Raw genomic sequence first — 576,716 nt, forward strand, 5'->3', positions numbered from 1 at the left:
TAATAAATAAAGTGGGGAAACTGAATCATGTTTCAATACAGACAGCACTCACCCTGCTGGCAAGATTTTCAGCAGGAAGATCAATACCATTTCCGAATCCTTTCTTAACAAACAACCTTTTTGTCCAGCCTGTTTAGATTTAGATTTGTGATAAATATAATTGCGTGGATGCAACTTGATGGAGGTTGCTTGATCCAAAGCCCAAGCACACTAATTAGGAATGTAGGAATAATCCAATGCCAATATTAGGTTGCCCTGAGCACCAGCCCTGGATAAGCATTTGTGAAGGTCATCCCCCTCAATCAGCTCTGCTGGTTATCATGTCAGAGTAGAAATCGTGACTCACAAGGCTTTCGGACTCAATGAACGTCTTAACCTATGACTTTTATTTCTTGTAATTTTCAAAGAATAAACAGATCACAAGGGAAACTATGTAAAGTAATTTGAAGAGAGAAAAATGGTGCAAGCATAATTCTCTAAGCTCTGAATGATCAAAAAGTAAATGGAAAAAGGAAATAAAGGAATGAAAATCAAATTAATTTATAATTAATTTTCCTATGCATATGTTTAATTATCATGTATACAGTTAATCAACCTGCACTGTTTTAACCCCACAGGATTGTAGTGGTAACAGTTATGTCCTGTCATTTTCATTGAAGTTCTAATTTCACAGTTTTCATCCCTTGATACACAGCCCATGTTTCTATGGCCGCACTCATTTCAGATCCTTGGTCTGAAATCAGACACTCTTTTCTATTGACATTTCATTCAAAGAACAAATTCAAGTATCAGAAACTGTAGCTTTAATCAGAAACCCTGTATTTATCTGGTCAAAGCTCACTCACTGACAGAGCACTGCTCACTAATTATGTATATTACGCCTACTTCATCTGTTAATTAAACATTTTGAATATAATTTATGTTAAAAACGGTTCTCAATTCACCAGTGCATTATACTGTGTTCATCTACACATTGTATATTCTTTCTTTCACCTGTGCCACTATATATATGACATTTCAGTTGCAGTCCCAATCCAAGAAATCTCTACCTATAATATGGCTATTTATGTTTTATGTTTATTTATGTTTTGAGGCACAATCAACCCCAAATAAATGTGATATAATTGTGGGAAAGGCACTGTGATATTATTCAGGGCAACAACCAAAAAGCAACCACCAAACCAGAATACTGGCACAAGTGCGGGCTCTCAAGAAAACATGCTGGCTCTCAAGAAATCTCTGAATATAACAAAGTGAAGAATCTCATCTCTCCTGAAGTACAAAGCACATCTGTTTTCTATACTGAGAGAGCATCAATAGCTAGTTTCCTTGCCTCTTATGTGTGTGTGTATTGATGCCGCTAAACAAGATTAAGAGTCTACAGTCATGCCAGCAGCTTGGTGGGGTATACACTGAAACAATGGTGCTTTGAGCTCAATGCTAACATCAGCATGCTAACATGCTCACAAGGACAATGCAAACATACTGATGTTTAGCAGGTATCATTTTTTACCATGTTAACCATCTTATTTTAACATGCTAACATTTAAGTACAGCTGAAATTGGCAGGAATATTATTAGTTTTGCAGATATTCCACAAATAACAATTGTGACCTGATGATAGAGCTAGATTTAAAGTTAAGGGATCACCAAATTTGTAACAAGTCCTTTCTTAACTGAACTCTACCTTGTTTTGTCCAGCTCAGCTTATTAGTATTGGAGCATGCTGCATTCCATAATGACAGCCGGGCTCCACAATATGAGCATTTCGCTCCATATGCAAGTGAAAATTACAGAGTGTGAATGTGAAAAATGATTTGGTGTCAGTGGTGACTGACTCTGTTCTGACACCCAGGTTGGCAAAATACACAAATTTGCTAAACTCTGAATGTAACAAATCTGTTATCTCTGCTCTTTGCTGATAAGAGAGCAGAGATAACAGATTTGTTACATTCAGAGTTTAGCATATAAAACATTCAGCTAGCAGCTTCTCATTTTTATTGGTTAAAATGACAAATATCCTATATCATATCAGCTGCTGCTAATTACTGTTCATTCTGTGAGTAACTTGACAGGACAAAATAAAACCTTTGCAGAGTTTGTGTGCTCTTAATGTCTGTACTCTGCCAAAGATTTTTTATACACAGAGAAATAGGGGAACCATTTCTGTACCCAAAAGTACATTTGTCAGTACCCTGTAATGTACAAATCAGGTCCTTAAGGTAATAACTGTGGACCTTCGTTTAATTTTAAAGGTGCAAAATCATGGCTGACAGAAAGGGGTACATAATTGTAGTTTTAACAAGTTTATGGCTTACTGTCAATGCTATCAACGCAAATCTAACAACCTCCCCTGGACTCAGACCACCACGGCCTGCTGTCACTGACTATCAAACAGCTTTAGCTTTAGCAAGTCTACAGTAACAAATCAACACAAAGTAGCTTACACAGTCTGGCAATAACCACAGAACAAATAGCGATCAAGAAAAGCACAGCAACTCAATATAGGCCTACACAGTATGAATGAATGGATGACGGCATCTAATCACACAGTTCCTTAATAAACAATTAATTACTCCTCTTTCATCATCAATGACACAGTGGCCATCTACTTCTAACATTTAAGAGGTAATTTAAATCCCAGATCCCACTCCATAACAAGAGACACCCGTACTCACCCTTTAGAAGTTCATCCTAAAGGCCTCTCGCTCAGCAGAGTCATTAACAACACTGCTCAAGTCCAAATTCCTCGCTCTGTTGTTCTCTACTGAGAGTACAGCCAATCCATTGAGTCTTTCTTGTCCCATGCTGCTCACGCTACTAGTCACTGCTGAACGCGGTATGTGAAGGAGAAAAAAAGGCCCACCCACTGACACCCGGCAATTGTCGCTGTCCCTAGTGGGCCCTTGTAATTAGCTGGGCCCCGATGCATTGCACTGGCTGCAATGGCGGTATTTATGCCACTGGCTTATGGTAAGGTTTTTAATTTTGCCACACGGACGTTTCGGGCAAGACGCCCTTCTTCAGCGGGTATTGGCAAGTTCACAATGGATTCAAGGGATTTTGTTAATTTAATCAAGCAGCTAATTGTCAGTGTAGCAGAGTGAAATGCTTCCCACTATTACCATTAAACCCAATTTTATTTTATTTAAAGGGTACAAAAAAGAAGGTACAAAAATGTACCAAGTTCAAAAGTACAGTGCTTGTACCCTGCTAGAGTACAACTGTAGCGCCAAAGCATTTGTACCCTTTTAGGTCCATTTCCGTATTTTGATTTCTTAGTGTGTGTGAGGTAAAAGACGTATCACTCTGTAACAGTCGATATACAACCACGAGTGGACCAAGTGTTTCTGTAATTCTGACAACTTCAACAGAGTGATACATCTTCTCTCTAGCAGGCCGCTTCATGTCAGTTTCAGGTGTCACATTTTCCAGTTAAACTTTTATTCCTATCAGTAATTTAAGATTATCAACTTAGTTTTCAATAGGGGCCTTCAGTATTTGGATCAGGAAGCTAGAGAAAAATAAGATGCACCCAATCTAGAAGGCTACTGGATATTTTTTCATCAATAAGATATTAGGGCTTTAAAGGTATTTGCTATTTCCCTGTTGTGCCTGTTTCCTAAAACATTCTCTACTGATACTATGATTTTGCTGCTCCTCTCTTCCCTTGACAGCTTTAGCTTTCACTACTACCCCCCCAAACAACAGACCCAAGGTAAATGTTATACCCTAAAATGCCATGACATCATTAAAATATGCATTTGATACAAATGAGAGCAGGCACACTCGCCTGGTGTAATGAGCTTTTACAAAATAGGCAAAATATCCTATCATCAGCTAATTTTGTTCATTGGCTTGCTTATTTTTTTTTGGTATGTAACCCTTTTTTGTGTTGTACAAGTTTTGGGGGAATTTGACTGATAAACACTCTCCAGTATACACAGACCAGGAAAGAACCTTATGGACTTATACCTATATTGGTGTAAATCAATGGATGAGCACATACACAAAAGCCTAGAATACCTTTATGATATTATATAGCAAGCTTAAGTCCAACCACGAATACTTAAACACATTGCAGTGTAAATGGATGATTATTGAATAAACAGGATAAGCGTTTGAGGGAGCCTTTAGTGTCTGATTTTCATCCTTCTTGATGCGTAGGTAGGACTGCTGGATTCGATTCTTCTCCCCCACTGGGGCCTCATGCTGCCAGCGGCAAGAAAATGACAAGACAGAATGAACAGCAATGTGGCAGGCTTTAAATTTCATAAATGGAGTATATGTATAAATATTTGATAAAGATAATTAAAGAAGAAGGCTATATTGAGTGAAAATAAACATGAAACTGAAGTTGTCAGGGAGACCATGTGTTGAACCATGTTCCAATTTTAATTTAGTTTTCTCTCCTTTCCCACCCAAAACCACGGCTGAATTTAAATCTCTATCTGGACAAATAGCTGCTTGATTAGTCTTGCCCTCTTGTCCTTAAACTGTTGTTGTTTCTAAAGCCCTGGCTGCTAATTTACAGGACAGACAATGTTTTGTCATGGTTGTCATGCCATGTCAAAACTAAACAGAGATGACAAATGAGCTCTCAGGATCAAGATAATTTAATACATACCATACTTGGATGAATGAGGATCCAAGCACCTCCTGAGTGACAGGTTCCTGCCAAAATGATGGAGCAGCTGAGTCAGTGGTTAAATCAACGACAGAATAAATGGATTTATGACTGAGCAAAGGACAAGTGAACAAACGACTCACTAACATCCAGGTGTGGTAGGAAGGATTAATGTTAGTTTGAGTGCATCAGGCAGCCTACATACCTGCATAACTATGTAAATTTGCATTTAGTGCCAATTAACAGATGTTATGCATGCTAATGCAATAAACTTAGACTGCAAACCTCAATGCTGCAAATATAGTAAACATTACACCTGCTTATCATCAGCATGCTAGCATTGCCATAGCAGGTTAGCATGCTGATGGTAGCTCGAAGCATTTAGCCCAAAGCACACCCTCGCAGAACCAGTAGCTGTAGACTCTGTAGTCTGTTTTTTTATTTTGCTTCTCTCACTTCTCTTGTAAACACATCATTAAACCTCAGGCAATGTGTGAACTACTGTGTGATTTTTATATCTTGAAATTACTCAATGAACTTAATTATAATGGCACATTTTTGAGGAATGGGGTACTCTTTGTGTACTATCTGTTGATATACAGTACTGTTTAAATACTTATAGGAGTATGGTGCTCATCATTTTTTGTTGTGTCACCGCTCTATGGATCAAAAAACACTTTTTTCTGCTCTCAAACATTTTATCTCAGGCTGTTCTGTACAGATTTAACTGTTCTGTAAAATGAAACACCCACTCTCGTCTGCTTCAGTATTGCAGCTCAGAAACTATTCCCTTGTCGTACTGTACTCAGGACACAAATACCTGTCTTTAGCCCCAGGTGAACAATGAAAGTATGTGGGAGAAATAAGAAAAACCCTGACAGGTACAACACACCAATACAACACAGACAACAAGAGACTGTTTGAAATGTAGTAGTATGTAATGCAGTTTTTACTTTCCAAAGTTTTCCTGCATTACACAATGGGAATGTTGGATTGGAACATTCTTTTAAGCTACATCATTTTCTTGTGTTGGTCCCATAATCACATTATGATAACAATAGAGTGAAGAATTTGGTTTAATACATCAAAACATGTTACGGTGGCAGAGTGATAAAAGAAGCAATTACCATTGTCATGTTGCTCATTGAGCTTTATTGTCGCCTCTCAGCGTGCACGCCCAATATTGATATCTCTTTCCACCTTTATCCTAATAACACTCAGAATAATAGCTTGCTGACATGTGAGAAGCATGGTCTCATGGCACGATACTAAACATAGTCTTCAGGAGCTTTCACTATGATCTTCTGGGAGCCTCTAATTTACAACTTGTATTGCTGTTCAAGGAGATAGAAGAGTACAGTCATTTACAAACGGAAGGCTTTTTTACAAGCACCACTGGCAGCCATTTGCTTTAGCAATATTTTTTATTTGCTTTTTACATTGGCAACAAATCCCAAATGGGGATATCTGTGTGGTGAAAGTGAAAGGGACACCAGCTCCCTCTCTTAGAGAGAATCATCAAGGTGCTTTTGAGCAACACCATGGACGTATTAAGGGAGAGCTAAATACAGTGTTGGAGGCGGGGCTCTGTTCATTCTTATGAAAGCGGCTCAGTGGTGCATGAAGCCAAAAAAGGGAGTTTTAAGGTAAAATGACACAGATCTTCTGCACATGCGTCAACATTGTTGGGCCCATAGAGCAAGCCCATTTCAGTAGACCGAGCAGTCCTGAGCAGCTAACTTCCGGTTTAGCCCTCCCCAACTTGAATGGGGATAAAAATTATTTAGATGTGCGGCTCTTCTAGACTTTCCTAATGTTATTGGATTGAATGGAACTTCAATCACCATTTTACAGCTGCTTCTTTCACAATTTAAGCTTATGGGAAAAAGTCTTACACGATTTGGCCACTATGTCAAATTGGCTTCAATGCCCGGCACTCTTCCTGGGGGCTTGAGCAACACACACACACACATATCTCAAGCTGCTCTGTGACCAGAGAGGATTGTGGTTGTACTAAACAAATTAACATGAAACATCCAACCGCCAAAATCCGGAAGGGGAAAGCTCTGAATTGATCAACATATTTATACACTTATCTAAGTCGCCTTAAGTTATTATCATGTGCTCATGCTCCGCAAGCAGTAGCAAGTGATTTAGTAGTAATGATTGACTTTTCTGCCCCGGATTTTGCCTCTCAGGCAACATACAAGCTGGCCTACCTACCTTCTTGGTGGATTTTAATGTCTCTTAGTGCAAATTGAAATATATTTCTAGCCCAAAGAAAGATATGACAGTAATGTTACCTAACTTGCTAAAACACAATATATGTACCTTGTGTTTAGAGGGCATGGAGACATTAGAACTCACCTGGTAGAAAACATGCTCTAAGTCCTATATAGAACCTGGAGTAGTGGTGCATTTCAGCCTCTTTTGGCAGAAAGGAGTATCACAACAACACACACAAAAATGAACCTGCTAAAACAAAGCTGGCCTCCAAACAAATTAAGATCAGCCTTTTTTTTTTCTCACTTGCCCCTCTGGGCTTCCATAATTGTATCATAAAGCATCAGGTTTATATCAAGAAAATAAAAAGAAGAAATAAACCAAACCTACACTCTTGTCGCCATGGATACAGATAGCAGCTCCCACCTATGCCAGCTTCAAACATCAGTCACTGAATGTACCCACATAACTTCACACTCAGGGACATGCAGAGCTTCAAATCAACAGAAACTGACTCACAGGTTCTAGTTTCACACTGCTGAACCTACTGAAGCTTTTGTTCAGTCCCTCTCTGCTGAATCCACCTTTGGGAAATTAGCTGTTTTTGTAAATTTGTAAATCCCAACATCCCGATAACCCATTGTCTAGCTATAGTTTCATCCACATTTTCAATATTTTTTCCCTTGACATATTGAATAACTTAGCAGGATTTTAACAGATGCACCTGTAATACACACAAAGGATTTGGTCTCTTTGAAGCATGGTTAGTCGGCTCTTCATGCTTTAAAGACTCATATTAAAGTGCCAATCACCAGATTTTACAGCGGACAAATGCTGTTGCAGCTGACAAATGCTATTCAACCCATTAGAACTCACATTTGTTGACGTATTTGTCATTGAGATAAAATTACTCTTAAGTGAAGCAGATTAGCTTGAATGCTTTAACCAAAAAGAGTAGAAATGCAGCCAGCAAGTGGCCACCTCCATAATATTGTATATTTGGCCAATAAATTGGCTTAAAAAGTGTTTTGAGCACACAGTCTATGTTGTGCGCTTTTATCTGTATGGTGAAAACTATATGAAATGAGAGATACAGTAGCCCCTTTTTGCTACAGTATACAGTGAGCACTGGTGAATTTACCCACACTAAACAGGGAGCGCTTACTTTCAAAGTGTAATCAATTAAAAAATTCCCTGCAGTTACGATCACAATATTGCCTCCAAATGTATTTAATACTGATATATAACTGTGATTTATTATGCTGAGATTTGAACACAGTTTGGATTACAGTGACTGATTATGTTTAAAAGTATTTGTTACCGTTTTACAGTGTCACCTTTTTTTTTTCTCAATATGAATAGTGTCATTGCAACTACTGTTCCCATTTTCTTATTTAATGTGCAGAGGCTTGGTTGTATCTGACAATGCAGAGAAAAGTGTGATTGAAGCCAACATTTCAAACAAAACCAATGGAAACCTGACAAAAAACACCAGCTTTTGAAAAGTGGCTTTCAGACCAGCTGCACTTAGGAACAATGTCTTCCCTGCAAATTGGTTGCCTTTTAAATAATATGCTGGCTGCCTGTGAGCAACAAGTTACTCATATAACTCATTCAAGTGCAAAATGGCATTTCTATTTAGAGCCCTTTTTAGACATTGTCATCTATCTATAAGGTGATGGCTTTTAATAATTTAGCTGTATGTGATTTTTATTTTAATGTTTCTCACAAGAGTTCATGCTCAGGTGAGTTGGAAATGTTATGATATGGAGGAAGAAGACAGCAGGTCGCAAACTACAAGGTAGCCAAGGGGAGCTTGGCTCCTCTTAATAAGACATGAGCTCCCCTGAAAAACATCAATTACAATATTAAAAATGTGCTATCAATGCATTTCTATATTTCTATAGCTTCACTATCTGGATTATGTGTAATCTTAGGCTACTATTGATGTATGATTTGTGCATGAGGGTGATTAATCACTAATTCACTTTAATAAAGATATTGCTGTTCTCGCCATCACCATTGAAGTGTGACTGCACAATATCATTAACTTCTTAACTCTTTATTTTATTATCAGCATACTGTGCGTCACGGTCAGTCCACCCAACCCAGTTCAAAAAGTGAGCTCCCCCAAAAGCCGTGGTATAGTTTGCACAGTGAAAGACAGGTTGCATCACTGATGGACTTCAAAGGGACAGTTCGCCCCAAAATCAAAAGTCTATTGCTCTCATGCTGCATGTAAAGCGTTTTGCTGCATATTAATTTACTCAACTATCCAGCAGGAATAAATTAATATTAAAAATATAAGGAGAGACTGCTGGTCGGTTTTTAAACCTCTTTTACCCCAGTTGCAGTATGAGGCGTAAATTGTTTTCATACAGTACACTAATATAGCATTAGAATATTCTCATTAAAAAAATTAAACAGACTCTTCTCTGTGCATAAAATATGATTAAGATATTACATTTATTACAATGAGGATGCACACTCAATCTCTTTCTCTGCTATAGTGTTTACATTAATCGTAGAGCATTGCTGCTATTTGTGCCGTGTTGAAATGTGATTGACAGGAATGTTACTTGGGTCAACCCAGTAAGATTGCCATTGTGACTTTCCATCAGAGTAAGGTAAATGGGTGCATGTTAGAAATGGACTTATAATACTACAATCCAAATTTTGGTGATACTTGACAAGAAGCATGGTTTCTATTATATTTGGATTGATTGTCGCAGTAACAATGAAATAATGAAAAAATTGCATTTCCAAATAAACGTTGCTTTAAAACAAAGATAAAGACTGCAGGTTGGTCTACAGGTCCTTGCAATAACCGATCTTCCCAGTGTTACTTTTGTACTTCATGTTCTACTGTGATCAATGCAGTTCCCACAGGTATACAATTCAATGGCCCTGAGTCTACTTTGGGTCACGATCATACATTCAGTTCAATTCCTAAGAGCAACACTTGACTGAAAATGGTGTGTTGGGCTTTCGATTTGGAGCTGTCTGATAAGCAGTTTGCAGAACTAATAAGAGCAGAACAGCTTTGTTAACAGTTGTCTTGGGAGGAGCAACATTCAGCTCTTATTTCATCAGACCTCTGATTGCAGGGATTAATTAACTCTGCAGTCCTGGCATGTGTCTCAGAAGAGTGCTTCCATTTTGATGTGGGAATTTTAGATACAGATTTACTGTAGCCTAATTGGTTTTGGCAAGATTACATATCAGAGATTTTTAACTGACATCAAGAAACAAAATTCTGAAAGGCTAAAAATGCTGAAACTGCACTCTCTGCGACAACTCTGCTCTGCATGGGTTACGAACCTGCCACTCAGGGTGTGTATTTAACTCACGTACTGTATATGCAGTACTATATACTATCTATAATTTTACAAGCATTTCTAAGCACTACAGTACATCAAAGCTTTAATCAAGATCAGCTTTGAAGTGCTTGGACCCGAAGTTGGACAGACGGGGCAGTTTGGGGCCAAAAACATGTAAATGCATGTCACAGTTAAATATGACGCTTTAATCCTCCATGTTATGGTACCAACAAAACCTCTGAATGAAATGACAAAATATGTCTTTTGTCCATCCTCTAGAACAACACATTAAAATCTTTTCTGATCTGACAGTGCAATCTGCCAATTGGGACACCATTGTTTATCTTTGTCTTCAAAAACTAAAACGAAATCTGTTTTATTACATGACAGGGAAAGGTTAAAATTACTACTTAATTAAGGCTAGTTGTCATGGTTGCAGTAAACACGTAGTTAAGGTTTGGGAACAACTGCAGTCGTGCTTTTAAAAAATAACCCATCCATCCATTCAGACATCTTCCCCACACGGATTTTGACGCTCTATACTAACGTAGTTACCTCCTTTGCTCCCATTGTAATTCATGTGGCTGCTAGAGGACTTTGACACTTGAACATAAACATCATCAAAATCATTTGGGGGCCCTTGCTAAAATGGCTGATTTTGCTGTTCCTCTTGGAAGGAGAGTCCCTGTGCTACAGTTTCATTGGCAGGAATTGAAACGTAACGTATACATAAACCATTCCTCCAGCCAATAGCAGCTGGAGCAACCACTTTTAACTGGAAACGTAAATGATTGACTGGATCCTTTCCAGCAGTAGGATCATTAACCCATTACCCATCCCCATACTGTTGCTTACAATGATGTTAAGTATGGGGATTATTAGTTTTATATACTGTGGGCTAATTCTGAACCTTAAGGAATGCACACTGCAGTAAATACAGTATACTGCAACTTCAATGAGCACCCAGAGTGGCTATGAACGTGGCAGAATTAAATGCTGTGCCTCCTGAAGGTTTGTGGGCCCATCAGTGAACCAGCTCTGAATGGAGGTGCCAGCTTTATAACCCTAATGAAACACTTAGCCTCCTCAGGCCTTTGCCCTACTTTTATAGCACATAAGACAGTCACACCAGGTCCTTCGTACTATTTTTACCTGACAGTGGAGCAGTTCAATCAACCGAGTAACATTAATGTAACACATGGTGTAACTGCAATGTTCAGCTCGAACTGTCCAGGGTAATGGCACAAAATGCAAGGCATAGGGGAGGAACACAGTCATGACAACTTCAGATAGCCAGTTCCAGTTTGGAATCAGTGCCCAATCATACCAAAGTTTGTTAAGTCTAACAAATCTTTCAAAAGGCGATGTAAATGTATAAATCATTTAGCTATACCGAAAATGAAAACTATACCCCAACAAAGTTTTTAAATTAAACCAAACTATTGAAACTATATATAACTATATGAAATTGAAATCAAGTTATCAATGCTTAAGGCTTTGTTCAGATCGACATTAGTGCATTCAAGTGCACATTCCAGGTAGAATACCTTGTAACAGAGCAGCATTTTTTCTGCTGTTTAACTCAATTGCCAAACTTTCTAGAGTTTTAAAATCCTGTCTCAAAGTATTATAGACTGCAGCTCTGGCATCTGTTAAGCCTTAAAATTCATGGCTCTATTACTCAAACTGGTCCTCCTGGATTGATTTTCATCTTCTCACCATTACCTGTAGCAACACGCCCACACCAGCCGGTCACATATTTTCTTTTGTTTTTTTTTTCATATATAGTGCTATTTTTGGTTTAAACACCCACTAAAGGAGGATTCTGTATTTGCCAATAGAGGACATCGTCACACCTTTTTATCTTGGCCTCAAATCAACCTTTGTGGCAGTTTCACACTTTCTCTGTCTGTGCATGAACCTGAGGGAAATGGGAAAGGTAAAATTTCAAAACCTGCCAAATATCTATGCAGATAAGGGGTAAAGGGGACATGTAGTTTCATGTAACCACAAAAGTTTGGCTACCCAGTGGAAAGACGTACTGTATCTGACAGTACATGTCTGTGCCTTGGTCAGTGAGCAGACAGAATTGAGTGGCCCTCCCTTGGGGCTGCCACTCTCTGCTGTCTATGTCTACTGAGAGGATGAGGCACAGTGGCGAAGCCTCTCTGCACAGCACCCCTGGGACCCAGGCTTGTGAACGTTCTGTCACAAGCAGTGAGCACCCACGTCAAGCTTAGTTTGCTCTGTTACATATACTCCAGCAGAGGCTTTAATGAGTCTGCATGCTTCAGTTTCATCAGGCATAAATTAATTAAAGTTTGCTTTTTAGTTTCAGAAATCTCCCACTGTCCATTTCAAAGAAAACAGGACAAAGATGCGTTGGACCAATTTGGACAAAACCTGAATGTGTACTGTTTCTGCAGTGTATACAAAATTAAATTAGACTTTTTAAGACCTTTTTTGCCACATAGAATGCAATTAAATGCTGTTTTGTTTTGCTATTCTGGTCAAAGAATGATGGAAAACAAGTAGGGACAATAAGTCCCGGCAATTATTTTTTAAGTACATAAGTATATTCACACTTATATCACATTTTGTCAGTACTTCCCAGCTGAATATAACAATAACTCCTAGTAATATAATTATTAAACTAAACTGACTTAGATAAGCAGTAGGACATTGATGGATGGATTAACCAATTAGAAATTATTGCTTTATTTATTTATGTATTCTTTATTTTTATAAAATGGTCACTTGCCTATTATGATTCCATGAGGTCCTAGCTAATGTGGCTACAGGTCTGATGGCGCTAACTCAAAAACAACAAAACAGCCTCCTGGATGTGCAATCCATTGTCGCACCAGTCTCATTTGTAGTTCATAGATACCACATACAAAAAATATTACTAATGTTACTGTTTATGGCAGGCAGGAAAAAATATTCAAGACATTTGTAAATTTAAGACCGTTTAATACCTTTCAAGGAGTTGAATTTAAATCTTAAGATAGATACTGTGTTATCTGGAAAAACTAATTTCCTAGGGCAGACTGCAATCCATATAACTTTTTATTAGAGAGCAAAGACATTCAAATCTAAACCACAATTGCGAATAGATCTGGAAAATAAAGCCAGTCGGTCCCTAAAGCCCAATCCTGTCTTCACCTAGGGCCCAATAAGAGAAGTTGTAGTGACAACTCAAGCGTTACTGGTCTCTGCAGGCCAAATAGATCTGGACTCTTGTTTATCTCTTATTTCAACTAAAGAAACCACATTAGAATTCTCCTTCAGTGTGCTATTAATAAGTGCCAAAACAACGTAAGCTGCATGGCCAATATATGTTCAATTAGGATTATCCAGAGACACAATTCAGTGGGAGTGTGGAGTTCAAGTCTTCATGAAGCTTGTCAAACTGCACAAACTTCCACAAGGCTTTAAAGGGTTCGAATTTGCAATTAACTAAAAAGACAACAAGGAGAACAATGCACCTACCCCAGCCACCCCCACCCAAAGCTTTTCCATTATTTTAACAAGCACAACAACATATTGTATGTTAATAGATTTCTTCCCAGTCCTCTAGAGCTCGCCCCGGCCTGTTGTCAGTCTTGTTGATTAACAGGAACGCAATTAGAATTTCAGGACACTGTTGAACATTAGTATTCCTGATATAGGGCTCACTGCACCTACATAGTGGTCTTAGTGTCGTCTGTCGCCTTCACCCGCTTTTTTCATCTTCAGGGAGTATCTCTATTTGACCTCTAATGTGCATCATGCTTAAAGCTTTTGTTGTGTTCATTTGAGACGTGATTACATCTCAAACAAAGCCTCCAAATGCTCCTTGAATACAAATAAGCAATACTGTAAGTGCATATGTTAAAGCAGAAAATGTCCCTTTCATTTTACTCAATCGGGCTCATTAAAGATTAAAGACACTTCAAATGTAATATGCTTTAAAAATGTTTACACATTTCATCTTTGGTGATGAAGTGACTTTTCAAAAACTGATGCAGAGATTTGCATGCTAACATGCAAACCTAAGATCATGAGCATGGTAAACAAACATCAGCATTTTAGCAGTGTGATTGTGAACATGTTAGCACGCTGATGTTAGCATTCAACTCAAAGCACTGATGTGGCCAAAAGCTACTTCACTGAACTGCCAGCATGGCTCCAGGCTCTCAGTCTCGTTTTCTCAGTACATATTTTGGTTGTAACTCTTTTAAAAAAATAGGGTCCTATAAAAAATAAATATTCAGTATTAAATAGATACTGGAAACCAACAGTATCCAACTTACTGATTTATGTAACTATTAAATACCAACATCAGTGTCAGCCTCAAACATCCAGTACCGGTCAGGCTCCAATTATCAATTTCAAGTAGTACTGCAATGACTATTTTGATAATTAAGTAATTGTTTGAGTTGTTTATCAAGCAAAACAATAACACATGCACTAGTTGCAGTACCACAAATATGAAGATTTGCTGATTTCCCCTATTTTATAGAGCAGCAAGGGATGACTCACAAACAGAGAGCAAAAAAAGGAATTCAGACTGGAGTATGGTTTTTAAATAATTCTATTTCATACATCACAGGGCTTTACACACAGTGGAAAAAATTTGTAAAAGTGCAAACTTTAAAAGTAAATGTTGGAAATTCCTCAGTGTAAAACAGTTTCTCTATCTTATTGTAAAAGTGAATATCTTTGAGTTTTGGAACATTTATGGTACAAGTGGTTTGGGCTCTGGAAAATTGTGATCGACATATTTCATTACTTTTGAATTGATTAATCAAAAGTGATGTATAGATTCACTGAAAATTAAAATAATCCTCAGCTGCCAACCTAATTCCAAGGGTGCACACACAGGTTTTTTTAAATGACTGACTATGGGTTTATTGACGGTCAGATGTTTGATCATTGAGACCATTTCGGTCAAGCTCACCTTTCGCCTGTTAAATTAGTACTGTTGCAAAACCTGAAGTTACTGCCTCATGTATGATTGCTCTAATAAATGTTTGTTGTAAATGTAATGAAGACATCAGCTGCTGGTAGTCGTTGTGTTAATTCAGTGGATCCTGCTTCTATTCCAACTCCTACGCAGAAATCCCACACAGTTATCAGGCACTATGAATAATCTATTCAGAGCACTCTACCAGTGTGATAATATGTTGGAGGGACCTGCCAGTTAATGATACACTTGTGATTCTGTGTATAAAGGGGTTACAGACACTGAAAGAAATGTCTATTCCAGTCTGAAACTACTCTTTCTATACTTTTCATTTGAGATGTCCATGAACACAGTTTCTTGTTCCTGTGGTGTTGAAGCACCTACTGTACATGCTTGACATTGAGGCATTATTTCCAGTGTCTGTCATCACACTGTACACCAACAGTGACATTAGATTTCTCCCACAAATTAATTTGTAAAAAGAAATTTAACGTTATGGGCATTTTTGGTGTAACGTTAACAGAGGGGTGGTTCCGTTACCTCAGTCAGCCATAAAGTGTGTAGATGAGCTCAGGTTGCAGTTATAATTAATGTGTGTTGTGTTTGCTGCCACAGAAAATAAATTAAAAAAGAACTATGAGTCAGGCTAAAGACAATTATAAATAGCCTAAAACTGGACATTTTCCCAAGACCTTTCCGAGCTGGAAGCTGGAACGCGATCAATTTGATCAAGTTTTTTCTGCAACAGCGAAAAAAACATATAAAAGTAAATTCGATTACTACTAGCAGCTAACTAGCTAACGCATCACACATTCATGTTACCCACAAACCCACCTTTCTTAAAGCGGTAGGCTCTGCTGGTAACACACAGGTGCAGTTAGGCTGTGGGTGTGAAAACAAGAGGTGGAGGAAGAATTCAGGTCCACTAAGTAAAAGTACTGATACCAACCCCTGTGTGAAAATACTCCGCTACAAATTCTGCATTCGAAACCTCACTAAAGTAAAAAGTATTATAGCAGCATGTATTTGAAGAAATCCTTGCTCAGTGAAATCACTGTCAGTGTTTTACTATTATTATGATGTTTTTGGATCAATATTACTGTTGATGTATTGCAATATTCATATACTATAGATACTGTTCAGTAGTTTTGGCCTTGGTGTCTTACATTTTTGCCTCAATCCCCCAATGAATTTGTATTCATCAAGTGCCAAATCGGCCTAAATGACTTAATTCCAGACCTGTCTTTCACATCGATAAGGTTAGATATAGTAGATAAATGGAGCGCTTGGAATTCTCTGTCAAATCTGCCCTGGTTTAATTCAAGTGTGTCTTTAAAAATGAACTCTACCTACTCAACCATGAAACAGCAATGGGAGCAAACATTGCTGCAGGTTATCCAACTCTTTCTATGGGTTTACTCTAAGAAACTCTTTTCATGTAATCTGAGCACACACCACCTCAACAAATATGAGTCTGTCCAAGTACCACCATTATGAGCAACGTTAAAATACAGTAGCTTAGGCCAACTCCATTCAGTTACAGACAGTTTACACAGGAGGCAGGTTCATTTATATAAAAGATTATTTATTGTTGATTGTTGTTGAATCCTGAACGGGACCAGTTCAAGAACCAGAGAAAATCTGGTGGAAAAAGGGTGTACGCCTCATCCACACATCTCTTCTTAATAATTTCCATTTGGAGCACGTTTGCACATTGCAGTGTTTTTTAATCCTTCATTTTACCTCATTTACTATTTTCTATTTTACCTCATTTACTATTTGTCACATTTTAGCTCGTAACTAATCAAGAATGTATGCATGCGCTACATATATTTAATATTTCAAGATACTGAAACTAAAATATTACACAAAATGCAAAACTAACATAACATTAAATAACATTTCAGCAATGTCATACTTTAGTAATTACTTTTAGTAATAAGTATTTTCATTAGAAATGTTTCACTATTTTTATAGTTTTATATGTTTTAATTATTTCATAACTTCCTCCTAGTACCACAAGAGGCAGCTCACCAATGGTCCACGTACCATAGTTTGAGAACCAGTGTTCTATTTTAACTTGCTTTGGGAAGCTTTGCACATAACTTGCTTTAATTTATGGTCCATTTATTTAATTATCTAATGGTGATGTTATTATGTTTTAAAGCAGCTATAACATATTTTTTGGTCACTTTGGGGCAATAGAAACAAACTGTGCACACAACATTGACATATCATCATCACCTTTTAAGCTGACATGGCAAACTTGTCACACTTAGTTAATAATACATCAACCAGATACAGAAACCCGCTTCAATCAACTTCTCCAAGCCAGAGCAGGCAGCACTTGTAGCACTAAACAGCAGACAGACAAAGGTTTAGTGAGTATTTAGCAGCTCTGACCCAGCAAAGGAATTGTTGGAAACCTCTTAAAAGAGAGTGAATATTGGACTTGCCAGAGACGCGACTCCAAATGAATGATAATGTAGCTGTGTCTACTGGATGTGAGGCAACTGTTTGCTAACAATTTTACGATATCATCTTTATAATGTGATAATATGTAAGTGTTTACAGTTTGTTGTGCTGCAAAAATGAGCAAAAAGATCAATTGTAGGATTTATTTGTTTCTTTACAGTTTTGATGGTGAAAGAACATTACTCGACTTTTAGACTTAAAGACAGCTGAAAGACATTGGTTTTGATGACACCTTGTCAATTGTTGCTCAAATGTTGCTGAATAGTTTTCAATCTCTGGATATCAGCCCATCAATGTCTTTGCTCTGCTTCCCTGTCTCTGCTTCACCTAAAACATTTCATCATTGACAATTCAGACAGCTGTCATTTTAACCTTGTAAATTTGCTGGTTTGAGTACCACTTTGTCATCAGGCTTAGAGCAACTACTTATGTCTTTAATGAGTCGAGTTCATTCCAATTATGTAGGCATCAGAAGTGGAGTACAAAGCAGATAAATCTGAAGCGTGCAGGCTTTATTCAGATTAATGGGAATAATACAACCTTGAAAGCCTTCTTTTTCAGTGTTTATCCCAGTACATTTTATAGTTTTTTAATAGTCTGATAACTTGAAGTGGTAAAAAGGTGATTTTTCTTCATTTTTTGCCAAACAATGTCAGCATCTTCTTTTCCTTTAGCTGGAACTACTGTTCATTAAACCAGCATGCCACTGCTCATCAGAGACGGAGCATATTTTTGCAGTCTAACAAAATGCTTTTCCCTTTCATGTCTAAGAATCTAAGAAATAATTATGCAGTATGTATACCATCTAAAGCCTAAAAAAACATGTAGTTATACATTAAACACAACCTGCTGCAAAGTGTGCAGCTTATCCTCTTGCATGTGACAAATAGAAACAAAAATGAGAGATATTCAAATTTTCTGATTAAAGCTGTTCAAGCAAGTCAGAATATCCTGTATCTCCAGAGGTGCTCTATGTCCAAGTTGCAAAACAGCTCATTACTTTCACTTCATGTTTACCAAGTTAGAAAGTTGTGTAAAATAATCGAAGTTGTATACGTGAGGCTCAAGACTCATTTCTCTCTGCATGCAACTTTCTGGAGGACATCATCCCATCCCTGCATTAACATCAATTCAATCAATGTTTTCCATTTAGACAATGAATAGATTCACGTAGTTGAACCTCCCACTAAGTACAACTCAATCATTTATCTAAATGGTTAAACAGCTCAGTGATACATGTTGTAATTTGCTGCAATCAGTTGAAAACATTAGTAGCTGAAGTGAAAGACTGCAATGATGTTTGCGAAACAAGACTCTCTCCACTTCTCTGTCTGTGTTTCTTGCTCACAACAAATAGGCTACTATTAGCCAGTCAATGTGCCACAAAGATTGTATGAATTTACAGTAAATAACTGTTTTATTGAAACAGTGTATTTCTAAAACATCGGTTACATTCTGCACAAATATTTCCAGCACTGAAACAAGCTGAAAGTATTTTCTCTGATCAAGGCAGAGATTAACAATACTGTCTCTACACCACCTTTTACAAATCATGTTCAATTTCAGTAACAAGATGGGAGATTTGTCTGCATCATTTGAGGGGAACAGCATGAAGGTTTAACAGGAGTAACTGCAGCAGTAGAAGCAGCTGTAGCTGCAGTATGGAAACAAATATGATGATATGGACATTGTCTTATCTATAATGAAAAATTATGCATTTTTATTCAGTATTGCACTTTTCTTACAAAGGAAATAGACGTCACACTTCATCCTTTTCCATTGCACCTGCAGCTCATGCCTTCCTTCCAATTGCTCTCCTCTTTTCAACCACACTGGGTGTCTAAATGCAGCAATTAGCCAAAGTCATTTACATCCCAGGGCTCTATATCGGGGAAAAACTTTTCTCATCTGATCTTTTGTGTTTCTGAGCTGCACATTAAGCTGTCATATAAATGGAAGAAGCGTATTTAGGCACAATTGAATAGATTATATTGAAGATCCTTTAAGCTTTTTCAGCGGCACAATTAATGTTTTTGTCCTCTTCACACTAAAACCTTGAGAAAGGTAATGCAGGCCTGTTTTAGTCAGTTCACAGAGACATGTAAACGTCTCAGAGGGATGGAACAAACCTTAATTCGGATGTGCTGAAGCTGAAGCAACCAGGCGTTTAGCTTTGATGTTGCAGTTTTTCAGAACTGCCACGCTCAATCTGAACAGTTTACAGCACACCAATCCCGTCAAGAATTACAGAAATATGACAGGCAGCACTCTCATGAGATTACTGTAGATTCTCACTCAAGTCGGGAATGCCTGGAAGATATTATTCCACCCAGAGAGGGTGGCGCTTACTCAGCTTTGTGGTAAATTAAAAGGAAGTTAAAAATGAAACATTTCTTCTCAAAACAAGCTAAAACAAAAATGAACTGTTAAATGTCACACAACAGGTGGTTGCCCCTTCATCTACCTCCACTTGCATTTGTCATTGATCTAGTGGGGGAAAATGATGTTGCATAATGATGACATTTAAATAAAATAACGCAGGTCTGTGCAAGCCCTTTACTGCCCCTTTTTAAAAGAATGAAAACATTATACAGCATGGCATTAAACCCACTCTCCAACACAGAAGTTCCTAACATTCCTGTTATACCAACCTCATCTAATATTATCTGCTACACTGCATGAAGTGCTGGCAGAGATCTATAACCTCTGTCTTTAATGCATCTGTAGACATACTTGAGGCACATAGTGTGTCTATCCTCTAGTGAGAGGGGTTTTATCATACACAGAGCAGTATGCTGTGGCTATATTGACCAGCTCTCAATAACATGATAGTAGAAGTAGACACTGCATCAAGACAAAGATCCATTAGATGTGCAATGCCTGTGTCCTGGTTTGACAATTGAAATCTGTGCTCTCATTAACAAGCAGATAACGAGCAAAAGACATAACAACCCATTTTCCTGAAGGAAGGCTACATTATGCAGGACAGTTACCATCTGATTTGTCTCCACTGACAATCTAATCCCCTGTTACATTTTTTAAAAGTATGACATCCTGAGGATCATTATCTGGGCCGATTTGGGCATATTTTAATGGATCTGTGTTTACTAAAACAGAACCAATCAAAATCCAATACATTCTTTATTGAACTGCACAATGTGTTTTTTGTCTACCTCAGTCTACTAGTGTTGCAACGCAGCTCTCCTTTACCACAGCAGGGCTCCACACTGCCAGCTTTTGGCTGCATATGCGAGTGAAAATTAGTGTGTGAATGTAAAAAAATTATTTTGTCGTACTGGTGATTGACTAATTGGCTGTAAGCTTAAACTATAACAAAGCTGTTATCACTCCTCTCTCTTATTAGCAAAGAGAAGAGTACAACACATTTTGCTAGCAGCTTCTCATTTTAAGCTGGCGTTAACTGTCACTAATTAATGTTAATTTCACGATTAACTTGATATTCGGTAATAAATAAAACTTGGCAAAAAACATTTTTTTGAGGAAAAAGAGGTTTCAGTCTGTAACAACTGCTGTGCAACCGTGAGTGGTTTCTGTAGTTCGAACAACTCCAACAGAGTGATACATCTTCTCTCTAGCAGGCCATTTCATGTGAGTGTATTTTCCAGTTAAACGTTCAATAATTTAAGGTCATCAGTGTAATTAATCAGGACCTTCAGTATATCAATTGGCTCACAAAAAATAAGGTGGGCTGAATTTAAAAGGCCACAGCTACTATTTCAAAGTACCAGAGACATTTAATCGACATTAGGGGAATATAAGTATCAGATTGGAGTATCAGCAGATACCCCGGATGGATCTTGATCAGGGGTATAAACAAACTTGACTGGGACATAATCTTTAGACTTTGAACTGCTGGTTGGACAAAAATAACTGATTTGAAGATCACACCTCAGGCTCAAGGGATGATTAACTTTTTTATAGCCTAAACAATTAATCGATTAATTAAATCAACTGATAAATCAGTAATTATAATAGTAATTTGTTGCAGTCCTAATATAATTTGCTCAACATGCCTCTATAAAGTCAAAGTAAACAGATGACTGATTTGTTAAAGTACATTATTCCAACTGTTATCTTCAGTAGAAATAACATCCATGTTATCAACGGTTTGACAAACGAGCCTTGCGCGATCTTTACCCAGGCAGCTGTATATTTGTGACAGTTGCTTCCATTTTGTCCCTACCAGCTTACAACACCGTGGAGCTTAAATTAATATGGAAGAGGAAGTTCTGTGTTAAACCTTTTCCTTAGACAACAAATGCGTCATTAAAAAGTCTTAAGAATTAACATATGAAATGGTTACTGTCTGATAGGAAGGAGTAATACATTGCGGATTGTTTCACACCACAACAAACAGGAATTACTGGGCCAGGAGCATTAACTAATAAAGGGAATGTTTATCTTCCAAAGGACATGTGTCATTTGAATTAAGGCACACTTAATATGGCTCAAATTTGAGGACAAAGCAGAGGAAACTGCTGCAGGACACTCTGTTTTAGTTAGCTCATTAATTGGGTAGCAATTATGGAAACAAATCCTTCAGGCTGTTCTCCTCCTTTCTACTGAATACAGTATATATGTCTCTTGGATTCATTAGTGATAGTCTTTTCAGTCTAGTTTTTAAAAATGTAAGAAATGCTCCAAGCTTCAAGGGAAATGTCCTGAGATCACTAAAAATGTAGTTCATTAAAATGTTTGCTTTCAGATGTGCAATATTTCTTCAAGCTGGCAATGCATCTACATAATATGTTTATAAGAAACAGAACAAAGTTTCCAGAAGAAAAACAAAAAAAACATTCCACAATTATGTGTCACAGAGATAATGTGGCTGTTTTTTTACTTTTTATAGATAAGAGCATTTCATTCAAACACTAATGTTTAATCTCTGAGCGATTTGCCTCATCAACCCTAACTTTAAGATTTTCCACAAGATGTTTTCCGCTGCATGAGAATACCGTTATAATCTATAGCAGAGTTGTTTCAGTCACATTTTATGAGGCATTGTTGTTCTTCAAAGCTACAAATGAAACAATTTTGAGACAGCTCAGTAGTCCATCAGGAGCAGATGATGAAAGCATAAACATAGTTTCATTCAACGCTTAAGAAACCAAAGTTATAAACTGCACTCACATGCACAGTAGCCTCTCCACTGATAATAGCACATTTGCTGCTGAAGCAATACTGGAATAGGAAAAAGCGTGTGTTTGGCCAAATTGTAAAAGCGTTTTTTTTTTTAAATGTAATTTTATGGTATTGTGCAAATTCCTTACATTACTACTAAGTTACGTTAATAGTGCGGGGAACTACTGTACTTACACATACTGTGTATTTCTCTTCCCTTTATTTACTGCTCCAATATTATATGTGCTCATGTTTATTCAAAGGCATTTCTACATTGTACTTTTTGAGTAAAAATACCCAAAATGTACTGGTTCTCAAATGTGAATTTTTGCTGATCTACAATGGGAGTAAACTGAATATCTTATTTATCAGACAAAACAAGATATTTGAATATCTCAACTTGGTCCTTGGGAACTCACAGTGGCTAATGGCTGAAAGGTTATACCAAAGAATTAATTGATTGATCGAGAAAAGTTGATTACTCAATGAAAATAATTGTTAGTTGCTGCCCTACAGTGAATACTGCACGTTTGAGAGAAATAGGAAAGATGAGAAAATACAAACACAGAAGAGTAAAATGTAAGAAGATTTTATTTTTTTATTTTTTTTATCAATATTTATTTTTCTTTGACTTTTTATGAATATAATATTTGTGAAAGAGGGTTTTTGGTGGGATTTTTGCATTCACTGAAATATTGTTAGTTAACTGTAGTTCCATTAGTTGGCTTACATGGACTGCATTTATTATGTGAATACAGAGTACTGTGTTGATATTTGGCTTGCAGGCTCTGCCATCATCACTCACCGCATGCACCCAGTTTACCATAGCAGAGAGAAGGAAATATCCATAATAAACCTGCTAATACTGCATTAGATACAACACCAACTATTCTTTTGAGTCTTATATGTGTGACAGGCACACAAATCTAAATCCTTACACATGACATGCAGCACAAGGCTAAGACACCCCAGCTATGAGGCAGATAATTGTTAACAGAATCTCAATATTCATGGGTTGTTGTTGTCAGATAGTCTTCTCTTATGAAATGTTATGAAGCGATGATAAGCTGAGTGTTGCAGCAGTGTGTACCATGAAACAGAAGCTCAGTAGTTTAGATGTGATTATGATATGAAGAGGAGTAAAGAAACTGTCACCTAAAACCACTGAAAAAGAGTGAAATGTTTCTCTGAGGCTTAGCTGAAAATTAACAGAAATGTTTACATCCATAAGGCCAACACATAATATTTCCTCTCAAGTCCAGCAAGACATCAGGACATCCACAAAAACAATAGCAACAAAGGAAAAATTGCATTGGCACATAACCAAATCACCCCAAACATTGAGAAATGCTATTGGAAACTACTACTAGTGTTTCAGGTCAAAAATGGATTTTCAATCTCAGTTTTTAAACCAACAAGAAGTCCTTTGAGAGTTTAGAAAAAGGGTTAATAGTAGCTGTCTTGTCAGTCAGCTTTCTATTGCTCTGTGAAGATCAAAACGTTGTAGACAGCAGGAAAATAGCTCCAGTTTTTGGCTTGAAGTGAAAGTTTTAGGCCCGCAGCAAATCCAAACAGTGAAGGGTAACATAACCATTTCCTCCAAAAAGTCTGCAGGTTAGCTTCCTTAAGAGATGAGACCAACAGTTGGCAGGACCTTGACCTTTCAGCAGAGGGTGGGAGTTGCATTTTAAACTGCGTAACGGAGAAATGACAGACACAGCAGTGGCACCGGGACGTTGTCTTACTTTTAAATTAAGAATTATTAAAAAATGTAATGTAATGTAATGAGGTAATCTTTATGCTTTAATTGACTTTAATACATTTCATCTGTAGTTTGCTGTAAGATTTCAAGTACATATAAGAGTAACCAGAAATAATCCCGAACGACCATGGTGGGGTTTAATGAACAGCAGATTATCATGTCAGTTCTAGGACTGATAGGATGATGTAATGTGGTAGAAACCTGGTAGATTTTTAATTTACTAACTACGGCTGCAAAGTGCTGCAAAGTTTGTTCATTATTTTGCATTTTGACAGGGATTTTTCACATTTAAGCTCAGCCTGAAGACACTTGTTTTGAGTTTTAGTTGCGCTCTGTTTTCACCAGATTTAATAGGTGAATCCTGAATTTAAACCAATTATGAAGAACATTAGCCTTTATTTGTCAAGTTTGTGAAGATAATTAAAGAGAATCTGAATTGTTAACCTGTGACACTATTGATATCCCTAACGAAACTATAAAAGACTGCATATTGATTGGATTACTGTCCTTTCATATGCCTGATTATAGCAGAAATTTACTAATAACTAAAGTTTCCCATATGCTTTGTGAAGGCACAGCATTTTCTGTGTTATTACAAAGATAAATCTCTGGCATTATTGGATTTGATGTAAAACATAAAAGTCATAATTTGCCACAACCAAAGCAGCTTGAGACAGCAGAGCTCAAAAAGCAGACTCCTCCAGTTTTTACAACCAGAGATAACATGGCCATTACCTTCACTGTAATGACTGCACATGGCAGTTATTCAAATCTATCTCTGTAATATGGGGATCAGCGCCTCCTCCAGTCATAAACCTCAGCAGAAATCACATAAAGAAGGAAGAGAATGACTATTTTGTGAACTTTGATATAATGAGACTATTGCCCTGCAGATGAGTTACAGGTTTTGTGACTTTATTGAACAAGCTGCAAATTGGTACAGGCCCACAGTGGATGCTGGGAAAATGGTTGATAATGAAGTTATGTGATGTGATGTCTTGTAACTTGTTATTACTCATGAAGTCGTTGTGGCTTCAATATGACTCTCTGAACTCATATCCTCTAAATTAGGAAATTGTAGAGGTACAATGTATTCAGCCAAAACAAGTAGACACAATATTACAGCTGATCCAAAATGATTTATTTTTTTAACCCACCAATACTGCATGCAGTTCAAAAAAGGTGCAGGCTGAAGCAACTTATAAAGTCTACCCTTTTAACAGTACATCGTGTTCAACCTTGAAAGGTAAGATATATATACATATATATATATATTTAATGCCACACGGAATCTGCATTTTACAATATATCCTTTGCATGGTGAAATAACAACACTCAGGAGTCAACATGGAAAACTTGTTAGCAAACTGTGTCTTATTTACACATATTTACGTACCTTTTACGTTTCTTTTCGACAAATATAAATTCAACATTCAACCTGTTTGGGTTTTTATCAACTCCTAAGGGAAATATCTGGCACTCTACCTACATAATACTTCACTATGTTCACTGTCACTAACTTCGTCTGTCTGCTGTTTGGTGCTGGGCAGTTAGTATAGAGCAGGTTTTCAGAGCATTTTAGGTGAAAAAAACTACCTGCTGCTGCCAAAATTGAGGCAGAGAATGAATCAAAGGAGGTGAACTGCAGAGCCTAGCGATACTTCTCTATTTGTCCATCATGCACCTTTCACATGCACATATTTGATCCTATAAATATTGGTTAGTGCAGATTACATTTTTAAATGCATAATGAAAGTCTAGCAGGCAGTATGCAGCTCACTGCGTTAGAATAAAGGTCACCTGCAGATGTAACCTACCTGTAGAAGTTTTCAACATGCCATTAAACACACAAAGCTCCCCTCATTTATAGTCGCTGCCAAAGATACATGGGACGAGTGCCTGACTGCTGACCTGAATTAGTTGTTTGATGCCTTTGGCTGTGCCATGGGAAAAGGACAGTCTGTACTTTGAACATCGACTGTCGGTTTCACACCTGCTTCAGGTGGGGCTGACACGGAGTGAGGGATGTGAACATACATGTTACACCTTATACAACTCAGCAGGTGTTGACATGATCTATGTCCCATTTGTGTTTCAGCTTTGAAAGAACAATCATATAACTGCTGTCTCACATTCATCAAAAACATGATTTAACATTCTCGAAACTGGAAAAAGTGGGTTAATAGATACATCAATTATACTTTTATTTATTACCCAGTTATATATATATAGTGTTCCTATTATATGAAACTTGAATACAAAAAAAATATTTTCACAGCTCAAATAATAATGGCTCTCTTAAAGGTCCATTGTGTAACATTTAGGAGGATCTATTATTTGGCTCAAATGGAATATTAATAGGTATGTTTTAATTAGTGTATAATCAGCTGATTATACACTAAGCGTTTTCATGTGTTTCGTGGCCACCATAGTTTCTCCTTCGTGCTTGGAAGGGAAGGGTGAAGCGAGGGAGTTGTGATATACAGTTACACTGACAAGATCCCACACACTGGACCTTTAAATAAAATATTAGCAGACATGTATTGAGTACAGACTTCTCACAAGGTTTAGAAATGCAATTAAGGTGATACACAAAATTGTTCAACCAGAGTAGATTTGTTTTTGTCTCCCAGTTTAAAACCAGCTTCCTGATGATAGGTTACTCATCCATTGCCACTGTGACTGCACATTCAGTGTGATGATGGAGAACAAGCTAATTCCAATTTTGTCATGGATAATGCCACCTGATTTTCTGCTCCTGAATCTCAACAAAACATCTATCAAAGTATCCACATAAATCATCCCTGACAGGGTATTTAAAAACAAATACACATTAAATTCATAAAATGCAGAGTCACACAGTGCCCTGACTCAAGCTCAGCACCAGCAGACCAACGCTTGACACCAGATCATCAGTTATATCTTCTTCTTCTACTTCTATCAGTGTCCACAATTACATTGATTGATAGTGACATTTCATTCCTTTTTTTTTTATATCTTGCAATTGCTTTCTGTGCAACAATGTAAACATGTAAACAATAAACAGCAGTGCACAAAACAAGATGGACAGCAGTATTGTGTGTGCGTCGGGCGGACGCTCTGACGAGAAACAACTTTCAGCTACATGATGGACATATTTGGATGAACACACTGAATCAGGATTTCATTGAACGCTGATGCACCACTGAGTTGGAGACAGATTTCCTGCTTCATGAAAACACACAGGCTTTGGCCAAATATAATCAATGAGTGTGCTCTGCCATTTCAGCCATGAATCAAGTTGAGTGACTCAAAAACGTGCCGGTATCCTGCAGAGAAGGAAGCGGTACTTGTGGTACTTATTTTCATTTCATTTTGCTGTTTCCAGTAGATAACCAATGATATCCACCTGCACCCCCTGCTGAGAAGATGCAGCTGTTTTCAAGTTCAGCCTTGTGGTCGAGCTGATTCATACATTTGAATGTGCCACTAAAACAGCGAGGATGTTCAACAGATGGATTCTGCAGCGCAGAGGTTATCTGAAATGCCAACAATCAGAGCCATTGTGTGCCATTTTATGTGGCGTGGTGGAAACTGAAAATGTGGGGGTTAGGGTCAGTAAATAGGCAGGTATCACATTTGTTCTTAATGCCAGGAGACCAACAATTAATGTTGTTTTTTTGTAATATTTCAGGGAGCAGAGAACTGCACTGTCATTAATGTTGATGCTATCATTTTGATTTTATCCACGCTGGCACTGAATCAGTCAGTCCAGACTGAAATATCTCATCATGTAGTGGATGGATTGTCATGACCTTTTATGCAGATATTCATGGTGCCAACACAGAGGGCTCTGGTAAAAAAGTGCAGGGTTGTACGCCAAAAAAGTTTAGCCTCGACCAATCAAATACATTCCTGGTAGACTATTTCCTGGTTAAATGCCATATTTGAACCCAGAATCACTTCAAAGTGTGTAATACACGTGTCATATTTTTAATACATGCTCATTTCGTAGTCACGTTAGCAAAAATAAATATGCAATGTCCAGTTACACTAAGTATTATACATCATTGTGCAGTGTGTTTGACATCTGAAAAGCCTTTAAACGCACTCATTTGTTACTCATTACTGTATTTCATTGGGTTAATACATACATCAATCATACATATATTTATTACCCAGTTAACTTAAACAACACACCCCCACCAACGTAGCCCATTAAGTCTTGTGAATTCTTTTAATCAAAATTTCAACGTGCATTAACCTTCTTCTGGATTCACAGAATAAAAGTGAAAATATTTAGTTATGAAATGAAAAATATGGAGTGGAACAAATGAGAATGAATATCATTTCTGTAGGGAAAATAAACACACAAGAGTTTGCTGAGGCTACTGTGCTGACAATTAATTCACTAAAATTGAACTTGGATCCTTTTTTATTAGTTTTTATTAGTTAGGGGGGGGGCATGAACTTTTTCCGGCGTCTGAAGAGGGACGTGCCAGAATAAGTCTGAGAGCCCCACTGCCTTAAAGAACCAGTGTGTAGGATTCAGTGGCAGCTAGCAGTGAGATTGCAAATTGCAGCCAACTCGTCTCACTCTCCCTTCAAAACATGTAGATAGGTGGTTGCGAAACTCACTAAAAATGTAAAGGACCCTTTCGTTTTTATTTACCGTGATTATACATTAATGAAAACATACCTATGAATATCTAATTCCATTTCTGCAAAAAGATCTTCCTAAATGTTACACACTGGAACTCTGACCTACATTTTTCATCAGCAGCATTTTTTTTTCAAGCGGATGGTTAACCTAATTATTACTGAATATTCAAAGGACCTCCATATGAAACAAAACTGTTTACTAAAAAATTACTTTTCAAACCAGCCTTGTAAAATTAACCTGTAGGTGTTTGTTGTTCCTTTTTACTGAGCCGTGACTCTCCCTGGCAACTGCCCTGCAAAAATAGGAACTCAGGTGTGTGTATGTGTCCGACGCGCATGTGTGATACCGACCATTTTCACTTTTCACTCAAGATTGTGTTTTACTTTTGTTTTTGGTTTCAGTATTTTTCTGCTGTTATTGACTGCATTTTCCTGAAGTAAATGTGAAGCAAATGTGGCATTATTGACTGAAAAGCCCCATTTCAACACGCGGCAGTGGAGCAATTGTGTTATCACCATGACTGCAAGCAATATAAACTTTCACTCTTGAGTAATAAAGCTTCAAATTAATCAGGCAAATCATGTTGTTGTGTTTGCTATCAGTGGCCCAGGCTGCAATGTTTCATCAACATGCAGCAAGCCAATACTTGCTACTTTCCAGGAAAGCACAGACACTGTTTGGAAGCAGTTTCTTCATGTCGTGAATGAGGGATTGAACGGGGCTTTAGCAGAGTTCTCAACAATGTAACATAAATTGAGGCTGTGGGCCCGAGAGGATTCTGGCTTCCTCATTCCCGCCTCAATTGGTCACATCTGATGGAAAGAAAAGAGTTGAAGCCATTCCTTAAACAGACAATCAGACTGAGGGTGCATCACTGTCCACAGCTCTATTCTCGAGGAACACAAACTTGAAATATACAAACCTGTGAAACTGAAAGTTTCTACTGGTGTTTCTTTATTGTACCATAAAGAATGTAAAATATTGTTTCAGAATATAGTATGTATTAGTGGTTTTAACTTTCCTCCTTTGGAAAAGCATCTGTACAAGGCTCAACTGTTTCAAGTGATATTTTATAATATTATAAATATAACACTAATTTATAAATGTATAAATGACTGCAAAACACCAACACTACCTGTAGCCATGGATGGATGACTGAACAGGCCTACCAGGCACAAGATCACGGGACCCCTCAGAGGGGGAGCATAGCCTCAGCTTAAAGTGACTGTTAGCATTTCTTGTTGGAAGGTGAATCAAACATCTACAAAAAGACATCAAACGACCACAAATCAAGGAATCGAGGAATCAAAGAAATGTATCATTATACAACACAAGCTTGTCTAACAAAAGGATGGATCATGCTATAACTCATAGATTAACACATAAAATAAAATTAAACAATTTATACGGTTATTTATTTACATATATAGACACATATACACCAGGACATAATTCTGCAGTGCATCTTTGGAATTTGCATCTGGGGGAATGTGAACAGCAGCAGCAAGATAGTGACGCTTATATGGTTTCATCTTCACATAAAAAGAAACCACACGTGTTCATCCACTTTCATTGTGATTGAGCACCGCCTCCTCTCGTCCTGCGCTCTATTGGCACAGAAAAAGAGACGCAAATGCCTACAAACGACAAGAGTCTTGTGGCTTTGTAGGAAGGGTGAGGGGCTAGTTACATGTCCATGCCCAGGGGCCCATTGTCTTATAATCAGCCCCTGCCCATAGTTGTTGAATTTTAAGCCACACAAATTCCTCATGGAGAATCAAGTTATAAATGAAAAGCATCAGTATTAAAACTCATGTCAGGAAGTACCACCAGCATTATATTTTGGCCAGCTGTAATAATGTTCTGATCCAAAATGGCTCAGTAACTAGGAAGCCTGTCAAAAGGTAAGATATATGCCTCTTATTTATGGAACATCAATAATATGGATGTTCTATCTGCGACTTGCTCCTTTGATTAACTCACTTTATTCGGACCTACTCTCATGGGCTTGTTTCAGTCCCAACCTCAATCAATGACCCTTCCTATTTGTTAAACAGTCACATGATCCTGAGTTGTATTTTTAGCACTGGGAACATAATAATTTATTACACTGCCATGCTGATTCCAGATTATGTGGTAAATTCCTTACATCTGCTGCAAAAATACAATTGTAGCATAATGGAATATAGCATTAATATACAATATATTATAACATGGCTTATCAAGTTTTTGTACGGTCAGATTATATTTTTTTAACATTACGCAACCAAGTGCCCTCATAATTTACTTAAATTGCATCAGTATCACTTAATTCAAAGCTTTACTATTGTATTCCAGGTCCCATTTGCACATAGGTTTTTGGTCTTTGTAGTGGTCTGATGAACTACATGTCTTTGTAATAAAGCAGGACAATTACTGAGACAAGCTTCCTTCATTAAAAGAATTGAGACGTGTTATTCCCATGACTTTCAGACTGAGCTCATTTCACAATGATTCAGTTCTTCTGTGTGAAAGTGGAGCGCTCTTCTCTCTTATAGCTGAAACAAGAGCCACAAATCTCACGAGGACTGGTAAGCCACTGCATTGACAGTGATTGTCAGTTACAGTTAATGGGATATATGGATGCAGCCTTAACAGGAGCATGAGAGGCTGGTAGGAATGGCTAGGTTGTGGTTGAGAAACAATAACTATTATGGTTTTTACTTAAGCACGACCATTTAGTGCAGCCCACAGTCTGAAGCTGTGTTTTAAAAACGGCTCTGCACTAATGGAAATGTAAAAGTAAGATAGCATACACGCCACACATGACATTCAAGACTGATGTACCAGCTGGGAATTTTATTAAACTTTTCAGTAGTCTACTAGACATCAATGTTCTGGTCTCCAGCAGTGTGCCATCGGGTCTGTTGGTACAAACTGACAATAGACCTGCATTGATCATTTATCCAGCCAGACAAACACAGGGCCTTTCTCAGCAGAGGTCAACATTTTTGCTTCATTAGTCACTTTTTGTTTTCATTAATTCACACTAAAATCACATCTCCCGTTGAGAAAAAACAGCCAATTGTTCCACATGAAGGCCAACAAAGTGCAGCAAATACTTTATTCCTGACACAGTCAATTTAACCCCACAGAGATTTCAAGGGAAATCAGCAGCACTGCATAGGTTTATGGCTACTGATATATAGTCTTTATTTTGTTTTGGATGTTACCACAACAACAAAGTGATCAAAGATATTGCTGTAGTCATTTAGGTAATTTTTAGTTTAACTTCAATTTATTTATTATGAACTTCTATTGGTTTAATATTTCTGAATTTCAGAAACATACAATGATCGATCTACGCATAAGGGCACTGTTTGTTCCTAAACAAGACTCAGAATCTACAGCCACAATAGCTGTTCTTTGGCACAGTTGGCCTGGCATAACATATTGCATGTTCACTGTCTTAGTTTAGCGTTTTAGCATGCCAACAAATTCTAAGACTATGAATGTTGATACAAAATTTCATGGTAATCCATCACATAGTTGAAATAATTTATTCTGGATCAGAGCGGTGGACCAAACCGCCAACATCCCCTTGTCACTGCTAGCAAAGTATTCATCCAACAGCAAAGGTATTTTCTATAAGTAATACAGGTTAATTTAAGTAGTATTATTCATTGTACCATATATGACTGAGTAGCTGGACTAAGAAATCAGAATTGATTATGAATATAATTAAGATATTTTGATGCATTACATGTAGTGGCCGCAATGTCACAGCAGAGCACTCTGAATATTAAAATAAACCTCTCTCCATAAGCAGAATGTACACAAAACCTTAAGGACAGACTGAGCCTCAAGTTCCTGCACCTATTTCACAAACCAACAAAAAAAAGAAAAAAAAAAAAAAACAGGAAATTCTGTCTCGGAGTAAGTTTGTTATTCACCGTGTCTCGAGTCCAGCTGAGATCATTTTCACCTGGAGATAAGATACTTCTATTAACCAACTCCTGCTCCACATTACTGTCAAAGTGGCAGAAGTCATTTGTGGTCACACTGCAAGTTAGAAACATTGATTATATAAGACTGATCTGACTATGAAGCATTGGGAGTGCACTGCCTCAACTCATGCAAACAAACCTCTTCCTGTTTTGTCCAACCACGGTGGCTGAGGTAGACCGTTACTGTATTTATGGACACAATTTTTTATTTGACCTTCATCTGACCAAAAGTTTTTTATTTTTTTACGAAATTGAAATCTATTTTTTGAGAGAGTCCTGGGTAAAATTGCAACACAATTATATTACATAAGCCAACCAATCTCAACACAAGCACAAGAGTCAATGCTGAAGGAAAAATGGTGATCAAAGCCAGATGTTAAAATAAACAATTTCCTGGAAAACTATACATTTGAAAGATTTTCATTATGACTGCGGAAATATGAAAAAGATGTACATAATCATATGATATCCTAAAAGATAATCACATATTACTTAATGCAAATATATGAGGCACTTGGGTATACAGGATGTTTCATTGCCGTGCATGTGAGAGTTTATCTGGAAGTCAAACTGAAGGCAGAAAAAGACAAGGACGGAGTGACCTGTACAGTTATTGTGCTGCTGGAAGATCATTTCATTTTGGCCGCCTTGACAATGGTGATTTTTCACAATTAGGTTCCATTATTTTTAGTATTAGACTTTATCAAGGAAATTATCTGGCATCATTTTCTATAACAGTGTGTGGGAAATGGTGAAGTGGCCGGTTACACAACAGATTGTTAGGAAATTGTAGGAGAACCAAGAAAGTCACATAAAGGGTGGACAGCCTTTTCTTATTACCATAACATAGTGCTGATCTGAGTATTCTTATTCAAAGGTCCAGTTGACTTAGTGGCATTTGGTGTATTTGTAGATTGCAACTCCCTCACTTCACCCTCTCATTCCAGGCATGAGGGAGAAACTACAATGGCTGGGACACACACAAACAGCCCTATCTATTTTGGTTTGTCCTTTTGGGGCTACTGTAGAAACATGGTGGTAAAAAAAAACATTAACAATTCTTATTTTCAGGTGATTATACACTAATGAAAACTATGAATATTATATTCCATTTCTTCCACGAGATCATCCTGAATATTTCACCCTTAAGACTAGGCAAGACTAGCAGAAATGCATCTGTTTTGGATGAACAATCCATTCATCACCATCTATTAATACGGTACATCTAATGTAAAATGAGACTATACCACTCTGTCTGTCTGTCTGTGTGTTCAGTATGGAGCTGCAGCAGGGATGGATGACAGAAATAAGAATAGAGAGATGGTCATGTAAGAGTTCAAAATACTGTGCATTAAGAATATAACACAATATCCATTCAGGTTTAATTACACTGAACCACAAACTTTGGCTGATGTAAGAACCCTAACCTCTAACCCTAACCCTAAGGACTTCTGCATATATATGACTTGGAGCCGCTTCTAAAGTCTGACTTTTTCATAATTACAATAACTCCAATATCACATGAATGCAGAACAAGCTGAAATCAGGGGGAAACAGTTAACAAGGCTTTCTCCAAAGTTCAAAAATACACCTAAAACACCAACCAAAAACATGTTTGTTTATCACATAGACAAATGTATTTTTAAAGGGAGTTACATGCTGTAACTACTTCTTGGTAAACAACTATATTTATATATACACAACTTAATTTGTCTACCTAGCACTTCTGTGCAGCTTCTCTACTGGTTGCCTGGCAACCTCACTGGGATGACAACACTCCAGGAACTCACTTTGCCTGGCTGTTGTCCACCAAGAAAGGATTACTGTACATACAATTCCCTAAACATTATAAGGATAAAATATAAAGCATTTTCCTTTAACTCTGCAGGGTTTGGGGCAGATGGGTTTTCCTGCTGCACTTGAGGCACTGAGATTCCAGGTGTGAAGTGCGTTCAGCCAAGCATGACATGGGCAATAATGGTCTTTAGCCATGATCACTCATTGCCACAGGTGTTAGAAGGAGGAGAAGTGATGCAGACCCTTGGTACATTAGCTTGTTCACAATCAAAAATAAGACATTTAATTATGGCATGTGGAGTGTCTAATATTCAACTCCTAACAGTAATCATGTAATTCCTGGCATTTCCTCTTCTTCCTCTCCTACCATCTCAGCAATCTTGACTAAGCCCGCTAAAACTACAATGATGCCCTTGGGAAAAGAGACGCAGAGCAATAAGCCTAAAATACCAGAGAGCTGTTTTCCAGACAACATGTTTTCTTTTTGCTGGAGATTTGCTTTTCTCTCCTCTTTTATTTCACAAAACCAAAGGACCATGGCAACAAATGTTAATTCATTTAACAGCAGGCTCAGGACAATGGATGATAGAGCAATTCTGAAACAAAATCAGAACAATAAAACCGAAAACAAAGAAACTGCTCATCCTGCATACAGAGAACAAGTCCTTTCACAAGTTTCCAAAATGGTGGCTCCTGCCGAGGCTAGAAGAAATGAAGAGGAGAGGACGGCGGTAAAAGACTATTTTCATTAAATGAAGCCCATGCAGCAAAAGGTGAAGCCACCATATGGCGAGTCAGTGGTGATAGGTTGCGACTGTGCAGAAGGACGGCGACAGATATAGCGAGTTAATGGGACTCAGGTGCTGCTCGTTGTCTCATCAGGCCGCCCCTCACCTCTTTCCGCCTCCTGACCAACAACCCAGCTCGGCGCTGCTTTGCCACACACATCCATCTTTGAGTGGACTTTTTTCTTTTCTCATTTTCATACCTTTCACACTGATGGGTTTGAATATTATGTCTTCAGTTTGTTTCAAAGCTGTAAAACATAGAGAGAAACTCGTTTGAAGCCTCTTTCTCTTGTTGTTTTGCACAGCACTGCTATGGATTATGTGCAATATTAACTTTCTTTCTGACTAGGGCTGTCAAGCGATTTAAAAATGTATCTAAATAATTACATGCTTTGTGATTAATGAATCTAAATGAATCACGTATATCAATATTTGTCGTGAGAAGCATTTAAACATATTTCAGCTCAAATGGATTTTGGTAGATAGACTCACTCAGTCTGCGTCCGTACGCCTGTTTGAGTGTGGCTTGACGAAAGTGGTTGCTGTGGTAGGTCTCACCTCTGAGCTCGCTGCTTTGAGGCGATATTTCAGGCTTGAAGTACTCCGATGGCACAAAAATTCCTCACTGCAGAAACTGCACAGAACAGTGCTTCTATCAACGGTATCTGGTCGGGTTTTTTTATTTAAATTTTCCATTCACTGGGCCAAGCAGCATTTCATCATCTACTTCCATCATGTTTAAAGGTTGTATGTTCAGTGACGTATTGGATTATGCAGATCTTTTTTTTTATGCATTATGACATCCCTAGTTCTGAAATAAATAGATTCTTCTATGGTTCACTTCAAAGGCTTTTTACAGGTTCCTGTGGTTATAAGGCAAAACAATAAACATAGGGCAACTGTGCACACAGAATAGTTTTTTAAATACCATTTAGTAATCCCAACAAATTAGCAGTAGCATATCGCCAGAAAGTTGGGGTGTCCACCATTATTGTAAGAAACAAGGAAATGCACATAGGTTCTTTCTTTCTTCCAGAAAACTTAGCAAACATATTAACACTGTCAATAACGTTATGCAATTAGCCACCCTTATAAGCTATTAGCATTAACAGCATGCTAACTTCAGTAGATATCTCTGCAACGCAACACATAGATGTTTTTGACATAATGTCAGCTGTCATTTTAGTTCATTTTTAAAATGTCTTAAACTAAAATTCTTAAATATAGCTCATTTGAATACATTTATTACTACATTAATACAGTTACTCTGTAGAGAAAGATACACATGAAATAGTTAAAATTAGTAAAAAACAATAAGCTTTTTTATCAGCATATGAGTGATATGATGTTTGTTTTGATCAATTATTGTATGTCAACACTGATACTGATTATCCACACGATCTTGAAATTGAAAGTCCTTCAGGTTAACAAAGGATATTTGCAAATTGTATGAATATTTAAAGTCACAGCTTGAATCACCCAAAACTCTAAAATGATAACAAGTATAATTCAACCCTCTTGCATAACAACGAGGATGTTTTCCCCTACATTCATCACCCTCCTGCTGCTAATCCCTCTGAGAGATTGCTAGATGCCTTGCCAAAAGTGTTGCGCTCCTCTCCTGCTAGTAGAATGACAACTCCCCCAAAAGGTGAAGTTTTGCACCTTCCAGGAATGAGACTAGTCAACCATAACAACCAGTAGTGCACCGTGGGAGCACGCAGACAGCTCGTCCACTCTGTCTCTCATTCTGCTTGAGAAAAACAAAACCCAACACAGCGCCTCTGGTTGTACAACCAGCTCTCCATACGGTGCTGACATGAACCCAAGGGGCACGCGCTGTACAACCATGTCAGGTTCTGCCTTCAGCATCTTTAGAAAGATTAATGAGCGAGCATACTCCAAAAGACCAAAAGACTCCCCTGCTTCCTCTTTCACTTTCTAAGTAATCCGGGTGGGTTTCTGTCATTACCTGAGATGCTAAGTGGGTGAATTTTACTTCAAAGTCTTGGATTTTATAAATATTCTTAATTTATATAATTACAGCCTAGCAGACTTCCATAAGATAGAAACAGTGGCAACCCAAGTGTAATTTTGCTCCAATAACTACATTTTCAACTTTAAATATAAGAAAATATTTGCTTTTCTTCTACTACAATGTGTATTTGTGAGTAAATAAAAAGTGGTTTATCTAATTCATAGTACATTTTTAGGTTTTTGGGGAGTCTTTTGCAATTCAGCCACTTGCATTCACTTAAGTTGGAGTACAGATAATGTAAGCTCCTCTGTCCAATATGTAAACAGATACATGAAGTAAGATGTCACACAATTAGCCCTTGCACCATCTGTCTTCTGCCCAGTCTTCATTCCCAGTTGTATTTTCTCATTTTTCTAACCAGCAGCAAGCAGATCGGCCCCACAATTCCCACAAGATGGCTCCCCACCTGTCCCATGACAAGTTAATTAAATCGAAAAGAAAACAAAAATCCAATTAAAACTTAGATTCCATATTTCTTTGCACAGAGCCCTTAAGCTGAGAAGTATTGCATGCATGTAAATGCCTACTCTGAAGCAATGATGATTCATCATAAGGCCACTTATCATTGCTTTGTTCACTTAGGACCAGCACAAAGTGAGGTAAGAAAAATGTCCCACAATCACACAGTGTCACTGCAGAGATGTAACATAAAGATGGAATTGCTATCACTGCAGCCACGTCAACTCAAGTCAGGTTTATTTGTGCATCCCAAAATCACAAACGATGTCTCACCAAAACACTGAGTGTCACGATAGCTTTGGGGTTTAAAGACACTGACTATGTAATCGCAGGGACCTTTGTTTCATGACATTCTTTCTCCCTCTCCCTTCATTTTCTGTCACCTTTCTGCTATCCACCATCAGAATAAAGGCAAAAATAATCTTTTAAAAGTCACACCATCAGCGGTTTCTGAATAGAAATTACTATTACTTTGTCTGAAATGTCATTTCTATGGCATTTATATTTTATCATTGAGTAGATAATCCAAAGAGATACTCAAACATACACACGTCTACGAGGGATCACCTGCTGTTTCATTTAAGAGGATACATTTTAAAAATATAAAACCTAAATCAGTAACACATCTTAGAATTTTTCTCATTCTATCTAAAGAAATATTACAACTATACTAAAAGAAATTTGAAGGAGAATTTTCTTGGGGTGTTTCATGGGCTCCAATGTACCCTCTCCTTTTAGAGTAATACACAGTAGACAGGTAGTTTGGGTCTATAAATATTTACAGACGGGGCTTAAGTGCAGCAGATATGGAGGGGAGGGGAGGGAGGTGACAGTTGTAATCCAGATCCACCCATTTCTCACACTTACCAACGGCAGCTTTCATGCAGCATTTTAAGGCTCATTTGAATGACTAAAATCAGCAGTCACTTCGGTTCTTTGCAGTGGCTCTGTCGACATCATCCACGAGCCAATGACCAGTTTGTAGATCCTTACAGCGGTGTAGTTGTACCTGGAGAAGTGGGTATACTCTTTCTTCATGTCCCAATTTTTTCCAAAGTGACCATCCAGCAAAGATAAACGCCCTGTGTTATAAAAAGTGATATGTACATCTACTGAATCACAATCAGTACTGGCACACAGGCTATGAGACAACTATATAATTACACATTTTGAACAAAGAATTTGTTATTTCTTACTCCATCCATGAAAAATGGACAACTACATCAGGCCTTTGCCATCCTAGGTAAACAAATTCAGCTAGCAGAAGACATGATGATGTACATAAGAGGGGATTTGAGATGGGTGTACCCAATGCTGACTGAATAATAATTAAATAAGTGGGTATATTCTGTATGCCTGCATATACACTACACCACTGGACCCTCATAGCAAGACAAAGTTGCATAATGAAAAATGGCAGTGCTTCACAGACAGCCTTAAGCTTTTCTAGTTATTTAGTTTTTTTGGATATTTCCCAGCATCATTATGTAAAATGGCTTGCCAAAACATCGACATCATTTGATTTTGGAGTTGACTCCTTTACTAGAATCTACACTGTCGTCTTCTCCGTTCACCAACAGCAAAATGTTGTAAATGATGTGAAGTAATCAGTATCTTGACAAAACAAATCATCTGGGTTTATGCAGATTAGAAATGGATAATGTCTTCACAAGAAAAAAAAAAGAGGTGTATCAAAAGAGGGAGAAAGTCAAATTCATACTGCTGATTCATAGGAAACATGATATTAAGATCTAACCATTATAGATGCTTGAAGTGTTTACAAGACTGATAAGTGGTCTTTTTGGTCTTCAAAGGATAGCTGATGATGATAATGAAGCATTATTATTCATGAGTTCCAGAGGGTTTAAAGCTATACTAGCGTTTAAATGGTTTGATAAAGAGAACTGCCACTTTTAGGCATAATGTTTTATCAGTTTAGACCTTCCCTAGTAAGTTTTTGCAATGACTAATGAAGATTAGTAACCAGTTGGTGTATCAATGGAGGAAAAGGCTGTTTGAAAAACCAATATTATATATAGTCCCCATCCTCCGCTTCCTCTCTTTCTACTGCACATCAATTTAAAAACTTGCCTTTATAGAGTTTTCTTTGCTTAAACCTTATACACTTAAAAGGTAAACGTCTGATAAATTATTTGAATGAAATCCACATTGGCAGTAGGAATGTTAACATAAGGCCATTAGCTTTCCATCTGCATTTAATTTCCATGCCTGCTCGTAAATGTCAGGCTTAGCTGATGTGGGGATGTAAAATAGTGCCACTGAGTGCAACCTGTGCTTTGTTTGTTCTCCGTAGCCTGTGTTTTGTTTTTCCCTTGTCTCTTTAACCCTCCTCCCACAACCATCCTTCACCCTGTTCGCAATAATGTTCCTGACATTTTTCTGCAGGACTGCAGCAACCTCGAAAAAGCAAAGATCATGAGGCGATTGCTTGATTATTCACTGACATGTGTCATTCTGTATGCTAGTGCCACAGCAGCAGAAACAAAACACCTGGAAGTTTTTGGCAAACTTTAGTACGTGATGGGGTGAGAATCACTGAAGCGCTGTACCTCCAATATCATGTTTGAACAGGCATGAATATTTTAATTGCACACTTCATTTTAAACTCCCACATTTTCTGAGAAAGTCAGTTGTTTACAGGGAAATTTCCCTGTGTCATTATGTCAAATGGCTTGCCAAAACATCGACATCATAAACTGCAAGTGGTACCAATAAAAAGAGTTGCAGCCCGCATACTGTCCTGAGATTTCAGATTCATTTATTTGTGAAGATGGTATGAAATTATCATCATAATAGTAGTCATTACTTTGTGTCAGTGAATGCCTGCTTGGCTCGGTCTGCTTACATTCAGGGACAGGCTCAGGGAATAATGAATGTTGTCAGACGAGCAATTCATTTTGGCAACTCAGGTCAGCCAAGGGAATGAATGGCACGATGGTAAGAAATGATATTACCATTGCTTTAATTTCCTGTCAATTTGAGACTTCCACTGTGTTAATATTAGAGTGTGTTTGTTTTTATTATTGAGACCGAGCAAACTTTCAAAAGGAACATTCTTCACAAAATGTTTGAATTTTGTTGCATCTCACAAACATAATTTGCTAGTTTGCATCCAGAAATGATGACATTTTCCAAATCACTCCAAAGACACCAGCCGTGCAGCATGCTCGCGGTGGAACAAGATCAATTCTGATTTCCAACTATTCAAGAGCTTTTCTAATTTTATGTCTTCTGCAGGCCGTTGACACCAGAGCAAATAACATCTGAGCACAAGGCGGATATATCTAATAAACCCTCACACAAGCAATTGTATTCATAATAACCTGTAAAGAAAAACAACCTTTATCCCAAAGATTGTGTTTATGCTCAACAATTTCCAGATAATACATTAAGGTAACAGTAAAAGGCAGACGATTATACTCATAACATATCATAAATTACCTCTTGCACATAAAACGACAGAAAATAGAGAAGGAACCCAGTGTTTTACCAGTTAATATTGACATATATTGAAATATGTCATATATAATCTTTAAACAGAAGTATATAAGCTGTTGTGAAGCCTGTTAGCATGTTACCTTGGATACCCTGAATAGCATTGCTCTATTACAGAGCATACGAACATATTCAACAACAACAAATAAAACACTGAAGCAGTTCAAAGAGGTTTTCCGTGCAGCAGATTTGTTTTCAAAACTCAGACAATTACAGAGACGATTACAGCATCTCGTCATCAAATCTGAATTGAAAATTTGCAGCTCTCCAACAGTTTTTCTCTCTTAATTTACTAATATTTACATCTGAACCTGCAGCTGGCCGGAGAAGAATGAATTAACCTGTGAATGAATCATCATTCATCCTGAGCCCGAGTGCTCAGCCACAGTGGAATTTACATAAATCCCACAGTAATTTGGGAATAATTTAAATCTAAATAGCAAAGGGCTGAATAATCAACAAGTAATGAGAAGTAAAATTGGTCATCTGTTCACATCTTTCACTATCAGCTTCATCAACAGGCATGGCTGCTCCCATTCATTCCAAACAATCATCTTTAGAGGTCAGTACCCCGTCAGTGCAGTTGATTTTACCAAGAGGCACGAATGTTTCAGTTCATACTGTTTTACTCATCACTCCTGAGACAGAAAGGCTAAATAGCAGTCTGTTTAATTTATTCATGTGAGGCATCTATTCCTTTGCTGCCATAAATGCAAATTCAGTCTTGATTAGGCTTACAATGTTCGCTTTGTGAGATGATCAAACTTTAAACATCAATTAAAGAGTAATCTGATTTCAATAACAATGATAGTCAATCTGTAATTTTAAAAAATATATTTTTGTATGATTTTCCAGTTACGCAAGGAACACGTATTCAGCTGGGACAGGTAAAAATGTAATTTTGTTCACTACATGGGCCACCCTGAAATTTAGTAAAACTCCTTATTGGCCTCCATAAAGTTTAATTGAATTGTTTCTTAAACACAATTGAGATTTATAATCGCCTCCCAAAAGGTTATTTCCATTTACGCACAGCATTCATAATACATAACCTCTAACTGTTGCTTATTAGGCCGGTAGTGGAACAAACTACCTAGGGCCAAAACATGTTGAGGGCTACCAAGAAGCCTGGAATTAAAAGTTTGTTTTTAATCTACAATTTAAATTTTTTACATTGCTTGTACAATATTATCGGTGGCTAAATAAACTACTTTCCCAGACTGCATCCAAAACAAAGCTAGAGCTTCTCATGGGTCTCCCCCCTCTACAAGCTGCAGATGGTTTAGTCCACTGTCAATAAGGTTAACCCATAAACTTTATGGTTAAAGCATGGTAATTACGCTGATGCTTTCTGGAGGGCTTCTAGGCAACCATACCTTTCAAAAAGCTGAAGTCAGGCTACCAAAGATCAGGGTTTGGCATTAATAATAACAGTTCGAGGGAAAACAGCTGAACACCAGATAACATTATCAAAATCCTTTCAAAAGACAAATGAGGGAACACAACTGCACCTGTTTTACAACAGTTTAATGCTGCTGTGTGTGTTGGCTTGAACCTATAGCTACCTGTAAGGTTAGCTTAGCTGGCTGTAACATTGAACAGTGTTTCCCTTCCTTCCACATTCCCATGTTACTGAGGTAGCTCGCCCTGTCAAACAGTAACTCCTTTAAAATCTTGCTTACTAGTCTTTTATTATGAAATACAGAAATCCTTTCTCAGTATAGAGGCTGGAAAATGTCGGTTTTCCCCTACCCTTAATTTATAATTTATAATCTTGCTTCAAGCAAACCTCACAGTAAAAGTGTCACAGATTTATTTTTAGTAATATTGGCTTTAAAGTGGTACAAAATAGGTCATTTCTGATTACCACAAAGAATGCACGTGTTTGGTTGTTATTCAGATATTTGTAAATGAGGTTACCATTGCCCATCTCTCTCTCTCTTGTCATTTCCTGTCATCTCTTTACTGTTGACTACAATTAAGGCATAAAATGCCCAAGGAAATATAAAAAAGGAAAAGACAAAGTTAATTCCACATGCATGAGAAATGGTGTATTAAGAAAGGAAGACAATCCATTGAGACTCCATATGCACAGGGGCCAAATCTCATTATCAGCAAGATCCATACTGTGAATCCCTGTATAGATTGCTGTGACATGAAATATATGAGTCGTGTCTTTTATAATGTAGCTCTGATAGGAAAATCCTTTTTTTAAACTCTGTATGAAAAGCACAGACACAAACAAAATAAAGAGTACTTTCCAAAGTGTTCAGCAACAGTGATTTAAAGATGAATCTTCAAAGAAATTCTGTCTACTGGGCTGAAAACATTTTCCCAGGTAATGGACATCTCTCCACTGTCAGAGAGCAGAGCCCGACAACACTTGCAGCGTGCCAAGCTTCAGTATCAACCCACTTCCCATTAGTCATGCTGTATGTGACTCTTATGTATTAGGTTTTCCCTTCATAAGCTCTCAATGAGAGAATGATTACATATTTCTACATGGCTGGCAGTGCAAATTATTAGCATGAGCAGCACTGGTAAATGACTTTGGGTAACAAAGCAAATACCAAACTGACTGTGTAGAACAAACACTGTGGGGCAAACAATAACTTGAGACAAGAGGCAGCGTTGGGCTCTTGAGGAATATCACTCCGATGATTCTTCCACAGGTTTACATATTACAGATTCACTGCTGCTACTGTGTTAAGTTTGAAGGGATAAAAATCAGCACCAACAGCATGTAATGTGTCTGCACCTGCAGCTGTGAGCCTTACTGATGCCTCAACAGTGCCACCTTTTGATCAAAGTTATAAAGTAAGCCCCTTAATGCTCACTCACAGTGTGCACTTGTGTGAATCCTCAGAAAAACACACACAACACATTATTCATTTAAGGATACACATTTAAAAGGGGAAAAAAAGACAACCCTGATCATTTTACTGGCTTTCTGTACATTTTAGCAAAGAAATATCTCTCAGAGGAATCCTTTCTGCTAGCGCTTGGCTTTAAAGTCCGAACACTACCGAACACACTCGAGAGTTTTTCCTGGAGTTTATGAGCGAAGATCCCGTCCCAGTATTTACAAAGCAGAGACCCCCCCGGCTGTAAGATCTTCTCAGCCAAGTCTATCAAAGACAAACACATGGTGATGAGTTTCTCGTGGTCCATCTCTCGGAAACCGCTGGCATTGGGTGCCATGTCACTCAGGATGACATGAGCCTGGCCGTTGGGGAGCAGCTCCAGCAGCTTGGCGTGCGTGGCGGGGTCAGTGACATCATGACTGGACAGGAAGTTGGCACCTTCCAGAGTTGGTATATTCAGCAGATCAATGCCAACAACCGTACCCTGCGGTAAGTCTGGATCTAGGATGCAAGAAAACATTTCAGTGATATTTCTGATATATGTGAGCGTGTTACTTCCATCACAGGCTGACAGCAAAGTGGTTATGTAACACGCATCCACCAGTGAGGAACTGCAGGTCTAACCACACAAACAAGAGATCAGTGTAATTATAATAATAGTATTATCTATTTGGAAAAATACTGACACTTAAATATACAGCCTGTGCAAACAAATAAATCTTCCAAAATAGTTAGTTTTGGCTGGTTGAATTCGTGGTTAGCTACAAATAGTCCAGCTGGTTCACTGGAAATGGGCTGAATGCATTAGTGGTGGTTTATTTGTCAACTTAAAGCTCTAAAAGTCCCATTAGGTGCTTTTTAATCCACTGGTTGTCATCTTGGTTGAGGGCTATCTTGGGGGTCCCAACCTCCACTAGGGGTCACCAAAGCTTTACAAGAGTCGCAAGGCTTTCTTGATTTCAAGGGGTGTAATGAAGAAAACTTTAAATATATATACACAGTAGGCCTGTGTCCCAGAATTTCATTCATTTCTGTGAATATAACTAAATTAAATTGTTAGTTATAGAGTTTAGATTATTATTTAGGATATAAATCAAAAACCTCAGGATAAGGCCACAGTGAAGGCCTGAACATAATATTTAAAGAGCCTTAACTAACTGCTCAACAGCTTGGTCCTGCTTTAGAAAAATAAATAGAGAATAAGGAATAAAGGAGAATAAAAAACTAAATTTGTCTAAAAAGGAAGCCTATTATAATGTATGATTGTTATTGTTGTCCTACAAATATCAGAAAACTCATCTCCAATGCAGTATTTACACAAAATATGTTGCTAAATATTCACAAATTACACAAACTTTCTGCAGTTGTTGTGTTCACTATTTGGGTTAATTGTACAGTTTATCATGCTTTTATTAGTGTACAATCACCTGAAAATATGAATTGTTATGTTATAGTTTTTATCTACAGACCACACAGATCGCCTGCTGTTGAGGCCGCCATATTAAATCACCATGTTTCTACAGTAGCCCAGAACGGACAAATCAAAAACTGGCTCTAGACAGGGCCATTCACATTTTTCTCCCTTGCACTTAGAAAGGGGTGAAGCGAGTGAGTTGCAATCTGCAAATACACTGCTAGATACAAAAAAATATATATACAAATTGGACCTTAAGGAAAAAGGTTGAGAACCGCTGTTTGTTTCACCTTATTGTTTATTTAATACTAACTTACTCAAAATGATATATAATTATTAGGGATGGGGCCGATCCGATCCCGTATCGGTATCGGGACCGATACCAGCGTAATTCACGTATCGGAATTTCCCGATCCAACCTTCGCAGATTTCCGATATCCATGAGCCATGTCTGCGCTTTAACGTTGTCTGCTGAAATGACTCCACAGGTGATTCCTGCCGGCCGGTCTGCTAGCTGGCTGCAAACTGTGGAATGGATTTCCTGAACGGAGGCGCAGCTCAATGAGACAAGCCACCGCTCAGGAAATCCATTCCACAGTTTGCAGCCAGATAGCTGGATAGCACTGAGCAGCATTGTGGCTAGCCAACATGTCCGCTGTGTGGAAATACTTTACACTGGAAACACCGCAGAGCAAGACAGCAAAATGCAATGTTTGCAAAGCCGTAATTCAGAGACGCGGAAGCTCCCTCGCGTCGTACAACACTACGAACGCAATCAAACACTTAAAAAAAACACCACACGAAAGAGCACGAGGATTTTTTAGGCGAGCTGTCAGGAATCACTTCTGGAGTCATTCCAAAAACAAGTTAAACTCCAGACAGACAACGGGAAAGCTAAAGGGATTACCGTGTGTGTGTGTGTGTGTGTGTGTGTGTGTGTGTGTGTGTGTGTGTGTGTGTGTGAGCGAGTGTGTTAGATGTTTACAGTTATTGCACTTTTCTTATATTTCAAGAAATTATTTGACATTTGGGGAATTTAATAAATATTGACATGACAATCAATTTGAAACCCTTACAGTTGCATATTTGTTTTCAGAATGGGATTATTCCTGTTAACAGGATTTCCTGTTTTTCTGACTTCCTATTCTGACCTTATACTTACCTCAAGTTGCCTTTTGGGACATACATGCACACATACGTACTTATCATACTTGCCTGTTGAGGAGTAATAATGATAATAATAATATTAAAGAAAACAGAGCTCTGGTATCGGAATAGTATCGGTATCGGCCGATATCCAAATTCAGGTATCGGGATCGGATCGGAAGTGAAAAAATGTGGATCGGTGCATCCCTAATAATTATATATGTTTGTCCTCACAAAAGGTGCTTCAGATTTTCTTCTTATCTTCTAAGCAGTCACTAGTTTCCATTAGTTAGTATGAAAATCAACTTGTATAGATTTTTAAAAGGATGTGAAATGTAGAGCCAGTGTTTAGTTTGTCCCTTTTGGGCTACTGTACAAAACATGGCAGTTCAACATGTTGGACTCCAAGGTGGGGGGGGTCATCCAAAGTGTGTGTGTGTGTGTGTGTGTGTGTGTGTGTGTGTGTGTGTGTGTGTGTGTGTGTGTGTGTGTGTGTGTGTGTCCGCAGCTACCTGTCCCGGCTGAGTTGACCCTCCGGACCGCCACCTGGCTCCAGGCTCCAGGTGCAGCTCCGCAGTCCACCACGCTGTATCCAGGCTGCAAAAGCCGAAACTTGTCATCTATCTCCAGGAGCTTGAAGGCGCTTCTGCAGCGGAAGTGTTGTGCGTGAGCGGCTTTGACGTACGGGTCTTTGAGCTGCCGCTGCAACCAGCGCTGCTCGGCGGGACTTTTACCGTTTAACGTCTTCATCAAACATAACGAGGAGTGAAGACACCTCCTCTGCAAGGAGAGGCACCACATTGCTTCGACTGACTGAGCAAAAGTCATGTGTGTCGTATGCTAAACTGCGCTTGAGTGGAAATACAACTCGCCATTGGTCAAACTGTGCGTAATACGGATATATGTCCCCCTCTAAACAGTGATAACAATGGTTCCTACTTGGGAGCGTGGATGTTTTTCATGCATTCATCACATCTCACCTAGAGACTATAATAAAGTTATTTTCTATTAAAGGACATAGGTTTGGTGGGGAAGTCAGGCACTTTGCCTCTTTTAAAATAATCTATTTTAAATTTAATTTTATAGCATTTTTGTACTTTTTGTTGTTCATTTCAATACCTGTCATGTTTTACGTTCATACATTTCTAAGAATATCATCTTAATCAAGAGAGTTTTAAATATTTTATGTTAATATAATGTATATTATACAATAGTTCCCTACATCCTTTAGGCTGTGTATTGTACTCTGCACAATACCCTGTAACATTGAACATATACAGTTATCCATTCCAGTTATGAATCTGGACCATATTCAGCTTTATTGTATTTCATTATATTTTTATTTTTATTTTGTTATATTTGCTGTTTGTACTACATTTCCCCTGTGCTGCTGTGCCAAACTTGAATTTCTCCTACATGGGATCAATAAAGGCCATTGTGTTGTTATTATTATTGTTATTATTATTATTATTATTATTATTAGTGGTCGTAATTGTAGTAGTAATACTGTCAAAAGGTTGGTATGACCTGTGACCTCGTATTTTCGATACACTTATATATCTATTGATATTGATATAAAGTTATTAACTATTCATTATTATTATATTATTATTATTATTATTATTATTATTAACAATTATTTGTAAATATTTTGCATTTTTCATATGAACTGAACAGGTGAGAGGATTTGAATGGTTCCACCCCTGCAGTTTGTAGTCGAACCCATTTCAAGGTAACACAGTTCAGCTGATCTTTCAAGCAGGTGATGGGGCTGATGGCGCCAGTCGGACGCTGATCGGACCAATCCGTACTCTCGCACACCAGCGCGTCATGTGACGACGTATACACAGTGCCGCACGCGGGAGGCGTTGAACGTGCAGTGTTTAATGTGTCCTTCTTATTTCACTGTTTGTTTGGCGCGTTTGGTCAATTGAACGGGTGAGTGTGGTAACGCAGAGGCGGCTCCAGGCAGCCATTTATATTGTGTTTATTTAAAGTTAGACTCCCTCTCCTTCCTCTCCTTCCTCTCCTTCCTCTCGGACAGGTGAGATGTTGAGCTCCAAGCTGCTGACCCTGGTGCTGGTGGTCCAGCCGGGCAGAGTGCTGCTCGGCATGAAGAAGAGAGGATTTGGGGCTGGGAAGTGGAATGGCTTTGGGGGCAAAGTTCAACATGGAGAAACTATTGAAGAGGCTGCTAGGAGGTAAAATTAATGTCCACAGTTGAGCTCAGAACCCTACAGTGTTAAGACCCTTCCTTATTTTAAAGTTTATTAAAGTAATTATGTGAACCATAGTGATGTTTGGGGTATATATAGTATGTTTGCAGGTCAAGGCCCCAATTTTATTTAACGTTTTTTGACATAAAGCAGTAGAAAATGTTATATTATCCCTCTACTTAAGTACAAACAAAGCCTTCCTTAATTTTCGGTTCTGTGTTTTCTTACAGATTTTAGAATCTCTTGAAGAACAAAGAAAGTTTTAGAAGATTTGTATTGCATCATGTCATCCCATTGTAGATATGCTTACACATTTAACATGCATACATAAAAATAAGTTATGGAGCTGTATTTTTGCATTTAAAACCCAACAGTGTGTATTTATTTTATGTAACAGCATAGGAGGTGTAGTGTTCAAGTGTTAAGAGGAGGATGAGAAAAAGAGAAAATATAAGCTGGGTTAAGATGTGGTTGTTGTTTGTAAGCTTTACAAAATAAGCAGTTGTTGAGTCTGAACAGTGTGTGATCATCAGTCATCAGCAGGAAATTTGTTCCAAAGCTGAAGGAAGGAAGCCCCGAAGGCAATCAGGTCGAGCAGCTCTCCATATGAAAAACAGACGGGCGTTGTGTAAAGAATGTTGGATGGGTAAATAAAAGGAAAATCTCAAGACTGTGTTAGTAACACTTTGGAACAAAAGCACTCGGGACAATCCTAGTTCACTGTGTCAGTAAAACACTTTATGATGTGATTCCTGCGCTGTCTCAGGCTGATCAAAGAAAAGGTCCCTGGAGGTTAATTCTCCAGTCGGGGCCCATGACCAAAAGGCAGTGGGTTCAGATCTGGGGCTGGTCCCCGGGCGCTGTACAGTGGCTGCCCACTGCTCCGAGTACTTAATAAAGTTGATTCTATTCTGTCAAATTAAGTCATTTAGACAGAATCCGCTGGTGTATTAAAACGATGTTGTTTTGTGATATTGTATTTTTTAAATTTAAAACCCAAACCACTAGATAGCAGCGTTGTAAACGTGAACTAAGGGCTATAATGTCAGATGTTACAGAAATAAAATAATATAAATGTGATAAATGTAAATGCAACCAAAAGTAGACTTTTAACTCAGATTTTATAAATATTGTGGTGTGTTCTTTGCACTATGACAGTTTTACTAAAATTAGATTTTTTTTTTTTAGCCCAATATGTATCATGTTGCTCACAGTATTGTAATATATTGCAGTATATTGAATCATAACCCTTGTAACATGATACATATTGTATCTCCAGATTCTTATACATACACAGCCCTACTGGTGTACGTGTACTTTCTGAGCTGTGTGTCTCTGAATGGAGATTTCTAAGACACAAGATTCAAATCTTGTAAGCTATGTCATAGTGTTTGACTGTATTTAACTTTGCTTTCTTTGCATGAGATGTCAAAAGGGAGACAATAACAAGGGAACAAGGTGGTTGGTGGTCGGTGGTCAACCTTGAGGGAAGTAGCGTTGTGGGGGAAGCAACGCTGAGCACTGAGAGTCGGCTGCAAATGATTGTTCTTGAATGCAAGATTCTGGCAGATTTTTAAAAATCAATCTCCTGTTTTATTTTTTTGTTTTGACATTTTGACACGGACTTTTATAAAGAATCAGCGAACATTGTTGGCTCAGAAGAAAAATGACTTTGTTGGCCACGCACATACATTCCCTGTCTGGGGATCACTGGTATCATCACTTTGCTATCTTCACTTGCTTTTAGTGTCTGTGTGAAGTGTCCTAAAAATACACGTGATCAAACATTTATTTGATGTTTTTAATTTTTAGAGAACTGCTGGAGGAAAGTGGCCTCACGGTGGATGCTCTTCAGAAGGTCGGAAACATCAAATTTGAATTTGTTGGAGACACAGAGCTACTCGACGTCCATATTTTCAGAGCCGACGCTTATAATGGAGAACCAACAGAATCAGATGGTATGTTTTCACAGCACCACACTGAACATGTGACACAGCTGAAGTCTCCAAAATGTGAAAAGTGATAATTAAGCGAGATTTTAGACAGCTGGAGCTAAAAATCTTTAATGGGAAAAACTTATAATATAACTTATTAAAACAATTACTTAAAGGTCCAGTGTGTGACATTTAGGAAGATCTGTTGGCAGAAAGTTAATAATATATGCATAAATATGTTTTCACCAACGCTGTTTCTACAGTAGCCCAGAAGGTACAAACCAAACACAGGTTGGGAGCAGTCTGCAATTAAACCGCTAGATGACACTAAATTCACACTGGACCTTTTTAAAAATAGAAATTCCACTTGTTATCTTGGAAAATCATTTTTATGCACTTTGGAGGTGAAGAGGAACTACTATTTTTGTTGTACATAATTCCAACTAAGACGCAAAATTTTCCCTTTTCACTTTTGGTTCCCCTTAATCTTGACTTCCTTTAATGTTATCTCAGTGTGGTAGCAGGCTTCATGGCAACTATAATTTTTGCATTGAAGTTTGAGAATCAAAGCAGTTTATACACCATAATGATCCTTGTAAATTGATTGAAACACAGCTTATTAAGTTTTAATAATTTTATTAAATTTGTTTAATCTTAAACTCATCTACAAATGCCTTCATAAGCAGGCTCCCCAGGGGCTCAGTGATCTTGTGGTTCCACTCATAGCTTGAGGCTCAGTAACACGTGGAGCATCTAACAGGAATTATAAGGTGCCCTTTATAAATCCTCATTTGGGGAAAATGTGGAATTCCTTACCTACAGAACTTTCTGTGGTCAAGGAGAGCACGTTAGTTGAGGGGAAGAATCTCTAGTGTGCTCTCGGTAGTAAAGTTTAAAAGACTAAATACACAATGGCAAGAAGAGGCCCTCAGCAGAGGGAATGCAGACGAGAGAAGACAAACGGCCACAGGGTGAAGAGATAAAAGGAGGAAAAAGCTTGAATGAAATGTGCTGAAGTTAGTGCTGAAGCTAAAGGACGAGTGTGAAGTTTCAGAAGCAGTCTGAGCAAGTGGTCATGTTTAAGAAATCACATTTTCTACTTCACCCACAATACCAGATATTTTTTAAAAAAGCAAGATGTTTTGTAGAACCAGGAGAAGCCAAACCTTGGTGAAAGTAGGTGGGGGTTTTTTATTGAGGAAATTGATGCCAAAGTTCTCTTTTTTTTTATGTATTTTCCAAATTTCACAGTTGGGAAGCTTTGTTTATCCACTTGTAAAGAAAAGAATTAATCATCCATATACACTTTTTGGAATTGTCTTGGCACTTAAAACAACAATACGCACGTGCCCACCTGTGCTCTAAATTGACTGTAATTGGTTACTATAATGAGTCTTCCTCTCCATACTGGCTGGGAAGAAATGGTTTCTTAGAGCAACTCCAAAAGTTTTTTAGTACGCCATTCCCTCTTTTTGCTTAGCAGGGAAACACAAAGAGGGATTTTGTGCTGAAAGGACTTTGATTTGTTCACCTGAAGCCTCACAGTAGCTTCAAGTGAGCTTTGAAGGCATGTTTTTCACAGAATAAAGACATGGTTGGTAAACCATTTCATTGAACATATGGACATGGGAGTGTTGTTTAAAGACAAACTTCTAAAGACACAAACCATATATTTTTACTGAATTGGAAGTAGTTTTTGATTTTCTATTTAAAAAAGAACACTTTTTCTTCGTAGAGAACAGGTAAGATGAATCAGGTTGATTCCAGCTATGTCCTGGGCATTGATTGAGAAAGGTCAAGAAGTGCCAAGAAACTGGGTGATAGTTGGTGATAAACTCCTGCAACATCTCAAGGTAGGGGATACAAATGTGTCTTGTTTTGTCTTTGTTTTCTAGAAATGAGGCCTCAGTGGTTTGAATGTCACCAAATTCCTTTCAGTCAGATGTGGGCTGATGACATCCTGTGGTTCCCCCTGATGCTCCAAAAGAAGAAATTTGTTGGATACTTCAAGTTTCAGGGGCACGATGTGATTCTCAGCCACAGACTGGAGGAAGTGGAGGAGCTGTGAGACAACCTGGAGGGGGGGAACTGAGTTTCTGAGGAAATTTATTTTAAAAAGTACCAACCTTCCAGATTTCTTCCTTAAATGTTGAAGATGTCCCAGTTCAGTTCAGTTTCATTTGTGGGAGGAAACAGCAAGAGTCTGAGGACTCAACAAAACCACGTTAACTGTACATTGTAGAGAGTTTACATGTAAAAATACTGTAACATAGGGATTCAACTTTTTCTTTAAATATTACCTGCTGAACATTTTTTTTCAATCACAGTTTAACTTGAAAACAAAAACAAATCAAAGCAGCAGTACACTAAAAGAAATAGCCATTGTGTCATTTTATTTTTAGAATAACTGGTTTAACACAATTCAGCAAGGATCTCTTGAATAAAATATTTACAATATCTACAGTAGTAAATTTATTGTGTTTCATATTCTGTGCAAGTTAGCTCGATTCTTGATAATACTTTTTTTTTCACAAACAAATGTTTCATACTGTATGTTACTGTATACACAGTATTCTTCAGAAAATAAATGTTGAACTTTGTGCACACATCCTGATTTGTATACTTGCGTCACTCATTTCAACACAAATTTCAGTTCTGTGTATTTTTAGGTGATCAGTTGGTGATGAGCCCATATATGGCAATTGTCCCTTTTTGATTTTTAATATTTGTTGTTTTCAGAAAACAATATATAAGTTCTGATAAACTGTATATGTACAAATACAAACGTTTTCACACCAAATATCTGAAAAGCAGAAAGTCTAATAGCTTTTAAAGTGAACAATAACCAGATCTTCTTTGCCCTGATACACATTATTACATACATTGCAATCATGTCTGTAACTGTGAATAATAATCATCTATTACAGTGATATGGCCAAACATCTTGATAAAAAAGTAGTGATTACTGAATTTGAACTGTGTAGAATCCTGTTACATGATTTATTGCACAGCTGTGTATTTTAGTGAATTTATATCATATCTTTGGTGGTGAATCAATAGCTTATAGTGTTACTGTTGACATTATGCCACTAATGCCAGAGGTTGTTTTTGATCTATAAATCTCAATATTTCCCCTTTTGTTGTGTTGTATACTTTTGAGCATAAGCCTTTCAAAAATAGCTTATAAAATAAAAAGGGGAGGGCAAATATGATGCTCTACATAAAAGTAAACACTTTAACATTATGAGAAATAGAACAATTGTCCCTAAAAGTTTAAAGTATGCTGCTACATATCCTTATAAACTAAAATCTGTATCAAAAATACACTGGTCTAAAGTTATTCAGTAAGTAAAACCAAAACCCTTGATGACTGGAGATTTAAAATAATCTCATCCTTTAATAAAGTAAAACTCAATTTTTTTCAACTATCTTAGTGTATAAAACTTCTTACAAAGGTTAAAAATGGGTGATTTAGGGTTTTAGTTGGGATGCATGAATATACTTCAAGTCTCACATGCTGACTGCTCCCTTATAAAATAACATTTAGAGTAATTTCCTTGATTTGGAAATTGATTTTTTTTCCTTATCAAGCAGCATGTAATGGTAGATGCATGAGCCCACTGTCTTTCCCACTCACACGATTGTTGATCAACCCCAGAGTAAGTTGAGAATCCATTTACATTAAATATCCTCTTATTGAATGTATTGTATATTGTTGAATAGACAACTTTATAAAAGGAAAAACATTTGTGTATTCAACAGTTTTCTTTAGCACACAAAGTTATTGTCCAGTTTGTGATCCTCGTCAGCGGCAGTGTTTCTCTCCTTCCACCTCGTGTTTTTAGGTTTCAGGTGGGTGGTTTCAATCCATTATTACCACCAAAGAGACACCCAAGCTTTGGCTGGAGTTCATTCCACACCTCTCCCATCTGAAAAGAAAGCAATAAGTCACTTCTCTTTATCTAGATTTCCATAAAGCTCATTATACTAATAGAATTAAGTGCATCAAAATATTGCTTAGTGGTTTGCAGGTAATCATTTTCAGGAAACAACAACAATTAAAATGATCTTTAAGTACTGAAATATCCACAGAAACCTTCTCAGAATGCCGCCATATTGGCAATTGAGTGGAAAAAAAAAAGGTTCGGCTAGAGGCATCTAACCAAAGAAATATATCCTGTGTGCTTTATTTGATTTATAATAATTATTTAAATATAAATAAATAGGCAAAGGCATATGGGAGATTCATTTGTTCATGTGAAATGGAAGCCATCTTAAATCCTAGACAGGCAGATTATCCCTCCAGTGATACCATCCATCATTATTAGTTCTTTCGTTGGAAGCCAATTTAAAACTGATTTGACCCTCCTGGAGCGGTACTGTGTCAACGTAAAGAAGGCTCTGTAGAAAAATGATTTCCAGACAAGCAGCCTCACCTCTCTGTGTCCTTGGACCTGGGAGTTAACAAAGGCCCCCAGAATGTGGGATGTGATTGGAAGGTAGATGAAGATAAGCTGTGTCTCTTGATGAAGGCAGAACAGGGAGAAGTAGTTCCGCAGCTCCATCGTCTGAATGGCGTTTTCTTGCTATTAACAGAATAATAATAATTAAAAAAACAAATTGTGAAATTGATGCCACTTATTAAATGATAATAATCCGATTAAAAAAAACCTTTCTGAGGGGAATTTTTCCTCCAATGATACCAGAGATGAGACGAGGCCGATAAAGCTCTGCTTATATTACCAAAACAGGGTGATGCCCATAAGTCATTCCATTACATTTTAATTGGCTCTAGATTTGAATCACAACTTAACCATTCCTTAATCCTGTTTTTTACCAACTCAATCACTGTTACTGACACCAACACTGGGGTCTTCACTAATAAAGAAGCCCCATACGAGCTTGCACCAGGCAATGGAGAGAAACAATCACAGTTATAGGGCTTTGCATGGCAGGGTGCATTATTCTCAGTATGTTACTCTACTATTACTAATATCTGTTTTTATTCTACCAGTAATGTCGGTCTGTCTGTCCGTCTGTGAGTTGGACTGAAATCTCAGGATGAATTTCCATGAATATACAAACACTCATTATATTATTATGAATCCCACTTCCTCTGGCTTCACATTTGTGATTTTTGTGAAATAACTATGGACTATGCAGACATTCATGTTCGACTTTTTGACTAAATGGCTGCAAAACTTCAGCTGTGTTTAGCGCTAATTAGCAAATGTTAGCATGCTAACAAACTAACATGGTAAACATAATACACATCAGCATGTCAGAACGTTCATTGTGGAGAGTGGTAGCAGGCTGACATTAGGAATTAGCTCAAAGCGCCACTGTGCATAAGTACTGTCCTAGAGCTGATAGCATGACTGAAGTCTTGTTACATCAAGAGGACTCATTTTCTTCTGAATAACGTCACTGGACCCACATCTATTAGTTAATGTGCAAATCTCCTTAACTCAGTATTTTCTGCTTTAAAAACGACCAATGTTTAGGATTTAGTGGCATCTAGTGGTGTAGTTGCAGATTGCAACTCCCACACTTCACCCTCCCCTCATTCTAAGGTAAAAAAAAAAAAAAATAAAACAAAAAAAACCCAACATAATTATAACTTATTTTCAGGGGATCATAAACTAAAAACATAGATTTGCATATTATATTCAATTTCTGCCAATAGCTTGTCCTAAATGTTACACACTGGACCTTTAAGGCCCTAATCAGACTTATGGCTGATTACTGTTTGTTAATGTACCTTTAAAAATACAAGGCTGCGCATTTCTGATAGCATATCAAATATGGAAATAAACAACATCCTGTCTGTTGATGTCATAATCTAAACACCTCATGGAAAGAGACTTAAATTTTCAAGTAACTCAATCACAGTTAATACGGTTGTCGAAGCACAAACTGAAGGTGCATTAGTCAGAAACCGCCAAAGTATTTCATATCGTTTTTTCATTTTTTCATACAAATTTATAACCACATATGCCAAACACAGAAGAACCACACTGACTAAGAGGGACTAACAGTCACAAGATGAAAACCAGCAGGGATACGACAAAATACCGCAAGTTGACAAATGCTGTTAATTGGTATTAAACCTAGTATGACTCAGCTCTGTACCCATGTTTGAAATAGTGATTATGTCCATTCAGAGTTATTATTGTATCTGCCCCCCTACACTGAACATTTCAATAGAAAATCAAGGGTAACCATCCCAATAGAAAATATACTGAAGCATTAGAGGTACTTGTGCTGTCAAATAGTAAATTCAGTTGAAAGAGATTTTATGGTTATTGATTTAAAAACTGGAAAATGTGTGATAGTGTGAGAATATTTGGTACAAACTGTATATAAAAAAGCTTTCCACATATCTCATATCACTTTTACTCATACCCAGTGGATGTTGTGAGTGTATTGCCAATAGATATGCTCAGGCCAATTTAGCATTTTATTTATCAAGTACTAAATGACTTCAAACAGTATGCTCTCAGTCAGGAAGCATCCCGACAGCCTCAATATGTGGAAAGAGAGAAACTGTGAGACCACCTGAACAATTCGAGATTCCAGCTGCTCCACAGATGCCTGCTCTTTGGGCTGCACCGTGGCACTCATCATCTGCCTCTTCATCACACTGTACTTGTGCAGAGCTCTCTGGTGCTCGTGGAGCACGCCCTTCTCGTGTCGCTCACAGAGATCCTAGAGAAAAGCACAGTCGCATGAAAGCTCTCCTCATTTGCCTCAAATTGGGACGGTAATATACAGACCAACAGCAATACACAACAGCCAAGGATGATAGGAGAATTGTTTGCACAAAATATGAAATTACCATATATATTATAGTTAATAGATTTTGTAGAGGCTGTGGAAAATGCCACTTTATCTGCCCACCAGTCTGTCTAATCCTCACAACCCACCCACTACTAACTACATTTTCAAGTAAGATGGACTGCTTGGGTTGGGAATAATAATAATAATAACAATAATAATAATAAACATGGAGAACATTTACATAGGGCTTTATCTTGACACCCAAGTGATTCGCAGTGAATGGGGGAAACTCATCTCAAAAATCTCCAAATGAGGTGCATTATTGTTAAAATGAATGAACCCAATATCCTGAAATTTGTTACTAATTGGACCAGGATTTACTGAATATACAACTCCTTGTTGTGTCTCTCCATCATAAAAACTGAAAATTCATTTTATTGCCTTGATGAAAATAGTTTTGCGAAAAAAAAAATCACCTGTCAGGTAATATTGGGGACCCTTGAAAGTGGAAAGGTAAATGAGCTCAGCAAAGACCAAAAGTTTAAGTGACTCACTCTGTACGATTGCAGCAAATCCAAGAAAAGATTCAGTTTTTCCACAACATCATCCTCTTCCCGTCTGCCCTGAGGACATTAGCAAAACAACATTTATTACCCAGTGCCAGTTTTGGACAAGCACAGCAGAGCAGGTGGTGGGGATGAAGGACTGAGGGCTGTACCTGCTGAGCAGCTTTGTCGGACAGCACAGCAAACTCCACAGACAGACTCTTCAGAGACTGACGCAGGGTCCCCCAGGTGCTTTGTGAAGAGGCCAAGGAGGGAATAGACGAAGCATCTAAGCCCAAAGCGCTGCAGAAAACAGCGTTATTACAGAGGCAGAACGTAACAGTGCAGTGTTCTAGCTGCCAAACTAATTTCAAGCTAAAAACCATGAAGACACAGAACAACACAGAGGATTTGGAATCTTATTGTTTTCCCAGTCCAAAACCTCTGGATACTGGAAGACTTTAACTTTATACCGATAATGAAATACCTGAGCTCTCTGCCAAACATGAGAAGATCAGTTGCATTCTCCTTAGAGCGCTCCGCCATTTTTTCTGCTCTGTCCCGCAGCTTGTGGAAGCTGTTGTGAATATTTCTAATCAGCTCTCTGCTTGTCGAGAACTGAGCCTGAATGTCGGCGGGCAGATATTCCTACAAAACAGATCCAACAAAGCTAATTGAAATTTTAAATGCAGTTGTTGATTGGTAAATGTTTGGTGGGTTTTTCCACTGTGCATATGTGACAAACCTTTGCCTGGGTTGCAATTCTGTTGGTCATGAACTCATCGCCCGTTTTCTTGTAAGCGTCACGCAGCTTAGTCTGAACATCCTGTTTGTGAAGAAGGGTGGGGAGTGTGTGAGTGGAAAAAGACACTGAGTAGCTGGAACAGGATGTGGTGCACTGTCAGACATCATGATGATAATGCTTATTGTGCAACAGCCTGGGGCCACAGACCGAGGCAGCAAAAATACAACATACGGAGCCATTGAAGGTGAGGAAGGTCTTGACCAGCTCATCCTCTGAGAAGAAGGGATGCCTTGCCACCAAGTTGATGAATCTGCCAAGAGCACGTCTCCTCCCCTCAATGAACTCACGCTCAGAGACGGAGGTCAAGACTGTGGACAGATACCAGAGGAAGCAAAAATCTATCTATGGATTCGTTTGACGAGGAAAGAAATGAGAACACATGAAGCAGTTGTACAGGTGATAACGTTGCTAGAGCTGTGGCAATAAACTATTATATAAACTATAATTTATATAATATATAGTATCACTTTTAAATAAACAGAAACATAAAAGGAGAATTCCACCAATTGTATAAGTCAATGGCTGCCTACAGGAAGTGAGCTTACCAGACCTCTATCTCGCTCCTCATGCTAACAGGATAATACACCCAAATGAACAGTGAACTGTCTGTGGTTAAGTTGCATTGTGGGCAATGTAGGCACCAGGTTTTTACAAAAAAGAATGCATGGAACTAAAAATTATATATCTTGTGTTCTTTTTGCTGCATCAATTTTAATACTTCTTTTTAACTGCTCATCATGACAATGTTACAGAAGGGCAATGCAAAGTCAGTGGAGTACCCCTTCAATTAACTGCATGTAAATTTTATGTTTTCAGGATCTTACTGACATTGTGAAAAGTTCCTCTGCACTTAATGAAAAAAGGAATAATCAGATACACATTGAAGTATCATCATATATACACTAGTACAATGAGGGGAAAAGAGCACAATTGACAGGGCGACAGATTTACGTGCGTGGTATCTTTTTGACATATTCTGTACTCGATGAAGACCTCTAATTCAGACGTGGTTTAATCAAGTCTTGTCTGTGTGTGTGTGTGTGTGTGTGTGTGTGTGTGTGTGTGTGTGTGTGTGTGTGTGTGTGTGTGTGTTGACATAATTATCATTCCAAAGCTACAATAAGTTATTGTGAACTGAAACAGGCTCATTTTACACATCACTAGTTTCCTTGTTTCTTTCAGGCAATAACTTTGATGAATGGGGGGGGGGACTGTGTTTGAAACAATAGAACCTGCAGAAACAGTTTATAAAATTGAACATTTATTCTTTATCAACCAAAGAACACTCAGCTACCAGGACCCCCTGGATATTTACAGCTGACCTTTCACTAAAAGCACATAAACCCAAATAATAGGTCCAGAAATAACGACTCTAAGATGGAGGAAATGCAGAAACAAAGAAATACAATGGTTACTGTGTAGATGTCAGAGCTCACACAGAGTAAACATACCTCCTTTTAACATTCTTTTAGGTGGCAGGGCTGGGACCACTCTGTAGGCAAATCTCTGAAGCAAAACCTCGTGGAAGACATCAAAATCGCTATATCGTCGGTAAACTGATATTTTATAACGCTGAAAAACAAAAAGCAAAGAGAGAAAATGATCAAAAAAAGGGGCAACATTAAGTTTTCTATTGGAAAATTTAGTCACATGGTTGAAATCAGTGCTTTTCTTTAGGCAGACTGCAAAACATACTGACACTGATTTCTGCAGCAGTACAGCCATGTTGTTAGTTCAACCCAATTAAATGCACACATAATTGAGAAATGGCAAGTTAAATGAGAAGATGTCACTAAATGTCATCAAAGTGAGGATAAGACAAGAATACTGCACCACTAGTTGAGGTTTTTCTAACACAGTCATTTCCATACAGTAGGATTTATGGGATTCCTTGCCTGGCTGGTGACCTGATACTCCACATGTTTGAGGAACAAGCCCTTCTTCTCAGGTATGAGCTCCACCTGGACTGTGTCTCGGGCCAGCAGTTTGTCCAGTGTCTGGGACATCGTCAGTACGTCCTCCTGTGCTGGCTGCATCCTTAATGCCCTCAGGTCCCTGGGCTCCCCGAGCTGAGGTTTTGGTAACTCTGTCAAGCACACAACCAGCACCAACTCCTAATATTTGTTTTTGATGAATAACAGATACATCCAGAATGAAATGAATTTCCTAACTGTCAGGAATGCTGATGTTAAAACCACTTTTGTTTTTTCAACAGCTCACTACGTGTCTCGCTCTATTTGTCTCTAGTACTGTGCCTGGTGCCCGTGTGAACTGTTATTCATCCATTCCTGCACATTCCTAGAAGGTCATGAATTTGAATGTGATGTACTGCGACAAATGCAGAAAACTTGTTCTTGTACAGACGAGGAAGTGGCATGCAGCTAGCTGCCATACTGGCCACACCTGAAATAACAGAGAGAGCCTTAAATAATCACAGGAGGTTGGGAATGGATCTAACTGAAGCCAGCATAATGGCTACCTCTATGAAAACCATAAAATTCCCCACTATCATCTTCCCACTGTGGACCTAGAGAAAAAATGCAACACTTAAACATAGCTTAGGCTTCTCTACCAAAATAAAATAAAACAAATGATGCTGAATTAAATAAAAATGCTCTCTTTTCTTCTGCTGCAAAAGAGACAAAAACTATGGGATGGAAATGTATATTTTTGTACAAATACACTAAATGAAGTGCCCTCCTGTTACTTTATAACTATTAGTATATCAATAGCAATGGGTGGGTGTATCCCAGTGGTAAACTATCACAGAGAACTACTATTATGAATGAAACCTTGAGTCTATGCGAGCTAATAAAAGAAGGACATTTGCCCTGTGCATTTGAAATATAACAGAAGAGGGATGACTGAAGTTGCCCTTAGACACCGAAAGGAATGATCAAGCTACTCATTAAGCAGAGGCTTTACTGCTCTCTGCCGTCACTGTAACACTGTCATCTACCTTGTATGCAGTTCTCCAGGAGTTTGGGGCTTGGTTGCTTTCCTTGCTGAGCAAGAGCAATCAAAGCGAGCGCTTTGTAGAGTGCCAACTTGCTCAGGAATCCATCTGTGGAGTCAACATGCTCAGCAATCTGAGAAGGACAAAGACAATATGACGTGACCGTCACCGTTTTTCACTCCAACGTCTAAATTCAACTGTGGTTAGCATTCCTCCATGCAAAAAGTGCTCACTAGACACAAAGGCGATGATATGCTGCAATGTCAGGAAAAGGAAAAATTCTACTGAACTATGAGCTGGCTCTGAGATAATATTGCACAGACTTTACACACTCAGAGAAATTGCATAACACTAGCCTACATCTCAGTGTTAAAGGAACCAAATCTAACGGCAAATTATTTAAAGCCCCTGTCTTTAACAGTCCGCTAGCCTACACAAAGCTTGTAACACCTACCTGTTGATAGGACGTTACACCTATATCTAAACTATCTGTATTGCCTAATATTAACACATAAAACACAATGGCTTATCAGAATCGAACAAATATTTGCTCAAGGATATCATATAGTGAAGTGTTTGTTTGATTTATGTATGTATTATTTTCATTAGAAAAACACAAGTCTCAGCATTAGTTAGCCTTAATTTGAAATTTTTAAAATGTTATTTACTGTTGTTTGTGCTGGTTGCTGCCTCTGTCATTACAAACTACAGTTACGTGGCAGCTTTTTATAAAAAGGTTGCATTTTCACATATTTGTCCCCCACAGTACATTAAAGTGTGAACCCCTCACCTGGCCTAAAACCGCCTTGGAGAGATCGGTCCTGTGGAGCAACCGCTGAAAAACTTCAACCTGCACTCTCTCATCTGTCCTACAGCAGACGGCCTCATATACTTCCCTGTAATAGGCAGGAACTGAGCCTAAAAGAGGAACAACATCTACATAGCATCACAACCACTCCAAGAGATATGTCATATGCAGCGTACTCCTCATGAAAAAAAATCCCCTTAATAGGAGGACCTTACTTCTCCTACATCAGTGGTACTCACTACTGAGGTTATCACTTTTTATGGGACTACTCATTTTATTTCCCCATCATATGACTTCATATCATCTATAGTCAGATATAGTCTTGCTCTGATAATTTAAAGGTTTTCCAAAGCTGTAATATTTTCAGCCACAATATAAAACATTCTCAGTACAACCTTAAGGGTGCAATGCAGAGAGATGATTTCAGTATATGCCTGCTAGTGTGCTGCCAAATGCACTCAACTGTTTTTTCACGTGGCAGGAAAAGAGCATCAAAACTTCAAATAAACCTTTTGCACCTCTGGAATTACCCTTAAAAGCAACATTCACAATAGGCAAGTCAAAACAGGATCAATCATTGAGGGAGGGGATTTAAGATGAAGCAACTTAATTCCGAGATCTTCATGTACTCTAAAGTTCTCATTGGTTAGTTCACATCGCGACCTCACCGAGCAGAAATATCCACATTTTTAAACATCTAAAACAACATTTGTTTTACCGGTTTGAGACCGCAACACCGAACAAAAGTGCAAAGTAGTTAGGAAATGATATGGCAACACTGTGGTAGGAAGACTAAAGAAGTTTCCGTACTGTACCTTCATTGATCTCTCCTGCCATGGTTAAGACTGTCATGTGAGCACAAGAGCACCTCCATGTGATTTCCTGCAAAAAAGAAAAAACAAGTAATTTATTTCTTAAAGTTGTAGTGAGCGCTGGTTAAAGTCCAAGTGTGGAGCAGAGCCGTATAACCTGACACTTACATGCACCGGTTGCTCATGAACGTGTCTTATCCATGTCTACATCTATAAATCCCGAAGATGTGAAGAAACGCTGGCTCTTGTGTTTATACCCCAGCAAGCCCCTGTCTCTGTGAACGAGCTGATCAGATAGTGCTGTCCACTCTTCACTAAATATTAAGGGAAATATTGTCTTATTTATGCCCGTTTATTTCCTGGTTTCACTTGTGCGTGTTAATTTGGTTTGATTTAATGTTCCTCATTCTTCAAACGCAAAGCCAACTAACGCTGCCTTCAAAGACCATTGTAAATTTCAGCTTCTCAGTTTCTTCTTCGTCGCGAGAATGACAGTCTACGGATTTGAAAACGAGCGGCACAACTACATAATGGGCATTTTAACATACCTGTTAAAGTTGCACACCGCTTTTAACACTTCACTGAGCTAGCTTCAAGCTTTTATCCGAAGTCACATCTCTAGAAACCCCCACGAATTCTTCATCCGAACAAGTAGTCCCAATGTATCCGACGCTCCTTAAACCTCTCATTAGCCCCAACCCTGTGATGGCCTCTGGGTGGCGCTACCGGGCCATTTTAATGCCGGTGATGTGTCTCTGTGTGCGGGCCGGGCCGGGTAAGCTGGCAGCTGGGTGAATGTCGTGAACAGTCGCCGTGTTTCCCCCCCACCACCACCACCCCCCCCAACCAGCCTCCCTGCGCTCGGTTAATAACTGGATGGAGGTTTTACTCGGAGGTGCTTGTTTGAGCTGTTGTGTTGGAATAAGACTACAAGAGATGAAGTGAAGAACCGGCAGCAGAACCAGAACCAGAAACAGGATGTAACTAACCGCAGAGCAGAATGTCAAGTGGAACAAAAGAGACTTCTGGTTGTTGTTCGCCTCCGAGTCTCCGCGGAGTCAACTAACCAGCAGCTACACCGGCTAACGCTAGCGACATTACGGGTATAACTTAACTATCTTAAAGAAAGAAGAAGAAGATCATTTATAAATAATTTAAATGGACCACGACCAGCTAACATTACAACACGGTACCGGGCCAGAGGCACACCGTTGATGAGACAGGCTGTCCGGTTAATAACACGCTAACTAGCTCGGCTAAGCTTCAGGTCGCTACTAGTTAATGTTAGCAACCTGCTAGCTATAATCAGCGTTTAGCCGTGCTTGTAATTTCAAATACTAAAACGATAGAAGAGCTTTTTTTTTTTTTTTTTTTTTTTTAATTATGAATTGATTGCCAGTTTAAGTGAATACTGAAATATTTTTCTTCAACTTTACCAGGTGGTAGTGTGTCTGCTTAGCTTGCTCACTTCGTTTCTCATGCTACATTGTTTTTGTCTTTCGTCCCGGACACAGACAGACTTTCTGAAGTGGATTCCGCTCTTGTTTACAGTTTTCAAGCATCCTTGCTTGCTCGTTTGGTGAGAGGATCTCATTGACATTTACTCGCCATGGCAGCAGTGGTTAGCTACTCTCCACCGTGGTGGGTGAACCTCCTACACAGACTTCCACATTTCAACTTAAAGTTCGAGCAAACAAGCAGTGATTTCCAACCAGAGGACTGGACATATCAACAGGTAAAAATACCTCACTGACCCCGTTTGCATCGTATCAAATGACCCCAGAAGTTGTGATTCTACAGAGGCCTACAGACATGTTTACAACCAGTGTTTGTTTCAGTTGTGTCCACGTTCAAGGCAGGATAATATCATTGTGTTCAATACTTTCTTTATGTCTGCAGCCTTAGATGTAAAGTGGAAATTGTCACTCCTTGTGATTGACAGATGACCTGTTTGCACCTGTTCTTTCTCTTCACCTTTTTATCCATGCCACCATCTGTGTGTAGCTGTTGCATCCGTGTCTTGACCTTTTCCAGACACCAACCAGCTGGCATTGTATAGTGTCACCCATGCCACCTAAATTGACCTATTTGGTCTAAATTGGCCTCAGTTGGTGTGCAGGTTATGCCTCTCAAGATCCAGGGATCTGGTTCTGCATAAACCCACAAAAAAAGGGGTATTTGTTTGTGTCAGGTGGGATCTTTTGAAGGACGTGTTGTCTGAAGTTAAGGAATACATAAACAGCAGATTAAACTGTTCATTCAACTTAATCTGTCATATAAAGACTTAATGTACCGACATCATTTGGCCCTAAAGTAATAGCGGTTATCTTTAATTCATTTATTAATGGACCCTATTTATGCTGTTCCCTTTTGAAAATGCGTCATTACTAAATGGCTGTGGAAGACTTGTAATGAGTTTAAAAGGCCACTGCAGGCGGAGGGTTGATTTTCAACAAAAGTGAAAAATTGGCAGACATGGGTGGAAGCCATTAGATAATGTTACTTCTCTTTTTCTGTGGAAGTATGATTCAGCAAATCAAGAAGTGGATCGTGGTTCCTAAGAAACAGGAAGACTTCTTTCAGACATGTTCCAGCAGCAGTGATGTGCTTGTGCACATGATGCACCGATATTCATGCTCGAAAATGAAAGTAATTAAAGGTGAAAAACATCCTTGTTTCACTTTGACTAACTTGTGCAGGTGTCAGATATTTGATGTCAGGTTTCATGGGGCCCACTTCTGAGAAAACATTTTAAGGAATATATTGTTAACCTGAGGTGACACTGGAGTTCATTGCTAAAAAGGGTCATCATTGTACCAGCTCACAGTTGTTATTGGGAGCCTTTTCCTGGTAGGATACAGGAAAGGTTCATTGGTGGGATAATGGTTGTTTGGCGCCCGGTGTAGCTAGAAGTTCAACGTAAACAACATCACTGTTACAAGGATAGGGATATTCTTTGGGAACGGTATAATCAGAGTAATGCACATTTTATTGCACAGGTATAACAGCTGTTTGAGGACATTATGTCACCCCCTACACACATTTATTACAACAAGAGCCAAACATAAGAGGTCATCATTTGGTCATCAAACTAAACCATAATTATTAACCCTCTGTGATGACAGACTGGTAATTATTGTCGATGCAGTGCCCTCACTCAGGCTTCAGGGGAAATCTTGACTTGTCCAGATGGCTGAGCTCTCAGTGGTGCTAACTATAGGACTACGTCACGATGCTGCAGCATTGGGTGCCTTTGAATTTGTCACTCTTACCTGATGCGCAGGTGATATGATAGCAATGCACCACAAGTAACATGTAATAGGATTATGGTGTTTATTCATGGATTGCTGTTGCACTCAGTGAACCCGATTGGGTTGAACTGCGCAAAGCAACATACGAGAACCAAGTCATTCAATGGTATTTGTGTCTGATTATCCAGTCTGTCATTTGTTTGTATCACAGTCAAGATTGGAACACACCAAATATTGTGTTGTCAAGACTCTGCTTTGAGCCTGCAATTGTTCAACAATTGAGTTCACTCACTGTCATAAACAAGTTGACCGCCACTGCATCAGGGCGTGTCAGTCACTGTGATGCATCGTCGCATGCAAAGCGAACAAATAGAACAACCCTGGGTTTTTACTAAACAAAAGTGCAGGATGGAAATCTGTCCCAGCCGCAAATCCTCAGGAGTAAACCGTGAACACAGAGGCCCTCTGTCTGACCTACATAGGAAGTGCTGCTCTTGTCTGAGAGGTTTGACTATGATAATGTATTGCTGTACAGCTAGCGTTGAAATTCTGCCACTGTATAATGTTGATATTGTAATATGCTGCAGATATTAACAGTTTTTTAGGAAGGATATATCTCTCCATTCTTCTTCTACTTTTGTACCAAATCACTTGAAAGAGGGCTTTTTAGTACTGTTGTTGTTGTTGTTGTTTCATTTGCCTCTAAACGATCAAGTTCACAATTAGTGCTGTATTTACTGTTCACAAATTAACAGGCTGTTCATCAAAATCAAAAGCACCTTTTATTTTGATTTTCAAACAACAGACTTAGATGAGACATGACACACATTGTAGAGATGTTTTCTCCTGATTATAGTGCTTGGGTGCTCCTCTCACTTGTGCACAAAACTTCCCTTCAGTTTAATGTAGGACAGAGATGAAAAAAATTGTAGCTCCTGTGTTGCAAATAGTATATTTATTAAAGCTTCAAATGCACACAAATCAATAAAGTAATAATGCAAGATATTCAGCAGTTAAGAAGGCAATGTATCTGAACGTCTGTGGTCTTCTTCAAGCATACTGTTTGTTGTCTCCCTGTGAGACACTTCGGTAGCCCACTATCCACATTGTTATTGATCTGAAAGTGGTATCAGCAATAAAGTTTCCATAACCCCATCCCTCTGTCCACCAGTCCATCCTGCTACTGGGGGGTGTGGCACTCGCCTGTCTGGCCTTGGACCTCCTGTTCCTGCTCTTCTATTCCATTTGTTTGTGCTGCCGGCGGAACAAAAATGAGGAGCACCGCAACGCTGACTGTTGCTGCACCGCCTGGTGTGTCATCATTGCAACACTTGTCTGCAGGTGAGTATAAGCACAGGATCAGAGTGTCATTCGCCAGTTGTATTATTAAGACTAGCTAATTTGTATTCACAGACCCAGAGACTAATATACAGGAGGGCAGGACATCGGTCAAACAACTGACCAATCGGAGCTAAATATGTAAATTATGTTGTCAGGCAAGAACTAACCTGAACCAGCCTGCTTCTCTGTGCCAAGGACACCAAACCAACCTACAGTAACTCCAGGAACATGCAGTTTTGTATTAACAATAATTAGCACAAATTCAGTAATTCTCCACATTTTCAGAGGTTTTAAATTTTGTCCAATCACTTCAATATTTGTGTATTAACTTGCCAACAAAAGAATATGCCTGCATATTTGGCAAATGACCTCAGTTAACCACACACAATGATCCCAGGTCAAATTAAATTTACAATTCAGTAAAATGACTTCTTAGTGTAGATCCAAAGGACTTTATTACCCTGAATTGAGTGTCTAAGGCAAGACTTACACCCTGACTGACAACCACAAAATTGGTGGATGGATAAATATGTACGTTATAAGCTTCTTTGTAAGCTAGAAAAACTACAGCTTACTTTAAAAAACTCCTGCTGGGTCTGTACAGCAATGCTGAGAGAAATGTATATTTGCACGTGTGCACGCTGAAAGCACAAAGACTATATAGGACTGCCGTATAGATTGGCTTCAATTTAATGTTTTGTTATTTTTATGTTAGAAGTAGATTGTGTGAGAACTGTACCATCTGGACATGCTTTCTATCATTGAACACTGCATTTGTTTCCTGTTTTCCTCCTCCTGTTGATGGGCCACTAGAGAGCCATCACAGTTGATTCAGAGTAGCACAAAGAGCTTGGGGACCTGATGAGTACCAGAACTGCATTACAATCACTGTATCTGTGTGTGCTTGCGCCCACGCACTAATGTGTTTTAGTTAAAGCAGGAAAAACTAGTTGTAGAGAATCATATATATCTGGGAGATGGTTTGTTTGTTCTGTTTTGCTTTGCTTTTGTTCTTTGACAGAGTCCATGCTTGGCATCATTGAACAAAGCTCTGCATCACTGTGATATTGGGATTATCTTCTTTTTCTCTCTCTCTCTCTCTCTCTCTCTCTCTCTCTCTCTCGGTTTCCCCAGTTATTTTAAGTGTTGTGTCCTCCAATATTGAAAGAGCAGTACAGAGTTTCCGCAGGTTCACATCACAGCAGGGAGGTTGGTTTTGTTTTTGCTGTGACTCCTGCCCCTGTTCACCTTTTTTACACTGCGGAGTGTGAGAGGAAGAGATTAGCAGCCCTCCAGGAAGAGAGAAAACCCATTGATTCTTTGAGTGCTGTTGGCTGAACACTGTTAGACTTGGTCCGACTTAGCTTGGAGTGATTCGATCATCATCCTATTTGATCAAATCCCTGCTGGGATAGGAAGGGAGTTAGCAAAAAGACCAACAGCTGCAACACAGGAAGAGATAGTGGTTCTCACTTGCAATTGCTTCTCAGAGTGCGGAAAGGGAGTTTATTTAGTTCTACATTTTCAGTTACTGAAATGTAGAGAACATACAAATCAATATAACTGTAGAATAGCTTTTTCTCTCTCCTATACACACACACATACATTTTCAGAGTATTTTAAAATATTGTAGAAATATTTTTTTGCCGTGTACCTATAGAAACTGTTTCCCATGCAGTTGCCTGAACTGTTTATCTGCAACCTGAGTCCTGTCTGTGCAAATGGGAGCTGATCGCCTGCCTCAGTACAGCCTTTGTCAGCCGTAGTGTGGGGTTTGGGGCATAGCTGGTCCATTCCTCTGTGTCTCCATGGTTCTGTATGGAGTCTTTCTGCTGGAGCTGAAAGGAGCCTGTTGACTGGGGTCTGAACCGACAGGGTTAATGTAGAGTTCACACGCCTCTCTCCCTGCCTCGCTATCCCCCTCACTCGCTCTCTTCTCTGTCTCCTCTCTGTGTCTTTTTTAGCTAATCCCTCCTCCTCACCACCCTGTCTCCCCTCCCTTCCTTTTGTCTCCCGCCAGCGCTGGCATTGCTGTCGGTTTCTATGGGAACGGCGAGACTTGTGATGGAGTGAATCGACTGACGTATTCCCTGCGCCATGCTAACCGCACAATCACTGGGGTGCAGAAGCTGGTAAGACTGAGAGCACACATTATACCAACACGTTTAATAATTCATCGTCCTTCTGCCACGAGTATTCCTGGTTTTCTCTACCACTAGAGCTGTGTAGTGAATCCCCCTTTTCCTCCCCCAAACTCCATCATGACCTTGTTTGTCCCTGTATTGGGTCTAGGTATATGACGGTACATCCTCATTGAACCAGACGGTAGAAGACAATCTGCAACAGCTTGAGGGCCAGTATGCGCAGCATGCGGACTACCTGTCCATCATCCAAAAGCTGCAGGGCCAGCTGGATGAGCTAGTCAGACAGATGGTGGAGATTCCCTTCTGGGGCAACACCAATATCTCATTGGAGGAGCTAGCTGTCAAGATTGAGCTGTATGACTGGTACAGGTAAGACTGATAGGGCTGTCCAAGCATCATTCAAACAAAGCGTGGTGAACAGATTAATAAATAAAACTTACATTCAGCTCCTCTCTGCAGCTGCAGAGTAAGGAGTGGCAGCAGTGCTGAAAAGCATCTTAAACAACAACAGACTATGATTCATGTGCTACATCACAATAATAGACTTTCAATGCAGACACACACTCTACACACTCTAATTCACTAATATACTAATTCATTTTCTTGTGAAGGCTTTCATCTCTGACTTCATATATTGTTGAAAAGTTGAAAGTTACTTTGTCTCTTCCCTGGTGAGAGTGCTAGCTGAGGCTGCTCTGTTGGATATGTTTCTGCATTAAAATCTCTGAGTGAAAGTAGGAAGCGGATGCAAGCACAGACAACAAGGAATGGGTCATACTAGTTCAGCATTTGCTTAGGCAGCTGACTTACCAAGAGTCTAAAACATGCGTTGAGTTTCCCATTTTGGTAAAAAAAAAAATTCAAGGGTGGTGGTAATCCCCCTTGGCCATACTGGGTTTGCTTACATATTTGCCTAATATTATAAATACGCAAATAGTTCACTGTGTTTTTTTATTGAATGTCACAGACTAACATGAATTCAAAGCAGTAAAGATATGAGATACACATTGTAACTGTATATTGAGGGGTTGCAAGGTCATTTCTGACGTCCAAAAAGCGGCTCAAATTGATACTTTCATAATAATAAAATCCAAGGACAATGTGAAAACAATGTGACAATGTGAAAGGGGTCTCTCGTTGAGATGCAGCAGCCTCCTGGCTTTGTAGAGCTTTATAGTGAGTTTCAGCTCATTGTTTAGCTGTCTGGCTCTCATAGTGTCATTTTTGGTCACAGCAGGAGCTGATTTTAGTGAAAAAAGCTCTAAAAGCCCACTGGTACAGTATCTGCTCTGCACCAAACAGTAGACAGACGGTAAGTGGGGAGGTGGTGAACATAGTGCAGCATTTAATCATAACAGCCAATAAGCAAAGCTAAAAGAGAGTGAATATTGGACTTACATTAGCCAGTTCACCATATCAGCTTAAAAGAGGAAGGCGTGTTATGTTCAAAACAAGTGGCTGTTCCCAGTGTGGCCAGGAAATCTGTAATTGCAGGTTTAATTGGAATTCTTCAATAAATTAAAATGCCAAAAAGAAACCAAAAATCCTTTAGACATCCTCCTTAGAAAACGATCTACCTCAAAATAATGTGTGTTTATAGAATAAGAATTTTGTGTTTGAGTTATTGAAATGCAGCTCTTTTTTTAATTGAGAGATGGTATGCTGTGCTGCACTTGGCCATATGTTGTTAATGACATTTGTCTTCACAGGTGGCTGGGCTACATAGGCCTGCTACTGTTCGATGTCCTCATCTGCCTTCTGGTGCTGTTTGGCCTCATTCGCAACTCCAAGGGAACGCTTATAGGGTGAGTCGCATCACAAGATCGCAGCCACAAGAGCACGTCAGGGAAAACGGTTCTGTCCTGGGAAATTATTTTAGCTGTCGTCACAGAATGAGAGGCAATTACTGTACACGAAGCCTTCAGCTGATCAGGGCCACCTTGTCATAACAGTTTAGTCAGGATGAATTCATGCTCTATAAAATATCAGCCCAGTCACAAGTCATTTAGCATAAGCGTCACACCCTGCTATACTAATGACACACTTAAATCTACAGGTTTGCCCTTATATTTTTGGTTACTGTTTCATATTAAATAGAGCTGTTCTAAAATGGCTATTTGCATTTTATAGGCACTAAAAATAATAAAGTAAATGCAAAAGAGCCAAAGAAAATATTAACATAAATCCCTCATATCATTTAGACCACTAAGTGTTTTTCCTATAATGGCAGATAAGAGCAAAGCATCTCTATGCCAAATATGTAATGAGATAATTAATTTGTTCATATTAAGTTACATACACAGTAATGGCAATGCTTGGAGTTCTCTCTGTGGTTCAATGGGCATATGTCAACACAGTGTTTGGAGATGAGATCAGTGTTTTACTTGCACTTAATGTGATGATTGTGAAGGCTTGACTCCTACTCAAGGACCAACTTAATTAGCTTAAACATATCTCCCTCTACACTGTATTAACTGTTGTAAATATGAATAGTTTGGCTCTAACACTGCAGATACTTGAACTTCTCACCTCCTTATGCTCTCCCCAGGGTGTGCTTTTTCGGGGTAGTGGCTCTGGTAATCAGCTGGGTCTCCCTGGGGCTGGAGTTGGCTGTCTCTGTGGTAAGTGTCTCCATCAGAGCATAATCCTGTTTTCCAGTTATAAATGCCCAGTTCATTACGTATAATTGGATAACACAATAATTTTCATGTGCACATTGACTGCAGAATTTGGTGTTAGGTGGGTATTTTATTTCTCTTAGGACGTTTGTCTGCATAGCTTTCAGCGACAGCATATTTTTTCCAATTGTTCCCAATGAGAAGAGAGTTTATGTGGCCGCCTACACCCAGCATTTTATTTAGAATATTCAGTTTTTGTTTTCCATCAGTCTGAATAATAAGTATGTTTGTTTCCTCAGTGTTCTGTCTAATACAGAATTCTTGTATTTGGTCGCATTACAATTACAGGGGTTTTTATTTTTCTTGCCACTCAGCGTTTTCCAGGAATCCTTAAGATTAATGGTGGTGAGACCTGCAAAATAATTGGGATTAGTTTTGTATCCACAATATTGCAGCCTTTGTTCACAGAAGAGCGAAGCAGCCAATTTGGCTACCTCATAGAGGACAAAAAAAAACACATTATTGATGCCTGAGTTAGTTTATGTGATTGCTCTTAGCTGAAATGAAAATCAGCCTGTCACATTGTAAAAGTGTTTTTGAAGCTGCAATCAATCAACGCGCTTCTAGTGTTGTGTATGTGAAGCTGTTTGACACCTTTGTTGTTAGTATGCAGTGAAATGTCACTACAAGTGTGTGTGTGTGTGTGTGTGTGTGTGTGTGTGTGTGTGTGTGTGTGTGTGTGTGTGTGTGTGTGTGTGTGTGTGTGTGTGTGTGTTCTTCATTTTTAAGTCTTTATTTATTTTTTTTTATAGACCTCCAGTGACTTCTGTGTTGCTCCTGACACGTATGTCACCAAAGTGGCAAACCAGTTTGGAGTCATCAATCAAGGTATGATTTGCATACAGAAAGTACTATTTATATGGCACTGAGATGACCATGTTGACAACTCGCACAACTCTTTAAAATGTTAAATATTAGTAATCTCTGCCTGAATTGTTTAATCTCCTCCCCCTTCCTGGTCTCAATGCTCTGATTATTGTGCAGCAGTGAGACGACATTGTTCCAAAGCGTGGGCTTGGTCTTGTCCACGGGCCATAAAAGCCTCTAAAAATTACTGCCACATCTGCAGCAGGGTCAAGAGGGCAATGGGCTTCCTTTTTAAGCAGTACAGAAGGCTCTCCTTTTGGTAATTGCCCAATCTGTCCCATGATGGGTTGTGTGTAAGGGGAAAAAATGATTGTGCCTCGGGTTTATGAGTGTTTGTGTGAGGCAGAGTGTATGAGAGAGATAAGAGCAGCGGAGAGGAGGATCAGAGACACCATATATTTTCTGCATCCGTCTTCAGTCGTTGGAAGAAAAAAAAAGAGAAGATGGTGCTTAGAAATAAAAACACAGAGGACTCCCTGCCTACTTGAGCTTCTTGTTTTTCATTTTGTCTTTGTTGTCTTCTCTAAAATATGATGGTTGCTCAATACACAAACCAAGCTTTTTCTTCCCGGTTACTCAAGGCAGAGCATCAGCTGTCATTTTGAACCACAAGCACCAACTCTATGAACTAAACCGTATTATGCTGCAGCCATGAAGCTGTATTTTGCCTCAGGGCTGATTCATGCAGTATGGGGGATTTCAGTTCTATTTTTTTCCCCTGTAACACATGTTCACTATTCAGCTGTTAAAATAAATATTTTTATACTTTGACAATTTGTTTAAGTTTATTAGTATTGTGATGATATTGCAAATTAATATATAGTATATTAATTGCCTTTACATTTATGTTACTTTTACCTGCAAATGTCAGCCTTGGAAAGGCAACATTTTACTCAGTTGTATTCTTTCCCTTTTATAGCTCACGCTTTGCTGAAATTGCACCAGACAAATCTCTGGATAGAACAGTGTGTTATTACTACAGTGGATTTATTGCTTTCCTCCCCTGGTTAGCTGTTATATTTTCTTGAACATGCATCATTTCACCAACCCTCATTGTTATTTTTCATTTCTCTGCTTCCCCCTCATTGCACAATTATGTCAGACACATGGTGTTAATCCAAACAGAGAGTGAGAGTTCAGAATCTGTGAAATCTGTCAGATGGCAGCTAGTGTTTCTCTGTTATTCTGATGGTCTTCATTGGAAAATACTTGATAGCAGCAGTGACAAAAATTAGCTAAGAAATTATGCAGGATTCTTCCTAGACAATGAATGTAAATTTAAAACTGTAAACCTGAATAACTCTGTCACTACTTAAATAACCATATTCAAGTATTAAGTCACATTAAGCTTGTTTTGAGGAGGTTAGTCTCTCTAAAACATTAGCTTGTTCAGTTTGGTTGACATCTGGTAACTAGCAGTTTCTCATGCTTGGAAAACATAAAACAGCTTGATAACAAAATACTCTGTTACCCTGCCAAACTTTTTCACCTGATGGCATAACATACTGCCAAATCTCTGTCCAATAAACAAGCTATCTTGTGACCGTAGCCGGAAGCTGTGGCTCATTGATAATCAATCTGATTGTGAAAAAAAACAATACCGTGGCCTTGTCCAAGTCATTATAACTAAAGTTTTGTCTGAGGTTTCATCACCGAGTCATGGGAAGAAGAAATTCTTAATATCTGCTACATGGAACATTGGAAAAATCAATGATAATATATTAAATTGTTTGATCGTTATGAGTCTTCTTTCAACCCACTGTATATTGGCAGCAAGATTTTAGTCTGTATATCAGCACAGTTCACACTGACACAGGAACCGAAACCAGCCCCATGATGAGGCATCAGTTGTTCCATCCATTACCAAAAGTCAGACTCCAAGAAATCTGCTCTTCCTGATCTCTGTGTGTGGGTGGATGTGTGACAGAAGCTTGCTTGATATGGGCTTCTCTATGCCGGAAATCCTCCTCCTCAGTTTGCTGAAATGTGTGGGAAACCAGCTCCTGACACAGCAGTGAGGGTGGACGTCACTTGCACCGTCTGTTAGGTCGGTAGTGGTGTTCTCACAGCTTGTATTTGTGGACATTGCTGTAGCTTTTAAGTCACCCGGGATTTCTCATCCACTCCTACTCACTGCTGTGTGTTGGAAGAAGTAGCTGGAGTGGGTTGTAATGGCAAAGTCCAAAACCCTAATTACAATCTGCTTCGATTCATGGTGTACTGTGAACGGAATACAAGTTTGGTCATGTTGTAATTTAACAATAACTCCAGAGATGATGTAACTGCTCTTTGTGCAGTAAGAAGGGTTATACCTAAGCCTCTCACAGGCTCTGTGTTCTGTTGTTGTATAAATGTTGCTGTGTCAAGGGAAAAACACATTTATACTATTACAGCACACGTGCCGTGAACTTTATTCTTTTGGAACATTTAACCTCAGAACTCAGGATTAGCTCAGCGGGAGCACAGTTACAGAAGCAGTCGAGCTCTAACAGAGCAGCAGGAAACACAATGAGACAGAGGTAGAAAATGAAATAGAAAGTCTCTCTCCGTTTGTTACTTGGCTATCAGCCTCGTTCCCTCAACAAAACAGTGTTGAAGCAGTGATTGTGTGAAGACTAAGCACAATGCAATGTGAAATAAGAGATCAAGAGACAATGTATTCTTTAATGATATAGGAATGAGCAGGTATGACTAAATATAATTGAATGGACTTTGATTTTAGTGCTTTTGGTCCTTACACAGTGTGTACAAAGCTCAGACCCGGCTCTCCCTGCCAGTTCTTCCAAGTAGTAAAATAGTGTACAGCTGCAAGCATTTTGTCAATTAATCCATTCATTGTTTTGTCAATAAAATGTCCATCTATATTCAAAAGTCACTATTTTTCACAATTCCCTAAAGCCCTACATCAGGTCTTCAAATTTTGTGTTTTGTCCAACCAACCGCTTAAACCCCCAACATATATTGTCACATGACGACACATATATTTTGGGGCCAATACCAATGTCAATATTTGGGAGCTTTAAAGAAGCCGATAATGATATATGGACCGAGTGGAATGTTTTACAGTGTAGAAATCAACTTGTTGGTGCAGCTTGTTGGACAATGATGGTGCAGTTTAGACTTCAGGAACAAAACGAACGTTAAGTTTCCTAAGCTTGGCTGTTGTTTTGGTGGGCTTCTTCAATGAAACTATTGGTCAGTTATTTGATGGACAGAAAATCAACCAGCAACTATTTAGATAGAGTAATCGGTTTAGTCATTTTTCAGGTGAAAATGTCAAACATTCACTTGCTCCAGCTTCTTAAATGTAAGCTTTTGCTGCTTTTCTTTTGTCATACTGCATGCGATATTGAGTTGAATATCTCTGGGGTGTGGACTAATGGTCGGAGTTGCTAACCCATTCTGTTCCTACTGTCCTTTTATTCACAGATATCCTGCAGTACTACCTTAGTTGCAGTTTGGAACAAACCAACCCCTTCCAGCAGGTTTGTTGCATATGTTATTACATTTGTTTCTGCAAACATCTGGAGTTTTTAACATGCTAAATCAAACAATTTACTCTTAACATGGATACCTATTAGCTGTGTAACTGGTAGCTTTACTAGCTCAACATTAAAGTGATGTTGATAAGACTCAGATCTCAGAAGTCAGTGTTATAAATGTATTCTCTGCATGATGTATGGCCTTGTAATTGGTAAGAATTCAAGTGGGCACAATGAGTCACTCCCATTGCCTTTTTCATGCAATAGTACAATATGTCCCATTCTGCCAGCAGGAAAACTGATGCAGAGCAGCTTTTCCTGTATGTCCGTGCTGATAGCATGTGCTTGCATCAGAGGAAGTGTGTTAGAAACTTAGAGAAGTAAAATGTCATTTTTACTGTGAATCTATAGTTTGCTTTAATGGACTACCTACATCTCATCTTGCAAACCGCATAAATAAATCAAACCTTTTGAGTGCTGTTGTAGTCCAGGCATCTATTGTTAGTACAACTGTAAATAAAAGGAAACCATATGGAAATACTTGTGAGATGTGCCAGGCTGCTACAGTATTCATACTTTATTTCAGAAGCTTTCCGGGAGCCACAAAGCATTAGTGGAGATGCAGGATGATGTGTCTGAACTGCTGCGCTCTGCCACCAGAGAGTATAAACAAACTAAGGTATGTTTCCAGCCCCATCAACACACTCTTTACTAGAAATGCCAAACTACAGGGTAGCTGTTACCGTAAACACCTGACCCCCCCCAGGCCACAAGCTGTCCTCTACTATCGTACTGTTACCGACAGAATATCCCAGTGAATGGGATTGGCGACCGACCTGCGGAGAAGTGAAGTGCACCTGTCCACATAAAGATCTGCTGACGGCCCACCTGGGACCTGCATTATGTCCATTTAGCCGCATTAGGCTTTCACTGGCCCTTGTCAATACAACACTGTGGTATTGTCCAGCGCTGGTCCTTACACTGTGTTGACAGAGGCACAAATGAGAGCTGACATTGGGAATAGAGAGTGGCATATTTCACTTCACATACCCACACAGAGAAATGTGCTGAGATTGTGGAAATGTTTATATCAGGCAATCAGACGTATTTTCCACTGTAGCTGTAATGAGAACTGGAGGAAGAAGGGAAACGGTCCATTAAAATGTATCATACATTCAAATCTGCTTTTTCAGCTGCATCTGCTGTGAACTGTTGTATATTGATGACAGACACATCCCTGTTAAATGTGTGTAGACTGGATAATCAGTGAATTTATCACTGTTACACAATACTTTTCACATGCCTCTTTTTATCTTATTCCTGACTGTTGATGCTATTTACAGGCAGGAAACTACCACTTAGTTGCATTTTGGAATGTAGACAGTGCAAATTATATTAATTAATTTTGTTTGTTTTTGATGAATGGTTTTGTCATGGTTGTGGCATCCAAACATACCCAAGTGCCAAAGGTGGATTTCAAGTTAAACCTTTCAGAATTGCAAATTTTGTGTTTTTTCCTAATTGATTTCCAGGGAAGTTTGGAAGAGATCCAGGGGATACTGAACACCACCGAGATCAGTCTACATCAGCTCACGGCCCTGGTGGACTGTCGCAGCCTGCACATGGTGAGCAGGCAGGAGAAGACTTACAAACAGACATTCTTACTGTAGAGTTGTTCCATGTCTGATGAAAAAGGGTCCTGGAGATTGATTCATTGTGACATCTTTGTAGTGCAGCTTAGTTGAATAAAGCAAACCCCTCCTTTATGCTTGTGCAGCTGACAACACCTGTCACCATAAATAACATTTGCCTTCTCATATGCGAGTTCTTGTCCAATTCATGCTGGCTATGTACCATTTATGAAGCTGCTAGAATGACAAGTACTTGGCTATTGCAGTGCCTTGGAGGATTGTCCCTCAGTGGCTTCCAAATTCCAAGTGCACACGTGCACTGTAGCACTTTTTCTTTTTGCTTTCTGCTCCGTCTTCTCTCTTAAACATCTACCCTGGTAAAGCGCCAACGCTTATTATTTCATGAAAATGAGAGTATCTTCAGTAGAATACGAAATGTGTGTCTGCTGTGCAGTGCATGCAGAATGGAGATTCTCAATCACGATATTGTGGAGTGTAGAGCGTCTTTTCAAACCTGAAACCCTGCCTTCTTTCTAGTTAGCCAACCCTGAGCTCATTGGTTTGACCTAGTTTAAATGAGAAATCACAGTGGATGCATTTTAAAGACCCTCTTAGAATCCACTTTTAGACCTTAAAAAAACAGCAACTCTAGCCTTTCACTACCTCTGCATTTTTGTCTTGCTCTTTTCTTCTTTGGTTCCCCAAATAGCTTTTAGATGTTTGAATGTAGACTCTGATCATAAAAGTGGTGTCTCCCCTTTCTGCAGGACTATGTCCAGGCCATGACAGGACTGTGTTATGACGGACTGGAAGGCCTCATCTACCTCGTGCTCTTCTCCTTCGTCACTGCTTTAATGTTCAGCTCAATTGTTTGCAGTGTGCCTCACACCTGGCATGCTAAGAGGTAAAAACATCCACTGGTCACTTATACACCTTTCAACTCACAGCCACATAGGGACCAGTGCAAAAGCTTTTAGGCTGAGTTTGTATGCAGGACTGTGTATACAGTGAGAAATAATTTAAGAGGATAAGCCTATCAATTAATTATGATTTTATAGCATCTTCACCACTTGTTTTACACGGCATGGGAATGAAGCCGACAAAGTCATTCAGGATAAATCTACACAGATAGGGAAACACAATTATTTTTGTGTAAAACTTGTGTTTGTTCGCTGTTCAAAGACATGCTGTTTACCACTGGGACGTGTCCAGAAGGCTCCAGCTGCTTCCTCAAATAGATTGCTTCCCGTTATCCCCCCTAATTTCGGCGAGTTGGCCTAAATCTATCATAACCACCACCGAAGCTGGTGTCTTTTTCTGCAGCTGAGGGGTGAAATTATTCTGATTTCTTTGTCCTATCGGCAACAGATAATGTTTTCAGGATGGATAGGGGGAAAGTGGTTTCCCAGGCACAGCCTGTCAGCTCAGCTGCACCACATAATTAACTGATCCCTCCTAACCATTGGGGGGCATGTTTATCAGTTTGATCTCAGTTGGAGCTTCCTGTTAGAAAGCAATGGCTTACATGCTACCAGCCTGTTTTTCTTATTGGTCCCTGCTAAGCTTGTTCTCTTTTCCACTGTTGTCATGATGCAAGCATACTCATTTCTTTTACAATATCTGGAATTAGATGAAGTTTATGATTAATATTCAAGGTGATCATTTCTTGAATAGTTTTAGTATTATTAATCATTTAATGGGTAAGTGACATTTCCTCTGACATGCATACTATGGTGAATAAATCTATTGTTGACTCACTGAATGAAAATCTATGATCTCATGGAATAGATATGCAGGAAAAAGCCTGTGGGATGAACACTAGGGGGAGACAGGCTCCATGATGTTGGTGTCATTGTTCTGACAGCACATGTTCAGTGCATTATTGTTATTTCACATACACTGTGGAGCTTCATTGTTTGAAAAGAATCAAGTGAAATCACATTCTTTCTGCAGAAGTAGCCTTCTGCTTTTATTTGACAAACTTGAACGAATGCATTTATTGTCCCGATAGAAAATTAGGACTCTTCCTGTAGAAACTGAACCAATTACATGAGGCTATTTTTACTCTTAGTTCAGTCCCATTAAGGTCAGTGGGAAAACTGCATCTTCTTTGCTTCACACAGCATAGAATTGCTCTTGTTTTCTCTCCCTCAGGCAGTGATGAAACTGAACCAAAATGTGACTGAGAATAAACACAAAAACGTGACCACGTGGCGCTTCTATGCTCCTCTTTATCTTCACTCAGATGGGACATGGGGTCCCTCTGGTGGTGGTGGTGGTGATTTTACAATGTTGTGTGATGTTTGCAGGAGCGACGAGGACAGTGAGGATGAGTCTCTTAGCCACGGGGGAAGGCAAAACCATGATAACCTGTACCGGGTCCACATGCCCAGCCTGTACAGCTGTGGCAGCAGCTACGGCAGCGAGACCTCCATCCCCGCTGCAGCCCACACCGTCAGCAACGCACCTGTCACTGAGTACATGTACGTAACTTCACACTGCTGTGAATCTGAATAGAGAGCTGCACTAAATGAAAGGCACAAGTGGTAGATAATTTATTTTCACAACCCAGCCTGGGTTATGCACAGTGTGGCTGATATTAGACACCTCATGTAGTCAGGAGCCAGCTAAGCCCTCTTATAGAAAGTCATGCAGTGGCCGGCAAATGCAGCTGTTGCTCCCCAGCTGTGATGGCTGTGAAACCCAAAGCCCCTCCGCCTCATGAGTGAAGCTCAGTGTTAGGATAACTGGGGGAGGGGATCCCCGTGTTTCTGCCTCTGTATCATAAGGCCTTGGTATGCAGAAAACTGACTTGAGAGTTAGTCATGTATACAGTATATTGTTTCATATCTTTAAAGCAGTGTGTGACAGTTTTATGCACTTCTTGGCTTGTTGTGTTTGATCTCACTGTGTTTAATTCAACAGGGCTCAGAACGCCAACTTTCAGAACTCTCGCTGTGAAAACACACCTCTGATAGGACGGGAGTCTCCTCCCCCCTCGGTAAGAATCGCATTTATGTATATTTTGTAAAAACATGAGAACTGTAGGGACACCTCTGGGTCATTCTGCAGCTTTTTGTGAAGGACTGACCATTAGCCCTTTTCAACCAAAATGTTGCAGGAACTATGGAACCAGAGGAACTAAACTCAGGAACTAAACTAGGAACTTTGCACATTCCTGTGTGCGTTTCCACCTCATCTGAGAACCTCAAAGATTAGAGAAATCAGACTAATAACGGATTTAAAAACAACAGCAGCAATTTTCAGACCTTTTTGATGTATGAGTTTGATGTAATAAATGTATCAAAAGCAGGAAGGAAAGTGGACTGAAAACGCCACAGTAGGCATTATGCGTGTTTGATGGTCATTTATTTCTGTTTTACGCCATAAAACCATCAGCAAATTGTTTTATTACTCTCCTTCACTTACTTTGTCTCCTCTTCGCCACTCTAGAGCTCGCTCTTGCAGCTTCCTGTCTCTCGTTCTCTCAAGCTCTCAGCTCGTTCACGCACTAACTTTGTTTTGAACCTTAATAAATATCAAGAACTGTCCACCCATCATCCTAATATTGATACTAGCAGCACCCAGTACTTTCTTGTCTTGAGAGTGAAGCAGTACACAAGTTGGAGTACTGTGTTTAACTGATCAGGAGATAGTCTGACTGTCACTAAACAATCAGAAAGTACTGCCCCCCCTTTTTTTTTTTTTTTACAACCAAAACTGTCCTACAGGAATTAAATTAGGCCCTGGTTCTTCTGGTTGAAACGCAGGTTTAGTTCTTGAGTTCCTCAAAAGCTTCTCGGTTCCCTGAGAGAGTTGCTGCCTTGTTAACGTTCTATTTAACAACATATAACCCTGATCTCTTCTGTATATCACTGTACCTGATAAGAACAGCATACATATTAACTTAGGAGCCACAGAAACATACATTTAGAAACCCGGATAAACATTATGATGCCATCTTGATATGATGGCATGCCTCTAACAGTATATAGCACTACTGTAGTATGGTAGGACATTAGTATTGGAATTGGGCAGCCAGTGAACCAGTATTTGGAGACATTATTCTTCATACAGAGCTCTTGTTTCTGTAAGCATACACGCTGCCATACAGTGAGTGACACGATCAATCTCTTCCAGCTCTAGCAGCACATATTTTATGGAGAGGGAGGCAAACCAACAATTAATTTCCATGCATCAGTAAAGTGTCAGATTCTCACTGGACATGAACTGAATGTATATCTTATATGGCAATGTTTTCTGTCTTGATACAAGTTTAAAAGAAAACAAAGAATCCCACATACTGTCTATCACTTGTACTCATTTTATTGCCAATGTTTGGTCCTCTTTCATCAGGTAAAGTTCTTGTAGTCAAACAGCACCATTCTTCCATTTTCTTTCCCCAAGTGAAAAAAGTGTTGAACAGTGTGCAGGATTGCTTTGTTTTAGTACAGAGGTGCGCAAGAACCTTTCTTCAAATTCGACTTGATACTGAAAGTTTTGCAGGGGTAGAAACTATATATGCAACAAACCTTAATCATCCCCTCCTCCCCCCCCTTGGCCTGAACCTCTACCAGACATCCTACCCTCCCTGGTGTCTGTGTGTCTGCCTGGACCTAGACGCTGCTTTGTGTATCTTCTCTATACTCTCTTCTTGTCGTTTTTTGTTTTTTTCTGCGAATCCATACAGTTGTATTTGACTGCCGCGGACAGTAACAGCGGTCACAGCTGGCAGTTAAAGCCTTCGGAGAGTTCAAGATCGTTTTGGTAACCTCATCTGCTATGCTAACAGGTACAAAACATGCCCGCCTCTTCCACCTGCTGGCCTGTTCCTCCTCTGTACCACCTCCCAAACCCCCAGCTCTACTCACCCTCTATTCAGGCCCCGCAAGGGCTGCTGGACCCCCCCCACCCTACCCCACTCCCCCTGTGTCCTGATTCTTGCTAAGTGTCCCACCTGGTGTCTCACCTGATGTTTGTTTCCTGTGGCCCTGGGCTGCATGTTCCCCTGACCCCCCTGCACCACAGATCTATTGGGAGGAACGTGTGAAGCTGTAACTCTGCCCTGGGGCTCACTGTGAAGTCAAATTAAGAAGCTGTTAAACTGTTTCACTGATCATGTGGATCTTCTTTGTCTTGATTCTTGGGTTTGAGGGTGAACTCACGGGGTTAAGAGTATAAAATATATGACGCTTACATTTTTTAAGCATTCAGGATTCAATTATGAATCACTGGGAATTTTCTCGTGTGGCCTTGTGGCAGTTTAATACAGCACAAGTATGTGTCTGCCGCTGTATTTGGTGGCATAACTACAAAATTAGCCTGATTGTATGTTCAGTGTTTTATTATAAACTCACACCACTGTAACACATATTTTATACTATTCAAATACAAATTCCTCAAAATAAGCATATGGTAGTAGTTGGAGATTAAAAATACAAACTTGTTTCTTTAACCTCAACAAGGTAAGTCGTGTGGTTTCATTGAGCCCATATTGGTCCCGATTCTCAGCTTTCATATCAAGTGGCTCTGAAGGGTGATCACAACATTTGAAAATGTTCCTAAAAACAACCAGATCAACTTAATGTTTCCATATGAGTTTGAAATGCAGCCTTTTTGTGCTTGTATGGCCTGTATTCCAAAATGCATGGATGCATCCTACATGTATATGAATGACCCCCCCCCCCTGCCAATGTGCAATGGGGGTAAACAACAAAAAATTAAACTGCCTCTGAAACCGATGTATATTTATACACTTCCTTGTACTCTGCTGCCCTTGTCCTCTGTAGCTGTTTCTGTGATGTTCTTTCTGTATTTTAATTATTTACAATCCCTTTAGATTCCAGCTCTCTGGACTAACTAGTAACTGGAAGGTAATCTGTAGGATTTTCTCTGATCTGATCAATGAGTTGTGTTCTGTAGTGCTTTGTCGTGCATGTCCAATATGTGTATTTTTATGTTCCTCTGCTGCTGCGGAAACAGAATGATTACCTTATTACTCGTCAATGCGCTGAGCCTATTCCAACAGAAATATCTTTTTTCAGACTTTAAATCCTGCGTCTTTCAATTTCAGTCATATAATAATATAAAAATGAGACAATCCTACATGGAATTTGTTATAAAGTAAATGTTTCCTTTAAAGAGTGAAATTCTGATTGATTCTCTCCGTAATTTCTTGTGTGTGTCATTTTCTGTCTGTTCTCTTCACAGTACACCTCCAGCATGCGGGCGAAGTACCTGGCCAACAGCCGGCCAGATCCCAACAATCCTCCAGCACATTAGACAACACTGGACTCATCCCGTCTGCAGCACTGACGTCTGTCAGCCATCCATTCATCCAGTCAGTCGCTTAATTATTTCTCGTAGATGGCTTAGCCTGCAGTCGCTCATCCTTAAGGAATCCTGCAGATCATCAAATCTCCTCTCTCAGTAGTCTATACAGTTTTGAAGTTCCAGTTTCCACAATCCTTGGCTGATTTTTATTACTGCAAGAATCTTCATTGGTGCTGGGAATTCATCTGAAACTACAGAGCCTGACTGACTTTTACACTCCAAACTAATTATTGTGTTTTGTTTTTTTAAATTTGTTTTACACCTACTCCACCATGACAAATACTGTGTCACAACTAACAAGGCATTGCATTGTTGAGAACTCTGGAAGTGCTCATTAGACTAACACTGATTTCTACTGGTTGCTGTTTCGTTTTGTAGTACTGTACTGCAAGCTCCCGTTGCTGTGGGAGACTAACAGAGAAATGCCTTACACATAAATATTAGAGGAATTAGAAATCAACTGGTTGCTTCACAACTGAGGTGTAGATTTCTCACACTCAACATAAATCAAACTGAATACATTTCACAGTGCAACATCTCAGTTCCTCAGGTTTTCTTTCTGCCCGCGGAACTTGAAATGCAAGTCTGTGTTTTGAGTCAGCCGGTCAGATTTGCGTTATTCTCCAGTTAAGGTTGCCATACTGTATATCACACATGCACATTAGCTTCTTTTTGCATTTAATGTTAAATCTAATGTCTGGGACCAGTTTTCCTGCCGTATTGCACGTCTTACAGGTCTGAAACTGAAATGTTTTTTTCTTCTCGGGACACTTGTATTTCCTGTGGCATTTTATTTTAAATACGTTGATGAGCCACTATTCCACAGCAGTGACTGTAACTAAGCTGTGAATTTGATTCTGGCACATGCTCTCAGAGGACTTGATGAGGACAAAAATGAGCTGTCCTTGAGCTAGAAATGCAGCTGTTTGACAAGAAGAGTCATAGCAGGAGAAAAAAAAAAGAGAACTGTAATGAGCTTGATGAAGAAGAGTTTTTGTACTACTGGAATCAGAAACTTTTTTACAGCCCTTTTTGAAGACGATGGTGAAGCAGAGGAGGACGGAACAACATTACTCCAGACTTTCTTTGCCTCTTCACCAGACTTCTTGTTATTCTCTCCACATTCCTGTCAAGTTGTAGAGCCTCACCTCCCCTAACAGAACCGGGAATTGTCTACACACACATCCCTGACTCTGATCGTCTCTACCAAATGCATACCGAGTTAGAAATTCCTTTCACTGATTATCTCGACCAGACTCTTAATGCAGGTTTACGTGAAAATATGCATATCGCAGTTTCTAAGAGAATTTCAAAGAGAAACATAATGCATTGGCAATGCAGTGTGTCACAAATGTGTTTTAGCATTTATAACAAAAGTAGATAAGAGTGAGTGGATGCTGTGAAGGGATCGTGATGACTGCTCTCTATAATCTGGACGTTGTCGGTGGAAATCTGGTGACTTTCCTGTTGAAACATGACATTCTTCAACTGTGGACTGCGATGTTTGTACTTCTGCCGCTTCAACTTGCTTCTCCTAGATGTGCATTTTGACCAGTACATGAGGTGATTTTTTGAGACTGTGCCGATAAGTTAAGCACAACTCTTTTACTATCTGAATATCTTTTTCAATGTCTTACTTGAGGCCAGTTTGTAAAGTTGACAGCTCTCGGTTGCCTGTGCAACCAAACGAGAAAATGAGCCTGACTTTTTCAAATCATTTATGCTCTGTAAAACATTATTACACTGATGCAATCTTTCTGTTTTTGGGTAGTAGTCATATTCTCTTTGTTGTTTGTAATGCAAGGCTGTTGTACAGATTATAAACATTTTACAAAATGAAGAAAAAAAAGTGACATTTTAATTTTGAATTTCTTGAAAGGCTTATTTCCCATTTTTTAAAGATTTTTTTTCTATTTGATTTGCTTGTAGGTTTTTATTATTTTGTTTTAGAATCTGTAGCAATCACAATGTGTTGCTTCATTAATGTGAATACAGTAAATAGATTTTAATTTTGAAAAGAATTGAGTTTTTTTTATTTCTGGAACATCACTGTAGATGTAATTTTTTTTTTTCTTTTTTTTACATCATTTTTGCAATCTCTAAAATATGTACATGTAAAACCTGTGGTTATATTGAGCTTGAATGCTGTGTTTTAAAATTAAACAAAGCTTAACTGTAGTTCAGCTGCTCATTGGATTGCGTAATTACATCCTGACAAGGAACAGACACTAGGTAGCAGCATAGCACCACCACTGTTTTATTATTGTTTAACAAGTAGAACACAGAAACCACAACTCTTTAAATAATATGAAATTATAATAGCCAGTATTGCACAAGAAAGGGTTTAACCAATACTAACAAACTAATAGTTCATTTTTTTGCTAATATGTTTATATTGTAGTAAGAAAATCTCTTGATACATTACGGCACATAGTTTCATAAGAACATTCATTTACAACAAGGACATACAGCACAACAAAACAGGACCTGAATGACAGAGATAAAACTTGACTATTTAAAACAATTACATTCCTCATGAAACATCTGAAGATGATCCATCTATTGTCCGGGGCCTGTATCACAAAGTCACCTCAGTCTGGCTCTCTTGGTGTTACCTGGCTTCACTGAGCCGAACGTTGAGGATCCTGGATAAACCAGTATCATGCAGATCCAGTTACAAGTGACATCGTACGAACAACAAATTAAGAATGAATTGATAGAAACTGTGAAATACCTGCGGGAAATAGGGCAATATAAGAATATAGAAACTCCACTTCTAATCCAACTCCTTTTTTAGTTTTTGGATTTACTTCTGGAGACAGTAGCAGTTGTATTTCTCCTAGAGATGCTACTTGTTTATGTTGGTGTTTGTCCCTTTTGCAGTGCAGTGACAGACCACTGGCCTGCATGCAGATGACTCTGAGCAGAGCAGAAAGCCAGTTTTGTGTTTCTGACCTCTCTGGGGCCGACAGCAGGCGAGAGGTCAGTGTCAGCACCGGGCCACCAGTCTGGTCTTGTCAACTTCCGTCATACCGCCAGCCAGCTGCTGTCGCACCCAGACACTGGCTTCTCATGAGGATGTCTGGAGGATGAAATGCATTATAAAAATATAGAGGGAGCGGACCTTCTTTACTTTAAAAACACACTGTCTCTTCTGAGTCTCAACATATTTGGACCATTCAGTTAAATTTTATTTGTATAGTGGCAAATTATATTCTCAGGACACTTTTTATGTAAAGCTGTAATATTCATTTATTTTTTATTCACTGAACTTCCGTCATTCATTAAAAATGTGGCCAGACTACTGAAATATTAAAATGCCCCAAAGTTTTTTTTTAAAGGTATTTTCGGTCCCAAAAGATGACTGTAGAGATTACATCATCTCCTGAGTCCCCTGCTGTTTATTGACAGGGCCGATCTAAACAAAGCAGTAAACAAAGCATGATGGAGGCAGAGAGGTTTTTACAACCCATCTTACACACAGAAATCCAGAAGATGCAAATGAAATTTCACACGGTCTCACTGTCGAGGAAATTGAATTACCCTGCTTGTTGCTGGACTGGAGGAATGCATTACTAATGCTTTGAGGTGAGGAGCTGAATGGAGAGGGAGGGGAGGCAGAGTGGGGGGGATGAGGGTGGTTCCTGCACCCTCTAAACCCCCCCAAAGACACTTCCTGAGACTGGCTGGGCTCTCTGCCAAGATGGTCGGACCACAGCTCTCCTTTTCCTCAATGCCAGGCAGCTGCAAGACGGCCAGGAGACACACGAGAGAGTTAAAGCTGCACAAGGCAAGACTTCATTTAAAAATGTAGCCGTTTTATCAGCCTAAATCACGGGGCAGGCAGCATCTCAGCCCTTTTTATTGAGACCCTGAAGGTTCTTACTCTGCAGATGAAATTCTGGTGAGAGGAAATTTCTCCATATCAGAGCATAAATCGAGCAAATACAAGTCATGTCTACAGTACATTACTTACCAGCATCGTCCAAAGTAGCATGCCATAAACACTTTGATGTATTTCCTACTTTTACCACTGTAGATTTAAGTCACTTATCTTTTTATTACATGGCAGGAAGTGCTTTGGAATTCCTCATTAGTGCATAAAAGCTAACTATCAACATCTGAGATCTCAAACAACAACCTTACATGGCTGTCGTGTTGTGAATAGCGTGATTTTGGTTCATTCTCGCACTGAAAAGTTGCAGTTGAGCTGCCAGATTTCAAATTTCTCACGAAAGAGGTTTCAAACCAGCGCCTGCTTTCAGTTAGCACTCAGCATTACCACTTTACTATAAGGTTCCTTTACATGACTCTGTGATAGTTTACCTATCTCGAGGAAGTTGATTCTTTATGAACAAACTTGATGCTTTGTGAAAAGGTTGGCAGTATTAAAAAGTATAGAAGATCTGTGGTCATGTGATTATTAATGTGGGAGGAAAGAAGTTCTGATAAACAAATTTGGATCAATATTGGACAAATTTTACCTCTGTTGATTTACCTCTGATAGACATCTGAAATATAACATCAAGGGGCCTGAACAAGGATATTTGTGTGCTCACAAGCCAAAAAGATGAAGAACCTCTGGTTTAGTCTTTAATAATATGTTGTATTTCATATGCTTGTCATATATTTCTGTATGAACAATCTTAATTTAAAAACTTAGCTGTAAAATAAATGTAATGAAGTATAAAAGTAGAATATTTCTAGTAGTATAAAGTACTGTTGCTTTCATCCCTGTCACTGCACACGGTGTTCACTTTTACTTCTCACTTCTCAACATGTCACATCTTGTCATCACAGGACAGATGAACACCTTTGTGCCACGTTTCTGGAGGGAATCCTGCTGCTTTGTTGCTTATGCGAGGGAGAGGGAGAGGGAGTCAAGGAAACAGGGTGCCTGGTTTGTCTCCTGTGTGGCCCGGGGGCTCAGAGGGAGGCAGCTGTGTCCTGGGAGTCATTGCTCACGTTATTCACACCTCACCTCCTCCTTTGTACACATCACCCAGACCAGTCAGAGGGAGCACGTACGCAATGAAGGATTTATGGAGCTGTCCTCACCTTTTTACTCCACACAGAGAGCCTCCTGCTCCCTGTGATGCTCCATGACTTTCTAAAAGCACTTCCTGGTCTTTAAAATCTTTTATCTTCTGTGTGAAGGATTTGTTATGATCCAGTGGTTCACCACCATCTTAGAAATGAACCACTTCGGAGATTTAACCACATTATCTCAGCTCATACATACTCTGCCCAGCAGTTATCCTCCCAGAGATGTGTTGCAGTGATTAGACCAAAAATTTCCATCCCATAAGGTCTCTGAGATGGTGCACTCCTGATTTGCATTTACCACAACCTTGATGCACATTTTGTGCTGCAGTATAAACTATAGACATGAGTCCTTTTTTCCAGTTTGACCTTTAAACAACCTAGCATGAGGACGGAAATATCACACAATGAATAGAGCTTATGTGAGTGAAGCTAGCACTGAGTGCCAAGTGTTGAGTGCCAAAAAAGTTAGAGTTATTTTATTTAACCTAGTACTGACAAGTACAAAAATGCTTAGTAAGTTTTTATTTTACCCCTATTTAGCATTCACAAGCAGCATGTACACATTTAATAATAATAATAATAATAATAATAATGTTATAATGGTTACTAACACACTATAATGTAGTCATATATAAGGTCTTTTTGATTGTAGTCATCAATAATTTTAAATCCTCATGTGAAGAGAAACATAATAAATGCCATTATAACACAGATGTAATCATACAAAATATGTCTTCACAGGAAAAGTTTTATTATTTGAAAATACTACACAATAATAAAAACTTAGAAATGCCATAATGTCTGCTTAAAACTACATAATAGTGTTACCAAATAACCGAATTACGTTATAAATTATGTTAGGGGTGGGTAAAAATATCGATTCATCAATGCATTGCAATATATTTTTTCCCAATTCAATATCGATTCATTAAATCCTCTGAATCGATTCAAGCCCCTGGCCAGTGGGGGCGCAGTGAGTAACACCTTTGTGTGATTTGCGTTGTACAGTTGGAAGCCGAACTATACCACACAACAACAACATGGAACCGAAGCAGGTAGCAGCAGTGTTAAACCAGCACCTTCAACTTTAAAAGCAGACGTTTGGAGTCATTTTGGATTCCAGTGTAAACCCAGAACACAGGAAATAGACCAAAGTACGGCAGTGTGTAAGCTGTGCCAGGCACTACTAAAATACTGCAATAACACAACAAATTTGCGCAACCACTTAAGCCGACACCATGCAGATGGGAAAAAATATATTGCAATGCATTGAAGAATCAATATTTTTACCCACCCCTAACACAGAGGTAAAGACAGCGGTTTTGGAGTCGTTGAAGTCGGCTCTGAATCGATATAGAAGTATTTAAATCAATATCGAATGTGACCTAAAGAATCAAAATCGAATCGAATCGTGAGGTTCTTAACAATACCCAGCCCTAAATTATGTGGTGTTTAGTCATGATACAACAAATGAGAAAAGGTTCTTAGATTGACCTTATAGTTCTGATTAAAACAAAGAAATTTAGAGAAATAAGATGAAGGATTCTGACTTTAATCTCTCAATTCTGACATTCTGTCAAAAAACTGACTGCTTAGATCATGAAATTAATCTCAGAAATCAAAGACTTTTGTACAGAGCCCAGCAAGATGAATTGAATTTAGTTTATTTTGAAAAGTTCCTGCAGTACACTTCCTAACAGAAAGAAAATCGCTCCTGGTCATCTTTACGCAGGGAAGGCTGGTCCTCCTCCAAATTACTCTAGTCCTCCACTCAAGTGCTGCTTACTACGGAGTTCAAGTCCTTGCAGCCGGGATATGTGATACCTGGATTATAGTAAACACCCACTTCGTCTGCCTTTAGAGCACATGTTGAGCAGGATTAAGGCCTGTGCCAGTTGCTGTGAGATCTCTCTGTGGGCCAATGAGACTTGTCCCGCCGCTCCTAATCCTTCAGACAATGCAGGCTGTTAATTGGAGACTGACTGATATAGCAAAGGCGAGTCATGAAGACAATGTGCGAGTGGCCAGCTCCTCTGTAATCCCCTGCACTCTGAGGAATGTGGCAGCCATCCATACTTCACCAGATCTACTCCAAGTCCCAACCTCCCACTCTGGGCTTTTCCATTTTACTGACAGTTAGACCTACTGGTTTTCTTTCAGTATAACAGACACAAAGAGAGTGATTTTACAGAGTTGTGAAATGTCACATACTCCACTGATGGGAAGTGCAAGAAAGCACACCCACGTGTTTGTGTTTTAATCAGCAGGTTAACTGCTGTTAACAGTTTGTACGCCAAGCATAAGTGTTTCCTGTCATTCCACCTTAAGACAGGGGTGAAATGAGTATGTAGTATGGATTACATGTATATATAAATATATTGTTGTTTTGCGTTTCTTTGCGTCTTTGTCATAATTTTGCATTACGTTGTCATCATTTTGTCTTTTTAGTCATGTAATGTAATGTTTGCATCCTTTTCAGTCATCTTAGGTTTCGTTTTAGTCATTTTGCATCCTGTTTTGTGTCTGTTTGTGGTCATTTTGTGTCATTTAATAATCATTTTGCATCTCTTTGTGGTCATTTTTGTCCCTGAGGTCATTTATTGTCTATTTTTAGTTGTTTACCAAATGTTATGTTCATATAGAGCTCTGGTCCAGAGTCTCTGGGTGGGTCTGTTCATTAATCCATCCATGATACAAACAAGCCAACTTCTTATCACTCTCTGACTCTGGTTTAGGGCAGGCACCGGGGGGTGGCCAACCAGATTCCAGGGGGGACCCATGCAACCCCTCTGAACCCACTACTGCTCTGCCACAATTTCTTTGGTACACAGACATATTTAGTTGTAATGACAGCGTGATATACAGAACATCCTGCTGTGGGATATAAAATTAAAAGTTAAACTAAATGGGTGAGTCACTGCAATAATAAAACTCTTAACAGCTTTCAGCTCAGGCAGTTGTGTTATTACATGGGTGACAGACAGAACACCCCATAGTTTTTTATCCTCTCCCTGAGGTGAAAAAATATATATATGTGGGCAGAGAAGCTGCATTTCTCCTTAAGTATGACTCACAAAGTGAGACAGCCACAAGTCACTCAGGACGTTTATGTTTTGTAAACACTACATGATAGACATTTTGGATACTGGATCCTTTATCACTGGAAGATAATCAGCAACAGCCTCCAGTCATCTTTCACCATAGTTCACTGACAGTTAGGTGGTCGACCAACAGTGGAAGTGTGCAGTTGGATGTTTGTGTTCTTGTAATCTCTCATCTGTTGCCACACCATACATATGCAAAACAGTTTTACTGAAACCATTTCACAGCTAAGAGCTGAACGACAGACCTTTTGAGTCATGAATCAATCATGATTGACTTCTTAAATAAAGACATATCTGTTAGTGCTGTTCACATAGGGAGAATTACTGAAATACCTCTCTTAAGTAAAAATAACTCAAAACATACTCACTGAAAATGTTACTTTAACCTTTTTAATTGATTCTGAAACAGAGTATAAATTGTGATGCCTCTGGAAACGGCGGGAAACAGCGAGCCTGGTTCTGTCCAGCCCTAACAAAATCTGCCTACCAGCATAATTTGCTGTTTTAAGTTGGATAACGGCATAGAAATAGTTCAGTTTGTACGGAATAAAGGAACTTGTGCTTATAGTTGTGAACTGAAGTAATAAGACTAGGCACTGATTCACTCTACTACCTGTTTTACTAATGCTGTCATTATAAAGCCATATTTAGTGTCTGATGTGGTTCCTCCTCTCTGTCAAAGATCTGTCCTTCAAACTGTCTCCCTGCGCAGGATGAAGACTTGGCCTCAGCTCAGGGTGTAAATTGAAATGCTTATAGCGTACACTTAAGAGCTCAGTCTGACTGTATTTATTATTCTGCAGCTGCTGGTATGGGAACAGACATAATTGCAATAGCAAACGTTAAGGAAAGATAAACAGTAGGAAACCAGTGGGACAGTAATCACAAGTAACAACCGCCATTCATTCAGTTGCTCAGAGATACATTGGTATGTTTGAAGGATTACTGATGCAGGGATATGAGCTGGAGGAAATGATTTTAGGCTCATTTTAATCTTATATACCTACTTTATGTCCTCACATTGCAATATGCAGGTGCAGACTTCTTACTAAATCATAGTCACCCTTTTATGTATGTTTGTGCGTAGTGTACATGTTGCTTCAGGTAGGACTTAGAAAGTGTACAAGTGACAGTTTTGAGAGTCTGAGCTTAAAAAGAGTAGAGACGGATTAGACCCACACTCAAATGATTTCTTTATGTGAAAACCTCGTACTCTTTTGCAGGAGAAGATCAAACTGCTGCTGATCCGATTACTGTTTGCACATTCACAGCGCGCCAATTTAATAATACAAGAGTTTTATACTAAAGCCACATGCCCTCTTTTCCCATGGGTGCCGTGCCAGAGGAGAGATCTCTCTCTTCCTCTTTTTAGTAAGCTGAGAGGAGCTGATCAACCATTCGCCGCTGAGTAAATGTTTAAAGCTACCAATCAGACTGCTTTGATTGTTGCATTTCTTGCAATATATGATTTGAAACTGAAATTTATTGGAAACATTTTATGAGTCAACAGAGAGAAGACAGATGACTGATGTTTGAACATGAGTTTTAGATACATAAAAGACTGCCGTTTTTTCCCACTATACATTTCTGGAAAGCAAAGCTGTGATTATGGTTTGTGGTGGGGATGTTTGCTCCAAGTAATTTGTCTCCCATGCAAGGCTTTGGTGATGGATCTTCAGCTCTGTGTCTGCCAGAGTTCATTCAGCATGCGCTTATGCAAGTTTTTTTTAAATTGTATAGTATGCTAATGTTTTAAAAGAAGAACCGGTATTCTGTCTTTTCGTCAGAATTGTATACAGAGTGTAAAGTCCTGTCTGGCAGCTTTTTTAGACCTAACCCTTAAAATAATTGAGATAATAGTTTTTTTCTCCCCATGTTGAAAACCTTGTATCTCCAATTGATGATGACACTAATGTGTTAATATTTAAGCAGCATTTTAATACCGAAGCTGGCTGCTTGGGTGCTAATTTGACCTGTTATATACACTGTTTCTACAGTTATCCTAGCTGCTTTAATCTATTGTATAAAAACAGTGCATTATAATATGCTTGTTATCAGAAGAATGATTAACTTGTAGCTTAGTACAATATTTCCACGTGTCAACTGGCATAAAACCTCAGAATTCCCCTCAAGGAAATGTACTTAGTCACTTTCTACCACTCATGAAACCGTTTACCATTTCACATTGTGAGAATGGCATATTTTTCCTAAGGTTCTGGCAGAAAGTTATATATAACGTAACCAGATCAGTCTTGTATCTGTCATTTTAAAAAGTAGCTAGCTCTCTCCAGCTGTAACACCTCTGGAAACTGAAAAGAGCCAGGCTAGCTGTTTCCCCTTATATCAATCTTTATGCCAAACTAATCGGCTTTTGGCAGCGCTGTTATTTTTTTAAATGCAGATCTGAATCTAAATATTTCCTTAAACATTAAGTAAGTAAAAATATGATTATTCAGAATATTAAATGTATCATCTGGAACTTGAAGACAGACAAATAAAAACATGACCAAATATGTAAACTTTCTCAGTGGTTATGCACTTTTATTCAAAGTTTTAGGTCCCACCGTGGGTCCCATGGTAGTTAATACCAGGATCAGCTCATAATCCCTGAGAAGCCAGTATTGGGAATGAACTGTTCAAACCCTCCAGATACTGGAGAATAAACACCACAGTCATTTAACACAGTTCAAAGCAGTACAAAAATCACGCCCAGGTCATTAAAAGCGTATGTAAACCACATATGGGGAAATTACATTCTAAACATTATACAATCACTACAAATTTAAACAAAGGCACAGTATACAATACTGTAATCAAGATGTACAGAGTAACCCAATATGGGTAAGAGACAACACAGAGGGAACACCTCCATGTGGAAACACTGATGTTGCTCTTGTTAAGTTCTCACCTCACAGGCCTCAACAGTAACCAGCCAGTATTATGTGTAAATAAAGAACAATAATGTTAATAATAACAGAGATTCACATCAGTCTTTTGTGCAAACTATTATAGACTGTGGCTCAGATTACACAGGTGGTTATTATTTAGATGCCATTGATTCAAACTGTTCAAATGGCTTTTTATCCACGCTAAAAGTCACTAATTCTCCACTGTTGAACCTTATGAGGTGAGCGTCTTTCCAGGAGCAAATATCAGCTCATTTGAAACTCAGCTGTGCAATTTTTAACCAAAAACAAAAAAACTTTTCAAAGCAATTCGAAAGCTGATTGTTACCCCCCAAATCAAAATCTCTTCCACTCATTGTTTTTCCCTGATTGTAACAAATGCAAGGAGTGTTATTAAATACATAAGAATGAATAGATATTGAGATTTTGAGGGGTTTTTTTTTGTTAGTTTGGACACAAATCTGAAGCATATCATTAAAGGACGTAAATTAGGTCAGTTCGCCAAAAAATATCAAAAAGTGCTTTGTCCTGATATACTTCAGATTAGATCACCTAAGGATGCATTTGGAAATCCGCCTACTGCCAGCTCTGGTTGTTGGAGAAATAACACTGTTTACTTAAAAGCACAATAATATCTTCATATTAGAGCATTTGTCCGGAGTCATAGGAGTTAAAAGATAAGAAATAAACATGCCTGAAAAAGCCAATTATATGTGATAAAAGCCTACAAACAAAGACCTGTATGGCTTTGTATTTTTAAAAGCTAAAACAAAACATAAATGTTAATATAAAGCTGGCAAAGGTTTGAATATATGACAATACATTCTATGAGAATTGCAGATACATTTACAAGCAACATATACATCACAAAGCTCAACTGATTGCCTGCAAAGCTTAACGCTGAAAGCTACTTCCTGCCGAGAGCTGGAGTCCTCTTATGGGACGAGGTCCTGGCACTGGACAGGAAGGAATAGTCCAAAGGCGGGCCGCACAGCAGCCCAGTAAAACTATTAAAGACCGCACACAACTGCAGCAAGAATACAGCAGCCGTGCGGTCTAATACCAAACACTGGTCCCCGCGAGCCTTTCAGATACCGAGGCACGACGGGGACGAGGATGAGAAAGGAGCAGTTGCCCTAAAAGGCAACCTGGGGGGGACACCATGGGGTGTCTGGATACAGGAGACAGTGCACAGACTTGAACCTGGAAGACAGAAAAAAGAGGGTTAGAGTTAGAGTTTGCTGAAATGTGTTAAAACTGAGATTAAATCGGTGTCACATCATTAAAAACAGAACAATCTCTCACCTTGATGGATCCTCCTCCACAGGAAAAGCCCCTTTCAAATTAATGATGTTGCTCTTATTTTCAAACATTCCATAACTTAGAGTGATCTGGAAGAAAAATTACAGTAAAAACATGAGCAACGTAGCAAAAACACAACTCTCACACTGATTCATGACTTCATACTGATCATGTATTTTTTTTAAAAGATGAGCTACAAGTGTCTCACCTGCTTGTGAATTTCAGATCTTGACACTTGTTGCAGGTTCTCCAGGTGGGAGTGAAACAGGTTGCTGCGGGTCAGAGGAACCCCCAGAACCGACTCGATGATGTAGCCGATGGTGCAGTCGTCGGGCAGGCGGATCTTCTCCGCTGTGTTCATAAAGTGGCCGCCACTGGAAAGACAAAAAAAATAGACAAGAAACCTGGTTAGAGTTTATGTGACACAACTACTGGTGGCCATTTTGTACTTAATGAGCATTTCTAAACATAACCTGGACAATCTTGCCCTCGTTGTCTTTGTAATAAGGAGCTAATTCTCTTTTATTTTGAAATGCAAACAAGGACATTTCCCAGATTGTGACTATTGAGACAGTTTTTGCCATTCGTATCCTCTCCGTCTCTACCTTAGCATAATAATACGAGATGTGTGTAAATGTGTCTCACCTGGCCCATGGGCTCATCTTCAGTGCCAGACCCCGGCTCACACAGAAGCCGGCTCCTCCAGTAGCAAACCAGAAGTTGACTGGTTTCTAAAAAAAGACACAGGAAAAGTTTGTTAATAAAAAAAATAATGTACAGTTATCTGAGAAATAACCTGTATGATCTTCAATATAGCAAAACAACAAAGGATTTTACGACATACCATCTTATTGTCCCCCAGCCTCTCTGTGGCCTCTATGGGCCGGTCCAGGCTGGGTTTTCCGAGGTACATGTCCTGGGTGTGGGGGTACTGGGACAGGAACTTCACAAGAGTCCGAACATTCACGTAATTGTCATCATCTACATGACAGAACCACCTAAGAGGCAGAAAGAAGAATGATTAGATCCTGTAATATTCAGACTAATAAAAAGTCTAAATAAATATAAGTGTAAGTGATGCTTACTTTTTTCCCGACTCTATGAACTTGTCATATTCCACCGCCATCTTGCAAGACAGAGCTTGTCGGCTATGAGCTGCAGAGCAGTTGGTGTTGATTGCGTGACTTCCTGTGGGAGCAATGAAAGGAAAGGAGGAATTTTAGTTAAAGATGACAACCATCAATGGAGGCTCTATGTATTTTAATGCAATCTTTCAGAGGCAAAAAGTTCAAAGCTGAATTTTAATGGCTTTAAAAATGTGATTCTGTTTCTCATAAATTCAGAGTTGGCCCCATTTCTAATAAAACAATGTGCATCTATGTTCCCAGTTTTTCATTCCCATCATTAAACTTACCAATTTTCTTCTTTAGCTCCTCATCTTCTCCGTCTGTGAAGATGTAGGTCTGTAAACAAACAAGGGACATTACAGATAAGTGGACTTGGTCTTTAAATCCATAAAATCAAAATGACTTTGGATGATCATGTGGAGCGGTCACACGATCAAATTCAACAGGGTGTCCAAAGTCCTCCCTCCTCACATCCAGCCCGGTGTGATTAGCATCAATCAACATGTCTTTTATGCAGTGGAAAACACAGTGAGTTAAACAACCCCCGGCTCAAATAAAGGCCTTTTGTCCGGCGTTATACTCTCTCCATGGCAACTATGCTGCCGCCCCGAAGCATCCCAGACATAGAACAAAGCAGGAGGCAGACTGTCCGCCCCCACGCACACTCCATTCATGTATCCCATCCCCCGGCTGAGCCCCTTCACTCTGCTGGACCTGCTGCCAGGCTTCAACGTGTTGAATGCACTTAAAACAGTAGCATACAGATCTGACATACCACCGACACAATCCTCTGCGTGCTCGCTGCTTTATGACTGACTGACTCAAGAATCAAACCACAAGACTGCAGCCGCTTGTTAAATGTAGCAGTTACTCATGAAAGGAGTTAACAATAGAGGGCACCTTAGGAACACACTTTAAAGGGAGCAGGGGAAGATTAGACTCCTCTTTATGATAGCTCACACTGAGCAGGTGCAAGCTGCTGAATAGTGATGATGAAAAGGCTGCCGGCTCTGGGCTTTGTAACCGCCAGTGGTCTGTTTACTCTTCACCTCAGGTGAGGCAGCACCTGCCGTACATCACGCTACCTTATCTAAGCCACGTGTCTCTACACGCCAGGTCGTGGTGCCTTAACCCCAACTGACAGAGCACCTTTTGTCAACCATAACACACATTCCTGCAAGTTCGCCACCCTGCGGCTGAGTGACTGCAATTTTGTGATGCGCATCTATAAACGGGCCCATGAAAGACACATCTTTCTAACCCGGTTTTCTTTCTTTTCTGCCTGAACTGTTTGCGGAACAAACTCTGAGCAGATGTAGCGCAATGCTAAAGCCATGAGCCTGTATTTGTTTAAGGAAGGGTGGTGGTTTCACTGGTGAAGGGATCAGAGGCTGGCGCTGTTTGCTTTAAAGCCCGTTGAATAGACAGCCTAATCACCGAGGCAGCTGCCAGAGCTGCCAGGGCACTGACAGAAAGGGAGGGAGGGAGGATGGAGGCGAGGGGGGGGGGGGATCTCACTGCTGATTAGTAAATCGAAAACCGTGTGTGGCCATTCACCCCCACTTCACCCCCCATCCTGCCTCCCCCTCCTCCTCCGGGCCGTGAGCCTCTTGAATAGAACAATGCTGTGAGTTTTCATGCTGGGTAAAGTCTCCACTGGGTAAATTCTAAATATGTTTGCCAGCATTTGCATACAGCTGCAGGAGTTAACTAAAGAGAAACCTCCAGAGGGAAGGTTTTTTTCTTCTTCTTTGTTTCTTAACTGAAACTTAAAAGAACAGTTACTTTCGTAGAATACTAATTCATACAAAAAAGGAAAAAGTATAAGAAAAAATGGCTGTGTGTGAAGCAGAGATAAGAGGCGAGGGGGTACAGGGTGAGGAGAAGTGGGAGATGAGAGCAAAGAGGGGTGGGGACGGGGGGCTGAACTCCTGACCACAGGAAGGCCTGGCACGGCCCTGTCTGAGCTGAACGTGGTGCCTGGCTGACTGTCTCCAGCTCCACGGGAAGGAAGGGCATCAGGCTCCCCTCCCTCCATCAACTACTTCCAGCCTTCTGTGCCAGAAATTCAAAGCATTTTGAGCACTTTCTTTTTATCAGGACAAATGATTTGGACATCAGAGTGCTAGAGTGACTGCAGCGGGGACCAAGTATAGACAGGCATTGCTTTTTAACACCAGGCTGTCCTCTTGAATGACTACCACCCACTTTCTGGCTTCTTGTACTTTTACTACATCACATTGAAGCCATCTGATTAACTCGACTACAGCGCCAAGTGCTTTTCCAAAATGCTAAAAGCTCTCATTGTTGCAGTGCTGGCTAATTATCATACTCTCAAATGAGGAATGCGTGGCACACCGTGAAGATGTAGGTGCCAGCTGCAAAATGAATTTACGCTCTACGTGCCAGTTTTACAAATCAATTCGCCGGTGATCAACAATCTGAAAGGGGAAGTACTGTGATCCATTTTGCTCTTTTGTTCTATGACCCTGCTCTGAAGCTATGTTGTTCCAGTGTGATTAATGAGGAAACAGGAAGAGGCACTCTACATGAAAAGGTTATATAACTTGAAAAAAAGAGGCTTTGTATTTCAAAAGCGACAATTTACAGATAAATTGCATTTGGCAACAATGGGAACCTTCATATAAATACACTGGTTGGATTTACACATAAAAATGCTACTTGTGCTCTGAATGGGCTCAAAGATTAAGAAGGCCACAGGCACTATTGTGTCAACACAGCTATCACAGAGATAATCTACCTCCCTGTTCTCATGTAAACAGCAACAGATAGCAGCTCCGTCTGCATTCGAGTGAAGAGATCTCACTTAAAGTAGAAAAGTAACAGCACAGTCAGAAATAATAAAAAAAGTACTCTAAACCGGCTTTTGCAGAAATAATACTTTTGTCCCTTGTGTCCATACTGCTACAAAAGTGATCCAAACTCCACAGATGTTCACCAGCTGAGCGTGAGAATAGAACCTGAACATGGAGGATGCACCATATGTACATGGTGGGAACTCAGAGCATCATATGGCTGGCATTAAGGCCATCCTTTGTTCTGTCTCTCCTGACCACCTGTCACCCTTCCTCCAGGAACTCCCTCTTGTATTGTGGGCTCAGTCTGTCCTTTTTGTCCACGCAACCACCCACCAGCTGCCTGCCTATAAGCCGTGCTGTTAACTCTGTCGGATGGGTTAACTAACATCAACCTGTACAGTGATTACAGCCAATTAGCAAAATCGACTCACATTTAGGCAGATGTTGTAGCGCATGATTGTGAGCTGTGCATGTAATTCTGTCTGATCGACCTGTTATTATTTTCCTGGCATCAAACACATCTCGAGAGAAGAAACCTCTCTCCAAACTTTACTGGTGCTTGAGATAAAAGACAGAGACATGGTTTTAAGAAGAGAAACCCTGTGTGACAGCGCCCGAGGCAAATTAAAAAGACTTTAGAGAAAGCACATCCTTGATGCAGGATAAAATCACTTTGACTAGCTTTCTCCACACTATAGCCGTGCATGTCTTTGTGCACCCTTTAGAGGAGCTTGGTTCTCAAGGCCACATACTCAGCGTCCTGCTTCCCAGCACAAACTTGCCTATAGATGCACCCCCTTTGTCCATGGCATCCCCTTAACGAAGCCCCCGTTTTCCCATCCCTCCAGTAAGCTTGACCCAGACTCAGCTCCCACGTTCCCATGGAGAGAGGGGAGACAAGGGGCTGGGAAAGCTTTTCTTTCCCCTTCAGAAAGACGCTTTGTTAGTCCTGGAAGGGGGACAGCGATGGAGTCGGTGCTGTGAAGCATCCATTGCACCGGGGGCATTCACAGGGACACCCAAAAAGAGGAGGGATAATAGAGAGTGGGGAGAGAGGGGGGCTGAAAGAGGGAAGAAGAGGGAGTCCTGAAACTGCTCCCTCCGTTCTCAGGGACATCACTCAGAGGAGAATAAAAAGTGACAGAGCCGAAGAAATTCAGCATGGTTAACAGGGGTTGTGTGGCTATTTCAGAGTGTCATCTGGTGACAAGGGGAACAATGCAGCACTGTAAGCAGCCATCCAACAGGCATCACCTGCATGTGTACACTAGCTTATTGTTCAGATCAGGCTCAGCAACAATGATCAGCCCATAAACAAGCAGATCATTTCCTAAACCTAATCCTATCCTAATCTAAACTCTCAGCTTAATGCTTGCTCAGTGGCTATTTGGTGCATGAACAAAACATGAATTCATTTTGCACTTTTCCTTTACCTGCTGCATGTTTCTTGAGATCCATGTGTCCAGGAGCAGGTTCAGCCTGGACTGGTGGAACTTCTTGGTGGTCTTCACGGCGATGAAGATGTCATTGGCATTGATGTCCTCAGCTGGAGGAGGGTCAGCGGTGGACGCGGAAGAGCGTGGGGGCTTCTCCACCTCCCTCCGGCCCCGGGTCAGTTTGGTGAAGTACGCGGAGAAACCTCTCTTGACCTGCGCGCTCCCGGGTTGCGCGTCCTCCTCCTCCTCCTGCTGCTGCTGCTGCTGGAGGAGAGAGCGCGTCCCGGCGTCCTCTCCGTTCCTCTCCTCATCCACCTGAACCCGGTGATGCTGCACAGCAACCAGGAGCAGCAGCAGGCAGATACATGCTGTGCTGGCTACAGTGATAGCTGTCTTCTTTCCATTATTTTTCAACATGATTAAACCTATAAAATTAAAAAAAAGACTAAAGAAAACTATGAAGCGGTGCAACGATTCCCCAAAGCAAAGTCCATATGGTATTTTTTTTCCTCAATAGAGCACAAAAGTATGAATGACACGTCCGTCAGGGTGCATAGCTGAAGCAAATGTAAGTGAATTGCTATGAGGGAAAATATATAAGCTTCCATGCTGGCCACGCCTCATGGGAGGTCCTTGAATGCAGCATGCCAGTCAGTGACGCAGAAATGGGGCGTGGTCATAGCTATGTGCGTGCGTGTGTGTGTGTGTGTGTGGGTGTGTGGGTGTGTGTGTGTGTGTGTGTGTGTGTGTGTGTGTGTCACTTGCAGAGTTCAGTTTGGCTTTAAGAGATAATATGAGTAAAAGATTGACCCAAAGAAAACAAAACTGCAGGTGGTGACTTGGAAGGTTGTGTTTCAAACTGCACCTGCAGCCTTTCTGTCTGTGACTCTAACATATGGGGTAATACAGGAATAAAAAAGGTTTTCCTCCAGATCTAAATTTGCAATCAGACTTTAGGCTTTTTGAATTCAGCCTAGTGTGAGCTGGGTGTTCACTAGAGAAACAGCCTCTATTGTTCTTCACTGACCTTGTGAGGACTCTAAACAGTTGGCCATTCCTGAACACTTGTTATTCAAATTCTGGCTCTTACAACTGAGTGCCGTCTGGCGCTGGGACGCTGACCAAAAGACATGAGTTCCATTTGGACCAACATGCAGCTGGTGGTGGAGCCTCAATAACCCCCTGACTCTAGGCAACCACCAGATTTAGACTGTTAGGTAACACATGTCTGGTTAAACCGAGATCTAAAAGACCATCTTCATGTTCTCTGCCAAAATCCTTCAAGCCGAACTGCCTTATCTTTAGGCGTTTAACAATATACAAAAGATTGAGGATAAATCTTTTCATTTTTTACAAAGGCAGCTGAAAGCACAGATGATTTTGGTCTCAATCCAGATATTGGGTTATATCACCTTTTTGGATAAGCTCCCTAAAGTCAATGTTGGTTTTTAAGGTGTATGAGGGCAAAGGCTGAATCACACCCTTCATATCTGTAATAGATTTTCAACACATCCTGCTTCTCTAGCTAACTCCTCTGTCTTTACTTGCAGTTGCAGTAGAAGGAGAATTATTCTTCCAAATGATCTGCACGAGAAAAAGTTATTTTCCCCTGCAGGTGTTTCATTCTTTTTAATTCTGGGACACACAGGACATAAGTTACCTCTCTGCTTTGTTGCTCCTGACAAGGCCTTTTGTTCACCTTTTAAAAGTGTGCATAGAAAGGCGTCTAAAAGAAAGTATAAGAAACCAGGCAGAGGGGGTTGTCTCTGTGGCCTTCATTCTTCTTAGATCAACCGCCTCTTTCTGCCAGGCTTGCAGGGCATTCGTCCCACTTCTGAAACTCTTTTTGGTCCTTTGGACTTGTGAAAACAATGACAGTTGTTAAAATGGCAAGTGAAAGAGTAAAGTTCTCCTGTCGTATTAGCTCCAACCTCCCCCTCAGTTCACAGTTTATTTCAGCTTTTTGCTCCCTCCACTGACAGAAAAACCCTTTCTTGTCCCTTTTGAAATCACCCCACAACTCCACCTCATCTGTGAGCTCCACCCTGCGACATTACTGCTGAATACCAGTGAAGTTACATCCAGTTTCTTCAGCAAAGGCCACTTCCTCGCCATAGCGCCCACAAATAAATACCACAATGTGCATGATTTCCCCCCCTGATGGTATCAGCATGTTGGGGGATCTGAGAGGGCTGCTATTTATAGTTCTTGCTTTTACAAAGTTGATTACATATGATGGACAGGTAAAGACTCCCAGCTTGCACTGTTACCAGAATGTCACAGCCCCCCCACAACTGTCCAGAATACATCAATACAGCAGTATCTCTTTTTATTCTCTGATACACACCACAAAAACTGAAAACACATGTGTGCACTCGGCTTTCTAAGATTTGAGCTTTAACTTGATACTCTGTATATAGATCCAACGCAACATGGAAGACATTAACTCAAAGCCACATCTTTCATTTTTATTTTATATTTCAATCTGTTTAACATTCCTCAGGATGGTTCCCTGAATGTTTCTGCCCTTTTGAAGCTTTTTGTTTATTAGTTACTGACTCAAATATGTAGCCACTGGATTCCAGTCTTTCATATTATAATCGAAGATACCGCTGTGCGAGGTCAGCTAGCTGAGTCTTATATCTCTTGCACATTTAACTCAGAATCTTGGATCATATTCTTAAAAACTTTTTTCACCTTTACTGCTCCGTAATATCAACTTATATCCATATCTCATTCTTTCGTAGTGTCACATATTTTAGTGCACTCACGTAAATGTGAAAAGTATTATAACTGCACTGTAAAACATCATACAGGAATTCTATCTATTTATTTGTGTTAAATGAATAAACTAACAAGAGTTTACTCAGCTCACCAAATTAAGTCTTTAGTGCAGAGGAGATCTCAAACTTTTTCTGGCATGCCTCCTTTCAGAAGCCAAAAACAGTTCACAGACCCACCAACATACAATTTTTATCAATCATTAACAATGATAGGAGAAGCAGCTAATAAAAAAGGGTCCAAGCTGGATTTTAGTGAGATAAAGCCCAGCACGATAGCATCAGCAAACTCTTGTTTGTTTATTTTTTATAAATAAGTTATTTTCACTCAACTTAGTTTCACTTTTGCCCTGGTCACCCCCCCCCAGTTTGAGAACCCCTACTCTATAGACACAAGATTAGCATATTAGCAGACTTCCCAGCATTCATTATTTGACTATTAAAACTCCTCACAGACCCTTTTTTGCACTTTAAAGAAAACAAACATGATGAACTCTTGAAGCACATGCTGAGATAAGTCAGGGTCGTGTGTGAACTAGTGCTATAAAAAGTTTAAAAGACTGTACTGGCTACCCTTTGAGCATCAGTAGATGGGAGGCAGGCGGTGGGATCAGTCTTCAGTTCTGTTTATTTTCCCAGTATGGACACACTAGCTCTGATGGGATTACAGGTCACACCAGAAGTGAGAGCCAGGGGACCGGGCGTCCTCCTCAGAACTCGGTTTTAGTTTCCCTGCTCATGCAACATTAGAGGAAAATCTCCAAGGACCATGGCTGAGAATGCTTCAGCTGCTCGAGAGACAAATAAATATGACCCATTTTTCCCATAAGGCTGAATGGATTTCCTCCAGGTAAACACAATAAACTGGTATGACAGAGGCATCGGATCCTTAATTGAGATAAAAGGATAGTTTCATGAATAAAGATATGCAAAAAGCTGCACAAACTCTTTCTTGAGTATCAATACTGATACAATACGTTGTGCTATCATGCTGTGGTGGAGCAAGAATTCAGAACCTGTACTAAGTAGCAGTACTGCAATTTAAAAAAAATCTCAAATTTAAAGGTCCAGTGTGTAACATTTGGGAAGATCTTTTGGCAGAAATGGAATATAATATTCATAGATATGTTTTCATTTGTGTATAATCACCTGAATATAGGAATCAGGATGTTACCTTAGAATGAGCTGTTTATATCTAGAGATATGGAGTGAAGGAGGTCACCGCGGAGGCATTCAAATTTTTGCGTGTTTTGCAGCCACTGTAGTTTCTCCTTCGTGTTTAGAGGGAGAGAGCAATGCAACCGAGTTGCCATCTGCAGTCATATATTTAAAATGTCACCTAATTAAAAGTATGAGAAAAAAAATTTAGTGGAGTAAAAAATACAACATTTGCTTCTGAGATAAGATTGAAGTAGAAGTACTTGAAACATGTACTTATGTAAGTAAATGTATTTACTTTCCACCACTAGTATCATGACCATTATGATACTGCTAAACCCTGACAGAATCTCAGACGCAGAGAAAAAACCCCAACAACCATTCAATGAAAACATTGTATCCTCATACTTGGTGATTTAGATTTTTGCAAATAAACTGAAGGATTGCATTGTCACAAAGCCAAGTACGGGGTTGATTTTCTAACTGAAAATGGTCACCCAGGAGCTATAAGGAGTGTCAGGTTACATTCTGGCATGCCTGGACATGTTGAACATAATTTCTTTTATTCAGTAATAAGCTCTATAAACCAAATGTTACTTGTCATTGTCTGTGAGTCACTCAGAAATATCAGCTTTGTTAAATCAGATGCATTCTTGTCACATACCAATTGCCTTTGTTTCACAACAGTGTGGACTTTTCTACACTGTACAAAACCACTTATTGTTGCTGGAAACAGGATATTCACTGGAGACCCTTCAGGTTTATATTTCCACTAAGAGCTCAATAAACTCAAGGGACCCCTAAAAGCTGCTGACAACTTTGACTTATTTCCATATCAGAGTTTAAATTGTAAGAGGTTGGTGGTTGTGTGTCCTTAAAAAAAAGCCTGTGAAAAGCTCTGTTGTTTTGGGTTAAATTGCCATTTTCTCAATCAATACATTCTCTTTTTGTCTGTGGCTTGTAGCTACCTTGCTGGGACATACAATGGGAGGTCAAGCAGACAAAGAAAAGACACTGGAGTCATTGAAGTACTTTTAATAGTGTGTTGTGTCCTCTCATAATCAGGCCCTTTCTCATTTAAATACATTTAATGTGTTAACCATTGCAGAGGTAGTATGCATAATCTGATTTGTTTTTAGCTATAATCACAGGGCATTATATGTAAAGAGCTTGTTGCAAATACAAAATCACCATGTCAGAGTTAGTTGACTTTTGATTTGTTAGAGGATGTATCGGTAGCAATAAGGTTTACTCTAAATGTCTTGGCTAAATAAACACGCTCAGCGCTCTGAGGCGAGGGAGATCTTTGCTGCAGTGAAGATAGACTCTGCAGATCCAATGAAAACAGGAAATTCACGGCTGGTGGTTGATGTTGTATTTTTGAGTGCCCCCCCTTGTCATAATTGTTCCCCTTTTTTCACTCTCTTCTCCACAACCAGGCAAACACAGGCTATTTGCATAACTGTTCAGACCTGCTCATCACCCCCTGCTCCTGCCCTACTTCCACTCTGTCAGCCTAATGCTTCCCAGCACTCTCCCTTTATGCCGGCTCTTGTTGTTCTGGGAACATCAAATGGTCGACACATTAAATTAGGAGGACTTTAGTCTAGTCTAGTCTTTATAGCCTCACAACTATGGCTCCAAACATAAATGCATTCAGTGGGATGTCCCAAATTGTAAATGATGGGGGATACTGGCATGGTTTCCTACTTGTTGTCTCTTTTCTCACCAGTGTCACAGGGAGGGCTTTATGTAGTGGTACATGTGGGATGTGAAGAGGTGCAGAGATATTATCTTTGTGTGTGTATTATGGTGGAAGAATAGGGCTGTGGGATCTGATACTGTGAAAATGACAGAGCAGTCTGATGTGTCAGACTCTCACGGGACAGCAGGCAGAGTGGAGCTGCAGTGAGAGAGGCTCCGGTGGGAAACTGCTGAGGTTTCACTCCCGGAGTGTTATTGTGGGTGTTACACGCATTGTGTAATTTCTCTTTTTTTACAGAAGGAGATTTGAGTGGCTACAAACGTTTTAGGGGTTAGTGGTAACAGCCAAAGTGAAAATGAATTAAGTTAGATGTGCACCAACAGTCTAAAATAAAGTGAAACGTTACGTGTAAAAGGAGTATAACCTGTTCTCAACATCCCCATTTAGATAAAGGATCTGTTCCCTATGAGATGTGGTTTTAGTTCCTTTACTATAAAGCAGCTGTAAGGGGCTATAGCAGTTTGTCAACTGCAGATAAAAAGGTGCAGGGTTCAAAGCTGCGTGCCCCCTTTCTGTAAGTTGAAGTCAAATATTTAGAAAAAGGTGTTAATAAGCAAGAATCACTGAGCTCCATTATTGTGAAATTATGCAGAACTGAAAAGGTGAATGCATTCAAGACAAACTCTCTCATTAGCCATAATGGGGTGTAGCACAGTGGTAGATCTTTGATTGTGGACTGAGAGCTCTCTCTGCAGGAGTCAAACATTTACAGAAATTATGGGTTTAAGTTTATAATCAACGATTGTTGAGTAACAAAAAGGGTTGAGGTGAGTTACGAGAAGAAACACAAGGAAAGAGTGAATGAATCCAGATAAAGATAAAGGAAAATTTACAATAAAGCAAACATAATCCAATATATGCAAACTGGCTGAAATAGAAATATGGAACTGCAAAAAGCTCCTTCACTATTACTGTGGTGATCCCTTCATTCATAAGACTGGTGGCCACATGACCACAGGTAAATAGGCTTGGGTTCTCCCTTGGGTCTCTCACTTCAGAGCGTCCTGTTACTCGATCTGTTTAGAAATGTCCAAACCTCTGTAACCTCCTCACTTCCTGGGCCTCTGGGCTTTGTGGTATGTCCCAGCGGGCTGAAAGGAAACCACGGCAAACTTTCCCCATCAGGAAAGGCCCGAATATTCCTGCTGGTTGCTTTTTGCCCCTTGAGCTTTAACACATTATTTTCTTCTGATCCAGTGACATCCCACAGAGAACAATGACAAATGGGCCAGAAATTCAAGGTCAGTCATCTCTACAATATACTCCATCTGTATCTGTTTAGGATTTCAACGTTTGCTCTGCAGATCTATTAGCAACCAGTAAGATTAATCATTTTCAGAGGATTAAGGTTAATTACCCCCCCTCAATTTTACAGTCTGCAAGTTTCAACCTTTTAGTTATTGTTTTTATGACTGATGTAGATTTTATTTCATGTTTTTGTAATGTGGAGTGGCAAAGTTCAGTCATGGCTTATTGTTTACCAAGAGTGAGCTCCGCAGGGAGCGGGGTGATATACTGCAACAGGGGAGGCCAGACAAATTAAGGAGCCATGACAATGAAAAGCAGATGTGAGTGAAAGGCGGTTTAATTACTTTATTGCTATGTGAAAACAGTGAGAGATAATATAGTAAATGCTGGCTAATTGTCAAAGACACTCTGGTAAGTGATTGAACATACAGTGCTTAATATGCATATACAAGTTGGAACAGATGTTTCTCCTTTTCCCAGTACTGTCCTATTTTGACTTTCGTGTTTATAAATCCAGAAGTGATGATGATCTCTCATCAGTTTTTCACTTTCAGTTTTTTTTATGATTCGTTAATTAATTAAAATCAGTGAACTGGTGTTAAATGATAACAGGAGGACTTGGTATTAAAGGATGAAGGGTATCAGGGCCAAGCAGGGGTTATAATATTGAACATACCACATGTTAACTCCATTAACACACACATACACACACACCTTCTTCCCAGACTGTCCAACCTGGTCAGCTGAGGGAATCCGCATTTTTTTTGTTACTGGGATTAATTCCTGGCACCAGCCTTGGAAATGCTCCAGCCGTGGAACAAGAGCAGCTTCCATCCCACAGAGCAGCAGTTTATCCCTTGTGGTGAGTCCAACTGGGCTGATCCTCTCATATTAAATGGATTAGCAGAGGCCTTGTTCTACTGTCAGGAGCTCGTGAAAAGAACAGGGATTTAACATGTTGGCACTTTTTCTTTTTGACATAATTTCAAACTGTAAATGTAAATCATGCATTCACTGAAAATAAATCTTCTAACCTGTTCACACTGGGGCCTCTGAAATGAGGGAATTGTGAATTTATGCACACTAGTGTCAGAAACATGATTCGTAGCTGACCTCTCTGAGTATTAGCCGCGTTTAGCTCTTGTAGTATCCGTGGGAAACTGTAGCATTAGCACTGCTTACGAGCCTTTTGATTTCCCATGGGAGACATCCATGACAGGGGGCAGGTTAGGCTAGGACCTAAAAGATGCATGGTATGACTGGGATAGAAGAGATAATGTTACAGATATCAAGAAAAATCACATGAAGGGTGTAAGGTGTACCTACGAACATCAACTACAAACCCAACTGCACTTATTCTCAGACACATTTAACTACAACTCCACTGCTCTCCCTTCCTGTACCTCACAGCACGAACCAATCATTTCTCTGTAATTTAATGCACTCTGGGATTGCCCTGTTGAGGACTGCCCTTCAAACACAGATAGTGTTAGATCTCGTGCTCTGCCAGTCTTTGAGCAGACCGATGGCAGGTGCTCCACCCTGCCCGCGCTTTTATATTAATCTCTTTCAGAAGGCAGCCGACTCCTCACCCTCACAGGCCTCCATACGGGCGCCACACTAATCGCACTCTTTAATAGGAGGCCGTCTGTGTCCGAGTCCTCACACCACCACAGATGTGTGCTGAGATCAGGCTGGGCACAAACAGCCCTGACCCCGGATCAGCCCCGTCCCTGCTCCAGCACCAGACCCTGCACTGTTAAGCTTCTGTTAGTCTGTTTCTGGTCAACAGCTTTAGTGTGGCTCTTTATGTCGCTGTAGGCAGAAAGCCCACTCAAGCTAAAATTAATGTGATATTCTTTTGGCTCAAATGTTAATTAAAGCAGTTATCTAAAGTCCCACCCCACTCAAAAATGTGTTTTGTTTATTGTTACTTCACTTGGACGTTTGCTTCACTGTGCAGAATCATGTCTGTGCAGAGCAGAATGCTGTTTTCACATGTATCTGCTGAAGAAGTCTATCTGTGCTCACCTTAAATCTTAGTTTAAGACTTGTATATATGGGCATCATTTGTGACAAAGTCAAAAATATCAAAAATCCATCTTCAAGAAAGAAAGAAAGAAAGAAAGAAGTCCGACAGCTTGCAGCATTCACGATTTCCAAATGCATCCACATTGCTATGGACCTGACCCTAGTTTATATTGTTCATAAGCTTTTACCTGAATTACGCACTAAATTAAACCCTTCAACATAATATTAATAAGTCTCGGGATGCATTGAAATTCTGATAAGTCAGAGCTCAATGGTCAGTCATGATGGATGTGTGTGTGTGTGTGTGTGTGTGTGTGTGTGTGTGTGTGTGTGTGTGTGTGTGTGTGTGTGTGTGTGTGTGTATGCATGTGTCTGTCCCGTCAGGTTCCAACACTCTTGGTCATGTGATCTACAGTGAGCCCAGTTTCCTCAAGGCTGTGTAGTCCATTCAGCAAGGCAGGACCAGCCCCCAATTGAGGCCACACTTACTCACTGGCCCTTTCCCACAACCTCCAGGCACCTTGGAGGAAGTCATCCATGCATAACCGTGTTCCTTAATCAAAGGCTGAATGTAGAAGTTGTCCCGGAGGTTGGCTGCTGCGAGTGCGGCATTAGCAAAGCACATGCTCTCCTTTCACGAGGAGACAATGCTGCCCATTGTGTCCGGCCACAAGTGTCTATTTTGATTTAAAAAGAGGATCTCACAAGCAGATAGATGACGAGGGAATATCTCTGACTACAGGAATAAAACACAGGGTATGTTCAGGACTGCACACCACCAGAAAATTAACAAGCTCCTATGTGTCGGCTTCATCTTCCAGATAACAGACACTGCATGCTTCACTGCTATGTCTAAAAGAACCAGACTCCACCACAACAGATTTTAAGGAAAGATACCCTCAGCTGCCCCGAGCTGCAGAGTAATGCCCTCTGTTACTGTTTTGACAGGTTGAACTTATCTCTGTTTTTAACACAAGCTCTAGTGGGCCTCTTAGAAATGTCAAAATAAGAGCTTAGTATGATAAATGGAAGAGGCCAGATCCCTGGATTTTCTCTGATAGTCATTAGTGAGGGAAGGCCTGCCTGATAAATGTCATGAAATCACCTGAAAAGATAATCTGTGATATGTTTAATCCAGTATTGGAGACTGTGTGTAGCTGTGAATGCACAAGAATAAATAAGATATATCTTTTACAGAAAGCGTGAAATGTTGTCTTCATGGTCCATCCCACCTCCTCTGGCCTCTTCACTCCTTTATAAACAGCAGTGACCCATCTTTAAATAGGACATTGTTTTGTCTATTGTCTTTCCATCCCTGTGCCGATCACTGATGCTGATGCTCTGCAGTAAACATCCTCTGACCCTCCTAACCGACCACTCCCATGGATGAAAACTCTGACCTCATGTTCTTAATCCTCAGTTACACTATCCAGGCCTCTATGTTAGAGGAATGTGCTGAAAAAATGTGGCCGGACATACATTTTATTATACCCACCAGAAATGTAATTTGCTCAACCCATAGCCACAAAGTGGAAGTGAGTATGTTTCCATCCACTTGTTTTTATGCACATTTTCAACATACACATTAAAAAAGTAAGTTGAAACAATGGAAATAAGGAAAAAAAACCTTGGAATGTTGCAATGAAATACTTGGCTGAGTCGGAAAAACTGGTGTATTGCTAAAAGGAAAATGCAACTTAGTCTAATGAAAACAGACAAAGCAAATAAATCATGACATAAATGTGCACTCAAGTAAAAAAAAAAAAAACTGCAGCCAATGATTGAAATTGTCACTTTAGACCAACATTTCCTTTTATAAAACCATTTTCTTTTAATTTGTGAAGCTGTTAAAGGAAAAAGCACCAGCGTTAGAAGCGGGAAATAAAATTTGCTAAACATGGTTTCTCCTTTCAACATGATTAGACTCAGCATCAGACTGTTTAAGAGGAGCCTTTTAAAAGGATGTTTAGGGACTCTGAGCAGGGGGTGTGCTGGAGTGGTGGTTCCCCATTCTTTCCATTATCCAGCTTGCCATTTTCATTTGAGTGAAGGCCATCTATCAGGAGCCCCTATAGGTCCTTTCAGAGCCGAATAAAAGGATCACTGTGAACAGACCTGTCTGTGGGTTGCTCAGACATGGGAGACAACAGATGTGTTAAACATAGCCAGCTCCCTCACAAAAAGCCCAGAAGAGTTGAGGCTGCATGCTCTCTAATGGAGAAACAGCTTTATGTTAATTGCTGAATGGAGTTAGTCAAAGCTTCTGCATGCTTTTAGTGAGCATGTTCAAGGAGGAATACCACATCATAAAGAAGACTTCCCTCCACTTCCAGGAAAGGGAAGAGCAGCAAAGAAAAGGCCTTAACATTTTTACAAGACCTATAACCAAACTGGATCTTTAGATTCCACAAAACCCCCAACAGTGTAACTTTATCTGAGTGTAAAACTACAAAACTGTTAAAAGTTTGTATTGTCTGGACTTCCTAGACAGATCAAACCTCAAAGGATCAATACAGTTTCAGTGATATAAAAAAAAAAGCTAGATCCCTATAAGATTTACTTAGACATACATACTATCAGTAAAATGTAATTAAAGTATCCAAAGTTATAATGATATTACCATAATTCAACATATTGCTGAAATATAACATGTAAGCTGACTTTGTAAAAGCAGCATTAGCTAATCAAGGTGGAGCTGATTTTATATGAATTACTTTTATTTTTAGGACTCAATAATAAAATAAATTGCTTGGCGAGATGAAGATTTTTGCAGTGTTTGCACCTTGCAAGGTCACCGAATTAACTCAAGCATATACTGTAGATAACTGTAGTGGAGTAAAACGTACAATATTTCCCACCGAAATGCTGTGAAATGGAAGTGTTAAGTAGCACAAAATGGAAATCCTCAAGTAAAGTACCTCTAAATTTGCTTTCCACCAATATGAGTTTTTAATGATGAAAATGATCGATATTGGTATCAATACTGGTTATTCTTACTGTGGGTTTACTTGTTTTTTTGTTTTATTTTTGTTCAGTGTTTCTTGGATGCAACAATAGAAAACATGGCTTCCAGTATGATGGCAAAATGTGTGAGACTGTTGCTGTTTGCCAGCTGGGCCACGCTTACCTCCTGTATTCCTGTGGGAATCAGGATAATCCAGGGAGATCAGAGCACAAATATCGCTTTTATTTACCCAATAGATTTCACATCCAGTCAATTAACCTTATAAATGTACCAACGTCCAGTGCAGCACATATTAAAATATAAAAAAAGGGGGAAAAAAGAGATATTTTGCTGGTTTTCACCCAAACAGAGAGGTTTAATTCAACTTCTGCACCCCAGTATCCTTCTGTGACACTGAAGGAGGAGGAGCAAAGGTCCCTGCATCAAACCCCGGAGCCTAAACAATGGGAGCTTGGCGTGGACAGCCCGAGGCGAAGCCATCTGCCACAGAGAGAGTGGAGTCCCTTTGTCAGCTATTGTGGAATGTGGAGGCAGATTGATGAGGACCGGGTGATTCCTTTAGGGCCTGGTGAGGCAGCAGGCAGAGCTGCAAGCCCGAATAGACACCATAGGGAACTCCCTCTCCTTCTGTCTCCACATTGAGCCGTCACGTGATGGAGCAGCCAGACGCTACAACTTGATGAAATGAAATGAAAAGGGAAAGTGTTTTGAGAAGCTGATGTTCTCAGCAGACAATCCAATACAAGAATTTTCTACAAGAAAAAGCTTTGTTTTGATATATTTCAGCAATAGCTTGAATTCTTTTGAATTATCATTTTTTCCTATGTTGTATAAGAATGCAACACAGGCTAGAGTCCTGCCAGGTCATGGTACTGTGTCCCTGCTTGGACGATGACCTCCGACCCTCTCAGCAGGTGTGTGTGGATGGCCTTTATTGAGAAAAGCCAGTCCAGAAGCTCTCTGGCTTTTGGAGTGGGTGGGTCGGGGGTTGGAAGACAGGGCAGATGTTGTATGTGAAATCCCCCGGGGAAAGTGTGCCGCCACAGAGGGAAGGGGTCAGGGCAAAGGGGCGGATCTCTGACACAGCCAACACAACAGACAACTGTGGTTTCCATGGCAGCTTGTTGCATCACTAAGCCGTCTGTCTCTGGGACATAAAATATGACTTTAAGCTCTGGGATCACTGACAAAATGAGCCTTTATTCTGCTTCTGATAGCAGACACATCAGGATCAGATTCAGTTTCACCATATTTGCCGTTAAGTTTGATTTGATCATGAAATCAGTCCAAGGTAAACAGGAAGACAAACAAAAATGGTTGAGGTATTCGAGAATTTATATTTTATGCTTATTTCATTATACATTTTACTCTACATCTTATTAGCTGTCTTATTAGATGGGTTTAAAGCCCAAATAGGTCAAATTATCAAACAGTTCACATATTTCCCTCCTTCTTCTTCTTTCCCCTCCTATTAATCATCTCACGACCCCTCAGATTTATCTTCAGAATCGGCTTTATCAGCTTTATAGGCCAAGTATGTGTACACAAACAAGGAAATTGACTCAGCTTGTGACATTAAGTGGTTTTTTAAGCAGCACCAGCTGTAAAATTTAGATACTGGTAAAAGTACCAATACCAACATTTAGCGACATTATAGTATTATATATGATATCATTTTATTAGCATTATTGAACCATTAATATGCAATAAAGTATAAACTTGCATAAAATGGAAATACTTGAGTAAACTTATGTATTTTAAGAACAATATTTGTGCAACATTCCCATCATTCCTTGCTCACATTGTTTTTCTTACTCTTCTGCAGGCCACACAAATGCAATACTAAATCTCAACCAATAAACAGTGACTATAATAAGAAGCTTTAATGTCTTGGGTCTGTTTTAGCTGCGGAGCTTCAAAGCCACAGGGTGCAGCAGAAATAAGATGGAGATAAAAAAGCACAGCTTGTTGTCCTGACTGTTTACTGTAGCTGGACTGTGATTCATTTCCTTTGAGGTGACAGCTCCAGAGGAATGTGACTTACTGCTGATGTCTTTGATCAAACCCCGGCTGCATCAGGTTATCTCTGCATGCACTAAATGGGTCATAAACCATTCACTTCAATTGGCTAAAGGATAGCTGTAAAGGGAGGTGCTTATTCACTATACTGTGGCTGAAATCCTCTTTAGAAAGAATTACGTGTCATCTTCGTAGCAGCATGTTACGATCACTGCCAAGCTTGTTAAAGCCAGTTTATCACCCAGAGCTTTACACAAAATGTTTCAACATCTGACCTTGAACATCAAAGATTACAGAATGAATGGCCATAAAGGACAAGTGATAAATCTGAGCACTCTTACAGTGTTTTAATTAACAGACTACATTATACTGCAACACAAAGAACTTTGTTCCTCTCAAGCGTTGCTCAAAAGAAGAGCTAACTCGAGTAATAAATGGCTCGAGAGATTACAATATGTTCTGCAGAAGCACTTTTAAGATGAGTTTGTGAGCAGAAAGCACTCTTAGTGTTTTTTTCTTGCTGACCTTGTCCGTAAAACATCATTGTTCATTTTGCCAGAGGTCTACAAAGGGCCCTCTCTGCGACAATGATCGCAAGCCAAATGCTCTCCTCTTATACGGGAGCTGTCAGTCCCATGACACATGACATTTGTATAACATTACCGGGGTCACAGCCCACGGTCATGATGATCGGGGCGAATGAAAGACAGTGGGTCAGGGCTCTGGACAAATCTTGAACTTCAGTCAGCATGAAGAAAGCGCAGGTCAAATCATACTTAGATATGCATCTTCAGCCAATGGTTGGCCATAATATTTGAAAAGGTCTCCTCAAAGTCCCTGGTCATCTCTCTATAGAGCTATTGTTGAAGAAGCTAAAGGAATGGCTCAAGAGGACACAAAGAGTTTCATATCACTAAATCCATCAAGGGATTCAGAAGAACATGAGCATGGTCTCACAAATACAGAAATAACTCATTCAAAACCATTTTCTTTTTACTTTTTGTGCCTGGGTTTGAACTCCTATCAACAATCTCCAAAGCTCTTTAAAAAAAAATGTTTTTTTCATGTTTACAACCAAGTGCAACACTATTAATGCTTCACAGAAGAGACTGTCCATTATCCCTGTATTCAAATGATTAGCATGTGCACCCCTCACTCTATTGCTCTTTCACATGATCAGATTTTTAGCAAAATCAGCAAAACATAAGCATGCCAGCATGCTCACAGTTACGGTGCTAGTATGCTGATATGTATGAGGTATAATGTTTCCCATGTTCACCGCTTTAGTTTAAAATACTAGCATGCTAATGTTTGCTAATTGGCAATAAATACAAAGTATAGTTGAGGCCAGTGGTGTAGTGGAGCCTGGGGAAGTGGGAAGGCCTACTCTTAATTTATGCCTATAGCAGTGACATACTAGATTTGTCTCACACAAAAATGGGCCAGTAGTATTTACACATACACTTCAGGCAGTAAAGATCATTACAAAAATAATTATAAATAGCCACAGAAGAGTCTTCCCCATCATAGGAAAAACAAATTCAGGATGCATATCAGTGAGGTTTTAGAAGTGGCTATAGCTATAAGTAGTTACTTCCTATGCCTGTGTATACCCTGTATACACTACACCACTGAATGAGGCTGATCGGGTTGTCATTACTTTTGCAAGAATTTAGTCATAAGTGATAGAACAAATGGGAATCCATCCAATAGTTGTCAAGACATGTCATTAAAACCATAATGGTGGCGCTAGAGGTCACCAATGTTAGAACACTTCATCATCTGGGGACCATGAGAATTTCATGGCAATCCATCATGTAGTTATTACAGTTATTCATATTTCAGTCTGGATCAAAGTGGTGGACCAGCAAACCAACATGCTGTTAGCAGCAAGGCTAGAAAAAGGCAACACACAAGTGGGTAAACGACACAGAAACAGGCAGATTTGGGACTGGATTGCTTGTGTAAGTGTAGGTCACTTGTGGTTTACAAGAACTTTGTTTATGGAATATATTATACAAGAACATGGGCAAAACAATGTGATAGGAAACTAAATTATTATAGCACTCACAAATCAAACCTCACAGACAGAAAGGAAATTCACTTAAAATTTAGGGGATGATAAACAAACTTGACTGAGAAGCTCTGGAGTTTTTTTTTTCCTTACAAAAAGACAGAAAGATAAGTCTCTGTATCCCTGTCTTCTGCCAGAAAGGATACAGGTACCGTCATACCTCCATGAGCCAACACAAACATGGAAACCTCATCACTGCCTGAGCAGAGGTGGAGGGAGGAGTCCTTTCCTCTCCACAAATCTCCCTCTGATTAGCAGGAAAGGGTCATCGTCCTCTGACATCTCTTTGTCTCTGTAGTATTGACGGAAAAGATCCTGATTTCCCAGGTCATCACCGCTGCTTCATTGGTCTTGGTCAAAGTTTGCCTGACATGGCTCACCGTGACCTCTGCTGAGACAACGTGAACACAGTCACATCTCCAGGAAGAGTCCTCATTGTGAGTTTGCCTTTGTAGTCTGCATGTCACAGAACACTGTCCTGGATATTTTCTTCCTGCGGTTTCACCAAAATACCTTAAGGATACAATGATATATCATGGCTGCATTGTTATTTACTAAATAGCAAATATCAGTCAATTCGCGACCACTCCATCATTACATTACATAGGCTACAGTTTTTTAATTACTCTTGTTCTGAGTCCCAAGTAGGCACGGTTACAGATATCTGCTCCGATATATTTAACATCTGGGGATGGTTTTTTCCCTGTTTAAGCCATGAAAAACATGACATCAGCCAACTTGGGCTTCTGCAAGCCAAATTCAGCAGTGGCCTGGAAATAACATAATATAAGTCCTGCAAAGAAATCACAGAGGGATATCATGTATGGAAACGATGAACATCAGTTGGAGGGTCTTCAAAGCCTTTGAGGACGTTACACTTGCCAAGTCATGCTGTAATGTTGTATCTGGGGTCCTTTGTAGATGACAAATGGCAGTTTAGGACAGAAAATCTGTCTAATTATATGTTTTATGTGACTTTTATAAGACTTCATGGCAAGTTTGACCACATTTTACAGCACTTCTTAAAATCCTGCGGCTTACAAAATGTCATTTCATGCTTTCATGTACTTGAGTTGGTCATGTTGACCATAAAAGTATCCTGCGGAGCAAAGCTTAAAAAAGAAATAGGCTTTTTGAGATGATTCCCTGGACATGATCCTCCATCCCGTCTGTGTGTTGGCGGAGATCGGAATAACAGGACAAATAGAGAGTAGGATGTGAGCAGCCCAACTCTGACCTCCATCTGCACAGCTTCCTCTCCAGTCTCCCTGGGTGGGACTCCCCCCAGGCCACTAAAACTCACACATATCTACTGTTCCCCAATCATGCGTCTAGTTATGCGCTGATATGCCTTCTCAGACTGGCTATAATGTTTCTCAGGGTGCTGAGGTTAGGAACCCTCGTTGTCGAGAGGGTTTGTTGCCGTTGGGCTGCTGCCACCGGAGATATTAATCTGCAGTCATGGACCAGGAAATCAAAAATAAGCTGTAGAACACACTGAATTAGTGGAAACAGCTAGATAATCCACTTTCTCCATAACAATAAAGTAACAGACGTGTTTCTCAGAAAACATCTTGGTGCTGAGATCATCTATAAGAGTGGAAAATCATCTTAACACATTGTGGGAAGCAGAGCCATGGCTGTGCTTCATTCGCTGCTTTAATTTAAGCAAACAGCGCACAGGAACAGATTAAAAGATGCCTATCAAAGATTTATATATAAAGTTAATTCTTATGATGATTTGCTTGATTTAAGGATGAAAGTGAAAATTTCCCAAGACAGTGATGTTTATACTGAGACAGAGGTGTGTACATCTGTACATTTTAACCTTTTTATATATTATTTATATATATATATATATATTCTTAATATATTATATGTCTGTTACATCTGGAGTATGTAACGAAAGTAATTTCCCCTGGGATTATTAAAGTATTTCTGATTCTGATTCTGATTCTGAATGCCAACATCAGCGTATTGTAGCGTTTACCTTGTTTACCATTGTTAGCATGCTAACATTTGTTAGGTATTTGAAATAAACCGAAGTATTGTACAAAAGGGGATTTAAGTTATTATAAATGATTGTCCTCGGACCATTATTGGTTGTAGGCCAACTGAGGAAGATATTCCAATAAAAAAAAAACATTAATGTAAACCTCATGGTGGATATTGAGGAAAAATCCACCATCTGGGAACGTTTGTACACATTTTTGTTCCAATCATTTGAGTTGATGTTGTGGTATTTGACTGATTAAGAGATAATTTTGGCCTACTGGTGGCGCTACAAGAGGATTATCAAACTCATTAGAATGTATCCTTTAGGGACCTACATATAAAATAAATAAATACGCTACCTATCTATAATACTGATAGAGATATTTCAGCCTGCACTAAAGAAGTAGACTGACAGACCTAGAACCACGTTACTACCATCTGGCTAACTGCAACACAATCTTTTGAACACACTATTTATTCCAAGAGGCTTTGCACAGATAAAACATCCATTTCCTACATACAGTAACATGAGGACATGGAGACAAGCAAATTTAGCATGTGGCTTGAATTTGGTTGGCCCATTAGGCAGCAGAGTGAAACATTTCCAGCGTGTTTGGAGATCGGGGTTCAATCTGATGCATCGCTCAATCCCCTCAGGAAGTGTGTGCAGCAGTGCAAGCAAAGGAAGTTTACCCCTGCTCCACAGATCTCTGTTTATGTTGGGGCCACCTCGCTAGGATGTCGAGCCGCTCCAATTTTTTTTTTTTCTTTCCGTGTGTGTCACTAACTGAGTCACTTTTTTCCACATGATAAGTGAAAAGCAAACAAATTGATTCTGTTTTTATTGAGGGAGCGCAGGATGTGGCTCTTGGATAAACCACAGAGATGGGTTTGATGAAAGGCAATCCTCTTCTGTTACTTCAGTGTTGTCACATTGAGGCAATTTATTGTCATTACTGCACCGATACACTGATTCTCGGAGTTTGGGAAGTTGGTAGCTTGCGTAACAAGAGAACCGTCTCCGAAATCACCTCTGTGTCTCCAGCAGATCCAGTGTGCATGCCAAAACTTTAGCACATGGCAATTTTACTCAAGCATATTAAAGTTTTAAAGTAAACCAGTTTTAAGCCAGAACATCTAAAACAGCTGGGATTGTTTTGGAAATGAGACAAACTTATATAAAATGTAACCAAACAAATAATAGATGGATAAAATGTTGCTTCACTTGCGATAAAGACTGATTCCTGTGCTCCAAAGAGAAATCTGTCTTCTGTCACTGTGTCATGAAAGTCTAATAAACACAAAAACGGCAAATGCATTTTTTATTAAAAAACTATAAATAAAATGATTTGTCATTTCGTTGAGTGATGCCAAACAATGCTTGCTTTGTCACACTGGAAAGACTCAAATCAGCAGACAACAACTGTACTGTTGAACTGACTCTACTGCAAGTAGCCTATGACTGATGAACTGATTTATGATGCAATAAATAGCCCATTAGGATTTTCAATAACTGACTTCCATTTAGGCTGCATGAATACACATGCACACACACACAAGTTACAAAAAGGCCATTTTGTCCCCAGAGCCATAACATTACAAAACATCATAATTTCCCCTCTTTGAATTTTGGTGGTCTTACAGATGCAATCTGTCTTAAGATAGCAAATTTGGCTGTTTGCTTTAGTGGTAGAAAAATGTAGGATTTGTTTTTTCTTCTGGAGATTGTTTGAGATTAGCTGTTATCTCCATCATGTTTTACACCAACAGTGAAGCAGAGATGTTGTGGCAGCCAGGCACAAAATGGCACAAGGTTATCAACTGTGTCACTTCTGCCCCCCACCCCTTCTCCTCCATTTCTCAGGGAGGGCGTCCTGCTCCAAAATTTGTTTTGCCTGCAGAAAAGGCATGTCAGCCAGGACCATAACTTCCACTGAGGACATGGAGGTCATGATCTCTGCATGAATGGATGTCTCCATTTCCAATTTTCACACAAAGACACCATTTAGTTAAGACGTCTCAAGTTCTTGTATCCAGACTTTTAATAGAGATCCGTGACTTCAAACCACCCTTGAATGCAGAATAAGAGAACAGAAATCACTTAGTTATTTCTATATGTACAATTTAGAGAAAAACAGAAAACTGAGATCACATATAGAGAAAGATTTCTTTTAACAGTAAAACTGTGAAACTGAAAATCCAATTTTGTATCTGTAATGTCTGTCACTTAAACTCAGTTCCCCTTTTCAGTAGTGGAAAGGTTCACCAGATTACCGACATCAACGGTCTTTGTTTTCTAAATTTAGTTAAGCCTACATTTGAATCTTGTCCAAACTGAAAAATATCTATAATCTCATGATTACAGACAGATTTTTAACATTACACATAACATAAGTACATTTGATTTAGGCTGGGTTGTTCTGCCAAGATGGAAAGGCACAAAATATCTTCCAGATTTCCTGAATAACAAAGTTTATACATTGAAACCAAACATCTGCCATGATGTTGAACAGTTTGAGATTTCATATTCTCAAGGCTGAAGTGGAAGTGTTAACAGTCCAGTAACCTTTAATGAGGTCAGATCTGTGAGAACAGAATACACTGTTTCTCTTTGCATTGTCTGAGATGTAAAGAACTCAATTTCCTTTCTCCTGGTTGCATTTTGATTGTACATCTACAAAGGGAACACAGTTTATGTCTCACAGACAGTGATTGGGTGTGCTCTTTCCATTTGATCTCTTTTGTTCTCTCTTCAGCTGCAATTTACTGAGGCAAGAAGATACTCCATTTTGTCTACATATAGAAGAAACATCATTGTGAAACTCCCTTCACTTCCTTCCCTTTATGTTTGCAACACACAATACATCCTCATTGAAGCTGCAAGTATGATACGTAGCCTATATATCTTTTATTACACAAGTAGGGAGACAGCAAAAAACTCCAACAAAGCCTGAGCTGGCCACCAACAACTAAAAGTTTTACTTTAGTCTTTAAGAGGCACTCCACCCTTTTTCAGTTCAGTTAAGTTTGAAGATATCATAAAAGTCTAGCTGCTCCATTCTGAACTTGTCGGAAGTGAAAAAGTTGTATAGTATCCTCTTCTTCTTCTTTCTCTGAAGGGAGCTTTCCAAAGTTTGAAAACTCAAAATTTTGTTTGCAAGAAGGCCACATATAGAAGCCAAGGATGATCTAATGAATAGCAACTATTATAATTTCATTATGGGAAATGTAGGCTCTAGTGGTTTTGGAGATTGACCCATACTAGGGGATTAAAAGTCAGGATATCTTGGCATCCCCAACTATATGGAGGTGTACTACTAAATCGTTGATGTACCCCTTTAAGCTAAGGAATAATGTGTATTTATACAGCAGCATACTGTTGTCCCAGTGTAGATTATGTTGTCCATTATTATGCATAACCCTCATTTTTTTGTTAGAATATGCAACAGAAAGCCTTCTTCTTCTTCTTCTTCTTCTTCTTCTTCTTCTTCTTCTTCTTCTTCTTCTTCTTCTTCTCCTTTAATTCTTTCCTAATGAGCTGTTACTGTTATTTCCATGCAAAGCAAAACATTTTACCTTACAGCTCCAACCGTCATCAGGTGTTGGGAGTGATTTTCTGAGGACATGTTGAACAACAGAATTGCTAGTAAGACCTATAATTGTTTCACAAAATGCATGATCCCTGCTATTTCTGGCAAAGCGGGTCCCTCTCATCAATACTGTAACCTATTATACTGCCTGATGAAGAGCTGCACATTCAGGATAAAGCAATGAAAGTCTCATTAACGATCCAGTGGCGCTCAGTGAGAACTGGGCCACTGTGACAGTGTCTGGCTGAGATGGTGGGAACCGAGGTCACACAGAAACTGGATGGGGTTTTCTCAGGGAAAATGAGTGAGGGAAAATTAAAACAGTGGATAGCAGGAAAAAAGACGACAACAACAGGATTCTCTGCAACACTGTGGTTTGGTTAAGAAGGTTGCGAGAACTGGGTTTTCAAAATGCAACCAACTGTGGTTACCCAAGGCAGCAAATTTAATGCCTGACAGTTTATGAGCTTGTGTGGAGAGAGGCAGGGTGAAAGAGTGGAAATGTCCTCCCATTGTGAAAAACAAATGAAATGTAATTTTTGTTTTTTTATTGACAGTTTGTGTTGCTGCTTTGTTCTGCTGTCTTAAATACAGGAGCTAACACAAAAAAGTCCTCTGCTCTCCTCTTTACATTCACTACAATGTATAAGGGCAAAGAGGTAAAGTGACCAAACACACCTTATTTATAAGATCTCTAAGAATAGCTGCCCTGAAAATCAAAGCAATCTGCGCCTTAAACACAACCTGTCTGCAGGTCGTGATAGGAAATGAGATCCACCAGAGGAGGCAAGATGAAGAGATCGATTACTCTGAGGTTTCCCATGATCCTGCCTCTCTCCAGGGAGAGCGAGCCTCTGCTCGGGCGCTGCGTGGGTCTCTCAACTGTCATTATCACCGATGGGAGCCACAATAGGTCAGGGAGATGAGATAACATTGTGAGCGGCGGAGCAGCAGGTGAGAGGCTCAACAGGGCACGATTAGGTATCTGGGTCCCAGGGTGTAGCATTGCCTGGGGCCTCGGGGGCCTCGGCCCCGCCATCTGCCGGGGTGAATTCTTCCCGCTGGAGAGAAGCCGCTCAATAGCAGCACAAACTGTTGCTGTGGGGCGTTGCTTTGAGTTTCTCCTGTTACCTTTTATAGGGAGAAGTGTTACACTTTACAGTTCCTTTGTTACAGTCTCAAACACGAGCTCAAAAAATGCAAGAAACTCTTGCTTATGAACAAAGGACTGAAACTTCTGGTATTTGTGTAGTATTTCTTTGTTCTTTTTTGCCTTCATTAACAATTATTTGCTTCATCTGTTGTGCTTTAAAATTTCAAGTTCTGCTCTTTGTAGCCAAAACAGAGCATTTCAGCGTATATGAATGTATTCCATCTGCAGGCCCAAGTTGTCTGGCAACATACATGAATCATTGAAAATAGCACTTGTTAGATATACAGTCCAGATCCTGCCTGTTTTCTGGATTGTAGGTTTTGGGGCTCCAGTATGAGGCGATCAGTCATCGAGAGCAAACCCCAGGGATGCCCTGATGACAGCCATACTGCATGGTTCACACATGACCCGAGAGCGCTGCTGCATGCAACACCATGTCCTGTGACCTGCCAGCGCCAGCCCCATACTTTGATGTGACAACATGGTGTAAAATTGGAGATGCCCACCGCACTCACACATGCTAGACATGCAGTCTCTCTGACAGGCGAGTGTGAACCTGGCTGAACTTGAGAATATTGAATTAGGAGCTGTCGTGCAAATCTAGGATTTGTTGCAAGGCTCTCGACTTACCAGACAGGCCAGGTGAGCGACGATCAATCAATCAAGGTTTTGTAATCAATAGTCTTGGATATGAGGCTCTGCAGGACTCAATCAGCAAGGTTTGAAACAAACGTTACCCTTCAGATTGCTTTCACTCACATGTAAATAAAAATCAGTAGTCTAAATAACCAATGTTTGCGTTAGGCACTCACAGACACGTTATCAGGGACACGGCTCTGAGATAAAAGGTGTGTGTGACTGAAGAGCAGGAGCCACATCTGTTAAATCACTTACAATCAGTTAAGAATCTCACAGTGTTTTTGCAGATATCAGACACTGATAACTGTGACTAGAACCTTTTAACCTGAAAGCAATAGATCTTGATATGCTCATTATATCCACTTTCACTGACTTTAACAAGATCCTGACACCAAGCCCTGACAGTAGGCCATACCAAATCAAATTTAATATGTGTAAGTACAGTTAGCAGCCCGTACACATGATCATTTGTTTGTGACTGCGCGTAATGGCACATATTTTTTTTATAGGATGTTGTCAGACACCAGTCTGTCTTTGGTGCAGGAACATTGACTGTCTTTGTGCAGATCCAGAGGGCTGATGACATGTCCAGATGTGTAGCCTGACCCTGCACTGACCCAAGCGGAGCTCACAGTGTTCCTGTTGTGCACCCCAGCAGTGAGATGCTGGAAAGTGATGGGTTTAATGGTTGCATATTATATTGCAGTGAAGACACTGGCAAGAAGAAAGTCTGTGGTATAGGAGTATGTCTCCAAAAGTATTAAACGTTGGCTGTACCTCTTTTGTTTGAATTGTACAAAGAATTGTACAACATCAGCAGATCTTTAGGCCTGCATGTGATGGCTTGTTATATACAAAAGTAATGAATTTATACTTTCATGATAATTAAGAAATCCACTCACAGCCAACCTCTGCTGATTGGATGAATGAAACTCTTTTACACACGTGCATTTAAAAATATACTGTGTTAAATACATGAATCAGTCAGTAGGAAAGTAACAGAGCTGTACTGTACTGTACAATTTTTAGGGATGTTTTTCTTACTTTAAAATTCCACCACATTTTGGAGGCAATACATTTCACATCTTTAGTTACCAGAAAGTTTACAATTAAAAAGGACATGAAAGATTAAGCTATCCAGCAGTATATAAAGTAGTTTAAATATACCCTACCTTTACCAACTGCAACATTAAAGTGATTCTTACACATATATATATGAATAATTATGAGGAAATAATATATTATACAATATTATTCTAAAATGTCTCACACTACTTCTGGTACTTATTTAAGTATTTTTTGCTGTTTGATATGAGTACTTCTTCCACCACAGTCAGTCAAGTCTATTCACAAAGATAAATGCAAATAAATTGAATCTGTTTTGCATCCTTGTGCAGAATCCTACATCTGTATCTCGCACAGATGAGTCCTGTTATCCTGTGTTGACAGAACAGACCGAGGATGAAGGGCTTTATCTGTTACAGGCTCCTCTACATATAACGTGGCCTCCATCTGTTCGGCCCATCAGGTCTACTGCTGCTGTTTCTGCTGGAAAACAGTTTGGATGCTGCTGACAGCCTCCAAACAACCCAGAACAAGGGTCCAGCATGGGACTATATGACCCTCCACCCTGCTGGGCCACCAGAAGGCCTCTGTTTTGATAGTGGTCGTTACCCTCCCTGGGTTGACCCTCTGAGCTAACATCCCTGCCATTAGACACACAAGTAAGCACGACCGCGAGTATGCTCCGTGACACTGGGTAAACATGTTGGCAGGAGTGGAGGAATGCGAAGTGAGACAGTTCAAAAGGCTGTGTGTCTGCTGCCACAGACAGGAGGAGAGACTAGATTTGTTTCCTATACCAACTCTGACCTTACTGGCCTGGGTGGGTCTTCGGGCCCGTGACGGATGGAGTACTAAATCTACACCGTTCACCTTCACCTTTTGGCGATGCCTCCAAATGGAAAATTGAGAGTTATTAAGCAGAACTGTGGGGCGGGAAGAGACTGGCTTCTCCATCACAGAAACTCACCACCTGGAGAATTACACGGGTTCCTCTTTCAAGATGTGAGGGAGGAGCAGTGCTGTTTGAACAAATCCAGCAAAAGGCACGAAATCATCATTTATATCAGAAGAACAGTCCATGTAATCTGTGAGAACGTGCGATTTAAACCAAGAATATTTCCGACAGGTGATTTTAATTTGATATAGAAGAAAATCAAAGGGCCTTAAATAGTATAAAGAAATCCTGCGGCTTGGTGTGTAACAATCCTGCTGTGTCACAACAGTTAAGATTTACTAGAGCCAAACATTTATCTTACTGCTCGGTAACACCAGTGTTTCTGTTCTCTCCAACAAAAACACTGAAAACACTTTTGTACCACAGTTCTTTGCCCGTGATACAAAATAAATGAGTCGATCATAAACTGCCGGATTTTGTTTTAAGATCCTATCCCACATTCAGTCTTAGACCCGGAACGGGTTTCTTCAGCTTAACCGGTTGACATGGTCCTATCTCGATTAATAAAAGTTAAAGAGCACGAAAAGATAAGCTAACATGCTTTCCTGACAGCACATATTTATCACAGTTTACCACTGACAGCTTTGGTTTATTATGGTTGCTTGGACTTTTTGAGGGATCAGACCTCTGCCCTCAAACAAACACTCTGTGGGAGCATGTATGTACTCATGTGGGCTGGGTGGCCTGCTGGGATGCCTCGCTCCCTGGGGTGTCTGCTCATGGAGAGGGCCTGTTATTCAGAGAACATCCTGAGGCCCTCCCACCCTCCTGTAGTGTCTGCGCCCATGGAGAGAAGGAGCTGGGAAAGCCCCAGTACAAGAGAGGGACAATTTGCGGTTAGAAGCTGAGACTCTGCTGTTTAGGTAAATATTGCAGCATGGGTGGAGAGCTGGGATTGTTGTCAGTACAACAAAAGTGAAAACTGTAATTGAGGAAAATGTTTGGTTATTTCAAAAACAAACCTTCAGACATACTCTGCTAATCATCGGCCTAAATGATGGATCTATTTACACGGTTGAGCTCACATTAAGCACTCTCTCCACTTCGCGTCATCGCCATATGGTCCACATTCACTTGAGCATTGGGAAAAAACATCTACAGCATCATTATGTTAATGGTGAAGCCTCTGCCGTGGCACTCAGCAGACAGACGGCCAGGCTGAGTGGAGGATTGACGATCTGCGGAGGGGGGGCTCACTGATTCCCATACAGAAAAGCTGTCATCTTCTCAAGCAGAAACAAGGACACATGCAAATGACTCAGCTGATGCAGACAGGCCATCCATGCTTGTTGAGCCTATGGATCTCAGACACTGGTGAGCATCATCAGGCCTGTAACTGTACAAAAGAAGGAGGTCATTGAGCTCTTAGAGGGATGCTGAAGCCATCGTATAACAGTGATTGATAGTTGACCACCATATCTAGCAGATGGAGGGCATTTAAATTCCTTCAAAGCTGTTGTCACTAATATAAAGTCCAAAATCGGGGGTTATGTTAAAACTGAAGATAACTCAGCTGATGAATCTCGGCTGCGTTCATTTAGGTTTCCTACATATTCATAGTTGTAATAATGTTGTTAAATCCTGCATTATGCACTTCTGAAGAACTAGTCTATATATTGGGTTTGCCAAAATCTTAATTGTGTATCATTATTAGTCTCATATTACGAAAAGGAAAACCAGACTGAAAAAAGGATTTTAGGATTAAAAAATGAATACAAACCTACAGGTCAGTGTCACACATGAACGTTAAATCGACCAATATGTTCCTCATTGGTACTTTACTGTTTGTAGGAAATCCAGTAATGTAATTCTCTAAACCCAAACTCAATAGGCAAATCTTTTTATATATCTTCTTGTTTATTTTCTCATCTGTCGTCCCTCTTTGATTTATCCTTTTCCGTCTTGTTTTATCTTCCATATGTTTGTATTTATATGCTCCCTATGTATGTATGATTGGGTATGGTTACATATGCCCATATGTATGTATGTATGTTTACATTTTTATTTGTCTGTTTGTGAAGCACTTTGTAACTCTGTGCTAAAAAAGTGCTATATAAATAAAGATTTACTTACTTTCTTACTTCACTGTAAATGAGCCACTCTCACAAAGCCCACATTGTCAGTACATAGATTAAGTCATAGAATTAGGTCATTTACACATTATTACAAATGTTGTATGATGTCCATCTAATGTATCAGAGGTTTGCCAGAGGAGCTTTTACGCAGCCTATAGTTCAAAAAGTTTAACAAAGACACAAAGCAGCTCCTCGACTGATTCATTGTGTGTGTTGGATTCAAGATTGGGTTGCTTAAGAATATTAAACAGGTATGTGTCGCCATCTGCTGGACGCATTTCTTTGATGGTAAAGACATGTTGTATACTTGTGAAACACTGGGGGGCGCTGTTGCTGTACACAGGAATATCGATAGCTTCGGGAAATAATTTAATATCTACTACAACTAAATACTGTATTTTACACCGGATGTAGTTCTGGTTCTTGGATTTCCTGCTCTCTCCAGTCGCCTCTGTATCAATTATCGTGCAGATTTAAAAAGTGTAGTTCTCTGTTGTAGATGTTAATGATCACAGCGCCGATTCTCTTGTGCAGGTTGGAAGTTCCACATATGTTCAACCTTACACTCAATGTGTTTAACTTCATCACGTCACAGAGTTTTTGTTCATATTTCTGTTGATCCTTCCAGTTTAACAAATCCTGATAATGTTAGAATTTATCAGGTGATGGTGCTGTTTCTATTTTAACCCTGTCTGTTACTCTTTTTCTGCAGTGGTCTAATCTAACCTAGGAAAAAAAAAAAATAATTCACATTCTTTAAGATATTGACATTTATACTGCCAAAAGGGATCAAGAGGAGACCTTTAGTCTTTTTCTTGCAAGTTCTGGGCTTCACTGCATCCAACATTCATGTGTCTTAATACCATTTACACTGAGATTGATATGGTTAAATTGGGAATTGTTCTAGTTGTAGATACAGGAAACTACTTAGAAACAAAAGTAACTTCCCTAATTCAGTTTCATTACATTTGTGTCAGATGTTTTAACACTTTTAAGCTTTTAACATTTAGATTTTTTTTAAAAAGGGTTGACATGACCTGCATCTTCTTGATAAATATAGTCAAACATCCATCTACACTTAATTAATGCTTTGATTCTCTATTAAACCAGATGTTAAAACTGTGGCGCATTCTTAACTTTCAAATTTTCTGTATTTAAATCAGGCAGATTCTTTGTCCTCAACTGGATGGATGAGGCCATCTACAAACACTCACAACTAGTTATATAAGTCAGATGTGGTAGTACACTGCAGATTATGCACAAGCAAGAGACGGTAAACACTTCAGGAAAACAAATAAAACAATGGAACTGATTATGTGCATGTATTATTTAGTGCAAAATTCAAAGGGGATGATGAGACAAACAGCAGAAAAGGCTATTTAAACAAGATTTTCTTTATTTGACAGTGAGACAAGTTAGCCAACAGCAGCCTTCCTGTTCAAAGTCACACCTAAAACTTCTGGAACTGCTTCTTGGCTCCAGCAGCCTTTGTCACTTTGAGGACGTTGAACCTCACGGTCTTGCTGAGTGGTCGGCACTCTCCAACGGTCACAATGTCTCCAACTGTGACGTCTCTGCAGAAAAACACAATAAAAAGACACATTAACAGGTGGCTGTGGATCCTCTGTCCAAGACCAAGCAGACAAAGATTTATGATTGAGCAGGAGGTGTAACGCAAAGCTGCATCAGCATTTGCCAAAGGCAGTTATCGTCAAAGCTTCTTGAGCTTGGAAGACCATCGTGAGAAAGACATCATTTGCAGCGACTTGTTATACTTTAGATAAATTTGGCTGGGGAAAACATCTATTTTCCAGACATTTTTCCACATAAATTTCATGTAAACTATCCAAATTTGGAATGTTTATTACTGTAGGAATTAACAGCATGGGACATACCTGAAGCAAGGTGAAAGATGGACAGAGATGTTCTTGTGCCTCTTCTCAAAACGGTTGTACTTGCGGATGTAATGCAGGTAATCACGTCTGATAACGATGGTCCTCTGCATCTTCATTTTGGTCACCACACCTGCAGACCACACACAGGGAATGTGAATATCAACCTCCATGTACCATTCAGTAAAACTCAAAGATCAGAAAACTAGTGCGACTATGGGGAACGATAAAATTGTCACTCCACTACATCAGCGTTGCCATAAGGCATCGTCGTCAGAACCCAGAGGGCTTGGAAGACCATCGTGAGAAAAACATCATTTGCAGGATAGTGACAAAGAGAAATGTCTAACTCTTAAGACAGTAATTCTCCTAACAGTACACTAAACAAAACCAAAACCTGTGTGAATGCAAGTTCATGGGTGAACAGCTTCAGCAACCCAAAGCCAGTGCCAAAGTATTCTGTGTTAAGTGTTAAACTGACCAGAGAGGATACGGCCACGGATGGAGACGTTTCCAGTGAAGGGGCATTTCTTGTCAATGTAAGTGCCGTCAATAGCCTGGTGAAAGCAGAAAGCACTGTTAGTGTTACCACTCTATACATATCCCCTAGTTATGAGACAGTTTCATTTAAATAACTCTTGTGACTGCATCAGTATTGCCATAAGGCAGTATCGTCAGAACCATGCAGGCTTGGAAGACCATCGTGAGAAAGACATCATTTGCAGCTAACAAACATAAAACAGCTCTAGTTTTCTACGTTGGATTGAATAACTTTCAGAACATTTCAAGTCACCTCTCTTGGGGTTTTGAAGCCCAGCCCGACACTCTTGTGGTAGCGGGGGAGCTTTTCCTTGACCTCCTTGCCACCATCAGCGACCAGAACTCGCTTCTTGTTCTGGAAGATGGTGGGCTGTTTCTGATAAGCCCGCTCGGTCTGTGAAACAAGGAGGTTTAACAAGTTAAATTCGTGTAACAAAAGAAGCCACGTTAACTGAGCCATCCACACTTCCCCGCACCGGGACGAGCCATTAACACCACCCGGCCTCGCCAGCTAACTTTAGATAAACTTCCTCTTACGAAGGACTAAACTAGAATATCGTTAGACAACATACAGGGAAACGTTTCGACAGTTCACACTTGTAGTATTTACAAAGCAAAGCCCTGTTAAGGAAGAGAGTTAACCGACTGCGGGCTAGGCTAACCGAGTTAGCACCCCAGCTAGTTTAACGTTACACGAGGGTATGCAGAACGGCAACAACAAATAATGACACATATAAAAGCCCAAATGTGGTTTAAATGGCCCGCGGCTGTGTATAAAGGTTGTGTAAAGGCACATACTTAATAAAGACCGGTACACGTGTTACTTAAAGTGTAAAAAACATCGATTTAAATTCACCACGCCGTTTTCCTGAACGTACTTGTGCATCCGCCATCTTTGCCAGCCGAGTCGTAAAGAGGCCTGCTAATGCGCGCGACGAACGGAAGAGGACGTGACACAGGAAATGACGTCAAATAAGAGAAAAGGCGAGGCTCTGAAAAATCAACAAAATATTTTTTTTTTGTTTTTTGTTTTTTTGTTTGTTTCAATAACTTTACTGGTACAGAGTATAAAGACATGATTTAAACTCTTAATTGTTTATTTTCTCTCCATATATATATATATATATATATAATATATAAAAAACGTTATATAGTAAACGGTGGATGATGTCACCTCCACTTATTTAACGTTATGATATCACATCAGCACATCTGTCTGTCCCATCAGCCTTAATAGAAACCAGCCCGTCCGACACCCGCCCTACGTTGCCGCAAACAAAAACATTTTGTCACATGATTGTACGGAAGTCCGAGCGACATAAAACAGACAAACAAGATGGCATCACACCCGGGAGGAGGCGATAAAGGTACCAGCTAACACCACTTATACTGCGCCATTTAATTGGCTGTGACAGTGTCGACAGCAGTGTGATACACATAGACGATGTTACGCTCAACTCGTGTGTGTTTTGTAATTGTTGCGTGTTTGTTTGTGAGCTGTAACGTTGGCCGAACCGAGGTTAGCGAGTATCGTTAGCCTCATGTTAGCTAGCGAGCGGTTAGATGAGACTGCGGAGATAACTGCACAGGAGTGAGTTGGCAAATAGGTTTGAACAAAAAACCGAAACATAAAAAAATCCGGACGGCTACATCGTTTCAGCCCCCCGAGTCCAAGACACACACACACGTACAATATTATGTAGCCACGATATTGATGAAGTTCGGCAAATGAAGTTAGCGAACAAGTAATAAGTGCTGCCTTTGTCTGACGTTATTGTAAATGTCTTTGACAAGGTTGGTTTTTTTTTAAATACAAACAATGATATGAAGAGTAAAGCACACGAATTAACACACGTTTACTTTACTCAGCTGAGCTGTAATGTTTTCTTATCCGTTATCTAATTGGAGTTAACACAGAAGCACACATTTCTCAGTTTTTCTCTTATTTATTTTCTTATTTATTATCTTATTGTTTGCTTCACTCATCTGACACTGACCTTTGTCTTTCAGGAAATGGAAAAGATCAGATACTGGAAGTAGGAGCTGTTTTGTTAAAAGAGTGAGTATACAGTTGGGCTTCTCATTATTGAGCTGGGTAAAGAGCGAGATCATACTTATATTACTATGCGTTTGTCTCTCGCTTCCTAGTTTCATTTACGAGCGGGTGCGGCGACATGGAGACAGCAATACTGAAGTGACCAGGGCACAGCTGGGTGGAGGAGAGCTGTGTGACCCGAACCAGAAGAAGCTTGCCCAGTGTCTGCAGCAGATTGGAGATGAGCTGGATGGCAATGTTGAGCTCCAAAGGTGGGCTACCTGCTTGTGCATCTGTTACATTACATTGTAGGCCTGGGGAATTATGAATTATAAGTAATAAATGTATGATTGGCTTGTCCCTAATCGCTTAATGTTTCCCCCCCCCCAGAATGTTAAACGACTCTGCGCTCAGTCCCTCAAAAGAAGTGTTTCTGAAAGTTGCCGTTGAGATCTTTTCAGATGGAAAGTTCAACTGGGGCAGGGTGGTGGCACTGTTCTATTTTGCCTGTCGACTCGTCATCAAAGTGAGTTAAGCAGCTCTGTTGTACCTCACCTCCATTATAAAAAGAAAAACCCTTATAAAAAAGACTTTGAATTGATGGAATTACGATTGAACCACAAAGACGTCTGAAACCTCTCCCCTTCATACCTTCACAGGCTCTTGTGACTCAAGTTCCTGATATTATCAGAACAATTATCAGCTGGACCATGGACTACCTCCGGGAACATGTGATCAACTGGATAAGAGATCAAGGTGGCTGGGTAAGGAGTTGGCTAACAAATGCAATTCAAACCAATCATTTATTAGGAATTGAGATTCAGCTCCAGATTGCTTCTATGCCACATGCTGATATTTTATGTCTGTTCATGATTTTTAGGAGGGTATTCGTTCCTACTTTGGCACACCCACATGGCAGACGGTGGGAGTTTTCTTGGCTGGAGTTCTCACCACTGTTCTCGTCATTCGCAAGATGTGACGGGTTCGTGAAGAGCAGATGGGTGAAAGATGAGAGGAACTACTTCTGTGACAAATGGGGACTGGAACAAGAAAAAAAAGAAAGGAAAAAAACAACTTTTAAAGAGGAGAAAGAAGTTATGGCAGAGTGAACAAGTTGAGCAGGAAGAACTTGTATTTGAACACGAAGGGCCACTCTTTGTTTATGCTTCTTTTTAATTTCAAAGCATTGGGAGTGCGACTGAACACGTGATGTACCCATGATCCCTATGCCACTGAGGAAGCGAGCGGTGCTTGATTAAATGTACAAAAAAAAGGTGGTGGAGAGTGTGTCAGACTTGAACAGGGAATGCATTTTAAGTAATTTATTTTTTACTTGGTATATATAAAAAGAGTCACTGCATTCTGTTATCTGTCCTAAAAGATATATGGACTGACTTTTTAGATTAAGTTTAAAGTTTTCTTTCTGCATCATTTTCTTTGGGGTTTTTTTTTCTTTTTTCTTCTCTCTCCATCCATCTCGTCATGGTGTCTGCGTGCTACAGAACCCATCTTCATATGTATTTGTGAGTGTTTACTGGTGTCAATCTGTAAATCAATCTGCTGGCAATGAACGTGTTCGAGGGTGGTCACAGATATTTTTTGCAAACAATCAGTAGATTTAACAAGAAGATGATATAAGTGAAGAGGAATTAGACCTCTGATAATATTTGGGCTCAAACAATCCCATATAATTTCTCCTCTTGATTGCAGACCTCAGCCTTGTTTAAGTGGATTATCAAAGTGCCACAGCTGGGACTTGTGTACAAAGTTATGTTTACATTCAACATGAATCACCACATGGTTTAAAAGTCGCATAATTTCAGCAACTCGATCTGAATGCTCGTCTTCTGTAACGTTCAATCATATGCTGCCTGTGGGCATTTTGACCAGCATTGTGACCTTAATGTGGCTCCCACGTGAAAAACATTTAAACTGATTATTTTTGTCTGTGTTGTGGATGGAGCCACATGTCATGGAGCCACATGTCATGGACTGCCATTTCCTGTGGTCTATGGAAGATATTGCACTGCAGACGCAGAAAGCGCTGGATTGCTCACAGATGCTTACCTCACTTCACACATGTACTGTATTTTTATGTGAGTAATTCAGACTGCAATCTTATTAACACGACAAATAGCTTTTTATACATTTTCCTTGTTTGTCAGTGCCTTGGTGTTTTTTTTACTATGAAATCACTTTGATATTCACAAATTTTCACCTTTTTCTAACACGTTTGTAAAGCTAAAAAATAGTTTCAAGTCTCCCTGAAAATCTTTTTGCAGTGACTTTGTATGTTGAAAATAAATCTTTTAACCCTTACTGTGGCTATGGATGTGCATAATTAGTGTAGGAATGAGGATTATGTTAAACCCCGGATGATAAGATACTGCATTGATAGTGCTGTTGATACTTTAGCCCTTAGGAAGTAGAGATGCACAATATATATTCAGGGTTGATAAATTATCAGTTGATAATGGGATGTTTATGTTATGAATTATTCAAAAAATGAATTTATAGCCACTAAATTATTGTTTTGACTTGCCCTCTGTTACTGCCTTTTGGCCAGGTCGTCACTGTAAACAGGAATTGGTTCTCAGTTGACTTATCTGGTTGAATAAAGGTAAGATCAATAAAATGATGTATTTATGTATTTTGAATTCTTATGCCAAACTTATGTTCTAGCCTAAGCCATATAATAAGTATATTTGTGATGTCAGAACTGTTCCTTGTTGTGTTAACAATAGTGATGTCAGTGTCATATGTTCAGAGCTATGGAATATAACATTTTTATCTTTGCTCACTACATTTTAACCTCTCTTACCTTCAGGTGTGCATAAACTGCAAGCTATGAACTTTAATGATATTGATATAATTGTAATAGTAAATAAATTGTAAAAATGTAATATTTTTATATATAAGGAAATTATATCAATATCAGCCATGAGAAGTAAGAAGTAATTATCAGTTACTGTATTTGCTGAAGCAAAGTCCATATAGTGCATCCCTAGTAGGAAGCACATGGGCAAAGATTTTGAGACTCCAAAGCAGTTATTTTTAGTTATTTTAGTTTTGTATTTCACTAAACTCACCTTTTTTTTTTCTTCGTTTTTTAATATTTGTTTTCAATTCAGTTTAGTTTCAGTTTCCAGAGTGGGTTTGCTCATTTCAGATAGTTTCAGTGTTAGTGTTTTAAATAATATGGGGGGTGTTTGTCAGGGGCAAATACAACACTGTGTGAAGGCAGTTGATTAACAGTCATATAGACATCCCCATCTCATGCTTTTGTGTTGACAAATTTGACTAAATTGACAAAAACTAAAATTAGACTTCAAGTTCCTGTTTATTTTTTTAGTTCATAATATCGTTGAGTTTCAGTTTTTTGCTAGTTTTTATTGTTATTTCTGTGACAATATGCGTTCAAGTAAGACGTTTAAATAGTTGTTCAGAATTCTTTTAAATCTCATGGTGGCGATAGAGGGTAAATCAAAGGGTCATCAAATCATTCCCCGGAGACTATGAGTTTCTGTACTAAAAATGACAATCTGGCCAGTTGCTGTGGACTCAAGTTTTAGGTATATGTATGGGCAGACCACATGACTGACATCTCCATCCTGCCACAAGTGGGGAACAAATGGGATAAACCTGATGACTAAGAGACTGCTTTTTAGTTTTACGATATTGCACAAAGCATAAACAGCATTTATAACCCAGAAATGACAATTAAGTCTGACTTCATATGTTAGATGTGATATGTAAATCCCAGTTTAAAGTTATAGAATACAACAGAAATGTTCATGGTCGCTGTGCGGAATTGTAAACTACTTAATCACTATAGCATTAGAGATTAGATTGTGAATAAGTGAGATCAATAATGTATCACACATTCTGCAGTTTCATATCATGTTTAATGTTTCAATTTAAGCATGCAATAAGAAAAGGTGTAACATAAAGATCACAGTGGTCAAAAAAGCTCAGTTCATTGACAGGAATTAACACCTTGAAGACAAAATGCTACACAACACCCCCACATTATGGCATTTAAACATAAGACACGTTTGCTAAAAAGGCAGCACTGCTATTTTTAATTTTTTTTTATCCGCAATGAAAGCATGATCCTCGCACAATTCAACAGAAGGCCGCATCTGCAACGGTTAAGATGACACCGCACCGAGAGAGCTGTGGCCTCTATCTCGTCTCCAGCACTCCGTCTCTGATCCTCCACCTCCAGGCGGAGCTGAAATCTGGAGCAGGAACGCAGCAGAGCTCCAGACCAGACTCCTGGACCTCCTCATCGTGACCTATCTGCTGCCCCTGCTGGGTTTCCAAGGTGAAAACCCTCCCAGAGATCTAAAAAGGAGACACACAGAAGCATTAAAGAAGCGTAGTCTTGCTGTTTAAAAACACTGAGACTAACATGAATAGCTTTTCTGACACACGAGTGTGTGAGGCTGCTAGCCCTCACCTGATCACTGATTCCAGTGGCGATGTGGCCCACCTTTACCCGGCGCGTCTCTCTGATGCGGATGCTTCTCCTGTTGAAGTCTCTGATGCAGACATCAACCCCTGAGCCAATCACAACAGAGAGATACACATGAAGTAAGGACAAATTAAATCATATTTGGCTTAAGGGCAAATTCTATCTCATTTTACAAGTTGGTACTACTACCTTAAATAGTTTTTTAAAAAAAGGAGGTGTTAATGTTATAGCTCACCTTCAAAACAGCACGGTGGTGGTAGCTGTGTGTGACTCAGCAAATCCAGACTAAAAACCTGCACATCTGGCTGACTGTTGTAGGAGAAGACACCAGAGCTGACGTCGTCTCCTGGGCTCAGGGACCAGCGGCCAGAGTCCTGGAATAACAGGTTAAAAAAAGAGGAACACAAGCAAAACAGCAGGTCTGTTAATACCAATGAAACATCAAAATCCAAATAAATGTTTTATGTAGAACTGGAATATATTTGATTGGATCTTTTGACACACTTTCTGCTTGTATTTCCTTTATGGATGAATGTCTCCCATTTCATTTTCTGTGTCACTTCCGGTTCCCCATACTGTCAAAGTCTGTACTTTTACAATTCCAATGTCACCACATCTGACCAATCATCTTTTTACTGGCATTCCTCGAGCCAATCAGTCCCTGGATGCTGTTCTTTAAACATAATTGCTATTCTGTCATCCATTATCTCCTATCTTCATATGGGCCTACGCTTAATGGAGATCCTGGGATACTGGGATGTATAGAGAGGATGTTTTTGTCTCCACTATATTTTTGATGTATGATGATAGCAATTAGAGAAAGTGATGACTTGGGCTGTGATTGATGACTCAGATCGTTATTTACCAGTTATCAATCTCACCCCAACTGTTTGCCTTCTGCAGTGTGAATTAAATTACAGTTGAACTCTATTGTGAGTTTTGGGATTACCTTTTTGTCCCATGGTTCCCAGTTGGAGTATGGGTCACTGCTGAGACAAGACAACAGCTGCTCTTGCATCTCAGCTGGGTGAAGCTGGGACAGACTGCTCAGGTAGAAATCTGCAAGTAAGCAGGAAAACAGTGAGTAGGGATCAAACATTTAACATTAGAAAATAAACAGAACACTGACCGAAACCTCACCTTGCTCCAGTTTACGTAGCTCTAGTTCAGGCACAGTGGTGATCTTGTTGCCCCTCTTGTGGTTTGGCTCAGAAATCAGCGTTTGCGGACAGAAAGGCGAACCTCGCTTTGATTCGCCAGAATCAGCCTCCTCTTCATTGGCATCACCCAGCTCTTTCGTCTTCCTCCCAGTTGTGATCACTTCCTCAACAGACTCTTGATGCTCCTCGTAGTCAAAACTGCTATCGATAAGTTGCAGGGAGTCAGGAGGTTTGTCGGCAAAATACAGGGGCTCTGTGTAGGGTCCCTTCACTGGGCTGGTGAGTCCTCCCACTGCAATCACACAAACACAATGCATTAAGTCTTTACAAACTGGAGATGATGATTCCAAGGGGGTCATTTCCAGTGAGGATAGGGGCCTCAGGCTTAGTATAGGCCGCCCTACCCTGGGTTATTGGGGCTCCATTCCTGAAAAGATTACCTGCAGTCACTATTCAGGGCTGCACAAAGTTACTGCCATCTACATTTTCCTGGTTAAAAAAGCATCTATACCTAATAATATATAGTTAGATAGATAAGATACTTTATTTATCCTGAGGGAAATTCAAGTTACCTTCTTCCAGAGCTTTGGCAGTTTTCTCTTTGAGGTCAGATGCTGATGCTCTCTTGGCTGGATCCTTCTGCAGTCCCGCCTTGATAACCTCAGCTGTGTGCGGACTACAGTCAGGGGGGATCTCTCTCAGAGGCGGAGGTTCGTTAGCAATCTGTAACCATCAAAAAAGGTCTGATGTGAATAAGTTTGGAAAACGCGCTGGACATCTGCGATGAAACAGCAGGGTGTAGTGGTAGTTTACCTTCAGGTAAAGTCTACAGGTGTAGTATCTTGTCCAAGGTTGACACCCATTGAGCATATTCAGTAACATACAGCAGCTGCTCCACACATCTGCTTTGGCTCCGCGGGGTTCCCCTTTTACAATCTCAGGGGCCATATGAGTCTCTGAGCCCTTCAGATCTGCATTAAATTACATTGAGAAAACAATAAATTAAGACATGGAAGTGGATAAATTACCCATCTCCTTAACTGAAATGCTAAAGTTACACAGTAACCTTACCTCTGGACCCACTCAGGCTCTGTCCCTGATTATCAAGTCTCTCTGCATGTCCAAAGTCACACAGGAAGGTGTCTCTACCGTCCTTTGACAACAACACATTGTCAGCTGTGGGAATCAAGGGAATCAAGAAGAGTCAACAATCAGCTTCATTAATCTTGACACTGCTCAGTGAACTCACTCAGTGTTTTGACTTATGCAGTTTAGTTTATGGATGACATAATTAGAAACAGCTGCACAGACAGAAGACCGTTTACAGACAAAGGAGCAAACTAAGGGAAATATGAATCACTGAGGGACAGATGCTGTAGAAAACACTTTAATATGGAATGAATGTGGAGTCTAGTAACTAACAGGCAGCAGATAAAGAGATTTGGCGTCACTGCTTTGCTTTTCCGGAGGCATTACAGACACCAGGTGGCGCCTGTGCTGCAACAGCACAATCATGCTGTTTGTTTGTCCTTCAGCTTAAACCTGTTTTTGCTCTTCCTCTATATTAGTTCCCTTTCTGTTTCTCTCTTTCCTTCTTTCTTATACTTTTTTTCAAATTTATTTTCATCTTCTGCTTTTCGTCTTTGTCCTTTATTCTCTCACAAACTACTTCCTGCTCCTCGTCCCATCCCCCCTCTCTGTTTCGTTCTCCCTTTCTTTCTTGCTCTCCTGACTCTGCGCACATGCGCCGTTTCTAAAGAGCAGCGGTGAGTCACACTGTGGGAAATTCCCAGCCTGCCGTCTTCTCTGTGGTAGTCTGGTTTCACAACACAGGTGCTGAGGATCAAATCTAGACTATCTATGACACTTGTGTTCCACTAAACAGCTGCACAAAGACACAAAATCCTCTGATGAGAATTAATTAGAAATCTGACTTACTCTCTCTGTATGTTTTTGTTTTCCACTAGGTACCACAACAAGTAAAAGTCAAGCTGACACATTCTGTTTTACTGTTATTACTGTTGTACCACTTTGATCTGTACAATTGCTGCTGTTAAAATTCATCTTGAAAGTGTTGTTATGGTCCAATGCCAATATCTGATGTCTGTGTTTTTTTTGTAATCAGTGCTGTTACTTTTTTAGTCTTAACATTTACATTATTCTTTTAGATAATTTCTAATTCTAAAGGTAGCAGACTGCATAAAAACATTTGTAAGATCAACAAGTGGCAATAGAAGTACACAAGAATGTTACCATCCATTATTGAGTTGTAGACTTTTTGTTCATTTACATTAATGCTTTTACAATAACTGTCTTGAATAAGCTAAATATAATGGCCCATTTGAGGTTAAACCTAGTGTGTTCAGGACAAATAAAAAGTACTACAGTATATGTCTTCTTATGTCTGTAAGTCTTAATAAAACCATTTAGGAGATCAAATCAGTTTTCTTTGTGGCATTGTCATTTGTATTTGTATTTTTTAGTACAACTCATGTAAGACTTGGTTCAACTGTTGGAACTACATGAAAAAGAAATTGGTAAAATATAACATACCTTTAATGTCTAAATGCGCCACTTTTTTCTTCACCAAGTACTGAAGCGCTGTTAAGACTTGCCAGTGGTAGTGGAGGCTTAGATCCTCTGGCAGCCTGCCACGCTCTGCTATCAGCTGGCCCAGGGAGCCTGAAACAACAGATAAGGTCAAACCAGAATAAATACCATATATCTAGTTAATATTTACTAACAAACAGTATCTTATTCAACTATTCCTTCTTTTATGGCCTGGAATTTGATGACAAAGTAAAAAGTGTGAGATATGCCATTGTGTTTATCAAGTGGGCATCTCCATCTGTAATTTCGACCGTAACACTTCAAGGAAGCTCAACAGTCATTTCTGGCATCCCAGAACCACCCACATCCACATTTCGACACTAATCACATCCGTATTTCTGTTATCTTCATTATCCTCAAGTTGCACCTACTGTGCATGTGTTGAGCACTTAATTCATCACAACTAACCCAACAATTTCCAACCTCACCCTCCATCTCAGCAGCAGCAGTGAGCACTGACAGAATGTGCTTGTGTGTGTGTGTGTGTGTGTGTGTGTGTGTGTGTGAAAGGCAGAAGTGAGGCTTGTTTACCAGATTTGTGGTCCATGAAAAGGACGACATTAGGCCCCTCTCTGACCACTCCAAAGAGTTCCACCACACGAGGAGAACGGAGGGTACTCCACGCACCCACCTCCTCACTGCTGAACCTCTTCAGGGGGATCTATGTGGATGGAAAGAACGGAATGAGCAATCAGGGCATACTTTAACCAGGCAGTGGAAAAAACAAAGAAGCCGATATGCTCTGCGTTACCTTTTTGATGGCAAATTTGAAGCCTGTGTTGACATCTTGAGCACTGTGCACTTCACCATAGGAGCCTTCCTTGACGAACTGTGAGAGGACATACTCCCTCCCTTCCCTGTATTCAGAGTCCACAGGCTGGAGTTTCTGATAGAATCAGAGAGAAACAAGTTAGTTTGGTTCAACCACATTTCAAACCAAGACAGATAACAGGAAGTAAAATGGCGTAAAGTAGAACGTACTTCATTGTAAAAGATTAATCCCTCATTGGGGACAGAATCAGCTGCGGAGAAATCATCTTCCTCTTCTCTTACATCTCTCTCCACGTCTTTGAAAAAGGGCGCCGCGTAGCATGGGTCCCCCTGACTGACACTGGCCCTGAGGCCAGCAAGGGCCAGCGAACAGTCTCCCAGACTTCTGAGGGAGTCTGAGTCGCTGTCCTGCCCATAGGAATGGAGACTGGAGAAGCCGCCGCAGACCTGGTCCCTCCAGTTCAGAGGAGAGCAGCTGGAGCCTGTGTTGTAGATGAGTCGGCTGTAGAGAAAAGGTCCTCTGTCCTGCTCTTCTGAGCTTTCGATGCTGCTACAGCAAGAAGTACTGAGGTCACTTCTCTCTCCAAGAGACGACTCCTCCTACAGGTGACAAGCAAAGCATATGGTTGATCAGACGCCATGAGAGGCAGCTTTGTCTGAATTCAATGATTCACTTCCACAATGCAGGAAAGCAAATGTTTGCGTTGGAATGTCTACAGATGAAGTCTACGATTGCTAAAGAATGCAATCATTTATCCGTTAAGATGATTCACAAGAAAAACACTGGAAGCACACTCAGTCCTTTATTGTTATAAGAGAGTACAATATACCAACCTACTTCTTAATGGCGGTTTCAATAGCATTTTCATATGTAGGACTCAATGAGATGTGAAGAATAACCAAAGTTCTTACCAAGATCCGGACCAGAGAACTTCCACTCTCCTGTTCAGGGACTCCAGAAGGCATTCGATGTCTGTGTCGCTGCTTGTCATTCTTCTTCTCCTGTTTTTTCTTCCCCTTGCGCTTCTGTCTCTTCCTGGTCTTCTTTCTTGGAGTGAGCTGTCCTGATGAGCTGCTCGGCTCCTGGATGGAGGCTGTGGTTGGGCACGCCACATTGTTGTGCTCTAAGGAAATACTGAAGTACAAGTATGGCAACAATGTCAATTCCAGACATTAAACAATTCAGTATAGCCTCTGTAAACAAATATAAAGTGTGAAACGCAGAGGCAGTATTGTCAAGGTGATGCCATACCTGATGAAGGAATAAGGGGAGGGAACAAACGAACGTTCAGAACACGATGGACTGAATTGTTGGGAGTCCTGTGTTTCACCTGAAGAGAGCACAGTGTAACATTAAATCCACTGTCCACGCACAGTTATGTGATTTATTTTTATTTTTTAAATATTATAACATAATTACATTCTGCTTGGGCAATGAAGGTTGAGTTCTTCAGTGGCATTTCTCCCACTTGCTCTGCAGTCCCATGTGTCAGGACTTTGTTTATCAAGGGGTTTAAACAGGGTATGTAGCCCATTTTGCTGTCCTTCCCCTCCTCTTCCTCTTCCTCCGTCTCCTGTTCCGCAGCCGAGCAGGATGGGTATGACCCCTTCAGCTCGGCCTGGGATGACCCGGAGAACGGTGATGTTGAGTTAAAGATCCTTTGCCTCACCGCCATTTCATCTGCTGGATCTGGAGAGAGAGAACATCATAAGCAGCTGGTAAGTCGAGTGCTTTTTTGACAATTGTATAAACGTCAACATTTATGTCTGATCATATACGCCTGAACCTCCATGCTGCTCTTTTCTGAAATTTTGGTGTAATTTTTTGGTAAACCCAAAAATGATTAAATATGTTTGTAGATTAATGGCGGTGACTGAAGACATGCTGGCTGTGTTTCAGTCATGAGACTTTGAAATGAAAACAAGTTTATAATAGGGATGCAACTGATGGGGCTGCAATTAGTAGTATATAATATATATATATTGTTTTATCAATAAAAGTTCCCTTTGTAACTTCAAACCACAGCCTCAGTGGACTTCTTCCAAAGTTTTGTACGACAAAAGAAAGATATTCAGTTGACCCTCAAAAAGACAACCATTAAAGAAAACCATTAAATCCTTAAATTTGGGAAGCTGGAACCAGCAAATGTTTGGTATTTTTGCTTAAAAAAACAACTAAAAGGATTATTTGATTATCAAAATTGTCAACTAACTAATCAGTCAACTAATCATTAATTGACCAATCAGCTCTAGTTTATAGTAACTTATATTTTAAAGTGAAAATGCAATGGCAGTAGATTTGTGTCCTTTACAAACTACACTTTCAGTTAAAACATTAAAACTGATTAAGCTGAACATGATACTGCATCATGTCTATACAGTATATCACATGGTTGCTGCCTATCAGCGCTAGAAACTGACCTTCACAAATGTTTGTGCTTGCAAAAACTATTTCCTCAATATGTAACAAAGGACTTTTTACTCTCTGCCAATGTGAGAATGATTGTGCCTAAAAAGAAAAATACTGGATGGTGACAACCAAATGTAACGTTATGTCTTATTTTCAAGTTAAACGTTTTACTAACTTTAATTTGTTTGTTTGTTTGTTTTTCATTTGATTCTCAATTTATTTCTTAAGTTTTGTTTGTTTTTAATGGGGCATTTGGCTAATACCACAAGGCTGAAAAAGAGTATTTTGTTATCCATCAAGCGAAGCAGAAGAGCTCATATACTTGAGTTAATTTAAGATTAGATGTTTACTCATCAACAGAAATATACATAACCTTCAATGCAACAATGTACTGTGGTAAAGCACATATTAATCTGGTTATTTATAGCTTGTTTAAACTTTAACATATTTGACTGTGTCAAGTAGGTTCAGGATCATGATGATCACTTGATCAGAAACAAAGTGAAACTTTGAAAGTTTGCAGTGGGCAGATGAGACAGGAAACTCAACCCTAGCCTTGTTTTGGCAGTTGCAACTGTGTCATTGCAAGTACTCTCTTTCAGACTGAGGAAGTTAGCTACAACACATTAGGCACGGAACGGCACGGCACGGCACGGCCGAATTTCCAATAAAGATTAGCGTGACTGACTGCAGATGGCTTGGCGGTTATAATCGTCAAGACATGTATGACTGTAAAATCAGCACACACACTCTCCTTTCCTCTCCGCAATGGTTAAATGCACTTAATGCAGTTTAAAAAGCACACAGAGAACTAGGACTACAGTTGCATCCGTGTGTCGTTTATACTTAAACTCCTCTTCTCCCTGTCACTCAGCTTTTGACTCTTTCTCAACATATACATATAGATAATCTTGGTCATACCAGAATGAAACCTGCGATCTTGACTAAAACAATCACGTGGCTGCCAAAACAACTGCCCGGTAATTTTTGCATATTTTACATATATTGCTTCTAATTCTAACACAGACAGTACCAGCACAAGTAATACTAAACAAAAACTGACATCAAAATGTAGTCAAATTTCAATTAAATCTGTTTAAGTTTAGCAACGTCATTACCTTGTGTGCCGACTTCTTGCACTGCAAGATTATCTAGAACAAAGCAATTCAACTGTCACTTCCTTCTTAAGACGCTGCACCGGTGCAACACCACACCCCAATGAACTTACGTGGAAAGGAAATAGAGAAAAACCCACTGCAATAAACAACTGTATGTATGTGTGAGGTGGAGGGGAGTGGAGACGTACCGACAGATGCCAGTCTGAACTGCTATCTCTCTCCTGTGTGTCCGCTCTGAATAACCTATCATCTACATTAGTAAAAGTAGGTTCTGTGTTTGTCTGCCCCGTCCTTCGTGTTCTGTTTCTCAGTAACGTCTCGGCTCAGGCTCTCTCTCTGCTTGATGCTGGCTCTCAGCCAACCAGGGGGAGGAGCTGGCTGACAATGACTTATGGGAAATGCATCTCCGCTTCCCCATATTCCCCCCTCCCTCCGCTCCCTTCAACAGGGCTGGCTTACTTGCTCTTCCCTTTGACTAGATTAAAGGATAACATGTTTGGTTATGCTTTTGATGATCTACTGTGAACTATGGCCTAACAAAAGCAGAACCGAAGCTCTCGGTGTCCTACACCTATCAAGATATCCTCACGTTTCACTTGAAGAATTAATAATACTGATTGATTGTGTGATTATTACAGCAAAGCATCAAAGTCAAATTAAAAGCAAAATGTGAATAAATAAGATGTTTGTTAATTAAGTCAAAAAGGGAACCATCACATTTCTGTGTTTATGTTGTGAAAAGGGAACTCTGGATGAGTTTCTGACCTTCTGCACACATCCACAATACTAAATGAAATGTCAAGTTTGGTGACCTTTCATGTGCTCTGATATACAAATGAGCATGTGCCCTGTAGCTAGCTAATATGACTGTCTGTTACATGTAATGTCACACATTGACACACTCTTCACAACATGTCACGTCATAGAGAAAGAGTTTTCTTTCAACAGCAAACTTTGTCAAAAATGGGACAATCTGATGTATTGTGAGGATCTTATGGAAAACATAGCCAAAGAAATGTGGAGCGTGTATGAACTGTCACTTGAAGCGCCTTCTGAATCTATCTAAAATAATTTCACTTGCTTTTCTTTTCAGCAGAAAAACAACTTACTCATATAAAAACCGCTACAGAAAACAGGAAATTCAGAATACCACTTGAGACACTCCGGCATAAACCATGAACAAAAAGCTAAATGCAAGTTGCTTATTGCCTCCTTAGTGTACAGGAAACTATTTACTGTCATGGCAACAATATCTTAGAAAAACTGGGTCGTGTCTAGGTGGTAGCCTTTGATTTGCAAAACTCTCGTACATGTGAACTTGATGTAATACAGTAGCGTGCAAAGAATATTCTATTAAATATCATAATAATAAAATAGAAACATATCAAATATATAAATAAATAAATACAAAAGAAAAAGAGAACATTAATAATAATGGAGATCAGTACACTTGAATGCTTCCTCATCCTTGCTCCTTGTCCAGATTTCAGATAAAGTGCCCTAAAGTGACAAATCATGCCGTTGTAGGCTACTTGGCAATTTGTTGCCATGTACATTCATCTTAAATCTACACTACAGAAAAGTCTATTCTGATGGTTGTAATGACAAATCTCGTCAGAGTTTAGCATATCTAGGGTTATCATCTAGACACAACTGAAAAACTGTATTAGGATTGTGGACATTGTCATGAACAGTTTGAGATTCGTTTTTGGCTTTTCTTCTAGCCACCGACTGATTCATAGCTTTTAAAAACTCTGGGAAAAAAGTCAGCTTGGTCTATAAAATGTCAGAAAATATTGTTAAATGTTGTCATCACAATTTCCTGAAGCCGTAGCGTCTACAAATTGCTTGTTTTGTCTGACTGGCAGTTAAAAACTAAAAGACATTCAATTTACAATGATATGGAAGAAAGAAAAGTATAAAATCTTCACAACTGAGAAACTGGAACCAATGAATGGTTGGCATATGGCAAGTCATTAATCACTTTAACACTTTATTGGTTTGCCGAATAATAGCCAATTACTTTTCTGTTGACCATAGATCCATAAATTGATTGTTTCAGTTCTAAATGCAATAAAATACAATACAACCACAAACTATTGCCAAATGTACGATCAAGCTGAACCTACACCTCTTTGATAGTGTCAACAGGAACTCAACACTAAAAGCTACACAGATAGGAGTTATTATGGGCTGTTACGTTGGACTCAAACACCAATTAAATTCACAACTGAGAGTACACACAATAACCTTAAATCTTAAAGTGGCACAAACCATTGTAATCTACTTTTGCAGAGAAATACTGAGCTAAACTCTACATACAGCCAGTGTCTATATTGAGCCGACTTCTGCTTTACACCCACACAGATTAATGAAATTCCAAAGCCTTTAGTAAGGACAGTGAAAAGGGACTCAACCTGAAGTCAGCCACAGAGTACACACACAAGCCAAGCATTCCTTAAGTAAAAAACGCCGGCTGCTTCTCAGGAAAATGTCCCAGTCTTGGACTAACATAGATCCAGAACGTTTAAGAAACCCTGTGCGCGCTATGACTTCAAGTTCTACTCACACCATTGAGTCACACCTCTCTGTACCGTAAACTGAATACCTTTGAAAACAGCACCTTGAACTTAAATTATAATGGGCATTGATTTTTTTTTACTATTTTCTGGCAGTAGAGTTTTTAAAAAATGAACTTAATCTAGAAAATCTGCAGATTAATCTGTAATTGAAATGGTTATTTGCAGCTCTAGATTCAAAGTTCATCAAAAGCATGTATTCCCACTTTTGTTAATGCCAGGATATTATGCCAATTGGCATCTTTTGTGACACGGGGAAAAGATTAGAAACACAAACTAGACAAAGCGGACTGAAAACTCACATAACAGTAAACAACATGGGTGATAGTTTAAGTCTAGCATGTATTTGTAGTGAACATTGTATTGTGGTGAACAGATTTTATACAATATCTTTTCTGCACATTCTTTCTATTTTGCAGAAGAAAGGAGAAAATACATTTGCATTGACAGGACACCATTGGTTTCTCGTTCGAGGATGGACCCAGGCCAGGGCTGCTTAGCCATAAATGCAGGCCAGGAGTGTGGGACTCTGGGCCAAGAATGGTCCGACGTGTATTTGTACAGTGTGAGAAGCAGCAGAACTTGGACTCAACGTACAGTATCTGTCATGGGTGACTAATGTAAACAATTAAATCTGGTAGGTAAGAGATAATAATGGCCTGATGTTTAATATATCAGTCAGGCACATAAGAGCTGATAATGGCACAAATCAAATTTATCAATATTGGACATCATGAAGTGAACATAATAGCTTGTCTTATGGGAATCCCTTGGTATTAAAAATCACACCTTTTTCTTGTTTTCTTATGTATTACATCTGTATTATTGTTCTAAATACACTATTTGTATCCACTTTTATGCTTCTTATATGTTTATTACCAGATTACAAAGGGCACATTTCTTTTTTTTTCTTCAAGAAAATACAACGAAGTCCTGTTATAAGACCTCCATCACAAACAAAAGCATCCAATAACAACCAGTCGCCGTGGAAAAACTGTACAACAGTTGTTTTAATCACAGACATCTGGCTTCTACAGGCGTATGTGCGGTTTTGAAAAAGTTTGGTGGCCTGTGAAGTCAAAGTTACAGTAACAGCAGTAACCTTTTACGGTGTCGACCTTTATCGTTTTGGACTATTGTCACAAATTGGTAAATTATATAGAAGTATAGCACATAGGTGTCTCCCGTTAGCTGGTCTTTTTCGAGAGTGTGTGAAGCGCTGAACAACTTCCTTGTAGCCACATTTCACATAAAACCGAGATACTTTTTGCCATTCGTTGAGTTAAGTCGAACTTTTGAAATAAGAAATCGTTGTCACACACGGGAACAGATAAGACCGAGATCATAAAACGGTGTCACTAGTTAAACTATTTCATTTAATTGCAAATGTACAGTAGACTTTTCACTTACCGAGCTTCCAATTAACGTTAGCTAGTAGGCGTCGGCCGATGGTAACAGCTCAATAGCTCGCTAGCTAACTTCCGGTTAATTTCAAATATAATATACTATTAGTTTCCTATAATTTAATAATAGTATTCAAAATGACAAGAAACAAAATAGGTTTCGTGATATGATTGTTACTCACTCGCTGGTCTTTTTTCCCCCCCTTTTTTCGCAGCTTGTGCTCTAGTAATATGTTTTTAAGTGACAGTTATGCTTTTAATTTGAAGGCGTTAACTTCCTGTAGGCGCCTGTTTTTAATTTGACGCAGTACAGTCAGAAATGTTTAGTTCCTGAAAAAGCAGAGAAGGAAATGATCATGATGTGTGAAAACTGAGGCCATTTTTTATGCAACAGCGTTGTAAAAAAAAAAAAAAATGGCACAAATTACCCCAAATTTCTAATATGGATTTTTCTTTATTTTCTTTGTTGTTTTTGTTATTCAGTCCCATCCTCCTGTTTACATTCACATGTTCAGGTGTTGCTTGCTGCCTGTTTCCAATACTGATAACTAATCCTTAGTGTAAATAACTCTAGACTGTACTAAAAGTTTTACACGAGCTGTATAGATCATATTTAATTTATTGGGACATATGTTACACCTCTTCTCAACAGGGTTATCTGTGTTGATAGAGATTCACCACAAGATGGAGTCATAAACCACTGACTAAAGGCATTTATGCTTCAGTACTGTGAATAGTTGCATGTAACAGTACAGCCTAATTACAATATTATAGAATGTAATTAATTAGGTGTTAGTGTCTTTCATACTCAATAATTTTACAAACATGCAAATCAATTGTTGAGCTTAAGCACTGATGTTCATATTCTGTGATTTTGAAGCAAGACATGACCTAAATGTTAAGGTGTAAGCCAATACTTTTGGTATAATGTGGTTGGTTTTAGGAATAAAAACAATCATACTGTTTAGGGAGTTATTTAAAGAAGAAGGCAGGTGTGCACATTTTTACATTTGAACCAAAAAATAAACATGAACATAGTAAACCTGACTATGTATCACAATATTTTAAACTGCCTTTGTTTACTTAGTTCATCATTAGTAACTACACTAAAATAGATCTGTATCTTTACATCAATATGGACATACTGTTGTGTTAACAGCTGCATCCAGAAATATGCTAGAAGTTCTGTGTCTGCGTTGTGTGTCAGTGGAGGCAAAGGAAGATATTGATGATCTGACAATTTCACCATTTTAATAAAGTCCCAAGTACCAAGTTCAAACAAAGCAAGCCCAAGAGTGGAATCACCATTTGCTCCTGACGGGTGGTTGTTTGGCGAATAAAATATGAAAACAAGAAATCTGAGCATGTTTCATGTATGCAAAACTTGGACTTTTACACAAATGAGCTATCAGGACAAAATGATGGAATATGTTCCATCATAGGAGTGATAAATAAATAAAACGTGGTTCCCGAAGGCTAAGACTACCTGATTAACAACAAACAAACTCACTTGTGTGAAGAGTAAATAGAACATTTCAGATACCTGACACCTAGCTCAGTTACCCAGGAGAGCGCACCAAAGAAGCAAACGTTTCCTCAGTAATGTCATGTGCAAATGTACGCTAGAAATCAGACTATTGCTAAATTGACCAACTCCTATGATCCAGAAATAGTTACCATAAATTACTGTTTCCTGATGATGATGTTGCTTACATCATTACATGGCCGGATTAACCTGGGCCATTATACTGACTCCCCACCCCCCACTTTCCATCTACTGTGCATCCTGTAACTGTCAAGTACCCAACAAGTGCACACAACAGACTGTACATGTGAGCTTCATTATATGACCAGAGAGCACCAGAATATATCAAAAACAACACTGATGTTTACTATTGTACAACAAATACTATCAAATAAATAAATAAAATGCTAGAATAATGGGCTACTACCTGCCCTCGGGTTTTTTAGTGCGTCTTTGGACTTTTATTTGGATAAAATTATTTATTTGGATTTATTGTCCCTGAGGAGAAACTCCTTTCCGCTGCACTGTACACATCAGTTAGTTTATCGTAATTTGATTGAACATTACTTTTATTTATTTTATGTACAACACAATATAAAGTAAAACAATAAATGTCTTTAAACTATATTTTGATATAGTCATAACACTGCAGGACCTGCAACAGTTTTTTTATTTTACTTTATTGATGTACATTTCCAAACAAATGTGCAATTAATCAAATTAACAAAACCCAATGAAATAGGTAGACTATTTTTGGTGGCCCAGAGGGGGGTCTGGGTCCTACATCCATTACTGTACTGTAAACCCCAGCTCTGTCAGCAGACCAATATTATAAACAAACCTTTGTATAAACTGAAATATGTGGACATATAAAAGATCTCTGCGCATACAAACTAACTACACACGTTACAGTATGAGTGCAGCTTAAAGAGACTCCCATAGGCAACACCGTAGCATCTCGGTACATCGTAAAGGTCAATTCACAAAGACTGAATCGTTGGCGAAGTGCACATCATCCTCCTCATCCTCCTCATCCTCCTCATCCTCGCTGCAGCGCGCTGCTGTCTGACACAGACGGAGCGAGCACAGAAGCTGCTGCTGTGTTCAGAAAATGGCCGACAGGTTTTCTAGGTTCAACGAAGATCGTGATTTCCAGGTAATGCATGTTAGACAACTGGCGACTTGCGTTTATTTTAGCATGTCTGTATGTTTACGCACACACACACACGGAATAAAACTAACCAGGGATGAATTATGACGAACTGCATCGCGCATTTCGATCTAGGTGTCGCTGAGCTAGCACTGCAAGCTAGCTGAGCTAACTAGCCAGTGAGTGCGTCCAGCGGCTCTTCTGAATTTAACTCACGTCTCAGTGTTTGGTTGTGTGCTGTATTTCACTCCTACACCGTGGGTTGTGCACTGTAGCATTATGCGTACCATGTAGCCCCTTTAGTCAGGCAACAGCCGTGCAGATATTGAAGTCCGACTCGCTTGTTAGTGACCTTGGGTGGTCTGCTTATTTATCGACATATGCTAACCATGGATAGCTAGCTAGCGGGGAGCTAACATGTACGCACATTGGGTGATTGAGGCACTAGCAAGAAATGGCTGTATCATTTTGACAACTAGAAATACAACCACGCAGCTAGTTTGCAGGCTAAAAATGAACCTAGTTGCATTATATTATGTAATTTAATGATATTGTATGAAGTTACTTTTAATACCTGTCAGTTTAAAGGCGTATATGACATGGTTATCGATATGTTTACTCCATAAGCTGATTTTCTGCTAATAAAACTGTGTAACTTGTGTGTTGTTCCTTTTGTAAAGGCAACACCGTTTTATTGCTGTTGATTGATTTACTTCACCTCGATTTTGTTTGTTTCTATAATTCTATATTTTAATCCTTTTTTTTAATTATTTTTATTAATGGAAAACAAAGTAGTCTGAATACACTGCAATATGCGATTGTTATTGTGCTGCAGTTGTGTAAGGTAATCGATTATTATGCTCTTAAATCCCACTCGATTGCACATTAATAACTTTATTTTTGGGACATGACATTATTTCTTGTTGAGCTGTTTGTCTTTTACTTGCCTATCTGTGATCTAAGACCGCACCCAGTAAAAGCCAAACACAACATTACTCAATATATTTAAACCATATTTGTAGGTTTTTGTCATTGATGATTGTTATTTCCTGTCGAATCCCTTAGATGATATAAATATCTCCCTGCTTTACCAAGTCATATTTGTATTTATCCTTATTTTTAAAACAACTAACTCTTTTTTTTTTTAATTCTTTGACATCATTTGTATTACCTAATCTACTACTAACTGGAAGTACAAGGGGAACATCAACTGTGTAACCAGGCGTCATTCTGCTGCACATGTTGTCTCAGATCCAAGTTTGTGTGTCAAAGTCCTTTCTTGCTTAATGTCAGTACTGTGTTTTACAGTAATTTGGAGTGTTTTTTTATCAAATAAAACCAGCATCAAACTTCAGTCAGGAGTTTTGAGATTACATGGGGGTTGTGCCTAATTATCTGCTTATTCCTGGAACCACATTTTCCCTCATCACATTGTCCAAATAGAAAAGGTTATTGTATAAACACACATTAAAATGAATGTGGATTACTAGTTGGTAAAGATATTTTCTGACCATAATTGGTTCCCATCTGAAAAACATTGACGCTTTTTCTCATCTGTTGTTTTCCAGTGATTGTGAATGAAGAGAAGAGTTGCTGTATCAACAATGATGTTCAGGGTCAGAAAAAATGGCTTAGATGAATAATTTGAACAGAACCAACCAACCCACCCACTCTGCCTTGCATTTTGCTGACAGCATTTTGTTCTGTCATTTATGCTCAATTAAAGCTGCCGTGAGTGTTTTTGAACAAGGATAGTATAAGTCAGCTTGTTTTATGAAATATTGGGTCTTTTGGTATTGTAGAGAATAGTCTAAAAATGTACTACAATTGATGTAGCTGTTTGTTTTAGAAGTAGGCATCTTTTTGCTGTAGCAATAATAGGGTAAAACAGGCAAATTAGCAGACATGCCATGAAACAAATCACAAGTTTAAGCCTGTGTATAAGAAACAGTTTTTTCCTCCATACACACTTGTTGGTGTCCAAGTGGGAACTCAGTGTTCTGCTATTTTGTCAGTGAGAGGTGAATTGCTGTGTGGTCTGAATGAGTCTGTTGAGGGCAGCTCTGCTGAGCACAGTGGAGCTCTGTGTGTGAGATCTGCTGTGAAGGCATTCATATGCTCAGTATTCAGAAAGTTTCTCTCTGACTCTATGGATTAAAGCTTGCTGCCAAGCAACACGGCGCAGAAAACACCCACAGATGGTCTACCTAATATCTACAGCACAACCAGTCCAACAGCTCTGTTCGCTCTATTGATTTACATTGTTGTTAGAGCTTTAGCATGCAGCTAATCTTAAGTTGCAGAAACATCAGGTGATTTATTAGCATCCACAGAGCTGGCTGGTTGTAGTTCTCTAATTTCTTAATGTGGGGTGGTACGGAGCATTCATTTCACTGTTGTATAACAAATGGAAATGTACTCCTGTAATGTACACAAGAGGACAAAGCGAGGATCATTGCTATGCTGCATTGTTGTGTTGTTTGTTTGTCAGGCTGATGAGGGAGCAAGCAGCAGTGAAAATAAGAAGTTATTGTGGTGGATAGGCGAAGTGCTGATAGCACATTAAGTGGTCTAAGCAGAAAGTCAGGTGGAGGAGAGACGGTGGGGGGAGCCGGGAGCAATCGATTTGCTCATAAATAAGTCCTTTGCTCTTCCTCTGCATCTCCCGTTCTCATAATCCCCAGCTTCACTCATGCTGATCAGGGGTCCTGTTTCATCTGAATTAATGACTGCCAGTGTGGCATCAGATCACCTCATTATTGTGGGCTGATTTGAGCAGTTGCTTATCTCTGCAAAACCAGATTCCCCTAGAGAATGTGGGGGTTAATGCCTCTTGCATGGCCCAGCATATGTTTGCATTGTCATTTTACAGCAATGTCTGCAGTTCTGTAGCTGTAGACTGTAGAAGGTTTTCCAGTAATCTTCCAGTGTAAGGAATAGAAAGGCAGAGTAAATATGCTGCAGTGCATGTTTCATCTGTCAAATAGACATGAAAAGATGAAATAAAACCTCAATATGTTACATATATATTTTGTGTGTATTTACAGGTTAAGATTTAGTTATGTCCTATTGCTAGTAGCAGCAAGCAACTAGTAAATAATATAATACCATTGACTATTTTTGGAATCTTCCAGTTTTATGCTTGTGTGAAGGTCAGGAGAAAACAGACTCACAAACATGACCTTCTCTCCTCTGCTGCTAAAGAGAGGAAGCCATCTGTCTCAGGGCAGAAACTGCTCTATAAACAAACTCCTTTTGGTCGGGGTAGCCAGCCCATTACTCACTCTCTGTCCCAACTGGGGCACAGGCTTAAACATAAATGCTCAATTTGTATAAGTCGAGCAATTCTTTAAACTTGGAACAACAAATAGCCTGAGGAGGAAGTCTTCCTTCACTGCTGTCACTGCTGGAATAAATTTACCAAGAAATAAAGAGACAAATCAACTCTGTCAAGTACATTTGAACTCATGGCTGAATAAACTTAAGAACTTGCTAGCTAAGATGCAAGTTATAATATAATCCTCAAATTAAAAGCACTTTTAGTTCAAAATTAAAATGTGATGGATTATGAGGGGATAATAGGCAACAAAGAGACTAACACAGTGACATATTTCCAGTCATAGCATATACCTGCTGTGTGTACTTTCTTCCTCTGGTGTGTGGAGCTTAGCACCTATGTTGCACTTTATGCAGATAATAACTTATAAATATACTGTATAGTCTATAAATATTTCTTTAAATACAGTTAACAGTATATTGTGTGTTTTGCTTAAATACTATCAAGAAAGCGTGTGTTTTTTGGCCAGGATATGGCATGATAAAACACATATTTAGTTCACGGATGTAACAAAAATTAATATATTTCATCTCTTGTAGACAGTTTTTATGAAGCTTAATCAACCCAGCACTGGTTGGGTTACTGACCTCAGTTTGGCTCTTGGTGATCATACTATCTTGTGCTGTGCATAATATAACCACTACAGTGTTTTCCAGTCCTATTATTCAGTTAATGTGATTGACTATTATTCACAGTGAATGACTATTATTCACTGAAAATGACAGACAGTAGGCATGCCTCCTTACACAGTGCTGTCTCATTGTTTTGAACACGCAGATGAAAATAAACTCTGATTTTGATGGTTTAAACTAGTTTTAATGATGGATTATTCCTCAGAAACGCTTGCTGTGATTATTGTGTATTGCTATTTTTAGGGCTGTGACTAATGATTATCTTGATTATATATTCATCTTCTGGTTATTTTTTTATTAATTAATCATTTGAAAGGCTTTATAAAGAACCAGTGTTTGGGCGGCTCAACGTGGCGGCCTCTGTAGCAAAGGATCCACTCTCCCTGTAGATAAAAACTTCTAATTTTAAGTAACAAAAACACAATAATTCTTATGTGCTCCTTAGAAAAGCACAAATCCTCACAATTGATTGCTTTTGAGAATAATTGCTGATTATTTTTCTGTCAATCGACTAATTCATTGAACTTCACCACCAGTGAAGCAGGATTAAATTGTTCTTGTTTAAAATAGACTTTTAAATGTGTGTCACACAGGGTGGGAATCACTTTGACCAGTATGAAGAGGGCCAGTTGGAGCTGGAGCAGGCGTCCCTGGACAAGCCCATCGAATCGGTAAGGCTGCATCTATCATCCCGCACCATTGGACCAGCTGTGAGAGTGGATGATTGGTCCAGGGAGAAATAAGAACCACACCTTTTTACTCCATTCATTCTGTCCATGTAGATGCATCCAGTGTTTTCTTGAACACACTTGCCACCTAACCTGTAGAATCACTTGTCTCATGTCCATTAATACCCTTTAAGCCCCTCCCACTTCCCATGTCCTCTGCCTACTCCATTTCCTGTGTGACATTTAAAATGATAATGTATATGCTAGATCTTCCTGTTTTATGTAGAGCTTACAGATAAACGTTTGATTTTTGTATCAGCCTCCCATTAGTCACTGTTAGTCATCTTAGGACTAAGAGATGAGATGACTCTGACATTATGGGGTGGATAAAGCACTGTTAATTAATGGCTGTTTTCTAAATACGCTAGCTATTCATCCATTTTAAACTCATTTAGAAGAAATTCCATATTTGGTACCAACCAGATTTTATTCTGGACACTGGATATATTTGCCTCGAGTCAGGTTGCTATACAGAGCCCTGCAGTTTTATTAGATTTGTATAATGATGATTATGGTGATTTCACTATTAAACCACTCCCTTTTTTAAATCAAACCATCTTAAACAAGAAGAAACTGAATAAAAACACATTGCAGGACAGATTTGGATTTAAGAACAGCCTAATTACGTACATTTGACAATTATACATCTGATTATTTGGCAGTGGCTCAAAATTGTTAATGAAAAGTGGGCAGTGCTTATTCCACTCCATTTAGCAAACAAAAGAGTGCACATTAGATGGTGTGAATGGCTACATTTGTGTTTGAGTGAGTGTGTTTCTATGTAGCTTTAGAATTTATGTGTTAGTGTATAGTGTTTGTGTCTATAGGACAGTTATCTTATTGTACACAACTTGGGGTGTTCGACATTTCTCTCCTGCAGCGAATTGGCCCCTATTAGCTAAGCAGCAATGACCCGGTTTGTATTTGCACGCTCTGCTTTCTTACTCCTATCTTTAGGGTCCTTGTAACGCTTCTCTGATCTCTCTCTCTCTCTCTCTCTCTCTCTCTCTCTCTCTCTTGTGTGTTTCACTACTTTCACACTCTACATCTATTCTCTCTCTACCTCTCTTGCTCCCTCCCTACTACACAGTGATTCGGTGTACAGTACCCTCTGTCATTCTGTGCTGGCATGGTGCTTGTGCAACTGGGACTGCATTTTTTGCTGAAGAGGCACAAAGATAATAGCGCAGGCAGCTCTCTTCTTTCTGTCTTTCCCACTCTTTCCATCCCCTCTTCTGTCTCTGAAGCACTGTGGTGAGCAGGCCCAAACTCCTCTTACGTACACAGTGTCGGGTCACCTCTCCTCCAGTTTAGGATAGGATCAGCAACCACGTATAGATCAAAATAATGGTGTAGTTGTTTTTCAACCCATGTATTGAACATTGATACATAACTAACAGTCAGCCATGTTAATGATAAAAAATATATTTATCATTAAGATAATGAAACATAAGAAACATAGGCATGACATTGTCATGATATTTTAATCATGAATAAACAAGTAATTCCTTAATATATTAAAACAATATAAAAACTGAAAATAATAGCTTGCTAAGACACATTCTAAATATTAAACTTTTTCATGCACTGGCTTTTCTGGTGGACCTAAATCAGATGAGACTACGTATTCAGGGCACTTTAACAGTTGTCTTGTTATATGTTGTGATTTTAGGAGAAAATTCAGTCATCCATGCTAATCGTGACAATATCTTTATATGTCCTGCTTGAAAAGAAAAACACCATTTACATAGCACCCTGAAAATGTGTTTTCCATGGCTAGAATCAACTGAAGCAAGAACATTCAAATTGTATATCCTGGTTGAGTTCTGTGTATGACGCACTTTGTGTGTAGGTGGTGGAGAGGGAGAAAAGAAAGGGAGAGAGGTGGCCTGCTCACCTGGCTTGAGTGGCTCTTTTACTCCTGCGCTATTATTTGTGGAGGGGCACTGAGGGCCGAGCTGCAGCATCACACAGTTCTTCACACATCTGTGGAAAAATGGCCACATCAAGAGGTGCTGTCAGCTGTCACTTAGTCACCAATAATAATAATAATACTTGCACACCTGACGTATTCTCTTTGGAAAGTGCATGCCCAAAGACAAAGGTGGCAGGCTTTTTATCCACAGGCAAGTAACCATGAAAGTTTGCCACCAATTAAAACTGTTAACACTGAAGATCATTTTAGAGGATTTGGTGACACCTGTCATAACATCAGGAGCGTTCTCACTATACAGATGACACGATTCCTGTTTGAAAGGCAAAATGTAGTAACAAGCCAAATGCCTCACAGCATCTGCCAAAATTATTAGCCTCAAAATAGACCCGTAGACAGGTTTTATTTATACGTTTTAAGCACATTTTAAGTAAGTAAAATGTTACATGAAATGTTAAAACACATTGCATAACATAACATGCAGTATGTAACAATGTTTTTAGGTACACAGGTCTGCCCCTGCTTCCGTAGTGCAACCCTATAAGGTGTTAGGATTTCTGGAAGTTGTCCACAAGTGTTACATCTGAGAACTGTTAGTGAATGCTTTGGCCCAGCTTCTCGGAGCCCCTCCCCAGCCACTTATTGTGTGTGATTTATAGGCAGCTAGAGGTCTGTGGTACTTTTATTGGGATCTTTTTTCTTCTGTCTTTCCCCTTTAGTCTTTGCTCTTTCTCTCTAACATTGTTTTTGCATTGCATGTGTTAACTTGGTAGCATTCAGTACTATTTTCTCTCAACACACTGTCCTAATCACTACTACAATTTTCCTCCTAGACTCATTCCTCCCACGTCTCTCCCCTTCCAGCCCCTCCAACCTACCCTCCTCCCCTTACCTGACCCTGTCCCAGAGCGATATGCAGCGGGTTGCCTCAGAGCCACAGACACCACACATATGCACCAGAAATCTAAGAAACACATGTTTACAGGCCACAGGAAGATTGATTTTCTTGGTAACAACTTTGCTGCGTATTTCTTTTGTTTTAAGTTGTAGTCATTACTAATCAGCCCATTAGGACTTTGGTTACATTAAGTGGAACAGAACAGAAATGGGATATTTAGTATAAGTGTTTCAGCTGTTAATGAATTATGAAGTGTGTAACCTTTTGCACTAAAGTCAGACATTATTTGACATTGCTGTTTGTCACTGTTAACTGTTAGACATCGATCATCTATTATTAGGTATTAAAATCCTGACCCTCATTTTTTACAACACTGCATGCTCTTTATTTAGCACCAGTCTAAGTGAACAACGGGGGTGATGGGGTCAGGGTCATTCAGGCCTCTGAATGTTTTTTTTTTTAAATCAACAATGGAGTAACAGTGGAGATTTAAAAAAACAAACAAAAAATAACCAAAAACACACAGTCTGACTACCTTACTTCAAACTCAGTGGGAATGTGAGTGTTCCAGTCTTTGTTTAAAGACATTGGAGGCGCCTTCAAAGTTTGGCCGTCAGTGTTTTTAATGTAACTACACTTTGATAAACTTCCAGTTGATGAATTGTGTCTTCAGAATTATGAGGTAAGTATGTATCTTTGAATTATTGTATATCTTTAAACCGTTATATTAATTGGACTCTGCTTCTCTGTCATTTGCCCCATCAGTTAGTTAATGAAATCTTCAATCCCCATCAAGTTCAATCAGACACGTACCTCCATTCACTGACATGTAGGAGCCCTCTGTTTTAGTCGTTTGGCTCTTGGTGCACTGAGACAGTTGTTTCCATTTAGTCACACCTGCAGTAGCTGAGACTGACCAGGAATGTACAGAGCACCAAACACGGGGAGCTGTAAGAGTTTATGAGGAGAAACAGACAGCAGGCCCTGTCCACCATCAGCACTTGCCAAAAGACATTCCTCAGGCACACGAGAGGATGATGAGTAACTGCAGCAGCCCACTTTTTGCAGAACAGATCCCTAAAGGGTCTGTCTCAGTTTTCTTTTTGGATCGTGCAAAATCTCAGATGTTGAGAGCCGATGTTGTTATTGAGAGCAGTCATCCAAGGAAAATTACACAAGATATGTAATTTGGGTTAATTTAGTCGCTTCTGTGGATTATATGCCTGTTCCGTGTTACATCCTCCTTGGTAATCTAAACACATAAACACACCCATACTGCACACATATAAATGGCTGAACAGACAGAAGCAATACGATTCCTAAATACTCTGAGGTCTCGAGGTGGGGTCCCCTGCATATCACTTCCCTGACCCATATCTTTTGCCATGCACTGTGCCAATGACAGCACAGTGCACACTTTTACAAACACCCCCTCTTGTAGATCTCTTTTGTTTGGATAACATTTTCTACTTTTCTTTCTCCTGTATTAACAGTCAGTTGGTGGATTTATTGACATGCCTACCTTTTCTGTTTGTATACAGTATTATGTTTGTTTAAAAGCAGAGTGAGATTTGCATTTTTAAGAACTAGAGAAGCTAGCAGAATTGCAGTTGAAAGCGTTTGGCTGGTTTCTTACGTTGTGTCACGTGTGACTGTTTTTTTGACAGCCCAGTATTTTAAAGCCAGGTTCGTATGGAAATGCCTTCACTCCACTTGCACTGCTGTTGGACTCGCCGTCGTTGCTTCCATCCGTCTGTCTGTCTGTCTATTCTTTTGGTGCACTCATCTGTTCAACACGCAGTTTGCGCCACATCTCCGCCCTCTAACCATTGCTGAGCCCATTGTGAACTAATCTCTTTATTAGTGTTAGCAGTTGCAACTGGTGCCTCATCCGACCTGCCCTTCCTGTTTTTATTTTGTTTTTTATCTCTCTGAGATTTAAAAAAAAACAAAAAAAAAAAAAAAAAACATGCTGCCCTTGATCAGACGCTTCTGATGAGATGAAGTATAAACTCTAAAGGGGGTTGTGTTGAGGCTGAGAGAGTATTTCTCAGGCAGCAAGTTTAGGGTGCATTTTATTTCCCTGCTTTCTCCAAGCTTCATAGATCAGCTTATCCCTCAAATCAATATACATGTTCATGTGTAGAGTCTTACTGCACCATAATACTGCAGGGACAGAAGCATACCCAATGTCGGTTAGAGGGGAGGCGTTCACTGCAGCAAATTCTGCAGTGTTTTCCCACACAGTGAAGTCAGGGGACATGTTGTCCACCAGGGAGGAGGAAACACTATCAGCCATACACCCTTTAATTCTGTATATCTTATTACACTTCCAGGAACTGCCAGGCAGGAACATCTTTTACACAGTGATAGCATGTTAATGTAGCTTTTAATGTCCTAGTTATGATACAGGCAGGCCTTCTCCAGTTCCTTTCCCAACATATGAGGCCCAGCATAGATTCCTCTCTTATCTCTTATTCCACAGCGGAAGAGATCCGGCAGTCACCGAGAGTAAGCACAGCTCATACATCCATGAAATGGAGGGAAGAAATACCAAACCCTAACAGAAACAGGAAATGAAGCAGTTCCGCCTCTCTGCTGGGTGTCAGTCAGAGGTTTCGGGTATATTTATTCTAGTTGTCATGATGGTGAAATGGTATGTCACAGTTTTTACAACTGACATCCTTTTTTCTTCCAGAAATATTAAATGGGGCCAAGGAAGGCAGCAGTTTGCTCTGAAATACCAACAGTGGTTGACAAAAAGATTACGCCAAACGTATCCCAAATGAGACCTTATGGGCGGAGATGCAGTGTGTGCTGTGTGTGTGACTACCACTCCCCTTCACATGCACTAACCCATACAAGCACAGCTCACCTCCACCACCCTAGAAACTCACCTACACCATGGCTCAGCCTGCTCTGTTCTGCCCCCTGTCCTGACCTCCTCTTTTTTGTCAAAGAGAACTAATTGAGCCCTGTTGAGCCATCACCTTCCTCTTTGTGCCTGATCCACCTGAGACTAACACAGTTGGAGTTTTTTTTAACCCCGCCATCTACCCCCAGCCTGGCCCACCCCTCTGTATGTGTACCATTCACAGTGCGCTACTAACACCGACGACCCTTTTTGTTAAAAATCTTAACAAAAAGCTGCATGCTGTTTTGTTCCAACCCCTTCACTTTCTGTTTGTGAAAGTTGATGTAAATCTCTTTGTGATTATAAATATCCTTTTTTTTTTTTGTTTGATTTGTATGTTTTTTGGTAGAATGCAGCACTCTGGTGAATGTTAGACAAGCTTGGAATAGTTATAATCACAACAGAAAAACACTGCTTATTAAGAAATCTCATTGTTTCCTGTTTATTTGTGCTTGAGGATGTACTGTAGTGTGTAGTGGTGGGACGGTCTTGCATTTCACTTAATGTTTTTGTTTTCTTGTTGACCCATACTAGTGATATACATATATATAACAGTCTCAGACATGCACATCTGGCCCCAGTGTACTAGGTATCCCTGTTGTTTATGTTCTCGCACTCCTCTATTGCCTCTTTGAGTCATTATCAATTGCCTGATCTTGACCACATGTATATTTGTATACTTTGTCATAGCAATCATTAGTATTAAAAGAAAAGCAGAAAATTAGTATTTTAAAGCAGATGACCTCACTGCAGTTACACACTTTTGGTGTCCACTGTGAAAAAATGTGTCTTAGCTTGTTATAAATCCACTATAATTCCTTTTATGCTAGCTAAAGAATACCTTGCAGTTTGGCAAAGGTCATCTGGTCTGTAAAGTATGAATCTTAATGATATCTCTGGGACTGACATAACTTTGGCATAACTTTGTGTCTAATGATGGTGGGACCAGACCATTGATAACAGACCAGAGATGCCGGAGGTGTCCAAAAACATACACAACAGCTATTTCTAGTATCTAATGGGGCTACATGCACACAATGTCTCCCTCTCTTCACCTGCACACCCACATATCCCCTCACACTTGCATATTCTGTCCACCCTGGGCCTTGTAATGGTAATCCAAGGCCCACTAGTTCCACTTCTGTCTCTTCCTCTCGCTATATTTTTTTGTGACAGCTGCATATGTTTCATGGTGCTACCCTTGTCATGGTTACAGAATCACAGCAAGCTTGGAGTCTCTGGTCTTTTTTTTGTTAATGCAAGATTTCCATACCTGTTCTGTGTCACTTTTCTTTGTGTACTAAGATCTTGCTCTGTAGTGGTGTATATATGTATGCGTGTGATACATATATTACCCTCTCCCTCCTCCTCCTCCTCCTCCTCCTCCTCCTCTTAACTTCTCAGTTAGTGGATGTGACTTGATGTGTTATCTTATATATCATTTAAAAAAAAAATTATAAATGCTTGTGCCCAATTTCTTTGCCTTTTTTTAAAAAAGGTTTTTAAACTGCACTCCTACTGTAGGAGGGTATCCTGTAGTTTACAGTCTACACATAGCCTTATGTATTCATCATAGTGGAAAATCTACCCTTCCTCTCAGTCTCCCACCCTCTATCCCCCTCTCACCCCAACCGCCCCTACCACTCCTTGTGCTGGAAGACACTGATGTTACACGCTCTAGGTGATGTGAATGACGATAATGATAATGGTGGTGGTGGTTGTGCTGATGATGATGGTGTGATCTGAGTGTTTGATTTTATTTTGTTTGTTTGTTTGTTTTTTGACCAGTGCCCACGGGGAAAAGCTCCTCTTATTATTGGAATATTTTTGGTTTTTTTCTCCTCTCTTCTCTCTGCTAGGATAACATCGGGCACCGGCTGCTTCAGAAACATGGCTGGAAGTTGGGGCAAGGCCTTGGCAAAACCATGCAGGGTAAGGACTCACTCTTCCGTACACCTTTGTTCAATGTATGCTGGTGGTACTGAGCCACTACCCTCTGCCATTTTCTTTCCCCTCAAATTTCCAGGGTTTTTTTTTTTTGTATCGGCAAATCTTCTTTTCTCTTCACATTCTTTCTCTAAACTCTCCCTTTGTGTCTGTTGCTGAGTAAAATTTATTTTTATCTAAACAAACATCATTCCAGTTGTTCCTGTCGCTCTCATGTTGCTCTTCCCTCACACTGGAAGAGGGGGGGCCTTGTAGAAGATTAAGACTATGGGCAGGGACTCTGGGGGTTGGGAGTTGCAAGTGAACTGTTTATTTGTCTTCCAATGATGCATTTAGTTCACAGCAATTCAGATTAAAGTGGGATTTTCCCCTTCAAAATCACAGTTTAATTGGATGCAGGTTTTTTTTCCACATCTAGTTGTTTTTAGCCAACCAGTTTAGAGAAAAGGTGTTTATGGACTCTGGATTACTGATGTGCCAGCACACAAGTCTCTTACCTTCTCCAGATCTTTCTCTGAACCCTTGGTTATAAACAAACATCCTCTGATCACCTTACAATGCCGGGTTTATAGCTTGGTTACAGGAGCTTAATTGTGTTTCTTTTTTGAAACATGGGCGTTTGTTTTCTTTCGGGGCAGTGATGCAGAAGTGATAATGAAGAGCACATGGTTGACTCTGGAAACACAAACTAGCAAAGATGTAAGCCAGAACTCTATCTGACATGGCTGCCTCATTGCTGAAATGTAAAGCACTTGAATTAACAGGCAGAAGACTTCCTTGGGCTTTGTCTTGGTCAGTTGTATTTGCAATTACAGACCAGGTCCCTATGGTAATGAAATTAGACGTAATCAAGAACCAAGGTACACTAGATGGTCTGGTTTTGAGAGTCTATTTGGATGGTGTCTTAATGTTTTACTGAACTCACAATGTCATCCTTTATCGCTGTAGTCTGCATAATATTCACTTTTTAGAAAATCTATAAAGATCATGTGTGCACTAGAAGTTTTCTCTTTTGTATTAAGATTGGGGATTGTTGTCTCGGGTGTAGTGAAAGCTATACCACAAAAATGCCCTGTAAGCTCTGCGCATTGAATTAATTCTGCAAGATGTAAAAAGCTTTCAACTAGAAAGCTGCACTAAGGAGGTTTATTTTCTGGAGACAACTGTAATTGGATGGCCTAGTTGATATTGACTTGCTGTAAGAGGGAGCAGGCTGAACAGAGCAGGGTGTGTGGGTTGGTCTTGGCTAACGTCAGAACCTCATTAGCTCAGCCCTGCTGTGCTCATAGGCTCATTGGCTCAGAGGCAGTGGTGCAGAGGCCTGGCGTGTTTCCACTGAGCCTCTTCCTGTCTCTTCACCCTCTGTCTCATCAGTATCTTTATTCTTTCTGTCTTTATTACTTAAACTCTTGTCTTCATAGCCGCACCCTTCCCTGCACTTTCTCCAAAAGGGATGGTGTATAACAATATCCATGAGTGATGTCATCACTGGCAGGCCAATGAGTCTTTGCAGTCTGCTAAGAATGGAGCTTGTTCTTTCCACATAATTTCTGGCATTTAGTTTTGTCTACCTCCTCCACCATGTTCTTTTCTTTCCTCTCAGTCCACACCATTTTAACCTCATATTTACCAGTTTCATTACTGTAACTCTCATGCAGTCATTTCTGTCTACTTCATTTCTCTTTTGTTGCTCAATTTCAACTCTGGCTCAAGTGCATTGCTCTCCCTGTAAACCCAGCAGTAACATGGGCTCAATATCAGGATTTTAATGAGAAACACAACTCATTCTGCAAAGTCTCCAGCACACGCCCAAACTATAGGAAAGCTTTAGCCTTACACATGAACATATAGCATATCACCAAACGCAAAGCCAGGCGAGTCGCTTAAATTCATAAGTCCTCTGTGTTCAAACTTGTGTTACTTTATTCGATGTGTAGGCAGCATAAAAAGATGATTGCCTTTCTTATGTTAATGGTTCTGGTAATGAGAATTGAATTTGTCTGTGCAGTTGTCTGACGGACACAGTAAACTTTATCCATGGGAAGCTGAATTTTGTGCTTGACTATAAACAGTACTGTATAAACTATAACTTAGCCTGCTGGGGCTCGGCAGAGTGACCGTTCTCACATCTAAATGTTGATTTATTTGCCTTGGTGTGGAAATAGTTTTACAGGCAGGTATCACTGTAACTCACTTGTATCTTGATTTATATCCGCTCACACTGACTGCCTGACTAATTGAAGAGGCATCATATTTTGTGGTCTGACATTTAGACATTAAATATTAATTGTGTGTATTGGTGAGCTTCCAGAGACGCACAGATCTGATGACTGGCTGTTGAGCTCTGTCATGGCTGCCCTAGCACCTCTTGTTCATGTACATATATGGCCTTGGTTCCCCCTGTCGTCTCATAGGTATTCTCGGCCTGACTGTGGACAAGAGTAGACCAGGAAGCTACTTCATTCTTGGCAGGTTGACAAGTGTATGGAGAGAACAACACAGCAGTAATTTTTGAACTTAGCATTTGGTGTTCATCATTGTTTATTTCCATCTGGCCTTGAACAGCTGAATAGCAATGTATTTGATGTGATAAGGATGTGTGGAGGAGAGAACGAGTTGCAGGGGCTGACTGTGCTCTTGTTTCTGCCTCTGGCACCACTGACGTGTGGTTATGTAAGCATCCTGCTTTGTGGGCAGATGAGACTGCGGCAAAGTGTGTCCAGTTGTTGTGTTGGAATTAATGGCTCAGTGTTGGAGCCCACCATCTCTGTTCAAATTTGCTAATGCACTTAGGAGTAGACTCACAACACAATTGCACCCTTGCATCACATTGAAGTCTGCTGGATAATCATTATAATCTTCCTCTCCTTTCCTGTCCTCCTTGCCAGAAGAGAAGGTTTTTGAATTTTGAAGTGAAAGCATTGTGTCCCCTTTTTAAGTTTTTCACTGTATTGACTTTGTTCTTATTCTTCTTTTGTCCTTTTTGCCCCTTTTTAGGTAAGGTTTGTTGGATCCCCTCTGTATGTCAGTATGTGTGTGTGTGTGCGTGGGTGTGTTTTCTTTCTCCCACTCTGCAGTTGACCTCAATGTAACACCCCTTTTACAGTGTACCGTAGGCTAATGGCCTCTGTCAGCTTCCTCCTCTTTGCTTCATAATCACTAAACCTTTATTTCAATCTGCACAAGTGTAAAGTGCTTCGATTTGAACAAAGAACAAAAATCCATTTGAAATCAAGATAGATTTAGGAAGCCATGATTCCATCACATCCTCTAGAATCATCATCTCCACGTATGTTAGATTTTTTTTTTTCCTCTTTGAGTTTCCGTTGCTGCTGTCGGGTATCTGATTGGCTGTAACCACGGCTCAGACTTTGAATGGCTTGCAGAGTAGACAAGTTTCCCTCCCCCCCTCCTCTGCTTGTTTGCCTGTTTCTACCTCCAAACCTGTGAAACTTGTGTGTATGTGTGTGGTCATTACGTGGGACTGAGATGTGTGTGTGAGCGTGTCTGTTACTGACCGGGCCATAGAGTCAACTTACAGGGAAAACCTCACCACCCTTCTACACCCTGAATGTCTCTGTCCCCATGGTTACACACTCCGTCCTCCCCTTGTTTCTTTGCCCCTCCTGCACAGCATGTTTGTCCCAGAGGTGCACTCCTGCCTGCCTCAAACTGTCACACTCACCTGGGGCTTTAAGCAGTGTTGGAGGTAACACACTGAGCTACTACTTTCACACGATAGAGTGAAATGTAACACTCCAGATGGGTGCACAGTTCACATTTTTAAGTGTACTTTGGTAAAAACTGCTGTTGCATAGCAATGCAGAACCCCACTCTAAGCACTGCTCAAAGCCTTGCTGGCTCTTTCCTCAGGTACATTTTATGTGTGTCATGTGTTCACTTGTTCCGGGGTTAAGCACATCCCAAAACAAGCTTGCTGGCTCTAAGCTAGCGCAGAAATGAAAGAATCTCAGGGAGATTTGCTAACTGGGCTGACAAGCATCTGTGAGGCTAAAAGCTCAAAGGGGGAAAATGGTGGTCGTCCCTAGACGCATCTTATCATCTCAGACAAGATATTTGACCACATGTTGAAATAAAAAAAAAAAAAAACGTCACAATCAGTTCCCTGTACCAGACACTTCAAAAGTTACTTTTGATTCACAACTTTTGTTGGACAATACTTCCTTTACCTGTCGGGGGTTAATATGCCATTAGAATCTGCAGTTTCTTAATCATTCCCTCACCCAGTACGACTGCTCCAAAAGTACTTATCTGATGGGGTCTGTAATGTTTTTTCTGCTCTGCAAAGGTAAAAAGTGAAGGTTTGCTGGGTTTATACTGATACAGGGATGCAGGACTTTTGGTGTACTTTGTTAAGGGGTGGTAGTTTGGTACCATTGGGGCATATTCTGGTTGAGAGAGCAAGATGACACCAGGCTAGGGGCCTGGGGACTGGGACCAGTGGTTGGGAGAGAGTGGTGAGAGGAAATCCCTGTAAGCATCTAGCCCTGAGTGAAGGGATGCGGGGGGTGGGGGGTGACACACTGATGCCCCTCTGGTATTAAGCCCCCTAAACCCCACAACCATACTCCCAAACCCACCCTCCCTTCTCTATGTGCCTCAATCTTCCTGCTTAACCAATTGGTGTTTCTTTTTTACAGCGATTTGATCCTGCCCATGTTGTGCTGATGGTAAACTTAGTGGTAAATGTTATTTTATCCCCCAATTGAATTGTTTTTTATTTTGTTTTAATTTCTCCCATTTTTTGTTTTCCTCTCATCAGAGCACCAATGCTACATAGGCTTTCAATTCTCTCTGTATTAGTCCTCATTCTGCTGCTTGTATATTATCATGCATTTGTATTACTCTTAGAACATTGTCATTTTGTTTGTTTTCAGTTTTTTTAAACCTTGTGATTCACACCCTGTGATTTAGATGCACATTGTTTTTGTCTGGTCCCTTTCTTTTCCACTGGAATGGGTAATGTGGAAGTATTGTCACTGTGTTTAAAGATTGGTGATAGTTTGGGTTGACTGTAATTGTTCATTAATCTTTAATTCTGGGCCTGGCTTGTGACTCCATTCAAACAGACCACTGCAGTGGCTGGCTAACAGACCCCAACTTTTTTGGTTTCACTTCTCTACCACAGTTGGGAAAAGAGTGTGAAAACACATGTCTATCAGTAGGTAGTCTTGTGATCTAGATATCACACAATCAGTCCTTGGAATAAGGCCTCCACAATCCTGCAATCAGAGTTAGGTTTTAAGCTAAAAGCTGACCCAGCTGCCAGACACTGCAGTGGACTGAGAGTCCAAGCAAGCCATTATATGTTACAATGCCCATGCATTAATGATTTCAGAATTAATATGTCATTGGGCTGTGATGACTAAATTAAATTAGGAATGCACAGGAATGACACAGATATTTGCATCAAATAATGTTCTTACCCTCCTCTGTCCAGAAAGGTAAGAATGTGCCAGGAAGTAGCCCGCTTGAAAGTAATTATTATCAGACATGTTGTCTCTGGGCTCTTTTTGGCTCAAAGTATTACTTTGGCAGGACAGTGGAAAATGCATGGTATTAGCACTCTGTTTTTCTTTCTATTAGAGAAAACCCTTAATAAAAAAAAAATGGCAAGAAATTTAATCAGTGAATCTTCTGATTATACATTTCCAAGCCCAATTCTTGTAGTTATTCCATATGCCCAATGGTATACATAGAACATTGATTCATGAAAAAAAAAAACTAACTTTAAATATGTGGGAAGAAAAAAACTGAAACCAAACTGAATTGATAATCACTATCAGTAAGATTGATTATTGTATCTGGCTGGCAACAGGAGCAGCAGACTAGTCCAAATTCTTTTTTATGCCTTTTGTGTTGAGATTCCCCTGTCTATCTGTCTGTCTGTCCTCCCCTTCCTTCTCCTCCTACCCATACCCATGTTTTACCAGGTAAGTATCCCCATCCCTTGCACTGTCACCATGGCGATACCTGGCCTGTGACGTCACTCTGCTGTAGTTCAGTGCTTGTGTCCTTTTTTAATTTTACTCTCTGTCTTTCTCTCTGCTTTGTTTGGCTGATTATGAGTGGATTAAGCAATTCTGTGTCAATCTCCAAAGTAGTTTTGATTTTTATATATTTTATATCTTTAATGTTTCATTCTGTTTTTTGGTTGTCTTTGGTTTGTTTATTTTTCTACAGTTAATTTCCTTCCGATCTAGCTCTTTTCACAGCTTACGTAATATAGCTTAAGTAGGCAGGAAAATAATCTTTCAGCTCCAGTCATGTTGAGGAAGGGGGCCTGGGACAAGGGAACATATTTTGACCTCAGGACAGTGAAAGGGACTTGCAAGGGTCAGCCAGCCTGCGGACATTTCAGAAAGAGATGATGCAATAGGCCTTAGATAATATTGGGAGGTTTTGTTCCACTCATGGAGGATGTCGCAGTGGCGCTCGTTGAGCAGTGGCAGCAGCTGCGCAGGCCTGTTGCAACTCCCTTCACACACACACACACCACAGCCCCTCAAGCTGTAGTGTCCTTGATAAACTTGGCATTCTGGTTTAACAGGACTGCAGCAATGAACAGGTGGAGGAGGGGTGGTGTGAGGGACAACTAAACTGAAAAGATATGGAAACAGATTGGCTTAAAGCTGACAGCTCTGTTTCTCATGAGCTTTCTTTTTTTCTCTAGTAAGACCTATTGCTGCAGAACAACCCTGATGCCCTTGACTTCATTTAATTCACCAGAAATACAATAGTTGCAGCTAATTTGACTCATTCAAAATGCAAATGAGCAGCCAGGTCAAATAAAACTTTGTTTAGCTAAGAAAAATTGGTCTATTTTTAGTGGCTGCAGTAAGCTGTGAGAATGGCTGGTGTTTGGTTCACTGTAGCTTTCTGGTCTCTTTGCACTTCAAGGCAAAATTCTCTAACCCCAGCACCCTATGCTCTAAAAGCAGGCTGTCTCCGAGCTGGCCCTCCGTCTCAGTCTCAAAAACTCACCTAGATCTCTCTCTGTCTCTTTTCCCTTAGGACGCACCGACCCTGTGCCCATCATCCTCAAATATGATGTCATGGGAATGGGACGGATGGAGATGGAGGTAAGATTCGGTTCATTTTATCACCCATCACTTGTTTATGTTGCTCTCACCGCTGCAATCTTTAACCCTATTTTGCTGCAATGAAATTGGTGTACTTGAACAACCATTGCTGAGAGGTATATAAAATAAGTTATGACATGTTGTTACACCACCATTGATCATTAAGCCAACATTCAAGAGTTCAGTGACTTTCAGAATGGTATGGTAATAGAACAATTTAGTTTGTCCAATTTCGACTCCCCTAGAGTCACCCTAATGAAGCAAATTCTGTGAATTCTGTTACTGTTCAGACGACACAACTTGAAGCAATGGCAGTTCAGCCACAGAGTTGTGGGCCTATTGGCTACACAAGGTCACAGAACAAGATTACCAAAAGGTGAAGCTTATTAAAAAATGTTTTAAATCTGTCCTCGGTTTCAGAGCTCACTGATGATTTTGGGTGCTTCAAATACATTTCCATGGCAAAAAAAAATCCCCCTTACATTAGCCTGAGCCCCATGCGCAGTACCAAGTGCCAATTTTCAGCCGGAGTTGTGTAAAGCTCAGCAGGACTGGACTGTTGAGCAGCAAAAAACATTCTCTAAGCTTATCAATCACGCTCCACCAATTGGCAGTCTGACAGACAAATCTGTGTGTTGCTGTGGTTGCCAGGAGAACATTACCTGAATGAATAAATAGGTGCAAAATGCAAATCGGTCAGTGGATAAAGATTCATAGTGCATCACTTTTGAGATGGACAGACCATAAAACAGAAAATACAGTATGATACAGTAATCACTGGCGGCCTCAATAGATATGCTTCAAATCTGCTACCTGCAGAATAACACTGATGTTCCTGGAATTTCACTTCCTGTCATAACTTGCATTTGACCTTCACAATTTTGGCTAAATATGATTCATCCATCTACCTTAAGGGGAGGATATGTGCTTCGACGCTGATGTGTTCCCACAATCCATCGTGTCTTTACTGTTAAAGTCTAACTGAAATAAAACAAACGTCTGCTACAGCATACATATCTGCTCTGTAGATCACTTGTCCTGTGTTCTTATTTGAGAAAAAAACGGAAACCATAAGGGAGATTTTTATTTTGTTTTGTGATAGTGGATTCCAGTTTTGCATTCATTTGATGGAATACTTTTAAATATCTGTCTACGTAGATGGAGAACTTGTACATAGAAACATTTCTAATATAGACCTTTTCAGAACTATTAACAATACTTTTTAAAAAACACTGAAATTTTTTTAGACTCCAAAATGGCAAATAAGATGAATTTGAAGGGTTCTCGTTGATTCAGGAATGTTGTTTTCTGCGTGTGCTGTAACTGCTGTGTCTGTCCTTTTTAGCTGGACTATGCAGAGGATGCCACAGAAAAGAGAAGAGTGCTTGAAGTGGAGAAGGAGGACACAGAAGAACTGCGGCAAAAATACAAGGTGAGGCTCTTCAGTCTTGTCATTGTGATAATTTGTGTTGGTTCTATAATCTATCAGCCTACTAGTAGGGCTGCTGTGGTAAATGCATTTAAAATAGGAAGGAAACAGAAGACAATTACTATAGCTACTTTTTTACTCTTTGAACACAGTCTAAGATTAATTCCCTCCTGTGTTTCCTATCAACAATAGGACCAGGTGGAAAAGGAGAAAGCTATCGCAAAGGCTCTGGAAGACCTGAGAGCCAATTTCTACTGTGAGCTATGTGACAAACAGTATACCAAACACCAGGAATTTGACAACCACATTAACTCTTATGACCACGCTCACAAGCAGGTACTTATTGCATTGCAATTATTGCACTCTTAATGGAGATTTGTTTTGTGTTAAAACATGAGAGAAGAGATCCTGATAAGCTTTGTTTCTCTCTGTCTTGACAATGTCTTGATTTTGCAGAGGCTTAAAGAGCTAAAGCAGAGAGAGTTTGCTCGGAATGTGTCATCACGTTCCCGGAAAGGTGGAAAGAAGCAAGAAAAGATGCTGCGCCGACTGCATGAGCTGGCTGAGCAAAGGAAACAACAGGACCGGTAAGAATTTATTCACGGAGTGCCCTCTGCTGGCTGGATTACAGAATATATCTATTGCTAGTACAATTGCATGTTTATTGTGTTTTTAAGGATCGTTGTGCAACCTGTTAGACCAAACAAAAACCACACCTTAAAAAATTACCACCTCTTGATTCCTTGAATAATTATTCTTTCAGTTGATAATACTAAATACTAAATTCAAAAAAACTGATACTGAAGACTATCAGGACCCTGTCTGGCCCTTTGTGAGGACAAACAAACACAACAAGGATGCGATAATCCTGTTAAACTGTTACTGCAATTATGTGGTATTTCTTCAGTTGGAAACATTCATCCAACATCACATTGTCATGCTTTTGTGTTTCAGTACTCCAGGAAGTGGGCCCATGTTCAAAACTACCACAGTGGCTGTGGATGGAGAGAAAGCAGAAGAGAGTGACAGCATGACGCCTGAGAACACCCCTTTGTTAGACAGTGCCCGGGAAGAATCACCAGCAGATAAAACTGGGCAGTCCTCCCCAAAGCCAGGTCCAACAATCAGCTTCTCTCTGGGGAAGAGCACCGCCTCCTCCCCAACCCCCAGTGGCGCATCCAAAGTCAGTGTGTCCTTCTCTTTTGCCAAGAAAGCCCCAGTAAAGTTAGAGACAGCAGCAGCAGTGTTTGCTGATCATGGAGAGGAAGCTATGGAGGAAGAGGAAAGCCAGGAGGGAGAAAAGGCTGGAGGGCAAGACGAGACATCTGGCTGCAGCACAGACAGCCCTAAGGAAAGCTCAGGAGGAGGTGAAGTAGGAGAGGGCGTTAGTGTGGCAGGGGCGGAAGAGGTGCAGCAGCCTGATGACGGAGCGTCTCTAGCCTCCACTCTCAACAAACTGAAGATGATGATGAAAAAAGAGGAGGGATATGCTGGACAGGAGCCTCAGTATTATCACTATGTACCTCCAGCTCACTGCCGAGTAAAGCCTCACTTCCAGTTTTTGCTGTTTATGAAGGCCACCGATCAGTGTCCGAGCAAAGAAGAGGAAGACGAGGAAGAGGGGGAAGAGGAGAAGAAGGTTGATGATGGTTCTGAACCGACAGAGCCCAACGTTACAGAGTGTAAGACTGAAAAAGAACAGGGTAATATCGCTTCAACCCCTGACCCAGAGCCAACTCCTCCATCACCTGAAGTGAAGACAGAGGAGGTGTCTACATGTGCAGCAGATACAGCTACTGTAGTACCCACTTCCCCTACACAAAAAGCAGAGAGCACACAGGATAGCCTCGATTCCAACTCGGGTCCTAAAATCCCCACAGGACCCTTCTTCCCAGTCCTGAGCAAAGATGAGAGCACTACCCTGCAGTGGCCCTCTGAGCTCCTCGAATTTACAAAAGCTCAGCCTTCTCTGTCTTACAGCTGCAATCCCCTCTACTTTGACTTCAAGCTGTCCCGCAACAAAGGAGCGCGTGGTGGGAAAGCAGCAAAGTCCCCTAAACCTTGTGAAGAGTCTAATGACAAGGGACAAGAGATGGCTGTCTCAGCGGAAGTAGATACAGCAACTAAACCTGGAACCAGCACTGACAAAGACAAGCCAATGATGAAGGGAGAGTCTGGCCCACCAGACGGTGATGAGCAAAAGCCAGCAACTGGCAGCAGTAGTGCCAAGAAAAAAAAGAAAAAGAAGAAGCATAAGAAGTCTGCGAAGCACTCAAAACGCAAAGAAAAAGAAAAAGGGGCAAAAGAAGATGGGGAGGGAGAGACTGAGGTAACACAAGATAAGCCCAAAAAGAAGAAAAAACACAAAAGGAAGAAGAGCAAAAACAAGGCTCCAGATCAAGATGAGGCAGCAGGGGATGAAAAGGAAAAGGCAAAACCAAAGTCAGAAGATAAGGCTGTTGCCTCCTCTGTTCAGCTGACAACTGGAGGAGGAGGAGCTACAGGAAATACAGGAGCGGAACTGGGGAAGAGGAAACGTGCTGCTAAGGAAGTGCCTTGCAAGTCTGGAGCAGAGGAAGGAGGAGCCGGTAAAGGCACCGACAAGGCCAACTCTTCAGAGGATCACAGTGGCACCAAGCGTCAAAAGACTGACTCAAGTGCATCTCAAAGTGCCTCCTGCTCCACCTCAGCCCAAAAGAGTCCTGGTCCAGGTAGACCTCCCAGCAGCGAGAGTGAAGAAGAAGGGGGCTCTAATACGCAGCGGTCACGTCATCATAGGTCAAGTCCACGGGAACAACGTCGCCACCATAGTGAGGAATCAAGGCGGTCCTGCAGTCGTTCTTCAAGACGAGGGGAAAGACGGGGTAGCAGTCGTCGACGCCATCATGGCCAGAACTCCCGTAGTCACTCTTACTCCAGCAGCTCTGAGCGCTCCTCAGCTGGCAGCAGCGCCTACAGCCACCGTAGCCGTAGCTACTCAGACAGCTACAGCGACTACAGCACAGAGGGTCGCAGACGGAGGCACTCCAAACGGTCATCAGACTCTGAGTATGAGCGAAGGGGAAGCCGAGGACACAGACGGTCCAGAAGACATCAGTACTCCTCTTCCTCCTCAGAAGACTCACGCTCACGTTCACGCAGCTACAGCCGCAGGAAGAGGCACCGGCGGCACCATAGGAGCAGCTCAAGAAGCTCTAGTAGCTGGAGCCGCAGCACCAGTGCAAGATCGTGGAGGCGCAGCTACAGCCGTAGCCACAGCTCTGCCAGTCGCTCCTCCAGTTCTACCAAAGGCTCCCCTCGCCGACGAGGCCCCAGGGGTCGAGTGGACAGTGAGTCACACCGCAGAGACTTCAACCGCTCTTGCATCTACCGCTCCCAGTCTCCACGTTCATCTTCATCGCGAGGCCTTAATCGCAACACCCATTCATCCAGCTCGCAGGCTCTGAGGCCAGGGGGGTCCAGAGATGCAGGGGAACAGAAAAACTCCCTAACTGCACGCCAGCTGCTAGAGAAGGTTCAGTCTAAAAAAAGCTCTGATGATTCTACCACAGGAACAAAATCTGGGATTAAGATTAAGGACCCACCACAGGGCTACTTTGGTCCCAAACTACCCCCAACCCTGGGAAACAAAGCCATGCTGCCCCTTTTTGGTAAGCTGCAGGCAGGGAAGAAACCAATGATTCCCCTGACGAGACCTGATGAGGGTGAGAAATCAGGAGCAGGGAAGGGATCTGAGGCTGAGGCAGAGGTTATCCTGGTAGAGCCTATAAGGGAGTTCCCCCCTCCACCACCACCTCCAGCTCCACCGGTCAAGAAGGTTGAGGAGGCCCCACAGCAGAGCACAGTGGTACAAGAGGAAACACCCCACCCGACTACAGAAGCCCAGGTGCACCAAGAACCCCGGCCGTTGTTTGAGCAGGAGCCTTCCATGATGATGCCACAGTACCAAGGAGAATCAGGGCAGGACCCTTCGCAGAACCCCATGATGGAGTCCCTCATGCCAGAAATGCAGCAGCAGCCCCCAATGCATGCCTACCCTGCTTACCCACCACCCAGCCTGGAGGAGGATGGTATGGAGGCAGAGGAGGATGGACTGGCACCTTTGGAGAGTCAGCCCATTACGTTCACACCAGAGGAGATGGAAAAATACAGCAAGCTTCAACAGGCTGCACAGCAGCACATCCAGCAACAGCTTTTGGCCAAGCAGGTCAAGACATTTCCCTCTGCTGCTGCGGCTGCAGCCGCTGCTGCAGCAGCTGCCAACTTGGCTCCAGCTCCACCTCCCCCAACCCTGCAGCAGATCCACATTCAGCAGCCCACAGTGTCTGTAGCCTCTGGCACATCAATCACCACAGTGCAACACGCTATCCTGCAACACCACGCTGCCACTGCTGCAGCCATGGGCATTCACCCAGGACACCCCCACCACCCACACCATGCACATGCCCAGTTGGCCCAAGTACACCACATTCCCCAGCACCACCTGACCCCCATCTCCTTGTCTCCTTTGGGCCATTCTCTTGGTCATTCTCTGGGACACTCACTAGGACATGCTGGACTGATTCCTGCCCACCCAACAGCCTTTCTTTCTGGTCAGCCTATACATATTATCCCAGCTTCTGCACTTCACCACACCCCCTTAGCTCTCCACCATGTACCACATACAGCCCTGTACCCCACACTTTTCACACCCAGGCACTCACAGGCTGCTGCAGCAGCAGCTCTCCAACTCCACCCACTGCTACACCCAATCTTCTCAGGACAGGACCTCCAGCATCCACCTAACCATGGCTCCTGAGTAATGATGCAAGTGAAGGACTGTAGCCACTGGAAGAAAGACTTAACCTAACCGGCTTGGTGTAGGGTTAAAGGACGTCTTTGTGACAACGTGCAGTCAGTGAGACAGGAAGCGGTCAATAAACCATCATTTTACTGGCCTACACAGTGCAGCAAGTTGTAGCCACAAAGTGGTGTTGCCTGTGTTGGGTTCAAAATTGACACTAATATTTTATTCTGGCTCATGTGAGGGTTTTTCATGTTTTTCCCTGAATTTTTAAAAACAGGGTGTAGATTTAAAGATACTTCTGCAAGACATTGGTTTATATTCCAGATTGAGGTATATTAAGAAGCCCCATTTGTTTTTGAATTCTAAGTCAGAGAAACCACTGGAGGTGTTTTTTGTTTTCCTCATAAAAATATTATTCTCACAGTTTTTGCTCATCTTGGCAGCCAAAGAAACATAATGGCTGAAGCTATAAGCAGAATCATGTTAGGGGGGGTGAGGAGTTCGTGGTATTGTTTGATTCTATAATGTAACCTTCAGAACTGTTTCATAATTACTGATACTCTGTTCATGTTTTCATAGGACTACTTGCTCTCCATCGGATCCTAAGTCTCAAATTATTTGTAATGCAGTAACCTGTACATATATCAGTGTGTAATGTGAAGAATCCCACCAATGATGACCATATGAAATTACAGCTATGGTGTCCAAATCTGTATGACATTGTCACATAGGAACCTCCTCTCAAAGCGAGGGGAAATGTGATGTAGGGGTTTTAAAATCCCTGATGCTCTGAGGCAAAGTTCATGTTCCCTGTGGTTAGGGTACACCTGAATGAATTGCACTGAAATCTGTACATCTAGATGGTGCGTTTGCATCATGTAACAATAAGATTGTAGTATACTGCAATAATTGTATTTTTCTGTTTTTAAATTATTTTCCAAAATGCTCTTCAAAAGAAGAACTGTGTTTTGCTTTTGTGTAATTTTGTAAATAAAACTGCTGTAGATTAACCTATTAACATTCTAGAGGTTTGAGACTGGCATTGGAAAAAGACGAATGTCTTGGTGGATGGCAGGTAGACACATGTATGTATTTTATCAAGGTTGTTTCTAAATTACCCCGGCTGGGATGGCAAAGGAATAGTGATCTGTCAAACAGTAGCAACTCTGTATTTTTTAAAACCTTAATGTTTCAGCAAATAAAATCTTGAGTTCATGTGTCTTTTTCCATAATATGAAGGATTAATGAAATTCACATGTAAACATTTAATCTTTGAACCACTCAGACACAAGAATGAAAATGCTAACATCACTTTATCTGGGAAAGTCAAGCAATCCCCTGCAGAGGTCACTGTTAAAAAAGAAACACTAGATGGTGCCCTAGTTGCCCTAAATACACTTGTGAAAGCAGAAAAATCCACAAAAAGCACATAACAGGAGAGTTAACGCCCCTAACTACCAGCAATGCTTGCAGTGGCAGGGAAAGCACTTAAGAGTTATCTGGCAAAAATCTGTTATAAACTTTGTTCCTGTTACCAGCAAGAAGATATACCAAGGAAATTTAACATGTTTTATTCTATTAGGAGAAGGAAGTCACTCACACAGTGAGACTAATACTCCAACATGAATCCAGGATAAAGTACAATAACAAAATAATTGCTGCTTCCATTGTTCTTCTGAGCAGATCCTTGGTGTCACCCTGTTTATCTCTGGTATATAACCTTAGCTACACACAAAACAAAAGATGATTCTCTGGGGAGTATCCTTAAATTGCAATGTAATGAAACTTGGAGCGTTATGAGTATTTCTATTTTTCTATGAACCATGTTCAACAAGGCAGAATGACACTGACAACATTACTGACAGATTAAGGAGCAAAATAAAACAAATAGCTTTTTACTGATGGTAAAGGATGAGTATAAAGATCAGTTATTAAGTATTTTTAAAAAGCTGTTTGGGTAAACGAGTGATTTACAGTTTCAGAGTGGTTTTGATAAAAAAGATGATGGATGTGTGGCAGTAATCGGAGGAAATCAGACATATCATAAAGTTCAATGCTCTCTTGGAGCTTCAAGCGGAATAAAATACTGTATGTAATTGAGGCCTTCTTCAACTTTATCATTTCGCAGGTGCCCAAAATAATTACATTGATTGAAAACAAACGATAATGGCACAATTTATAAATTGCTTATATCTGATGTTAAAAATCTCCGTTCTGCCACTTTTCATATCATGAGGGATGATGCACTGCAGAAATGTCCACGACTGATCAAAAACCGCCGTTGTGGATGGATGGTGGTCAGCCCAGGTATCTGATAACCAGGAACATGAAGACGCAGGTCAGAAGCATGCCTCCAATCATGATCAGCTTGTCTTGGGTGGCTCGCCTCTCTATCAGTCTCATCACTGTGTTCGACAGCCCCAACATGTTGGCCACATCCAGCATCTTCTTATGGGTCCCCTGCACGGAGCCGAAAACAAGAGCCATACTCATGTTAACAGTAATGATCACGTGTGAGATTGGGCTGCAACAGTCATACATACACATATTGTTTTGGGAAATTCAGGCATCACATGACAACAATGTAATTATCCACGCTAATTCATCTGATTTCGAGAGACGTTAAGTGCCAACGCCCTCCCTGACGCGCCGCTCCGTCAGAAGTTTCTCATGGCTAGACAACCGGGCAATGAGTGCCGCTCAACAGACACACCCTGATAAGAGGAGGCCTGAAGCAAAACCAGGAAGACCATCTCCTCCCTGGAAAAATGGACTCACCCTCTAACTGAGCATATGCACACTAACAATGAGACTATTGTGATCAATGTGGCATTCAAAAAACTGGCTCATGGAACAAAATGCTTAAACTTTATTTATCCAGAGAGTGTACCCATCTATACTGGTTCCTTTCTCTAAAAAAACAAATAAAAAAAACAAAAACGTGAAGGTCTGTTCTGCTACGGGTCTTGTATTAAATCATATGCCCACACCTTCAGTGTAGATCTTTGATCTCTGAGACCGTTGAGGATGCTACTGCCGCTGCCCAGGAGGTCATCCATGCCTCTGTGTGCGTTGTGCAAGTTGGAGTTTAACTGTAGGGTCTCATCTATGGGGATGGAGGTATCTGCGTCCTATTGAACAAGAACAAATTTTTTTTTAATTCCACATTATTCAGCTTGAGATATTTGAACGTTACACTGAGCCAACTAGCTTGTGTGCCAGACGGACAAAAAGTTCGAGCAAACTCAAAGTTCACTGATCATTATCACATTTTTACCAACCCGAAGACGTGGACATGAATGTTGGATTCATGCCCAGTAGAGTGATTACCAACCTCAATAGCCTCATCCTGTAGACTTAACTTACGTTGGTCGTGAAGGTACGGCTCATGAGTTCCTCCCTCTCTCTATCCTGGGCCTCTCTGGCGTAGCGTCGGTGCTGGAAATTTTGCAGGGCGGTCTGAAGGTGCTGGACATCATACTTAAGCTGGTCTACCCGCCTGAGGGACAGCAGAGGATACAGTAAATTGATTCACGTTTGTTATAAAGTGGACAAAGCTCTCTCTGCAGCTACAATACTCTTTACTGTAACAGATACTTGATCACCTTTTTTGACATACAGTATGTTATGACAATGCATCATTGCACATCATCTTATATGTGGATCTGACAATTCATAACTGTTCTGGCTGGTATTTCTTTTCCCTATCATGCAGTTGGAATGAGTCTCTCCTTAGCTTCACTCAGGCCCCACTGGAGCTCTACTAAGATGAGAGCAGTGCTGTGGGATGGGGTGTACTGTGTCCCCTAAGGCCTGTTTACCCAGCTCAGAAATGAATCTTTGCCCAATGCAGCAGGAATGCTAGTGATGACGGGGCTTCTGAGGAAATGTTTTCATAGAGCCACGTCGCCACAGGGCAGGACAGGGCCGCCTGTCTCATCTTCTACACCCTCCCCGTGCCTTTATGAGATATGGTTCACCCTGCCAGGTCTGGGGCTTTAGGGTCACCATCAATTGACTCAATTCAAACTCACAATTTGGCGTTCTGGCGGCGGTTTGGTGGTTCCTTGCTGGCCAGGATCTCAAGGCGTTCTAAATGATTGAAGATCTGGTCGGTCCGAGCCTGTAGTTCATTCTCTAACACTTGAATAATGAGAAAAAGAAAGAGAGAGAAGAGAGACCGATAGAAACAAAAAGACAATTCATTTAATGTAATTACAGGATGGAAAACATCACATTTCCTTGTTGGATCTATTGCAGATGATCAGTACAGTGTACACTTGTTTAAAATCAGACTTTACTACTTTTCTGACTTCATTCACTTGTCACGTTACTGTGGGTGCCTGTTTATTCCAGGGTGACTGCAGTGGTATTTATCAGTGGAATTGCCCTCTCTCATTTAAGCGTAGAGGCTTAAAATGCAACATCCTCCTCTGGGTTAAAACACAAGTTGATGTCATAATTTGGGAAGGGGAGGGTTGTCTACTGCCTGGCTCCCACCATTATCTAGAAGAAGCCCTCCCAGCTTCTGTCACTGCACCCACCCCGCTTCTTCCTGTCCTGGCACCAGCCTGGCCCAGAACTGATTGGACAGGCACCAACCTCAGAAAACAATCAACCAGGGAGACACCAGCCCCTCCTCCTGCCATTACATCAGAGCAGCCATAACAGGGAGTCTCACAATTTAGAAACCACTCAAAAAGGACAAATGGACGAGAAGTGTGCCATCAACACTTCCACACAGGAAGTAGTTTAAACCACGTTACAGCTCACTACTCACAGTGTACTGACTGACGATCCGTCTTCTCCAGATTGCCCATAAGAGACTGCACCTCCTGGATTTGCCTAATCCAGAACACACATAACGTTAGTGGATGGGAACCAACACACACGATGCCAAAACACAACCAGTCCGTTCAGTTAGTTATTTATTTATGTTAACATCTTACAAACATCGACTAACAACACTTTAACAACTTTAATTACCACTAATTGTACCATGCTGCTATCAGTTGGCTACACTTACGGCTAAAAGTTAAATCCCAGGTAATTAGCTCGTGTATTTACACTCTGTTAGCTACTTAAAGCTAACAGAGTCTACGGCGTCCAACATGAGACGGACACACTCACTTGTTGGTCTGATGGTAGAGCGTCTCCATCTTCCGTGACCTGCTTGGACGCTCCTCCGCTTTCTACCGTCACCTGTTCGCCTACAACACCTTGACTCTGACAGGTGGCTGCGCTAGCTAGCTAGCCCAGGTAGCTAACGGTAGTCGAGGGTACACGTCATCAGCCGAGTCGTTTGTGTACGGAAGTGGGAAAGCGGAAGTTCTGCCGCGTCACTTGAGAGGGGGGCGGGAAAAAAAAGAAGAGCGCTCACTCTGCCTCGATTCTTCGATACTGAAAATGTAATTGCAGATCCGTACTTTAGTTGTTATTTTTCTTTTTTTTTCTGACTTTCTTGTGAGGTAACGTCTGTTATAAGGTTAATTAATGTTTTATACCATAGTTAGTTCCCTCTTTTTACTGTGTGTGACTGAAGGAGACAGGTTTTCTCAATTTACGATCTTTGTTCTACATGACATGCTCAACAAATATTAAGTTCTCTGTGCTGAAGAAACACCACCTAGTGTCAGTACCGCTCAGAAGCACACAAACTGGTAAGAAACTTAATCCCATAGTTTATTTAACTTTATGAATTCTTGGTTTAACATCCTAAATGCTGCGATGAGACAGCTCACCAAATATTGGCACTGAATTGTGTATAGTGGTTCACAACATCTCATAATGGACAAGTCAGCATTTCAGTTCAGGTTATTCAATGGATGCTAAACTTCCTAAATTTAAATCTAGGCTGCAGGCTGTATCTGCCATTATATTTGAGATTCTCTTAAACGTAATAGGTGACATGTGTGATAAGCAGAGATCCTTTCCCCTACCAGAACAAGCTCTGAGAGCATATAGCTTAATCTGTTGACATGTAGACATGTGACAGGAAAGACTCTGTGAAACATGTCCTCGGGCAAGCCTTTGTCAGCTCACCCGGATTCAGTCTAATAAGGCTATCCTCTTTTTCCACAGATAGAATATTCCCCTCTGTCCATCCAGAGGCTTCCTTCTTGCCTGCGGTCAGAGACACCAAAACTAATGATATCAAACTTTAAACAGTGAGGTGAGATTACAAGTCACCGTAGAGGGGATGTCTGAGGAAAGAAGACAGGTTGTTTGTGAAGTTTCCCGACACAGAGCGACTTTGTCACGGAGTACTGTGTGAAAGTGGCGTGATTGTATTTCCCAGAACAAGCTGTAAAAATTTCACAATAGTTCCTTGGTGATTTAGTGGGAGGAAAAGTCATCCTGGGGCGCTGCCTGGCACCTTAACAAAACCACATCTCAATCACCTTGCTCCAACCCTCCATCACTGTGCTGTCTACCAAACTGGGAGGGAGGGGGGGAGGAACCAATGAGACCAGGAGCAAGCAAAGCAAATTCAAGCATCCTTTTACCTAATTAGTGCAGTGAGCTGTTTCAAGCTCCTGTTTGCCAGTGATAGCTGTATTTGTTTACCTCATTCAGCACAGCAATCAGAAATCAGCCCAGACAGTTTTCCGTGGCTGCCTGATGGTACTTGAGTTGATGATTGTATCTTCAGGCTAGACACTTCTCAACAGAGGTCCTTTTCACCCACCCCCACATGTCAGAAACCTTGAGATCTGTTCATGCCACTTCTTGCTCTCGCTGTTCACCGTTTTCGGTTGTCATAACACATCCCCAGGGCAGTGGTTGGATGTGCACAGCTTTAACCTGTTGCTCAGGATAGAGAAGGGAGAAATAAGCAGCCCCCCTCAAACCATTTCTAAACAGCACATGAGGCACATTTGCCTCTGTCTCTCCCTCTCAAGGTCGTGGGGTTCTCTCTGTCTGTCCTTTATCTTTCAGCCCCGAGGAAAGGATGAGATGAGCTTACTGGTTTTCCTCCACACCTGAGCACCACAGGCACAAACTGGAATCCAGACTCCAGGTGTGGAGCACGATCACGCCACTCCAACTGACCGAGAGATCACATGTGGTTGCACCTAGTTTGATGTGCAAATGTCACTTCCATATTTTAATGCACACTCGTGGTGAAAAGTTAGGGTTCTAGCCAGCTATTACCTCCACCAAGGAAGCTATTTCTTATTTGTTTTTGTGTGTCGACTATTTAGTTATCTAAAAAAAAACGTTTTGTTGCTTAATGTTAGATATTAGTTTTTATACACGATCGTGAAATACAGCATTTTTGAAGATTTTTGCTATTTCCTCATTACTTTTATTACTCTAAAAGTAATAAGAAATATTATACTTAAGTTAAAATAGTAATACCACCCTGTAAAAATTACAAATAAAAATACATCCATTCAGGAAAATGTACTTTAGGTATCAAAAGTAAAAGTACTTTACAGCATAGCATCCAGAGTGTTATAATAATCATATAGGACTATTACAAATATAATATATTATTGGGATATTATTATTGATTCATTGATACGTAAGCACTATTTTAATGTTGTCAAGGGCAAGCAAGCTTTAACAACTTTATATAGTGTTGGTTTGATTAATCTGTAACAATGTTTATTTTACATTAAAAAAATCTTGATCTAAAATATACGTAGTAACTCTATGTTGTTGAGTAAAATGTAGAATATTTTCTTTTGAGATGAATAATTTAAGTGCTTTATTTGAGTTAATGTACTTATTAACATTCCACCACGTATTTGAATGAAAAACGACAGTGGCAGATATGTATCCCATAATTGTCTAGTTTATTCTGTATATTAATGCAGACTTGGATCCAGATCCAGAAACTTCTAGGTATTTTCTATCACTTAAGTTTTAACAAATTTAGTGGGTTTTGAAGCCTTTGTGGAGGTATGGGAGTTGAGATTTATGTGAGCACAGAATCTAAGGGAAGGGTGTACGTATATGTGTGTGTGTGTGTGTGTGTGTGTGTGTGTGTGTGTGTGTGTGTGTGTGTGTGTGTGTGGCCCCCTCACTGGATCGTCAAAGAATCCTATTTCCTGGTGCCAGGCTTTTCTCCTTTGGGGGCTCCAGCTGGAACCAAACAAAATTGAGCACTGGATCTGTCTCCCTGTCCTGGTTAGACAACAAGGCAGCAGAATTATTGTTTGGTAGAGGAAGAAAGCACTCAGTGTACTCTGTGACTAGCCCCCCTCAATAACAAAGAAAATGATATGTTATTGAATCACTTCTACACACCGTACTTAATGATGTTTTCCAGGCAATATAATACATCATAACTCTCCAATGATTGCCCAAGACAGACAGAGTGAGGAAGCCAATTATGAGGAGCAAAATTGCCTTAGGTCAAAAATTTTTGGATACCAGTCATTTTTTGAAGGCTTGCTGATCTTCTCACTCCCCCTGAGGGAGATGATCCACTCGTCTTTGAAGCTGTGATGAGATGCTGAATGAAAGCAAATGAGGGCCTGTCAGAGATGACAGGAGAAACTCATAAGCTCCCAGTGTCTCAGTGGGTTCTGGTGGGAAAGGGGTCCAGAGGTGGGGCCAGGAGTGGCACAAGCACAGGCAGGGATGCACAACGACCACAAAGAGACAAAACTACTAGAGACAGAGGCAAAACTACTACAAACAGAGGCAAAAAAACCACAAAGTAAGACAAAATCACCAACAAAATGGCCATGAAGAGGCCCAATATGACCAAAAACACTTACAAAACAACTACAAAGATGTGCAAAATGCTAATAAAGAGATTCAAAACCAACATAATGAGACATAAAACAACTACAAAGACATGCAAAATGATTGCAAAATGATGCAAAACAACTTAAAAGAGGTGCAAAACCACTATAAAGACGTGAAATGGCTGGGAAGACATGCAAAGTGACCACAAAGAGACACAAAACTACTACAAAGGCATGCTAAACTCCTCCAGAGAGATGCAAAATCGCCATGTAGAGATGCAAAATGATCACACGGAGATGCAAAACCACTGCAAAGAGAAGCAAAGCCATCACCAATTACTAGAGATAAAAAATTGCTGTGAAGAGATGCGAAAAAACCACAAAGAGACACGAGACGACTACAGGGAGATGTAAAACTACTACAAAGAGATGTGAAATAGGCACAGGGAGATGCAAAACAACCACAAAGAGAGTCAAAGTCACCACAAGGAGACAAAAAACGACTACATAGAGATGCAAAATGACTACAAAATGATGGAAAAACAACTGAATAATTATCATAACTATTAATAATGCAGTTTATTATTGCTAGGATCCAGGATTTTAAATTTGTCACATATCTAATAATTTCCCAAATGTGCCCCCTTCCTTAAATCTGTGTGCCAGTATGGCCCTCCTGAAGGTGCCCCTGAAGGTATCCTTTCACGTTATTTGCATCTCTCTAGAGTGGAGAAAGTGTTGCCTTTCTTAATGATAGAATGTGATTAGCCTCAGTAGTTCCCTCTCTTGTTCTCCCTCCTTGCTTTATTTTGTCTGACCTCAAAGAGCAGAGAGTGATCATACAGCTGTCAGACGCGCAGACACACACAGCCCTGTGGCCATACCACCTGTGACACCCAGACCTCTCAGGATGAGAGATGCTGTCCACCCCTGTGGTTGGATGACGGCTCAGCCAGGATCGGAACACAAACAGCAACATGGCACGGAGCGCTACGCTGGGCTTCCCCTGCCTGACAGCTTCCCACCCACAGTCATGCACCCGCTCCCAACCACACTCTCATGAGCAAGTCATATGTGTCAGTTAGCCAAAATGTGCTGTTCACAGAGCTCAAAAGATAATAGATTTTGAAGGCACATTATTGTGTATCTGAATCCTTTAATAACAGTGGGGATTTAATAAGTAAGAACACTCGTGGAAATAAAGCCAACCATCAGCATAATTGTGTAGATATGACAAACATAACAGACAACATTCCAGACTTATTTTTTTTAGAGATGTTGCTGTTTGGGAGAACACATAGCTCTGCCCTTTATCTGTGTTTTCCTCCGTCGTACATTGTTGAGCTGGGAAAGTTTTGTTTCGGTTGTAATGGAGGTCACTGTGTGGGTGTGTGTCTGTGTGTGTGTGTGTGTGTGTGTGTGTGCTGCTGAGAGAAAGGCAGAGGAGTACCATATATTGAGCATGGGGAATCAGTTACGAATGTGCATGAGGTCTTATCACGCCCTATCACACCGGCTGCAATGTAAACCCTGCTGTTAGCGCTACAGGTGTTCCTGTGGAGGAGCATGGGAACAGCCTCCCCCAGGAGTTTCCCAGTCGGGGGCTCACAGTGGACTGGTCAATACTAGTAGACATTTGCAGGGGATCTTTGCTGTGTGAGATCTGTGTGTTATTAAATCTTGTGCAGTACGCTACCCTATGTCCTGTACTATGCATTGTCTTGCTTCCAGCAGTTGTCTACATCCTCAAGCATCCAGCCCTCTTTTAACCACTATCTCTTTTTTTTTTTTTTTTTTGTCTTTGCTTCACTTTGTTGAAAAGCCTGTGTTCATTTCATACACTATTGTTAGCTAGCTTGGGTTTTCAATGTGGCGAGTAATCTAAATACAAGTCTCCATGCCAGCAGATGTGTCAGGCAGCACTTAGGCACAACAATCCTTTGAGCTAAATGCTAACATCCACATGCTAACCTTCCCACAATGACAAAGCTAACATGCTGATGTTTAGCAGGTGCAATGCTTACCATTTTCACCATCTTAGTTTACCCGGTTCGCATGCTTACATTTGCTAATTAGCACTAAACACAGTGCAGGAATATGGGAATAGTATAGGAAACATTAACATTTTGTATTCATCCTCCAGGAACCATGAATATCTGTACAAAATTAAATGGCAATCCATCAAATAGTTGTTGAGATATTCCTCTTGGGACCAAAGTGGTGGACCGACCAAGCAGCAACCTCAGTGGCTGTAAAATGAAGCCAACATGGAAGTGCCAAAAACTGCAGTTCCTCGAACGGCCACTTGAGGCTAGGTAGCGAAGTCAGTTAATCTATAAAAAGCCTGTATGTCAAAATGCCCACGCAAACATCAAACATTTACAGCCTGTTACAAAAAACGGTTTTGGTCTTTAAAGCTAAACGCCCCATTCATGACGACTGTACGGGAAGTGAATTTGTATACAATTTACCCGTTTAAATGATGCTAAGGCTTCGGGTTTTGCATAATCAAAGGTGTGGCCAGGAGTCAGGACTGTGTTGGAGCCGACCACAATGACCTTCACGGCTTACAAAAACCTTACTCTGACCCTATTGTGGTAGCTCACCTGGTTGAGCTGGCGCCCCACGTACCAAGGCTGAGCCCTTGCTGCAGTGGCCATCGGTTCGAGTTCGACCTGTGACCCTTTGCTGCGTGTCGTCCTCCCTCATCTCTCTTCAGCTGTCCCATATAATGGAGGGAAAAAATATATTTTAAAAAACCCTACCCTATTTTTTAATTATACAGTGTATGGGACGGACCAAGCAACACAACGACCATCACAATTAATTAAAGCCAATGCTGACATATTCAAATTTCCTGCTTTTTACTTTTGTTCGATCCACAGTCGAAAACCTAATAATATTTCAGTGAATATCATAGAAGATAGAAACCTCTCTGGAAGTAGACAACATGTATAAAAAGTAATTTGTTATACAGGGAAGAGGATGCCTCCTTAAACTTTGAGTATAACATTTAATTACTATTCATACTGTAATAAATTCTACTCTAATCTTTTTTCCCCCTGTCCTCAGGTGACCATCCATAATTTCAACCCTGCTGCCTGCTCAATTGACCATCACACATGTATACACCTTCTCTACAACCTTGCGTCTCATCACCCATTGTGAGGAGCTCAGCCACCATCCCAGTCCACCCAGCCTCTGAGTTAGGCCCCCCCATAGAGGTATGCACTCAGCCTTGTCATAGCTCTAGGCAGTGCATGTTCTTGTTGTGGGTTGAGCAATTGCATTAGTCATTTCACATTCCAAATTCCTACCCCATGCCGTATTCACAACTCTGTCTCTCTCTCTCTCTCTCTCTCTCTCTCTCTCTCTCTCTCTCTCTCTCTCTCTCTCTCTCTCTCTCTCTTCCCTCCTTTTCTGCACAAAATCCATTTCTCCCCTCATCCTCTACATCATTTCATTTTCTCTCTGTGCCATGTCAGGGTGTGGGGATTAGGCCCAGCACAGATGCTATCTAAGTACCTTCTCTTCAGAGGCGGAAGTCTTGTAGGGTTTAGATGTTTGACCTGGGGCTCAGAGGTTCCGATTACAGGACGGGACTTCGCTTTGTGTCCTTGAGCAAAATATCTACCAAGCCCTCTACGCTTCAGTTAGCATCTACTGTTCTTACACAAATGAGTGATGTATAAACCTGAAAGCTATGTACGTTGCTTTGGATAATATATTCTCGCTAAGCAACACAATTATATTACATATCTTAAAAAATGCCCCTACCCCGGTGTGCCAATTCATCTTCATCTATCAGAGCACAGTGCACTGGCGCAGCCCAGCCCGGTAGGTAACCTTTACCTGAACCAGGCCGATGCAGACACAAAAGATAGTGTTACCACCAGCGTCACCCTACATTATCTATGTCATTCAGAGTCTCAGGGTGACAGAGAGAAGCTCCAGCAGCTCCAGCATACAGCAGGCCAACTGTAGCCCACACCCGCACAGGAAAACCTGACTACAAACACACACTCACATATCACTCCCACTGAAGTGACCACAGGTGTGCACATGGCAAGTATGCACACACACATATGCAAAAACCTTTCTGCCCTCACCTGTCTCCTGTCAGTACTGTTTCAAACACACACACAGGAGCTTGCACACTGCACCCCTGCTCCGTCCAACCCCCCACCCTGCTCAAAGCAGCCGCCCTCGGGGCTTGTGCGTGCGAATCCGGCTGTGGACTCAGCAGCCCCCATCGCTGCACCCCCTCCGCTCAGGGTAGTGAGGGAAATGAAGGCTTTAGGAGTTCATTATAAAACAACAACAGCAGCAGCAGGGGATAGGCCTCCTGGGGCCACAAACTATCCCTTCTCATCCCTCCATCCTCATCTTTTTCCTTTATGTCCCTCAATATCTCAACCCCGGTCCCCCCATCGACACACTCCTCTCTTTTGTACATTATCCCACAGCTCAGCTGAGAAGAACATGGCTTTTTTAAAATACAGCATTCATGTTGAATGAAGTTAAATATTTATCCGCAATATTATAATATGACGAGTTAATATAGTGAGTCAGTAGACTCAACATATGAACTTGTTTGACCTCAGTCATCAGAAAGACGGCTGACGCATTTATGTATCACTGAGCTGAAGTTTTCAACTTTATTGTCCAAGAGGGGAAATTAATATTGAAGCAAAGGATACAAGCAAAGGTTTATATTGGTAATATAATGCTGTTATTAGGTAGACAAAAACATATTGTTACTGTCCAGTGAAAACCATGTATGTCTGAAACAGCCCTGTTTTCAGCTTTTTGACAATGTATTTTTCAGTCAATCCACTGGGTTTTTAAATGGTGTATTTAACTTTAGAAGTTGGAGAATTTTCACAACCCACAAAAGAACACTTAATCTGATAAATTAAAAATCACCTAATTTGGAGGTACATTGTTTTCATTCACCAAGGCTTTCAGTACTGAAGAAAAAAACGTTTGTTTTAGCAATGATCACTGCATTTTATTAATCTAAAAGTAACAAGGAAGGTTTACAGAATCTTGATTTTTATCCTGTTTCAATGATTTTCTCTTTTACACAAGAAAAACCTTTCACTCTTACGTATTTACCCCGTCATATGGTTAAAATTAAGTGACATTTGGCCAATTTTATAGTTTTTTTCATTGCAAGATTTTAGGCCTACATAAAATTGGCCCCCAAATTCTTGCCCCCAAAGCATGCAGGATACTAATCACCTTTGGAGATAATTTCCCCCAACAATACCATATACTGTACATCCATTATAGGGATTCTTAAGGTCATAAAAACGTAGTAATTTTAAATTGTCTTATAATTCACTGCAATACTTGGGGTCTCTGGTTGATGTTCTAATAAGGAATAATAATGTGTAATCATAGTAATTAGAGAGCAACATCAAAAGCACCAGAGCACACACTGTAAATACCTCATACAATAGCCCTCTGTATACTGTAGTTTCACTGATGCCTTGCAAATGAGTGGAAAGTTATGATTCACGGATAATAGCACGTAAACTGCTCTCATCGTCATTCCGGGGCAGCCAAATGTTACTTTCTTATGGTTAATCGGGGGTCAAATGCTGTTAAAGACAGCATTCTTCTGAGTCATCACCTTTGTCATCATCGTCATTATGATTGTCATCGTGGTTGGTGCACTGGCTAGAGGCACAACACCTGTAAGCGTGTCCTCCACCCACCCACCCCTCACATTTTACTGGGCTGTTGAGGGTGATGCAGCGAGACCACAATCTTTTCAGATGAAAAGGAGGGCAGGGCAGTATCAGCAGGAAGTGGTTTTGCTTGATAGATGCAGGGCGAAGAGTTTCGGGCAGGTGTATTCCCCACGCTTCCCTGTTGCGTGTGGCATGTGTGCATGTGTGTGAGCGCATGGTTGAGGGCGACCGCCTGCAGCAACTGAACAAGACACAACAAACACATAGGTCTTACAAATGTATATCCATTTATTAATCTTATTTATTTTAAATAAGAATGTACTGCAGCAAGATTAAAAAAAAACATTTACTTTTGAAATATGGAGATATATATTACCAAATTCAAAAGGACTGTACAAAAATCTAAAATATGATCTTTAACACAAAGGATAGGACATAACTCTGCATAGCTCATAAATCTTACTGATATTTGCCAAAAGATGAAGTGAGGTAGAAAATTACGTTTCCACATTGTCATACGCCTGGAGCCCTGACATGAGTTATATTCATATTATATATACAGTTCAGAATCACTCAAACAAAACATAAACTGGCCAATAAAATAAACCTTTTGGGTCCGACGTGCACTTTTGACCTGCACAAGGATAAGAGAGTAAACATGGTGATTTTCTTTGATTAGCAATTTGGTAAAATAATGAGCAGGATTAGCCCACTTCAAAGGCATTTAGAACAAAGATGTGGCTAAATTATACTTTGAAGACCAAATGGTTCAGTCAGGCAGTTTTAACTAGAAAGTTTAACATAGCTTGTGCTTCTATAAATAGAGGAAAAGCAAGGAGGAGGGCTGGTATGTTCAGAAATTAAGTGTTTTTCATTCTTTGTTTTTCAAAGACAGTGTTTGGTGTTTCTCTTACTATTACCCCGGGTATTTCCCTTTGTTCTGTTGAGCACACATTAGGCTACATGTAGAGATTTCCATAGACATTTCCATAAGAGCAACTGAAACCCAGCTTGTTTCTTTGCGCAATAACCCTGTAAATGCATGTAGTTACAATGTATATCAGTGGCATCAGCCACCCCTCAAAGCTTCCAGTGATTCTATTTAAACATATATTTACCTAACAGTTTTTCTAACTTCTATGATTAATTATACACTTTGTATCATACATAGCAAGAGCAACTTAAGTGCTTTTGAATCAGAAATGAACCCCTTACACAGCAGACAGTAAGACAGACAGGTGGATTCCTTTTAAGGCCATTTAAGCCTCAGTGGCAACACTCCATTACAAAAAGGATAAGTATAAAGCAGCAGTACAACTGACACAATGACTGATCCAATAAATAGTCAAGTGGAAGGGGCCAATGCAATTACAGTACAACAAAGTCACTGTCAGAGCTCCCCTGCAGATGGGGCTTTGACGTCATACTGCTGGTGACATCCAGTCCAGTCCAGTACCTGTTTTAAGAGCTTGTTTCCCTCCCAGAAGGGTGGCATTTCAGTGCATCCAGCGAGAGAAAAGCAGAGTAGTTTGAAAACATCCTCACCTACAGTAAGCTGCAGCATATCAAATCGACGACGAGTGACGATTAGCAAAATAACCAGCAATATTATGTTACAAGTGTATAATCCTCCCCAAATAACATGCAGATCAGAGTGGAGGTCTGCAAAGACATGTGAGATCCCTTAGTGAACTGTCTATAGGAGCTTAGAGTTCAGACATGTCAGTCTTGTGTTAATTGCAAGTCTTTGCATACTGCCTATATTTCTTCTATTTCATCATTTGTTATGCGTTTTTGCAGGTGTACACCTCCTCCTCTCTCACACACGTCTGACACTCCACGTGGCAGCACCAGCGTACCTGGCAGTGGCAGGACAGGCTGGTAAGGCGCATGGCTGTGTTATAACCACGTCCGCAGCACAGACTCTGACAACTGGTGTCTTTGGCACACGACCGGCCGCCTGTACCCAGGGAGTAGCGGGAGGGTCTGCAGAAGCTGGGGGAGTCTTCCAGGTAGACCAGATCAGTAGTGCGGAGGCTCTGGCCGTGGCGACGGGGGCCCGCAAGCTCTGTCTCCCCGGTGGCTGTGTTGGTGACACTCAGCACTCGCACTGCGGTGTCGTATCGATACTTCAGCAGCCGTCCTGTGTCATGGAAAGGAGACAGCTGCTTCCAGCAAGTCCGTACGGCACAAGAGCCGGAGACTCCGTGACACTTGCAGGTTGTTTTCAGCCCGCTCTTCACTGCCTGAGATGGGAGAAAAAAGCAAGGGAGGAAAAAAGGGGAGAGATGTCAGTTCCTTCAGTTTGATTCATTACCTGGCCTCTTATCTGGGAGGTCTATCTGGACAGAGTGAGACAATTTCCTGCAGGGTGGGTAGGGGGTTAGGGGTGGTGGTCTGCGCATGGTGTGCCTTTAGCCCACCTCAGTCAAAAAATCTGACATAATGGATTGAGGGGGACTGTTCAGCATGTCGTATTTCATTTACCTCACATTTCTCACTTGGACAGCTCTTGCAATTTTTTTTGCTCAATGTGTTGAAACTAGCTCTGTCTGCTTCTCTCCTGTCTCTCTTTCCTTAAGCCTGAGGCATAGGTGACAAACAGTGCAGACAGTGGAATCTCTCCACCCTGTTCTTTGTACATGCCTGCTCATGGAAAACATTGATAAGAATTTCTGTGCAAGAAGTGCCAAAAAATATGTAGCAGTAGTTTGTGATAGTGCCCCTGATTTAGGTTAATAGTTCACTGAGCTTGATGGTCAGCAACGAGAGCGCGATCACTCAGCCTGAGAGCTGCTGTCTTGGCCGGGGCCAGAGACAGGTCACACTGAGGGAGCCAGAGGGTACCTCTGGGTTGAAAAGTGATGCTCAGTTCCTCCCTTTGCAGGTATGAACCCCTCAGGGGCTTCAGAGAACCATCACTGAGAGACTGGGGGGGGGGGGGCCGCCGACCACTTCATGTTTTTGTTAACACGGCTCGTGGTCTCTTCTCTGCCACATTGGTGTAAAGTGAGGAAAACATTTAACTCAGCAAAGATGAGATAAGATAGACAGTTCTTCCTGTTGTGTTTCCACCATCTCTGGCTCTATCTAGGTGTAAGCTTCAGGAATAAGGACCCCAGGGCCTGCTATTTCAGAGCTACACAGTGGTGGTTATGAACATTAGGTGGATTTATGAAGAGCACAGTGATCCAGTAAGTGGAAAAAAATGCTTGCTCGTATATTAAAAAGAGGCCACGGTTATAATCGTTCTCTCCGACATGAGACCTTTAATTTTCTGTAGGCCCGCACAGCAAGCTTTATCATGCCTGAGAACACCTGGCTCCAACGATCCCACAGCCTTGTCTCCCTGCTACACTGCCTCACCCTCTGCCTCTGTATTATCAACCAAGGCCAATGACGGCAGCAAATAAGGGGGCATTTGTCTGGCTGGCAATGTGCAAAATATGCAGGTGAGATTACAATTCTGTATTCTCTGATGGCACGGGAGTGTGTCAGAGGTATAATTGTCATGTAAAATTGCAGCCAAGCTAATTGACGAGAAGTGTGGCTCAGGTATAGGTGATGTTTTTGATGCCTTGGGCTTGGGAGGCAACTTCACCATAACAGGACGAGGGAGCTATTTCGCTGAGGCACATTTGGTTTAATTCTTCTACTCTACTCCTTTGGGTTTATTTGTTCACACTCACCCGAATTCCAACGTTGATGTTGTGGGCGTCGACCTGAGCCCTCAGGTCCTTGCTGACCCTCTTTTGGCCGAGAAACTTCTTGAGAAACTTGGTGCTATATTTCAGGTTGTCACCGCACACCCCCCACTGCCACGCTTCTCGATGCTGGATGCCAGGGGAGTCGTCACATGTGCACCTCTCCATTCGGCCTGAGCTGCACGCTTTGGCGAGTGCATGGGTCAGCGCCGCAGAGGACACTGCCAACAGGAAGGCAGTCTCCTTGAATGCTGGGATGGATGTAAAAGACATCAAATGTGGTGGAATAACTTTAAAATTAAAAAACAAAAAAAATTGTACATCAGTTTGTTTTTATCTAGGAAAGATTTAAAGAGTTGAATTTACAGAGGTTTGACTGCAAGATCTATTTGTGGCATTAAAAACATGTGTTCTGAGTGCAAACTATGTATAGCTTAACGGATTTATTCATAGTTTACAATTATCAAAATGTCTTTTGTGCCATTTTGTAAGCCTTTAAGCCAAAATGTTTACAACGAGCTAACTACGTTGTCATGGTTTACTACAACCTCAGCATTTTTTTTGCAAGTTTCCTTGTGTCATAATTCCTCTTCTGACCTTTTCTTTTGGTTACGCACTGTTATTTGCTTCACCCAGAGCCATCGCCAGGGTATATTTTGATCCAATTAATTATTATTTTGACTAGGAAGGATTTTCCCAGATGAAAGTGGGTAATCATGCCACCCTTTTCCTCTGGGAATGGGCGCTTTCCCGAGATAAAAATAACCACAGGGCTTGAGCGCTCTCCACCACACCACATTTCTTGGCTTTCTACTCCCTCATTATCTCCATGCTGACCTGTTCATGTTCTCCCACACACTGATATCCATATGCATAAAGCCTGGATGATCCCTAAGTATTCTCTGTGGATAGCAGTGCTGCGGGGGAGCTATATGCAATATGGTGATTTGGTATCGGCATATCTTTTCCAAGTGTGGTTAATCAACAGCTGTATCCGGCCATGGGAAAAAGTATTTAAGTAGACAACCTTTAGAAGACTTTTTTCTGGGATTGTATCAAGTGAAGGAGCTGTACAGAACATCTTAAGTAACACAAAATAAAACAGAAGGGATTTACAATTGTCACCTGGTGTCATGGTCATATGCTTTGGTATTACAGGGTCTAGAAGTATGTGAGAATTACTGTGACTTTAAAAAACATCCAGCACAGCCGCTTTGTTACCCCTCTAGCCATCTCTCCAGATGCAGCACGGGTAAATAGTAGTTGAAGTTAATTTCCATGTTGTAAAATCAGTGACGCATTCAGGAAATTGTAGATAAATTCTGGTTTTACTTTAAAGTTTGTGATTACAAGGCAGCAACAACCAATACAAACAACAATTAATACTCTAAAAACTATTGTGTTTGCATTGTATTCTTAAGGAGACTGACATTATATATTGATTGATAATAATTGAATACTATTTTATATGATAATTAACATGCTTTTATATGAAAATGAATTGAATTTGGTTTATGAGTCACACCATTAATAAAAACTATGAATATCTTATTAAAGTTATACCCAAATCATGTTGTACTTTTGTAACAACTCAACTGTTTTTTCCCCCCTTTTTTCTGTAAGTAATCACTTTTAAGATAAATGCAGGCAGATGCTTTAATGTAAAACACCCAAGTGAGCACCCAAGTGAGCTATGGAGATAGAAATCGGGCAGCTGTGCACCTGTCTCACTTGAGGTAAGTAAGGATAAAGACAAATTAAGATAAAAGAGACTGCATGCAAGTGGATGTTCTCAGTAACCCAGCACTTGCCGCTTTGGATGACGGGTCGATTAAAGTGCTGAAGCTGTAAACATAAGCTATATGCTGAATGAATGGCTAACCTCTTTTCAGAAGGCTCCCTCGGCCGTCCAGACTGCAGTTCCAGCGCTCATTCCTGAACTGATACCGACACTCCAGGAGACTGAGGCGCACCGACTCCCGCAGCGTCTCGGCCAAACCAGGTTCCCTGCGACAGAGTCTCTTCTGCCGCCTGGTCAGAGTCATCTGCTCGCACTGCTTCAGGTGGGCCTTGCCTGTCGGGGGTTCACTGGAAAAAGGACCCGGTAAAAACACCAAGGGTTCCCGACCTGTCAGCCTTGGAGTGGAAAGAATACACACGTTAGAAATGACGGTGAGGTGCATTTGTAAGTAAGCCGTAGACAAATACAAAGTCTAACTTTGAAGTCCACACTACTACGGTGAAATATCTTCCAATAATTATTCTATCACTTCCATTAAAATAAGTGACAAGGGTCAATTTGTGTGCTACAGTTACTGGAAATGTTAATTTAAATGTTAAACGAAATATTCTTTCAGTTTCCCTGATAGATGTCAGTACTGTAAACAATAGAAATCCGTAAACAGGGAGTAAAAAAGATTGGTAATTCAACATATCCAAGAAAAAATGCGTAAAAATAGCCAAATAACTAAGATTAACTCTGTTGAGATACTTCTTAAATTATCACTGGTGATGAGTACGGTTTCTTGTAACAAATTAGCATGACAGATTGCAAAAGTGTAGAGGTTTGGAACCACACAATAACGATTTACCGCAATAGTTTGTGCACAATTACGCGTGCGTAATCTGGCTAAAACTGTAAAGGTTGATGATCTCTTCTAAGGATTAAAACAACAAAGGCAATCAATTAGTGTGATGGGCAGAAGTTAAAAAAAAGAGAAATCGGCTGACCCAAAATAAGCTGCAGAGTGCGAGAGAAGGATGCAGAGTGCAATGAGTCGCAATAGGCAGGCGGTCCGTGGGAGCCTGGAGCGCATGGTGCCGGGTTGGCGCTGCTCTTCATCTCGCTGATTCTTCTACGGAGAAAGTCTGTGCCGTCTGGTCGGCGCACCTCTTTAAGGGGCCCCACATGCACACAGACTTTCAATCCGGTGCGCCAGGCCCAGAGGTCCGCTGGGAGGCAGGGCCCTTTGGAGAGAGGAGGGGGGGTGGCATGCACCCTCATTGGATTCTCTCAATATTGTTACTGTATGTCCCCTCCCACTGTAACACCACCCAGGTGGTCGAAGCTTCTGGGTTTACCTGCTGTGATATAGAAATCTTGAAAACACCTGGGTACCCATCACTAGGGTGTTCAGGTCTCCAGCCATCCTGGTTGCGCCCTGGAATCAAAACCTCAAATCGATCTATTGTATATGGGCAGGGCTACTCTGAATATACAAAACATTTTCTTTGATGTCAGAGATTTTTATTGTGGTCAGTCTGTCTCACCTCCTTAAATATTCACTTACATTTTCAACTGAGATTTTATTTTTGCATCAATCGCTTGTTGACCAGCAGTTTTACAAATGATATTCAGCATCATTAAAAGCAACATGATGGTTGCATGATCACAGTCTTAAACTCCAGTAGACCTCAGGTTTAACCCACAAGGGCAGCATACATAAACTCTGAAGTGTCCTTGACCAATAGGTTAGGTCCCTGGGGAAGAGAAAGCAGTAAGACAATTTCCCCATTTTAGACATAGAGGTTATTACATTATAATCATTGTGATTAGACGGCATAAATCCACCAATCTTGAAAACAAATTAAAGCACAGCATTCAAGAGAACCCTATGGATGAGAAGTAAATGATCCATGAAGGCTGAGATTAAAGGACACAAACATACAGTATATTATTAAAGGCCCTGTAGCCTGTTCTTCCAACCAAACATCATTGGTCCTTCAGTGGTTGGAAAACCAACTATGGATGGAGCCCCATCTAGTGGATTCAATATATAAATTCAATCTGGGTACAAAATGTCTTAAAGCTAAAACCTCCTCAGATTCGGATTATCTGACTAGACCAGCACCCAAAGTCATAATTCACAGAATTACACAGAATGCAGTTACCAGGTCACCCCCAGGTCTACAAGTCCTCATATTGCAGTGTCTACTCTGTCCTCACAATACTGAGACGGATGGACCTCAATTCTTCAAACAACGGTTTGATTTGCACTGGGAATGAAGGGACCTTCAGTCAGTTTGATTTTCTTACTAAAATATCTCTAAACTACGGTGGCCCGTGACTGTCCATCTACCAAAATCCAGATGAGGAAAAACACTTAAAATACTTATGAGTTAATTGCAAATTCTTATATAAAATATATGAGAGAATATAGTCAGCCACACTATCCTCAATGTCCAATAAATCACATGAATAAGGTTTGTTTATCAGTAAAAGTATGCAATCTGCTCCATAATTGCTTGATCTGATGATATCACATGACTCTCTCTAACACAGGACACTCCAGACCTCTTGGTGGCGCCAATGCACCATGTCTATGTTTGCCACCGTCATACTAAATCAAGAAGAAGAAGAAGGTGGAAGCGTTTGATGACGACGACGAAGAAGAAGAAGAAGACGACGACACCGGAAAACGCCATTTTGTTGTCGGACAGGACCAGCGACGAAGGATCGAGAAGCATTTCTAAAGGTATAAATATTATTTGGAAACATTCAACATTACGGTTTTATAGATAGGATTTTTTATTTAGATAAGGCTAAAAACCAAGAACCTGTTGACTCATTCAGTGTCACAGGTTTCTCTGAATTGTAGCAGCTTTTAACCGGACACTTTAAACCCATTAGCCGTTTCCTTAGCAGTTTAACTTTAGCGCCACTGGGTTTGCTTTGGAAGTTTTTTAAACATATAACACTAAATATAAACTCCTCTTAAATGATAACCGGTAGTTTTATCAGGCAGGGTCATCTCCGTAGGTACGGTGTGTTTTTTTTTCTCCCCGGTTTAATTTATATTGACGGTAATCTATGCTTCCTAAAACACAGCTCGGCTAGTTAGCGTTAGCTTATACTAACGAGCTTCCACATTAACTCACCCTTCCTGCTTTATGGCTTACGTTAGCTCACTGATAACCGGATAATATAAAGGCTTTTATGTAAGGTTATGTTTTGATGTCAGGTAAAGTTCATTCACAGTACGGGATAATTAACGAATGTGGAATTAGCATCTTGTTTTATGGGCGGTTGAGTCGCTTGGGATTAATTTACAGGATGAGCTTTAAGGGCAGTAATCGAGAAACATCCATCAGCATTGCAGACGTCGGCATCTGCTCTCAGCTGATGGTCCGTAAGGTAACGTCATCTGCACTTGGACCACTTTCTTTTCACAGAAATGTCACTTGAGTTTTAAATAATCCGTCAGGGGGAAAAAAAAAGACCCCCAGACTTTAAAAAAACAACTCTCTAATGTCCAGAAACCTCTAGTTCAGTCATACCTCTTGTGTCTTGTTGGGTTAACAGGAACCAGTCGTTCCTGTTTACTTAGAGGAGCAGATTAACAGGACGTCCTCATTTATCTGAGAGTCTAGATGCCCTTACCCTACATGGTGGGGTAAAAAAAGAAGCAATATTGAGCAAGATTTTGTTAAATACTTTGCACGTCAGACTTTGTTACTATTTTATTGTATTTATTAAGGTTATATCTTCAAATAGTTTGCCCTGTCAGGATGATGAACCCAGCATATGTTCAGCATTGGCATTAAATGATCAACTATGAACATAGTTGGTCATTATTTTTTTGATGAATGGAATAAGTGTTTCAGCATTACATGGTTATGCTACTGGAAGTGGGGGGGCTAAAATTAGAATAGGAATAATGATTTTCTTTCTTTCTTGGTTAATTCAGATCACTAGCAACCTTTGTTCTGTTTTCCTCTATCATTAACCTTATTGCAGCAAGACCTGGCTCAAATTGTGTCCCCTTTTTTTTTTTAATAGAACAGCAGGGCAATGTAAACCTCTCTCATAGTTTCTTCTTTAGTTTCAGGTATAATACACCTCACAATGCTCCTTGGTTGATTGTAATGTTTGACTGTTATTAATAGATGAGCTAGGCCATTTTGGTGTGTGTGTGTGTGTGTGTGTGTGGCAATTGTATTTGACAGTTTGCTTCAGCTGAATTGGAGGTGTTATGTCATCTGACTGTAGTTTAGTCATCAGCGGTCACAGTATTGTCTTGAAATGGCAGAGGGTAGGGCTGGATGCATTTTATTATCTTTCCTCAGTTTAAATTGATTCAGCAAATCCTCATATTGATTTATTTGTGTACTATGTTACTATATACTTACTCATTATATATATATATATATATATATATATACTATTTTGCTACTAACTAAAAACATAATGGGGAGAGATGAAGCAACATTGTCTGCAAGCTTTATGATACACCTTCACTGTGTCATTGAAAATGAGGTTTTTCTGAACATGATCTTCTGCCCTAGCCATGGAGGCTACAGTTTGGTTACATCCTGCGCCTGTTTAATGTGTGGAAAATGTTAACTTAGTGGTGGAGTTTACAGTTAAAATAATTAAATTGGACCAGACTCTGTTCCTTTCTTCACCCTCCATAATGGTGGGCAGTTATTGGGTTGATGGTTGTAGTAAGACTGCTGGTCCTGTTGTTCTCTAAAGATTCAGAACGTGGTTATCATCAACTATTGCAAAGAAACAACTGATTGGGTAATCAATGAGTCGATCAACAGAAAATAAACAGCATTAAATTTGATTAATCCTTTTCAGACTGTGTTTCCCATCTGTGTAGGTCAGGACAGAGAGTATATATATATATATATAGTATTATAATAGTGTGTGTATAATATAACTGTGATCCAAACCATGAGTTTTGTGATGTGTTGCTCTCCTCATGACAATTATTTTCTGTTAATGAAAATAATTGTTAGGTGCACCCCTAAAGTAGGCAATGTGACACAATGTCAATATTTCCGATTATGCAGAGAGCTTTTAACTATCCAACACACAAATGGTAAACAGCAGGTCTTGGTGTCAGCCGCACAGAACTGAAACAAATGGGCTTTCCCCCCCCCGCTGTACATTTTGCTTTGTCAGCCAACAACCATACAGGCAGAAATGTGTTACACACAAGGCAGTGGTATAAACGTCTTCCATGACAATAGATCCCGTTGTTCAGAATCCAACACTGCCAGAAGACATTGTGTCATCTTAGTAACTCACTGTGGCTGTTTCTGAACTGGAAGAATGTGCTCTCTCTTGTTTCCTGGTGCTTATCTCTGTTGTGTCCTTAGCCTGTACGTTCACCAAACAGCTGAGCCGAACAAGCTGAGGCACGTTGGTCCTACTTGTCAACAGACACTTTAAAAGCCTTTAACTGCTGGAGTATAAGCAGGTGGTATGTTGAGGACAGCGCAACAGGAATATGATTTACAGCACTTGATGATTTACAGTCACTGAACAACCTCTGGAATTTACTGACCATGTTCATTATTTATTTCCTGTTTATTGTCCTACTTTCATGTCAAACTTGACATTAAGGATGCAGAATCTGCTGAATGTGTGTATGTATCATGACAGAAATCTATCTAGTCATTTAGAGCTGTAATCACCACAGACAATGAATTGGCAAACATTTTATGTTCCAGGTTCATAAATGTCAGAATATGCTGCTTTTTTTAAGTTTTGGTATTTGGACAAAACAAGACATCCCTTTGGGCTTAAGGAAATTCTGATGTTGCTTTTCCACTTGTGTTCTGATCGATCAAACGATTCATCAAGAAAAGAATCTGCTAATTGACTGATAATTAAGATAATCTTTAGTTGCAGTATTTGTCAGTTAAAAACAAATTCTCAAAGAATTACACCAATTTCTCTGTTTCATATCTTTGTACATTAAATTTTTTTTTTTTTCTGACTTGTCGGCATTTAAAATTTTTCTGACAGCTATTTTGACATTTTTTTTGAGTAAATGATTAATAAACCAGCAATGACAATAAACGTCTTTTGGGGAACTTGAATCAGAGATTTCTCTTTCAAGCAAACGCTGTCTGAGCTCATACTTGTTGATCATGATCTGTGTAGTTTAACCTGACTGTACAGGTAAAACACCTCTCAGACCCAGGGGCGGAGCTAGAGGGGTGGCTGGGGTAGCACTGGCCACCCCCTGGAGCCTCATTGGACACCCTGGGTGCCACCCCAGTTGATTGACAGGTCACTGCACCTCACGTCGAAAACAGCGAGATTTTTAAATGCAAATAGAAGGCAGAATAAACAGATAACAATGAAGAGGAAGGGAGATATTTCCAATGTTTTTGCTAAAAAAAAAAACCAAATCAGGCACAGACAGACCCCAGCCCAGATATCAGCAGCCCGGGCAGCTCCCAACAGAAAACTAGCCAGGCAAGTCATTCATCAATTCTCATACCAATGGCGTCTTTATTTGATCCTTGAGCTGAGTCTTGCGTCTCGTGTCCGTGATGTGCAGCCTTCTCTTTGGTTGTCGATTTAATTGCTGCGCCAGAAACTGAAAGTGCAACAAAGAAGGCATGTTATGTACCACGTTAAATCATAACAGTGTCAGTGCCAGGTTAGCTCAGTCGGTAGAGCTGGCAACCCATATACAGAGTTGCTGCAGTGGCCCGGGTTTGAATCCGACTTGCGGTATCCCAGGATTTTCCTTTTAATAGGCCTAGTATATGGCCCTCCTCATAAAGCCTTGACCACCCTCTGGCCATCCATTGTATAACAGTCTAGTTCTGCCACTGCTCAGACCCACACGGTGGTGCAGGTTAAACTCTGTGGTTCATCGGCTCCACAGACGGATCTGCATTTGTCATCCAGCCGGACTTCTTGACCTCCAATTTAAACAAATGGGTATCAGCTAAGATAAAGTGATACGTCTTTCCTCCAGCAGACCTCGGACAACTTGGATTCATATCGATAATTTAAACTTATAAACTTAATATTTTTGAATCATGACGTCCAGTGTTTAGACCAAGGAGCTTCAGATTTAGGAGGCTGCAGTTGTTATTTTAATGTGTTGGATACATTAACTAAATATATACTATTGAATGAGCCATAGGAGATGGTCTTTAGTCCTGTCTAAAGCAACATTGCCAGATATCCCCGACACAGACAAAATCTTGAAGTCACAGGTTAGCAACACCAGTGTCTAAAGGTGGAACACTGACACTTGGATGAATGTCTCTGTTACTGTATATAGTGCGGTAGCCACATTTGTAGAGACCTAACCACTCAATATTTGTGTCCTTCTGCAGGTGAGCAAAGATGGGGAATTTTACTAGCCTGTTTAGTAAATTGTTTGGCAAGAAAGAAATGAGGATCTTGATGGTAGGATTGGATGCTGCTGGAAAGACCACCATCTTGTACAAGCTCAAGCTAGGAGAAATTGTTACCACAATCCCTACCATCGGTGAGTCCTTTCCTACATCTTTATGCACGATACCTTGGCAGTGGTAAGAAGACCCTGCAGTGTGACAACTCAAACATTTTTAATCTTTCGTCTATTTCTCTGTTTTGTCCTTCATCCGCAGGTTTTAATGTTGAGACGGTAGAATACAAGAACATCAGTTTTACAGTGTGGGATGTCGGTGGTCAGGACAAGATCAGGCCACTCTGGAGGCATTACTTCCAAAACACACAAGGTGACACTGACGTATTTTTTTTACATCGGTTAAAGTCTTTTGTACAAGCCCACTGTCGGCAGAATCCTCTATTACATGTGGTGACCTCTTCCTGTATACAAACCTCACCTATTTTCCATTTTCAGGCCTTATCTTTGTAGTAGACAGTAATGACAAGGAGCGAGTTGGCGAGGCGAAGGATGAGCTGATGCGAATGCTTTCTGAGGATGAGCTGAGGGAGGCTGTGCTACTTGTGTTTGCCAACAAACAGGTGAGTTTGAGTCACTGTCATTGAAGCAACACAGTGCAATACCACTGTCATAAATATGGGCAGCTGTACACATGCATTTGATTTTATCCTAAGTAACGTATGATTACTTTGCCAATGATCAAAAATTAGCAAGTCAGCATCTTTGCTATCAGCCAAATATCGGGGGAATGTTAGTTACTTCATGATGATTTTTCTGCTCTTTCAGGATCTGCCCAATGCCATGAACGCAGCTGAGCTCACAGAAACACTGGGCTTGCACAGCCTGCGCCAACGTAGCTGGTACATCCAGGCCACATGCGCCACTAGTGGAGATGGTCTCTACGAGGGTCTCGACTGGCTTTCAAACCAGCTAAAGAATGCAAAATGATCCATCACTCCACCTCCAGTCTGTCATCTCTGTCTGCAGTGTGATGGGAGACTGCACTGGTCCCGGTCTCATTCCCCCCCCCTTTCTCTCTTTCATCTGAAACGTTGGACCTTAGGCCAGTGCTCTCCTGCATGTGTGTATTGTACGTGTGTGTTTGGATGAGTATTTTTGGATGAATGAAAGCGTGTGTGAGCTGAGTGGGAGCAGCCCTGCTGTGCCTTGAACACAGTTAACTCTCAAGCACCTCATCCCTCCAGTGTGAGCACTTCAGAAGGCACTGGTCTCCACAAAGCAAAGAGTGACACAGGATGTTGAGTCCTGTGAATCTGTCAAGAATGTTTGTAAAAAAACAAACGATAAAAATAACACATCTATCCACACAGTATACCACAGTGTAACCCGTGTCCTGTTTGATAACAATAAAATACCAAACCTCTCAAATCAGTTTACATTCTTTTGAAAACATGGATTTGAGTTTTGACTTCTTCAGTGAACACTGGATACTTAATGGTTCTTTCAAGTTTTTTCTTAGTGTGAATCCTGTGTACTGTAGCTCCTGTTAATGGTCAGATTATAGTCTTAGTCACCATCTATACCTGTAGATAAGTTTCCCCATGTGTTGAACAATTTTAATTTAAATTAAATTCAGTCTCGACTCCCTAAGTTATACTTCTCATGGTTATGACCCTGATATTTATTTGAATGGGACTTGTTTGTTACACATAGAAGATTAAAAGATCTGTCATGACTACGCCTAGAAAAGGCAATACGTGTTTTCGTGTTTACATTATGTGGAGGTGTGTTTGAGTGTGGCTACTGCATTGTGTGTCCTCGGGTGCTGTGTGCGTGTGTTTCAGCTACATCCAGTCCACTGGAAAGGTGAGGCCTTTTTAGAGTTGCTCCCACTCTGCTTTTTATTTACTGGTAGTCTTATTTTCTCTTGTATGTAATTCTTTTGGTTAGGGTCTATTTTTTGTTTTTTACATTATTATGGATGCACGCATGACCTGGTCTACTTAAGCATGAGCTGACGTGCCAGGTGTGCAGTCTTTGAGTAAAATGCTTTCGGACCAATTGGTTGGATACAGAAAGGGCTCATTGTGTTCGGTTCAGTTTTGGATCTGCCTGCAGAGTGCTAGGTCACCCCTCCTGTGTTTTCCAGAGGACACGTGCTCTTGAACAAATTGTCAGCGCTGTGATAGACGGTACAGTCGGAATGGAAGCGTTTGATCTGGCCTACTGTATGAAGCAGCACTGTAAATGCTTCCTCAATGCTTCAGGCTTTATGGTGTTTTTCCTGCATGTAGCCAGGGCGCTTCCCCCTGGAGTTGTTGGCATTATGTCCCTCTGATGCCATTTGCACAACCTCATCAGCTTGCACAACACAGGCCTGTGTAAAGACAGTGATTTATCCATCCGCCTTTGCAATGAACCCATAGACGGTAACCCTTCCCATTGCTCTACACCAGCAGACGGTTAAAATGTGCAACCAAGAATGTTGCACCACATCACCCAGTTATAGAAGTTTCCCACATATGCATTGATCCAAAAGGCTCCTGCAAACAATAAGAAACCAATCTTGAGCTCTGTACACCCCTTACTAAGTGAAGATGACTCTAAGGTCATAATATTCCGCTGACCTCTAAAGGAAAATTCATTTTTCCTTTTGTGTTTGTACAACTGGACATTTAGGTGTTTTTTCTTGAAAAAGTTTGAGTAATTGATTGACTCTCCTTTTGGGCTTTATTTGTCTGTACATTATGGTATTCCCTAAACATTGTAGAGTTCATAGGATAAGTGACTTGATCTGGTATACAGCAAGAAATACAAATGTATATAATATTCTACAAGAAAATGTATTTTAACTTGACGTCATCCACCTACCCTTGTTCAGATGTGAAGCTTTAATTTTCAAGATCGTTTCTGTAAAAATGACAAGGTATGTGCATATGTATTTCTTATTTACCTTTTACGCTTTTTTAAACTCATCTTGTAACATCTGATAAATGCACTATAATAAAGAGATCTCTATTGTACATCTCCTTTACTGGCCTCATTATTGGAATAACTTCAAAAAGGTTGGAAGGTTTTCAAAAATGAATGCCACACAGTGATGATTGTAATACTTTATATTCCTCTATAGTTGATAGTACAACCAAAATCATATTTAAATTAAATATACATTATAAAAGTGTGTATGTAGGTATATGATGTCTGCAGCTGGTATGAAGTATGTTCAGCAGGTTATTAATTTAATCATTAGGAATACTGATGTGACTGTTAAACACATTAATAAGGGACATATACATAACAACTATACTTATCTTAACACTTTTGAATTTAATGTAGTGTTGCTGTTTCTCATTGTGACCACTGGAGGGCAGTGAATACTTGATTATAAATACACTTAATTAAACTGTCAATGAACATGTTTAGGTGGTGGACTGGAAACACCAGAAAAATGATTAAAAACAGCTCTTTAGCTCAAAGGAAAGTATTTCTTCTGTGTGATGCTGGGTGGAGTTGACTTTGAAATGAGTGTTCATTGCCCTCCAGTGGCTAGAGTAAGAAACTGCAACACTACGTACCAGCATCAAGTCAGACACAATACCTCATAAAACTATTGGTAAAAACTTTGAAAATAAAACAATCAAAACAGACAGCATTTTTTTTTGTGTCATGCACACAAAGTGCCTAACCTTCATGGGCTTAGATGACACCCAAAAAGTTGCAGTGATCCAACATTTCATTCCATTACTAAACAAAGAAATTATACATTATTATACCGTCTCCCTTCCTGAAGCATAGTTTTTCTTAATCAGACCAAAAGAAATAATAAATAGAAGACATTTTACTAAAAAGTACATCCCTTATGTTTTGTAGACAGGACAGCAAGGCAAGAAGTTACACCCAGATTACACAACAAGCAAAGCCTGTCCACCTCTGGAGTGGCATTAAACCCACCGGTCTCTAGGGCTAATGGTAATGTTCATGAACCTGTGCACAAAGGGATATTTGTCTATGGTTTAAACCATGTATCAAGTCTATTCCAAAGCCAGGGCATTTGACACAAGAGGCATAGTCAGACACAGGACACACATAAATTATAGAGTTGTTCTGAACTACAACACTGATAGCTTCTTTAAATGTGGTTCTCCAGAGTCAGTCCAGATGTTTATACTGATCAGTATATGACAGCACTACTGAAAATAAATTTCTGTCTAAAATGTACTATTTGTGTTTTGTCTTGTCTGTTTTATTTCCACTGAAGAATGTGGAGTCAACTGTGACTATTAGAAAACAGTAAACAGGATCATTTGACAACCATCTATTTACTCAATCTAACTGCCTAAACAAAGCGAAAGTAAATGAATTAATTCAAAAAGTTATATACATAAACAGCAATTGGATACAGAAATATACATATTTTATTATTTCAAATTGACAAACGTAATGTAGGCGTATGTTGCAGTTACTGACTGTGACCACTGGAGGGCAGTAAAGACTCATGTTTGTAAATACACTCGGTAAATAGAAAAGGGGACACTAACAGCATATTTTAAAAATAAAGCAACCAAAAAAGAAAAAGTATTGACCGAAAGGTTAGTATACTATCATGTCTGCTTTGAAGCACAATCTTAAGCAGGCAGACACACCAGAAAACTGTTATTAAAACAGCTCTTTATTGATACAATTATTATCAATATGGATGTTATTGTTGTTATTTTTAATATTCAGAATAATATTTAATTGAAAATTTTCACTTTGGCAACATGTCTGATGTTCAAATGTGCTAATTCTCCATGGCTTCAATGCACTAAATGAGAGATCTCCTGCTTTGGAGAGTTAGATGATAACATATACAAATGATCCATCCAGCTACAGATTAAACATCCCACAGTATCCTCTTCTCTCTCACAGGTCTATAGCTTGTAGGATGATGTATTGGGTTAATGAAGACAGTCCCATGGGACAGAGGACAATAGATGTGGTGACGTGGTTAATATGAGGGCCTTTTCCTGACAATCAAATAGCCTGCAGACCACTGTTCATCCTCCTTTTCCACTCCATCTAGATTTCAAGTGGCCAATTCTCCATAGAGTTGTTACCTTGGAAACAGCACCTTATGTATTTATAGAGACTGAGTAGACATGGAGAAGGGGGAGCAGGAGACAGGACATGGACTGTGATACAGGGAGCACACACGCTAGGGAGCAGAGGGATGGGGGTGAAGCTTTACTTTTATTTAGCTAAGGCTCTTTAATTGAACCGAGCGTAGCTTACGATCACATCCTTGTAGACACACACAGCATCTCTCATTTGGCAGTAGCTGCCGGTTGGAGTTACAAGATGCTTGCTGACCTGATCTGGTTATATTTTCATTTGAAAGGAGCTTTGTAACTGAGGTTGAGTTTAGGTGATTCTACTCTTCTCACAGTGCTTTGGGTCTGAATCACTTGCAGTGGTTGGGCCTATCCTTTCCAGAGCTAATCCACCTCAGTCTCGCACACGCCCTGACTAACAAATAAAGCTGAAATAATTCTAATAGGATATGTTGAATCACACACACTGTGCTACACTTGACCTTTGGCATGTGCTCTCTGTGGATCCACTAAATCTCACCTTAGTGTGTCACATCACACTCTGTAGTTTCACAGCACATTAACCCTTTTTTCACCCCACCATGATGTCGTCTTTTCAGCATCCCTCTTTGCACCGCTGTCACTCCATGACCTCCTGTGGTTGTAAAAAAAAACAAAAAAACAAGGGCATTTACTCAAGTACAGTTTTGAGGTTGAGTATTTTCCATTTTATGCTACTTTAGGCAACATTTGTTTGGCAGATTTAGTGAGTTATTACTCTTTAGTTGTAGATTTTATAGATAAACCTGTAAAACTCATTGCATTATTAAATATTAAACCAGTGTTTCCCAATCTTAACCCCTCCCCTAACCCTAACCCCTTGCAAAAAAAGCTGTTTCAGACGTCTATGAGTTGTCATTAATCATTATCAACAATCTAATAATGTCTTCAGAACCAGCACTTTAACTACATTTTATTGTACTTCTGTACTTGTAATAAGATTATTAATGGACCTTTACTTGTATTGGGCTACCCTTACATTTTTAGAATACTCCTTTGACTTAAGTAAAGAATCTATGTGCTTCTCTCACAAATGATTACCTTCATCCCAGGGGATCAGCTGTGTCAATGACCAACATTTGACGATCAATCAAAAGATATTGGTAATGAATTGTAAAGGGTCAGAGGGAGTCGGTGAAGGAGTAGTAATATATGCATCCTCCAGCATCAGTTTTACCGTTGAGCAACAATAAACAAAAGGTTGTTGTTGATTCATGCTTCCATGTGTGACCTTATTTTAGCAGTGTCAATATAAATATGTAGTCCTGTGGTTCACTGCAGCTCAATGCGTGCGTGTATAACATTAATGATCGCTTGCATTTCTTGGCCTGCGGAAGTCACAGAAGGTGCTCAGCAGTGTGCCTGTGGCTGGGCTGGTATTTTAAATCCTGTCCATCCACCCACACACAGCACAGGAGTTCAACAGTGACTGCACCTTTCTATAAAGACAAGTCATCCCTAGCCTTTCACATCGCCATGGAAACACAGGATTTGTCCAGTTGATTGGCAGCGGACTAACGCTGAGGCCAAAGACTGTTTGATTTCATAACACAACTGAATCCGTAGTCTTGTAGTTGAAGGAAGATGTCTGCTGTATGTGAGAAAAGAACAAGATTAGATTGTTTAATATGAATAAAGCTTTGATAACAAACGCAGTCGCCATTGTATTATATTAGATAGGAGGACGCTATTAAATGTATTACCACGTGTAGCATGTAAATTCCATTTTGCTTTGTTTTTTCGGTTTATAGTCTGGTTGAGGTTTAACATATGAACAACCATATTGACAAGCATTGAGCTAGACACTGGTAGTGGTGGAGATTAACTACATTTACTCAAGTACTGCACTTAAGTAAAATGTAAAGGTACTTGTACTTTACTTGTTATTGTGTTTTAAGCTTCATTACATTTGGGGGGCAAACATTGTACTTTTTAAAATTTATTTGACAGCTTCAGACACTAGTTACTTTGCGTTTTCAGATTAATACAATATATAATCAACTAATTAATTCTCATATAAAATTAGGCCTATAGATGAAGCTACCCAGCAGAATATAGCAGTTACAATAAGTCCCACGTTTAATAGTTGCAACATTAAAGTAATGCTTGACGCATCCATAGTTATAATCCCAAAATATATGATTCATGGGCCATTGTGCATAACTTTACTTTGCATTTGGGGTATATTTTAATGCTAATGTATTTACAATTTTAACCAGGTTACCAAAAGCACAAAAAACCACACAAAAACACACACACAGCAATAGTAAGTTAACACTACAACATGCACTTACAAACCAATTATGCGTTTACATGATATCTTTAATGTATGCTAAGTGTAGAGACAGTGTACAGGTGAATTATTTATTTCCGGCACAGACTGTGACATATATGCAACGCACCCTTTGAGACGAGCGGTCTAAGTTAAGGTAAATTGGCGGTGCTCCGTCCGCTCCATTTATCTCACCTGCCAGCACTTGTTTCAAGACAATTTGGTTCCCAACTCAGTTCCTTGGTTCCTCCTTATGTCAGCTGTCAGTCTCAAACCCAGGTAGTAGTTGTGGCCTAAGGTAAGTATTTATATTTGTGTTATATTTGTGCCAATATGGATTCCTTGGCGCTTTAATGACGGGCTTCTGCTTGGTGAGCTATGAGGCTAAAGGCTGCTACCTGGAGCTAATGTCAGTTTATAGGCTCATCTGATGCTGCATTAAAGTTGCATTTGTATCAAGTTGTTGCTGTAGTTTTCAGTGTTTTCTTGACACATGCAGTAATATCGCGGTATAAAAATACTCCATTACAAGGAAAAGTGCTGCATTCAAAAGCTTACTTAAACAAAAGTAACTTTACTGAAGTCAGATTGTTTTTACTGATGCATAAATGTTGTTGTTGGTCAAGCTGGAGTTAATGTAAGTGATTTGCAAACAAAACAAAAACAAGTATTACATTTCTCTCTGAATTGTTAGGGAGTAAAAGCATAAGTTAGCATAAACTAATGGAAATAAGTTAGTTTAGTTATTTGCAAATACCTCAGTTTTGTATGTTTTTCTTCATTTTTGGCATTTATAGTACAACATCCAATCATATAAACTTGTATTTTGTTACAGGATAATAAAAGATAATAAACAAGGTACAAAAAAACAACAACAATGAATCAAACAAACAAACTCATTAAAAAAAAGCTATATAAACATTAAGGGCAGTAAATCTGAACCACTACAGCACTCAGAGGTTTTCTTATATCCTGTACTCTCTCTAATATGTTGCACCCTTAATGTGTGTTTGGAAGTCATTCCAGGTCTGACTAGCTTTCAAGTGGCTCAAATTTGCGTTTAAGTACAACAGTTAAGTAAATTAGCCTACTTATATTTCAGCGCTGGTAATAGGCTTTAGTGCATTTCGCAGTATATTTCCCCCTCAGTTGCTGCCTTCTTCTTTGGGTTGCCCACTGGTAATAATGTGTATTGGCTTTAGGGATGTAAACATGTTTGTTGTCTTACACACAGCCAATTTTATGGCTTCTGTAGTTTGATGTGTTTTTCCTTTTCCCTGTTTACACTGCTGCTGCTGCAGTCAGCTGTATTCTTTTTCTAGCTGTAAGCTTATATTCACGTTCTGATGTTCATCGGCTGCTAAAGAAGAGGTGGTCTGCTCCTAGCCATGATTTATGTTTTATGCTTTGTGTGCTTTAGTTATAATTGTCCTGCTGCATCCAGATACAGACTCCTCACAACCCGACACAACTTGTTTCAATGTCTCTCCTCTGGTAGGCGCTACAGGGCACTCACTGTACATCAATACAAATATACATGAGGACAGATTCTTCCCAGGTGCCATCATGTTCCTGAGTACGTAAATCATTTGTGTAATGTCACAAAACAATCCCTGTGGAAACACAAACACATCTGATGAGCTGTAAATCAAATACATTACAGTTTGACATATATGTTGTCTGTGTCATAACATGTACATAATAACTGTCACTGTCAAAGGTAAATCTACACACATGCATATGAACGGCACATAAAGTAACTTACTTTCACACACACACACACACACACACTTTGTTTTAACTGTGTGTAGGTATGCATGCATAATTCATTTTTACTAGGGCAGTGAAGCTGATTCTGCATAGCTGATGTCTTAGCCTGCTGTGTACCTCATGTGGGTTCCTGACTTCACATCAATTTCAATAGGCAGCTGATGCTCACTCTTTACATACTGTATAAGGTGCTCACAGTGTATCCCCCAACCCTCTTGCTAAGAGATGCCTAGCAGAGGAATGGCCACATAGGAGTCAATGCGTGGCCCACATATACTGTAGTAGGTTCCACTTAATAGCTGGTGTCAGGCTTTGTATCTGTTACCTTGTTCTTTGTGAGATGGCTGACTGAGTATGGCTAGCTGGCTCCAACGAACATTTTTCTCTATTGTTTCCACTGTACAAAGGGACTAACATGCTTAAGCAGCAGTAACAATGCTGGATTTCTGCAAAGTTTAAAATGGTTAGATGATATAATTGGAACAGTCCTGGTTAACTGTGTATTACAGGTACAGAGTGATATCCATCATTACCGGTTCTCCTTATACCCAGAGGATCCTACTTGTCACACTGCTAGCTCTGAATGTACAGATGGTACTCTGAAGGTTACATTGAGACATAAACAACTGTGTGCATTAGTGCATGTGCGTGCATATAGGGTGCTTCTGCATGATGAAGGGAAGGTTGATGGATGATCGATGTGTTATGACAGTTACCTTTTCTCTTTATCTTATACAGTAAGAACACCTCTGCCCCCTGCTGCCTTGTCTTCCTGCATCCAAATCACGCTGTCATTGACATTCTTCCCCAGCCCCCCTCTAATAACCTCAGATGGCCAATTTCCACTGAAGCGAGGGCAGATCTATTGTGCCCCAGAATGTGCTGAAGGGTTTTTGGGTCGATGAACTCGCACAGCTGAGATGGAGAGAAGGAAGGAGGACAACCAGGACAAACTGGGTTTCTTTAACTCCTTAGGGACAACGAAAAATGTCTTCTGAGATTGGACATTTAAAACTTGCAAAATTATATCTAAGAAAAAAAACAACTAATAGTTTTTAGACTGAGTGTCCTGATAATTCCCACTGCAATATGGTCAGTTCCAGAGCCAACAAGAGAACAGCAGATGTCATTTTATTAGAGAGAGACAGAGACAGTGGCAGAGCATGCTCATCAACTCCATAGAGCTACTTACTCAGCAAGTTGTACCTCTGCAACGCACAGCTTCCTCCTTTGTAAAATATTGAAGGCCTGAGGCAAAACATGCCATCAGCACTACATAATCTCCAATATAGTTTTCTTAAATAATCGGGCAGTAGTATGGTAAGCTGTTCAACAAATGATGCGAATCATAGTAATTATCTCAATATGACAATGTCCTTGGGCTGATAATCTATTAGACTTGCTGCAGCAGTTTGTTTTCTAGTATGCAAGGAGTAATCAAGTTTAAAGTTGGCATATTTATCGCCTGTAATGTGCAAATGCTTGGTGTGACATATTCAATGTCAACATACTTTATGTTACATGAAATGGACGGATAAAAAAAGCTACAGCAGGACGTAAATAATGGAAGATAGATCAAATTAGTTTTTTTATATGTTATTAATTATTATTACAGATGTGAAATTTATATTGTTGCATTTTTTTTTCAATAACCTTACTTAAAATAATACCTGGATTCACAAAACTCTGACTCCAAATGAACTCAGTAGCATAGAGTACCAGTGTACAAAACATTCAGCTAGTAACTTCTCACTTTTAGCTGGTTAAAACGACAGAAGGTCGCCGGCGGAAGATCATATCAGCGGACACTAATTCATGTTACTTCTGAGAGTGTAACCCTCAGCCTAACCCAAAAAATCTGTTTCAGGAGTCACATTCACTGTTGAACTTTCTTTAGTACCATGTTGATAATTCAAGATGATGACTTAAAAGGCTACACCTGTTGATGTCCAGATATTAATCAGCATTGCATATGTTATGCTGCTATGTAAGTATTAGATTGGAATTGGGTATTGGCAGATACCCAATATTAAAGGATTCGGGGCAGGAAACACTTTGGGTGATTGGGTTAGGATTTGTTCACCAGGATCAACTGAAGGCGTAGTTGGTTTTAGTCTCTCAGAGGATCCTTCTAAGGATATGCCTTAAAGGGTGATTGGGGCTGAGTGCCATATTCCTGCAAGTGTGCTGGAGTCCTGGTGTAAGATTAAATGAATAATGAATTGTATTTTAGATAATGGGATATTTGGTTCCTGAACAGATGTTTTGGTGCAGATATAAATGCAGTAAGTAATCAAATATTTCTAAAGTTACTAGTTTGAAGTCTGTCTCCAGCATAGCCTCTAGTCCTGTCAGAATTTCACTGATCAGGGTTTTGGCACCACTGAGAGTATAAGCTACTAATATAACACCTGTGATGTTATTAAGGTACTGATCACCTACTGAACTGATTACCCCCCTGCAGACATGTCATCATGTGCTCTAGGAAGTAAAATCTTACTTGTTGCCACTTAAAAACTAATTTGATTAAAAATATTCCAGTCTCAATATTGGATCATCTGCTATAAATAGTAACCAACCCCCATTGGGCAACTTCATTTTCACCACCAACACCATCAGCCAGAACAAAATGGCTTCAATTTAGATCTCTCACAATGTAGTAAAGCATGTTGAACATTAGCCTGTCCTTGTTCTCCTGCATACACAGTATACATACATTAACAACATTCAATTACCTTTTATCCATGTACGATTTTGCTGGATTACATTTATATCTAATATTACGTCTGTGAATACACTTTGACATTTGTGTAATATAGGGCATCCATTGTTGAGGCATATAAGGTCATGTTTTTGTGCTATTACACATGGACTTGATGTGTTTTTGCCAAATATGATGACATTTTGATTACCTTGGACGCATTCCATCACACTTGTAAAGGATCTTTCTATTTGTTTAGACTTTAGTAGACATTGACATCTAGAAGATACTCTTTTAAACTTTCCTTACCTTAACTTCAGCTTAAAAAAATGATGTGTAAATTTGTGCTGTTGCAGGCTTCTGTTTTGTTTTTGGCTCAGGTGGACAAGCGCCGGCTGACAAGCTGATGTATCCTCTTCCTGAGTCTGTGAGCCAGCTGGACATGACGGACAGGCCAGTGTGCTGTGTAAGTCATGTGCAGCCTGACCATACATTATTCATCACTCTCATCATGTTCCTCCATCCTCTTTTATCTCTCCATCTCCTGGCATTTTGCTTTCTCCCCCTCTCTCTCCCCCTCTTACTCTCCTAATTCATCAGCACCCATTAGCTACTAGAGCCTCTCTCTGTTTGACAGCAATACTCTCTCTCATCTACAACACCTGACGGTTTCCACGGTCTTCACCGTGTATCACTCCATCCGTTGGCTTCTCTTTGCTACTTGTAGCTCATTTTTTGTCCTTTTTTTGTCCTCTATCAGATACAGTATTGTACATGATTGATTTCAGTATAGATTTTCCCCATTGTGTTTCAAGGACATTCTTGAATAGAATAGAACACTGCCCTACTTATGGACTGTGATTGCAGAACAATAATTTATGCTTGAAAACAAACATCCAGCAGGGCAGAGCCACAGGCCACAGTAATGCTAAGGTTGCCCTCCTGTGGCGTCCTTCTCGTCATTCTCACCTGCCACTGCGCTCTGGTTGCCATGCCAATCTTTTACAACCTCGCCCCGGGCCCAACACAGCTTCATCATTAGTTGCTGTTGTCACTAGGGGATGTTTCAAGTGTTCACTCTTGTCTCTCCCTTCCTTGCTTCACCACCACCACCACCACCCTCCCCCATCCTCCCCCTTTCCTGGTACAGTAGATGCTCCAAGCATTCCTCCACCCGCCCCCTGCTAGCTCAGCTGCTGAGCCCCACACAGGACCATGTCCCTGGACTCCCCTTTATTACCATATCATGAGATGTGCCGAAGGCGTGTAGCAATGCAGCGTGCTGCCTGTATCTTTAAGAGAGAGAGCGAGACTATAATGTGTAATGGGGAGGAAATAAGGCATGGAGTGAGCAAGTGAGAGAGAGTGGGTGAGGGAGTGTGAATTTATCATAGGCAAAATTTGTGCTTCATTCTTAGCTGTGTGCTGAGCATCCCTGCACCGGCATGCACAGTCTCCCAAGGCTCATACTGCCGAAGAGTACGCCCCTCTCTCTTTCTCTCTCTCTCACACACACTCAGGCTCTCCCACTCAACCTCTCCCTCACACACACACACACATATTCACACACACGTGCTCGCAGTCACACACGCGCAGTGCCTGTCAGGAGCGCCGCTGCTGGACCACAGCCATCTCGCGAAGGAGGTTCCAGCGGAGGAAAGAGAAAGCCAGAGCGAGCGCGAGACAAAGGGAAGGAGGACGGTAGAAGGAGAGGAGCGAATAGGAGCGCGGGGACCGGCACAAGGAACGAGAGATCCAGCACTTTGTGAAGAACAGAAAGCGAGGGACAGGAGGAGGGAGGAGGAGAGAGGAAAAAAGAGGAGGGGGAACAGGAAACGCGATCACTTTCAGCTGCAGCCGTCCGTGTCGCAGCATGGGCAATGCACCATCCCAAGGCATGTCAACCCTATCTCCATGCATACTTGTGTAGCAGGTATCTTTTTGATTCTGCGTGTTGTGCTATCCAACCAGCTGGCTGTCCTCCTGTCACACTCTGTGAAAGCAGGGGATGGGGGTTGGGCTGAGGGCTCGTGGAGCGCGGCATCGCTTGAGGAGTGTGATGCCGTAAGGTAGCATCAGTTAATGGGTAGTAGGTTAGGAGTGAGGTGCCAGGGGAGAGGCTTGCAGGGATGTTGAATACGAAGATGAGGTGCTGGAGGTGTTGGAAAACACTGGGTGGAGGCACCATTTGTGGGAGCAGCAAGAAATGGGAGGGGGCTGTTGTAGAGCAGAAGTACCATCAGTGAAGCAGGTGGTGCTTGTGGGTGTGAGTCTGTGTGTGTGTGTGTGTGTGTGTGTAAGAGAGAGGGAGGTGACTTGATTTTTGTCATGTGTGTAGTTGAGCGCAAAGTGTGAAAGTGTGATTGTGCTTGCCTCTGTATGTGTGTGTGTGTTGGAGTGGTGATTGCAACTGCTGCTGTCAACCACATGGACGACCTCTGGGAAGCAAAGCGCTCCAAAGGGTGTGCGTGAAAAAAGACAATAAGATAGAGAAGAAACAAATATTGATACGACAAATAAAGGAATTGGTCAATGCACTGGTATCTTAATGAGGGGACTAGGCAGCTTGCCTAGAGTGAATGGGGGATGGTATTGTAAATGGATGATCGGGTGGGTCAACTCCTTCATGTGATGCTCTCTCTGTTCCCTTTAGGCCTCTCTCTCTTTTTTTTCTTTCAATCTTTTAATCTCTCTGTTTCACTCTCTTTTACAATCCCTTTGGTAAAATACTAGTTGCTTTGCAGCCTGATAATGCTTTGCTTCAAAATCAACTGAATGTCTCTTATTTCTGGTGAGAGGCAGTCATATTTGCCGCCAGATGTGTTAAGTGTATATTGTTTATTATATATTGCAGTGTATGGCAAATTTACATTTGACATGTATGACACCTGTGTTCCAGGAAGAGGGAGTGTAAACGTAGGGACAAATGATACAAAAACAATGCAAGGGTATGGGGGTTAAAGTAAAAAAGAATATACTTGAGGCAAGTTGAAACCCTGTTGGGTTTGAAAGGCTTCACTGACAGGCAGAGAAAAAGTATCCACTATCAAGATGCAAAGAAATAAAGAGAGAAGTGGGGAAAGGCACGAATGCTCACTTTTCAGAGAAGGGGCAGCGCAGCACAGCTCAAGGAATTCATCCACCTTCATTTCCCTTCTAACTCTTCCTTCTCCCTCACCTATTTATCCCTCCTTTCTTCCTCCCCTCCTGTTCATACCTTGCTTGCCTCTCACCAAGGGACAGTCTGGTAGCTAGTGGGGGGAAGGGGAGCGAGACAAGAGACAGAGGATATGAAAGACGGGGAAAGAATGAAAGGAAGTTTGAAAGAACGAAAGACGAAAAAAGGGCTGGCACGCAGATGGACAGGTAAGTTGTGATGCCGAGGTCTTGTGGTGGCTAACAGCAGCATAATTCTCTTTAACAGTGTTGAGTGTCTAAATGAGCTCATTACTTGGATGATTGCAAAGGTTCAACAGTTGAATAGTAAACAGCTCTTTAAACCTGTTTGCTTGCTGTTTGCTCTTTCTCAGATGTGTTTGGGGGAGAATATTGATGCCCTCAACTTGTCTGTTCAGTTTTTGGTTGCTGTGTTTCGCCTTTTTGCTGGGTGACCTTTATAAGGTTTCATTTCTCATTTCTCCAAGTTGATATTTTAATTCTCTTGTCAGACGCCCTTATCGGTCTCTTTAAAGGCAGAGGAAATCAGTTTGAGGCTTAGGTGAGGGCAGACACATGCTGCAGTGTCATGAGACCTTTTGCACTGGCTAGAGGTCTGTGGGTCTATTGGATTTTTTTGTAGTTACCACTGTAAAGCTTGTCCTTGGATTTCTGTCTGTAGTCAGTGTCTATCTTTGAGGGATTGACATGGATTAGGCTGAATACTGAGCCATGGGTGTCTTTTTTTTCTTGGCTGAATGTTAAAGCAATGACTTTCTGTTTCTATAGAGGCACAGAACAGTTGTGCTGTATCAAAGGATTTCTAGCTGTATGGACCTACAGTACTCAAGATTACCATTGCTGTTGGTGGCAATTTATGCTACTAATTTAACTTAAAGCATCCAAACCACAAACCATGCTAATATTTGGGCTGTGCATTCAGGCCACCAGTGAGCCGGCAATTTGCCAGATCAGACTTAGCTTTGCCAGTTGGCCAGTAAAGAAGAATCCCATTTACATTTAGTAGTCACAGTTTAACCACTGCCTACCAAAGCAAATATAGAAGCATCTTTATAAACCCATTAGAGTTGTACCAGTTCACACAGCTAGGCTAAACCATGAAGAATAGATTAAGCAGAGTCAAGCATTAAGCCCAGTATTAGCCTGCCGGAGAGCTAATGCTTATCGTAATGTTGCCATTGTGCAGAGACGGCAGATCCTGGTAGCTTTATGCCTCCATGTTATACCTCGTATGTTCAGCTGAGGTTTATGTCAACACACGTCTGTCTATCTGCTGATCCTCTCCAGTGAGGCAAAGCCAGAACCGTGTCTGGGGGGGCTGCAGTGACTGAGATGGTGTTACAGTGCATGTTGTAGTGGTGTTATACTGTATGAAAGGAGAATACTACCAAAGACAAAAACATAGTGGGGGTGTAGATGAAGTGTGATAAGGAATAGGATGTATTTGTATGGTAACATGCTGTGATTTACTGGATAAAAACTCAGTCCAGTACCATTTGGACTAAGACTGAAAGTATGAGGTAATGTGGTAACGTCTTGGCCACAGTAGCTTGCTGTATTTTCTCTGATATATTAGAATTTGATCACAGAAAACGAGGATTTTTACTGAACATTGGCGCAGACATGTTGGCAACACGATGACACACTCAATACTGCAGATGGATGAACTGGATGAAGGAGGATAAACATTGGTAGATTTCGATTAGTGAGTTAAGTCAAACGTCATATTTCGGTCTGATATTGATAATTCATATTTCCATCATAGTGCAAACTGATTTAAGCTTCACGGAGATAGCATCAGGAAAGAGAAGCAGGTAAATGCTTTTCTGATAGGATAATAGATTGTGTTTTGAAAACAGCTGAGTGCTGCTGCTCTGTTTACCTTCTTTTCATTTGAGAGGACAATACTGAAAGCAATAGATGGGTGGACTGTACTGGGTCATGTCATTATGTGTCTGTCAGAGATTTTCCTGACATGCAAGGACACAAACTCAATTGAACCACCTCTATCCTTGCCTTTGTTGAAGACATTACATACGGATCAGATCACAAGTAATATGATATTCTGGTAGAAATGTTTGTCAATTACTAAATCCAGCATGTGTTATTGACAGCAGCATGCAGCCATGTGTGGATCTTAGTATGTTTGTAGAGTCATTGTTTTGTACTTACGCACCTGCTTATTCCCTAGGTCTCTGCCACACAAAGCCCTATGAATGCCGCCTTGTGATTGGCTGATGATGATGCAATGTTTTATGGCAGAAGAGCTGCATGTTTTGAGGGCATTTCCGAAGTAATTGACCCTGCTGGGAATAGTGTTGCCGGAGTTTGTACTGGTGTTCAAGTAAATCTGCTAAACAAAATATTAACATGATATACAGACTCCACACATTCTGGGGCACAACCTCTCATGCATAAAAGGGGCTGAGCACATAATGATTGTGAGATGGAGAAATGCCAGACTTCTCTGTCCAAACCAGCAAGCTTGTCCTTATGTTAGGTTTGCTTCATACAGTGTCCTTGTCACAGCAAGTTCTAAATGCACCATGGCTTGAGCTCACATATATGCATGCACATGCATGTGTACAAATATATACTTTGCGTCAGTGTACAGAGGAGTGATGATATACAAGCAGCATTTGGACATTTTATGAGTAAATTGCTTTTACACCCGAGGTTTGTGGCCAATATGATGAGCCTCTCAGCTGCAGTGTTAAGCACACTAGTTAGCTCTCAAGGTCATTAATGATTCAAGAGTTTAAATATTACATGCATTTATCAAAGGTTCATATTTTCATGATGTGCAGGGCAGTTTGATATCTGTGCATAATGATGAACAACATAAAATGAACCATCCATGTAAATTCTTGTTTCATGAAACAATGGATGAATTATTATAAAATCAATAGAATTGTTTTTTTTTTTAGTTTAGAAAGAAATCCTACTCTCTTTTAATTTCATTTTGACATTTTCAGTGAAAATTGAAAAGAAAAGAGAGATGTTGAGCAGTTACTGTCGCTAGGAGGTCCTATGACCTTCTGTACTCTAAAAGCACACTGGTCACTCTGTTAAATGTTAAACTTATTTTTCCCACTTATCTATCTAAAATAACATGAAGTCAAGCTTTAATTAATTAAAAGAAAATATTATAGTATCATTTAAAGTTTTCCTACGTTAACACCAGGTGTTACTTCATATTTGAGCATTTTAGTTTGCTATTTTTTTGTAAACGATTTTACCTAGACCAATTGAGTGGGTGGTTAAAAATGTAATGCTAAAAGATGGAGATGCTTGGTTATTGGCCATTAGAATATAAATCAACTTTATTGTCACATGTACAATCATACACAGTACAGTGTAGAGTGAAATTTGTCCTCTGCATTTAACCCATTCTAAGTAGTAGGAGCAGTGGTCAGCCACTGTACGACACCCAGCAACCAACTCTAGATCTAAGCCAGTGCCACAGCAATCCCTATCCTCATGTTATCTTACATAAAGACAATTCCTGTGAGTTTCATGCAGTGAGGTATACAGATTTTACACTGAAAAAGTGAAAAAGAAAGCACTGGTATCGGATTGCATATCTGTTTTATGATGTGACAACATTGGTCCGTGCTTTGGATTAAAATTACTGATTTGCTGAGGTTAGGGGAGGTTTGTTATTGTTGTTACGATAATTACCAAGTGGTTAGGGTCATGGAATGATTGTTTTCATGGTGAAAAATGTAATACAGCTGCTAAAGGGCTGACATGAACGTGACATACGTTATTTTGGGGCACTTGCTGAAATGGTGGCTGCTGTCTTTCTTACACAAAAACATGCTGGAGCTTATTGTAACATAAATAATTTAAAGTATAGAACTTACAATCACCAAGTACAAGTACGATCACTTCCTTTCAGCTAGTAAAGTTTCTGTCAGTACACAAATCAAGTTAGATGGTACAACTTCTTGTGAGTCTTCTCTTAAACAACTGAGGTGGCTGCAGCAGGTTGGTTAGATTTCCAAAAAGGGCAGAAAATAACAATAAAATTACTCCAGAGCAGCCTGTAAAACATGATCCCGAAGCAATTGCACTGTGGGTCCAGGAGGCCAATATTTACTTCATTATCCTCTAGCTTTTCCCGGCTCACAAAGCTCTAGTTGGTCCACAGTGATCTGTTGAAAAAGTCTTGGTGCCCTAATGTGCTCTTTGAAAGCTCCAGCCTGTGAGTCATAAAAACAACCTGTCGTGTATTAAGGTGTTCTGCAGTGAGACATAACAAAATGGATTCTAAATCAAAAGTAGCTTTCTGCTGACTGTTTGAGAGACCAGGAACAGAGTTCCTTTGTGCTGCAGCAGGAGAAATAAAAGACAAAGATCCAACTTTGTCAGTGTTGTTGTATATAAAGACAAAACATCTTGCTGTCTTAAGCAAATTTAAACTTTTTCATTTGTTGGCTATTTGACAGTTTATTAGTCGGTTAAAATGTACCAGTAATTGCAATGCTTCCAGACAGTATTTGAAGGCATCTGTATTCTTCTTCAGTGACAGTTGGTACAGCGCAGATCAATTTGTGAAAATTTAGGAGATAATGAGGTAAATATTCAAATTTGGTAGGCAAAAGGCTGTTGCTTGGCTTCAGAACTCAACTGTTTTTGCAGTGATTAATGGTTCCTTTTTGAACTTTTGGGATCTTTGAAAGAAAGAAATGTGAAGTGAAACCACCAGTTAGAAAAGCAAATATTTGAAATGTATGTTGGAATATAGACCTCACCAGTGCGTTAGCCTGAGTAGATAATGACAATAGCTGATGATAAAATAGGCAACTCTCTCCTCTCCCTTCACGACCCACCCAGTCTGTGGCAATCAGTGCACAGATGATTGACAGTATTCACACTGTCACTATTTTCAGGACAGCAATCATCCCACTCATTTATGTTCACACAATGTACTTTTGGTGAATTGAAAAATCAACTTGTAAAACATGCCGGTGGCGACTTCAAAACTGACTTGCAGATCATTGAAGAGTATGTGTGTGCATGCAAATTCTGTTTTGAGCTTATTTTAGATTTGTAATTAAATAAACTACATTTTTACTGCACATACGTGAGTGTGGTATCTAACTGTCATCTAACTCTAAGAAAAGAAGAAAGAGAATAAAGTGAAAGTGAATAAATGCGATTCCCAAAATGTCGAACTCTTGCTGTAACACTGTTCCTGCTAATTGGGTTTTCTCCCTCAGCTACATTACAGAAATCATCTATGTGTTTATTTGAATTGCAAGTAAGACTCCTATTATCGTTAAGATAATCAACAGTCAGTTGCCTCTTCTATTGCTTGCTCTTCACACACTCCAGTAAAGACAGGAAAATTAAATACAATCCTTGGGCAAGCTTTCTTTAAATGTTCTCCCCCGCCCCTTTATTGCGTACAAGTTATTGCAATCCAATACAACAGAAATTCCACAAATTCTACATTTACAAAGGTTGTAATATTCAGTTTCTGTTGACATTGTCAGAGAGGTGTTAATTCCACTATATATGTATTATTGAGGTTGTAGGTATGGTGGTGTACTGGACTGTGTTATATTGAATATTGATTCTCCTTTTTTGTTGTTTTTTAAAGGAAATGCAACGGCAGGACGCTACTTTCCTGCTAATACAACATTTGCACCTCCATAACCAAAGGGTATCTCTCCTTGTGGAACAAAGAGCTCTAACATCCATTTGAGCCTCACCTGGTGTTTTGTAATACCTGAAATAGCAGCATGCATACACTCTGCTTTTAATATTCAGTAGAAATGGGGCACACAGTGTCAGATTCAAATACATCTGCTTCCTCCGTGCACGGGACAGCAGTAGTCTAAACATAGGAGATGCAGATCATGTTGCACTGCTCTCCTTCCCACAAGGTTGTGTTTTGTTACGTGGACATGTTTTTGTGGTTATTATTAAAGATTTAAAGCCAGGTGAATACTTAAAAAGGGTTCAGAGAGAGTTGAGTAGAATCACTTACGAACCTGTTAGAGTATAGATTGGAGTGCATTTCATATCAAGAAGAGCCTGATTTAGCTTGCGTTTCTGATACCTCTGGGCTAAAGACTCATTTCTGGTGTCTGGGTTACTTCACAAAAGGTGCTGAACTGAAGCTCAGAAACCTGAAAGAGGGAAACGGTCGTTCCCTAAAACTTCCCCAGAAGCAAGAGAGAAAGGAAGAAAGGAGGAGAGTTAGAAGAAATGAAGATGGTGATGTTAGTGAGGCGCTAGAGGAAGCAGTAATAGTCTTCTCTCTTCTCACTCAGACCGTTTCCTCCTACGTTCTCCTCTCATCACTTCTGATTTTCATTCCCAAGATGCTCAGGCAAGAATACAAAGCAGGCAGCGCAGGCTCTGATGATTTTGGGCAGATTAGCCTCCTTCTGCTCCTGACTGGACCCAAATATCCCTCATCTCATTCTGCTTTCGGTCTCAGTAGACTCCTTCACCATATCCTACTTTGTCCTCCTCCTTTGCTTGACACTGCACGTTCAGACTTAAGGTTGATTTATCAAACTCTAACGAGAGATTTAGTATCACTTTGCAAATTTGAGCATCAAATCTGTCTGCACTGCCTCTGGGCTCAGCTACAATTTAGATTTCCATATTCTCTCAATCCCAGTCAACATTTGAACCTCCATCACATTTACTGTCAGTTGTGTACTAGTCTCAATCTCTTAAATCACTCATTCATTTCAGTATGTATCCATAGCTGTGTGAGTATTCTGTGCTTTCCATGCCATTGCAAGTCTCTGCAGTAAGAAAGGCTATGCTCTGCTGCAACCTTGTGGATCACTTTTCATTTCCTTCCTCATTTTCCCCACTAGGAGTTACCCTTCTGACAAGGAAACCAATTCCCACGTTATCGCCCACTAATATACATGTAATGACTTGTAACAGGGTGGGAAGCAGATACAGGCTTGCATTATCCTGCCGAGCTTAAAAGATGGATTTTCTGTAACAGGGGCCACCGGCATCATAAACATTGCATGTGAAATTCATGGATGAGCCCAAACTCACCGCCAAAAACTATTAGAGCAGCGAGTATGAAAAGGTCAGAGACAAGACCTGTATCCCTCTGCTTCATCCAGTGCTGCCTATGTTTTGTGTCTCCTGATCGATTAGCTGGGTGGCATCCATCTCTTCAGTCCCAGACATTTATGGGAAAGCAAGGGCTCTAACATAGTGCATGACATTGGCATTTTTGAAGCATAGCCAGTGTGCAACAGAAATACACGGCAGGCAGGAGAGATATGAACACTGTGCTGAGATTTTCCTAGATTATGGGCAGAGAAAGTGTTGGGATGGATTGGCTTAGTGGCTGTAGTGAGCAGTGGGTGAAAAACAGAAAGAGGGAGGAAAATGGCTGTGCTGAATATGACTGGATGTGTTAGTCTGGTTTCATGCGTCGCCTTGTTATTGCTGGTGTTAGTGAGTCACTCAGTGGTCATAATTTCAGCAGCAAGGAGTTGCCTTTCAATGTTTGACCTTGTTCAATAACTAGAGCTCTGTTGAGGACTGCACACAGAGGTAATCACTGCCAAAGCCTGAGCTCAGCCTGTAGGTTGTAACAAGGGTGTTTGAAGGTTGTCACAGTGTGGATGTGTTCTTTCGTTTGGGTTTGGTTTCTCTTTGTTTTGTTTTTACCATTTTTCAGAGATGCAAGTAAAACATTTTTTCATTATAGATTATTTTAGATTTTGATTAATTATCTTATCCCAGAGGCCAGCATTGCTTTTTTTATCCAAACCAAAGCTCAAAGTTATACAGCTTACAGTTACATGAAACAGAATTGCAGCAAATCCTCTGAAACCATTTGGCACATTTTTTTGATAAATTACTTAAACAAGTTGGCAGTTTATTCAGTACAGCTAGTTTAAAAAAAGCAGGGTAATACAACAATTGTATTTTACCCTTATGAAGTTTATAATGTTCCGTTTATGTTGAAACTGTTTTAGAGATGTGTTGATTCAACTTTACAGACATTTTGGAGGCTGCTGTGGTGATTGTTAATGTGATAATGATAATGTTTTGCATTATACAGAGAGGTGTTTCTAATATTTAGTCTACCATTATACATTTGTTGGAAAGAATAATAGAATAGAACACACTCAGTATAACACACCGTTACAAGTGTAGCTGCCAAAATGACCATCAAATTGAATCAACACCTGTGAAACAGTTTCAACGTAAACATAAACATTATAACCTTCATGAGGGTAGAATTTATTGCAGGAATTTTGTATCAGACTGCATTAATTTTAGATTCTTCTAATAAACTGGCAGCTTGAGTTTATATTGTCATGTTACCATAGACATTCCTGCAAGAAAATCAATGCATGGTGTGCACAACTGACAGACATGATTAGAAATGCCCCTCCATTCACCAAGCCCTATGTTCCTCCCACAGTTACTAGGAAACAAGAGGCTCACAGACCCGGTTGTTGAGGTGGTGGAGGTGCAGCGAGGAAGACCGGCAGCAGGGGGGTATTATGAGGCTCTGGGGTTAAATGCTGTATATATGCCAGATGCTGTATACATTTAAAAAAATCATTGTCATCAAATTTGTTGGCATCACTGACACCTATGTACATGCTGCACTCTCTGTTTTAGACTTAAGCTTTGCGCACTGATAGTGAATACATATCATCGCACGTACACAAAAGCTCACACAATCTCCTTCTTTTCCCCTGCTCTGAAACTGTGCGGTCATACGGTGTGTTCTTGCTGGAGTTCGTCCCCTAAAAACACACCTTTACAGCCTCTGACATTGTAGATTCATGCCTTCTGATGTGATAAATGTTTTCCACATCTCTAATGAACCCACTTACCAGTTCTTCTGCACCGATAAACAATGGATTAACCTCATTGTGCATGCATGCTGTATCACCCAGCCATACATCAAGCAACTGATCTTCCAGCAGGTGTTTAGAAACAAAGTGCAGCAATCGTGACCTTATAATCTCTCTCTGTGTTTGTGCACACCCATTTAAATGTACATGTTTATTTCTTTAATACATTTGTATTTGTGTATTTGCCTCCCTTTTTTTTGTTTTTGTGTAGGTAGTTCTAGTTCAAGATGTTTTTTCAGCTCCATTATTATTTCACTCTCTGCAGAGAGGTGGGTGTGGCTCCTTCAGCCTGCTCCTTAGGGTTTGGCAGATATGTTTTTGCTTGGCTAGGAAGTTGAGGTTGGCTACTTGTCCATTGTTGCAGCTTTGTCTCATTTCTCTTGCTTCCTCTTGGCACACCAGGATGCCAAAGGCCATCACAGTAAAATACCAGCTCCACCTTCTAGATGGCAGTAGGGATGTTGCAGCGCCGGCTGCAGAGCTGCAGTGAGAAGCTCCAGGGTTTGGCAGCAGGGCTTATCCAGCCCGGCCCACTCCCTCCCACTGCCAAACAGATGCTATGAAGATGGAGGAGTGTACACAGATGGGTCGCTGCCTGTCATTCAGACCTCAGTGATATTTGTTCATTGAGTTAAATATCGCCGGGAATGCATGGGTGGATTATGAGACAACAGGCCCCTGGACACAGACATGTGAAAGGCCCACCCAGCCCTCCTACACAAGAGTAAGCTGTGTCGTTTGTGGTTGTTTTGTTTCTCTTTGTGGATGTCTTGCATCTCTTTGTGTTTTGTTTCGATAGCACGAACAATACAGGATTTTGGAGGCTAATACTGATATTGACTGACGTTATAAAGATACATCAGTCAATATTGAATTTCTTTACACAACTTAATTTCACTTAATATCTGCAATGAGATATCGGCCAGGATGTTGTTTTGCATTTCTTCGCGGTTGTCTTGTGACTCTTTAGCCACGTTATTTTGGGTCTCTTTGTGGTTGTTTTGCATCTCAGTGACCTTTTCCCTGAGCCTACTTCTGGTAGGCCTGTTCATGTGGCATTGTCATTTATAAAAGGGGTTGGTGCTGGTTGGGTGGTGTCAGAGATAAGGCAAAGGGTTGATAAAGATTATTGTTTAAGGTATTTATTATAAAAAAAAATTCCTGGCCATATCTGACACCTGTTCAGCTTATGCAGGCAATGTCTGGCCTCCTTTTATCAACATCAATCACTCATTTCTTCTGCTCTCACGGGTTTCTTTCTCTCTCACCCTGGAACAAAGCTTCAAATATTCATTCAATTATTAATGTATCGTGGGCTCTGTGGGGAGTTTGTATTTGACTGGTTTCATTAACTGTTCTGTTTCATAGATTTGGAAAATGCCAGAAAAAGGTTGTTGAAACCACCGTGGACTTCTCCTTATTGCTTTGTGTCTTCCCCAGTGTTGTCTTTGAAATTGCACAACTGGTTACTTTGTTTCTTTCCTACCTCCTGCGATGTGTCAAGTGCAACTTGAGAACAGTGAAACTGCATTTCAGAGTGGAGAAAAACAACCATGGTTTCAGTTTAAAGTATTGCTGGAAGAAAAGATACTGATGTGCATTCATGCTGGCATAAACATATAAAGGGCATGTGTGTTACATTGTATACACTAAAACAACAAGTGGCCACTTGTGGGCAAGTATACACGTCTGCTGTTGCAATGTTTTAAAGTAAATAGATCTCTCAGTAGACATTAGATGTGATGTAATTAATAAATGCTAACTCCTGGCTGAGTCGAGAACAAATTGACAAATACGTTGTACCTCACTGGGTTATCACTGACTGTCCTGCTGCTGGTCACAGCACAATGCTATAGACAATCGATGCCAAGTATGGCGATGAAATGTCGAGGACACAGAGTTGTTGTGCCTTTGTAGTTACTCCTGAGTCTGAGTCTCCACTGAGCATGTACCCTTCTGACAATCGCAGCGAGAGAGAGATGGAGAGATGTATCTTTATTTGAAGTTGATCCTTCCTGCATTAGTAGTCTGTGTGTGAACACGTTAACCACAAACAGTTGTTGTACAGCATGCAAATGGGGTTCTGTAGGAGAGAGGTCTCACCTTGTGCAAGCACACAAGGAGGTTTTTGTGTGTGTTTTCCATGTTTCTTCATTGCACTCCGATTGTGTTACTGTCTACATAGACAGTCGGTTGACAGTATATGCCCAGTATTCTCTGGTTCTAACTTCTGAAATGTAAATATATTTTCTGGTTTTCTTAGTCTTCAATGACAGTAAAGGGAATATCTTTTTGGTTTTAGACTGTTGGTTGGACAAAACATGACATCTGATGACTAGGGCTGTAATGATTAGTTGATTTCTTTTTTTTTCAATTAAGACATTTTATTGGCATTTTAGCAATCATTACACAACAATACAATTACATGTATTGTTCCAATAATGAATCCGCCCAGCCCCTGTACCACTAAGACTTTGAGTACTCCCGCAGTCTTGGACATGAACAAAACATTTGAGTGAGATTACAAGGAGCCTGAACATCTGTCACAAGTGTCAGCCATATTCGGGTACATCTTTTCGAATTTAGATTTTCTGTAGTGTATCCATGGCACAAAAATAGCATCAGCCAAATGCTGGTAAAATATACAAGTGGCTGGTAGATTTGCTTCACTCCAGCCAAAAAGCAATGGTAATCTATTGAGTGGCTGGACAAATTTGAACATTCACTGGCCTGGTTAATTTTGCAACCTGAGTGTACCATTTGAACTATTTTGAATTGTATGACTTGAAATTTTGTATACAATGAACAAGATTTCTTCCATTGCGTTTGTCCATTGATTGTCATGATAATGCCAAATTCTGTGTCCCAATCTGGTTTAATCTTAAGTAAAGCAGGAAGTGTATATGGAGTACCTGGAGTTTGCTGTAGGTTGTAGTCTTTGGATTATTTTGTCCAACCAACTGCACAAAACCCAGAAATATGAAATTTACACGGTATAAAATGGGGGAAAAAAGAAAATCCTCACATTGGATAAGCTGGATCGATTGGCGTTTTTGCTAGTTGTACTTTTCCTCCATATTTGTGCAGATTTTTGTCTTAACATTTTCTGATATAGTCTTTGCGTGTGCCCCAAAGTGTGTCTGTGTGTGTGTGTCCGAGTGTGTCCCCTTCTTCTGCTGATAATGACAGCCGGCTGTATTTGAATGATTCATAGCTGAATACTAATGAGACACGCTGCAGATGTCTTGGAGAAGCCAAGCTGTGCCCTTTAGGTGTCACTCAGCCCTCGGGGGTGTTGGTCACCTGCACATCTCGCTCTCACGACTCCCGACTAACAGAGGCTTCATGGAAAATGCCAACTGAGGCAGCAAGTTCTTAATTTCCTATTTGTTCCAGACTTAATTTAACCTTTCTAACTTTGTGTGTTGTTATGGTAATTTTTGACACTTGCACAATGCATACATGATTGAAAGCAATATGAAGACCAGATTGAAATAGATCATTTTTGCAGAAGCTCTACAGATGAGTTGTTTAGGAAGAGAGTACAACAAGATCTAACAGAAGAAGGTCACGGATAGAAAGAACATCAGCATTGTGCATCGGAGGGTGGCTAGGGAGCTGTCTAATAACAATAGGGAGCAGGGTTGGCCTTCAAAATGTGCTTCATCGCTCTCTTCCTCTCCTAGTCTCCTCCTGTGCTCTCTCTCTCTCATCTTTTCTTGTTTTGTCTTCACGGTCGAATATACCTGATGCTGCCAGGGCAAAGCATGAGTCGGTATTGATTTCTCTTCCCTCCGCTCGTTGGTGGATGTTTGACGCAGGAGTTCAGGGACGCACAAGGCTTTATTGTGGCCCTTTGTTCTTTTCCCTGTCCTCACCCTGGTCCAGCCTATTCATACGTCACAAAAATGTCCTATCTTTGCGTGCCGCCCACCTGACATGCTCTGAATGCTAGCCTTACTGCTGTCTGGAGCCCATAGGCCTTGCTTGACTTTCCACCAGAGCAGCACAATGCACTAAACTCTCGGCAGAGTCTTTAAATGGTGAAGAAAATATCCCAGTGATTGATTTCAGAGTGCCTTGGAAACCCATGTATATTAAACAGTTTGAAAATACTGAAACAGTGGACTAATGGTGTTTAAAATTGCTGTCAATATAGTTACTTGAATTGAGATTAGAGCCAAGAGTACCTATAATGTGTTATTTACTGCTTCAAGCCAGGCTAAGTAATCACATTCTCAGATGGAGTCTGTAGGTAGTTGTGGCGAGCAAATGCTGGCAGGCATCATGCTGTTTATATACAGTACTGGAAAACGGTGAGGCACTGTGATGGCCAGGAACATAAGTGATGCTTCAGGTTTGTATTTCACATAATTTATGCCATTTTAACTTTGTAGTCAATACATGTCTAGTAGAGGCTGATAAGTTTTAAAAACTGTATGTATACGTTTTTTATTTATTGCCCAATACAACAATATAGCTGCGATAAGCTAATATTTGTCAGTAAATCTTCCTGGCCATTAAGCTCTTTTAATCCCTAGTTTAATACTTTAACAATCTATATTTTCTTTAATATGTGTGCCTTATACTAATACCTAGATTGTATTGTTGGGTATAAGACTTACACTGTCTGATATTAACTTGTCGCTGATATATCTGTGTATATGTCCCCTGATAGGCAATAACAAATTGCAGTACAGCAGCGTCATCATGACATAGTTTGTCCACCAGAGGTTACCGACAAGTTCATTTTCAAAGAGCATATCAGTATATATCTTACAATTCCTAACCCCATTTTTGAAAACTCAAATATCTATATCTCTCTGACTAAAGGTCAAATTAAAAAAGGCATTTCAAGAATTTGTGATGGGGATTTTAAAATGATATTTTATAAACTGATTAAGAAAGATTAAACAGTATTGAAAATCATTTTGTTTTGCATCCCTAAGAGCACGACAGTTGATTTTATCTGATGCTTTGGTAAGGTCCACTATCATGACATACTGACAGACTTTCTTAACTTTGCTTGAATAAGTATCACCAGTCAACCATCATAACGAATTCCAGGCAGTGTTCAAACCCTGCAAACCACTTAAATGGAAGCTGCTGCTGCCAGTTCCTACAGTTTCTGTTGTAAATCATCCCAAGAGCAATTAAGAGATATTGGGCTGTGACACCTGTATCTCCTTCCCACAACAAGTGTGTATTACTGTCTCTGTGAGTTCAAGGGTCGGCTTTTATCTCCCATCTCTTTGTGTGGTATGCTAACATATTCCTAGCTCTTGTGTGCCAAATCCTCTGCTTGGGAATGAACTGCCTGGGTCTAGCTTTGCACCTGTGCCTCATTCACAACAAGTCACGTCTGGTTGTCGCTGTCATTATCATAATCATCATATTATGCTTCCTTCTCTGTCGCATAATCACTTTAATTGGACTGAAGCTAAAAAAGAGGATATTTTGTGATGGATAGGAGATGAGAGTGGCATTTGGCAGAATTGGGTTGAAAATCCTCTGTTTCCTCTCAAATATGTCAAAAGGTTTAGGGGTTATGTCTATGTGTCTGTGTGTTTGCATATTATCATTGGGTTTAAGAGGGGTAATTGTCTGTCTCTCTTTAGATTTGACAGCAGTCTTTCGATGTAGCCATTTTGTTCTTATGCGGCATAACATCAGCAGAGCCGGGGATGTTTCAGTACTCGTTTCTCTCCCACTTAACACCTCTCACTGGCCTCTGGAAATATAATTCACTACAACTCATGACAGAAACACACATGCTACAAATCTGGCATGCCAGTCAATTCACTGCAGTCACATCCAATTGATTTTAATAACCTTCACTGGAGCGTCTTTGGCAGATTTTAACTTTTTGTATTCATCCTGATGCGGGAAGAAAAGTAGGTTTGTGGTTACATTACAACAACATCACTCTGCATTATCGATCTGCAGCCTCGCTTATTATAGAACAGACACGGATGTGCTATAATTATAACCAAGACATATTGAGGAGGATTCTCCTCTGCGCAGTTCTGTTATATGACTGAAGGGTATAATTAAATCTTTGCTTTTGAGTATTTTCCTTTTACATTTCAGAGAAAATCCAAAGCTAAACTGCTCACATCAAGTTGAGGAGAACCACTTGTAAAGAATCATTTACCATTGCTGAGTCTCTGAATAGTTAAGACCCTGTGTGGCTGAAAAAGCTACTTGTCAAGCTGTTACACCATCAGCCTCAGATGTAACAATAACAGGAAATGAAATGAATGTTTCCCAATAAATGTATTTTCTGATTTGCATGTTATGTGTGCTATACCTGTCATTATCACGCTTGTGCCAAAGTACCAAACACAATGTGCAGTGTCTGAACTCTTGACAGCAGCATGCCATCGATATAGACCCACATCACAGCACCCTTCACATTGATTTCAAACTCTGCTTGTCTGGTGTCTTTTGCCCACAATAGCTAAAGTGATCCTTGATTTCTCAAGAACTTTTCCACTCACCACAGAAAGAGGTGATTATAGATTTTTACTGTCTGGGGTCCTGGCCATTGTCAAACTATAAATCTAACCCTCTTGGCAGTTTGTCAGTCTTGTGCACATCGTCTGCTTTCTCTCCAAGGACTCAACATAAGCAGACATTTTGTGTCCTACTGGCTGCGCTCTGCTTCAGTCCCCAGGCCTTTTGCCATTAGGTTAGCAGATTAGAAAAGCAGTTCATCATAACAAAAAAGTGTGTGTGTTTGTGTATGCCAGTATATGTGTGTGCATGGTTGACTGTGTGTTTGTGTTAATATACAGAAATTAATCTATTGTCTCAGAAAGCACCAAGTATTGTGCAGTAGGTGTATTTACATTTTACTGTACCTGTTTGCTATGCATCTCATTACACATTACACCAGCTCCATGTGATATGACATTCATATTTGTGGGATTTCCTGTGTACAAGTAATGTCTGCATGCTGCTTTCTGTGTAAGAAAGAGACTGTTAAACGGAGCATCTTTCTGATGTCGCACATGCACAAACTGTGGACAATGGCAGTGTGCATCTTTGTGGGGTGGAGCAACTCTGAGTGAGCAATTCTGGTAGCACCTTGGGCCGCCAGCGCTGTCTCTGCAATCACGCTCCCATTGAGGGCAGCCTTTCATCTCGGGCCTTTCACGGAAACCTTTCAGACGGAGAAAGAGAAAGATGGAAAGAGGGAGATCAAGGGAGAGAGAGTGCAGAGAAAAGGAGAAGGGAAGTGCTTCTGCAGCCCCAAGCACTCTTCTCCAACCCTGACTGTGAATAAGCATGCCGCTGATGAAGAGTGCAGATGTTGAAAGAATGTATAGTAGTGTGTGTGTGTGTGTGTATGTGGGTGATGAAGAAAACAAGACAGAGCAAGGGGTGCAGTTAGTGAAGCTCACCTATTGTGCGTGTTCACTGTGTAATATGCCAGCCAATATATTTAGGCCTCTGCTATATTCTAACTTCAGTGTGTCTTATAAATATAATCATTGAAGCATGATGTTACCTTGGGAGAATAGTGCTGTACAGTTTCAATACAGTAGATTATTGTACAGTAGATTCAATACAGTAGTATGGTACAGTACTGCGATGCATCACTGAGTTGGCAGTAGTGGTTTTGGCTGAGCTGAGAAAAGCTGTGCAGGTTGAGCGGATGGATAGAGGGTGTTTGTTGGCAGTGCAGGGGGAGGGGATGTTTGGTGAGGACTACCAGGTGTTCATATCTGATGGGCGGGCAGTCGGCCAGGTGTTGGTGTTGGGACGTAGGGATCCTGCCGCCGGAGGTAAGCAGGGATCCATCCCACTTAAAATTCAACGCCAATCACTTCTTTTGAAAAGCTACCTTTTTAAATCTATTGCACCGTTACAGAAGCCTCAATCTGCACCAAGGTTTGCACAGCCTCCAGGTCTGAACTTTGGGCCACTTCTGAAATGGTGGTGTGGAGCTTGGGAAAACTAGGTGCTTTTTTTTTTTTTGGGACAAAAACTTTCATCTTCCTTTGTTTGCCATCATCAGGTTTGTTAGTTTTTGCTTTGTGTAGCATTTATCTAAAACAAACAACTGGCAAGCTTTGTTGCCTCTCATAAATCATTTAGGCCTACTTTGTCAGCCAAGTGGAGCCTGAGAGAACATTTCACACAGTAGTGTGAAACCGTTTTTGCTCTGGGATTCTCTACATTCATACCCCTCTCTGTCTATGTCATTACTGTGTTCTTGTGTGTATGTAAATTTCCTTTGGTCTTTAATGCTCTGGCGGTTTTTCAGTGTGTGCTATGGAGCTCATTTGATGTCCACAAGAATAATTTGAAGGTTGAGTAGGGGCAAACGATGGAGGTTTTGTAGAAATCTGAGCTGTGATTGATCATCGGAGAAGGAATGGGAAAGGGATGTACATCTTCTGTTTCTCTCCTTTCCCTTTTAAAGTCACCGTCTACCTCCCTCCCTTTTAAAGGCCACGATTGTAAAAGCAGGGAGGCTAATTAGCCTTCTCCATCCCATTCAAAATGTTTGAAGACTTTGAAGTGAATAAAAAAAACATGAGTCATTCAGATGCACTGCTTGACAATTGAAAACCGATTGTCAGGCAACTATTGTATCTCCTTCCACTATCTTCCACTAATATTTGTGAAAACTGTCCTAAGAAGGAGGCAGGAGGGAAAGACAAAATATAAGGAACAAATGTTGCTTCCGCTCTGCATCCGGTCTCTTTAGGATATGCACCAGTGTTGATGTCACATTTAAGTATGATCGGAATATATATGTGAATTAAGCTCACTCACAGTGTATTCACGTAGCGAACATCTGCTAGAGTTTTTCACCACTATATTCTGCATAGACAAGGAAATATGATGGTAATGACTTCCACCTCTGCGGCAAGACAATCAAATGCTGTTAATTAGTTCTGGCACTATAGCAATCTCAATCAGCAGAAATGCTCTGCAGCTATGGGCTGTGATGAAAAAAGTCCTGGTGTGTATAAGTGTGTGCACATGTTTGTGTACGTGTGACAGTCCTGATTATTTAGTTAGTTGGTGATCATGACAATTATTAATCATGATTATCAGCCTTGGTGATTTGAGCAGCAGCATTTTGTCCTGCACTTTTAGCAGCTAATATCATATTGAAATTATTTATTTCATTGTAATTATTGTAGTTGATGTGAGTGGATACCCTGAGAGAGGAAACAGAGTTTCTTACATTAACCTGAGTAACCTGCCTGCCACTAAGATGACAGCCCTTTCACAGTGATGTAAAAACCTTAATTTCCATGACAAAGCAATGTTAAGGTGTCAAATGCGGCTGTGGCCTGTTCTCTATGCAACCAGGATTCATTTTCAAAAAGATTTGAGGAGAATTAAGACAACAAATGCCTCAGTTCCCTGTCAGTCATCATCTGTGTGACAGACTGAGAAATGTCTCTTTGTTCGAGAAACAAAGTGAAGCAGGGCAGAGCTAAATGAAAGAGTGATATTTTGCTGCGTTTGACAGCAGAGAAAGAGATTGGGAGACAGTGGGAGGGATGGCAGGAGTGTGCATGATTGAGATAAGCGACAGATAGATGGGGAGCCAGGCAGAAGTCCTCTCCCACACACTGGGATCCCAGAGATACCTCCCACAGAAACGGTGAAGCACACTGCAGTTGCACTGTCACGCAAGGACATATGAAGGACAGAGAGAGGGGGAGAGAGAAAGGGAGAGAGGCTGTACCTCCGCGGCAGAGACCATTCAATCTGAGCAAGAGAGAGAAAAAGACAGACATTTTCCTGTATTGAATGAAATTACTGTAGCTCATGTCCTTCATCACAAAAACCTATTATTCCTAAATTGAAAAGTAATACCATAGTCTTTTTAAAGAAGCGAACAGAAGCATTTTACGCTAGGTTTTAAATATGTTCTACTGTACATAGTGACGGATACTGTGCTTTATAATGGCTCATAAATACAATTTTGTGTGCCACACTACAGGGGATGGACAAAACAATCAAAACTACTAGCACAATATGCATAAACTGAGTAAGAAAGAGAACCTTCCTCTCCTTGAGAACAGATTGAATCCTCAAACAATTCCTTTACTGTACGTGTAGTGGTGTTGGACCTTTCTGCCAGATGGAGAGCATTCAGTTCATGGAGGGATAAAAAAGGTGTGAATCAGTTTAGGAATCTGTTTGATGTTTAGATCTGAAATATACTTTCTAATTGGTATCCTACATGACAATACTTGTCTTTGCAGCTGTGTTTTGTAATTGGGATTCATATGTCTTTCTTTGTCCACCACCTGCATGTTTTTCTCAGATCCAGATGCAATGAGCACTAATCTTCCTCAACACCCACTTTCTCTCTCCCATTTCCTGCATGACTAAAACTCTTAATCCCTGTTAAGTGGCAATGTGATGGTCAGATACTGTATCAGGGTCACTGCTTAAACAAATCTGTCTCTTTCTTACCACTATTTTGATGGGATTACAGTGTCAATTGGTCAATCAGTTGATCAGCAGACAAAATGGTGGACCTCTGCATATGCGTTCCTTACAGCTGAACAAATTGGATGGTGAAATGTCACAGACGAAAAAATGTGCGTTCTATGTGCTAAGCTAACAGTTAGCTACTGAGTTTTGGTGAAGATGGCTGAGAGTGAGTAACCAAAGGCGTATACGATCCGACCGGCTCTCCCTAGCAGAGCAGCAGCTTCTTATCAAATAATTTAGAACATGCTGAAGTCTGTGTATTGTTAATTTACTACAAGGATGGTGCTACAGGCTCAGTTTTGTTTCTTATCTTGATTGTTCTTTCTATTGCTGAGAAATACGTTGGCAAATGTAACCTTCCAGTTGACACATCTCTCCCATTTGTCACTAATATTAATAAAGGATAATAGAAGTAAATCCATCTGCTAATTTTAATTATAGATCATTACAAATACACTGTTTTAAAAGTAGCAAGTCACAGAGAGGAAAAATAAATCATATATAGAAATTTTGATGCATCGAGAACGATAATGGAGATACCGACCCCTAGTATCAATTAAATCTTATCAGTTCCCATCCATATACTTCTATAATCTATTTTCTCCCACCCCCACTATATAGAGCTGAGCCTGATATGTTTTAGCTGTCCTGAAATAGCCACCATACAGATCATAACACCTCTTTATTCACATGGCACCACCCTCAGTTCAAACATTTATTCACCACACTAATGGATCTAAATGTAGTCTGCATTTGCCCAATTTCTGTTCAGTCATTTTCTTTTCTGGTGTGTATGAGCATCAAGCTTTATGGGCCAGCTATAGCGGCCATAGATTTTAGTCTTGTTTATTTGCGTGACTCTTTTTCTTTTTTGGGACTCTTTTGTCCCATCCACGTCTCCACCCATCCTCCTCCCCCAATGCTTTCTCTCATTGCTGCTTTCTCTGCTCCTCTTGCCTTCCTTGGTAACTGTATCTATGCAGAAAGGTGTGGGCAGGGCCACAAGAAATTTGTCTCTGATTGGCACAGAGGTTGGCATTTTTGATCCGGGATTGCATTTGACTACGTACTACAAGGTTCAGATTTTCGCCTGGCACCAGTAAGCAAGTTAGGTGCGTCTCAGTGGCCTTTATTTACAGTTCTACAGTCTGAAGACGTAGACAAGGCTGTGCCCTTGGCTTTGCTCCCTCCTGCTGAACCTCGTCTGGAAGGCGAGCGGTTCTGATAGGGGAGGATGGGTCTCTTGGGTGAAGGGCTGAGCTATCCCCATCACCACACTCAACGTCCTCCTTCTTACCAAGTGAATCTGGGTCAGACCTTGCGTGACAGACAGCCTGCCATTATCACTACTCAGACACACAAAAGGAATAGGCCAAGAGCTGGAAAGTGCTGGGAGGGTGGTAAGGAGGGGTCGATTGAGAGGAAGAGGACAAAGTGCTTTCCTCCTTTTCTCCCTCTGGCAGGGCAACAGGATTGGATGTCCCCCCCATGGGTTTCAGGTCCTGCCTCCCTTTGACACATTCAAACTCACACATCCCTGAAAGTAGAGGGGTAGATGCAGACATGCACACACATAATAAGATCACAGCACTGAGCCAGGGGAGTCAGTAAGGCGATGAGTGTATGATGTCTTGGTTTTCTTTCGGGTTGGACTGTTGGAACGGGGTCTTCTTAGGGTTTAGTAAGTGCAGGCTCTCATTTGTCCGATTCTCACTCTAATAGCCTTGACTTGTAGTGATTCTGTGGTTCACTACACAGGCTGTCATCATCGTGATGTTGAGATGACAAGGGCAGGCACCCCCACTCTATTTCTAGACTGTCAACGATGACAGGGGTCGCACTCAGACCTAGCCTCCTCTCTCCATTTCCCTCAATTCCTTTCCCCTCACCGTTCACATCTTCATTCTTTTTAAATTTCTCAAATCTGTTGCTTTCACATTTACCAATTTCTTTTTTTGATTTCTTCTCCATCTCCATCTTTTCAACCCCGTTAAATGTCTCAACTTTTACCCCTCCCTCTATTTTCCTCGCTCTCTCATTATTAACACTCTGCATTCTCCCTAATTTGTTCCACCAGTCACACTGATGTGCAGTCAGGTAGAGGAGACAAACAAAGCAAATGTCAAGCCATTCCATTGACCTGTGAATTGGTAGTTGATTATACCTAGTTTATGTGTGCCTGGTGAAAACACACACACTCTCACACGTACACAATTTATTGTTGTGTGCTTCCATATTCCTAAGGATGCCCTAATCATGCGCATAAATCTCTTCCGTCCATAGAAAAAGCTTCTCTGCAGCAACCTGGGGATCAGATCTCCTGTTTGATATTCAGTGAGGTGAACAAGCCCATCAGGGTTCAGCAGAGTCCCATGGAGACAAGTGGGGTTTATGGAGACAGATGAGGAATCTGGGCACCAGAGAGGACGATTAACCAGGATAGATGGCAGCATTTGATTGGAGTCCATTAAATTTGACTCGCTGACAGGCCTGATGGCCAAAGGACGATGTACCTTGAAAGCTGCTAGAGTTTTGGTCATGTTAAAGTGTTGTGATAGCAGTAAGGTACAGAAACAAGACCTATTTGGAACATTATTCTGGTTTTATAGGGATTCAAGAGAGTGACAATTCTTTGTGCTCTTATTGTCTGCTTCAAACAGGAAAAAAAAAATCTGTTCTAAATAATGTCTGATTTCTAGGCACAGTGGAGTTCATTTTTAAAGGTTTTCTAGGGCTTTTTCCTGCAAATGATTGCCTCAATTCCAGGTCTAGGCTAAGGCTGAAAGCAGGGTTTTAAGTAAAGTCTGGGAGTTCCTCTTGGATCTGTCAGGCTTAAAGTAATAAATCCACACATCTCCCTTAACAGAGGCCAGGATTACTTGTTCTGTACCCACCTGTTAACAGGGGAGTTTGCTTTGGTTTGCTTTGCTGTTTGGGGATGACAAGTTGGTAGGCTTCAGTTGTGTATCTGTATAAAATAATTTAGTTCACTTTCACAACACTCAAAGATCAAATCATGATCAATACACATGAACTTACTGTATTTGTAGCTGAGATTGTAACTCTGGAAATCTCCTGGGAAACATCAGATCTGACAGAGCCAGAAAAGGTTTCCTAGTTATATCTGTGATGTATATTTTTGTGTGGTTGTGTGTGTGAGTTTTTATGTGTTTATGCATTTGCAAACATGAACTGAATATGTCAGAGATAGTTTTCTTTCCTCCCCCAATGTAAGTGCTACACTGAAAGCTAATGTTTAATGTTTCCTTCGCCAGGATGCTGAATCGGGTTGCACTGATCTGACTTTTCCTTTCCTGGTACTGATTCCAATATCTCATGAGCTCAGTGTGTCTGCCGATACCAACTCCTGATGAAATACTAATGACTATTTTTTTCAACAAATGTAAATGTTGTATACCACACTGCATGGAGCTCATTGGAATTCATTTATGTGAGGTAACAGGAGGTCAGAGATTGCTGTGGAGCTGTGGGTGGTCTGCCATGACTTAATGAATGTAACTAATAGCAAAAACAGTGAATTTTATAATGACATTCATGAAGAAACTGTATTTTTTTAAAGTATGTTTTTGGGGCCATCTTAAGCCGTTACTAAAGACATTGGAGATATAAGGGAGAAACGGATGCAACAAGGATCCCTATCTGGTTTCTGCCAAGTTGCCATTGTAAATAAGAATTTGTCCCTAATGTCTTGCCTGGTTAAATAAAGGTTAAAAAAAAACTCTAACCAGGGACATTGTAGTTCACCGTTTAAACCTGGAACCATAAGCACTTTAACTGGTCGATGTGGACAGCTTGGTTTTCTTGTACATGTTTCTGATGGTGACAGAGGTTGTTGATGGTGAATACAATAAACTTACATAAGGCTAAGCAATGTTCTTTTCATTCAGACTATATAGTTTAATATTTTGTAATCTACAAAAACCATGTCACAAAGAAAATAATCTAAACACAATTCCTTCAGGTATATAACAAATGCCCAACACGGTCTGATTTATGCAATAATGTATCTTATAAACATCTAGTGTTCCAGTGGCGTTATCTCCTTGAGTTACTCTCGCATTGTGTGTGTCCTTGAACACTAACAAACACGTAGAATGCATTTTCTTCCTCATAAAGAATTTGCAGTGGTGATTTTTATCAAGTTTGAAACCTGCTTATTTACTACCTGCTTACGTACAAGCTTGCAGTCTTCTGTATCACTGCATTTGTTGGCGTATTCGTGTGTTTCGTGACATGGTAGCGCTACCGGTTGATCATTAGAATAGTGTAAAACCATTGGCTGGAATGTGTATTGCATCACCTTTGTGCACGTGTATGTGGTGGAACAAGGAAATAACTTGACGGAAATACTAACAATTAGGTGGTGCAGCGCTGTCAGCCCAAGAGTCACTCACAGAGGACGGCAGTAGATGAGATTGTACCACTGTCTGGTTCAAAAGTGGTTTAGCCGACTTTACTGTCGGCTAAACTGAGTATTAACTGGAGCAGAGAGCGCTGGAGCAGCTGCTGCCTCGTTGTCCGGCATCACGCTGCCATCCGTTAACTCTTCTCCTCTTCCATCACAGTTACTTTTGAGGTTTGTGGTCATTATAAAACTTGCTTTATAAAGTTTACAGCCTTCACTGCTGTCGCTCTGTGTACAATAACGCAGCTAAAAAACAAAAGTGCAGAGATTCAACTGACAAAATAACAGTCGACTCAGGGTATTCTCAACTGATGACTCGAATCACTGACTTTTCTGGGACAGCCTTACTAATAATAATATTTAGTTTTTAACCGTCAGTCCTAATGTCCTGTCGAAGCCATGGTAGTGCAATAATATCAAAGACTACGTGAACCTCTAATGTCGCCAATACCGAGTATCTTTCTCAGACTATCTGTAGCCATCAGAGGGCACTGTAAAGGTTGCAGTGATAGAGGCACACCGTTTTCCCAGTGGAAGATGGTTGTGTGTGATTTCGTCCATTTTGGTACAGGAAAAACTGCTGCAATGAAATCTGAAAAACTTTTTGTCGGTTCTTAATTGCAAGCTGCACTCTGCTGCAGTGTGGCTATGCAGATTTCTCTCCCAGATGGCTGTGCTTGCAGGCAGCCACTAGCTCAAGAGACAAACTCTCCGCCCACACTCATGGCTTTCTGTAACAGCAGACCTGACCTGCCACACCAATAACACACACACACACACACACACACACACACACACACACACACACACACACACACACACACACACACACACACACACACACTCCATATATCAGTCAGAGATTCTGTATTGATGGCATTGATTCTGTTTTTCAATGCTATGCCTCTCCTCAACGCATGTGGGTGCACGTAGTTATAGCTGAATATAACTTTTCTCTCCCTAAATACTTAACAAGGATCGCAAATTGAATGCCAAAAAACCTTTTCCATGCCTTCTAAAACAACACAAAGCATTTTCTGATCTGACACCCCTTTCAGCAGGACAGGATTATTTGTCTGTGCCTTCCAAAACTGTTACAAATCACTGTTAGAAATCACAAATCACAATAAATACATTTTATAATGGACAACACAATGGTTGTAGTTTGGTTAGGTTTAGGCGAACAGCGGTCTCCTGTGTTAAAGTCAGATGTTTTTCATCCATACACCCTGAGCTCCCAGATTTAGGTTTGTTGCTCAAAGGCACTTCACCAGGAACAGGTTTGAATCTGCCCAGTCTGTTTGCACTACCTGAGCAATCATTAGTCTCTCCATAGGAACACTATGATACAACCCAGTGCCAGTGTTGACAGTTATTATTAAGCCAATGATTAAGAAATGTGATTAAAGATCTGAATGTTTTACAGCTAATTCAATCATAGATCAGGCTTTGTTGATTAAGATAACAAATTGTGCACAAGATTCAATTAATTTAAAAACGTCTCTCATTTTACTGTGGCCAAATCAGACATTTTTGAACAATAACTACTTTGTTGCCACAGCTTGTTCAAGGGCTATTTATTTCCCTTTATATCCAATGTGTGTTTTAGTGAAACTGACTCATGCTTTGTGGATACACTGCTGTGGGTGGGTTGATGGTTGACACAGAGCCAGGAGTGAAGAGCCCAAATTAAATTTCATCAAGGGCCCCCAGAAGGCTTGGGACTGCCCTGTTGAACAGAGCATAAACCCTTCAATAACCTCCATAAAACACACATTTCTGCCCTCATAGACAAAAAAGGATGAGAAATGCTTCTATATAAAATACACAAGTGGTGGTTCAGTTTTATGCTCCTGTAATTTTGCCTGTTTCGCCACCATTAGACATTTTTCCCCCTTTATTAGCTGGACCTCTCCCTCCCTTGCCCCCCTGTGATAACCTCGATGCTCTCTCATGTGGTATATTTTGACAGATACGGCAGCTCATTACTGCTGATATTTTAACTTGCTGTTTGATACAAATGTCTCTAACAGCAGCCAATTACAGAGCCAATTAGTGGTTTCATTAGTGATACAGTCTTTTTCTCTGCGCACAGATTATCCAAGTCAACATCTGCATGGACAAAGACTGAAGAGAAACTTCACTTTTACAATGTGAAGCTGTCTTTTGGTACCTTATTGTCAGCAAAACCTCTTTTTTTTTCTTCTTACAAGGACGTCAGGATTTGCACTGATAAGGTTGAGTAGAACAGTTAAGAAGCTGCTCGCTGAAGCCGGAAAGCCTCTTAAATAGAAAGCGCTCATAATTTGCCACTCTGGAAATATTAATACTATAATGCAGCACATAAATATCAGAGTGTAGGCTAAAGCAAGGATGAATGTGTTTAAGTAGGACATTATAAGAGCGGTGAGGTGGATGGAAGGTAACATAGAAGGACAGATTTCAGACATACAGTATGGGGGAGCAAGTGAACATATACACACTTTCATGAACCCTCCCCTTCCCTTTTCAGAGTAGTTAAAATTCCTGTCGTCATAGCAGCAGTTTGATGTAGTGGCCCTCTCCTGAAAGTGATGGCTGCCAGAGCATAGGGCAGAATGTTAAGAACCAAAGTACCACAAATTAACAGCTGAAAAGAGGGAGTGACAGAGTGTACCCGTGACGGTGATGGAGCCCACAGTGCAGTACTGCGTAGCCAATAGCCGATCGATATGTCACACAGTGCTGTCCAGCTTCCCATTGAAAGAGCCGGTCTACTCCCTTTGGACCTCCTTCAGACCTGACTGAGTCTTTGTGATCTCCAGTGCTGAATGCTAATTTGTTCCCTGTGCCAGGGGCTCATGTACACTGTCACACAGTCTCTAAAAAGCTGTTTAGGACGTCACAGGATGCTGCACTCTCTTAACCTCATTGATGCTAATTTGGAAGTGTTTTTAGTCCTTTGTGCAACAAAATCTACATACTTAATAATCTTTAATGCATATTTGGGACTTAATGCAGGATTTGTGACAAATATGGATAATTCAACTTTCAGTAAACTGCAAAGAGAAGTTTGGTCTTATATATGCTGTAGGAAACACAGTGACTGCAGGCTCTATCTGGGCAACCATTCCCTATTGATGCATTTAGCTGGTTTTTGAAGGATGAAGACTGGCCTTGTCCTCTTCATAGAACTGGGCGGTCATCAGGGACTGAGGATTGATGGATAGACCTTGAGAGGGCAGCTTCACAGAACTGCTGACGTAGTACAGCAACATGATTAATGTAAAGCCCTGTCTATATTTGGAAGCCTACGTAACAATGGTGGAATAAAGTTCTTTTCTATGGGGCTTTTAAAGCTCCATTTTCTTAATGCAGCCTATTTATTGCTCATTTTGGTTCAAATAATAACATCCCCAGATTTATTAGTATTTATTTTACACTTAAAAACCAGCACACACTTAATAAAGAAATCACTTATACAAAACTCTGTGAAAGTTGTAGTTTAAAAATGCCATTTGCAGTGCAAACATCCTCTAGTTTAACAGTTTGTTTTTAACTTACTTAAAGCAACTCTGGTGCATAATCAGAAGCTCATTTGTATTTTCTCCCCCCTTTTCTCCTTCTATTAGTGGAGACTTTTTCAGCGCTGCAGGAGGATCTCTTTTATTGTAAATTGTGGTAGTGGTGAGTCATTGCAATAAGAAACTTGGAACAAATTATGGTTGTGTGGAGACTAAAAAAAGGGAGTCAAATAAGTTAAATTGTGCTCATTTGAAAAAGTCTGTGTTTTGGGTGAAAGTTTGTAAAAACTGAAATCAATCAGCCTCCAAGTACAGTATGGTTACAGATTTTGTTTTATGTGTCAGTGTAGGTTTAGTTTCCCTCTATTCACTCTGCTGCAGAACATCATGATAGGTCTGTAGTGTCTCTTCTGAAGACTGTCAGAACCAGAGCTTCTTTTAAAATGACAAACTGAAGCAAACAGGGATAATCTAAGGCTGACTCTTAATGATCCAGGATCAAATAATGTGCTTTGGTTGTCAATCTATAAATGGTATTAGCACATTGCATTTTTCAAAATCTTCTAACAGCTGCTGTTTGCTTGCCTTGCAAAGAATGGTTCATGAGGCTAGGATATGGTAATAAACAAAAATCAAGACCTTTTTACCCTTAATATAAGAGTGAGCAATGACAAGCAGCCTTTGGATCCTTCATTTGCTTTGGTATGTGCTGTTATAGAAGCCCTTAGTTAAGTGAGAGGAAAAGCTGTCTGGAATTTCCCACTGTGAGAGCAGAATAAACAGACAGCACTGTGATTCACTTGCCGTCTTACATTGTAGCATTTTAAAACACTAACGTCCCAACATGGCTCTGCTGTCTGTTTTGGATTCCTGGCGGACTGATCACATTTAATGTTAATGTTACTCTGCAGCACTCTTAACTGATAGAGAAACTCACCCACTCAGCGACAAACACTGACTGATGCGCATTCAACACCCAGCCTGGAAAAATCTGAAATACAAAAGGTTTAAAAAGTTGGTCTCATCACTAGCCTCTCAGTGTGGCTGACTCATTGATGCCATGTCTGACTCGGGTCGTTTGTCACGAGGTGCAGCAGCAGGGGCTGTGGGGCTCCTGATCACATAAAACTGAGTTATAGCACCCCCAATAACATTGGATTACTGCGGTGTGGGCCACAGTACAGTCAACAACACCTCTGAGGGATCCTCTGAGTAGGGTAGATACAACACCTTGATGCTGTCAGGGATGAGGAGAAATAAAAAACAGATTAGTGGAAAACCTAGAAGAGGGACAAAGTCATTGAGAGAATAGGATACCAGAAACAAAAGAAGTAAGTGCTGACATAGAGGAGTCCTCGGTTTAAGAGTGTAGCATAGTGCAAAGGGCCATACCCAAGGCCAAATGTGTGTGTATGTGGATAGTTGAGTGTATGTGTGAAAATCTCAGTGAATGTTTTTCAGGGTCGCTGATTCATTCTTGAGGTCTGCCTCCAGCTGTGGATCAAAGGAAGGCAAAAGTCTGGAAACACATTTTAGAGTTTCTTCAGATTTTGTGTGCTGCCTTCACTCCATGTCAGCTCACCCAGAGATGGGTTGAGCTACAGTATTTCTACACCGCTCACATTACGAACTACCCGGGTGCAGACTTAAGGTCAAGCCTTCTATTGCAGAAATAGTTGACGAAAAAGGTTTCTGAAGTAGTAGTGAAGAAGCTTTTGTTTCTTGACTTTTTTGTGAAGAAGGAAAAACGATTTGCCTTTTATCATTTGTCTCAGTACAGACCTTTCTGTCTCCACGACTCACATCCATTCTGAGTGCATCAGAGAAATTACCTAAACGATACTCGAGTGTCCTTAAATGAGGCAATCTGGACAGCCCTGCCTATCCATTACTGTTAGCATCATGATTAGCTCGCAGCCATTTACTCAGCAAATCCATCCATCCTCTCTCCTGCCTCTCTTAACTCTCTTTCCCGTTGCACTTCTGTCAAGCGCTTCCTCCATTTTGTCAGTGTCTGCATTTTCTAAGACCAGTTCTTATCGGCTCAACGTTTTCTTCGGGCTTTCTCTTATCTGTGGCGTAGCACGGCCTGGCGGGGTAGAGAGTTGTGCTGTGTGGCCAAGGCAGGGTATAATGAGGCAGGTGCTTCTTTCTCAGCCTCTCTCTCACACAGAGATACTAGCTTTATCCCTCCTCCACCAACTCCGTATCTCTGTGTGGGACAGACTGTTTACTTGCAGTGTCAAAATAAGATCTGGCCCAAAAGGTCACACTTGTTTTTACTGTGTTGTCATTACAGTCTATCTCTCCCTCCCTCACTCTCCCTCACTGTCTCATCTCTGGATGCCCCAGTTGGAGACAGTGGCACAGAGGTTGTTGAACCGGAACAAGGCAGCGTTAATTAGCAGCAGTGTGGGAGCAATTTAAGGAATCACGCAGAGCTCCTCCTACTTAGCCCATAGCTAGACACCAATCAACCTCACCCACTCCCCATAGGTACCTCATCTCATTTTTGCCTCCCATGACCAGCCTACTGATGCTGCCTTCTCCTTGTCCCTGGATTTCAGATGCTGTCTCATCGGCAATTTAGTCTGAATCTTTTAGTGGTTTGTCTACATATTAGTAATATGAATGCATTTAACAAACTGTAGAGACTTTTCCTTCTTATTTTACTTACTCTGTGTATCAAAATGAATATCATTATTTGAAATGATACCCAATACGTGTGAACAAGGATCCTTTTTTTTATTATATTTTTTGGGCTTTATTTTATAGTGCAGCTGAATAATACAGGAATGGGGGAGAGAGAGAGCGGGCAACATGCAGCAAAGGACCACAGGCTGGATTGGAAGCCTGGAGTCAGGACTCAGTCTTAGTACATGGTGAGCTACTGGGGTGCCCCAAGGATTTTATTCACATTGCCTACTCCTACATGCAGAGGGGAATGAAAGATAAAATGCTTATCCAGTGTGAAGCATTAAAATATCAAGCAAACCCTTTGAGGGCAGTGAAGTTTGAAGTTTATTTATTTAAAAAAGTAACAATGCACATTAATTAACACAAGGACTGAAGTCCACTATATAATTGTGTCAGATTTAACCATACAGGCTAATTTTTGATTTCACTGATTTCTTTGAGGCCCACGTAAGTCAAAAAAGTGTATATTGTTTTCTGTTGGTTCACACCTGCAATTTGATCAGAAAGGTTCTGGATAACATGCTGTGTAGTAAATCAACAGTTGCAAAGCAGACCAGTGGGGATAGGAGGACAGGCGACATTTTAACTCAGATTCAGACTTACAAAAACAAACCCAGTGTGAAAATTTAGGGTTGTGCATAGAATGATTCAAAACGAGCCACTGAGTAGCTTTTCTACATCATGTATGATGGAGGTATTGTGTAGCTTTATAGGAAAGAAAGCACAGGTTCGCTGGCACCCTCATACAATACAAATGGTACAGCATTTTCCAGGACAAAAACACTTTCAGGCAGAGAGGAAATGTAAGAGGAATATGCTTCACGCAGAGGCAAAATGGTGGGGAAGAAAACAATTGGAGAGAGATAGATAGAAATGGAAAGATGCAAGACTGTGATAAGCAGTGCTGTACTTAAGAGCTGAGACATAGTAAGCATGGAGAGGAAGGCGGGTGGGACAGAAGGAGGGAGAAAGGGATGGTGGAAAGGGCGGAGAGCTGAATAAACATGGGGATGATTGAATGTGATGGAGAGTGGCGGAGACAGAGCCTGTTTTCCAGATGCCTCGCTCTAAAGATAAAGGGAAAGAAGGGGGAGTGGTCCTCTCCAGGGAAATGCTCAGAGGAAGGGGAAGAGGATGTGGGGAATAGGAAGAGGGGGCAAACAGGGGGCAAGTGGAGTTCTCTGATAATACAGGCAGCACAGAGCAGGACAGGGTGTTAAACAGCAGCAAAGAGACGGACAATATATTGTACCCTTTGTTCCATAACCAATTATGGCCTGTAATGGCCAAATCATTTATTTGCTGATAGAGCATAATTGCACGTCAGAGAGTTTGACTAGTGGTAACTGAGCTAATAAATCTCAGATGATTTACTGCAACCACACAGGCACGCACACACACAGTGGATCATTTAGTGTACACAAAAAGAACGGCGTGTTATCCCATCTACTTGCCGAATCGCAATTCCCTCTCTACTGGAACATTAAGTAAACCTGCAGAGATGCTAATGCAATTACTGCACGCTTGCTCTGTACACAAATCAGAATAATTAAAAGGTCAAAGAGGACACAGTAAGCCATTAATATCTCATCTGTATGTATTTGTAAGTGCTAAATTGCTTGGTGGGTAGAGGGTTGTTTTTCAAAGGTAGAGGATACGCTGTTTTGTTTGCTTGTTGTTTACTTGTCCTTGTGAGGCATAAGCGCACTGTGTTGGCTTAACAACATGCTTTCTGTGTCACTTATCCACAAACATAGAGGGTGTGCACCCAAACATGTATATCCTACATGACACATACATGTGCGCTAGCTGATATGGAGTATACTGGGGTGTGTGTGTGTGTGTGTGTGTGTGTGTGTGCCTGCATGTGTGTGAACTCTGTGGAGTAAAGCTGCATGTTCAGCAGTTGTCGAGCCCTATGTGGCCATTGTTAACCTTGCACCGCTCAGCAGGTGCTGCTCTGCATAGGGTAAGATATCTGTGGGTGTCATTCCACTGCTCCTCAGTCTACTGTACAGTGAAAGTGGCCTTTGTCTCACAATCTCATACACTGAGGCTATAGTTAGACTGCAGCTAATGACAGTTTTTTTTTTTGATGACAGTGAAAAAATGTGTTGTAGTTGTTCAGAGGAGGGACAGTGAGTTCTTAGAAGTTGGGAGTGATCCTCTTTATCATTTTTACATGAACTTGCATCTGCTCCATGTTAGAGCTACCCTGTGGAGTTTTAGACCACTAATAGTGCTATGAAGCAATGTTTGGTGAGCAAGTGGATCCTTGTTTTGGTTTTGTCGTGCATGTGTAGGCAAGCAACACAATACACAGTTGTGTCATCTGTTTCCTACTACTATAACTACTGATCAACAGTCACTGGTGATAACATGTAAAAAAAAATAAAAATAAAATAATAAGTAATGGGTGATGATTTAAACAATGCATGATTTAAAAATCAGCTTTGCAAATGTTTATGTAACAGGCATCAATGATACACATGATCTGTCTTGGTGATTAACACTGAATATAAACACAAGTTTTCCACAGGGCACCTTAATGTACAGTAGAAGTCATTTTATTTAATTGCTTATGTGTGATCATAATAAGCTAAAGCTAGCTAATTTGTTAATGCATTTTAGATTTTACACTTGTACAGTGTTAGCTGATCAACGTTGTAACACTGTACTGAACATAATTTGAATATACTGGAAGATTTTGAAATAGTATATCTGAGAAATGTGTTATGCTGTGATTACTGGCAACAAGTCACAGTTGGGTTTCACAGAGAAACATACACACACACACACACACACTCACTTAAAGCAGATTGTTTCTCACTGCAGAGATTCGTTCCCTGCAATTCTTTCGGTAGGGAGTCTTCACCTTGAGGGCTGCCTTGACCTCTTGCTGATTTTTATGAAGAATGTGGACTGAATTTTACATGTTAATTAAAGATCATTGCCATCTCAGCGCAGCAAAATGCAAAGCCTTTGCCTTTATACACATCTGATTTTAACCATGGTTGTTGGTCAACGTGGTTTCTGAGCTTTGCTGAGTGTTGACACGGACCTAAGCCCAGGCCCACAGGTGTTAATTACCGCACCACTCCTCTCGACTCCCAAGCCTGTGATTGGCTATCGTTATCTGAGCAAGGAAGCACCCTGGGGGTTGTGTGTGTATATGCATCGCTTTGATGGGGCCCTTTTTATTAGAGGGGATCGAGATGCAGAGATTGACAATCTTTACTATTCCTGTGGGCTGCATGGAGTTAGCGCTGTTGTTATAGATTTTGGAGATGGATGGAAATTAAATTTAAAGACTCTTTCTCAGGTTACGTCGAGAGACCAAAGAAAAGGGAGGGAGAAGTGGAGGCAGATGGTGGAGAAAGGGGGAGGAGGGGAGGATGGTGAGTGGAGGACTGGGGGAAGCGGGCAGGGAGCGGAGGTGTTGCCGGGGTGACAGGAGAGAAGGATGAAGTGGGACGTGCCAGTGGAGCGTCAGTAATCTGCTGCTCTGGCTGGCTGACATGACAGTCAAACACACACACACACACACACACACACACATCCACACACACACACACACACACACAGACACACACAAACACACACATGCACGCACACACTCTCCTGCTCAATCTTTGGCCCCCAGCGCACAACCAGTGTACACAGGTCTGCAGTCAGTGTCTGCAGGAGGTGGCCACTCTGCAAAGTGTTTTAGGGCCACAGTGAGCCATGTTTTTTCCTGCTGCCCTGCTAGCTTGGCACGACCACTCAGATGGACATAATGAGGGAAATGGAGAGAGAGAGGTGGAGAGAGAGAGCCAGCAAGACAGACAGCCAGGGACACACAATCAGAAAGAGAGAAAAGAGACAATGTTCAGAACTGGCAGCCTGACTTCTCTCTCGCTCTCACTCTCTCGCTTTCTGTATCTCTCTCCCTCGCTGTGTTTCTTCTGATACTCCTCCTCTCTCCCACCTCTTTCACAATCCCTTTTGTCCCTCCCTGCCTTCCCTCTCTTTGATTTAGTATTTATTTTTTACACAAAGCCAGTGTCCCAGTGAGCTGGTAACGGCTAGGGATGACTTTGGAGATGGGTGGAGGGATGGAGTGACCTAGACGAAAAAAGAGGGATAGAGGGCAGAAAGGAGCACGGATGGAGAATGCTGGGAAACCCTCAGGTGGGCGCTTGGAGTGGTCCCTTCTCCCCTTGTCCCTCTTTTGTATGTCCCAGTACTGTTTGTTTTTGTCTCTATTTTCTATGTCCATCCCCCTTATCACTTTGTTTTTAAGGCATCCTTTTTAAGTTGGTGCATTTGCTTGGATGCTTGTGGTATTTAATCTTGATAACCTGCTGCATTGAGGGACTCTCTGCATGTTTGTTTGTGTATTTGTGTGATTGTGGTTGTTGTCATGAGAGTCACGTAGCTCTGCTGTCTGCTTCTGCCTGCCTCCTGTATGTTCAAAGGCTGTGGAGCTCGGTGGCTCCTCCAGGACTCAAGCTGCTGCTGCCGCTGCCTCATTCGTGACAGGCTTCTTCACAAACTCTGTCATGGCTCCCCATGTACCCTTTGGGACTTTTTAAGTCATTTGTAGCCAGTCAGTTTTAGTTCACTTGATTTCTATTGTTGCTGCTTCTGCTGCCACGCTGATTCATATTTGCATGTTTGCGAGAGCGAAACAGTGTTTGTCGCTGTTGAAGCTTATTTGGATTCTCTGCGAGGGCTCCTGCTGTCCCTTGTATATCGAACATGTCTGTTTCCAAGGAGATGTCAGCATGGCAAAGTAAAAGCCCTCAGTCAGTCATTGTTGCCACTCCCTTTTCCAAGTATGCCTCATTCTCATTTCCCTGTCCCTCTGCTGTCTGCTCATATTTAGTAACAGTGTATGATCTGGGGAAACTAGTTGGATGATGTTAGCAGCACAGCTGGGCCAGCTAAACTGGTTATTCTTCATAATTATACCACTCTAATGACCTCAGTGACAGCACCTCAGTGTGTGTGTGTGTGTGTGTGTGTGTGTGTGTGTGTGTGTGTGTGAGTGAGTGTGATGTCAGGTGACCATGATGCTTACAGAGCGACAAGGACACTGATGACGATTGGGATTTCTCTCGTTAGATATTCCTTCATGATAACCTTAAATGAAGAGTGCAGTGGTGAGATGCTAGCACACCGCCTTTACCCTCCGACACAGCAAAATGACAGAAATGGGTGTGTGTATGGGTGGTTTTGTGTGTGCCTGTGTGTTGGAGTTCTCATTAGCCCACAGTGTTTTGAGTCAATAGAGGCCAACACCTCTCCTCCCCTCTTTTGTCTTTTTCTTCAGAGCACTGAATCGTAAATTAGGATGTGCACACGTGTGTGTATGTAGTGTGTATATGTGTGCATCTGCGTGTGTATATATATTTCAAGTGTGCATCTATCAGTGTGTATGAAGCCTGTGCAGTGAGCCTTGATTTACTACTTGGCCTTCTCTTGCTCTCTTGGATTGTTGCTTCTCTAGAAGAATCTTTTCCCCCCGTTAATTAGTCAAGTGAACCTCAAGAGTTTAAACCATTATTTATTCATCATGCCCTCAGTTCGATCTCATCACTGAACAGGGAGTTAATGTGTGTGTGTGTGTGTGTGTGTGTGTGTGTGTGTGTGTGTGTGTGTGTGTGTGTGTGCGTGTGCGTGCGCGCACGCGTGTTTATGCGTGTGCGTGTGCGTGTGTGTGTGCGTGTGTGTGTGTGCATGTAAGATCAATGCCAGGAGGTTGCTGGGTTCACAGAGTCAGACCATATAACACACACACACACACAGAGGTGTACACTTTTAGCAAACCAGGGGCTTCAGAGATTAAAATGAGGAAAACTCTCCCTGCATAAATTACTTTCCTCTTCTTCTTCTGCCACCTCTTCTACACACACCTACACTCCGTTGTCTTCATCAATGGTGTTTAAACGATTCAAGACAGCTAGAGAATAAGCAGTCAGGAGATCAAAAATAAGCAGTTGTTTGTGCTGGGATTTTCTACGTATGTGGAGTAGATGCATATATGCTTTGTGATGGATCATAGACAATATGCAGGTGTAGGTGTGTGTGTGACAGAGAAAGCTTCTGGGGCTTATCTTACTTCACCACTATGTCCCTACCTACTTTCAGTACATATGTACATATGTCCGTTTTTTATTCTTATTTTTTTTACAGCGAAATTACTTTTTAGTTTAGTCTATAAACTGTCAGATATTCAGAAATCTATGAGGTTAAAGGAGCAGCAGACAGTGAGTGTTTGGGATTTCTTCCTTGATAAGTGACACTTTCGATAAATTAATTTTCTGAATGACTGTTTTTTGTGTGGTAACAAGGATTTGCTTTAAAAGATGCATCTTTGCTCGGCCTCGCTTTTCTCTAGGCGAGGGTTGAACTCGAAAATCCAGATCCGCACTGTTTGTCACTACCATGGAGAAGAGGAGCGAGATGTGAGGGTGAAATTGGCCGTGAAGAGAGAGGAGAGGGGAGATGATGAAGGGCTGTGGCAGTATATCTGAGAGTTCCATCTTACCCTCAAAGTGATGTTTCCCTTTGATATATTTTCTTTTTCCTGGGCAGTCACATTGACACGTCACGAACAGTCGACCTCTGGCATTAGCTCTCTGTGGGGATGTGTTCTTACCACAAGTGTTCAGGCTGTATTTCAAATCTATCAGCAATTGCAGTTTTCTTGAAAATTTGTTTTACTTTCACTACTTGGAAAATGTGATGCCTGATCTTATTATTGAATGCTCCAGAGACAAAATAACATTAACAAAGTCATTCAGTTTAAATTATAACATAAATTAATACTGTGAAGTAGTGATGATGACTTTTAATCTATTTATAGCAACACTAATGCTTATTCAGCATCCTTTTGCCATTCCTTCACAAGGTGAACAGAGGTCAACTTTAGTTAGAGAGCATGACTGAAGCTGGTAGTGACTGTCTTGCTCAAAGGCACTTCATTTGCCAATAGTGGTGCTTGAAAGGATAGACCTCACTATTTTATAAGAAAACTTTGTGTCCATGAACTTAAAAAAGCATCTAAATCTCAATCTCTACTGTCTAAGACACCTCAAAGCAAGTTTTGCTAAAACCTTTGATTCTGAAAATAATCCCATATGATCTATATGAGGCTCAATAATGAAGAGTGAGCTGGACTTTCATCTTCAGAATAACAACAAAACACACAAATCCCCAAATGTTTTCAAATCAACAAAATACAGTACTCCTTTGAAGACTCAAAAATACAATACTTATATATATTAATTGTTCCTTAGTTCAATGACAAAATAACTCATCCAAGTTCTCCTTAATGTCTTTACAATCTGAATCATGTCTTTCCGTCCAGTATTTATGAAATATGGGGACTAGTTATAGTTATCTCTTAGTAATCTCTTTGGGAAGACTAGACAAATAGAAATGGAGAGTGTGCCAATGGCTGTCCCTTTCATAAGTCTCTGTAGCACTGATGATCAATGTTGTGCAAGTTCACACTTAACAAGAGCTAGCTCAAAGTTCAGTTCACACATTAAAATGAAGTAGTTTACGTTTACTGTCCTAAGAAATTATTAGTTATTGGTTCATGGGGCACCAGCTCTACCAGGTGTGCTGTCAGGGTGCCCCGTCACTGGTGTTTTAATATATGGAAAATTGTTGATTTCCATATAGATTATGTCACTGACTTTACCTGGGGGAAATCACATATCACAAGACTAGGTGGCAGTGCTGACTGAGAGTACTAGAAAGAATCATTAAACCAGTCATTAGTAATGATCAGTCAGTTTAAAGCAGCTTTGGGTTTGCCGATGACTTCAGGTCATGATTAGGCTGTGGCTCTCAGCCACCTTCATTCATTCCCTACATTCAGTGACAGCTTTATGTCCCAATGATCCACAGTGTGGCGGGGAGAAAGGGCCTTGCTGAGGTCAGCGGTTGGGGGTACCTGGGGGACATAGGTTTTGGATGATCTGCGCTCATGCTTGGAGTGACTGGATTTGTGGAGCTTGAAATAGTTTGTGTGGCAGGAGGTGGTGGTAGGGGGGTGACATGAGGGCAGAGCTGTAGCTAGAGGCGCCATCTACAGACAGAGAAAATGGAGCATTTGTGCACATCTGCTCCAACTGGCCAGAGGGTGAGAGGAACAGCAGGTCAGAAACAGGATATAACCAGATGTCAGCTGGAGATGAGAGTGGTGAGGGAGATTTTTTTTCTAATTAAAGACAGTGAGTTTGTCACATTTTTTAGGGCTGTAAGGAAGGGCTGTAAATAAGAGCAGAGCAAGTCTAAGAGACAAAGAAGTTGGAGAACATGCCGTGAGTGACTCACAAGCTTTTAAGCAGGAACTGGAAATATCTCAAATGCGTGTAGCGAAGCATGAAGAGCTCTACAGTCAGAACTCAGAGAGAAAGCAAAAAGGCTGCCAAAAAGAAGCAGGGACGGAAAGACAGGATGGAGGGAGGTTTTGCTTTGGAAACTTAAGAACAACCTTGCTTTTTAAAGAATAACTCAAGGTCAAGTGTCCGGCGTACATAAGGAGGAGTCAGGACAGAGTCAGACAGGCTGGAGTGAGGAAGAGGGCCAATAAAGGTTGCTGACTGATAAAATAGCGTGCTTGTTTTTGGGAGATCCGTCCTTTTGTCAATCCGTCTGTCTTCCGGGAGTTCCCCTGTGAGATTAATGTCCTGCCATCAAATTCTAGACTCCCTCCTGTCAAACACACGCTCCAAAGCCTATTTATAACCAGACACCCTCTCACAAACACTAATGAGTCTCTGGGTGACAAATGGATTTGGAGGACACCTTGCACACCGGCTTCCTCCACTCTGCTCCTTCTTCCTCCATCGCTCATCCAGCCCTTGGCCCCAATGGCAACTTCTTGCTTTTTCCCTCTCACCCCATTTCCCTGTGTCCAAACATCCTCCTGCCCCACTTCTCTCCACGCTTCCTCCAGTTTTAACTTGGTTTTCAACACTCACCTTAAACCATCAATTTGCCTCCTCTCCACCAACCTCCTTCTGCCAGCCTCTGTATTCCCTTCTTGGTCTGTGGCTTTCGAAGTGTCACCCACCTCTATTCTTAGCTTCTCTCTTTCCGTAGCTGCCTTTGTTTCTCAGTCTTCCTCTCTGTCAATCTCAATCTCTCTCTGTCTCTCAGCTAGTTGTGAGTCAGTGCTAGTGCTTACTGGATTAGCCATGGGCTGCTCTGCCAAGTGCTCTGGGGCTCTGGGAACATTTAACAATTGTCAGATTTCAGTTTCATTCATCCAGCAGGTGGCAGGAAGGAAGAGGGGGGGGGGGACTATCACTGAAGTAGAGACATTTCTTGATGTCTCAATTTATATAAATAGGTGCTTTATTCTCACTTGTTAAAGAGCTATAGCCCGCCACAGGAGACTTGCTTTAGCTCCTAAGGTGTCGGTGCCTGTGTGTCCAGAGAGGCAGCTCTCCCTGTGGATGTGATTGGCAGCACGACGCCTGAAGGTTGAAGGAAAAATTCCAATCCGATTGCCCTTAGGAATCCTGATAAATGCCATTTTTAACTTGGGTATCAGTGACCAGAAAATGTTAGCATGTCTGCATCAAACGCCCCGCAGCCATTGATCATATCATACAATACAGTATGTAGCTAAAAATATACTAGCAGGAACATTGTGGGAGTGATTCTTATTTGTTAGCAAAAAACAAAGCAAAGTAACCAAACTGCACCAGGATACATTTGAAGTTGTCTCATTTTCGGTTTGATCGATTTTGACTGCTGCAGCTGAAGGAAAGTTTTGAAGAGGCGGTAGCAACATTCACTAATCCTTGTCCTGCTGTGCTCAGCCATTTAGGAGTGAGCTGAGACACTGAGGTTAGTCTAGAAGGAGACTTTTTTTTCTGGACTTTCATCCAGTAAAACTGCAATTTATAGCAAAAACCTCTTTTGATATACGTATAGGTTTCATTTTCCCCTCAACCCATTCATTTTCATTTAACTTGTCCAAGCCTGACCTGTGGTTTGTACCTCTCCTCTGTGGGTGAAACAAGAGTATGCCTGTTTGGTTGTTGTTTATAACACCGGGCTTGTCAGGGGGCTGTCTTTGCTGTTTTTGTTTGTTGCAGTGGGCGCTGTGTTGTGTTGGCAGTGACAGCTTGTTAACGTCTAACTCGTCATCTCCTCCTCCTCTTTCGTGCCAACTGGCTGCTCTTCCCCGCTCACCTACAGTACATCACCATAGAAACCCACGCATCCATCTGTACGGCTGCCCCGCCCCTTCATCCCTCTGCACACCAATCCAAATCAGACGCTCAAAACAAATGCAGCACCGGTGGAGACGAGAGATAGAGAGGGAACGAGGCATGCCAGGGAGGGAATAATGCAGTGTTGACTTTAAGCAGACAGAATGAGCTGATACCCCTTGATGCATGTGCACTAAGATCAATGAAAGTGAATGACTGAATGGAAAAACCTGCATCCAACCATATGTGGCATACATTACTGCATGGCCATTAGTGTCTGGACTAATGTGGTGTACAGAAGGATAGCCGGTCAATGATACACACAAGAGGCAGAGAAGTGATGGATAGAGCAGGATGTACAAATGGAACTTATATCTCTGAGTCAGGTAGGGTAATGGTTATACAATAACAGTACATAAGAGCACAATGATATGGAATAATGGTGGAGAATGTAGAAATTAAAGCGTGCTATTTTTGCATCACTATAATGTAACTGAGTAAAAGAAATACAAGCTACAGAAGACACAATTATTTGACTCTCAAGGTGCATATGCTTCATATTCTTCTTCTTCTTCAATAAAAATATTTAAAAAACATACTAAGTGTTTAAACTGCATTGTCCACAAGGATAATTCAACAGACTTCAACAGACTTACAAGACACCAAAAAATACAGTTGCAGTTAATTTTGCATTCCTTCCGCCACAGCACCAATAGATATACTTTCTTCTTGGCACTGCTCACTTACATGTTTTTTTTTTAAATTTAAGTTTGTACAAAACATGAACACACCATCTTTCCTTTATACATGAGGAACAGTTTGTGCTAAGCATTGTGACTATTAAATGTTATCCACTAACTACCTAACAAACTAAGAGTAACAAGTTACATGAATGATGAAATCTTTTCATCCTCTCATATAATACAATATGACAATGACTAATATAAATTATGTTTTCATTGGCTGTTGTTCTGTCTCTACACACGACCACACACTAAAGTAAAAGGGAACGTCATGTCTGTCAGGTACTGCCTTTTTCTTGCCCTCTCCTCTGTGAGGAGACAAACAGGCAGGCAACAGAGGATGACGGGAGATGTGAGGCAGAAGGCGGAGCTGCTGTTTTGCAGCGTTTTGACGAGCTCCTCTGTAGCCCACTTTGTGATATCCTCTGGGGACTGGTGAAACAAGCAATTACTCCAACACCCCACTAGGGACTGCTGTGTGCCGCTCATCTCCCCACTCGTTCTGGGATCATAAGAGGTGTGACAAACCCCTCCCAAACAGGCTGGAATGCCTGATATTGGATTTCATCTCTGGTCTTTAAAGTGTTTACTTCAAATACAGATGGCGTCTTTGTATTTGTGACACTGTTTCAACATGTGAGTCTAACTCCTCTTAGATCAGGGTTTAGTGTTAACACACACAAAATGCTTTCAAAATGTGATTTGAAGATAAAAGTTTAAAAGGAGGTTTAATTTTGATTTAGTTAACATCACAGCCTTCAACAGTAAAATTCATTTCCTTTCAGGCAGCCCTAGGAAAATCCACCACCTGCCTCCAACCCTATGATTCTCCATTTGTCTTTCCTCTGATGCCAGTTGACAGAGAGCAGTTTGTACTGTGACACATGACTATCAGCATCATAACACAGTCTGTGCCATGTTGACTCGACAACTTGTAATCTCTGCTTCCCTGCTTGTGCCACATCTGTCACTGGCTGTGTCTCTCACCAACATGCTTGTGCAACCTTACACTGTATGCTTGTTGGAAAAATTTGTGTGTGCGTGTGTGTGTGTGTGTGGGTAGCTACTGCGACGTTTTGGAACAGCTGACCTGTTGTCAAGGCGACCGATCCGCAGTGACAGCCGCTGTCATACTCGGCTCAGCTAATGACTGGCTGTTTTGATTGATCCCTTTTATTTCTTTTTCAGTTTCTTGAAGGTAATTTTTTTTGCCTCTTGCTATTTTAATTAAAAATAATTCTGGCAGTAGCATTCCAATTAAACTGTCAGGGTAATTCCCGTCGAAGAGGAAAATTGCCCCTGTTATTCCTATTATTTGAAGAAAATCTGCACTTCTGTTACTGTGTGTGTCTCCCCTGCCAGGTAGCAGACAAGAGATAATTATATGAACCCAGCTTCTTTTCCAAGGGTCAACAAACCCTGTAGTGATAAGGACAACTGTTAAAGGAGATGTGTTTTGCTTCTAGCAGTTTAGGCTTGTTCAGAGGCTATTAAAGTCATTCATTGTCTATGTCTTCACCAAGCATCATCCCAATTTGTGCTCTTCAGTTTAACCTTTGCCACTCTCCCTGAGGTCCTCATGTTTGGCCTTGTTTGCAGAGCCTCTGCTGGTGCTGCATAGATTTAAGTGCTAATCACCTGGCACCCAGCTACCTCTGCACACCTGTCACCAACAGACACACCACCAAAAGACTCTATATGCCTATTTGTCAGCTACAGAAACTGTCATCACCAGCTACTGCACATTTGTCTGCATTAAAAGTCAAATATCGAGGCTATTGCTTAGATTTAATATCATATCAAGTACAATGACACTTGCAAATGTTATAATCCCATTATATCATAATGCTTCTGAGTGAAATGCAGCCAAAGTCTGTGCCAGCAGTGCTTTTGTGACAGCAGCAGATGAACTCCAAACTCATTTTTCTCAGTTTCACTGCCCACAGTCGCTTCTGTTCCGCTCGTGGAGCTGAATACGTCCTCTCTTTAACATTCCCCTTGTTTTTCGGCACATTTCCACCGCTGCTGCCTACATCTGTTCTAGTAAATCATTTAATCAGCTGATGTAAGTGCTGAATGAATTTCAGTATGTAATGTAATTCACCACTTTGATTGATAACCCATGGCCAGAGCCTAACTAATCTGACAACAGATGTGCTCCTGTGGGAGAGTGCTTGTTAGGTTAGCCCGTTGGCTCTGTCTGGAATGAGAATGGCAGCGTGCTAATACTACAAGAAGAGGCTTGGCAGCAGGTCTGCCGGGAGTGGAGGCAACAAAGTACATGTCAGAGCCAGCTCAGTAATCCTGCCCCATAAAAGAAGTAACCTTAACAGTGCTGCTCCACCAACAGCTGAGATCCCCTTATTTAACCAGCAGCGATGACAAGATTTACTGCAAATTACACATCATTACACGTTCATTAGGAAACCTTAGGCTCCCAATCTTAGCAGCACAAATCGGGTTTTGGCTTTCACTCCACTGGAATAATAATATAATAATAATAATCTTATTTTGGTGCTTAAGTGTTTAATTAGATACAAGAATAACAACATAAAACAGTAGATACTATTTGCAATTACCTTGCCTTTCTACTAGAGTGCTGTGTTTTTCTATTTGGCAGTGGAACCTGCCAATTAATTGGGGTTAATTCAATAGTAAATCAATTAAATAAAGTTAATAATTGAGTAAGGTTTTTAGTGTTGGCAGTCAGCCTCTGAACATTAATATCAGTGCCATCATTCTTTGGTCTCACAGATCTGAAAAGCTCACAGTTCAGTTGTTATTGGAGGGAGTATTTTATCTGTAATGTGACTGTATCGTAACAGTAGTTTTGTCTGTGCCATCTTAAACCTTCAGTTTGATTATATTTGTAACTCCTTAACAGTTTTTCATACTTGTGCATGTACCACAAGCCATGATTTTTCATGTTGCGTTCCCTTTCTTATTTTTTTCACACCTCTTCTCATTATGTATCTGCTGGTTTTGCCCAAGGGAGCATTTTTAAGAGATTTTGAACTTGAAAGTTGGTTCTTGCTGTATCCATCCTAGCTCTCGCTTTCCTACATACAGTTTGGAAGTTTTGACAGTCTTGGTAACATACCTGCAGAAGGCTGTTGTACAATCTGTCTGATGTTGCCAGTGAGTTGGCCTGTAGAGGTGAGAAACAGTAAGAGGTTCTGACCTGTCCAGGCCAGCTTCACGAACCTGCAGTCATTCTCAGTTTAATTGCTGTGTGGGGTGGACCACAAAAGCAATTTGATCAAATGTATTTTTAATATAATAATAACTGGTGAGCCTGTTGAAAGATAGAAAAATGTTCCTTACCGCATGCTGCCATGCATGTAATCCATCTAAACATCTTTCGAGATTTCGCTCTTCTGATGGATTTGAGCTTGCTCTTTCTGCGAATGGGTCTCCATGCTGTGTACCTAGATGAGCCTCCTGAATTTGCACCCAAAATGCTGTCAAAACTTTCATTTATAATTGCCAACGCAGCCTCCATAATTCTCGACCGGGAAAAAGGCGCGGAAAACACACAAAACCTTAAAAAAACAAAATAAAACGACCCCAAATCACAGAGATGCCGATTAGCACGGGACTAATGTTATCACATGACCTCTGTGTTTGGTGAAATATGGTAGGTAATTTGCGGTGGAATTTTTACTTTACAAATTACGGACATGGCAGATTCGAACGGGATTAAGATCACAGACGACCTCCGCAATTATTACAAATTACTAGAGGTCCCTAGGTAATACTAGTTCCGTGCAAATAGGGCTATACTGTACGTAAATAGATTTCTAGGAATTTGTATTTTGCTCAAGCAATCGTGTTTGTAATTTTTTTGTTTGTCTCATTACATTTTGAAAGTATAACTGACATTTTATTACGGCACAAAATTAGCTCCAGGCACCAACCAAATGCTGGTAAAATATTCAACTTGTAGATTTGCTTCACTCACAAACCACAAAGACAATGGTGATCTATTGAGTGGCTGGTAAAATTTTAACCTTCACTATAACCATTTGGCCAGTAGACAAAAAAGTTAGTTAGTTTTGCACCTTACATTTTATATTAATAATTCTTATTTAACCTTTATTTGTTCAGGGCAGGTTGGCTGAGCAGCAGCGCCCTGTTAACAGTTGAATTAAATGACAAACCTAACAAGGACAGACACAGATATTAATAAAACAGAGAGAAGACAGTATACAATGTGCAGGCTCAGGGAAAATAGTCACAAGCAGGTGGAGAAAGATTATTAGGAATGTTCTTGAAGTTACATAGAAACTTTGCAGTTTATTATATTTACTTTGCTTTTACTTAAAAGTGCCTTGTGGAGGTTTTCTTTTTACATTTAGTTTTACTCACCAAACAGCATTGTGTGTATCCCAGAGGTCTAACAAACTTGTAGTTGTCTGCTTTTCCTTCCTCATAAAACATTTTCATAGCTATTGTTTTTTTGAAAATTTTGAAGTAGGCGTTGTTCCTTTCCACGTTTACTTGTTAGCAGTCTTCTTCTTTCCCGCCTTATTTCTTGATCTTGATCTGTGCTGTAGATCAGTAGAATAACGTGAAACCATTGGCTGGAATGTGTATGTGTGCACATGACAAAACAGGGACCCACTCATAAAAACATGGCTCCATAGTGCTAGTAGAAGAATTTGAGAACAGGCTGACAGAAACACAACATTGAAGTTACCTTATAAAGTTTGAATGTTGTCACAACAGCTACTTCTGTCATAGTTATTTTTGAATTTTTATATATATTTTTTTTTCAGGCATTAACATCTGTCATTTTAGATACCTGCTGTTCCCCACCTGTAGTTACATTCCCGCCAATGTCTGTCAACTGATCCACTCACCCACCAGCACACCTGTTCCCCATTTTCTCATTATCTCACATGCATATGAACCCAACCCTTTTCACATTGTCTAATGTACTACCCAGTCTTAGCGTTCCATCCTTAGTTCCTGTTTCTTGCATGCCTGTTCTTGACCACAGACCTGCTCCTTGCCTGCTTATTTGCCCCTTGCTGATTGATTACCAGCTTTCAACTCTTAACAACTGCTCTGCCTCTAAGTCCAGCTTTTCAGCCCACATCCCTTTGTGGAGAACTGCTACAAATGCCCTAATGTCAAACAATAACTTATTTTCACATCACAGGGAAATAATATTAGCATTTGTTTGAAATGTGTTAAAAAAAAAAAAAAATCCTAATGTTGAGACTGAACCGTTACAGTAAATTTGTTGGTCATAAAACTAAAATGGATGAATTAAAAGTGTCTGCAGTGTTGGGTGATAATTCTCAGTGGCTTAATCACTGTGAGCTTCCCGTTTCACATTATATGTAGTTAGTGATTCATTGTTAATATAAAACATATAGATTAGTGGAGCTTTAAGTATGCAATTTAATTACTTTTTACACAATTTCTTACACCACTAATACAGTATGTATTTCAGGCAAGACATCGCAACACATTCCTACTGTACACACAAAGCAGAAAAAAAATTGTGAAAAGATTAATAACTCCCTCACTGCCTTCTCCTCTGGCGTTGCACCCTCCTTCATAATAACCCTGCTCATCTCATGAATATGCAGACTTTCTATGTATCAGCTCAGATAGAGAAGGCTTCTTAAATCTTCCATTTATGTCCTAAGATTTTCTTTGCTGCTTAAGCTGGTCGACCAGATTTCACCCCATCAGTCATATTTCTGTTAGTGGGTGCTTTGCAGCATTTTATGCGCCAACGTGGATCTGGATGTCTGTGTGACTGTGTGTGCAGGTATGCATGTGCTGTACTGTTAATATTATAGGGCCTATGGGACACATAATGACCTATTAGACCTGAGCGATTTATTATGGAGTCCTTGGCAGCCATCACAGGGGTGTATCCATTACCAGTGACCTCTACCTGAGTGTTTTTCTGCCCCCTTTTTTTAGTTTTAGTTTGTCAACAGTGACTCCTCCTATCTGTCAGGCGAGGCGATGCATGTGTGTTCTTAAGGGGGTATGTTGCGATGTGTAAGCATGATAAAAGAACAGTTGGCAGATTCTGATTGGAAGAGTGTTTTTATGCACCTGCCTTAGCCAGAATTGGCCTGTTTGCATGATAAACAGCCACTGTCAACCCCTCAGGAAAGTCTTCTGTTTTGTCAGAATAAATTAATATTTCTTCATTTGAGAAAGCGACTCGAAAGCACACCGGCCACTTCTCTTATATTGAAGTAGTACCTCCATTTCTGAAAGCTGCATGATAAATTTAACTTGTACGTATAGATATTTTAGTGTTTGCTGTCTTTCTTTGTGGCTAAATATTAGCGTGTTACACTGTGAATATACTTTAGGCTGTATATGAAAGTCCACTTGGGGTTTAAAGTTACATTTGTTGATTTGATGTAGCAGATGGTGAAAAAAGGTAGTTGCCCTCCAGCTGCTGTTCCTTCAGCCTTGCTGAATATCACTATGGATACGGGAAGTCCACTGTGGGTACAGCAATACTGCAGACAAAAGGACAGTAATGTATGGTGAGGTGGCCCTTAAATTAAAGGACCTTTGTTTCAGCAAGAATCTGCCTTGTTGATGCTTAATAACTTACCAGCACCAGATGCTTTTCTGTAACTGACACTATGCTCTGATCTCCATGAGGGCAGGGTCAGGCAGGAAGAGATTTTCCCAGCAGTGATCAATAAGGTATCACATTAACAGTAATAATGATGGATGGTCATTTAGCATGTACATATGCAAGTAGTTCAGGAAATATTAGACAGGTCTGCACTTTACCTTCCATCTGTGCCAAGCTCTGTTTGCGTGTGTGTGTGTGTGTGTGCGTTTATGGTAGATCTTTACGTACATGTGGCGGTGCGCCAAGCTTATTACATTGCCCTGTATGTGGTTGTATTGTCAGCAATAGTTGTGACGATATGTTATGATGACTCAGGAGTCTGCCGCCCAATGGTTAGAACAGGGAAAGTGAATGAGAAAGTGGCTAACTCATAAAAACAGGTGTCACCATTAAGACTGCCTGTTGTAAGTTATCTCTTCAATTCTTTATCCAAATTCTTTTTACCAGAGTGCAGACTTCAAATCATACTATACAACAGGATAACGTAAATAGATGTTTATGACTTGAAATGGCAACAACAATAACTGTAAGTATGTGAGAATTTGTTGTGATTAATCTATAGCATGTAGAAACAGTAGTATGGTGCTGAAGATTGATTTAAACTGCACTACATTCCTCTCCATGCAGTGTTGTTTAGAAATGAGGCATCTTCGACCTGTGACTACCAGTCAGCGCTACGCCCTGTGGAGCTCAGAGGTCCTGGCACTACTGTCAGAGGAGGTGCAACTCTTTGAAGTAGCTCTATGTGCAGGCAGGCATGGAGTCTCCACACTCCCCAAACATCATATTTTCCATCTACCATCTCTTAAACTCCATTACCTCCGCCTGTCTCCATCTACTATCTTATTGAACGTAGCTTCCGCCCCCCCAGTGAGGTAAACTGAGCAGCACTGATGTAATGAGGTGTGGCTGGATTGTCTTCCTCTTCACATCCAGTGGCAGTCATGTGCTGACTGACCTGGTTCAACAACAGGCTGTAATTAAGAGGCTCTCTCACCTGCTGCTGGCCTGCTGTTATTCCAGAAAAAGACAGCCGGCTTTTACCAGGATGACAAGTGAAACAAAGAGGTGCATTATGCCTGCTTTCTCTCTCTTTCTCGCTCTGTCTGTGACACTTATATATCATCTCTTGAATTTATCCTCCAGTTGAGTACACACATTTGTTTTCAGCTACAGACAGCCCCAGAGATGTTGCCATGGAGCCATAGCATGCTCTAATTGTCTGAGTGTGTGCTATTGTGTATTAACAGGTGCTTTAGTGGATCCATATTACTGTTGCAATTTTAACTTGGCTGCCTCCACAGTATTCCCCAGCATTACCCAGGGAAACTAAGTTTGGAGGTGGGAGGGTTGGTAAGTGGGTAAGAGGCAGATGGACAGACAGAGGAGCGCAATAGGTGAAAAGATGGGCACGTCACTTCTTATTGTATATGTTTTAATAATCAAAAGGCTGTTCCAGTCACCTTGTGCAGAGCAACAGATTGCAGTTGTCTCTGTCAGTTGTGTGAGGCAGCCTGGATTGTCTCAGCCGGCTATATCAAGCAATACAGACATGCAGGCTGACCTTCTTCTGATGGCTTGCTCTCACTGCCCAGCTGTCAATTTCACCCCTTTTAACTCCCCTCTCCTCACACAGCAGTGCCTCAGAGCTTTCAGAGATTGCCTTAATGGAGAGAAAAAAGTAAATTGCACATGCCTGGCGGGTTATGTGTTTTTATACCTGGAGCCTCATTGTTTTAAGTGAAGATATAGCGAGATAATAGAGATGGAAACAAAAGTTTCTCTTTCAAGTTTAGACTCTTTTTTTTGCTGGCTATTAATTGAAATCCAAATGTCTGCTTTAATATATCTGCGGTAGTGAAATTTGAGGTTTGTGTGACAGCATGCAGTCAATCACCAGTCACTTGTTTCTTTAGTAATTTTGTAATTAGTAATTATGTAGCAGGGACAGTCATTGCAGCAACGACATCATACAGAGTCAACAGCTAGCACATGAGCTGGTTTTGTGTTAATCTTACAGGCTATATAAAAGTCCTCATATGGCATATGGGTATATGGCCCTCAGCTGTCATTTTAGGACTTAATACATGTGGAACTGCAGCCCCCTAGTTGGTTCTTGAGTTGTAACCTGCAGGCTTTTTAGAGGCCTGATTGGTGGTTTTTCAGAAGGTTATATTTAATCCAGCCATGCCCCTTTCTCCTTCTAGTTATTTGTTTTAACTGTTCCCACTGGAGCAAATAGAGTTACAATTGCCAACAGCTCTAGGTCTTGCTGATTGACTTGTTTCCTGTTGCCTGTAACCTTAATAGGCTAGTGCTGGATTTGCTGTTTTCACCTACTTCTATTCAATTTTACCTCTTCCCTCCTTCTTCTCTGGTTAATATTCAGCTGGTCTATCCGCTCTGTGCTGTCACAGCCGGCATCCCACAAGGAGCCCTGCCATGCTTGCAGTAAATTAGGCTGTGTATCAGAGGGAAGAGCTTGCCTGCCTTCCCCAACCATCTGCATAACAACAGACCTTCTACGGAGGGCACTGCACTATCAGAGACAAAAAAAAAAAAAAGTGTCTGCTTTTAATAACACGATTCAACATTGGAGAATAAAAGTAGTCACAAGAATAATTCCCTTAAAGTGAAAAAAATAAAAATATGACAACACATAGATAATTAGAAGAATAGATTATTGAATGCTTGATTTAATTGTAATAAAGAGTGAAAGGCCACTGCATGGTTATCTGTTAAAACAACAGAAGAAAGAAAAGTAATTGTATTGCTAACATTACATAATTGTCGGTTAAAAAAATCCGCAACAGAACCACACAGAGGCTAAAAGCAATGTTAGTTGCAAAGTTGATAAACAAATTAATGAATACATATATTTTATTTATGTCAATCCTCAGAGAGCAGGCATTAAAAAGAGCAAACTATATGGTTTCAATGCAAGTAGAAAAAGTGCACATTGTCATTTATTGGCATTACTAAACATATTATTTTACACACTTATAAAAGATTGCTGTTAGAGAATTTCATGTAGATCATTAAAATAAGCATATCTGAAGTGCAAACACACTTCATAGTTCATGATGTTCTGGACGGAACGTTCTGTTTCAGGGACTGGGTGATATGTTTTTCGATTTATTACTGTCTTGGTTATTTATACACTGACGCCACTTCTTTTCCCTGATGTCTCACAGTGCACAGTTGAGACTATTAAAATCACAGCTAGAGAAGACCTTGTATGTGCCAAAGACGTGAGACAGACAGTATTTTAAATAATACACATAAAACATTTTTCAGGTACAAAGCCCTCATTTCTTTGATGTCTGAGAAACTAATTTACCAAAACGTTTTGTCTATATATATATATATACAGCAGCTGCTGTAATCACTCGTGCCTGATGAGCTACCAGGGGCACCCACTTTTTCCAATTTTTATTGATATTAGACCTGAAATGTTTTTTTAAAAGGGTTTGATAATGAAATAAGAATTTAATAGAAATGTATTGCACTTATCATGGTGTTTTCTAGCTGCCTTACTTTTTTGTGTTATAGAAACTATATGCTTACATCCTTTCAAATAATGCCTTTTCGAATACAACATTAATACAGGAGTGACCCAACCCTCAAGCTGTAGCCTCATATGTGACAATGGAGTCAAAATTCAAGTCCCTGTGAATTTTGATGTATGTGCAGTCTGTCGTTTTCTTATCATTCTTTGAGACTTGAAGCCTTTCTTACAGCCTCCACTCCCTCTGACCCAGTTGTTTAACAGGCCCAAAATATGAAGCTGCGCTGCCTGCCTCTTCCAAATCCATCAAAGCACACCCAATCCACTTTTCCTTCTCACCTCCTGATTCTTCATACCATATGTCCATACATATGATGAGCAGCAACTTCTCTTCTTGAGTTGAAAGAAAAAAAAACACCTTTCCTTCTGGAAGTATGAGGTCCAGCATTTGGCTGTGGTGAAACAGAATATTATTATGTATGCGTGTTGATAGTTGTTGTGGGTGGGTTGGCAAATACCTCATGTCACGGACTGAATTTCCCTACATATATAAATAACCTACTGAAGGCGGTGGAGACTGGTGACTCAAAAAGTGAAGTTGAGGATACGGCTGAGTGAAATGCAGGACGGATCTTCGTAATTGTGACAGAAAAATGACATTAAAAAATCCATTTGCCATCTTTCTCATGGATCGTATTCAGTCTGTGAACCAACCTGATGGAAAGAGGTTTAAGGCTTGATCTATTTTACATAAACCCACAGTCAGACCAAATGGAGCTAGACTGCTTAATCGGGCTGTATTGGTTGTTAGAAGTTGTTTTTTGGTTAGTTTGTTTTGCCTTGCAGTATCTTTTTCTCTGCACAGGTGATTTCTTCTTGCCTGTTTGTCTTGTCTTATCTCTCTGTGCCCACCACAGCAAGCTCTTTTTATTTAGGCAGGTTAATGCTCTTGACTGTGCTCTCTATCTTGGCAGTGCAGCCCAGGCCTCATTGGCTGTGCTCACAGATCTTATCTGTTTCAATTGTGGGCTCCTGTTGTCATTCAGGTTCTCTATTATTTTGTTGACCAACATGCTGCACCAGCTTCCTTGAATCTTTCCAGTTGCAATTTGGTCAGACCCAGACTTGCTGACAGACATTGCTTTCTTGTGATAAAGTGTTCACCAGAAACCCACCCCATGAAGGCTCTTTTATGTAGGTTTAAATGATGCTGGCATTGCGTGGGCTTGCACAGATTGTTTTGGCTGTCAGGGTTATTGTCTGCCAGCTTATGTGGAAATATATTGGCTGTGAATGACGAAAGTAAAGATGAATAACCTGTTCCCATTTTCTATTCTTACTCTCCTGCCCACACAACTTTTTCTCCCGCTGTGTTCAAGATGAGGGCTTTGTATACCCTGTACAGCTTTGGGAAATATATCCACAAACCGCACTGGAAACTTTTTGGGCTGTATTACCATCCAGCGTTACAAGGCAGGTGTTTGCAAGCCATCAACTTCTGTTTGGACTTAAACTTTCTTAAATGTAAAGCTATAAATGCTAGTAATATTGTTTTGTTGATGCAGTGTTTCATTCAGCTTTATGTATGTCTAGAGGCAGCATAGCCTACTCAGCTTTTCACTGTCGTTGTGGACGCTCAGTCACAATAATAAGCCATAGTGCATATGCTCAGCTTTGCCAGCCATTGTAATGGGGCCCTTGAGTCAGGTCCTTGTTAGCTGATGCACAATAAGCTCCAGCCTAATGAAGTGTAAACCAGAGATCTGGGAGGGTGCGAGCGGGCCAGATGAATATGGCCGGAGGCCTTGGTGCACAGCGGAGAGCTCAATGCTAATGCTATTAGCCAGGAGGTCACTCCATTTCACTTCACCCCTGCTCAGTTTATCAGCACTTCATAATGTGGTGGATGTAAGGGCATGGTGTTGAAACAGCAGATCACACTTGAGTGTGATATCGCTCTGAGAATGAATAGAGTGAGAAATGGGTTTACAACCAGCATGCAGTTTGATTGCAGCTGCATTTAAATGATTGCAGACCTTCTGCCCTTAACAGGGTTCCTTTGTGTTAAGGTTTGTCCACTGGAGAGTGTTGTAGCTCTGTTGGGCCTCCATCTGGCCAGCTTCCTCTTCTCTTCCTCTGCGTTCATTAACAGTCCATTTGTTGCTTTTGCCCCGAGGAAACTCCCTCTGCTGCTTACCCTTTCAGCTCATCCTGATGTTGCTGATGAGCCATTAATGTACAGATGGTCCACTTCATTCAGCCCTATTGAGCTTCAGCACCTTTTATTCTAACCAGTATTTTTATGTATCTCTGAATCGATTGTTTTTCTACCTGCTCAAAGTCTGAAGTTTATATGGAGTTGATTTGCCATTTGGTCAACAATTATAAATGTATTGTATTTTAAGAAACATTATCTATGAACAATTTCTTTGTAAAAAAAACATGATATACAATATTAATTTACCGTACTGCGGGCTATTGTAAGACACTTTTAGTATTCATAGCAAACCATTTCCCCATATGTTAACCCTTATGAATACATTATAATGCATGTATAATGCATTAACTAATTGTAATTCAGAGAAAGTGCTATTATTTCACAATAGCTCTTTTCTGATGGTCATGTTACGGTGTTTGGTGGCACATCTGTGCACAAACACACAAATTAACCCTTGGCATGTTTCTCTTCTAGCCAACGCCGGGGCCTGTTTTCCTAAGCAAGGTAACTCACCGGACAAATGGCTCCCTGCTTTTTTATCACGCTTCAAGTTCATTTGTTTTTCCAGTCACATATTTTTTGTGTAACCATACTGTCTCCTCCTGGCTGTCTCCCTTCCCTTCCTATGTGCCTTCCACCTCGGGCTGTGTTGTCTGTCAGTTAGAGCACTGATAAAAGGCCAAGGACTGTCAGAGTGATGCGCTTCCTTAAAAACGGACAGCAGAATCAGTAACCTCCAGACAAGAGACAGTGAGAATATGTAGAGAAAGTGGCAGAGGGTGTCAAGGGATGGAGGGAAAGCTCAGATAGATGGACAGGAGTTGGTGAGAAAGATCAAGAACAAGGACAGATATGAAAGAAGTGTTCCTTCATGTTCCCATCTGACTTTCAGTCGCCTAAATTTTCAGTATTTTGTTTTTCTCTGTTTCCTTAGAAAACAATGAAAGCCACTTAAGGTGACAAGCAGGCATATCACAATGGAATATCCAGCGAAACAAATTCAGTTTGAGCCTCTTCCTTTGATCTATTGCAGAAGCATTTTACTTTTCTCATTTTTCTTCCCTTCAGAACTTGAAATCAATAATTCTGCAAGGAACCGCTCCATCCTGGTGGCAAATAGTCTAACATCCCATCCCATTTTTTTCTCTCTCTCTCTCTCTCTCTCTCTCCCTCTCCCCCCTCTCTCTTTTTCTCTCTCTCCTCTCCTCTCTTTGCCTTATTTTTTCAACTCTCCTTCTCTCTGCTCCATTTGTTTCCACCTATGTGTGCCTGCTCTGTGTGTATGTACGTCTCCACCCTGAAACCTTTCTGCATGCTTGTGTGGGTGGCGATTCACCTCTTTCTTGCACATTTTCCACCCCTTCCTTCTTCCTTCCCTTCTTTCCTTCCTTTCCTTCATCCTCCCTTCCCTTCTGTCCTCGTCCCTCAGATCCCGAGCGTGGTGGCAGTCACATGATCTCCACAGATGACTTGGAATATCCACGGGAGTACCGGACGCTGGGGAACAGCGCTCGACGCTTCTCCAATGTGGGCCTGGTGCACACGTCGGAGCACCGCCACACCGTCAGCGCTGCCCAGAGCCTGGAGGCCCTGACCAACCTGCACAAGGCTGACATGGAACGCAAGAGGGACGCCTTCATGGATCACCTGAAGAGCAAGTACCAGCAGCAGCAGCAGCAGCTGCAGCATCCGCACCACAGCCCGCACCACAACCCGCCATCGCCCTCACCCTCCCACGCCAGCATGAGGGGTACGTCAGAGCGGTCTGCACGAGAACAGGTATGGGGTTCACCTCATTATGAGGATTTTTTACCCTTAAAAAAATGTTGACAATATACCATCCCAGTGTCATTGTTAAAATAATGTTAATGTATTAATTGATAAGTTTTGTGTTTTCTATTATTACTTTACTGTCATTTGTAGATACATAAGACTTAGTTTAGTGCTCAGTACGTGTTTCGTATGTGTTATTAAACTGGTCAATACTGTCAATATGGACGGAAAAGACCATCACATATATACGTAATAGTTCCTGTGGTATTATGTTATATGTGTGTTATAGGCAACAAAGAGTCTCTTGTCAGATAACATTCAGAGAGAACACAGCGTAATGTACACACTAATGCACATTGTACACAATGCTGCACACTGTACACAATGCTGCACATTGTACACACTGCTGCACATTGTGCTCATTGAAATAATTGAGGGAGAGAAAATAAATAATGGAAGGCTGTCAGGTGGTCTTTGTATCTGTGTTATCAGAGGTCATCATTAAACTGTCACAGCCAAGCTTTATTTCCCTGCTGCCAGAACCTGTAGAACATAGATGGGCAAGATTGGCACTGTTGAGGTGTGAAAAGAAAGACGAGAAGTCACACCAATACACACATTTAAAGCACATATGCTAATGCAGCTCTCAGAACACTTGAGGGTAATGTTTCTCCTGTGCTCTTTTTATCAGTCATTCTCCTCCTCCAAATGTAGTTTATACTTTGACCAGTTTCATGCCTCAACAACTTTCTCACATACACACACATGCACATACTGTGCTGTACACAAACATACTCCCTCTTTGTGTGAGCACCACTGCTGTGTGTGTATTTTAAAAAAGGGTAAATTCTGTGTAATGACGTGAAAGAGAAGCACATCAGTGGAGAGGGGAGGAAATGAAAGGTACAGAGCGAGTGAGTGAGGGTGGGCGGGTGAAAGACAGGTGGAGTCCATAGTTGCCGTGGCAACCTCTGCCATAAATGGCAAGTAGGGATATCGCATTGCAAAGGTCAGGTTGTGCAGAGAAGGAGGAATTGTACCCTAATGAAGACAGAGAGGAGAGAGGAACAACGAGCTGAAGGCAGACAGTTAAAAAAAAAAAGCCAGGAGAGTGGACATATCCTGAAGTGACAGGGCATTTTCACTGCACAGGGGAGGAAGCAGCAATGCCCAGGATTCCTTGTCATCTTGTGGATGTGCGAAGCATGGACAGCAAGGAAGGAGGGAGGGGGGGAGGAGCTGGAGAGGAGCGCAGCATCCAGTCAAGCAGCCCGCTGCTCAATTAGCCAGCACCAGCAGGAACCAGCCACCCATCTGCGAAGGAGTTAATCGGCTGGTGTTGTAATGAATTAAATAAAGAGTTTCCACCGCATGTGCTACTGGAGAGCGAGACAGAGAGAGAGGGAGAGAGAGGGAGATTTAGTAAGGGAGAGGGAGGGAGGGTTAGAGAACCAGAGGGAGGGAGAGACGGGCAAAAACACGATGAGGAATAGCTGCACCTGACGGACAGCCTGGGATGACTGGAGTGGTGGACAGGCACAGGTGCACTGCAGGTGAGACTGGACTGGAAGCTTGTAACTGGAAGCTGGAGGCTGTTATAGTGTGTGTGTGTGTGTGTGTGTGTGTGTGTGTGTGTGTGTGTGTGTGTGTGTGTGTGTGTGGGATAAAGATGTACCAACCGGGATTAGATTCCACGCCTGTTGTGTTTGTTGTGGTTGTTGTGGTGACGGTGTGCATATGCTCAGAGACCCAGGCTAGACGAAGGCTGAGTGGACGATATTGTAAACTGTATACAGAGCCTTTTGTGCGTCTGTTGGGGTGAGCGTTAATTTGCTGTGCAGACTAGTGCAGGTAAAGAAAGAGAAAGAAAGGGAGAGAGGCTTCGGTAACGTCATGTCACCAAACTAGACTGGAGGAGGATTGAGGGGGAAAGCGTAAGAATGATTGAAATGGGGGGCGGGGGTACAGAGAGGATGACGACATGAGAAAGAAACAGGGGTGGAGGAGGGGTGGTGTGAGTGCAGCCTGCTTTACATGCAGGTCAGGTAATGCACCGCTCCACTCTGCGAGGCTACATCCTTCTGTTGGTGCTCTGTGGCCAACTCCAGTGAGTGCACTTACACGGCTGTGTGTAGATGTATGTATATCTTTACTCAGCGGTGAAGAATGCATTTAGCCCCTCAGCCTCAAGTTTAATTTGACATCTCAAATATACATAGTAACACTGTCGCCTTGGGGCTCACAGCATATTTAATTCAGCAGGAGGTTAAAAATGACATGTACATTTGAGCTAAATAGTAGATCCTCTGTCAAGAGTTTCGTCTGTCATCTCAGATTATGGCTGAATGAGATGTGATAATGATTTACAGTATAAAAAAAGAAGAAATTAATTGATTGCAGTGACGCTTGCCAGGATGGAGAATGGTTAACAAGTATTAACATACATTAAAACGGCTCCCACGAATTTGCTGTCACACCCTCTCAGTGCAGTATTTGCAACTCAAAGTCCAGATTCAGTGTATCTGCAGCTATCAGTGGAGCAACAGTTAAAACAACAGGAGGCGGTGAAGAATGAATGTGTTTACTTTACCTGAAAACTGTGAGTAAGCCTCATTAAAGCAACAAACAGAGAAACACTGGCAGAGATAGACACACCAGACCACAAATCACTTCTGCACCATTAAAGCCAGGCCTCAGAGTCATTTAGCTTTGTGAGAAAATAAAATCATTAACGTTGTCTGAACAAGTGAACAGCAATTATTTATGACGCACCAACGGTGCCCCTGAGCTGCTGTCAGTTTAACAGATTGTCAAGGACGAAGCTTTACTGACTGGCTACACAGAATAAATGACTGACACATGATCAGGTAGTCAAGGCCATTATGAGTCCAACCTGAAAAAGACCTCAGGTATCCCTGAAAGTGACCCACTTTATCCATGACCTTTCACCCCCCAAGTCTGACTGAGATAATCAGGTTTAAGTGTTATTATTATTATTATTATTATTATTATTTTGACCCACAATGGAGAATTAAATACTTCAGACTGTAGACATACATGGTTTTCACTGGACAGCGACAATATATGGCATTAAAAAAACAGAACAACCTGCTAGGAGACAGAAATTCTCCTCTGCAACTCATCAAAGAGTTGTCTTTAATAATAATTGCTTTGACATATGTTGGTATAAATTTATATGCCATGGGGAAAAAGAAGCGTGGGTTGAGATTATGCTCCATATCATTTTGAGTGTCCCACTTGTCTCAGTGCTGGCAAGGCAAGGCACTCCATGGTATATGCACTTTTTTTTATCACTTAAAATTATAAAGAGCACAAGTTTCCTCTCCATTGTCCAAACATTATTTGGTGGGCAGAATAATACACAATAGAATGCCTTGAAATAGCTACTGCCATTGACAATGCAGATTATAATTTCAGATACATGTTAATTCAACCCAATGAGTTGCATTATGTTTCTGTTATTGTGTCAAGCCCACACTACTATTATACCATGGCTATGCTGTGTCCCATTTTTCTACTACTACTACTACTACTAATACCATACTCAGCAGGTTTTGAATATGTAGTCCATTCAAAATGCAAAACAATGTATGCTCAAAATAAAAAAAACAACCTTGATTTGTGAGTGTCATGTTAATGTACAGACTATTATTCTATGATGCAATATATAATGTGAAAGGGCGAAAAAAATGGGAAACAATTGTAAATGGTGGTAAAACCACTCCAGAAACACCTCTGAAATGTATTATCCTAAAATCACAGTTTAATTGACGCAAGTGTTGTGCAATTTAAACATGGTGATTTCTTTTATACTCACTGTAAAACAGCATACTATAAAGATAGTGCACCTTCTACTACTGTTGGTAGTATAATGGAAGTTTTATTAGCAGTGTTATTCCAAAGTCAAAGTTTGATTGAAAATGAATATCTATCATCTCCTATTTGTACAAAACTGTAAAATCATTGATTTCATTCATACTGTACTAACAGCCAAAAACAGTATGTATAGCCTACATGCAGTATCCTGTAAGTGTGTAATATAGTATTGGGACACGGTTCTAGCATCTTTAAAATCTGTAAATGGTTACACTGCATTAAACCAGATGTTACTTTATAATGACTCAGTGTCCCCTTGGCCAGAAAACACTTCAGATTATTGCAATTATAACACATAATATTGTATCAAAACCAAGTACAAAGTTGCACCACAATACACAAAGATAGAATAGAGAGAAGAGAAAGAGGTAGAGATAGAAAGAGAGTGAGAGAAGAGCTTAAAGTGAAAGTGACTGTCAAAGAATGGCATTTGGGCCAAATGAGGAAACATTAAGTGAAAGATTAGTTTACAATCAGGTAATAATCAGTGGGAAATGCTTCCTCTAATGCTGGTGTTTACTGAAATAATGTAGGCTTTTGTTGTGACAGTATTAAAATGGAAGGTTTATAATGAAAAACCACCAACTATCATAAATCAAAACTTGCCTGTCACGTTTTTTTCATCCCTGCACCAGGAGAGTAATGTGGCTTCCACAGAAGGGAGACTGAATGGACTGAAAATTGCCTGCAGATAAGAATAAGAAATAGAATAAGAGTTTGGATTAGAATTAAAATTCATGAACTCGCACAATCTTTTTTTAATTTTCCATGTCATTTTGAGGTATTTCTGGGCCATCTGTGGCTTGGCCTGCTTTTGACTGTGGGGTAATTATGTTTAAATGGAAAGCTCACTTCCTGAGGCCTTGGCCAACATACAAGCACCCTTTCGTACATGGCAGAGCAGCAAGAAGGGCAAATGGACAGATGAGAGATACAGCATGGGCTGGTGACAAAAAGCAGGTGAGGTGGTGAGGTTTAGATGAAAAGATTACAGCAGGTGCATCAAGAGTGAAAGAGACAGCAGAGAGCAAAGAGGAGACAGAGCGGTTGCTTGCCTGTGGTGGAGAAGTCTGAGAGAGAGGTCAATGTCGCTACAACAGAGTGGGCTGCTGTTTGATTCAATTTCACTCTTTTCATTTCCTCCCCTTCACCAGTTACAGCCAACAGCACAATCTTGTTTCAGGTGCGCTGTAACCCGACGCCCGCAAATCACACCAAGCAGACTTAATGATTGTCGTTTAGGTAGTCAGATTAGATGAAGCTGTCAACAATATTAATGAGTTACAGAAAATAGCCTGTCAGAAAAGAAACAAATTACACGAAAACAGTTTATGAAACGCTGCTGATAATGATTTTTCTGAAGGATGCATTGCATGTTTGTGTCAAAGGCCTGCATTCAGACTGCAGTCCAGCTTGTTCTGCGCACTGTTTATTTTATTTTATTTTTTACAGTGGTTTGTTTTGCCCTGTGAACTTGAGCTATTATTAGAGAAGTAAGTATCTAACTTTTCTCCTTCTGTCTCCCTCCATTCCCACTTTTGTCCTTCATGAACTCCACAGCAACAGCCCAACTACTGGAGCTTTAAGGTCAGTGCCTGTCTAAGTGTCCCTGTGTGTTGGTATTCTCTTGTCCATTGTGTGTGCGTGTGGGAACATTTCTGTGTGTGTTCTGTGCTGTGGAATCACGTCAGACTCCTCAGGCATCACCAGCCTATCTCTTCAGTCCTCTGGGTCATGCAACACCCAGCTCACTTGGCATCTCTCAGCTCTTTGGGCAGTGTGTGTGTGTGTGTGTGTGTGTGTGTGTGTGTGTGTGTGTGTGTGTGAGAGAGAGGTGTCAGGGGTGGCGACAGCTTAAACTTCTCCAGCTCCATTTTAATCTGCAGAAGACGATTCTCTCCGGATTTATGATACCTCAGTCAGCTAGCATTAATGGCTAGAAGCCATGTGACCTTGCTGAAGTATTACTCAGACTGACTGAGACATTAAGAAGACATTTCAGACATGCCACTGAGGCATTACTGAAATAATGCTTTGACATTAGCACAGAGGCTTGAGTCATGACTGGGCTGCTGAATGTGTTTTATCCACAGGTTGCAGAGCGGAAATATGGGTTGTATATACTGGAGAAGGCCAGCATCAAGACATTCAGTGTATTTCACTTGTGTTGAATTTAAAGAGTTGAGTCTTTTTGCTAGTTGGTATGCATTGTAATGTGCATCCCTTTGTTGTGGCATTACATCTCACAGGCAGAAAAGTATGCTATCTAAACAGAGCAAGTTAAAGAACATATTGATGTGTGTGAGTGTATGCGCGTGAGGGAAGTGCCCAGGGCTTATCTTCAGTGTAGTCTTCCCTGAATCCCTGCTCACAATATCATTTGGACAGGGTGGAAATGTCAGTGAATATCAATAGCCATGTGCCCTGACCCATGGGGAAAGCTAAGCAATTTATCCCTCACTTCCACACGTACTTTAACCTCAAACAAGAGTGATATGAAATAGAATTTTGAGCCCTATCACATGAATCTATTACACAACCAAAACAATTTAAACTCTACAGGACTTTCAGGTGGTTTCCAAAACACTGTGGGTATGTTTGTAGAAAAAGGGAAGTTTTAAACGTCATCAAAAACAATTTCTAAAAATGTTTTATAGCAGTACTCAAAATGTTGAAATGCACTTAAAAATAGCGCTGCTGCAGCTAACAATGATTTTCATTGCCAATTAATCTGCAGATCATTTTCTCAAATCACCAACTGGTTGATAAAATAATGAAAAAATGCTCATCAGAATTTCTTAGAGCCAAGTTGATGCCTTCAAATGTCTTGTTTTGTCTCAAACTCAAACATGTTCAGTTTACATTGATAGAAAACAGAGAAAAGTAGAAAATATTCACATTTTACAAGCTGGAACTGTAAAATGTGTTTTTGCTTCAAAATTGAATGATAATGAATTGTTTATCAAAATAGTTGCCATTTAATTTTCTGCCAGTGCACTAATCAGTAGGTCGAAATTGTTGCAGCTCAAAAAAAAAAGATAAAATATTGATGCCTCGCACTCATTAGTACACTGAGTTGCTGTTCTATTAATCACTTATTTTGTTTTGCAGCAGCCAAAAAATGCATCAAATGATATAATGTAATCGTCTAGCAAAGAGTTAGAATTTATTTATCGGCACCACACGGTGCTGCAGCTGTAATAAAATGTAGAATGAAACAACCAAAATGGTCCATGTGGTAATAGATCTAAAGCTATTTGCTTTCAACACACACTCTGTTGTTGACACCTTTTATGTTGACACCTCATCCTGCTCAATTTTCTTCATTTCACACTAAAGCTTCTGAAAGCCCCATCCTACTCCCTCATCCCACCAGCTCTAATCTAAGCTTGACTTTCTCCCTGGATTCGCCTGCCTGCTCAAAATAAACACTAAATGAAACTACTATCAGGATGGCACTGCATTTATGTTTTTACCTGTGGAAAAAATATGTAGTGTAATCAGTAGCGTATTTCATACACACACTTTTTAAACCTCTTTGATGAAAATTGCAGGTGTTAGACATTGAACAATGCACAGTTAAATGTATATCTAAAAAAATATTGTCGGGATTTGTTTTTCACAATGTTTTAAGGCGACAGTTTCTCTATTTTCTATCAGAAAAGAGAATCTTTACCAGCAATCTCAGTCACCATCTCCCCTCTGGAAGAAAACGCCATTTTGCTTCTTCTCCCTCTGAACAAAATGATGGCACACAATTCACAGCAATTTGGCAAAGCAATTTGTTCCATGCATTGATGACTCCTGGTATTATAAAGAAAGAGGACTCTGGGGGTGTTGGGGGTTGGGGATTGTGTGTCCAGGCAGATGATTGGCCTGAGAGTTGGAAAAAATGGAGAGAAATAATGATAGTGGGGGAAGAGACAAACGGATGTGAGAGATGGATCGATGATAGGGAGCTGTTTTCTCTCTCCATTTTTTCTAAAAGGGAACTTTTTTGTGTGGAAAAATAGCCAGGTTATGGGTAGAGGGAGAAAATCCAGACTCAAAATCCTCAAATGCAGACAGCAACAGCACAAGCATTGGCACCTGGATGTGGGTTTGGCCTCTGCCCCTAGAAACTGAGGAGAAGGCAGACATGTTGACGTAAAGACGTAAAGCAGCTCAGCAAGAATCACATGTGAGCTTTGGGAGTGGTGGGAGACGACAAATGAGTGACAGGATAAATAGTAGGGAGAGTAAGACATACAACTCGAGGCAAAGACAGACACAAGCTTTTGAGGAAGAGAAACAACAGCGTGAGGGTTGTGATATTAACTATTTAACACCTGTCTCTCAAGTTATTCCCAGAAATAACACTTCATTGTCATTTTCACACACATCAGCAGCAACAATTGTATGGTCAGCTTACCTCCAGGCTTCAAGATTCCCCACTTATATTTAGTACCACTTACCAAATCAAAACTTTTACATTTGCAGTCTGGCTAGTATATTTTTGTGGCAGTGTAATTCATCCATGCTTGCTCTTCTTCTATGTGCAAGAACGTCACATGATACAGAAATCTTGCGGCTTAAATTTGCCCTAACTTAAGCTGGGCAGACACTGCATTTCTCTTAATATTGTACATTTTAATCTGCCTTTCTGCACAGTCAGAACCTGCTACTTTTATGCTGCCTCTGTATGTGTCATGGTTGCTCATGCTGAATGTAAACAGAGAACCCCCAGTCGGTTTTGTCCAGTGACAGCTGATTCAGACGAGACAACCAGTGTTGAAAAAATGAGAGAGGGAGACAATATGTTCAGTCTTACATAATAGTATTGAATAATAATGTTTAAACAAGCTCACTATAGTTTATGACACGTTTTGAGATTAGCCATGTGGGAAATCAGACTATGGAACTGCTCAAATTGCAAACAGCCAACAAAAATCTCTGACATGCTAGAAACCTGTCTGAGAGCCAGATCAATGATGGTTCAGGCAGTTAAAAAGTCCTTGTGAGCCCCTTCAAACTGCACATCAAATGACAACTGATCTGGCAAAAATTCAGCCCGATTCTAAAATTATTCGCTGCCACCAATTCCAAAGGTTAAAATCTGGCCTAATCTGTAAAGTGCATCTTTTCTAAATAGGTATCAGATACATTTACATGTAACTGTCCAATAAGCATTGGCACTGCTTCATTACAGTATGTACTGTATGTTAAAAAACATTTCTCATGTTATTCCTTTGTGTTTTTCACCAAAATATTCTGTGGGTGAACTGCAAATCAATTTTTAAGCCGAGAAATTCTGTTTCCCATTGTACGAGGTTAAGAGGTTTGCAGACTAAGTGAGACAACACTCAAGTGTCAAATGGAGTTTGATGAGAAATTCTCTCCCAAACATAAAAAAAATATGAATGTACCAAGGTTACCATTACTTGACCTTAAAATAGAGTGGCCCAGTGGATGTGTGCTTGTTGTGTGTGTGTGTGTGTGTGTGTGTGTGTGTGTGTGTGTGTGTGTGTGCATGAATGCGCTCATGCTTGTGTGTATAAGCACGCCAAACAAGAAACAACACGGTGGGAGGTTGCGTTGAGTTTAATGCAGTTTGTAGCCTAAGGTCTGTTGTCAGGCTGCCGTGTCCCGCTTTCCATTCCATCCGCTTCTATTCTATGTAAGATCATCCTGTTCCCTACTTGTTCCTCTCTTTTGCCATGCCCTTATACCAGTGTAGAGTTCTCCACAGTAATTGAGTGCTGTTGAAAAACTCTGGATCACTCTAAAAGAAAAGGTTGAGTGGGAGGGAGGGCAGGAGGGAGGTGTAGAGGGACGATTGTAGAGGAAAATAAGAAGGAGGTAAAACCAGTTCCCTTCAAAGGAGGCTGTGAACACCATCATGTATAACACTGGCATGTCTAGCAGGACCAGATGCATGACCAGATGGTGTGTTCACATATAATATTTACAATGTAAAATTACTGCAGCGGGATATCTTCAGTTTTCATGTCACATAAAACACCAATATGGAAGTCAATGTTTGGAGCCTGTTGTAACAAGGAAAGCATATATCACGACAGCTGCGGTAAGCTTACACACATACTGTACATACATTGAGCTTTCATTGTCTTGTTAAGCAGCAGATGCATGGTAGTTGTTGAGAGAGTAGAGCATTACTCACTTTCCCTACACTTTTTTTTTTTGAGAAATGTAAGATTTGAGTCTGTGAGACATTCAGAGAAGCGAGCTCAGTCATGCAGCACCATATTCTCAGTTTTCTTTTCCTTTTCATAGAAAGCTCCAACTAGGTTATTTACCCTTGAAATAAAATCCTTGCATGCACTAGTAGAATGACTCAAGATTTCGAAACAGAGTTGTGTTTCTGTCTCAGCCTGTGCCGAGAAAAGTGAACAGATATGCATAGAAAAAAACTGCTTTGACATGTTTTAGACTTGGTGGTCTTTTCAGTCATTCCCATTGTGAAGGTTGTTATTGCACATTTGTATGCCAAATCTATTTCTGGGTGTTACTTCTCCTGAGTAATATGGTATCCTGGGAAATATTATTACCTGCCTTTTTTTTTCATTAGCACTGAGAAGGTGATATATAGTGTAGTGACTGTTTGAAAAAATGTTTTAGTTTCTACAAGAATAATATGACATTTGAGGAAGTATACTTTGCTCTTTTATCTAGAGTTAAAAGAGAATTATACTAGTGAAAACGGGGGGAACAACTAGCGTGGCCCTGACCTGACCTCTAAAACTCACTAATTAGCACGTCACATCTTGTTTGTTTTATTCTTAAAGAAGTGTACAAATAAAATGTAGCTGTAAAGTAGCTGTTTGGCAGTGGGTTATGTGTCGGATGATTTCTTGGTTGAGACCGGTAACTTCCTGGAGTTTCTGGTGGTTGCCTGGCAACTGCTTAGAGCCAAGAAATAGTCAGTCTTTTATATTTGTAAGGAACCAGGCTAGCTGTTTCCCTTGTGTCCAGCCTTTGTGCTAAGCTAACCAGCTATTTGCTGAAGCTTCATATTTACTGTACAGATATTAGAGTGGCATCAATCTCTTCCTTTAAGTATTGGTAAGAAAGCGAATAACTAGAATCAGAATCAGAATCAGAATCAGACATGCTTTAATAATCCCGTGGGGAAATTACTTAAACTATTGAACTACTCCTGTGAATATGAAGTTACTGTATTCATAACTTTTGCTTCCTAAAATTAAAAGATGGGATTCAAAGGTATAGTACTGTATCTAAACCCTATTGTTTTTCATATCCCCCTGTAGCTGGCCAGAATATGATACACTGTAGTAGGCCTATGTGCTGCTCCTCTGTGGTGCTGTTGGCTGTGTTTTTGTTCGGTGTGGTCACACTTTAGATAAATGACCCTATTAGAAAACATGGTGGGGGTTATCTGTCAGCATCACCGTCCCTCTGCGTGCTCAGACAGTGTCTGCCACCACTATCGCTGGACACCACCACTATCATTCTGTGTGTGGGTGTGTGTGACCGAGTTATGCAGGACAGTGACAGAAGGAGCGTATGATATAAAAAGGATTGCTCTACTTTTTCAGCCGTGATTGGGGTTTGTAACTCGCCTTGTAAACACACATGGATTGCAAAGCAGGTAATTTAAAGAGCAAATCACCAATGGTAGTAGTAATTACATGATGCTACAGCCCATTTAGTTTAGTTTACTGTCGTACAGCAAGAATTAGTTGATTAATTGATTGACAGAAGTTTAATCAGGGACAGTCATTTAACTTACTGATAAATGAGTTACACTTGGTTAGTTACAATTGGAGTTACAGTTGGTTAACCCATTTATTAAGCAACAAGACCTCAGAGTCTAAAACCATGCTAGTGGCTCTGTGAGGCTTTACTTATCTAAATGCTAACATTGCGATCCATAGAGCCGCTTGCATGGCTGAAAATATAAATCATTTGATGGTTTCAGTTCATCCATTTCTCTGATTTATATTATTGTAAACTAATCATTTTGTACATTTTAATTAATTAAACAATGAATTAATTGAAAAAACTATATGAAAGCAATTTGGAGTTGCAGCCCTAATTTACTGTGCAGCATGGCCTCCTGTCTTATTGCTTAATTAACAAAATCATAAATGTGTGTATGAGTGTGTTCTTTGTAGTTCTGCTGAGAGTCAGTGAGCACAGAGATGGCCCTCTGTGTGGCTTCTGTTAGACTCTCACATTAATTAAATCCTACACTAATGAAAGCCACAGTAGATCCATGCTGCAGTTTGAGTCAGGCTGAGAAGGAAGAGAAGGAAATCCTTGGAAAGGGTGGGAAAATGTTGTTCATGGTGAAAGGAGGAGGAGACAGGCACAGCTACTGTACTGTGGCTAAGGATGTGTCTGCCTCTGCCATCCAAACAATCAGCAGACAGCATTCTGGGAGCTCATTACAGCAGCCTCTGAGCTGGAGGAGACGCTACAGCGGTGGGGGATCAGGGAGCCAGTTCAGTGAGCTCAGCCCCAGCTGCACTAACAGTCTTTCAGTGGGAGACGCCTGGGCATAGGCCAGCAGGATAAACCCACAGTGACAGCCCAGGATTTGCATGAGCTTCTCCTCCCATCCCACAAGCACTCGTTTAAAGTTTGTCGCAGCACAGGGACAAGAGTTTGGATGAGGCCGTGTGGGAGGTGTGCAAACATGACATAATTTATACTAAGCCGGAGCACAATTTCCGGCTTAATTTTGCTCCTTACCCACCATAGGTGATTCATGTAGGCTGATGCCCCGGAGAGCTCTGCCACTTGAGAACAACTATATTGTGTTATTTTGCTGCAGCATTCAACTGATGTCAGATACTGTGACGCTAGTAATTCTTAGTGAATGGCTGGTAGCTAAACCATTGTCAAGGTCTTGTTAATCTTGTTATGTGGTTCATTGTGTGATGTCTCATTGTGTGCTCACTGTCTCTTTTCCTGTTGGTCTTACTCCATTGGCCCTGTCAAATCCATTCTCTATGCCTTGATTTTACCTCTTAGTAAATTATTGTGTCTCTCCTCCTGCAGAGCCGCAGTCCAAGGCATTCCCAGTCTACCCAGTCTGGGCTTGCCGACCAGGCCGCCAAGCTCTCCTTTGCCTCCGCTGAATCCTTGGAGACCATGTCAGAAGCCGACATCCCCATCGGGTTCAACCGGATGAACCGATTTCGCCAGAGCCTGCCTCTGTCCCGCTCTGCCAGCCAGAATAAGCTACGATCTCCAGGTTAACATTTGAAGCTCTGCTGGCAGGCTCTGTCACAACATGCTAGTTGGACTCTAGGCAGATTTGCAGCTGTCTGTTTACTTCATGTAGCTGGTGATGTGAACCTCTGTGCTTACAGAGAATGGAAGGAAGTGTTATACTCTCACCTCATTTACCATAAAAGTTTTAGTTTAGTCTAACTGGTCAGCTACAGAGAAATGGAGAATAGTTAGTCTTCCTATGACAGAAAACTTTCTTGAATGGTTAGAGAACTTCTAACAACTTTTTTGCAGACAATGTGTAAGCAAACCTAGTTTCATTAAGTCTGTGCAGTTGTACTAAAAGTGTGATAGTATAGTTTTTATATTTAATACAAATATGTCATACATAGTATGGAATTACATATAATAATAACATATTTTGTTTAGGTAGTTATTTTGGTGACTGTTTATTTGAGTGTAATACTGTATGGCTGTGTTAATCGTACAGGACTGAGGGTATGTTTTTGTGCAACTGCAAGAATAAACAGCGGAGAGAGCAGAGTCAAGGACAGGTTTACTCCAATAGGGCCTTGGGAGTGTAGAGAGGATTAGTGTGAGGCTGGTCCAGACTCATAAAGACAAAGGTGTGGTGTTACATCAAGTACACTGAGATAAAAAAAACGTTGTAAAATTAAAGTGACAGTGACTGAAGTGACTGATGAGTTCAGACACAAGTAGAACAGCAAGTCCCCAATCTCTCCTCTCCATGTCTTTTTACTAACCACTCTCTTTGTTTTCTTCTCTCCCCTACTCATCTGCAATATCTCACTTATTTTGCTTGACTTTTAATCACTGGTCTTTCTTTGCTTTGTTTGTTCTTTTTGTTTGTCCCTCGGTGTATGAAGATGAATTTTCAGGTTAGTCAGGCGTCAGACTCATTTTTACCTATGAAATAAAGGGTTGCAGCATATGACAAAGTTTTCCATGAAATGGAGCTATTTTTGGGCAATTTAATATCCATTATTGGTGTTTGATTACTGATGATAAGTAAAGTAAAAGTTTTATTTTTAAGTTTTGATTTTATTTTATTTTATAGTAGTAAAAATCAACCATTGCACCTTAGCTGTGAATTCTCACAAAGCAACCACAGTCCTATTCTCACATTCAGAAAGAGAGAAATAGTGTTAACTCTGTCAGGGATTGTTCATGCTGATATCTGATTCATTATCTGGATCTCATATACCAAAAGGCAGAACATTTGGATCATAATTGCCAACACTATATCTTTCAAGATGGCAAAAAAAAAATTCTACCAGATTTGACAGAATTTCTTTGCTAGTTATTCTTTCCATCTGCTAAACCCATCACTTTCTGACTCAACCGTCTTTCCCATATCCCTCTTTTTTAGGAGTGCTCTTCCTGCAGTACGGAGATGAGACACGTCGGGTTCACATCACCCACGAACTGAGCAGTCTGGACACACTGCACGCACTCATCGTGCACATGTTCCCTCAGAAGTTGACAGCAGGTATGCTGAAGTCACCCAACACGGCCATCTTGATCAAGGACGAAGCGCGCAACGTCTTCTACGAATTGGAGGACGTCCGGGACATACAGGACCGCAGCATCATCAAAATTTACCGCAAAGAGCCTATCTACGCTTCCTACCCTGCTGCTGCACACCTGGCTAACGGAGACCTGAGGGTGAGGAGAAGGGAGCTGGGGGAGTGGGGTGGTGAAGAGGGCAAACAGTTTTTTTTTTTTTTTAGAAAGAATGCTGTCTGATCTCCTGCTAGACTGATGTTTGACAACTGAGCCGTCAGTAAGAATCGCTACAGTTGTATGATTCTACAAGAGGAGCAGTGTGCTTCTTTGGCAAGTTAATGGTGGTTTTTATATTTCATGGTAACTTTGACAGGCTGTTGCAGTGTATGTGGGTTAGTAATTTAATAGGTATTCCTCCTGGAAATGTATTTTCTTATCTTCAAGTAGGCCATCTGTTGCTGTGCAGACACCAGAGAACAATGTTCCTCTGTGAAATGAGCATATTTTAACATCCGAAGCTATTTCTGCTTCGGTGAAGATCAAGGAAGCCTGAGGGAGACCTTTTTTTAATTATTTTATAAAAAAACCCTGCTTACCATCTGCATTATTCACACAATACTGACAATACTACTGCTATTATCCATGCAAACAGGGAGCGAAAAATGGCAATTATGCTTGTGAATATTTTGTGGGCACGTACCTGTACTGCTGTACGTTTTTTTATGACGTGGTTGTGCATGCTTACATGGTTGTTTGTGCCTGTGTATACAAGAAGCAAAAAAGGAAAAAGAGGTAAAGACAGAGCTGACCAGCACCTATAAACTGTAGAAGCATATATACATTTTAATACACCCTAAACTGAGTTTGATACTAAGGAATCTTAATGGCATGATTTTAAGCAACACTTTTATTGAGCAAAACCAAAAAAATCTTCAAAGTTACCACCCATTATCTTTCAAAGTCAGTGTGAGATGCACAGTCTGTCTCTTCTTTATAACTGTTAAGAACTAAACGCAGGCTGCATTTTAACAAGCATCTTGCCATTCATTTGTTCTGTTCATGTTGTGTGTCTGGGGCTGTCTTGTGGAGCACCTTAAGGCTTAAGCTGTGTTGTTTTCGGTTTTGTTGCTTGTTTTGTCCATGTAGTTTGTGGAAACCAAACCACCTCATATAGCTGTGTGAATGTACAATATGTATATTAATTTGTCTGTGGGCATAAAAGCTCTGCAGCACAAATTCCTTTGTTACACTCCGGTATTTTCTGTGTATTACATTGTGCCGCATGACAAGGTTAGCTAGGACGCTGAGAAGTGAATGGCAAAAAGAAAAACAAGGATGAGATAGGCAACAAAAGTAGTTATGTGACAAGGGAAAACGGAGTATTTGGCTTTCAAAGGCTGCAGAAATGAGGAAAATCACAGCAGGAGAAACATAGAGGCAGAGGTGGGTTGAAAAAACCATTGGGGCATGTCTAACAACGTTGTGATGTGCTGCAAAGAAAGGCAGGTGGAGGAAGATAAAAGCTAAGTTGAAAAGGTAAAGGAAAATAAAAACCTATTCGAAAATGGTGGACATAAACATATTCAGTTGTCCTCACTAAGAGTAGCTTCACCTCTGGAGTCCTATCTCGACTAAACTAAACTGAACACAAATTTGATTTGAGATTAAAATGACTTGTGGTAATGTAATGATGAGCTAGTAACTCGTGGATAGGAGAAGAAAAAGGTATACAGGACAAGTGTTGGAATTAGGGATGTGTGACGTCATGAAATCTACCCAAATTGGCCAGTTTATTTTATTGTCAGTTTATTTTATTTCATTCTGTCATTGGCTTAATAAAAAAAGTAATAAAACAATCAGCAACAAAGAAGATTTTTGAGACTAAATTCTGAAATTTGACAAATATTTTGAGACATTCCTTATCGTCTTTTGGGATCTGCTGACTGTGACCGGCTGTCTAATGTCAGTCTGATCTCAGTCGTCTTCACATCAACTAACACATGGGAAACAAAATGCTCTCATCCGTAGGTCTCCATAGTAACCCTCATCCCTGCTTGTTCATTTCAGAGGGAGATGGTGTACACCTCTCGTGACTCCTCCCCAACTCGCCGGCTCAACACCCTCCCCTCCTCTACAGCCTCAGCGTCCTCTGGTTCTCCATCCCGCTCACGCCTCTCCTACAGCGGGGGCCGTCCTCCATCCTTCGCTGGCTCTCATCCCCAGCATGAACAGCCTCGACATCCCCACCATCCTTCAGCCGGCCACGCTGCCAATGCAGGCTTGTCTCCCTCGCCCAGCGCTATCCTTGAGCGCCGTGACGTCAAGCCTGATGAAGAAGTTTCTGCAAAAAACATGGCACTGATGAAGAACGAGGGGCTCTATGCAGATCCTTACAGCCTGATGCACGAGGGCCGCCTCAGCATCGCCTCCACACAGTCATTAGCTACCATTGGAGACCCCTTTAGCTTTCCTGTTTCCAGTGGCCTGTACCGCCGTGGCTCTGTGCGCTCACTCAGCACCTACTCAGCCGCTGCTCTTCAGGGGGACCTGGAGGACTCCCTCTACAAGCCTGGAGGTTCACTCTACTCTGACACATACTCCTCAGCCACACTGGGCATGGGTTTTCGCATGCCACCGTCATCCCCACAGAAAATTCCAGACATGCAGTTGAGGGACAGGGACTCGTATTCTAGCTCACCCAGCAGAGCCTCACCTGTCAGGCAGACCTTCCGCAAGGACTCAGCCTCCTCCTCTGTGTTTGTGGAGAGCCCAAAGTCGAGGCCCAGCTCTAGTTCAGAGCCTCTGTGTCTGACAGCCGGGCCCGGGGATGGTGGTAGGGCCACGCCTGGCTTTGGAAATTCAATGTCTGGACAAGACTCTGACAACAGCAGGTTAGTACCAGACTGTGTGGTAAATTTCATTAAGGTATGTTGTACTGTTAAACGAACGCCCTTGATACATTATTTCTCCTACATGAACACACATCCTACATGTCCTACATGAACACATAAAAATAAATACAAATAAATAAATACTAGTTATTTTGCATTAAAGGTTTCTGTATTTGTTTCTACTTCATTACAAGCAGAAACTAAAGATTTAAAACCAAGTTTACAGGTACTCTACAGCACAGTGTGTTACATATTTATATAGGAATAATGATTTTGTGTCATTTTTATGTGCATTTTCATTTTTTTTGGTCTGCCCTAATGTGTTTAACATTTGGTGACACATCTGTGGTATTTACATTTGCAGGGATCATCGTCTGGAGCGTATGGAGGCAATGGAGAAGCAGATAGCCAGCCTTACTGGCCTGGTCCAGAGTGTGCTGACCAGAGCACCAGACAGTGACAGCACGTAAGACTCGCCATTATACCCCATTAACCCTCTAAAACTCACAGATACAGCTTCAGCTTAGACACATTATCGACAGGAACAGCAGCAGGCTATTATCAGAGCCATTATCAGCTCTATAGCAGTGAAGTGGTACATTACATTGTGTGAGCACAGCACAAGTACATAGCACTAAACATTAGCTGTGGGGCACAGTGCTATTGATTTATGCATTGATACATAGAGATATGTAAGATAGCTTTTCAGTAGAGTTCCTCATTGAGCATTGTTATCATGGCACCTGATGAACACAGTAAGGGCTCATTAACAAGAAGATAACTTGTTAATGTAATCAGTCTAATAGTGCCCAGGAGTAGTGCTGTTAGCGTTAGCACTGTAATTGCCTTGCCCTGTGGCCGTTGATCCTCAGATGCGGCCTTCTGCGTCTCTGCATGATGGCGGGCTGCCCTCCGGACCAAGGAACGGAGTTCTCACGGCCATTACCTTTCTCTTCCAGCGAGAAGACCGAAACCAACAGCGACGGCTCCGCCACTGGAAGTGAGTACAGCTGCGTAATTGTGACCAGTGTACTCACTAGCCCTCTTGTTACTAACACTGTTGCCATGCAAAACTCTGCACTGTTAAATTCTTTAACTGTGTCATTTTCCTGAATACAATGCAGCAGTATTTACAGAGGATACTGGACACAAATGAGCAATGATGGTGACCTCCTGGTTTATGACAAATTCACCTAAATTTGAGGGAGGGAGGAAGGACAACATGTCATGAAGCCCAGAAGCTGCAGTCTGTATCACCTGGTTGGTTCCATTAAGAGTTGTGGAGTTGGTCATCTGGTCTGAACCGTGTTCACACAGACTTTTAACTAATGGACCCAAATCACTAAACATGTAGTTATACAGACTGAGAGGTAACTCATTGATTGGACAGTTTTGATGGCTGTTATCACGCATCATCAGCGCATCATCAGGACCCACATGGGGAAATCAAATTCTTTTGACCAATGTCACGCAGCATTTTAGTTCTTATTATGAGTATATTTATTTTCTCTGGTGTCACAAAAAGCTAACAAAGAAATAACTGATTGTTGGGAAATGGTGTTATTAGTTTACAAATCTTTATATGAATAATGACAGGACAAAAAAGAGGGGCTTGTACTGAAATATTACTGTGGAATCATTGTGTCACACCGAAATACGAGCACAAGATACAAACACAAAACATGGCAGTTTTATCAGCTTTTGATTGTCTGGTTGATCAAAATGCTGATGTGCATACATGTTACCATGGTAACTGGTTTGCATAAATATATTACCTACATTTCTTATCCAGATTGTTTAATTTTAACTGAACCAAACAGGCTACGTGTGAACAGACTCTAACACTCACTGAGGAATTAGGTGACATTTCTACCTCATTCATCTCTCTTTTCCTTTACCTTCCTTTTCTCTTTCACTATCTTTATCTTTCTCCAAACACTGAAGTTAAAGAGTGTCATTCCAAATGACTCAAACACTGTTAAAAAAAAGTATGGCTAGTCAAATATCCACTTTATAGGTTTGTTAAAGTTAGATGCAATTGCAAGACTTTAAAGGAGCAGTCAAATGCCTGGGAAAGACAGTGTTGTCCTAGTCAGTGAGATGAGAAAAGTATTCATCTCATCAATTGTGGCCAATCTAAGCACAAAAACAGGAAACAAGCTCTGTCAAAAATGAAAAAATATACCTTCTAACAGCTTGGAGCTGTTAAAAGGTGTTAAAGAAACAAACAAACATATAAGACTGTTAATATAACCTTCTTGGCGAGGTAATAAGAAGGACAGCTTTTCCAAGTATTTGGAGGATTTATTTTTTTCACTTTACTATCTCTGTACTGGATACACATTTTTTGTTTAAGTGTATTTCTCAAAAAAGTCATTTTTTCAGCTTAGAATTTTTAAAATACTGACAGGAATCATTTTCCAACAGGTGAATACTGAATAAAGCCCTTGATCTACCTGCTTGCTCTCATCCCTGATCTTTTTTTTCTCCCGTCTTTAATTTTGTTGCGCCATTTTGGCACAAACAAACCTTTTCTGTCGCCAGACCTTCATTGGGCCAGTGCAAGGACACAGTTGTCTTTGAAACTTCCTCACAAATTGATACACTGCCAAAAGGCTAAGCCATCACTGGAGTCATTTACTCTGCTGTAGTCAATAAAAATGATCATCATTCTGTAGAAATGAACTTTTAAGACTTTCCTCTCCCTCGTTGTCTTTCTATCACCCTCTCATTAATTTCTCGGTAACTGGCTCACTCTTTCTATATTCCAGCTGGACGGCTGAAGCACAAAGGTAGTTGTCATCTCCTACTCTATCACCCTTTTTATTTCTCCTATCAGACATATCTCATGGCTCTCTGCTCTCTGTATGGGTGTGTGGTGTTGCTGGGTAGCTGGCGGTGTCTATCTTCACGTTTTCCTCCTGGTTGGTTTCCCGGAGATCGGAGCCCCTTCGTCCTGTCCCTGTCTCTACTTTTTGAATTTCTGCTTGGTTTTTCCCCTGGGAATTTAAGAAGGTTGTTTTGTCACAGACTGGGCACTCATTTGTAAATGTGTATGAGAGTGCGTGTGTGTTCAGGAGGCATATGTGTGTGTCAGAATAGCTGGGGAGTCAATGGCCATACTCACAAAGCTCTGTGTTAAGATAAGAGCATGGTTATCCCCCTGTGTGTCACTGCTGAACAGACTAATTGCACTTCTATATGGGTTACTAATAGCATGAGCTCACGTTTCTCCCAGTGGGCAATTAGAGTTTTGTGAATATGGCGCTTTTTTGCATTCACACACTGTATTTGTTCCAGTGTGTGCATGTGTGTGCCCAGATTTTCTGTATATGTACATTTCTTTGGGCCTTGTGTGTGTGTGTGTGTGTGTGTGTGTGTGTGTGTGTGTGTGTGTGTGTGTGTGTGTGTGTCTGTCTGTGCGTGCGTGCGTGCGTGCGTGCGTGCGTGCGTGTGTGTGTTATTGTTTGTACTGTGTGTCATGCTGGCTGACTGCAAGCCTCACTGGAGCATAGCCCAGCAAACTAACCAATTTGTTTCCCAATGACCTCCTGCTGAACCCCCATGTCCTGCTCTGTGATTGGCAGCTCATACACCATCAGCACCTCTAGCTCTGATGCCGCCGCCACCCTCAAACACAACCCCGGTGAACAGCCTCGGCCGCTTGCAGATGCAGCTTCACCTGCACGGCCTGCAGCAAAATGCCACCGACCTGCGCAAACAGCTCACCCAGCTACGCAAGACACAGGTATATAGTATATCCATGGAGAAAATAAGTTTATCTGATGTTTATTACAGAGTCTGTTTTCCCAAATTATTAAAAAATATATATTATTTATTATTAGTGGTATCTAGCCATGTGGATAGATATTTTTGTTTGTCCAGGTTTTTTAAATATTTATATGATATTCTAATTCACAATTTGTCTCATTTTTAGAGGTCAATGTTTTAAACCTATTTTAACATATCACCAGCTGGCATTTATAAACAACAAAACGTCTACGATACTGCGAGTTGGTTGGTTTTGGCTCGTCATCACATATTAAATGCATACATAAACAATGCCCTAAAAAGTGTTCCTGAAAACATTTGAGGTGAGAAATAGGCAATGCAGTAACAATATCCGGATTCATATTTGATCAGCACTTCCTAGTTTGACAGTTTGATCTGAGTTTTGTGAGACTGGTGCGTTGTGCTGGACAGACTCACAGTGAACCCGAGCACTAACTGTGGTAGTGACTTGTTAATCACAAGATAGCCATGCCCTAAAGCATACCCTGCTTTTACTTCTATTATTCTCTAAATGGGATTATAATTTACAAAATGAACATCATGCTATATTGAAGAAGATTTAAAACTAGCATCCATAAACTCATTAGGAAACTGTTTACTAAGATTTATTGAACACTCAAGTTCATACAATCAAAAAGGCAAAATTCCAGATTATAAGCAGCAGAACATAACAGATAAATATAAATACCCCAAATAACAAAGGATGATTAAAAAAAACAAATTAAAACCAGGGTTATTGCAGTTGATGAAAATTGTGGTTCTAGTAGTATGTATAGTCATACTGCATATTTAGCTTCCACACAATTATTCTCTGATTGGAGATTGCCATCTCACAGTCACTGTGCACAGATGTATCGAGCAGCATTCATATATGCAAACTGCCATTAGCAACAACATTTATAAATGCCAGCTGGTTATATAAGAAGACTATATTAAAAATGGTATAAAACATTAAACAGCGGGGAAAAGGAGACAAAAATTAACTAATAGGCTTTCCATCATTTTCTGCCTGTTCACAGCATGTTCAGTGGATTGTCCAGAGTAACTTGGACTCTGTTTCAGGTTGAAATGTAGCCAGTCATTTTCAGTGAATCAAGTAGTATCGTTTTGATATGAATGATGCACTACAAGCAATTCATGGGTGCAGAGGTCCACAGATTGCCCTAAAGTTGCAGAAAACTGCTAAATTTGTCTTGAATATTTGGAATTTTTCCATTTTATACAGTCGTTATCTAACATTTTTATGATGTAGAATGTTTTAAACACTAGGCAGGAGCAGTGTCTTTGATGTTTATTTGATCTTTACTTCAATACTGTACCTACTGTAACTAACACCTGCAGGTTCACATAGCTGTACTGCATGACACATTGAGGGCACTGTATCTTTTGAGGGTTAATAATGAAATACAGTGTGTGAAAGATAAAAGCTCACATGCAAGGAATTTATTACAGAGATACAGAATGTCATGATAGATGTAGGATAAGATGAAATTCTAAGGAAGGGTTAACAGAAATGTGGAGATGAGGGCCTCATTTATTCCATTTATCTCTGATGCAAGCCGCCATGGTTACTGCAGGAGGAGTGAGGTAGAGATGATGAGTTAAATGCTCTCAGTGGCAGAGGAGAAGATTCAAGTCAAGACAGGTGAGAAGAGAAAGGAAGAGTAATAGGAGTGAAAGATGATAGGCATCCAGTGTTTGTATTTATTCCCTGACAGCAGTCACAAGGGCTTCTTGAACTGGTTAAGCAGTGAGACAGAAAACCAAACAGCCAAAGCTGTTGTGTGTACCCGGAGAGGACAGTTTGCTGTTTACCTGTATGTGTGCCCAAGTGTGACCTCTCCACCTGGACCCATATTGTTGCCCATGGCGATGGCCAGCAGCTTAAATTTTACATGTGGCTCATGAATTATACAGAGCGAGCATGCAGGAGAGACAGGCAAGTGGGGAGAGAGAGCACAGTGCTGCAAGATAAAAAGGAATCGGAAAATGTATTTTTCTGGATGTATTAATATTTTTTAAATATGTTATTATATTCCCTGTGTTTCACCTGGAGCTGTATAACGGGGAATACTGGGTAATTTTAAACGTTAGTGATATTGTTGTCTTGTTTCACTTCCTGGAACATAAGGCTGATCAATTATTAATTTTTCTTGCTTACCAGGTGCTTTCATTGCAGGGAGTTGTATTACATGCAGTGTAAAATATTCCATTCATAACCCTGAGAGGGAGCTGGGTTCACACTCAGTGCTTCTATCATGGACATCCTTCATTCTCCTCAGGGTATCCCATCTTTCTGTATTAGAGGAAATATTATATGTGTGTTCAGATACACACACACACACACACACACACACACACACACACACACACACACACACACACACACACACACACACACACACACACACACACCACAGAGGAAACTATAGTTGCTGCATCTACCAAGGTAAAAAACTCTCAAACAATGACTGAAAAACACAAGCAGTCAAGGATAGAGCTAAATGTTCTTCTTCTGGCACAAAGCAGAGAAGGTCATACAGAAAACAAGAAGTCACAGCCCAAAACAAAATGTGCAGTTGCTGTAAATTAAAGAGGTCTGTTTGGAAAAGCTTTAGGCGACCAGAGTTCTCCTCCTCATTGTCCTGTTGTAATGCAGCAATGGCAGAATTCACAACTTCAACAAGCTATTTTCATCAGGCTAGATAGTTAACATTGATATGATTCATTTCCAAATACTCGCCGAGTATACAACATGCCCCGCTGAAGTAAGAGCAAATGATGTTATCTGTATTGTGTTTGAATGTGTGTATGTTCAGCTAGAGAACCAGGATTCAGTGCGAACTCTGTTGAAGCGGACCGAAGCTGAGCTGAACGTGCGTGTGGCTGATGCCCTTAGGAAGCAGGAAGATCCTCTGCAGAGACAGCGCCTCCTGGTGGAGGAGGAGAGACTCAAGTACCTCAATGAGGAAGAGCTCATCATCCAGCAGCTCCAGTCAGTAACAAGTATTAGACACTGTGTTCAGCAATAATGTCAGACAGTGATAGTGATTGTAGAACAGTACGTACATTAATAATAGTCTAACATTGGTAATAAAAATAAATACATATGCATTTGTACCAATATGGGTGTTTTTGATCTGTGTATATAATTCAAACATGACAAAGTTCATATCTGTTTTATAATTAGATGACTCACAGGGTGTCGCAGTGATAGGATGAAATTGTAACTGTAATTAAGCCCGGCATAGAGCAAGATGCTTATTAAGATCTGAGGTATGAAACAGTCCTGCAACTAATTAAAGTGACTGCAAAACCAGAGCTGAGAGCTACCTTGAGATTTAATAATCAGATAACTTGCTTCTGTCTCATATGTGGAAATGTTCACTCTTGTAATGATTCCTCGATTGGCAGAAGAGTTCCTAAATCACTTGGAGCAGCATTTTGATTGCAGACTAATTGGTTGAACTGTTAGATGATCTCTGCTAATCAATGTCTGTGATTCAGCCTGGCTAATGGGCAATTTATTTTGGTTAATTATACATGGAGCTTTGATTCATTACATAACTTAAGTCAGATTTGACATAAATCTGACCAGACCAGACACAGACTCAATATTTGAGCTGAACAAACTCACATTTGTATAGATTCTGTTCCACTTTTTCCCTCAGTTATTGCACGAAACTTTTAATTATCCATTCATGTCCACCTCCAGTTCAGCTGTCCAGAACTGTTGATCTAGCTGCCAGTTGATTGAGAGTTTATTCGCAGTAGTTTTACTGACTACTCAAATAGCATAATTCTGAGATAAATATTCAGGCGAATTTAAGTGTGGCAAAGGAATCCCTGGTGTTCAGCCTTCTGTCTGTTCCATCTCAGCGACCTGGAAAAGTCAGTGGAGGAGATCCAGAAGGAGTCGTCTGTCAACCACAAGCTGGTGACAGTGCAGGAGCTGGAGGAGAAGGCCACTGTTCTGAGAAAGCTGGGAGAAACACTCACAGAACTGAAAAGTGAGTCATGCTGGCAGATTTCACATTTTGTGCACAGGCACAAAACAGAAAACACTGTTTTTTACGCTGGCAGACAGTTTATAATGCGCTAATTACTCACCAAGGCACTGATTATCTTTTAGTCACCCACAGCCAGTCTGTCAAACATTTAATCAGCCTCAGATTGCTCAGATTGCTCATTGTCCTAATGAACTGCCTGACCATTTACAGTAGTTAAAAAAAAATGTTGTTTGATTACCACACACGGCTTTCAGCCTCTTTGACAAGTAGAATTGATTTGTTTGGGGGAACATGGTTGGCTACTTGTGTTACTCTTCTTCTTTCTGCTGCAGATCAGTTCCCAGGTCTGCAGAGTAAGATGCGGGTGGTACTCAGGGTGGAGGTGGAGGCTGTCAAATTCCTGAAAGAGGAGCCACACAGGCTCGATGCCCTGTTAAAACGCTGCAAGACTATAACTGACACCCTCGCCACCATGCGCAAGTAAGAACTTAGTCCGACTGAACAACAGTACATCAGTATGCTTTATATGCCAGTTAAAGGAAGACAATTTGTGTTGAATTAAAGAAGAGGGATGTAAATAAACTGTCCTTATATAGACTTTTCTAAGTAATCCTTTAAACACTGTTGCATTTGTCTGATAAATTCTTACATAATGACACTTGCAGTGAAATATGTCCAACATTAGCTGACACGGAGAACTTGCCCATTTGTAATCAATTCGAGGAAGGCTTTCCGTTTGTACCTCTGCCAAAGAGATTATGCTTTCACCCCTTCGGTTTGTGTGTCAGCAGAACATTATGGATTTTCATAAAATGTGGTGGACAGACATGCCTTTAACCAAGGAAAATTGATTAGATATATTTGTTGATTCAGATCAGAGATTAACACCATTAAACATTTATTGTTTAAAGCCAAAGCTCTTCAAACTAGCAGAGACCGCAAGATGGTTTAAAATCTTGATATGTGTAGAAAAAAGGTGTCCTGAAGGATGTATTTAAACAGCTAGTATTACCACTTGCCATTTTGAAGTTTGGACTTTTAAAATGTTCCCTTCAGCATTCTCTTGTGTATCTCCTAATCAGCCTTGTGTCAAAAAAGCACCTCCCTTTCTGGTTTAATTAACCGAGTATTTATTCAACATTGGCGGAGGTTGTGCCTTTCACACTGTTTTGAGCTTTTTGTATGATTTTAGCATTCAGCAACAGTTGTTTTCACTTCAAGTCATGGTCATATATGTTACATTTCAAAGAGTAGATTAATGAATTTGTCTTCCGTATCTTACTAGACAAGCAAATGGGGGTGTGTGGAAGAAGCAAGAAGACTTTTCTAGTCCTTCATCAAAGCACAATGACGACTTGCGAAAGTTTTCAGACTTTGAAATCCCCACTAGCCCACCACTCACCATCAATGACCTTGGGGGAGGTAACAGCCTGTCCAACTGGAGCCCCCACTCCAGCCTCAGCCGTGTCCACGGAAACCTGTCTGGCCCTCACAAGGACAATCATCCTCCTGTTCCCAACAAGGGCAAAGCCCTGGAGGAGCTAGAACGGCGTGCTGCTGCTGACAAAGCTTTGTCTGTGGAAGTTCGACTGGTAGGAATTATTTCTGCTGTTTTTCAGCTTTTTTTCTCTGTTTTCACCACTCACATAGTCTGCATTATAAATCATAACATAACATAGTTACACCAGTCCTGCTACACCGCATTTACTGTGTAATTATGAAGTGTTTAGATCTGTCTCTCCACTTCACAGGCAGCAGAGCGGGACTGGGAGGAGAAGCGGGCCAGTCTGACCCAATACAGTGCCCAGGATATCAACCGGTTGCTGGAGGAGACCCAGGCTGAGTTAATGAAAGCTATTCCAGATTTGGACTTTGCTGCCAAGCAAATCAAGCCCTCCTCTAACACACCATCATCCCAGAACCCCCAAAGTGGGGTAGGAACCTCAGAGCACCGTGTTATTAAGCCACAGCACAAACTTTCTGGGAAAGAGGGAGGATCCAGGCGGGGCTCTGGTAAGATGGAGAGTTCAGTGCTTCAGTCTGCATCATTACCATGCATCATTGTCAAGGGAAAACCTCTTCAAATTGTCTTGTTTTCAAGAGCTAAGAAAAATAAATGTGTTTTCAAGGTAACCACAATGTATTTTTTTTAGGAATCCAATTAGTTTTGAAATAGTTTAGTAGTACAAGCCCTGCAGGTCATTAGATTTTCTCAATAACATCTTCCCAAACCAACAAGAAATTAGAAAAACTGGATATACAGTATTCATTTTAATTAAAATTACTCTCATAAAGTCACTCATCATAGCATTCAGTATTGACTAAAGCAGTTTACACACTGCACACTGTATGCTGCCTACCAAAGCCTAATAGCTTATTATAAAACACTGTGAATGTACTACGCAAGGATGACTCTTTTATCAAGATACCTGAATCACTTTCTTTACCAGATGAGCTGACAGTACCACGGTATCGCACAGAGAAACCCTCCAAGTCTCCACCTCCTCCACCACCTAGACGCAGTTTCCCCTCTTCTCCAGGCATAACCACCCGCAGCGGAGAGCCCCTCATTCCTGGAAAAAGTATAAAGGTAAGACAGAGAAAATTTACAAGCATACAGAAAAAATATGTACACTAAGCAATAAAAAAAGTTACTGACAAATTTTAAATATTAGATGTACATATCAATATATTAGTTTCCTCTTATAGAGAGAAGTTAATTGTTCTTGTCAATAAAATGTTTAAGATACAAGCTTCAGAAATTGGCCTTAGATATGTTAAAATTATTTTTTTGTGTTTTGCAACTGCAGAAGTCTGAATCTGAAGAGACTGAAGGCCAGAAGCCTCATGTGAAACTGAGGAGGGCTGTGTCTGAAAACCCTCGTCCTGCATCTACACCACCCACACTTGCCTCTGGGGACAAGGAGGAGAGAGAGGAGGAGAAAATTGCTGCAGAATTGGAGGTAAACTAAAACATGGGTTGTGTATTATGTTGATTTTATCCTCAATAAGCTGTACTCTTTTTTATCATTTATGTTACGTCCACAATCTGCCACTGGCTTTTGTTCATGCACATACTCATAAGCAGACATGCTCACCATCATTACCACATGTTCAAGCAGCAGGTGCCATATGTCCTCGTGCCCCTGGCACTGGGAGAGCCCAAAGATCACATACTGCTCAGTCACACACATCATCACCCAGGGCTCACAGATCACAGCCAGACAGATGGACCCTGATGGCTGCTTGGACTGTGTTTGAGATGGCCTGCTTGAATATTGATTGAACACAGTGTCAACAATAACTGATTATTTAGTCGCTGTTGTGTTTTGTCCTACAATTTATGACAGCTTTTGAACCTCCCTTTTCCTTCCTCAGCTGTTTGAGAGAGCCCCGCTCAGGCTCGCTCTGTCCCCTCCCCTTCCCCTACCTGTTAGTCCTCGCAGCAGGAAAAGTGTACCTCCCTGCAGACTGGACCTGTGGCCCTCTGAGGCCCCAGGCACTGAGGTAACACTCTGGCTGACCCGAGTGCTGTGGATTGCTGCCCTTTAACCCCTGTCTCTATTCTTCTTAACCCCTCTACCACACACAGAAACTACTGCCCGGCCTCCACTTACACCCACTCATGCCCTCCCCCCATCTCTTTAAACTGAAATTATTCTCCCTTCACCAGATACTATTTCTCACTGATTGTTGATGTGCACGTATGCTGTGTTTAAGTAATCCCAACCACAAATATGCAGAATACACCAAAGCAAAGTCTTAATTCACACAAGCTTGTTGGTTATCAGCTTTTGCAGTTTTGTTATTGCATTATGTGGCTAAAACTGGTTTGCAGACTGAATAAATAATCATATGCAACCACCTTATACCAAATGTAATTATTTGACAGTGTGATTATTTGTACGCACACAGCTTGCAGTAAAAGAACACTTAAGAAAAAGTATCCAGGCCTTCAGTGTGCTATCTGCTCAACTTTCTTCATTAGCTAATTAGCTATTTAAGTCTTCATGCTATCTCCCCATCAACAAACAAGCTTATGTTGATGTGGATAGCTACCATAAAGCAATTGTGCTGTAAAGCCAAAACTAAAAGTAACTAAAAAGCTCAAAAGTTGTTATGGCAAAATGGTAATTTTCTGTGATTTTGGCATCTTTTTAACATTAAACATTATTATTTGATTTAATGGGTGAATTGAAATATTGATTAATGCAGATTTGGGAGAGAGCTAGTTAGATCTAGAATTAGTATGTGTGAGTAGCAGCAGTAAAACACTGTCAAACAGCTGCCCAGTTGTGCCCTACTGGACTGGTTTAGATTTGAGAGGGAGCTGCATGGACAGACCACACAGGCAGCACATCTGATGAGCTTGCACATGTTTACATACTGATACTTATGTTAAGAGGAAGTTATCTAGACATCCACATTATTACTGATAAAATTGCTCTTTCTTTTTTAGCCATATGGTTGGTTGTCAAGTTGTTGGATTTGCTAAAGCTAAGACCAGTTCACTGCGTCTAAATTAAACTTAAAGTGCTTTCATTTATAGGGAAGGCACTTATCTCCTGTCCCCCACATCGTGTTGACAGAGTGTTTGCCTGCTTCGCCCACTGCCTCAGAGGACCCTGTCAGAGATTTAGCAGATGACCCTGTAGAAGAGAGTCCATCACGAGATTGGACTGGTCATTATACCGTCTACCAGACTCAAATTTCAAAAGAAAGGGGTGCATTTGAAAGCCCTTCTCAGCGAGAGCAGTCTTGTTTTAAAGAGGATAGGGAGTTAAAACAGGAGGTTTCCCTGCTGTTGACAGATTTGGACGTGATGGTGGTGTCTCCCATTGAGGCCCAAGAGTTTAGCAGGACTACAGGACAAGCTCTGCATACTCTGACCATCTCACCACAGACCAAAGAAATCTCTGAGGTCCAGCTGAGTGTCCGGCCTCTCCTAGTGCTCCTCAAGGAGGAAGAAGCTGTCAGGGAGGCCTATAGGCGACTGCATTCCCTTTTGGAGTTGTCCAAGCCGGTGCCTAAACCCAGGATAAAATCCTCCCCCCACTCTGGCCCGCAGAGCTCTCTGATGGAGGCTCTGAGGAGAGGGATAGAGACAGGGGATAAGGTGCTGACACTTCAGCACAACACTGGAACTAAGACGATTCCTGAGGTACAGAAGAATCTATCCCAGAAGAAAACAAGAGAAGATATCCGACACAGCACCTACAGGAGGCTGGACAGCTTGGAGGAGACTATTCGTGAGCTGGAGAACACCTTGATAGAGATCAGTGGCCATCCAACTGCAGAGCAGCTCTACACTGAGACCACCACCAAAAGCCCTCCTGTGCAGATGACGGGCAGTCCAACCTCAGAGACCAAGAAGCCACCAGTCCCACCCAAGCCATGCTCTTTGAGCCCAGCATCGATCCAGGTTCATTTCTTACACCTGCTGTGCAGATTCCTGCTCTGAAGCAGCATGCTCTATTTTCTTTCTTCACTGCTTCTCTCTGGGTGACTGTTGGAACTTCACTTTCAAGCTTCTGATGTCTGCTCCCTGACTAAATCGGCATGTAATTGTATTTGAAATCAAAAATATGTAATAGGGAACAGACAACAGACTTCCTCCCTACTTGTCTTTTCTGTGATTAGTGCCGAAGCTGCTATCCTGCTGAGTCCACAGTTGTCAATTGTTTTTTTTTATCGCTCCCGGTATTTGTTTTCTGTCTGTAAATCTAACCAGTCTCACCTTTTGTTACACCACACATGGCAATGTAAATAAATCCATAGATAATACAAATATATCTGAATTCCTCTTCTGTCTTCTCCTCTTTACATCATCATCTCTGTGAAATTAATGTCGTCCTGTTTGTTCTGTCTTGAAAGCAACTTTCTTTGCCTCAGAAAATTGTTTTAAACAAAATAATGATGGTACATCAGCCGTTGTGCTCTGCTTAAACAAGCTTCAACAGCTCATATTTTATGTACTTTGTGTCACATTATAATTGCTCATGCCAAAGGCTACATGGTAAATTTGTGTTTTCAAAACACAGGAAGACATTATTTTCAGGGAAAAACATATTTAAAAAAATGATTTTTGAAGAACTTCATTATCAATCTTCCTACTCAGAGACCTGTGTGAGGACAGAAATCTGTCTCTTATACCAAAGCCAAATATCATTTCTTGTTAATATCCAATGACCACGTGTTGAACTGTTACCAGACATAGCGAGTGGTCTGTTTTCAACTCACCTCCCACTGACCGTAACACAACAAAAGATTAGTGATGATCAAAAAACTTAATGCGCTCCTGTGTCAGCTTCCACTTCAGTGAGGTGTCTTGACAGCTTGTGTAGTATTCCCTGTTGCTCTGAATGTAGCCTCTTACTCAGGGAGGGGCTGCAATACTTGACAGTGGCACTGTCATGGTGAGTTTTAGCCCTCTGATGTAGAGCCAGGGAGCAATCCCGTGGGTATGGCTGAGGATTACAGAGTCTTCACACATTATTTCATCACTCCAACTTCAACTACCATCATTTCAACATGACCCTTCTTCCTACTCTTGTCCAACGTTTGCTAATATACTCACCAAATTCACACTGACAAGCAATCTGCTTTCAAGCCCCATTGCAGTTCAGTTTTTAATCAGCACATTAGAAAACGAATGTATCCATCAAGCATTAAATATACTGTATATTTTATGTCTGTTTCAAAATTCATATCAAGACAAGCATTGGCGTAGAAGAAAGAGAGGCATTTTCCAGGTGTCTTTGCCTTGAATTACTGTAGGAGAGAAAGGAGGGTACTTGACAAAACTACAATTAATCTTCTATTAGTTTTCCTTTCAGCTAATGTCTCTTTGTGCACAAAAGGCACAGTTGGATGGAAATTTGACTGAATACATATATTTGTTTTTGTGCGTATTAGAGACAGTCGACAGAGTAACTCAGCGGGAAAGATCATTAAGCACACTGTCTCGTAGATCCTGCGGTGAGGCTAGGCTATGCAACGTCAGTTTTGATGCTGCATTTCTATGTTCTCGTCTTTGTCATTTTCTACTGATAGATAGTGAAACTCTGTGAAGTGAATTGTTCAGTTATATCAGCCACAAGCTCTGATCTTAAAAACCTCTTTGGTCTCAGGAGACAGACTCTGTACAGAGTTGATGTGTGTCTGAGGCGTAAACTAAAAGCACTGAAGAGGAGAAATGAAATGTACGACCATGTACTATGTGTCCAAGGTCTGATTCACACTTCTCCTTTCCTCTCCTCTCCTCTCATCTCCTCTCCTCTCCTCTCCTCTCCTCTCCTCTCCTCTCAGGGAGGGAATATTTCTAGTGTTGGCAAAGTTCTCCACTCATCAGCTGCCTCCAAACTGAAGCACCTGCAGCAGAACAGCACAGACAAGACTAAAAGTGGCAAAAGAGAGGACTTCATGAAGACCCAGGGCCAGCAGCAGGTATCGTCTTTATATTTAGCACTGTCAGGGCCATTGCACGCTTGATCGTGCACCACGTGTGCAGATGGGGCTGTATGGTACTTTCCAGACACATTATATATATTGGTTGCCTTTTGTGGTGGTGGCAGCCAAGGTCATAACCGTTTTTCAGACATTTAAAAAAGACTTGCACAGAATAGGGGTATAAAAATCATAAAAGTGAAGATGGTGATCATTATAAAAAAATGTTTTTTACTATGCCCTCTGAGGCAATGATCTGTGCCGGCTATATATCAAGAAAGATGAGACAGACAATTCTTTGGATGTGGAAGAGTTTTTAATTTTTCTTTCACATACAAGGTAATTTGATGACCTTGTTCTTCATATTGAAACATGATTTATTATAAAGGTGGTGGCACCATCACACACCTTCAGCAAGAATGTCCTAACCTCTGCAAGGTGTCTCCAGAATGGCCATGCAGCCTCTCTGTATCACACCAGATCAAGCATAAATGGGCCTTTACCATCACTCTTCACCTCCAGTCAGTCCTCTCCTTGCCCCACAGAACCAGTGCACATCCCCTTCATGTTTCACTCTTTAGCCCACATTTCCCACAAGGTGTAATTTTAAAATATATCGTCCAAAATGTTTTGTTTTTGAAAGACTGTGGCCACGATTTAACTGAATTTAAAACCAGTTTAGCTAATGATCATACATTCTTTGATGGCAAAGTCACATTATCGTGACAGTCTCATTATCATGAGTTTGTTCAAATAGATCAAAGGATCCTCTGCAGGCTTTTTGTCCCACAGAGAGACGTGTGTCAAACAGGTTACAGTAGTGGAGGATTAGCGCTTCAATTACCTAAAATGTGTTTTTATGTCTGAACGTCTTAAGCTATCCCTAATTACAGTCTCTAAACCCATTAAAACTTAAAAAAAAACTTTACTAAGCAATATATATTAGCATAATAGGCAGATTAGATGAGAAATCAGCACACAGACCTACAAAAATATATAGTTGAAGTCTGGAGCCTATTATATTTAAGTCTAACAGGCGTTAAAAAATGACTAAAGTTTAATTGCCTAAAACTTGAAAACTCTCTGCTGAAGCCTCTTATATACATTTGTTGTTATATGTTTTCCTGATAGCTGGCTCAACATCTTTTTTTTTCAGTTTTCATTTGCAACCATTTTGGTGTTATAAAGTAAGGTAAAGGACTGGACATATGGATGCTAGATGGCCTCCGGGGAGACGAGGAAATTGAACTGTTGAAGCATGTCAGTCCAGTAAAGCCAATGCTAGTGCACAGGGGGGAAAAAGCTTAATGTGAATGTAATTTCAAAAAACTATCAGGAGCAGTGAAGTGAATGTAAACCTCCATTCCCCACAGAATTTGACAGTGCACTCAGACACAAATTCAGTCTTGAAAGATTGTAGACAAATTAATGTGTTAGGCAGAGAGAGAGAGAGAGAGAGAGAGAGAGAGAGAGAGATTGAAGAGACGGGGAGAGTAATAAAGCTTTGGTCGCCTTAGACTGGGAGAAGATTGGGAGGAATCTTTACAGCACCAGTAATAATCACCTCTTGAGTCACTGGCAATCACTGATTATTCAATATGAAGGGGACAGTTTTCTTTTCCCCACCATTAAGTCTTTCACGTTTCCTCTTCTTTATGTCTCTTTCCTTCTTCCGCTTTCTGTACTCTGCAATTTACACATGCTGCCCCTTTTTCCTTTTTACTCTTCCCCTGTCAGTCTCCCTCATTCCCTGTGATTTGGAAGCGGAGTGGATTCCAACACTTGTGTAATGAAAGCAAAATTAAACCCTTTATCTCAGATGGCACGCTCCCTTTGTCCACAAACTGCTCGAAACAGTCATTGTGAAAAGAAGCTGTATGTGTGAAAGCGCTATCCTCAGAGGGCCAGTGGACAGTCAAAGCTAATTGTCAGTGTGGGAAGTTGGTGCCAAGCTGTTTAGGGTGGCAACATACCACAACTGCATGACTAATAACAAAAAGAAACAAAGAACCAGCTGACTTGAACCAATAGAATAAACTGTCAGCTGTGCCACACTTCACAATTGCCAAAAACTGCATTTTGTGGCATTTTGATGTATGAGGTACAACAAGAGAGAGTGGTCAACTAGTCCATTAGTATACTAGTAGGTAGAGGTTTGGAGAGGTTTTGTTATACAAAAACAAGTACAAGGAAATCTTTGAATAAAGGGGAGCACTCTAAAAATACAAATGCCAACCAATGTGGTCCTATTAGTTTCATAATTACAACTCAAGCATCTACACAATCCAAACTTGTACAGAGTTAATATTAAATAAATGAATAATTATGAAATCTATAATCACATGAATAAATTGTGTAAAACACAAAAATTAAAATACATGCTGTGAAATAATTTATGCAATTATTAAGACTGAACTCATTATTGTGAAGTATATCAGTCAGCTCTTGTAATTCTGATTCAACTATTTTGCTACTGCTGTAAATTAAACAGTACAAAGACACAGAGACACATCTCCTTATTTATGAACCTACTTACCTTGCTTACTTACCAGACAGGGTTGTGAGCCTTTATTATTACTCAAAGTGTCAAAGTGAAGAGACGGTGTGTCAGCAGCAGCTAACATTAGCTGATTAATTCAGAGTTACATTTTGAACCCAGTGGTGTTCCTCAGTGAAAGACACACAATTATGTGAAGATCAAAAAGACTGAGATTCTTTTTTTTTTTTTTTCTGGAGCTAGCTACCAAGCTTAAGAGGTTTACTTACTGTGTCTGTGTCTTGTGTTTATTTACAGTTGCAGCCTCTAGTTGCATAACTTTCTGTTGTTGCTCAAGCTAACAGGAGCTAACTGGCTAAATCTGGTAGCAGTTGTTGAGCTTGCTTGTTTAAGAGGCAGGGGACATGTGATTGGCTGAAAGGTGCGAGGGTGGTGATAACACAGGCATGTTGAAATGAAAATGTCTATAATGAAATAAAAAAGATATACAATAAAATTCTGATATTATGAAAATGAATAATCAAATAACCTTACATGATAATGAGTTGAGTTTTGGTAATTTCATCAAATATTTACCAATTTGTTGGTTCATTTATATGTTTGATACAATTTATTCATTTGATTATTTATGTTTTTTTAATGTATTTAATATTAAACACTGGGATTTCATAAAACAAGCAGTGCCATGTATAGCATGAGATTGGAAAATACCAACACGAATATTTCAGCACCCTGTTAAAATTTTAATGAAGCAAGATGCTGAGAATCTAGTGCTCTGTTATTGGTTTCCGCAAGCTGTTATATTTGAAATCGCTCCTTCTTGGTCAGATTCCTGATGTCTTTAATGTCAAACCAAAAAAACAGCACAGATCCTTACAATTAAGCTTACAGATGGATGGAGCAAAATCTGTCAACTAAATCATTTTAAATTCAGTATAATGAAACACCTGAGCATGAACTATGCTGGAAAAACACAGTGATTATCTGCAGCTCATCTCATCAAATTATCAAGGCGACTGGCTTACTTGCATATAGCCTTTAAGAGCTGATTAGGAACTTTTGCTGACTCTATGTTCCCTCCACTCAGTGTTTTTTTAACCTGTTACTGACATTGCGCTTGTGATCTGACTGAAGTGAAAGCCTTATTATAGCCACTAAAAAATAAAATATGAGCTGCTACTTTTTGGAAACTAAAAAGAAAGTAGGCTATTTTTGAAGAATGAGTTTGTGCAGAATGTGTCAAAAAAGTCATCCAACTCACACGCCACATATTATGCTTACTATGGAGGTGTAACCTAAGAACTATCCCTATTTTAGCCCCCACAGTGCACAGTTCACACTGAGATATACACCTGCTACATTTCTGACTGATATTGTTGTTATGACTATCAGACATGCCCACCTTGGGTGACCTCTCTGCTCGGCCCACAGATTAAGGTAAAGGTTTCTCTTCTCTTCAACCTTTCCTGGATATAATTCCCTTAATGTGACCCCTTAACATTTACCCTCTTTCCGGTTTCCATTGGTGTTTTCTCTTTTGTTTCCTCTGGCCAAATGATAATTGACATTTCTACGGCATTTCAAACAGCGCACAAACCTAAGAAATGAGCTTACCTCTCAGTGATCTACTACCTCCCACCCCCAGCAAATATGTGAATAGATCTAAATATATAAATGCCTTTAGCATCATTGGCATTATCTGCACAGTGACAATGACATTTCCCACCAATTCAGATGAAAGCCAGCTGATGCATATTAACATGTTATGAAAGCCAGTTGGAGGGACAGTTAAACATTTTAAGACATCACTGTGTACCATCTGCAATCAGCTACAACAAGATGCATTGGCACCACTATTTGGTTTCATGTGGGTCCTGCATTTCACATTGCCAATTTCAAGTTTTTTTAATTTACATTAAGATAAAATATGCTGGCTGAAAGAACGTTGTGCCATCCAGCTAATCAGAATATTGGATTTTGGAGTTGAAAAATACATTTTCCTGATTGGGGTGTCTAATCAGATTTCAGAGGTTTTTTAAAGTTCAAAAGGGCAGATTTCCAGGCCCTCTGGGACATGCTCCTGCAAATAAGTTAGCCCAAATAGACTTAAAAAAGTAGCATTAATGTTTAAGTTTTGTGCACTACATCAGATTATTATGTCAGTTTTGGCTCTGATGGTATCTGTGTATGTTAATTGCAGGTGTTAAAATGAACAGAGCCTTTTTGATGGTGCACTGTGTCGCTGTGCTCGGGCCGTCTGCTCACTAAAGCTTTACTCAGTGGTATTAGAGCATTCCAGGCATGAGGATCCTTCAAATCAATGTGCTGGATAAGAACAGACAGTTCAAAGACACAATTTCTCCCCGTTTGCTTTGGCACAGATCAAGGAGGGCATGACAATGTGAATCACTTTCACGCCGCAAAACTACTTCCATTTCCCATTTGGCCTCTTATTACTTCTGGCGGTAAAACAGGCTAGTTAAAGGTGCTGGGCATGAGGTGGGGGTTGTGAAGTCCTATCTTGGGAGGCTGTCGTTTGGCAGGCAGCTCTGAGTATATGAGATGAAGGGCGGCTGCTCTGCCGCACTCACAGACCAGAATAAATGTGTCGGCCAGGCTTGAGAGAAGTTCCTCAAGCAGAAGGAACAGCCCCACTCTCTGGGGACGGTTGGCAGCACAGGCTCTGGAACTGCAACAGAGCAGGTGAAAGCCCCCCAGCAGCGCAGTCTAGACTAGCACACCTGCTCTCCTTTCATACAGAACTAATCCCCATAATCCCTAAACAAACACATTTTAGAACTTTTATTGCCACACCACAAACTTTACTCCTGTTGCTTCCTATGAAAAATGTAAATAAAACTTAAAAAAAAGTAGAGTAGAATGGTTTACAATAAAAAGCTAGGTTTGGCTCTTTAAAACAGATTCTTACTCTAATCTCGTCCTCACACCACTCTGGTGTATTTTATTTGGTTAGTGCCCCGCACATAAAACTGAATAAATGTTTCTGTCAGATACATACAGCTTAGCTGCAACTGCAAGAGAGACGAATACATGTGAATGTGTTACCCACAAGTCTCATACTGTTGGAACAGTGCCATCTACTGACTCATTCCAGCATTACCTGAGAGGACGGCTCATGTGATGCTGTCTGTCCATCATAATATTTTGCATTTTTTAATGAGTAAACATCATTAAAACAAGTGTCAAAATAAAGGTGGCCAACCCCAGTGTAACTTGCATTGTCACTTAGTGTTGCACCCTACGACAGAAGGTGTGTTTATCAATGGTTTGGTCACCATGTGTAGATGGCTTTCTCATGGTCTGCATCACACATGTTGTCAACCTGAATAATGATCTGTGTTTGTCTCTTGTTCTGTTTCCTTTCCCTCACTCCCCCACCCTTTACCCCTCCACTACACGTTTCTTCTAACACTTGTTCCTGCGGCCAACCTCACCCACCCCGTCACCCTGTGTGAACCCATGCCGCCCTGCACCTCCCCGGCCTGCCCACCTACCGTACCTGTGACCCTGCAGCAGTGAGCGACCTGTCCGTGTCCAGCCTCTTCAGCTTCCTCCTCCTCCTGTTCACCTGACTAGAGACCTACACACATCCGTCTGCCCCTTTTACTTTATCAGCGTCTTATACATCTCCAGTGTTCACTTCAAAATCTACACTGTACCCCAATCTGTGTGCATTTGTGGATGCGTGTGAGTGAGTACGTCTGCGTGTGCAAGCATGCATGCACGGGCATGTTTGACTGTAATGGTAAGGGAGGGCGCTGCGGGGGACAGTGCCCAGCCAATTTTAAGACTATAATTTTTCATGATTTCCCCTTTGATTCCTGAAAACTTCCCCTCCCGCTTCCTGTCTTCTGTGTCCCTGCTCTACCTGAAGGCCTTGGGGACCAACAGCACCAGTGGCAGTATTGAGCCATACCTCTCTGGTATCCAAACGGGCATTTTCTCAGGCCGAGTGCCCTCTCCTGCAGCAGCGTTTGCCCCTGGCCTGAGGAAGTACCCCCAGGAAGGAGCAATGCCCTCCCTGACAGCCTCCTCCAGCCAAGCGAGGGCCCTGCTGGCAAGCCTTTCTGCCTCCGGCCTGAGCACTGAGGCCCTGCTCCTCTCTTCCACTCTACGTCATCACCGCCTTCTACGTGAGCAGCGAGCCTCCTCCTTGCCCCTGCCCAGCAGCCAGTCCTCCTCCCCGACTCCCCCTGCTACCTCCTCCTCCTCCTCCTCTTCACCCACCACCCCAACTCCTTCTCTGTCTCCCTCCTCTCCCACCCTTTCGAGTTCCCTTACCCTCTCTTCTGCGGCTCTCAAGCGCAGTGCTTGTAGCCTTGACCGCTCCAGCCTCAACAGCTGCAAGGAGGGTGGCAGTGAGCCTGTGAAGAAGGACATCACCCCTGGCAACTCTCGGTGATGAAGAGGAGGAGGATGAGGACATGGGACAATTCAAGCACCATCACATCATGAACCATAAAGAGAAAATGACTACATTATGGAAAATTCCAGCATTTTTTTAGAGTTGTATTTTCTTCAAGAATTTTTGGCTTTTTCCTCTTCTTTTTTTCCTCTCTACTTTTGGCCTCACTCCAATTTGCAGAGTCTTCATATTCCATGGCAAGAACTACCGTACTGTAAATGGAGTTCCAATCTTCTTCTTGGGACAAGTTTCCACTTTCATCTGGTTCGGTAGTTTCTCTGCAGTCCTCCCATGCAGTCATACTGCCAGTTTGCCAGATAGAGAGCGCACAAATGGGCCTCCCCTCCTACCAGCTGCCTGCTATAAGCTGATGTGTCTGGACGGATTCACTGACAGTAGCAGTCTTATATATACCCTCACTCAGTGGGTTGTTAGTGGAGTAGACATAATTTCTAGACTGTGACTTTTATCATAGAAAATAGAACTGCAATAATCACCAAGCGAGTCCAGTAATTGTGTGTGTTCAGGATTATATTGCTCTCACTTACCTGCATCACCTGGCAGAATGTGAGAACGTACTAAAAAAAAAAAAGTAGATCAAGGTGATGATGTGGTTTCAAGCTGTTTTGTGTTAAAAGGCCATTTGTAGATTTTCTTGCATCACCTGTGTTTTAAACTCTGAACTGGTGCTATATTTTCCCCTCCGTTTGTACACACTGTGTAAAGAGTTTACATGATCGGTCTCACTCCCCAATCTTTCACCTGCGCTTTGTTTCAAGTGTACATTCCACCGTCTGAGATGTCACACGGTTTGAATATTTATAAGCATCCCTACAAAATTAAATCCTTGCATCAAATATTAAGAACAATTATAGAATTTTTTCAATTTAAAATGTAATTTTCAAATTATTATGTATTTACAAAAGCACATTGTAGGGAGCAGTCTTATGACAGCACATTTCTATTTAAAATAGAACCAGGAGGTACAGTTACACAAACAGAAGGGAAAAATGTTAAGGGGGAATTGTATACAAATGGTGAATTTCTGTATATGTGTATTAACTAGTTAATTATGACAATCAGGATGTTTCCGCAGTAGCATCTTTCTGGCATCTTAGCACCTGACATTAAAACCTTCCCAAAGACTCAAGCACACACAGTGATTAATAATACACACATTCTGTTACACATGCACTTGTAAAGCCAAGCTGTTTGTAGAAGCACAGACTCTACTCCTTTTTTGTTTTCAGCAAATCTTGTATGATGATTCATCTTTAAGGCACATCTGTCGCACCACTGATAAAGAGCAGTCTGGTTAAATATGCCACATCGACCAGAATGACTTCACCCTTTAAGGAATCTGATCTACAGAGTGACAGATCCAAGTAGTTTCTTTTGGGACGCTTGTTTCTTTTGAAACTTCAAAGATAATCTGCTGTGAAGTAGCTTTCAAAGTTCTCAGCAATTTGCAGGTCTTATTGTAAAACATAAAAACTTCTTTGAACAAGAACAAAATATATCTTTCACTGCAGTAAATTGATCGCACAACATCTATGACCCGCTTTAAACTCTTGAGTAGTGTTTTAATGATATAAGAATGTTAACCAGCACGTATTTAGAGACTTCAGATATAGCTTGACCCTGAAGGGTCTGAGAGGAGAATATAGAAATAAAAAGCAGTTTCCTCTCAAACACGTGACCCTTTCCTCTAATTTTGACTGTGTGAAGTAAGTTAACCATGACAAGCACAAAGCAAGTGTTTCTCGAAGGAAAAAAAACATCCCTGTATATTTAAAATACTGATAAATATTGCTGTTGCCTCATTTGGTTTGATTACCTGCACGTTAAAACATGAAACATCTATGTATGTTAGGCCTTTGGTGTGTCTTAATGACGGTAGTTGAAGTTATTATTTAAAGCACATCAAAGGCCTGTCAGTGTAAGCCCTGCACAAGGAACCATTTTGAAGCTCTCTGTCCCGTGTTATTGCCTTAAGGCTGCCCACTGGGGAGGTGATGACGTTCAACGGACAGTCAAAGACAAAGTGATTTTTCTTTTCCAGTTCACTACAATGTCTGTGTGAAATAGATTTTTTTTGTGGCATTGAGATTAAAACATGTGCAAAGGGGCTTGTGTCAAAGAGTAGGCAGCTTGAGGAGAGGGGATTAGTTTGGGGACATGTGTTTGAAGGCTACTTTAATGAGAATGGCTTTGACTTGCCTTGTCTCCATTGAGAGTGCTTGTGATATAAAGGACCCAAAGAGATGAGAGGAAGGGTTTGACAGTCAGAGAGCCATTAAGCGGCTGTTCTTTCCCCTGCCCCTTTCACTTTGCTTTGTCTTTGGTGTGAAATAAATACCACTCAGTTGAGGTTATCTTAGGATAAAGTTTGATGGGCCTCAATTCATGAACAGTAACTGTGTGTGCAATATGTAATTAGCACTCTACACTAGCACTAGCAGTTTTACCAAGGCAGTGCTCTTTGCCTTTGAGAAAGGCCTCTTTGTCTGCAAGGACCTGTTAGCATGTCTTTCCCAGTGCCTCTAAGACTTTGTTCTTGCCAGAAATCCCCAGTTGATCTTGTATTACAGTATTAGATCAGCAGCAATGACAGAATAACACTTTTACCCAAAGAAGAGGATGCGAGAATTGGCTTGATCCCATTTTTCGCGGAAAAAAGAAAACAGCGCTTGAAATGCAGTGTGTGTCGAGTTGCAGCGGTGGCATTTGACTAAACACTCCCCGAGCTCTAACAATGTGCAAAACTGCAAGCTCACAGCACAGCGAATTAAGCCTCACCCTGGGTGCTCTGTAGCTCTGCCAGGCAGGTTCAAGCCCTGGGTTTCATATTGAGTGAAGTCAAATGAAAGAAATTCACTTACTCATGCTGTTCCACACTCAAATCCACAACTCTCCGAGTTAAATTTGCTGCATTTGCGTCTGGTGAGCGTTGGGGAGGAAGTATTCACGCTTGGCTGCCTTCCCCAAGTAAAGTCTGAGATGAAACCTCCCAGAATTGCGTGACAGTGCTCTCTGCAATGATTTTTTCAAGACAAGTGTTAGTGGGATGTGATTTCAACATGGCTGGAGGTTTAGAGGGCATGTCGAAGACACTCACAGAGGATGCCCCTGGCAATCAGAAAAACTCATGCAAACTTGAAATCAAACATAGAAGAAATATACATATATAAATATATCTAAGTGAGATGTTTGTGTATGATATTATAATTGTGAAGAAAAGTGTGATATATATAGGCCTAGGTTAAATTATATACTGTAAAATGTCATCATCTCTTCAGTTTTATATATTAGTGACCATTTTGTACAGATTTTTCTTTTTTAATTCATTGACAGAGATATTACATTTCACACTGAGATTATTTATTCATACGCAGAACATTTTTATATTTGTTTAAAAATATCTGTATAGATAACAGTTAGCCTCTGTAATATACACTGAAGTTCATTTTTAAATTCTAGGATTTTCTTTACGAACACTGAGTTAGATTTTATGTAAGTTTGATTTATAAAAAGCTTGTCCCTGAAAACGCTTGTCCAGCTCGTCTGCACCTTTGCCTCCTCATGTGAAGGGCCACTATCGAGGTGCAAGAGGCTGGACCAGTGCCTGTGCTTAGGGGCTTATTTTGCTACTATCTTTTTGTTTTAGGGGGTTGTTTTCTGTACCTGTGGTCTGTTTTTTGATTTCACCCCATCCTGTATTTGTGATTCAACTGGTATTAATGAGTTGGAGATGGTCAGAAACACTGATATTGTGGTAACTACTGTGAAAGGTCAGTTTATGGGCCCAAAGGCTTCATAGAGAGCCTTGCTGCTTTGAGAAAAGTAAGTTAAATGGCTTTAATTTTTCTGTGTCATGTTTGCATGTGAACAAGAGTGGTAGAAATGAGAATATGGATGCTCAGTGCAAAAGCATTCAGAGACAAAAAGTTCTTAATCATTATAACTGGTGAAAGTACATTTTGTTGCTTATTCCGTTCCAGTTGTTGCACCGAGTGGCTTTAAGTAGCAGTTAAGCTAAACCACAGAAGTTGTTAAAACCACCAAGATGGAGCAGTAAGGGAATTATGTGGAGTTGTGTGATTTCAAAGTTTTATCTCTTCCTTTGCCATTTTATCTTTTTTTTATAATGAACATTCTATAGTATGTATATGAGATTTTTACATGAATGTGTGGATGTTCAAAAATCTTGGCATCAAAAGTAGAAAAACAAAATTGACTTGTAAATAGGCCGAGTCATTCCTAGCGAGTTCAACAAATTGTTATGTCCAAAAGAAGATGTTTTATTAATAAACTATGACGATGGGTACAAAGGTATATACAAAACAATGCATGTATAGTCTCAAGCAATCGCACGGTGCAGTTGAAAAAAATGTTGTCTACATGTTTTCTCAAAAAAATGAGAAAGAGAGAAAGAAAAGTTGTTCTACAGTATGTTGCAGGTTAACAAACATGAAGAATGAGACATTACTTTGGTATCTGTGACACAGGCATGTTCAGTCTTACTGTGATGTTATGTGACGATGAAGATAACGATAGTGGCCGAGAGTGTTGAATGTCTAGAAGGATTCAGAATGCTTGAACGCACCCCAACCAGAGAAGTCACCAGTGATGGTGTACTCTTTCCACGGAGTGATTCTCCCATTTGTAGAGTAGTGTGATATAAGAACAAAAATAATACTGAAAATAGATCTATAATATAATAATATATAAATTTAAAAGCCTACTGATACTGGAGATACTAATTTATCAGTGTGGATGCCATGATATTCTGTGAGAAATGTGTGTGTTTTTCCTGTGAGAAGACAGAAGGCAGTTGAACCTGCCTTCTTTTGTACATAATTTGCTGTGATTGTGTGTCCAATAAAGTGCAGCTCTCTTGTACAGTGGCGGTGTCTGATCTTGTTTTATAATGACTTGTTGTCTTCAGCAACAGAAAATGTGGGTACAAACTGGATTGCATCACGTGTTAGTTCAAAGCTCTCCTTTTGTCCAGAAAATACAAATACAGAGAAATTGGTTAAAAAATAGGTTTATTTTAAAATAAAGTCATGGTTTTAATTCATTACTTAATAGGCAACAACACTACAAATTTAGAGTACACAAAACTGTGTATCTATACTGTGAGGCACAGCAGAAATAATTATAAAAATAATGATTTTTTTTAGCTGGTTTTGGAATCAAATTCATGGAAAATATTTTACTTCAATTCTATTTACAGCAAATTCGCACTTAAATGTTGACAAAAATACACACTGCCATTTGGTATATATTCTATATACAAAACTGTTTTAAGCTTGTTTTTTAAATGTTTGCTTGAGGGTGATTCCAGCTATACTGGCAAAAAGTCTTCAACCAGAAGTGACTCATGTGTCCTGGCGCTGTGCTGGCCGCCGACCATCTGTCCGTCTGAATGGTGTGTTCCTTAAATCTGAAGCAGAGTGAAGAAGCGAATTTCAACAGCTTGTACACATAAAACACGCTTAAAACATCACAATGTGACTCCTTCAGGAAGCATGACGTTACTGTACCTGTGATGATGTCCTCCAGGGCGCCGTCCTTCCCCTCGCGTACCTGCGGTTTCACCTGCCTCTTCTTTAGCTCAGCTATCAGGTCCATCTGGGGCATCTTAGGCATCATGGGACCCTAGTCGAAGAATAAAATCATTTGAAATCAAAGTTATTTAGAATTTCCTACCCCCTAAAGGTTTAAGTGTCCTGGGTCTTTAGTCAGAAAATTGTTTTAGATGATTGGTTTTGCTGCATTAAGTACTTCAGAGAGACTAACTTTCAAATAACTCATAAGCCTAAAAAAAAACTATACCAGTTAATACAAATCTTTCATATATAATTTTTGAAGATTGGACGTGTAATATCTTACTTTTTGTGCCCCAGCCTTGTTCGGAGATGATGGCTCTTTTTCCTCATGACTCTCCTTCTCCTTCTCCATTTTCCTTTTCCTCTCAATCTCTTGCTGTGCCATCTGTGTCCAATCAAGGGCAAAAGGATTAACATGCAGTGCAACAACTGTAATGTGTAACTATCAGAAACCTACCACACATCATCACCTTGTAGGCCTTTATGAAACGTCCAAACATCGGGAAAAACATGGAAGGCTGTGTGGTTTTGGGGTTTTCTCCAAAATACTCCACCACAGAGCCGTATGCCTCCTGGAAGGAGACAAGCAGAGTCAGACATACATAAAATCTACGGTATGTCTTAAAGAATGGAATTTGTGTAAGTTTGATATGGGTTGCCAGCTAACCTGTGCTGTCTTGCTGTCTTTGACCAAAGATTCCAGCTGCTCACTGTTGGTTTTGATGAACTCCTTCAACACCAGGCTGTCATCCTGCACCAGGAATTCTTTTTTGGCCATTTCCATTCCCCGTTCTAATGAGCGGATATTCTGAAGAATGCCGTCCAGTGATACTGGCAAACAAAAAGGAATTACTTTAGCACCGCTCCAGATTTAAATCACAATTGACATAACTGGACAGTGTGACTGTTTGTGTGAATGTACCAAGGGCTGCCTTGTCTACAAAGTGTAGATCTGTGTGGAAGTTGACCAAGTCAGGGTATTTATCCAGGATGATATTGGTGATGAAGTGAAGTAGGGTCTGCGAGCGGTCAGTTGACTTGGTCTCCAACAGCTGAAAAGTAAACATGTTTTGTTATTGTTTATTTGGTTTTTAAAGTTTTCTTGAATCAAGACTGGTGACTAGTCCTTTTTGGTATAATGCTAAATGGTAAAACCTAACGAACAAGTAATATCCATCTAGCTACCATTCTGTGGGTCATACCAAGTAACATTTAAAAGCATGACTGCATTGAATTGAGCAAAGGTTCATTTTATTGCTAATAGATTCAACTTCAAAGGAAAATTAATTAGTTATTTTCTTCTTTAAGAAGTTATATAGTCTTGCTTTAAAAAGTGAAAGAGTAAATTTACAAATAAGGGGTACTTACAAGGTCTAGACTCTGCAGCCGAAAACCGTACGCAGCACCCTTCTTACTGCTGTTCATATAGTTGCCAAAAGCGAGAACAATCTGAAAGGGAACACATGATATGACGAGATGCAAAATCACACAATTGGAAGCTACACCAGCATGCTGTATTCTCTTTTACTTACTTCTAAGATCTTTTTCAGTTTGGCTGAAGACTTGATGGACATGGATGCAGCAATGATGGAGTTCAGTTGCTGGATGACGTAAAAGTAAAAATTAGTACACATAAAACTGTCTTTCAGTCCAATATACAATGCTTTTTACAAACTGACCGGCTGCAGGCGTTTGACAGAGTCTGGGAAGTTTCCCATGAAAGTGAGAGTGTTTATTCGCTGTGTCAGACGAGGAATCTTCCCAAAGCATAATACAAATTGATCCTCATTAGTCAGCTCCTCCAGAGGGCGGCCATCCTTCTCATAGTTAACCAGCAGCTTCATCTCATAATCTGATGGTATGAAGGGCTCAAGTAATTCCAGGAAGTCTACGGACAAAGACTGCTGGTCATACCTGTACAAAAGAGTAGTGAAAGTCACACCAGTGTTAGTGTATGAGAAAGAGGAATCAGAAATGTCAAAAATGCAACAGATTTTCCATGAAGCACGTACGTCTCTATGGCGGTGCAGATACGAGATGGGTCCATTCCCCCCTTGCGCAAAGTGATCGCCAGATTCTTGGCCTTGTTGCCATCAATCAAAGAAATCTTGCTGGGGGCCTTCTGAACCACCTTCTTCTTTATAGTGGAGAGGTCTGCTGCAGGACCCTGGGCCCTCGTCTTGAACTGTTCCTCAAACATATCCATGTTCAGCTCCTGATGAAGACGGAATGAGAGGCAGAAAGAGGCAGCTGAGAAAAGTATTTTAAAATTGCAATTTTCTTACAGTATAAACAATACAGTCCAAGTGAAAAATATTGAGGATGCATCTTCTTACCACTAAGATCTGCTCGTCATCCAGCTCGTTGAAGACGGTACCTGACACCTGGTTTGGTTTTAAGGGCTGCCAGTTTAACAACGGCATCCTATACTTGGTCTGAATGGTCTTCTTGCCCTTAAACCCTAAGGAAACAGAAAAGAAGAGGATATTTACTGTTGCTACCAACTCACGACAGCTTTCAGTACTTTTAAGATTCTTCTGTCAACCTCCTTACCAGGTTGAGTGTTTGGTGCTCCAGGAGGGGGTGGGGGTCCAACACCAGGTGGGGGAGGAGGAGGTGGGGGTCCAGCACCAGGTGGGGGAGGAGGAGGTGGTGGACCTCCTCCAAGACCAGGGGGAGGTGGAGGAGGAGGAGGAGGTGGAGGCACAGCACCACAACCTCCTGGGGGAGGAGGAGGTGGAGGCGGTGGAGGAGGAGCGGCCGCGCCCCCTGGTACACCAGGAGGTAGAGGGGGAGGTGGAGGAGGTGGCGGAGGGCCAGAGGCAGGTACACTGGATGGTGAGGATTCAGCGACTGCGGCGGTAGCACTGGGCTGGGCGGATGAGGCTGGGGCTTGGACATATTCAACCACTGTGACAGGCACAACCTGGATGTCCAGACCTCCAGAGGCACTGCGTCCCAGTCGGATCAGCCCCTTGTCCTGCAGCTCCTGGATCTTCTGCTCAAGCTCTGAAGACGTCTGAGGAGTGGAGGTGCTCAGACGCTCCCTGTCCTTCTCCCTCTCCCTATCTAGCTCTCGCTCCCGTTCTCTCTGCTGCAAACCACTAACCTGGGAACAGGACTCTCGCAGGCTTTCCTGTTGGACACAAACACAAATGTAGAAACGCAGCCACAAAGAAAAATAACGCAGAGTCTATCTTTAAATGAGATTCAGACAGACAAATTCAAAGAAAAAACCTCAATGACTGAGTGGAGAAATGTGACAAATGCAGATGCTTTCATACAGAACACGTGGTTGAATTAACATTGAATGGTTTGATGAGATTTAAAATGAAATGAATCAATCAACACCTATGGGAGTATGGAGAGGGTTCTGGAAACTAGGAGGTTTGTGTTGGTTTTTTCCTAAGTTCCTAAATTGTCACCCAGCTGTATAATATATTAAACAAGACTAAGAGCCTCACAAGAGGCTCTGTGAGGCTGTACTTGGTGGTGCTTTGAGCTAAATGTTATTCTCAGTTTGCTCAGTGCTAACATACTAATGTTTAGCATGATAGCATGCTAACATTAGCTAATTCACCATTATAATTACAATTCATTGTTACAATTCATGCTCAAGGCAACATTAATGTTAATGATATTCAACTCTTAACCAAAAATGGCAACCTGATTGAGGTGTAAGTGGAAAAGTCATGGGATCACCAAAGTCATTAGGATTTATCCTTTTGGAACCATGAATGTCTGTAGAAAAATGTCATGGCAATCTATCAAACAGTTGTCGAGATATTTCAGTCTGGACCAAAGGGGTGGACCAAGAGACACTGCCATGCCGCTGATGTAGCTAAAATGCAAGGTCATTTAAAGATTTATTTGATGAGTGAAAATTCTCTCTTTTTCTTTTTCTTTTATATTGAAGGTGATTAGATTTTACTTTTGATATTAAGATTATTAAAATAAAGCGAACTGTCACTCTTTTGACCTCATTATAACATAATCGCTGTGATAATGTCACACCTTGCTTGGATAATTAATCTTATTAAGCATTGTACATGACACGGAGCAGCACTTACTTTGAGCAGCTCAGTCTCCTTGGTAGCCTGCATGAGTTGAGTTTCAAGTTCAGATATTCTTTCTGTAGTTTGATTCTCAATCTCCTCAAGCCGGGCACCCAGCTGCAAAACAGACAACATTGATTTAACATTGAGGAAGAAAATTCTATAGATACTTGCTAACCAAATGAGAGGTGGCAGCCAACTCGGCTTTCCCCCCTATTGGTTGTGTCCCTTTCATACTCAAATGTATATTCATATTGTCTCCTGTCCCCTTGACCAAACCCCACACCCACCCCTTCTTCCCTTTGTCTCCATTGGTATTTCTACTGTCTCCTTTCCCCTTGACCAAACCCCCACACCTACCTTTCCTGCCCTTTGTCTCCATCACATTTGGTCTGATCACTACCATTTGTGTTACTTCCTTCTAACTCCGATGTTAATCATGTAACGTCTTGTGACTGCCTGATCAATGGCTACCATTTACATACTGTCTATTGTATTGGTCCATGTATAAAAGTACCTTGTTTCATTTGCTCTGGGTCCGCTTACTGACTCAGACCTGCTCTGTGTATATAAGTTCACCAGGATGCCGGCATGCTTTATTAAACTGACACCACCACAGCAAACCTGAACTGGACTTGAATGATTTTTCTTCAACAACATCAAAGCCTCTTTTTGTTCACCAAGACTCCTTTTTTTCTTTATTATGTGGCTGACCTGTATGTTGTGTTCCTGCAGTTCGTCCACATGCTCCAGCACCCCTCCTCTGTTCTCAGCATCCTCCAGCAGGGCTCCTACATCTAACACATTGTCCAGGTAGGCTTGGATCTGTACCTGTAGCTTCTCACTCTCTGTTTGCTTCAGACGCTAACACACAAGCACAATACAACAATTACATATTATAGGAACAAATCATATCTTATAATGTGTATTATATAGAATAATTTAATATTTAAAATTTAAATAATAAGTTGAGCCAGTGCTCAAGGTCACAAATTCAAATATCTTGGGCATTAAGTACATTTATGAATTTTATGAGAATTACAATTAGTCTTCAATCAGTATTATGGGGCTGAATTTGTTTCTTTAATTCTCTATATATTTAAACCTGAAATACCTTTTTTTGTCCACTTGCGGGGCAGAGGAAGGACGTTGTATGCACAACACTGACATATTACCACCTTTTAAGTTGGTATTTATTGTGCTTTTTATACCTTTATTTGATAGAACAGGTGACGATAGATAGGAATGGGGAGAGAAAGGGGGGACGACATGCAGCAAAGGGCTGCAGGTCACAATCAAACCTAGGCAGCTGCGGTAAGGTCTCAGGCTGCGTGGGGCACACACTCTACCAGGGGAGCTTCTGTGCGCCTCATCACCTTTTAAGTTGTAATGGCAAACTAGTTTAGTTTGCAAACAATTGCTTATTTACATCCAGCAATTACTGCGCAACATTATTATTAATTTGCATTTGCATTTGTGGCCACCTGGCAAATGTAAGTTCAATATTCACTCTCTTTTAGCTCTGTTTTTGGTCTCTACCATATATATACTGTCAATGGTCTGAGGGAAAGGTTTTTATGCACACTCACCTCCAGATACTTGTCTAATCCAAGGTGAGTGAACTCGTACTGTAGATGAACACGGAAGTTCATGTTCTCCACTGAATGGACCACAATGTTTATGAACTGCATGCAAGCCACCTGGAGACAGACATAATGACAATTAAATCTGAAGGACATCCACAACTTAAAAGTCCCTTTATTTCTTAAACAGTCAGCCACTGTGTAGGTAATACATTTGTGGACCTACCATGAAGTCAATGTTGCTGTCATCATTGATGAAGTACTCCATCAACTTCTCAAAGCGGTTCCTTTCTCTGCTCACCTGAGGAAAAAAAAGAAACTTATCTGTATGGATTTTATTTGTCGCACAAATGGCAGCATGGGGTACAAGGTATAACTATTACATGAAGTAGCTGATCTCACCCCACTGTGATGTAATGTCACTCAGCACCTGAAATGTAGCTGTGAGTATTCAACTCTATCTTTCTTTGTTTACTGTACAATGTTCTGCACTTTAAGTTGTAAGTTATATGTTATATTTTAGATATATTTTATATTAAGAAAATTTATATTTTTAATTTTAATGTTCTCTTCTACTTGTGTGTTGCCTCAGGGAGTCGGGCAAAGTAAGATTTTCATTGTACGTACAAACCTTGTGTTTCTTACTGTACATATGATAATAAACCTCTTGAATCTTGAATCTTGAATCTCAATCAACACTACACAAATAGGATATATTTCGTACCCTTACATTGTCCTTAAATTTAGAATTACAGAGGCATGACATGTGCTAACATTATGCCCATAGCGCATGATGTGAGGGAAGGATTGTGTCAGTCACAAGATGAGTAATAAAATATGGGAAGTCTGGAACATGGTATGACTGAATTAGCAATAGACAAAAGTCAAATGAGACCATTGCAATGTGGTAAAATGACCTTAAAAAAAAAACCTAATTTCACCTCTTTGAAGTTGTCAAAGGCAGAGAGAATGATGTCATGTCCTCCTCTGACAAGACAAACAGCAGCCAGCAACTCCAACACAAGAGCTTTGGTCCTGTCACAGCATAGGAGGGGTTAGATATGGATGCAGAGAGACAGATAACACACACTTTGATTCACACACAAATGCACTCACCTGGGATTCCTGCTGTTGAGACTGAGGGTGATCTCGTTCACACAGCGCGGGTGAGTCATCACAAGGTTAAAACCAGACTTAAAGCAGAAGAAAAGCATAAATTAGATATTTTTGTGTTTGGTTTGAGACAAATTAATTACAAGCTTTTTAAAAGACTTTAAATCAAACAATGAGAAAACTTAGACAAGTGAAAGTGAAGTGGAATTATGTCAACTCACTGGCAGAAAATTTCACCTCCTTTAAGTAAACATTTTTATGATGGTTTTTGCACCATTATGGAAGCAGAGTATGTTGAGGTTCTACCTGGTAGTTCATGATGGCTCGCAGGCACATTATGCACACATGCACATCATCTCTCTGGCTGGGTGAATGGGACTTCTTATGCATCTTGTTCCCCAGAGTGGAGCTTATTCTGTAGAGGGATGACAAGTGTATGGACACACAAATAAATGTACAGTATGTGGAAATGGTTTGAAGTAGAGGCCAAGAACCGAGCACAGTTAGGCCTTAGCCAATTATAACAAGCCTTCCAGCATTGTTTTGGACATCCACTGTGTCTGTCTGACAGCTGAAATATGGCATCAGGTTGAAAAAAAAACTGAATAAAATACTCTACAAATGAGCAAAGGGTATGAATGAATAAGGGTGTGAGAAATAGAGTTATTCAACATGGTTGGAAAGTCTCAGTTTCAAGAGGAACTGCTGTCTAGCAATAACATGGCCATGAAATCTAATAAGAAGGGCAGCAAAAACAAAGGGGTATACAATTAATGATAAAGGCACATTGATGGCCTTCTACACTGTTTGTTTCATGTTTTATAAATATACAAATCTTTTGGTTGCTCAATCACTGGTACTATTTATGTTAACATTTGTATTAATGGCAAATGTGTAGATTTGGACCTAAATGTGCTAAATAGAAAGCTGGTGATTTACGGGAGTAAAGACATGAGTTCAGTTTAAAATAGTTTAGCACTTGATTGGCATCTGACATGGCATCTGGTCACCTCCGTGCCACTATCACACCACTTCTCTCTTGCATGATGCTATTTTCTAACTACATGTGCCACTGCAAAAGCTGAAAGTTCCTCTTCCATACGAATTCATGATGTGCACTATATATTTATATTCTTATCATTCATAGACATCTCTGGGTCTGGAACTTTTCTGATAGATGCTGTACCACAATCTTTTCATGCCTAGACCTTCTCACCTTACAGTCAGTGCACGAGCAGCTCTAGTCATCCCATGTGAGTGGGAGCTGCTGGAGCTCTTAGTCAAGTCTTCCATTGACCTCTCTGTTGGTTTTCCTCTGTCTGACAGGGTGCCACCATTTTCAACACTGTCCGCATCAAACCTAAAGAGTTTATATGAAGTAAGCATTCATGGTGATAAATCATTTAATTGTAAGAGCATCATCAGTCTCACACCCTGCTGGTACTCACGGGACATCACTTTGTGCATGGGAAAGGTATTCCACCAGAACATCCAAACCTTTGTTCTGCTCATTGAGAAACTCTTGGGCCCATCTACAAAAACACCCAAAGCAAAATAAAGAATAAGGACTATATTTTGTAATTATATATTACAGACCCACTCATATTGGACTTAATTATTAGAATATGTAACTCTAGAAAGAAAAAAATAACAGTCTTGCTCTTATTCAAGAAATGTTGAATTCATAAGAAATAAACCGCACTCTTCTGCAATTCAATACACTCAAGGGTTTTTCCTGTTTAATCTTACTTGGTCTGGTGTGACCAGTAGCTTATGGTGGCGATAGTAGATGGTTATTGTGCCATTATTGGGCCAGTTTGCTGCCTTCTTTATTTATAACAATTATGCTGTAATTGTGGCTTGTGGACTTGTGTTTACTAAAAGTTAAATAGTGTAATGCTCAGTGAATTCAAACTGACCATTAATCATTATAATGGCAACAATTCGAAACTTAAATTGTTCAGCATTCATCTTAAAGGTACCTTGTTGAGTTTTTAACCACTAGTAGCACTATGGAGCAATGTTTCTACGAGTAGGTCCTTTTTTTGTCTACAATGTCCACATGCATGAAAACGTAATAGACTTCACAACTTGATAAACATTTGTTTACAAGATAAATCCATTGGGAACCTTTGAATAATGTTTATACAAAGTGTCTTACAGGCAGGATGTGCTAAAATACAACACATTATATTACAGACAACATTAAAACACATTAAGATGAAAAATCGTGTTATAACATAATCCCCCCAATTTAATATGCTCACCCAATGTGATTGGTACGAAGGGATATCTCCAAATCTTTAAGGACCTGGGTGGCCTCTTGGATACGTTTTTTCAGCTAAAGGAGAATAAATGAGAATCAAGAATCAAGAATAATCATTGTGTAAATAGAAAATTAAAGATGTGTCAAATATGAAAGGAAGGTGAGGCACTGACCCTACGAGACACCCCTCCTTGATCCTGGTAGAAGCTCTTGATCTTGGCCAGGTAAGTGGATGGAGGGCTCTTCACTTGGAAACGTTCCTGGGGACGAAGAATTCACAGACTGGCTGACTTATTTTTATTAACAACTCTGAAAGATGACTGAACTGAAAACAAATTTACCAGTGCACAGCATTTGAAGCTATTATTGCCTGTGCTAGTAAACACAACAGACACAAACCGCCCTCTGTTTCCATGCCAACGCCTCTATCGGTTGCAACCACAGAAACTGTGCTGCAGGGTTTTCACACTGCACTCTGCTATCAACCACGTATCCATTTTGGGTGTTTATGTACTTTGTGTCTACTCTGTCTGAGTGAAGGGACCGGTGCAAGAATCCAGTTAAGTTTGATATGAGGTTTTACTGGGAAACCAGCTCATATAAACATATTTAAAAAAGGTCTTACCTGATCACAGACTAATTCCCATTTCTTTTCATTGTCATACTGACTCAACAGCTTCAGTTTATCTGGAGGCAAGTTCATGTGGCTCTGGAAAAGAGAGCAAAAGTTTCAATGTAAAAAATCTTAATGTTATCAAATGAATTTCATATGCAAGAATGTCACTGATTAAAAAAAACAACACAATTTCATATTAGTCACACTTTAGGATCTTTATGTTTTACAATTCATTTCAACCCCCTTTAATGTCAAATATTAAATCTTGTAATTTCTTCATCTTTCCTGCTTACGCAACAATATTCAAATCTACCAAACCACAAATGCACTGTGTAAAGCAGAAGGGCGTTGACTACCTGCCGGAAGGAAAGATGACTCAGTGTTTACATGTATGTATGTATCAATGGTTGTTGTTAGGGACCATATACGTCAGAAAATAAGCATTTTTGGTCATAATAAATCATTCTTGAGCTAACCAGCATTTGTGCAAATTTTTTACACCACAATTCAACCTTTAATGAAGATTTTGATGAAACAAGGCACATATAAAATAAAGAAAACCCACTCTACTGCCAACCATTTTTATCTGTTTCTCACTTTTTTATTTACATGATCAAAGTTATATATTATAGTTATATATAGAGAGACTTTCTAATGAGATTAGAATAATGTGCCTTTTCCATCACAAAATGCACATGTACATGTGGAATGCACACTATAATTCTTAACTGTAAGGTGATTTTTACATAGAACAAGACCCCCCCCTCCCACCTCCACACATCTCTGGTGCAAATTGACTCAACTGACAAAGGAGTTGACATATTCCTGCCCAAAAAGTGCAGTTTCGTTTTGAGTTATTGTCTATAACCTACACTGAAATGACTCCAGATATAAAGGTTATCCCCCTATTCAAATAGGCTATGAATTGAATGGTTTAATTAACTCTAATTAATTCTTAAGAATGATTGGGGAGTTTGTGAGGAAAATAAATCTTTTTGGGGCAAGAACGGTTCTTCAATCACTTTCTATGGTCACTGATTGAGGATAAAGTCCTGGATGAGCTTCAATTTTCTGATGTTAAACTCAGAAAAAAACGAAATTCTTGTACTTGGCCCCAAAAACCTTAGAGACTCACTGTCTAAAGATATAGTTACTCTAGATGGCATTACCTTGGCGTCTAGCACCACTGTCAGGAATCTTGGAGTTATCTTTGATCAGGATTTGTCATTTAATTCCCACGTAAAGCAAACCTCCAGGAGGGGCCTTCTTTCATTTACGTAATATTACAAAAATTAGACACATCCTATCACAGACAAATGCAGAAAAACGAATCCATGCATTTGTTACTTCTAGGCTGGATTACTGCAACTCTTTATTATCAGGTTGCCCCAATAAGTCCATTAAAACGCTCCAATTAATTCAAAACGCTGCAGTACGAGTACTTACAGGAACTAGAAAAAGAGATCACATCTCTCCTGTACTAGCTTCTCTGCACTGGCTCCCTGTAAAATTTAGAATAGAATTTAAAATCCTCATCACCTATAAAGCTCTTCATGGTCAGGCCCCTTCATATCTTAAAGAGCTCATAGTACCCTATTACCCCACTAGAACACTACGTTCTCTGAATGCTGGGCTACTTGTGGTTCCTATAGTCTCTAAAAGTAGAACAGGAGCCAGAGCCTTCAGTTACCAAGCTCCTCTCCTGTGGAACCAGCTTCCAGTTGTGGTTCTGGAGGCAGACACCCTCACCACATTCAAGAATAGGCTTAAGACATTCCTCTTTGATAAAGCTTATAGTTAGGGCTGGATCAGGTGAGTCCTGAACCATCCCTTAGTTATGCTGCTATAGGCCTAGACTACTGGGGGATTTCCCATGATGCACTGAGCTCCTCTCTTCCTCTCTCTTTCTGCACTCATTCATGTCCCATTAATGCATGTTACTAGCTTCACTTCTTCCCCGGAGTTCTTGTGCTTTTTCGTCTCGCAGGTTCTCATGGATCCTGGTGGAGCCTCCTGCCATGGTCCTGCTTGACTGCCATTGCCAATATCACTGATATTAGTGTTAATATTATTATAAGTATTATTATTGCTATGGTTACTGTTGTTGCTGTTGTCACTGCTCATTTCCCCCCATCGTTGCTGTTGTCATGTTCATCATCATCAGTCACTACTATTAGTGTAGTTGTTGCTACTGTTGTTGCTGTGCACCTGTCTGTCTGTCTGTCTCTCTCTCTCTCTCTCTCTCTCTCTCTCTCTCTCTCTCTCTCTCTCTCTCTCTCACCCCAACTGGTCGAGACAGACGACCACCCACCTAGAGCCGTAGGGTCTGTCCTAGGTTTCTGCCTTTTAACAGGCAGTTTTTCCTTGCCCTTGTCGCCAAGTGCTTGCTCATGGTGGTACTGTTGGGTCTCTGTAAATAATGTTATAAGGAGTTCAGTCTAGACCTGCTCTATTTGAAAAGTGTCCTGAGATAACTACTGTTATGAATTGGCGCTATACAAATAAAATTGAATTGAAGTGAATTGAATTGAATTGATTCTAATTCTAAGTAAGAATCTTTTTTATACAACTTTGCCTCACTTTCACAGTACCTGATCCAAGACTCCAAACACACTGATCATTTACTGGCACAACTAATCCTTTCAGTTGACATGGGTGTTGATCTAGAATCTACTAGAGTGTACATTCATGCAGTGGTTTGTAGTTTCTTAAAAAAAAAAAAAAAAAAAGAGGAAACAGAAACGGCCGTTGTTTTGCTTCTCAGAGATGAAGCTTCATTCTTAGTGGGGCAAGGGAGGGGTCTGGTGGGTTTCGTGGTTCCAAAAAATGACGGAAGACTCTTGCAAACATTTGTGTGCATGTACACTTGCATGAACTGACTTTTTCCCTAAGTTTAGAAACCACATAGAAATTAAGATGAAAGTGTGTTTCTCATTTCCTTATTGAGTTTGTTGCACAAACATAGTTAAAGGCTGAACTCAGAGCAGAATGGTGTCTGTCTAAAGTTAACTTTGGAAGTATTTTGCTGAAAGAGGAAGTGAGGTCATTCTTTTCATATAATACTGAGAGGGTGTTGTAGGCATGAAATGGCACAGGCCACCTTTGTTCATTTTCCAAGTGAGCAGAATATGTCACATTGACATTATGAAACAGTTAACCCTAAAGCTTCAAAAGGTTTTTATGTCTTCTTGTATGACAACATTTAGATTTAAGGAAGTAGATTTGTCAAATTATGTGAAACAGTCACACATAATTGTTAACATAAAGAAAGTGTATATGTTTAATGTATACATATCAACTACACTGTGATCATGACTCTCCTTGACAGAGCTATAACAATTCAGAGAGAGATAAATTGCAGAATTTCATCAGAATATTTGGAAATTAGTATGTTAGGTTTGTTATTTTTCAAGTAATCATTAATGCATTACCAGATAAAAAGTCAAAACCTTCATAAACTATTTGCTTTATTTTAATTTTAGCTACAAAAAATTTAATTTCCCAAAAAAAAAAACACGTCTTGCTTTCCTCCATCCTACATCAGTAAAAGTTGTATTAAATTATAAACAACTAACTCCCTAAGTAAAGTGGATTGCTAACATTATTTTAAATAACAAGAGGAAACAGCTACCTGACTGCTGTTGATAAGACTTTTTATGTGTATTGTGCTTTTAACACAAGTGAACTGTTTTTTTCTCTTTACATAGCTGGAGCTTAGCTGAGGTTCCAGTGTCTGGTTGCTTCTTATTTATACATCTGCAGAGTACCTGGACACGTCATGCTGTTTATTAAGAGAGAAAATATTCTCCCCCCCATTCCATAACCCATGATATCACACTGATATATGGAGCATCACAGGATTTTAAAGATGTGATGGATTTGGTTTTTTTCACCTGTGAGCAGAGAGATACATTATGCTTAAAGTTTTCAGAAAGTTTTATGCTTTCCAACTTGTTGTAAGACTGTTGAAAGAATGGTGAAACAGTTGCTTTCCGGTCTTATGGTCTCACTCATGAAAATGTGTTGCTCAACTTCCCCTTAGGGGCAGCTGCCTGAGCATGCACTAATCATCCTGTTCCTAGTCTGACATTTTCAAATTTAACAGTGAAGGAATGGAGTGTATCAATGAATCTGGCAATGTGTTGCTAACATTGTTTTTAATTGTGACATCCCTACTTTGAATAGAGCAGTTGACGGTGACCTTTGTGCAAATATGATAAAATTTAAAGTAGTTATTTTGTGAAGAAATAGGCCTGTAGATTTAGATGTTCTAAGATTGTGACTACAAATGGGAAAAGGCTGACATCACATGCAGTCTGTATTCTCTTCAAATTGTTTTTTTGGTAGAATAAATCAGAAGAAAAAGTTCAAACAACTTTAAATTATAGTTTAATTACTAGATGTGGGTTTTTTTCTGTCCCTCTGACACATGTACCTGCATAATTATCCCTGCCTTTAGACATGACCACAAAACCATAGTTGGTATTGGTAAAACACCAAATGTATAACCTCAGTTTCCATGTGGAGTAAGGGTGTGTTCTTTCTTGTCTCCTGCGCAGCAACTCACCAGCACACCATTGAAGCGCTCCTCCAGCTCATCCTCTGGGGGCATGGGCAGTTTGGGGGGAGCCGGTTGCTTCTTCTGCAAAGCTGGGGTGGGGTCACTCATTCCAGAAGCTGCTCCGACTGAGTTCCTGGCCTCGCGACCCTCAGCCGGTTCCTGCTCCAGGCCCCCTGCCGCCGCATTCCCCATCACTAATCTCCACAAGTAATCCAGTAGGAAAGCTTTACACAAACCCTCTCCCCTGAGAAATTGGTGTATTCCAGAACAGAGTGACAAAAAGTGGTCACAAATGACCAGAACAAACAGGAAATCTAACTTGTTGAGTCTTCAGGTAGAGGAACATGAAGCGTCCGGTCTACTGAATCCGCTTTGGTCCTGAGGACAAGGTGGATGATGAAAGAATGTAGATCGTCCTCATGTCTGTGCTCTCATCAACCTGTCCTTCACTGCTTACAAGTACCTATAAGAATAAGATTTGTGGCGGCCTGTTGGGCTCTAAGAAAAGAGCCACCTACGTGTCACTCATTTGACACTAGTTGACCAAAACCACTCCGGTGAGTGACTACAGAGGACTGCGTGTCAGAGGAAGGAGAGGGAGTGAGACACACTCTGTAACACTGACAAAAACCACAGAAGCACAAAAGCAGAAGAGCAACTTCCTGTGCATGACAACAGCACCTCGGGTGGAGAACAGGGTGGAAGATAAACATGGTATCGGTTAGGCATATGCTACCTTGCATGTAGTAGGTGACTGATGAGTAAGATAAGGTAGCACAGGAGTGAAAGAAATAAGAAAGAATATCCAAGGTTAAGGAAACCTAATATGCTAAACAAGCAAGTGCAGATGTAAAGTGCAACTCCCATTTCACCATTAATCCACTTTCACTACACAGGAGTCATTCATTCTCTTGAAGTCAGCTTTAACTTGAATCGGCCTGGATTTAAGTTTGTTTTGGTCATTTCTCTCCACGTGAGGCCAGACTGATGGCAGTCAGATAAGGGCAGGTCACTCAAGTGTCTAGGTAGAGAGGGTTGTCCAACAGCGTCCCTCTGTGTTTGAAGCCAAACACTGCATGTGTGTTTGCTGCATTCATGGCCTCCTCGGAAATGGCTATTCATGATTTGCGACATCAGAACATATAGCTTCATATAACATTCAAGATGTTTGCACCTGTAACCGAAAAAAAAGTTTAGATTCATACTAATAAATACTAACTTTTACCATCACTTGTTTCATAACAAAGGCATAGCTCGTACACACAAATACGTTTCCTTGATTATGAAGTTAGTCGTGGACGCAAGTTATTAATTCAAGGATACAGAAAGTATGAAAGCTTTTACCTCTCATACAACTGGCTCTGCGTGAGAAATCCTTACTGTTTTGTTATTGTATATTTGAAAGGGAGCGCCTATCCGCATTTCTTTTTGACGTACAAAGTGGGAATTTACGTGGAGCACCTGAAGGCAGCAGACGTAGTAGTTATTTTGCATTCCAAAATGACGGACCCGACTGCGTCGCCCGAGGACCACTGGAAAGTAAGTAACTGATGTTAGTGGACGTCAACCTTTCACATTCATTGATCCACATTCCTGCCATGTGACCGCATTCATAGGTGGCAAACATTGTTTCGTCTAAAAGTGGAAGTTTTGCCACTGTTATGGAGGAGCAGGGCTTTGTTAGCTCGGCAGCTAACGTTAGCGAGGTGACGTTTGGTAGCGTCATAAAGCTATAGCGTTAGCTAACGTTAGTTAAGTAAACAAATCGTGCTGAAAAGGGCAACTTATCTTCGTCTTGTAGCCTGCGTTCATTCTCGTTTCTCTCTTTCGTTCATGTAAAAGTGAAGTTCAAGACTTACTGAAGAGGCTGCTGGCAGATGGTGCAGTAAATCAACCATTAACGTTGGTAAACATACAGATAATTATAGCAGCCCCACCATATATAATGTTAAGTTAGCTGTTAAATTCTAACGATAGCTGCAAGTCTAGCATCAGGGAATTGTCTATTTCCCACTACCTGTCAGAAGTATTCACCCAAGCTTTTGTCAGGGCTGCGTGTTATCATTATTTGTATATTATTATCTGACAATAATCGGCTGTCAATATTGTAAAGGAGCTGAGTCCCACTTAGCTGTAGTGGCAAAGATTCACACATTTGTGATATATGTCATTAAATAGATAGTTGCTAATCTTCCTCATGTCAGAGACTCCTAAATAAACTTGATATAAACTTGTGAAACTCTTTGGCATAGGGTATTTAGTCGGGGATCATATTTTGATTGATTCTAATGTAGGTAGAAAGACTTTTGGTTTGTCAAACGTACTAAGTGTTGAAATTAAACACAGTTTTCAATGTTTTGACGCCTATAATCATTGGAAAAAACTGGATCCAACTTTGGGAACCACAAATTAAAGAAACCATTGCGTTGTGGGTGCCCTAGATCAGACTGGATCTGTGATTGAAGTAGTAATTTGGTGCAGCTCTTTAACCCTTCTGCATACTTGAATTGGACAAATCAGGGCAATCCTCAGTGGGGGTTTAGACCGTCTTATGGGGCAGGCTGGTTATCGGTCTATTGTCAATGTATTTTGGGCAGCTCAATTTTCCCCTTGTTATTCCAGCTTTAAAGCCTCTATTTTCTCCCTTTTTCATCTTCTGTTGTCTGGTGATGGCTTGGCAGACAGACGGTGCTTTCAGCGACAGTGGCTTTGACCCTAGTGAGTATTCAGTCAGTTCATATCTTGTTGTTTGTCATATCATTTGATATTTAGGCTATGTGATGGTGGCCTTGTGTTTTTGGTCTCTTAGATTAGCATGTCAATCTGTTTCTGGTCTTGAAGTGAAAGATCTTTGATGTTGGCCGTCTTGCTCTGTAGGTTTCTTTGCTGAAACTGCCAGAAAAGGTACAGTTGTGTCCAGGGCCAACAGCATTGGTTCGACAAGTGCCTCTTCAGTACCAAATACAGGTAATGTGTTAGTAACAGAGTGGATCTGACTTTGCTGATATATTCTGTGCTACAGTTAGCCTAGATTGTGATGTGAAGTTTGACTCTTCCCCTGTAATGCACAGACTTGCAGTCTAAATTCTGTAAAATATTTTATAAAATTGCATTTATCATAATAAGCCTTATTTTTATGCCACCTTTCATTCAAAGTGAAATCTCATTGTTAAACAGAGACAGAACATGCTTTTATTTTAGTACAGTTTTAGACAGTAATTCTTATAGAACTTTGTAAACCAGTTTGAAGAGTATATTCAGTATATAATGCTTTGTTTGATAAAATGCAGTGCGTGCAGAACTGTGTCCCATCTTTATAGCTTTTGTTCAGACTCTGTCAACAGGGTTGTATTAGTTGCCACTGTCAAATAATGTCTTGTGTAGGTCAGCTTAAAGTGCATTATAGTCATCAATAGAGCTTGACTGAAGCATGAATCAGCTTCTCTGAATCCTGCTGACATGAAAAATGGCCCAGCATTGGCATATTTTCTGTGATGGGACTCATGCCAGAGTCTTGTTACAGTTTTAAACCAACTAAAATTTGCCAAATACTCATTATGTTTTCAAAAACGTCTATGTAACAAAATAGTTAATTGTGCATTTGTTAGCATGCCAACTGGTATTCCCAGTTGAGGGTCAGAGGCATGTTTTGTAATCTGAGTGTTAATATGTTCTTGAATAGATGATGAAGACAGTGACTACAGACATGAGACGTCATATAAGGACTCGTATAAAGATCGACGGAGACAAGCGCACACACAGGCTGAGCAGAAGCGTAGGGACGCTATCAAGGTAAGGCTACAATAGTTTTCAGGTCTCTGTGACTTTCTGCAGATACATCACACGCACATTTTGAAAAGTTGCATATTTTTAGTTTTTCATTTGTTCTGTAGTTATTAATGATTATAATTTATTTTATATGTATTTTTTAACTTCAGAAAGGTTATGATGACCTCCAGTCCATAGTACCAACCTGCCAGCAGCAGTCTGAATTTGCAGTGGGAGCACAGAAGATCAGCAAGGCTACTGTACTACAGAAAAGTAAGACGTGATTTTATTGGAAGAACACTTACAGGTCAGCTAGGTTACCAATGTTTGCATTTGGAATAGTAGCTAAGACATAATTTGACACTCTCTATCACAGAAAGATAGTAATTTCTGTCCAACTTTCAACACTGGCATTATTAAGTAGTTTTCTAGTAGAGTCCTGTGGTGCTTAACTAAATGAATATGGCACAGAAACCTGAAAGGTACCTGGTTCACTTCAGTCTGCATGCTGCTTATAGCTCCCAACTACACATCCAGTCTGACATGCTCACATTACACAAAGCAAGTAAAAATACAATGGAAGAGAACAAAAGGCATACATGATATATTGACAATGCAAATTAGCAGTTCAATAGAAAGACGAGGACAAAGAAGACATAGAAGAAGGAGGAACTGTCAGCACTTTGGTGTATGGGAGATGGTTGTGGAGGGACAACACCTCTTGGAAAATGGAAACTCACATTTGTTTGCAGTGAAAAAATCCCTGACAGATGCATTTCTGTGTTTTATTTTTGCAGCAATTGACTACATCCATTTTCTTCATAAAGAAAAGAAGAAGCAAGAGGAGGAAGTTTCAGTACTAAGGAAAGAAGTGATGGCACTGAAGATTATGAAAACGTAAGATAATTGTTTACAGACTTTCTCAGAATTTACTCTACCCAGTTTTTGGCTAACTAAGACCTCCCTACTTATTATGCATGCAGACGGATAGAAATACGTATTTTAAAAGAAATGCTGATCTTGGGCAAAAAGAGAAAACTCTAGAGTTGCTTTGTGGTGATTTCAGCCCTGACACAGCATATAGTAAAGGTACTATCAGTTCTAAAATAAATTAAAAAAAATGGAACAAATACCCTGAAGTAAAAGCTTTAAATGCTGCGTTTGGATTTTTATTACAACCATACTACACTTGCTATGGAGGAAAATCAATGAATGTAGTGTGTGAAAGGACAGGCTCGAGTTAATGATTTCTTTATGGAACAGTTGTGACCATTAATTGAATTTTAATTTGCAATGCCAGTGAACAGTGTTTGTCTTTCCTAATAGGAACTATGAGCACATAGTGAAGGCCCACCAGAACAACCCACAGCAGGGAGAGGATCAGGTGTCTGACCAGGTTAAGTTCAACATCTTTCAGAGCATCATGGACTCCCTGTTCCAGTCCTTCAGTAATTCTGTTTCAGTGAGCAGTTTCCAAGAACTTTCTGCCTGCGTTTTCAGCTGGATTGAGGAGCACTGCAAGCCGCAGGTAAAAAATATTCTGAACCCATTGTGGACATCAGATCAGACACAGTAAAACTGGTTAATGTTAAGATCATTTTGTGTGATCCTTGTGATTCTTGTGTTCTTTCCTAGACGCTGAGGGAGTTTGTTGTTGGGGTGCTCCGGCAGCTCAATGGTCAGCTTTATTGATCCATTTAAACCTCTGGACTGATCTCCCAGAAACTGACTTTGGGCTTGCTCTGGCCTCTCAGGGTGGAGTAAAAACTCCAATCAGCCTCACGCCACGCCAAGCCACAGTATTTACACTCACTTCAGCTCATCAGTGACTGCCCTGGCTGCGATTGGATTGCCTCAACCCACACCATGGGCGGAGATGAAAAGTTATATTGGATCGAGCAGCTGTGTGTTTAAGAAGGATCACTTTCTGATACGAGTATTTTCCGGTCTCAGCTGAATGCTCATATTTCTTACTATTCTGCCAAGAAATGCAGAGGCAACACAAGAGCTCAGAAGTCCAAATTAGAGTTCACAAATTAATATTTTAAGTTAAATGCATCAGATTGACAAGACAGTGCAGTTGTGATTATACTTTGCAGTAGCTGTTGCCTTTGTTGAGATAAATGAAAACCAAGACTCCTCTTATATATTGAGTGTATTGATCGTATTGCTTCTGTAAGCTATCAACCTAACAGAAACTGAGAAAAGGAGAGAGAATGGTGATAAAAAACATGTAAAAACACACCTTTCCCTCTTTTACATCTGACAGAACTGCAGCTTAATGCTGATCCAAAGGGCTTCAGTCAGCCATACCACTCCTGAACCATAGTAGACACACTACTGCAGGGTAACTCTCATTTATCCTAACTATGCGCACACTCAGGAGCATGCTCTGTGGCGCTGCAGCATTTTGTCACTGAAGAAAGATTAAAAGATTTCTACCTTTCGTGACAAAATGTGAAGTTCTCAATAATACAGCAGTGACAGTATGCTGAAATCTCACCGGTGACAGGTGTGCAATTTAGGCAGCATAAATGTCTAAGATTTATGAATGATTGTATATATTGACAATAATTAAGCTACACTGCAAATTGTGTTGAACGTTAAATACAGTTATTCAGTTGTAGTGAAACGTGTTTTTTTGGGAGATAATGTTAAATACAAAGTGTTGATTATGATGAACCTTTCAGATTGCAGTTTACAATAAGCATTTAAAAAAAATTTAATTATCAGTGGCTTTTATGATCAGGAACAGTTCATTCCGAAACAGTGCAGCAGCACTTATGAATGTTCAAGACTGCTGAGTGGAAAACGTGCTGTCACTGTATTCCCCCTCCAGTCACAGGTATCTGTTGAGAAACTTGGACAGGGCTACGCAGAGAGATTTACAGCTGCTGTACTGAATTAAACGTTTTTTATACTTTGATTTTTAAACGTATACTATAAAGCAAATATTTGTGATGACTTTGACAGTTTCCAGTATTTGAGCAAGTAAAATCTGTCACACACACAGCTAATCTGTTCGATAAAGAGTTGCTTTATTGTTGTTTTAATCATGGGAAAATATTTTCTTTTATAAAAGTCATCTAAGGCAATCTATGTAAAGAAATATCTTTAATACATCCCGTTTAATTTGCACCAAGTAAAATGATTATAGATTGTGTTAAACTGCATAAAAAGACAGACCTGTAAAATCTAATGTTTAAGATAATTGAGAGAGATGAGTTTGGCTGTTTTGTTTGAGAAATTCACTTAGCACTCCAGCATCATACGTTACTGTCATGAACATTTAATAACTCGGCAGCAATACCGAGTGAAGAAACGGGAAACAAAGGAATATTAACAAAGGAGAGGGTAAAAAAATGGGACAACCCACACATAAGGTCATGAATAACTGTCAATGCTTTATACATTTTGGCTCTTTTATGTAAAAAAAAAAAATGTCAGCAAGATGGACTTGAACATGTAATAAGAACAACAAAAAATGTACAGTTCTCAAAGCTATAATGAATAATCTGTTGACATTTTCAGCATAGGCTCAGGATTGTTTTTTTATGGCTTTATAAAAAGGGGAAAAAAAAATAAACCAATGTTGCCTATGAGGTGATAAGCGTCCCTCACTGCTGTCTAATGGTGTGACATAGTGTTAGTGTCTCGCAAATGACAGCTGTTTTTGTATAAATATACTTTGCATTACAAAAGTTGTGTATCCAATCAACTTTTTATTAAAGATGTACTATTTGTTAAAAAGAAAGGCTATAAATAAATAAAGATTGTGCTGTGGCTCAGACCGCCCGATGTATAATCCATATTCTTAGCTAAGCACTGCACAGGCTTACATTGATGAAGTGGATGAACAAGTGTTTTCTTGTTCTTTCAAGTACTTGGAACAACCACCTTACAGTCCTCATCAGTCTCCACTCCGACTTCATCCTGTGAGGGCAACACATTATTCAATAGTACAGTGAAGCAAAACACGCATAGGTCGTGGCATGAAATTATGTTTTTGGACAGGGGATTTTATAAGCTTTCACTCACCAGGAACTCCTTTTTGCTCTTAGGATACCCTTCCAGGATTGAATTTATCATGTCTGAAGCCTGAGAGAAACAAAACATTACATATTTCCGTTTCCATCTACTGCTTGTGATACTCACAAAACCAACATATTGAATTTTTGCCTCTTACTTACATCTTTATTTAATATTTACTAATTGAAATATTTAAAATGTATAGACTGCAAGTAACTTATTTTCAGTATTGATGAATCTGTGGATTATTTTCTCAATCAGTTGTTTGGTGTGTTAATAAGTGACATTCAGTTTCTCAGAGGCCAAAGTGATGTCTTCTTACTTGTTATGTGCAATTTACAATCCCAAATATACTTAATTGACTGTCATATATGACAAAGAAAAGCAACAAATCATCACATTTTGGCATTTTTAACTGAAAATTATTTAACAAAATAGCTGCAGATTAATTTTCTTTTAATTGACTCATTATTGCAACTCCATATACATTACCAATCTCTTCCTTTTTTTCCACTCCTTCACGTATATAGTCCGCTCTTTGTAAACCTGTAAATTTAAGTATCATGAGCAATGTACTACCATACTGTACAGAAAATGGAAAACAAATACAACATGCAATAGGTCTCCAAGATATTTTCTGCATCAACACTTGCCCAACCTTCTCTTTCTCTTCTGGTGTGACGTGATTTGTGGCCGACTTGATCTTCTCCAGACGTTCTCTGTACCCAGAACACTCCGCTTTCAGCTCTTGTATCTCTGATATCATTTCCTCTGTTGTCAGGGAGCTGTTGAGCTCCTTCAGCTCTGTTGGAGGAAATTATACACAAATGTACACAACATCCCATTTCAAAGAAAGAAATGCAGTGCAATGAAAACGCCTTCAGTGTAAAGAAGTGTTACACAAAACAGCAACATCCAGTGGCCTCCAGCAGTGCAAAATTCAAATATCTTGATACCATGTAAACTTGCAGAGATTATTGGTGTACTTCACCTGCATCTAGCTGTTTGCAGCTCTGGGTAAGGGACTGCACCTCGGCACTGAGCTCTGATATCTGACAGTCCATGGCCTTCAGGTCTGCATCATTAATGTCACTGAACTGAGCCTGAGGGGGAGATTAGCAGCAATCAGTTTCATCTTAGATTACGATAAGTAACTGTGTGTGCTCGTGTTACTTTCACTGTCTATTTTCCACAGATGTCTAGATGGACAGACTAACCTGGTCTGCAAAATAAATCTTCTGCTTGCCATATGTCTTCTCCTTTATCTTGCCCTCCAGCGCCAGCAGCTCCATGGATTTGACAACTGCCTAGTGAATCACAAATAAGCAAGTACATTTATTTATTTGTAGGCTTCACATACACACCACTGCATGTTATTAAGTGTTAATCTCACCGTTTTGCCCAATCCGTGCTGCTTTTGTAAATTACAAAAGACATCCTGAGCACTGTAGGGCCGGTTCTTCTCATTCAGATAGGCCAGGATAAGTGAAGCTCCTGTGGATTAAAGGAGGGGAATCTGACCAAATGAACCGACACAAACATGCAAATGGTACCTACATTTAATATATTATACTAAAATATTATCTTAAACATATTTATTATCTTAAACATAGCTATGAGTGACAGCTATCATTGCCTTTACCATTGTAACTGCGTATTACATTTGTTTGTATGTTAGTTTTTGGTGAGTTTAGGACACTTTGACCACTGGTGAACAACTATGTTATATTCATACATAATATAATACATCCAGTGGCCTCTCATTTAAAGGTTTGAAAGCTTTGATGTTAGCTAACGTAGCTTATCCTACTATGTAGTCTAATGTAGCTAACGTTAGCTTATAGCTTCGTTTTCAAACTTTTTAAGTGTCTGTTACTTCTAACGAGCGTCGATACAAGTGGGAGATAAGACATTGAGCTTGCTTACAGTCATTAACATCCTGACATATGAGCTGACTCTTACCGTTATCTTTTTTACTCATCGCAAACGTCTTTACTTTGACTTTAGCTTCCTAAAACCGAGTTTCGCGCGAATAATGCGTCACCGAAACGATCGTTTATGTCTTAAGATGCGTCACACCTGTAGAAATATCTCCGCTGCTCTTCGAGAGTTGTGTGAGGACAACAACACTCGCACATGAGCATGTCTGTGTTGATTTCTTTATCTCAGAACAGTTTAACTATTTGTCCAAAAATATTTACTATTTGTTTATAACTTGGCTTAAAAATATCCTTTATATCCGGAAAGAACAGCGGAGTGAGAGCTCTGTCATTTTGGCTGGTCTCTAAGACAGATAATTTAGGATCCTGGCACAAACAAATATTTAGTTTAAATGTGGGTTATTGTGTTGTAAATAATATACAAACAAATACCACCTGTAATAGAAAAATAATAATATATTTAATATAGGACAAATCCTCAATGTTCAGTCTGCAAGTGTTTTATAGTGAATGGTTTCCTTTGGGAAGAGCTTCCAAAGTTTCTTTATTGCAAAGGCTTTGTTGTTGTTGTTGTTGTTGTTGTTGTTGTTGTTGTCATCTCAAGAGCTCCGTCTGATTACTGTACATCTTTCACCTCCTGTCACATAAAATAATACCCTACACAGACTTAATTGCAAACATTTTATTCAATACGATTTGCACATCAAAACATATCAAAACCAGTTACAGAGAAGAAAATACACTACTATGCACATTACATTATCAAACTACAGATCACTCATACTGAGGAACTGACTTTCTTCATGGAGCAGCAATGAGCAACATTCTGGTTAACTGAGGTGGTCAAACAGCTGAGACCAACTCCTTTTTATAGCCTCAAAATCCCAGCAATTTCCTATCAGTGCACATGTTTTTCTACTTCATCTCCATGAATGTGAATCCAGCAGTTTTTTTTCTCCTATTGTGCTAAATCTTTTGCAGCTATGATTTTCCTCTCAAAATAACACAATTAAAAGAGAGCGATGTGTTTTCCTCTACTAAAAACCCAGCATTTTAAAACTTTTTGATATATGATTTCAATAAATCTCAACTGTGGCTCATTTAAGTTTGTCCATTTAAAAAATAAATCAGGCTGACCAGCACAGAAAAGCCAATTTAAACCTTTACACACTAAGACTTTTTTTAAAAAAAAAGAAAGGATATAAGGATAACTTTCTATACCCAATTTTAATGTAAACATGTTTCCCCATTAAAATAGTAAAAGATCCATGAATTGAAGAGCATTTGTCTCTCTTAAAAAGTTCAGCATGACTGTCAACTACATGAAATACAAAGATGGTAAAAGATTTGAAGAAATTTGTTTAAATGTTACTTTTGAAAAAGAAAAAAAAAAAAAAACACACAAAGCTGAGGGCTCATTCAAGGTATTAAACATGGACATAATATGTTATTGAGCTGTATTTGAAGGGCAGGAAAATCAAAACATATTCTGAACTTACTCACACAAAAAAAAAAAAAAAGAAGCAAACCTGGGGCACAAGTTCATAAATACAATGAACAACAAACATAACATCAAGTGTTCCTCCAGGTCAGATACCTATCTTAAGACTGTAATGTGACCTTCTTTCAAGAAAATAAAACAAGCTCAAAGAAATGCAAGAAAATGTCTTCATATGTTAGACAGCAGAAAAGGAAAAAAAGTTACGAAAATCATACAGAGAAACAACTGAAACTTTAATCCAAATATTAGTCATCTTCATCATAGAAGATAATCCCTGTCCAAATCCACAACTGCTTACTTAAGTGTTGTGTGGAAAATGTTTATTAAATTGCGGTAACATTAAATAATCTTTTAACAGATCTTAGCCACATGTAAGGACAGCAGAGCACTAATGTCAACAGCAACATGAACTGCTGTTTCTTTGTCAAAATGTGACGGAAGAAACTATTAATCCAATGAGTAAAGAAGCTAAACATGATGTTTCATTATGTCATTATCAAAGCAACATGGCTCAGCTCAACCAACAGGAATGTCATATTTGGTCCCATGTTAAATAGCCCTGTATGTGTCGACCTCCAGGTAGAAAAGACTTTATGGGCACTGCTGTTCTTTATTTATAGTCACTAACAAGCACCCTTGTAATTTATGGGTGCATACAATTAAAAGACTGCAACAAGGCTCAATAATGCTGGTTTATTAAATGTCTGAATGTGTTTTATTTTTGTTGTTGCATGTCCTATTGCTCAACCTACAAAGTAAAAGTTTCTGGATGATCAGGGTTTCAAAGTACGGGAGAAAAGAGTTTGAAAAGATAGAAAAAAGAAAAAGTACTTCACAGTGATAAACTGATGCCAATCAAAAGCAGGGCTGCTGGAACCTAAAATCATTTCTCTCTCTCACACACACACACACACACACACACACACACACACACACACGCACACAGCTCTCTAACATGTACACTGCACCTGAACCCGTGCACACAGGCATACAGACACACACGCTCTCATACACACACCTTACTGTGGTTTACCCAGGAAGCTAGACAAGAAGTTAGACCCCTGGCTCTCTCCCCGTCTACTACCCCCTCCTCCTCCAAGGGGATCCATCTGGTTCAGTTCAGACTGATCCAGCATTTCAAAGTCCTCTCCATCCAAGTCTGTGTCCAGCTCAGAGCTGGACTGCTTGCGGTAGCTTCGGTGGGACCCGGCCCTAGGAGGGCCTTCTCTGCGCTGGGTAGGAGGAGGCCGAGGTTGCATTGCTCCCAACAGCGCTGCCTGGATCATGTTGCTGGCGATGACTCCAGCCAAGTCTCCCGTGAAATCAGAGGCAGGTGGCAGACCGCTGAGAGAAAGTTCTGTATCCAGATCCTCCTGGTCAGAGTCCAGATGAGCATCTATATCTAGCACTGAGGCCCGGTGACTAGCTAGCCCAGACGGACCCAGACTTGGCAGACCTATGCTTGTGTCGTCGTCATCGTCCATCAGAGTGGCATCAGGGTTTATGGAGGGGAAGTCCGGGAGGTCCTGAGCGAAGGATTCCTCTGCATCGCTGTGTCTGTCAAGATCTGACCAAGATACCGACAGGGACAAGGTGAGACCACACACCAGAAAATGAAAAGGAATAGAAAGTTTGCTTTACCTAAATACTTACCCTCAGAGCCCTCTGTCATCGGGGTCTGGCCCCGTGATAGGTTAAATGTTCCGTTATCAGTGTAGGACACCTCAGCATCAGAGTGCTCTGAGTCAGTCAGAGCAAGTTCCTTCGCAACAACCGCATCATCAAACTAGCAAAGACAACAGATTGAAAAGGTAAATATTTTATGAGTTGTGACAAAATCTTTGCATAAACTTCAATCTGCCACAAAGGGTTTGCTAAACTTGTAGTGTGTTGCTATATTTCCTCTCTGTTTGCACTCATACATCCTGCAAGCTTCACTATACAGACACACACCCACTAAGGTGACAACAAACACACAGTAGACACAGCACATCATGTGAAGTTCTTAACCCCAACAGGAAGTGGCTCAGATGTTCTGTAACTAACACTGTATGCAGTGAATGTTTTATCTGTACATTTTACCTTTCTACACCTTCACTGAGAGGCTTAAGAACAGTTCATTTCTCATAGAATTAACAATCTGGCACAAGTTTTGACAGTACACAAACAGAACAGACGCCTTCAGTGCCTTGGCATTTTAGGTAGACAAGCTTAGACATGTCTCTTAACACACAAACCATCAGTGTTTATTATGCACACTGAACAAATGTCCACATTAAGTGAAAGTAAATCATGGATTTAGGGGCCTTCAGTGCATCATGTTGTCACAACTACCATGTGAGAGCACAATGTGAAGAAAACCTTTCACACATTTTCCGACAGACAAATTGGAGGACTGATGTTCCTCATTGAAACAAGTAAGCCAGGTCCAACTACTGATTAACAGAAAATAAGATGACCATATTCACTTACATCACACGTCAACAGGATTAGTGAGAGAATAAACAGATGATAAACATACTGATGGGCAGAAAGCAGCCAACTCCTCCTCACTGTCACTGGCTTCGCCTGACGCTGCACCGTGGATGGGCATCCGCAGGACTGCAGAGCAGAACCAAACAAACATACAAATGCAAGTGATTACTAAACTCACTGGAAACCGGTCTTGAAGATGGAAGAGGGAAAAAGAACATTTAATGTACTACTTACACTGATTATCAATAGGCTTTGCCATCATGTATCCACGAACACTGAAGTCCAGCCGCTGCAGGACCGGCTCCAGCCTCACACACACATTCTGAAACACCCTGTGATAGGCTCCCAGAGGGGCCAGGAGAGTAGCTAACACTAGGGGAGAGGAAAATTAAAAAAACAGCTATTATAAAAAGAATGAGGCAATTCTGTTTGGCTTATTGAGTACATGTAAGATGTTCATTTGTGTTCTGTGCAGACTCTCACGCCTGTGTTAGCTCCAGTAGAGCTACAGACAAAGGGAGGCAGAGGGAGCAGCAGGGAGTTAACAGGTAGAGTACAAGCTGCTGTGGATTGTTTCAGACGTCAGAGCAGAGGGCCTCAGCTGCTCTCGCCCCCCCTTGGCTCTCCGGAGCACACTGGTTGGAGGGTGGGAGATTAGCCTGGTCACAGTATGACCTCCTTAGCTTTCTGCCTGGCTGCCTTCCCTCCTTCCTCGTGTGTCTCATCCTGCCTTTAATCACTTCACAGGCTAGGCCCTGGTACTGGGGCCCCCACAGATCTGGTTTCACCGCCCATGCATTTTTAATAGGACCAGTCAGGACGAGTTGGATGAGTTTCCCTGCCAACAAGGTCCAGCTAAGGAGCCTGGATCTGTAGTTAGAACCAGTTAAACTTCTGGGACTCACCAGCAGAGTAGGAGAGCACCAGTCCGGGAATGTAGCGCCCAACCGCAGCCAAACAGGTGAACACTCCACAGGTCAGGAGGCAAAACTGACAGAGAGCAACACATAAATAATTACTACAATTATAATGGGATGTGGTGCCTAGTTTGAGAACAGTAAAATTAAAAATTACTCAGATTTCTCTTCAAAAGATTTCTAAAATACTTCAGATTTTAATTTTGAATATTTGTGTAAATAAATGTGACATACACAGTTTGAAAGGTGTGTTTCAATTCCAAAAATTGTATATACTGTATGTGTATTTTCATAGTGTGTGTGGTCCTCACCTTGCCGGGGTTATGTCGTTTGTACTGCACCATAGCGGATGCAAGAACTGATACACTGACCCAGGCCTCAGCCATGTGGTGGCACAGTTCAGGCACACTGAGGATGCCAGGCTGCACCAGACCCCAGCTAGAGAAGAGAGAAAATGATTATCAACACCTGAATCTGCTTTCAACTTGTACCACTATTACTGTTGGCAATATCTTTAAGGGAATACTGGTGGTTATAGTGACAAACCTCTCATTTTCTGATTCGTCAAGTTTTCTGACTGTGGAGAGAGAGAGAGAGAGAGAGAGAGAGAGAGAGAGAGAGAGAGAGAGAGAGAACATCCCTCACATTACATTACATTACATAATGCACATCAGTGTTACATATACTGAGCCTACATTATAGAAAAAGAAGTCCAACTTGTGTTGCACATGTTGCACTTACTTGCACTCTTTGGAACCTTTTACACATAGCATGTTAAGACAAGTTCAACAAGAGAATAACTGTTCAATGTGTAAAACAAATTACTTGCAAAGTCCAGAGTGTAGAACTGCTGACTGACGGCATATCTACTCTGACAAAGTACATGTGACGCAATCACAGTAAACTGGGAATAATGGTACAATGGTACAATTAATATGAGAGAGAAGGAAAAGTACAGAGTCTGTTAGACAGATCTAAAGAGCCCCCATGAAAAGCAACTTGTAGCACCTCTAATCTCTGGCCAGATCTTATTTCTCCAGGTATCAACACAAACAAGAACAGCCAGACCAGAAGCCAGAAGGAACAGCAGGCGCAGTGAGGTCAGAGCGAAGAACCTGGAGGGGAACAAAAACAGAGCAAACACATTAACAGAAACATATTACCCTGAGACTAAGTGATAAACAAAGTTACACTATTCAACTATTTAATACACGATTCATGAAACCGCAAAACCTTTTGAGTGATGATCTGTTTCCTCAGATGTAAGAAAAGAGGAAGTAATCCCACCCTGTGCTGTGTGTTACACCCATTAGTTATTATACAGAAATCAACTAGAAAACATTTGGTAAAATAGAATAAGAATATTAGATTTTCCTCTTCAGAACTGATGGCACTGCTGTAATATAAATAAAATGTAGAGGTGACAAATCAGGGAAGTATAGATTCACATTTAGTCACAATTAAAAAGCTACAGGCTGCATCTAGATGATGATATCACAAGTTTGTGAGTGTTCACACAAACCGATTTCACTTCCTTCAGCTCAACAATTAAAAGTGTTGCTGCACTTTCAAATCACAAGACTTCAAAATTTGTTGACCACAACAATGTTACAGGATTAGTTAGCAGTTAGAGATCAACCTAACAAAGAATGTGTTGGCAGGGCGAGGTATAATGGTATTTGGGGTAGCAGTGCAATTAGCAGCTACAGTTTGGTTTTCCTTTGGGTTCTTTAAGAAGGAAAATCAAGACAACCCCAGTGCCCTAAAGTCAGAGAGGTTGCCCATATCGACTCCCCATCTCCTTTGACCTTGCCGTCGTCAGTCGGCTCATGCGTTAGTGTAGGTTATGAATGCATCTCTTGGGGCAGAAACGCGCCCGCACCACTGAGTGTGTGCTGAAGCACGAGTAAACAGGAGCCAGGACTAGCGGCCTAACATGCCCAGTGGTCTAATCGAATAAAGGCTGAATGCCTGAGCTCCACATGCAGGCTGGCCAGCCTAGCTTTCCTTCGCTGTGTCCCAGGTCAGTGATTCTTACCGTACAACAATATCCAGGTCACATAATTTAGCCAAAACTTGTCCCAGTCCTAGACTTTCTCCTACTGAATGCTTCTGCACTTTCTTCTTGATGTTTCTTGTCTAAATACTCTAAGTTTAGGGCTGACCTAGTGGTGAAGCTGTAAAACAGAGACCTATATAAATGCACTGCTATTCACTGACATGTGACACGTCTCACAGATTTGCTGCACCAAAGCCGCATACAAATAGAAAAAAACACTCAAAAATGAATTTCCTCTTACTTCTGTAATGACAACTCATTGACCTGTAAATGGTCAACCTCAATTTTACAGCCTCTCACACTCATGCAGCAACAATGAAATTGGTAAAGCGGATAATCCAGGGCACCACACTGTTTTCAAGATTAGGAAAACGGTTCAGTTAGGAGCAACATCAGAGTGAAGGTAGTCTTTAGGGTCTGTCTATAAATAGTACCACTAGTCAGCCATCTGTGCTGTCTTGAATTGACAGGTGAAACATTTGCATTGTGTAAAAGCACCAGCTGCTTGCAGTCACGCTGGCTTTCCCCTAACGACCAAACAGTCTCTGTATTGTCTGAATGTAGGTTGCTATAATAAACCCCTCAAAACAAACAGACAGAAGAAACAGAACAAGTTTGTATCAAAAAAAAAAAAACCCAACATGTTCCTAAGTTTAACTCACCAGAACACGATGTTGACCACAATGTAGAGAAGCACACACTGAAGGGGTCTTTCCCACACTAGGACGGACTGCAGGTAGGTCAGGACGGGCTCATAGGGCCCCAACCTGGACTGCAGAGCAGCTTTGACAGCCCGTACCTGACCGTCTCTCTCGCTGGAGCACGGTCGACTTCGCAGGCAGACACCAGACCCCTGCCTGGAGGAGCAATCCTCCGCGGATGCGTCTTCCATTGCCCCGGTGTGCGCCATCTTAGCGTCTAGCGTTGGTAGAGTAAGCCTGAAAAAAAAAATAAAAGACTTAAGTGGAAACAGGTAAAGCGTTTCTTGATACGGGTCAGCACAGCGCCACGGAGCAGCTCCACTCACAACACCAGACCTACAGCTAACGGCTCTCAGCGAGCCGCTGGCTGAATCATCGAGTTTGCGTCAAACGGGGAAAATATATGTGATTGTGTTAGAAGCAGCCGCGTTAAAAGACAACGTGAACACGTTTTAAAAGAAGATGACACTTACTATTTTGTCATTTTTGCTGGATTATTGCGGCGCTGTCTTTGGAAGCTGACAATATGGCGTAACCTGTTTTTCTTGAGCCCTCGGCGGTCCAATCAGAGTCCGCGCGAGCCCCTGCGTCGTGCTGCCTTCAGGTGGAACAGGAATTTATTTATTGTTTCCTTTGCAACGGTCAAACCGTCGGGGGGCCTTCACGGCTTGACAACCGCTTTAGAGCTGGGAAATGATGTTTGTTATGTTGTCTGGCTTTCTATGAACCAAATGAAGTTGGGAAATATGTATAACATCGTATTATTTTGTTTAAAAACTCCGGTTCTGATTCGATATGTAGTTTGGTTTATGTGCAATAAGAGTGTGATACATTACTGATTACTTATTATTAAAAGGGACTTTCAATGAAAGAGTTCGTTATTGTCTTATGAAATATATTTTAATGTATTTTAGGTGGAAGTTTCAGTACACATCAATGTCTGCCTTGAGTGTCCTCCGGTGGTCACAGTGTGTAACCACAGCCTCGCCTAAGTTTTATTTTGAAGGTTTTAACCGGAAGTACTACTATGCTATTGTGTGTAACTTGACTAGTGGAATTCAGCTGTAGTTACTGATTGTGGCCACCAGGTGGCAGTAAAACACACGACTATAAATACGACTATAAATAGTAGAGACAGAAACGGAAGACTATAGCGAGTGGTTGATTATTTACTTAGGAAAATGAGCTTACTGTCGAAGCAGCAGCATTTCTAAATACATGACACAGTTAAAGAGAAAAAACTACAGAACAACACATAAAACGTAGTCCTCTTCCAGTCCAATCTGGTCCCATACGGTCCTTATGGGTTGTCTTGTATAATGATTATCACCGTTATCATGCTGTGCAAACAGAGCACAGATCAGAAGGTCGCATTACCACATACCATAAAGTTCCCAGTACATGTAATACCCCTCTCTCTTAGCTCTTCCTGTCCGTATCTCTACTGTCACTGTCAAATTAAGTCAAAATGTAATACTACTACTACTACTACTACTACTAATAATAATAATAATAATAATAATAATAAAGATAATAATAATAAAACATTCAAATTACACGGATGCAGTTACCTAATGTGGCCACGGGGGGGCGCTGAACACGCTGCACTGAGACGTCAAGTCGGAAATAAAAGCACACTCACACTTCCGGCCAAGACATTCAAAATAAAACTATCAACTTTTATCGTAGGCGTTGAACTCAAACCCGATAACGGAGGCCTTCTTTTGTGGCGTTGACGTTATCCGTTTGTCTGCTTAGAACTGATCGATTAGCCCGCTTTAGGACTCGACACACTCCGATACAGTAGGCGGCGCTACGCCCCGTTGAGTGTCGGTTCGCAGTCCGCCAATAAACAAGAGAAGAAGTCAGTACCGAGCGGGCAGCTAGCGGGCTCGGTAAACACGGAGCGACTGAAGAGTGAACATGCCGCGGGAAATAATAACGCTTCAGCTCGGGCAGTGTGGAAATCAAAGTACGTGAAAGACGAATTTAATGTTGTGGTTTTTCTCCCATCTTCTCTTTCACACAACAACAACAACAACAACAACAAAGATGATCTGTCGGGCTATAGCAACTGCTGTGTAACGATGTTAGCTAAATGCTACGGACAAGTCTGGCTGAGAATTAAAATATATATATCATAAACAGCGATAATTTCACGATAGTTTAATTCAATATAAGTCAGCTCACTTGTGGATAATCAGATCAAATGTAACCAAATACAAGTCGACGTTATAGCTTACGTGTGCAGCGTCATTTTCAGATAACGTTTGCATGGCTAATCGTCGCGTTTTCTGCTTTCTCTAATAAAACCTGGAAGGTCACAAAATGTCTAATGAACATCACCGGACGTCCACGTGTCGCTAACCTGCTCCTTTCTCTCTGATTTGCAGTCGGTTTTGAGTTTTGGAAGCAGCTGTGTGCAGAACATGGCATCAGTCCAGAGGGGATTGTTGAGGAGTTTGCAACTGAAGGGACCGACAGAAAGGATGTGTTCTTCTATCAGGTATCTGGTTGAAGCCACTGACTGCTTCTCTTTGTTATCTCTCAGGTCAAGAAGTATTAAAGGCACATCTTATCTGCACATTATATGCAGTGTATGTTCTGTTTTTTTATTATTATTGCAGTTGAAAGTGCAGCAACATGATTATCCCACTAGATGGAGTAGTTGTAGTGTAAACTGATGTTACTCAGACCCCCCCCCTCTCAGTCTCTGCAGTATCACCAGCTTAACTTATTATTCATTAAAAAAAAAAAACCTCCACAGGCCGATGATGAGCACTACATCCCCCGTGCAGTTCTCCTGGATCTGGAGCCGAGGGTGATCCACTCCATCCTCAACTCTCCTTACGCAAACCTGTACAACCCGGAGAACATCTACCTGTCTGAGCACGGTGGGGGTGCTGGGAACAACTGGGCCAGTGGATATTCACAGGTGACCACTGGACCTACTCTTTTCTTTTTATAGCCCCATGTTAATACCATTTAAAGACACACAAATTGAATGCATCTAAAATTCTGCTCCTGGCTTTTCCCCCCCTGTAGGGCAAAAAAATCCAAGAAGACATCTTTGACATCATTGACCGGGAGGCAGATGGCAGCGACAGCCTGGAGGCAAGTCTGCCATTTACCACATACCGACTGTGTGGAATTTAAAAAAACTGATTTAAAAGTAATGTGATATTGCTGTGTGTAGAAATATTACAGAGAACAACTGGAGCCTGAACCTCAAACATACAAGAAAATATCAAAAATGTGTGTTTTTTTAACTTGGTACCATTTTATTTTTTCTGTATTAATTGCATTTAAATCAAACTGATTACGAGACAATGGCCCTCGCACACCTCTTACATAGAAGTGTCTCCTCGTTGTTCTGCGTCTTTTTGTGGTTATTTTCCTCCCTGTGAGATTTTGCAGGTGAAACTCATCTCTAACTACTGACTGGCAGAATCCTGTAACATTTATTAAGTTTTGTGATCTGAAAGTGGAGCAACACACACTTAATTGTTGATGCCCAAGGGAGTGAAATTTAGTTTTTTGTTTGTTTGTTTGTTTGTTTCTCCTTCCAAAATGGAAATCACCTGACGTTTTGTAGCTTTTCCATTTCTTAGTAGATGGGGAAATTTATTTAAGAACCCTGATTTGTCACCTCCACACTGTATTTGTGTTACAGCAGTGCCACCAGTGTTGAAGTACTAAATTTAATCTTTTTATCCTACTTTCATTATTGGCCTGGTCAGTGTCACGGAGTACTTGATTGTACTCAAACATGACTTCTCTCACTCTTTCAGTCCGACTCCTGTGTCTTTGTTGTGGTAAAGGGCATGCAGAAATTAATGACTTGAACAAAACTATGCTAAAATACTGCCAGTGCCCGTCATCTAGCAAAGCCCCAGCCGTGCCTCACTATTATTCCTAGTTTCTCTTTTCTTTTTTCTTGGAAAACCTTCTTCAGCTGCCAGCCTCCTGTGAAATAACACTCGCGTTCCCCCTCTACGGTCTGCAATTTCTGTAACTCATTCACATTATGACCCCACATTATTATTTAGTGTGTGCACTCATGTGTGCATTGGATAGGAAGGTGGGCCGAGCTGCCGTGAGCATGTGTATGTTGGCAGGGTGTGGCGTGTAGAATGTCTGGTGATAATAGCTGGGCGAGTGTGGAAGGCAGGTATTACAGGGCTGTCCTGGGGGGTGAGGGAGCCCATTTGTGAGGTGGGGCTGCACTCCCATTTATATAACCGCCTTGGAAGAGAGGCATTTGCTCACCCACACATTCAGCTTTCTGCATCAGTAGAGTTTACAGTAAGCTCTGTGCACACGTGGCACATGCTGTAGCTGTAAATTTGAACTGCCAGTAATAAGTAACCCTTTGTCTTTGTAGGGGTTTGTCTTGTGTCATTCCATTGCTGGGGGGACTGGCTCGGGACTGGGATCCTATCTGCTGGAGAAACTCAATGACAGGTCCATAAACACACTGCTGTTGGAAAACAGCCACTTTTGTTTTCACTCAGCATTTTCCTCATGAATAATTTACATATTTTCTGATCTCCAGGTACCCAAAGAAGCTGGTGCAGACTTACTCCGTTTTCCCAAACCAGGATGAGATGAGCGATGTGGTCGTCCAGCCGTACAACTCGCTGCTCACGCTGAAGAGGCTCACCCAGAACGCAGACTGCGTGGTGAGCAGCAGCACTCATGAATGGATGTTAATTAATCCCATTGTTCTCTCTGCTTCTAAACGCAGCCGCAACGCTGAACAACCTCACAAGATGGCTTTTTCTTTTCTTTCTTTTCGTTTTTTTTTTTTTTTTTTTTTAACAAGTCCTGGTTTGCTTGTAATTGTGGCATTTGGACAAACCAAAGTCCAAGTACAGCACGGTAGCTAAACTGTTCCACTATCAATGAGCAGACACAGGAAACAAAAACAATGTTTACTAAAGAAGTGGTCAAAAATGATGTGATGTCAGACTGTTAACTACATTTGGCCTCATGTTCGCTGACGTAAATGGCAAGGGTCAAAACGTAGCCAGTAAATGCCAGTACCCCTGTCAAACTGTGATAAGAGGAAGTGAAACACTGAATGAAGTTTGATTAAGTCTCTCAGGCCTCTTACACACCGCAGTCACAGTGCCATGAAAAACGATTTTATTAACATAAATCCACATTGTACTAGACTGGTTTTGGCTTGGCTTGTTTTAATTTGGTTTTTTAGTGATTAAAGGAATACTCCACCCCAAAAAAAGTATTAATATGAAGAAGCAGATTGTTAATTCACCCTCTAAGTATGTGGTTTGGTAATTTGACTACCCAGTTGTCACTTTTAAAGTTATGTAACTGATATCACACCACGCTTTAAACTTACAGTACATGGAGTCTCTGACTGAAATTGTGTCTTCAGCACTTAGCCTTAAAAACTACCTTTAGTCACTTTCAAAAATCCGCTGGTCTCATTTGTGAAACCATACAACAGATGTAGTTTAATGTTTTGGTTATTTTGTTAAGAATCTCACTTTTTAGGTCGCTTCAGTTCTTGTGTATCAGCCCAGCAGAAGCAAACTGCAGTGCCAGCATTACAAATCCAACTGAATAAATCTCTGTCTTAAATTGGTGATTGTATTAGTCTGAGATTCTCTGACAGTCTAATGGTGTTTCCTCCCTAATACCTACTTCCTCCAGGGTCTTGCGTAAGTCCCTCATGTTGATTAAATTAGCCAGAGGCCTAATAGAATCTGCCCAAGAATTGGTCCCCCTGTTGAAACTGTACAGTGTGTCTTTTATGTTCTGCTCTGCTAACAACAGCACACTGTGTTGCTCCTTAAGAGGTTCCTTGACTGCGTCATTACTCCGATACCCTTCAACATCATATTGACTTTCCCCGTGTTGTTGTGCTTCGAGAGAATCTATTTTTTTGGTTTTCTCTTCATTTGTGTAATAATGACTCTGTCTGTGTGTCCTGTATGTCAGGTGGTGTTGGATAACACGGCGCTAAATCGCATCGCCACAGACAGGCTGCATATCCAGAACCCCTCGTTCTCCCAGATCAATCAGCTGGTGAGTGAGAGACACCACTCAGCGTTACAACCTCTACCTCCTCCAGTTGTTGTGTCAGCCTGTCAGTCACAGGTTTTAGTGATGGATTGCTGTTGACCTTACTGTATTTGAACAAAGGCAAACGTCAAGACAGACTTTACTAGACACATTTCGCCCTCTACAGTAATTGCGAGATTCATAAACTAGTTTGACGAGACAGTAGCACGTCAGACTGGATTTCAGATATCTTAGAAGGGAGTTGCACAAGGCTGCACACACCAAATGATATGTCAGCTAGCTTGACAAGAGCCACACATTTAGTGCTGCACTGCTTTGACTGAAACACATTTCATATGAAAATACCTGCATCGCTTGTAAGACTGTCATACAGTCAATATTGCATATTGAAAAATACAAGTTATCAGCTAAGGACTGTCAGTATTAGATGATGTAAATAAGTAGAGAGCAGGCTTCCAGTTGAATGATCAAATCCAGCAACTCTCTACACCAATTCACAGTTGTGTTTCTTGACATAAGCCTGACTGCTGGCTAGCTAGTGCCGCTACCTGGCAGGGACATAATGAACAAAGTATAATTTGCATACTTTTCAGTTAAATTTTACATTTCTTGTAAAGACAATACTTTGTCAACAAACACAGTCTGTCCCTCTTGTCGTTGGGACCCTTAAATTCACTACGAGATAATGAGAGCCAGCTAGCCACGTAGAGTCACGGCACTCCTGTAAACTGCAACAGGCGTACAGATAGTGTGACTATTCATGTCACAGTTTATGGGACTGTCATAACGTGACAAAAATAATTTAATCACCCAGCCCTAACTCGTTTTACCAGATTTTATTTATTATAGTTGTAAGTGAACCTTCTCACACACAGGTTTCCACCATCATGTCTGCAAGCACAACCACCCTGCGTTACCCGGGCTACATGAACAACGACCTTATTGGCCTGATTGCGTCCCTCATCCCCACACCCCGCCTCCACTTCCTGATGACTGGGTACACACCACTTACTACGGACCAGTCGGTGAGTTCAAAGCGATGTCAAACTGAGAGACATTTATTTCATAATAAAAAGCACATAATACAAACGCAGAATGTTTTCCTGTTAACCCAGAAACTGTGGGTTGTAATGGAAAGTATTCTTGCAGTTAGCAGTTCATATTTAAAATACTGAATGTCTCTTAAGAGGTTGCTGTTTGACTCAGTAAATGCACTGTGTTCCAGGTTGCTAGTGTGAGGAAAACGACAGTGCTGGATGTGATGAGGAGGCTTCTGCAACCCAAGAACGTGATGGTGTCCACAGGAAGAGAGAGGCAGCCGAGCCACTGCTACATCGCCATCCTTAACATCATCCAGGGAGAGGTGGACCCCACACAGGTACAAGCGCACAGTATGTTTACTCTTATAAATTCCAGATGTCTTAACGTGTCTGGAGAGTATTCAAACTTATTTCAACCGATTCCACTTTAGGTGCACAAAAGCCTCCAAAGGATCCGGGAGCGTAAACTGGCCAGCTTCATTCCTTGGGGTCCTGCCAGCATCCAGGTGGCTTTGTCCAGGAAATCCCCATACCTGCCCTCCGCACACCGAGTCAGCGGATTGATGATGGCCAACCACACAAGTATCTCCTCTGTAAGTGCTTATCTCACCTCTTGTCCACACAGCACGCGTGAACAGTGTGTTTCTGCTGCTGCTGCCAGCCCTGTCTTTCTACATTGAGGTTCTCTTCGATAAATACAATTTAATAAAAGCCTTGTTAATAAATAAATAAATGAATTCTGTCCACAGAAACGCTAGAGAGCTTTTAATTTGAAACGGATACAGGAAGTGTTGAGTAAAAAAATATATTTTTTCATGTCTGTGACATATTCTACAGATACAGGCACTGAAACTGTAGTGAAAGATGTATATTTTGCTGGTATGTCGATATGACTTTGAACATATCATTTTCGCTGTTTATTTTTGCTGGGAACTGTGCGGCTCGCAGGAAATGTACGTGAGAAGTACGTTCTTTAGTGACGCGCTGCTGCGGCCACACCGAAGATGCGTGGCTCAGAAAAGCAGTGTGGCTGCACTAACCTGCGCGCCAAAATAAAAAGCAAGAAGTTCGCCAACACACGCTGCAGATACAGGCAGTGTGGCTCTGGCTTTAGAGTCCCTTCAGCCTGTTCAGTTACATTCTCCTCCAGTGTGTATTTATACAGCAGAGACCAGTGTCTGTTCTGAGTCAATACTTGATGATATGCATTGTGCTAAAACTGAAGTTGAGCCACCACAGCAGCAGTTCGAGGGGGAAGTCCACAAAAATTAGGTTTTGGATCGTCATCCTGCCAAACTACAATTCCTTGAAACTAGATGTTTTTTCCTCCTTTTACTGGTATGAGCTGTGAAGTGAGGGAAAATGCTTCCTGTGATGTCATAAAATTACTTAATCTGAGATGATTGAAAAAGCATTTACAGTCATACTACATTGCCTAAATTGAACTTTTTTTCCTCATTGATTTTGCTGTTAAATTTAAGTATGGGGGAAATTACAGTCATCCAAGGAAGTTTAAGTGAAGTCACAGTTTTCCTTTTTCTTTCTCGCACCATAGAAATTAAAAACAAAACGGAAAGCACAGTGGTTTTAAGGAAGTCTGAAAGGGGATCAGTTTATGATGTCCTTTCTGTTGCTGTCCCACAGCTGTTTGAGCGGACGTGCCGGCAGTACGACAAACTGCGTAAGCGCGAAGCCTTCCTGGAGCAGTTCCGCAAAGAGGACATATTCAAGGAAAACTTTGATGAGCTGGACAATTCTCGCGAAGTGGTCCAGCAGCTGGTAGACGAGTACAGCGCAGCCACGCGGCCTGACTACATTTCCTGGGGAACACAAGAACAGTGAAGGGACTTTTTGTCTTGTAACTCAACTACAAACCACACAGCATACATGGTTAGCTTGTTTATTGTAACTCAATTTATGTCTCGTTTTTCACTTTTCAGAATATTTTCTCCTTCATATAGGTGCCCCAAAATAGACAGGCTATAGCTGCTTCTCTGAAAATATTTATTGGCTTGTTATAGCATGTAATAGTATTTTGTGTTTGAAAAAAGGATACGTATTAACACCTACTGTTGTTATATTAACCAAAAAAGTAAAATGGTTAAATAAATTTTTTTCTGGACCACATCCAGAAATAAGAAATATATACTCAAACCCAGTTTAAATAAAACAATCCTTACCTAATAGTCCAGTTCAGTGAAGGGAAAGTAAGAGTACTTCTTTCCTGCAAGTCATTGCAGAGAGCATCAATATATCTTGTACAAAACAATCTATAAATGTCTGTTAATAGTTGTTTTTTTCCTTTGTCCTTGACTCAGCTTTAACCCAGTGTAGCCTATTTTTTTCAGCAATGTGAGACAACCTGTTGCCTTGTTTTGGTCTATTTTTATACTGAGTACAGTACTTTAGTTTTTGTGCAGTTGATTTACAGTAAAACGTCCACCTGCCTATGAAATGATTGCCTTGAACAATGGGAGTAGGATTGGACTCCATGATGGTTAATCCCAGACATTTCTGACATGGTGCTTTGTACCCTCTGTTTGCTGCTGATACACATTGCTCATTTGCTAACCACTGTACATGACCAACAAGAATGTGAAGTTGAAGTTGGGCGTGAGCCAAAAATGATGTTAAAATACCTGCCATATACACTGCATTGACATTTTAACAGCATTTGTCACCTAGAACAGAGAAAGTAACAGTTTGCAAAGATGATCATGGTGTACAAGGATGGATTTCATTTTAACATCTCTATGCCTGTAAATAAACTTTAAAGGATAGCTGGTTCTCAGGCATTCTCTGTATTGTCTGAAATGAAGATACTGTTTCATGTTGCTTTGCTTGTTGGACCTGTTTAAAACGGTGAATAAACCTATTTTCTATTATATTGTATTTGCTACTTTGAATGTTTCCTGTATCTGGTAGGTTTTATGTAGAAGGTCATTTTACTTCCATTAGTCAAAACAGTCTTATCTACAAAATGATAAAACACCATTTTTTTCCCCTCACCTGGAGCTTCAGTGTACTGGTGGCCGTTCATCTAACTCAGTTAAGGCTCATTACCACAGGGGAACGTAAAAGGCACTTAGCAACGCTTGCTCAACCAGCCATTGTTTTTAACCAGAAAAGCTTTGGGGGAGGTAAAGCTCTAAGCGCTGCTGCTGGCGCCAAACTTCAGACTTTTATAAAATGTGCCTGGTGGAAAACAATAGTCTTACAATGCTTCACTCATTGAGGCACAAAGTAGCACATTTTCTGATAATGAAACAAAGGAAATGAGGGCTGAGGCCCAACAACAGAGACTAAATATGGTAAAATGGTGCCGTTTTTATTAATTACATACAGTATTTATAGTTTTTATTGCACTTCCAAGTTAGTTAAAAACAAACAATAGTGCAATGAACTATACACACATTACATAAAAAGGTACCATGCAGCATACAAACAAGCTTAATACAAAGCAACATCATCCGTAGTTTTATTTTATTTTTTTCTTTTCTTTTCATACATGTAGCTCGGAGCTGCCTGCAGCTGCAGTAGAAAAACCTGCTTCTGAGCAGGAGACAGGGCTGACTGTGCAATGACTCGTCAAGGCCTTTCACGGTGAGAGGATTTAAGTCTTGAGGCTGGTTATTGCATGGGGTTGTGTAGCAGACAGTACTCTAAAATTATATTTACAAAGCCTATCTATGGTCTCAGATTCCTAAAAAGTCATCTACATTAAAACAAGGTGTACTATGTATACAACAGGATGTCTTCATAGGTGTCTGACATTCAAGTTTAAAGAGAAATTAGTTAATGTGAGGAGAGTCAAATATAAATTGGGGGGGGGGGATCTGTCTGCTTTGGGATAATTTCTTATAATGAAAGCTTATTTTCAAAAAAACCCACATCTTTGGTCCATGCTCAAACCCATGACATGGCGAAACTTTGGCTTCACAAGAATATTCAAACAGTGAACACAAAGGAGCTACACAGGATTTACACATCTGAAGCAGAACCAAAAGCATTTATGACTTCTGGTTAACCTTATATCAAAACACATCTGGGTCTGCATTTAAAACATAAAGAAGAACAGTAAAAAAAAAAGAAAAAAAAAGAAGAAGCAAAGTTTGCATAAATAATATTACAAAAGCATCCATGGCCTGATTAAAAAGGTTTCCATTTAAATAGCAGACTGGGAACTCTTGACTAGGGGTTTTATGTGTACTCTAAGTTTAATTTCTTGTATTTCATATACATTGTGAAAATAACATAATAAACAAAGAAGCACCTGTTATTTTCAGCAGAGCAGAGCTGCATTAGGGTAGTAACTGACATAAGCAAAATGATTTAATCAGTCAAGTGTTAACCAAGTTTCGTGTCAAGGATTACAGCCAAGACAAGCAGCACAACAAAGGACACATAAGAGCATCTGGTGGAAACAATGAAGAAACAGCTCAAAAATCCTTTGGTTTATGTGAAACACAATTAACTCAGATCCTGAATGTCATCCAGGAAATGGTTTTTTTGATCAAACACACACACACACACACACACACACACACACATACACACACACATACACCTACACATACACACACACACACACACACACACACATACACACATACACACATACACACATACACACACACACACACACACACACACACACACAATCCCAAAGGTAAGAGTCTATATGGCCATGGCAGCCAAAGTGACTTAGCTACAGAGTTCAACATCTGTTTCCAGTTCCAAGTTCACATGGCTCACTGCATCAACAGTTCCAGGTAATGCAAGCCTGGCGGGGACCTTATGAAAACTGACCGTCTCTGATGAACATGTCAGCATAAGGGCACGTGAGAGAGTGAGTGAGTGTGTATGTGAAAGAGAGAGAGCCAAAGACAGGGGAGGAGGTGTGTGTGTGTGTGTGTTTGCGTGTGTGTCACTGAATGTTCTCAACACTATTCCAGCAGTGCATGAGGGACGACTGCCTTCTAGGAAAGGCAATAAAAAATATGGCACACTTAGAGAGAGAAAGAAGAGAAAGAGTAGTGTTTTCACTCTTAGCCATACCTTCATGAGGGGAGTACCACAGCTTATTGTTGCTCTAAGTCCTATCTCTTGACGCTATCTCTCCCTGATGTAGTTAGCCTCACGCCAACATCTCACATTGTCGAGGGGGGTTGGGGTGAGGTGGGGGGTGTTGCCATGTAGGGTAACAGAGGTGGTTGCGTGACAGGATGGGGTGGAGGGCGTGTGACAGCTCATCAGCAACCGCATTGGTTTCTGTGGGTTTCTGGCCTCACTTGCAAAACAGAACCCCTTGCCTTCCCGTCCCCCCTCCTCCTATATCGGCCAGCTCCTTCAGCTGGAAAGCTCAGCAAGGGTTTATTTTCACGGATGGGGAGCGAAAACAGCGCTCTCTTTGTTTTGGCTGCCGTGCCGTTCCCAGTGGAGGAGGCGTGGTGTCCTGAGGACTGGGGCTGGGCCTCATAGGGGCCACGTGGAGGAGGACGGTGGGGGGTTGGGGGTATCCGGGTATGGGTCCCTCTCAAACGGGGTGCGAGGGCAGCTCCAGGAAGGTGGGTGTCAGCGTGGAGGCCAGGTGATGGAATCCCAGCTCTGTGCTTTCTGTTATGGTGATGTCCGCATCTTCCCCTTTCCCTCGCTGGTGACGGATGGCACTGAAATACGCATTCATCAGCTGCATGATCTCAGTCAGCTGTGACAGAGAGAGAGAGAGAGGTCAGATTGGTGGCAGTCTTAGTGTCTGTCTGGCACTGTCACAGGAGGGTGGAGAAGGATGATGTCATTCAGCTGCTAGAAAAACTGGATCCTCCAGAAGCCGAGGATGATGATGTTTGGCAGATTCTGAGGACACACACACCCCTCAACCAGAAAAACATGTGTGTGGAAATTTCATCACTTTGACATATTTTGTTCGGCAGCTGTTGTAGAAAAAAAAGGAGGGCACTGCGGAGGAGTTCATCTGTCCCTCCGTTACCCTGACCTTGGTGGACATGACCACCAAACCACCATAAGCCACCATGACCATTACCTTCCCTCCAGTCCAGCTAATACTTGGCTAAACTTGGTTTGTGAGAACATTAACTAAAGTCTCTAAGCTTCAACCCGCACCCACTCTTCAACTTTAACTGTAACTCTTGAATCAGCGGCTAATCTTGCCTTCAACATTAACTCCAGGTCTAACCATAATCACCCCCTGCAAATCCACGCTCTCTCTTATTTCCTGCACAGTAGCTTAAAACCCTGCACATTCTTGTCAGTGCAATATAAGGCCTTAAATTCTTAAAAGTAGAAGCCTTTTTGGGTTGTACTTCAATTCGCTTGCACGTCCAATAAATAAATAAAAGCCACTTTTGTGCCTCATGAGAGATCACAGAGGGATTTTTTGTTCTGTGTGGGAAGATGCAAGCAAATCTACCCAGTGAAAGGCAAGATTTGTTCTCTACTGAAAAAAAAAAGTCTGTTTGGAAGACCATCCATGTTTCTGAGAAATGTTGCCTAATATTTTAATCTAACCACTGCAATAAAACTCACCCCCAGTTGCCATTTAATGCCAGGAAGTTAAACTTTTGGTGGTTAGTACGGTTGGAGAGCAGGGGCAGGTTGTATGCTCTCCATTTAGACCAAATTAATGAGTGTTTTTAAAGTGGGTCAGAGAGCTGGAGGGAGGGGGGTATCATGAGCAGACAACGTGTTTCTTTCACTTACTCTGCAGAACACTGCATGGTGATAAGGCCACTTGGCCCTGCACTGTACACAAACTGAATCCTGAATACATGAGAGATAGATTGTGTCCAAGCTAGGAAGAAAAAACAGTCCCAATAATAAGAGATTTCACTTCCTTCAACCCCTCAGCTAACTCATGACGTGAGCCACTATACCTTGGTGGTTTCAAACAGCAGATCCCGATCCCCAGCTGTGATTTTGAAGGTGTTGCTATCAGATATGCCGTAGGAACAGATCTGGCCATATGGAAAGGACTCCAGGGCCTCTGCCTCTCCCTGCCGATACAGAGACACGGATGTAGCAGCTACACCCAACCACAACTTCTGGGAAAAACTTCCTGTTGAACTCTGGAGGGAGGAAGAGGTAAGCAGATGTCAGAGCAGCTCACAGTTATCCCTTACTTTACCTCAAGAGTCAATTGACTCTTGAGCAAAGAGGGAGCGCGACCTTACAACTAAAACAACAATAAAACAAAAACGTGACCTCATAATACTCACAATATAAAAGTCCACTTCATAAAGAGTGCATCCAAAGCCCGACCACTGGCGTGCAATTGTGAGGTAGGCAGCAATACTGTCCCTCCGGCTGTAGCCAGCCAGACCTTTCCAATGCTCCAAAATGGATCCCATGACAGCCGCTGCCTCCTCCTTCAGTCGGCTCCGCAGACGCATGTCCTGCTCCACTTTTTGCTTGTGCGCTGCTGTAGCTGTGTGGCTCCACAGCGTCCCTGCCAGGAGGCCTGTGGGGAAGAGCTGCGTTGCAGGGCAGCCCTGGGCCGCCACCTGACATGGCGGGAGGGCTTGGGATGCAGATAGGGACACGAGGACTCGAGCTTCTAGCATGTGACCTGGGAAAAGCTCGTCCAGAGGTGGGCAGGGGGCATGTGTACTGAAGTCACCCATCAGACACTGAAGCCTCAGCGCAGCCAAGGCCTGTAGGTCCTCTTCACAGGCAGGCAGCTGGCCACGCACCACCATCTCATGGCACTGTAGCGCAAAGGCCAAAACCAGGACAAACAGTGAAAGAACGAACGGAACGAAAAGAGGTAAGGTACAATTTGTCAGTAATAGCCCCATTCCTGCCATCAATCCCGTCTACCCCACCCTGTTTTATTTTGTCCCATAACTCTTTTATGAGAGTCCTCAGGAAAATGTTCTAATGAAGCCAGTGCTGGCTGCCTTTTGCCCCCTCTGCACTACAGCCAGTGCTCTTAGTCATGCTTTTTATGCAGTGTTTTATTGCAATCACCGCCCATAAGACATTACTGATTGTTCAGAAAAAACATAATAATCGAATGAAATACGAGCAATGAATCACTGCAGGACAATAAATTATATCTCATTATCAGCACTGAAATGGTCACTCATAACAAAGACACTCTCAAAGGAGGACTCTGCCCTTTGAGGAGTTGTGTTCTGCTTCATTACCTGCTCAAAGAGGAGGAGATATTCAATGCTGTCCACTGATATGCTGTCAGCATCCAACAGGCAGTAGAGCTTGAAACACAGTTTCCACTGGGATTTAGACTCTGACTCTTTGGTGGAGAGGCTGCACAGAAGAGGGACAGAAAGGGTTAGAAAGTTTAGACAGGTAACACATATAAAAATATATAAATGGTATACCAAGAATCCTAAGCCTAGATGTTAATATGTTACAAGTTATTGCCTCCTTAATGTGTAATATTGTTGTTGAGTAACTTGGCGGTTTGTGGAGTTTCATGTTTACCCTGTCACTCATCAATGTGAGGACATGGACGCCCACGCTTGTTAAAAAAAAAAAAAAACACAGGTCCCTTTTATTCCAGCTGGATGCCTTATCGTTTCATTCGAGACTCTGCCTTGTACAACCAAATGACATCAGCTTCACCTTGGCTATCCAGCAGCTGGCTCTGCTGACAGAAATAGTGACACACGTCCAGTTTCCCAGCAGGGTGTCATGTTTGACCAACAAGACCAGACAAGGTCACCAGTTATCAAGGATACTGGATAACGTTCAGCATGGGAGTTAGACTAGCGAAGATAAATATACAATCCACCGCTCTGTTGGCATTCATCTAACGAGTGACAAATAGCTCAGATTCCTGCCAGACATAGTTTTGATAGTGTGTCTGTCTGCTTGGTTTTATTGTGTCTGACTTCCTCACGATGTCAGTCTGTTCTGTTTTACAGGGTGAAGACTGACATTTTATTTTCAAACCTGGTCAGGATGTCTGCGATCAGAGCGCTCCCTGCAACTGGCTGCTCCCACAGTGCATTCTGCTCGTACAGTGCAAACGTGTTCTTGCTGTCTTGCAGGCTGAGCTTCTCCTGCATCCTTCGAACCACCTGGTGAGGGGCAAGGGAACAGACAATGACACACAATGGTTAAACTTTAAGAGCCCAAACAGAAGAGGGAGAAATGCAATTCCTGTGATTATCATGGCTTAGTAATGTCACTAGACTCCAGATTAGGATAGGAAGTTTTAAATTGGAATGCATGAGAAGCTGAAAGACTGAGAAATCCGATGCCATAAAGTAGAATACAGACAAATGTGCCCAAACCTCATTGGCAGTAGTGTGTGAGCTGATGTAGAGCTGGCAGGACCCGGGGCCAGGATAGTGCACAGTGCACAGCATCTCCTGTCGGCTCATCAGCATCTGGATCTCCTCCCAGGATGGCACACACTCCCGACACTTGGTTTTCTCCAGAGCCTCGCTGATAAATGACGCATAGTTATCCATCTCAGACTCAGGACTTTGGCTCTGGATCCTGCAAAAAAGAGTGAGAGTGAGGTGGGTGGATACGTACCGTGTGTGCGTGCCTGTGCTTGTGGCAGCACATTTAGAATTGCTAGATATCTGCCAGCAAAATGAAAATGTTCAATACATAAAAGGGAGAACTTGTTAATGCTCCTGATGTTAACAGTGACTCAAAGTCTGAAAAGTGTAATGCTATGATTATGGACTTTGCGTCATCCTTTTGATTCAACAGAGTTCTTTATTTTCTTTGGGCTGGCAATACTCAAAAGTCAATGAGGCGAGGAATGACAAATGTTCTCACTTTAGCTCTTAGGGACTTAAAATGCTCAACATCCCTCAATCCTTCAAAGAAAAGGAAAATGGCAAAGAAAACATGTTTGACTTTGGATAGCGCACGAAACAGGAAAAGGTGTTTCCGCTCCTGTGAACCAGGGTGACCTGCCACTTCCTCCCAGCGGAGTGTCCAGGAGTGGTAGGTGAGTGTGTGTGTGTGTGTGTGTGTGTGTGTGTGTGTGTGTGTGTGTGTGTGTGTGTGTGTGTGTGTGTGTGTGTGTGTGTGTGTGTGTGTGTGTGTGTGTGTGTGTATGTGTGTATGTGTGTGTGTGCTGTTGTTTTAAAAGAGGGGACACAAAGGTAGTAGATAACACACTACAAGTGGAGCCTTAAGTCTCACACACTTTGCAGTGTGAAAGGTGTGAAATACAACCTGATGGAGTTATGAGCTCAACAGAGGGAAAAATAGGAAGGAAACAATTATACTGCGATGTTCGTCCCAAAATACACAAAACAGAGGACAGAGAGAGGCGAACAAGAGGGACTCAAACATTCTGCCAGACAGAGAGAGGCCCTCTCATTCCCTCCGATGTCTCTCATAACTATATGGCCACAGGGTGGGATTTGTCCTGCTGAAACATAATTAGGAATGTTCCACTGAGTCTATGTGATCCTTCCTATACTCTCCTCTCTCTTCACCCCTCTCTGCTCTTTCCTCCTTTCTTGCCCCCTCCTCCTCCTCTGCTGCTTTCTTTCTGCTGGCCTATTCTCTCTGACAGCAGACATTCCCTGGGGGTTTCTCAGGGCACTGGGGGAGAGGAGGAGGGCTTCTGGGCCCACTGCCCAGCTCCAGTCTTAGCTCAGCCCAGCTGCAGCCTCAGCACTGATCCACAGAGTGAGAGAGTGCGTGAGAGCGACAGCAAGACATATCAAAACACACAGGCAGCAAGTTCCAGAGCGTTATTATGAATCGCCATTGCATGCAACTGTTCCATTAGCTAGAGGGTGATTCCCAGCACAGACATATAGATAGAAAACTCTAGTGGTTAGATGGCATGTCGTTAGACAGAAAAGCTAGAGCAGGAGATTAGCACAGCTAAAAACTTAGATTAGCATGCTTGACAGAAGGGCTAATTCAGACCTGCAAATCCAGCCCTAAAACACTGGATCTGTCTGGTGGAACACGCTAACAATGTGAAGGCATATCACGCTACTATATCTAAACTGGTCGTCAATGGTGCTGGCGCCTGCTTTTTGCCCGCTGTCTAGACCCCATGTTTTCCTTGCTACTGCACACTACTGGTTCACCTTTTCCCAGCATTCAACCTGCTCTCTCTAATGCGCTCACTCATATCCAACAACTGACTACTGGTCTGATGTCCCATTCTTATGGGACATGGCATCTTGTTGCTACACTTTTTTTGTCTTTACTTTTGACTTAGATCATAATCATAAACTAATTGTTATGAGTATAAAATAAACACTGCAATGTTACTGTTTCTATTACCTTAAACTGTCAGCATAGATGGATTCACTGCGTTTGCCACCTGTCTTCCACAATTTCCCACTGAGACAAACCAGAGCCAGCAAAACCGAGAAATATATTTTCCATTTGCAATTACAAGTAGGAAATGATGTGATCAGCTTTCTTCAGTCAGCAGGATTTATCTAAGCCAACCTGTTTATTTATGCTAAATACAACATGAGTAAATCCAACCTGAATGTGGTATCTAATTTTCCAAACTACATTGCAATATATACACAGATCATTCCCTCTTTCAAGTGAGTATATATCAGCTGAGCTAAACAAAACAAAGACAGCACCTCACTTCTCACAATTCTTTTCATTTGTGGAATCCATACTAGAAAACATTCAAATCTACAGTTTCTACTCTTTAACAATTGTTAGTGTTATCTCACCTCTTAAGGTGGAATCGCAGGTACTTGAGCACGGTGGGCCCTGGCAGGAAGGTGCAGCTCATGCAGGTGAGAAGCTGCCAGTAGCGGAGGTGTGCAGCAGTGGACGGGGCAGGTGTGTAGCTGGTCTGCTTCACTAGCTGGCAGTAGACCTCGTCGCGGAGGGGCCGCAGGTCCAAGCAAGTCTGCAGCACGCCCTGGATGATGGGAATCGGTTCCCGTGCCGATTCTAGCTGCTGCAGGCAGTTGAAGAGCTTCACGGCCTCCTCTCGCACCGAGCCGTAGCCTTTTCCGCTATGGTCTGAAAGAGGGAGGAAGACGAGCAGTGCAATATTAGTTACACTTGGATTTTCTCCTTGTTTTCTCTGTTTTTTAACTCTTCAGGATATCTGTATGATGCTAACATTGTGTTATGTAAGCATATTGAGTTACAGTAGATATTTATGCTGTAATACCATCATTTATTACACATATTGTTCTTATTGTCTTTTTTTATCTTTTAGTTTTGTGGTGTGTCCGTTTGCACTTACTTTAATGAAACAGCTAAGCCAAGAAAGGGTGTTCTTATAGTGACCTGCATTGTGTTAAATGCTGCCTCTGAGCAATTGGAACAGAATAGTAATCAAAGAGATTACATTGCTTCATTACAATTAGCAATAAAGACCTTGAACGGTAGTTAAAGTAAATGGTAACTGCCAAACACAACTGAACAAACACAGAGGCTTGAGTGGTCAGTTTCTGCTAGATAACTTACATAACTGTTAATATAGTCAAGAATATTGCATACAAATTTTGTTATATAATGTATGAACAGCTCCAAGAAAGACTCTTTTAGCTCGCATTAGCTTTGAGACCTGAAACTACTTGTTTTATGATCTAGTTTAAAATGGTATGAATTTCTGTCTGTACAAATTATGTTTATCCTTATTATCATTTCTACCTGCAACTTCAGACAGTGTTGTTATGGTAATGTATGACGTGTACATGTTAACTACTTACATGTGTGCTCCAGGCTGCCGTAGGGGAAGGGCAGCAGAGGAGCGTACAAGGGGCCCTGGGTGTACTTCAGGATGGGATTGTGCTGGTAGATGTGCTCCACTACTTCAGGGTGGAACTTATTCTCCTAAAGTAAAATTGTGACGATGAGAAAACAAAGTAAAAAAACAAGCTCTCATATGCCTCCAGTATGCCTGCAGCCAACCTGGAGGCAAGTCAGCGAGTGGGTGATTAAGTGTGTCTGTATGTCTGTCAGGGGTGACCAGGGTCGATTTGACCAGGGTCACACTTCAGCTCTGGCAAGTTTCAAAGCAGCAGGAAGGTCAAGTGATGACCCAGCACACCACACTAGCATGACGGTCACGTTATATTTTATCTGTTGGTGTCAATGAGTTTAGTGTGTGTGTGTGTTTGTATCTTTCACTGCCTATGTGGATAGATGCCTTCCAGCGGTACAGATGGCTTCCATGCTACTGCCCTCCAGCACCTGTTGCTCATTAGTAATGTTGCCACTGCTCTGGCTCTCTCCGGCCTCTGATACCACCCCCCCGCCCCCGCCCCAAACCAGCCACCCTTTTTCTCTGGCTAAAATACAAGCCCGCTTTCACTCCTCCTTAGTGGGGCAAAGTTGACACATTCTTCTGAAGTGTTTGGTGCACACTGGTGACAGGCTTGTCTGTTTGAAATGTGGGAATGAGATGCTGCTCTGTGGACCACATGCAGCATGATACAGGATCATCATCCATGATATTCATACACTGTACATGCATGATAAGGTCCATAGACTGTCTCTTATTCCCTTTGATCTTCCCCCGACCAATGCAGAAGTTCAGCATTTTGGGATAGACACTTCTCTTTCTTGCCTTAAGCTCGATGAGAAGATTGATACCACTCTCAAGTCAGCGTGGTAGATATGAAATTACAGCCAGCAGGTGGCTAACTATGCTTATAGCTAGCACAAAGACTAAAAAAAACAATGGTAACAGCTAGCCTGGCTCTTTCCAAAAGTAACAAACCATCCAACCAGTACCTCTAAAGCCCACAAATTCCAGAAAACAAAAGTAAAAACAACAATTTGCTGTTTTACAGGGGGTTATGTACCAGACTGTTTCTTGGCTGACGCGAGTAACTTCCTGGATTCTCCGCTGGTCTCCTGGCAACTGGTCCTGGCCCAGAAATTGTTCAGCATATAACCTCCCATAAAATGGGGAGTTGACGTTTTTACACATCTTTCTTTGAACCGATTAAACAAATGAGGTATGACATGTTAATTTGTGAACGTTAGAGGTGCTGCTAGGCCAATTTTGTCACATTTGGACAGAGCCAGGTTAGCTGTTTCCCATGGATGTATAAAGGAGATCTGGATACAGCGCTGAAGGCGGTGCTCTGTACATTCCTATGAAAGTTGCTCCGTGGCACATGACGCCAAAAAAGCCACTTCCCGCTGCAAAGAAATGACCCAGATGAATACATACTGCACATGCTCTACGGGCCACAAATGTTATCGGACTGATCAAATTCTGACAGTGAAACGGCTCATTTGTTGGGGGTTGTGATGCTTAAAAAAAATGTATCCACCCTTTCACAGCCACTTCTTTTACAACGTTAGATTATGGGGGAAAGTATTTTTTGGACCAGTGTGCATCATGTGACAGATGCCATTGCTGTAAATACACGGTTTGGCCACTATGTCAAACTGGCTTCAAAGCCCGGCGCTCTTCCTGGGGGCTTGCGGTTCCCCCTGTTTCCATGCTAAGCTAAATAAGCTGGATACTGGCAATAGCTTCATACTTAGCATGCAGACGTGAGAGTAGTATCAATCTTCTCATCTAACTCTCGGCATGAAAGTGAATAAGCATATTTCACAAAATGTTGAACTTTATTGAATAATTCTCATTTATTATAACTTGGCCATGATTTTTAATATTAAGCTCACCAAAATAATTGATAAAAATTGTTAAGATATGGTAATTCTGCAACATTGCCTATTTTACAACAAGGTTAGTGATGGAAAGACACAGAAGCAGTTAGATGGTTGTATACCTGTAGACAGGTTGTAAACAAGGCAGAGTTTAGTTATTATTTTCACACTTAGTTGTTGTTTTCTGTTCCAAATAAATTTAGTTAAACTGTAAGATCATCTGACTGCTTGTGTTTCCTGCTCTTCACATCTCATTTTAGTTACGTTGCACCGTTCCCAGATCTTAGCAATTACACTAACTTGGTGAATTGTGTCATTACAGACAGGAATGATAATCTGACAATTAAATATAATGTGTGACACATTTAAGATAGACAATTGCACCCATCCAATCTGTTCTTCAGATCTTCTCTCCTTTTTTCTCTCTCTCTCACACACGGCCCCTGGTTGTAGGTCCAAGGCTAAAACGGCATTTCCTGCTTTCTCTTGTGTCTGTAGCTGGAACATGAATCTATGCTTTAATGATAAACTAGCAGGCCTGTTAACACAAAGCCTCTTCTGTTCATTCTCTCTTTGATTTTTGCAGCAGCAGTCCTAATCTCACAGTCGAGAAGGAAAATACCTCGTCTATTTGAGAAAGTGTGCCTGTGTGTAAAGGTGTGGGAGAGAAAAAGCAATAGACTGAGAGAGACTGTAGGAGAGAAAGACTGAGGACAAGTCTTCATGGTGAAAAAGCAAAACAATAAATAAGGCGCTCTTTAAAAGCAGGCCCCCTCTATGTCACCAAAATATAAGCTTGGCCCCTCCTGGTGAAGCAGACAGGGGCAGACGGAGGCATGCAGATTAACCACTTTCTTTGAGATTAGAGACTCTTTGGGAGATTACGGAGACAGGAGGCCAGGCAAAGGACTGCTTATCTGGCCCTGCTGCTCCACGCCAAGCCCTCCTCAACCTTGTCTGCCAAAACTGTCCCTCTCTTCACCCCAGGGGCAGACTGATGCAAGACGAGTCATCTGTCTGCTCAATGAGATTCCAGCACACTGTGCTCTGTAGCTACCCCTCGTCTAAAAATATGCTGTCCCTGAATACACTTCAATCTCCTTCCATGTGAGAAGGTAAAGCAAAAAACATCCTTTCAAATACAAACTTTCTGAGCATCCTAGAACTGAAAATACCTTTATTTTGAGAAGACCTAATGTTATTATGTCCTGTCCCAGTGGAATAAGATTAGGTAATTCAAAAGAGAAAGGCAAGCAGGAGAAACTTTGGACTCTAGGCCCAATGAGGCTGTGTGGTCTCCATGGTAACAGAGCAGGGGGAGCAACAGCAACTGTGTGTATATGTTTTTTGTGTGTGTGTGTGTGTGTGTGTGTGTGTGTGTGTGTGTGTGTGTGTGTGCTTTGTGGCCCACCTCAATATCTCGAATCAAGAGCTGTGTTGGTGTTTCCACGGGTGCTTTGGTATCAATGATTTTCTGGATGGCACATGCCCAGTGCACAGCCTCGTTGAAGTGCTTTGTGTACAGCCTGTAGCAGTGCTTTCGCCCATATACTGTGATGCTCCAGTACCCTGAAAGAAACACACAAAAAACTTTTTATATGACTGGCACTTGGAATTCAAACTGCACCTCATATGACACTGTAATTTAAGTAGATGGGGAAGAGAACATTGAAATTTTCTCTGCACGGGACACCCCGCATATCTGGCATGACTCCCTCTCCCTGACTTCCTCTCTCAGTTTCACAGAGGATCAAAGGTCAGCCTGAGAGGAACCTCAGATCACACCAAAACCAAACAAGAACAGTTATTCTACAGATCAGTTAGGACACAAGTGTTAAAGCCCTCAGTGAGTCTCCTCTTGGACAACCTGTAATAAAAGTGAAAAAAGGCGTGCTTCCTCCTGAGGAAGTATTAGACATACCCCAGGCAGCTTGGCCTGATCTGCAGACCCACGGCTGTTATCAGGCTTTCCTGCTACGTGACTTGGCACCACGTCCTTCTTTGTTTAGATTTTTGTACAAACCCAAAATAAATGAACTTTTACAACTGAGATTATGACAAGGAGATACTGTCATTGCCTACTTTGAACCAATTTGTTTCCCTTACATTAACTATGTTGTAAAGGGTCAATGCCAAAAATGGAACCCTTAAAGGGAACTAATATTTCATGGTAACAACCAGAAAATGCACAGAGGAAGTACATATTTCATGCTCTCTTTTGTGACAGATTTCTCAGTGGCTTAGGAGGAACACAGAGTTATTCAGTAGTGAAACAGCCAATAGAGCTTGTGTTAAAGCCACTGTTGAAATCACACTTCTGTCCAGAAAAGTCCCATGGCATATGAGTTAGTAAGACCTATGTTTGTGTTTTGGTTTATACAATGGTTTGGATATTTTAAGTGGTTTGGTGAAGTCATCAGGACATAATCCCCTCCATTGATGGACAGGCAGACAGAGTAGACACAGGGCGACATGCTTGAGTAATACAGAGACTTGAGAAGGGCAAGTCATCCCTGTGTCTCTTCCCGTATAGCCAAGACCTTCCTCTTTATATTCTATGGCTTTTGTTTTTTTTTTCAGAAAAGGAAGGGAGATGCCCCGCTGATTACTCAGATGCGAGTTTTCTAGACCAATCTTGAGCCACGTTTTGGATCAAACACAGCTGGGGTTTCCCCAACTTACTCAGAGTTACAGCACTCATGGGAAGGGAAAGGGGACCACAATATCAAAAAACCCAGAACAACTTCTTAGGAATTTCAAAAAAATATCTACGATCACTACACCACATAGGGAATTAACACAGATCTTACTGGACTCTACAGAGATTACGGGCAAGCATACACGAGCATGAGTCAGCTATACATCAGCCTGTCTATGTGCCCCTCACCCGTCTCCTTGTATGTCTGCTTGTCTGGCCAGATGACAGAGCAAAGGTTGGTGAGGACCAGCGTGCCCAGTCTGCGGGCTCCTTTCTCTGGTCCGCTGTAGTAGTCGAGGGAGTCCTGGCTCAGCACAAACCAGTACCGACGCTGCTTGATCCAGTTGCCTCGCACCTCCCGCAACAGCCACCCTTTAAATAAGATAAACACGTGTCATATGACAGTTCAACTTCAAAATTAAATAACACAGTGGCTCTTGCCAGCAGAACTGCAACAATTATTCAAATTTGGACTGTAACAAGAAATTTGAAGATGTCACCGTGGTCTCGAGACATCGGACATCATAATAGACATTTTTCATTGTTATCTTTCATGGACAAAACAATTAATTGAGAAAATAACAAGATCAACTGATTTGCAGCTCTACATGCTAGCAGAAGCCCCATATATCACTGGGGCTGGGTACTGCATAGAAATAGAAAGAAATACAAAGTTAAACAAAATTAAGTTATAGCAATTTATAGCCTTTGCCTTCACCTTTGTTGAGTCTTGGGGGAATTTTGCTAGCACCTAGTAACTAGTAAATCGTGAAAATGCATTTTAATTTGACTTTACCAATACTTATCGGCTTTTATTATGCTATCAGACGAATCCTTATGTGCACAGTACCTACACAGAAACACAAGCATTTCACTCTGAGGGACACTAGGTGGGCTAGTCATAAAGCTACTAAACCAATGCTACTGCACCATGTCTTCACTAAGAATAATCCCTAAGGCATGTAATTGTCCATAAAGTTTGGTGCAGTCTGTATGTGACTGCCTTGTTGGGGTAAATACTAGGGGATAAAAATACAGCCAGCTAATAGCATAGGCATTAAAGCCTGCATGCAGCCAACATAATTACCGCTTTAGAGGTTGACAGAGTGAGAAAAGGAGAGAGAGAGTGAGATGTACTGGAACAGTGTGACAGACAGAGACAAAGAGAGTAAAGCAGACATGCCTTCAGCCAGCTCATAGGCATACCCACTGGTATTGCCAGGCCTGACTCTACTACTACTACTACTCTGCAAGACTGTTGTATTCCCAAAGTCCTGAGGGTTTGGAAATACTGTAACAACCCAGGTCCACTGTTCCCAAACAGCAGTGAACTTCTTCACCCCCCTCAGCTATGTGTGCAAATTGTTTCTAATAAATATTTAATCTCAAAGTAGATAAATAAACTAGTTTGGCAGAGCTCTGTCCAGATGCTGCCTGGAGAGAAATAGACCGTAGGATTGAAGAGTCCTGTAAGGGGTCATAGTTCATCCAGAAGGCTGATGGAGAGGCTGGCAGTGGGGCCAGGGCACTGCTATACACTGGCAGAGTGCCACTTGTGGGTTGGCTGTGCATGCATATATGAGAGTGGTTTTAAAGGAACAATTAGGCAATGTACCTTCAGCTTCCTACCCTGTGAAAACGGCAATGACGCCACACCAGCATCACAACTTCCTCTGTGGTTAGCAAGCTGCATGCCACCTGTTAGCCAGCACTCATTTCGCCTGCATCTTTCTTCCCTCTGCTCTCACTCTCTTCCTATTTACTTTCATCTCCCCCATTTCTCTTCTCTCCCTGTTTTCGTCCTTGCCTCAAAGTGGTTTTCCCATGCAGTGCAGGCTTCAACTGCCTCACTTCTACTCCAAAATAAAAATAAAGAGAGAGGAGGGGGGTGAAGGCTCAGCCTCTCAGGCTATGTTTCCTGTTTGAGAATGCTTCTATATGATATAAGTGGAAGGTCTGAACCCACCATAAACCCACCCAATATAGCCCAAAGCAAAAACCCTTGAGGTACTTAACACCACATCAGAGGGGGCAGCATCAAAACCCAACATGAAACGGATAAATAAAAACCATGAGGTAAGTCTGGCTGAGCTTGCTGACAGACTGGATGTGGGACGGGGGAGGCAGACATGCTGACTGGGTGAGAGACATGGAGAGAAGGGCATGCCTGCTACCTTGACGCCTCTGCCACAGACACAGGACGCCCCACAGATGCTGCTCTTTTTAGGAATTTTAAACAGTGCAATAAGAAAAGTCAAAAAAGGAGAGAGACAGAAAGAGAGAGAAAGAGTCCCGGGACCTCCTCTATACCCCTCCCATGGTCCCCCATCTGGATCCCATCTCTGTGGCCTGCTAATGTCTCCCCTGGGGGCCACGGCTCGCCCTTAATTTGTTTCATTTGTGACCCCTGACCCCAAACGCCCTGCCCCCTCAAACACAGATTGAGCAAACAATCTCTCTCTGTGTATTTCTTTCTCTTCACTGCAAGCCTCCTGTCAATCCCAGAGTACTGCACATGTTTCAAAAAACTGTTCTGCAGGCATATGCATGCTGGCATTTCACAAAAAAAGGTCAAAACATGAAAAAACAAAAAACATTGGCTTAAACTAAAATTTTAGGGGTTTTTTTAAAAGATATTTTTTCACCTTGCTCTAATGTTGTCAGTTGGCTGTTCATGAATTTATACTTCAGAATTTTAAAAATGCAAATGGACTTAAATAATGAAAAAGCACTTTAAAAGAAGACAGAAGCATAAACTGGACCTGAACTCTACATTTATGTACAAGAAACTCAACTGCACTTTCTTCCTCCTTTCGGATCAAACAGAACATGAGAGGCTGTGCATCACATGAGGAGAAATTAATTTTAACAGTAAATCAACAAAGGTATGTCAGGAAACCAATGTTTTAACATCTCTTTCTGTCGCCGCCGCCCCATGGCTTTTACAAGTCATCCTTCCATTACCAGTCTATATCTACAATGTTGGTGGCCTATTGTAGATACTGGGGCAATATTAACCCCATATAGCCTCAACATGTCCTGCTGAAAAAAACAAACAAACATACAGAACAAGTAGAAAGGCCCTAATGGAGGAACTGTTGAAAACATATCCTTGTGCAACAAACAGAGAGAAATGAGAGGGATTATAAAAGGCCCTGAGGTGTCCTGCTGTTATGGTGGCTATAATATTGTGATTGGTTGAAGGATGGGGGCGTGGTGCAAAAGCTGAAATCCCAAATAACAGTGTAATCAATGGCCCCCCCAGAAAAAGTAGCTCCTCCAACAGTGAGACAGGGAAGGAGAGGGGGACAGCAGTGAGGGAGGGGCACTAGCCAAGGGTGCATAGTAACTGCTGTCAGAATTAGGCAATCTGACTGCCGCCATTCCAAACAGGACGTAACTTATCCAAGTGCTGGCATTTTACTGCTCCCTTTCAGTAGCAGGCCAAGAAGAAAAAAAAGAAGAAAAAAAAAAAAAACACACAGAAATATCTTATGAGATCATTCCTCAAAAGCATCAGACACCCAAGACGGCGCTCCTGATGCCAGTAGCTATCCTTACATGAACACACAGAGCAGGAGTGGGCGAGTGGGAGCAGCTGTGGGCCACATGTGGTCAGAGAGGGGTTCACTACGGGGCGATCGCGCAGCATGGAGCTGCGACAGTACTTATTAGGAGACAATTAGGGTAATGAAATATATACTATACTTAATAAAATGACCACCACCAACCAAGGCCCACAAGGACCTCATTCATTAACTGAAGGAAGTAGTGCTGCAACTCAAGATTATTTTCATTATTGATTCGTCTATGGATAGTTTCTAATGAATCTATTACATTTTTAGTCTATAAGAGCCCTTTGGTGACGTCTACTAATTGCATGTTTTGTCTAACCAACAGTCCAAAATACAAAGATATTCAATTTGCATTAATAGAAAACAAAAAAAAAAAACCAGAAAACTCTTGCATTTAAGAAGCTGAACTAGTGAATGAGTTAGCATTTTTGCTTAAGTAATAAATTGCTGATCAAATTTTTTGGCCAACTGACCTATTGTTTCAGCTGGATAACAATGTTCACCACAACTGAACATAGCAGGTATATTCACTCAGTTGAAGGAATACCAGAGTAATGTTGGTGTTATGTGCTGTGTTTGTTGTATGAGTCGAACTTACCTTTGACCAGCAGCTCAGGGTCTTCCTCCAGGCCCATCTTATTCTTCTCAATGATCAGGCTCTTCATCTCATCAGACAACTCTGACACAGTGTGCCTGTGTAGAGGAGCAGAAAGAGAATGTAAATAACTCTGCTTCCTTCTCAACTCAAGTCTTCCCCTGACTACTCCCTCCCATTGGATAGCTAATTGGCTCAGACACACGCAGTTGGCTGTGAACCACACCATGTGACACTGCCAGCTACAAGTCTCTCTGATACTCTTAGGTGTGGGTCACACAGGGGGGACTGGAAGAAGTGCCACGAATATCTGTCCTCCAGCATTCTCCCACTTTCCCTCCCTAGCAGCACGCAAGCACACAAACATACTGATGCATACCACGCCACTGTGGACAGCTCGTCTCTCTTTTATCACTTTGGCCCGCCGAGCCGAGTGAGCAACTGAAAATAAACGTGACAGAGCGACGCCGGCCTGACTCCAAGCCAGCCAGCTTACGCTGGTCAGAGGAAGGCAGAAGGTTCAAGAGGTCACAGCCTAGGATAGTTAAAACCAGAAAGATCAAAAACATCTATAAATCTGCTAAACCGCTGTTCTTTCTTTCTCTCTTTAATGCCTCATGATCATGTTTGCAGCTCCACATACATGACGCTTCAACATCTGGTCAGGCAATGTTGTGGACAAATTCAGACCTTGTTATCTTAGGCCAAGGTCCATTTCCAGTCTATTAGATTGTTTAGAGGTTTTATCTCTGCTCATTTAGTTGTCTCATTACTTGTTTATTTTCTCTGTTTCCTAGGTCTAACTAGCATGTGAAGTAAGAGTGACAAACCCCTCCTTCCTTCCTGTCCTCCTCCTCCTCCTAGGATTATTGCTCAGGAAATGAATCAAGCCCTCCCTCCCATGGCTAGCTGGCCTCTTGTTACATACCCCTTCGCCAGCTGATTTATGTCTTATTGATCTGATAATTCTGGAGGTTTCCTCCTCACGGAAGGAAGAAATAATCAATGAGTCTGAATATAGCCTTATCTGCTTTGACTCAGCTTACATGACTGCAGAAGCCATTTCCGTTCTTTTTGTGTGCACTGACCTGAACCTGTCTATACCAGGGTTTATCATGCTGACCTTTGTGACATTGCTTTCAAACAGTGCCTATTTATGCTTAAATTCAAAGAACTGTTTCCTTTTTGAAATGTTTTTGCAGTTGTAGATCCCAACTGACTGACATGAGTCTCTAATTTAAACTAATGTTCAGACGCAGGGAAACTCTATATTGTTGGCCTGTTTTTCTGTATGTGTGTTCAGGGCATCACCAGAAAGCAGAAGTGAGAGGGAGAGAGTCAGGAGGATCCTGACACATTATATTCAGTCAGGCTCTATAACTAAGCCAGCTCGCCTGCTACAGCAGCAGCCTTCGGGGACCTCTGACAGTCTCTGCATCCACAGACCCCACTTATAGGCATTAAAATAAACACAGAAATTTGACGACGTCTCTTATTTGAGGTTGTTAATAACCCCTGCTACATAACGGAGACATACACGCAGACAGGCAGAGTTAGTCTATATGTAGCCCAAATGAGAGAGGGATTAGATTTATAGAAAAACTACACCATGATGGGAAATATAGCCTGCTGTGCACAGCCGGGGTGTTTATGTTCAATACCTTGGGTTATTGTGTGTTATTGTCTGTGATGGGCTTGCGTCCAAAATGTCAATAGCAATAAAAAGACAATTACTACACTACGTTTAGTTTCCAAATCACTTTCTAAATGAGTATACACTAATAATTAGGCCAATGGTGAATTTAACTTACAAACTAATGTAACCTGCTGTAGGATTTGAACCAGCAGTCTTATATAAATTAAAATGGTGACTTTTAATTGTACAGTTTATTGAAGAGATTATGTTCTACATATAACACGCACATCTTGGAGGAATATTCTTGGAGTTCAAAATCAACTTGGCTCTCATGTCTGCAGATTTTTGAGAAATGTGTGTACTTTGCCATACTGCTAGCACAGACAGAAATCTGTTTTTCTGCCCCCATCTTTAACCTGAAATACTTCATAAGTCAACTTCAGTGCTCCTTTCAGGCCATGTAGAGCTGGAGAAGGGATTGAAAGTGGACAGAAGCACAGATCCAAACATTGTCCAAACCCAGGTTTTGACCTTTAGCAGCTGTGACCTTCAATTTAAATGCTCCCTTAGCAAAGTCCGTTTGACCATTGTGTCCAAAAAGCCAGACTAATGTCCCAAATCTCACTGTGACAACAAACTGCTCTTCCTATTTATTATAATTCGCTAAGTTTTCAATAAGGAACTTTTGTAAAGTTAAAGAGAAAAAGAGTAAAGCGTAAAAGTGAAACACAACACAACAAACACAATAACAAGATTCCATACATGTCCAGGAAACGCTTTCTTTTTAGTCTTCTTGTGTAAACTTTACACATACTTGGAAATTTGTAAGTTAACATGGTCATGACATTTTCAATTAATATATACTTCCCTTCCATTCCCACTCCTATCTGTGGTGTAACAAAATAACAAGATGGTTGGCAAAGAAAACTACATCTGATAGAGCTTGGGGCAAACATTTGAGCACTGTTGATGTGGGGGCTTTGGTTCTCCACAGCTGTCCAGCAGCCCTAAAACCCCCACCTTCACTCAAACACCCCATCCCTCTATGCTACCGCCCCCATATTCCCAGAAGTCCCAGCAGAGGCCGTGACGGTGGGGCCTTTAGTGGGCAACTTCCTGTGGAGTGCGGGAAACAATTTGACATGGGGATTAGACAGCACAGAGAAAAGAGCGAGTGCATCTACAGACAGCACCTCTCTCTCTTTCTCTCTCTCTCTCTCTTACCCTCCCCTCGCGGACTAAACATCAGCTTCTGCAAAGCATCAGCAAAGGGCCACAGGCCGGACTTGAACCTGGGCCGCTGCAGCAAGGACCCAGTACATGGGGTGCAAATGTCAGCAGCCTAGATCACATAGGTCAGCTCAGTCAAGCAAATAAACTGCTAGCTGCCCCACAAGGTAGGAGAGGGGAAGTCACAGGAAAATAAGAGTCAGAAAAGAAGAACCACAATTTGAAAGAGGAAGAGAAATACTTCCCTACACTGTATGTATAACCACACATATCTGATTCTATAATCAATCTAAAACACAAATTTGCATTCTTTGAGTCTTTAGTGTAAAGCAAACTGGGCCCGCAGATATTGTGCGATATGCGACTGATAATGAGATGAGCTGTTCAATGCTCATCTATCCATTACTAATTATCCCCACAACAAGTCTGTGTGTGCCCTACTTTCTCGTTTACATGCATTTGGAAACAGCTTTAGCAAAAGCCCAATCAATTGGCACTGTCAAGCATAACACATGTTGACAGTTTTGTAAGTTAAATTGCCATTTCCTTCTAATAATAAAACCATTTTACTCATCACCTTTTCTTTATCTTGCAAACTTGAATAATATGAATCTGCTAAAATTACAACATTGACATAATTCTTTAAAAAGGTATCATTAAATAATGTTATTTTAAAAAGACCCTATAAAAAATGCCATTGTTCAGGATCAGTTGAGTTAAGACTAGGAATTACATGTGGCCACTAAACTCCACATACTAAGAATAATAAAGTTGTATTTTGTTCCGCCCTAACAGGTGCAACAAAGCTAACAGGAGAGTCAAGAAATTGTCAATTGTGTACAGTGTGTACACGCCCACACAGTCCTGACAGGAGGTATAATCAGCTACAGTAGTGAAAACCCCTGTGTGGCTGTGAGGTTAGGTACTAAGCTTTTTATCAACATGAAACCAATTAATTTTAATGACATTGTACTCAAGGGTGTTGAGGTTTTAGCTACCTCACTGCAACATCACTACCTGTGAATCTTGTCCATCATGCCAGACTTGACCTTATTCTGTCTTCCATAGTGATTATGAGTAATAACTGTAGTTATTATTGAAAGTACAATTCTCAATTATCAAAAATAGTTCAGGCATCAGTGGCCATGCCCACTGTTCACTTGAGATTGTTTAAACCGCAATTACAACCAATCGAGTTGGCAAACTCTTCACGTCAGTCTTTGAGTAGTGATTACGAGCAATAACGATTAGTGGTTGACCAATATGGGTTTTTCAATGGCTGATGCTGTTTAGAAGAGCAAGGTGGCCAAAGGCTCATATATAACGTTGATATCAAAACAAGGAAAAGTCATGTATTATTTCATTATTTCATGCACATAACAATCTAATGTACATGGTTATCTTAGCCAGTAGCATGTTGTTGTTTTAAACGGAATTCTTACTAATTAATGAAACAGATAAATACATTGTGTAATGCTGTTGTTTTCAGAGTGTGACTAGTATTTAAGGGAGAGCGGGGTATAGTATGTCAAGAGTGACGTCATTCAACTGCATGATTCTATACATTATAACCCAGTATATATTCAATGCTAGCCAGGAATGGTTTTAGATTTGATTTTATGTGAATTAGGATGGAGAAACATGTTAACATTCAGGAAAGACATTGGTGGCTGCCGAAATTTAGGCAAGGATGCATGAGTGTTATAGTAAAGGGCTCAAAACTAAGGGGGGGGGGGGACAATATTTTTGCATTGTTTACACTATAAAAGCTACAGATTTACTCAAATCAACAGCGTGTTTGCTAGTCCCACATACTGAGATAAGGTCATAATAAGTGATGAGCATATTGTCTGCAGTCCTTTCATGGTGACAATGATGGTGACACACTTAAATCCACTAAGACTACGAGCAGCACAATGAGTTGATTAGTTTGTCTGTCTGGTCGTAGCTGCTGGAGCAATGAGTAATTGATTTCAGTCTGGGGTCTAATCAAAACGGCGAGACGCTAATTAAAGTTAGAAAAGTAGTGTCCTTGCTCTTGGGCTTGGATGACCGCAGTGGAAACAGTGGAGACATGTTCCAGCATACAAAGCGAGTCCTTGTGGCCACAAGAAACATGCACAGTTGCAGAAATGACCCTTGTGCGGCTGTGTCACAGAAATACAGAGAGATTTATCTGATGGAGGAAATGCCTGGATGGGTCCGAAAAGTAATTCAAACAAATGACTTCAAACCAGCTGCCTTTTTACTGATGTCTATGTTCATATACTGTACACAAATGACAGCCATACATCAAGTTACACTGTTTATTCGACATCCGAATAAGCACCAAGGATAAATAACACTATCTGAGACGACCTTCATTAAAACATTATGGGTCATACTGTAGCAATAAATAATCAGTTTCCCTTTGTAGAAATCCATTTCTCTCTCTTAAGTCTCTATCCCCTCCCCCACAGTGCATGGACTGGCTGCAAGGGCCTCTGGCTGAAGCTGGGCTGGTGGGAAAATGGGAATGTGGTGATTAAGACTGGGCCTATATGACCTCCCAGCTAAAAATACGCTGTTTACTCAAGACCACTGCCAAGAAACTCTGGACTAGGCAGAGGGGAGAGGAAAAAAGTCATGTTTTGAGAAAGGAGGGGGGTGGGGGGGTGGTGGGGTGACAGGAAGTCTGAGTTTGTGACTGAAGGGGAGTGTTGATCAGCAAGACATTTTATGATAGAGAGTGTAAGTGACTTCTTAGTTTAAATTAAGTTATTCTGATGGTGAAGCTTGATGTGATGTGAATTGAAACGTTCTATATTTGCTGATGTTGTAAACAGGGCCAGTTTGTGATGGTTGGATGGTTGACAGACAACCTGACACAGACACTCAGACAGGCAATTATCGTGGGGCCCACTTCTAAGCTTTTCATGTTTCATGCATACACACACTCATACACACACATGAAATACATTCTGAAACATTGGTCTCTTTCAGCTATTAAAGCCTGGCAAACCGCACCAGAAAATGTCAAGTTTTTGACTTCTAAAGCCAGCAAAGAAGAAGGGGGCTAATGAGAAAGCAGACGGAACAAATGGTGAAAATGGGAGATGGAGAAGTCCTCAAGTGTCCACTTTCCTTCTGGTACAGTTTGTACTCTGCTCTGCTCCAGCTATAAGAAGGAACTTAAGAGTCGAGGAAAGTGGGAATGAAAAAATAGTTATGATGTAAGACAGATTTTAGTGTGAGCATAGTAGGGGAGCTGCTTGGCACTTTGAAGTCTCGCGATAACAAATGATCTCAGTGCCTACCAATCGTCTGGGGATTTCTAAATGTAAAAGTAATTGCTTGAACAGAGGTCGCTTACAAACGTACACCTGTGACTTCAAGAACTTGCTCACCTGAAACAACGTTCTCCACCCATTCTCCCCCACAGTGGGACAAACTGGAGATATGGCAAATAACTTTGTAACCCAGAGAGAGCTTTAAAAAAATAAATAAATAAATAAAAAAAATAAAAAATGGATGTCCCAAGCAATGTTATATGATATGACACAGTTTACAAGTACAGAACTTCTGCATGTCACCGGCATGTCACATGTTTATATACAGTTTTAACTCCTCAATCTATATTGAGCGAAGCTGAGAATGTACACTAGCTTATGTGTCACATTTTTTGAGTAATAGAAAGATGTTGTGATCACATGGTGTCTATGTGTATCTAAATCCTGTCAGAAGACTAAAATTGCATAATAGACACAAATTGTATTGTGAAATGTATATTCACATGCAATTTTAGCATGCTATATACAAAATACATAGGTAATACTCCATTATAACCAGGAATTCTGGGAAACCCCTTAAATGGCTCAGATTTGTGTCTGTACCCATCACTCTGTTTTGACAGAAGTGGGCCTTTCTCCCTCCCTATCCACATCATGCCTGCAGCATAACAAATTATCTGAACATTACCATATTAACCTCAGTCTGGTAGGACAAACATAAATCCCCCCCAATTTGTCACCATTAAATCTGGGCAATTATTCAACTAATAGTTGATATTAATGTCTCCTTCTGGACAGTTCAATTCAATAGCTCAGTAAAAGTACAAAGTAAACCACAGCTGCCCTGCTTGTAACATGAGACTGAAGATAAATGAATATGGCACCATTTGCTACATCACAATGCACTGACTTATCAGAGCCTGGCTTAGCTTTCCCTACAGTTCAACTTCTAGGCGTGTTCAGTCAATGGCCAGGTAATGACCAAGCAGTACGCTCTCTAATCTCTGCAATAAGTGTGATGATTACAGCCAAGCTTTTAACACACTCCCTTCAAAACCAGTATTTAATTATGCCATATGGCCTGAGGCCACCTCCACTGTATTGTAGAAGTGACACACACACGCACACACACGCACACACACATCCGAGCCACACCTATTCTGGGAGTGCTGCTGAGGTAGGACTGAGTCACACAGTCCAGTTAGCCTGCGTCCCTCCTCCCGTCTTCCCGTCCTTCTTTCCCTCAAGCTTCAGGAGACAGCATGTCCTATATGACTGCAGCAAAATGTATCAGCTTCAGGTCCCTTAACCACTTCCTGAGAAAGCTCTCTTCTTGTCTAGAGTTGTTGCCTACCCTCATCTATTAATTTGTGGTGCATGATAGTCCTACATGTCGAGCTTTGTGACTCATTGCCTGTGAGTCGGCAGATGTACAGTAGAGATTGTGGACAAGGGCAGAAGGCGGGGGGGGGATGATAAGGGCACGATGCCAGAGACAGTGAGGAGCAGAGCCTGGCTACATCACTGTCTGAGATCACAGCCCTGTACTAATAGTCTGGATCAAGCCTTCCATGAATCACTCCTTTTTATTGGCACTAGCATTCACTTGTCAACCACATGACCATTTGAATTTCATTATTCTTGACGCATAGTGGTTCCTTGTAAGCTGCAGTTTGAGTGTATGGCCTTCAAACTAAAAAAGTGATTGGATTTGTTGATCTGGAAGCTGGATTGAGTTAACCTGATATCACAACTGTGATTGGTCACGATTACCTAGGTAATAAAGTGACATATTTTTGGCCAATGCGGCCCCTAACAGCGGCCAAGCCAACCTTTGAATGGCAAAACTCAAATACTCAAGAGGTTATTGAGTAAAAACTGACAGCAGGATTATCTATAAGCGGTCAGCAACAAAGAAACTTGGAAATGTCAGATCATCTGTCAATTTATACAAGTCTGTACCACTTGTATATACACATGTAAGCATATGTGTGGATATGAGGTAAGGCATATGTGTCATGGCCACGCACATGAGGAGAGCCCCATGAGATAACATGGGGCAGCAGATGAGGTGAAAAATCAAGTGACTGGCCTGCACTTAAACATGTGCCTGCTTGAAAAGAAATACAGATATTCCCAGCACTAAGTGGAAGTATAAGAGTCAAATAAGGAACTATTACTTCCTAATATTTAAGTAAAAAAAAAAAAATCTGTTTCTCTCTCTTACCCATTTGTTCCATTGGCTGTTCGAGTTGGTTGAGAAACAGTCACCTCAGCTGGACTCTGTCAACAGAAGAGAGAGAATAGGGTAAATAGATGATAATGCAACACAAACAGTAGTCTGTCCTTAGAACTAGTCCACAGGTTGGAGTGATCCCTCAATAGTTTGCCTTCAGTGGCCATATTATAGTAGAGCATGCAGTCGTTCCTGGCAGTCTAAGCACATAGCTGCTCTGTTCCTGTAATGCTTGGCTTTCACTTGCAAGGAGTGAGCTGGTGGAGAGAAGTATGGCATGCAAAACGGGCTCATTTAATATAGGAGTGGGGAACAGAGGAAGCTTTTGTGCAATGGCTGCATGCACCCCAACCAGCAAACCCCGAAATGCTTTTATTCAGATCAGTCATTTCTCTGAGAAGGTTGTTAAACTTAAAATAACCCTGTCTTGCACTTATAACAGGAATAGCTGCCTTCATCTTTTCTATCCACATGTTTATAGTGTCACAAGTTGGTGGTAAAAGGCTGTTAGCTTGATGAAAACAAGTAAGAAAGATAAAGAGACCTCTAGGGGGAATTGTATTATAAAAAAAAAACAACCTTTATGTAGCAAAATTATGGTGTACTTATGATGATTATCTGATGAACACAGCCACAGATCTTACACAAATTACTAGCTAAATGTTAGAGAAATTATCTCGACTGCAAGCCAGCTACTCATATCAAATTGTATTCCCTCTGTCTTGGACATCCGTTTTGTATGGAAACTGGGGTTAGTGCTTCTACTGACTACAAATGGGGCTGCCACTGGCAGACACGTAAAATCAAATTTCATGGGTGGAACAATGAACTCTTCATTCCAGGACTCCCCTGTTAAGGAGAAGATGGGAGAGGATGTTTCCTTTCACAGTGTTCAGGCCCCTAGATTCCCAACCTGACCTTGGAAAACCCCATCAGACATCAGAGCTTGCCTGTGTGCAATTTGGACTGATTCCCTGGTGTGCAGGGCAACACTGTGTGTCCCAGCGGCCTGACTTGTTGTCTCTGTGCGCCACAGCCTTGAGTCAGCTCCTGTGGCTGCCCGGGCCTAACTCTGGGGTGTTGGCCTACCTGAAACACTATCCAGGTCAGCTCTGGGCCCCTCACAGTTCACACACCACACTTTACTACTGGGCAAACTAGCCTAAGTATAGCCCTTGCCCTGCAAAAAACGTCTACTGCTTCTTTTTGGCTGCTCAAAAATAACAAAGAAAACATGAACTGCAAATTTATAGGTTAGTATGGCGTCTGTGTTATATTTGTAAGGCAGATGGACTCTGAGGCAAATGAGGAAAAGATGAGGGTGTGGATAATGAGATTTGATTAATGTTTAACTTAGGGAGAGGTACTGTAAATGTCAAACCAGGCAGGCAATAATAACTGAACAGTGTCAGAAAGCAACTTGTGAATGAGTGTATGCACAGTAATTCCCTACCCCTGTGTGTTAACTATAAATGATGTAACCAATTCAGACAGACAGCCATGACTGAAAACGACAAATCAATACAAATCCCATGAACTGATTGCAAAGCTGTAATTCCATAATATAAACTAATCAGAGGATCAATAAACTAATTGGTCAGGTAGAGCAAGTTAGAATAATTTGAGTAATTCTCCACAAAACGTGACAATTAACAGAAAAATAGCTTTCCAATAGAGTTAATGGGTTGTGGGATGAGAAACAAGGATAGCGTGCGATGCAGAGCGCTGGCAAAAGCTCTCCCTTTGGAAGGGCAGAGGATGAATCACTCCAGACTAGAGCAGAGCATGGAGGGAAAGAGGGAAAGATGCCGTGATGTGTTCGTTCCGTGGCTGACTTCCGCTCTCACTCCCCCAGTCTTCTCTCTCTCCCTCTCTCTCTCTCTCTCTCTCTAGCTCTCCTGGGAGGCTGAGTAACCAGGAGGAAATGCTTGGGCTCAGCCAGTGTCGGCCTGAAGACCAGATGTGTGGCCTGGAGGTGGTGAGGCAGAGACGCAACGGAAACCAAATATAAACTAGCGAACCGTGACACCTCTGAAGACAGAGGGCAGTAGTGACGGTTAATGGGACCCGCTTTCAGCATAGCCGGACTGTGCCCATTTGTTCCAAGTAACAGGATGCACTGCGGTACTCCAGCCCACACTTACAACTGTGCAGGCCTAAACACTCTGTGGTGGTAGTTTATTGGTAAACGTGACTTCACGTTACATAAAAAATGAATAAAGTTTCAGTGGAAACATGGAAAGAAGAGAGAATGACGGATGTCCTGTCCTAAAATTAGTGCCTTGCTGTCCCAACACTGGAGGCATTCAGCTCAGTGTGACTGTTTGGGCAGCTGTTTGAGAGTAGTTTCTTTGAATGAGGATGGTAAACATTCAGGGAAAGGGTTTTGACATGGCCCTGTACTCTTAAGGGCCAAGCCTACACAAGCATCAGCACTGACTCATGATTCCAACCTCACAGAGAAGAGTCCTGGCAAGGAACAGTGTGTCGCCTATGGCTTTGGTACTGTAAATGCTACGGATCATGGCATCTTCTGGCAGCATGTTGGAAAACAAGGCAGGAGATCGTGGTGAAGGTTTTGGATGTCTTCAGCGAGTCCACCACACCTGTGGGTAACTGTGGTCCTCCTTGGCAGGAGCTAGACAGAGGTCTACTAAATGGAGTTTTTCAGTGTTATGAAGCCCAAAAGACACACACACACACACACACACACACACACACACACACACACACACACACACACACACACACACACACCCAGGGAGGTCTGACCTGCTGTCTGAAAATGTGGCTTGTCAAGATCTGGACGAAATGGAGCTCTTAGGGTAAACAATGGAACGTAGCCCTAAGGGACTTTCCCTGGGAATCACTGTAGACCATCTTCAACGCTCTTTGCCCCACCCCCTCCATTGACACCATGGAAAGCCAAACAGTACTAGACAGATCTGTGTATTCTGAGGGGAGGGGCTCTGGGGAGCAAAACGAATTGTGTTGGCTAAGAGTGGGTCAGCATGAGCTATTGACACAGTTACAATAACCAGCATAAAACAGTGCAAGTAGGTTGATTACCTGCATGCATTTGGGAATCAATAATCAATAAACTTCAAAACATCTGGGCAGATTTATTCCAACAAAAAAGGTTTGTTTAGTGCAAAAGTAAGTAACCAATTGCAGTTCACTAGGTAAAACACTGTCAGTTACATCAGTCAATAAATGGTTCCTCCCATTAAGAAGTAATCTGATAAACTGAACAGGCCTAACCACATGATAGATTAAGACCGAATGTTCCTCAGAGGGAAGTATATTACTTAGATTAATACAGACACAATATCATTTTTATGACTCAAGACAAGTCAATCCACATTCATGAATATTTACAAGCAAGAAATCAATAGAAACAAGACTCTAATCAGTGATGTAACACCACTGTAGGGGAGAGAGCAGCTCTAAAGGCAGAGAAGCCTTATCAGCTTCACATTACTCAGTTTTGCACTGCCATACATAAGCCTATACTGACAAATGATAGAGCCAGCTTTATTTTAGAAACTATTATTGCGTTAAAATTACATCAGTTTCAAATTTGAACTTTCCCCAGGTACAACAGTTAAAATGCAGCAGTATCACACACAATTTATCTTGTAGAGAGACTACAGATATGCCGGAACCCAATCCTTAGATCAAGGTCATCCTCATCTCTCAGGGCCACATTCTTCTCCAAACAATACATCTGCAATTCAATAAACCAACATTAAACCCAAGCCACCCAGAGAAGCCCAATTCTGCAGATGGAGTATAGGTTGCATTTTAATGAGGGATCCGGGAAAGTGACTGCATCTCACTTTAAAAAAGGCCATCAGGGGTCTCCACTGGGACATGTGACTATGATCTTGTATTGATCGGGAAAGTAGACCACAGTTGCGTTCCTTTAGCCATGCAGATGGTGCATTATGACCAAGACAGGGATGTTTGCCAAGAAGAAGAGTGCTGCACACAAACACCTCTCTGGATACCCCTGAGCAACAGATGTTGCTCTTATCTGGTGGCTGCTGGTACTGTTAGACTTCTGTTGAGGCAATAACTGTGTAAGACTTATCTGTTCTCAACGTTTTCATGCAAATTGCTGTGGTGTTGCACTGGTTGGTTGCAAGCACACAAAAGGTACAATAAATAGATAAGCCGGCTATGCTATTAGTCGCTCCAGGTGGCATTTCATCAACAAGGCTCTGCTAGTGTAAGTCATGTCTTAGCAGCACAGACTACCTAGGCATAAGACACCATATAATACATAATGAAAATTAAGCTTGCACTGGAGTCAAAAGGCTAAAATTGTCAGAGAACATTCTCCTTAAGAAGAGCAAGTCTCACACAATCCCAAAGAATATTTAAGGGTGGATATTTCTAAGAGACAGTACATAAAGAGCTGTACGTTGAGCCATACAGATAGAGCCTACCTCAGTTCAAGTCAACAATGCCCCCTCACAAGTGGGTGGACAATGCTGAACTCTCTGTGCCTGATCAGATGACTAACATTACAGAGAAGACAAGGCCGCAGTATTATTTGCAATTGAGCAGACGGAGGCCAAACACACAAGATCAGTTAAACACACTGGGTTTTACAGCTTGCATCAGAGTGTGTGTGTGTGTGTGTGTGTGAGAGAGAGATTGCTCAATGTTGCCCAAACCTCCAAGACCATGCAAACCTAAACGTCAAACTGACCAGCGGCAGCATCACATTCTGTATTCAGCATCTGTAATAGATGCTTGCATTTAACAAGTTGTTCATTCCTGTAGACAGCAAGGTGATAACAGCTAACGTTATCACTGCAGCTTGCTACTTCATAATAATATGGGCAATCTTATGAACACATGTTGCATTTCTTATCATACATTGAAATTCCAATTCATTTTCATATCAAGAACTGTAACCACATCTGTTTGCACAAATTTGAAATTATGCTCTTGGAAGTTGACCCTGTTATATGAAATGTTCATGTTATAATGTGCAAGACGTACAGCAGACTTTACAGTCCCTACAAAACATTTAAATGTATGTACTGAATTATATGAAGCAGTATTCATGCATATGAGTTATGTCTGGTGCAGGTGGAGAATTTTTACCCGTCCATTGGGAGTTAAGTCCTCCTTGTTGCGCAATTCAAAAGACTCTTCCTCCTCTTTCTCCCCATAGTCCCGTCCGAGCAAATTAAAGCCCTGCCTGCAGCACAGAAACCAGCAAACTCCTTGCAAAGGCATTCAAATAAGGTTAAGTGTGTCGTCTTCTGCTATCCAGGTTGGTGAATTCAACACTCACGGTGTTGCTTCGGCCGCAAGTAACTCCAAGAGCTGCGAGAGAGCATACAGGAGGACACCCTCTCCATAGATATCCAGCGAGGAGGATGAAGGGTAGCATAAGCTTACTCTCTCTTCTCGGTCAAAGAACATGTAAAATGTCTAAGTGTACATGACAGCAGTCACACTCCAACAAAACCGACAAAGAACTAGTTCAAGGAAAATTCCTCTTCTCTTCTCTTCCAGCACTCCAGTTGCTCGCGACACCTTGCTGTGCCTGTTTGAACAACGGCATGCGACCAAAGTCCAACAGAAACTAATTTGGTTTCCAAAACTGGTACCCTGCTGGTTAAAAATACATCAAATTCAATGCGCTCGACAAGAGAGACACTGTTGTTGTCAGCGTTTTATGAACTCATCGGGTAAGTAATGTAAAAGTGCACCTCTGTTGAGGACCGACTGTCTCACTTCTGAGTTTGAACAAAAGCATGCTGCAGCTGGGACAGGGTAGTGTGGGCGGAGTGGTCACGCCCACCGATCTCACTTCTAAGGTTTGATTGGCTGAACACAGACACTCCCCGGAATGACACGCCCACATGCGTAGGCGCCTCCACACTCACAAAGCATCACACGTCCTCTGGCAGATAATAATCAAATAATCCTAAACACCATGTCCCGGCAATACTCTTTAAACGACTGTCGTAGACATTGTAGTACTCATTAGTAAGGGTATTTTTATAATCACTGTGTGATATTTGTAGAATTCACACTTAATTATACTCAATAGTGAGTGTTAATAGACTTAAATTATGCTTTAAATTTCCTGCCTTGTCTTATTATGCTGTAATACAGTTACAACCATGACAACAACACATCTGAATAGCTTATATCTGTAATTAATTCATACATTTTATGCAATTATAATAAACACTTTCAAAATTCAAAAATAAGTTTGTTCTGCACTTTATGGTGTTTAAAATGATTGTCTCTGCAGTGATGAAAAAAGTATCCAGATCATTTTTTTTAAGTAAAAGCAGCAATACTACACAGAGTTCTCAAACTCCAATTGGCTTCGGGCCACTGCTAGTATTGTCATCTTATATGAGTGCCACTTCAATACAAGTACAACATGAAATCAAACACAATATTCTGAAAACATTTCCATTACTAACATCATACTTAACCAAACAACAAATAAGGGCATGGTAGCTGCTCTCTTCCTATCAAACATTTGCATGCATTTGCAGACATCTAGGCCCTATTTTGCACCAAACTAAATATATTTTTAAAGTGGAATTTTGTTCTTTTTTAATTGCATATGAATAGGTAGTTTAAATTGATATGAAACAACTAGAAAAATAATAAATAAAAAAATCAACTTGCAGGCCAGATTGTTTGTTGACATTAAGTCTGTAGTACCACGTTACAAGTAAAAGTTTTGTAAAATTACTCCTGCCAGTGTTATGTATTACAATATTACTGGGACATTATTATTGATGCATTAACAGTTAAGCAGTACTTTAATATTGTAGCTGGTTTTTTTTTATTCAGGTTGCTTAACATATAAATATGCATGATATCAGGTTGAACACAATCTCCACTAGTAGTGAGTGAACATTTGAGCATGACTTGCTAACTTTGCTTTGTTGGAAGGGAGACCAGATTTGATAGTGTCATGAGATCACTAATTACCCTCAGCATTTGGTTACAGGTCTTTCACGCTCTCTATTTCTTTCTTTCTGAATATCTTATTCTTTCTCTTACTTAACCCTCTTTTTCTTGCTTCTCTTGCACACACACACGTACATGCACACACACTCCTCCCCCACTCTTCCCTCTTCCACTTTGCTGAACAGTCTACAAAGATACAGCAGTAGGAGGTAGGAGGACTGGTGCTAAATCCAGACACGTGATATATCCAGCCCCCTCGGCGCTCATGCTTATTTCTCCCTTAATATCCCTTCATTTCCCCTTCTCTGCTCTGTGCAAACTCCCCCTACACATCTCAGTCAGCTGGCTTTAACTCATTCCTCACCAAGAAGAACCCTTGGCCGCTGGTCTACCCGCTTTAGCTTGATGGATATACTCCTTTGATTCAGTTATCCCCACAAAAAACACACACATATACACTCACATACAGACACACACACGCTGGCCCTTCAGATACTTTTAACCCTTGTCCTTACTGGTTCCCTGAGGGCTTTGTAAATCAATAAACAGGCTTATGGATGCACCTTTTCAGCTGGGTGTACTCAGCATTATGGGCAGTTATCCTGAACCACCCCTCACCCAATCTCAGACACACACAGACACTTTTAAGTAAAACACACAAACATACTGCCCCACATTTCAAACCCCAGTGGTTACAGGAAAGGAGAAATGGTTACAGGGAAGGAGAGATGGCTTCTTGCTCAACTGAACAGAACTGATTTCATTTAAATTTCTTTTTCTTTGAGCATGTAAGTGTACATTACAAAAGAACTTGCACTCGTATGCAAGAAAGAATATTTCCTCAACTCTTTTCTTGAAAAGTACAGCAACCCTGCCCCCTCTGCTCTCCTTCTGTCTGTATTCACTCTGCAGTATCTCTCTCTAGGCCATATCCTCCCTGTCCTCCCCCATATCCCAAAACAATACGCTGGGGGCCCCTGCTCCCACAGACCTGGAGGAACATGTGTTTTATTTTTAGAGCTCACTCCCTCGGCCCACGCTAGTAAAGTGAAAAAAGAGAAAAGCCCTCCTTCCATAAATGGGGTCTGAAAGAGTAGAAGTCAGTACAGAAAAGTACATCAGCTCAACTCTGAAATATCAGTAGAAGCTTTGCCTTTTTTGTCTGTGATTATCTTTTATTACAACTAGAGAAACTACAATGATATTCTCCTAGTTTATCTTATGAACACCCCCCTCTCTCTTTCAGTGTCTTCCTCTGCCTTCTTCTCTGTCACTCTCCTCCCCTCTTCCAGGAGATGACACGCGATTCTCCATTAACACACAGACGCATACACACACACACACACACACATTTGGACACACGGAAGATAACCTGATACAGTGTGTCAGGTTGAGCACCAGATCAGGAGAAGGGCAGATGATTTGGTTGAGCTCCCAGTATGAAGACAGGCCAGGCTGGCTAGCCTTAAGCCAGAGGAGAGGGTAGTGTGAATCTGGAATAAAAGAGTAGTTACTGAAGATGGAGCTTGACAACAAGAAAAATGTGGAGATAATGTTAAATTTCTTGCAAATTAAATACGTTTACATTACTTTTTCGCTTTTGATATACTATATCTCAAACTGTGGTGTTAATAAAACTTGTGCTTCATCTTCTCTTTTTTATTTATGGCTGCTACCACCCACTTCCTGCCTGCCACTCCCCACAACACCGTTTGTTGAAATTGGCTTGTGGGGTTTCCAACGGAGACGTAGAGTAGACACAAGTCGCACATGTCAAGTTGATCAGAGACAGAGCAGGGCAGTGCACTGTTCCCTCTTTATGTTTCTCTCGCTCTCTCTCACTCTTTCCCCTTTGAGTTTCTGCCGGCAGGATCCTGTTTCACTGCAGCCCGCATCACAACCAGACTCTTATGTTGGTGAACCAGATTGATTGTCAACAGAAAGATATGTGAAATCTTGTCTGCTAAGGAGCTCCCTGCATGGTTCACAGCTGGGTGGCTGTATGTTATGTTTTTCTTTTTAGCGTTTTCTGGGTGATGATTGATCAAATCTTTCGATGTGTTTGAGGAGTACTGTGGGATTTCTGCTTTTGAGGTTTTATCTGAAACTGAGCTTCCAATGTGGTCTGTAGGCAAAAATAGAAATGAATCAAAAAGAGACTCTGTGTCTACTCAAGACAGCTGCTCCGTCATTGGTGATTTACACAAGTTTCTCTTCAGAAGACTGGTCCAAGGTCGGAGTTTATCTGACAACCCCAAACTAAGGATTTAGGATAGGAACTGACCCCCAGTGACCCCTCACCTATGATTCAGACAGGATTTCCTCCCCACTGTGTCCAGCATTGAACTTAACCCTCATCTTGCCCTGCCACCACCCCCTCTGCCACCAGCCCAGTGTGTTTAGGTCCAGCAGAGATTCAGGCTATGGGTTAGTGAACAGAGGACTGTTTGACGGCTGTTGGCCCATGTAATGGGATAGGGCTGCTGTGGAGCCCTTTAACTACTGCACCACTTGACCTGAAGTTCCCACTGTGAAACATCCAGCTGTGCCTTTGGATTGTTTGTGACAGATAAGCTTTATATGCAGAAAATGGGATGAATGATGATGGAAGGTAGTTAATTAAATGAATGATAAAAAATTTAAAGATCTGCTTTCAACTCAAAAACAGAAACAGTGGGACTCTTAGGCACGCAACTGAGTTCCCATCGATACCATGTCCAGCACTTTCTGTCTATGTCCTAACGTGCTTCAGGAACAGTGTTTACCAGTATTGGGGACACCACAGGGAGGAAGGTGTTTCTAACTCTGGCTGTGGGTACATCTGTTCCTGCATGGGGACTATGTGGCACATAGGCTTATGTCAAGGGAAGGCCAGGCTGGGGAAAACATTCCCAGCTTCAACTTCTGACCCTCTTGCCCCAGTTAACCCCTCACATTCTCCCTTCCCCCTCCTTGCCTGCCTTCATTACAGTAACCCTTAGCGCCCCAGACTCTGCACACTGGCTCAGCCTGTCAACACATAAATTGTCTGCAGAACTTATGCAATGGATGAATAATTGTGTTGCAAGGAGTCTTTTCATATTTTAAGAGACTGAGTGATATTCTACACCTGAGGCATCTGCCATTAGGCTATGGATCCATAATTGACTGCATATTACAGCAGCTAGCTATTTTTCTACTACAGTGTGGAAAATACACAAGGAGTGACATAGACTAAGAAAGGTCCCTGTTTTTTGTTTGAATCAGCTTATTGGTGTATGTGGGTAGCAACTTCCAACTTCTGTCAAAGAAATATATTATATCATTACTCTTTAAAAATATTTGCACCTGCAAGCATTTAGATATGCCTGGACCATTATTCTTGCCATCCATTAAATTCATGTAGTTACATAATTTAGTTTTTCATAGCTCTGCACCACAATTCACCTACTGGAACTTGAAAAGCAGACATTCCTCAGCTTGGAAAAAAAATGAAAATAAGAGGAGTCACAATAGTAGAGACCTTGTTATCTGTAACCGTCATCAAAAGCCAAGTGAGGAGGAGTTGTACTGGAATCAGAGAGGCAGAAAGAAAGATGGGGGACTGATACAGATGGATAGTCAACCAAGGAGGATAAAACCCAGGAGAGCTGAGACTAAAACTTGGAGTGGAGACAAAACAACTGATAATGCAAACAAACAACAGAGATATGCCTTGGTATTTTCATATTTTCTGGTATTTTCACATCAAAGAGGAAATAAAAAAAAACCAAACAGGGTTCCCGTAGCTGCTCAGTACGTCCTCTTAATTCTAGTTAACGATTTGTAAAAGACACTGAACCATCAAGTTTGCTCTTGGTGTATCATCACATACTTGAGGCAGTCCACATCAGAATAATTTACAATTAACTTGTGGTGTTTGGGGGACAGACAGTGCAGTTAATGGTTGTGGTATTGTAGGTTTTAACGTTGAGTGTTTGTGCAAGGGAGAAGATAACTTATTGACAGTTAGAGAGGCTGGGCAGAGTGCCAAAGTCCTTCAGCTATTTTTAGGATGCTGACTGTGTGAAAGTACACTGAATACAGAATTGATGACACATTGCCAAAATCTGAACCTGTGCTGGATTAGTGGTGTCTGTGTGCACTTGCATTTGTACATGTGTATATGGATAAGTGTGCTTTTGCAGAGAAGCACATATAGTGCAAATAAGCTTGTGTGTAGTTTTATGTACAAATTAAAGGCAGAGATTATTTATTGGTGGTCACCATGGAGAACTACTGAATGATGGACATGTCAAAAGGATTTGTAAAATCATTGAATCAACGTAGAATCAAATGGTCGGCTATTTGTGAAGTAGTCTAGTTCAGTGCGCTTGTGCTCGGTCTCGCTCTTGTTTCCTGTGTTTAGATATCAGCCTTGAGAGTGGCTCTTAGCAGTACAAGCAGTATAATTACTGAATATGGAAAAAGTGCCCACTGCTTTACCTCAGTCTGGGCAGCAGCCCTTCCCAGAGCAACTAAGTAAACTTATATTCCTTTGGTCCAATTTGTGAGTGTGTTTCTGGGTGTCTTTACAGGGAAACCCACCCTAAAAGAGAACTGTGCACTCCTGTGATCTTCCACACTTGAAACATTATTGTAAACAGGAACAGTTTGCTAAGCAAGAATCAAGAAAACCAAGGCTCCAGTGACTAGGATAATGAATGGGAAGCTAATGTTCTGAATAATTACTTATGTTGTAGAATTGTTGATTTTTTTACACTTTAATTAGTTTTGTTCAAGAGTTCAAAAAAGGCATTTATATTAGCAGGAAATCATCAAACATAATGTGACACTGCACACAATGGAAGTCTGGTATACTTTATAGGTTGGCTTGAGAGACTAAAAAGGACACGAAGTCTTTGAGGCATCTTTATGCTCTTTATTATCTTTAAGTTCAACATGACGAGAGACAGGGTAGATAAGAAGAGAGGAGTGTAACATGCAACAAAGATTTTAGGCGGGTCTCCAACTCTAAGTAATTGTGCACTTTTGCATTGGTTGATATACCAGTTAATTCCTTTTCCAAATCAATGTTTCAATGATTTCTGCATAAAAGTAATGTAAACATTCCTCTTTATGATACATTTATTGAGTAGTCCAAAAAAAAAAACCCCATTGTGTGCCGCCTTCTAGATAAGTCAGTGATTTGCTCGCAGATAACCAAGTCGGTCATGCAGACACATGCACACTAAAAAGAGAAAATGTTTTCCTACACTACTCTCGACTCCAGGTCAACATCATATCACAAGAAAAGGCATACCAACCTAGTTAGTTCAATTTGGGTTTGTTAAGGAAAATGTATGTTACTATATAAACTGTGTGTCTATGGGCCTGTCTGCCTATGTGTTTGTTTCCTTCAGGACTTGATCCAGGCCGTTGCTAGGTGCCATGACCTCCAGGAGTAACATTCATGGATTCAGAGGGTGAACACTGCAAGGAGTAGGGCTGTATTTTATTTCTGCACCCCCCCTCCCCACCCCACCCCAAACACACACCCTCACTCACATACTGTATACCACAAACTCCCCATGGGCTTGGCCTGTGGCTAGGCTTGTTCACTAATGGTTCATCACAAGGCACAATATACACTACCATCACAACTAATGATCTCTCTCTCGCTTTTTGACCTAGGGAAGCAGAGGAGTTTCTGATTTTAAGAGTTAGGATATTTTAGTCTTTTTTGCCCATGAATAAAGATTTTAGTATCATGACATCATTGCAAACTGGTCTTAAACACTTAAGAAATAGGCCTCCCTTCCATTAGCTGCACTGATCACTGCCCTCCAGATGCCCCAACCCCCACCCCACCTGCAGACTGTCGGTGGAGTGGGGCCCAGCATTGAGAGGACAAGCTGTTCTGTAGCTTCCATGCCAAAAGGTACTTTACTGGAGCTCAACTCCAAGGAACTGAGTTAGGGAGGGGAAGGACACAGTTTGCATGTCTGGCCAGATATCTTAGTGTGTGTGTGCATAGCCCAGTACACTGCAGAAATGGGCCAGCAGAACTACTGACCTTAAGAATTGCTTTAGACCTGCTTACAAATGTGAGAAAATCAAGTTAGTTTGGACCACTTCCCAGTGTCCCCTTGTAACTGAATGTGAAGAGAAACATTCAGTTGTTGCTTTTTGAACACAAACACAGAAACATTGCTGTTTATCCAACCTGACCACCATCATAATTTGTCATTTAGCGTGACCCTTTTCATCCTCGCTCATCATCCTCCCAGCTGCAACTGTCATTTGTAACAGTCAGCAGTTCACATCAAACAAAGCCCAAGGCAGAGCAACAAAAGAGAGAAGACAGTGGGCAAACAAACTGGGAGGCAGACTAAATAACTGCGGCTTGTCTGCTGCGTGAGGGAAACACAACCCAGTGGTGTGTGTGTGTCACTGGCTGTGGCTCTACATCTCTGTGTGTGCTTGTGTTGGCAGCAAACATGAGAAACAAAAGTGTCTCAGCTCCATGCATCTCCACTAGGCAGCAGCTGTTGTTGGTATTTAAACTTAATGCAGGTGTCAGTGCTGTTGTCTTTGTGGAGCTGTCGTTGTGCGTATATATCATCTTGTCCGTGAATAAATCAACTTTGAAACCGTATGCAAGCGTGAGTGTATTCAAGTGTATGTGTGTCAGGTACAAGCACAGGTGTCATGACTTGCACTTCAACACACAAGCATCACTTGGTTGTTTGGATAGAGTAAAGTGGAATCTGATGAGAGCTTAGATGGTTTACGTGCTCTGCTGTTGACCAGGCAGGCACAAAGACATTATAGACGTTATAAAATAGGAGCATAAACCAATTGCATGTTGATCTCTTGCTACTACATCTTTTTAATATACTTTACTGATATTAACAAGGCTTTACAGTGGACATCAAAAAAACATCAAATTGTCTTTATTTGGTCCCCCCCCGTGTCTATGTCCTAAACGAAGTTGGTTGTTGTATCCACTCTGATGTGTTAGTGGTCAAACAGGTTGCAGCAGCTGTCTTGGCACACCAGTTAAGCTAACACCGAGGGGAGATCTTTAGAGGTGGGATCCCAGTCTGTGCATTCCCTGCTGGGCTTATTTTCAACTGGGATTGGCCCTCACCAGCAGGAGGTCATACCAGTGTATGGACACCTGAGAGCAGGCTGTTTTAATAGCCCTGTTTACAGCAGCTCACCCACCAGTATGCAGGGACATCAGGTTCCCATAGGTGGTGGCCAAAATAAACACCTGTCTTTTGCTGAATTCCCCAGTTTCTGACACATAATTTCAAACTAGCCATCGTCAGCATTACTCACCTCTGTTTTGTGTTCAACATATCAGATACACATAAATAAAGCCTATGCTCATCACTGAAATCTTTACAGATTCATCCATCCATCTTAATGACAAGTAGAACTCATCCATGATAACAGATCAGCAACACTATCTCTTGGAAACATCTGGGCGTGAGTCATGACATGACCCCTGTTTGTGTGGGGTCATGGCACGGTAGTGGGTTTGATGGTGTATGTCTATGTGTGAGAATGTCTGCCATTCTATGTGTGTTTTCATGCTAGTACCCTCAGAATATGTCCTGTGCAGTGTACAGTGGCACCCCTATGGAAAATACACAGTGCTAATGGGGGCAGACCAAAGTACAATCTGATCCCGTAAAAAAAAAAAGTCCTTGTGTGAAACAAGGGCATCATGGGTCTCCACCTGTGTGTTTGTTTGTATGTGTGTGTTTTTAAAAGAAGTTAGAATAAGAAAGAGAGAGCGTGACTTTTTATGGTACATGTGTTATTCTGTTTCAGTTGCTTTAGCATAGCTTTCTCTGAATATGTCCTCGCAAATGATCCGGCATATTCTTTTGTCAGACCCATTTTATTAACCTAAAGATCATTTGCTTTGTCATTTATAATTTATGTGCAGGTTGAATGCATTGTGGCAGCATGAAACATCATTTAAGACCTACAGAATAAAGTTGAGTGATGAATAGATTGTGGGAGAGAGTTGGACAGCAGCTTATCAGTCAACTTGTTAGTTGTTAATGGCATGTGAGAAATTCAAGTCTGAGCTTTAACTGACATCTAGTGGTCAATTGTGGTTTGACTCTGAAACTGCTGCATCTCCAAAAATGCAAATTTAGTTCAAATGCACATGAATGAAAGAGAGTTGTGAATCATATTATGCAGAATACAGTTTATTCCCTTCACATTTCCCTTTAATTACTATGTATCAACCAATGTATGTTTCCATTTAAACTTATCAGTCTAAACAAGCTATTTAATCCTGTACTGACTTGTAGATGGATGTTATTCCTAAAAATGTCCACCAGCGAGGTGACATAAATATTTAAGTAGTATGTCATTTATATTGCCTCAAGTGACAGCTGAGTAAAAAAGTGAATTCATTTTGTGTTCTGTCTTATTTCAAGATATTTCAGTGACATTTTTTTCAAACTTGTCAAATAATAAAATAGGTGGAAGTATTTTGGCCCAGTAGCAAAAGTATTCATGTAAGAAAAATAAGAGGATTGCAGGTCTGATTTGGTATATTTTGGACATATTTTGCAGCAAACATGGTGTGAGTAAAGCTGGGCATTGGAAAGCCTGAATTATATTTGCGGGAAATTCTGCCTCTGATTGCTCTTGTTAATCAGTTGAGCCTTTGTGTTGTTTTTTCCAGATGAGTAGATTAACCCCAACAGGACCCTACTGCATTGCCTCTGAACCAGTCTCTATAGTTACTATGAGGTCAAATGTAAAAGGTCAATGAAACAGATGGCAATCCAGTGATGGTTGTGGTTAGGTGCAGATGTGTAGGACAGAGGGTGTGCATGTGTTTGTGTGTACCGTACATGTTATCTGAAGACAACAGAACAGTCATTATCGGAGGACAACATTGTTTTTAAAACTAAATTCACTGATGTGTGTCTAACAGAGACAACTCACTGAACAAATGAAATAATCCTATTTTCTTGCTGTTTTATCTTTAATAAGGTTTTTTTTAATATAGGGTTGGAACTAGTGAAATATTTATGGGGTGGCAAGAGGGGGGCATGGAGACTTAAAGGGTGGCAAAAATACATGCTAAAATAAAATCAAACAAACACATATATCAATATTTGCTTGGAAAAACCCCAAATTAAGATTTTTTAACTAAAAAACATTACATTATTGTGGCATAGTAAAGCATTGAATAGAAACATTTAAAGGTAGCATTAGAAATCAAATTGTTTCATTTCAATCTTCATACATTTTTCCAAACGTCAAAAAGTTGTCTTTTTTCATTGAACTTAAGCCTATCACTTAGTCTAAAATGTGTCCATAACAGATCATTAAAATTAGTTTGGCATTTGACACCAAACTGGGGTGGCCACCCCTCTGGATTAGTACCTAAATATAGGTATAGGTAAAATTAATGTCAAACTCTATACAAGTTGTGTTGTGTTGAGGCCTGTGGGTGACAGTAGTGTGGGATAATTACACACTTAGATATCTGTTAAATAATATGGATCACAATATCAATAAGAAAATATCTCATAAATATCCAGAACACTTGAGGAATATATTGATTTCCACTGTGATTGAGATAAATTACAGCACCAAATAATTGTGATATCTGTCTCAGTTGGCAGTGACTGGGCCACATCTGTGGCCCCTTCCCCTGCTGATTTGATGTCCTACTTTACTCTCCCATGTCATTTGCCATTGTCTTCTCTCTGCAGATATAATTCTATACTCTTATGGTGTTTCAGGGGGGAAACCAATGGCAGGGAGCTTACAAACTGACAATCTGATTTGATTGAAAACACGGTAAATCCCACGCTGGCCCAGGCATTCAATCTCACATCATCACTGACACACGGCTGTCCCATAAACCCACTTCTTAATCCCAAAGCCTTTTTATTTTGTGGTCAATGTGCCACCCATTGCCACAAATCCCCCTCTGCCTCAGTCTCACCCCACCCCCTTGTGTGTGTGTGTGCAGGGATGAGTCTGAGTTCAGGCACAGCTGGCATCATCATCCTGTAACCTTTTCTGTTCTGGGCTTATTTGTGAATGTGCTGGGCTGCACTGAGTACCTGAACAAGGTTAGACAGAGAACATGCAGAACACTGCAGCCTGCTGGTTTGCTGTGATTGTCATTCTCTGTGGTTCTTCTGCCGATACAGGATATTAAGGACTTTCATCCTATTTTGGGATTCAAGTGCAAATCTGTATTCCTGGAGAGAAAGACTTCTTAGTCATCTCCTCACTAGCGCAGTGCACTCTTGGCTAGTTGGCAGCAATGAAAAATGTGCCAAAGGACAATATGAGATGCCAGGACAGAAGAGAAGAGGAATAAATCTTTAGTGCAATGGTGTTATGATCCACAGCCTAGATGGAAAATTGTTGTTTTTGACCAGTTCCACAGTACTTATTTGGAGATTGAAGACAGCCTCATATTATTTTGGAAAAATACTATCAATCTGCAGCGGACTGAAAAAGTTTTTTCTTCCTCCCCTCCAGTCTCCTCTGCATCCAGACTCCTGCGGAAGGGACCAACAGATTCCCACTCCCGCCTGGCCTACAAGCACTCTGCATGTTACGCATATTTCTCAAATAGGCCTATGTTGAATGATATCATACAGGAGCTACACCAATACATGAGGATCATGTGAATACTGTAAAACAATTTAAAGGATATAAAAGAAGTGCGCGCTCTCGGCGAAGCGCAGCATCAGCACCAGCATCCGATGCGCGTCCCCGCTCCGGTAGAGGCTGCCCGAGATCCCGGGAAGAGGAGTTGGAGCTGCGCGAGTTAAAGTTGGGCTAAAGGGGGGTGAGAGGATGCTGCAGAACAATCTACGATCTAATTAACATAGCCTATGCGGAGAAACGTGTTCTAAGTGAAGGATGACTTGCAAAATACTGAGCATATGCCTCTTATTTTTGGGTTTTCAACATTGCTCATCACGTAAGTCTTGTGAAACAGCAATTGTTCATCTATTATCGGCTGCTAGAATAGTATCAAAATATTACAAAGTGTGCATCATTGCTTATGTGCATATTGTTTAGCGTCTGGTATGCTTAAGAAAAAGTTGCAAGATAACATTCGGTAATAAGTGGAAAATACCACTGGAGGGCCAAATGTATCCTGCGGGTGTTGGGATCTTTGAAGGGCAACACACACGTTGCGACAGCCTTAAAACACAGACCGTTAAATTGAACTGCTTGTCTTGGCTATTGTAATTTCAGTAAAGCATTGTTTTGTTGGATCACACAAAAAAAGTGTAGAAGCAAAACCGCGTCGGTCCTGCGGAAGACGCGCACGGCGATCCCCATGCACTGAACTGTCTGCATTGCAGTACTTTCGCTCAGCCAGCACGCAAGTTTCTGCACCGTGTGTGTTCAACTCTCGACTTCTTTGCATAGCACGATGCTGCTCGAGAGTCTATTTGGCTGTTTCTAATACAATCTCTAAATCGCTTTGACGGTGTGTATTGTTGTTGCTCAAAATCCGCTTTTCAAAGTGACGGTTGAGAGAGCACAGATCAGCGTCCTGACCGGGACCAGCCCACTGCAGCACTTTTTTGGGAAGCCTGTGTTCCCATCACCTGTCCGTAAAGCCCTGCATCCTGCACACGACGGGCACGGATTCACCTGGCAGGGAAATCATTACTCAAAGATCAATGAAGCAGTCATGTGGTTGTTTTAGTTGGACAGAGGTGGGGTTGTGTTTGGGGCTAAAATTGGTTAAGGGGAAAGGTGCCATCTACCCATCTTTTACAGAGCATGTATGCATACTAATAAGCTTTGTGCATGATGTCAGTGTCAAGATGACTTCAGAGGGTCCCGTTTATTAACCCCATACAGCGCGTTGCATGACTCATTGGTTTTGATATCAGTGAGAGATCAGGAAAGAGGGATGCTTTGTCATGTGACTCCTGGATAGGTAGGAATGCAAAATTAAGAATAGAAGTAACATCCACTACTGTTGGTATTTTGTTTTTGAGGGTTAAACATAGCTGACCACGGATTATTTAGGGATATAATGCAGTATACCTACCCTGTATTTTGGAGAAACAAAAGCTAACTAGTATTACAGTTAGTGGACCCACTTTACATAGATATTGTGCACATTTGCAGGCTCTTTGTGTAAAGTTATTGCAAGTAAATAACATTCCTTGTCAGGCATTGTGCTATTGCCTTAAGTTTTTTGATGAAAAATGGTTTGTTTATGATGCCATGCTGCTTGTGATTACTAGAAGTTCTGTCACATGGTCTGTTGGGAAGTGAATGGTGCTATCTTGCTGTAGTTTTAAGAAAATTAAAAAGTGAATCAACAGAAAAGACTGAAAATGAGTGGAAATTGGTAAACCTTACTGAATCACTGAATGCTAACCAGTGGGAGCCTGTGAGTTTTGCTTGCGCTGGCACATTATAGCAGGCCAGCACTGTATATCTGCATGAAAGTGCACAGTGGAACCTTGCCAGATTGAAATGGAGTCTCAGATCCCAGAGCACAGAGACCCAGCCTTGGGTGGAGCTGAGACTGTAAAGTGTGTGTGTGTGTGTGTGTGTGTGTGTGTGTGTGTGTGTGACTGTAACACATATGCATAAATCTCAAGTTTATTCCGTGTGCATTCTGTCATGGTTAGCATCCCAAGCAGCAGGAGACTGACCGACTGGTCCATGTGAATATGAAGGAAATTGATATCTAGAAGGAAGGGGTTGTTGCTCAGTGTGGAAAAAATTATGCTGTTTGAGATCAGTCTGAATGCGATTCTGATGTTCTGCATTTGTGTCTTTATTCCCGCAGCAGTCCGACACCACCCACTGTGATGCATGGCTGGCTATGAATGATTTATTAAAACCCCTTGAACAGAACATGGTATATTTCCACTACCCTATGTGCTGTTCTGTTGCAATATTCTGGGGATTTTAATGTTGGTGGACATCTGCATTCAGTCGCAGGCATACAAGGCTGCTGTCTGAATCCTCAGTGGCAACGCATCACAGGCCAGTGACAGCCAGAGGAGGTGCCTCTCTGCATACTGTATGTAACCAGCAGTAATGATGTGTCAGCCCAGACAGAGCAGCCTACACTTACAGCAGACTGATGATTCAGCAAGAGTGATGCTGGAGCTCTACACAACCACACTGTTCCCCACATCCCCTTAATGATAAATGGAGAAAATGACAACTCTGTGTGGTGCAGAGAAGGGAGGGGGGATGCAGGGTGGCCAGGAGTGGGGTGAAAATCTGGTGTCTGGATGCTCTGCACAGCCTTCAGGTACACTTTAGCTACTGCAATGTGACAACGCCCACTTGGGGTGAGAGAGGTAAAGAGAGAGAGAAGTAAAAAATAGCAAGATGATGATTATAGAGAGTATGAGGTAATGGGATGCAGTAAGAGCAAGAAATAGTGGATGCTTTTCAGAGTAGGGATGGAGATAAAGAGAGAGGACTCAGAGTGAGGGGAAGGATGCAAGATGCTGAATAGGTGGGGGTGTAGAGTGCGTGACAGACTTGCCATGAGGAGGAGGAGCTGAGGAGCTGAGTGGCCTGGGTTAACCTGCTGTAGTCTGAGAGGGAACTGCTCTCTACATTTAAAGTCAAATTCTCTTCCTTTTACTACTAATTGAGGAATTAAAACAAATCAATAAACATTAAGCCGTTAGCAGCAAATGAGCTTTGCCTGCAGCACAAAGCTTCTAAATATTGTTGTTTGAATAGCCATTTGAGCAGTGGATTACTGGAAATGGCGCTACAATGTAATCATGGAGTGATGCATCAGAGGTCTGTTATTGATTACAGCAGATATTTTGGTATCAAAAAAAGATAGTGAGATAGCCTCGGAGGGAGGCAGATGGAGGCAGAACGTCAAGGTCACATTTCCCTTGCTCAGCACATTTCCTCCACCTGAATGTGCAGCGTGTCCTTGCACAAAAGGCGACAGAAGTCACGCTCATGTGACTAACACATTCTTACCGCACAAGGCAGCAAATGGTGAATGTATAATTGCTGACCTATGTTTCATGTGTCATTTAAGGAAATGTAAGGCAGTGGAGGATCATGAAATCTCTCTACTTCCTAATTTCTTCAGGAAGTTATTTAAATGAAATTTTGAGTAGATGCAGTATCCTTCCTCATCTGGCTCCATCTGCAGCCTGCATTCCAATTCTGCTAGAATCTCCTGTTTTCAGCTAATGTCTATTGCCTTTTCTCCTGTGCTGCATGACCTCTGTGACTGTGAGAACAGGAATTACAATGCCAGATTTTCTGTTTACCAGTAAACAACTCTTGATGTTTGGAGAGGAATACACTATTAAGGGATAAGGAAAATGAAGGCCAGATTAGAGCTGCTTTCATTTACCTTATTGCTTTTAGCCTATCTATATTAAATCTCTTGGGAGTATTAAAGAGCATACTTTGGCACTTAAAATGAGACAGTGTTTCTCTTGCAGCTCGAGGTGAGGGCATCGCGCATTTATCCTCAGCAGTGACACAAGCAAGATTAGGTAGAATTATGGTCAGTTTTATTAGCCGTGGGCTGGAGAGCGAGTCTGAGCAGATGGGCGATGGTCCATCAGTCTCGGTTTGACTTTGACTCTCCTGCACATGAAAGTGCACTTTTTCAAGAAATTACACAGAAATATATAGATATGCATGCACTGACAAGCATGCACACACATCCACAAAGACATTCATGTGATGCTGCATTATTTTTATTCTGTCTGTGCAACACTGAAGAACACAAGACCAGATCCATTTTGTACGCTTTTGAAATAGGAAGGCGGTGTTATGTAACAGAGACAGTGTGCGTATTCAGTAACTGTTAGTCAGTCTATTTTACTGCTAGTCCCATCCAACCTGTGAATAAATGAAGATGCAAAGATGATGCGCTCTCAGAGCAGATGTCAGGACAGTTAGTTAGATTTATATGTCTTGGTCCACCACATTATAATGAGACTATTAAAGGACTGGGATTTACTGTGGAGTATGAATGACCTCACTATCTGTATACATTACCAGTAGAAAGACTAAATGTGTTTGTGCTACGCTTTGAATTTAATTGGATTTATCTGGCCAAATTTGTATTTTTTTGGCTTATGGAGTATGGACTAGCCTCTAATTAAACTCAGAATGCTCTTTTCTTATCAATCTGCACAGCTGTACCAGTTATTGTTGAAAACTGTATCATTTTGAAAGCCGTGTGTGAGTGGTGCATTATGAGTCATTTTGAGTCTGTCTTAATAACTCTTGACCTTGGTGTCTTTCTTATTGTCATTGCAGGAGAATGTGTTGATCCGCTTGTCTCTGGGCTGTATGCCTCCTCCTTCCTGGCTTCCTCCAGATATAACTTTCTTTATTCTGCCAATTTTGCCAAATTGTATGGTAAGTTCCTAATTGTAGTGTTGAGTTCATCCGTGATTTCACACCATTTAACTTACAGACCTTTCTAAAGGCAGATGTTTAATTTGTCATAATAGGAAAAGCACAAGTGTAACTAATAACATTGATAATAAAATGCTTGTCCAATCCCAGACAAAACAGTGGTTGGATTTTATCTGCTCATTATAGTTCCCCACCCCAAATTTGACAGAAGTTTAAAATGGCTGTCACTATTGCTTTGGTCATGATTTCATCCCAGTCAAGCTGTAATTATGCCCCAAATGAACACCCTTCTTTCTCCCTCTCAGGCAGCAGTGGTTGGTCCCCATCCCCCAGGGACAGACAGCCATGGCTTCAGGTAGACCTGGGCAGGAAGTATCGACTGTTGGCCATCGCTACCCAGGGGACCTTCAACTCATATGACTGGGTCTCAAAGTACACCCTTCTCTATGGAGACCGACCAGACTCCTGGACGCCATACATCATGAAAGGAGGAAACTCTGTAGGTGTCACTGAGCCAGAATGGTTGGGGTGGGATGAATGCCATAACAGGGATGAGGCGAAGATTAACTAGTCAAACGTAATCTTTACAGCCGATTCTCCAGTCAGTGGTTGTTCCATTATATTCATTGTCACTGGCACAGAAACAAAGAGAGCACAGCATATTATCTCTCTCAACACTGACAAAGCTAATCTCATCATCATTTCATCTCCAGTCTCTTAATAAGGCGTTAAAACCATTGCAGTGACTCAATAACTCTCTTCCCTCTTTCCTGGTGTAATCTGTTTGCAGACGCTGCCTGGGAACTGGAATTATTATCAGGTGAAGAGGAATGTCTTCCATTACGCCTTTACTGCTAAACACATTCGTCTGCTGCCTCTGGCATGGAACACAGAGAACGGAGGGAAGATTGGTGTGAGGCTGGAGCTGTTTGGCTGCTCTTATGGTAAAAATGACTGATTTACTGCCTCTGATTCACATCCAGGGACACTGTACAATCCCAGTACTTAATCATATTTGATAATATACCACAAAATCTTTGTGCCAAATATGCTACAATGTGTTTCTAGTTAATAAATGAATAAGCTCAGTATCACCTGATTCATACTCCGGAACACCAACTAAATGCCAACACATCCAAGGAGCTCCATGAAATGTGCCACGCAGCATTTCCTCGTATAATCCTACATAAGACTCTGTATAACCTAAAATCACATACATTTTGAGCAATATGTCAAATCTAAATCCTCTGTAGTGTTTTTGCAAAAAGTGATTCCAAATGTAAAATTTTCTCTGCAGATTCCTATGTGCTACAGTACGACGGGGATGACTCGGTAGTCTACATGTACCCTGGGAAGAGGTCCCGTACACTACATGACCATATTGCCATCAACTTCAAGACTCTATATGAGGATGGTCTGCTGTTACACAGTGAGGGGATTCAAGGAGACCTCCTCACCCTGGAGCTCAAGAGAGGTCGTCTTTACCTGCACATCAGCCTAGGTATAGCCTGAGTTGTTTGTTGGACAAATAAAGTTGAAAATATTTTGGGCATGACTATATTATACAGACATGCCCACTACATTTAAAAGTTCTGGAAGGGGTTGCCCGGTTGGCTTGGTCGGTGGAGCTGGTGACTCATGTGCGGAGTTGCTGCAGCGGCCCGGGTTCGGGTCCGACCTGCGGCCCTTTGCTGCGTGTCGCCCCCTCTCTCTCTCTGCCCACCTTTCCTGTCTGTCTTCAGCTGTCTCTGTCAAATAAAGGCATAAAGGCCAAAAAAAAAAAAAAAAGTTCTGGAAGGGATCGTGTTGTAGAGTTTTGGGTAAAGAAAATATTGCCATATGTGACAAAAGACATTCATCTCAGAAAGAAGCCGACTTTTCTCAGTCCAGAAATATAATTGTTGGGGGACTTCTCAATATCACCGGTTAGATTGTTCAATGGAGCCCTACAGTTTCTTTATTAAGAAAAAAAATCTGCATTTTCTTTCAGTTTTACATTAACTAGAGCTGATTTTACTTCCTTCTGTCCTTGCCCTCTGTTTTTCAGGAAGCAGTGTAATACACAAAGTCGATGGTCGAGTTACACTGACTGCTGGCAGCCTTCTTGATAATCTACACTGGCACTATGTCACCATCAAGCGCTATGGTCGACAGGTGAACTTTACAGTGGACAGTCAGACAGTTACAGGCATCTGTAATGGAGAGTTTACACACCTGGATCTGGATACACAGGTACCTCATTAAAGGATAATTTCTATGTGGATGTACTTATAGTAATATAATATGTAAACTGAAAGATAAGATCATTAAAGGAAATTATAAATTAGATGTATGCTGAATACATTTGCTTCTTTGGAGGAATCTTCCAAATGCAATTTAATTACAACTTGAAGGCAGCTTGTGAACTATTTCATTCAAAAATTCATTAAAAGCCAGTTAATGAGCTAATTTGAATGGTCAAGTCTTTTTGAATTTATTTACAAATTGACTGAATTTTGTGGTTAATGACAATGACTAAGTGAATGAATACCTTTCTCCTAGTTATATGTAGGAGGTGTCATAGAGCAAAATTTGCCTCACCTGCCCACCACACAAAATTTCCAAGGCTGCCTGGAAAACGTCTTCATCAATGGCATCAACATCATTGACAAGGCACAGAGAGAAGAACCTGACATCCGCATCCCGCGAAAGGATCCCAGCATTCCAGTAATAATATCACTGTTTCTGATTATCACCATTAATTGTAATTAAACAACTTTATCCATTCCACGCTTACAATACAATAACAATCAGTGGAAATATTTTCACTGATGAGGTCCAATTTGTCTTTCTTTCCCTCAGAAAAAGATGCATTTTGCCTGCAGGGACAATCTGCTCAAACCGATGACTTTTGCTGGGCCCAACAACTACCTGCAGGTACCAGGCTTCTTTAGGAGGCCTCGTATGTTCGTCAAGTTTAAGTTCCGCTCATGGGACTACACAGGGCTGCTAATGTTCACACGATTTGCTGATGACCTGGGTGCCCTGGAGCTGGGCCTAAGTGAGGGCCAGATCAACGTCACTATATTCCAGCCTGGCAAGAAGAAACTCCAGTTTGCTGCAGGTGGGCTTATGTTGTCTTTGGCCTTGTCAGATATGACATAAAAGATTACATTTGTAGATTTTTGAACATACAACTGCTAAAGCTTCATGCATTCCTGCTCCGTCTCAATAATAGCTGACAACTGTAGATTTTGTCAGCTGAAACAATCGTTAACAGATTTTTTAGGCTGTATTTAATCTTTCCAGCTTATTTGAAAACCTAGTAAAAATGGTCTTAACCATGGATTTGATAGCTACATACACAACATTAAACTTGTTAGATAGACATGCTAATATTTGCAGCTTGTGTTAGAGCAGATAAACACACTGTTTAGTTATTTTATACACTTTTGCACTTGCAGCTTTTGGTTTTGCAAAGGTTAAACAAACACACCAACCTCCAAACTCTTTAGACACAGAGTAACTAGCTCGAAATTCTCACACAATGTATGATTGGACAATCCCTGTTTGGGGGTGGGGTTTAACTAGAAGTCAATTCTGGATAGATTTTGTGCATTGTGCATGTGATCTCTGTCCTGAATCTGATTGTAGAAAGATTGCATGACAAGTTTTCTCCAACCTCTAGGATACAGGCTAAATGATGGTTACTGGCATACAGTGGATTTGGCAGCCAGAGACAACCTGCTGACCCTTACAATTGATGAGGAGAAGGCCTCTCCGCTAAAGATCACCAACCCTTTTACAATTCGGACAGGAGACCGTTACTTTTTTGGAGGTACGGTGATGGTTTAAAACAATTGTTGACAGCTCCTGAAATCATATATTGTTCAATTCATAAGTTTCCTTTCCTGCATTCAGGTTGTCCAAAAACCAATAACACAATAAGGAAGTGTGAAACCAAGCTGAACCGCTTCCATGGTTGCATGCAACATATTTTCATAGACGATGAACAGCTGGATATTGACATTATTCTGCAACGACAGTGGGGGCGTTATGCTGAGCTGTTGTTGGGCACATGTGGCATCACTGACAGGTAAGAAATATCACCCAATTTAAAGAATGTAGCAATAGGGTTCCTACCCTCCTCTTTAGTGTATTGTATGTGTATGTTATTTTAAATATTGCACTGTGGCTTTCTGTTAAATCAGTTATCCTCTGGTGACAATAATTAAGCTGAAGGTTGAAGTTTAAAGTTGAAAGAATACACTTATAATTTTGTTAATGGTGTCACTTCTTTAGAGCTTTCACCCCATAAAACCGTGTCTAAAGGAACAAAAAGAAAAATAGAGAATGTGGAAATGAAAAAAAGACAGACTTATGTAAGTTATCACTTTTGTAACATCAAAATACTCAATATAAATATTTTCTTTTTTTACAGATGTACTCCAAATCCATGTGAACATGAAGGCAGATGCATCCAGTCCTTGGATGACTTTATCTGTCTGTGTGAGAACACAGGCTATAAAGGAGAAGTGTGTCACATGTGTAAGTGCTGGCTGGTAGTGTTAACCACTGTAATTAGTGTGTTGCTCTACAATTAATTTCACTTGGCCTGTGACATACTTCTTCCTAATAATAACAACAAATTCTCGCTTCTTGAACAGCTGTTTATAAAGAGTCGTGCGAGGCCTACAGACTCAGTGGCAAGTACTGGTCTGGAAACTATACCATTGATCCGGATCTAAGTGGACCACTGAAACCATTTGAAGTGTACTGCAAAATGAAGTGTAAGTTATAAAATACAGCTTCATCTGCAACATTTTAAGTATTTGCTGGTTCCTCTGGGGGTTTTTAATAAGAAATTGGACAGTGAAAACTCCTGTGTTCCTGTAATGAGAAACGTGTACTCAAATTTCATGGGAAATAAAAGGGCTTATAAAACAAGATAGGCCCAGCTGTTTGTGTGTGTGTATGTGTTGGAAAAGTGTGCCTATTCTTAACTAGTACTCTGTCTAAGCTTTCTGTTGACATTCTTATCAGACATTAAATTGCTTTTCATTCTTTTCCTTTTTCTTACATTATTGTTCCCTCTCTCTTCCTCTTTTAATATTTAATCGCTATGACCTATATCTGTCATGCCTCTTCACAGCATATAAAGCTTGGACAGTGATTTTGCATGATCGAGTTGATGGTACCAAGGTGACTGGGAGTTCAATAGACCGGCCATATATAGGAGATGTCAACTACTGGAATGCCTCCTGGGATGACGTCACTGCTCTAGCCAACACTTCCATGTACTGTGAACAGTGGATTGACTACTCCTGCTACAAGTCCCGTCTCCTCAACACCCCCAGTAAGAGGAATTATTGAGTTTGCTAATTTTCTAGTGTGCTCATGGAAACCAAGGAAGATAGAAAACTTAAAAGAAACCACTTCTTTTTCAAAATAGATGGAAGGCCTTTTGGTTACTGGATTGGTCGTGGCAATGTGAGTCACTATTACTGGGGTGGAACATTCAGAGAGGTCCAGATGTGTGGCTGCGCTATCAACCAAACCTGCACCGATCCCAAGTTTCAATGCAACTGTGATGCTGACTATAGACAATGGTGAGAGAAGGATACATTGAGCAGGATTTGTTTGTTTCTGTGACACTGACAATGATGTCTTCCCCACTGTGACTTTTCAGGTACTCAGATAAGGGCTACTTGGACTTTAGAGACCATCTGCCTGTGAGGAAGGTGGTAGTCGGGGACACCAACAGGACAGGCTCAGAAGCACACTTCACTGTTGGGCCACTCCGCTGCCATGGCGACAGTGAGCTTAAATATTATGGCTCACACAGTGATGTTCAGTGTTGTTGAAGGGTTGAAAGTGTTTTTTTTAATTATATATATATTGTTTTATGTTTTCCACAGGAAACATCTGGAACACCATAGCCTTCACCAAGCCCACATATATAACCTTCCCCACCTTCAAGCCTGGCTCTACAGCTGACATCTCCTTCCACTTCAAAACCTATCGTGACCATGGTGTCTTCTTGGAGAACTCTGATGAACAGCTTCGAAATTTCATAAGGATAGAGATGAATAGTGAGTTGACTCATCTACTACTGTAGCAGGGAGCTATTCTCCTTATACATCTGAAATATTTACTGAAGAATGACTTGATCTTTGACCTTTTCTTCTTTCTCCTTTCCTCTTCCAGCCACCCATGACTTGCTGTTTATATTTATGGTTGGTGATGGCATCATTAATGTGACACTACACTCCCCTGTGCCACTAAATGACAATGAGTGGCACTTTGTTCAGGCCGAGATTAATGTGAAACTGGCCCGGATCAAAGTTGATTATCAGCCTTGGGCTGTTAGGCGTTTCCCAGGTCAGACCTTTGTCACCATGAAGTTTACACATCCTCTCCTAGTAGGTAGGTTGTTTGAGGTGAAACTTGAAAATTTAGAATTTAAAACTGGCATGACATACAGTGAATTGTATTCTGTCCTCTCTAAACTTTAAATGAAGATGAATAACCACTGATAAAAGTATTCTTTGAATTAGGTTCAGCCAACCGCACCCTAAGACCTTTCTTGGGGTGTCTTCGAGGCTTACGGATGAACGGGGTTCCTCTTGATCTAGAGGGGAAAGTAAATGAAGAACAGGGTATAAGAAGGAACTGTACAGGACAGTGTCTCAATGCTACCATACCATGCCGAAACAGTGGCCAGTGTATTGAGGGCTATGCTTCCTACACTTGTGACTGTAACAACACAGCGTTTGATGGCTTCTACTGCCATAAAGGTGAGTTCATGTTTCTTTAGAGCCCTGAAAAACCTTCACATAGTCATCTACAGCAGTACTTTAGAATACATTAAGATATCTAATTCAAGGACAATCTTTTCTAAGACATCGGCGCCTACTTTGAGATTGGCTCGTGGCTGAGATACAACATACGAAAAAAGCCTGTATCAGACGAAGCAGCATGGGCCAACTGGATCGATCCGCACTATGACAACTTCAGTCTCGGCTACAATGACACAGCAGATGACATAGAGTTCAGTTTCAGCACCGTTCATACACCAGCTGTGTTGCTCTACATCAGCTCCTTTGTCCAAGACTACATTGCTGTCATCCTCAAGACTGACGGTAGGAGAAACTCAAAAACTTGGGGAATTTTTGAAGTTGGATTATATTTGTAGGGCAGAAGATTCATTTTATTCACAGATTAGAGATCCAGAATCTCAAAAAACTACCAAAGATGATGCAATGCAGTTATTCATCAAAACAGTACACGCTGTTAATGTCTTTTTGCATCTTCTCTCTCCACAGGTAGTGTAGATCTGAGGTATAAGCTGGGGCTCATAACACACAAGTACCAGCTGACTCACCGAAACCTGGCAGATGGTTACCCCCACTATGTCAACATAACCAGACACAACAGAACCATCAAAACACAGGTTCATGCTCTCACTGCTGTCACTGTGTAAACTCTGATCTGGGGTTTGTTATTTGTTAGTCTGTGGTATGTTATTTTAAATGAAGAAATTTATTATATCTAGAAAAACCTATAGACTGCCGTGCACCAATTTAAGGATATTCAGCTCACAAACTACCAAAGTACAGCCTAATTTTCTTGAAATCAAGAATAATTTGACATTTTGGGGAATAGGCTTATTTTTTTAGTTGCTTAGAGTAAGATAATAAAATTGATACCATTTTCATATGTGTAACTGGAACCAGCAGCCACTTTAGCATAGATACTGGAAACAGCTAGTCCGGCTCTAAGGTAGCAAAATCTGCATAGTTGCAACTCTAAGCTAACTAGGTCACAAGGATTGTGTTACCTTTGCACAGGCTAAATGTTGCCCTTAGTTTCCAGTCTTTATGCTAAGCTAAGCTAATCAGCTGCTAGTTGAAGCTTCATATTTACAATACAGACATGACAGTGGCATAAATCTTGGCAAGAAAACAAGTAGTAGTAGTAGTAGCTCCCAAAATGTATATTAAATAATGATTAAATAACTATTCCCCTAAGTACACAAATAGCCTCTACATACAAAATATTGAGAATATAGTTCATTAAAGTTCTGCGTACTTAAACTTTAAAAGATTCAAGATTCAAGATTCAAGAGGTTTATTATACGTACATTGTACGTACAATGAAAGTCTTACTTTACCTGACTCCCTGAGGCAACACACAAGTAGAAGAGTAAAAAATATAACACATTTTAATATAAAATATAACTAAAATATAACATATAACTTACAACTTAAAAAGTAAAGTAAATAAAAGTGTTCCATGTGCAAATGTTTTATTTTTGTCATTAGTTCTGTTTGTTGTATTTTAGTCATTTACATACGTACTCTCCATGAATTAAATTCCTTCCTTTAAAGATGAGATATATAACTTATTTTGCCTTGCCCATAGGTGGATTACATGGAACCCATAGTGGAAAAGATAACCTTGGTGGAAGATGCCAGATTTGACTCTCCAAAGTCCATGTTCCTGGGCAGAGTGATGGGTAAATATCAAATGTACCTCTTGTTGATGAGAACATGTAGCCTAATGTATTTACCTGCTACCAGTATTATTTATTAATTCTTTATTTTAAGATATGTTATATTGCTTCTGTCTGCTCTTTCAGAGGTTGGTGACATTGACTATGACATCCAGAGGCATAATGCTCCAGGTTTCATAGGCTGCATATCTGGGGTGAGATACAACGTTTACGCCCCTTTAAAAGCCTTCTTCCGTCCGAATGAAACAGACCCTCCGGTAACCACACAAGGCTACGTTTCGGAGTCCAACTGTGGTGCTTTCCCTCCTGTCCTGGGTTATGTACCATGGGAGGCAGACCCGTGGTTTACCAGCATAGGTGAGTTTATATGTCCCATAATGCATCAATATAAAAATAATATTATTTTGTGTTCATCCACTCATTTATGTACCTTTCCCTTTCAGAGTATTTTTATATCCATGATGACCTTGGTCTATTTTGGATAACAGGTAAGATAAATGTTTTTCTATTCTTTAATACTCTAATAAGACGATGCCTTGGATGCACAAATACTGCATATCTGCCTTGTTTCTGAATTGCTGCATTAAAAAATAAGACCAGTAATGTGACATTTTTCATTTTATTTTGAAGCACTTCTTCTCTCCCTCTCCTGTTTTACTCACTATTTCACCCTGTCCCAGATAACCGTTTGAAATTCTCTTTCCTTTTTTTCTAAAATCCTCTAATCCTAAATTAGAGCAGGGTTGTCAGATTCCAATGTGGGCTTTTGAGTGTTTATTCAAGCATCTGACTGCAGGCTCAAATTTACTAAAAAAAAGATACTTGTAGAGCAGAACAGGCTATAAGATATTTCTAATGCTTTATTATCATACTGAAGATTATATCTGATTCCATTCACTTGATGTCAGATTATCTTTTTAATCTATTTGAGTGTATAAGTGAAATTAATTAGTAAAATACAGATATATAAACTGACATTAGAAATTATTTCAAATGTCTGTTATGTACTTAGACTCATACATTTGTATTCAATACTCATCAGGAAATAGTTAATTTACAGTGAGTATAATAACTTTAATAGTACATTAAGCCTCTACTCCCTTATCACCTGACTATCAGCAATCATGTGAAAGCAACAGGCAATGACAAAGAATGACATTATGATCTAAGAAGAGAAATAAGGGAATTTCAGTAGTTTAAAAAAACCCAAAAGTTATATTTTAATGCTATTAGACATTTAGTATTATTCGTACATTTATCATCACAGATTTTATGTTAATTCATTCTGATGTAATTCAACATTTTGAAAAATGATTCAACACAGGAATGAGCACATTCAAACAAAAGCATGAAACTGCAGCTGAAATATGACAAATATGTTTTTCTCTGTCCATCTATTGATTTCTTTGAAAACATCAATATTTCATGTATTTCTTCACCTATTTAATCCTCATGACTCTGCACTTAATTACAAGAGGACATGTTGAGTGTTGAGGCCAGATGAACGGTTTGGAACGCGCTGTTACAGATGACGGAAGAAATTAGAGCAGGTCCCCCTGATGAGCGGCAGAGGCTGGAGTCTCAGGATTAAACTGCAGCACAGACTCTCTGCTCCATCCCTGTCTGAGACCTTTACCGGATCAGCTATATTTAGTCTGCATGGGCCCAGCTTACTGTTCGTCATTGATAGATGGTTCAGCTTAATAGATCATTCAGATTCAGAGGTATTATGCTAATGCAGGACATCATTATGTCATTTAAGATTACTGCACCATTCAGGCATCCCAACAATGGTCCCCTCTGGTTATCAGACATCATCCCCGTCTGATATACTGCTCAGGATAAAATGGTTATGACTGAGAAAATACACAACTGTAGTTGATAAAACAAATTGTGCTGGATAGAATATTGAAGTCGTATGTTTTTCCTTCATTAGTCCTGTGACAACATCACTTTAAATAACAGTTTTGCTTCCTTGCTGCTCTAAGCGCTGCATTAGGTGCAGTATATCTTTTGAACAGTATCAACAGCATTGATCCATTCTTTATATCCATTTACTGAGGCAATGAACCTTAGGGGCTGAGGCCTCTCCAAGCATGCAATGGTGGAACGGCTGGTAAACACTGCGGACATTTCGCCAGGCCATTACACAGTGAACACACTGACTGACAAACAAACACACACCTACAGGCAATTTAATGTCTCCAGCTCACCTGACCTTCATGCCGTTGGACTGTGACAGGAAACCCAAGCAAATGCAGGGTGAATATTAAAACTACACTCAGAAAAAGGACAAGATCTGAGGTCTGAACCTTTAGTTGTAAAGCAACTTGAAGCAGCTTGAGCTACCAACTAACAATAATTCTGGTTTTGTTGCTGGCTCACAAGCAGCTGGTCTGTGAATATTTAAGAGAATAATAGTCTTATAAAACATGTAACCACATTAAGAAAATAGGAGTCATTTGGGATGCTGACTTGACCTTTAAAAATCACATTAGTTACATTGCTAAGTTTGCCTTTTTCCATTATGATTCTAAAACTCCATGCACAACATTTTAATGAGCAGGCTGGATTCCTGCAATTCCTCCTTAAATGCCCTTCTCTTTATTTTCTACTTTGAACTGCATTTCAATTCAATTCAATTGTATGAACTTGAATTTAAAGAAAAATAATAAAAAGAAAAGGAACTATCTTTCAATTTTTGGGATTGAAGTGCATAGAAATTGCTCATGTAGCTATTCTCTTTGCAGTTTGGACAGACTACTACAGCATTAAAGATTCAGTCGAACAGTGCCTGCTCCTCATCAGTATCTCTAGGAGTACCTCCTTTCTCCTTGTGTTGCAGATTAACTCTGTGTTATTTTTATCCTTTAGTTATTGTCATCCTGGCATTGCTGCTGCTCTTCGGAGGCCTGTACAGCATCTATGTCTATGCGTATCAGCAGAAGGGCAGCTACCGCACGAATGAACCCAAGAACCTGGAGTCCCCCAGCAGCTCCAGGCCACTTACCGAGACCCTGAGGAGAGAAAAAAAGAACCTCCCAGAAATTGAAGAGGAGTTCAGGAGCGATTAGCATCACAGGACCTTTGGGACAAAGGGTGGGGTTTGACTGGAGGTTGGGAGAGGAAAATACAACCACAGATACCTGTATTAAGTTTTCTAATTCTTTTGTTCTCTTTTTTCATATTTTGGTTTGTGTTCGTTTCCCCGGTTGAGTGGGATCTGATGCCTGGTGCTCTACATAGTACGTATTTTGGTAAGGCTTAAAAGTTCACATCAAGCCCATGTTGCGTGAGTAGCCAACAAGTCTCACACTGTATTGCAGGGTGAAATACTGAAGTGCCTCATCTGAGCATGCTTGATCTGAAGTAACCATAATAGTTTATTCAGACAGGATTTAGATTAGACACTTGGAACAGGATTTAAAGGGATATTTAATTACAGTTGAAATATCAATTTTAAGCATTCAGACTTTTACTAATTTATTTTCTTTCTGAGCCATTTTTGAGACAGATTAAAGCTACCAATATCTTACTATATAGATATATTGCCATCTAAAAATAATCCTTTTTGATGACAATCTCTCATGGAGCTATTTTTGACATAATAGCTCATAATCCATCTTGGGTTTGAGCCGTGAGCACATCTGAGAACCATGAACTAAACCAGTGCAACAAAAATCCAAATGACTGAAACAGAACTGGTGTTCATGAATAAAAACAACCAATCGAAGAGAAGACATACTGACAAGCATGGAGCTTTGAGATGATAAATATAAAGATTGTAAAAGGTATATACGCTTATATTTGTTGTATTGCAGCCTATACCAGTGCATTACCTATACAGAATGGCACATGTAAGTGGTTCAGAATTGCCATAGTGTCAGTAGATAGCAGCTTTGCCAATCACAGTATGCTCAGATTCCTAACACATTCTCAACTATGGGGGAAATGAGAGTGTGATGATATGTACCTTTAAGTGTGAAAGCTAACAGTCTGTTGGTGTACTGCAGATTCAAAACAAAAGTTGAGGTGATGAAGCTCGCCAGGGACAGGGTGACCTAGATATCCAAGTTCTCATTCCTTCTGTCTTACTTCTGGTTGCTTATATTATGGTCAAGCTGCCAATAGCTTGGTGCTACAGAGTATTTGACTTGGGGGACATTTCTAACAGCAGTATTACAAAAGAAGAATAAAAGAAGTCTTCACAATCCTTTCACCACCGATAATAAACACTGTTCAGGAAGCAGCTGCTCTCTATGGCCATGTGGAGAAGCATACATATAAACACAGTATACACACACAATAACATATGTACAGAGGACCACAAGAGTGTAAATGCTAATATTTTACTTCTAACTCATACTGCTTGAATATTTTTGCATAATGCTGTAGGACAGTAGCTGACCACACTCATCACTGCTGCTGCTTGTTTAGCTGCTTTCAGTGGAAAGTTTGAAAATTCTATCTATAGTCTGATGAAATTTCCTCCTGTCTTAAGACGAAATTTCATTTGATATGTGTGCGACCAAGGCTTAGGGCTACCATCACTCACTGCAGCTCTCCTTGATACTAAAGCACTATTGTGTATGTGAAAAAAATGGGAAATTTGCAACATATTAGCTATGCATTTGTAGAGCATGAGCGCACTTTGCAGTAACATGCAATAATATGAGCTTCTTTCAGCCACCAATGATGTTAATGTCTCAGTTTACTTTGCAGATGCACAATAGCAAGTAGGATGTAATGAGTGTATACGTGAATATACGAATAATGTGTTAAGCGACTTTTTTCCCCTATGGTTTATAAAAAACAAGTTAGAAACAGTTAAATGGAGTACTTTGAATGTAAATCCTCTGACTCTGTAATGTATGAGCGGACACTACAGTGAAGACTTGCTCTGATGTTTTCATTGTAGGCTGCTTTAGCACTGAAAGTAAAATTACTCATGGTAGCTTTTAAGAATGCTCAGGATAAAGATAGTACAGTACTTGTTCTCTGTAGCACTAATACACCTCCAAAACTCAACATTGTTGGTTTCTTCCATTACAGATGGGCAAAACTGTGCGAAATTGTACAGTGAAAGAATGTACAGTAGATGTAAAAATTGCAATTACTGTAAAGGGTCGACTTGCTAATAATGTATGAAAATGTACAGATTTGGCCAAAACTGGCATTTACAGGCTATATTTTTAGGAATGCTGTGATCAGATGAATGATAATGAAAAGTGAGCAGAGTGAAACTGTGAGTTTGTGATTGACACAAAGAAAGTTTGTCTTTTTGTTAAATGGACAATCACCACTCAAAGTTCATATTAGGCCCAAGCAACTAAACTTGGGTTAAATATGCTTTGTTGCCTATTAGGAAAGAGTCGACTTATGTATATTATAAATGTATACACCTCACTGTATTCATTGGTAAATGGACTATAAACACCTAGCAGTGTCACTTCATTGCCACTCACTAGTTAATCATGCGTGGTCCCTGGAGCGTGTGTATGTGTGACTGACTGGATGTTTAGATGTTTGTGTATTCATAGTTTGCCCACCAAGATAGAACCTACTGACGTTAAATAATGACTTTCATTAAAAAACAAAAGTGCACTGATGCCAACTATCCAACTCACTTATTGTAGTGCACCAACAGTAGTACAGTGAGACAGAAACAAGGCCTGGATGTAGCTCAGAGTGGCTCCTCCGTGTTCAGTTATCAGGTGTCTGTAAAGGAGATTACAAGTACTATTCCTGAAGTGTCCATCCAGCATCCTAATAATGCATCCTAATAATGCAGGGAAGGGTGTGAATAGGGATTAAGATAAAATTGCCAGTAGAGGGAGTAGGTCAGCAGGATGTTGTTGGCTGGGACAGGGTATCTGCTAATTTTACAAAAGGTGTTAATCTAAGATTAATTTAAGAAATAAAGTAAAAATGAAAACATATTTAAGGGGGCATAAACTTAAATTGTGGTTAGTAAAAAGTCATGATTTGCAGACATTGAATTTTATAAACACTGATTTTAAAGCTTTTAATTCCATTAAAGGCCCTAAGACTATTTCATACTTTATATAAAAATGCAGATGCCCTGTCAACAGTGATATCATGTATGAAATCAGTTGATAAAGCACCAGAGTGAGGAGTTGGCAGATTGGACCAGGTTGGACTTCTTTGCACCTTCAAACTGAATCCTTCTGCAACAGGTACCAGAAATGATCATTACAGTTGTGTTTGTGATCACACTGAAATTTAAGATTTTTTCTGTTCTTCTGTACGCTCGATTTTGTTTCGTAATACTTTCACTGTAAATGACCATTACTGTGTAAATCAAGGCAAAGCCAAACTGTCACCTCAATAAAAGAAGCTTGAAGGAAATTCAAGCTACATTATTGTTTGTGTTATTTTGGATGAGATGATTTTTGCACAATGACAGTTAAGGACTAGACAAGCATGTTTTAATGTATAAAGTTAAACTTTTATTTTTATAGGCATACACTGTACATAGCAGTAAACTCCATTTTGTTCATCTCTATTGAGAAAGATCTCATTTCAAAGTGGGCTTTAATGTTTTATAAATGAAAAACAGAGTGAATAACAAATCTGGACATATAAAAAAAAATAAGAAAAGATGGTAAATGATATCTTACATTCACATGTGGGGGACTTTAATATTTGGTCAAACACTGATAATTTTGCTTTTCCCATGGTTGGAACCTTGTAAAGGTTACCTTTAACACACCTCTGTTAATTATGCAACACATCCACACTGTTTCAGCTTTTTTCTGTGTGGAATCATTTGGCACTTACATGTTTTTTGAAAGGAAGACATTTACTGTGTGACTAGTTATTAATTTATTCTTTCCCTCACAATGTGTGAAGGCTACAAGATCATTTAAACATGATGATGAAATGTTTGATGTGCATGTACAATGCTCAGAGTACCAATAGAATGGATTAATGTGTAAAATGAAAAGAGGGATGAGATCTCTTCACCATCATCTACAGATTACATTCAGTCAGTCGGTTTCTTGTCTGGTTGCCTATTTTGCAGAACAATTATATAAATGCACAATAACTTATTTTGCCATAAAGATGTGGTGGTGGCTAGCCGCTGAAAAGGTTCATAGAAGAACAAACCAAGCTGTCAAACCTACCTGTTCCTCAAAAGTTTTCTGAAGAACAGGCATTGTGTGACATCACACTACAATACTGGGTGACTGCACAGAGCAGCAGCTGACTGAAGCTAATGCTGTGGCTAACATGTTTAATGGTTTGTTTATCCAAGAGACAGTACATGCATTTCACTGATCATCATAAGGTATGATGTAAAAGCTTGCGTTACGTATTGAGAGGTCAAACAAAAGCCGGTCTATAAGTACAGTAATGAAACTGCTGAGAGAGTAACACACAGTATGATGGGTAATCGCGGCCTTTTTGCTTTGAAAAGATGGAACCAAAAAAAACAAACAAAACGTGATCCTCTTGGTGCAGTAAGCGATACGAATTAATAGTATTTCCACTTTAAATAGTTTAGTTTCATAAGCTTGGCGTATACAGTCTTGCAGATAGGTGGGTGGGGAGAGTTGACGGCTGTCACTGAGGGAGGTGGTAGTGTCTGCAGAGCAGGAGCACCTGCAAACAGCAGGGAGGGACTTTCTATTTTTGGAAATGCAGCAGAGAGGGTAGAGACAGCGCCTGTTCATAGAAACTCGTCAGCTAGATGTGATGCTGCAGAGAGGGACAGAAGCATTAGTGGGTGGCTGAGGAGTTTGGGACAGGTTATGGAGGTAGGCAGCAGGTATAGTTAAGTCATGTCTACCTCCCTCTCTATCCCCACATATTTGAGGGCATCGGCTTGGCTGTATCTGTGGGAGGAAGTAAAAGAGTCTTAGTTTGTATACAGGATCTGCAGAAACCAGTAATTCAGTCACAATACAGAGCAGCCTTTGTTCTTTTTTTTTTTTACTTTGAAGCTGATGGAGAGTCACAAAAAGGCCTGTGACTCTACCTGTAGTCAAAGAAGAGCTCCTCTCCTTGCAGAATAGCTCGTTTGGCAAAGATTCCAATGCGATGGTCTCCATTCACCATTACCACTGCAATGGCACACATGAACATCAGCTAACACAAGGCTACTTTCATCACACAGAAATGATCTAAATTCACTTTTGACTTACCTTTTGCGTAGCAGTTAGGATTAACTGAATGATTTGCAAAGCGGATTTTGTTCCCCTTTCGCGTGGCATCCACAACAAAGTCTGCTGAGAGACAAAGAGTGTATTAAGGATCAACATCCTGTAATGGTGGAATGTTTATGGCCAGAGGAGGATTGGGGAATACTTGCCATTGTTCAAGTTGAAAAGAAAGCTAGACATGTATTTGTCATAGATCCTTCCACGTCGGTCTGCCTCATCCTGGGAGATCAGCTGTGCATACACACACACACACAGGAATAATAAACACTCTAAGTATAAAACTTCAATCAAGTTGAGAGTTTATAAATAAAAATATTTAAATCTGACTGAACTACATGGACTTGCCTCTCCACAGTATTCAGAAATGAACTCGTTCTTCTGAACAGGTTCTTTGATGAAGGTGCCCCACCCGGCAACATCTGATGGAGCCAAAAGCAGGTGCTGAGAGAAGTCAGATGTAGGTTAGGACACCACAAGTCATAAGAGTGATCTAAACACCACTAACTTGTCTCCAGAATGACAGAAAATCAGATTTGAAACATTTAACCATTTAGACCTTCAAGTGTCCTTGTGTACCTTCTTTAGGCCTCTCTGGATACTGCAGTTCTTGCAGGAGACCCCTTTGGTGTCCCAGTGGTCTGCAGCACCGCAGGTCATGCACAGATCTGGGTCACACTCCCTTACGGCTAGGTAGCAGGGACACTGTTTAGTGTTGCACTGTGTCTTACACCTGCAGCCTGGGAAGCGGTTCTGGCCTGGAAAACATTTAGACACAAAGCTACTCTGAAAGGGGACATGCTGAGAACATTCATGAGAAAACTGCATGCAGCAATGCAGAAAGGTAATACGTTATATGACTTGGCAGACACACTATATGATTTGATAAATAATTCCATTTCAAAATGCTGTTGCAGCACAGCAGCTCAATGGCCGAGTAATGCTGAGAAGCTCATCTGTCAGGGACCTCTGCTGGCAGATATGCTGAAATACAATTTTGCAGGGTGTAACATAACACCCTCCGGGCAGATGAACGGTTGGATCAGGCAAGAATAACCGAAATGTCTTTCCAGCAGCCTCTGCTTGGGGAAAACTGTCCATAACAAGAGCTCCAGGCAGCATTTGTCTTCTCTGTCGTTGTGTTTTAACCTCCCATTCCAAGCTTGTGTGGGTTTTATGTGTCTGTATCATCAAGCATTGTTTAGCTGGAGCTGTCTGACTCATACTGATGCTGGAGATGGTGTTGTATATCAGGCACAGAGCCTGTCACATCCCTTTGATTTCTCTCCAAGTCTTTAGAGCACACACATGTGCAACCGGGGGCTGCTTCCTGTTTGGCCCCGGCTCTTCTCTGCTACGGGAAAAGGCGAGGCAACAGTCGGGTGAGGAGGAGGGGGAAAAGAAGGTGACTGAACCACAACGGATGAACAAATGAGGCAAAACCATCTTTTCCAAACAATAGCAAAATGTTTACTTTGTCTTATCCTCTTTCTCTTTTGTAAACTCTCCAGAGGGTAAAATACAAAATGCATTCCTCCACCATGTGGCCATTTCGGAAAACACAGTTCTGGGTCATTGCTGCTGCAGCAAATGCCTCTTTGTAAACGCAGATCTGTATAAAACAGACACCCACCTATCCCCGCCAGAGGACAGTTTCTCCTCTGACCGCTGCCAGAATACTGCAGAATCGTTTTACATTCTGCTGCCCTGCTCTATTGTGGCCTGGCAATAAGGCTTTGAGGCTACTGAGCTTTCAGTGGAAAATGTGGTGATGACAAACAATTTTTTCTTTTAACATCACAAGGCAGAGCAAGCTTCTTATGTGTTTTTGCTTTTGTAAGAAAGAAAAAGCACACAGTAGAGTGTGGTCTCACAGGTGAGTAAGAAAGGTGACACTCACACTCGTGCTCGCACTGGCAGAACTTCTCACAGAAATTCTGGGTCATCACACACGGGCAGGAGCTGTCGCATGGATGGTTGGGGTGATCACATGGCTGGTAGTTGTACACCTGATTGGATGAGTTATCTGGAGCAACAGAGGACAAAGCCCTCAGACTGGCACAGTAAGCTGTGTTGTATTTCAGAGAGTATAGTGTAGTCATGCGGTGACATTTTAATTTTAAGATGAACATACCTTTCTTTAGCTGAATCTTTGCCCATAACCTGCCACATTAAAAAAACACGACAGAGTTTACTCTCTAACTTGAAACTGATCAACACCTATTCAGTTACAAAAACTATGTATAGACTTAAACACAAATAATCCTTCTCAGTCATCACTAATGACCCAATGGAAGTGGCAGCGTCTGTATCGGCAGAGTATCCTGCTCTATGCAAGTATTTTCGTTGTTCGTTTCAAGGCGTCAACCTTTGGGCTGTGGGTGTGTAGTCCCCAGCCAATAACAGCATGCAGGGTGTGGACTCACAGTAACCAGGTGCCAGATGTAAGCATGCACCCAAGAGGAAGCTACAGTTTGAATGTTTACTTGCGTTTAGTCACTTTCAAGTGACAAAATTATATATGTGACAGGAAGACCAAATGTAGTCTTAATACAAATGGCAGTGCAGAATACACACATGACTGTATTTATTTATTTATTTGAACCTTTATCTATTCAGGGAAGTTTTACTGAGTGCCATGTTATTATCATGTTTCCATCACTCAAAGGGTGGGCAAGAGAGGGAGAATAACTGGCGATATCATGCCTGTGTTTCCTTTTCTTCTTCTGGGGCGAGATGCCTCCATCAACACAAGGAACACGATGGATCAGGACCTCCTTCACTGCAAACTCGTACACCTGTGGGTAATGAAAATGTCATGAACAACACATCCTGCTAATACATCACAAATGCACACTACTGTGAAGAAATTCTGTTTTCTTCATTATAAATATGTTGTGTAATGTTTTGTCGCTCAAGCTGAAAAGCACATTGCCGCAATTACGCCACAGAACATCCTGCCCCCTCCATCCTCTGCTATCAAAACTCGACTGCAGAGGCCACACACACACACACACACACACACACACACACACACACACACACACACACACACACACACACTCTCTCTCTCTCTCTCTCTCTCTCTCTCTCTCTCTCTCTCTCCCACTTCTGGCTGCCAAAACCCAGATTTGGCCTCTTCCCTAGGACACAGACATACATAATGATGCAGCTGGTTTCAGCATTTCCACTCAGTTAAGCAATGGGCGGGGCCCTCTGGATGCCAGCAGGGCCGTGACAGACCAATACTGACTTTGGGCTGGTCTGGCGCTACAAGGGTCGGGTGTAAACGGGCAAGGCTGTATTGATATTATACCAAGATTTGTTTTACCTTTTCTTTACTGTGTGTTTTGCGCTCAAAAGTAATCTAATTAAGAAGTTGTAATATTTTTTCTACAGTTCTTCTTATGCACAGCCTACATGACGCTCAGTTGACATAAGTCTCGGAATATCTAAGCCTGAACGACGGCATCATGAGAGAATATGAGAGACGTCACATCTGGTAAGCATCCCCGTTTATGGTGCCACATGCCATTCTCTCTGTAGTCAGCCCAATTATCCACACCATAAAACCGCAGGCACAGGATGGATGTGCTGTTACCCTCAAACTGACGCAAACGCAATAGAAATCAGCTACAAAAGTATGTTGTCTACATCATTTCAAAACAACTATGCATCACTTTCCGAAAGTTTCAAGTAAGTTAGTTCAAAAAAGTTATTAAGTTAAAAATGTAACATTTAAAACTAGATTTCATGGCTCATATATCTAGTAAACAACAGATGATACAGCTAACAACTCACAATTGCTTAATTTTACTTTTAGTGCTATGTCTCTAAAATTAAGACCTAATTTCTCATAAATAATTGTCTTGCTTCTATTTCCTTTTTGTCACCATGCCCTTTTCATGGCCTTGTTTTATGTGTGTTACTTTTCTCTTCTCTGTGTTCAGAATTGTTACATCTATTTCCAGCCTTTTCCTCATTCCACCATCTGGCCTTTTAAAGGGGAAGTTATCCTATTTTACACATCAAAATCTGTTTGCTGGTCTTGAGGGCAAAATCATGATGGAGATGGGTTAACTTTTTTGAGGGCATAGTAAGCAATTGGTACCAATTTTAGTTTTTCTTTGAAAACAGGCTTATTTCTGAGGTGGTCACTTGAAACACTCACAAAGGCCTGTTCTACACCCAACACATTGTTGAAGGGGGCCCACTCTCTCTCATAGTGCTGCAAGCACTATCTGTATTCACGCCCCTCATCTCTGCTTGAGGTTAGCAGCTCCATTAGCCACTACTAGCATAACACTTGCATTGTAGTTAATGAAGGCAACAGATTTTGACAAGGAAGAAGAACATGTGGAAACTGTCCATCGTACTCTTTTAAAGGTCCAGTGTGTAACATTTAGGAGGATCTATTGGCATAAATGCAATATAATACTTATAAATGTGTTTCATTAGTGTATAATCACCTGAAAATAAGAATTGTTTTGTTTTTGTTGCCATAGAATGAGCCTTTTTTTTAAAAGCAAGTCCTCTTCCATGGAGGCTGAACCATTGTGTTTCTACTGTAGCCCAGAACGGACAAACCAAACACTGACGCTAGATAGGGCCTAATTTTCACAGCCACCATAGCTTCTCCTACATACTTGGAAGGCTGAGTTGCATTCAAATAATTGCAATCTGCAGTATGCTGCTAGATGCCAATGAATCCTATACACTGGTCCTTTAAAATTTGTTTAGGTCTAAGCCACAATTTGCTATGTGCTTACCATCAATCATTATTATTGAGTAAGAGCACATTAAAATGTTTTCGTAGTGAATTAATACAGCTAAGTTAGCACAGCATCTTCTGCTTATGGTGCCAGAGGAAACATGCTGAGATGGGAAAACTGTTAAGTGTGTGGACGTTTCACCTCCTTGCAGTTCTTTGTACCGATGAGGCGAGCGATGGAGCAGAAGTTGTTGAAGTATGTGCCGTGTAGCACCCTGAACAGTGACTCCTCTGCCCCGCTCCACTGGACCACACAGCACGCCTGCTGCGCTCCGTCATCATCCCCTGGATGCAGCTTGGTGGGAGTCTGGCTCCGCGAATTCCCCTCTGTTACACACACACACACACACACACACACACACACACACAAAAAGAAAAACACCTCAGTATCACTGACTAACTACTCTTGGCAGAAAGTTTGTTTCAATCTACACAACTGCAGCTGCACACATTTTATATTACTTGGCAAAAGGTTTTTGACAGCTTTTCATTTATCTGCACACACACAAGTTATCATAATTTAACCTTACGTTGACACACACATAGCTATTTCTGGGTGCCATTTTTGTGTATCTGCATGTACATGCATACACACATACACAAGGGACCATGAGCTTTGATTTAGCTTTTTGGATATTCAAGACTGATGCTCATACACCCACAGCTCAAGGCAGAGAGCCAAATGTTGCTTGGCAACAGGCTGAATGCAGCATTGCTGTAGCCACATGCTCCAGCACTGAGTATCTTTATTAATCTGCTTAACAATCTGTTTTTTCCACATTATCTCAACACGTGCAGGAGAGTCTGCTGAGTCACTGGCTGAGCACGAGTGGTTTCCAAAACTAACAGAGACTTCCAGTGAGGCACTGATGGTGATGAACAACAACCTGAGAGCTCCAGGGGAGGAGAGGATGACAAAGAGCTAGCGGAGAAAGCTCTTATTTCCCTCCTGCTGCTCTCCACATGAAGATGTCAACAGAAATAAAAAAAAAAAGGAAAAACACAGTAGGAGGAGGGGGGAGGGAACAAAGTGTTTATGTTTGGGCTGAAGCATGCAAAACTAATGGCTGCTTTATTTTGCTTGGCAAGAGAGAGCTGATATTGAGAGGAGATGGAAAAGGGGAGACAGCGGTGAGAGCAGGATATAACTTGAAAGCTATCATCTTCAGCCAAATTTCACTTTTCTGAAGGGCTCCAGTCAGGCAGGGCAGACAGCCTTCCAGTAAGGGAGGGATTTGGGGAAGGTTATGGTAAATGATGCAACTACTCAGTCAGAAAATGACTCACGAACACATTGAACTAACTGTCTGTAAACTAGACAGCCACTACATTTGAAATAAATAAATAAATAAAAACTACAAAATAAGAAACTTATAGATAAACTGAACCTTTTCAAAAACTCCCTTAGCCATCCTATCTAGAGTAGACAAAGCACCTTGTGGTTTGAAAAGCAGCTCCAAACCGAGTTTCTGTGAGCTCAGACTCCCACCTGAAGAGGAGGTGGTTTCATGGTCACTGTCGCCCTGTTTGCTTTCCTCAGCAGATCCAGACGGTCCAGGACAACTGGAACTGGTGGGACGCTGCTGCCTTCGGCGCCTCCGAGACCTCTTTGATCGTAACATATTCTGATCCACAAACTCTTTAGCCCCTTTCTACAGAGGAGCAAGGGGGGGGGAGAACAACAAAGAGTAAACAACAAAATATATAATGCACTACAGCATATAGACTGCAAGAACAGGTTAAATACTGTAAGCTTGGCATACCTGTAACAGGAAGCAGTCTACACCACATGGTTCAGTCTCCATGCGCATCTCCTTACTTTTCCTCTTGTAAACATTGGGTGTAGCATGGAAAGCTTTATGAACGCAAACAAACATATTTTGACTCTATGTTGTACATCAGGTAATTATTTGCTTGCAACTGTATACAAATAAGTAAATAAAACACCCAAGCACTATAAGAGTTTTGAAGTCATGGTATAATCATAATATACTTATCACAATTTCACAAGAAATCAAAAAAACCTAAACTAAAATGAGCAAGTAATAATAATAATGATAATAAAGCCATTACGATGGAGGAAACAGTCGTATTTGAAGCAACGTCTGCAGAAGAGCGTGTGGAAGGAGTGTAATGACTGCTCCCGCTGCACAGACTTAGCGAAAGGGCCGTCCAAGTTCGGGGTGCAAAGGGGGGGCAGCTTCACCGGGCTGGGGGGCTCCAATAGGTCCTTGTACCTGTAAAGGTGACAGGGCGACTCTTAATAATAATATATCACCTCTGTACAGTTCTTTTGCCCCAGTATTAGTATGCTCATTTGACGTTGGTGCTGGGTGACTGTAGATATTTCTTTCTCAGTAAAGCTCTTTCAGATGCTGATGGCAACTGCTCCTTTGAGTCAGAGAGCCTGAGAGGGAGCCACCATTATTACTTTCCTCCCTGACAGCTTGTGTCTCCATGGTGAACACTAAGCAACGGCCTGTTCAGCATTGTGCACATAGATCCCCACTTTCACTGCACATTTCTTACTTTTCCTTCAGCTCCTCCGTGGTGCCCTTGTAAGGGAACATTGAGGCGATGGCTGTAAATATCTTATCGCTGGGGGCCTTTTTGCTGCTGGACAAGTCCCTCACTTTGGGAGACAACAGAGAAACAGAGTTGGTTATACAAATAACTGAGCTTTGTCCACACATCAGGTTTTGATACAGATTCACAAATAAAGCTTATGCAATGTGTTCTTTTGCAATGGTACAGAAGTTTTCCCAGTGCCCAAGGCCAGTTAGTAATAACATGTTCTGAAAACAATTCTCTGTGAAAATCGTGAAGTTATACAAACAGTGTAGTTTTGTTCATTCTTTTTCTTTTTTTATTCATGGACCCTCATCCATGGATGGTTTGTGTACCAGTAGCTGAATGACTGTGTAGCCAGGTGTGCACAGCCTAGTTTCCCATAAAGCCTGGTACGAGAGGTCATTAAGTTCCGTAATTAGAGCCGGGCCATATCAGTGTCATGGACAAACAGGTTCCCTCACACATGCAGGGACACAGGGGCAGCTTTAAAGTAAACAATGCCTGTGCAAGAGCCGCTGTGGCAGGGCGACCTTGTGGCAGCTGTACAGTGTAATGACAGGAACAGTACGAGCCTTGTTCATGCTGCAGCCCTCTTGTTCTCTCACATGGCAAAGTCTGAACACACAAACACACAGCTGACGACTTGCTCACCCTCAGTAGTGCTCCTCCTCTTTCTCTTGATGAATGCCACAGTACCAGATTTGGTCTCTTCTGAGCCCTCCACTGAGCTCCTCCTCATCACTCTCTCGTCCTCCTTCTTTCCCGTCACCTCTGGCGCTGCTGTTGCTTCCTCCTCTTCCTCCTCTTCGTGGTCAGAGTACTGGCTCAAGGCCTCCACCAGCTCTTTAAAGACCTCGTCACTGATAAATCCGCCCTCTGGGACAAAGTTGACATGTCAGAGCTAAGTGCCAATGGCTTAAATATTTCTCTTTTCCATAGGCTTCCAGAAATGCTAAATGAAGACATCATCTGCATCATCAGCATATAATCAAGTGAATGTTGCAGTGATGTACAGTACAGATTTATGCAGTAATCCTAACTAGACCGTGCATTCAACACACACCTCTGTCCCCATGGACACCATCGTAGTTGTCGATGAGTTCCTCCAGGAAGGCCTCGTCCTGTTCCAGCACCTCATCGCCCATATATGGGATGTTGTGAAGGAATGTCTCATCCTCCACCTGAAAAACACAAACCCCTGTCAAGACAGGTGCGCAACCAGCAGATGCTGCATGTCACACGACTACCTGTGATGCTTTTAAGGACCAAACATGTCAAAGTAACTAAACTGACCTGTTAATAGCCAATATTTCACAAAATGTTCCCATGGTGCTGCCTCTGGACATTTCTCAGCCCAATAAATGTACACAAATGGACTGGGGAAAAAAATATTTTGATGATGTGTTCTTGATTTCATCCAACTGGGGGATATCCACATCCATTGAACACATACAAATTTTTCAAAATTGGAATCAGTTGTAATAACACTTAAACTGCATCACACACAACACAATGTGGTTTGTTTCATACCATGAAATTGTGCTGGAGAGGTGACCAGGAGTACATGAAGGGGATTCCTGCCACTGTTGACAATGGTCTCATGGCAATGGCTTGAGCTTTGAATCCTGGGAAGCCAAACTCCACTGAACACATCTGTAAGAAAACCAGAGGTGGGTTGGGGTTAACAAGACAATAGAACAGTCCTCAGCATTACTGGATTATTTTATAACTATATAATCGGATCCACATGCTGCTTGACCCCCAACAGCGAAAGTAAACCCAGAAAACACAATAAAGTGGGATCCTGACAGCATGTGGGAAGAGACACATGCTGACATGCCCTCACTTGTTCCCGCATGGCCAGAGACCACTTTTAGGCTGCCATATGATCCATTTCTGGCAGAGAGCTATGTCCTGAGATATTTTAGTAACACCTGACTGCCAGGTGGGAATCAGAGCAGAACACTGGTGCTGGAGAAGAGTAATCTACATGATGGACATGAGGAGTTTTCTCACGGCACATCCACACAATATTAACAGATTGGATTACTAACAAAGCAGGAATGTAAAGACAGAGCAGGACAATGCAGGTGGGATGGTATGTAAAGTTATTGCAGTGGCTGTTATTTTACTCACTTTAGAGTAAAATAATCCTCTCTCTCTCTCTCTCTCTCTCTCTCTCTCTCTCTCTCTCTCTCTCTCACACACACACACACACACACACACACACACACACACACACACCTTCTTGCTGGGTAGAGCTCCACTAGAAGTTGACAGAGGGATGGACTGAATCCTGAGTCGGGACCACTCTGCATTCAGGAGATTTGTCTGCTGCTCAATCTTTTGCCTGTTGGACATGAACAAGGTCTAGAAACAAAACAGAACAAAGAGCATGTCACACATACTGTAAGTCTCCCACACCATGCATACAGTACACATGCGTAAATAGAACCACAGGCAGAACTGTCAATAATCAAATTGACCCACCTTAACCTCCTCTGCTTTTTTAAGGCGTTTCAACTGGCGAAGGCGCATATACTCAGACTTGACCCTCCGTCTCCACTCTAGCAGACTGCGGGTGGGTGCAAAGGTGAAAGGCTGAGGTCTTGGGGTTGGTGCAGCAGCACCGGTGGTGGGGGCTGGAGCTGCAGAAGCTGTTTCTTCCATGACTCTTTAAAAAGACAAGGTAGATACTGTTATCAACTTAAGCTTTTATATCCCCAAAAGGTGTTTAAATAGTGCAAGAGAACACTTTCAGAACAATGATTGTTGGAAAAATATTAGTTTTTCTTAGTTATATTCTTACAAGGCTTTACAAAGTGTATGTGGGACTCAATAGTGAGCGTTTAGTGAAGTTATCACTGTTTGCATCACCTGTTCCATCACAATAGGCTAATTCTCAGTAAAACAGCTATTAAGTATTAGTATGCTCATAGCTGATTGTTTAGGTGGGATATGCATACAATCCCTTTATTACTATACACTAAGCACATCATGCTCTCTCCCTCTGCCTCTCACAGACATAAAACTTCCCCATTCACCCTTACTGGAAGTCTCTGGAAGAGTGCCCCCCTGTGTTGGCAAAACAAAACTGACATTAAATGTAAAAAAATGTCTTCCTCACGGGTGCTTTAAACTGCTTAGGGCGAGACTGCCGCTGGTCCTTTTTTAATCATGGATGGCCACACACCAAATAATGAACGAACGTACTCATCATGTGTACACAAATAATTAAAGTCTCTATTAATTTTACAGCACGGGGAATGCACATTGCTCAGGAGTGGGCGTGCCTCTTCAGAAAAGCAATATGAAGCGGAGCAGAAAAGTGCGTAGTACAGTTTTCCTGTGTTTCATAATCACATTAGTGAACATCAACTTCCCTGTCTGAGCTAAATCATGATCAGAAATAAGTACAAAGCCAAAACTGAGCTCGAGAAACTGCTCTAGTGCATTTTTTTCCTGGACTATGAGTCGTGCACACGTTTCAGCCACAGCTATGAAGTGCGCTACGTCCTGTAGCTGCAGCCTCGTAGCTACACAGTATCCATTTAAATGTGGAAGACTTTAAAGACGTGCGACCGAGCACCACAATGACAGCACGTTATTGTAGCGGACGCGTGTGCACGTCTACATCTACATCCAGTGTCGCAGTTGTTAAATACCTTCAAAATCCAAGTCTTGCGTCCTATTTGTTGCGACAGGAGCCCGCAACGCGATCAAGTCCCTGTCTGTTTTTTTTTTTTCTAGTAGAGAGATCCGGAGCAATTAAAGGCAGTCTTTGCTATGGATCTGACGCAGATATCGTCTTCGCACGGCGAGGGGATCTCAGAGAAATCCCTACGTTATCCATGGGCATGGTGCTGGAGGTTGTTGTTGTTGTAGCTTACAAATAGCTGCGCACTTGGCTTGGTTTGAGCCAACCCGAGCAGGAGGGTGACGTCTTTATTATGATCACAGCCTTTCCTAGCAGAGGAGGATTTATGACTATTCTGCGTCCTGGGAATAAAAAGTAGCGTGGAGCAGCCACGGCACAGCCATTTACACGCACACACAGGAACTGATGCAACTGTCCAGAGTGCTAGATCGCCATCTAAATGCGTGAGGGCACAACACTCATACGGGTTTTGATCGGCGTGTTAATGTGTAAAATAAATAAATGAAGCAATCTCGCAGGAATATTATAGTGATTTTTGAAATAGCAAATAAAATAGACGGCACACACAAGTGGAAAACATATTTAGATAATAGTAATAATTACCCCGGTTGCGCAGGTTGTGTAGACAAAATAAAGTGTCTCAAAGAAAGAATTTAAAAGGATCAATAGTTGAAAACTCCTACAGTGGAGTTCTATCGGATGGGTAACAGTTCAGCTGTTGTTCTGCACTCCACCTCCAGGGGGAGCTCAACGCATTTTAGCCTCTGTTTTGGGAGAGAGAGAGAGAGAGAGAGAGAGAGAGAGAGAGGGGTGGATGACGGACCTCGGGCCACTGATGCTGTCACGTACTCCACGTAAAATCCTAACTTCAGTGGAAAACATTTTTGTGGTAATGACCAACCTGATGAGTGGAAGGAGCAGCATCATTTAAAGCCACAATTTACAAAGCAATCCTTAAACGACATCCTATATCAACAATTACTGTAAATATAAAACAGATTTTAAAATGTTTACACAGATGGTGATGAAACATACCTTGTCCGTGGTGGAAAGTTCACCAACGTCACATCCTTTAACAAACCACATGCAAATTGGTGGTAGAGTGAGATCAGAGGAGCATATTGTGATTATTATTGATTTAGAGCATGTGTTATAGCCTTTACCCTCACTTGGCTTGTGTTACAGATGCATTACATCAACTGTAAAAATGTGTAGGTGAGAGCAGATTTGTGAGGTGACTTTAAACTCATCACCTGCTGGTTAATGTCTCCCATCCAAATTAGGTTAATTTTCTTATCCGGACTTGTTAGTGTACCTACTGTAAACCTCACCTTAGTTGTAATGATGTAATAGGTCAGCATTTCATTTACAGTCTTTGGAGAAGCAGGGAACACTTATCTTTTAAACTTCAGGAAGCAACATACACAAAAGCTATTTATATATAACCAAAATGATGCATGTTATCATTGAATACCCATCAATTTCTGACAACTCACAATAGATATTCTAACAGAAACCTCTCTGTTTCACAGACATTGGAATTCAGGATGTTAGGAAAACATCTGATATTTAGTTTTCTAACTCATAGAGAAAAAAATCCTCAATAATTCTAAGGGTGTTTGAGCTACAATATTTTCATCAATAGAGTGAATGTCATTTCTCACGACTGTTTCACTGACTCTTTATTCACATATTTATAATTGTGTGTTGTCAATTTTGTGAAGTCAAATATCAGTTTAGACATACATGTAAACTATACTGTCAAATGTAACCCTGCTTCGTATCTCACAAGTTCAAATTTAAGTGCTTATTATTCAGTGAATATTTATTTACAATTGATTTATTTTCTGGTGAATTTCTTCAAAAAAAACAACAACCCATAATGGATTAAATGAAATCACAAAATTGCTACTTGTTTGACACACAAGATGGCACTGTTTAGCTACTTTTCATCCCATGACACAACGTGTGCTCAAACATACACCTCTAACCTGGATAAAGAAACCTGGCTTGGCATGGTTTGGTCTGATATTACGCTAAACCAACATGAGTGCCTTGCTGTGCTGCTGTTGATCCTTTCTGCTCTCTGCTAATGTCATGCATTCCTGGTTATTAATTATGCATTCAGGGAGCGGAAGTATCTCAGATAATGCAGCTGGCTTGGCGTGCCTTCAGTGGTATTTGAAATAGCTCGTGCCATGTTTATACTGAGCTGTCAAACAAGCAAACTTTCATAGGAAGATAAGCTTTGGGAGTGAGGCCCTTATCAGCAGGACGTTTTTAATTCCTTGCAATGTAAACTGTGTGTGTTGATCTTGGCACCTCTCATTGAGGGACTTGTGTCTTCAGATATGCTGCACCTTTTATGATCTGTGACAAAGGCTTGGAGATTAAAAGATTCACAAAGTAGCTGAGGAAATACTCTGAAGTCATTTAAAACTGACAGATGTAAAAGCATTTGCCAAGTAAACTTTCACTATGTCTTCCCTCAACAAAACATTTGAAATGTAGTAAGCTCCTCCTCGCAGGCCAATCCATTCATCTATTAAACTTCACTCACACTGAAAGTTTGATTCAGATGTATTTAAGTATCTCTTTGTGGGATTTTTAAAAGTAATGTAGTTATAAGTCAAAAAGAGAGGCCTCCTTAAACTGAAATGAAAAGTGGAAGCAACTTTGGCCCTGAGCTACAGTACCTGGCTTTCTCCCAAACCAAGGAACTGAGAAAGAGCACTCATCCTTCAGTGACGTGGATGAGTGCGTCAGTTTCATACTGGAGATCCCTGCAGCCCCTTTTTAGCACAGAAGCTCAGTGTGACGTCAAAGTCAGAGGAGGTGGGTGGTGGTGCTTGTTATCAGCTCTGATGGTGTAACACAGATACAAAGAAACATACCACAAGTGCTCAAGTAAATCTCATGCAACAACAAAAACACAAATCCATAATCTGGAAGATTTAGCCTCCAATGACGACATATTAAAGAGGAACTGCAACAATGTTACATGTGAAAGTCTGTTTACGGGTCTTGGGGAGTACCACTTCATATGTGAATATAGTTTTATCGTCTTTTGTGGCAGGAGCTGTGCAAAATCTTACCTCAATCTTACCTTGAGCGATGCCAATTGAATCAGCTTTGGTTAGAGATGACGACCTCCAGTTAAAAAATTAGACGGTGTGGAATTAGACAGAAGTGACCCTGTATCTAGGCCCTCATAGCTGCTTGAGGCTAATGACATAAGCCACCACTAGCATAACACTCCCAAATTTCCAACTGAATTGAGTTGTATTGTGGGTAAGGTAGGCACCATTTGACAAGGATAAAAATGTGTGGAATAAACTCTGTTGAGTGCTCTTCGTAAATGTAAATGTACAATTTGTTTGTACTTTCATTATTTAGAGTTTTTGGGTTAGAATAAAATATTCTGTAATAGCAGTAAAAATCCTTTGGATTTTGATTAACAACCACCTTCTGCTGTTCATTGGTTTCATGGCTCCTAGTGATAAAATTTACTCAACGCAGAATTACTGTTCCAAGTCTCCATTCAAGCAAAACATGCAACATAAAAAAGTCATTGTCAGATATTCAAATAACCACATGAGTCCTTTCAGTCAAGGAATATTATTGACATCTAAATATTGCTTGTACTGATAAAAATGTTAATCAAAGGCAAAGGTAGAGACAGAGAGAGGGTGGGAGGAAAAGAGAGGGTGGGGCTCTCCCCAACTCCTCTTTCTGTTTGGAAACAGAGGGTGGGATGAGAGAAGATAAAGAGAGAGAGAGTGATGGTGGTGTACCGGTGGACCCCAGTAGTTCTAAACTTATCAGAGGCTCACTGTCCCATGTGTGAATCCGCCCAACCTAGGAAATGAAGGCTTCCTGTTGTTTTATACAGGCTTCCTGCAGAAAGGTTGAGATATGTAATCCCTACCAACCAGGGAAGACGGACACAGCATTGTCAGGCAAAATGACAGCCCCTAGTTTCTCACTTATATTTTCTGGGTATTTTGTGGCTCTTCTCATCTGGGGTAAGTAGAGGATTTACACTGTCCATTTCTTCACTCTTTTGATATAACTTCTTCCCTTGCCCTCTATCTCACCTCTCAAGAGGAATGCTTAGGGGCTTTCAGTGATTGAGTGGCTTTTAGAAAGGAGCTTAGCGAGTCTCGTGATTGAGTTTTATACTTTTACTTTTATACTTACAGTTTGCTTTAAGGGTCATTGAGTGATATTGATCAAGCTAAGACAGAAATTTGTTTTACATTCTGTGTTATAATAGTTGTTGAGAATATTATGACCAGATTGTAGCTGTTTATTTTACGAGTGTAGTTACTAATTGCTACTATTTATGAAATAATATCTTTGATTTTTGTGTGAGGAGAATGAGTTTAAATGTATTTGAGATGAGATTTCTTTAAAGCAGTGGCAGGAAGGAGGGAGGATTCATTGACCCTACAGCTTACTCCTTAATTACTTTATCTACACTACTTTCACAGGTTCTGAACTTTGTATATACAGGACTATATATCATAATTTAATGATAACAGTTTAATAATTCCTGTTACTAATCGGAGAATTAAATTCTCTCATTTTTTATTTCTCTTATGGCAGGATGTACAACAGTGGTTTGTCTGGTTGATGAAAATGTAGCAATGCAACCTGTCACAACAATAGGTATGTATATTTTAAGAAATAAAACAATATATGACTAAGCATGACTGAAAAGACTAACCTAAACTGCTTTCTCTACAGGTTATGACTCAACCAAGATGATGATTGCTAGTAAGTTTACAACCTTTTTCTCTTACAAAGTATTTTAGTCACCTACAATCTCAATGGTTAGGTTTTGATTTAATCTTATTTTGAAAAGCAGGTATACATGAATCATATTTACATATAATTTACAGTTACAAATAGTGATTATATATTTGTGTCCACTGGAGGATTGTTTTGGATCAGTTCCTTAAACTCATTTGCTTGGCCTAGAACTGACAAACACAGAAAGCAGAGCTCAGAGACCCTGCTTTCTGCCAAGATCTCCTTGTGTGTATTACCATGTGAATCCAAGACAAACTCCTGGGGAGGTCTCTACCAGTGAGGGGTCAACAGCAGTAGACACGAGGCCCATAATGGTTTGGGGTTAAAGGTTAACTTAAACCTCATTATGAGCAGCCCCCACCTGGCTCAACTTCCTGAATTTGTTCGTCATTCACCCCATGCAACGTCTGTGATCAACGCATGAACTCTGAATTGTGAAATAACTGGAACTTTGGAGCAGCGCCCCTTTCACTGTTCCTCATCATGTGCCTTCCTTTTTTTCCCCTTTCCCCTGACTGTCCCCCCTCCTCCCCCTGCCAACTCCCCCCAACTCTGAGCTCCTCCTTTGCTGAAAAGACACATTTCCTGATGTCATTACTAAATCAAAATGCTGCTCGGCAAACAGATGTTGTGAGAGGCCCAACATGTGGATTTAGTGACATAAATTAACAAGTTGGTCGTGAGAAAACATGAACCATACATTTCATTTTTCATTCAATCAATGAAACCACCTCTCTCACACTGCTCTTTAAAGTGGTGAGTGGTGACAGTAAGAAACTACCTTACAGATGTGTCACACTCAAGTTTCCCACACTTTTGTTTCCTTTGTAGTGTGTGTAAAGATAGTTGGCCTTTTAAACAGCTGTTCAGATCTGACTAATAACTTCTTCCAGGTTTGGTCAAATTAACCTAAATATGAAATCATGGCTGTCTGTGCAGCACACCCTGCAGAGTCATGATTACATCCACCCCAAAATGCTAAGCCCTAAATGTTTACTTATGTTTCCTATTTGGCAGAGGCAGCCCAAAAGGCAAATAAATCACATGCTGTGAGCTGGCCAGGCCTTCGACTGTGAGAAACTGAGACTAAAAAGCAGAACAAGAGTTAAAGAGTAAAGGGTTTTCAGATGTGAGTCCAGCCCAGCTTGGGTGTGCTCCCTTTTATTTGGGAGAATGGAGAGGACAATCTTTGTTGCCTCCACCCCTTTAAAAAAGGAAGAAAATCCAAAAGAAACGTGTGTTGGAGAGAGGAAGAGCTGCTGCCAAGGCGCAGGGCCGTCAGACAGATCTTCGAAGAACATCTGCTAACCGCGGGTAACTCTGTTTGGACATCTGGTAACCGAAGGTTACACTGCGTCTCTTCCATCCTGTCGGGTTTCCTGTTATGCCTCGCTGTACACACTCTAAGAAGTTTAGGTTTATTATACATGGTCATCAGTTGGAGAAAACGCACCTTTATTCATTTTTTCTGACATGAAGGGAGCGCTTGGTTTCATTGGGGTATTCCTCTCCGTTCTCTCTGGTGAGTGTGTGGTCTCCCTTCTACAGTTGCAAATGCCTGCCTTAGTATTAGAAGTGAAGAAACTCATGAGTTACAGCAGACAAAAATACTCTTTGCTTTGAAATGTGTTTAGAATGTATGTCTTTGATGAACTTCTGCTGAACTGAGTTAGAGGGGAAGTTTAATGGCAGATTGGAAGACTGCCAATATAGTCTACTGTTTGATGTAAGGGTATTTAATCTAAAAATTTTATTTTTCTCTGTTTTAGATACCACTAATGGGCAGTCTACCTTGCCATTTGGTAGGTGGCATTACTTTATAACCATGCATAGTCATACACAACCTTATATCATTCTATCAACAGAGAATTTGATGGAGATCTTTTATTGTCATTTTCTAATCTGTCTCTCTTTTTCTTTGTGACTCTTTTTCTCTTTCTCTCTCTAACTCTGTAATTCATGCAGCTTGTGGGAATAATTCTCACCTTTGTATGGACTATTGCGAAATCTGTCCTAGTTTTTTTGGTGGACCAACAATGGAGTGCCTTTCCTTCATGTTTGACAGTGTATGTCTCCAGAATTTTAAGAAATCGATGGCATCACTAAACAACACTGAGTGGTGCATTTGGCGTAACGTGAGTGGGTAAGTAGTGTGTTTATATTTGCAGTTAATTATTTTTTAACTTTAAAGATAAATAATAATTCTATATATATTTGCTAATGTCTGAATAATCTTCCACACACTCCTTGTCTTCACATTGCAGTTTGTATAGTACCCTAAGCTATTGCACAGAGGAGATATCTGACTGTCTCCTGATCCCATGGCCCAACCCTCTGGTGGAAAAGACCTTTGTGGACATTCACGCAGAGTTTTTCAAGGACTGTCCCACAGAGGAGCTAAGCGACCCACCACCATCCATCATCTTTGCCCTGGTGATAACTCCCATCTGCCTGATCCCCATCATGGTTAGCCTAGTGGTGCTCAAGACCAAGAATGGGGATGGCAGCTCCTGAAAATCCTGAATTTCTGCTCCGCTCACTGTCACCAAGAATATTATGCTTTTGACCTACGCTGTCCCTCGTATCTCAACCTGAGGACACATGTACCGCTGCTGTGCTTTCTTTTCACCAGTGACTTCAGAGAGGACAGAAGGACTATCTGCAGCATCACAGTTATTGCGGCTGTTCAATAACACATCCCTTAATGTTAGCAGAGACTCACTGTGACGAAATCTATGTTATTCTAAAGTTCTGTACCATACTGTGACAAATGTTATATTTTCAACCACCTGACTCAAGATCTGAACCTTTCTATATTGGTCACACCCAATTTGCACACACTATTAAGAACACAGAGCTTGATTTTTAGGGTTTCAGGGTTATGTTAACAAAAGCTCCAGAGCTTGCAAAAGTAAAGGCAAAATATATTTGTGTTGACACTCCTCATTATGTTGGACAGCAGTTGTGTTGATAAAAGACAAGATATTTTTTATTGCTGAATTCTTCTTAAGCATTTATTTTTACTACCACTCAAACTAAACACTGCTTTGAGCCATTAATTAGACAATGTACAGTGTGTATGCAGAGAACATGTGCAACCTAAAACATTTTTTATTTCTGAATTGGATACAGGTAGGTGTCCATGTTTGTCTTATGAAAAGGGTCTTTTATATGTGGACAGGGAGGACAGGAAAATTAGTAAAGTCTGATGTATGGATCTGGTTATGTGAGTCACAGTGTATGTAAGGTTTGGGGTCAGAGGTTACAGATGGGACACAATGAGTGGGTATGTGTAGAAAAGTAGATCTCTTTCCTGGTATTGTCTGTTTCTGAACATTAAGAAACCCTTCAGCACTTTCCTGTGTCCAAACAATGACAATCCTCATGACTATATGGTGAGCTAATTGAAGCAAAGTGGATCTAACATCTCCACCCAATTCAGAAAAATAGACATTGTCTTATAGTGATAAACACTGAGCAATGACAAGAAGATAAAAATGTTATCTTCTGCCTGAATCACGATAATATGGTTATGTTTCAGTCAGTATTGAATGATGGTAAAGCCATGGTTAATGCTTTCAGACTGGAAACAAATTGTGTATTTATATACTGTGTTTTATTTCTGCCATTGTCAGGACTTAATGGACTTACTGTACTGTCTGAGAGAACACATTCTACCTGCTCTCACACCATGTACTGTATGTATTTTGATAAACGTTTTCATATTTTATGCAATTAAATCTACAGTTGAAATATTTACTGCTTCTTATTGGTTCTCATCTAGACTGTCGAGTAAATGAAAACCAGCAAAATTTAATATGTTTTGTAACCAATCACAAAATGAAAAAAGCAGACTGCATTCATTTCAGTTCATGTTCACAAGGATACATCAACAGATTTGTGGCATCATTCTAGCAAAAGTACCCTTTAACCTTTGTCAGTATTTGATTAAACAATCATTTCCCTTGAGTGCAGCGCAGATGGCACTGCTTTGCGCCTCAGGTAGTGTTTCACTGTATCTTCAACGAGCAGCACGGTATATTGTGGCGCAGTTGCTATGCTGTGCAAGTGCTGATGTAGTGAAGGAAGCAGTGACAGCAGTCATGTATCACACCCTCATCTGGCAAACACAACACTGCAGGGTGGGCCTGCGTTTGTGTATGTCTGGCAGGGCTGGGTGGGAAAGTGTGTTTGGTGACCTTCTTCCTCTCTAGATGTCGGGTCATCCTTTTCCCCACCCCCTTCTGATCTCATCCAATTCTGTGTTAGGCTACTCCTTATTGTTACTGTAAGCCAGAAACCATTTCTAATGCCATTTTGCAAGATGTGGTTGTGAAAACGATATTAATCATATTTGATAGTTCACATTACATTGATTGTTTCACAAAACAATATGCGCATACGTACAGTGCACAAGTCAAATATCCAAGGTCAATATAGAGTACATTTGTTTTTATCAGTCAGGAAACCTTGCCCTCTAGTGGTTTTATGTGATATAGTGACAAACTGCTTCATGACTTAGTAGAACGTTTTAATACTAGCAGTTACCAACATGACTGTCATCTAAAAGAAAAGTTAAATGTTAAAAAGGGTTAAGTTAACTTTAAAAAAATGTTAACCCAGAGTTACCTTTTTTTCCTCTCAGTATGGTTTTAAGGAGGAACGGAAAACTAGTGACAAAGTTGAGAACTAACTACACTATGTTCTGTAAAATAATTTTTGTGTTAATTTCCCTACTTTAAATCTTTGAGCGAGAGGCTTTGGACAGATCCTATGTGCAGTGTACCCGTAGTTGTACCGACAACTATCACTGGATTACTTTGAAAAGAAGAAGATATGAAAAAAAAACTAAAAATGTGATGGTTCTCAGGCAAAATCTGGAGTTGTAAGATATAGTATATATATTTTGGGCTTTTTGCCTTTATTGGATAGGAAAGCTGAAGCTTGACAGGAAAAGGGATATAGAGTGAGGGGATGACATTCAGTAAAGGGCCTGAGGGCAGACTCAGACCCATGGTTGCTGCAGACTCAGCCTTTGTTACATGGGGTGCCAGCTCTACCAGGTGAGCTTAAGGGGGCCCTGTTTTTTTTCTATGAGCAATGGAATATTTCTCAAATATTATAAACTCCATATATATATATATATATGATTTATGTGACAGCACAATAATGTGATTGTAATTGTAAAATCGGACAATACAAAATTGGTGTCCTTAGATAGATCTGGGCTTTTCGTTGCAGCTATACTGGTATCACCAGGAATCTTTCAAAGCAGGATAAGGCCAAGAGGTTATTGTGCAGCCCCTCAGCTATGCACAGGATAATTACAGAACATTTTAAGATACCTGAACTTGTATATAAATCAGCTCATCTGAACACAGTCCAATGGGCCTTTCAGGGATCTGTGATGACACTGAAGTGGGTTGACTTAATGCTGTTAGGGTGGAACTGCTCTCTCAAATGGACCAGGTAACATACCTGCAGTCCTCCAGATATATTTTATTGTGTAAAATCTGACAGAGATAGTTCTGATTGACAAATTAGAGAGGAAATATTATGTACTATACTTGATTGGTGAAAATTACTGAAGTCAAGATAATGATGAATATGATGAAAACATAAGTAAAATTAGAACTGAGACTTACTTACTCATAGTGACCTTTAGATGTGAAAATATACGATACACCCAAGGATACATGGCTATATCTTTCTTGAACTGAGACATATATTGCATTTACAGAAGACCCTCCTCTCTCTGCAGTAATCACACTTGCTAGCCACAGCTGTGTCTTCAGTTGCAGGGTGATGTGTTTTGGCTCCGGAGCCTCTGTCGCGGCCTCTGGGTCTTCTCACCGTGAGAGCTGATGACTGTTATGTCCCAGTGATCTGGCAGAGTGGTTGGAAGGACAGCGGGTAAGGGCATCTGTACATCAACTGCTAGTTCCTTTGGCAGTCTTAGTAGACGTTGTGTGACTGGGGACCTCGACTGTGGAAATAATTGAGGTGGCTGATAGTGTCAGCTTCAATGCTTCTTATGAAAAAGCATTCAGCAGCATCAATGACAGCTGGTCAACCTCCACAGCTGGCCAAAGAAGGTCAGCTTCCTGGTGCCGAGCCCAGTTATTGATGAGTTATTCCATTTATAGATGTCTTTATTTATAAAAATCTGTCTGAATTACATGTTTTTCTCGCCGACTAGTTTATTGCAACACTTGTAGGCTGGAGTTTTGCCAGACTTGATTAAAAGATTGCACCCATTCATGCGAGTCATTCAGTATGACATGAGTAATTACTTTGTTGTGTGAGATCCAGGCAGCTCGCCCTGCTGTGTCAGAGCTGACCCTTCAGCTGGATGACACCAAGCTGGCAGCAGATGACTGTACATTCAAGTAGGTTTGACATAAAAACTGCTACTCGATCAGTCATAATAAAATCAAAGAGATTCATAGCATAAACAACCACATTCCACTGCCAGCTTAAAATTTTAGTGACAAGAGACTTATTTTTTTGAGGATGATAGAAAAGGAGCAGGGCCTGACCAACCTGTGAAGGTTAACATTGTTGTTTTGATAAAGAGCCTTACAGATTTGTCCCTGAAATATATAAGACCGGAAGCTGCAGCTGGACAACTTGAAGGAAGATTTGGTCTACCAGAGAAAAAACTAGAGGGCAGTACATTGCATTGCTGGCTGAGTCGTCACATGCAAGTGGATACTGGGTGTTTACAAGCTGCCAATGGTGACAGAGGACAAAATGAGCAGCAAAATAAACATGTACTGTAGCAATATGCAGCATGCTAGTGAGACATTAAATTGCAGGTTATAAGATGTTTACTTGCATATTATGCCATATCTGGAATAGTAATAATAATAATAATAATAATAATAATAATGACAAATTAAGCAGGAGCAGCTCAGACAAAGAGGGTGAATATAAAGATGAATAAATAAGGATGTGCAGTCCTTATGTAGGGGCTCAAGGAGGGTCACATCACATCACCACTGTAGACTTTAACCTGGGTTTGTAGACTGTCTAAACATTATGGTAAGTCTCTACAATATAATTCATGGATAATTAAAATCTACAATAATATCTTTTGTCACCACTTGGGGGCAGTGGAAACAAGCTGTAGATTAATGTAAATGCAATATTCACGCTCTCTGTGTTCTCGATGTCCACTAACTCCTGAGGAAATTATCTGACTATTTAGCTGTTAAATGCTCTACTACATTCACCAGTCTGATAGTTACTGCTGTTTGATGCTGGGAAGGTTGCATACAGTTTTTCAAAATATTTTTTTTTGCCAAAGACAGCCAAAAAACAAATGCTATGTAGGCATGAGTGTGAAGCAAAACAGTGAAATTGGAGGTCGGAATATGGAAACTATGAGTTGAGGTCAGCTCAGGTAGATACATCTCTGTGGGTTCATCACTGTGAGTGTGTTGTTATCTATTATTATCATTAAGTGTTGATTTAAGATGCTTTAAAAAGAAACATTGTGTGTGTTTGCATTATTATCTTGTCTCCTCAAAAGAAAAAGAAAAAGAAAACAATAACAGCTCAATTTACACTGTTTCACTGCTCATACTCATGCAATGTAGTTTACATACCTTACCTTAGTATCACATATGACAAAATTTGGGGTTGGAATTGGACATAGTTTCTGTATAGCTCAACTTAAGTGATAACATAAATGACATTTTAAAACAAAATATTTATTTCAAGAATCACCAACATTATAGCCTTTGAAGAAAGAAGCATCATGGCAGGTCAGTTTCTTGTAATAATGAAAAAGTACTGTAGACAGAACGAAGTGTCCCCCCCTCAAGTTATCTGTATTGTTACATGATACACATCTGTGTCATTCAAAAAAGCTCCAAAATAACAAACTAACATGATGAGACAATTCCCAAAGCCTGCTAGGAATAATATGACCTTCGACCCTCACATCCCATCCAAAGGAATTATGAACAGTCTGCGGAATATAACCCACAGAAATTTTGAAAAACAAAACAAACATGCAGAACAATGCAACTCCAGCCTAGCTTAGAAACATCTGACTTTATTGTTTTACCCTGGAAGAGTCTCTGGAGGGGAAACTGACTGAGATTGAGGCCTGTAATTGAGCTCCGATGATGGGGTTGCAGGCGACTGTTGCCAGCCTGACACACATCAGGGTTGACAAAGAGTGAACTTTTCAACCAGGCCATGCTGGATGTCAAGACTTGTTTAGAGCCAAGGATAGAAGGAGAAGACACAGGGTGATCTGCTTTAATACTACTGTCTGCTAATAATGGTTTCTAAGGATACAAAGACAAAAACTTCTCCGCTTAAAACCAGTCCTCACTCTGTATGTATACATTATATTTTACTGTCACCGTAGTATGTAGTAGTATGAGTCTTAAAGCTTTTTAAAAATAGCTTGAAAAATCCTCTTTTTTTCCCTTCCCTACTTTAGAGCATTTAAGCTGTGAATTGTGTGAGCACACTTAATATTAAAGGTGGCCCCTAGATGGCAGTATTTGAGAGCATATTTAGTGGTTGATAGCACTGAGAAACATTTTATATACTGTATACTTCTATTCACTTTGAGAGAGAAGAATATGCATTATCCTGATTGTATTGCATGTAGTGGTTTAGGCTGTTGAAAAGGCTGCATTTCACACTCAAACCTCAGATCATTGAAATTAAATTATTTTATGCTTCGGTTTGGGCACTCCCAGTTTGTGTCAATATACAATACAATTCTTATGTACTGAAGGCTTGGTTCCAAAGCAAACAGAATGACTTCAATGAATTCAAACAAACTTGGAAGCTGAACCTTTGATGCAAATACATTTAATGACCTGACTCTCCCAGTTAATGTGTTGATCAGCTCAGCTTTGTTGAGAGTCTGAAAAATTAAAATATATCAATCATTATGCTCTGAAGAAACACCGCCACTGTATGATGTTGATAACAGCTGGCGATGATAACAGGGAGAGGAGATGCATGCTGCTGCGTTCACTCTTCAGCTTCTTTCTGTTTGAAGCATGAAAACTACCAGTTTAACTAAGTGAATTAATTAAGAGTTAAACATTCCTTTGTGTTGTCAAAATAAGTAAAATACGAATTGAAAATTTAAAAGGCTCTAACAGGCTGTAAGGATTTCCTTGCCATGGTAAATCACTGTTTTTTTCCATTTCACCTCTCTCATCTCCTTGCATTCAGCTACTTGGCCCTACTGTTGTTTTAATGTGGTCAACTGATTTATATCGTATGAAAAGACATGCCACTGTGTTGACTTTGGCGTTGCACTTGCACTCATCCACCTTCTTTTCCTCTTAACATCCTGGAAGGATTTTTACAGAAGCTTTTACCATGACAAACAGCTAGGTTCACTGCTGTTTAGTGGTGAATAACATCAGTTTCAATCCACAAAGGCTGAGCCTCTTAAGTTTATCTACACAGGAAAATAAAAAAATTCACATATCTTTTGTTTCCTGTCTAAGAAGTCTAATCCCACCTGTTCTTGAAATATTTTTGTCAGACTTGTTAAATACAAATCACATAATGCACAAAAGAATGTATTTGATATGAAATATCCATCTCTGCATTAGCAGGTGCGTGTGTACACACTCAGAGATGCTCATCACAAAAGCATGCAAACACATTTACCCTACTGTACGTAAACACAAACGTAAGGCACTCACTCACAAACACACACAGTAAACAATATAACACAAAACATGAAAGAAGACTTATATGCAGGTACAGTAAACATAGGGGCTAGATTGAAAGGAAAAATATGAAAGGAATGTGTGGGAACTTATCCCCATTTTAAAGCTGTGACAAACAAAAGTTTCTGCTTAGTATCCCCATCTGTTTATAGGGACTGTGTATCATTTCTCCAATACAGTATGCTACAATGCTTCAGGGATTGAGCCTAAACAGGCCTAGTTTATGCCTCTATATTATGTATGGCTTTTATGCAAATGCAACGGTGACAGTGAGCAAAAACCTTTGATCTGGGCTTCTTTGTGGCTGGAACAGTTAATGCAGCGAAAGCATCATGAATCTAATGGGAAAACAGAATCATGAATGCAGTGTTAAGATTGTAAATACAATCGGGGGAACCTGATAACTTCGCCTGTGATGTAAATTAAGAGCTGACATACTGCCTCCTGCTTTAGAACCCTATATTCTCCTAAGGTTAATGACAGTAGCTACAGAAAATTGGCTGTGCCATTACTGCAAAACAAGTTGTTTGAGGATGAGATAGCACATCAAGATTGTCATTTCTTCCCAATTAAAGAATTATAAAGCTTTCAGTAAGGGTAATGAGTTGCTGAGCAGTCAAAATAATAGGGTCTTCTTCACCTAAACCCATTTCTATCTCAGTCACCATTACCGAATAAGCAAGATCATAATCTAAAACAAAAGAAAATGTACCAGTTCATTTTCTCCTTGAGTTTACTGGTTCATAAAAATGAACCTGTGAATGTGACACATTTTAGTGTTCCCACTGGTGCTGCCAGGATGGCAAAGCAGACATTTAAAACCTTCTTTAGTTCAAACATCATTGTACTTACTGTGCTACTGAGTCTCCTAAAAATATCTTAATGACACATGGTTTTATTTGCCAAGAATTGACTATTTGTTTTCATTTATGTGTTTGTGGAGACATTATTTAGGATATATTTGTCACAAAACTGATTTCAGTCTGTTCAGTTTCTGGTGTTCTGACTGCTATTTGCATCAGCTACCCTGATGTTTCCACAGAATTTAGCAATTGAGTTGCAGATTTTAAAAATCACAGAAAATTATAATATCTTAATAGAAATCCACTAAAACGATTTGCAGTTAGTTAGTTTAGTCTTACATTTTTACATGATCTTTGGTGTACTGTAAATATTAGTGGTGCTTGATATACTTGAATGCTGGGTAACAAGAGAAAAGGGTGTGCCCGTATGGTGCTGTAAGAGAGCACCATACGGACACACCTTTGGAAAAAAACGGCACCCTTTGAATCTAAATTTCACTTCAAACTGATCCTTCTGAATCCATTGCAAATATTCAGAGCATGCTTCAGATAGTATGCATGCGCAAAAATCACAATTTTGCATTAAAAACTTTAATTTCCATTTCTTTTTAAGCACTTTTGCGCTTTTCTGAACTCAATCACCAGACATACACAAATAGCTTCAGAAAAGGGTTTATTTTATTACAGTGTCAAGGTAAATACAGACAAGCTCTCAGTATGTTTTATTAAGCTATGAGCCCTCGTCCTCTGGTGAGTCATCCTTTGATTTTCATTTCTAAAGATGCCATTTTAAAACCGGATGCTATTGAAATAGACAGAGACTTTGGCTATAAAAGGGGGGGTTATTGCTGCCTGGATTTATAAACAAACTAAACTCTGATCTTAAGCAGATTTACTGAAGGGTAATACCCAGGTATACAGACACATGTCAGCAACAATACATCTTTTAAATCATGCGTGTTGACTGTATTAGAAACTGTCTTCCAGGGAAAAGCTTGAGATGGAGGGATGAATCCTGCAGCAGGGACACTGGTTAGGAGGGGTCTCTAGTACGCTTGCTGACCCATGGGTGTGAAAAGCTTATCCCACACCTCCACCTTCATGATGGATTTGCCCAGCGGGCACATGGTGGCCTTGATATCTAAGTAGTTGCCCACATAATTGATACCTGACCCAATGGCTTCCTCCCTGACAAACCCATGCTCTTGCTGCTTCTTCTCGTAGTACATTTCTTTGAACAAATCCTTATCACAGTTACGGCCCTTTTTATAGATTCCCACTGCAAACCAGTTCTTGTACAGGTTGTAGTCCCAGGGAACTGAGAACATGATGGCTAGAGTCTCGATGTAGTCATTCTGTGACTTCTCAAAAAGGTCGTAGGTCAGTACACCAATGCTGCCGGTTGCTTTACCGCTGGACTTGGTGAAAGTGCAGACCTCAGTCTTTAGAGGGCGCACTGTGGGTTGAGGTGGGTTGTATGTCTCCCCATTGTCGAGGTAAACCCTAAGCATCACACAAATAGAAACATGTGTTACATATATATTTTTAGATCTATAGGATATATTTTAAACAAGCCTGAAAATACATGACTCTGACACAGTCAGGGCTTACCTAGGGTTGATGAGACAGTAGTTGTTAGTGATATTTGAGATTTCAATGGTAACACTTCTCTTGCTGGCCACATCGGCTGCAACTGCTTCAGCTGACTCTGTCATTTTGGAATTGCTCTGAGATCTGCTTGTCAAACAAAGGTAACTGAGATGTTAACCAGCTGCACTGAACAACATACCAGCTGTGACTAGCACTTCCCTCCACACCTAAACACTGGGAATCATGAGAATCCCACTTATTAAAACATAAAATGTTATCCTGACCTCTGCTCTGCTGTATTGGCATTACACTAACCTTTAAAAGTGCACATAGACTGGAAATGGGTATGAATGATGCATTTCAGAGGCTAATGAGTTTTCAAAACTGTTGTGAACAATCAGAGAATAGCTGCAGACTCTTCTTGCCTCATTAGAGATTGTACCTCTTCAATTACAGCACTAAGTAGCATAGAATAATGAAGTTAGAGTGAAAACGCTAGAGAAAATGATCAGCCCTTTTATCAACAGATATAAGAAACAAATCAAAGAAATGCCACATCAGGCATCTGTATGCCTCTACAAATTGCTTTTTTTCTTAGTCATGAGCTAATGAGCTGTTCTCTTGAATACCTCTTATAAAATAATTCTTTTTTCACAAATGTTCGAAGTGACTTACCTGCTGAGAACTTCTGTTGCTGCTCCCAAGTCCCAAAGTGGAAAAAGTTACCTGAAAGGGAGGTGCCTGTAGGTTTTTTTCTTTTTTTTTTCTTTTTTTTTTAAACAAGGATGTACGCAACTACCCAGAAAACCCTCCCACTTGCAACATAACCCAAGTTGGAGAGTATACACACTCTTTCAACACACATTTACAACCCGCACAAAAAGAGCATGAGAACAAATATTCCTGTGTTTTCCCCTGTGGGATGAAACTGCCACACCCTAGTTTGCGACAGAGTAAACAGTTTCTTATTGGGTCGCAGGCCTGTTAGGTAATCCACTCAGCACGCTCCTACAGAATTGTGGGTACATGGATGTCTGACTGACTGAGTGAGATGGTTCGGGAATCTCATTCCTGTGGTATTGTGCAACAGAGAAAAAAGCACTAACAATACAAGTAAAGACAGACATCTCTGGAGCTACTTTAATCTTTTTCTGTCTTTTGTTGAACCTCTTTCATTTGAAATACCACACAAAAACCACACACTTCAGAGCAAGATGGAGAATCTCACAGCCAGTGAAGAACAATATTGTTATCATGCCGATTAAAAAAACATCTATGCAGATATTCCATCTGTTGCTACTCATTAGAATTGGATGGATCCAGCTAAGAGATTAAAAAATGATTACTGTTCATCAGTAATCATGAAAGCATACTGAGTAAAAACCCATCCCACACAAAGCAACAAGCATTGGGTCTGAATTTATTTTATTTTTATTACCATAATCAAAGAAAAGGGGAGTGTGGAATATACATAAGCCCAAGAAATAAGCTAATGGAGAATCAATGAGCTGGCTGTCAGATATTGATATCTTTCAGTGGACACAAAATACAGATGACAGCAAAATCAGTCTTCCTCTCCTCAGGATGTTTTTGCTGAATGACAACATGCAACAGTAGTTAAACCAAATGAAATTTTATTATTCTGTCGGGTACAAAAGCAAGAAAGTACAAAAAGGCAGAATATCAGTAGACTTTTCCACACTAATGGCCCATTTTATCATAGAGCTCCACTTTAACAATGGCCTTACCAACACTAGACATTGTAGCCCTCAAATCAACATATGTAGCTTTATATAGCAGCCCACAGCCACTTGTGTCAGAGCGGGTAAAGTTACTGAGGTCTTTCCCATCATACATCTGGTCGTACAGATGTTTGTCGCAGGCACGGGAATGCTCAACCACGCCCACGGCCAGCCGGTTCTTGTACAGGTTGTGGTCAAAGGGCACAGAGAACATGATGGCCATGCGCTCGGAGCAAACCCGGCTCTGCATATGGAACAGGTCGTAGGTCAGCAGGCCGACAGCGCCAGTGGCAGTGTTGTCGTCCTTGGTGAAGGAGCACACTTCGGTCCTAGTGGTACGAATGGAAGGCTGGGGCGGGTGCTGACAGAAGCCACTTGTCATGTACACCCTATACAGGAGAGAAAAAGACAAATTCTTACCATCACTACCAATCAATTGATAACTTTTATGTCACCCTGCCCAGACTTTTGATGAAAAAACTGAGTTTTGGAAGTTTTGTGGAGATTGTCAGTTTACTTTTTGAGTGTTGGGCTTTCCAGGGTACCTGATATACCTTATGCTGATGGATGGAGTGTGACTGTACAAGTACTCCTGTGGACTTCTAAGCAACAGTGAGTGTACCTGCATACGATGTGCAATGAGGCAGTGTGTGTCACTGCATGATGGATAGGTGGATGTTTGCAGCAAAGTGATGTCACACATGAAAACCACCCATCCAAGATATGGTCTGTCCTGCCACAGCTAGATAAATGTAGAAGCATGGTAAAAATTCTAATACACATGGGTCATTTTTATTTATTTTATTGTTTTATTGTATTGTTTCATTTACCCCTTTTTAGCAGAAGTGGAAGAAACAGATTGCATTGCTGATACAGGCTGAATAGGCACCAACCAAATTTAATTTATTCATGTTAAAAAGATTGTGCACTGACATTTCACTTACAATATCACTGAGCATTACCTATAATTAAGTACAGTATAACCACTATTAATTAATCTCGACTTTTCGTGCAGGAAATCTTTGCTTTTTCTATGAAAAAGTTGTGATACTACTTGTTTTTCTGAAGGGATTGCATGCTAATATCAAGATGCTGAGTTGGAGCTGTAATCAGGCATTGCATTCTCAAAGCACTTCAAAGCAATGCATTGCATTCAAAGTTTTTTGAAAAGGAATATGTCTCCCTGGAACCAATCAAACTTGAGTACACGAGCCATGATTTTATGCAGTAATTTACCTCTGTGCAGAAAACATGTGGATGCAGGTGATTAATATGTAGACCTTGCTAACTTGCACTGACCTCCAATTTAGAGATACATTTTAACCAAGAAAAAAGCAAATTACAATTAATATAATTTCAATGGGTTATCTTTGCATGCACTGTATCAGGCCATTCAGTAATTTGTACTTTTTGAAGTAAACATTTTTGTGTCCTCCTTCTCCATTCCGGTTTGCACACTGCAATTTTCTGTTCATTTAACCACATGTATTAAATTGGTAAATATATTTACAGACTCACTTGGGGTTGATGAGGCAGTAGCTTCCGCTGACGTTGGTTATTTCTATGGTGCAGTTTCTGTTGGTGGTGAGAGTGGCTGACACGGCTTCTGCTGTTTCTGGCATCTTGGCTACAAGAGGAACAGGACTGACTGTTTAGAACTGTATATCTGCTAATAGGTCACCATTTGCCCAAGTATTGTGCAGTAAATAGATACTTTTCTTTTATATAACAGACGTGAAGAAAAGACCTGAGTGTTTAAGTCATAAGTTGAAAAGGTGATACTTTCATAGTCAAACCAAGCTGATTTTCTTCTCATTTACAAAATCTCCTGAAATGAATGTATCAGTATGCGTATATAAAATGTAAATATAGCTTAAATATATGAGAACTGCTTTTATCTGAGAATGATGAGAAAAGGTTATCTATAGACAGAGACAGACAGATCACATTTAAGCTAGAATCTTGCTGTAAGTAGTAATTATATTCACCTTTTGGAGTTAATCACGTAAGTTGCAAGACAGCAGCGTCAAGTTCCTTTTTCTCAGATCCTGCAGAGAGGTGGAAAGAGTCTCCCTTGTGTGATTACACCTCTACAGTCCTTCCTTCCAACACAAGCATGGGCGTATCCAGTGTGAAATGAGTATACACCTTCCCTTTATGGAAAAATCCTAACTCAAAACGAAGTACTGAGGCCACCTAACTCACATGACATAGCAAATATTATCAATATTGGTAATTTAGGAAATCAAACTAACTCATATATTAATTAGAAAAAATTTCTGTGTCAGCATATTTGCCTTGACATCAGACATGGGTGGTATTGATATCATATCTGTATCTTGAAGGATTAAGGACTTAGGGTCATTTCAAGAAAATTATTTTAATCTTCAGATCTTAGATCCTCATCTACTTTGCAGTTTAAACCTTAATTTACATGAATTCACATTTTCTCAATAAACTCACCTTTTTGCTCTTATGGGACAAACTGCAGCTCAGTTCAGTACATGTATTTCATAAAGACCCACATTTCATGTTCTGACATGCTTAGAATGAAACAGTCTCCCAGGTATTTCTTAACTGATTGCATGTTGTTGTTACAGGTGATGGCTAGCGACAGATTCCAGTGGGAACCTCCCTATATCAGTCACAAATTTCAACACACTGTCTGACTCTTATTTCAAAAATCCTTTTACTGCCAACTGTGCTCCCACTGGAGTGTAGAGACACTCCCTTCTTCCATGTAGGAGCAACTTAGAAAAACAATGTATTATGTAACACAGCATGGTACACTGCAGTGTTCAATTTATCCGTAAGATTATAGGGCCTGAGGGTCTTCCCAATTAAGTATGTTCTGCAAACTTGGTGTGTTTTGAGATGTGTTCATTATTCTACAGACCAATTCAAGTTCTATTATGGCAGCTGTTCTATTCCATACATCAGGCGCCTGGAACTTGCTTTTTAAATCCTTCAAGTCCAATGCTTGAAGTCACCAGATGGCACCAAACATGCATTTGCAAAAATACATTTGCACTACACAGACAGTTAATGTTTGCTTTCTGATGGTTAGCCAGTGACCATGGCAGAAAATCTCTGACAAACATTACATATTCAGCATTGCCCTTCATTATGTCCTGTGAAAAGACATGCTGCATTCAAATAGCAATAGGTGCACTGCTATATATCAATAGCTATATACGTTGAATGTAAAAAAAAGGAAAGTAGTTTAAAGATTAATAATGGTGGGTGAAGAATTAATTTTAATTTCATCACTACTGGTAAAAATATAAAAACAGCAAAGTTGTCAATTTTTTCCCCCGTGTGTAGCAAGCTTTGACAGCCTCTCATGGACCCTGGAACCACAAAGCTACAAGTCTTGAGTAGTGTCTTTTAAAGTGTGCTTTAAAAGACAAAAAATTAAATAAAAGAAAACAAGTGGGCATCCTCGATTTTGCAACACACAGACAACAATCACGATGTATGTCAGAATGAATTCAAATTTCCTCCTTATTTTATTAAGCAGGTCTGGTTAATTTAATCACACTGTAGAGTAATCTTTGCTGTTCCTGAGAACAGTTAGTAAGAGGCAATTAAGAAGGTGACAAAAGGACAGAATGTCAGTAATCTCTATTCATAGGTTGCTGAAGCTTTTAAAGTGTTACGATGACAAAGATAAATGTGTGCTAAAGATGAAACCATATTTAATTATAGTGGCTGCGATATCAGTATCTCAACCTCATGTCACTCACATTGATTTTTTAGTCTGTTAGACACCTTTACTGACATCCCTTACTCAGACTTTTTGAGAAAAGTGAGTGTCAGGTTAATGGTTTGTTGAAACTTGAAATTATTGTTGTCAAAATCATATAAAAGATTGTAGCAGCCATCATTAACCCTACACCACAATCAACACCTTGATGGCATGACAATGTTTTTGTTTGTGTGTGATAGGCTAAATACACTACATGTCTGTAACAAGAACTGCTGTAGCTGGTGAGCTAACAGCTAACACACCAGTTTCCTTTTTTTAAAAATTGTTCTGTTTACTTTGATCTGTCTAACAGTCAGTTAGCAAACTCTTTAGCTTAGCTCCATCGCTAACAGAACAATAAGTTCAAGCAGTTTATTCAAAATGCATATTTGTACCGTACCTTTGACTCCTTCCTCATAATTGTCTGCAAACCATTGTCCTGTTCTGTTTATTTCGACAGATGGCACAACAGCTAGACATATATATGCTATATATATATATATATATATATATATATATATATATATATATATAATAAGCTAAGATCACTTACTCCATTTTGGACTCTCAGACTCTCTGTACCCCCCAAAGGTCAACTCTACAGACACTGATCTAAAGGATGAAGACATATCTTGGGACAATGTGTGGCAAATTACCTTGTATGCTTCTATCACAGAGTTTATTATACATCTGTCACCAGGTTTACAAAGTCCAAACTCTGAAATGTGCCAACTTTGTTTTATTTGATAGTACAGCCAAAGAGAGAGAGGAGAGGGATAATATGCAGCAAAGTATGTGTAGTATAATATGTGCCAACTAAACTCATTGGGAAGCTGTAAGCACAAGACTTCAAGACTTTTGGGGTCAGGTATCCAAAGTTTTGTCTGAATTGCATATTAAGCTCAGCCAAAAATGGGTCAGTAATATTTGCACATTACTTAACTTCTGCTGCTTGACTGAAAATTAACATCAACCACAGAAGAGGTGCAGATTTTGCAATCAGTACTGGCCCACAAAATGAGAGACAACTATATAATTATGCATTTTGAGTGTAAATAGTCCTTATTCCTTACTCTGTCCACTCATGAAAATGTCTATTTATGTCAGCCATCCTTGGAAAAAAAAATAAAAGTAATCACAGAACACTACTAGAATGCACATTAGAGGGGATTTAAAAGTGGGTGTATGCTGCATACCTACAAATACCCTACACTACACCACTGGGTAAGGCCATACCACACAATCTAACTTCCTTGCTCTTCAAAGTTAATTCACAGTTAGGATTAAATCATTTAATGAAAGACAGCGCAAGCTGTTGCTGGGAGATTTTACAGCTGCCAAAAAACTTTTAGATGGCTACTGACTCATGAGCTTAGCTTATGAAATGGCCAACATATTTTCATGACATTTTGTTACTTGAGCTGTCTACTGCCCAAATTAATAAAGCAAAATCCTCCACTTTGGAGATGTGGTCAGCAGTGCAAATAAAGAATAAGAATGAACAGAGGAACACCATACATTACACCTTTCCCCATTAACTATGGTTGAGCAGTCCATGTGAGATCCCAGTGTGGGTTGTTGGGAGGGCTACTAAGAGGGATGCTGCCATGGGAAGGGGTGACTAGGGAAGAGTGGGTGGCAGAGATGTATGTGTAAGCATAATTTGAATTATTTGTTACAGTCATTCTCTGCACCATCTTAAAATAAAAAAGTAGAAATCGAGCAGAAACAATTTTGCCTCCTCCAGTGGATCCTCTGATTATGGTGATTCCACTGGAAATCCTGATGTGACCAGCCCATAAGAATAAACTGATATACACGTTTTGACTAATGGGCATTGAGAAGCAGGTGATGTGTCAGGTGACAGACTAGGGACACCTGGTGGGCAGGTGTGGAATAACATGTCTAAAACAGCAGATGTTGGTAAACAGCAAAATGAATCACTCAGTAGAATCAGATGCAGAGGAGCAGGGATTGCAAGGATGTAGCAGCTGTTGCCATGACAACTTCAGTAAATCATTCACAAATAATTCTGATAGCATGTAATAATATGTGTTGAAATATGAGACTGTCAGAGGCTTTCCAATCTGGTTTATGATATTTGTCCTCAGATCAGGTGTAATTGTCAGAATTCTTCATGATTGATTTACAGCACAAAGACGAAGGCTCAACAAAAGCAGGGCAACAGCCTCCTCCACTCTTCTTCTATGATAAAATACAAATACTAGACAAATACTAGAGTATGTGCCTAATGTACAACTGAAAAGGGTGAATTTTAGATCATCAATATTTCAATACCAAAAAGGGGATAATTTACAGTCACACTGAGTCATAACATGAGATTAACAATTAACTGAATTAATTTATCACCATTTATCTCAATTTTCAATTTTAAATGCTTACAGTTTGACCCTGTGGCTTATTTATTTATTTATTTTCATTTTTTACAGCATACCACAAACACATCATATATGTATTTTTGCACAAATCTAAAGGAATGCCTTCCTTAATTAAGAAGTCTGATTTCATATATATTAGTAAAATTACCATACATTGTCATTATTATGACAGCGTAATCAAACTGAGAATGTTTGATTCCATGTGTTAAGAGTGTGTATGTAGCCTCCAATATGTACATTTGTTTTTAATGTGGATGCCTCCCTGCTCTATATCAGACACACAATCGAGCCTTGTCATTCATTGCTTGATGTCTGATTTTGTTTTCCTTTTCCCAGAATCTCTGTTCCACTACCAAATGTGATACTGATATTATGGAGCTCTGGGATGTATAATTGGCCACTTAGGATGTGTGAAAACAACCATGATCGTAAATTGCACTGGCACTAACTTAAGCAGATGTGCCAGACCAATTTTAGATTGTTATTTGTACTTCTAAATACGCATCAGTAAGAAATACAGCATGCATTGGACATTTTTGCTGCTCTTTGTTCTCCTCTTTAATAAATCAACTACATCGTGTCCAACATATTAACGTGGAAAACATGTCATGATGGTACATATGTAAAAAGACACACACAACTTTCATTATGGTCTCGTTCAGAATACTATTTACTGATTTTGAACTATGTTCAAAATGTTTGCATAAAGTGTAATTTTTGGAGGCACAAATTGTTGAGGACATAAGACCAGACACAGAGACCAGAAACGCCATGTAAATGTAAATCCATGCACCTGATGCGAGCATTGAAAAGGGCACGTCATTGCGGTTTGTTTTTTTCAAGAATTATATTATACCTTTGTTTCAAAGGTCTGACACAATATACTTAGTCATTATTCATTAGAATATGCTATATTGTGTGATGCTGTTTATAATAATAATAATAAACTTGCCAGGTAATCAGTGTGAAATTGAGATAGTGTTACCCAGTTAACTGTCTGGGAAGAAGGTGAGCTATTTATCTAGACTGAAAAATAAAAGGTAGGAGATAATGTGGCATTGTGGCAGGTATAAAGATATTTTAAGTGTTTATTAATCTCCAATATTTGTCAACAATTATAACTTCTCCTACGAAGACATATTTTATATAATTACAACTTTGTTTTACTATATTAAAGCCATTGTATTTTATTTTGTATTTTATTATGTTTTATTTGTATTATTCATCTGGTAAGTTCATTAATTGGCAGGATAAGATGTTAGGTCATGCTTAAAGTAATTTTCTGGAGCCTTGTATTTATATCATTATCTATGTTTTATTTATGAGAAAATCATGTTAAAGTTTTAATTTAAACTATAAAGTTTTCATCAGCAGACCACATATATTTGTTGGGCCACTGTTTTGCCACTGCCAGTGAGTATGTCTGCATTTGGACATTTTCAAAATTTAACCAATGCACAGGCAGAAGTTCTCTAATTCATACTGCTATTAATGCAACCGCTAAAACAAACAAACAAGCAAAGTACTGAAGTACAAGAGTACTCCTGAGTATTGCACATTTTGCACAATTTTCCATGTTAGCCTTTCATTTTCAGGTTATTTTAAATTTGAACAGATAAAAATAATCAAAAGAACAGAAATTCATGGCCATGATAATTGGATACTTCCATTCATTCCCTACATACACAAGATGTCCACTTCAGACTGTCTGATGAAACCCTGAATGCTTAGACAGACGTTTACAAATTTCAAGGCTCAAGGCAGCATTGCCCAGGATTTAATGATGTAGAGCCATGTGCAAAAGTAGAAATGTAAAATTTCAGACAATCAGTTAAGCTAGATCCAATCACTGAATATAAATACCCCCTTTTTTATACATCATATTACTGCTGCATAAACTCTTACAATTTCATCAGCCTTGAGAATAGGAGATTCTGATTAATCCCTTCAGTCATCAAAATGGTCTTCAAAGGTAAAGGTTCTCAAACGTGGGGTAATGGGTGGGGGGAAGTGGAGGGGGATTATGCAAACTTCACAGTGATTAATTTTGGCCTGAGACGTATCTCCACTGATGGTAGCCAGGAGAGGAGCATATTGATTGATTGCAGCAGGGGGCGCGAGGTTCTGCACATTTACTTTTTGATGAATAGGCTGTCAGGGCCACGAACAACCAAATATGGCTCCGTAAATGAATGTTTAAGCGATTATGGTATAAGTGTAAATATTACACATCCATTAAGGAGGATTACATTTGGTGCCACTTTAAAGAGGGGAGGAAATAAAAGGGACAAGCCCGCAGAATATCCCAAAGCAGAGTAGGTGCATGGAGAAATGTGGTTTTAATCTGCATGTATAATGTTTTAGAATTCTAAATAGGAAAGTCCTTGACATTAATCTGCGTGTGCGTGAGTGTCTGTGCATGCATGCAGCGTGTGTGTTTATGTAGGCTGGTGTGTGTTTTCAAGAGGGCAAGGACTGAAGATGGGGGCTTTAAGTTGACAGAGCATGCCAGTGCATCCACCCGCTCAAATTACCACACGATAAAACGCATCCGGGGTGTTGCACTGGAGGTGAGAGTGGGAATAAACGCCTGCTTCAAAGATGATTTGTGCTCAGCGCGGATTAATTCTCCCACCTAAGAGAAATCAATAGCACCATGTGCAATAGGAATACATTTGTGTCACCTCATGGGGACAAGGAAGTGAAAACACAGCTCAGAGGCAGGTTTAGACAATACACATCAAAATGACTAAAACCCAGCCAACAACTAAACTGGTTACAAGGCTCATTCTGGAAAGCCAGCAGTAATTAAGACACTCTCTTTGTCTCTCTGTATCTTTCTCTATCTCACAGCTCGTTGTGAAATAAATACATTTTCCTAAAATAGCACTTGTGTAATCTTTAACTTTTGAAGCTTTAACTCATCATATGCAAATATATTCACCACATTTACCACCATTCATTGTTCAAGTAAACACTTTCCATTTCAGTTTTATCATGCGATCCCTTACATTCAACCCTTGTATCAGTAATCTGTTTATATGGGAGACGGATCTAGCTTGATTTATAATTAGTGGAGAGAGTACTACATAAACTCAAACATGGATGCATGTAAACACAAGCCGTTGTTGGAGAGCAGTCCACACATATGCACACAAAACATACACATCACAAGCAACATAAAGAGATTCTGATTTCAAATTCCGCTGGGAGAAACCAAATGCATTTTTTTTTCTCAACAACATGTCATGAAAACAAATCTGTTATCCTCATTGTTGGCTCATTCTGCCACAATTCTGTTTTTTAACAAATGTGAATACTTAATGATGTTCTGTCCTTTAACAGCTTGCAATGTTTTCTGGAAAACAGCTTGACTTTTGCCCTTTGCAACCACATTATCTTTCAAAGACATTTTGGGACAATATCTGTGTCATGCAAGCATGCTGTATTGTAAAGTGTGCTACACATTTCCATATCCCCAGACATAACGTCCTCATCCTCACATTGACTACATGATAAACACCAGGGCCTCTGTTTGCCACTGATCTTCTGAAGAGAAGATGGACAGGAGATCAATAAGCTTCCCGCCCTCCATCCCATCTGTGGGCATTGGTTTTTCTTCTGTTCAACAGCCCCCACCCAATCCCTCTCTTTGCCCAAATCGTCACTCTGTCAACACATCCTCCAACAGGCCTCGTGCAGCCTCTGTGACGGCTCGATCCTCTGCCTTTCACTCACACATCCACAACCCTGTGCCGCCCTCCCTGCCGCCCCCACCTTCCTCTGCTCCGTCCTGCTTTATAAGAAATATAATCCCATTGATCCAAAACCCGATGGGAAGCGCTGATCTGTAAACAGACGAGTGCTCAATAAGAGCTGCCCAGTCCTCTAGAGAGGAGATGGAAGGATGGTAGGTGTAGGGGTGGGAGGGAGTGGTGTTAGGTGCAGCTGCTACTGGAGAAGTGTGCTTGTGAGAAGGGCTGCTGTGAGAGGAAAGAAGGTGGTGGTGGTGGTGGTGGTGAGAGGGATCTTAGTATTTGTGTGTCTTGGCATCATTTATCAGATTTATTGCTTTCTTGTCTTATTGCTGGGTGCCATCGCCCCTCACCTGGCCCTCCTGCGCCCAGTAAACCTCGCTCCCAGCTGCAGCCTCACTTCGATAAAACTATGTTCTATCAATGCAATTAAAAGTCCACAGCTCAGGGTGAACAGATGAAAGGTGTGACATTTTGCTTTTGACTGACGATGAATTCGGAGTGACGGGTCAGACAGACGCATCCAGGCATGGATATGGATTTATTTTTTTCCCTTATGTTCCCACACTCTCCCCACAACCCCTCCTCTCCACCCTCATCCTGCCTTCCCCACTGTCTCATTTTGCCTCTTTTCGAGGTGTTGGGGCCTAGTTATAAGGGAGGGTGCCCCACACCCCACCTCATCCTAAATCATTACTTGACAGTTTAAAAGGGCACAAAGCAATGGATGGCTTTTTTCTGTGTTTCCATGGTTATTTCTTTTCTCTTAACCCTTTCTCTTTTGTGTCTTTGATGAAGTGAGTGGGTCTATCTGTACTTACACAGCTTCTGTGTCAAGGTCATTTGTCATTGAGAGAGTGAGGCACAGACTCACGGCAGATGGAGGGTTTTTCGCTGGGTGATGTGTTAGAGGAGCAAAATTAGGATTGTTTTTTGCCGTTACATTTTTAGTTCAGAGTCAGAGGTGTCATTTCAGTCCCTCTATACTCCAATACAGGATTTACCTCTTCCATCTAAACTGAACTTGGGTTAACCCAGACCAACTCCAGCCACAGGTGGAGGACGCCTTTGGAGTAATGGCTTTTTGTGGTCAGGCTATTGATCCAGAGCACCCATAGCTTTAGAGGATGCTTCAGAGTGTTAGTTAGACTCACAAAACGGAAACACTCAGGAATTACCATAAAATGCTGAATAAAAAGGGAGTCACACCTTGGGAAAAAAAAAAATCACACAATTCACACAATTAATTGCATACTAACTGTATTAACCGTATTTACATGAATGCATTCATAGTGAGAAACTGCTGTCATGTCAGGTTGTGCATTTTAACCTGCAACCAGAAATCAGACATACACAACACCTTGTTGGAATATTAGACATTTTTCCAATGATCTATCAAGACTGAGATGACCTTCCATTCATTCGTAAAAACATACATACATACTAAAATAGACCTAGCAATTGTAATAGGTATAGTAGTAGTGTGAAACATGGGTAAACATACTATTTTGATGAACAGTCTAGAAACATTTATTTTGATTAGACTTAGACAGACTTTATTTGTCAATTGGATTTGCATCAAAATGAAATTATGTTGCAATGGCACATAGCACAACAGGAAATAGAGAAGAGGCAGTATGTACAGTCTTAAAATAGATATGCAGATATAAAACTTTTATATTAAAAAAACCCTCAGATAATATGTATTGCACAATTTTAGTTGCCTATGTAAAAGAACTTGTGTATATAATACAAATAAGAAAAATGCGATAAATATATATTTTGTATAAAAGACAGATAAAAATAACGCAATATAAATTGTGTATATATAGAGAGTATATATTAATTGGACACCGTAAAACCTGCAGGGCCAAAAAGTGCTGGCTGGCAATAATGTTCTAATGGACACGCCCACAGTATTGACTGGAACAGTCCAGAGAATTAACACAGACCTTAAGGTCAAAGGCACATTCTTGCTAATGACCTGTAAAGCAAACGGTACAGTTAAAAGGTTGCATCAATACTGACACCTTGAACTCTTCCAACACAGACCCCTAACAGAGTGTGTGCCTACATGAAAACTCTCAATCTCTGGATACTTTAATCCAAAACCAATCCGGGTTCAAATTACTTGGAAGCAGGTATGAACCGAATGTACACTGTGCTTGAAAACTGTGTTTGAAAACATTCTTATTGCTAAGAAACTCGTCTGTACACCTCTCTCTACATCTGCTTGACTGGAGTATCAATAGCTGAAGATGGACACTGAGCAAGCTTGTACATGCATTCTTGCTTTTAAGTACACTTTCAATACCAATGACCAGTCCACACATTCAGCTCAACTGTTCCCACTGGTCTTACACAGGCTCCCTGCTTCTCAAAATGTCACAAATACTCCATCATGCTGCATACACAAAGATCAGCAGGTGTCCTAAAATGAGGTCAGTGGCAGTCCAAGGTGCGTGCTGTGCACACATGGACAGTTGTTATTTCCAGTTTGACCCATGACCTGACACACAATGGGCAAGAAGAAGCTTTCTGATTCACAATTAAGCACAAATGAAAACAATCTCCCTTGGTATTCGTATATGACATACACAGACTGTAAGAACGGGACAAGAATAGTTTCAATTTATTGAGTTATGGAAAAATCACAAGTGGCAAGCCATCCATCACCAACATGACCAGTGAGTACCATTGATCCACCAATGTTCCCAGTCAGCAATAATCAGGTTGCAGTAAAGCTCCAAGCATTTCAAGCTTGAGCTCCAGAGACACTGTCCCATTTTCTGAGGGTAACAGAAATTAATTTCCATATGTGAGAAGCAATAGCAATAAAATATTTTTTAACAGGGGAAAAGGTTGAAAATGTAGATTGGGCCAAGAAGTACTGGCAAAAAGCAAACCTGACTCATAAAACAAATGTGCAGTACTATCATTCCATAATTAGAACAACAACAAAGGATAATTTAATGTGAGAGGTTTATCAAACATGTGTTTTGTTTGTTTTGAAAATTAAATTAGTTTTGCTGAACTTGTGAGTTGTCCAGAAACGATTATCTCACATAAGAGCAGAAGCCCAAAACATTACTAAACAGATTTTCTCACAAATCGGAGCTCAGATTGGATATATCATTATTATGGCTGTTGAACCAGCTGTAACCTGCCTTTGTTGCTGTTTTATTAGATAATATTGAGTTTTTGCTATTGCTATTAAGTATGACAAGTATGACTTGGCTGTCCTTGATGTGTGGAAATCAATTTCTATACCTTTTTTTTCTGTCTGTTGGTGATTTTGTAGTTGTTTGTAGTTTATTTGGTGGGCAAGCAGTTGCATAAGCCTTTTTAAAGGGCATTCATCGTGAAACCATATATTTTAACTCAAATATGCACATCGGGGATCAGTAAAACAATTGCAAGCATGGAAGTGCAACAGCCTTTCAGTGTCATCATACATTCAAACTGGTTATATCACTGGCAGGATTAGGTAGCGCAGACGGGTCTATTTGAACTGAGAATCAGCTTCAGTTAGCAGCACTCAGGCTAGCTTTGGGTCAGCATTGACACTTGGATTCATCCCAAGTATAATCAAGATGCTGTACATAACTTAGCACTGTGATGTTGAGTGTATTCAATTCATTTCCAGTCAATTAAAATGAGTTTTGTCAAAAACAAGTTTGACCTCTTCTTCAAGCAATGTTCACATCTTTATCCTCACAGCTTGTAATATTTCTGGGATACTCTTTTCTTTCTACCATGTCATGTCTGTAAATAGGAACTTTCTTGCTGTTTTCTTGTTATTTCAGCAAAAATACAGCACCATATGTATCACAACTAAAACAAAAATAAAAAAAATATTCACCATCAAACACGGATTATTCCTGCATGCTTAATCTTTTTGATAGTGTGATCACCTCCTTAGTCATCAACAAATGAATGAAATGGTCAGGCAGATCCCAGAGTCAACTTAGCAAGTAGACAGATGGCTGAGACAGAAAAATTATAGTCGTGCAATATTCATACATATTAATTGGCGGGTAGGCTATGTGGGTTGAACTGGATATGTATTTGTCTAGTATTTTCAACCATCAACCAACAAACAAGCTGGCACTGTGATGGCACTTAGCTATTTTTTGTTTGTGTGAGTTTCTCTCCAATACCTGCAGGATAAAGCTGTTGTAGGCACGGTGAGGGACACATTTTGAATCTAGACCAGTCCAACACACTGCTGAGTCCCTATAGAATACAGCTTATTTGATTTTTGACAAACTTCTGCATTACTTTCTATACTTCCCTGTACCTCCAGATGTTTTTCACTCATTACAGTAATGCTGCAAAAAGAAAAAAATATATCAGCTTGGTGTTTCCAGAAGGAGAACAAAAACAGGGATACAAACAGGGAAAGGTAAAGACTGCTATTATAAGTGGTTCATTGGCTATAAATTACAGTAGATGTTCTGGATGTGCTAACACAATAGCTACATTGTGAAGTCCATTTGTTTCCTAGTAATGAAACCAATAGGAGTTATTATTATAATGATACTTTCATTGAAGAGATTATGCCATTACGTAGTAAATGTAGTTATTGTTTTGCTGTATTAATTTACAAATTGTAACAAAGTACAGTTTTTTTGTATGTATGTATTTGATTTACACCATAAAGCCACAAGATTTAATATTTAATACGTACAAAGGGGGAAAGGCCAGTTTGGTAATGTATGCAAGTTTTGTAAAATAATAACCCTCTGTGACACTGATGAAGTGGACCTGACTTTTCTCGTTTGCTCAGGTTCTCATCAAATGTACCATTATCCATCTTCATAACAATTAGAACAAATGTGATGAAAGGAAAGGGATCCTGGAAATGGTAAATTTGTTCTAATTGGTATGAAGATGGATAATGGTACATTGGATAAAAACCAGAAACTTAAAAGTTCAGTATGTAACATTCTGGAGGATCTATTGTCAGAAATGGAATATAATATTCATAGGCATGTTTTAAGAATGTTCATATTTTTTGCTACCATTTTTGCAGCCACCATAGTTTCTCCTACATGCTTCAAAGGGGGGCAGTATTCGCTTGGTTGCAATTTGCAGCTTGACAGCTAGATGGCTCTAAACTAAACTAAACTCCTAAACTGGTTGTGTGTGTTGCCTAAAAAACTTTTGGCATGGGACTGATAAACTGTGGGCAACATCACTGATGTTTGATAGTGCAAAGTTTCACTGGTCTTTAGCCTCTATTCACAGCTTATGCTTGTGCTGGAGAACAAAGGTGCTCAACAAAGAACATGAGGCGAACCCTCAGAGGTAACCTCTACACAAATGCCCGAGGCTAGAGAATAAATATGCAGTGCCTTTTTACTTACCTTTTGATTTCTTTGATTGTCTTCAGTCTCCACTACACCTCCCTACAGGATTCTGAGCTTTAACTGAAAGACTTTGATGCTGCAGGCTTTAGTAAATTGTTTTGTTCACTTTAGAAAAATCATTAAGTGTTTCTTTGTGTGTGTGTGTATATGTGCCTATGTGTGTGTGCGTGCATTTGTGTGAGTGGATGTGCATGATCGGGCCATAGTTTGAGCCTGAAGGAACCTGGGGAATAATCTCAGATTGATCCATAGACATCCAGTAGAACTCCCAGGCTGTTTTGGCACCTGTGCAGATGGCAGACCTTAAAATATCAGTTTCCTCTCCGAGGTGAGAGCTCGAGAAAGTGAAGCACCAGGCTCCATAATAAAACTCACACCAACACGTTGTCATAGGAGAGCGAGAAAAATGTGCAATGTGGTGCCCCTGTACTGCAGGCATGACATTGTTGGAGGTCTTTGATTGTATAAACAGAATAAAATAGAAAAGTTTAAAAAATAGAAATAATCATGCATCCTTAATATTTACTATAAGTTCATTGTTGTTAATAAAAACATTTTTTTTATACAGTTTAATTAATTGCCAATGCATGCCAAAGATGTTCTGCTGTTAAGACACCTCATTCTGTATCTTCTATTGTTTCAATGTTAAAAACAACTTACTGAGTGGCATGTCCGCTGAGAAAAAACAGATACTGTATGCAGATGCTTTAATATGTTCAAGCTGCCGTAAAAAGAAACATTCAAAACAGTTCTGTTGCAATATTTATACAAAGGGAGACACAAGGGTGTTCCACGCCAGAGTCATACCAGAAGGACAAGAAAGAGGTTTGAGGGAAGCTCTGATGTTGTGACATTAATGTATAGAAGGTGAAATATATATCTATGTTGCATAGCAAGGAAACTGGATTAACCATCAGTCCTCTGGTACTCCTGACTGTATAAATAAAAATGGATGAAAACTGGTTGCTGAAAACAGCCACCAGTGACGAGACTCACCTGTCACTCAAATGTTCTTAAATATGCATACCTATAAGTCTTAATATAATTTATAGAGTAAGTTATATAAAATTCAACCCCGGTACAGTTGTCATGAAAAGGTAAATTAGCAAAGGAGACCAAAACCATTTTTTTGAACCAGGCTGTAAACACTATTTCAGCTGTGAAATTGACATTTGAACATGGGGGCTTAAGGAGATTAACTCACTTTTGCAGCAAGCCTCGAGTGGCCGTTTGAGGAACTGCAGGCTTTTCACTACTACGTCCCTGATTAACTATCAGTCAGCCAAACTAGTATCGACTTATTTATTACTAATTACTTAATCATCAAGTATTGTCATAATAAGATTATTATGTGTATGTACTTTAAACAAAGTCATTTAATCTACCAAAGGCAGCACTTTTAAGTGAAACATTAGGAATCAATGTACATGTTTGTAGAATCCCTTCTCGTCCCTTTCCTCTGCCGCAGGGTAGTGTTGATATTGGATGAGGGGATGGTGCTGCAGACTCTGGCCTATGTTTGACAAAGGAGATATATTAGTGTGAATTGTCCTCTGCCATCAGCTTCAGATGCCTTACTTGGCTCCAACTCCATCTTACCTATTCAGGTCTAATAGGCAATCTGTCTGTCCCTACTATCTTCCCCCCTGTGATGGGCAGCTAATTAATCACAATTGTGCAGTGCTGTTTTTTTTTTATTTCTTTAAACCTCCACCCCTTTGTCCATGTGTTGTCTTTTAAACCACTGAAGCAATGTCTCTCCGTCAGCTGGTCTATCAGTCCAACACTTTGGTACAGAGTGAAATATTTCGATAACTACTTGATGAAGGAAATTCGGTGTAGTCATTTATGTTTTCCAGAGGAAAAATCCTATAACGATGCTCTGATTTCTCAATCCCACCAACATGTCAAAATAAACACCTGTCCAACACCTAATTTAAAGACAGGATATTTTAAATTTAACACCTAATTTTGGCATTTATTTTAAAAAGATAATACTTCCTATGTTTCATCCATCCAACAATTTGGTTTTCAGTTTGTTATGAGCATTAGCCTCTGTGCTTCTATACTAGAATTACACTGTAACACTGTAACAGACAAGAGGGCCTCCTATATGTATGTATGTGTATATGTATCCTATGTGATCTGCAGAGATAATGGTGTTTTAATTATCAAAGTAATTTCTGTCTGATAGCTGATGGTATTTTCTTGAAAAGCCTGAACTGAGAATCGACAGAATGATGTTCGAGATTTAAATGAAAGTGATACAGGACAGACAGTCTGGCGGCCTGTGTGAAAGAAAAAGAGAGGCAGAGGATGCCAAAAACAGAAAGTGAGAGAGAAAGTGGGAGGCAGGTGGAGGCAGGGAAGAAAAAGATGGGCAGATGAAATTACACCTGCAGGTCTGTTAGCTTTAGCAGCCGGAGTCTAGCAGTGTGATGTCCCATAACATACCCCAAGGGTCCGTAAGGAATAAAGAGTGAGTAAACCTCACATATCAAAGTTTCTTTTCTCTCACACTCCTGTTATTGCTCCTGTGCCTCTCCTTGACAGGTCTGTGATTCATTTCCTCCTGCCTGAAAGACGGGAAATGAATAGAAAGCTTGGATATTGTCAGGCGCTAAATGGGAAAGCAGTTGCTCTGGAGACACAATGCAGGTGCAGGTAAGAATGGTGAGTTCAGTTTAAAATGCCACTCAGTCCCACTACACAGCACACAGAAGCACCTGTCTCACATGGCTGAGGAAAAAGGAGGGGTGGCTGATTGGGTGTATAACATTCACACATCAGCATGGATTATTTTTGAGTGGGATATTCATCTCTTTGCTGTCAGACTGCAGGATCCTGACATTTGGTTATACACCTGCACCTTGGAATGCGAGGGTCTTTTTTCACATTTGCATTTAACAATAAGAATACAACTGACCTCAAAGTTTAACCTCTTTTGATAAACCAAAAAAACTGGCAACTGGTCAAGTCTGTGCTTTGCCTGCAAGACAAATCTGTTGAGATTTCCAGGAGTGCTTGTGGGTTGAGCATACCCACAACACCTTTGATGTTTCCTTAGCACCTGCTTAGATGTGCTCAGCGCTGAATCAAAAACTCATATATTTGCCCACATACTGACATGCACACATAGAGATTTCCTACAGTACAGGGAATAAATACCACATTAATGAGGTACAAAACTGAAATGTGCAAATTAGGGTTGAGAAATGGGATGAGTCATTTCAGTGGGTCCCGAACCAGGTCTAGGTTCTGGACTGTTCATTTTCTGCATGGATGCTGTTAGATAACTTGCAATTGGAGAAGACTTGGATGGGCTTGAAACTACTTGAATCATCAGTGCAAAAGATAAAAACACCTCGTTCTTTAATAAAGCCGAAAAGCAAAGGGTAAACGCTGTGTACCGGAAGACGAAAGAAGTCAAAAACTCCGAAGGCATATTTCAGTGCAAAAAACACACCCAATCACAGAAATCAAAATTATGTTGTGTGGTACAAATTGTGGGCAGAATTATATATATGTGTGTACTGTATATATACTATATATGCCCCAAAACCACATGTCCAAGTGAAAAAGCCCTGTAGTAATTGTTACAAGAGCAAAGAAGTAAAGTGACTTTATTATAGTGTTCGCGGTAAATGGATGGGTTAACAAAACATCTGACTTTAACACAGGAAATTGCAGTTGGTTTTCAATTTCCAATGAATTCTGTTTTTTTTAAGCCATGATAATTCTACCACTGAAGTTGTGTTTTCAGTGTTGTTTGTCTGTCTTTCGGATTACCCGATTTCCATGAAACTTGATGAGAAGGGTGTAGCACGGGCCAAGGAAGAATCCATTACATTTTGGAGTGGATCCAAATCATGGGGTGGACACAAATAATTTTTCACTTTCGTTACCATTGCGAGATAGTTCAGTTGTAATACAGACATAACTATTATCACATAACATAATTATTGTAACCATGGCCTGAACCATAACGTTCTAATACAGATTTATTTTTCAAACAGTGATTTGTAAAAGATTTGGAAAGCGTGGAAAAATTATGTCATCCTACTAAAAGGAGTTTCAGATCAGCAAACACTTCTATGTATGATTGGACAAACAATGTTTATTGTTTTATTTATTTATTTGCTATTTTGTCGTTGAATTTGGATGAATCATTATCGAAATACATTCACTTTTGAATTGCGGACCAGTTTTAGATAAATTCAGTCATTATGAGATAACGTTTTGTTCCTAGTTTTTTGAATTTGTTTCAGCCTCTGACTGGATTCTTCTCCATGGCAATTTTCCAGACATTGAGGTTATCATCTAAATAACACTCTGAAATGGTCACTTTCTGTGAGGAAAATGTGTTTATTGTATTAAAAGAGTCCAAGTTTAAGGTTTCAATGTGGCTCAAAGCTGTGATGACTCAAAGTCAACAGCTTATTCCTTCTTCCGTACTTGAGGATACTGAGCCATACTTGAGGTCAACGAGCCTTGAGATGTGTCTGAGTAGGGCTGTAATCCAAGCAGCTTCCCTGAAGAACATCTGAGATCAGGATTTATAAATCAAATTCAAGGAAAGCATTATAAGTTGGAAGAGAGATAGATGCATGCTCTCAAGCCTTTTTAGAATAATAGATTTCATGTGACTTAAATGTCTCCATACATTTTCATTAGGGTGAGTGTAAGGCCACACAGTGCTAGGATGACAGTAATATACCCCGACAGGCACAGAGCGACCAGAGGACGTCCAGAATCTGAACCAGGGGCGGCTCTACAAGATGTGGCCTCAGACAGGGTGGATGATGCTGTTTGTGTTGGCTGGTACAGCACGGTCTGTGACCTTCTCTCCACATGTGTGCTCCATGGGGCCTCACTCTTTGTTTGTGATGGTATTGGTCTTGCTGGGGCATGCTGCTCAGCATGTCTGTGCCTGAGGTGGCTACCCGCTGGGATTTGGACTCTTCCAGATGTGAGATGTGAAATGAATGTTCGTTAAGCTAAAAACAACTCACCTTTTCTCTTCTCCTTCATACTCCAAAAAACAAAACAACAACAGGGATGCGGATCTAGCTATGTGAATGATATATTTGCATAGAGTTGTTAGAGAAAGACAATAGCCAATAGTCGGCTGATAGTCAATTGTTTACGTATATATGGTAATAATGAACCCGAATGTGTCACAGCAGCCAGCTGGGAGACTAAACATTTAGTTAATTTATTTCAGTGCAGTATAAATCTTGTTGTTCAAAAATGGAATAAATAACGTCCAACTTCACTAAAACAAATACTGGCGGACAATTAATGACTTATAATGTTAACAGTTTAAATTAAGTCGCTACAAACTTGCTTCTTTCCCTTCACGCCTTTCCTCCTCTCCCTCCTCCACCTAAACACACAGGTGTGTCTAGTCCTCTAATGGTGTTGAAAGGTATGTTTGGTGTAAGCCGGGCTGTGTTGCCCCACTCTGGCTAATTTTCCAGCCCCACTCCCCGGCAGAAACAAATCCCCCTCGATACTTCGAGCTTGCATCCGGGTCAAGATCAGTCAGCTAACTAGTTAGCGGACCGATTTTTCTGTTACAAGAGAAAAAGGTCTGTGCTACAACAATCGTCCCGGTGACAATCGCTCCCATTTGATGATGTTTTTGTTTTTCTGCAAATATCCGACTAATGAAAGGTGTGTCGACTAACACTATTATTATTAACACTACTATCAATGACAATTAACCCGACAATCAGGGGATATCCCTAGTATTTACATAGTAGAAAGGTTTGTGGTCAAAAATGTTTAATGCATAGTTCCAGCAGTATGGCTAGTTTCTTCTTTTCCACTGATTTGGAGCAGTACATTTTTTTGGTTTCTCTCATCTTGTTCAGTTTTTCTTTCTCATTTCTGTCGCTACTGTCCTTTATTGGCCCAAGGTTGCAAAAAACAAAGTTGTTTTATTGTGACAGCTACTATTCAATTCTGGCTTTGTTTTGCGTAAAGCTGGCACATTTTAGGCTGCTGCATTACATGACCCTTAAAGTGTCAATTATGGCTTTCATGGTCACCACAGTCTGTTTTCCAGACTCAAATGAACTGTTAAATCTGCCCACCAGAAACATGTGGAGGTTTCTGTGATTATTGTGTCTAATAATTACTTTATTTTCAAAGGCTTTAATAAGAAAAAAAGAACTTTTCTGTTATCCTGCAGAAAACTGCAGTAATGTTGACTTTAACGCTTTAACGCACTGTCTCCGCTTCAGTCTAACATGAAGATGTAAGATAAAGGTGGGACAGAGAGAGAGAGCTCAGATTAAGTGTTTTTAACTTTTGGAATTAAAAAGTGGATTAATCTCCACTGTCACTTCTCAGTCTGTCTGCAGCAGTGAGCCTGTTGATGTAGACCTCCACTGTTGTTATTGCAGCCACCCAGAGCTCTAAGATACTACTTCATATTTATACAGAGACCAGACAAAAAAGGACATTGCTTGGAAAAGAAGTAAGTAAGGAAGTTGGACTACCTGGTAAGTGCTGAAAATGTTATGTTCCTTGATTCCAACTCAGTTGTCTTTACTGTTAACTATGTTAGCATAGCCGGCATCCTTTTGATCTGTTTATTACAATTCAGCTGTAACGTTAGTAAATCGGTTCAGTGAGTGTTACTCATGCAAATAAATGATCTTGCGGTCAGATTGTAACCATTTGGCATTTCTGTTATTAGAGTTTTGAAAGTTTGCTATACATTCTTGAGGACATATAGGTTTATTAAGTGTATTAGGGTGGGAGGAGGTTAATGCAGACCCCTATATTTGGGAGCATGTGGCCAGGGTTTGCACATTGCTCCTTATGTGAGGACAAAGGTTTAAAGAACTCAAATGTAATCATAATCAATCCTAACAAGTAATTGTTCTAAAGATAAAAATCATCTTTTAACTTATAGAACACGTGACACAATAAAAATGTTTCCACCCACTAATGCATTGTTGTGCAGAAATATTGTAAGCATTGCAAACTTTTGCAATGTTAATTAGTCCAACTGTGATTAATGGAGGGATGTCTCATGGCTGTGATGAAGACAGAGAAATTGGGAGAGGATATATGTTGACTGATTTATTTAAATGGAAGATTGCTTTGTTGAGAGTGAGCAGCAGCAGTCATTCAGTGAGAAAAAAAGGTCTCTCTTCAAGACAATAGACTGAGAGATGGAGACCAGAGATAGAGCATGCAGGGAATGGATGCAGCAAGCATGACAAAAGGTTTGTGTAATGATGTCGTTCAATTTCTAACCTCTGTCACCCTTGGATGTCATGGACAAATTTTCACCCTGAACAAAAAGACTCAAGTGGACGAGATCAGTCAGAGAAATGCATTACTGAACTGGGCTGATTTCACAGCAGATGTGCTGCTAGCTGTGTTATCGACATTTGTTAGTTGAATTTTTAATTAAATGAAATGTGTATTAACTACAGTATACTAGAATCTGCATTGCTTCATCTACAAGACTAGACACTACTGTTCTGCACTGCAGGAGAGAGCGCGCATTATTGTTTGCAACACTGGGGATTACAAGTAAATTTTGTCTGTGCCAGAGCCTGCTGTTGCCGAGCCGGGCCGACACTAGATTTAAAAGTCTTCATGCCGGGATGTTGAATTAAACATTGCATGCATGCCATCCTCAATCTGCGCCCCTTCAAACATTCCAAGAGTGTGTAATTAGTCACACGGTGCTGTCTTCTCTTTTGGAGATGTGACACACTGAACACACAGGAGGCTAAAGTCGGGATTACCGCATATGCACAAAATGTCCCACAAAGAGGAAGGACAATTATGACAGCTTAAATCCCACTGGCCGCCATCACTTGTTCAGGATGTTTTCTCTCCAAATGTGTGGCTACTGCTGCTTTTTGACAGTCAATCCACCTGTCAATTACTGTAAAAACACTTGCAAGGAGATGACAGAGTACCCAGTGGAGACGCTGCAAAAAAGTTATTCTCTTTTAACTGGGATGCATGGTAGTGTGGGTTCATGACAACCTTCTGAAGAAGAGAGATCAAGATCTTTGCTTCTGGTGCCACAGAGTCAGAGGAGTCAAGTAGCCCCCTGTAGACAAGCCATATGGCCAAGGAAGAGTTTCATGGGTGTATATGTGTGGCAGCAAGCACCATGCCAGTCCCTCTGCTGATTTCTCATTATCGAGGAATAAATAGAACAAGACAACAAAACAGTGGCCCTGTTGTGTCATACCCATTCTGACATCAGTGTGAGACAGATGGTACAAACTAAATGGCAAGATTTGAATAGTTGGGAAACTGGGCGGAAGCACTAAGCACAACAAACAACAAATTGTGATGAAGAGAGCATACTATTCTGCCCCTTTTCTTCACATTTTGTGAAAACACTGTAATTTTCTTTCTTTGTCACCTGTTTTGTCCCGCATAACCAAGTGTCACTTTTAACAGCTATCAGAATGACTGCACTTGCACTAGTTCTTGCTTTATTGCCTGTGCAAGCATAGTGTGTGTTTGTGGCAGTGGCGTGGGAGGCTGTAGGGGGAGTCACAGGGAACAGCAGATGCCAGGTCTCCTCCAAGGTATCTGACGGGCGGGCAGGCAAGGCAGACAAGAACAGGAGGCAAAAAGCTGAGGCAGAAAGGCTACCTGTAAATATAGCACAGCAGCTCAGAAGCTTCGGTTTCCATTAGATAGCCATGTATTTCCCAGCTCCTGGCTTTATTGCACCGCTGCTTCGGGAGCGGGAGCCCAGGAGGCTCTTCAACATTATTAGCAGCTCACAGTACATAATCCCACAGCAGATTCTCGTCTATCTTCAGACCAGACTGAGATATATAGAGAGAGATGAGGAGTGAGAAGAGGGAGGGTGGTTGGAGAGCGGGAGAGGAGGGAGGGCTGGTGGCAGTTGCCAGTCTTTGTGATTCTAAGTCATTGACGCAATAAGAGACAGAAAGAGGCAGACATACATTGTGAAGCCTCTGTGTTTCTCATCATGGTGTCAAGCTAATTCAATGACAGACACCAGATGGTGGCCTGACTCCAGAGGTCCCATGAGTCTCACTAAGTCATGAGGCCAGACACAGTGCCAGTGCCCTCCTCTGCCATTCCTTTAGAAGGGACTGAAGCCACCACATTCGGCCTCCCCGATGTCTCGGCCTGGTTCCACTTCCAACGCCTGCTGGACATCCTCAGGTGCTGAGAGGCAACTGAGTCCAGTTTTTAATATCAAAACATCAGTTACTGTTCATCAGAAATATAACTTAAACTCCCCCAAAATACTTGTCAGTATGTGTCTGATGTGTCTGAATGTCAGAAAAACAGAATGACTTTAATTCATCATGTTCAAGGGTTGCACGGTGAATCTGGCCTCACAGACCAGACACCGACTCATCATTATATACACAATATGGAGAAATCGCACTGCCTATGAATGCAAAAACAGAAATACCGATCCCTGTTCATCTGTAGACTTTACTGACTTACTACTTTACTTGTTTTTTATTGATTGGTAGCAGGAAGCCTATACTGTATGCAAATGAACAAACTAATGAATATGTGAACAAGACGGTCTCCAGTCTAACTCATCCACAGAGACCTCACAGATTTGATCAAAAGAATCTTTAGTGAGGTAACGTTTTTTCTTCACTCACAAGAGGTGAACTGAATACAGTAAACAAACTGTCCCCATAACAGAAAGCATTACATCTAAAAATGCTGGAGTCACAAAGAATTGTTGAAGTTTTTTTTATTCTACTTGTATTGTGATCAGATTAAGATTAATTCTTGCTGTCATTATTGGAAAGACAATTTAAGCTTTTCATATACAAGTATTGTAAAGAAACTAGACGAAAGGAGGGAGAGGAAAATAAGACAGTCACATGAGTACGTGATATGTTCTTCAAATAGATGAGCCATCAGGATGCCAGCATCCCACAATTAGACAATGTACACAGCAGCTCCTCACACACTGTGTCGTTGACATCCTATGTCAGAAGGTGAAGATACAATCTTAATATCCTTCAGCGAAATGTCTCATTAACATTGTTAACTTATGTGGTAGTCACGATGCATGACACCAGCCTGTTATTAGATCATCACTAGATTAGAAGCAGCGAGGGACAAGAGGCCTGAGAACAAACATGGTATCACAATATTCTTCATAGCACAGACCTTTCTGATGTGTCGGGTGAAGAGAAATTTGTTGCATGGCACAAAAAACACCTCTTCATCTTGAAAGGACTCTCTGTGCTCTCTGTGATTATAGGCCATTGATGGCACAAATAAACGGTGTCAAACTATCAAATGCCCCACTTGCCTGACTGTTCTCCTCCTTTTAGTTTGTCATGTAGAACCTGTAATCTTGCCCACGTGGGTTTAGGCTTTGTTCTTCTAATCTTCAGAAAATTAAAGTGATCTGAACTTAAGATTGCATCTAGACATTTGTAGAAGTACTGGAAGAAGAAGAAGAAGAAGAAGAAGAAGAAGAAGAAGAAGAAGAAGAAGAAGAAGAAGAAGAAGAAGAAAGAAGGAAATAACTGGGGTCTATTTTATTTCAGCCTGTTCTCATTCCCAGGGTGTCAAATACCAACATTTTGCACCGCCCCTCAGTGTCTCCATGCAGATGTGCAAGGTACCCTTTAGCATCAGTTTGAGACCCAGCGGGCTATCATCTAACTCCAATGTAACCCATTCGTGTCAGGTGACATAGAATAAAGACCGGGAAAGAAAAGGATGGGGTTGGGGTGGATGGATGGGTCAAACAAACACAGGAATTTTACCCAGGAGACTTGGGTTTGTTTCCTGAGTGAACTCAACAATCATTTAAAGCTTTATTTTTAATATTATTACACACCTGACTTGTGTCACTTGGGTTAAAATAAACCAAAATCACGATGTTTTCCTAAAACCTAAGGAAACTGTGACCATTTCAGGTTAACCACGTTAACCACATGTTGCAGAGGTGTCGTTGTGCTTGAGTATGAGAAACCGAGGGGCGAGACCTGGGAAGAGAACATGTTGTTTATTTTGTCACAACTTTTGAAAGCAGTGTTTCAAATGGTTAGTCTTATCACAAATGATTTTGCACAATCATATTCTTCATTTGTGTCCTCTGTGTGAGAAGGAAGAAGGCAAAAAAGACAACATAATTAAAAAACATCTGAGCTGATTTTGAAATCATGACTTCAAAAAACAGACAAAAGGTGTATATCTTTCCGAACCATACCTTTGAAAATGATCACTTTATCTTACTTCACTATAATAATCTTAATCATTTTATACCACCATATAATTTTGACCACTCTAAAGCATGAACATAGTTTATATGCATAATGGATAAATAACACTGGTGGTCCTCCTCAGGGAAAGCCCATTTAGCCTGCTGTATGTGCATGTCATTGCTTCACATGTATTCTGCCTCCCAACTCCCCCGTGGCAAGACCCCTGGATGCCGGAGGCTGACTGCTCTGCTATTCTGCTTGGCATGATCACTATTACTACTCACCACTTAGCATCTGCCCAATAGCATCTCAGCAACATTTCACGTCTTCCCCACTTATCCAACTTCTCCTCCCTTCCCCGCCCTCCCCTTGCTTTCCCTTCTCATTTTACCCGCCCCTCCACTCACCCTTCTCTTGCACTCTGTGGCGGCCTCAGCTCTGCTGGCTGGTGTGACATTTGCCATTTAGACGAGAGAAGAGGGACAAACCCTTATCCAATCTCTGACCTTTTCCCCGCCTCTCCCTCTCTGGTGTCACTGACGCGTTCACTGACTAAAATTAAAATTTAAGATAGCCATTGATTGCATATATTGTATGCAATTTGCTTATGTTTTGGGTTTGTTTGAGCTGGGTTTCTCTATCCAGTGATATTTATCTGATAACCTGTCTGAACACAGTACCTAAGTGCCTATCTTAATGCAGGTAACTGCTGCAGCAGCAGTAAAGGTTAATGAATGCTCATTGAATGCCACATGCCATGGGCCGCTTTGGGGCATTATGTATTCAGCTTATTCAGTAGTTGGCCTACTGATGATCTACTGTACATTTTCTGTCCACAGCACAGCTACTAGAAATATCCTCTTGAGACGGTATAAATATCTCATTATGTCCGGACTACATGTGAAGGACAAGTGCTTAAAGTTTAAACCCTCAGAGTTTTTTCTCTGCTGTATTCTAACAGCAACTTTATTGCTAGATCAGTTAAAGAGCCATTATAATCAGGCATAGTGTCTTTACACAACAGGTTACTACTAATTTAAGTGGAAGAAGGGCTCAAGAGTTCAGAAGTGTTTGCCAAGATAAGGTTTACCTGACATGTCAAAGCAAGAGCCATCAAACAATCACCTTGTCAAAGCTGTGATCTCCCTTTTACTTCCTCCAGCAGCAGCAGCAGGGTGCTGGTGACACATATGGCCAATTATAGGTGGAAGTGGAGAAGATGATGTGAGCTGAAAGCTTGTTCACACGTGGCGGGTGTCCAGACGGCCAGGGGCTGCATGGTGGAGGGCCGTGGGAGAGAAAAACTCATCAATAGATGAGCTCTCTTCTCCTCTCCTCTTTTCTCCTCTCCTCTCCTCAATTCATCCGCAGGTCTGTGGCAAATCAAAGACTACTTTTAGGCCGATCAATACTGCCCCTTAACTTCCCTTTATTACTCCGCAGCCAGAATAAGGGTTAGAGAGGGAGATGCAATATTCAGTTCATAAATCATGCAGTAAAAAAATGTCAGGGGGGTAATTGTGGTTTTCTAACACCCTTTAAAGGGAGGCAGATTTTATTAGTGGGTTAACGTTGCCAGGCGACCCTCATTCCTTCTCATTATGGGCTCATGGAGGCATCATCAAACCTTAAACGTTACAACACTTCTCAGTGGACCCTGGCCTCATTTCTCAAAGACATACCTCTGCTGAACATGCAGATACACAAACAAAGTGAGTGGCACTAAACGTGATCTACTCGCACAAGAAAGCCTTTTTTTGTTTGTAATACATGACATGATTGTCTTGGTCAAACTCATTGTCTGGGCTTTTTTATTCTTAAACATTGATTTGTTTTGTGTATTACTTTCTACACTAGTGCTAGTTTCCCGAACAAATAAAAAGCCTCCTTTCTACTCCCAAATACATAGCACAAATAACTGGAATGATTGCCTCATTAAGGTGCTACAAAGTACTGTTTTCTATAAGTCTTACTCCCCTCTCTCTGTTTCTCTTCCCTCTCTCTCCAATGAATTTCAATTGGCCAATAATTTCCACTATATCCCCCAAGTTACAGCGTTTTTGTCACATCTTTTAGTGATTAAATGGATCGATTTCTGTTCTCTGTGGGTGATTAATCCCACAGGGTTAGAGAGATTACAGAGAGGGAGCCACAGGGAAGCCTTCTTAATGGATTCACACAGAGAGACTTCCATTCATAGGGCTAATGAGATTGGATTACAGGACCGGGGCTTCAGAGAGAGGGAAAACTCACAAGAGGAAACTCATGTCCAATGGGATGAAACTTAGGAAAAAAGAAAAGGGGGTTTTCTGATGAGACACATCTTGGTGCTAAGAAACACCTGCAAAGAATGACCTTGCCTGGTGTGCTGTCCGAATGACCCCTCTTGCTGTTTTTCTGACTGGAACAGAAAAACTCAACACCTGCTTGGCTGGTGGGGGTTCATACCTCAGCGTTTATCTCATGCAATATTCTTGCAGTGCAGCCTCACATGTGATTGATCATAGTCATTATTAGTCAGTGGGACGAATGAGCAGTGCAAGGGATCATTGCAGTGGGCCACTTCATCTGCTACTGTCATTTGGGTGTCGCACATAGCCCAGCTGTTTTAGGCTGGAGGCAGGTGGCAATGCTGGGGCAGTGAGGGCGTTTGGATGTTGGTGACAGTGGGTGGGGCCTCATATCTGTCCTCCACAGCTGGACATGGAAGCAAGAGGGGAAGCCGTGACTCTTGTGGTCCAGGGGACTGGAACTCTCCCTCGGCCTGGCGAACTGTGTCACGCCCCAGAGGTTCAAATCTCCTCTAAAGCTTTGTCAGATCCCAACAGGAGACCCCAGCTGTCTAAGCAACTTACCATACATTTCAGGAGTGGGGTTGGAAAAGGAAGGCAGGAGGTAGATGGACTGGAGGGTAAGGTAGAGGAAGGAAAGCGTGTCGTTGAGTTTTAAAACACATGTATGACCCACAGGGGGGATCAGAGGCCCCAATCACAACTGGAGGTCATCCGTGTTACTGGGAGGGAATAGGAGGCGAAGCTGGCTGAAGCCGGTTACTCCAGGTCACCGCACAAGCGATAGCCCCATTTCATCTGGAGTGTATAGACTAAATGCCCACAGAGAGTGACAGATTACAGAGCAGAAAGCACACTCTTTAATCTTTCTCTGCTCCCTCAATGGATCTGTGGGTCTGAAAAAATGGCGTGTGTGTGTCTATATATGGTATTTTCTGTGTTTTATATAATTACTGTGTATTTGCTTTTGACCACACTTTGTCACTGAACATTTATGACAACTGTGAAGGTTTCACTCCACAATGAACAATAAATGGAGGGAAGCTGTTTATCACATAGAAACAAGGAGCTAATATTTGTTAGCAAAAGGCCATAAATAAATAAATAAATAAAAAAATTCCATACTTTGTGTATTTGGTTAATATTTAATACTGTTGGAAAAGGGAAAGAAATACACTACACACACAATCACTGTATTTAAACCAGGCAGTTGATTTCTATTTGTGTACATAAGATATCTACACAGATGATAGGACAAATTTATTTGCAGAAAATTTGGTGCGTGTTTTGTTTCAGTCATATCACTGTACTGTAAATGTGTAGTGACAGGTCATGAGAGGGCAATGAAGAAGCAAACACGGCCCTGAGGTGAAATGTCTCATCCCAGAGCGAAGGGCGTTGCTGACAGGAAACTGCAAACCGACTAAAAAAGCAAACAAGTGACTGGGTACCATCAGCAAGGATTCACATTCTGTCCCCAAACCACCCCGTCTGCTGCAGCCTGGTCAGGATACCCCTGACATCACTGGGGGAAATCAATGTGTGGAGCACAATTTGTGAAAAATTTTTACTTTTTCTTGTAGTCAAAATTAAGTCCAATTAGAACACGTGATACACTTTCCAAGGATATAATTATCTCTGGTGTCCATCATGAATAAACATCCATAAATACATGGCACTCCGTATAACTCAAGAACTTGCCTGAGAATCATCATGTTTTTAAGTTTTATTCAGTATCACAGTTATCCAGTGATAGTGGTCTTTATATCCATAGCAACATCGTAATCAGGAATGGCTAATAGCTCATTCAACATACTTTAAATGGGGCAGCAAATAGTTGATAAATGTGTTTTCACAGTTTGGTCTGAGGAAGGGCCCACAGTGTCATACTTCAAAAACCCCTTGTATACCTGGTTAACTACACTTGTATGCTTAAGTATGAATGTTTTTTAAATGGATGGGCTGGTTGTGTTAATCCAATGTCCACTTCTAAGTAACTACACTTAAAGCCCCAGGAAATGCTTCAGTATTTCTTTAACATTATGTGTTCATGTTACTAAATAAGCAACAAAAATAAGGTATTATTTAGTTTAACATTTAAAAACTTGAGATAATCAGCTAATCTGTGTGCCTTTGGTTTGGTTAGATTTGATTGACAGTGACCAAACAGCAATTGCCATCAGAAGCTGGGCCCCGCCCACTTTAACCAGTAAGAAGAACACAGAGAAAAATAGAAATAAATTTTTCTTGTGAAATCTTTTTCAACTTTGCAGGAAATATTTTTTTTCATTTAGGAGCCCATCTCTCGTAAGAAGAAAAAAAATATATGTTTTCATTGTTTTGCTCCTACTGTGTTTGTTTATTGACATGGACAGGGAAAAAGTGACTTCAAAAATATGTAATGTAATGATGGAAGTAAATGAGAAGAAATTAGCTAGCTAGCTAGATTACGATATGATTGTCAAAATCTAACTGAAGCTCTAATGTTTTGTCAGTCAAATGCAAAATAAACAATCCATGTAAATATTGCAAATAATTGACATTTTTATACTAGACTTTAAATAATTCTACAGTTTAGCCTTCCTTAGCTGAATATTACTGCAAAAATACACACACACACGCAAAGAAAACCTTTGCTTTGAAACTTTGCAAACCCTATGAGGTATGACCACTTACAATATAAGAAAACACATTTACAGAAGCTTTTATGACTCACATGACTCATAGATCTGGGTGAGCTGTGCTTGTGTGCTAACCCAGGGTGATTTTTTTGGAAACCAGTCCAAGGTTAGTTTTGTGTCACACACTTCTGACGTCAGACGGTTGCAGTTATGGGGCTAATTATGGACCAGCACAGGGGGATTTCTGCCTCCAGTGAAAGCTGCTCACGTGGAGGGGTTAGTTGTGCTGCTGACTCTTTCAAAAACTGTCTGTCTGTCTAAGTGAAGCACTCACATATACAGGTATATATATATATATATATATATATATATATATATATATATATATATGTATATATATATATATACACACTCCATATACACATACACACGAACCAAGTGTAGCCTATATTTTTTGCAGTGCAGAATGTCTCCAGGTAGAGAGGCGAGAGTTTTCCCTCAGTTGCAGAAGCCATTAGTCAGAATGGAGGTGATTTATGGGTTGTCTCCTTGCAGAATTTAAATTAACTGCCATGCTGTATGGAGGGAGGAGGGAGGGCACCACTGCTTTTTGGGTTGCTCCCCTTTGCACTTCACCTCTCACTCTCTCTGTCTTTCTCTCCCACTCTATCTTGCTTGCTTTCACTCTCTCTCTGTATCTCTCTCTCCCTCTTTCAATCTCACGGGAGACATTTGGAGCATTTTCTGGATCCAGGTGTGTTGTCAGGTGGTCAGCTCACTCATGGAAGATTTCACCTGAAAATATGCTCAGTCAGGCCAATTGAAAACATTTTCTTGAGGAAAAGATTAAGTAGAAATCGGAAATAAATAAATAAATAAATAAATAAAGAGACATACAAGGTCAAGGTCAGCTGTGCAGAAGGTGCTGTGTCTTATGAACCAGACTCCTGATAAAGCTGTCCAGATGCTGCAGTAAAAGCTCTTAAAAACTAAAATATATACATCTTTTAATGTAGATATTGTTAACATATACACAAAATTTTCTCACACTTATTTTTTAATGATTAATAACAAATGTGTGCCCAAATGTGGAGATACAGTATTACTAATCATGGGTTTCTCATTATTTCAGGATGTGTTTTCCCTGCTCCCAGATCCATATTAATGATTTTCATATTAATGATGTTTTGTACTGTACTCTCTCCTCCCTGATGGCTATATGATATATAACTGAGTTGGGAGACAGGCCTGCAATGTGACATGGAGCTTAAGGGACAGGGACTTCATCAGAGTTCATCAAAAATTCCCTCCACGTTGCACATGATTCATCAGGAAGACTTAATATACATAAATACATACTTATTGCATAATACTTGCTGTGTGGATGGTCTCCGTCGTAAGATGGAAGCTGCAGGGTGGGGCATGAAGCTGGCTGGAGTTGGAGGTTGGAGGTCGGGGGCCCACGGGTGACTGGCAGCAAGAGGGGAGAGGGCGGATGGTGGGGGAGAGGGGTGAGGAGTGAAGATGACTCCGTATGACATTGCACTGTAAGGAACCCAGAGAGTTTTACATGACATATTACTGTTGTGAATATGGATTCATACCCATTTTATTTATTTTATTTTGAGATAGATAGATAGATAGATAGATAGATAGATAGATAGATAGATAGATAGATAGATAGATTGTATTTGTTTCTCTTTGCTGAGAAGATACTTTACCAGCAGCTTTATTGCTTCTATCCCCAAAGTACACACACACACACGCGCACATACACACACACACACACACACACACACACACACACACACACACACACACACACACACACACACACACACCTACAGCAGGCTCAATGGGCTCACAGTGAAATATGTGGTGATTGCATGATGCATCTGTTTCCTGTATATATAGAGCCTTGACCTTTTGTGTACTTGTGCAATTGTGTTGCTGCTGAACTAAAAGAGGGGTGCAATTATTACCTTATGACTTAGTGGTTTTAATATTAATATCAGTACAAGGCAGTACATTCATCATTTTGCATAATTTACAGTAATTTCACTGTTTTTGTGTTTTACTTAAGGGCGTTATTTGAGGAAGTGGGCAACACAGCAACACAAAAGCATAACAGAAACTTTGAGTATGAATATAAGAACCTGGGTTGTAAAAAAAAAAAACACAAAAAAACCTGATGTTTGTAAATGATAATACATTTTATGATCAAATTAGTCAGTAAAATCAGAACTCCGCAATGCAACTCTCAGCAAGAAAACCAATAAGTGTATTTCCCAAAATGCTGAATTATTCTTTTAAGGTCATGACGATCATTATTGAGATCATAGTTTCAATTACCACAGTATTGCTGGTGCATTTCACTAAACCTTTTCCTCCACACACATTTCCTCTTACCAATTCAATTCAATTCAATTCAATTTTATTTGTATAGCGCCAATTCATAACAGAAGTTATCTCAGGACACTTTTCAAATAGAGCAGGTCTAGACCGAACTCTTTAACATTAATTACAGAGACCCAACAGTACCACCATGAGCAAGCACTTGGCGACAAGGGCAAGGAAAAACTGCCTGTTAAAAGGCAGAAACCTAGGACAGATCCTCCGGCTCTAGGTGGGTGGTCGTCTGTCTCGACCAGTTGGGGTGGAGAGAGAGAGAGAGAGAGAGAGAGAGAGAGAGAGAGAGAGAGAGAGAGCGACAGACAGACAGACAGGTGCACAGCAACAACAGTATTGGCAATGGCAGTCAAGCAGGACCATGGCAGGAGGCTCCACCAGGATCCATGAGAACCTGCGAGACGAGAAAGCACAAGAACTCTGGGGAAGAAGTGGAGTTAGTAACATGCATTAAAGGGACATGAATGAGTGCAGAAAGAGAGAGGAAGAGAGTAGCTCAGTGCACCATGGGAAATCCCCGATAGTCTAGGCCTATAGCAGCATAACTAAGGGATGGTTCAGGACTCACCTGATCCAGCCCTAACTATAAGCTTTATCAAAGAGGAATGTCTTAAGCCTACTCTTGAATGTGGTGAGGGTGTCTGCCTCCCGAACCACAACTGGAAGCTGGTTCCACAGGAGAGGAGCTTGGTAACTGAAGGCTCTGGCTCCTGTTCTACTTTTAGAGACTATAGGAACCACAAGTAGCCCAGCATTCAGAGAACGTAGTGTTCTAGTGGGGTAATAGGGTACTATGAGCTCTTTAAGATATGAAGGGGCCTGACCATGAAGAGCTTTATAGGTGAGGAGGAGGATTTTAAATTCAATTCTACATTTTATAGGGAGCCAATGCAGAGTAGCTAGTACAGGAGAGATGTGATCTCTTTTTCTAGTTCCTGTCAGTACTCGTGCTGCAGCGTTCTGAATTAATTGGAGCGTTTTAATGGACTTATTGGGGCAACCTGATAATAAAGAGTTGCAGTAATCCAGCCTTGAAGTAACAAATGGATGGATTAGTTTTTCTGCATCTGTCTGTGATAGTATGTGTCTAATTTTTCTAATATTACGTAATGAAAGAAGGCAGTCCTAGAGGTCTGCTTTATGTGGGAGTTAAATGACAAATCCTGATCAAAGATAACTCCAAGATTCCTGACAGTGGTGCTAGAGGCCAAGTTAATGCCATCTAGAGTGACTATATCTTTAGACAATGAGTCTCTAAGGTTTTTGGGGCCAAGAACAAGAATTTCGGTTTTCTCTGAGTTTAACATCAGAAAATTGCAGGTCATCCAGGATTTTATGTCCTTAAGACATGTTTGTAATTTAGATAATTGATTAATTTCATTGGGTTTGATTGATAGATATAACTGCGTATCATCTGCATAACAGTGAAAGTTAATGGAGTGATTCCTAATAATGTTGCCTAAATAGTATTGGTCCAAGTACAGAACCTTGTGGAACTCCATGACTAACTTTAGTATTTATGGAGGATTCATCGTTAACATGTACAAACTGAGAACGATCTGATAAGTATGACTTAAACCAGGTTAGGGCAGTTCCTTTAATGCCAATTTGATGCTCAAGTCTCTGTAAAAGAATATCATGGTCAATGGTGTCAAATGCAGCACTAAGATCTAATAATACAAGTACAGAGACAAGTCCATTGTCAGAAGCAGTCAGAAGGTCATTATTAACTTTAACCAGAGCTGTCTCTGTGCTATGATGAACTCTAAATCCTGACTGAAAATCCTCAAATAAACTATTGTTATGTAGAAAGTCACACAACTCTTTGGCGACTACTTTCTCCAGAATCTTAGAGAGGAACGGGAGGTTAGAAATCGGTCTATAGTTGGCTAAAACCCCTGGGTCAAGAGTGGACTTTTTAAGAAGGGGTTTAATTACAGCTACTTTAAAGGACTGTGGTACATATCCTGATAATAAAGAAAGATTAATCATATCCAGTAAAGAAGTGCCAATTAAGGGAACAACTTCTTTAAGCAGCCTAGGTGGGATCGGGTGTAACAGACAGGTTGATGGCTTCGATGAAGAAATGATTGAAGTTAACTGATGAAGATCGATAGCAGAAAAACATTCTAAATATACATCTAAGTTTACATTGACAGAAGTCCCTGAACTTGGAGAGCCACTGATAACTGTTGATGGCAGTTGGTGATTAATTTTTCTCTAATAGTAATAATTTTATTATCGAAGAAGCTCATGAAGTCATTGCTACTTAAGTTTATGGGGATATGTGGCTCGATAGAGCTGTGACTCTCAGTCAGCCTGGCTACAGTGCTGAAGAGGAACCTAGGGTTGTTCTTATTTTCTTCTATTAGTGCTGAGTAATAGGCTCCTCTGGCATTACGGAGGGCCTTTCTATAAATCTTAAGATCATCTTGCCAATTTGAGTGATATTCTGATAATTTGGAAGAGCGCCATTTCCTTTCAGATTTCCTAGCTATTTGCTTTAACTGGCGTGTTTGGTTGTTATACCAAGGTGCTAGTCTCCTATGTTTTAATAATTTCCTTTTATAGGAGCGATAGAGTCTAATGTTGATCGTAGTGAGCCTGTAGCACTATCGACAAGATTATCAATTTCAGAGGGACTAAAGTTGTTATAGGACTCTGTTAAATTCAGACATGGCATTGAATTAAACACTGAAGGAATCTCCTCCTTAAATTTAGCTACAGCACTGTCAGATAGACATCTGCTGTAGGAAGTTTTGCCTAATGGCTTATAATCTAATAGTATGAATTCAAAAGTTACTAAATAATGGTCAGATAGGAAAGGATTATGTGGGAAGACTATTAAATGTTCAATATCAATGCCATATGATAAAACAAGGTCAAGAGTGTGATTAAAACAATGAGTTGGTTTATTTACACTCTGACAGAAGCCAATTGAGTCTATTAATGATATAAATGCATTACTAAGGCTGTCATTGTCAACATCCACATGAATATTAAAATCACCTACAATAATTACTTTATCTGATTTAAGGACTAAGCTTGATAGAAACTCTGAAAATTCAGATATAAAATCAGAGTACGGTCCAGGAGCGCGGTACACTATAACAAATAGAACTGGCTGCAGTGTTTTCCAGTTTGGGTGAGAAAGACTAAGAACAAGGCTTTCAAATGAATTATAATTTAGTTTAGGTTTAGGGTCCATTAAAACGCTCGAATCATATATAGCTGCTACTCCACCTCCTCGGCCTGTGCCTCGAGGAATGTGAGTATTAATATGACTGGGGGGTGGATTCATTTAGGCTAACATACTCCTCGTGGGACAACCAGGTCTCAGTAAGACAAAGTAAATCAATATCATAATCTGATATTAATTCATTCACTAAAACAGCTTTAGAGGACAGAGACCTGATATTTAACAGCCCACATTTCATTCTCTTATTTTGTGCTACTGAGGAGTTGGTTTTAATTTTTATTAGATTTTTATGTTGAACTCCTCTTGTTTTTATTTCTTTAAATAGTTTAGGTGGTCGGGGGACAGACACAGTCTCTATGGGGTTTTGGGTGGGTGACTGTTCTAAAGAAAGCGCAGAGAAGTGTGTAAGACAGCAGCTCTGCTTCCTGGTCCTAACTCTGGACTGTCAGGTTTTAGAGATAAACTTCGCCATATTCCTAGATAAGAGAGCCGCTCCATCCAAAGTGGGATGGATGCCGTCTTTCCTAATCAGACCAGGTTTTCCCCAAAAGGCTTCCAGTTATCAATGAAGCCCACATCGTTTGCTGGACACCACCTCGACAGCCAGCGGTGGAATGACGACATGCGGCTATACATGTCATCACTGGTCACATTGGGGAGGGGTCCAGAGAAAACTACGGTGTCCGACATTGTCTTAGCATAGTTACACACCGACTCCACATTAATCTTAGTGACCTCCGATTGGCGTAAATGGGTGTCGTTACCGCCGACGTGGATAACAATCTTACTGTATTTACGTTTACCTTTAGCCAGCAGTTTTAAATTTGATTCAATGTCGCCCGCTCTGGCCCCAGGGATGCATTTAACTATGGCCGCTGGCTTCGCTAACTTCACGTTTCTGACTATGGAGCTGCCAATAACCAGAGTTGGTTCCTCAGCGGGTGTATCGCTGAGTGGGGAAAATGTATTAGAAACGTGAAGCGGTTGGTGGTGACCTGTGGGCTTCACCGTTCTAGTCTTCCTTCGCTCAGTCACCCAGCCTCCCTGTCTTCCCGGCTGCTCGGGAACTATCGGGGATCTACAGAGCTAACAGAAGCTACCTTCGGTCGGACCGCACCGGCTACCGGGGGCTGGCTAACTATAGCGGCTAAAGATATCTCCGTGGTGCGGTGCCGTTCCTCTAACTCACTAAGCCTCGCCTCCAGCGCAGTAAATAAACTACATTTAATACAGGTACCATTATCTTTAAAGGAGGCAGAGGAATAACTGAACATCTGACACACTGAGCAGGACAGAGGAGAGGGAGAGGGAGAAGCCATAGCTAACTGCTAATGCTAATGAAACTAGAGTGTATCAAAAACTTTGAAAGTAGTGAAAAGTCCCTAAAAGAGGGAGAAACTCCAAGTGTTTAAGTAGAACTAGTCTACGTTTAAATGTTAAGCGGGTAAATAACCGCTGTAACGAGTAAAACTAATTTATATTTAGCGTTCACTGACAGAGCTACAGCACCAAACAGTGTACACAGAGCAGGAAGTGCAAGATACAATTGTGTTTGTGTGAAGAATGCATATAACACAGGAGACTTAACATCTTACTCCTAACACTCTTTATCTCCTCCATTCATCTCACCTTTGGGGAAGTTGTCAATTCCACATAAGCTTGATCCTTCTCCCCCAGGACAGAATATTCCTCTTTGGTTTCTCTGCTGCAGTCCTGCCATGCTGGGAGCAAGACCAGGCCACAGAGAACCTTCGCTGGACTCCAGCTGAGGTTTTGACAGGCTCCTGTCTTCAATGCCTGGATGAAGAAAACCACCCTGGGACTTCCCCTGGGTCAGCCAAGATATAGGGAGAACAAACACACAAAGAGAGAGTACCACAAAAAAATCCTCACTTTTCTACAGCAAATATTTCTCAAACAAGGAAATATTTACACCACTCAGTTTTCAATACAAATTCTGCAGTGATGTGTCTGTTCAGTAACAAATATTTACCAAAGATGTTTATTCATAGCTTATCAGAGAGATCATAAATGTTGAATTAACTCCGATGAGTGTCGAGTTCCAAAACACTTGCACAGAGATAGCTTTCACACTCTCAGGGCTAAAAACAGTTCAGCAATGTACTTTGCATTTTACGAACATAATAATTAAAACGATTAACTGTCACAACTAAAATCAAAGCACTTACACCTGACAGATGTTACTACCTGACAGATTTTCAACCACCTGGGTCAACATATGACCCACACTCATTACTCATAAACAGACAAGCCACACATAGATTTTGAATTTCAGGACCCTGAAGCAATATGGAGGACTTAGGCAGAGAAGTACAGGAAAAGCTTATTTTAAGCTCTTGACACATAGCTTCTTTTTTATAGCTACTGTTTAACTAAAAAATCCTTAAGTAAAGGGACAAAAATTACGGGTTCAATGTGTCAAGCCCTGCACACTGTGCCAGAAACCATATATTTATTTACTCCATAGCCACCTATTTTTTATCGTTAAAGGATAAGTAAACTTACATTACTAATGACACATGGTGATGCTTGTGTACGGTGCTTCAAAACCCACAGCACAGGTAATAAATATTGCAAATACAGTGTATCACAAGAATATAGAATTCTGACCTTTCTTGTAAAGCATGATTCAAATCAGATGCAAGTGGAGGTGGAAGGCAGAGTGGAGAGCAATGTGAAGTGTTTAGTGAGGAGATGAGCTTTCAGTTCATGCTGTGAGTGACGCTGCAGTCCTGGCCGAGGTGGAAAGGTCAGCCCATCATTTGGGAGCCTGGAGGGAGAGAAGTCAAGATCGAGTGAAGCCGCAACCAGCTCGCTGCAGGCAAGTCAGACTGAGGGAATGCACACATGAAGCGCACACAACACACACACACACACACACACACACACACACACACACACACACACACACACCTGGTACACCACATCACCACATTAATTATGGTACCTGGATATATTAGCCAGCCCTGCAGCAGGTTAGTGAAAAAGCAAGCCCACTATTTTTCACTTCTCTTGATGCTGCAGATAGGAAGACAAAGAGTTAAACAACAATTTTCCTGGAGCTCTGCTGCTCAGTCAAGGGAAAAAAAGACAACGTGTAAACAGAGACTAAAGATCAAGCCATGTTCATGGGTGACAACATTCAGCTACCCTGAACATCTTCACTAAATTGTCTGTACAGTATCTTACTCTTGGCTGATAAGCGTGTCTGTGCAATCAACTAGTAAACATTTCATGATCTTGCATACAGGGCATGCAACTGTTATCAGCTCACTGCAGTGAAAAGTGCATGCAATAAGGCTGATATGAATACACATGTGACATAACATGCAAAGTGGTTACAACATGTCTTGATCACTTTAGTATCAGTTGTTCAAACAAGAACCCCTGAACATGAAGTAACACCAGGTTGACTCACCTTTAAGTGCATGATCTCTGGTCAGCAAAGTCAGTTATTAAGAGTCTTGTAAAAATGCAATGCTGTCACATGCTTTAGTAAACAGAGCAGACGTCAGGCTTAATAGAACCATGGCTGGTGTAGTGAGGAGGAACACATGGCCTCAGGGTATTCTGTGTGTGTGTTGCTCGTTTCCTCTGGAGTCATGTCCTTCACTGTTTCTGCATTCACCTGGATATTCTGTGCATTATAGTGCGCGTCAGCAAGAAATCACTGAGGCAGAGAAGGCTTAAAGCAAATACATATTAATTTTCTCAGCACATATATAAAACAACTCCTCCCCAGACTCAAAAGATTGCCCTCTTCTCCGTTCTCCACTTCTCCCTCTCTGTCATGAACAACAACGCACACATACACACACTCTTTTATTCCACAGACACTTTGCAGAAGCCGTGGGCAATTCCCCTCCGAACTCAGCCTTTTTCCTTTCCCATTTTTCTTTAAATGCACAAATGCACCATCTCCCCTTCACTCACCATCTTCAATTTTGACTTCCTCTGCCTTGCCTTCTTTGTTTTGAAGCCCCCCCCTCCCCATCTCCAAACCACCTCAGTGGGTGCCAAGCAGTCACAGCAGTGGCTTGATCCTGGCACTTATGAAAGGAGCTCTTTGATAAGCCTCGGCCAGGAGCAACACAAGGGAAGCAATCAGAGACACAAACTCAACTAGAGATGAGGCATCTACTGTGTTTGCTTGTGTGTTTGTGATGTTGTTTTGTTTCTTTGACCTGTTAAACTTTCCTCTTGAAAAAAATAAAATAAAATCCATGAAAGTCTTTTTTTTACTCTTCCATGTTTTGTGGTTCTCCCTTGTGCACTTCTGAAACTCTTGCCTCCCGTCTCTTTGTAACCAGGGAGAACAACAAAGTGATTAAAAGCGTTTGAGGTGTGTTTGGATGTGGCTGATGCTTGGACACAGTGCTACTGAGGTTCTGGTTTCCTGTTCTTGCCTTGTCCTCGCCTCCGCTCACTTATTGTTTTTCAAAAGCTTTCTCTCTCATCACAGTCCAGTCAGCTGTGATGCACAAAACCTGAGCTGAGCTCTCTCTTAATAAAACAATGCAGAAATGGAGTTAAGGTAAATGCATAAAAACATTCCCTTGTTTTACAACATAGGTCTTACGTTTGTAGTATTGCCCATCAATTATATAGGATATGATGATGTTTTACCCACACAAAGAGCTGCTTTGGTGTCATTTTGCAATTTTTCAAAACATTGTCTATCCCCATGCTGTTTATACTGTACGTCTGAGTGGTGCTCAGCTAAAGCATGCCAAGAGGTGGTAGAAATAAGCGAACATCAGCGTTGTAGTATATTTCCTGGCAGTTGGTTTTTACATATATGTGAGAAGAATACTTACTGAACTTGAATAAACTTTTTTATATTAAAGGTCCAATGGGTAACATTTAGGAGGACGTGTTGGCAAAAGTTGAATATAATATTCATAGGTTTATTTTCTGAGTGTATAATCACCTGAAAATAAGAATTACTGTGTTTTTGTTGCCTTAGAATGAGCTGTTTTTATGTATACAGGCAGCGGGTCCTCTTCCACAGAGGAAACCATGTTTCTAGCCCAGAATGAGCAAACCAAACATAATCACTGCATGCAATCCTTTAAAAGTATAGAAATACTAGTAGCTATAAACAATATTGTTATGTTAACGATGGATCACATGACTTCTTGTCTGTGGCAGTGGTCCTTCATAGTGTCAGACGCACAGAAAATTGACTCCCCTCAGCTCTATGGAGTCTTTCAGCATCTTTGAGCTAATTATTTAGGTTTTACAAGACTGTACGCTATCTGCGCTACACAGCAGAGAGACAATGTTAGCAACCTGCTGGTCGACATAGTGGCGTATTTAGCAGCTAAAGATTCAGCTATTTATCTAAGGAGTTGGTAGAGACCAAAAAAGAATAAAAAGGACTGTGAATATTGGATTTAGATCAGTACGGTGGCCAAAAACATGATGATAATGCTCTGTTACTGCTGGATGTGTAAATAAACAACTATTTGCCAACGAGTTCACCATACAGTGAAAAGGTTGAGAACCTTTGTCTGGTTTCCCACCTGCCAACAATTTGATTCCACGACTGGGAAGCAAACGTTTGTGGCAGACAGGAACTTTGCACTCTGCACCACTTATGTGGCCCCCTAACTGTTTTAAAAATTTGACATCTATAATACATTGTAGAAAATGCTAATCAGATGCTGAAAATTTGTCTCTACCACATGCAGCAATTCAGGATTTCAAAACATGTCACTTCCATTAAAATACGTTTTACAACTGTCATTGACACTGATGGATTCGCTCCCTATATGCTCCAACAAATCAAGCAAAACAAACCAGCTCCACTGATATAAAACTCAGCTGTGACAGCAGTTAACTCCCTCTCCATGTTGTACTTCCCGCTCCCCTTCTGCCTCTCTATTGCTTGTCTCCCCATCTTTCTCATCTCTCTTTCATCGCTTTCGCACTCTGTTTGTCCTCTCTGGTGTGCATTGATCTCTGTGGTTCAGAGATTTAGAGATTTGGGGCACAGTGATCTGACTGGCAGTTACAGCCAGCAGGTGTGAAGAACAAACAATGGCCCCCTAAACAAACCCCAAAACCAATTTAGGGCTTGTGTGCTTCCTCATATAGGCAAACTCCATGTCTGTTTTGAGGAATAAAACAAAAAAAAGGCAAATATGCATTGCAGGCACACCTGGTGTGCCAGTTATTTGGGTATGTCTCACAGACTCTGCTCAGTGATAAATTAGACAACCAACTGGTGATGCCATAAGTTTGCAACTGAAGTTTAATGATGATGAAGAGAGAGAAAAGCAGAAAAATAACTGGTGATATGTCAAGTGTAGTGGTGACAAATAGTCAGGCATCCTGCTCATTGATCCATCTCAATCCGTCACACGAGCTCGGTTCAGCTCTGGCACAAACAGTCCTTTCTAAGCCAGGAATAGTCAACAATGTGACATGGAAAGCCAAGAGTCTGCAGATTTTTATTCTAACCAATGACTACACCAGCTGATTTCACTGATTAACACAAGTTTACACAGAGAGGTTGAACTTATTGAAAACAACTGGTGAACTGAAAACCTGTAGACTCTTGGTGTCCTCGAAGGCATGACCAACAGGAACAGGAAAATTATATACAGGAAAAGCTGAAGATGATATTTAAAGACTACAGGTTCAAAACATTCATATGTTGACTCATTGAAACAGCCACACCAAAAACAGCACCAGATACTTACTTCCCAGATGTGATTGTAACAGACTGAATATAACTGATATATTCAGTTTTTGTGACCTTAAACTGCACATCATTGGATTGTGTGTGGTGTTGAGCTACCAGCTGGTTTGGCTTCAGTTTTGTGAGCCAGAGATATCAGTGCCTCTGTGAGGTTGACGTGAACACTTTTTTTGAAATTGGCAGTTCATATTCACATGGATGTGCCGTATTCTCTCAATCCAACTTGCTTTATTTGTCCATTTTGCGTTCTGAACGGTATTAGACCAAAAACACAGAAGACCGCCTTACTATGAACATAACACATATTTCACATGATGACTATGTTTGTTTGCCATATACAGACTTTGTCATTTGCTTTCTTACTTTACCATTCATCACTCTAAGGGATGAAAATGTCAAACAAATGACATCACTGCTGCATATAGATTTTTTTCTCCCAACCAGGACCCTTAATTTGATAAAAACCATGAAATCAATACCTAAAAAAAGACACCAATAAGAAACAGTGTCAGCGCATTCAGGTGGAGAAACGGGGTTATTGACACAAGGGAAAGACAAAGAGGGGAATGAAATAACAGCAGAAGAGTGTCACTGTCAGTGGCCCCTAACGGAAGGGCAGATTGCCTGCTTTTACCTTTAAAAAGTGGTCCTATGTAACCTGCCACCTAGATCATTTTAAAAAAAGTGTTCAAACAGTTCTTCTACATGTGTGGTTGCATGTTTAATTTGTATTATACTGTTAAAGCTGTTGGCTTATGAGTTCATTCTTGGCATTAACTTTTATAATTAGCACCTTTTTTTTAATTTGAGAAGCTGCTGGCATTTCCTGGCAAAGCAGATTTAAGTGTTGTCTTGTGTCTGCGCACATACAGTATGCATGAATTTCTAGAACCCACCTCCAGGAAAAAAAAAAAAAGTATTTCCACAGCTCCATCTTTATTTTTAGAGGCTGGATGCTGATATGAGAGAAGAGAAAGCAAGGGAGCGAAAAACGACACCAAAAGTGGGGAAAAAGAGGGAGAGTGGGGAGAGAGGAAAAGAGAAGGATGAAAGACAGGGGGACCAAGATGGTCAAGGGAGTTGTGTGTAGGTTTCTCGGTGGTTCAGGAGAGTGGTAGAAGAGATGCAGTGTGATGAGAGTCCTTCCTGAGTGAGCTGGAGAGAGAGAAAGGGACGTAACCACACCAACCCCTCGCTCGATGGGGGAGCAGCGGGGAGGGGCTGGGGGCTCCGCTGCTTCTGCCGTATAAAAAGCCAAGCCTGAGAATCCGGCACCACAAACTCACCACACATACACACACACACACACACACACACACACACACACAGATCCAGTGGCTGCTCTGTATCTCTCACACTCACCCACTCTCATCATCTCTCTCTCTCTCTCTCTCTCTCTCTCTCTCTCTCTCTCTCGCTCCCTCTGTCTCTCACTCCATTCCTCTGGGCTCTGCATCCTTGTTGCTTCTTCTCACAAGTCAGATTGTGTTTGTAAGTACGCTCTGAATGTCTCCTTGTGTATGCTTGGCTTTGCTTAGGTCTTTATGCATGTGTGAATGACTGGTTGCTGACTTCAGTGTGACTGAGCAGAGCAGTGAGGAGTATCAAGTGTATGTGGGTCTCTGCCTCACCCTCACACACTTGCCGGTCCTCTTGCAACTCTTCTCGGGATCCCTGGGTCCCTTTCCTCGGTGACAGGCTCCCCACACCAAGCAGTCACCATTTCCGCCCCCGGGAGACCCACGCTGGCAGCGCAGCCCCTTCCCCGACTCAGCATCGGGAGGAAGACCCTGGTGGCGGCTGCCGTAGGGGTTATGCTCGTCCTGGTGCTGGTGGTCCTCATCCCGGTGCTCGTCAGCTCTGTGGGTACAGATGCCAGCCACTATGAGATGCTGGGCACCTGTCGTATGGTGTGTGACCCCTACCTGAACAAGGGCACTCCAGCCAGCAGCACCAGCTCCACCGGTCTCCAGGCTGAGGCAGAGGCATTGAGCGACCACAGCAACGTACTTCCACCCTCCACCTTACTGCAGGGCCCACAGGGGAAGCCTGGCAGGCCAGGCAAGCCGGGACCACCCGGACCACCAGGAGAACCGGGGCCACCAGGTCCAGCGGGGCCTCCTGGTGACAGAGGAGATCAGGGAAGGACTGGGATTTTGGGTCTGGGGGGGAACGGAGCTATCAGCACGGCTACCTACAGCACAGTGCCTCGGGTAGCCTTCTATGCAGGGCTTAAGAACCCCCACGAAGGCTACGAGATCCTCAAGTTTGACGATGTTGTCACCAACCTAGGCAACAACTATGATGGCATTTCGGGCAAGTTCATCTGCAGCATACCTGGCACATACTTCTTCATCTACCATGTGCTGATGAGAGGAGGGGATGGCACCAGCATGTGGGCAGACCTCTGCAAAAATGGCCAGGTTAGTGCTTTGAAACTTTTACTGACTTTCCTTTCCTAAGCATACCTGACTCCTCTGATATGCACTTTCCTCCTCTTCATTTGCTGCCGCCTCTCTGCTCTCTCTGCAAAAGCCACAGTGTAAGAAGCTGATTTTTTTATAAAGCAAGGGAATAAAAAGTGACATTGCGAAGCAAGCGTGCGCATCTGCCGCGCGTCGGCCAAAGCCCAGAGCGCACAGCTGTGGCACCCAGCGCGCCTGGAGATAAAGATGTGTTGACTGGTTGCAACCCGCGTCCCCTCTTTGTATGATGCGTCCTGACATTGCCGTGTCCCGCGATCCAAAGGACGGTCAGTTTGAGCTGAACGCGGAGTTTTTGCCGATCTTTATGCCTTTACACTGTAAAATGTAGAAACCGATCAGACGTTTCGTTTTTTTTTAAGAATAAGGATTAACATCCAGAGGAATTTAATGGCAGTTTGTGCCGGAGCCTTGGCATTTGCAGTGTTTTAGAGTAGAAAAGCGGGAGAGATAATAAAAAAGAATCTGGTGGAGTTGGAAATGTTTGACGTGGTCGCCTGATATTTCATTATATTTTATCATTAATTGTTCAGTGTATATTATGAGTTATTATACAGTATTCCGAGTTACGTCATAGCCAAACCTTTACGATTATTACTATTATTGTGAGGCTATAATTATTGTTATTATGATTATTATTATAAAAGCCAGTGTGCACACCTAATTTCTGTCTCATACAACTTTTAGACTGTGTGGGCTTAGCGGCTTGTCTGCGCTCTGAGTGTAAAGAGAGGAAGGGGAAAATATTAGAAATTTTGCAGAAATGTAATTTTTAAATTTCTAAAAAAGCGTACCAGATGATGTTGCCTGTTCGCGGTTGCTTCCATCTATCTTAGCAGTCGTGTTAAACGCATTAGGACGTCTATGTGATCTATTCTCGGCTTCTTTGATGCGTCATTTAATGGGGCTCTAATTTTATTTTGCGCCCCGGAGGGTCTTCTCAGGTCGGTAATGTGTGCCAGTGTAGTTTGCAGCCTTCCGATCAGCCGTCAGATCTCTTATCTTCAAAGTGGCTCCGAAATGCGTTTTGCCTGGAAAAAGATGGATGTTACACTACAGTTATTGTAGATATTGTTCGCTTTGTTTGCTCAGGCTGCAACTGTATCTCTATCAAAAGTATCATGGAAAAACATGCAGAACAAAAATGTAGCCTATTACTGTAAAGAAAACAAAAAGAAAAGAAGAAACATGCCACTAAAAAAGGCTTTATGTGACAGAAACCAGCGTTCCCATTTGATCCTACAAAAAAATTTCAGTGACATCAAAGAACATGCACATTTTATATACTTAATACATACTTTCTCGAGTTAAACTCTGTGTTATAATGCACTATATACATATAGGTATGACTTGAAAATCATGATAAAGTTTAGGGGTTGTCCGCATTGCATTTCACACATATGCTTCAAAAGCTGCTACACTTTTTTTTCTTGTCACCACGATCTCAAAGTGAATTGTACTCATTATTGGACTTCACTGTACACAACAGGTGAAATCACAGGAAATGTATTATTTATTGTCTATTTCATGAACATTTAGAGATTCTGTCATCGTTCCCCATCACCAGCTTGCTCTACAGTCAGAAACACAGAAAAGAGATGAACTGTAAATATAAGTTAGAAATCCAGCAAATGCGATCCTCCAGCTGTCATTTCACATCATGACAAAGCAGCTTCCACAACATGTTTCATGTCTGCTGGCTGTGAAATAATTTTAGTTTTGCTTTATTATGATTTTCCTACGTTTATTTTTTTTATTTTTTGCCAAGTGGCATATAAATCAAAACCCTGTCAATTAATGAACACATGGTTAGATTAAAGAAGAAAACTGCTAGGGTCTCCTATTATAAGTGCTGAGACTGTGATATATAGAGATAAAATAACAGTTGGCATTGGCTCTGTGGCATGAACCTGCAGCCTCACCAAAGCATCTAGAGGTTAATTATTTACCCTCGCCAAGTTCACACCCAGCAAGAAAAAGAGAATTACAGCAATCACCTTCTATATATAATGTCTCACTCAACAGTAATGTTTATGGGTGGGTGTAAAAGCATTGATATATAATAGGGGAAGAAGAACATATGTTCCTATAAAATGCCTTCTGTTCCCACTTCATTGTGCTCCCAAGAGGAGGGTGCGGAGGTACTTAAGTTAGACGCACACAGTGTGCATCTCCAGAGACCCGAGTAATGTTTATAAAGTGGTAACTGCCTCTCTTTCTCTGTCTTCCTCCGTCCTATTCACAGCTTATACATAAAGATGCAGTCCTCTTGCTGTGGTGTTTATTAGGTTGTGTGCTTGGCTGATGGAGAAGGCCCCAGAGCCTTAGTCTGTGTAAATGACTGTGAATGGTTATAAATGTTGGGCCAACTTATGCTACATCAATGATGAAGTGCTGAGAGTCAAACTGAAGCTCCTACAGTCACAGTGGTGCTTTCCTCAGCTCATTAAGGCTGCAAAAAGCTACATTGTGAGTTGGGACAGGGGAGACCAAGGGAATTGGAGACAATACTAGTGTTTTATCATCTTTTGGCTTTAGTGAAGCAGCGGGTTTCCAGGCCCTGCAGTGCCATTTTACTCCAGCATGTGCTCCTCCCACTCCAGGCAGGGGTTCTTACAAGCAGTGTCTAACATCAACATCCATTATTTCTTCTCCTCTTCATCCACTTCCCCTTTTCACTTGGCAGAGTGCAACACAATGATCCCAATGCTGTCCCCAGAACTTTGACACTTTTTAAGCTAGACCAAAAAAGTGAGCTTCCTGGTAAACAAACAAATAAGAAATCTATTTTCAGCACAGCACACTTTATCCGCTTTCCAAGTTCCTCTCCGCATACTCTTTTGGCTTCTTCATCGCCTGTTCTTTTGCCTGTGTGCCAAATATTCCAACCAATCATAAACTCTCTCCAATAAATCAATGCTTTGCTATAACCTGTCTTGGACACGTCCTGAGAGACATAGCACAATGAAGACAAATTCATTGGACATAGTAGAAATGGGAGAAAGAAAAGAGAACCTAAAATACATAGTTATTGTGCTATTGTGCCATCAAGTCAATTTGATTGTAATTAAAAAGCTTGAACCAGATCCAAGATGTGTTTGCGCTTTCCTCTCCATTCCCTTCTTAATATTGTTATTAATCCGCAAAACCGTTTCAGAGTTAATTAAAAGCAATGACTTCAGCGTCAGTCTCTCAAGAGGACCATAGTGAATAATCACTCTGTCTCCTCCTTTAATAAGCTTCAACGTCCTTCGTGCACATGGCTCTTCCCTGGCAATTACCGCTGCAGTCTCCTCCTCACATACACACACATCCACACATGCTCACACACGCGCATACGTGCATGCTTGTCCACCCCCCCACCCCACCCTCCTAACCCACTGCCTCAACCCACCCCAACTGTGCACTGCCCTCCATCTCTCCTCTATGCCAGGTCTACAGGAGCTCACTTTTTTAAAGGAGCAGAAAGTTTTCATCTTAAAAGGAAAAGTTTTTTTTTTTAAAGGAGCAAAACAGCATCCAGATTGCGCTATCCCAAAATCGATTTGCTAACACACACTGCCATCAATATTCTTCATTGCTCTCAAGTGATGCATTGCACTATAACAGAATAGGTTAGAGCGTACCATCCTATTCTTATAGTTTGCTATTGCACTTACCTCGCTTCAAAGAAAAGAGATTCTTTTTTACCCTAAAGTGTTCAAGCTCAGGTTCAGTCGCGTGTCATTTCCCTGCCAACCATTCGCCATCATAGACTCCTCCACGGGGTTCTTCATCTCTGATGCACATGAACACAAGGCTGTTTATCTTGTTGCTCTGTATCCAGGTGAAACCCACGCATTGTGTTTAGCATGTGGTGTCAATCCCAACATTAAACACAGGAGCTGAGCCATCTGGATGAGGGTCTGCTCCGTTTGATTCAGTTATTGACATATGCTCTAAAGAAGGGTGTGAATAACAAAAAGAGATTCCATTGAACAGCTTATCATTAAGGATGGACTGTGGTCTTTATTGACTTTTCACAAGGTAATTGTGGCAGATTTTTGGTATTTTTAAGTCCAAAAGTTATATACACACTGGTACAGCAAAACGTAGACTTGATTGATTTTAACATTCTGGTAATGTTCAGACCTGCTATTCTTCATCGTGGTCTGACTTCAGCACTGAAAGGCTTCTGTGTGTCTGCCCAGTGTAACAGAGAGACTCTGTCTGAAATAGACAGACTGGGTTTTAGAGAGCCACCCTCAGTCCCTCAGCCTCTTTGCCTGCGGTATTGATCCCCTTATGTGTATGTGTTCATGCGTGTGTGCGTGTGCATCTACGTGTGTCTCTTTCCCTTTTTCTGACAGACCTATTTCTTTCTGTGTGATGTATACCGTGGCATTTCTTCTATAATCAGCCAGAGAGGTAGTGGAGGCGGACCTTTGGCCTTGATCTGCTGTGTAATTGGACATTGGATTTGACACTCTGCCGAGTGGAACATTAGAGCTGGCCTAATTAGGTGCGAGGGCTATCAAATGAAGATTGGCCCATGTTGTTAGGAAATACCACACAGATTGGAAATGTCAAGATGACATCGGGCTGTCATCTGAAGCACAGGGAAGAAAATCTATCATTTATTGGTGAAGTTTCAAAACTTGTTCGAAAGCTGCCCACCACTTGTCCGTAATAATTCCATTACTTTAAAACATTTTACACTGAGCTCTTCAAACAGAGAGCCATTAGGGCCCAGGAGTGCACACACTCCCCCCACTGGCATCTCAGATTAAGTAGCTCATGAAATACTGCTATAATGTCTCGTGTTTTGTGAGAGCAAAAACATACGGTCTAAAATAGGCTATGGATTGTCTCCTGTGGCTGGCTGACTCAAGGATGCTATGCTGTTGACTCACAAGGCTTCTTCATTATAATGAGGGCCATATGGGAGTTAGACAAGTGCCCCTGGCCCTCTTATGCAAACATCTCTCTCTCCGTCTCTCCCCACGCCCCTGACATTTAGCCGTCCCCCGAATTCAGTTTTCAGTGATACCCACGATTATCCTGTCCCTCTTCATGGGAAAGCAGCAAGTCATTGAAATGACTCACAGTCTGCTACATAACTCAGTGTGTTTAACACCTCCTGCCCCCCTCCTTAAAATGAATATGGGTGAGACATCAACAATCACCCCAGTAAGAGAGGATGAATTGTATGAAAAATTTATGTCACAGACAGTCTGCCTCTGGTCCAACACTTATACAGAAACTCACTTTGCCTCCCTTTAGAGGGGTCTTTTTTTTATTTAACAAAAAAAGAAAAAAATCAGTGCCTCAGGGTTACTAGGAAGCACACTGGAAAACAGGCTTAGTGTGAACAAAGGTTGAAAATTTTGCAGTAAACTCTCTTTTTTAGACAATGCTACGAGCAATGATTGTGGTTTTGGTGCTAGAGGCAGACAGTGCTGTGTATCTCAGTAATTAACTGAGCGTGATGAGTCAGACACAAGAAAGAAAGGAGTGGCTGGATTGCAGGTCAAAGTTGATGCCTCTTTTTTCCACCACTGTTTTCCTCTCACAAGCCTCTTTCAGTGGCTCTTTCAGGAGAAGCTGTCTCTTTGTTGCCACTGCTGAATTACAATGCTGCTATTCTGGCCTCTTGAAGGTTTCTACAGTATTTGGAAGTATCAGTGGAACATATCAACTAATGCTTGACACCAGACTCACCTTTAGCATTAATGTAAGCAATTTCATAAACCGCGATAGGTTTGTGCAGTAAAGTCATTCTGTTTTAAAGGAAGCAGAGCAGGTACAAAGAGAACAGCTGGTGAAATTAATTCAGGAAGCCTTTTTCTACTCTCGTCTGACAGATGGCAAATCTCCTGTTACCATTTCATTCCTCTTATCATGTTTTCATTTAGGTTCCTCCGACAAATAAACCTGTAACACATGGGAGACCTGACGCTTTCTGACACGACAATTCTCTTGCAACCCATCGTAGTTCCCTGTTCTCATTATTTCCGTAAAATTGCATCCCGTGTGTATGTGTGTGCACAAAAATGCATGGGTATGTCTGTCCTTCAATCTGTGTGTGTTTGTATGTGTGGTGCAGTGAAATGCTGGCCCAGGCTCAGTAGCGGTGGCAAGCTATCTAAGCTGCTATTAAGCATGCAGTTCACGGCTGGAATGTTCAAACACAATTAGACGGCAGTACACTTTGATTTAAAGAGGACCAATAGACTCGTTGATCCAAAATGGAGGCTCAACATCAAGTCAACAAATCCCTGTCAGAGAAGCCACGAGACATGTCCTTGTCACAGTGACAAAGCCTCTTGTAGGATCGCTGTCCCAGTGGGACATTACAGGTCCTCCTGCACCAGACACAACTGATAAAACTTCTAACTTGTTGTGATTTTCATAAACAACATTCTAGTAAAGGTTTATTATCATACAATCAAAGCGCACAATACTGGGCAGCTGAATGAAAATAATGTAAAAGCCCTTTTGAATAGAGGCTGACCGTAAAAGAAAAACCACTTCCTGGAGGAGCAGCGATAAAGCAGGATTTTAAAATGTGCCCTGAATTCATGTCTTTTCTTCACATAAACACGTCATTATTGATGACTGTAATATTTGCATTCACAGTTGTAAAGTGCACAAGCCAAAAGAATCCACACTTCACATTTCCAGGCACGCATTATCTATTAAGCCCAAGCACAGCCTTGAATTTTCTGTGTCTCCACTCACAGAATATTATTCAATCAAAGCCATCACGTTGACGATGTGACGGATGCAATCACGCACGAGCAGCCACAAGGAAGACAACATTGCATGACACCTCATTTACCATCGCTGGAGCCGACGCTTACAGCCTCATGCTTTGTTTGTCTTGTCAAAGTTCCTCTACATATTCCGCGTCAAGGTCACGCACTGCCAGTTAGCTGTTTGTCCTGCTCATCTCTCTCTATACATTTGCCATACACCCTGGGTTTGAACCTCTGGCTCATATCCCTAACAAGTTCCTTGTGTGCACTGGAGGCAAAAAAACAAAAACCTTCAATAGGAGCTCTCTGATCATTATTTCCAAAACAGTGAGAGGTTTTATTCATGACTGCTTATCATTGAAAGCAAACGAAGGAGGCCTATACTGCGGCAGTTAGTGGGATTCACAAGGGGATAAAAACCATTAGAGCGGCGAAACAAAACAAAACAAAAATATCATTGTAGAAGAACTAGAAGGATTTCAGGGAAGTTTGCTTTCACTAGGGCTTTGCTTATTCTGTGTCTGCTAAAGGAAAATGTTATATTTGTATTATCTCCCTCCTCCTCACAAACAACATCAATCGTGCACTTGAAGACGTTTTAAATTTAGCTTCCTTAAAGAGCAAATTAAGAGAATAATTTAAGCTATATTACACATCTTTGACATTGCCTGAGGTTCCCAGGTTCTGTGTGAACACCTGGAAGGCAAATATTTTGATAAAGTTTCATTAAAATCCCAACTGACAAATCCTCCTGAGCCATCATCACCCGCTCCCCCACCAACCCAAAGCGCTAACCCTCTAATAGGATGGTGTTGACTTTGCACACTCAGGGCACATCATATCATATTAATATGCACTGGACGCCAGCATCTGAGAATCAGAACAGGAGGCTTTGTTTGCACATTGATATGAGCTGTGCTAGATTTAATCAAGAGGATAAACAATAAAAAAATGTACAATATTCCATATATTACTCCTGCATCTTAAAACCTCTCCTCAGAATTTCATTATCCAGATTAGGCTTTATAGCACCCGCACATTTCACACCAACGTGACTTTCACTGTCTGTGGTAAGTTGTTCAAAAGTTTGAGACACCCTCTGAACCTTCCGCTTTTGGAGATTTGGATGATATAGTAAGTTTGTCTTTTTCCATTTTCTTATTCATTTTACCCTCCATTACAAAAACAAGATTTTTTTTAAATCATTAACAATACTCTGGTTAAGAAGGCTGAAGAAGTGTCAACCTTGCTCCTTTCTGCTACACAATTCGATGTGGCAAGGCAAGGCAAAGTAAAGAGCTCTCTCTTTTTGAAAATCATTCAGAGAACTGTGCCAGGTCTCTCATGAGTTAAGAGGAACTAATAAAAAATCCAGCAGAATATTGGCCTGTTCACAAAATAAAGTGCAGTAAACAGCAAGTAATTAAATGTTTTATTTCATTATGGTGAACATTTTGAGAAATGTTTTGCAGTTCTGGCTGGCCTTCTGTATATGACATTGAATCATAGAAAATTAGTGTTAATAACGGTAAAATAAATAAATAAATAAACAGTATAATTGTTCTTCTCACCAAGTGACACAGGGAAACACTGTGGCAGCATGTGCAATGTTGATTGCTGAGGGATATTAGCAGAAATGTCTCACCTAAGATGTGTTGTCAAGAAATGTTTTGTAATGCAATGTTACCAACATAGTGTAGCATGCAGCTTGGTTTGGCCAGGTTAAAAATAAAGTGTAACAGATATGGCACCTTACCACTTAAATTCTTTTTATAGTAGTGATGCAGGAAATACTCACTCTGGCCTCTAGTGTGGGTCTGACTGAAAAGCAATTAAGACAATATATGTTTTTTTTAAGGAATGTTCTCATTTCCATGACAGGCTTTTAATTACCATTTACTGCTTAAAAACATACACATTTAAGGAATAATTTGCTGAATATGTTTCTTTACCTTATCATGTACCGTATCAGTGATTCCAACAACAAAATATCCAAGCTATTTTAATAATACTTAGCACGCCTCTGCACATCCTCTGCACACTTTAATGTTTCCAGCAGAGCATGAGCTGAGTGTTTAGCATTATCAGCAATATCTATTGTAGCAGAAAAGACAATAAGAGGAATTTTAACATCCTTAATAAAATGTTGCTTCATGAACAGAATCCATAGAAAAAGACACAGCACTAAACACGGTGACTGACTGAGGAGAGTAGAAACACTACAATAATAGGCACCAAAATGGAGAAAAAAAAACCCAAACAATCAAAAATACAATTAAACACTGGATTTGTTAAATAAATCTTTAAATCATGAATTTAAATTATATTAAAAAAAATTTGATTTTAAAATAATTTATAGTTTTAATATATCTAAATGTCAAGAGAATCTGTTCCAGGCTCCCAGTTAGGTTTGGCGACAGTGATGCTCTCTGTGCAGGAGATCTCTGTCAGTAGCTGGCCTCTCCTCACATTTGTCAATATGCCTGTTGTGTGTACTCCTTAAATAGGCCAACTAATTATTGGGCATCCTCTTTGCCGCCTGTTGGGCCAGCTTGTCGACACCCGCTCGAAAAGCCCCGATTTAAAGATGTGTGGACAAACACCAAGCCAAGGCAAGGGCCAGGGTGCACTTTGGAGACCCGATAATGAGCCACAAGAATACACTTCAAATGCACGTAAAATATTGATTTTGATTCAACCTCACTGACCAGACTAAGTGACTAATTGGCTTATTTAACCAGCGTCTACTTTAAAGGATGTACAGTACTTTCCTTTTTCATCTCAAGGGAAAATAATGACTTTTTTGTTCGATTCTGTTCTATTTAAGTTACGACTGACACCTTGTTAGTAACCATTTAAAAGCACTGAGATACAGTACAGACTAAGCATTTGGAGAGTGGCACGTTTTTATTGTCTAGCACACTGGACTTCAAATGAAACTATACGTATTAGATTAAAGCACAGACTTTCAGTTTATAATTTAGCATCCATATTGGGCAAACAGCTGAGGAATTATATCCCTTTTTATAGTTGATTTTAGGTGAAGTTGAGTAAATGAGGACAATGTTCAACTCTGAGCCCTTTACAGTCCATTACTATCTGCACTTTATATGATTCACAGACCCACAGACCTGGTGATGTTCTGCTATAACTCTACTGCAGCTAGATTCACTTCTTGCTTGTTTTGGGGTCTTTTTGCCTTTGTCTGACAACTGATGATGAAGTTGGAGTTAGAGCAAGTGAATGACTTGGCCAATAAAGAACACTGGCTGTAAAACCTCCTTGGTTGTCTGTATGTTCAGGGTCATTATCCTAAAGCATGGTCTTAAAGGTGTGTAGGAGTCAGTGGCATCTAGCGGTGAAGTTGTAGATTGCAACCATCTGAATACAGCTCAGCCTTCCAAATGTGTAGGAGAAACTACGGTGGCCATAAAAACACAAAAGGCCCTATCTAGAGCCAGTGTTTGTCCATTCTGGGTTACTGTAGAAACATGGCAGCCTACATAGAAAAGTGATTATACACTATTGAGAACATACCTATGAATATTAGTTAATATTATTATTGTTCCATTTCTGCCAATAGATCCTCCTAAATGTTACCCTTGTTACAGCTGTAAGCTCAATTTTACACATCAACGTTGATTTACATGTCTTGGATATTACTACTGCAGGTGAAAAAATATGTAAAAAGCCTTCTGTGGAGCTAGCTGCGCAAAAGTGAGCTTACCTGACCCGTGTAGCCTGCTCCTTATCTCTGCTTAAGCCCTGTCGCTCGAAGCTACATTAGCCACTTTTATACACACCCAAATCTCCAACCAAACTATTGGTGGGTGAATTGCATTGTGGGTAATGTAGGCATCAGGTTTTGACAAGGAGAATGTCAAAACAGAATATTCTAAAAGAGGACATATCTGGTTCTGCTGCTAAATACCATGTGTCATTGTCCACATACTTACAGACTGCACTGTATAGAATACTTTTGTGACTGTTGTGGCAGATCATATTTAATTAGGCCTGTTGGCTCATCAGACAAAAGCACACACTGTATGCTGGCAACATCCAGTCTATGACCTTCATTGTATGTCACTGCTGATTTCTCCTAACTTTCTATTTCACTGCACATAGATTTTATTCGTACTGTATTTGGCAAAGAAAAGCTTACTGTACAAACAGTTACCCGTCTTAAAAATTACAACTTTAGATAGAGCATTTTGTAGTAGTAATTTCTTTCAACTGATAAGATGTACAATTAGTGTCTCTCTCACACACACACACACACACACACACACACACACACACACACACACACACACACACACACACACACACTCATGCTTGAAAACACAGCTATTGTTTCAGTGCCCAATTGGCACTGCAGCTACACTTTCCTCCCCGGAGAGACTGAGCATGTTTGTGGTGGAGGTCTTAATTAGCCAGGACAGGTTATTTAGAAACTGTTCCAAATGTCCTATAGCCAGACTGGCAGAATATAGCACACACACACACACACACACACACACACACACACACACACACACACACACACACACACACACACCTATACACACAATCAGACAAAGACAAACATAGATAAAAATTCCTGGAATGAGTTTGCATGGTATAAAAGAAAAATCTTGTAAATCATGCAAACTCATTCCAATGATTTTTGTCATTTCTCGCCATTAGTTATCAAATACTTCTGCACATATTCAGTGGGCGTCCTCGATGTTTTATTGCATTTCCTCCACAATAAGTAGCCCCCAGAGCCTGCCCTGTTGCTGAGTGTTTCCGAGACTTTCTCTTTTTGTGGACCTTTTGTTTCAAGGTTGAATGTTAGGTCTTCTGTGGATGACTACTGGCTTGATTGAAACCATAAATCTGTTTGACAGAAAGGCCTGAGGTGACTGACCCTCTGGTTGGTCCTGTAGGTTTAATATCAATATGAAGAACTATTTGTGCCATTGTTGTGTCCAGTAATTCATTTAACTTCAAAATGAAAAACTTTGTGAGATTTAGTATTTTAGGAGTTTCATTTTGGTATTCCTGATACATTCTCCTTCTGTGCAACAAACTTAGTTTGTCTCTTGTTGTTCTCTTGTGTTGTAGCAGCACAGTATTTTTCAGTGACACCTTTTGGTCTTTTGTCTCATTTGTTTGTTCACTACTTAATAAGCAGAATATCTCAAATCCTTATTAATACACATCAATAAAAAAGAGATTAGATTCCCAGCATGGCTCCAGGTTTTTTTTAAAGGATTTTTTCTTATCATTATAAGATAGTGAACATATTCAAAAATGCCCTATTTTCTCATAAAAAACTGTGGGTCATATATGTAACAATTTGTTACCTTTATATGTAACAGAATGTACGGATTGTGCAGCCTTGATGTTGTTGTCAAGCTCTAAATACTTTTATTTACAGTAATGGAGACTGGCAACAGTTAATACAGTATCTGAAGTAGTATGAGAGAATGACAACCTATTTGGGGAATTTCTTGTATGAATTAAGCTGCTGTCCTAACATATTCTGTAGCTAACCACCCTGCCCGTTCGCCTACATGTTTGTCTGTCCCTGTTCTTCCAGGTTCGTGCCAGCGCCATTGCCCAAGACGCTGACCAGAACTATGACTACGCCTCCAACAGCGTCATCCTCCATCTGGACGCAGGGGACGAGGTATACATCAAACTGGATGGAGGCAAAGCCCATGGAGGCAACAACAACAAGTACAGCACCTTCTCTGGCTTCATCCTCTACGCAGACTGAGAACAGACAGACACAAAGACAGTCAGACAGAAAGAGATTGAGAGAAAGAGTTGTACACCAGGGGGGTGGTGTGTGTGTGTGTGTGTGTTAAAAGCTGGAATGCTTTCTAGTTTTCCTAATTCTCTCCATCATCACGGACACCTCTGCTTCATATCCATCAGCAAACAGACATCCAGGCTGTGTAGCAGAGCCTGGATGCAAAGCTCCTGAGGACACACTGAGAGGGGCCGGGCGGGAGGCATGGGAGGAGTGGGATGTAGGGTGGAGGTGGGCTGGTTTTTCTGCACTCCTCGTCAGGATGCCGACGTGTCAGAAGCTCCTCGCTTTCAGTGTCTCTCCTCTTCAGACCTGCTCCATTGCACAGAAGTATCAAGAACAATGAAAACCCTGCAAAAGTGGATGATCTCACCTCCTCTCTCCACAGCGGCAACAGTCACCTGTACTGTCAGTGGACTCAATTGACTGAAACTCGTAGTGTTGTTCCATGCAATTTTCCTTAGATTGTGTTTTAATTTTGTAGACATGCATAATACTCTACACAAATGAGATTTAAAAAAAGTATATATTTGTCCCTTGTGAAAATATTCTGTTTGACTGAGAGAACGGATATGTGAGATGTTATTTGTGATGCAGCTCAGAGATCTAACAGCTGGAAAATAATTCTTTAAATCAAGACCGTCAGTATTTAATGGCAGTGGGTGTTTTTCTTCATCACTGGGTACAGCAAGGTAACTATATATTGTTCATGTGGAGAATTATACATTCTGCACTGTACCTTCCAATGTATCTGAAAAAGGAAACATCTCATATAGACAATACCCTTTCCACAAAGCACCTCACGCTGTTCCGCACACACACAATGTCCTGCTGCTGTTTGGATTAAAAGTAGAGTTCAAATTGTCTCTGTTCTAGTTTTATGTAGATGCTCGATCTACTCGACACAACCAGTCATGTGTTGAAGCGAAATCTTCAGATCCAGAGGTAACCTAGTTGAAGAGTGCGCCCGCTCTTTCTTCTTCTTTGCTGTGCCGACCTCTTAGCCTTCTGCGCGGCATCTGAAGAAGAGGGCGAGGGAAAGAAAGTCACAAAGACGGAGAGTGAAAGAGTAAGAAGTGAGCAAGATGGTAGGGAGGTAGAGGGGAGGGTTCAGGCACAGTAACTGTGAGTGGGCAATTTTTCTGTTTCAGTGTCTCTGAGCGTCACTGGATGTCATCCATTCATTAGCTGCATATTCACTGACACACAGGCATTATGGTAATATTTACTCAACATGGCGGCCTGACAGCTTGCTTGAAAATGAAATTGATTGGGTGAGTGACTTGGTCTATTATGACTGCACGTTTGTGTGTGTGTGCGTGTTTGTACGTGCGAGTATGTATGTGTCTGTGCACACCAGTGAGTGTCTGCATTTTAGCATGTGCCGTGCCATAGCTACATCGTTCTTTTACAGAGTTATTCTGTGCTACAGCCAATGACAGATATTTTACTCAGCAGCCAATGAGATTGTGCTCTGTAGGGTGGGGAGCCTCTATAGATATGATGAGAAGAACAAACAGCTTGTAAATTAAATCTATGACATGTTTGTCTATCTTATCTTTTGGAAATGTTGAATACATTTAAATAATAAATGGGATTTTTTGAGTGACTTGTCTCATGAGAATTCTTGTATCCCAAATACGCTAATTAGGGAAAATGATCTGTAAAGGATCTCATTTGCTCTGTGAGACTAACTTACCGCAGTGCAAACATGACTGGAAATGTGTGTTTCTTGTTCTGTTTAAACTAAGAATTTCAACAATGGCCTGTCAGTGCAAACATTAAAAAAAGATCCTATCAGCAAGTCCCTCATCTCTCTTTTCTCTCCAAAAATTAAAGTATATTTAGGGTGATGGGTGTCGAGGGAAAGATGTCTGTGTTTATGCTTCCTCTGTCCCATCCTGAAGTGATCCTGTGAGCTTCTCTCCATCTGTAAAGGTGCGCTGCGAGATAAAGACCCTCCAACTTTAGCAACATCCACCAGTGGAGTAAAATGCAGTTCTTGAATGCTGATGACTCCTTAAGGAAATGCAGGCTATTCCTCAATCGGCAATCACAGCATCTTTTCGCAGATTCTCATCAACAGAGGCATGATATACCCAGCGAGGAAGTGAGAATGGAGAAGAAAAGACAGGGGGAGGAAAGATTGAGCGAGATAGAAGAGGAGCAGTATATGGTTTGACAAAGACAGATGGAGACACGAGAGAAAGAGTAGGCCACAGAGAGAAGTAATGGGGAAGGGATAGATAGGGAGGGAGAGGGTAAAGAGAAATATAAGGAAGACAGACAGAAGGATAGGGGGACCGGTACAGATTTGGGGTGGAGAGGGAGGAGGGCTGGATTGTTTTCAGGGTAGAGTGATTCCCTGTCGCAGCTGTGTGAGGTGTCAGGAGAGATTAGCTGGCGTGAAGCTGGAGGAGAAAGCTTGAGGTAGCTTGGATTGGACAAGTGTCAAGGAGTGGACATTCCTCAGACCTGGCAGGAATGGGATGTGACATTGGCTGCTACGTTGGTCTGCACTACTTTGCCGTTAAGGGAGCCAGTCACCCCTCTCTGTATGATTCTCTCCATTTCCCTCCAGTAAAAAACTATCTAATCACACTGGTGGGAATGAGAATGTTCGAGCCTTGTTTAATGGTTTGTAAATCGTTTCCACATTAATTTTGAAGACAAAATTACTAAAAAGAGGACCATCACTGACAGGAAGCATTTACCAGCTGCGTTTTAGTGTTTGACACCAGGTCAGATTTTGTTTAAAATATCCTGGTTTACAGAAACTGGCACAAAGTGGGAAGTTTCTGCTCTTCAACACAAATTGACTTGAAGATGTCAGAGCTTCTTGCAAACACAGATGGTGAAAGAACTAAAGGAGCAAAAAGCAAAATTGATCTTCTGTTTCTTCTTTTAACAAAAAAGGATCTACTTTGCAGAAGGGAGCAACATGGAAACAGTGGGTCTTGCCCTGTCAATGCTCGGCTCTTAGAATAAAGAATAATAAAGCTGTTTGGCTCAAATCTGTAAAATCAGTGGGTTAGAGAGTGACGGAAAAATAGAGAGACTCTACGTATTCCGCATAGAAATATACTTTGCACAATACATGAAATATACACTGTGTGTGCATATGTGAGAATGTGCTGTGGTCTTAGCAGTGCCAAAAATAACAAGAAACCGGAGTGTGTGCAGTGAGGAGATTATCCACTGGACTGAATGCTGACACGGTCTTACACAAAGTTAAGTTATGGGTTGACGTTACTTTTTCATGCAGTGCCACCACTGTGTGACATAATAAACTCACGATGGATGCAACGAGGGGAAAAAAACACAACTTAATTTAGAAAAAGATAAAAGCCACCAGAATTGATAATGATCCAGATGACGTGCAAGACAGTCAGCGGTCGATGTTGAAGTGTAGGCAGAAAAAACTTTCCAGACAGAAGTTGCACACTAAAAAGTCAGAGAACAGTTGCAAGACAAAGGGCGGAGTATTCCAAAAAGAATATTTTATTCATAGCATACCTGACAAATTTCTGCAATGGAAGGACAGAATTGTAACACTAAGTTTGGGGTGATCCATTTGCTGTGGCAGTCTATCAAACCTTTTGCCTAAAGTCTTTCCAAATCTGCGCAGTCAGTTGCTCCTCAACATTTTAGCAGTGTTTTCATTGTTTTTCCTGTGAACACACCTGGCAGACTTTGAATGTTTGCTTATTTGCCACTCGAGAAAGGAGCAAGGTGACTTCTCAGTTGTATCACCTGTACATCGTCATGAGAGAAACTGGGCCCAGCTGCCTCATGCTGCTAATGGGATGCTGTTCTACAAGCCCCGCCCCCTGCAGACAACAAAACATAATCTTTATATATTTTATATTTTGACGGACCTCATGTCTGGTCATGTTTTGTATTCTGCTGCAAATTTCAAGAATAGTTCACTCACAGTGAAGTTGAGTGAAGGCCAAAAGGCAGGTCTCTCATTTGTTATGCTAAGTAAACTAAGTTGTTAATCAATGGGATCTTAATGGTTATATTTCATATTATTAATCATCTTAACATCAGGGTTTCACAGCAGCACCCTGTGGACAGAAGGGGCTTTGCTCAAGACAACTTTGGCAGCCAGTTGAGGTTTACAAAAGGTTTCAATCTACAGTGACTGAAAATTCTGACCTGCATGCACTCTAGCACTATCATTGTCTTTCTATGTTCAAGCCTGACCTTTTTCTCTTATTTTATTTCTTTCACCTATTTCCTTTTCTCTTTACTGTGCCCTGCGTTTAACATAGTATGACAAACACAAAGGTTAGGAAAGCAGACAGCTGTTAGTAGACCAGTAGGCCTCCTCCTGCCGCCCCAGAGCATCTACTATACGCACGCGCGCACACACACACACACACACACACACACACACACACACACACACACACACACACAAGCATAAACATACACACGGAAACCTTTGCATGATAGCGCAGTCACACATTAACACTGTCAACCTTGCTCTGTTTGATCCTACCACCGCGCATGATTTCCTTTGTCAGTTTGGGTTGGGGCCGAGGAGGAAGCCTTTCCCAGTTGTCCCTGGATGGTCTGAAGCTGCCAGGCCAGGTGTACTCTGCAGTCACTCCCTGTGCCGCGGGAGCCGGCTGAGCTGAGTCGCCCAGGCTCTTATCTGCAGGCCAGCACTCAGACTGTGAGACATGGTGACCCCACCTTGACGCTCCACTGCCTTGTATACACTTGTTTAACACTGCAACAACATATTCCTGGCCACAACACAATGAAAGTTGACTCACAGAACTTCAGACGCCCCTGACCCTCATTACATTTTCTGACTTTAACTCGCCACAACTGCTGTCTCGCGCTCTATTCCCCTCGTACTTTAGTTCTTCGTAAATGTCTAATCAAGGCCTTTGTTGGCCCTTGCATGCTGCAGGCAGAAACAGACAGGATGCAATGCGGTAAATGTTTTCACTTTCTCCATCTCCTCCTCCCTCACACTGAAAACACCATGTTATCCTCACATGTTGTAGTGCCGCATCTCCAGAGAACTCACTGTAAAGAGAGATAAAAAAGCACAAACAAACATCCAACATGCCTTTTTCCCCTTCAGCAGGCTGAGTGCATTAGTGACCTTTTAAAGTGCTGTCTCCCTAGTGCTTTGCACACACCCCAAAGAAGAACAAACTACTAATAGGGCTAAAAAGCTGACACACTTTAAACAAAGATCAAACCACTTCTTGGCTATGAGGCAGTACTTGCTACATTAATGGTATTCAATTATGTAGCCAAGACAAACAAACATCTTTGTAGGCAAACAGCAGCCAAATGTGTAAAAGATTTTGCAGAATGAGGACCACAAATATGTTTTAGAAATAATCTTTATAAACACTAGCTCTAGTCCATCATCTAAAACAACATTCATGACTTTTGCATAAACCTGTTTCATTTCTCATACAAATAGGAAATAAAAGGCTAGGGTTCTGAAGAGCTATGAATGGCTATTCAGATAGAAACAGATGAGGACACTGTGAATACAACAGTATAAAACAGACTCAATTTACTGTTTGGTTCAAGGAAAAGACAGGGTTGCAGAGTACATTCGAAAAATGGGCAACTTGCAGAAATGGAAGTATTTGTTTTCTTCATCTGCAAAATGACCTTATTGGTTAGAATCGTGGGAGTCAGTAAGCTTACACCATATGACTCTAATTGCAGCAAATCTGTATGTGTGCGTGCTTGTGTGTGCGGAGTGCAGTGGTGTTTGCGTGAGCGGACATCAGACAGAACTACAGGGCCTACGGCAGAGAACCGCAGCGAGGTGGATAAGGTCAGAAATGCAGAGGGCAAATGTCAAAGAGGAGATATTACCCTCCACATTACTCCCACTCGACCAGGATAGGCCATTAACGGTGTATTTTAGACATTAGCATGCAGATATAACATATATTGACAAGTAAAAGAAGTGACCACCTTAGCTGAAAAATTAAGATATTGGTAATAATACATGAAGCCTCTACAAGGTGTCTGAGGGAGACAATGCTACCAGGAAATAAGTAATCACACCATGCTTCTAAAATATATAAGCCTCCAGATTCTTGCATAACTTTGAGCAGTCTGCTTGTACTGAGTAATAACTCCCCAAATTTAGCTCAGTTTGCTCTCTCCTGCTGGTTCTCACAGCCTGATGGATGTGCGGCAGGCTAGTCATGCCGCCTTGTGTCACCTGTGCTGCGCTCACTCCGGGCAGGGAGACAGAGAGAGAGCCATGGGAGGTCTTGGAGGAGGCCAGAGAGGGGGAGAAATAGACATCTGTGATTAACACATACAGACACGTGTCAGTGTGGAGCATTCGCTGTGAGGCGCGCTGGGAGACGCTCACACACAACCTGCTCCTGACAGCAGAAGTTTGCCTAAATAAAGACACAGATAAAAGGATGAGAAAATCTGGGGAGGCCATGATGAGCCCACCAACACATTCTCATAGAGACATGAGCACTTGCAATAAATGAGTAGAAATTACTAGTGAGTGAAAAATATATTTCATACCTTAATGAAAGGCATTCAGCTGTCTTCACATCTCACACCTCCCTTCGGCAAGTGGTTTAACAATGAATTGTTTGTAGTGTTCTTTAGAAACATGAAAGGACCTCTTGAGAGGAGCCAATTTAAGACACTTTGGGGGTTTGAAACGACAATTCCATTATTCTTTTCTAATACCATATGTTCAGACTAGCGATAGCTCTCTCTCTTTGCATACTTGTGAGGACTGCCATTGACACAATGCATTAAAGCCCCAACTGGCAACCCTAACCAACACAACTACTGTCATATCTCAACCCTCACACTAACCTTAAGGGGTAATTCTGGTATATTACAATTTGGAGCATACCATCATTCCTATCAATAATAATACAAATTAATTGCTGAGATCTGGTAAAGCGATGACAAGTTGGGTGACGTGGCAAGAAAAACAACCAGTCACATGATCCTATGATCATACAGGTTTTAAACAAACTATAAGCCAACCTTATAGTGAAAGTGAAAACTAAGATGAATGGTAAAAATTAACAACTTGACTTTACTGGCATTTTGTTCACTTTTAGTTTCGGCTTTACATCCAAAGTAGTTTAGATAATCTTGCCAAAGTGCTTACCTGTTTACAACCTGCCTGATCAAGTTTTTTTTTTATTTTTCCCAAGCATACTGGTAAGCCAGCTGCATTTATGGTAAAAGGTAATAAACACACTATTAAATTCTTTATTTCCCCTGAGATTTGCTAGGGAGACTCAGCACTATAGTAGCCACTGCTATTGAGGTTGAGCAAAAAATAGAGGAAAGGCTTAACATGTGATGCACATGTTAGTTGCTGAAATGCTAAAAAAAAAGTGTATTTGATGTGTAATGGCAACTGGAGAATGTACGGAAATTGAAAATGTTAACTGTTAACTGTCACAGTGCCACAGTGAGCCACTGGAAAGCGGCTAAAGTGCAACATGCGACTCCAGAGCCATAGGTTACCTACCCCTGCCTTAGCAAGAGCACACCTCTACAAGGTGTAGTTGAATTGTTGGGGATAATCTGATGTTTCTGTTCAACTGGGCTGGATTCACAGACAATTGCAAAGGCAACAACAAATGTTCTACATCTCCTTAACTGAATACATTAACCTGATGATTGGCTGGGAATAAGACAGCATTTCAAATAAACAGAAAAGGTAATGAGCCCCTGCAAGGTGAAGGAGACCACAGGGGAGGACAGAAGGGCAAAGAAAGCCTGAGACAAAAAAAAACTAAACCAACACAATACCCCTCACCTGCGTCTGGCTTCAAACTTCCAGTGCTGATCCTGATGTATAAACTTAAATCGTTAAGAGGACGCTTTGAGGAGTATTTGTCTCCGAGGAATTACACAAGCAGAAATACACACACATACGCGCACACACTTGAGGGAATGGTTCCACGGAGAGATTCAGTGAGCCATCTGCCAAATTAGGCCATGAGCCATGAGCCCACAACTTCACTGTTCTATTCAATTTTCAATTACTGGGCTCGAGGCTTAAGCACAAGGTCTGTATACATGCATCTGAACACATACACAGATTAATAGAATAGATATTTTTTCACACATGCTTCCAATATGAGATAAGATGAATCATGCAAACACAGTATTAGTTATTTATAATGTTATTCATAATGTTTCCATAATGGATTACTTACATGGTAGCACTACTTGTTTTGATTTTTTTTTTTTCAATTCAACACTTGGAATGAAGATGCACAGCGGGAGATGCAACAGCTTGAGTGAGAAATCTGACCCTGGGGGTAACAAACACATGACAACATTGATTTACATACATGCATACACATGTACATACAAACATACAGTAAATTCTGTTCATTAACAAACACATAAAAACGCCTCTGTTGGTAAGAGCGGCTTCTGTACCCAGTGCCAGCTCTGCCCCTCCCAAGATGTCAGAGACGTACAGAGCATGGAGGATGTGAGGTGATAAACGCACCCGACTGAAAATGTCAGCGTGTCACCCGTTGCCATGACAGCCGGCAAAGTTTGGCAAGAACTAGAGTGCTTCAGCCAAAGGCCAGATTATTTTCTACAGCTAATCAAGCCTGTGGTTTCCAGTATGACTGTATACATGCATGTGCTATAAAAAGATACTGAAAATCGGAATGTCTCTATATTTATAAAAAAAAACAAAGAAAATAACACTCCTACATATCTTAATCAGACTCTGCCAGTGACAGCGATCATTCAGAAAACATGAGTCAGAGACACCAAAGTCTTAAGTTGTTACAAAAACATAAACATATTTCAGAAAGAGGGCGTTGGTGAGTATTGGAGAGTTGTTTAGAAAGTAACCTGAGGGAAGTGGGCAGATGGAAGGAGGTGAAAGCTATTTAAGGGAACATTCAGGGTCTCTGTGGTCCTTCCTGTTGATCAGTCATCAGTAAGCCCACCCTAAGGCCGCCGTTACATATAAAACCTGTTAATGCAGCCTGGGCAGTCCAGTCAAGGTCATCCAAAGTTGCACTACTTCAACTGTAGCAAAGTTGAAACTGCTTAAACTCGGTGCAGCTATGAGAATATATCTATCTACTGTATAATGTTTGTGCTCAACATATCTCAGTCACCAGAAATATAGAAACACCTGTGTGATAAAATGCATTACAACAGCCCTGCAAGAAATACTAGTATATATGCACACCTCATTTACATATATGGAGGAGTCAAAAGATTTAAAAAGTATTTATGAGTTAAACCAGGTTTCATGAAGGTAATTTTTATTAATGGATTGTTGTATTTGATGTTTATTACTGTACAATTTTAGTTATATCTCAAAAACTAAACAAATTTAAGTGGAATTTGCTGTCAATCTCGGCAAATCTCGACTAAGGGTTCTCTTACTGCATACTGTAGATTGTGCTGGAGCTTTTGACCATATCATGTCACCATCTCCAGATATCAATCAATCAAGAGTTGATTATGACATTTGCTAACACACATCTGCTAACATAGGCAACTAATTAACTGCAAAACAAGAAGGAAAGCATTCTTACAAATTTCCTCGATTATTCCTCAAATATGGTAGCATATGTGGAAGAAACAAAAAACTGAGATGTTTAAAAAATTGAATACTGTTTTCAAATAACCTAGTTAAATATTTCCCAAATGCAATGTGAGATTACAGCCAATTTTAGACAATGCACCAACATATCACGTCCAAGTGATACAATTTTAACCTGCATTTCACTTACAGGTGAGACGAACACCTGTCTTTCTTTGTTGAGTATAAAAAGAATCTGTTGTAAATTAAAATGGAAATGATGACATTTCCCAAAGTATTTCTTCCAAATGACAGAGTGTATTACTTTGAAGTCACAACTGCCAGCCAGTGTTTGTTTGGTACTCTCTGGCTGTGTGAAACAGCTGCTGACTGTGTTCCTGGAGGCGGGCATGAGGCTCGCAGTTGACTAATTATTATGGATATGTGATAAATTGCTATAGTTGGCTAAAACCTTGTAGTTGCCAACAGTTACAAATGTTATGCTAAGTTTAGTGTGTACTAAAAAGTGATATTACTTCCACAATTTGAAAGCATGAAGACAAGTTTTGAGTGACTGACCCTCAGTTTTAGGAATTCATTTGCAGTTGTGTTTTAGGTTTGGGTTAACATACACAATCGGCCTTTGTAATTTCACTGAAATACATGAACCTGTTTAAATTAAAATCCAAACCAATTATATGCTCTGTTTTGCCATCCGTCAGATTTACTCAAATCTACACCAGTTCAGTATATACCAACAAACCTACAAGTATGCATATCATTGTTTCAGTGATATTTAAGATGTTTTGGTGATTTTATGAAAGATATCAGAGAGAGGTAAACAGTCCCATTGCAATCAGTTATATCAACAACAATAATGACAGAGGATAGGCAAACAGGTCATAATAGATGGATGAACATAAGAGCTGCTTTTGTAATAGCAGATGGACTGTGTACGCCATCTGCTTTTTCAAGGGTTTTACGAGTTGCACAATTTCAGGCTAGGGTTAGATGTCGTTAAAGTAGACAGTTCATGGTGTTGGGTTGTGACCATGACCAGCTGAAAGTCATACATAGAGACTAACAATACTCTAATAAGCTTTAATTAAAACTGAGACTGTAACTGTGAGGCATATTTAAACTTTTATTTTCATTTATCTCCACCATCTGGTTGCTTAAGGAATGCTTCTTAAACATTTTTACTATTTACACTATCCCTGTGTCTCTGTGGGTATTCTTCAGGTGCTTCTCTTACCTGACTCTATGTGTTAGTCCTGTGATTGACCGGTCCATGGTGTGTCCGACCTCTCAACCAATGTATGCTGCCCTGCAACCCTGAATAGGCCAGGCAGATGTATAAAATGGATGTGTGGACATTTAACCTCCACTGATGCAATAATAGGGAGAGTTTTGTTCAATTTCCAATATTATGTATCATCTTTACAGAGATGACAGCCATGTTTCTCAGATGTGGGGCCCTACAGCTTCAAACGGTAGTACTGAGTGGCCAAGCATCTTTTACAGTAATATACTGTACATCCCTGGACACTGATTACTGCATAATATCACTAGTAATATATTGCTTTTATCAAAACTGTCTCTGCTACGAAACATGTAAACATTTACCTGTTAAAGCCCCAATCTGTAACTTATTTGATCTTTAGTTGTTCAGATACATCCAAGTCATGAGAGAGTGTAGACTTTGAAGACAAACCTTGTTCTACAACTTTCATACGCCTTTGCAAACATTAACAATAAAATATGTAAACAGCCTCAAAATGTAAGGCTTTTAATGGAAGAAGTAGAGGGGAGTAGCACTCCTCACTCTGCATTCAATGAATATTTATTTCTACTGTATTAATCTTGATGTTGATAAGTAACCATAATGTCAGTTTCACAGTGTGTTGTGATGCCAGTGAGCAGCCACGATCACAACCTGTAATATGAGCGGAACAGCACTGTGTTTCCATATCACAGGTATGACATGTTAAAAGGTTTGTGGTTCAAACTGGAATAAGTACCTGTCAAAGTTTACTTCAATTTCTTCACTGAAAATTTTGAAACTGATTGAAAATGTTTTCTAAAAAGGAATTCATCATTGATTTGTCATTCAAGCAGACTTATTTTGAAGCTCCCAAAAGTATATATATATATATATATGCGTGTATATATATGAAAATAAAAAAATAAAAACTTCCCTCTCACCCTCTTGGGGTGGTATCTGTGTAATCCTCAAGCTCGGGTCCTCTACCAGAGGCCTGGGAGTTTGAGGGTTCTGCGCAGTACCTTAGCTGTTCCTAGGACTGCGCTCTTCTGGACTGAGGCTTCTGATGTTGTTCCTGGGATCTGTTGGAGCCACTCCCCCAGTTTGGTAAATGGACCTGTACTTGTATAGCGCCTTTCTAGTCTTCCAACCACTCAAAGCGCTTTTACATTTCACATTCACCCTTTCACACACATTCACTCAGTGATGGCAAACATCGAACAGAAACTAACATTCATACACCGATGCACGGCATCAGGAGCAATTACAGCAATGGTATGTAGCAAAGACGAGTGGCTCTGTCTGTTATAAGAACATGAACATAGATGTGAAATAAAACAGATTACAAGGTCATATAGGAGCTACAAAACAATGGAAAACTAATCATAGTGAAATTTCCATTTCAAGTAGCACCTTTTTGCTAGTACAAACAGGGTGAGTGGGTTTTATACTTTTTCTTTTTGAACAGGGGAAAGCAGTCTGAATTTTTGGCAGCACATGGGAGGGTATTTTTCTCCTGATTTATGTTTTATTTCAGCCGTACCTTGCAATGTTGTGAGCAGTGTAACAGAACACTGACTCTTGAACCATTTCACATATCAACACATTTATTTTCCCCCTCAGTTCAACAAATATACTTGTAGTGTGGATAATTTCTGTTTCAGTTCAAGTTAATTTGGCCGTTTAAATTTCTGGCAAAAAACATGCTTTGCTTGTATTGTTGCATGTTTTATCTTTACTTTTATCACAGCAACTAAAAGTCATGCTGACAAGATGTAAAAAAAATAAATAAATGTCTTTTTATCCCTCATATCCCTCTTGTTGTTTACTCATTATTTGATATGAGTTGACTCAGCCCAAATAAAATCAATTATGAGGATTTATTTGCTTTGTTTGCTTTGTTCTTGGAGAACTGACAAACGCTCAAAGCTCCACCACTCCCCTGGCTAATACGGGTCAGAGTTAGTGTAAAGACTGAGCCTGTATAAATCCAGAGGTTATGAAAAGACTCACACACAGAAACAAGCAAACAGATGACTGATATTCTGACGCAATAATTCTGACACAGCGTGCATCTTACACACTCTGACAACACACTAGCTTGTGCAACACAGTCAACACAATCACCTCCTGATCCGCAAAAGGCCAAGTGTTGACTTCGACAAAGGCCAAATCTCTTTTCCCTCTCTTCCATCTCCTTTCTTTCCTGTCTTCCCTTTCTCACTGTGTTACTTATATTACCTACTGGCTTTTGCTGATGGTGTATTGTAAGGCCGTAACTACTGATCACTTTCATAGTTGATTAATTTCCGATTATTTTCCTCACTTAATTGATTCATAACTCAGTTTGTAAATGTCAGGAAATGTCTTGTTTTGTCCGACCAACAGTCGAAAAACCCAAAGTTATTAATATTAAAATGGTATAAATGAGAGAAAAGCTTTTTTTTGTTGCAGTTTTGCTTGAAAAATGACTTAAATAATTTCTCATTAATCAAATTACTTGCTGATTATTTTTCTGTCGACTGTGTAATTGATTAATGGACTGATTGCAGCAGCTATAGTGTATTGCCCCATGTGTCAGAAAAAGGTATAGATAAAAAAACCTTGCTACCAGCATCAGGAGGAGTCTATTATTTCCTAAGCAAGCTTGTTTTTTTTTACACCTCACTGTGGTAAATGCACAGCATTGTGTTTGGGCTTTTCCAGTATAAGGAATCTGGTGGCGAGACAAGATGAAAACGTGTTGGCATCAAAGACTCCAGGGGATAAATGTCCAGTGTGTACCTGAAGCTCTCACTCTGCCTGGCTTTTACCAGCCTGTGTTTCTGTCCAGGCCACTGGATTCTTCCAGGATAAAATCTTTTCTCTCTCTCTCTCTCTCTGCCTCTCCAGGGCTGTTTCTCTGTAGCGCCACAGGGGAACAGTGAGACCAAGAGTGAGCCTCCGAGAGCAAATTATGTACATTTAAATGAACCGTTTCCTTGAGTCTGCTCAGCTCAGCGCTGAGAAAGAGTTCAGACGGAACGGAGTTGGAACAGGAGGTTGAGAGGATGTGTGTGTGTGTGTGTGTGTGTGTGTGTGTGAGAGAGAGAGAGAGTGTATCAGGGGTACATACGGTGCAGCCCTGAGTAGGAGTGTAAAACTTGAGTGGACCCCAGGCCCTCGCTTAGCCTTAATAGCTTTCCTGTCCACCTCCTCCTGCTGCATTAGAGTTACATTTCCACTCTGGGGGGACGTTCCTTCTTTTATATATTTATTTATTCTATTTTCTGTCCCTTCCCAAATGCACCGACTTCATCCACACAGTCACTTCACAGAGGTGGTGCTGCAGGGCTCACTCCAAAAGCTGCTTAAACGCTCCTGCAGGGGTCTGGCTGCGATGGAGAGACAAGGAAAGTTTCTGCGACCATCAGTTACTGCTCAGACACACACACACACACACACACACACACACACACACACACACACACACACCTGTGGCTTTGTTTCACATTCAGACAATGCATCATGGAGCATCCTTTGTTTGTCAGGCTGTTCCATTATTTACCTCCTCCCCTTTCCCATCCACCTGGGCCTTCAGATGCCATTTATCATCCCTGAGAAACCTTGTGTCCGCTAGAACTTGAAAACCTGATGAATAAGTAAACTAGTTCCTCCACACTGCCACACACTTCCTGTCCTTTTCACAGGAACAAAGACAAAGAGCTGGGATGCTGTGCTGCAGTCACAGCCTTGAGTGGACTGCACACAGAACCAGACTGTACAGGCTTTTGTTTCTCTCCTAAAAAATAAAAACTATTCCCTGACCTCCAAAAGACTTTCTTTGATTCTCAAAGCCTTTTAACTGCTTTCAGAATTTCTCTACAAGTCATTAAAGTCATTAAGCTACACGATAAGACAAACTCAGAAATTGTAGTAAATCGGTCCCTTGCGAGATTAAACCAGCTCTTACCTTATCCACTTCTCATATACTATCTGTTCTATAGCTTCGGCTACAAGTACAACCCACCGTAAGTTTCAGTCTTTCTCCAGCGAGCTTCCATACAGTCCGCCGTTTGCCGGTCTGCCAGCCAGCGCTGTCTAAGCATTCCTGTCTATCCAATGAGCTGGAGTCAGCCAAATAGTGATCTGCTGTTAGTTATTCAATTACTTCACCCGAATGGCCTTCACTCCCTGGGGCTGCTGGTGGGGGGTACCAGCGAAGATGGGTGTGCTGGGTTGCGTGGAGCTGCCTGCCCGCTGCGGGGAAAGGCGGAGGCCTCCCTGCAGCATCACGCTCATTTCCCACCATAATGGAACAGAATTAGTACGGATTTAGCCAATTTAAAAAAAACAAGAGTCAGTTGTCATGTCATTTCCCTAACTGCCGCCAACCTGTTTCCTCTGTTTTTTGTCTCCTGGCTTGCGGTGAATGTCTGTGCAAATCCCTGCGAGTGCCTGTGTGTGTTTGAAGTAATTGATATCGTTAAAGTATTCCCATGTGGATTGTAAGCTCCCAACAACTTTTAGGCGCACTAATACCAACAAGACTCTAAGCCGCAGGCATACCCTGGATGAAATATCTGCTGTGTCTGCCAGGAGACAAATCTATTCTCTGGCTTTCAGTAAAATACTGTCTATGCGGCAATATCTTATTTGTAGGCTGAGACCAGAGTCTCACTGGGACCAATTGAAGCTAGCTCTTTCCATCCCTGTGCTTTGTGTGCTAATTACAAGGGTCAAAAAGACTGATGGCTTAACAGAGAAGGTTATAAGATGAGGTTATCACTGTCCAACTCCTCCTCTTCTCTCCTTATTCTCCTACTTTTTCCTTTTTGTCTTTATTCAGGCTTTTCTGCTTCTCCACGGGGTGCTCAAGAATGAACAGACCATGCTATAGCTGACTAGAAATATCAAATCCATGAGCTGATAATGGCTGACATGGGCGAATTTCCATATCCTCTGGATGCCATGCCAATGTTTATGCTTAAGGTAGCACCAGTGGATGTACATGGAGGTCATGTGAAGGATCTGCCTTCTCTCACACAGCCCTTCTGCCCCCTCAAGGGTTTCTTTCTCACTATCTCTCTGTGCTTCATGTACTGTCTATCTTTTTCTATATGTTGACCCAATGTTGAGTCAAGCCTCCTCTTGAGCTGCTCAAGTTCAGTGGGCATAACATGTATGGCAAGTGTCATCTTCCATCACATGCCGACTCAATTAACAGCCCACACATTAATGGAAAAAAACGTCGCGTGTCGCATATTCAAATCAACCATCCTGTTACAGCTTCCTTAAATGTATAACCTTCTCTTAACCTTTCATGTCTATATGACAGGGGGTCGGAAAGGAGACTCAGAAAGACAGACTCACTTTTTTCCCCCTAATTTTCACACTCCTGACTTCACAGATGTTTCTGCCTCTGCTGTCTAAACGCATTTCAGTCGTCTTTTTTTTTTCATCTTTGAGAAATCAACTGTGTGTCAGCAAACATGGTGCAGTGTTATAGGAGTCTATCCCACCTATTATATCGTGAGAATTTTAAAGCTGAGATATGCAGATTGCTTCCAGCAGGACCTCAATGGAACATTTACCCTACTCATAACGCTATGTATTTTCACTCACCCATGCAGCATAAATGTGACTCAATATTCATCATCTCAAAGAGTACATATTAAACCATTAATGCAACGCACGCCCTCGTCCGCCCTCTGAATAACCTAATTAGTCTTCAAATGAGATGTCGGCTGGTCTTTCATATTGTCTCATTTCACAGAAATTGGGAGGGAGGGGGGGATCCACCGAGACAAGACAGATAGTGCAGCTGTCTTAAGAAGTGCTTAAATAGACCTCGGCACCATGACGATCCACAAGGGATCATTCACAATCACAAAGACACAGAAAGCACAGCACAGATACTGATGGACTTACATTCCTCATGATCAGAATGTAAGCAAACACATACATGCTACCAGCACATACACTAACACACATGCCACTCGCTCCAGGCCCTAAATGCAGAAGCAGGGTGGGTGGGCTAGGGGTTCCCAGTCCACTGAGAAGAGCTAGCACCCTCAGGTGATAATTAGCACTGCAGTTCAGTGACCTTGCTGAGGCTTGACCACAAGAAGAGCTTTGAAAGTGTCAGTCCAACATATTGCTTCCCAGATACAATCTAAAGAAAGACAGAGTTAAAGAACATGGAAACAGTTTATGAATTTTTGTTGATGATAGCAGACAACAGAGAACTGAAACAGAATGAGCTTCAGAAGTGGAACAGCATTTCATAAAAAAAAAAAAAAGCCCACAACAGACTGCTTGGCTGTGGGGGACTAGTTCTTCCAGACTTCCAGTTGTCCTATTGGGCTCTGATTGCAAGCATTTCAAAGTTTTGTTTTAATTCAGATTGCAGCAGACACTTAAATACAGTTAAAGAAGGATGGGATTATTGCGAATACAACTGTTATTTGTTGTTATTAGATAAAACAAATATTTGTTTTTTTCTTAGATTAATCATTCAGTCAATAAAATGTCACAAAATGTTGAAAAATCACATATTTTCCAAAGCCTACAGTGTGCAGATTGCTATATTTGTCCAAAACCAACCAACTCATTCTTTTGTTTTTAATTATATAAAACAGGGAAAAACTGAAAATCCTCACATTTCAAAGGCAAGAAACTTTCTTTCTTAATAAATCACAGTTATTAGAGTTATAATTATTTTCTGTTAATCACCTAATTGATTAATTGCCAAATGCTGAAAAAGTTGATGCTGGTTCTGATAGAAAGATGTCAGAACACACAGTGCATCACAGTTTGTTGATAAACTAATTAATATATTGGCGTTGTAGAGAAAAAGCGGTGTTTATTTAACTCCATTCAGTCCACAGAGCTTCTGGATGATCAAGCATCATAAACCATCACTATCACTCCCGATCGCCAGTAGCCATCACTGCAACTGAGCACGTGTGTCTCCCAACACCCTGAGTCCCTCAGGGTCACCTCCACCCACCTCTTCTCTCCACCACAGAGCTTTGGCTGTTGTGACAGCCCTGCTGCCATGGGAGCATCTATTTTGGCGCAGACCTTGATCTTGGGTGACTTCGAATTCAACCCTCAGTGTCTGATCAGATGTGCCACACGTAAACCCTGGCCCGATTGGCTGCAGGAGCTCAAGTAAGTGCAGACCTGTGGGAGGAGAGGGAGTCGGTCTCTAATGGGCAAAGCTGAGCTTCAGACGAACTGTACGGATCCTTTGACCAACTGTTTTGCTAAGATGGAAGAATAGTCCACCCGCTGCCAACTTCCTGACAACCAGGGATTAAGAATAACTGAGTTGCTTATGAAAATAACTCAATACTAATGGAGATGCTAGCTCACAAAGAACAACTGGATCACCAATTCAACCCTAAATTACCCTCTCCAACACCGTTCTCCTTGTCTCAGTGAGTCACCCTTGTCTTCAACACACCCACAACACCCACAACACACACACACACACACACACACACACACACAAATGATCAAACTCTAGTGTTATTGCAGATGTCCCACCCTCCACAGGCGGATAATTACAGTGTTAGTGATGGGGTGAGGTGGTGGGTGGGGGTGTGGGACAGGCTGGGGGAGAGGAGGGGTTAGGGGAGAGAGTGGAGCAGCACAATGATTCATCACCACAGTGCTCAACGCACAGCCCTCCTCGGCAACATGCCCACTCCAACCCCCCGCCAGCAGTTTGGCAGCGTGCCCAAGAGTGACAAGGTGACACTGGCTCTTTTTTCATGTGCTGCAGCTCCACGCCACTCCAATCAAACCATGAGCAGCACCTCTGCTTCACAACAACACACCAGCCGCTGACTGGCAGGAGGAGAGGCAAACCAGAGCTGCGATCGGACATAAATCATTTGCAGGTTGACAACCGTCGCCAAATATTGATTGCTTTCTGGTTATCTTCAAACCCCTTGTTTCACTGTCTTTGTTAGCGGCAACATATGTTGAGCATAGAACAAAAATATGTAAATAAAAGCCAGTGTGTTTGTGTGTTGGTAATTCAAATGAATAAATCTGTACAGCAATGCAACATATCTGCTGTAATTGAAGTTTTGTGCATACTAAGCATGTAGTGTGCTCATACTATTTTCATTAAAAAGGCTGCTATGCATAAGGAATCAAAAAAAGCAACAACAAAAAAAAGAAAAAAGTGGGTTGCTTTAATGCCCATTGTGCCTGAAATGTGATATGTAATCAAGAGCAGGCTGTGTGACAAAAATGGACATTCATTACCTCAACGCTCTCATAGCTGTTCAAAACATTGAACAATGACCATCATGGACAGTTTCAATTCATGTTTGCCTATTCAATGATCAAAACCAAAGCACAGCTCCACTGAAAAGAGAGCTGGCCCCATTTCCTATAATTCAACATGGGACAGCTGGGTATTCATTAACACTCTACAATATGTGGATGCGTAAGTTTCTGGGCTCTACAGTCTGTGATTCAAAAGGGAAGAATATTTTTGTAGATAAAAATCATTCACCAGAGAGGGAAAATGTCGGTTTTCTTGGCTGTATTATTTAGATAGAAACCTTTATTTAATCAGGAAAAAAACAATTGAGAGCAAACCTCTGATTCACAATGGTGCCCTGTAAATACATCAGATCAGTTATACAATAAAAAGTGTAATTAAAAAAAAAAGTATAAAACATAAATACAATTCAAACACAGGATAACTGACTTACAAGATTAAAAGACAGTGAAACAAATACATTACAGCGTAACAAAGCAGGCACATTAAGAAAAACAGGAGCATTGTTTATATAAAATATATTTTCAGAAAACACTTAAACTGTTCTAAGGATAACAATGTGTCTGACCTAAGGGAGTCCTGAAGCTTATTCCACTCATGGGAAGCATAAAAGGTGAAAGCAGTTATTTCATAACTTTAAACTAATATTGATAATACTGATATAACTGGCAGGTTTACCAAGCATTTTATTGTCTTCTAAAAATAGATAACCAAGGTGAAACTGTGAATCTACAACAACACTAATAAGAACAACATCAACACTGCAATGTGTTTTGAATACAAGGATTCTTAATATGACATTCACCATGACTCTCTAATGATTCTCTCTAATGCATCTCTGAAATACAGCAATTGACAACATCACTGTCACTTTACCATGAATTGTTTCTGGGTTGACCTAGTGCTGAACTTAGCTTCTCCATTTGGCCTCTTGCATCATAATAATGGTCACACAATTGAGACCCCATCTCATATAAAGAATGATTGCTTATGCTCAGAGGATCATTTTCATTGACAGACACAGCAGAATTATTCACTTGAAATAACAGTGCTGCTGTTGATTCATACATGTTAAGCCTCATATACTGCAATGCTAACACTGCACTAAATGTTTGACTAACCTCGGCAGAGGTGGTTATACTATATTATTCACTCAGGGGTAAAAACACTCACAGCAGATGATGAGATACACTTCACAATACTTCAGTATACTATAACTATAACTTTGATTCTCCTGCTGAAGTGTCACTGACATCAAATTGTATTGATACAACCCTTGCTTAACCAGTGTGTGTGTGTACCAGCCTCAGTTAATATGGCAAAAGGTATTTTGATATTGGTTCATTAATATGAAAAAAACAACAAAAAGAGAACATGTTGTGAAGCACATGCCCCAAAACAACATATGTTTACATTCAAATGAGAAAGCCACCAGCGGCCGCAGTGAGGTGAGGTGACACTTTCTCTATTCAACAAAAACTAATAGTTTAAAACACACTGTGAACACTGTACTTGACTCTACCATTACCTTCTTAAATGTCAAAGACTGATGCCTGCGTGATGCTCAAACCTGAGCCTGAGTGTCTGAAACTAGCTTTGTTGCAGCCCAAGCCTTTGCAAAAGCTCACATGAGAAGTGATGCTTAGATCTATTTGACAAGAGCAATTTATACACGGTACATGTATGATGAATTGCAGAGAATGTACTGAGCCATAAAGCGAAGCACATCCATGCACACAGACCTCTAGTAAACACTGCTCAGACTGTTGAATCAGTATAGAGGCAATGTGTGCTGCAGTATGTCCAAAAGTAAAAAAATATCATCTAGTCAGGCAAGGCAACTCTAAAAAAGGATACTGTGTGACACACATTAACAATGAATGAATAAAAATGAAAATAAAAGAAGTCTTCCTGTATGGAGGACATATTGTTATATTTTGAAATGGGGAAAAGAACACAGTTAAACTCCCCATTCTGTATTTAAGGCATACATACAGTTTTATTTTTTTAACAGATCATTTCTCCTTGCATCAGAAAGTCCCCCAAGCGCAACTGAAAAAAAATGAAGCAGTGTTCACATATGCTCCACTACTACATTAAAAACCTTACAGGGGATTAGTTATTTGGCCATCAGCTATACAGCCTTTTAGAAACTGAGAAAAAACCTTAACATTTTTAAAACAATAACAGTGCAGAAAAAAGTACAATTTAAATATATAAGCAGGAGAGAAAAAAAAAACTCCTTCTGCCTCTGTAGAAAACTTCTAACAAATGCAGAAGAGAAAGAAATTTCCTTGTCTCAACTAGACGCTCTCCTAAATGCCCAAGGACAGTGTGTGTGTGTGTGTGTGTGTGTGTGTGTGTGTGTGTGTGTGTGTGTGTGTGTGTGTGTGTGTGTGTGTGTGTGTGTTCCTTCAGAACTCAAACAGAGCTAACTACTTCATTCCCACACTGGGATATAAAGTAACAGAGGGTCAAAGCCTTCCAAAGCTATCAGATACTGCAGCTCCTCCACCATAAATGGACACTGCAGTAACGCAGGACAGATTGATTTCTACGTATCGAAGACAAACAGTGTTACCTTGTGGGAGGCATTGTTTTTCTTCAGGCTGATGTTGATTAAAAAGTGCAGAAAAGAGAGAATCAATTTGCATCTGACAACCCAGAGGTGAGCAGAAAATGATAATGAAGGATTTAATTGAACTCCTTTGCACGGGAAATAGATAAGGAGTATGGGAAACAATGCTGTATAGAGCAGAGTGTTTAAATCGAAGTGCAGAGCATTATTTTTATAATTGATACACTTGGTCTATGTGTGGTTTTATTGTCTAAATGGCAAGACAAACACTTATGAGTGGGCAATTTAATTAAGGTTTGCCTAAATAAAGAAGGTTCAGTCACATACACACACACACGGACACATACAGAAAGCCATATCTGCGCAAACAGTGGGAGGTGTTGTAACAGTTTGCCAACAGGAGACATTCACGCTTTGGTGCATCTGGAAGGGTGCTAGCTAACGCCCATGACTTCCTATCCCATATGAGAATTGTGGATGACTTTGCTCGTCATTAGCCATTCACACAAACCAACAGCTCTGCATGTGAGCCACTGCTCCCCCCCCGGTCTCCCACTGAGATCTCCTTTCTCTCGTGTCTAGACACACACCTTTATTTTCTCTCTTATCAAACCCACACATCACGACACAGTATGTGACCACATGACATGTCATCTGCCGATATACCTCTGTTGTCACAGGCAGCAGGTGCTGATTACTAAGGATGTCACCCATTGTGCCCTGTGGTATCACACAAAGGTATGTGATCATGATGAGCACCGAAACTCACAGTGTGTGCTCAATCCTACTGGGTGACAGAGGAAATGTTCTGCCACAGAGACAGCTAATTTCCAGCCTTTCTCACACGTAATACTGCGAGGTAATCGTTTGCCTTGTTATGTCTGTCTGAACAGTATGTGATGTTTAATGTAGGGAAAGTTTTTTTAAACTCCTGACATATTAAAAGAAAAGGAGAGTTTGAGAACAGTCAGACCAAAAAGTGGCCCAGCTAAAGTTTTTTGTGCATCCTTGCAAAAAAGGTAACGCTGGAAGCTTGGTGGTGTACAGACCTGCAGCAGCTCCCACCGTTTGTGGCTGGGATATGAAGAGGATAGTTCACTTGGCGTTAGTTCTGATTCTGCAGAGATATGGGATAGGAAGTCACCAAAAGTCACTCTCTCGCCTCAAACTACTTCAGAATGCAGCAGTTAGGCTTCTTTAACAGACACACCGCCCCAATCCTGGCTTCTCTCCATTGGCTCCCTGTTCATTTTAAGAATTTACTGATCACTTTTAAGGCACGTCTGGGTCTGCCCCAAGCTATCCTTTGATATGAAGGATATTGTGGCATATATTTGAGTGTGACAAAACTTTGTGCTGGAGCTAGTAAGTGAGAAAGTTGTGTGACACCAGCAGGGGTGGGCTCAGCACCATTGCACATGCAGCAGCCAGTAGCCGGTGCAGTCGACTGTGGCAGAAACCAAAGAACTCTGCAGAGTGGTCTGATGAAGCTGTCCATGGTATCGTCTGCTGTCACTGAAGGAAAGTGGGCGGCTCTCCTTTTATAAGGGCAGCACCCCGATGGGTTGAAGAGCCTCATTCTGGCTGTCTGAGCATGAACCTGAGTGGCTGTAAGCCTATAGAGCCCCATTACACAGAGATGCTTGTCTCAAAATAGAAAAGAATATGGATTGTTCTAGATAGAAATTAGATTAGATTATTATATATTATAGTTACAACTTTTGATATATAATCCTTTCACATTCTACCATCCCGTTCTGTGCTTTACAGAGCTGATGATTTAGACTCAGCCATGTGAGTCTAAATCACTGATGTACGAACGTATAATCAGCGATGACATGTAAACATTACCTTTTGTTTTGCAGCCATTGTACTAAAACGGATGCGTGTGTGTGCGTGTGTGTTGTCAGGTGTGGATAAAGTCTGACATCACTCATCAAGCACTCTGTATTAAGCCTCGGCCAATTGCAGTCCTTTTACAGAGTCCAACAGACTTAGCCAAATGTCATTACAAAAGCCACAGCAGCTGATTCCATGCTGCTGTTGTGTTTGTGCAGGCATCAAAGTGAAGTTTAGATAAACAGACAATGTGCAATCTAAAAAAAAAGAAGAAGAAAATTACTCATCATTTTACAAAGCCTGGTTGTCAATGTGACTTAAAGGGCCACTTTGTTTTCAACCTAGATCTCATAATTTTAATGGTGGTGAGGGCCTTTGAAAATCTTTTTTTGCATACATGACATAGATTTGATATATAACAATCCCCTCCCACCCCTCATTCCTCTGACAGCACAGAGACAACTGAATTCAACAATTACAACAAAAAAGATGTATACATATATAGAAGAAATTTAATAATAAAAAATTGTAATAATGATAATAAACATAAGCAGAGATGAAATCTACATACAATCTGATATAAAATTATTTGTGTCTGCAGAGGAAGACAGGTGTTTATTTCTTTGATGTGACTGTCATCATCACTAGAACATTCCCAAATACAAGAATGATGACTATGAGAAACTAAATATAGTTGTATCCATTAATCTCCCCTGTTTGACATATTGTAATTAATAACTTATAATTAAAACAACACTGATCGTCTCTGTTATGTATGAGGCCACTTGTCAGCTGCTTCTTTAAACCAATTTGCACCTCTTTGATCACACACTATTATAAACTTAACTAGAGTAAAACATCCACACAATTCTTACACTTTATTACGTTTTTCCTCCAAGTGGCAGAGCTGTAGATATCTAGGTTTATCACCGTGATTCATGAGAGGGGAATGTATGTAGCACAGCCCCCCTCAGCCGAGCAGAGAGAAAACAAGTGACAGAAATAGAGGGCCAAGAGTGAGGGCCCATTTTCATTTTAATCAGTCAGCTTGTTGGTTCAGTTGACTATGAGCACTCTACAAACAAAACCAAATGGCAGCTCCTGGCACTGGCTGAGGCACAGAGACTTTGGGCAGAGAGATGAGAGAAGAAACATACAGAGAAGGAGATTGGGAAATCAAGGTTCCATTTCATTAAGCTGGCCAAACACAGTAAAACTCAGCGGTGATCAGCCACTCCAATGAACGACTGCTAAAGACAGAAGACTGCTCAAAACTGGACGTTTCTCTTCTTTGAGTCCTACACTGCCTGCGACAATGGCTGAACACACTGCTAGACTTACAGGAACAGACAGAGCAGGTGGGAAGAGGAGTGTTTTATTACCCTGAATGAAGAACTCAAATAAGGCAGGTTACCCACTGTCTATTTAAATGGGTTCATATGGTTAATAAGAGGGGCGTATCAGATCTATGAATGACATGTTTAGAATCATAATGAAGACAAATGGACTCCTTCAACTACTACCCATGTCTGATAACCTCCAGTATTGATAACAGCTTTATTATCCCTCCTCCTCTTCCTTCATCTGCTCCTCTTTTTAAACAGTGCCACAGGTCCTTCTTAACATGTGCAGGTGCTGAACTGAGACTGATGAAGTTCATGGTGTAGACAGCCCAGGGGGACGTCTGTGTCAATCACCACACAGTGATCTACAGAACGCGTGTGTAGGTCATGCTACTTGGCCGTTTGACTACATGTTAAACAATTAGGAAAAAGGCTGCCTTTGCACCCGTGCTTAATTGGGAAAACGTCAAGCTCCCCAGCTGAAAGCAGCCTGACATATTACCCAGATTACTGTCTCACTTGAAGGCTTTCCCATTACCTAAGGCATGTCTCCCTGTCTCCTTCCCCTTTCTCTCACCCTCCTTCTCCATCTTTTGCCTCTTTCTCTCATTATCTCGCTCCTCCACTTGGAGATCACTCTTTGCTCCTCCATGTCAGGACTGCCCTTTTTTTTATACCTGAGAGGCAAAGATAGCAAACTTAAGAAATGTATCCACTTTATTTCTAGCCCCATGAGGATTTGTGCGAATTATTGACGCGGGTTATACGCATTAAAGGAAAGGTTTGACATTTTGGGAAATACGCTCAATTGCTTTCTTGCTCAGAGTTATATGAGAACACTGATACCGCTCGTCCGTACAATAAATATGAAGCTACTGCCAGCAGCAGGCTAGCTTAGCAAAACACTGGAAACAGAGGGAGTCACCAAGCCTGGCTCTGTCCAAACGTAACAAAGTCCACAAAAAAACCCAGGAAATGCACTGGGGGCACATAGGGGCCAAACCATAATGACAACGTCTCGTGATGCACAGCACGTCCTTTATTTCCCACAAATCTCTAAACTCTCACGAATGTCTTAGCTGCGGCTGCAGCAGTGCTTTGCTAGAGAGTTGAGGTCTCGCAAATTTTTACCACACGTGTCTCCCAGCAGAAGAGGACAGTGAAAAGGATCTATTGGTAGTCACATCCACATACAGTATTTCAGTACAGTTTAAACTTATTTTTCAAAGTAAAAGCACTGTAGTAATATTTTATTTATCACAACTATAATTATAAAAATAAGGACTGCTTTCGATTACTAATTTTCACATTTATGTTTAAACTACATATATTTGGCATTGTAAATTAAATGACATGAAAAGTTCAATTTTTCATTGACATTGTACAAATAAAAAAAGTAAATGTGGAAACAGGGCTGGCAGTAGCAGCTCCACAGCTGACACGATCTCGGTGTTAATGACCCCCCCAATGGTCAGGCGGCCTATGGGAAGATGCTGTAAGACATCTTGTAAGTAAACACGGTTTTAATTTTTCTTACTGAAATGACTTATGCAAGTATACACAGATTTAATTATGGGGATTTCTTGTTGAATTCAACAAATTATCACAGAGACATGCAAGTGCAACAACACAAACTGCTTCATGATCATTTGATTCTCTTACACATTTTATCATTTTGCAAAACAACAAACACGCTCAGTACTGCAGCCGTGGGTTTATTTACATTATCCACTCTTCTATCAAAAGTCTGATCTCACCCTAACCACCCAGTGCCGCTGTCAGAAGTGATGTCCCACCATGATAAACATTTTTAGACTGTGAAAGTTTGGATACGCAACACAGCACAGCCTCTGAAGTCTGATAACCATTCATGTAAAAAAAGGCAAATTGCTGGGACAACTGCATAAAATCTGTACTGATCATGATGAATTTGAAGCAAAAACGCAGATACTCCTCTACTGATTTTATTGTTTCCACGCTATAACACATCCTGCCAGTTGTTGTGACCAATTCCCAGCATTTCTCAATACATTTGATGATTGCTTTATAAACTAACAATTGCCATGTCCTGGATCGCCTCTTGAACTGCACTGATACTTTAATACCTAACACAGCTAGTAGCTGAATGAATGCTGCTGAGGCTGTTTCTAAACTTTTGTTATCATCGTTCAAGGTTTAATTCAAAGCTGTGTACACTTGGGTCTCAGGGCTTCGTACTGAAGAACCGGGGACATGCTTCACTAAAAATAGATGCTGAAGATGTTACTAAGTGCTTACATCTATTGAGGTTTATGAAGAGGCCACAGAAGGGCTGACTGGAATGCTTCTGGTTACTGTTTGCCAGATTCATTAAAAGTAATTTATCCATTTAGCTATACAATTTAAACCGAATGATAATTGTAACTAATTTAACATTTTGCCCAGGGCCAACAGTTGAAAATGATCCAATCACTGTAAAAAATAAATTAATTACATTAAAAAGACATGAGGTGGACTTATATGCGTCAATGTAATTAGCAAATATTTAAGTATAAAATGTAATATCAAAAAGTTTGTTCAGTTCTTTGCATGGTAAAGGCTTGTGCTTGCTGAAATATTGACAGTTGGATAGTGACAGGCGAAGATAGAGAGGACAGGGTGGAGACAGAGAGAGAGGGGGAGATGACATGCAGCAAACTGCTGTGGTAAGGACTCAGCTATAGTACATGTGGCACATGCTGTACCAGGTGAGCTACCAGGACACACCAATGGTTTGAGATTTGGTATTTAACTGCAATACCACTGTTGTAAATATGGACAGCGGTACACATGTATTTGTTATTATTACATTACTTGATAATCAAAAAGTTCGAGAGTCGACAACTTTGCCAACATAGCCAAATATCATGTGCAAACAATGAAGCTTTTCTTAAGGTAGAAAAGTTTCATAATGGGGCTCAAAAAATATTTCTATATGACCTCTTCAGCCATCCATTCTTAAGTTGTTTATCCTGGCCAGGGTCACTGCATTTCCTCGTTATCAACAGGCAAATATAACAGACATCGTTGGATTCTCAAATTTGTTTTCTTTTTTTCTCTTCTGTCACATTCAGTTTTGAGAAAAATAAACTCTACCATTTAATAAATCTTCCTTAGGCTACAACCGAACTCACTCCACTGTCGAAAGCAACTTTTTACTGACTTGACACTTTGAAGGGAGGCAAGTTGATAGAGGATAGGAAAGGCTTGAGGCTGAGGCAGACAGACAGACAGTTGACGGACACTTCCTAACCCCTCAGGGACTCACTGCATTTGTCTACTTCAGCTTGTTGTACAAGTCATTGCTTTTTAATCTTGAAGTCAGACCTAATGTGTTTTCCTTCAATCATATCTTCGCAGGGACATCAGCCTATTGTTTTCACACATGGACACATTGGCAATATATACACAAGATGAAAGTCATGATGAGCCTGTGCCCCAAAACATCTGAAACATCATTGGAATTGTGAAAATGTTGCATTCAGCTCTCCATATGACATGCATTATGCATACCTGTCACATTGAATTATAAAGTCAAAACTAAACCTACTCCTATACAAATACTGTACATCATGTGGTGCTGAGGTGGTGCTTACCCATTCACTAATACCATGAATAAAAAATGAACAGATGGGAATAGAATAAGGTGTACAGAGCCTGCACATTTGTGCACAGCTGCACAACAATAATTTCTCTGGACAAACTAGCAGAGGGACTTCTCCAATCATTAGAAATAAGTGCTATAATGCATTTGACAATACTAACTCTTACCTAAAGAGTTTGACATGCTGACACAGTCAGTAAGAACATCTTCCATCTACATTGGTTTTTACTAAAACATGAAATGAATACATTTAAAAGATGTTTAATTATTAACATAGTAGTAGAGTATTGTGCAGCCTCATCTAAACTTTTCTGTACAAATCTGTGTGAAAGCTGACATAGGTCAGCTAGTTAGGAAACAGGTTTGATATGCAGGATCCCATGTAGTATATAATGTCTTCTGCCATTATAGCAATATGGACATACATTCAAGTTATTATCCCTATTTTTATGCACTGATACTTCATTTCATTATTTCTATTTTGTGAGACCATATCATTGTTCCTGGTAACTAATGACATAAACTTTGTGAACACAGGTTTTCATATATTATGTATTTTATTTCTTGTATTCTGAGATAAAGTTGAATGTATAAACATATATTTCATATTTATTAAGCAGCTGTTTTGCTTGAATTTGGATTTTTCCTTTAATGTCAATCAAATGTTCCCTTTTACATTAAGTTGAAATGGTGCTGCAGTGAAAGCTAAAAGAAAAACAAATGAATTTCTCATTTAGCTCAAACATGGAATTAGAAGAGAGCCAAGTTGTCCCAAGGTGTTTGAGCATTTCTAAGCCGGGGGCAGCATGGACTTTGCACTGTCAATTAGCAAACATTTCATAAGTCGGCCTGAAAAATCCAACAGTGTTATATCACTTAATGTCTGCCATGTCCCGCTCATTGCACAAATTCTCACAAAATTAACCTCATAATATCCAGAGTATATTTTAATAAAGTCTTAAAGGAGCATGCAACATGCAGCATACATCAACAAATGAATTTGAATATGTGTGGCAGATAGATACATTCCTTAAATACTGACATTTGGGGCATCTTAACTTTCCTTGCATTGAGAGTACTTAGAGCAGATGGAAGACAAGTCCTGAATAAATGTCAAACTCTGAACATTTTCTTGGCATTACCCACTGACCCATAGAAAAGCCCCTCTCCCAAACATTTCCCTGTAATGTAGTGTTCAGCCTTTCACAGGAGCTGCCTTTGGAGAGTGGGACTGTTAACATGCTGGAATGAACATCAAATTCCTTTTAGGGAGCTAAAAACCTCCAATGGTCCCATAAAGGCCTCTTTCTTTTAATGACTATCTGAATCTATTTCTAAGTATTATTTTCACAGGGAATAAATGGTGAGTAAACCAAGCCCAGTGTAGGAAATAGTTCAACACGGAGCTCAAATCATTTTCCTGCAGAGTTTCTTCATGCCAAAGTGTGAAGGACTTTCTAATGAGTTTAGTGAGGGTGTGAAACGTGTATCCTCCTCCAACAGAAAAGGGCAGGACCAGGCTTAGCATCTGTAGAATCTGCCTCGAGATCCAAGCAGCACATGTTATTATTTATTTAAGTTCACCAATTAGGAACTTGTATCGTAAAAGACAGAGAAAGCCTGCACATTTCTCCTCCGCCTTATCTTCTTGTTGTTAGAGTGGCAGATTGGCACAGTTACGACTAGCAGCAGGTTTGTAAGTTGGCTTAATTAATATGTGGAAATGGCTGTGGCGGGTAATGAGGGATTTACACAAGCACACGTTCCTCCTCAGCCAATAACCCCGCTTTGCTCTGACAGCCAGCCAAGAACAAACACACTATGGTTTATGGGCTATGTGAAATATATTTTTTTTCCCTTGTGAACATCAGAGGACGTACAGTATGTGCTCTAAGATGTCCGTGTAACTGACCTGGATTTTAGGGCATTTTTTATCTGCCAAGTATGCCTAACAGTGTTAATATATAACATACAGTTTTAAAATGTGAAAGACTCTTAATGTCTTCAGTATGAACAAGTTTTTTCAAGGAAATTCAAGAAAGATACTGCTACTGTAGTTCTGTACCATAAGTCTCTGTAGTGGCAAATGTAAAGCTAAGTTTTAGCTCAATCACCAAGGCAACAGAATACAGCAGTAACAGCAGTCTTTTAGTGCCTACTGCCACAGACAAAACATAACACAGATATAGTAATGGACAATAACTTTGCTTTGTGTGCTCTAATCTATCATCAGGCAGCAGGAACTAAACAGCAAGGATGGATTTCAATACTGCGACTGAGCAGGATAATGTGGGTGCTTGACAGCAAGTAGAGAGACCAATAATCAAAGTGAAGTCAACACTGCAGACTACAGACTGACATTGTTGTAAATATAGCCAATGTGTAGGTGGTCAAAACTGCTTGCAAATGAATAACAAGTACAGACATGACCCAAGAGAATCACAGAACCTGCATGAGGCTATTGCAGCATGAAACATGGTACTGTAACAGCTCACGGGTCCTATATCTGTCACTGAATGTACTGTAGGGGCGTGTACGAACAACTCTCTTGTCTGAGAAGTGTCTTCAGAAAAGAAGGAAAAACAGGAAACAAAGCTGATACCAAAAACAGAACTTTATTGGTGGGATTCCCTTGTGGGCAATGGCATCACTCAACCATTTAATTGGATGGGACCGACATTTGCAGAGCAGGGTGTCGTAGCATTTGTGTCAGTGCTGAGGCACAACTGGCTGCCGTACACATGCATCATGCTCCAGAGACTCAGGAGGGGCAGTTTTCTTTCTCAGAAAATAAAACTCACGCTCGGCAGAGTCAAACGCACACGCTCTCACATTTCAGTTAATGGGCAACTTGTGGAGACATCTAGGAGCGGCTCGGATAAAAATCAATAAGCGTGATCAATCGGCCTACAAATTTTCATCCGCCAATGTTTGAAGACATTCTTGACTATCAACTTCACACAAATGTCACAAGGCCCATTAATCAACTTAAATAGATATTTAAGTGCCCTTGACTTATCTGCTGTATCATTTTGTAATTAGAAGCCTTGTATCCAAGATGAGAGGGAGAAAATTCAGACAGAGAGTTATTCAGAATGGTTCTTGCCATAATGGACTGAAAGATTTAAGATGACACTTTGCTCTATTATTTAGAAGGTACAGACAATCCCTATAGCACTGATGTTTAACTAGGAGAAACAAAATGCATGGACAATTTTTGCAGCTTGACATATACAACAAAGCCCCCTTCATAGACAGAAACAGGAAAGCTATAAGTACTGGTGACTAAAAAGAAATGATGATGATGATGAAAATGTATGTTTTTAAATTCAAGAAATGTTTCAAATTGTTCAAGAATACTCATTAAGCCTTGATTCAGTTTTGAGTTCTGAAATAGCTTTTTGTCTTTGAGACAAAATGTATTTTTGATGTATGACTGCCTCTCAAAAAGTGTACACAGATCATTAAATGATCACATGAATGAAATCCAGCACTTAAAAAAACATGTAATGCAGTTTTGGCAAACATAGCTTGCAGGACCTGTTTTTTTATGAAGCCTTGCTGATATAAGAGAAAAAATAAAAATGTGGCTATAAAATTAAGGATATTTTCAAATTTTGTTATTGAAAAATTAAAAACTATCCTCCTGGTGTTTCTTATTCAATGTTACCATCTCAAGAGAATCCACATTAACCAGTGGATAAGTGTTTTAACCATGAGTTAATTCCAGGTAAAAACTCCCTCATGACTTCTGCTATTTTAATCTCTTCTAGAGAAAAGAATAGAAAATAGAGAGAAGGGAGCGAGAGACAGGGAGCCAGCACAAAAGAGACACAGATAGCAACAGTCAGAGAGACACTGTGAAATAGTGTTAAATATATAATGACATTTATGTGTAATTCGCGAACATAAGACGACCCCACCTTTTCATGTGTAATTTACTGAGAGAAAACACTGTTATATTGGGGCCCTGTGAGATATGACACATAGATGTGTGATGCGAGGGAAACTTTAATGCCTTGTAGCTTTCTGTCTGCATACTTTTCACCCTTATCTGTGGCCTTGTTGTTTTCACCTTATGACTGTAACACCTTCCCTGCACTACACAGAGACAGCTGACACCAAGACCCTCATGCTGTCTCACAGCACTTAATGAGACATCATGTCTTAATAAACCCTATAGTTTGACAAATGAAGAGACCATCTTTATGTGTCATTTTCCATATCACACTATTCTATTTTTAGAATAACAATACAGAGTCAGGGGTGCAGTGGGTTTAAGGAGCTGACCATGAATGACTATATCCCTGGTTTGAGTCTGGCTGTTGACTTTTGTAGCATGTCACTGCATTAATGTATTCCCTCTCTCTCACTCACACACACACACGCACACACACACACACACACACACACACACACACACACACACACACACACACACACACACACACACACATGCTAGCAGCATTGCTCTATAGATAACAATGTTGGTCTGTCTATCTTATGTCTGGTCAATAGGCAGTCCACACCTGAAATATCTCCCATACTATTGGATGGATTGGCACAAAACTTAGAACAGACATTCATGGTTTTCAGAGGATGAACCCCTATGATTTTCCCCCGAAGGTTCACATTTGAGTAAAATATATCAGCAACAAGCTATTGTAAGTTAGCTGTAAGCTGAACATAATTTTTGATTCCAATATCCGTGGTGAATGCGTGCTTTCAGGTCATATGATCTCCTCAAAAATGTGGCGTGTGTGGCCTGACAGTGAGCAGGAGGAGAGGGTGACTAGACCCCGCTGTTGGCAGAAGAGCCATGGACTGCTCTGAGCAGCATGCATGGGAGTGAATTATAATAATACATATTTTTCGCCTTTTCCCTGAAAATCTGAATAAGTTGCTAAATTATTCGCTAGTGGCTTTCTAGAAATAAAGTTGCTAAGAGGGTCTGAAAAGTCATCAAGTTGGCAGCACTGAAAACAATGAACGAGGGTACTGGGCACGCACCCAAGTGTACAGTTGGGAGTTACACACTTGTTGTCCTTAAGAAAACTAAAATAAATTGAAAATAAATAGGAAATAACAGGAGACTTAACATATTTTACCTATATTCTACTGTATATTCGGAGGGACAGATTTGTAATTTTTTCTCCCCCTCTCCCAAACAATGCATGGTTACGGCCTAGAACAGGACATCCTGCCCTATGTGGCCACACACCAAGGGGTAGGGCCAAAGGAAGGAATTGATATGGTCAAAGGTCATTTTTAATGACCCTTAATGAAACATTAATAAAGATTCCTTCATGTTCATGACAGTGTCAGTCTTATGCACAGCCCTCATTCCAGTTACTGTAACAAGAAACATGCAAGTTTGGATGTATATGTCATTTTGGGAGTGTATGTGTGTGTTTGCAGCTGCTTGACTGTCTCAGGCTGTGTGATTACATAAAGTCTGCACGCCAGCTGTAACCGACATCGCTTTATGCCTGGATCTAATAAAGCCAAGCTCATAGGCTCAGTGTGTTTCCTCTAGCATGCAGTGTACCAGGGTGTGTATAATACCTTCTGTACAAGCACCAAATGCTTTTCTTTCCTCCCTGATCCCACATCACCTCAACTCAACTTCCCAACTCGGAAAAGTTTCCCTTGTGAGAGCTTGTTCGCACCACAATGAGAAGAGGGGGGGCCACAAAACATGCAACAATTAAGTACATTCACTTCCACAGACCCTCAAAGGTCGGTGGTCAGGAATTTAGAAATAGTAGTATAATATTTAAATATTTTTTAATGTTATATTTTCTGCTCATTTTAATTCCTCCTACATAAAAGTCTAAATGCACCCAGAAATAAAAACATGCTGGCAAAATAGTGAATACTTCTATTTTTATTTGATTTTGTTAGCCTGAATTAGTACATTTGGAGAGGTGGCAATTATTTTCTTTTAAATTCTGTGTACTTTTTGTGGCCTGATTTTATTTGATGTATTGTGCTGAACTCTTTTCAGCTTCAACAAAACATCTCCATTCTCCCTGTCATCCCATGGCCATGTACCTGGCCTACATCCTTTCCTCCATTGCTTCTCCTCCCCTCCCCCTCCTCCAGGCCACGCATCTGAGCAGGTGGAGATGATCCTATTGAGGGATGACAGACAGCCTGCCCCCTCAAAGCAACCAGTCCCCTGTCAAAGGGGTGCTCTGTTCATGGTATGTAATGAAGCATAACCTGCAGCTACACTGAACAAGGTACACTGTTAGGAAAGGCTGAGACTAGTAAATGTTTCAGAGTTGTCATAGGGCAAAGGTGTGAACTGCATGCACACAACTCAATATAAACAAGACAATCACTTCAGTGAAAAATATACATATAGAAAATCATATTCTTCCCTCAGTGACAGAATAAACCCAGAGGGAATACAGAAAAAATCCCTACAATATTGCGGCTATTGTAACCAAATAGGCCAAGTGGAAGAAATGGAAGTTCCATGATTTATAAATAAAGATGTGTACTTTCTCACATCCTAAATGGAGGGCCAGTGGATGGCCAGGGAAAGGAATGAGGGCAAGAGAGAGTGCTACAAACGTTTATCCCTTCGTAAACATGGAGTTTCACTCAGCTCATACATGTGAGGTTGCATTTCTGGCCAGCCAGACGCACTGATGGAGATAAAGCAAACTGACATCACGTCTACGTTTGTGACATCTCAACATTCTCCTCCATCACTTTTCTCGTCTGCTCTCTGTCTTTCTCTGCCTTTTCTGTCTCCGTCCTCTAAAGGGCACCTTGCCACTGTGAATAGAGACATTGCTATTGTCCATGCCTCCCTTTTTCTCTCTCTCACCCCACATCTTGTTGTCTCTCCACTGATTATCAATGCAACACCTCTAATAAGATCCATCAGCCCACTGCTTTACCGCCCTCTCACACCCACTTCATTTACACAGGGAGTGAGAATCAAAGACGGCGAGTAATTTGGGATAAAAAGAAGATGGATGTGCCTCCCTGACATCCCCTGAACATCATGCTCAAGAGCCCCATTGTAGACAGTAGATGGAGGGGAGAGGACCTTTGGGTTAGGGACTTGTTAGAGCCTTTTGCTATCTCCATCTTCATTCTGCAAACATTACCTTAAAGGATGGTGTTGTTACCTCTTCAGGCAATGTTACATTTTGCAACAAAGACTTTACTTCTGAAGAATGGGCAATTACCATCATCAACTATCAACAGTGCAGAAGAGAGGGAACAGTTTGAAGGTGCTATGTTAGCATGTTCCTATCAGGAAATCATTATATTGAGACAGGAGGCAACACTGTTTTTTGCGATTAAAAGCCACAAGGAAAAGTGGGAAATGTTTTGGGCAAATGTGCTTCTAATCGTCAAAAACACAACATGAAGCAGAAGCTACTCACTCTTTCTTTAATAATGTGAACATAATATAGCACCTGATCTTGTGGCCCTCACACCAAGATCTTACAGTATACAGCATTAAATTTAGATATTTGTGTTTTCCCACACTCCAGTCAGTCCGGGAAAAACACGACATCCTGAGATGATTCTGAGTTTTAATATGTCATTCCAACATGATCAGGGCCTACATCTGTATTCTGTCACCTGAAACCACGTGATGAGTACATGAGCCAGGTGGACAATGATGACAAACAACATTTCTCTCCTTTCTATCAATGGTAAGACAGGAGGGCTCCAGCCGTTTCTCAGCACAGAGCTGATCCCACAAATGACATGCCATGATGGCTCAGTGTCACCCTTTGTGTGACTATTTTTAACACAGTTTGGGAAGCAGTGAAAAACATTGAAGAGATCTCCTACTGCCATCAGCATTCAAAAAAAGTGGCAACTAATCTGTCTTATTGTCAGTGTGAACACATCAATACACAAGTTGCTGATAAACATGCAGTGACAGCTATCAAGAAATGTCTGAATGTCTGTACAATTTCTACTTTAGTAAAAAAAAAAATCTTTCCACAACCTGCAATGTCCTTGTATATACTGTATATACAATTCCTCTATAACATGGACTCATCTGGCAAAGTCAAAACAGGGGCCACAGCAGGTGACAGAAATTGTTTGCAAGCCTGCAGACAACTCACACAGTCTACAATAAGCCAGTGTTAGATCCAACTTCAGCAGCTATTAGTGACTAATGGCATCATGACTAGACGAGGGGGAGAACCTCCCGGTAGTTCATCCATAAGCCCAGGGTCAGTGGCTTCTCAACATATGAGCTAGAGGAACCGACAAAAGGAGCTGAATAACAAAGCTGACTCGAAGGCTGGGGATATACCTGGCTTTTTCTGCTTCACAGGGCTCCACTTCAGTGTATGCGTGTGTAAAAAAGCCAGCTCAGGCAGCTTGGAGGAGACAGTGCAAATAAATAATATACTTCTCGGAATGAAGGTTATCATAAATAGAGCGACTGCAGTTGTTGGGGCTGGTCTGCTATGATGGGTCCTGCGGTGAAAAGTGCATCCCCCACAAGACCCTGTGACATGGACAACTGCTGAAGGGCTGTCCCCAACAATTACGTCTTCCAACAAAAGGCCTGGGCCAGGGAACTGAATAACACAAAGGGCAACAGCCTAAAAATAATTACTGAGCCTGTAGAGATTCCCCACTTAATACAGTAGCCATGAATGATCATCATCAAGGCTTCAGATTAAACAAAAATGTGATTTGAAAGGGATAAGGCCAAGATACAACACATATCTACATCTGATTTGTTTTTAATGTGTTTTACCCCTTTCTTGTTGAGAAGAACCCGTCTCACTGTTGTCTCTGTTCTCCAATCAAGCAATGGCCTCTTCGTAATTAGAAAAATCATTTTCAAACCTGTCAAACAACAAGTGCTTTAAAAAACTAAAACTAAATCTAAAAAAACGCTATTGTATCTCTGCAGCCTCCTGTGGGCCACGCTCTCAATCTTCATTTTACTCACACTATCTCCATTGGTTAACACCCTCCACCAACACACACATGTATCTGCTTCTATAACCTACCCTCCTGTGTTTGCCCGTGGACACTTATCATCGATGCACACAACATCTTTTCCTGCATCCCCATCGATCCCCTTATTGAAACAAGCCTCATTTGCAGTCTCCTTCTTGACATTTTTTCCTCTCCTGTCTCTTTCTTTTCCAAACTCTGACAGGCTGTGCAGATTTTGGCAGTTTGCTGTTCTCCCCTAATCCTTCGCCAGACTTTCCTCCTTCACAAATATACAAGGATTTCAGAGAAAATGCAGTCAGATGGCCACAAAAACATTCCAGCTTGTGATATACAGTTTTTAAAAATGTAAAAAAGTAAGCTACTTCACCCACAGTTACTGAGGTGATATATAAATGATGATGAACAACAGTCCTGATACTGAAAAATGATAGAAAAAACAAGCCCATTGTATTCTATATTGTGACACATTGGAGTATGTTGTCACTCAAGAAAAAAAAAAAGAAATAAAGTCCAAAAACCCTTTTTTGAAATGTCCTGATATTCAATATTTATGGACACTTGACAGCCAGTATTTCTGTGGCCATTGTAAAGTATAATGCAGTGCTTCGCAACCTGGGGGTCAGGACTCAAGGGGGTCACAAGGCGAAAATAAGGGGTTAGAAGATCATTACCAGGATAGGAAAGCAGAAAAATATATTTCTTCTGCACTGCTATTATGTAAAACCCTAAAACATGCTGCAGATGGAATGAAATAACAGAAGCCATAAAAATATGATAGTCAGAAAACATAGAAATATAGCAGTTTTCTATCTAATAATGAGATTCATTTTAGGTGCTGTGCTTTGCATACAAAGCAATATTAGCATGGAGTTTCTGGCCAAATGTAAGTCCAACATTTACTCTGCACATAGCTCTGTTTTTGGTCTCCACCAACTCATGGGGTAAATATCTGGCTCTTTAGCTGCTAAATGCTATATGTTTACCAGCTAGTCAATGCCTGCTGCAGCCAAAAGCAATGCTATGAGAGAGGTGAGAGTGAACCAAAATAGTAAAGTTGCAGGCCAGACAGCTAAATAAAGAGCTTAAAGACAATAAAGCCATGTAGTGCTGTGGGGAACTGCAGAGTTAGGTGATCATTATTGATTATAGCTTTTTTAAACAAATTAACTATTTAACTAATAGCCAGTAGCAGGGATGCGCATGAATAAATTCAAAGGTAAAATCTCCCCCTTTTTTAATCTTATACTACAGCATCCTGGATTCCCTAAAAGAGGGGGCTCTGGAGAAAGCACTAATCTGCAAGTTGACATACATTGTCTAACATCCATAAGTCCTAGTGCCAAGTCAACCAAGATACTTCCTCCGAGGATGAAATAGTTTTTTTTCTCTCCACAGTTGAGATCCCATACCCGCAGACTCAGAACACCAATGTCCTCCCATTTCCTTTTCCTCCTTGCCTTCACTCTAATCCAGAAAATGCATATTCAGCCAGAGGAACAAAGAGAAGAAGAGAGACAGAGAAAGAGTAAGCGGGAGAGGTTGCAAGAGGGAGAGAGAGAGAGAGAGAGAGAGAGAGAGAGAGAGAGAGAGAGAGAGACTGAGAAAAGAAAAGAGTCCTGCATCTCAAGCCCTCCAGAGATCAATTGTACAAACTTCTCCATGAGTGCTCTCCCTTGCCCCTGCACACCCTGAACTAGCCAAATCAATGTCCAGGCATGTGTGTTTGTGTGTGCATGGTATTTAGACAGGAAAAGGAGCAGGGGAGGACAACTCCGAAGGTTGAAGAGAAGGAGAGAGAGAAAATGGAGGGAATAAGAAAGGCAGCAGTAAACGATAAGAAATTCCTCAGATCAGATATTCTTAAATGTCACCGAGCTGAAGTGTCTCTCGATGGTGTCGTGCTGAATATAAAGGCATCTTGTGGCTCTCTTTGCATTCGCTGCCATGTTTTATACAGGGTATTGCTCCTTAACATGCCACAAAAAGCCTTATCATGCGTAACACTCCCTTCCTCTATTTTCAGTGATCATGTCCTAGTTAAGGAAAATGCTTTTATTTGCACAACCAAACCCATACACTGGAAAACGTGAATGCCGTCAAGTTCCTGCATGGAGTCTTAAACAGCCTTAACAATTTAAATACATCTATCACATTCCTTTTACAACTGTACTGTTATTGTAACAAAGGAGGGTACTCATTGTATCCTCCCACACACTTATAGCAGTATAGTTTTTTAGTGATTTATGTCTTATGCGTTAGTAATGAGTATTGGACTATTTATTTCTGCTGTGCGCCCAGTTTGAATATACTCAAAAGGAGATTGGGCTGCACACAAGTTTAATGTCAGATTTGAGGATCTGTAAAGAATGTAATCACTATTTGACTGTCTTTATTTCTGTATAACTCCTATATGTTTTTGTTGTTGTTTTTAGTTACTCTTTGGTGCAAGAAAAAGAGCACACGGGATGCATACGTTACATATTCTTTGTGATTTTAACAACTTTTTCACTGAAGAAAGCAGACGATAGAGCAGAGTGTCTCCTTTATTAAGGCCCCTCACACTGGGTCTTAGTGGGAGATTTTGGCTTCACGCCTCCCTGCCACGGTTTCAGCAAATCGGCTTTCTGTGGCCATGACAGTCATTAGCCTTGCCCCTGGCAGTAATCCTCTAGTTTCTGTCTCTAATGGAAGCAGGAAGGGTTAGTAGCATTCACTCTGTTATTGCTTCTGCTGCTGGGCCCCATAGGGAACCTGCAGGCTGACCAAAGTCAAAGCCTGATACACCTCCTGCTCCACAGTATGAACCAACACCTAAACACACCACAGGTCTCACTCACACTTGACTTAAGTTGTTGTTAAGACAAGTTCTGGACAAAGATACCAATGGACAGTGGTGAGGTTCTCAAGAACTGTACTCAAGTAAAGTTTGAGGTAGTTTTCTTGAGTAATTCCATTTTTTTCCATTACATTATACTTCTAATCCACTACATTTCAGAGGGACATACTGTACTTTTTGCTTCACTACGTAGTTACAACTTTTAACTTTACAGATTAAGATTTGACAGAAAAACTCATACAATAAATTTACTGTTAAGGTTAAACCTCTTGTTTCCAATCCTTTCGGCCTGTGACCCTTTCAGATTTCTGAGTTGCTTGCAGTTCCACAATGGAGACGTTTCCCCTCTAAACTTTTCAGATAACTGAGAAACAAAGAGTGAAAACTTTCCAATATTTCACAAAATAAAAAAAGACTAGAGAAACATCTGAAAAAACAAAACAAATTGCAGAATTTTGTTTTTCCTTCTTTTCCCTCCCATTAATTATCTCACAACCCCCCCAAGATTTATCTGGTGACCGTTGGGAGAGGCTTAAGCTGGAAACCAATTAATAAAACTACCTCACTGAATCTCAAGTACATAAACCAGCTTCATCTCAACCAGCTACAACAGTAAAATGCTGTTTACACACTGATACACCAGTATTAAAAATCTAATAATGCAGTATATAACAGTACATCAGTCATATGGGCCATTTTACTGGAGAAAGAGCACTTTTACTTTTAAAATTTTAAGTGTATTTTACTGATGATACTTTTGGATAAGTATGATTTCAAACACAGTTCTTTTACTTGTAACAGAATATTTTGACATTGTTGTACTGGTACTTCTTAAGCAAATAGTCTGACTACTTCTTACACCACTGCCTGAAAAACTAATGAGCAGTCATTCTGATGCCAACCTCCAACACTGAGGACCAACCATCATTCCTGGGGCAGAGCATTCTCCAAAGCTGCCCCCTCCCTCTGGAACTCTCACCCCAAACACACCCAAGGCTGTACTGATCCATCCACTTTCAAATTACTACTCAAAACCCACCTCTTTAGAACTGCTTTTAGTGTGTGATTAACTGTTGTGTGTAGATATTTTTAGTGTGTTGTTCTTTTATCTATCAAACCTATGTCTTTTAACTTATGTAAAGTATCTTTGAATTCCTTGAAAAGCACTCTATAAATAAAATGTGTTATTATAACCATAGTAGACATCTTAGAAAACCCACGGAAAAAAGGTGACAAATGGAGAGCACCATTATGTGACAAATGGCAACCCAAAAATGTATCATTTTTACAGTGTAAGCAGTAAAGTGACAACAACTGAGAAAAATTACTGATGCAAGAAACTGCTGATGCTGCCCACGCTGTAACATTAGAGACAAAACTTTGATAAAATCAAAAAATAGTTTGACCTCAAGTTAGAACTTATGAAATGTTGATAAGAACTCAAAACAGGCTAACCGTTGTTTATTAGCTACAGATGGAAGGCCGAGCACCGGCTGGGGGAATAAAAGAGACCGTAATCATCAGAGTCAGACACTGATTTAATTTAAGCAGCATATCCATCAGAGCTCAGACCTGAGGCTATATACTGATGGTGTTGATTTGAATTGTAGCACGACAGGACCTTTCTTGTCTGCAGTGTCGAAGCAAGTCCACCAGCTGTCCGTGAAACCTCAGTGACAGAGTGCAAATTGCACGCAAGAGAGGGGTGCGAGAGTGGGTCAGGGCTGTCATCGGCTACGTAATCAGGCCATGATTTCTATCACCTTGATATATGTATACCTGCCAGCTGAGAGAGCCTGGTTACTTTAAAGGCCATGAGAACTTTTTTTTTTCTCAATTAGTTTTTTACTATGAGTGATGGGATCCTACATGAACACATCTTCTGCCAGAGTTGGAACAGTTTTAGTCATTTCACCATTAAGATTTCTGCATCTCTTGATTTTTTTTTTTTTTTCAGAACTCTTCTCACTGATCTGAAGTGGGTGGGTGTCAGTTGAAAAAAGGTGACGTTAAATACCTCCTTGCACCAGTCAGGATTAAGCAACATCTGAATCAAAATGTAATGTCAATTGGTGGGTTGTGTGGTGACTGTCAATCAAATCTGATCAAACCAGCGGGAAACAAGCTGTGAACACAACACTGACATGTCATCTACTTTTGAGCTGATATGGTAAATGGTAAATGGACCCGTAATTGTAAAGCACCTTTCTAGTCTTCCGACCACTCAAAACGCTTTTACACTACATACCACATTCGCCCTTTCACACACAGCGATGGCAAAACCCATCAAACAGAAACTACCTCATTCGTACACCGATGCACAGCATTGGGAACAATTCAGTATCTTGCTCAAGGATACTTCGACATGTGGCAGGAGGAGCCAGGGATCGAACCAACAACCTTCCAATTAGGGGACGACCCACTCTGCCTCTGCACCACAGCCACCTGGTGAACAGTTGCTTGTTTACACATCCAGCAATAGATACATCCAGCAATATTCACTGTCTTTTAACTCTTGTTCTCTACCACCTCCTGAGGTAAATGGTGGCTCATTAGCTGCTAACCAGCTAACAGCTAACTTCTGTCTGTTTGGTGCTGAGCAGGTGTGCAGGGGTGTTTTAGAACCTTTTCACTGAAAACAGCTCTCTGCTGTAGCAAAAAATATATATGAGAGCCATCTCATAGGAATTTGCATGCTGGACAACTAAACAATGAGATGAAACTTACTTTAAACCACTGTTTAGCTGCAGATCATTCTCCATAGGTTCATCACTACAAGCACTTTGTCACATTGTTTTGACGTTGTCATTTCATTTGTATTAATGTAAGGTGTACTGTCTTATGGGATCTTTGACTCTTTTTGATTTGTGTCTGCAGGAATTTGATATATTATGATGCCACCTTCATAATACCATCCACCACATTTGGGAGTGTGTGGTTGACGGATGGCTGTGATATGTGGTCCACTCACACATCTCTCTGGACTGTCCAGGAAGGGGAAAGACGACAGCTCCGGGACATGTGGAGGGACGACTGTAAACCTTCTGGTGCTTTGCTGGGTTGAGGCTGGAAGATTTCTTTCTACAGTAAAGCATCATGAGTCAGAGCCAGTCCTAAGCATAGACGGTCGCCTATGGCTGCCAAGGAAGAAAAAATCCAGTAGTGAACTTGATTCCCTAAACGCTGGCACAAAACTTTGAACCAGCACCGCCGCTATGTACACATGCATCGCACGCCCTGCATAGGGGGCACCAATAAATGATGATAAATAAATTTATAAAACGGAGGCAGCGTATAAGTGTTACCATGTTTTGCTGTCATTTAGGGATGGACTCATATCCACACACACACACACACACACACACACACACACACACACACACACACACACACACACACAGACACGAACAGAGAGCGCAGACAGACAGCAAGGAGTTGACAACAACTCAAGTAAAAAGCAGAAAAAGTAGAAGTTGTAACAACCACGGCATGTGTGTTAATCTAATAGTGCTTTAAGCTGTCTGACTGTGTTATTTTAGTTTGCCACAAATCTGAGAGGACAGGAGGAAGGACTGATACTGACTGTGTGTTTGATGTCAGGAATATTATTTATTTTACTGACATTTTAAAATTTGCTTCCAGTGAGATATTAATGAGTTTATATAGTGGCTTTGCTGCTGTAAACTTTACCGTTGAGTTTCTAGAAACAATATTTAGTTATAGACCGATAAGCCATATTGAGCCATTATGAGCACTGACAGGTGAAGTGAATAACACTGATTATCATTGCCCCTGTCAGTGGGTGGGATATATTAGGCAGCAAGTGAACATTTTGTCCTCAAAGTTGATGTGTCAGAAGCAGGAAAAATGGGCAGTGTGAGAATTTGAGGGACTTTGACAAGGGGCCAAATTGTGATGGCTAGACAACTGGGTCAGAGCATCTCCAAACCTGCAGCTCTGGTGGGGTGTTCCTGGTCAGCAGTGGTCAGTACCTATCAAAAGTGGTTCAAGGAAGGAAAAGAGGTGAACCGGAGACAGGGTCATGGGTGGTCATGGCTCACTGATGCATGTGGGGAGTGAAGGCTGGACGATGTGGTTCGATCCAACAGACAAGCTACTGTAGCTCAAACTGCTGAAAAAGTTAAAGCTGGTTCTGATAAAAAGGTGTCAGAACACACAGTGTATCGCAGTTTGTTGCATATGGGGCTGATTGGTTTTATTTAATATATAAATAAATTCTAATCCTGTTCAGGACATCTTGCTAACGTCTCAGTGTAATGTGAAAAATTAAAACCTGTGCTTTTTTTGTGTGTTTATACATTTTGTTATAATAGTGTAAAATTATATGAAAATGCATATTTTTTTGTCAAATAAAATCAAAATGTAACATCAAAATGTTATTTTGATGGATCTCTTCCACTGGTAAATAAAGAGAGAATTAATATTGTTGATGAATCTGCCACCTGTTATCTGTTTCCCTCTCTCTGACTTGATAAATTACAATTTGCAATGGTCAAACAATAAGTATGTGTATAGGATAAACCAGGGTTATAGTTAATTAATAATTAAAATACATAATGAAATATCATAGAAATTTGTTTTGCATTATAAATGCACAGCCAGACACTAGGAGTCTGGGAGTCTTTTGGAGGCATCCTGCACAGATTTTGCCAAAAATGCCGGTCTGGATCTGTAATGAGTGATTCTTCACTGTGTTCGGCCCTTAAAGAATCAGTTCTCATCTCTGCTCAAGGCTACTCAGCTTGACAGCATAATATGCACCATTGTCGGTTTTGAATGCATGCTCCTGGGACTTTGTATCATAATTACTTACTTTGATTAATCAGTTACTGCAGGACTTCTGCAGTATATAGGATTACAGACATAGGATTACAATGCATCCTTTTCATTTTCTGTAATAACATTAGTTTTAGGTTCTGAATCTCATAAAACAAGAGTCTTTAACAGCATGAACATATATTCAGTGTTTGTGTTTGAGTTTATTCTTTAATCTTGAACTTACTTATGACGGCTTTAGGATATTCATTAGCAAAACACAACATTTGTGCCTGACATTTACCTTTGAGACATGTTCAGCAGATAGAGCACAACAAGTGCATGTTCCTGTTTTATCCCCAATTTGATGAGTGATTACACAAAGCCTTAAACTGTCAAGATGCTCATCCTGCCCTTTAAGCAACCGAGGGAGGAGAGTGAACATTTATTTTGAATAGAGATTCTGTCAAGGGAGATTTCACACAAACAGATTGTGACTGATACCCACACACATTCCTCAGCCCCATGCCTGGGTCTATGGTCCATTCATTAATTCATTTATTTGTTCACTCAATTGTTTGTTTGTTCCTTTGTTTTTACTGGCTCATTTGTTCGTTTGTTTGTTTGTTCATTTGTTTCCTGTTTGCTTTATTGTTAATTCATTCATCTGTTTATCTGTCACATGTCCTGAAACAACACTGATCAGATTTGAATGAAACTCAAAGAAATGACTGTGACGCATCTAAGCTCTGTGTGTTGGTCACAGTAATCTCAGCAGAATTACAAGATGAAATAGGCAAAGATTTTTGTTATTTATTGGCCCGGTGGCACGGTGTATCCTTTGTTGAGAATGACGTCACACGTCTACTGTTGCAATGTTTGTTTGTCACTGTATTTAACTGTCTGCAGTTCCTGGTATATATTATTAAATTGATTATTTCTTCTTTCTCTTTTTCTTTCTTCCTTATTCACCGTCATATCTGAATGGGGTTTCTGGAGTGGGGTCACTCACTCGCTGTCACATGCACTCTCTATTCTTCGCCTCTCTTTGTTCCTCTTCTCTTTACATTTGAACTGTTTCTATTTCGTTGTGTGGGCTCTATGAGAGATAAGTCTTTCAGGTTTGTATGGAACTCATTGTTGTATCTGCTGAATGCCATAGACCTGACATTATTAAACACTCCTGGCAAGAACAGGACATACATAGCTTCAAGGCAACAGCACATGTGAACACAGACACATACTCATTGAAACTAGGAAGAAAAGGAGCTCCAGAGAGGTTACCTGGGCAAGGACAAGTGTGGCTGTACAGAGTATCAGAGATGAAAGTGGCATTCATGGATAAAAGAACGAGCATATTACAGGAGCCACATGCGTTCACCTCTCACCCTGCTGGCTTTGACAGCCCAACTCCAACCCACTGCTGACTACTCATAATCAATCACATCTCAGCCCAGGCCCACAATTAATCAATCAATTAAAAACCCACACAAAGCCACAGTAGTGTAATCAATCAATCCAGCCTCTGTAGAGGGCCGTTATTGAGAGCTGTGTATCAGATCTATAGGCGCCTGTCCCCAGATGCTACTGGCCTGAGTCGCATGCCTGAGTGTGCATTGAAGGAAATAGAGAGGAATAGGGAGGTGAGACAAAATGCTCGGGTGTGATCCACTACAGGGTAGAGAAGAGGCTCTCAACACTCCCATGATACACCGCCAACTCCTGAATATTCATGCTGAGGAATTGGGTACCATGGAGGCGCTCAGTTATTCATTATGCTTCTGCAAAAAGAAACACACCATCGTCCCACTGCGATGGAATATTAATATTTCCCATTAATAAAATATCCCCCTCCCCATCTTAAGTCTTGTCTTCAACTTTCTTGGCCATTGCACATATCAAGGCCTGGGACATTTGGGATATGACCATGAAAGTAAGCCAGACAATTGTCATTTGGCGTATCTGTAAAGCAAAAACATTTTTAATAACATTTTTAAATACTCTACATCCTTACCATCTGGTCAAAAGTGAGAGAAAGTGTCTTGTTCCTCATTTGGCCAAAGCCTTCTGTGTGAAAATAGAAAAATAGTGTGGGAGGGGATGGCAAGAACAGCTCTATAGCTGTATACTCAGAGGGGATGAATGTTTAATTTAGAGCAGCCTGAAAGTATGCTGACATTTCGCCATTGTTAGGAGAGATGAATACATGGGACACTGTCTGCCGGAGAAATGGAAATGTGCATCAAGGCAGTTAAAAATTCAACTGCCTTCCCCACCCAGACATGACGATCTAGGCTCAGAATACAGTAGGCAACCTACCATGATGGCCACTGTATGTCTCCTTTGATTTAGCCAGTGGATGTTGTTGTAATGTCACAATCTTCCCGTTAACTCCAAATCGGTAACAGGACACATGTCTCTGCAACTTGAGCCCTCCTCCCTATGCTTTTACCACTGAGCAGCAATTCCAACCTCTAATCTCCCTGAACTTCGACATCAAGTCACTCACAAACTCTCCTGAGATCCTGGGACCTTGACCTCAATAGTAAAGTGTCACAGCACGCAAGACTGCACACCAACAAGAACAACACCACCGCCACAAGGCTTTCACCATTGTATTTATTTAAAGTTGAGGGAATAAACAAACAGAAAATGCAGCGGCATACTACAGTGCACTGGGACTGTTAGTTCCCTGACAACACCCGAGAGGCTGGGGGGCGAGATTGGTCACCCCGTGGCGAAGCAGTGACACACAGCAAGAGAGTGAGAGAAAAGAGAGGGAAGAAGAGAGAGAAAAAGCCAGAGAGAAGAAGGTCAAGTACCTGCCACTCCTGTCAAACACTTCTTATAACAGCTGAGCTGTGTCCAGCAGGGTGGCTGGCTGCTTTCGGGGCCTTTCATCTCGCAGAGGTGATGGTGATGAGGGCTCCTCTTCCTCACATTTAAAGGCTGTCACAATACATCCTGCAGTCCTGGTAACTTAAGGACACCGCTGGGCTACTTGGACCTCTGGGAAAATGTGTGTCGCTGCTGCAACACGACAAAGGGCACAACAGATACTTAATAAGGGACAGCCAGTCCCGCATGTCAGTCTCAGCATAAGAACCCCTGTTGTGGCTGTTGTTTGTTTCGTTAAACTCTAAACAAGAGCCTTTATTGCACTGGAGAGGTTTAGGATACCAATCAAAGGGGTTGTTTAGCTGTTGTTTGTGCTGCTACTCTGCTGTCAAGTGGTTTCAAACTCTGATGTGTGTGCGTGCATGCATTTGAGCATAGCTATGTGTGTGTGTGTGTGTGTGTCTGTGTGTGTGTGTGTGTGTGTGTGTGTGTGTGTGTGTGTGTGTGTGTGTGTGTGACTGTGCCTTTGTGCAAGCAGAACTATCACCGGGCTTACAGGCCTTACCTAGAGGCAGGAGGAGCAGCTGGACCGATGGTGTGACCAGTTCAGCAGAGAATCACAGCTCTGGATCGGAGACAGAGAAAGAGGCACAAGCTGAGGTTTCAGAGTTGAAAGGAGTGCCTGGCAGTCAGAGAAACATTCAGACAAAGACACCAGAAAAGAATGAACTCCTGCCTGACCACTGGAGCCACAGACTAGTAGACTGTGACTGACTGACAGACTCTGAGCCGAAGATGGCGATGCGGTCACTGCGCCACACCAAGCCAACTGGCTCGCTGAAACAGGATCTGTTTTTCCGACCCCATGGGGACTCACTGAAGAACTCACTGCCATCCCTATATCTGAACCCCGCTCAGGGCTAGCGCAAAGAGAGAATTAGGAACAGGATTTAGTTTTGGTGGGTTGTGTTTTTGCCACATGTCAGCCAACTGAGTTTCAGGGAGTGTAGTTCTCAGAGGTAGCTCCAGATAGCCTCATCTTTAACCCCCCTCCACTGCTTCCCCATCCCCAAGACAGAGTGTCAGAGGACATATGGTTGAGCCAGAAGCACCTGGCAGCCCCTTCAAACCGGCAGGCAGATTGAAATTGTCGCAACAGGGGCTGGGAGTGAGAAGAAAGCCCGCAGATATCTCCAAAGAATGGTCTGGAATTCACAGGCTTACTGCCACTGAGAGCACAGGGATGAGAGGCTAGTGATGGGGTACTGGGAGCGGGAAAAGAGGGGGGAAATGGGATGGGAAGGAATGGCAGCTTTGAGGAAAGCTTTGCGGAAGTGAATCTGAGGGATCCCAGTTTATTTATTAAATACAGATATATAGATTTCTTTAATACAGTCTCTCAACATAAATGACACATTTTTATGTGAAAAAGTGAAATGTCGTGGGCAACATCAAAAACGGTTGCTCAGTGTGTTTGGATAGTTGCCATGTTGCCATGGTAATATGTGCCACTTCTTTTCACAACGCAAACATAAAATCAAGGAAGGAATAAACCAAGAAAATGCTGCAAATAAGAATATAATATATCATCCCTGAATGAAACAGCAGCAGCCAAGCAATGCAGGAGATTAATTCTGTGATCATACCAATTACTCCTATCTACTGTCACAAATGTACATGCAGGACGTGTTGCAAAATATGTATGTTTTACTCATTTTACGAACTGTGGTTCTGTAGCTCCACCCATTGAGGTTGAACTCAACCAATGTGATTTTGTTTCTGCAGCAGCTCTTTCTGTCTGTGTAACTAAAACTCCTGTCTAGCTTTGACAGATCAATATACAATAAGACTTTGGCTGTGTTTGCTTCATTACTTATTTCAGTGCTATGTGCAGTCCATTGTGCTCCGACTAATAAGATGGATGTCGACTAAATGGACTTTGTTAGAAGCCTTTCCACCATCATGTTTCAATTTAGCCCTTGCCAGTTTTCTTGTATTCTAAACACTGAGAGGTGTCAATACAAAAAAATCACAATGCCTATTATTCACTAAGTTCAAAGATTGTAACACGGATTGGCTCCTTGAAAAAGATGAATTTGTTCCTGCAGTGGTTAAAATGAAGAAAATTGATTATCAATATGCACGCCCATAAGTGTGTATACTGTATACACTCTTCTGCCATGCATCATCAGCATCATACCCTGCTGTTTAAAATAGATTACTGTGTGTACTTGTCATAAATGATGGATTGTCATGAACTGGATCTATACTCTCACCAACCATTTCGCTGATGAGCAAAGAGTGATAGAAGGAAAAGGTAACACAGTGAAGCTGACAGCGGAGGCAGTTTTCACAAGCTGGACAGGGCAGATTACATTGAGGAAACCATGGACAGAGGGAAAAGACCTTGCTGTGGATCTTCCATCTTTGTTGGCTTATTTTTGCAAAGTGATAAATGCTGCCATTCTCAGAGAATTGTATTGTTAACCTGTTGTTAAAAACATCAAATAGATTAAGTGGTAAAGATTGGTAAATGGAGAAAAGAATGACTATTATTTACTCTTGAAAGAACTGACAAAGGCAAGTCAGACACACATCAGTCTAAAAAAAGCACATAATACATAAAGATTAGCTTTTGAAAATAAACTAAAATGCAAATATTCCCCTACCATCCTCATAAGGGACATTTTCACACCAAGGACATGTTATGTCATGTGCTTTTACTGAGGAGTGGAAGTAATGAAGTACATTTACTCTTGTTACTGCAACAAGACAACACTGCAACACTGTGTACTTTTTAAAGTAAAGTCATGATAAACTGTGTTAGAGTGGAACAAATAAGCCAAATCAGCAGCTGCAGCAGAAAAGACACTGCTGGTCCATTTGCTGCCACAGGAGAGCAGAGCTCAAGAGAGCTCCATGTCCAGAGACGAGACACCCGTTCACATTCTAAATGTATAAGTTTACTGTCAGAGGGTGTGAGGGTTTAGCAGTTAGTGAACAGTACAACAATGCAGTATAAGAATATATAAGAAATACATCATTATGGGTGAAGATTACCAATATTGTATTTTGGATTAAAGAGAAAATGGTCCTAGTGCACAACTTCAACAACCGAGAGTTGTACAGACAGCTGTGACTGAGACACAGAACATAGGGAGAGGCAAAGAATGGCACCTGTGTGTATACAACTAATCAGCAAGTGGAAACCAAGCAGAAAATCTCTCACGCGTGGTGGTTGCTTTGTGAGTTTGCTGATTAGATGTATACATGCAGGTGCCATTCTTTGCCTCTCCCTACGTTGCAGCTGCCTGTTCAACTCTCAGCTGTTGAAATTGTGCGCAAGGACTTATATTGGGCAGATGGCAGTTAATATCTGCGCGTGTGAAATAACATAATTTGCTCGTAAGCATCTTTTGTCATGCTCGTGACATCTGACATAAATCTGACATAATAAATAATCCCTGTCACAGCTGTGATTGCAGAGCCGCGTTCAGCTCAAGATGTTTGCAAACTTTGAGGACAGCAGTGAGACGGGGACGTTGAGTGGACTGGTTACACTTTGAATGATTAAGCAAAGAAGTTGATCCTTGCGCTCAAGGCTCACAGGATACTCAATGCTGTTCAAACAGGTGAGCACAACAAGAAACTCACAGTGCTGGTTGTAACTCTCTCTCCAGAGGATGTTAACGTTGCTAGGCAACGGAGCGTTGTGTGTGCACACTACACGTGCTGAAACTGTGCAGCTCTCTTCTTGTATTAGTTGTCATTTGATTTACTTTCCAGCAATAATTGTTAACACTTCACATAGAGGTTCTGATACTAGCAAGCCAACTACCTATCACCTTCTTACTGTGGTGGGGGGGTGGCCATCTGTTTTTGGCAATACCTGGCCCCCGAATCTTGTGAGGCTTCTTCTCTTTACTCATCTGTGATCCACCCTCTCGTCCCATCAAATTCTGCTGGATGTTGGAAGGAAAAACATCACATCAACTTTTATAAGCACTATAAGCAAGTTGGGGAGGCCCCTTTCTTTCAACCCAACATATAATAGTATTCTTAATAGGAAAACATTCCAATAAAGACATGGCTATCTCCACTCACAGATTTCCTCTGACTGTTTGTTCCTTCCCATTTAGTCCTCAGGGCCACTGTGTCCCTGGGCTATGTTTGTGACTATATTTCAAAACAGAGTGACAAAGGCTATGAAAGTCTTCAGACTGAAACTTTTAAAAAGGAAAACCCTAGTTGCTGAATTCTGTTCTTCTCTATCCCTCATTCCGTTTCTACAAAACGCTTCACTTGTCACCACAGACTCCCAAGCTCCTTTAATAAACGCTCCAAACGAAAATGCCTGGCTTTGAGTGGCAGAGTGTGACTGTTTAAAACCATTGGGAATCTAGTGTAATCCTACGGAAGACGCGGGCATAACCCGCCTTTAAAGTCGCCTTGTCGCTCCATATCTAAGCGAAGAACCTGGAGAGGAGAGGCTAAGGATTGTGAAGAGAGGCCCTCGCGTAAGAAAGAATCAAGTGTACATGTTGGCTTTCCAGGGAACCGGGCTCTATTTGATACATGTTGAGTGGAGAGACCCATATGTTTTGGTAAGGCCTTGCATCTGACATTAAGCTTAAAATAGAGTGAAATGTGGGTTATTTCCACTGAGGGGGTCCCATGGATGAAACTTTGAGGACTGTCAGTCAGTAGCTGCAGCTTGCGTCAAGTGATAAGGTTGCTTAGGAACCGATCAAGGAGAGAACACTATTGTTACGTGTTCGTCAGCACAGCACGGTCATTAAAAAGCAGTGAAATTCTTCAGTCCGAGGGTTTTTTAACAGGGCCGAAAGGACTGAAAAAAGGACCAAGGGTTAAACTGAATGTAACTGCAGATGACTGTGAGGTGAATTGTATCCATTTAAGTTGTTTTTTTGTTCTAAAAGGGGGAAAACAACTTTCCCAAACTTTCCTTTTCCTCTTTGTTTTTTTTTCCCATTTCCTTTGTCTTTTTAGCAGACAGCTGTCTGAGACAAGATGCTGCTTCCACTTGAGACCTCACTCTTTTCTCTCACACGCTCGCTGGCTCCTAGTTGCCATGGAAAAGCCCAGAAATGGGGCAGATAACAGTTCAGTGAGGGAGCAGAGACTTTGGAGGGTCTGGAGGGAGGCAGCAAGTTTCTAGGGCCCATCCTGTCAAACCATCAAGCTCTTTTGATGCATGAAAACGAAAAAGGAAAACCGAGTGAGAGAAACATTTTGAAAAACTGAAAATGAGAGAAGAAAAATGGGAAAGGCGAACTAATCTGTTGACTGAAGTAAAATTTGGAGAGTTAACAGCATTTAAAAAAACTGATATACATGAAAAAAGGAAGATATATCTGTGTTGGGAATATTGTAAGCACCAGGTGTAATTTTAAGTGAAGAAAAACCAGATTGAAAGCCTGATGAAATATGATCAAGGCAGTCAATATCTCGCAGCCAGAGAAATGACTCACTGGAATACAGAAATCAGCATGATATCCTGTCTCCGATGCAAGAATTAACTGTCTATTATTGAGGTATTAATAATTTTATAAGTACAGTGTTGATGATTAATTACTACATGCAGTCAGTCAGAGCAAGTAAAAATAAGGCTGGCTGGCACCAAAGGCCTATCTATCAAACCAACAAATCAAAATGTAATCATAAAAACCAGAAAAAGGCTACATTTTCAGAAGAAAATTTTAATGTGCTCACTTTAGCTGAAAGATGGTGCTTCAATAAATTTCAGAGGCCAGGGCTTCTTTAACATCCAGCAGCCATAGTGCGGATTGAACTTGGGACTTTCTTACTGGAAGTAATGAAGGAATATTATATGAATTTCCAGTGAAGTCATGAGGGGAAACAGGCTACAAATTGAGAATTAAACCACCACCTTCTGAGAAATTACTTGAATTCAAGATACTCACTGATTATGAAGGTTGCTCACAGTCCCAAAGTAGGAAAGAAGACTATGAAATATGCAAACAAACAGATATGGATGAATAAATAAATACTTAAAAGTTTGAAGCTCTGTGACACATCAGTGGGGATATGCTGGTGACAGCCCCACCTCACTTTTTACAGAGGGTTTTGAAATAGCACTGTCAGGAGAGGCCCCTCAGAGGCTTTTCAGTAAAACACCTGTCTGAAATCAAATTCCCTTTTATTTCGCTGCATCCCAGAGACTGAGGAGCAAAAACATGGGACTTCATTGTCTGTTAAACATACAGCACCATGATGTGTCCAATATATGCAGTTGCCATTTGGCTGTATGATTTGCATTTATTTATTTATTTTTATTGCACTTCTGGAACTACTACTGTGGAGTTTGGGCCATACTCTTATATCTTTTTACTTTTTGTTAATGCAGTTTTTCTTTGTCTTTGTGAATCTTTTTGTGCAGCACTTTGGAAACCTTGTGTTTGTTAAAATCGTGCTATATAAATAAAGTGGATTGGATTGGACTGAATGTCACTCAGTCAGTTGGTGGGTTGATCCCCAGAGGATGAATCCTAATGACTTCGCTCATCCCTTGACTGTTCCTTTGGTGCCAGCAGATCAAAGTTTATACCAATCCGGTGAAATATCTCAATATTCACTAGATGTACAGAGATTCATGATCACCAGAATAAATCCCACTGACAATTACTCTCGCGCCACAATGAGGTTGAAATTTGTGGTTTTTAGTTAAATGTGTCATCAACTATTGGATGGGTTGCCATGAAATGTGGAACAGGTCAGGATGACTTGTAATGACACTAGTGACCCTGTAGCTTTTCATTAAAAAATTAATTAAAACTATTTTGGTTGATAAATTCCCATCAGCTTCTGCTATACTTTGTATTTAGCATGTTAGCAAGCTGGCCTAGCTGTGCCTACGTACAGCCTCACAGAGCTGCTAGCATGGCTGTGGATGCTTGTTAAGGTATAAAGCACAACTCTCTACTTAGACTTTGTCTAAGCGTAAAAGAGCTTGTGACTACCACGCTGAAAAACTGAAGCACTGACTCACACTACACACACAAAGTCTGCCACTTTGTAATCCAACTTCTGGCAATGATTAAGATGAGAAGGGGTCAAAGAGGATGGGTAGGAGGATAAAGTTGGATGATGAATGACATGAGAAGAGTGAGAGCATTTATAGCCAGGAGAGATTGATTCTTCGAAGAGACTAAGGAGAAACGGGGTGGCTCCAGCTCTGACACTGCAGATCCTTCAATTCTGGCCGTATTCATCCCTCCTTCTTCTACTAGGCCACCAGACGCCATGATTGACATCATCCTTCCATCGCTGTGATTACAGCATGTCTCCTTTCCCTCCTCTGTACTATCTGTCTTCGATCTAAGCTCCAAACACAGCTGTCTGCCAGGCCTTTACTGCTGGCTCTGTCCGAGAAGCAAAGCAGGCATCAAGAGATTGCTAGAAAGGAAGGATATGTGTGATCAGACAGGCTGTGACACAGAGCCTCTGAATTTGTCAGTTTGTCTCTAACATTTACACCTACAACCACTAGACTGTCTCCAACACCAACACTGCTTATTTGACCTCAAAGATCACGTCAGATGTAAATAAAAACTTGCAAATAATTTCTCATCAATCCCCAAACCTCCTTTTCTATCCTCTCTTTCTCACTGTTTAAAACAAGTGGGGGCGTGAAGACAGAGAGCTCTGGGGAAAGAGAAAGAGAGAGAAAGAGAAAGTTTGATGAAAGACCATGGAGGAGAAGAAGCGGCAAGACACAAATGAAAGAAAACTGTCACACCGAGTTGTCATGGGACCATCAAACAGGCATGCATGTCCAGCAGGCTTGGTGTTCCATGTGAGAAGATGATGGAGTACACAACAATGGCCTCTGAGGAGCAGCCATGCTCTGAGGGCAACAACACCAGCAAGAAAACTAAATCCCAAAAGTGTTAAACAACACTACTGCCCTCTGGTCATTTTCAGACCATTTGAGTGAAAATGTGTCTTTCTTTTGTATATAGTGTAAGGTGTCTTGTAAAGTCATGGGCATTCATTCTGAAGGTCGTAAACAACGCCTAAAGATGCCTTTCCCTCTAGAATTACATAATCAATAAACATTCTCTCATTCTGGATTTGCCTTGGCATTTTGTAAGGTCATTCTTGCATAAAAATGATACAGGATCATAAATTAATAAGAGGTATGTTCAGCAGTGCATTTTCCTTGATGGACAGATCTCTTAACACTCAGCCTTAGTGGTTGTCTACCTCTGCTCCGCTGCTATCTCACACTCTGACAAAGAGTGTAGATCCAAACTCCCGGTTTCAAAATGTACATTTAAAGACCTAAAGGTGATTGGGTGATAAGAAAAAATGATATCCATATTTTCCTGAATATGGTTATTACTCACAAGGAAGCACCAAGCTCAGCAGGACTCGGAGCCTACAGGTGGGCTGGGGTGGAGAGGGGGCTTTTGAAATCCTGTACTAGCAGCAGCATTGACAGCCCTAAAAGGGTGTATCGGATATATATATGCAGCACTGAGAGGAGTGTGTCATGTGAGTATAGTGATGGCTGCTTGAATTGGCTCGCAGGCTTTGCTCATAAAAGTCTATGTATGGCATTAGCTCCATGCTCCCCAAAGCTCTCTTATGTGAGATTTAGATCTTTTTATTTTAACTTCAACCAAACAATGCTGATATTGGAGGATTTGGAAAACCCTAGATTACAATAAGTGATAGTTTTATACCCAATGGGAACATTTTTTAATGCTCACTTTCTACAATATCTGTGAATAGAAACATTAACATATTATTATTATTATTATTATTATTATCAAATTTTGAGTTATACTAGATTAGTTGTGATTTTATGTGTCTTGCTGTTCCCAATATTCCCAGATTCCCAGTATTCACAGAATCTCAAAGCATGTGTACACCAGGGCAACCCATGATCCTGTATTGTTTATGTTACAGACTAAATGTCTTTTTAAAGTACTTGCAGGCAAAAGTCACCTTCGTCAGGATTTCCAAAGTTACTTTCTTGCTATCTTCTTTGAAAGAAGCAGAAAAGAATGGTGTGACCGCTACAGACAGAAAAAAAGAAGAAAAAAAGAAGACATTTTACCTCTGCACCTCCTTCTGTAAACTCAACCAGCATCGACCAATGGGAAATCAATGCACTGACTGCTGCTGTGAGTGTCAATGAAATGTTTGGAGGTGCAGTCGAAAAAAATGTACCCACGTGGCTTCAGACTCAGACAAACAGAAGCAAATGAGGACACACACACACAGGCACGCACACCTATCCTCACAGAAGCACACACACACACACGCACACACACACACACATATACAAGGACAATTAAATAAGAAACAAATCAACAGGGTGTCTTTTAGGTAGATTACTTCATTGCCAGGGATTTCTTTCAGACCCATGAGATAGCCTCTCTAAGTGTTTCCATATTAAGAGAAAAAGACATAAGAAACCAATTTTAATCCAGGGATGAAAACTAGACACGAGAAAAGTTTTAGGGGAAAAGTGTGAGCTGTTTCACTTGACTTTGTAAGGCTTTCCTCACTGTCACACCAGGGTAAATGGAAGATGCAGCGCTGTACTGTAACACATCGACTGAAATATGACTCATATATTTCTGAATACCATCTGGGTGTTCTTAACATAACCCCAACCATCTGTGTCAGCACACAAGTCCCCGACAAGAAATTCGACTTACAGCGGCAAATATGATTGAGGTAAAATTTAACCTCACAACACATTTTCACTGAAGAGAACAGTGGTAAATAGCAAAATAAGTGAGAGAGAGGAAGAAAGGAGAGGACCTCATCAAAAGCAGTAATCAGTAATACATTGCAGTAATTGGTTATTACTGTCACAGAATAAAAGTGTAACTTATTACC

The 576,716-nt window shown here is 40.6% G+C and overlaps 25 protein-coding genes, 1 long non-coding RNA gene and 3 other non-coding genes across 71 annotated transcripts; 11 read left to right on the plus strand and 18 right to left on the minus strand.

Moving 5' to 3' along the window:
- Nucleotides 1–43,519: 43,519 nt before the first annotated feature.
- Nucleotides 43,520–48,042, minus strand: mrm2 (mitochondrial rRNA methyltransferase 2). The gene is made up of 2 exons (XM_051388875.1): nt 47,660–48,042; nt 43,520–45,088 (listed from the first exon to the last, which is right to left on the minus strand). The coding sequence occupies exons 1-2, from the start codon at nt 47,973–47,975 to the stop codon at nt 44,658–44,660; spliced, it is 747 nt and encodes a 248-aa protein (XP_051244835.1). The 5' UTR covers nt 47,976–48,042; the 3' UTR covers nt 43,520–44,657.
- An 843-nt stretch (nt 48,043–48,885) lies between these two features.
- On the plus strand, nt 48,886–53,911 carry nudt1 (nudix (nucleoside diphosphate linked moiety X)-type motif 1). The gene is made up of 4 exons (XM_051387218.1): nt 48,886–49,085; nt 49,192–49,348; nt 51,176–51,321; nt 53,193–53,911. The coding sequence occupies exons 2-4, from the start codon at nt 49,197–49,199 to the stop codon at nt 53,363–53,365; spliced, it is 471 nt and encodes a 156-aa protein (XP_051243178.1). The 5' UTR covers nt 48,886–49,085; nt 49,192–49,196; the 3' UTR covers nt 53,366–53,911.
- snx8a (sorting nexin 8a) lies at nt 53,670–64,434 on the minus strand. 3 transcript variants are annotated; one of them, XM_051387201.1, is made up of 14 exons: nt 64,172–64,434; nt 64,007–64,073; nt 63,174–63,301; nt 62,387–62,516; nt 61,323–61,513; nt 60,879–60,999; nt 59,599–59,735; nt 59,368–59,448; nt 59,110–59,270; nt 58,796–58,925; nt 58,632–58,700; nt 57,856–58,005; nt 55,734–55,883; nt 53,670–55,226 (listed from the first exon to the last, which is right to left on the minus strand). In XM_051387201.1, exons 2-14 carry the CDS (start codon nt 64,041–64,043, stop codon nt 55,146–55,148), a joined length of 1,566 nt encoding a protein of 521 aa, XP_051243161.1. In that variant the 5' UTR covers nt 64,044–64,073; nt 64,172–64,434; the 3' UTR covers nt 53,670–55,145. The 3 variants fall into 3 exon arrangements, with proteins under 3 accessions (XP_051243161.1, XP_051243162.1, XP_051243163.1); XM_051387202.1 differs by lacking the exon at nt 63,174–63,301; XM_051387203.1 differs by lacking the exons at nt 63,174–63,301; nt 64,007–64,073; nt 64,172–64,434 and having other exon boundaries at nt 61,323–61,541.
- A 394-nt stretch (nt 64,435–64,828) lies between these two features.
- On the plus strand, nt 64,829–87,908 carry ttyh3a (tweety family member 3a). 3 transcript variants are annotated; one of them, XM_051387197.1, is made up of 16 exons: nt 64,829–65,106; nt 65,518–65,738; nt 68,426–68,595; nt 70,616–70,727; nt 70,888–71,108; nt 72,449–72,544; nt 73,288–73,360; nt 74,170–74,245; nt 77,714–77,769; nt 78,353–78,445; nt 79,299–79,391; nt 80,165–80,301; nt 81,707–81,880; nt 82,323–82,398; nt 84,088–84,189; nt 85,608–87,908. In XM_051387197.1, exons 2-15 carry the CDS (start codon nt 65,613–65,615, stop codon nt 84,166–84,168), a joined length of 1,584 nt encoding a protein of 527 aa, XP_051243157.1. In that variant the 5' UTR covers nt 64,829–65,106; nt 65,518–65,612; the 3' UTR covers nt 84,169–84,189; nt 85,608–87,908. The 3 variants fall into 3 exon arrangements, with proteins under 3 accessions (XP_051243157.1, XP_051243158.1, XP_051243160.1); XM_051387198.1 differs by having other exon boundaries at nt 65,555–65,738; XM_051387200.1 differs by lacking the exon at nt 84,088–84,189 and having other exon boundaries at nt 64,830–65,106.
- Nucleotides 87,909–96,395: 8,487 nt separating this feature from the next.
- On the minus strand, nt 96,396–104,031 carry lfng (LFNG O-fucosylpeptide 3-beta-N-acetylglucosaminyltransferase). The gene is made up of 8 exons (XM_051387208.1): nt 103,468–104,031; nt 99,503–99,551; nt 99,174–99,276; nt 98,933–99,086; nt 98,734–98,819; nt 98,297–98,462; nt 98,092–98,177; nt 96,396–97,989 (listed from the first exon to the last, which is right to left on the minus strand). Exons 1-8 carry the CDS (start codon nt 103,885–103,887, stop codon nt 97,923–97,925), a joined length of 1,131 nt encoding a protein of 376 aa, XP_051243168.1. The 5' UTR covers nt 103,888–104,031; the 3' UTR covers nt 96,396–97,922.
- Nucleotides 104,032–132,360: 28,329 nt separating this feature from the next.
- rps11 (ribosomal protein S11) lies at nt 132,361–134,406 on the minus strand. The gene is made up of 5 exons (XM_051387217.1): nt 134,293–134,406; nt 133,668–133,808; nt 133,356–133,431; nt 132,878–133,007; nt 132,361–132,556 (listed from the first exon to the last, which is right to left on the minus strand). Exons 1-5 carry the CDS (start codon nt 134,305–134,307, stop codon nt 132,433–132,435), a joined length of 486 nt encoding a protein of 161 aa, XP_051243177.1. The 5' UTR covers nt 134,308–134,406; the 3' UTR covers nt 132,361–132,432.
- On the minus strand, nt 132,659–132,743 carry LOC127357223 (small nucleolar RNA SNORD35). Its single transcript, XR_007882183.1, has one exon. It is a non-coding gene; the product is annotated as a small nucleolar RNA SNORD35 (small nucleolar RNA).
- LOC127357221 (small nucleolar RNA SNORD35) lies at nt 133,114–133,197 on the minus strand. Its single transcript, XR_007882181.1, has one exon. It is a non-coding gene; the product is annotated as a small nucleolar RNA SNORD35 (small nucleolar RNA).
- LOC127357222 (small nucleolar RNA SNORD35) lies at nt 133,515–133,598 on the minus strand. Its single transcript, XR_007882182.1, has one exon. It is a non-coding gene; the product is annotated as a small nucleolar RNA SNORD35 (small nucleolar RNA).
- Nucleotides 134,407–134,618: 212 nt separating the features above from the next.
- On the plus strand, nt 134,619–137,768 carry LOC127355907 (apoptosis regulator BAX). Its single transcript, XM_051387214.1, has 6 exons — nt 134,619–134,781; nt 135,425–135,473; nt 135,563–135,721; nt 135,840–135,975; nt 136,109–136,213; nt 136,330–137,768. The coding sequence occupies exons 1-6, from the start codon at nt 134,751–134,753 to the stop codon at nt 136,426–136,428; spliced, it is 579 nt and encodes a 192-aa protein (XP_051243174.1). The 5' UTR covers nt 134,619–134,750; the 3' UTR covers nt 136,429–137,768.
- Nucleotides 137,769–139,332: 1,564 nt separating this feature from the next.
- Nucleotides 139,333–152,182, minus strand: map3k14a (mitogen-activated protein kinase kinase kinase 14a). Of its 4 annotated transcripts, none has more exons than XM_051387195.1 (16): nt 152,160–152,182; nt 145,888–146,157; nt 145,720–145,798; nt 145,380–145,602; nt 144,678–145,067; nt 144,448–144,582; nt 144,228–144,357; nt 143,640–143,768; nt 142,158–142,262; nt 141,900–142,057; nt 141,659–141,809; nt 141,067–141,378; nt 140,876–140,985; nt 140,162–140,300; nt 139,912–140,012; nt 139,333–139,796 (listed from the first exon to the last, which is right to left on the minus strand). In XM_051387195.1, exons 2-16 carry the CDS (start codon nt 146,141–146,143, stop codon nt 139,635–139,637), a joined length of 2,580 nt encoding a protein of 859 aa, XP_051243155.1. In that variant the 5' UTR covers nt 146,144–146,157; nt 152,160–152,182; the 3' UTR covers nt 139,333–139,634. The 4 variants fall into 4 exon arrangements, with proteins under 4 accessions (XP_051243155.1, XP_051243153.1, XP_051243152.1 ...); XM_051387193.1 differs by lacking the exon at nt 152,160–152,182 and adding an exon at nt 151,985–152,130; XM_051387192.1 differs by lacking the exon at nt 152,160–152,182 and adding an exon at nt 148,184–148,346.
- A 2,356-nt stretch (nt 152,183–154,538) lies between these two features.
- On the plus strand, nt 154,539–181,574 carry gpatch8 (G patch domain containing 8). 14 transcript variants are annotated; one of them, XM_051387186.1, is made up of 10 exons: nt 154,590–154,658; nt 159,215–160,265; nt 163,848–163,866; nt 166,954–167,026; nt 171,703–171,744; nt 174,077–174,144; nt 175,490–175,576; nt 175,766–175,909; nt 176,030–176,160; nt 176,528–181,574. In XM_051387186.1, exons 6-10 carry the CDS (start codon nt 174,118–174,120, stop codon nt 180,369–180,371), a joined length of 4,233 nt encoding a protein of 1,410 aa, XP_051243146.1. In that variant the 5' UTR covers nt 154,590–154,658; nt 159,215–160,265; nt 163,848–163,866; nt 166,954–167,026; nt 171,703–171,744; nt 174,077–174,117; the 3' UTR covers nt 180,372–181,574. The 14 variants fall into 14 exon arrangements, with proteins under 14 accessions (XP_051243135.1, XP_051243146.1, XP_051243145.1 ...); XM_051387185.1 differs by having other exon boundaries at nt 171,703–174,144; XM_051387188.1 differs by lacking the exon at nt 154,590–154,658 and having other exon boundaries at nt 159,215–159,292.
- Nucleotides 181,575–181,914: 340 nt separating this feature from the next.
- Nucleotides 181,915–185,658, minus strand: gosr2 (golgi SNAP receptor complex member 2). The gene is made up of 6 exons (XM_051387211.1): nt 185,490–185,658; nt 185,140–185,204; nt 184,394–184,502; nt 183,726–183,858; nt 183,350–183,490; nt 181,915–182,819 (listed from the first exon to the last, which is right to left on the minus strand). The coding sequence occupies exons 1-6, from the start codon at nt 185,516–185,518 to the stop codon at nt 182,658–182,660; spliced, it is 639 nt and encodes a 212-aa protein (XP_051243171.1). The 5' UTR covers nt 185,519–185,658; the 3' UTR covers nt 181,915–182,657.
- A 9,370-nt stretch (nt 185,659–195,028) lies between these two features.
- On the minus strand, nt 195,029–201,416 carry wnt9b (wingless-type MMTV integration site family, member 9B). The gene is made up of 4 exons (XM_051387209.1): nt 201,195–201,416; nt 200,347–200,600; nt 198,450–198,715; nt 195,029–197,006 (listed from the first exon to the last, which is right to left on the minus strand). The coding sequence occupies exons 1-4, from the start codon at nt 201,278–201,280 to the stop codon at nt 196,545–196,547; spliced, it is 1,068 nt and encodes a 355-aa protein (XP_051243169.1). The 5' UTR covers nt 201,281–201,416; the 3' UTR covers nt 195,029–196,544.
- A 1,392-nt stretch (nt 201,417–202,808) lies between these two features.
- On the plus strand, nt 202,809–210,597 carry arf2a (ADP-ribosylation factor 2a). The gene is made up of 5 exons (XM_051387215.1): nt 202,809–202,939; nt 207,558–207,712; nt 207,834–207,944; nt 208,070–208,194; nt 208,400–210,597. Exons 2-5 carry the CDS (start codon nt 207,568–207,570, stop codon nt 208,559–208,561), a joined length of 543 nt encoding a protein of 180 aa, XP_051243175.1. The 5' UTR covers nt 202,809–202,939; nt 207,558–207,567; the 3' UTR covers nt 208,562–210,597.
- A 10,231-nt stretch (nt 210,598–220,828) lies between these two features.
- On the plus strand, nt 220,829–322,276 carry srcin1a (SRC kinase signaling inhibitor 1a). Of its 12 annotated transcripts, none has more exons than XM_051387166.1 (23): nt 220,829–221,341; nt 276,387–276,416; nt 277,342–277,691; nt 283,143–283,169; nt 290,607–290,802; nt 292,171–292,466; nt 294,375–295,198; nt 295,563–295,664; nt 296,071–296,198; nt 297,970–297,990; nt 298,786–298,946; nt 301,810–301,985; nt 302,870–303,000; nt 303,333–303,480; nt 304,286–304,592; nt 304,752–305,013; nt 305,451–305,590; nt 305,811–305,963; nt 306,379–306,507; nt 307,550–308,422; nt 310,309–310,446; nt 314,336–314,380; nt 316,839–322,276. In XM_051387166.1, exons 1-23 carry the CDS (start codon nt 221,320–221,322, stop codon nt 317,364–317,366), a joined length of 5,187 nt encoding a protein of 1,728 aa, XP_051243126.1. In that variant the 5' UTR covers nt 220,829–221,319; the 3' UTR covers nt 317,367–322,276. The 12 variants fall into 12 exon arrangements, with proteins under 12 accessions (XP_051243126.1, XP_051243128.1, XP_051243122.1 ...); XM_051387162.1 differs by lacking the exon at nt 220,829–221,341 and adding an exon at nt 239,192–239,283; XM_051387167.1 differs by lacking the exon at nt 220,829–221,341 and adding an exon at nt 239,192–239,283 and having other exon boundaries at nt 296,158–296,198.
- Nucleotides 322,277–322,403: 127 nt separating this feature from the next.
- Nucleotides 322,404–337,778, minus strand: fmnl1a (formin-like 1a). Its single transcript, XM_051387191.1, has 25 exons — nt 337,185–337,778; nt 332,627–332,710; nt 332,175–332,261; nt 332,003–332,076; nt 331,184–331,267; nt 330,952–331,095; nt 330,042–330,150; nt 329,739–329,815; nt 329,564–329,657; nt 328,849–328,923; nt 328,629–328,739; nt 327,754–327,903; nt 327,055–327,156; nt 325,538–326,120; nt 325,321–325,445; nt 324,997–325,199; nt 324,664–324,898; nt 324,517–324,585; nt 324,353–324,433; nt 323,907–324,036; nt 323,652–323,815; nt 323,455–323,556; nt 323,268–323,369; nt 322,919–323,033; nt 322,404–322,818 (listed from the first exon to the last, which is right to left on the minus strand). The coding sequence occupies exons 1-25, from the start codon at nt 337,368–337,370 to the stop codon at nt 322,754–322,756; spliced, it is 3,351 nt and encodes a 1,116-aa protein (XP_051243151.1). The 5' UTR covers nt 337,371–337,778; the 3' UTR covers nt 322,404–322,753.
- Nucleotides 337,779–338,614: 836 nt separating this feature from the next.
- Nucleotides 338,615–344,734, plus strand: mlx (MAX dimerization protein MLX). The gene is made up of 8 exons (XM_051387210.1): nt 338,615–338,717; nt 339,860–339,896; nt 340,056–340,145; nt 340,861–340,970; nt 341,117–341,219; nt 341,744–341,843; nt 342,273–342,474; nt 342,582–344,734. Exons 1-8 carry the CDS (start codon nt 338,679–338,681, stop codon nt 342,636–342,638), a joined length of 738 nt encoding a protein of 245 aa, XP_051243170.1. The 5' UTR covers nt 338,615–338,678; the 3' UTR covers nt 342,639–344,734.
- On the minus strand, nt 344,331–347,030 carry psmc3ip (PSMC3 interacting protein). Of its 2 annotated transcripts, XM_051387212.1 has the most exons (8): nt 346,938–347,030; nt 346,369–346,469; nt 346,193–346,282; nt 345,967–346,078; nt 345,634–345,779; nt 345,468–345,521; nt 344,985–345,044; nt 344,331–344,879 (listed from the first exon to the last, which is right to left on the minus strand). In XM_051387212.1, the coding sequence occupies exons 1-8, from the start codon at nt 346,954–346,956 to the stop codon at nt 344,823–344,825; spliced, it is 639 nt and encodes a 212-aa protein (XP_051243172.1). In that variant the 5' UTR covers nt 346,957–347,030; the 3' UTR covers nt 344,331–344,822. The 2 variants fall into 2 exon arrangements, with proteins under 2 accessions (XP_051243172.1, XP_051243173.1); XM_051387213.1 differs by lacking the exon at nt 346,193–346,282 and having other exon boundaries at nt 346,938–346,991.
- Nucleotides 347,031–347,582: 552 nt separating this feature from the next.
- Nucleotides 347,583–355,184, minus strand: retreg3 (reticulophagy regulator family member 3). Its single transcript, XM_051387205.1, has 10 exons — nt 355,042–355,184; nt 354,530–354,805; nt 352,817–352,923; nt 352,355–352,385; nt 352,120–352,246; nt 351,797–351,881; nt 351,126–351,263; nt 350,938–351,017; nt 350,070–350,202; nt 347,583–349,983 (listed from the first exon to the last, which is right to left on the minus strand). Exons 2-10 carry the CDS (start codon nt 354,775–354,777, stop codon nt 349,436–349,438), a joined length of 1,497 nt encoding a protein of 498 aa, XP_051243165.1. The 5' UTR covers nt 354,778–354,805; nt 355,042–355,184; the 3' UTR covers nt 347,583–349,435.
- Nucleotides 355,185–356,291: 1,107 nt separating this feature from the next.
- On the plus strand, nt 356,292–364,544 carry tubg1 (tubulin, gamma 1). Of its 2 annotated transcripts, none has more exons than XM_051387207.1 (11): nt 356,292–356,540; nt 356,962–357,074; nt 357,336–357,503; nt 357,614–357,682; nt 358,953–359,032; nt 359,124–359,250; nt 360,536–360,622; nt 361,495–361,644; nt 361,845–361,997; nt 362,091–362,252; nt 363,215–363,265. In XM_051387207.1, the coding sequence occupies exons 1-11, from the start codon at nt 356,492–356,494 to the stop codon at nt 363,248–363,250; spliced, it is 1,194 nt and encodes a 397-aa protein (XP_051243167.1). In that variant the 5' UTR covers nt 356,292–356,491; the 3' UTR covers nt 363,251–363,265. The 2 variants fall into 2 exon arrangements, with proteins under 2 accessions (XP_051243167.1, XP_051243166.1); XM_051387206.1 differs by lacking the exon at nt 363,215–363,265 and adding an exon at nt 363,304–364,544 and having other exon boundaries at nt 356,297–356,540.
- Nucleotides 364,545–364,966: 422 nt separating this feature from the next.
- On the minus strand, nt 364,967–397,242 carry plekhh3 (pleckstrin homology, MyTH4 and FERM domain containing H3). Its single transcript, XM_051387196.1, has 13 exons — nt 396,600–397,242; nt 391,473–391,528; nt 383,114–383,208; nt 379,130–379,312; nt 377,654–377,811; nt 374,325–374,448; nt 373,329–373,626; nt 370,938–371,145; nt 370,594–370,721; nt 369,825–369,945; nt 368,895–369,383; nt 368,553–368,744; nt 364,967–367,366 (listed from the first exon to the last, which is right to left on the minus strand). The coding sequence occupies exons 1-13, from the start codon at nt 396,732–396,734 to the stop codon at nt 367,196–367,198; spliced, it is 2,358 nt and encodes a 785-aa protein (XP_051243156.1). The 5' UTR covers nt 396,735–397,242; the 3' UTR covers nt 364,967–367,195.
- An 11,243-nt stretch (nt 397,243–408,485) lies between these two features.
- cntnap1 (contactin associated protein 1) lies at nt 408,486–428,693 on the plus strand. Its single transcript, XM_051387457.1, has 24 exons — nt 408,486–409,392; nt 413,715–413,816; nt 414,122–414,315; nt 414,607–414,760; nt 415,114–415,317; nt 415,864–416,048; nt 416,358–416,522; nt 416,658–416,919; nt 417,484–417,633; nt 417,717–417,891; nt 418,237–418,343; nt 418,463–418,585; nt 418,948–419,151; nt 419,248–419,404; nt 419,485–419,612; nt 419,714–419,887; nt 420,003–420,221; nt 420,353–420,592; nt 420,698–420,937; nt 421,121–421,248; nt 422,220–422,313; nt 422,437–422,667; nt 422,754–422,798; nt 425,185–428,693. The coding sequence occupies exons 1-24, from the start codon at nt 409,332–409,334 to the stop codon at nt 425,382–425,384; spliced, it is 3,942 nt and encodes a 1,313-aa protein (XP_051243417.1). The 5' UTR covers nt 408,486–409,331; the 3' UTR covers nt 425,385–428,693.
- A 64-nt stretch (nt 428,694–428,757) lies between these two features.
- On the minus strand, nt 428,758–442,254 carry ezh1 (enhancer of zeste 1 polycomb repressive complex 2 subunit). 8 transcript variants are annotated; one of them, XR_007881883.1, is made up of 21 exons: nt 441,501–441,926; nt 440,326–440,509; nt 440,080–440,205; nt 439,366–439,488; nt 438,899–439,016; nt 438,487–438,711; nt 437,794–437,896; nt 437,338–437,501; nt 437,028–437,119; nt 436,700–436,916; nt 435,407–435,591; nt 433,200–433,291; nt 432,628–432,656; nt 432,394–432,519; nt 431,073–431,251; nt 430,842–430,937; nt 430,646–430,727; nt 430,479–430,562; nt 430,271–430,397; nt 430,124–430,169; nt 428,758–430,032 (listed from the first exon to the last, which is right to left on the minus strand). XR_007881883.1 is itself a non-coding variant. In XM_051387461.1 (21 exons), the coding sequence occupies exons 2-21, from the start codon at nt 440,503–440,505 to the stop codon at nt 430,021–430,023; spliced, it is 2,364 nt and encodes a 787-aa protein (XP_051243421.1). In that variant the 5' UTR covers nt 440,506–440,509; nt 441,501–441,926; the 3' UTR covers nt 428,758–430,020. The 8 variants fall into 8 exon arrangements, 7 of the variants coding, with proteins under 7 accessions (XP_051243421.1, XP_051243419.1, XP_051243424.1 ...); XM_051387461.1 differs by having other exon boundaries at nt 430,313–430,397; XM_051387459.1 differs by lacking the exon at nt 441,501–441,926 and adding an exon at nt 442,097–442,254 and having other exon boundaries at nt 428,758–430,169; nt 430,313–430,397.
- A 3,069-nt stretch (nt 442,255–445,323) lies between these two features.
- Nucleotides 445,324–450,063, plus strand: ramp2 (receptor (G protein-coupled) activity modifying protein 2). 2 transcript variants are annotated; one of them, XM_051387467.1, is made up of 7 exons: nt 445,330–445,518; nt 446,102–446,164; nt 446,243–446,272; nt 447,326–447,830; nt 448,078–448,110; nt 448,274–448,451; nt 448,573–450,063. In XM_051387467.1, the coding sequence occupies exons 4-7, from the start codon at nt 447,782–447,784 to the stop codon at nt 448,820–448,822; spliced, it is 510 nt and encodes a 169-aa protein (XP_051243427.1). In that variant the 5' UTR covers nt 445,330–445,518; nt 446,102–446,164; nt 446,243–446,272; nt 447,326–447,781; the 3' UTR covers nt 448,823–450,063. The 2 variants fall into 2 exon arrangements, with proteins under 2 accessions (XP_051243426.1, XP_051243427.1); XM_051387466.1 differs by lacking the exon at nt 447,326–447,830 and having other exon boundaries at nt 445,324–445,518.
- Nucleotides 450,064–457,490: 7,427 nt separating this feature from the next.
- apnl (actinoporin-like protein) lies at nt 457,491–459,303 on the minus strand. Of its 2 annotated transcripts, none has more exons than XM_051388440.1 (3): nt 459,096–459,303; nt 458,442–458,567; nt 457,491–458,333 (listed from the first exon to the last, which is right to left on the minus strand). In XM_051388440.1, exons 2-3 carry the CDS (start codon nt 458,543–458,545, stop codon nt 457,877–457,879), a joined length of 561 nt encoding a protein of 186 aa, XP_051244400.1. In that variant the 5' UTR covers nt 458,546–458,567; nt 459,096–459,303; the 3' UTR covers nt 457,491–457,876. The 2 variants fall into 2 exon arrangements, with proteins under 2 accessions (XP_051244400.1, XP_051244399.1); XM_051388439.1 differs by having other exon boundaries at nt 458,442–458,564; nt 459,096–459,302.
- Nucleotides 459,304–460,037: 734 nt separating this feature from the next.
- On the minus strand, nt 460,038–462,270 carry LOC127356584 (uncharacterized). Its single transcript, XM_051388441.1, has 3 exons — nt 462,151–462,270; nt 461,681–461,789; nt 460,038–460,551 (listed from the first exon to the last, which is right to left on the minus strand). The coding sequence occupies exons 2-3, from the start codon at nt 461,782–461,784 to the stop codon at nt 460,122–460,124; spliced, it is 534 nt and encodes a 177-aa protein (XP_051244401.1). The 5' UTR covers nt 461,785–461,789; nt 462,151–462,270; the 3' UTR covers nt 460,038–460,121.
- Nucleotides 462,271–493,043: 30,773 nt separating this feature from the next.
- Nucleotides 493,044–499,956, minus strand: LOC127356757 (uncharacterized). The gene is made up of 3 exons (XR_007882061.1): nt 499,804–499,956; nt 498,802–499,000; nt 493,044–493,109 (listed from the first exon to the last, which is right to left on the minus strand). It is a non-coding gene; the product is annotated as an uncharacterized LOC127356757 (long non-coding RNA).
- Nucleotides 499,957–505,500: 5,544 nt separating this feature from the next.
- On the plus strand, nt 505,501–519,783 carry LOC127356756 (C1q-related factor). Its single transcript, XM_051388773.1, has 2 exons — nt 505,501–506,322; nt 518,704–519,783. The coding sequence occupies exons 1-2, from the start codon at nt 505,714–505,716 to the stop codon at nt 518,881–518,883; spliced, it is 789 nt and encodes a 262-aa protein (XP_051244733.1). The 5' UTR covers nt 505,501–505,713; the 3' UTR covers nt 518,884–519,783.
- The last annotated feature ends 56,933 nt before the right edge of the window (nt 519,784–576,716 follow it).

The sequence above is a fragment of the Dicentrarchus labrax genome, unplaced genomic scaffold (assembly GCF_905237075.1).
Source record: "Dicentrarchus labrax unplaced genomic scaffold, dlabrax2021, whole genome shotgun sequence".
Classification (NCBI taxonomy): Eukaryota; Metazoa; Chordata; class Actinopteri; family Moronidae; genus Dicentrarchus; species Dicentrarchus labrax.

What these genes read in the sequence shown, in the direction of transcription:
- mrm2 (XM_051388875.1), bottom strand. Translation starts at nt 47,975, where the DNA reads ATGACTTTTGCTCAGTCAGTCGAAGCAATGTGGTGCCTCTCCTTGCAG. An exon ending in GGTCAACTCAGCCGGGACAG is followed by an intron (nt 45,089 to 47,659) that starts GTAGCTGCGGAC and finishes CTTGCATCCTAG; the next exon opens with ATCCAGACTTACCGCAGGGT.
- nudt1 (XM_051387218.1), top strand. Translation starts at nt 49,197, where the DNA reads ATGTTGAGCTCCAAGCTGCTGACCCTGGTGCTGGTGGTCCAGCCGGGC. An exon ending in ATTGAAGAGGCTGCTAGGAG is followed by an intron (nt 49,349 to 51,175) that starts GTAAAATTAATG and finishes TTTAATTTTTAG; the next exon opens with AGAACTGCTGGAGGAAAGTG. An exon ending in AGAACCAACAGAATCAGATG is followed by an intron (nt 51,322 to 53,192) that starts GTATGTTTTCAC and finishes TTTGTTTTCTAG; the next exon opens with AAATGAGGCCTCAGTGGTTT.
- snx8a (XM_051387201.1), bottom strand. Translation starts at nt 64,043, where the DNA reads ATGACAGTCTTAACCATGGCAGGAGAGATCAATGAAG. An exon ending in ATGTTTGGCAGAGAGCTCAG is followed by an intron (nt 58,926 to 59,109) that starts GTATTTCATTAT and finishes TGTTTTCTGCAG; the next exon opens with CGCTTTGGGCTTAGATGCTT. An exon ending in TGGAATCTCGAATTGTTCAG is followed by an intron (nt 55,884 to 57,855) that starts GTGGTCTCACAG and finishes TTCTGTTAATAG; the next exon opens with CAAGAAAACGCCATTCAGAC.
- ttyh3a (XM_051387197.1), top strand. Translation starts at nt 65,613, where the DNA reads ATGGCAGCAGTGGTTAGCTACTCTCCACCGTGGTGGGTGAACCTCCTA. An exon ending in GAGCTGTATGACTGGTACAG is followed by an intron (nt 71,109 to 72,448) that starts GTAAGACTGATA and finishes TTGTCTTCACAG; the next exon opens with GTGGCTGGGCTACATAGGCC. An exon ending in GAGAGTATAAACAAACTAAG is followed by an intron (nt 78,446 to 79,298) that starts GTATGTTTCCAG and finishes ATTGATTTCCAG; the next exon opens with GGAAGTTTGGAAGAGATCCA.
- lfng (XM_051387208.1), bottom strand. Translation starts at nt 103,887, where the DNA reads ATGTTGAAAAATAATGGAAAGAAGACAGCTATCACTGTAGCCAGCACA. An exon ending in TTCATAGAGTCGGGAAAAAA is followed by an intron (nt 99,087 to 99,173) that starts GTAAGCATCACT and finishes TCTGCCTCTTAG; the next exon opens with GTGGTTCTGTCATGTAGATG. An exon ending in GGCTGGGGGACAATAAGATG is followed by an intron (nt 98,820 to 98,932) that starts GTATGTCGTAAA and finishes GTCTTTTTTTAG; the next exon opens with AAACCAGTCAACTTCTGGTT.
- rps11 (XM_051387217.1), bottom strand. An exon ending in GCTTCAAAACCCCAAGAGAG is followed by an intron (nt 133,432 to 133,667) that starts GTGACTTGAAAT and finishes TGCTTTCACCAG; the next exon opens with GCTATTGACGGCACTTACAT. An exon ending in CCGTGGCCGTATCCTCTCTG is followed by an intron (nt 133,008 to 133,355) that starts GTCAGTTTAACA and finishes TGTGGTCTGCAG; the next exon opens with GTGTGGTGACCAAAATGAAG.
- LOC127355907 (XM_051387214.1), top strand. Translation starts at nt 134,751, where the DNA reads ATGGCATCACACCCGGGAGGAGGCGATAAAG. An exon ending in CCCGGGAGGAGGCGATAAAG is followed by an intron (nt 134,782 to 135,424) that starts GTACCAGCTAAC and finishes TTTGTCTTTCAG; the next exon opens with GAAATGGAAAAGATCAGATA. An exon ending in CCTGTCGACTCGTCATCAAA is followed by an intron (nt 135,976 to 136,108) that starts GTGAGTTAAGCA and finishes ATACCTTCACAG; the next exon opens with GCTCTTGTGACTCAAGTTCC.
- map3k14a (XM_051387195.1), bottom strand. Translation starts at nt 146,143, where the DNA reads ATGGCGGTGAGGCAAAGGATCTTTAACTCAACATCACCGTTCTCCGGG. An exon ending in GGCGCATTTAGACATTAAAG is followed by an intron (nt 142,263 to 143,639) that starts GTATGTTATATT and finishes TGATTCCCACAG; the next exon opens with CTGACAATGTGTTGTTGTCA. An exon ending in CCACTGGAATCAGTGATCAG is followed by an intron (nt 139,797 to 139,911) that starts GTGAGGGCTAGC and finishes TCTCCTTTTTAG; the next exon opens with ATCTCTGGGAGGGTTTTCAC.
- gpatch8 (XM_051387175.1), top strand. Translation starts at nt 154,614, where the DNA reads ATGGCCGACAGGTTTTCTAGGTTCAACGAAGATCGTGATTTCCAG. An exon ending in CCTTGGCAAAACCATGCAGG is followed by an intron (nt 167,027 to 174,076) that starts GTAAGGACTCAC and finishes CTTTTCCCTTAG; the next exon opens with GACGCACCGACCCTGTGCCC. An exon ending in AACTGCGGCAAAAATACAAG is followed by an intron (nt 175,577 to 175,765) that starts GTGAGGCTCTTC and finishes TATCAACAATAG; the next exon opens with GACCAGGTGGAAAAGGAGAA.
- gosr2 (XM_051387211.1), bottom strand. Translation starts at nt 185,518, where the DNA reads ATGGAGACGCTCTACCATCAGACCAACAA. An exon ending in CGCCGCCAGAACGCCAAATT is followed by an intron (nt 183,859 to 184,393) that starts GTGAGTTTGAAT and finishes GCTGTCCCTCAG; the next exon opens with GCGGGTAGACCAGCTTAAGT. An exon ending in ATCAAAGATCTACACTGAAG is followed by an intron (nt 182,820 to 183,349) that starts GTGTGGGCATAT and finishes GGCTCCGTGCAG; the next exon opens with GGGACCCATAAGAAGATGCT.
- wnt9b (XM_051387209.1), bottom strand. Translation starts at nt 201,280, where the DNA reads ATGCGCTCCAGGCTCCCACGGACCGCCTGCCTATTGCGACTCATTGCA. An exon ending in AGGGAGCCTTCTGAAAAGAG is followed by an intron (nt 198,716 to 200,346) that starts GTTAGCCATTCA and finishes CATCCATCCCAG; the next exon opens with CATTCAAGGAGACTGCCTTC. An exon ending in ACATCAACGTTGGAATTCGG is followed by an intron (nt 197,007 to 198,449) that starts GTGAGTGTGAAC and finishes CTCCCATCTCAG; the next exon opens with GCAGTGAAGAGCGGGCTGAA.
- arf2a (XM_051387215.1), top strand. Translation starts at nt 207,568, where the DNA reads ATGGGGAATTTTACTAGCCTGTTTAGTAAATTGTTTGGCAAGAAAGAA. An exon ending in TTACTTCCAAAACACACAAG is followed by an intron (nt 207,945 to 208,069) that starts GTGACACTGACG and finishes TTCCATTTTCAG; the next exon opens with GCCTTATCTTTGTAGTAGAC. An exon ending in TTGTGTTTGCCAACAAACAG is followed by an intron (nt 208,195 to 208,399) that starts GTGAGTTTGAGT and finishes CTGCTCTTTCAG; the next exon opens with GATCTGCCCAATGCCATGAA.
- srcin1a (XM_051387162.1), top strand. Translation starts at nt 239,193, where the DNA reads ATGTTTGGTGAGGACTACCAGGTGTTCATATCTGATGGGCGGGCAGTC. An exon ending in CCCAGCTACGCAAGACACAG is followed by an intron (nt 298,947 to 301,809) that starts GTATATAGTATA and finishes GTGTATGTTCAG; the next exon opens with CTAGAGAACCAGGATTCAGT. An exon ending in TTCCTGGAAAAAGTATAAAG is followed by an intron (nt 305,591 to 305,810) that starts GTAAGACAGAGA and finishes TTGCAACTGCAG; the next exon opens with AAGTCTGAATCTGAAGAGAC.
- fmnl1a (XM_051387191.1), bottom strand. Translation starts at nt 337,370, where the DNA reads ATGGGGAATGCGGCGGCAGGGGGCCTGGAGCAGGAACCGGCTGAGGGT. An exon ending in AACTGAAAAAGATCTTAGAA is followed by an intron (nt 324,434 to 324,516) that starts GTAAGTAAAAGA and finishes GTTCCCTTTCAG; the next exon opens with ATTGTTCTCGCTTTTGGCAA. An exon ending in CCTGGAGGACATCATCACAG is followed by an intron (nt 322,819 to 322,918) that starts GTACAGTAACGT and finishes ACTCTGCTTCAG; the next exon opens with ATTTAAGGAACACACCATTC.
- mlx (XM_051387210.1), top strand. Translation starts at nt 338,679, where the DNA reads ATGACGGACCCGACTGCGTCGCCCGAGGACCACTGGAAA. An exon ending in CGACAGTGGCTTTGACCCTA is followed by an intron (nt 339,897 to 340,055) that starts GTGAGTATTCAG and finishes CTTGCTCTGTAG; the next exon opens with GTTTCTTTGCTGAAACTGCC. An exon ending in AGCGTAGGGACGCTATCAAG is followed by an intron (nt 340,971 to 341,116) that starts GTAAGGCTACAA and finishes TTTTAACTTCAG; the next exon opens with AAAGGTTATGATGACCTCCA.
- psmc3ip (XM_051387212.1), bottom strand. An exon ending in CTGCAAACAGCTAGATGCAG is followed by an intron (nt 345,780 to 345,966) that starts GTGAAGTACACC and finishes TTCCTCCAACAG; the next exon opens with AGCTGAAGGAGCTCAACAGC. An exon ending in AGAGCAAAAAGGAGTTCCTG is followed by an intron (nt 344,880 to 344,984) that starts GTGAGTGAAAGC and finishes TTGCCCTCACAG; the next exon opens with GATGAAGTCGGAGTGGAGAC.
- retreg3 (XM_051387205.1), bottom strand. Translation starts at nt 354,777, where the DNA reads ATGGCGCACACCGGGGCAATGGAAGACGCATCCGCGGAGGATTGCTCC. An exon ending in GATCTGGCCAGAGATTAGAG is followed by an intron (nt 352,386 to 352,816) that starts GTGCTACAAGTT and finishes CTCTCTCCACAG; the next exon opens with TCAGAAAACTTGACGAATCA. An exon ending in TGGCTGCTTTCTGCCCATCA is followed by an intron (nt 350,203 to 350,937) that starts GTATGTTTATCA and finishes TGTCTTTGCTAG; the next exon opens with TTTGATGATGCGGTTGTTGC.
- tubg1 (XM_051387206.1), top strand. Translation starts at nt 356,492, where the DNA reads ATGCCGCGGGAAATAATAACGCTTCAGCTCGGGCAGTGTGGAAATCAA. An exon ending in CCCAGAACGCAGACTGCGTG is followed by an intron (nt 359,251 to 360,535) that starts GTGAGCAGCAGC and finishes CCTGTATGTCAG; the next exon opens with GTGGTGTTGGATAACACGGC. An exon ending in GAGAGGTGGACCCCACACAG is followed by an intron (nt 361,998 to 362,090) that starts GTACAAGCGCAC and finishes ATTCCACTTTAG; the next exon opens with GTGCACAAAAGCCTCCAAAG.
- plekhh3 (XM_051387196.1), bottom strand. Translation starts at nt 396,734, where the DNA reads ATGCCTTTGCAAGGAGTTTGCTGGTTTCTGTGCTGCAGGCAGGGCTTT. An exon ending in ACTTAACTCCCAATGGACGG is followed by an intron (nt 391,529 to 396,599) that starts GTAAAAATTCTC and finishes TTCTGTTGACAG; the next exon opens with AGTCCAGCTGAGGTGACTGT. An exon ending in CCCTGAGCTGCTGGTCAAAG is followed by an intron (nt 379,313 to 383,113) that starts GTAAGTTCGACT and finishes TCTTATTTAAAG; the next exon opens with GGTGGCTGTTGCGGGAGGTG.
- cntnap1 (XM_051387457.1), top strand. Translation starts at nt 409,332, where the DNA reads ATGACTTGCAAAATACTGAGCATATGCCTCTTATTTTTGGGTTTTCAA. An exon ending in CCGTCTCCTCAACACCCCCA is followed by an intron (nt 419,152 to 419,247) that starts GTAAGAGGAATT and finishes TTTTCAAAATAG; the next exon opens with ATGGAAGGCCTTTTGGTTAC. An exon ending in CCCGTGGTTTACCAGCATAG is followed by an intron (nt 422,668 to 422,753) that starts GTGAGTTTATAT and finishes TTTCCCTTTCAG; the next exon opens with AGTATTTTTATATCCATGAT.
- ezh1 (XM_051387459.1), bottom strand. Translation starts at nt 440,505, where the DNA reads ATGGAAGAAACAGCTTCTGCAGCTCCAGCCCCCACCACCGGTGCTGCT. An exon ending in TAGACTGCTTCCTGTTACAG is followed by an intron (nt 436,917 to 437,027) that starts GTATGCCAAGCT and finishes GCTCCTCTGTAG; the next exon opens with AAAGGGGCTAAAGAGTTTGT. An exon ending in GCTGCTTTTCAAACCACAAG is followed by an intron (nt 435,592 to 436,699) that starts GTGCTTTGTCTA and finishes TGTGTGTAACAG; the next exon opens with AGGGGAATTCGCGGAGCCAG.
- ramp2 (XM_051387466.1), top strand. Translation starts at nt 445,359, where the DNA reads ATGAAGGCTTCCTGTTGTTTTATACAGGCTTCCTGCAGAAAGGTTGAG. An exon ending in GCAACCTGTCACAACAATAG is followed by an intron (nt 446,165 to 446,242) that starts GTATGTATATTT and finishes CTTTCTCTACAG; the next exon opens with GTTATGACTCAACCAAGATG. An exon ending in ATTTGGCGTAACGTGAGTGG is followed by an intron (nt 448,452 to 448,572) that starts GTAAGTAGTGTG and finishes TTCACATTGCAG; the next exon opens with TTTGTATAGTACCCTAAGCT.
- apnl (XM_051388440.1), bottom strand. Translation starts at nt 458,545, where the DNA reads ATGACAGAGTCAGCTGAAGCAGTTGCAGCCGATGTGGCCAGCAAGAGA. An exon ending in TACTGTCTCATCAACCCTAG is followed by an intron (nt 458,334 to 458,441) that starts GTAAGCCCTGAC and finishes TGTGATGCTTAG; the next exon opens with GGTTTACCTCGACAATGGGG.
- LOC127356584 (XM_051388441.1), bottom strand. Translation starts at nt 461,784, where the DNA reads ATGCCAGAAACAGCAGAAGCCGTGTCAGCCACTCTCACCACCAACAGA. An exon ending in TACTGCCTCATCAACCCCAA is followed by an intron (nt 460,552 to 461,680) that starts GTGAGTCTGTAA and finishes TCTCCTGTATAG; the next exon opens with GGTGTACATGACAAGTGGCT.
- LOC127356756 (XM_051388773.1), top strand. Translation starts at nt 505,714, where the DNA reads ATGCTCGTCCTGGTGCTGGTGGTCCTCATCCCGGTGCTCGTCAGCTCT. An exon ending in ACCTCTGCAAAAATGGCCAG is followed by an intron (nt 506,323 to 518,703) that starts GTTAGTGCTTTG and finishes CTGTTCTTCCAG; the next exon opens with GTTCGTGCCAGCGCCATTGC.